The sequence below is a fragment of the Plecotus auritus genome (genome assembly GCF_963455305.1).
Source record: "Plecotus auritus genome assembly, chromosome: 3".
In the NCBI taxonomy this organism is placed as follows: Eukaryota; Metazoa; Chordata; class Mammalia; order Chiroptera; family Vespertilionidae; genus Plecotus; species Plecotus auritus.
In genome coordinates this window covers 96,045,337-96,622,052 of record NC_137772.1, presented here as the reverse complement: position 1 = coordinate 96,622,052, position 576,716 = coordinate 96,045,337, and the positions used below count along the sequence as shown (strand labels likewise).

The 576,716-nt window shown below is 42.3% G+C and overlaps 4 protein-coding genes and 3 pseudogenes across 9 annotated transcripts; 5 read left to right on the top strand and 2 right to left on the bottom strand.

Annotated features, from left to right (window-relative positions):
* Positions 1 to 48,145: 48,145 nt before the first annotated feature.
* Positions 48,146 to 53,397, bottom strand: CCDC70 (coiled-coil domain containing 70; the record flags this gene model as incomplete). The annotated part of the gene is made up of 2 exons (XM_080660298.1): positions 53,341 to 53,397; positions 48,146 to 48,893 (listed from the first exon to the last, which is right to left on the bottom strand). The coding sequence occupies exon 2, from the start codon at positions 48,845 to 48,847 to the stop codon at positions 48,146 to 48,148; it is 702 nt and encodes a 233-aa protein (XP_080516424.1). The 5' UTR covers positions 48,848 to 48,893; positions 53,341 to 53,397.
* A 50,356-nt stretch (positions 53,398 to 103,753) lies between these two features.
* TMEM272 (transmembrane protein 272) lies at positions 103,754 to 117,472 on the top strand (the record flags this gene model as incomplete). Its single annotated transcript, XM_080660132.1, is given in 7 exon segments — positions 103,754 to 103,834; positions 110,488 to 110,565; positions 110,569 to 110,584; positions 110,587 to 110,681; positions 110,687 to 110,723; positions 112,340 to 112,478; positions 117,415 to 117,472. Coding segments are annotated over 7 exon segments (504 nt in total).
* Positions 117,473 to 129,106: 11,634 nt separating this feature from the next.
* Positions 129,107 to 186,807, top strand: DHRS12 (dehydrogenase/reductase 12; the record flags this gene model as incomplete). Its single annotated transcript, XM_080660131.1, is given in 15 exon segments — positions 129,107 to 129,209; positions 129,212 to 129,239; positions 130,598 to 130,617; positions 130,888 to 130,925; positions 145,841 to 145,885; positions 145,889 to 145,927; positions 146,927 to 146,979; positions 146,981 to 147,094; positions 168,026 to 168,134; positions 169,816 to 169,918; positions 184,355 to 184,466; positions 185,581 to 185,657; positions 185,660 to 185,701; positions 186,702 to 186,767; positions 186,770 to 186,807. Coding segments are annotated over 15 exon segments (987 nt in total).
* A 1,362-nt stretch (positions 186,808 to 188,169) lies between these two features.
* Positions 188,170 to 512,480, bottom strand: WDFY2 (WD repeat and FYVE domain containing 2). Of its 3 annotated transcripts, none has more exons than XM_080662909.1 (12): positions 512,448 to 512,480; positions 332,162 to 332,229; positions 311,223 to 311,296; positions 265,365 to 265,419; positions 249,293 to 249,443; positions 237,907 to 238,019; positions 219,253 to 219,379; positions 204,658 to 204,763; positions 198,620 to 198,721; positions 197,690 to 197,820; positions 195,315 to 195,423; positions 188,170 to 194,265 (listed from the first exon to the last, which is right to left on the bottom strand). In XM_080662909.1, the coding sequence occupies exons 2-12, from the start codon at positions 332,166 to 332,168 to the stop codon at positions 194,236 to 194,238; spliced, it is 1,005 nt and encodes a 334-aa protein (XP_080519035.1). In that variant the 5' UTR covers positions 332,169 to 332,229; positions 512,448 to 512,480; the 3' UTR covers positions 188,170 to 194,235. The 3 variants fall into 3 exon arrangements, with proteins under 3 accessions (XP_080519035.1, XP_080519034.1, XP_080519036.1); XM_080662908.1 differs by lacking the exon at positions 512,448 to 512,480 and adding an exon at positions 425,821 to 426,402; XM_080662910.1 differs by lacking the exons at positions 219,253 to 219,379; positions 237,907 to 238,019; positions 512,448 to 512,480 and adding an exon at positions 425,821 to 426,178 and having other exon boundaries at positions 249,266 to 249,443.
* On the top strand, positions 254,874 to 255,455 carry LOC308243671 (large ribosomal subunit protein uL6-like; annotated as a pseudogene). Its single transcript has one exon. The product of its transcript is annotated as a large ribosomal subunit protein uL6-like (transcript).
* On the top strand, positions 371,187 to 371,695 carry LOC308244018 (large ribosomal subunit protein uL5-like; annotated as a pseudogene). Its single transcript has one exon. The product of its transcript is annotated as a large ribosomal subunit protein uL5-like (transcript).
* Positions 512,481 to 547,167: 34,687 nt separating the features above from the next.
* LOC308244843 (DNA-binding protein inhibitor ID-2-like) lies at positions 547,168 to 547,571 on the top strand (annotated as a pseudogene). Its single transcript has one exon. The product of its transcript is annotated as a DNA-binding protein inhibitor ID-2-like (transcript).
* The last annotated feature ends 29,145 nt before the right edge of the window (positions 547,572 to 576,716 follow it).

Sequence of the window (576,716 nt, the reverse complement as noted above, 5' to 3'; positions counted from 1 at the left end):
GGATGGGGTGGAGACTCAGGGCATAGCAGACAGTCTTGGCTTCCCGTCTGCCTTGCCCTTGCGCGTGCGCGCCTCCAGACCTCTGCCTTCCCCGGCTCCCGAGTCTCCACCTGAGAGTCCAGATTCCCCCCCCCCTCGTAAGAGCGTGGGTCCCTAAGGGTTTGCCTGGAACTGGGGTTCAGTGCAGTCAGAATTGGGGTTCAGTGCAGTCAGGAGCTTCTGACACCCTTCTGCTAGGGAAAGCCTATGGCAACCTCCACAGTCTTTGTGCACACTGGCGCGCGCGCCTCCAGACCCCTGCCCGCCAGGGCTCCTCCGGGTCTCCCCAGGGTCTCCGAGTCTCCGGGTGCCTTTCTCTCTAACTGACGGTCCAGACTCCCCCTGTATGAGCCTGGGTCCATGGGGTTTCGCCCGGAACTGGGGTTCAGTGCACTCGGGGGCTTCCTTCCCCCTCCCACCAGAGAAAGTCAGCTAGGCTCTCAGCCACCCTTCCTCTCTGAGCGCACAAAGCCCCTTTGCCATACCTCCAATTCTCTGTGAGCTTTTCTCTTTCCTTCTAATTGTAGAATTTCCCTTCAGCCAGCTTTCCTGTGGTTCTGGCTGGTGTCCGTTCTGTCTTTTAGTTGTAGTTTTGAAATTTTTATGCGAGGCAGCAGTTTAGGTGCTTACCTATGCCGCCATCTTGGTTTCTCCAGCTTCCCTCATATTTAAAAGTGTTGTTTTGAAATAGCAAATGTCAATATCAGAATTATTTTCTTGGCGATGTTTCAACAGGCTTGGAAAGTGAATCAAAGTTTCTCTTTCAAAATCTTGAGCAAAAAGAGATAATTTGTTTTCGAATGAAATAACTTCTAACATCAAAAAAATTGTGTTTCCTTTCCCCTATATTTTATGATTAAGCTGATTTAGATGAGACGTAATGTCTACCATGAAATAAAATTTTTGGATCCACAGATCGTTCGTTAGTTCTGGATAAGTGAACACTCTTCTGAAGGAGAAATGCTTTAATTTCTGTTAATAAGGAAGCAAAACTTTTTGTTAGAGAGTGGGAATTTTTGAGCATACTTACTACTACCATTCCAGAGAGGCTGTGGACTATGCCCCAGATAGAGTTGTCAGTGCTGACACCAGGCCAGGCCTTGAGATATGGTCTCATGACCCCTTCCCAGCACGTAGGCCTTCTTTCATAGAACACTGTCAGCTTTCTGAAGAACAGGATGAGCCTGTGAATAACATGGTCGTCAATGGCATGACTGTGACGTTGCTTGGGAAAAACTGTTTTGTCTTGGGTTGCTTGCTCTGCAAAAACAGGATGTGGTTAATGTGCTTAAAAGTGGTCCTGCACAAAGGGTTGGGGCTGCTCTCTGGACTCCCTGTGTGGAGAAAGGCCGGCTAATAAAGGCTCCCTAAATTTTAATTTGGTCTGGACTCCAGTGGTCGTTCACTCGCGTTCGCTCCACAACAGTTTCAAAACATTTCCTCTTGATAACCAACGTACTTTGTTATGCAGCAGAAGATCTGCGTACTCACTCTCCATTTCAACTAAAAATTCTTTAAATTGGCGATGATTAAGAGCTTTAGCTATAATGGAGTTGATAATGTTAATCACCAATTCCATAACTTTGCAAATTTCTTCTGGAAATGTCTGCGCACAAAGCGCTTCTTGATGAATGATGCAATGGTAAGTAAGTATCTCGTGATTAATTTTTTCTTTCAAAATAGCAACAAACCCGTTTCTTATGCCAGTCATACTTTTCGCCCTGTCTGTTGAAATTGAGACAGTTTTATCGAGTGGAATATGATGTTTTTCAATGCATTCAATTACAGCATTTGCTATATCCTCTCCACGTGTTTGACCTTTGAGTGGCAATAATCCTAAAAGTTCTTCTTTAGGACCTGTAGATGAAATAAATCGTACAAAAAGTGAAACTTGCCCTGTATCATTTATGTCACAAGACTCGTCAACTGCTACTGATAAAGCTGAAACCAATTTAAGATCTTCGACTTGCTGGTCGGTTATATTCAAAGACATTTTGACTGTTCTATCTTTCACTGTTTTAGCAGACAATGGTAACTCTTTAATTTTTTTTAGAATATCTGCTTTGTTCTTAAAATCCCGAAATAGCTCTTTGGATGCATTTATAAAACAACTTTTTATGTATTCACCGTCTGTATATGGTTTTCCTCTCTTAGCAATCTCTTGACTAACCACAAAACTTGCAATATTAACATTGTTGGAAGATTGCATCCAGTAATGAAATTCAGAACTTGATTTTTCTTGACTCTTCTGAAGTTCCTCAACTGCTTTCTTCCTTGCATCGCTGACAGGATATTTAGTACTAAATGACACGTGTTTAGTTGTAAAGTGTCTCTCCAACTTTGATTTCTTGTTATGCACCAATTTTTCCTGACAAATAAGACAGGTTGGAAGGCCATTTAAGTTTTGAATAAACGCAAAAGTCTCGGTCCATTCAACTTTAAATTCACAGTTTTCATCTTCCGTTTTTCTTTGCTTCTTCTTTGTAGCCATGTCAAACAGGGCACCTAAAAAAAAGTTTCATTTTATAATAATAAAGGCACCAACACAAAATAATTATAATTCTTAAATTGATGACAAAAATACCTGTAGGATTTGCAGCTGGTTGGAAAAATACAGGTAACTTTATGCTTCGAGTAGGTACTTTGTCACCCGCGCGGGATTTGCGGACGCGACTAGCACTAACCACTGCACAATGACACTGCTGACTGACTGGCTCACTCAACTCGTACATGAATCGCGCACGCCTCCCCCGCTGTGTATCCCGTGGCCTGCCTGCGCCGTGTCTCCTGTCACCCGACCAACCAACACCCCCACTTCTTCTAACACCACTTCTTCAAAATAGACTTGCCCAGGCCGAAAACCGACTTCTGTGCACGGGCCACGAAGTTTCAATTGCACTTTACGTGCACACCCGCATGTGGTATTTTGTGGAAGAGCCACACTCAAGGGACCAAATAGCCGCATGTGGCTCGCAAGCCATGGTTTGCCAACCACTGGGCTAGAGTGTAAGGGATTGCCTTATTTGGAAAAACCTAGTTGGCTGTTTGTGATCGGTTATTCTTAGGTTTTGATTTCTTAACCTTAAGGCGTTTACAGGTTTAGGTTTTGGTTTGCTTTCATTAGCTGCTAAGATATTAGAACCAACTCAGTCTGATGGCTTCCCTAATTAATTTAACAATTTTCCTCTTTTGGTAATCCTCAATCATAAGAGACTGACCAAAAATCTAGTTTAGTGCCACTCTCAGCCACCATCAGCATTGTTTTTCAGGTCTTATTGTGAAACATGGATTATGTTAGGTCTGTGAAGGAATTGCTTTTGCTGTTCATCTTGTTGTCCATCGCGGTTCTGTTCCTCCAAGCACAGTGACACCATCTGATGTACTGCTGATGGTTCAAACACGCAATTAAGATCTTTGAGAGAATGTAACACACCAAGAGAACTACTGTGATGACTATTAGGAAGACAATACCAAGAAACTGAAACATGCTCCTTATTCAGGGCCCCCATGAATAGCTGGTGTCAAATAAGGCAAAGGATGTACCTGAAGGGTCATGCACATGTTTTAGCCAGGTGGCTTGTTAATTTCTTATATTTGCTGAAATACCAGCGGTGCTGTTCTAGGTACAGCAGGAGGTGTTTGCCATGGCACTGACTCCTCCTTGTTCAGCCAATAAAGCAATTCTATTATCTAAAACTACCTTGAGCAAGAAAGTCTGGGGCCTTTTGTTGTGTAGCTGTGGCCTTAGCAATAGATTAAATGATAGTTGCCAAAGTTAAGAATAAGTGTCTTCTCATATATTATCAGAGAGAAAGTAAAGGCAAAGCAAGTAAAGAAAAGGCAAAGGAATAAAGCTTCATATTGGAGATGAAGGTCTTGGTTTCTGATCTTGGGAGAGCTGTCCATCTCAGGAAGTCCCTGCTTCTGAGGAGAATCCCCTCATCAATTTTAAATTTAGATCCAGCTGTGCAGCTCCAGGAGTATGCAGGGGCCCTAAAATTGGGAGATGAGGACACAAGTTTCAAGACCCCGAAATTTGACTGTTATCTGGGTAGTGAGAAGGATCTGGTATGGTCTCTTCCAGTGAGGTTCAAGGGCAGTCTTTGTTCCAGTTGAATGGTATGATCTTCAAGCTATCAGAAAGCTGTGTTCTAGGGTACTTGTCAGGATCCTTTCCATGTATCTTGGTGAAGACAAAGTACTTTTTGCAAAACTACCAAAGAAAAACAATATCCATCTGTAAGTGATGAAAAGGTTTTAAAGAGAATGGCATGGTTAAAGATCTGATGAAAGTTCATTTGATAAGTAAATTCAGTTATTTCTATGGCATACAACAATTTAAGATAATACTAGATCAACAAGGATATCAAATTTTTGTAAACAGTTTCTGGAATACCAGAATAATCCTTGTACCATAGAGACATATTTTGGGGTGGCATATTCTGCTATCCTTCAGAATCTACACCTATTTGTTTCTTTCAGAATACTTCCAAATAAAAAGCACTTTGCCCTCCATTACTCCTGCCTCTGCTTAGAGTTTCAAGAGCTTATCTGAGAACACAAAATAAAAATTTTGGCCTTTTGACCTGTCAACTGGTGGTTGTTGCTGTCAAATCAATGCCGACAGGAATCCCCAATTTGGGGTGTGGTGAAGAAGAAAACTTTTTTTAGTGCAAACAGCAAGGCCATGCCACTCAGGCTAGACAGCTCTGCTCTGCTCTATGCCAGTCTGCTGGCAAGACATCTTTGGTGTTTCAGCTCCAAATAGTTCCAGTGAGGGAAACACAGTCTTTGGTGGAAAAGAAAAGTGCACTCTGGAGCCAGTGGAGAGCTGACTTATATAGACAGAAGTCCCCACCCCTGCTCCCTGATTGGCCACTCTTCATACAAATGAAGACTCTAAATCCTGGCAATTTGATTGGTCCAAAATGCACTATCCTGATTGGTCAGAAGAAAGCCACTCTGATTGGTCAGTGAAGAAGCTGATGGGGATATAGCTGCACAGCTCTCATTGGTTTGGGGAAAGCCTCAGTCCCATTGGTTGACATATAATTCCAGAAACTCCTAATTCAGTCCTTTTTAAGGACTGGTTCAGATGGAGGGAACACTGTGCAGGTAAGCAATTTAATGCAGGCTTCTTCTTGAAGTGCAGTTTGCAGGAGAGGCCCAGATGTAGAAATAGCTGCTAGGCTTTTTTTTTTTTTTAATTTGCCCAGTTAGCCCTTTAAAATAGATATCCTCTTTCTCAGGATCCACAATTTTTTGGCTCATCTCTTCCTTAGGGCCAAAGACTCAGACTCATTGTTCAGTTTTTATGTTGGAAAGGGCATGTGATAAAAAGGAATTCAATAAAGCAAAATGACATGGGAAGATATTTAAATAGCATCTTGATCTACAGAGATCAAAGCAGAGCTGCTAAGGTTAAAGCAGAAATCTGAGGTTTGGATCCCCCACTCTTCCATGTTCCCTGGGCCCTTTGTGAGACTGCAGAGCTCCACAAAACACAGAAAATTACTGTATTCATCTGTAAGATTTACTAAGGGAGAGCCATGCACCACTTAGAATTGGCAGCACTTAGTAGGTGCTCAATAAATATTTGTGAGCCATGTCTCCATATTTAACAATAGGCTTAATTTTTTTAAGTACTAACTATACCAGGTATTTTGTGACTTGGTAAAGTTGAAATTAAAGCGCAATATGCATTTTCAAGGTGTATTTTAGCTTGCTTTTGCTGTGGGAAAGAGGGAGATGAAGTAAAGGGCTGGTGGGGGAAGGATGTAAGTGAGCCAGGATGACAGATCAAGGAAGGAACAGGTATGTTTAAGTACAATAGAGAGGGCTCCAGGGTAGCATCAGCAGGTCAGAAAAAAAAGGTGGATGAGGAGAGGAGGCAATGGGGTCTTAAGAAGTTATAAAAAGAACAAGCCTGGCCTGCATGGCTCAGTAGTTAAGCATAGACCTATGAACTCGGAGGTTGAGGTTCGATTCCTGGTCAGGGCCCAAGCCCAGGTTGTGGGCTAGATCCCCAATAGGGGGCATGCAGGAGGCAGCAGATCAATGATTCTCTCTCATCATTGATGGTTTTATCTCTCTTCCTCTCCCTTCCTCTCTGAAATCAGTAAAAAAGTATTTTTTAAAATGCTATAAAAAGAGTAAGATTAAATAGAATAAGCTAGAAAGAAAAAATTAAATAGTCTTCCCATTTATAGCCCTAGCTGCTTACCGCTAGAACAAAGAAAAAGATTGTTTTCTATATTTGTCTTCTAACCAGCTATCTTGCTAAATCTCATCTTAATTCTAATTATTTTTTAACTAGTGTCTTTGGGTTTTCTAAATATACAATCATGATTATATATCCTATCTAATAAAAGAGTAATATGCAAATTGACCGTACCTCTGCTATACTTACCAGCCACGCCCACCAGCCAATCAGGAGCAAGTATGCAAATTAACCCGACCAAGATGGCTGCAGCCATGTAACAAGCAGGAGGCTTGGGTTTCCCTGGCAATGGAGGAAGCCAAGCTTCCTGCACACCCTGGCCAGACCAGGCCTCCACTCAAGGCTACAAAGTTTCAATTATAGAAGATAAATAAATCCCAAGAAAAATGGTGGCAGCCATGGAGCGAGCAGGAGGCTTTGGTTTCTCTGGCGATGGAGGAAGCCAAGCTTTCTGCCCACTCTGGCTGGCCCAGGCCTCTTCTCCAGGCTACAAAGTTTCAATTATCAAAGATAAATAAATCCCAGATACCAGGGCCTCTGCTTGGGTCGCTGGGGGGCATGGCCAGCCTGCAAACCACCACAGGACCCTTGCCCAGGCCACCCCATGCCCCAAGGGAACCCCCACCCTGATCCAGGACACCCTTCAGGGTAAACCAGCTGGCCCCGACCCATGCACCAGGCCTCTATCCTATCTAATAAAAGAGTAATATGCAAATTGACCATCACTCCAACACACAAGATGGTCACCCCCAGGTGGTCAAAGATGGCTGCCTCCATGTGGACACAAGATGGCTGCCACATGATGGCCAGCAGGAGAAGGCAGTTGTGGGTGATCAGGCCAGCAGGGGGGGCAGTTGGGAGGGACCAGGCCTACAAGAGAGGGTAGTTGGGGGGGACCCAGGCTTGCAGGGGAGAGCAGTTGGGGGGACCCAGGCCTGCAGGGGAGGGCAGTTAGGGGTGACCATGCCTTCAGGGGAAGGCAGTTAGGGGCAATCAGGCTGTCAGGGGAGCAGTTAGGCATCAATCAGGCTGGCAGGGGAGTGGTTAGGGGGTGATCAGGCTGGAAGGCAGAAGTGGTTAGGGGCAGTCAGGAAGGCAGGCAGGTGAGCAGTTGGGAACCAGCAGTTCTGATTGTGATAGTGATGTCCGACTGCCCGTTTAGGCCCGATCCCAGTAGGATTGGGCCTAAACGGGCAGTCGGACATCCCTCGAGGGGTCCCAGATTGGAGAGGGTGCAGGCTGGGCTGAGGGACACCCCCCTGTGCATGAATTTTGTGCACCGGGCCTCTAGTATAATATATAATCAGCAAAAAGCGTTTTATATTATTTCCATTTTATTTGTTCTTTTGTTTAATTTTTATTGCATTTATTAGAACCTCAAACAAAATATTAAATTGCTATTTATAGAGAATTAATCATGATTAATACCAAAATTTATGAAATAACAAAGAAAATCTAATAGAAAACACAGTTGATTTTAAAAGCTAATTCTTTGAAAAGTATATGAAACCATTGTAGTATTGATTAGGATAAAAAGAACAGAGAGAGCCAAAACAGATATGATTAATAATGAGAAAGGGAATATAAAAAAAATCAGAAAAGTCTCAGATAGTTATATTAATATCATGGGCAACTCAATGGCAAAATCCTATTTTTTGAAAACTTGGACAAAAAGAATGATTTTCTAGGGAAATGTAAATTTTCCAAATAATCCTGCCTACCCTTTCCCCCCGCCCCCATGATCATACCATCAGAAACCCTATAAGATATTTAAAAATAAATTTAATGAATGCAAAGACTTATAAGAGATGATCCTATATAATAAAAGCCTAATATGCTACGTGTCCAGTCAGCTGGTCAGCCATTCAACAAATCAAAGCGTAATTGCTAATGATATGCTAAAGCAACCCAACCACTTGCTATGACGTGCACTGACCACCAGGGGGAAGATGCTTTGACTGGTAGATTACCTTGCTGCTGGGGTCCAGCCGATGGGGACTGAGCGAGACAGGCTGGACACATTCTGGAGCCCTCCCGCGGTCCCTCCCTGCCCCAATTGTGCACCAGTGGGGTCCCCTGGCCTGGCCGGCACCCTCTCGCAATCCAGGACCCCTTGGGGGATGTCAGAGAGCTGCTTTTGGCCCAATCCTGCAGGCCAGGCCGAGGGACCCCACTGGTGATTTAACTGGGCCTCTAGTTAAATCATATTGAAGAACATAGCATGGTAAGGGGCATATTGGTTTGCTAGGGCTGCCATAACAAATTATCAGAGACTGGGAGGCTCAAAAACAGAACTTCATTTTCTTACAGTTCTGGAGGCTGGAAGTCCAAGATCAAGGTGTTTGCAGGTTTGGTTTCTCCTGAGCTTGCAGATGGCCTCCTTCTCATTGTGTCCTCACATGGTCTTCCCTCTGTGCATATCCCTGGTGTCTTTTCCTCTTTTCATTTTGGATTTGGGCCCCATCCTTATGATCTCATGTCACCTTAATAAACTCTTTAAAGGCCTATCTCCAAAGGCAGTCACAGGGGGGGAATTCATACAAGTTCACAATGTATGAATTTGAGGAGGAAACAATTTAGTCCATAAAAATGCAAATATGAAGAAAAGTGTGAATATTATTGCCTTTTGGCAAAGTAATTTGGTAATTACTATTAAATATGTAAAAGACAAACAGCCACACCTGGATGTGACATAAATGCCCATCAGTTTAAAAAAATCACAATGAGCCCTAACCGGTTTGGCTCAGTGGATAGAGCGTCGGCCTTTGGACTGAAGGGTCCCAGGTTCGATTCCGGTCAAGGGCATGTACCTGGGTTGCGAGCACATCCCCAGTGGGGGGCGTGCAGGAGGCAGCTGATCGATGTCTCTCTCATCAATGTTTGTAACTCTCTATCCCTCTCTCTTCCTCTCTGTAAAAAATCAATAAAATATATTAAAAAAAAAAAAGTAAAAAAATCACAATGAGATGCACATCACCAGAGGCTATGAAACCATGAAAAGGAATGAAATTAAGCTGAACCAATTTACTTGGAGGGCTTCCTATAAAATGCTATTGTGTGAGAAAAGCAAGATGCAGAAAAGTATGCTGAAGACCATTATAAACACTGATAACACATCTTATATGTAAGCACATGGGTCACTTAGATGGTGGTAGGGAAGGGGACTGATGTAACAAGCTGAGGGATGGAGAGGTTGCAGAGGTAGGAGCAGTTCAGGAGAAAATAAATTTTGAAAAAGTTGCATCAAGCAAAAATACCGTATGCTTATATGATCATATTTTATTATTTATGTAAATTATATAGGTGTGTCTATGTTTGGAGATGTTTTAAACATAAAATTAAAAGAAATAAACTCGGACTGTGTCAGGAAGCTAGAGATGACCGGGCACTACAGAGTTAAGAGATACCTGGGAGGATAGCAGTCATATTAACAGGCCCAGCTCACCTCTCTACTCAGCAGCCCTTTGTTCCCCCAGGGGCCTGAAAGCCTTCAAAATGGGAGAAGGAAATAAGGGGATGAGAACTGTTGACAGAGTTTTCAAAATTTACTGTCCCCAGGAGACTCACATTTTTTCCACATTCTGTAGTCTGGTCATGGAAACAAATATCTCTAATTTCCGTTAAGAGGATAGAAATGAGCCAAATAAGGCTATGCATTACAGTCAAACCTTGGTTCTTATACATCTCCCATCTCTAACAATTCGGCTCTCAATCAAGTTGTTCATGGAAAAAATATCTCTGTTGTGGAACAAAACTTCAGTTTTTGACCTGACAACCTTTTCATGCTGATACCTCAGCATGACAAAAAGTGTCTCTCAGGCAACAAACAAAGGAGATAATTTGCGCAGCTGGCGTAGCTTAGTGGTTGAGCATTGACCTATGAATTAAGAGGTCATGGTTCAATTTCTGGTCAGGGCACATGTCTGGATTGTGGGCTCAATCCTCAGTGTGGAGTGTTGTGCAGGAGGCAGCTGATCAATGATTCTCTCCTATCATTGATGGTTCTATCGCTCTTTCCCTCTCCCTTCCTCTCTGAAATCAATAATAATAATAATAAAATAACCAAGGTTCCATTGTACTGGATTAATGTGAATGGAAAAACTCAAAGCCAGGGACTTTATTTTTTTTTATTTCTTTATTGTTTAAAGTATTATATATAGTATTACATATGTCTCCTTTTTTCCCCATTGACCTCTCCCCAGCCACCACCACCCTGCCCCCCAGCACATGCCCTCACCCCACTAGTGTCTGTGTCCATTGGTTATGCTCATATGCATGCATGCAAGTCCTTTGGTGGAGCTCTGACCCCCCACACACACCTGCCTTCCCTCTGAAGTTTGATGGTCTGTTTGATGCTTCTCTGTCTCTGGATCTGTTTTTGTTCATCAGTTTATATTGTTCATTATAATCCACAAATAAGTGAGATCATGTGATATTTATCTTTCTCTGACTGGCTTATTTCACTTAGCATAATGATCTCCATGTCCATCTATGTTGTTGTGAATGGTAAGAACTCCTTTTTTACAGCAGCATAGTATTCCATTGTATAGATGTTCCACTGTTTTTTAATCCACTCATGTGCTGATGGGCACTTAGGCTGTTTCCAAATCTTAGCTATTGTAAATTGTGCTGCTATGAACATAGGGATGCATATGTCCTTTCTGATTGGTGTTTCTGATTTCTTGGGATATATTACTGGAAGTGGGATTACTGGGTCAAATGGGAGTTCCATTTTTAATTTTTTGAGGAAACTCCATACTGTTTTCCACAGTGGCTGCACAAGTCTGCATTCCCACCAGCAGTGCACTAGGGTTTCCGTTTCTCCACATCTTCCCCAGCACTTGTCATTTGTTGATTTGTTGATGATAGCCATTCTGGCAGATGTGAGGTGACACCTCATTGTCATTTTAATTTGCATCTCTCTGCTGATTAATGACTTTGAGCATTTATTCCTATGTCTCTTGGCTATCTGTATGTCCCCTTTGGAGAAGAGTCTAAAAAATATTAAGATACTTAGGAATAAACTTAACTAAGGAGGTAAAAGACCTGTATTCAGAAAACTACAGGATGTTGAAAAAAGAGATAGAGGAAAATATAAACAAGTAGAAGAATATACCATGTTCATGGATTGGTAGAATCAACATCACCAAAATGTCCATACTACCCAAAACAATCTATAGATTCAATGCAATCCCCATTACAATACCAATGGCATATTTCATAGATCTAGAACAAACACTCCAAAAATATATATGGAACCAAAAAAAAGACCCCAAATAGCCCTAGCAATCTTGAGAAAGAACAAAGTTGGAGGATCACAATACTGGATATCAAGTTATATTACAAAGCCACTGTAATTCAAAGCAGCCTGGTACTAGCACAAGAACAGTCATATAGACCAATGGAACAGAACAGAGACCCCAGAAATTGACCCAAGCCATTAAGCTCAATATTTGACAAAGGAAGCAAGAGTATACAATGGAGAAAAGATAGTCTCTTCAATAAATGGTGTTGGGAAAATTGGACAGGTACATGCAAAAAAAATGAAACTAGACCACCAACTTACACCATACACAAGAATAAGCCCAAAATGGATAAAAGACTTAAATGTAAGTGGTAAAACCATAAAAATCTTAGAAGAAATCACAGATGTCTCTCACAGCAATATGTTTGCCATACATCTTACAGGGTAAGGGAAACTAAGGAGAAAATAAACAAATGGGACTACATCAAAATAATAAGCTTCTGAACAGCAAAAGAAACCATTAACAAAATGAAAAGGGAGCCCACTGTATGGGAGAAAATATTTGCCAATGATACATCTAATAAGAGGTTAATTTTCAAAATATATAAGGAACTCATACAACTTAGCAAAAGGAAGACAATCCAATTAAAAACTTGGCAAAGGACCTAAACAGACACTTCTCCTAAGTGGACATATAGATGACCAAGAGAATTGTGTTCTTATTGGAGAGAGAGAGAGAGAGAGAGAGAGAGAGAGAGAGAGAGAGAGAGAGAGAGAGAGAAACACTGATAAGTTGCCTAGGCTCAAAACCACAACTTAGGTGTGTGCCCTAACCAGAAATCAAACCCAAAACCTTTTGGTGTACAGCACGACACTCCAACTGAGTCATACCGACCAGAGCTAGAAATTTTTGATTGTTCCATTCTCTTGTTGACGTAAGAAATGTTCAAACCTGAAGAGAATTTTTTGAGTTTATCTGAGCAAAACTGATGACAGTTGCTGGGAAGCAAAATCTCAATGGCTTGAGAAAACACTCTGGAGAATAACAGTTTTGCATTTATATTATACACTAGAGGCTTGGTGCACAACATTTGTGCACTGGGGGGTGCGGGGGAGAGGTCCTGCCAGAAACCAATCATTGTCCCACTAATAGAAAGATGTGGACAGGAAACCGGGAAGGCTGGTCAACAACCTTAATTGTTTTAATCACTCACTGTTTAGTTGAAACATTGTTAGCTGAAGCAGCCTCCACCTCTGTTTGTTTCATGTAAATTTCTGTTATTGGAATTTCCTGCCTAAAGGTTATGGGCGTATCCCATAGTCTCAATAAAAGGAATTGCAAGGCCAGAGCAAAGGGTAGTCCTCCCACTAGAGGTGGGCTCCCGCCTGGCCCCCAATATTCCCAAATTAATACTTTTCCAAGTCTCTTTTCATTTGTGTGCGGCCTTCTCCAGAACCCGAACCCTGAACCGGAACCCTGAACCACGCAGGACGTGAAAGGGGTTCCCACAAGGTCCCTCAGCCTGACCTGCACCCTCTCTCAGTCCAGGACCTCTCAGGAGATGTCTGCCTTCCAGCTTAGGCCCCGCTCATAGCGACCGGTCGTTCTGTTGTTTGGTTGATTTGCATATTAGGGTTTTATTATATAGGATACCTCTGTCTATCACCTATCTATCATCTATCCATCTGTCTCCCTGCCCTCAAGGAACTTGCCTTCAGTTTAATATTTTATTTTTCCTCCCATTAGGAATGACTGTTTCTGTGTGAGCTATAATAAAGCTATGCATAGAGCAGATTGAATATCAAAGGCTGTGTCAAATGGGAAGGCTTCACAATGCAGCTGCCAATTCTTTGAAGACTTGAAAGCAGAGTAGGATTTGAAAAGGGACAGACATTTTTTGAAAAGCCAAGTGCATGCATTTTTGAAGATAGCCCTCCAGTGCTACACAGAGGACCCTGGCACAGTGATTCTCAACTTTGCCCGCCCAACTGAAACCACCCAGGGAGCTTTCAAGGCAGACATGCCAGGCCCCTGCCCCTGAGATTAGAGTTTGTTTGATCTCAGAAGAGTCCTGGTCCCAGAGACTTTAAGAGCTCTTGGGGTGATCCTCATAAGCAGCCAAGGTTGAGCGCCCTTGCCTCAGGTGATAGGCAAGAGGTTGTAGGTAGGGAAAAACTGGCTGTGTTACCAGGCTGTTGTAAAAACCTCCTATGCATAGGGTGGGGCAAAAGTAGATTTATTGTTGAGAATATGCAAAACAGAGTTAATAAAGCTATTGTAATAACATAACCTGCATGTCTTTTTCCATGTGGACCACTGTAAGCCTACTTTTGCCCCACTGTGTATAATAATTTACACCAATTGTGGAAGTCATCTAAATTACTGGCATACATTTGTTCATGGCATTCCTATAGAAAGTTATAAAATCTTCTTGCTATGTATTTCATTTTAGCTTACATTTCCAGGGTATTTTAGACACTTCCCTTTCAAAGGGACAGTAAATTTATTTTATTTTGCCTTCATCCACATAAGAATGGGGAATATAAAATTATTTTCAAGTCTCATAAGTAACATTATTTTAAAATATAAAATAATTTTATATTCCCCATTCTTATGTGGATGAAGGCAAAATAAAATAAATTTACTGTCTTATGTAAGATTCAAAAAAGTGTCTAATCCAGGGCCTGACATGTAAAAGATGAAGGAAATAAAGTAATATTTACTAAATATAAGTCCAGGACTGGGCTAGGTAATGATATATGTAATCTTAATTTATCTTCCATCAACTCATTTATGTCCACATAACAATTTTATATATGTATGTGTGTGTATACGTAGACAACAAAGTATAGGATTATTAAATGCACAACTTACATTAATAAACATTTTTCTGAAAAAATATTATGAAAACACTTTCTTTTTAAGTGCAAAGTACACTGTTTAGCCCTAGTACAATGTTCTGACATACCTTAGCGAACATCAAGGGTCATGTAGATTACTATGACCTATTGTAACTACATTCTTTTTTTAAAAATGTATTTTATTGATTTTTTACAGAGAGAGGAAGGGAGAGGGATAGAGAGTTACAAACATTGATGAGAGAGAAATATCAATCAGCTGCCTCCTGCATGCCCCCTACTGAGGATGTGCCTGCAACCAAGGTACATGCCCTTGACCGGAATCGAACTTGGGACCTTTCAGTCCACAGGCCAATGCTCTATCCACTGAGCCAAACCGATCAGGGCTGTAACTACATTCTTATCACCAAATTACAGTGTTCACCTGGGTGGAATACTGGTTAAACCCATTCACAGACACTGCTTAATCCTGGAGTGATAATGGTTAACATAACTAAACATGACTTAGGGCAAACTCAGGCTGCGAGGTAATTTTGTAAAAGTATTTTTTTATTGATTTCAGAGAGTAAGGGAGAGGGAGAGAGAGCTGGAAACATCAATGATGAGAGAAAATGATCGGTTGCCTCCTGCCCATGCCTCCTACCGGGGATCAATCCCGAAACCCGTGCATGTGCCCTGACAGGGAATTGAACCTCGATATCCTGGTATATAGGTCCATGCTCAATCACTGAGCCATGCAGGCTGGGCATGCTGAGGTAATTATTTTAAGATTTATCTGAATAAACCATGGTGGACATCTGGCCTCTGCTCCCTCTTTCACCTAATTTCCCGTCCATGTCCCACTCCCTGCCTGCTCTCACTCACTGGGAGGCCACATGATGCTTCTGACCCCAGGCAGTTTCACACTGTTCTATATCACATGTTACCATCCTCATCACCATCACAGAGAAGGTGTACATGATTACTTTAATCTAAACAGGTCACACCTATTTCTTTTCCATGATCTTTTTTTTTCTTCTGTGAATTAATTCCAAGCTGCCAGCTCTCTCTCTCTGCTCTCCTTCTGGCAGGCTCCCACTCTGCAAAATTCTCCAAGCTGCCCACTCTGCTCTCGCCCCAGGGGCGGGGCCTGGTGCCTGTCTGGGACCCAGGCTGCTTGGCACCACCCTGCCCCCGGCCACTTGTCGCCTGTGTATGCAAATTAACCTTCCATCTTTGTTAGGTTAATTTGCATACTCACTCCTGATTGGCTGGTGTGTGTCACAGAGGTACAATCAATTTGCATCTTTCTCTTTTATTAATGTAGATTGCAATCAATGGAGGAGATATAAGGAAGGTTACATGAAATTTATTGATGGCAGATGAGGGAAGTGAGAGAAAGCAAAGTGGGGAAATATCTGAGATTAAATGAAGACTAAAATGGAGAGACACATACTTCTTTCACTTTGGTGGGTATAGGATAGTTAACAGTTACAGTTACAGCTTATAGAGATGGTATTTGGGAAACAAGATAACAATGGGTGGGAGGTTGTGCCCTGAGGGGTCTGGAAAAAAAGGAGATTACTCTGACATTCCCAAGGTATGTCATAATAGATGCAAAAAGACAATAGACAGGCCCAGTTAAGGTAAAAATTGACCTTTGTCGAGGAAGATACCAGCCTAGGACATGACTACTCACCATGACTTGCTTTTAATTAAGAAGTTTTAATTTCAGACCATCCTGTGTGGTTACTTTCAGCCTCTGAATTTGTAAGGCCTGCCATATAGGCCTCCCCAGAGCTTGGCAGGTTTAGTATGTGTCTGTTCCCTCCCGCCCCCACTCTGTTGGAAGGTTCTGATGACTTAGGGGATACCTTAAAGTCATCAGCAATGTTCCCAATTCCTCGTCTGATGGACTGCTTCTGGGAACAGTGGCATCCAGTCCATGGTGGAGACTGCAAAACATTTGATCACGTATGTTCCTTAGGACTTTTTCAGATTTAGGAAATAGAAACCTGCCTGAGCTAATGTAAGTAGAACGTTTTATAAGGACACCAGAGTCAGAGTGTCTCATAGAGCAGCCAAGCAGTGGGAGATCAGGGACCAGAAGCAGTGTGCTGCAAGGAGCCCAAAAGGCCCTGTCCCTGGCTCTCACTCCACTCTGCTTCGTTATGCATGTTTGTCCCTTTGTCCCTGCTGCAGACCGGCTTTCTCTGCATCTCAGCCCCTGTGAACAGGAGTGGTGCCTTGCCAACAGCTCCTAAGTTTATAGTCTCTTTTCCTGCCCTGGAGGCCCAGTTCAGCTCCCAGCTCCTCTCCTATAATTCCCACAGACTGCAAAGGTTGCAAAACTCAAAAATCTTTCTAACAAGATTGAAACTAAAGAAAAATAGTTTTTGTTTATTGGCACTTGTGATGTATGGAGCCCAGGGCAAGGACTTTGTTGCCTGGCTAAAGGAGGTTCGCTGTGTCTTAAATTCTAGGAATCTCTGAGTAAATAAAAATCAGCCCTTTATTAGAACCAAGAACAAAGCCAGAAAGCCAAAGCTATCACTTTCATATAATGTCCTACTGGAAAATGTGAAATAAAATGGATACAAATATCATATCACATATAAATGTAATATATAGCAAAGAAAGTTTCATATGAAGAGTTAATATATTGTAAGGGAATTCCTAATTAAAAATTCAGAAACTTATCTCTGTTCCCAACTTCTCTCTAAATACCAAATACTGATTTAATTCCATATATTCTAAAAAGTTATGTAGTTAAAAATAAACTATTGGAGGTAGAAAAACCAGGAGAAAATTGAAGTGAATATTTATAAAATCTGCATATAGAGGAGAGCTTTCTATGTATAAATTTTCCAGAAAAACAAAACAAAAAATAAAGGCAGAGTTTTTTAAAAATTAAAAGTGACTACAAGTATAGCAAAGAAAATCATACAGCAAGACTTACATAACACAACAAACAGCAGAGTGAGAAAAGAATTTGCAGCAAATAAGACAGGAGTTAATATCTCTAGTATGTAAGTACTTCAAACAAATGTGTAGAAAAAATGCTCGAAATCCTATCTTACCTAATAATAGACAAACATGTAAATTGACTGTACCTCCACTATGCCCACCAGCCAATCAGGAGGGAATATGCAAATTAGAAGGACAAAGATGGCGGCCGCCCAGCTGCTCCAGGTGAGGAATGGCCAGGCGGGGCAGGACACCTGCTATGAAAGGGAGGGCAGGGGGCAAAGGGATCTATGGGAGAGGCACTTTGGCCTCAGCGAAGACGAAGACTGCAGACTCCGGAGTCTGCAGCGATGATGAAGATGGCAGTCTGCAGCGAAGATGACAGACTCCGGCCAGAGTCTGCAGCAAAGACGAAGACACCACAGCGAAGGCCTGGGTCCCGGGTGCCGGAGGAAAACCGATGCTGGAAGCCAAGGGAAGAAAGGCCTATTGCATGAATCTCTTCGTGCAATGGGCCTCTAGTAGTTTGATAAACAAAGATGTGAACCAACAATCTACATAAAAGAGGAAATAAAACTAAAAGTTCCAACCGTCTATCATGTGTTGGTTCCCTTGGTGATCAGCCCCATCCTTAGGTGACTTCGGGGCTGTCCAAAAGTTGCCTCATTAATGTAACAAAAGACACCTTTATCATTCTCATTGCTTAGGAAATTCCTAGGGTCCTAGGAACTCTGTGCCAGCAAGGTGACTAAGACCAAATATATATTTCTTACTATAAATCGCAACATCACATATGGCTAATGTCGTCACATAAGTGAAGTGCTTTGTGCAGTGCCTGGTCCAAATGGAGAGTAAGCTCTCAATACAATGAAGACATACAATGAAGATAGTAATTAATGTATTTTCCACCAAAATTTCACCTTGATTCATGACATATCAAATTGTAGTTTTGACATTTATCTAAGCTAAGTAAACCTTCAAAGAGAATTATACTGCTTACCTAAGAATATTGCATCACAGAATAAATACATCACTCATGTAAAGTATTCTTCTTGGTACATCATATGAGATTAGTCCACAACAACTGGTATTAGTGTTGTTACTATTAGTGTTACTATTAATATTATTACATTACTAAAGCATGCTCAATGAAGTCCAATTTTATAATACAAATAAACAAAAATAAATATCCACTTCTTAAAAATAATCACTGCTAACATCTTTATGTTTCTTTTCAGATTTCTGAAAAAGATGTTAGGAAGACCTGGCCATTGGCAAGTAAGCCAAAACAAGCTGAGGTAACTTGCTAAAGTACTTGGATTTTGCTAGTCTGATTAAAAAGCCACAATATACAAGATATTCTAGAAATACTACATACTAATCACAGGATCATTAAAAACAAAACAAAACAAAAGTACAGTTTATAGAAAACTTTGCAGAAAATAGAGCACAAAATTTCACATACACCAACTAAGATAACTTCCCCGCTGAAATGTAACCATCAAGCCACAACAAACTCTGAGTCTGCATTTGTCTTAGTTTTTGTGTGCATAGAAGAATACCCAACTTTATGGGTTTAAACTACACAGCTCACAGCTGCTGGAGGTCAGTAGTCTGAGCAAAGGTTAGCTGAGTCTCATTATAGTGTCAGCTTGAAACCCAAAACTTCACCAGCTGATCTTAGACATTATTTCATCAGGTAACAGTCCAAATTCTCATCATCTGTATTATCTACATCCAGTTTGAATGAGGCTCCTGTGTATAATCCAGTAAGTACAGTTCCTGGGACAAATTATGTCCCCCATATACAATGGTGGGACAGGCAGAGGACAACTGCTGGAGACATTAAGGTTTGGGGACAAGGATGGTAGAAAGGAGTTCACTGTTCTATGGTAGTTCTGAAATCCAGCTGGGAAAGAGTTTTTGACTAGATTTTTGGGCCCAGGAATAAATCTTCCTGGCTCTCAGTTCTGCCCTCTGGGCTCTTGGCCCCACCCTTCAACTCATCCTTGCTTTTTCATGAAAAGTAGCATTAAATTGTCTGCTTCCTGATAGCAGAATTTTAGGGGTCCACTGTCCCTCTTTTTTCTTGTCCTCTCTCTGTCCCTGGCAGTTCAAGATGGCTATGCTTCTGATAAAACAATTTTCTAAAGAACTTTGTGGATTTTCTGGGATTATAACCTGTTAGACAAAAGCCACATCCACAAATCTTTTCAATATCATCCCAAGTCTGTCTCTGGCACCTGCTTAGGTGATCAGGGCAAGTCCTTAAGCTTCCTGAAAGGATCACACCCTTGATCTCTTGAAAGAGACCTTTGTGGGAGTGAATAACATTTTCATCTTTCTGAAGTTTTAAGTAAAAGGTTGTCTAGGCACACATGCAGCCTTTTCGTACTGAAAGCTTTCTATAGCTATTTCTTTCAGAATCTTTTGCCATCTGGGGAGGCTAAGAATTTTCAAAATCATCTGGTTCTGGTTTCTTTTTAAGAGTTTTTCCTTCAATGTATCTCACCGTCGGCAGCCTAAAGAAATCTCACCATCAGACAGCAACTTCTGCACTTCGCTTGGAAATCTCCTTAGCTCTATAACCACATAGCTTCAGGAAACAATTTTGTTAAGCTTTCCACTACTACTTAACAAGGATTTCCCTTCCCTACCTTCCAATGGCACATACCTCGTTCCCTTCTGAGTCCTCACTCGCAGTGTCCTCTAAGTCCAGATTTCTACTAACAGTCTGATCAAGGCAATCCAGGCTTTCTCTAGCCTGTTTCTCAAAATTCATCCACTCTCTGCCCACTGGTTAGTTCCAAAGGTACTCACACATTTTATTTTATTTATTTTTCTTTCTTTATTGATGAAGGTATTACATATGAGTCCTTATCCCCCTATTCCCCCCTCCCCCACTCATGCCCTCATCCCCCTGGTCCATTGGTTAGGCTTATATTCATGAATACTAGTCCTTTAGTTGATCTTTCCCCCTTACCCCCTCTCCTCCTACCTTCCCTCTGAGGTTTGAGCATCTGATAGATGCTTCTCTGTCTCTGGATTTGTTATTGTTAATCAGTTTATGTTGTTCATTATATTCCACAAATGAGTGAGATCATGTGATATTTATCTTTCTCTGACTGACTTATTTCACTTAGCATTATGCTCTGGAGGACCATCCATGCTGTTGCAAATGGTAAAAGTTCCTTCCTTTTTACAGCAGAGTAGTATTCCATTGTGTAGATGTACCACAGTTTTTTATTTTTTTATTTTATTATTTTTTAAAATTTCTTTATTGATTAAGGGATTACATATGTGTCCTCATCCCTCCATTAACACCCGCCCCACTCATGCCCTCACTCCCGCCCCAGTGTTCGTGTCTATTGGTTAGGCTTATATTCATGCATACAAGTCCTTTGATTGATCTCTCCTCCTTTCCCCCCACCCTCCCCTATCTTCCCTCTGAGGTTTGGCGCTCTGATCGATGCTTCTCTGTCTCTGGATCTGTCCCTGTTCATTACTTTATGTTGTTCATTATATTCCAAAAATGAGTGAGATCATGTGGTATTTATCTTTCTCTGACTGCCTTATTTCACTTAGCATAATGCTCTCCAGTTCCATCCATGCTGTTGCAAATGGTAAGAACTCCTTCTTTTTTACTGCAGCATAAATTCCATTGCACACATGTACCACAGTTTTTTATTTATTTTATTTTATTTTTAATAAATCTTTATTGTTCAGATTATTACAGGTGTTCCTCTTTTTTTCCCCCCCATAGCTCCCCTCCACTTGATTCCCCACCCCACCCCATGCCCTTACCCCTGGCCACTGTCTTCATCCATAGGTGTAAGATTTTTGTCCAATCTCTTTCTGCACCCCTCACACCCCCTTCCCCCTGAGAATTGTCAGTCCACACCCTTACTATGTCCCTGATTCTATTATATTCCCCAGTCCATTCTGTTCTTCAGATTTTTTATTCACTTGATTTTTAGATTCACTTGTTGGTAGGTATGTATTTGATGTCATTTTGTTGTTCATAATTTTTATCTTTACCTTTTTCTTCTTCTTCCTCTTCTTAAAGAATACCTTTCAGCATTTCATGTAATCCTGGTTTGGTGGTGATGAACTCCTTTAGCTTTTTCTTGTCTGTGAAGCTCTTTATCTGACCTTCAACTCTGAATGATAGCTTTGCTGGGTAGAGTAATCTTGGTTGTAGGTTCTTGCTGTTCATCACTTTGAATATTTCTTGCCACTCCCTTCTGGCCTGCATAATTTCTGCCGAGAAATCAGCTGACAGTCGTATGGGTGCTCCCTTGTAGGTAACTAACCGTTTTTCTCTTGCTGCTTTCAAGATTCTCTCTTTGTCTTTTGCCCTTGGCATTTTAATTATGATGTGTCTTGGTGTGGTCCTCTTTGGATTCCTCTTGTATGGGGTTCTGTGCGCTTCCTGAACTTGTAAGTCTATTTCTTTCACCAGGTAGGGGAAGTTTTCTGTCATTATTTCTTCTAATAGGTTTTCAATATTTTGCTCTCTCTCTTCTTCTGGCACCCCAAAAATTCGGATGTTGGTACGCTTAAAGTTGTCCCAGAGGCTCCTTACACTATCTTCATATTTTTGGATTCTTTTTTCTTTTTGTTTTTCTGGTTGGGTGTTTTTTGTTTCCTCATATTTCAGATCTTTGGTTTGATTCTTGGGGTATGTTGATCTACAGTTGAGTTTCTGTATATTCTTTATTTTAGACAGTGTATGCTTAATTTCTGACTGGTCCTTTTCCATTTTTTTGGCATTCTCATTAAGATCCTTAAAGGTCTCACTACGTGCCTCAGAGGTTTTTAGAAGATTCTTGAGTAACCTTATAAATGTGGTTCTGAACTCTATGTCGTCAAGTAGTTTGCTTTCCTCCATTTCTTTCATTCGTGACATGTTTCTTTGTCTCCGCATTTTGGCTACTTCCCTGTGTTGATGGAGTGGCTTTGTGTGGTAGGTGACCTATAGTGGCCAGTAGCTCAGCCTCCCCAATCACCTGAGGTGGACGCTCTTGGTACACCCCTTTGTGGGCTGAGTGCAAAGTCTTGGTGTAGTTAAGTCTTGATTGCTGTTGGTACACTGGGAGGAATTGACCTCCAGGCCAAATGGCTGTGAGGACCCGCTGTGTCTATAATGAAAGAACTGCTGCACTGGAGACACGCTTATGGTGCAGGACTTGTTTCAGTGGGGCTTTGGTGCTCACTGAGTCTGCCTCTTGAATGTGTCACTTATGGATGTGAGGAGTTGAAATCTGGTGTCTCACACAGACCACTAGGTACACTGGCTTCTGGATCTCCAATAGGGTGAGGTCAGCTACTGTCTGAGGCCACCCAGCAGGAGCTACAGCGAGAACTACAGTTTTCTCCTCTTTGCTTAGGGTTTGGAGGTTTTGGAGCTGTCTGACCCGGGCTGCAAGTTTGCTAGGTTAAGCTGCGATAAGGCAGGCCATTCATATGCTAAAGCTGCTGCTTGGAGCTTGGGTGGGTTTGTAGGTTGTGCAGGGTGGGGTCTCAGGGCATCACTAGGCTAGGGCGTGGCAAACAGTGATGGCTGCCAGTAAGCCGGCTCTGCGTCTCCAACCACGTCCCCACATCCTGCACCCCAGTGCAGTAAACACTTATTCCTGTGCGCAGCTCTGCAAGCAAGCCACCCTCACTTTCCGACCTGATGGCAGACAGTCCAGCTTCTCCCCATAGGAGTTTGGGTCCCCCGTGTCTCCCCAGAAACTGGATTTCAGAGTAATTGGGGGCTTGTCTCCCTTTGGGTTGAAAAAAGCAATGCCTGCCACCAGCCCGGATCACGTGCCTCTGTACCTCAGCTTTTCAGCGCTTGTGCACGTCTCACTGCACTTTTCTTTTTCCTTCTAGTTGTAGAACTTCCACTCAGCCAGCTTTCCCGTGGTTCTGGGTGATAGACGTTTTGTCTTTTAGTTGTAATTTTGAAATTGTTTTGAGGCAGCAGTTTAGGTGTTTACCTATGCCGCCATCTTGGATCGTTCTCCTTCTGTACCACAGTTTTTTAATCTACTCATCTGCTGATGGGCACTTAGGCTGTTTCCAAATCTTAGCTATGGTAAATTGTGCTGCTATGAACATAGGGGTGCATATATCCTTTCTAATTGGTGTTTCTAGTTTCTTGGGATATATTCCTAGAAGTGGGATTACTGGATCAAATGGGAGTTCCATTTTTAGTTTTTTGAGGAAACTCCATACTGTTCTCCACAGTGGCTGCACCAGTCTGCATTCCCACCAGCAGTGCACAAGGGTTCCTTTTTCTCTGCATCCTCACCAACACTTCTCGTTTGTTGATTTGTTGATGATACCCATTTTGACAGGTGTGAGATGATACCGCATTGCTGTTTTGATTTGCATCTCTCGGATAATTAGTGACTTTGAGCATGTTTTCATATGTCTCTTGACCTTCCTTCTGTCCTCCTTTGAGAAGTGTCTATTTAGATCCTTTGCCCATTTTTTGATTGGGTTGTTTATCTTTCTTTTGTTAAGTTGTGTGAGTTCTCTATAAATGTTGGAGATTAAACCCTTTTCGGTGATGACATTGGCAAATATGTTCTCCCATGCCTTGGGCTTTCTGGATGTTTTGTTGATGGTTTCTTTTGCTGTGCAAAAGCTTTTTATTTTGATGTAGTCTCATTTGTTTATTTTCTCTTTAGTTTCCATTGCCCTAGCAGCAGTATCGGTGAAGAAGTTCGTTTGGCATATGTCTGAGATTTTTCTGCCTGTGGATTCCTGTAGTATTTTTATGGTATCCCATCTTATATTTAAGTCCTTTATCCATTTTGAGTTTATTTTTGCGTATGGTATAAGTTGGTGGTCTTGTTTCATTTTTTTGCATGTATTTGTCCAATTTTCCCAATACCATTAATTGAAGAGACTGTCTTGACTCCATTTTATATTCATGCCTCCTTTGTCAAATATTAATTGGTCATAATGGTTTCAGTCGATTTCTTGATTCTCTATTCTATTCTATTCTATTCTATTCTATTCTATTCTATTGATCTATATATCTCTTCTGTGTCAGTACCAGGCTGTTTTAAGAACAGTGGCTTTGTAATACAGCTTGATATCTGGTATTGAGATCCCCCTACTTTGTTCTTCTTTCTCAGGATTGCTACAGTTATTCGGGGTCTTATTTTATTCCAGATGAATTTTGGAAAGTTCGTTCTAGGTCTGTGAAATATGCCATTGGTATTTTAATGGGGAGTGCATTGATTCTGTAGATTGCTTAGGGTAGTATGGACATTTTGATGATGTTGATTCTACCAATCCATGAACACAGTATGTTCTTCAATCTGTTTATGTTTTCCTCTATCTCTTTTTTCAGTGTCCTGTAGTTTTTCATATATAGGTCTTTTACCTCCTTAGTTAAGTTTATTTCTAGGTATCTTAATTTTTTTGGTGTGATGGTAAATGGGATTGCTTTTTTAGTCTCTCTTTCTATAAGTTCACTATTGGTGTAAAGAAATGCCATAGATTTCTTGGCGTTAATTTTCTATCCTGCTACATTGCCAAATTCACTTATTAAGTCTAAAAGTTTTTTTGATGGAGTCTTTAGGGTTTTCTATGTACAATATCATGTCATCTTTGAATAAGGACAGTTTTGCATCTTCTTTTCCAATTTGGATGCCTTTTATTTCTTCTTCTTGTCTGATCGCAATGGCTAGTACTTCCAGCACTATGTTGAACAGGAGTGGTGAGAGTGGGCATCCCTGCCTTGTTCCTGTTCTTAGGGGAAATGGTTTTAGTTTTTGCCCATTGAGTATGATGTTGGCTGTGGGTTTTTCATATATGGCTTTTATTATGTTGAGATATGATCCTTCTATTCCCACCTTGCTGAGAATTTTTATCATGAAGGGGTGTTGGATTTATCTAATGCTTTTTTTTGTGTCAATTGAAATGATTATGTGATTTTTATCTCTCAATATGTTTATGTGATGTATCATGTTTATTGATTTGCGAATATTGTACCATCCTTGCATCTCCAGGATAAATCCTACTTGTTCATGGTGTATAATTTTTCTGATGTACTGCTGGATCTGATTTGCTAGAATTTTGTTGAGGATTTTGGCATCTATGTTCATTAGGGATATTGGCCAATAATTCTCTTTCAATGTGTTGTCTTTATCTGATTTTGGTATTAGGGTGATGCTGGCTTCATAGAATGAGCTTGGAAGTGTTCCTTCCTATTGAATTTTTTGGAATAGTCTGAGGAGGATAGGTTTTAGTTCTTCCTTGAATGTTTGGTAAAACTCCCCTGTGAAGCCATCTGGCCCCGGGCTTTTTTTTGCTGGGAGCTTTTTGATGACTGCTTCAATTTCATCCATAGTTATCAGCCTATTGAAATCTTTAGAATCTTCCTGATTGAGTTTTGGAAGCTTGTATTTTTCTAGGAATATGTCCATTTCCTCCAGGTTGTCTAGTTTGTTGGAGTAGAGTTGTTCATAGTATTTTTTTTAACGATCCTCTATTTCTGTAGGGTCTGTTGTTATTTCACCTCTCTCATTTCTGATTTTGTTTATTTGAGTCCTCTTTCTTTGCTTCTTGGTGAGCCTGGCTAGAGGTTCATCAATCTTGTTTATCCTTTCAAAGAACCAGCTCTTGGTTTCATTGATCTTTTGTATTGTTTTTTTGGTCTCTATGTCATTTATTTCTGCACTGATCTTTATTATCTCCTTCCTTCTGCTCACTCTGGGCTTTTCTTGTTGCTCTTTTCCTATTTCTTTGAGTTGCAGAGTTAGATGATTTACTACCATTTTTCTTTTTTCTTCCCCCCCCCCTCAGGAAGTTTACATTTTATTATCTTTTAAATAAATCTTTATTCAGATTAATACAACTGTTTCTCCTTTTCCCCCCCCATACATCCCCTCCACCCGTTTCCCACTCCACCTTCTGCCCTTACCTCCCCACCACTGTCCTCATCCATAGGTGTATGATTTTTGTCCAGTCTCTTCCTGAACACCCCCATACCCCTTTCCCCCTGAGAATTATCAGTCCACTCCCTTTCTATGCCCCTGATTCTATTATATTCACCAGATTATTCTGTTCCTCAGGTTTTTAATTCACTTGATTTTTAGGTTCACTTGTTGATAGATATGTATTTGTTGTTCATAATTTTTATCTTTACTTTTTTCTTCTTCCTCCTCTTCTTAAAGAATACCCTTCAGCATTTCATATAATACTGGTTTGGTGGTGATGAACTCCTTTAGCTTTTTCTTGTCTGTGAAGCTCTTTATCTGCCCTTCAATTCTGAATGATAGCTTTGCTGGGTAGAGTAATCTTGGTTGTAGGTTCTTGCTATTCATCACTTTGAAAATTTCTTGCCACTCCCATCTGGCCTGCATAGTTTCTGTTGAGAAATCAGCTGACAATCGTATGGGTGCTCCCTTGTAGGTAATTAACTGTTTTTCTCTTGCTGCTTTTAATATTCTCTCTTTGTCTTTTGCTCTTGGCATTTTAATTATGATGTGTCTTGGTGTGGTCCTCTTTGGATTCCTTTTGCTTGGGGTTCTGTGTGCTTCCTGGACTTGTAAGTCTATTTCTTTCACCAGGTGGGGGAAGTTTTCAGTAATTATTTCTTCCAATAGGTTTTCAGTATCTTGCTCTCTCTCTTCTTCTGGCACCCCCATAATTCTGATGTTGGTACGCTTGAAGTTGTCCCAGAGTCTTCTTACACTATCTTCAACTTTTTGGATTTATTTTTCTTTTTGCTTTTTCGGTTGAGTGTTTTTTGCTTCGTTGTATTTCAATTCTTTGACTTGATTCTTGTGTTCCTCTAGTCTGTTTTTGGGTCTCTGTATAATATTTTTTTATTTCAGTCAGTGTATGTTTAATTTCTAGTTGGTCCTTTTTCATATCTTCGAGGGTCTCGTTATATTTATCGGCCTTTTCTAGGCTATTCCCGAAAAGCCTTATAACCGTGGTTTTGAATTCTATATCCAGTCGTTTGTTTTCCTCCATTGCTTTCGTTTTTGATCTGTTTCTTTGTCGCCGCATTTTCATTGCTTCCCTAAGTTGGTAGGGTAGATTTGTGTGCTAGTGGGTCAGCCTCCCCAGTTAACTTGAGGTGGACACTCTTGGTGCACCCCTTTGTGGACTGTGTGTACAGCCTTGTTATAGTTAAGTCTTGATTGTTGTTGGTATCACTGGGAGGAATTGACCTGCAGGCCCTTTGGCTGTGAGGATCAGTTGTGTCTACGCTGGGAGAAGTTCAGTGCTGGAGACAGCCTTATAGGATTAGACTTGCCAAATTGCAATAGCCTCTGTGCTCAGCTTGGATGGGGTGGAGTCTCAGGGCAGAGCAGACAGTCTTGGCTTCCAGTCAGCCTTGCCCTTGTGCGCACACGCACCTTCAGGTCTCTGCCTTCTCCAGCTTCCGAGTCTCCGCCCGAGAGTCCAGATTCCCCCCACAAGAGCCTGGGTCCCCAGGGGCTCGCCTGGAACTGGGGTTCAATGCAGTCAGAAATGGGGCTCAGTTCAGTCAGGAGCTTCTGACTGCCTTCCACTAGGGAAAGCCTGTGGCAACCTCCGCAGCCTTTGTGTGCACTGTCATGCGTGCGCCTCCAGACCTTTGCCTTCCCCGGCTCCCGAGTCTCCACCTGAGAGTCCAGATTCCCCCCGTAAGAGTTTGGGTCCCCAGGGGCTAGCCTGGAACTGGGGTTCAGTGCAGTCAGAACTGAGGTTCAGTGCAGTCAGGACCTTCTGACTCCCTTCTGCTAGGGAAAGCCTGTGGCAACCTCCGCAGCCTTTGTGCACACTGGCACTCCGGGGCTTCCCAGGGTCTCCCCCAGGCCTCTCAGTCTCCGGATGCCTTTCTCTCTACCTGACAGACCAGACTCCCCCTGCATGAGCCTGGGTCCACGGGGTTTCGCCAGGGACTGGGGTTCAGTGTAGTCAGAACTGGGGTTCAGTGCGGTCAGGGGCTTCCTTTCCCCTCCCGCCAGAGAAAGTCAGCCAGGCTCTCAGTCACCCTTCCTCTCTGCGTGCACAAAGACCCTTTGCCGTACCTCCAATTCTCTGTGAGCTTTTCTCTTTCCTTCTAGTTGTAGAATTTTCACTCAGCCAGCTTTCCTGTGGTTCTGAATGGTGTCCGTTCTGTCTTTTAGTTGTAGTTTTGAAATTGTTGTGCGAGGCAGCAGTTTAGGTGCTTACCTATGCCGCCATCTTGGTTTCTCCAGGCATTTTTTCTTGTTTTTTGAGGTAGGCCTGTAGAGCTATGAACTTCCCTCTTAGGACTGCTTTCATTGTGTCCCATAGATTTTGGATTGTTGTGTTTTTGTTGTCATTAGTTTCCAGGATGCTTTTAATTTCTTCTTTGATCTCATTGGTAACCCAATCATTGTATAATAGCATGCTATTCAGCTTCCAAGTGTTTGAAATTTTTGTAGTTTATTTCTAATTTTATGGCATTGTTGTCTGAGCAGATGCTTGGTATGATTTTAATCTTCTTGAATTTGGGGAGACTTGCTTGTGACCCAATATGTGGTCTATTTTTGAAAATGTCCCATGTGCACTTGAGAAGAACGTATATTCCATGGCTTTGAGATGCAATGTTCTGAAGATGTCAGTTAAGTCCATCTGATCTAGTGAGTCATTTAGGATTGCTGTGTCTTTGCTGATTTTTTGTTTAGAGGATTTATCCAGTGATGTCAGTGGTGTATTAAAGTCCCCTACTATGATTGTATTGTTGTCGATCTCTCCATTGATATCTTCCAGGAGTTTTGTTATGTATTTGCGTGCTCCTGCATTGGGTGCATATATGTTTATCAGGGTTATATCCTGTTGTTGTATCGATCCCTTTAGTATTATGAAGTGTCCTTCCTTATCTCTTGTTATGGCCTTCACTTTTAGGTCTATTTTGTCAGACATAAATATTGCTGCCCTAGCTTTTTTTTTTTTTCATTTCCATTTGCCTGAAAGATATCTTTCCATCCCTTCGCTTTCAATCTGTGTGAGTCCCTTGTTCTGAGGTGGGTCTCTTGTAGACAGCATATATATGGGTCATGTTTTTTTATCCATTCAGCCACTCGATGTCTTTTGATTGGAGCATTTAGTCTGTTTACGTTTAAAGTTATTACTGAATGGTACTTGTTTGTAGTTTTATCTATTTTTGTGTCTGTGTTCCTTCTTACCTTCTTATTTCTTCTTTTTACAATATTCCCTTTAACATTTTTTGCATTGCTGGTTTGGTGGTGATAAACTCCCTTAGCCTTTTTTTTTGTCTGGAAGCTCCTGATTTCTCATTCAATTTTGATTCATAGTCTTGCTAAATAGAGTATTCTTGGATTTAGTCCTTTGCTTTGCAACACTTTGTATACCTCCTTCCATTCCCTTCTAGCTTGATGTGTTTCTGTTGAGAAATCATTTGATAATCTGATGGGGGATTCTTTGTAGGTAACCCTCTGTCTCTGTCTTGCCACCTTTAAGATTCTCTCTTTGTCATTAATATTTGCCATTGAAATTATGATGTTGTCTTGGTGTGGGTCTTTTGGGATTGATCCTGCTTGGGACTCTCTGTATTTGTGTAACTTTTTTCTTCCCCATATCTGGGAAGTTTTCTGTCATTATTTCTTCAAATAGATTTTCTAATCCTTGCTGCTCTTCTTGTCCTTCTAGCAGCCCTATTATATGTATGTTACTTCGTTTCATGCTGTCTCAAAGCTCCCTTAGGCTTTCCTCCTGCTTTTTAATTTTTTTCTCCAGTTGCTGTTCAGATTGGGCTTGTTTCTGTACCTGATCTTTTAACTCACTAATTTGGTCCTCTGCTTCTTCTAGTCTACTGTTGAAACTTTCCATGGTGTTTTTTATTGCAGCTATATCATTTTTCATTTCTTCCTGATTCTTGCATAAGTTGTTGATTTTCTCATCCATCCAATGTATGAATTCCAAGACCATTACTCTGAATTATTTTTTGGTCATGTTGCATGCTTCAATTTCACTAAATTCCTTTCTTGGCAACTCCTTATTTTCTTTCTTCTGGGGATTGTGTCATCTCCCCATTCTGACTATCACCAGAAGGTTCAAACTTCAAGTTGTGTGGACCTGGGCCATGTGCTGTGGGAGCTTCGCACCACCCAAGTGTCACTGAAGTGCTCTGACACTAGGACGTGTGGCTGCTGGGGCTTGGTGGGAACCAGGCTCACCTAGGGTCAATGTTACCAGCGTTCAGTGTGGTCTTGTGTGCCACCTAGAATCATGGACCCCACCTGCACTGCGCTGTTGGCCTGTGCCAAAAATGAGTCCCCTAGCGCATGCCAGGAGTCAGAGTTTCCTTGTGTCTGCACCAAGAATTGAGTATCAGAGTCTCTGTTGCCTCATGCAGCTTCTCGCTGAGAATCAGGGTCCCTGTGTGTGCATGCACCAAGAATTGGAGTCAATTCTTAGTGTGAATACGCTGTGAGTCAGGGATCCCAGGTGCACATGGTAAGAAACAGAGTCAAGTCAGTGGTGCTCAGTGCTGCCTCTTGCCGGGAGAATCTGGGTCCCAGTCACCATGGGGGACTGGGTTGCACAGTAGCACTGTGGCATGCCTGAGCTGAGGAAAACAGACGTCCATGTGCACTGCGGAAAACAGACTTCCATGTGCGCTTGCCCAGAATCGAAGTCAGGTGGCACTGCCACCCTGCGTGGGCTTCGGGTTTGGTTGCCCAATTGCATTGCGGGGAGCAGATTCCAGTCCTCTGTGTGTGCGGGGGCTCAAATTCCCTTAGCAGCGCTGCGGTTCATGCGAGCGCTCCCAAGCTCAAATTCCCATAGGGGCGCTGCGGCCCGAGCGAGTGGCAGGTCTATCAGTTACTATGGCGCTATCCTCAATCCTGCAGGGCGGGGGGGGGGTGGGGTGGGGGGGGGGTGGGGGTGGGTATAGGCTCTTTGACTCACAGAAATCTGCGTCCGGGAAGTCTGGATTCTTGTCTGTTGGTCTGAAGTTGTGGTCACAGTTCTCTGTCCCCAGTGGCTGCAGGGTCCTGGTTTGTGTCTGAGACACGACTGGGTGGTGCTGAGGCCAGGATCCTAGTCTCAAGCAGCTCTGTTTCTCAAGATGGCATGGTTTCTGTGCCCTCACTGGCCACCCAGAAGTGTCTGCTTTGTGTGTGGATCCCCGCCATCTAAGACTGCCCGGTTTGGCAGCCCCTTGGAGGACCTGCAGAATCTAACTGTCCCTAGCTCATACATACACACACCACACACATCTACACTCTCCTCTATGGTTCCCTCACTCTCTCACACTCTCTCCCTCCCTACCTTCCTTCCAGTCACCATCTTCCAATCTCTCGGTACTCACATATTTTAGTACCTCACCTCCAGGTACCAAAATATGTCTGAGTTTTCTGTTGCTGCATGACAAATCACCACAAACTCACTGCCTTCAAACAATACTCACTTATTATCTCACAGTTTCTGGGAGGAAGAAATCTGCCATGGCACAACTGGGCTCTTAGCTCAGGGACCACAAAATCTGAAAGATGTTGGATAAGGCTGTGTTCTCTGGCATTTGGGGTCCTCTTTCAAGCCTATTCATGTAGTTGTCAGAACTATGTTTCTTGCAATTACAGGACTGAGGTCCCTGTTTCCTTGCTGGCTGTTTTCCAGGGGTCACTCTCAGTCCCTGGAGACCACTCTCATCCTCCCTACATTGCTCTTCCATGGACAGTTTACAACAAGGCTCTTGGCTTTCTTCCAGGACAGTGGGAGAGCACCTGCTGATTTTCTTGTCCATATTAAGGCCTCACCTCACTAATTCAGTTCCATCCAAGATAAATTCCTTTTGATTTATTTAGAGTCAACTAATTGGGGATTTGAATTACATCTTCAAAATTCCTTTAGCCATAGGAAAAAAGATGGGGGCTGGCAGGACGGAGGTGAGGGAGAGGAAGTGAGTGAGTGAGGGTATGAAAGGAGAGTGTGTGGATGTGCGTGGTGTGTGTGTGAGTGAGTGAGGGAAAGTTAAATCTCGCAGGAGCAGCAGGGGCTGGCAGACAGGCTCTCCTTGACAAGGAAAGACTACCACCACTGCGGGCACTCACCAGATGGCTGGACTCCAGCACGGAGCCCAAGCCATCTTGAAGGGGAGAATGGCCCTTTTTTAGAAACTCATCAACACCACCAACCAGACAGGCCTTGGAACTGCTCCGCAACCCAGCAGCCACTCCAGCCAAAATCCTGCTACCCCAGCTGCAGACCTGTGGACCCTGGGACCTCCACCTCCAAAGGAGCACCATTCGGCAGCAGTAAGTGCAACCTCCCCCTCCCCAGCAGCAGAACTCCAGATTCCCAAGTGTCCGGATTCTCGCATTTCCAGTTGGTTTTGCGCGTTTCCAGCCGTGCAGGGCACTCCAATTCTTAGGCAGCGCTTGGGAGCCGCTGAGAGCCCCTGGGGGTGTGATTCTGCACAGACAAGGGAGCAGCCCCACAGTAGAAATTCTGAATTCCCTCTTCCTGGATAACTGCCCACATTCACCCCAGTGGCTCAACCGCAGTGCCAGACCCCCTCAGAGTGCATCAGAACTCTGCGCTGGGCAAGCGCACCTCCACAGAGGCGAAGTTCCAACAGGCAGGCACCCTGAGCCCATCTACCCACAGGGCGCTAGTGGGAGCCATTGTGAGCTCTCCCTGGGTGCGATCTTGAACAAGCGGGGGTGCACTCCCCCCGCTGCAGTAGAAGTTTTGAATTCACTCATCCTGGATACCAGCCCACAGGTGCCTCAATTGCGCAGCTGCACTGCCAGGGCCCTTCAGAGTGCTTCAGTGTGCCTCACTGACAAATGTACCACAGGTGCTCCTGTGAGCCGCCACTGGGAGTAAACACCTATCCACCACAGGTGCAGCAGCAAAAGCTGGGTCTGCCCACCCCAATACTGCAGAACTCTGGACACCACAGTCACGCCTTTTCAGAGAGCATGCCCCCAGAGCCACATCACTCCAATAGTCAGTTCCTGGGTACCACTGTGAGTCCCTGCTGGGCATGCAGTGATTTCAATTAAGGGTGCAAGACAGCAAAAATGGGAACACTCCCCTCCACGCAGCTGACTTCTAGACACCGCAGTTGTGCTCTCAAGCTTGCAGGCCTACATCAAGAGGACCCAAATAGCTCAAGTAGGGAGCTACACTAGATTAACAAGCACAGGAGAACTGAGAGATTACGCCAGTAGCACCATCCCCAAAAGAACCTGGGTAGCAAAGCAATTGGATCTACAATTAAAACATTACAGGAAAATATGCAATCTCCAAAGGAAAGAAAAAGAGGAACCACCAGAAAGGGAGTTAAATGAATTCGAGGCTAGCAGCTTATCAGAGATAGAATTCAGAGTAATGGTTATAAGGATGTTTAAATGGATGGATGACAAATACACACAACTCAATGACAAATACACACAACTCAATGAGAACTATAAGGAGCTGAATGAGAATGTCATGAACATGAAAAGGAACCAAGAGGAGATGAAGAACGACATAGCTGCAATAAAGAACACATTGGAAGGCCTAAACAGTAGACTAGAAGAGGATGAGGACCGCATCAACGAAATAGAAGGCAAGGTAGGAAAAAACACACAAACACAGCAGCACTGGAAAGAAGACTTAAAAAGCAAGAGGAGAGCCTAAGGGAGCTTTGGGACAACACAAAACGAAACAACATTCGCTTATAGGGATACCAGAAGGAGAGGAAGAGAAGCAAGGAATAGAAAACCTGTTTGAAGAAATAATGACAGAAAACTTCTCTGATATTGGCAAGAAAGAAACTATGCAAATCCAAGAAGTACCTAGAGTCCCAAACAAGTTGAACCCCAAAAGACCGACACCAAGACACATCATAATTAGATTGGTGAACACCAATGACAAAGTAAGAATCTTAAAGGCTGCCAGAGAGAGACAGAAACTTACTTACAAGGGGTCTCCTTTCAGAATATCAACTGATTTCTCAACAGAAACACACCAGGCCAGAAGGGAATGGAATGAAATATACAAAGTGATGCAAAGCAAGGGACTGAGTCCAAGAATACTATACCTGGCAAGGCTATCATTCAAAATTGGAGGTGGAATCAGGAGCTTCACAGACAAAAAAGGGCTAAGAGAGTTTATCACTACAAAGACAGCAATGCAAGAAATGCTGAAGGGACTGCTGTAAAAGAAGAAAGAGAACGGCAAGAAGAAACACAAACACTAAGGAAAAATATGACAACAAACATGTACTTGTCAATAATAACATTAAACATAAATGGATTAAATGCACCAATCAAAAGACATAGGGTAGCTGAATGCATAAGAAAACATGACCCATATATTTGATGTCTACAAGAGACCCACCTCAGAGCAAAAGATTCACACAGACTGAGAACAAAGGGATGGAAAAACATTTTTCAGGCAAATGGAAATGAGAAAAAAGCTGGGGTTGCGATACTTATATCTGATAAAATAGACCTCAAAGTAAAGGCCATAATAAGAGATAAGGAAGGCCACTACATAATACTAAAGGGAGCAATTCAACAAGAAGATAAAACTCTGGTAAACATATATGCACCCAATGTAGGAACACCCAAATACACAGAAAAACTCCTAGAAGATATCAAGGGAGAGATCGACAACAATACCATCATAGTAGGAGACTTTATTACACCACTGACATCACTGGATAAATCCTCTAGACAAAAAATCAGCAAAGAAACAGCAATTCTAAATGACACACTAGATCAGATGGACCTAATTGACATCTTCACAGCATTTCACCCCAAAGCCACAGAATATACGTTCTTCTCAAGTGCACATGGGACATTTTCAAAAATAGACCACATATTGGGTCACAAGCAAAGCCTCCACAAATTCATAAAGATTGAAATCATATCAAGCATTTTCTCAGACCACAAGGGTATAATATTAGAAATAAACTACATTAAAAACATTCCAAAAAACTCAAAAACTTGGAAGCTGAATAGCATGCTACTAAACAATGATTGGGTTATCAATGAGATCAAAGAAGAATTAAAAACATCCTGGAGACTAATGACAATAAAAACACAACATTGGAAATCCTATGGGACACAGTGAAAGCAGTCCTGAGAGGGAAGTTTATAGCTCTACAGACCTACCTCAAAAAACAAGAAAAAATGATAATAAATCATCTAACTCAACAACTCAAAGAATTAGAAAGAGATCATCAAGAAAAGCCCACAGTGAGCAGAAGGAAGGAAATAATAAAGATCAGGGAAGAAATGAATGACATAGAGACCAAAAAAAAAAAAAAACAATACAAAAGATCAATGAAACCAAGAGCTGGTTCTTTGAAAGGATAAACAAGATTGATGAACCCCTAGCCAGGCTCACCAAGAAGCAAAAAGAGAGGACCCAAATAAACAAAATCAGAAATGAAAGAGGTGAAATAACAACAGACTCCACAGAAATACAAAGGATTGTTAAAAAAGTACTATGAACAACTCTATTCTAACAAACTAGTCAACCTGGAGGAAATGGACACTTTCCTAGAAAAATACAACCTTCCAAAACTTACAAAGGAAGATTCTAAAAATCTCAATAGGCTGATAACTATGGAAGAAATTGAAGCAGTCATCAAAAAGCTTCCAGCAAACAAAAGCCCGAGGCCAGACAGCTTCACAGGGTAGTTTTACCGAACATTCAAGGAAGAACAAAAACTTATCCTCCTCAGACTATCCCAAAAAACTCAAGAGGAAGGAACACTTCCAAGTTCCTTCTATGAAGCCAGTATCACACTAATACCAAAACCAGATAAAGATAACACAATGAAAGAGAATTATAGGCCAATATCCCTCATGAACATAGATGCCAAAATTCTCAACAAAATTCTAGCAAATTGAATCCAGCAGTACATCAGAAAGATCATACACCATGAACAAGTAGGATTTATCCCGGGGATGCAAGGATGGTACAATATTCACAAATCAATAAACGTGATACATCACATAAACAAATTGAGAGATAAAAATCATATAGTCATATCAATTGATGCAGAAAAAGCATTTGACAAAATCCAACACCCTTTCTTGATAAAAACTCTCAGCAAGGTGGGAATAGAAGGATCATACCTCAACATAATAAAAGCCATATATGACAAATCTACAGCCAACATCATTCTCAATGAACAAAAACTAAAACCATTTCCACTAAGAACAGGAACAAGACAAGGATACCCACTCTCACCACTCCTGTTCAACATAGTGCTGAAAGTACTAGCCATTGCAATCAGACAAGAAGAAGAAAATAAAAGGCAACCAAATTGGAAAAGAAGAAGTAAAACTGTTCTTATTCACAGATGACATGATACTGTACATAGAAAACCCTAAAGACTCCATCAAAAAATTTTTAGACTTAATACATGAATTCGTCAATGTACAAGGATACAAAATTAACGCCAAGAAATCTATGGCATTTCTACACACCAATAATGAACTTACAGAAAGAGAGACTAAAAAAGCAATCCCATTTACCATCGCACCAAAAAAATTAAGATACCTAGGAATAAACTTAACTAAGGAGGTAAAAGACCTATACGTGGAAAACTACACGACACTGAAAAAAGAGATAGAGGAAGACATAAACAGATGGAAGAACATACTGTGTTCAATGGATTGGTAGAATCAACGTCATCAAAATGTCCAAACTACCCAAAGCAATCTATAAATTCAATGCACTTCCCATTAAAATACCAACAGCATATTTCACAGACCTAGAACGAACCTTCAAAAAATTTATCTGAAATTAAAAAAAAAAGACCCCGAATAGCCACAGCAATCCTGAGAAAGAAGAACAAAGTAGGGGGGATCTCAATACCAGATATCAAGCTGTATTACAAAGCCATTGTTCTGAAAACAGCCTGGTACTGGCACAAGAACAGACATATAGACCAATGGAATAGAATAGAGAACCCAGAAATTGATCCAAACCACTATGCCTAATTAATATTTGACAAAGGAGTCATGAACATACAATGGAATCAAGACAGTCCCTTCAACAAATGGTGTTGGGAAAATTGGACAGATACATGCAAAAAAATGAAACTAGATCACTAACTTTCACCATACACAAAAATAAACTAAAAATGGATAAAGGACTTAAACATAAGATGGGAAACCATAAAAATACTACAGGAATCCACAGGCAGAAAAATCTCAGACATATGCCGAAGGAACTTCTTCACCGATACTGCTCCTAGGGCAATGGAAACTAAAGAGAAAATAAACAAATGGGATTACATCAAAATAAAAAGCTTTTGCACAGCAAAGGAAACCATCAATAAAACAACAAGAAAGCCCACTGCATGGTAGAACATATTTGCCAATGATATCAACAATAAGGGTTTAATCTCCAACATTTACAGAGAACTCATACAACTTAACAAAAAGAAGATAAACAACCCAATTAAAAAATGGGAAACTGATAAATAGACACTTTTCAAAAGAAGACAGAAGGAAGGCCAAGAGACATATGAAAACCTGCTCAAAGTCACTAGTCATCAGAGAGATGCAAATCAAAACAACAATGAAGTACCATCTTACATCTTGTCAGAATGGCTATCAACACATCAACAAACGACAATTGTTGGCGAGGATGTGGAGAAAAAGGAACCCTCATGCACTGCTGGTGGGAACGCAGACTGGTGCAGCCACTGTGGAGAACAGTATGGAGTTTCCTCAAAAACCAGAAATGGAACTCCCATTTGACCCAGTGATACCACTTCTAGTTATATATCCCAAGAAATCAGAAACACCAATCAGAAAGGATATATGCACCCCTATGTTCATAGCAGCACAATTCACCATAGCTAAGATTTGTAAACAGCCTAAGTGCCCATCAGCAGAGGAGTGGATTAAAAAACTGTGGTACATCTACACAATGGAATACTATGCTGTGGTAAAAAAGGAGTTCCTACCATTTGCAACAACATGGATGGAGATGGAGAGCATTATGCTAAGTGAAATAAGCCAGGCAGAGAACGATAAATATCACATGATCTCACTCATTTGTGGAATATAATGAACGGCATAGACTGATGAACAAGAACAGATCCAGAGACTGAGAAATGTCGATCAGAACCTCAAACCTCAGGGAAGGAGGGGATTGGTGGGAGTAAGGGGGAGAGATCAACCAAGGGACTTGTGTGCATGCATATGAGCCTAATCAATGGACGCAGACAACAGGGGGGTGAGGCATAAGTGGGGGGTGTGGGGTAATGTGGGAATAAGGACACATATGTAAAAAAAAAAATAAAAAAAGAAAAACAAAGAAAAACAAAAATAAATAGAAAAGAAATTGTGAGGTAACCAGAACCCCAAGAACGCCTGAGAACGTCTTTCTTGCCATGCTAACAGTCATCAGCTGTACGGTAATATTATCTGGGGAAAATGGGGAAGTATTTTGGACTTATGTCCCTGACCCTTCTTGGGTAAGAGCCCTTATGTGGGCTGATCCCCTGCCTAATGTAGTCACCAATAATACCAAACACCTTGGTCATCCAGGAGGACCATGGGTGGGGCAAGGAAGTATAATTACACAGGGGTCGCTACCCAGCTTCCTTTTTGTATGACACAAAATCAAACCACTGCTCCTTTGTCTGTAAAATTAAAGAGAGGTTTCTGGCTTGTGTGGACACCAAAGGAAGGGACTATCACTAGTTGCTTCTGGGAGAGGTGCAGAAAATGTAACTAAGAACTTGTCTATACAAAAAGGAATCGACAACCAGTTTGAAATGGAATTGCCATGGTCTAGAGCAAAGAATATTCTTACATATTATTCTACAATGTCATTATAATTTTTCCCAGATTTGTATTACCCCCATTACCTATAATACTACCTCGCATCCTTGCGAATCAATAAAAAATCATCTTTTGGTGCTTGGAGAAAAAGGTAACACATCTCTTGATATTTTAGAATTACAATAGCATAATGTACAATTATCCCAAACAAACTTACAAACTAATTCTTTGAATGTCTGGCAGTAATTTAAAAAGGACATGAAAGGTTTTAATCCCTTCCACTGTGTAGAGGGCCCCCTGGGAAGGCACCTGAACATTCTATATTGGCTCCTCTTGCCCTTTTGGCCAAGAGGGACCCTCTTCTCACAATCCAGTTGCCCACAGCTGTTGCCTGTGCTTTCTGTTCATGCTGAGGTTGAAGCCTCGTGGTGGCTGGTACCATGGATCTGTCTCTCGCCCAGTGGGGTGAGGTGGGCCCTCCCTGGAGAAGAAACCTGGATTCCCCAAGATATGTGATTAGTGCCAGGGCCCTGCCAGCAGGTGCTGGGCGTGGAGGCCACGGGGGCATAGGCTACCAAGGAGACAGAACTGAACCTCACATCACCCTGCTTGGCCCCGGAGGATGGCTGGTTAGCCAGAGACAGGTAAGATTCCTCAGGGAAGGAACAACCTAAGACAGGCACAGTTGCAGAGGGGCCATCAGGAGAGAACTTGGGGGTCAACAGAGGTGGGGCATAGACCCTCACCCCCCCCCCAACTTTGCAGAGGCCTGAACCCTCACCCCTTCTGAGGGAGGTCTCCTGCCCCCATGGCTGCTTCGCTTCCCATGCCTAGCTCAGATCGGGACCCAGGTAACAGACAGAGACTTGGCCGACAGCAGCTGCCCTCTCACTGCAACAGACTTGTTTGAGTTGTCTTGTACCCATGGTGTGGGGAAGTGGGGTTTTGATATCTAAATCCAACCTAGCACCAGGAATGCTCAGGGCCTACTCAAGAAGGCAAATAATCCTTTCCACTAATATTTACAGGATAAAATAAGACTGTTGTTAGAGTATTAAATTTGACAGTAGAATAGTAGTCAAGTTCTCAGACTAATTTAAATTGGCTAAGTGAAATAAGCGAATATTCTAGAAAAATTAATGGTAGTGGACAAAAAGCTGTTCCTAAAGTGTTAACTAAAATTTTTATTGGTAGTTCATCTCATGGTAAAATTGCATAACATGTAATGAACCTAAAGCAGTCATATTTTAGTGCAAAAAATTAAAATTTAAAAGCTATCAAGACTACATTATAAAATTTCCAAAAGCCTCCTAATATTTAAATCAAAAAAGGGGGGATAGTAGAAGAATATCATGTAAGAAAAAATATCCTGTAAGTAAATTACATCTAGAAAATTTTTACTTTAGAAATTTAACTTTCATTTGTAATGCTAACAGCAAGACACCCATGAAAAACACACATGGTGTCAAAACAAGCCAAAGGAAAATCGTTTGGGCAAAACATGAAAAAGGATCCCAAGTCAAATTTATAGAAAAGATTTCTTTATTAACTTTTGGTTGAGAATATGTTTGTATATTTTCAGAAAACACCTCCAAGACCACGTGGATTTTTGCAACAGAGAGGAATTGACAGGACTGCTCCAGCCATGAAGACAGAAGAGAAACAGTCCAGAGATGGAAGACGCTGACGACGCCTTGCCATACTAGCAGTCAGCAGCTGTGCGTCATGGCAGGTTGCCCAGGACCAAACCAGAGAGGGTCAGACCTGCATTACCACCATTTGTCCACCATCCAGAACTGAAATATCATTGCTGACATGTACACATAAGGAACTGTTTGACATTGAAATTGGGACTCAAAAGAACTGTTGGCCCAGAAAGAAACTCACTACAGACTGATTCATTTGCCTCTCAGCATAACCATTATTGTTTGTCTCATTTTTGGTTCTTGTAAGTGTATTTCTAGTATCACATGATCTCACTCATCTAGGGGAAATAATGAACAACATAAACTGATGAACAAAAACAGACCTGGAGACAGGGAAGCATCAATCAGACTGTCAAACCTCAGAGGGAAGGTAGGGGAGGGTGGGGGTAAGGGGGAGAGATCAACCAAAGGACTTGTATGCATGCATATAAGACTAACCAGTGGTCACGGACAACAGGGGGGTGGGGGCATGCGTGGGGAGGGGTTTGGGATGGGAATGGGGGGATGAGGACAAATATGTGATACCTTAATCAATAAAGACATTAATAAAAAAAATTCCTTTAGCCATAGAACACAGCAAGGGGACTTCAGGCAAGAAGCCTTTAGCTTACTCTTCTGAAAGTGGGAAGCATAGTATGCATATAAGATCTTTCCCACCCTCCCCTCTCCCCACTTCCCTCTGAGATTCATCAGTCTGTTCCATGTTTTCATGACTGTGCATTGAGCATCTGCCCCTTGGTGGTCAGTGCACGTCATAGCTACCAGTCGAATGGTCAAATGGTTGCTTAGGCTTTTATATATATAGACAAGAGGCCCAGTGCATGGATTCGTGCACTGGTGGGGTCCCTCGGCTTGGCCTGTGGGGATTGGGCCAAAACTGGCCCAGTGCACGGATTTGTCCAGGGCATGCCCGGCCGGTCTCGTCCAGTCCCAATTGGGGCTGGCAGCTGGCTGGGGAGAGACCGCGGGAGGTTGGCTGGCCAGGGAGGGACTGTGGGAGGGCTCCAGGGCGTGTCCAGCCCATCTCACCCAGTCCTGATTGGCCAGACCCCAGCAGCAAGCTAACCTACCAGTTGGAGCATCTGCCCCCTGGTGGTCAGTGCACATAATAGCGACTGGTCAAATGGTAAAATGAATGGTCAGACACTTAGCAGATTAGGCTTTTATTGTATAGGATAGGATCTTTGCAGACCCTATTAATTAAGTTAAGAAACTTTCCATGAGATAATCCTGGGCTTAGGGTGGGCCCTAAATTCAATTTGTGGTGTTCTTATCAGAGATTTGGAGACTTGAGACATGGAGATACACAAAGAATACCTGTGAAGGTGGAGGCAGAAATTGGAATGATGCCTCTTCATACCAAGCAGCCAACAGAAGCTAGGAGAGAGTCATGGAATGGGTTTTCCCTCAAAGCCTCCAGGAACCAGCCCTGACAACACCTTGATTTTGGATATCTTATCTCCAGAAATGTGAACCACCAGATTTGTGGTAATTTGTTAGAGCAGCACTAGGAAACTCATACAGCCATGCTCTGGTAAGCAATGGAGGTACCACTGGCACCTAGGACGGCCTCTGACCCCTAAACTGAGTCCATTCACTTTCTCATAATGCTTTCATGACTATTAACAGTAATGAGTTATACATGGCCCTTTGTTCTTCTGGGTCTGAATTAAATGATAAGCTATGTCAGAAGTTCCAAAAATGAGAGTTAGACACATCACACTGGATGGCCCTTGGAAGAACAGAGAACTCTGTTTAGCATGTCAGGCCCTCACTGTCTCTCAGGGAATTTATAGATAGACTAGTGACCTGGTACAAAGATTCATGCACATTGAAAGGATATTAATTAGAAGGTGGCCTGTGGGGTGGGACTGGGCAAGATGGGCCGGACACGCCCTGGAGCCAACCTCCCACAGTCCCTCCCTGGCATCTGCAGAGTGAACGGGGGTCCCTCCAGCAGGTGGGGTCCCACAGCCTGGCCTGTGGGGATCAGGCCAAAACCAGCTCTCTGACATTCCCTGAGGGGTCCTGGAGTACAAGAGGGCACTCTGCAAAGTTGCTGTCGTACAGGGTATGGAATGCAAATGCAAGTGTGCAGTAAACCAGATTTGGGGCCGACCGTGCGCCAGCAACAACATAACCCCTGGCTGAAGGTGGGATCATGCGGCCCTGTGAGGAATTGGGCTCCCTCCTCTCTGGTTTCGGGATGTGTCACCTGAGAACCGCCACTGCCAAGTCACTGTAGCTTGGCAGCTCCTGTGTTGAGCGTCTACCCCTGGTGGTCAGTGCATGTCATAGCAACTGGTCAGATGGTAGGAGAGACACTTAGCATATTAGCCTTTTATATATATAGATATGTCAAGAAGGTTCTAGAAAATTCTAGGTTAACAAGAGCAGGTTTTTTGGTGTATCATTGTTCTGTGATCCATAGCAAATTTTTACCAGATGAATATTTTTCTCTTACTTGAAGTTTATAGCTCTTACATTATATTTAGTGTAACTTTGTCCCCTAGAGGTGGGTCCAGGCTATTGAGAGGAGATTCAAGCCTATGCACAGATGGAAGTTAGCAAGGACTTTGTTGGTTCACTTCAGGTGCCACCTCTTTGGTACCCGGTCTTCCCTTTGGATGCATGTCCAGCAAACAGAAGCTGGATGCTCTGGGGCCACACCTCTGTACCCAGGTAATCTGTGCCTGGGCTGCAGAGGAAGGACACAGGACCTCTGAACTATTCTTCCCCATCCTAACTTCTCAGGAGAGGCTCCATACTTCAGACTAACTACCAATCAGGAACTTCTTTAGTTTAAAAGTCCAATATTTCTGTAGCTATGGAAACAGAGGCTCAACCTGTGCCCTCCAGCTCTTAACCATGAGTGGCAGAAACAGAAACAGAATTGGAACCTTGGTTTCTATCCCAGTGCTTTTTCTACTGTACACAAATGTTTTCCAGAATTTAGTTTGCATAAAAATCATCTAGAAAACATGTTAGAAATGCAGGTGTTGAGTTTTGGTCCCAGAGATTAAGATTCGGTAAGCAGAGCCAAGAATTTGCATTTTTGACAAGCACCCTTGGTGAGTCTGATGCATGCTGTCCACAGCCTAAAGGTATCAATGACAGGCCCCATGAGCAGATCACACTTCCAAGGACAACCCACTGTGTTTCAAAAATGCTGTTCTTTCCCTTCTGGCAGGTTCAGGAGAGAGCTTCTGGGTGGGCTCATGCTTTGGGGGGAAGATGACAGTTCCTCAGGGTGAATTCGGTGGTGAGGTAACAGTGACAGCAATAGATGCTCTTCCTGGCACCCTGGATCTGCAAGTGTCTACATTATGATTCTGAACAAACATGATAATGAATCTGGAGCCCAGCTGAATGAGCAGGGCCCTGAGACAGCATGGCTGGCATGCCCTCTGCCAGGAGATCCTAGATGTCTGCCTGTGCCTTAGGTGACAGAACACCCAGGAAATCTCTCAGAAGCTCAGTGATGCTGTCATGGGTGCCATCTTAAAGAGGAAGCCAGCTTTGGCTGCTGCTGAGGTTGGGGGGAGATTTATCTCTGTTGTGCTAAGAGCAGTAATAATAACCCAGAGGTTAGAAGCTACTTTCACAGACATTATCTGTATCCATTCCTTCATCTGTGAACCTATGTGAGGGCCCACTGATTTCCAGTTATTAGTTGTACACAGCTTTCTTGTCCTTAGGCTTTCTTTAGCTTGACTGAAACTTGATTTCATATCTCTGCAGATCTCACATACACCCAAGTGTGTTTAACATCCCCACGTGGGGTGCACTGTTGGGCTGCTTTCAGAGAGGTAGCCCCAGGTGCCCTCCTCCTTCCTGGCATTTGTTGAATTTTACAAATAATGACATTGTGATTACTTGGTCATGTGTTCCCTAACTAGACGAAAAGCTTCATGTAGGCAGGAATAACGCCATTCCCAGACATACTAGTAGCACAGTGCCAGAAAGGCACAACGGCATTGAAATGAATGGATGGATGCTGGATTAACTGATGAAGGATGTTGGCTGCACACTTCTTGTTGGGTGTATGAACAAGGAGAAAGGTGGAGTTAACTCAAGTGCTAACCAGGCTTGGAGAAATGCTCTACATAACAGGTAAAGGGAACCTGCCATCTTGCACATGTTGTACTACACTCTTCATCTCTCCCCACCCTGAAAAGCCCTACTTATCCTGCTCCTCCTCAGCCTCCCTTAGTGACGGCATAGCCATATCCTCAATGTCTTAGTCAGGACCCTATGCATCATCCCTAATACAGGCCTCTCCTGCACTACCCTTACCCAATCCACCCCCCAGCCAGTGGATGCTGATCTGCCTCCAGTAGCTCTCCAAGTTGCTGGTGGCTCTTTACTCACACTCCACTGCCACCAGGGCAGGGCACCAGAACCTCTTACCTGGATTGCTTCAACCACCTGTGGATGATCTTGCCTTTCTCCACTCCAGCCTCCTCCACCTGCTCCTCTACAGAAGAGTGCCTTCAACTCTAAAGCCCATACAAATCACCCAGGGACTTTGTTAAAATGCAGAGCCTGGCCTTAACCAGTTTATCTCAGTGGATAGAGCGTTGGCCTGTGGACTCAAGGGTCCCAGGTTTGATTCCGGTCAAGGGCATGTACCTTGGTTGCTGGCACATCCCCAGTAGGGAGTGTGCAGGAGGCAGCTGATAGATGTTTCTCTCCCATTGATGTTTCTAACTCTCTAGCCCTCTCCCTTCCTCTCTGTAAAAAATCAATGAAATATATTTAAAAAAAATTCAGAGCCTGTGATTAAGGAGATCAGGGTCTGAGATTCTGCATTTCCAACAAGCTGCCAGGTGAGGCCAATGTTGGTGGTCCATGGACCACACTTTGAGTAACCATATGTCATTTTTAAAATTTAAATCTTAATATGTCATCCCTTCCTTAAAATTCTTCAGTAGCTCCCTGTTGTTTACAAGGCCTTATGCCATCAGTTACCTGCCTTCTTGTCCAATTCATTGTTCTACATTTCCTCCATGTTCACTGACATGTTTGTAGATCCTCAAATTGGTGCCCTCTTTCATGTGCCTATGCTGTACCTTCTGTCTGGAATGCACTCCCGCCTCCCAGCTGACTTCCCTTAGTGAATTCCCATTGGACTGTTAGGCTTCGCCCTGTCATCACCTCCTCCAGAAAGCCTTTCCAGATCCCATCCATTCCCAGACATAGCACAGTGCTGGAAAGGCACAAGGGCAGTGAGCTGGTTAAACGACACCCAAAGGAGCACTCTATGGACCTGTGTCTCACAACCCACCCTGCCTTGGGAGGACATGCCTGTTTGCCTGCCCATCTCCCCACATAGACCTAAGGGGACAGAGCCTGGGACAATGAAAGTTCACAGCTGTTTGCTGGATAAAGGATGGGGTGCAGAGGACCCGCCTGTCCTCTCTTGGCAGCTCCTCCAGTCCTCCTCCAGATGACAGCTGTCTCTCCCAATTGTTTCTATAGGATGCTAAGGAGAGTCTTTCAATTCTCTGCATGTGCCCACTTCCTGCATCCACCTGGTTTACTTCTTTGGTCTTAATAACAACAAATCTTCTATTTGCTTTTGTTTGGGGTGGAATTGCTGAGGATGCTGAATCTGCAGCTCCTGCTGCACTGGGGTTCCTGCCACCCTGTGCAGCATTCATTAGATGAGTCTTCGTGAGTGAGGGCCCCACCATCTCCCCCTGAAACTGGATTCTCTGCACCAGCTTCTTGTTCCCACAGCTTGCTAATGTATTTGATCAGAGCCCATTGGAAGCTGAGGAGGCAAAGCTGAGTATGTGACAAACAAGCTGCTCATACTCCTCTGGCCCTGGTTCCTGAGACTCAGAGGCCTTGCAAAGAATCCACACTTTCCCAGAGTGTGCACAGGCACGGAGGCCTACCTGCTCCTGGAGTGGCCCCACTCTTCTGTCATTAGGAATGTTTGCTCAGCACACCTAGGGGCACCCCATTCTTTCTCCTTTCCCCAGCTTTCCCCAAACCACAGTGAAATCCCCAAATGCTTAAAGATTCATCCAGCCCTGATGCCATTATTGGCTGAGCTACTCTTAAGCCGAGTTCCCTACCCAGGGCGATATTAGAAAAGAAATGGGACCAAGGGGCAGACTTGCAAGTTCTAGTCCTGGCCCTTCCATTTGCTACTGGCCCTTCCATTTGCATATGCAATCACTTTGCTTCACTAAGTCTCTGTTTTCTCATCTTACAATGGGTTTATGTCCCTTCCCTGTCAACTCACAGAGTTGTGGTGAAGGTTATGTGAGTTGGCAAATGTGAAATAACTTGTTGAGTAGTAAGGGATGCACAAAGGCAAGGTAAGTTGATGTGTTAATAACAATGAGGGCAGGCCTGAGAAGAGGGAAAGCAAAAGATATTTGCCTTGACATTTCTTAATACCCACCTTCTGGTCATTTTCATATATGCCATATATTTTCACCAATGCCCATGTAGAGCATCTAATAAACAAAAGTTGGGTATGTAAATTACTGACCACATTAATGTACATTCATTTAATGTATTACCTTCCTGGGACATTTAAATTTTAAATGAATGGAAGGAGGAAAATGCAAGGAAGGAATTGATAATGCAGAAATTCGGGTACAGTGAGACCTGTGTGAATGGCAGTGTACAGGACAGGGAGGACTCCCTTATACCTCTCAGATCATCCTACATGGTCCACTTGGCTCAATCATCAGAGAAGGGAAGTGCCTATGTGGGCAGTGCTCTAGAGCCTCAACTTTATGCCGTGCCCCTTTCTCATGTTACAGAGAAAGGGCAGTTGAGAAAGTTAGGGGGAAGCCTGGAACTATAGGCAGGTGGACCATTAGGGGGTTTTGCTTGTGTCCCAAATGGCCTTCCAAGTGAGGATGAGGCATCAATCTATTATTAACAGTATGGTGGCCTCTTCTAGAAAGCTGTCAGCCCCCTTCTGGCCTCCAAGATTGCCCTGAGTGGAAGAGAAATGAATATCCCACAGAGTGACAGATGCAGAGATGTCTTTGTCCCTATGTGCCTCTAGCTGACATTGTCCGAGCCTCTCTTTTTCCTTGCCTCCCATCCCATTCTGACTTTTAAGGAGAGCTATAGTCTCTATCACAAACATCCACACATGCCAGGTTCATGGTAAATTTCCTGGGACAGCAATACAGCCTGAAGAATGTGAATGTGACATTCAAGAATTACAAAACCTAGAAAAAATGTACTTGCTTTCCTTGAAGAAGTTTTCCAAATCTAAGAAGTTGCACTTTATTAGATCTTTTGAAGCAGGGAGACAAATAAGTGCATATTTTCTCCAGCACATGGGGTTACCCAGACTTGAATCTCAATCTAGCAAAGCTTGGACCCCAAGGGTCTTCATCTCCTGTGCTCATGCTCTGTTCCGGGAGAAGGCTGGCAAGCGTGGCCCTGCATTGACGTTGTGGTGCCCATTTTCCACTATCTGCTCCTCAGCAACATGGCCCCCACCATCTCCCCAGAATGCTTTCTCCTCCTCCCAGAGGGCATTCTCTTCCTCCCAGAGGGACTTTTTATCCTCCCACAAGGCCTTCTCTTCTTCAAGAAGAGCTCGCTCCTCTACCCACAGAGCCTTTTCCTCCTCCCACAAAGCCCTGTCCTCCTGAAGAAGATTCTGATCTCTTTCCCATAAAGCATTGTCTTCTTTCCAGAAGGCTTTATCCTCCTTCCAGAAGATACGGTACTTTTTCCAAAAGGTTTTCTCTTCTTCCCGGAAGGATTTTTCCATTTCCCAGAAGGCTTTTTCCTCTTCCCAGAAGGTTTTCTCCTCTTCCCAGAAAGGTCTCTCTTCTTCCCAAAAGCCCAAGATCTGGCCCTGGAAAGCACGGATCTTGCCTTGGAAATTCCACATCTCTTCCCTGAAGTCTTCTATTTTCTCACGGAAAATTTTTATCTCTTCCCGAAAAGCCTTTTCCTTCTGCAGCTTATGAATTAGTTTCTTCTGACGAACGTTGGGCAAGGACACCACCAGTGACCGGAAACAAGCAAGCCCCATCCATCTACACACCTTGAAGAGAAACATCTTCCTACTCAGCCAGAATGGTGGGTTGGCCATGATGGATCACAGGCCGTTGGCCAAGTCCAGGTCAGCTGGTCAAACCCTGCGGGGCACCAGAAAGAACATGTTCATGAGTATCACATTACAGAGGACAAGCTGTTGAGTCTGTACCATTTGCTTTGGGAAAATTCAACCATCTTTCTGTGTCCCCTTTGGTATAAAAACATGCTTAGTTGTCATGAATTTGGGCTGAAGGGGTTGTCAATATATTCAAGCTCCAGGCTGCTAAAAATCACAGAATCTCAGTCAACAGGACAGTGGTTTTCAACTAGCAAAGGAAAAGGAAAGGGAAGGGAAGGGAAGGTAAAAGAAGCGAAGGGAAGGAGAGGAAAGGGGAGGGAAGCAGAGGGGAGGGAAGAAGAGGAAAGGGAAGGAGAGGAAAGGGAAGGGAAGGACAGGGAAGGAGAGGGAAAGGAAGGGAAGGGAAGAAGAGAAGGGAGAGATAGAAAGATCTCTAAACATTGCCATATATCTAACAGATCAGATACCAGGACTACCCCCAAAATTCTGATATCTACAAAGGCGTGTCAAGGGATGAGAAAAAGGACTGAACATAGGAAAGTGGTTATGTTGTAGTGTAACCCCCATCTTACAAAGGACGCCTCAAAAAAAGGTCGAATTATGGAGTCATTTATTAAAAGCCAGCAGCATACGAGGGAGCAAAAGCGCTCCAGACCTCACAGCCCTGAACAGCTTGCCACTTCTGGCTTATATGCAGAATATCACAAAAGCATTGATTACATCTTTGGGTCTGGAATGAGGAACCTGTTTCGCGAAAAAGCATTTTTACAGAAGCAGAATTTGAGTAACTTAGTTATCTAAAGTATCTACGAATCACTGAATCAACAGAAACACATTATCTGGGACCACCTGGACAATTTAGAATAATTGTACTGTCCAGATTCCGGGACCACTGAGTCAACGGAAACTCAGTTATCTGTAGCTACTGAGACAATTTAGGATCACTATCTGTCCTGGGTCCCAGAGGAATGTGCTTCGATGACCAGTGAGATCACAATCAATGGGATATTCAAACCATCATCAAGGGAGTATTCAATCATACATAAGTTCAGAAAATCAAAATAACTTTTAAATGAGTACAGAACCCAAACAGCAAGGTTAAAATGTTAAACAGCAATTTTTACCCAAGTATAGTTGCTACCATACTTCAGTTAGAGTGCAGGGGAGACAAAGGGTGCATACACATGGTAAGCACATTGATTTCCATTTTGAGCTTTCTGGAAGCAGCTGCCAGGGTCTGGCCCTACTCTGCAGGCCTCACCAAGCACCACACTGTGGAGCAACAGGCATCCCTTCAGGAGATTACTGGGGTTTCTCCTTTTCTATTTCCTGTCTTGGGAGCAGGGAGTAGGAGAGAAGGAAGAACACATAGCTGGTGTGTGTGTGTGTGTGTGGTGTGTGGGGTGTGTGGTGTGTGTGTGTGGGGTGTGTGTGTGTGTGTGTGTGTGTGTGTGGTGTGTGGGGTGTGTGGTGTGTGTGTGTGGGGGGGGTGTGTGGGGGTGATGTGTGTGGTGTGTGTGGTGTGTGTGTGTGTGTGTGTGTGTGTGTGTGGTATGTGTGTGTGTGGTGTGTGTGTGTGTGTGTGTGTGTGTGTGTGTGTGTGGTATGTGGTGGAGAGATGATGACTACACTATGGGCAGCTGGTGGCACTACCATCCACCCAATCACACACACCAGAACCTGGAGCTCATCCTTGACACCTTCCTCTCCCGTATCAGACTTTTAATTAATCATCCAGCCCTGCCAATTAAGATCCCTAACAATTCTTGAAACCACATGCCCTGCTCCATCCCCTTAACCACAGTCAGTTCAGGCCAGGATTCTGGTAGCAGCCTGACTGGTCTCTCTGGTACTGGTTTTACCCTCCCATCCTCCTCAACGCTGTAGCCCAGAGGTGCTTGTAAACATGGTCCCATCACATTACAGCTAGCTGCTCACAAACCTTCTAAAACCCCATAGCCCAAATATCAAATCCAAATGCCTTAGTAGACCCTCTGCAACCTGATTCCTGATTGTCTCTCTTTTCCTACCCATCTCCAGATCTAAGATTCAGTAATAATGAGCTACATTCAGCTCTCCGGATGTAACCCGCAGTTTCCTGTCTTCACAGGGCAAATGCTATGTCCTCTGTAGGGATGACCTTTTCCTCTCATTATGGGCTTGAGTTCCTGCTTTTCCTTTCCCTCTGAAAGCTACCTGGGCCCTCCAAAGTTCATCACCACCTCCTCAATGCTACCTGTGGCTGCACACACACACACACACACATGCACTTGCACTTGGACCTGTCGATAACAACAATATTTAGCAACTTGGTCACTACTTTTGAATAAAATGCTCTCTCATACAACCCTACTGCTGAAGGAAAATATACAGAGAACCACATTAAAAAGCCAATTTTAAAACATTGAAAGTTATTACAAAAAAATAACTACATATTTTCAAAAAACAAAAGATTTACAAAAGTCCCTGTACATGTGTGAGACCTGTCTATCTCCAGTTTGCAAAGGAAACATTTGCAAAACATTTCTGATTTTCTTCTGAAGTATTTCCTGGACATATCCCAACACTGAAAGTAACCACCTTCAAATTACAAAAGCTTTCGTACTCCGTGAGCAATGTTTGCACAACCTAGAGCACTCACTGAAACTTCAAGTTTCATAAATTCCTTTTTCCTTTTTGTCATAGACACAAACTATTGCCCTATTCTACATTTCACACCGCCCACTGTATCCCAAGCTGTTATGTTCAGGCTCTCTTTATGGCCTCACACCTTCTGTAGGTCTAGCACCAGCCATGGCTCTTACTGGGCTTTCTGTTTGGGGCCGCTCTCTACAAAGAACAGAAAGGCTACATTGATGACGAGGAGGAGAGACCACAGAACTCAGTGGGGAAGTCATTTGGGGACGGCTGACACTTGAGAATAGAATAAACTATGATTTGTAAGTCAGCACTAAGGGATCACTCTAAATGACTTTCCCCCTGAAACTAACACCCTACATGGGCAACAGCGGGAGAAATCTACTTATGGCACTTGTTGAATAAATGTATTATAGAAATAAATGTATTATAAGCCAAAGTCTCAGGTACTCTCCTTGTTCTTAGAGGATCTGGATATCTATTTGTGGAGAAAACAGAGGCCCACGGCTGTTTCCAGTCCCCCAGCTTCTAGTTCACCCTTGTGGCATCCACATCCATTTTTAATGCCCTCTTCTAGGCTCCTTGGCTAGGACAGATCTCTCTCTCTCTCTCTCTCTCTCTCTCTCTCTCTCTCTCTCTCTCTCTCTCTTCATCCTGGCCTCTCAGCACAAGTGTCTCTTTTCTTAAAAACAACCAAACCAGGAACAGTCTCTAATTTTCTTTACCTATTTGCCCTTTCCTCCTTGAACAGTCTTATCAAAGAGCAATTGACAATCACTGTCACTGTTTTGAATTGCATTTGCACCCACATCCTATAGCAATCTGTCTTTTGCCTCCTTATTCCACTGAAATTGTACTTGTTAAGATCAGCAGTGACCTGCTAGTTGTTTAGTTTTCATCCTCACTGACCTCTTGGCAGCATTTCACAGTATTTGAAGTGAATCCTTTTTGAAATTCCTTCCCCTTTGACTTGTATAACACCAGGCTATCCTGTTCTCCTCCTACCTCCCTGACTGCTCTTTCTGTCTGTCTGTGGACTTAGCTAGGTGATGTGAAGTGGGTTCCCATCAGAATATATTTTATCCATATAAAGCAGTACCTACCTCTAGGGCTCTTGTGAAAAAATTGGATAGGTTGAGGGCCTAGCACAATGCCTGGCACATAGTAAGTGCTCAACCAATAGAAAATAAGAAATATTATAATTGCTATTTTGTGTCATTTTAAATCTTAAGGTGGCCAGAACAATTATCTGCCCCTACAAACCAGGTTAGCCTTATATTTCAACCACCACCCCTTGAATTCCTCAAGCATTGAAGTTTTTCTCACTTCCAATTCATGCTGTTCTCAATGGATAGATTTGCCTAAACCCACTTCACATCACCTAGCTAAGACTCAGATAAGGAGCAACATTTTTTAGATAGCCTCTCCCACTCTCCCCCAAGTTCAGACTGAGCATATGCTCCTCCTGCCCCATAGGGAAACTCTATGCCCAGCATCTAGCACAATATCTGGCACATAGTAGGTGTTCAGTAAGATCAGCTGAACAAATGGCACTCTCCTGGGTTAGAATGTCAGAAAAAAATTCATCTCTAAGTTTTCCTCATTACCGCTGAAATTATCTTTGAGAAAGAGATAAAAATAAGTACAATATAAAATCTGTGGTTGTGTATTTATATATAAAGTACAATATAAAATGGTAAATTTGTATCTGTATAGATCTAAAATCAAGAATCAAAGAAACATTAATCTCCAATATTACACTTCAAGAATAGGAACTTATTTTAAGGAAAATGTTAGATGTTATTCTATTCTTAGAACCAACAGTTACTTACTGCTTAGCTGTTTGCCAACTGGGCAAGTCCTGCAGCCCTCAGAGGGTAGGCAGTCATTGTTGTGTCAGATCCTTAGTGATGTCGTTTTCAGACTCCCCTAGCAATGCTTGCAAGGATCCCTATGTCCCCTCCGTCTTGACTCACAGGGCGGAGAGGACCAAGATGGAGTCCCCAGTAAGAGACTTTAAGGAGTGGAATGAGAACTAGAAAGTTTGTAAGATTTCTCCATTATCCATCCCAACTTCACCTTTAGGGTAGCACTGATGACAGGCAAATGATTGTTACATCACCATTCTCTCTGGATTGTGACCAGGAACAGACTTCTGGGAAATCATGCTTCAATGATAGAAGGGATGAATCACTTCTCTTGCTGCTTTCAATATTCTCTCTTTGTCTTTGACAGTTTGACTATTATGTGTCTCGATGTGGATCTCTTTGAGTTTATGCTACTTAGAGTTTTCTGAGCTTCTTGGATATTCAGATTTGATGAAGTTTTTCCTGGAATTTAGACATTTTGGTTGTTATTTCTTCAAATGTTCTTTCTTTCCTTTTCTCCTTGTAGGATTCATATTATATATACGTTAGTAACAATGATTTACCACAGGTCTCTGAGGCTTTATTCATTTTTCTTCATTCTTTTATCTATCTGTTGCCTAGACTGGATAATATCAAGTGACCTGACTTTAAATTCATTGGTCCTTCTGCCAGTTCAGATCTTTTGTTGAGCCCCTCTATCCTTCATTTTCAACTCGAGGATTTCTAGTTCATTCTTTTATATTTATACAAATATTTTTCTTTTTATTGATAGTCTCTATCTGGTGAGACATAGTTCTCATACTTTCCTTTAATTCTTTAGGTATGGTTTCTTTTATTTCTTTGACCATATTTATAATAGCTGATTTAAAAATCTTGGTTTGGTAAGTCCAACACCTGTAATCCTTTAGGGACAGTTTCTAACCAAAAAGAGAACAACTCAGAATAATAGTTTCTATTGACTTACATTTACCCCTGTGTATAGGCCATTATTTCTTTTCGTTTCTTTTCTTGTCTCATAAAGTTTTATTGACATTGGACACTAAAATAATATAATTTTAAGCCATATAGTATTAAATAACACAATTATCCTAAATAATAAAAGGCTAATATGCAAATCAACTGAACAGCAGAACGACCGGTCACTATGACACATACTGACCACCAGGGGGCAGATGCTCAACGCAGGAGCTTCCCCCTGGTGGTCAGTGCACCACTCAGCCGGAAGCCAGGCTCATGGCTGTCAAGCACACCGATGGTGGCAGGAGCCTCTCCCACCTCCACAGCAGCACTAAGGATGTCTGACTGCCAGTTTAGGCCCAGTGGGGAGTGGGCCTAAGCAGTCAGTTGGACATCCCCCAAAGGCTCCTAGACTGTGAGAGGGTGCAGGCTGGGCTGAGGGACACCCCCCCTCCAGAGTGCATGAATCTTGTTCACCAGACCTCTAGTATTACAAGTAAATATAATATGGTGATCCTGGAAGTGAGATTCCTTCTCTTCAGGTTTGTTGTTGTTTGCTTTCATTGTTGTTGTTGTTGTTGTTGCTATTTATGTTTAGTGACTTTCCTGGCCTAATTCTGAAAAGCCTGTATTTTCTGTCATGTGTGGTCACTGAAGTCTGCTTGATTAGCTTAGTGGTCAGTTAATGACTGAACTAAGAGATTTCCTTGAACTAATAAGTCTTCCTTCCTTTGCTGAGGGGTTGTAAGGGGTGTATGTTGAATGTGCCTTCAGTGCTCATACAGGTACTTTACAATTCTGCCTTTGCCTTTACTTCCTGCCTGTTCAAGGCCTCTAGATCAACCTGAGAAGAAAAATTATGGCCTTGTCAGGTCTTTCTTGGATATATGTATGGTCATTCCCGGAAATATGTTATAATGTTTCAAAACCTCCATCTTATCAAACAGTTTTCCCTTTTAAGTTATTTGTCAGCCTCTTATTAGCTCTAACTGGTAACACTTCCTCAGGGAACTGTGATATTAAACAATTACCACTATTTTGTTGTTGTTGTTAATCCTCCCCTGGGGATGTTTTTTTCCATTGATTTTTAGAGAGAGTGGAAGGGAGGGAGGGGGCAGAGAGAGAGAGAGAGACAGGGAGGGAGAGAGAAAGACATTGATGTCATAGAGAAACAGTGATTAGTTGTCTCCCACACGTCTAGAGATCAAACCTGCACCTCAGGTACCTTTGGTGCACAGGCTGATGCTCTAACCATTGATCACACCAGCCAAGGCAATTACTACTATTTTTTAAAATTAATTCTTTATTGTTGAAAGTATTACATATGTCTTCTTTTTCCACCATTGACCTCTCCCGGTCTGCACCAGCCCCCCAGCATAGGCCTTCACCCCCCTATTGTCTTTGTCCATTGGTTATGCTTATATACATGCATATAAGTCTCTTGTAACACCCCCAGTCTCTCCTGCTTTCCCTCTGAGGTTTGACGGTCTGTTTGATGTTTTTATGTTTCTGGATCTATTTTTGTTAATTACTTTATGTTGTTTGTTATGTTCCACAAATGAGTGAGATCATGTGATACGTATCTTTCTCTGACTGGGTTATTTCGCTTAGCATAATGCTCTCCAGGTCCATCCATGTTGTTGCAAATGGTAAGAACTCCTTCTTTTTTACCGCAGCGTAGTATTCCATTGTGTAGATGTACAACTGTTTTTTAATCCACTCATGTGCTGATGGCCACTTAGACTGTTTCCAAATCTTAGCTATTATAAATTGTGCTGCTATGAACATAGGGGTGCATATATCCTTTCTGATTGGTGTTTCTAGTTTCTTGGGATATATTCTTATAAGTGGGATTACTGGGTCAAATGTAAGTTCCATTTTTAATTATTTGAGGAAACTCCATACTGTTTTCCACAGTGGCTGCACCAGTCTGCATTCCCACCAGCAGTGTACGAGGGTTCCCTTTTCTCCACATCCTCACCAGCACTTGTCATTTGTTGATTTGTTGATAATAGCCATTCTGACAGGTGTGAGATGGTACCTCATTGTCATTTTGATTTGCATCTCTTGGATGATTAGTGACTTTGAGCATTTTTTCATATGCCTCTTGGCCTTCTGTATGTATACTTTCAAAAAGTGTCTGTTTAGGTCCTTTGCCATTTTTTTTGATTGGATTGTTTATCTTTCTTTGTTAAGTTGTATAAGTTCATTATAAATTTTGGAGATTAAACCCTTATCAAATGTAATGTTGGCAAATATGTTCTCCCAGGCAGTGGGCTTTCTTGTTGTTTTGTTGATGGTTCCTTTTGCTGTGCAGAAGCTTTTTATTTTGATGTAGTCCCATTTGTTTATTTTTTCCTTAGTTTCCGTTGTCCTAGGAGCTGTATCAGTAAAGACATTGCTACAACATATGTCTGATATTTTGCTGCCTATGGATTCTTCAAAGATTTTTATGATTTCCCATCTTACATTTAAGTCTTTTATTCATTTTGAGTCTATTTTTTAATTTCTTTATTGATTAAGGTATTACATAGGTGTCCTTATTCCCCCATTACCCCCCTTTCCCTCTCCACTCATGCCCTCACCCACCTGTTGTCTGTGTTCATTGGTTATGCTTATATGCATGTATACAAGTCCTTTGGTTGATCTCTCCCCCTTCCCCGCACCCTCCCCTACCTTCCCTCTGAGGTTTGATGGTCTGATCAATGTTTCTCTGTCTCTGGATCTGTTTTTGTTCATCAGTTTATGTTGTTCATTATATTCCATAAATGAGTGAGATCATGTGATATTTATCTTTCTCTGCCTGGCTTATTTCACTTAGCATAATGCTCTCCATCTTCATCCATGTTGTTGCAAATGGTAAGAACTCCTTCTTTTTTACCGCAGCATAGTATTCCATTGTGTAGATGTACCACAGTTTTTTTTTTTTTTTAATATATTTTATTGATTTTTTACAGAGAGGAAGAGAGGAAGGGAGAGGGATAGAGAGTTAGAAACATCGATGAGAGAGAAACATCGATCAGCTGCCTCTTGCACGCCCCCTACTGGGGATGTGCCCGCAACCAAGGTACATGCCCTTGACCGGAATCGAACCTGGGACCCTTGAGTCCGCAGGCTGACGCTCTATCCACTGAGCCAAACCGGTTTTGGCTGTACCACAGTTTTTTAATCCACTCATATGCTGATGGGCACTTAGGCTGTTTCCAAATCTTAGCTATGGTGAATTGTGCTGCTATGAACATAGGGGTGCATATATCCTTTCTAATTGGTGTTTCTAGTTTCTTTGGATATATTCCTAGAATTGGGATCACTGGGTCAAATGGGAGTTCCATTTTTAGTTTTTTGAGGAAACTCCATACTGTTCTCCACAGTGGCTGCACAGTCTGCATTCCCACCAGCAGTGCACAAGGGTTCCTTTTTCTCCGCATCCTCGCCAGCACTTGTCATTTGTTGATTTGTTGATGATAGCCATCCTGACAGGTGTAAGATGGTACCTCATTGTCATTTTGATTTGCATCTCTTGGATGATTAGTAACTTTGAGCATGTTTTCATATGCCTCTTGCCTTTCCTTCTGTCTTTTTTCGAAAAGTATCTGTTTAGGTCCGTTGCCCATTTTTTGATTAGGTTGTTTATCTTCCTTTTGTTAAGTTGTATGAGTTCCCTGTAAATGTTGGAGATTAAACCCTTATCGGTGATAACATTGGCAAATATGTTCTCCCATGCAGTGGGCTTTCTTGTTGTTTTGTTGATGGTTTCTTTTGCTGTGCAAAAGCTTTTTATTTTGATGTAGTCCCATTTGTTTATTTTCTCTTTAGTTTCCATTGCCCTAGGAACAGTATAGGTGAACAAGTTCCTTCGGCATATGTCTGAGATTTCGCTGCCTATGGCTACTTCTAAGATATTTATGGTTTCCCATTTATGTTTAAGTCCTTTATCCATTTTGAGTTTATTTTTGTGTATGGTGTAAGTTGGTGATCTAGTTTCATTTTTTTGCATGTATCTAACCAATTTTCCCAACACCATTTATTGAAGAGACTGTCTTGACTCCATTGTATGTTCATGCCTCCTTTGTCAAATATTAATTGGGCATAGTGGTTTGGGTTGATTTCTGGGTTCTCTATTCTATTCCATTGGTCTATATGTCTGTTCTTGTGCCAGTACCAGGCTGTTTTCAGAACAATGGCTTTGTAATACAGCTTGAAATCTGGTATTGAGATCCCACCTACTTTGTTCTTCTTTCTCAGGATTGCTGTGGCTATTCGGGGTCTTTTTTTTTATTCCAGATGAATTTTTGGAGGGTTCGTTCTAGGTCAGTGAAATATGCCATTGGTATTTTAATGGGGAGTGCATTGAATCTATAGATTGCTTTGGGTAGTATGGACATTTTATTCTACCAATGTTGATTGTTGATTCTACCAATCCATAACATGGTATGTTCTTCCTTCTGTTTGTGTCTTCCTCTATCTCTTTTTTCAGTGTCCTGTAGTTTTCTGCGTATAGTTCTTTTACCTCATTAGTTAAGTTTATTCCTAGTATCATAATTTTTTTGGTGCGATGGTAAATGGGATTGCTTTTTTAGTCTCTCTTTCTGTAAGTTCATTATTGGTGTATAGAAATTAATGCCATAGATTTCTTGGCATTAATTTCGTATCCTGCTATATTGCTGAATTCATTTATTAAGTCTATAATTTTTTTGATGGAGTCTTTAGGGTTTTCTATGTACAGTATTATGTCATCTGTGAATAAGGACAGTTTTACTTCTTCTTTTCCAGTTTGGATGCATTTTATTTCTTCTTCTTGTTTGATTGCAATGGCTAGTACTTCCAGTACTATGTTGAACAGGAGTGATGAGAGTGGGCATTCCTGTCTTGTTCCTGTTCTTAGGGGAAATGGTTTTAGTTTATGCCCATTGAGTAAGATGTTGGCTGTGGGTTTGTCATATATGGCTTTTATTATGTTCAGGTATGATCCTTCTATTCCCACCTTGTTGAGAGTTTTTATCAAGAAAAGGTGTTGGATTTTGTCAAAGGCTTTTTCTGCATCGATTGATATGACTATGTGATTTTTATCTCTCAATTTGTTTATGTGATGTTTATTGATTTGCGGATATTGTACCATCCTTGCATCCCCGGGATAAATCCTACCTGGTCATGGTGTATGATCTTTCTGATGTACTGCTGGATCCTATTTGCTATAATTTTGTTGAGGATTTTGGCATCTGTGTTCATGAGGGATATTGGCCTGTAATTCTGTTTCATTGTGTTGTCTTTATATGGTTTTGGTATTAGGGTAATGCTGGCTTCATAGAAGGAGCTTGGAAGTGTTCCTTCCTCTTGAATTTTTTGGAATAGTCTGAGGATGATAGGTTTTAGTTCTTCCTTGCATGTTTGGTAAACTCCCCTGTGAAGCTGTCTGACCCAGGCTTTTTTTTTGCTGGAAGCTTTTTGATGACTGCTTCAATTTCTTCCATAGCTATTGGCCTATTGAGATGTTTAGAATCTTTCTGATTGAGTTTTGGAAGGTGTATTTTTCTAGGAATATGTTCATTTCCTCTAGGTTGTCTAGTTTGTTAGAATAGAGTTGTTCATACTATTTTTTAATGATCCTTTGTATTTCTGTGGGGTCTGTTGTTTTTTTGCCTCTTTCATTTCTGATTTTGTTTATTTGGGTCCTCTCTCTTTGCTTCTTGGTGAGCATGGTTAGAGGTTCAACAATCTTGTTTATTCTTTCAAAGAACCAGCTCTTGATTTCATTGATCTTTTGTATTTTTTTTTTTTTGTCTCTATGTCATTTATTTCTGCCCTGATCTTTACTATCTCCTTCCTTCTGCTCACTCTGGGCTTTTCTTGTTGCTCTCTTTCTAATTCTTTGAGTTGTAGCATTAGATGATTTATTATCATTTTTTCTTGTTTTTTGAGGTATACCTGTAGCGCTATAAACTTCCCTCTCAGGACTGCTTTCATTGTGTCCCATAGGTTTTAGATTGTTGTGTTTTTATTGCCATTCATCTCCAGGATGTTTTAAATTTCTTCTTTGATCTCTTTGGTAACCCAATCACTGTTTAATTGCATGCTATTCAGCTTCCAAGTGTTTGAGATTTTTGGATTGTTTTTATTGTAGTTTATTTCTAATATTATGCCATTGTGGTCCTAGAAAATGCTTGATATTATTTCAATCTTCTTGAATTTGGGGAGACTTTGCTTGTGACTCAATATGTGGTCTTTTTTTGTATATTTAACAATATATATTTATATATATTTTCTAAATCAGTACATTCAGTTTTAACTTGTTTTTTCTTCACAACCCAAAGAACTCTTACAATAGTAGACTTTCTAAAATAAATACTATTAAAATAGAGCTTCAAAATAAATATTCTATACAAAGGGAACCTTCTGTGGTAACTTAGTTGTGGGGTGAGAAGGGGCTACAGTGAAGGGGGGGGGATAAGTCAGAAGTGTGGTGGGATGGAAACCTCGGACAGCTTTCCTATTTGTAACAGGAAACCAAACTGTGAAAGTGAGAAACGAAAGTGAGATCAGACACCACACGGAGTTACCCACAGCAAGAATGGCAGCGCAGGAATTGTCATCAACTGTCACAGTAAGCAGGACATGAAAATGCTTACCGAAGGCATGAACCGGAAGGCTGGGGAAGTGGGCAGGATGCCCTAGGGAACTGAATTGTACAGTGTGAAGTGGTGCTGCCCACACCCCACTGGATGTCTCCTGGGGCAGCATGGGAGAATATGAAGCTTCAAGGTGACAAGATTCTGGGTGCTGGTCCCAAACAACACTTTCCATGTTGTGCAACCTTGGACAAGTCATTGTCTATCTAGGTCTCACTCGATGCACAGACTTCAGAATGCTGAAAGGACCAGGTGAGCCACGTGGTCTTGTCCATGTGCACTTGAGAAGAACGTATATTCCGTGACTTTGGGGTGAAATGTTCTGAAGATGTCAATTAAGTCCATCTAATCTAGTGAGTCATTTGGAATTGCTGTTTCTTTGCTGATTTTTTTGTCTAGAGAATTTATCCAGTGATGTCAGTGGTGTATTAAAGTCCCCTACTATTATTGTGTTGTTGTTGATCTCTCCCTTGATATTTTCCAGGAGGTTTTTTTTTTTTATGTATTTGGGTGCTCCTGCATTGGGTGCATATATGTTTATCAGGGTTATATCCTCTTGTTGTATTGATCCCTTTAGTATTATGAAGTGGCCTTCCGTATCTCTTGTTATGGCCTTCACTTTGAGGTCTATTTTGTCAGATATAAGTATTGCTACCCCAGCTTTTTTTTTCATTTCCATTTGCCTGATAGATATGTTTCCATCCCTTCACTTTCAGTCTGTATGAGTCCCTTGTTCTGAGTGGGTCTCTTGTAGACAGCATATATATGGGTCATGTTTTTTATCCATTCAGCCACTTGATGTCTTTTGATTGGACCATTTAGTCCATTTACATTTAAAGTTATTATTGAAAGGTAATTCTTTGTAGCCATTTTTATTTTTTGTGCCTGTGTTCTTTCTTACCTTCTTATTTCTTCTTTTTACACCAGTCCCTTTAGCATTTCTTGCATTGCTGGCTTGGTAGTGATAAATTCCCTTAGCCTTTTTTTGTCTGGAAGCTCCTTATTTCCCCTTCAATTTTGAACGATAGCCTTGCTGGATAGAGTATTCTTAGATTCAGTCCCTTGCTTTGCATCACTTTGTAAATTTCCTTCCATTCTTTTCTGGCCTGATGTGTTTCTGTTGAGAAATTATTTGATAATCTAATGGGAGCTCCCTTGTATGTAACTTTCTGTCTCTCTCTTGCAGCCTTTAAGATTCTCCCTTTGTCCTGAATATTTGCCATTGTAATTATGATGTGTCTTGGTGTGGGTCTTTTCGGGTTCATCTTGTTTGGGACACTCTGTGCTTGTGTGACTTTTTTCTTCCACACATCAGGGAAGTTTTCTGACATTATTTTTTCAAATAGGTTTTCTAGCCCTTGTTCCTCTTCCTGTTGTTCTGGAACCCCTATTATTCGTATGTTGCTTCATTTCATGTTATCCCAAAGCTCCCTTATGCTCTCCTCCTGTATTTTAATTTTTTTCTCCAATTGCAGTTCAGTTTGCTTCCCTGTCTTCTAATTCGCTAATTCGGTCCTCCACTTCTCCTAGTCTACTGTTGAAACTTTCCATGGTGTTTTTTATTGCAAATATATCACTCTTCATTTTTTCTTGATTCTTACATAAGTTGTTGATTTTTTTCCTCCATCCAGTTTATGAACTGTAGGACCCTTATTCTGAATTCTTTTTCTGACATATTCCTTGCCTCTGTTTCACTTAGCTGCTTTTCTGGTGATTCCTCATTTTCTTTCCTTTGGGGGTTTCTTTGTCTACCGATTTTTGGTCTCACTGACTGATCTAGATGTTGAGTTGTGCAGGCTCTGCTCCTTGGGCTGTGGTTGCTCCTCAGGCCATCACTGAAGTGGCTGCTCCTCAGTTGGCAGTGGCTCCTCTGGTGGGTGCTATTCGCAGCAGTGGTGTCTCCTCTGGCTGGTGAGGGATGCTGCTCGCACAGCTGCTATTCCTTGGACGGGGCAGACTGCTCACATGACTGCTGCTCCTCGGACAGGGCGGACTGCTCACATGGCTGCTGCTCCTTGGATTGGGGCTGGCTGCATGCTGCTGCTGTTCCTCAGATGGGGAGGGCTGGTCGTGAGACTGCTGCTTCTTGGACAGGGGCAGGTTGCTTGCCAGGCTGGTGCTCCTTGTATGGGTGCAGGCTCCTCACGCAGCTGCTGCTCCTTGGACAGGGGACAGGCTGCGTGCGTGGCTGCTGCTCCTCAGGTGGGAGTGAGGTGCCCATGTGGCTGTTGCTCCTCGGACTGAGGTGGGCCGCTCACTCAGCTGCTGCTCATCGGATAGGTGCAGGCTGTGTGTAACTGCTGCCCCTCGGACCAGTGCAGTCTGCACAGGACTGCCACTCCTCAGACGTGGATGGTCTGCTCATGTGGCTGCTGTTCCTTGGTCCACAGTGTGCTGCTCAAGAGGCTGCTGCTCCTCGAATGGGGGCAGTCTGCTCGCGACACTGCTGTTGCTTGTATGGGGGTGGGCTGCTTACACAGCTGCTCCTCGGGCGGGAGTGAGCTGCATGTGCAGCTGCTGCTCCTTGGATGGGGGTGGGCTGCTCACCCAGCTGCTGCTCATCGGACAGGTGCAGGCTGTGTGTGGCTGCTGCTCCTTGGTCCAAGGCAGCAGCTCTGCTGCTCGGGCGGCTGCTGCTCCTCGAATGGGGTTGGGCTGCTTGTGGCGCTGCTGTTCCTTGTATGGGGGCAGGCTGCTAACACAGCTGCAGCTCCTCGAATGGGGTCAGGTTGCTCATGCAGCTGCTGCTCCTTGGACAGGTGCAGGGTGCAGGATGCGCACAGCTGCTGCTCCTTGGATGGGGGCGGGCTGCGCGGGGCTGGCGCTCCTCAATTGTGAGTGGGCTGCTCTTGCGGCTGCTGCTCCTCAGTTGGGGCAGGCTGCTCGTGTCATTGCTGCTCCTCAGACGGGGGAGTGGGCCACTTATACAGCTGCTGCTCCTTGGACAGGGGCAGGCCACATGATGCTGCTGCTCTTAGGCCTGGGGTGGTCTGCTTGTGGGGCTGCTGCTGCTTGGACAGGAGCGGGCTGCTCACGTGTCTGCTGCTCACGTGGTTGCAGTGCCCTGGGCTAAAGTGTTGGGCCACTCAGAGGGGAGCTTGCTTCAGAACTCATAGGAGCCTGTGCCCAGGGTGGCTGGAGACTCGTTGACCATGGGACCACAGCCGGATTAGCAGGTCCCTGGCAGGGGTGGCTGTAGAGTCCCAGGTGTTATCTGAGGGCACCCTGAGTAGAGGTGAGGCTGGTTTCCAGTTACAGCAGCTCTCCCTGTCAAAAAGGCTAGGCCTCTGCCGACAAGCCAGCCTCCTGGTACTGTTTGCAATGGTAGCAGAGGCTGCCTAGTTAGGCAAGCCCAGTTAGCCTGCCCCTGAAGGTACTGAGGGATCTAACCATGCCTTACTCATATACACCCCCCCACACACATGACCACTCACTCCTCTTTTGCTCCCTCCCTCACTCACACTCTCTCCCTCACTGCCGCCTTTTTCCTGTCTCTGTAGTTGCATGTGGAGTGTTACTGACCTATTCGTGGATGGAATTTCCTCTCCGGGTGTCTGGTTAATGTGGCTCACTCTCTAGCTCCTGGCCAGACAGGATAAAATTCATCTTGACAAGAGACAACACAAATGGAACAAAGCACAAATATATTCACAACACCAATGACTCCACTATAAGTAACCACCTAAGAAAAGAGAATTAGGGGAGAGAAAAGAGAGCACAAATGATATCACAGAGAGAAAAAGATAAGAGAAAAGAAAAAGGAAGAAAAAGGAGAAAAAAAAATATATATATGGGAAAACACCACAGAACAATAGATAAACCAAAAAAATACAAACACTAAACACCCAGCAAAGAGGGTGGGGGCAGAATCTGTAGAGGCTGAGCTTATATACAGAAAATAAGGTTAAGAATTGAATGAATATTGGGAGGTCCTCAGTTCAATGTAGAGGAAGTAGAAAGGGAATGGGTGGATAAGAAGAAAGAGAATGAGATGAAAATAATAATAAATTTACCAAAAAAAAAATGATTTCAAAAATGGTATAAAAAATAAAAAATAGCAAATAAAACTTAAATAAAATAGAGTGATGGAAAAATAATGCGAAAAGAAATAGAAAATAAAGCAACAAATAAAAACAGGGAAACAAAAAAGAAGAAAAAAAAGAGATAAAATAATAATAAAAAAAATAAAAAAGTGAAGTGTCATTCTTTTGGCTGGCTTAAGATCCCAGTCTTCAGTACTGTCTTTAGGCCAGTCCCTTTGGACTCTCAGGGACTAATTAGATTTTTTTTTTTAATACCATTCAAGGTGGGATCTGGGTGTGGCTGTATTGGTTGCCTGGAAACTGAAGGGAGGGGCTATCTCTTCAGGACAAAATGGCTTCCCAGATCCCGGGCTCAGGTATGACTCAGTGCCTGGCTCTCTGCCACTTCTCCTGGACCCCCTACTCTCCCCAGACTCCAAGAATCTGCACCTTCTCCCTCACCTTAGCCACAGGTAAGTGTCTGTATCCAAAAGGTCCTGTGAACTAGGCTCAGTGAAGAAAGGCTCAGGCCACAGAGAGGGGAAATACAGGGCTTCTGCGCAGTCCTCTCTGCCGGTGCTGCGTGGTCTGGCCAGCCCTTCAGGCTGCACCCTCTGGGTTCAGCCTTTTGTGACTGTGGACCCAGTTCTAGAATCCCCTGCGGTCCAGCAGTCCTGTGGCCCTTCTTTCCCCAGTCAGATGCTGTGCCTGTCCCCAGGGACATGGCTTGGTGCTGTGCGGGTTCCCTCTGACCCTCTGGGCTCAGAGGTCTGGCAGGATCTCCTGCCCAGATCCTTGATTTTACCTTTTTCCAGGGATCCTATGCCCTTCCTGGCTGCAAACTGTCTCACCTGCTGAGTCTCCTTCGCCAATTCGGGTTGGATGTTATTCGTTCCAGCTGTTCATTCTATCTGCTCCGGGACAAGGTTCGGGACACGTCTGTCTATTCCACCACCATTTTGTCTTCACCCCCCTCCCTGAGTTTATTTTTGTGTATGGTGTAAGTTGGTGATCTAGTTTCATTTTTTTTTTTTTTGCATGTATCTGTCCAATTTTCCCAACACCATTTATTGAAGAGACTGTCTTAACTCCATTGTATGTTCTTGCTTCCTTTGTCAAATATTAGTTGAGCATAGTGGTTTGGGTCGATATTTGGGTTCTTTATTCTATTTCATTGTTCTATATGCCTGTTCTTGTGCCAGTACCAGGCAGCTTTGAGAACAGTGGCTTTGTAATATAGTTTGATATCTGATATTGTGATCCCTCCAACTTTGCTCTTCTTTCTAAGGATTGCTGCAGCTGTTTGGGGTCTTTTTTTATTCCAGATGAATTTTTGGAGAGTTTATTCTAGGTCTGTGAAATATGCCGTTGGTATTTTAATGGGGATTGAATTGAATCTATAGATTGCTTTGGGTAGTATGGACATTTTAATGATGTTGATTCTACCAGTCCATGGACACAGTATATTCTTTCATTTGTTTATATCTTCATCTATCTCTTTTTTCAGCATCCTGTAGTTTTATGAGTATAGGTCTTTTACCTCCTTAGTTAAGTTTATTCCTGGGTATCTTTATTTTTTTGTTGCAATGGTAAATGGGATTTTTTAAAATTTTCTTTTTCTGTGAGTTCATTATTGGTGTATTAAAATTCCATAGATTTCTCTGTGTTAATTTTGTAACCTGCTACATTGTTGAATTCATTTATTAAACCTAGTAGCTTTTTGGTGGAGTCTATAGAGTTTTCCATGTACAATATTATGTCATCTGTGAATAATGACAGTTTTACTTCTTCTTTTCCAATTTGGATGCCTTTTATTTTTTAATAAATGCTTTGAGGATAGGGCTATTTGCACAAAGTAGGCATTGAGTTAGGTAAAAAAAAAAAAAAGACAAGTTCTATAGATGGAGCTTTTCTGTGACTTGATAGAGAAGTCAAATAGTAATAATTCTTTAGAAATGAGGGTATTTGGGGCTTCAAACTCATCCAGCTCCTTTACTTAGCCATTCTAAAAGTTCTAATTATTGTTTTTTTTTAAATCATTCTTTTTTTTCTAATATATCTATTTGAAGTTATCAATTTCCCTATAAATACATTTACTTGCATCTCACATATTTTAATGTGTCACATTTTAATTATCATTCAATTAATCTATTTTCAGATATTTATTGTAACGTTTTGTGTTTTTTTTTTGCCCCACTGGCAATTTATACTGTAAGTATACTAGAGGCTCAATGCATGAAATTCGTGGGGGGTTCCCTCAGCCCCGCCTGTGTCCTTTTGCAGTCTGGAAGCCGTCAGTCGGACATCCTTAGTGCTACCACGGAGGCGGGAGGGGCTCCCGCCACCACCAGCTCAGGGCTTCTGGCTGAGTGGCGCTCCCCCCTGTGGGAGCACACTGGCCACCAGGGGCAGCTCCTGTGTTGAGCGTCTTCCCCCTGGTGGTTAGTGCACATCATAGCGACCGGTCATTCCATCATTTGGTTGATTTGCATATTAGCCTTTTATTATATAGGATAACTTAATTTCCAAATATGTGGGGATTTTCCAATTACCCTTTTTTAAAAATATATATTTTTATTGATTTCAGAGAGGAAGGGAGAGAGAAACATCAATGATGAGAGAGAATCATTGATTAGCTGCCTCCTGCATGTCCCCTACTGGGGATCAAGCCCACAACCCAGGCATGTACCCTTGACCAGAATCAAACCTGGGACCTTTCAGTCTGCAGGCCAATACTCTATACACTGAGCCAAACTGGCTAGAGCTCCAATTACCCTTTTGTTACTGATTTCTAGCTTAATTACATTATCATCTATATATGTACAAAGAATATGGCTTGTGTACTTTGTATTATTTCAATCACATCAATGTATTAAGACTTGCATTATATTTAATTTTGCATATATACAATTTTGGTAAATGTTCCCTGCTCGCTTGAAAATAATTGGCATTCTTTAGTTGTTTGATGCAGTGTTCTCTCTATATATGTATGAGGTTACGTTTTTAACTTGTTCGAATCTTCTATATCTTTTTTATGACTCTTTTATCAGTTACTGAGAGAAAGATAAATGAAGATCTATTTTTCTTTTCAATTTGTGTCTGTTTTTGCTTTATATTTTGAGGCTATGTTATTAGTGCATGCATATTTGCAACTGTTATTTTTTAAAAGCATATTGACATTTTTATTGTTATGAAATACCCCTTTTTATCTTTAGTAATGCTTCTTTTCTTAAGTTCCACTTTAATATTGTATAGGCATTTTAGCTTCATTTAGTGTTTGCCTGGTATATCTTTCATATCCTTTTATTTCAACTTTTCTGTATTCTTTTATTTATTTTAAAGTGTGTTTCTTGTGAGTAGCATGTAGAGTTCTGTCTTTTTTTCCACTCTGACACTATTTGTCATTTAATTCCAGTATTATTTTATATTTGCATTTAATATGATTACTAACATATATTTTTATTTGGATCTATTATCTTAGTATTTTTAGACTCAATATTCAAAGAAGAAAAAGTGTTATTTTTTCCTTCCAGATTAATAAATTTATTTCATTTTTCTCTACTACTTCATTAGTTATTTATTCTTATAGTAATTATCCTAAAGATTAAGATAGCCATCCTTGAATTATTAAAGTCTACCACATCCCTGATAATACTAGAACCTTAGAAAATTTTAACTCCATTTTGGCCCCTCCCATTTTTTTTCATTTTGTTGTCATGAATTTTAATTCTACATATATTTAAGATTTCAAAAGGCTTTACTATTACTGTTTTATTCAGTCAACTTTTATTTATAATTACACACATGTTTACTCTTTCTGATGCTCTTTATTTCTTCCTGCATTTCTATTTTTATCTTTGAAATCATTTTTCTTTACCCCCAAAAAACTACCCTTTAGGTTTCCTTTAGTATGGATGTTCTGATAAACCCTCTCAGTGTTTATTTGTTTAAAAAGCTTCTATTTTGCCTTCATTTTTAATACCATCCACTGCAGTGTAAATAAATGATTCTCTCCTTATATTTTCCTATTCTTCACAGCATTGAGTATTGTATGGTAATAGGATTTCAACACATGTATAACAAATGAATTTTAATCTCTCTAAACATACTGGTGACAAAATCAATTTTTGTCTCTGATGAATTTATATTCTCATGACATTGGATCTAAATATTTAATATGAAGAAAGAAAAATGTACTTTGGGGCTACACAACACTAAAATTCAAACAACAGTGTTTTCTTATTCAGAAAGATACAGGAACCTTTATGATCCTACTTACCTTCCTTTTCAAAGCATATTTCCACTAGTTAGAGAATTCCAGGTTAGTTGTTAATTTTTTTCTGTTGAGAAGTCATCTTCAATTTAAATGCCACTTTTTTGAAATTATTATGCTTTTTAAAAGAGCAATATGTTTTTTAAAATGTAGCTGTTGTTAAGGCTTTGCCTTTTGTCTTTGTTTTATTTTATACTAGAGGCCCAATGCGTGAAATTCATGTAAGAGTAGCCCTTCACAGCCACGGTGGCTGCCTAGGCCCTCGCAACCCTGGCTTCATCCAGAAGGTCATCCAGATGGTTGTTCTGCTGTTCAGCCGTTTGGTCAATTTGCATATTACGCTTTTATTATTATAGACTAGAGGCCTGGTGCAAGAAATTTGTGCATGGGTGGGGTCCCTAGGCCTGGTCAGCAATCAGGGCCAATCAGATTCCCTGCCTCCCTGCCTTCCCTCCTCCTCCTTCCCTCACCACCCATGTCTGCCACCACCCACCTCAGGTTCCCCATCCCAGCCCAGGGCCTGGCCCCAATTGGGCGATTGGGACCTGCAGGCCAGGAGGAGGGACTGGGAGGTTGGCTGGCAGGTCCTGATCAGACATCTGCCCCCGGTGGTCAGTGCATATCACAGCAACCAATCATTTTTGTTGTTTTGGTCATTCCGTCACAACGGTCACTAAGGCTTTTATATATATAGATGATTAAACATGCTTCGGCCCAGCTGGCGTGGCTCAGTGGTTGAGCATCAACTTATGAACCAGGAGGTCATGGTTCAATTCCCAGTCAGGGCACATGTCCTGGTTGTGGGCTTGATCCTCATATGAGAAATGGCTCACCTGTTCAAATTTCAAATGACGAACTAGGAAATAGAAGCATGGCAAAAATAAGACTTTTAATAACACTCTCGAGAGTGAGTATCCATTGCACAGGATCACATGTAGGACAAGGAACATAGCCTATTTATTTAGACCCTCCTTTAGTTCCTCTTTGGCTGAGTACTATTTCATCCCCTATTTCCTAATAGGTTGCCTAGGTCTTGCTGTCTTCCATTGGATTATTTAAAAAAAAAAATGGACTGGGGCCTTCTCTAGTCACCTCCACCTCCCTTTGTTTAGGGGAATCTTCCTAGGACATGTGTTATCAGCCACATGTACAGCTCTCATCCTCTCTCCCCACCCCACATCCTGTTTGCTCTGGGGAAATTCAGCAGCCATCTGGCCACATGCTGTTTCTTTTCTATGAAGATAAATCAGAGGCATATTTCTTACACTCAGTAGGGGGCATGATCTCTCATCATTGATGTTTCTATCTCTCTCTCTTTCCCTTTCTCTCTGAAATAAAAATATATTTTAAAAAATATATTTTGCATTATGCTTCAGATTTGAAGCACTTTTTGTATCTGTGGTTTAATAATTTCCATTATTTTTATCTTTGTATTTTATTTATTTATTTTTCATTTAAGACAGAGAATATTTTATTCAAATCCATCAGTTGACAATTTGGATCTGTAACAAAGCATTGTGCTTTAAAGCATAGGCCAGTAATTGTATATGAGAGTGTACACTGCTCTACATACAAATGAAATGATCAGATCAGAACTTTTCAATGTTTAAAACAGAGTAAGTTTCCCTGTAAAAGCAGCATCATTGTGACATTTTAAATGTAGCATTCCTCTCCTTCTTCCTCACCCTCTCCTTCAACAGAATCCACACCAACTTCCTCATAATCCTTTTCAAGGGCAGCAAATCCTATCTAATAAAAGAGTAATATGCAGATTGACCATCACTCCAACACACAAGATGGCTGCCCCATGTGGACACAAGATGGCCACCACAAGATGGCCAGCAGGGGAGGGCAGTTGGGAGGGACCAGGTCTGCAAGGGAGGGCAGTTAGGGGCAAACAGGCTGGCAGGGGAGAAGTTAGGCATCAATCAAGCTGGCAGGGGAGTGGTTAGGGAGTGTTCAGGCGGGCAGGCAGAAGCAGTTAGGGGCAATCTGGAAGGCAGGCAGGCGAGCAGTTGGGAGACAGCAGTCCTGGATTGTGAGGGGGTCCCAGATTGGAGAGGGTGCAGGCTGGGCTAAGGGACACCCCCCCCCCCCGTGCATAAGTTTCGTGCACCGGGCCTCTAGTATATAATATCAGTGCTTTGGCCATCTTAAGGTAAAGGCCCTTTATCTTAAAATACATAGTTTTAAACTTCACTCAAATTGAATTTACTAGTATAATCCCTATGACTTCCCTACATATACATAACAAAAGAATAGTAAAATTAGCAAATACTAAACTATATTGATAATTTATCATTCTTAGTTTGTGGTTTTAGAAACAGTACACACACACCTAATATATATGTTGATTCCTTGGCTTATTAGTTGCAGTGCACAATGCAACAAAATATAAAATACATGCTTGGTGAACATTTGTTCATATCTACTAGATGGCACTAAGGATTAGGTTTCAATACTGACATTTAACTATCCTACAAGCAATTAGCATTACATCATAATATGCCATCAAGGCAATTTTTTATACTGAAAAAAAACAACCATCATTTGTAAACTTTTATATGAAATGTAACTCTTCAAGTGAAAATAAAAAATAAAATTTGTCTATGTACTATTTAATACACATAGAATTTCAACCTTAATTTTATTTAGTGAGTTTTATTCAGGCCAAAAATCCGCATTTGCTTATTTTATATAATTTTGGGTATTTTTGTGCCAAATTTATTCGTCTTTATGTTTAATTCCATTCTATTAATAATAGTTATTTCAAAGTCTATGTTTAATTATTCAAGATAAGGATCTTTTGTGGATTTCTTTCTATTGGCTGCCTTTCCTCAGTTTTATGTCAAAAGCTGTTTTCTTAAATGGCTGGTTATTTTTATTGGGTGCCAAAATTCTGAGGCTCTACATGTTATCTTTTTTAGTTTTTAGTTTTGTTTTATAGGATCTTTTTGTTTGTTTGCTTGCTTGCCTTTTTGCTTCCAGTAGGCAGAGTAGCTAATTACTGTAATGCAACAAGGAACTGAGATTATTCTAAACTGGGTTTCACTCTATGTGAAATATGTTTTTTTTCAGTTGACCCTTTAAAAAAAAAGAAAAAGACATGTTTTCCAGAACCTTTGCTTCCTAATAGGCCCTTAGATTCAATTATATCCCCATAGGCTTCTGTATATTGCTGAAACCTCTGTTCAAAACTTTCAGCTCCTCATTCACTGCTTTCGCTTTTGGAATTAGATTCAAATCCCATTCACCTCTACTGACTTTACTCCTTTTTCAGATCATGGTCTAAAAAATTCTCCCTAAGTATCCTGAGATGTCCAGCATTTCTAGTTGTTTCTGGAAGAATATGTTATCCAAAACAACCTAGTTAGCTACTGCCTAGTGCAAAAGTCATATGAAGACTTGTGACATGATGGAACTTAAGAATTTTGACCTGGCCCAAAAGCCCAAAGTAGAGGCAAATAAGTTAATTATATAATCAAAATATCTACCATTTATTGATTATTAACTATGTGACTAATTACTGTTTTAAATGCTTTTACATATACTTCTTCACAACAAATTAATAAATTAGATATTGCCATCTCTATTTTACAAATGAAGAAAGAAATGCATAGAGAAGTTAAGAAACTTGCCTATATCATACAGAAGTAGAGCCCATATTTGAACACAGGCAGTTTTGTTCAGATCATATATATGTCTAATGTAGAAGACTGCTGTAAAAATAGGGGCAGCAGATAGTCTGAATCATGACTATTGGACCTGGGAGTTAAAGAGGAATAGACAGCTGCAAGGAATATTTCAAAGGGAGAATTAATAGGTGATCAAATGGTTGCATGGGATGAAGATGGAGGACAAGACTAAGATGCCTTGCTTCAGGGCCTAGAAAGTGACCATACACTGAGTTGAGATGAAGTTGGGTTAGATGAGCTGGTGAAGTGTTCTGACATAAAACCTTGGTATCCTCAGAATTCAGAATTCATAAAATGTTTTTTCTTCCAAATAAATCTTATGGTATAGAGGAAATAGAAAATAAGATGATGATTATTGTTGAATCTGAATAGAGTACTGAAAATAAATTGATCCTCAATATCAATGAGCTCATGGAGTTGGAAAGAATAAATTTTTTTCCTGCCCCACCCCCTTACTTTGCATCCAATTAACAACTCCTGTTCACTCAAGATAGAAAAATTTGTTTGGCACTATCATTTAAAAAATAGTATAATTCTTGACAATTTTCAAAGCAATACATGTTCATTGTAAAAAAATATATTAGAAAATAGAGCAAGAATGAAGAAGAAAATTAAAGTCATAAGTTCTGGCTATAAAATCCAGTATGGATTGTGGCTGAGTGACATGGAGGCTGTTGGAGTCCCAGGCAGTTCCTCTTAAAGGGCCAGAGCACAGACTTACTCAGACTTGCTCCCTCTGACCTCCAGCGCTGGGGTAGCAGCTTGGGGGAATCCAGGGACATACAAAGAGGAACTGGAATGTCTGGCATTGGGGCAGGAACTCAGGGGTAACTTTCTCCCAGACAGGGGTGCTCACAGGGTTCATTGTTCCTATGCTGAGACCTCCCCTATCACAGAGCTGACTGGCAGCCATATCTGAGTCTCCATAAACCTGGCTCACACTGTTTGCTCTGCCCTAATGATTCCATGAGACCCTACCCCATCCAATTTTCAGCCCCACCTAAGCTGTTTGCAGCAGTTTTTCCATATGAATGGCCTGTTCTGGCTCAGGCTTCAAACTTTTCTAAAATCTCTCAATCAAGCATCAGCTGGCATCCACGTGCCCCATACCTATCAATAAGAAGCCCAAGATCAGTCACTAGCAGCAACCTGCCTTGCTTCATAAGTGGGTCTCGCCTGGGCACTTCAAAGCCCAACACAAGTGGGAGCCCTCTGCAGATGCTCTGTAGCTCCTGCTGGGTGGCCCCAGGCAGTGGCTGACTTTGTACCTCCCAGGAGGCCCAGAGCCAGTGCACCTGGTAGACAGCTTCAGACCATACCAGATTACAACTCGTCCACAAGCAACACACTTAAGGGACAGACTCAGTGAGCACCAAAGCCCCACTGAAGCAAGTCCTGCCCCATAGGGAGTATGTCTTACACAGCAGCTCTTCTGTAGTTGCAGCTGGTGTTCACACTCAATTGGCCTGGAGGTCAATTCCTCTCAGTGATGCCAACAGCAATCAAGACTCAACTATAAGACTGTGCACTCATCCCACACAGGGATGCACTTACAGGGCCCAGCTCAGGTGACTGGGGAGGCTGAGCCACTGGACCCTACAGGACACCCACTACACAAGGCTACTCTGCCAATTCTAGGAGACATAGAAGCTCTACCTGTTACATAGAAACAAACACAGGGAAGCAGCCAAAATGTGGAGACAAAAAAACATGTCACAAATGAAAGAACAGAAGAAATCTCCAGAAAAAGAACTAAATAAAATGGAAGCAAACAAACTACTAGATACAGAGTTGAAAACAATGGTTATAAGGATGAGAATTTCAAGTATCTTAGTGAGAATATCAAGAACCTTAATGAGAACATCAAATTCATGAAAAGTTACCAGTCAGAAATTAAGCATACACTAACCAAAATAAAGAGTAGAGAACGAAGATGGCGGCATAGGTAAACACCTGTACTTGCTGCCTCCCACAACCACATCAAAATTACAACTAAAATACAGAACAACTATCATCCAGAACCACAGGAAAGCTGGTTGAGTGGAGGTACTACAACTAGAGAGGTAATGAAGAAAGCACATTGAGACTGGTAGGAGGTGCGGAGGCGCAGAACGGGCTGTTCCGGCACCCATGTGTGCCTCTTTTTTAATCGGGAGGGAGAGTATCTTTGCAGAGAACTCCTGGAGGAGCAAGGGGTCACAACCCCACACCAGACACCCAGCCCAGTGTCCCAGAGCTGGGAAAAGAAGTCCCTATGGGCAGTAAGAACTATGGGCTGCAAAACCAGTGCAGATTGGGCTGCTGACACAGAGGTGGCTGGAGACCCAGCTGTTCTTCTTAAAAGGCTGGCACCACAAACTGAATTTACAAGGTCCCACCTCCTCTGAGCTCCAACACCAGGGAGAGGTACTGGGGAACACAGACACATACCAGGAGGAACTGGATTGTCTGGCATCGGGGCAGGAACTTGGGGGTGGCTTTCTCCCAGACGGAGGTGCTCATAGGGGATCATTGTTCCTATGCTGAGACCTCCTCAGTCTCAGGGCTGACTGGCAGCCATTTCTGTTTGCTCTGCCCTGGTGATTCCCTGAGACCCTGCCCCACCCAATTTAAAACCCCACCCAAGCTGTGTGCAATGGCTTGAATAGCCCGTCCTTTCTCAGCCTAAAACCTGTCAAAAAAGCTGCAGCTGGGTCAGGGAACCCCAAAGCCCCAATAAAAGGCCCAAGGCTGGCATCAGCAGCAGCCTGCCTTGCTTCACAGCTGGGCCTTGCATGGACACTTCCAAAACTGACACAAAGAAGAGGAATCTGCAGATTTCTCTGTAGCTCCTGCTGGGTGGTCCTAGGCAGTGGCTGACTTTGCACCTCCCTGGAGACCCAAGAGCCAGTGTACCCAGCAGTCAGTGTGAGACCATACCAGATTATAACTTTTCATATCCATAAGCAACACACTCAAGGGGCAAATTCAGTGAGCACCAAAGCCCCACTGAAGCAAGTCCTGCTCCATAAGGGTGTCTCCTGCACAGCAGCTCTCCCACTGTAGTTGCAGCTGGTCCCCACAGCCAATTGGCCTGGAGGTCAATTCCTCACAGTGACACCAACAGCAATCAAGGCTCAACTACAACCAGACTGTGCACACAGCCCACAAAGTGGTGCACCAAGAGTGTCCACTTCAGGTGATTGGGGAGGCTGAGCCACTGGGCCCTAAAGGATACCTACTACACAAGGCCACTCTATCAACACAAGGAGACTCAGCAGCTACCCTGTACTTAGAAACAAACACAGGGAAGCAGCCAAAGTGTGGAGACAAAGAAACATGTCACAAATGAAAGAAATGGAAGAAAGCAAACTACTGGATATAGAGTTCAAAACCATAGTTATAAGGTTACTCAAAAATCTCCTAGAAACCTCTAAGGAACTTAGTGAGACCTTCAAGGATCTTAGTGAGAATGCCAAAAAAAATGGAAAAGGACCAGTCAGAAATTAAGCATACACTGACTGAAATAAAGAATAATATCCAGGGATTCACCAGTAGACAAGAGGATGCCAAGAATCATGCCAATGATTTGAAATATGAGGAAACAAAAATCACCCAACCAGAAGAGCAAAAAGAAAAAGTAATCCAAAAATATGAAGATAGTGTAAGGAGCCTATGGGACAACTTCAAGCATACCAACATCCAAATTATTGGGGTACCAGAAGAAGAGAGAGAGAGAGAAAGATTGAAAACCTATTTGAAGAAATAATGACAGAAAACTTCCCCTATCTGGTGAAAGAAATAGACTTACAAGTCCAGAAAGCACAAAGAACCCCAAACAGAAGGAATGCAAAGAGGACCACACCAAGACACATCATAATTAAAATGCCAAGGGCAAAAGACAAAGAGAGAATATTAAAAGCAACAAGAGAAACACAGTTAGTTATCTACAATGGAGTGCCCATATGACTGTCAGCTGATTTCTCAACAGAAACTATGCAGGCCAGACTGGAGTGGCAAGAAATATACAAAGTGATGAATAGCAAGAACCTACAACCAAGATTACTCTACCCAGCAAAGCTATCCTTTAGAATTGAAGGTCAGATAAAGAGCTTCACAGATAAGAAAAAGCTAAAGGAGTTCATCACTGCCAAACCAGTATTATATGAAATGCTGAAGGGTATTCTCTAAGAAGAGGAGAAGAAAAAGATAAAGATAGAAAATTATGAACAACAAAGTGACAACAAATACATATCTATCAACAAGTGAATCTAAAAATCAAATGAATAAAAAATCTGATGAACAGAATAAACTGGTGAATGGAATGGAATCAGGGGCATGGAAATGGAACAGACTGATGATTTTCAGAGGGAAGGGAGTGTGTGTATGGGGGTGTTGGAAGAGATTAGACAAAGATCTTATATGCATGTATGCATTACCTATGGACACAGACAAAAGGATGGTGAAGGCCTGCGGTGGGGTGGGAACCGGGTGGAGGGGACCTATGGGGGGAAAAGAGAGGGACATCTGTAATAATCTCAACAACAAAGATTATATATACTAGAAGCCCGATGCACGAAGATTCATGCTAGAATGGGCCTTCCTTTCCCTGGCTGCCGGCACCGCCTTTCCACTCCGGCCCCAGAGCTGCCTCCTTCCGCTCCAGCCCTGCCTTCCCATGCTGCCCAGAGGCCCTGAGAGACTGGGGGTGGGGTGGAATGCCTGCGTCATCACCATGGCGTCCCTCCCGCCCCCGGTCACTTGGTGCCTGTGTATGCAAATTAACCACCATCTTTGGCGGGTTAATTTGCATACTCACTCCTGGTTGGCTGGTGGGCATAGCGGAGGTATGGTCAATTTACATGTTTGTCTATTATTAGGTAAGATATATATATATATAAAACTCTTTTACTTTCAAAAGAAGACACACAGATGGTCAATAGACATGAAAATATGCTCAACATCACTAATCATCAGAGAAACACAAGTTAAAACCACAATGAGATATCACTTTACACCTGTCAGAGTGTTGGTGAGGATGTGGAGAAAAGGGAACTCTTGTGCAGTGTTGGTATGAATGCAGATTGGTGAAACCACTGTGGAAAGCAGTATGGAGTTACTTCAAAAATAATGTTTTTACTTTCCAAGGGCTTCTTGTTCTCTGGTCATTTCTTTTTTATAGTACTTTGTTCTTAACTTATGGATATATTAAATATTATTAATCTGTTAATAGTAATGCATGTTCCTGGGGTAAAATTCAATAGGTAAAAATAAAAAGTAAAGTAACAAATAAGCTCTTGCTCACCCAGTTTCCAGCCCTAGAGACAACCTTGTTATTGATTTCTTATGAACCATTCAGAGATATTTCATGAATTTTAAAAACATACATACACTTAAAATATATTCTTTTTTAAATAAATCTTTGTTTTTCAGATTATTACAGTTGTTCCTCTTTCCACCCCCATAGCTCCCCTCCACCTGGTTCCCACCCCACCCTCTGCCCTTACCCGCCCCCCCTCCCCCCGCACTATCCTCATCTATAGGTGTACAATTTTTGTCTAGTCTCTTCTCACACCCCCTACACCCCTTTCCCCGAGAATTGTCAGTCCACTCCCTTTCTATGGCCCTGATTCTATTATATTCACCAATTTATTCTGTTTATCAGATTTTTTATTCATTTGATTTTTAGATTCACTTGTTGATAGATATGTATTTGTTGTTCATAATTTTATCTTTACCTTTTTCTTCTTCTTCCTCTTCTTAAAGAATACCTTTCAGCATTTCATATAATACTGGTTTAGAGGTGATGAACTCCTTTAGCTTTTTTTAATATGTGAAGCTCTTTATCTGACCTTCAATTCTGAATGATAGCTTTGCTGGGTAGAGTAATCTTGGTTGTAGGTATCACTTTGTATATTTCTTGCCACTCCAGTCTGGCCTGCATAGTTTCTGTTGAAAAATCAGCTGACATTCATATGGGTACTCCCTTGTAGGTAACTGTTTTTCTCTTGCTGCTTTTAATATTCTTTCTTTGTCTTTTGCCCTTGGCATTTTAATTATGATGTGTCTTGGTGTGGTCCTCTTTGCATTCCTCTTGTTTGGGGTTCTTTGTCCTTCTTGGACTTGTAAATCTATTTCTTTCACCAGGTAGGGGAAGTTTTCTGTCATTATTTCTTCAAATAGGTTTTCAATCTCTCTCTCTCTCTTTTCTTCTGGCACCCCATAATTCGGATGTTGGTACGCTTGAAGTTGTCCCATAGGCTCCTTACACTATCTTCATATTTTTGGATTCTTTTTTCTTTTCCAGTTGGGTGTTTTTTGCTTCTTCTTTTTTTTAAAAATATATTTTATTGATTTTTTACAGAGAGGAAGGGAGAGGGATAGAGAGTTAGAAACATCGATGAGAGAGAAACATCAATCAGCTGCCTCCTGCACACCCCCTACTGGGGACATGCCCGCAACCAAGGTACATGCCCTTGACTAGAATCGAACCTGGGACCTTTCAGTCCGCAGGCCGACGCTCTATCCACTGAGCCAAACCAGTTTCGGCCTGTTTTTTGCTTCTTCGTATTTCAAATCTTTGACTTGATTCTTGCGATCCTCTAGTCTGCTGTTGGATCTCTGTATATTATTCTTTATTTCAGTCAATGGATGCTTAATATCCAGTTGGTCCTTTTTCATATCTTCGAGGGTCTCACTAAATTTATCAGCAGTTTCTAGAAGATTCTTGAAAAACCTTATAACCATGGTTTTGAACTCTATATTCAGTAGTTTGCTTTCTTACATTTCTGTCATTTGTGACCTGTTTCTTTGTATCCATATTTTGGCTGCTTCCCTGTGTTGATAGAGTGGCTTTGTGTGCTAGGTGTCCTATAGGACCCAGTGGCTCAGCCTCCCCAGTTATCTGAGGTGGAAACTCTTGGTGCACCCCTTTGTGGGCTGTGTGCACAGTCTGGTTGTAGTTAAGCCTTGATTGTTGTTGGTATCACTGGGAGGAATTGACCTCCAGGCCAATTGGCTGTGAGGATCAGCTATGTCTATGCTGGGAGAACTTCTATGCTGGAGACACCCTTATGGGGCAAGACTTGCTTCAGTGGGGCTTTGGTGCTCACTGATGCTGCCCCCTGAGTGTGTTCCTTGTAAATCTGAGGAGTTGTAATCTGGATGGTCTCACTCTGACCCCTGGGTACACTGGCTCTTAGATCTCCAAGGAGGTGCAAATTTAGCCTCTGCCTGAGGCCACCCAGCAGGAGCTACAGAGAGATCTGCAGATTCCTCTTCTTTGTTTGGGGTTTGGAGGTGCCCAGATGAGGCCCAGCTGTGAAGCAATGAAAGCTGCTGTGGGGCCTTGGGCCTTTTTTTGGAAGTTCTGGGGCTCTCTGACCCAGCTGCAGTTTGTTAGGTAATTTTAGATTGCAAAGGGCCAGGCCATTCATATGCAAAAGCCTCTGCGCACAGCTTGGGTGGGGCGGGATCTCAGAGAATCAACAGGGCAGAGCAAACAGCAATGTCTGACCTTCAGCCCTGCCCTAAGAGGCCCCGGTCTCAGTGTCCCGCCGTAATCGCTGCACGCACCTCTGAGAAAAAGCTGCCCTCGTGTTCTGGCCTGATGCCAGACAGTCCAGTTTCCCCCCGTATGAGTCTGGGTCCCCAGAGTCCCACCCAGAACTGGAGTTCAGAGCAGTTGGGAGCTTGTGTCTCCCTTCCTGATAGAAAAGACAACCGCGTACTCAGTTGCCAGCCCTTTGGATGCACATGCTTACGTACCTCTGCACTTTACTTCCGGAGCTCCTCTGAGTCCCTGTGAGCTTTTCTCTTCCCTTCTAGTTGTAGAATTTCCACTCAGCCAGCCTTCCTGTGGTTCTGGATGATGTCCGTTTTGTCTTTTAGTTGAGTTTTGAAGTGGTTGTGTGAGGCAGCAATTTCAGGTGTTTACCTATGCTGCCATCTTGGTTTTCCCCTTAAAATATATTCTTGAATATCTTTGAAAATATAATTTTAGTTTTGATTTTTTTTTTCTATTGTTTTCTCTTTCCTAAATTACCTCATATTTATTGGGGATCAGATACTTTTTTTATCTTGGACTTTCAATTTCATTATTCTGGCTTTCTTCATGTGATTTATTGTCTGTTAACTTGTAAACATGGATAGATTACTCTTTCTAGGTAGCAAATATGGATTTCCTGCCATTGCAAATGTTCGCATACTTTCTTGCTCATTCTCACCCCTGAGTGGAAAAGCTGCCTAGGAGCTATGTTTATGTGTGGTGAGGGTGGTAGAAAGAGGGTGGAGGGTATCAATGCAGAGGATTTGTTTTAGGGTAAGTGGTGGAGAGTTGGTCTATATGCTGGTCAGATGAATGAGTAGAGGCCAGAGTCTGCCCAGCAGCTTCTCTCAGGCAGTTTGTTGTTCTTGTATGTGTTTACAAGGGCTTCCAATTAATGCTGTGTTTCCCATCTCCCTGTCACTCCCACATTCCTGCCAACTCCAAGCCCAGAGTCCCTCTGGATTTTACTGGCAGTTCAACTCTCTCCACACTATTGTCCTTCACATTTACACAAAACTGTTTAGGACTACAGCTTCCATCGATTTGTAGTAATTAATATCTTCCACCAGATGAAATCTGTCATCTGCTAGTGGTCCGTTCCAGTACATTGTCCTTGGGACAAGTTCTGGGCATTTGTAAATATTGCAGTTCAAATACTCCACACTAGCCTGTTACTACATTTGTTTAGTGATGTAAAGGGATAGCCCGTAGTGGGGGTGGGTATTTTTCACTGTGAAGAGGTAGTCAATCTGTTCTTGTGGATTCAGAGGCCTGTCTTGTGGGGAAGAGAAGAGGGAGAAGAAATGCTATTTTTATTAATTTGTTCCTACAGTTTCCTCCACTTTTCATCTGGAAGACTGATACTTTCCTGAGACATCTGGCAGCCCTGTCTATTCCAGGGTTTCTCATTAGTTGAAACAACAAGGAAAACACACTATTGTTATTATTTCTTCCTTAATAAACAGCATCTTGCACCGGCTGCAGCACTTTAGGTATTACCATGCCTTCATTGCCCAGGGAATACTTCCCATTTCCTATTTTGACCAGCATTGTTCTCTTCTGATAGATAGGACCTTCACTCATCTAGGCTTCTAGCAACACTATAAAATTAGAGGGGGAAAAACTCCAGAAATTGCAAAACAGATGATTGACAGTAGTGCTGTGGCCTTATTAAGTTAAGGATCTCATGCTGTTTACCCATTCACACATGCTTATTGATTTAATGTTCTGTAAATTTAGCTCTCTTCTGTCTCAGCTGATGTGTGGGTGTGTATACCAACCAGACTGATATTTACGCCGTAAGTGAGAAATAATGTGATAATTTATGAGTGGTGAAACCCGAAGTTAAACAGGTTTTCCCTCAGGAAAGGAAAAAACACATGGAGCACATTAGACAACTTTCTTCTTAGGGGCGTTTAGAACAAGAACAAGAACGTATGTACTTTCTGGTGGGATGTTTGGAGGAGGATTATGCAATTCAGTCAGCCCTCATTTTTCTTTATGAAGTGTCTCTGAGAGACATGTGCCTGAGTGCTGGATTCTTTTCTTGCTTCTGCTTTGTATCTGTGCAGAGGCTGGGCCTGCCCTGATGATGACATCCTGAGATATCAGTGGCCGCTTGTGGGATGTCTGGGGGTGGTTACTAAGTGTCTGGCCCAGGGAGATGTCATGCTGAGGGAATGATTAGTAAAACAGGTCTTATTCATGGACTGATATGAGCACTTCTTTTCATATATGCCCTGTGTTTAACAAAAGAGCTCTGGTTTATTTTTTCTTTTAAACTAGGGAAATGGATTTGGTTACAAAGGGGCAAAAGAAGTTCTTCCATTGAAGAAAAGAACATATATCAGTTTGGGGAGGAGAGGTTAGAGGACATTGGCTTGAAGGTCCTCTTGGAAAGACATCCAACACACACACACACACACACACACACACACACACACACACACACACCACACTCATACATGCTTGCACACATATTCACAGTCACTTGCATGTACTTAAAAATGAGAAGGATGGGGAATGTTAGAGACAAATAGGGAGGAGCTGGACAGTTGGCCCCCTCCCCCACAAACTTGCTCTCCTTTGATTTGGAGATATCTGTGGCAGCCTAAAGGAGGAGTGGTAGGGGCTTGGTGGAGGGGGCAAAGGGGAAGGGGGGGGATGGGGGGACATCTGTAATACTGTCAACAATAAAAAAATATGTATATTTAAAAATAAAAAAAGAATAATTTACAGGGATTCAACAGTAGGGTAGAGGATGCTGAGAATCAAATCAGTGATTAGGAATATGAGAAAGCAAAATACAACCAATCCAAAGAGCAAAAAGAAAAAATAATCCAAAAATATGATGATAGTATAAGGAGCCTCTGGGACAACTTCAAGAGTATCAACATTTGTAGGAGTGGGAGGTGGGGAGGAGAGAAGGAATCCCCAGTTGGTGATGCTGTGCATGTTGCCAACTCTGACACATGCCCCTGGGGACATTGAGACCCTCCTGGACTCAGCACCCCAAAATAGGAACATGAAGACAGGTACTTTTCCTTTCCCACTGTAAGGCACCAACTAGAACTGAATGAAAGGGTTGGGGCTGGAAACCATACAGGGAGTGACGAACCAATCTGTAGAGCCATGTCCTCATATCCTCCCATGATGCTGTGGGACCACTGAAACTGGGGCTCAAGGACACCCCAATATTTTTCTGGAGTATCTTGGACCACTGTTCAGTTTCACGGGGACCTTGACTCTTAGGGGTTGACTGTCTTTTGTGTGTCCTAGACCCAGGAGTTTATTTATTTACAAAATTGCAGTAAAATATACATAACAGAAAATTCACTATCTTAACCATTTTTAAATATGCAGTTCAGTGGTGTTAAGTATGTGGACGAAAGGGGCCACATGCTAACCTGACAAGCTCAGGGGAGGCCTGCATGACAGTCTTGCAAACTCAGAGACCTAAAGTAACCACAAAGGATGGTCTGAAATTAAACTTTACCTAAAAGCAGTTATGGTGGGCAGTTACATCCTAGGCTGGTATCTTCACTGACAAGGTCAACCTTTACCTTAACTGAGCCTATCTGTCTTTTTGTATCTATAATAACATACCCTTGAAATGTCTGGGTAACTTGTAACTTCTATTTTTCTGGAGCCCCTGGGGCACAACCTAATGTGCTGGGGGCCAGGACAGATACCACAAATTCCTTCATTAATTGTTCCTGCACCCACCTAAGTATGTGTCTATCCTTTTACTTTTTATCCAATCCCAGGGGTTTCCCCACTTTGCTTTCTCCCACCTCTCTAGTCTATCACCAATGGATTTCATGTAACCCACCTACATCCCTTTCTTTTGATTGCAATGTATAAATACAGATGTAACCCGCCATTTTCCAGAGCATTATCTCAATTCTTTGAGGTTCTGTTTCCCAACATATGTTGACAGTTTGGCTCAAATAAACTCACAAAAATTCTTTACAGGTTTCAATGTTTTTTTACATTAACAAGTACATTCACTTTTGTTGTGCAAATATCACCCTTATGCATCTTTGGAACTCTTTTTATCTTGCTGGGGTTGGTGGGGGGGGTCTTTCCCAGCATCTAGAAGGATTCAGGAATCTGGAGAAGGTGCTGTGTGTAAATTAATATAGAGACTAGAAATCCTATCTAATAAAGAGAGAATATGCTAATTGACCCTCACACCATCGCAAAGATGGCAGTGCCCACAGCCAATAAGGAGGGAATATGCTAATTGACTGCCCCGCCCTCAAAGATGGCAGCACCCACAGCCAATAAGGAGGGAATATGCTAATTGACTGCCACACTCTCAAAGATGGCGTCACCCACAGCCAATAAGGAGGGAATATGCTAATTGACTGCCACACTCTCAAAGATGGCGTCACCCAGTCCCCTCAGTCCCCCAGCTGCCCAGGGCCAGCCTGAGGCACAGGCAAGCCTTGGATGGCAGCTGCCCAGCCACCCAGGGCCACCTGGCTGTGGCAGCAGCAGAGGTGTGATGGGGGTGTCGCCTTCCCCTGATCACCAGGTCGCTTCCTGCCCCTGAGGGCTCCTGGACTGTGAGAGGGGGCATATCAGGCTGAGGGACCCCCCTTCCAGTGTATGAATTTTCATGCACTGGGCCTCTAGTATAGTATAAATTTGTAATCCATGGGGGAGCCAGAGGAGGGCTTAGCTCCAGTAACCAAGTTCTCTGAATCTCCAGACCCCTTGCTCTTTATTAACACAAATTGCCCTAAAGCAAAGCAGATATACATATCAAAAGGTAAGGTTTGGTATACAGTAGGCATTGTCAGTTTGGGGTAATTGCTTTTGGCTGTTCAGGTGTTTGCCCAGCAGGAGGCAATAACATGTAGATTGAAATGCCCTCAGTTGTCAGGCAGCAAGCAATCACTTATGTAAATTCAGGTTTGGAGCAATGCCTTTGGCCATTCCAGTAGGCAATAATATGTATCTTCAGCCCTTGCTGAAGCCTAAAAGTCCATTAACCTTTTGATGAACTTCTTGCATTTATGACCTGCTGGAATTAGCTTCCAGCATCTTGCAAAACTGAAATTGTGCCCATTAAACAAAAGCTCCTCATTCTCTTCTCCCACAGCCCCTGCCAACATCTTTCTACTTTCTGTCTCTATGAATTTGACTGCTCTAAGTCCCTCACATAAAAGTAACCACACAATATTTGTCCTTCTGTGACTGGCTTATCACGTAGCATAATATCCTCAAGGTTCATCCAGGTTGCAGCATGGATTAGGGGTTGAGTGTCCTTTCATTCTTCTTTTGACTAGGAACCAGTTCAGGACTCAGCCCACTTCTCTTTTTCTTAAATAACCTTCAGGAAAATTGTAATGCTGAGAGAAGTAAAAAACAAAATGAAAGTGTAATAGGCAGTTAGACAGACATGGACAGAGCAAGGACAATGGGCCAGGAGGTACAGAAGGTCACCGGGGCAGAAAGGGGCAAAACTGTGAAAACAAGGACCTCGCCCCCAGGGTGACCTTTCCTCCCCTAGCTTATCACTGGTCATGCAGCCTGGGCCCCTGATCTTTCATATCGCTGATCATGAGGTTTAGAGGCCCCAACCTTTTCCTCCCTAAGGATAACATCTAGGCCTCAGTTGTATTTCAGCTCCAGGCCCAGAAAAGCAGCAAAACCAAACAAGTGATGCTGTGGCTGCCTCAGGACCAGCTGCATTGACTGATGACCCCCTGCCCTGGAGCTGACCAATCAGTGGAGACCATGACCCTGAAAGAGCACACCTGGAAAGCTGATGAATATTCTATTGAAACCTTCTCCCTGAGATCTCCCCTAAGAGTCTCACCTGCAGGAGAGAGATAAATACCCTCAACACAAAGGACCCAACACACACTCTCCCCAAGGGGAGCACACCCACACCATTCCCTTCCCCCTTCCTCCCTCTAAGAGACCACACAAGACTTGCAACAAGGGGAGCAATGGGCAGTGGCAGCTTGTCCCATGCTAACCCCCTGAACTTGTCTCCAAGGCCCCTTTTCTCTGCTTCCCAGTGAGCCAAAGTGGCCCAGCCTAGGCTCTCCTGTTGCTTCTCTATGCCCTTCCTTGTTTCACTGTCCTGAGTATGCTTTTACTGCAGCCAATAAGCTCTTGCTTGCTTTGCTGCACTTTGTTTCTTGATTGAAATCTTTCCTTTAAGAAGACAAAAACTGAGGTCTCATTGTCTCACCAGTAACAAAAGCATCTATTGAAAATGCTTCCTGATTCAGGTGGAAGTTGAAGTGAGGGACCTTGAAGGTTTTCTCTCAAATTAGGAAACTATCAGGATTAGTAGATGATGAGTATAGGAAAAAAGACTCAAAGAGAAGAGTGACATCAGAATGGAAAGCTCTTCAAGTAAAACATAAAAAGAATTAGAATGGTTATATACTAGTAGCACTAAATAACACACAATAAAAAACCTTCTGTACAATCTGGGTGAGGTGAGTGGGAATGGATACTTGTGAACAGCAAGAGTCAGTGTTGATTGGTCCTCTGATTGGCTCCTTATATGGTGCATAAGTTGGTCTTTGGGCAACTTTAACACCTCCCTTCATTTCTCTGGCTTCCACCAAGGAGTCAGGCATACCCTTATTAACTCAGTTTGTAATTAAACTCAGGCATACACTCATTAACTCATTGCTCTTTTGAATTAAAATTCCTATGGGATACATTTGATTTTATGAAATAACTAGAGGCCCGGTGCACAAAATTCGTGCATGGGAGGGGTGTCCCTCAGCCCGGCCAGCACCCTCTCCAATCTGGGACCCCTTGGGGGATGTCTGACTGCCAGTTTAGGCCCCTAAATTGGGCCTAAACCGGCAGTCGGACATCCCTTTCACAATCCGGGACCACTGGCTCCTAACTGCTTGTCTGCCTGCCAGCCTGATCGCCCCCTAACCACTCCCCTGCCAGCCTCATTGATGCCTAACTGCTCCCCTGCTGGCCCAATCGGCCTCCTCTGTGTGAGGCAGTGGAGATGCTGGGACTGGCCTCCTCCACACTGCAATGAGCTGTGGGACCCCAAGGCCTCACCACATGGAGCGGCCACTGGACCCTGCCTCTGCTATGTGCATGGCCATCTTGTGGTGGCCATCTTGTGGCAGCCATCTTGTGATGATGTTGCGCACGAGGGTGCAAGGACCACCTAAGCTTTTATTAGTATAGATCTTTTTACACACTGTCTGGCTTTAAGTAAGCACTATTTGTTCAATGAATGATTGAACTCACTTTTACCAGCAGGGCCCTATTATGTAAGCTACCTTAAGGTTTATACATAGCATGCATAATACAATTTGTATTTGGAATTCAACTTTAACTCCATTCGACTAACATTTCCTCCAATGTGCTCTTTATTCTTATGGCAATACTAGAGGCCCGGTGCACGAAATTCATGCACTCGGGGGTTGGGGGGGGGGCGTCCCTCAGCCTGGTCTGCACCCTCTCACAGTGCAAGAGCCCTCGGAGGATGTCCGACTGATGGCTTAGGCCCGCTCCCCATAGGGAGCGGGCGTAAGCCAGCAGTCAGACATCCTTAGCACTGCTGTGGAGGCAGGAGAGGCTCCAGTCACTGATGCTGTGTTCATGAGCCTGGCTTCTGGCTGAGCGGCACTCCCCCTGTGAAAGTGCACTGACTACCAGAAGGCAGCTCCTGCATTGAGTGTCTGCCCCCTGGTAGTCAGTGCATGTCATGGTGACCAGTCGTTCCACCGTCAGGCTGAAAACAGTTTTCCGACATCCCTCAAGGGGTCCCAGATTGCAAGAGGGTGCAGGCCAGGCCGAGGGACCCCACTGGTGCACAATCGGGGCTGGAGAAGGATGCAGGAGATTGGCCAGCTGGGGAGGGACCGTGGGAGGGCTCTAGGGTGTGTCTGGCCCATCTTGCTCAGTCCTGATCAGGCGGACCCCAGCAGCAAGCTAACCTACCGGTTGGAGCGTCTGCCCCCTAGTGGTCAGTGCATGTCATAGCGATTGGTCGACCAATAGACTGTCTGCCCTGTGGTGGTCAGTGCACATCATAGCAAGCAGTTGAGTGGCCTTAGCATATCATTAGCATATTATGCTTTGATTGGTTGAACTGCCAACTGGATGACTGGACACTTTGCATATTAGGCTTTTATTATATAGGATGTGTGTAGTCAAAAGCATAGGCTCTGGATCCCATTGCCTGACTTGAAATTCATTACACACATAGTAGCTATGTGACCTTGGGTAGTTAATCTCTCTGTACCTCACTCTTCTCATCTGTGAAATGGGAATATTAATAGCATCTACCTTGCTTTGGGCAGCATTTCCAACAGTTGGTTTCCACTCACAATTTTTTTCTTTTTTAATATTTTTATTGATTTTTTTTTTTTTGAGAGAGAGGAAGGAAGGAAGAGAGAAACATCAATAAGAGAGTGAAACATCAATTGGCTGCTTCCTGCACACCCCCTACCAGGGATTGAGCCTGCACCCCAAACATGTGCCCTGACTGGGAATCCAATGGGCAACGCTTTGGTGCATGGGACGACACCCAACCAACCAAGCCACACTGGCCAAGGCCCACTCACAGTTTCTGAGGAGCATAGTTACTTCCACTGTCATTACTAATCTCTGGGTTCCCACCAGCTCCCCACCTCCCACATCCCTGCTTGAATTTTCCGTTCTTCCATGACTTTTGTAACTAATAACTCATATTAAATTCCCTCTGTGTTTTTTTAAATTGATATAGCTATTCTTACTATTATTAACATTTAGACTTTGAGTCTCATAATCACTTTCCAAAGAATCCTGCTTTTTCTTTCTTTCTTTTTAAAATTTATTGTTATCTGTATTACAGATGTCCCCCCTTTCCCCCCTTTTTGACCCCCTCACCCAAACCCTGACCCACCCAGGCCTTCTCCACACTATTGTCATTGTCCATGAGTTATGCATGTAAGATATTTGGTTAATCTCTTCTCGTCCTCCCTACTGCCCTCTCCTCTGAGATCTGTCAGTCTGTTCCATGCCTCTGGACCCATTTTGTTTGTCCGTTTATTTTGTTCACTAGACTCCACATATAAGTGAGATCATGTGCTATTTGCCAAAGACTCCTGCTTTTTCAAAAAAAAAAAAATACCCCTATTTCTGTACTTCAGTACATATTGTCTGGTTGGGGAGAAAATATTCTTTGATTCTTTGCTGCATCTCCAGGGGCACCTGGAGGAGGTACTTGAGAGACCAACCAGTGTTCCTTCCCCCACTGATCTCTAGGAGGGCTACCCTATAATTTGAAATGTAGTCTGTTTTGACCCCTGGGTTGAAACATTCTCAGAAAGGGTTACTGTCCTTCCTTGGCCACCTCCCTGCTCACAATCATCCCACTTGCTCAGGGGGAGGTGTGGCCAAATGTTGCAAGAAGATTCAAGTCACCTCACACCATCCATTCCTCCAACAGGTCCCCCACCACATCCCACCATGTGGTGAGAAGCAGTCAGTTTGAATTTAGGGCTGGAGATGGCAGGGTCAGGACTAGGGAGAGATAAGAGAGGCACCTGGGGCACAGGATTTAAAGAGATGTCTCCCTCAGGGCCGCGCATGAGCAGGGTCAGCCTTAAAAAGGAGTGCTTCATTACATTTTGTACACTAGGTACCTCTCTGCCCCACCCTAGTCGACCAGCCTTTTCCATTAAAACAACAACACAAAACCTAGAATGTCAGGGTTGGAGGACACCTTGAATGTAACAAGACTCCACTGCTTCTCAAAGTGTGATCCACAGAGATTTGGCAGAGTCTAAAATGCCCTTCCCTGGGCCCAAGCCAGACCTACAGATTTGGAATCTTTGGGAGGCAAGGCAGGACTCTGAGTTTTAATAAAGAGCCTCAGGCACTTTTTATAAACTAGCAGTTGATGCTTACCTGTCACAGGCCACGCAGCCTCTCTAGGTGGCCTTTCGATAGAGACTATGAGAAAGTTTATGATTCCAGGCACGATTCTGCTTCCCTGTAACTCCTGTCTCGAATCCAGCATCTGGAACGACGCTAAGTAGCTTTCATGTCATTCTATGTGGCAATTCTCAAGCATTTAAGGCACTTCTCACATCCTAAACCCACTTTGAGGACCTTCGCTCTTTTTACTAAATAGTCCCTGTCCTGCGGACTCTTCTTCACGTGCGACGAGCATGTAAGGAGAGCAAGAGTGAGAAGAGGCTCCCGGGCAGGCCCGCACTGCCGACTAAGGTCCAGGCACTGAAATGACGGGCTTCCGGCACTTATTATAACTCCATAAATTGTAACTTCAGCATGACTTACACCCACCAACCTTTCCAAGGCTTCCCGGATTGCTCTGCTGCCCCCTCCCGGCCCTGGGGAGTACTCCAGGGTGTTAACGCAGGCGGCGGGCGTGGAAAAGGCAAATTGCCGCCTCTCCAGGCAAAAGCCAGGAAGGAAGGGTTGTCATGCTGTAGGAGAGAAACCCGAAGCGACGCGAGAACCAGAGCAAGAAAGCCTGTGACAGCGAAGGGGGCCGCAAGTGAAAAGAAGGCCGGCAGATGCAGACCTTCACCCCGGGGAACCCAGGGCGGCTGAGTTCGGCCCCACTTTTGGATCTTTCTTTGGCTCCAAAGGTGAATCGGGACAGCTCCGCGCAGCCTCCAAGTGGGAGAAATAATCTTAGCAGATGGATTTAGAGGAAGACGACCATGTGCTGAATTATGCTTCCTGGGAAGAAAATAACTGCACTGTGGACATGCTTTTCTTATTGTGTGGCGGGAAAGAAAACCGTGATCTTCCCCGAGTTAAGGAAAATGGTTTTTCTCATGGAGAGAACACTCCCAAAGGAACAATAAACTCCAGGACGAAAGCAAGTTACTATGCTGGACTGTTAGAAACAACTTGCTAAATTCAGGACAGTGAGTGGGGATTACCTATTGGATCCCTGAGCTTTGACTGGATCATTTAGAAAGCGTGGTAGAGCAAAGAAGGACCTTTTCCATCTCATAGGAACTGAACAATGTAGGACGCCCAGGGAAGGGGTGGGATCCCTGTGACACACAGGTATGCAGTACCCTCCATTGAATTCATGTGTAATGGAATAGCTAGGAGAGGGAACGGAGCTTAGGACACATAAAGAGCTACGGATAATAAAGGATTGTGCCCTGAGCACCCGAAACGTTTGTTGGAAACATTTTCAATGATTTTGATTAGCATCTGCCTTTGGAAGAATAGATATAGAGATGTTTAATGTTTAACATTTTTTTTATTAAAGCTTTAAAAAAATCTTTATTGTTGAAAATATTACATATGTTCCCTTTTTTCTCCCATTGACTCCTTATAACCCATCCCTGCCCTCCACCCCAGGCCTCCACCACCCTAATGTCTGTGAACATGAGTTATACATACATGCATACAATTTTTTTGGTTGATCTCTTCCCTATTAAAGCTTTTTAAACCATTTGACATTTTAAATAAGTCATAGTGTTGGAATAAAAATATATTAAAAATTCTAATATTTTCTGCACCATAATAGTATTTCTTTTTTAAAAAAATTTTTTAAATTGTTTGAAGTATTACAAATAGTAGTAATGTTTAACATTTAATGTTATCCAAAACCAAGCAATGAATTGGGGGTCTCTCTCACATCTAATTTAGAAATAGCTTAATTTACCAAGTCCATCACTAAATACACAATCGTCAAGTCAAAGATGTGCTCTTGGACCCAGCAGGCATTGCTCAGTGGTTGAGCATCGACCTGTGAACTGGGAGGTCACAGTTCGATTCCTGGTCAGGGCACATGCCTGGGTTGTGTGCTCAATCCCCAGTGGGGGGCCTGCAAAAGGGAGCCGATCAATGAGTCTCATCACTGATGTTTCTATGTCTCTCTCCCTCTTCCTTCCTCTCTGAAATCAATAAAAATACATTAAAAAATAAAATGATGTGCTCTTGCTTCAGATTGGAGCTTTGGGGTGAAAATAAGCAATAAATACTGACCCAGTGCTAAATGTTAAGAAAAATGTAGATGCCTACAGATAAAGGCTCAATGTTGAACTATGACAAAAATCAGAGGTTTGAAATAAAGTAATATTTTATGAGTGTGAACACTAAAACTGGTAAAAGGGTTTCTGAAACAGAATTATTGGCATTTTGGAACAGATAATTATTTGTGGGGCTGCCTGCTCTATGCAGGACATTTGGCAGCAGCCCTCGTCTCCATCCACTACATGCTAGCCATCCCCTCTCCCAAGTCATGACACTTAAAAATGTCTCCAGACATTGCCAACGTCCCCTGGTTGAGACACTGATTGGATTGAAAATTGGAAGTGTAGAATTTTGTTTGGCAATTATTATCAATTAATTCTCTCCTTCCCTTTATTATCACTAAACATAGAGGGGAGGGAGCAACAGGGGCAATTATCACCACTCTTATTGATGCAGAAGCAAATATGAGACAAAACAATCTTGCCACTGTCTTACACAGACACAAAAGTACCTCCCACAGTGAAAGTAGTGATTTTAACATAATGTCTATGGGAATTGGCCTGTGGGGTTGAGGAGCAGTGTGGTGGTTGCCAGAGGAAAGGGAGTGGGTCCTAATATAAGGTGACAGGAAATTTGACTTCGGGTGATAGGCACATGGTGCAATATACCGTTCTTGTAACACAGAAACTCACACTTGAAGCCTATGTGATCATGATAACCAATGCCACCCCAATTCTATATAATAAAGAGGGAATATGCTAATTGACCATCACTCTGTCACAAAGACGGCTGCACCCACAGCTGAAGCCAAGTTCCCATAAGGAGCCTTAACGAGCAATCAGCAGGGACCTGAGGCTATGCCCTCCCCTGCCCCCATAGGGCTTGACAGGGGACCTCAGGCCACGCCCCCCCACCCTGGCATCAGGTTGGGGGACCCCAGGCCACGCCCCCCATGCCGGCACCAGGCCAGGGGACCTGAGGCCATGCCCCCCGCCCGGCTGGGCTTGACAGGGGACCTTAAGGTGCGCTTCCCGTCCTGGTGCTGGGCAAGGGGACCTCAGGCTGCTCCCCTCACCCCAGCGCCAAGCTGGGGGACCTCAGGCCGTGCCCCCTATCAGGTGGGGCTTGACAGGGGACTTCAGGCCACGCCCCCCGACCCTGGCACCAAGCCGGGGGACCTCAGACCGCACCCCCCGCCCAGTGGAGCTTGATGGGGGACCTGAGGCTGCACCCCCCTGCCTGGCGGGGCTTGACAGGGGACCTCAGGCTGTGCCCCCCACCCAGTGGGGCTTGACAAAGGACCTCAAGGTGCACCCCCAGTGCTGGGTCGGGGGAACTCAGGCCGCACCCCCTGCCCAGCGGGGCTTGATGGGGGACCTCAGGCCATGCCCCCCACCTGGCGGGGCTTGACGGGGGACCTCAAGGCATTGCTCCCTTCCCTGGTCTGGGCTGGGGGAACCTCAGGCCATGCGCCCTATCCTGGCGCCAGGCCAGGGGACCTGAGGCTATGTCCCCTGCTTGGCGGGGCTTGACAAGGGTGGGACTGGCCAGGTCTGGATCTAGCCCAACGGGGGCGGAGGCCGGCCAGGTCTGGGTCTCACATGATTTTGAGGTGCATGTGGGTGGGCAGGGACTTGACTCTGGGTCCCATGGTGCGCCCCAGACTCTGACAGGAGGAAGGTTTTCATATACATTTTACTAATTTTCTTTCATCTCTGACACTTCTATTATAGAGAAAGGGCAAATAGCAATATTAAATTATTTCCTCTAATTAATCCCCTTTTAATGTGCACGAATTTCGTGCACCGGGCCACTAGTAAGTTTAATAAAATAAAGAGGACATTACAAAGAAAGAGAATTACATAGATGCTAAAATCCTCAACAAAATATTAACAAATCAGATCCAGCAATATGTTAAAAAAATCATACACCATGACCAAGTGAGATTTATTCTAGGGATGCAAGGCTGCTACAATATTTGCAAATCAATAAATGTGATATATCACACAAACAAATTGAAAGACAAAAATCACATGATTATATGAATATATACTGAAAAAGCATTCAACAAAATCCAATATCCATTTTTGCTAAAAACTCAGCAAAGTGTGAATAGAGGGATCATACCTCAACATAATAAAGACCATATATGACAAACCTCCAGTCAACATCATTCTCAATGGGCAAAAGCTAAAACCATTTCCCCTAAGAACAGGAACAAGACAGGGATGTCTGCTTTCACCACTCTTATTCAACATAGTACTGGAAGTGCTAGCCACAGTGATCAGACAAGAAGAAATAAAAGGCATCCAAATTGGAAAGGAGGAAGTGAAACTGTCATTATTCTCAAATGATATGATATTGTACATAAAATAACCCTAAAGACTCCACAAAAAAATGACTAGACTTAATATTTATTAACGAATTTGCAATATAGTGGGATACAAAATTAACACCCAGAAATTGATGGCATTTTTATAAATCAATAATAATTTCTCAGAAAGAGAAATTTAAAAACCAATCCCATTTACCATTGCAGCAAAAAAAAATTAAGATACTTGTAATAAACTTAACCAAGTCAGAAAACTACAGGACATTAAAAAAAGAGATAGAAGAAGATATAAACAAGTGGAAGAATACATAGTGTTCAAGGATTGGTAGAATTAACATCATTAAAATGTCCATTCTACCCAAAGCAATCTATTCAATGCAATCTTTATCAAAATACCAATAGAATATTTCACAGATCTAGAACAAATACTCCAAAAATTTTTATGGAACCAAAAAAGACCCCAAATAGCCACAACAATCTTGAGAAAGAAAAACAATACCAGATATAAAGTTATACTACAAAGCCACTGTTCTCAAAACAGCCTGGTACTGGCCCAAGAACAGGCATATATATCAATGGAACAGAACAGAGAACCCAGGAATCGACCTAAGCCATTATGCTCAATTAATATTTGACAAAGGAAGCAAGAACATACAATGGTAAAGAGAGTCTTTTCAATAAATGGTGTTGGGAAAATCTGACAGGCCCATGCAAAAAAAAAAAAAAAAGAATCTAGACCACCAACTTACACTATATGCAAGAATAAACTCAAAATGGGTAAAAGACTTAAATGTAAGTCATGAAACCATAAATATCCCAGAAGAAAACATAGACAGCAAAATATCAGACATTTCATAAAGTAGAATTTTCACAGATATATCTCCTAGGGCAAGAGAAACAAAGGAAAAAATTAAACAAATGGGACTAGACCAAACTAAAAAGCTTCAGCAGAGCAAAAGAAACCAGCATCAAAATGCAAAGGAAACCCACTGTATGGGAGAACATATTTGCCAATGATATATCTGATTAAGGGATTAATTTCCAAAATATATAATGTACTCATATAGCTCAACAAAAGGAAGACAAAAAGCCCAATTAAAAAAATGTGCAGAGGACCTGAATAGACACTTCTCGAAAGAGGATATACAAATTGCCAAGATATAAATTGTATCTCATCACAGAGATACAAATTAAAATGACAATAAGGTACCACCTCACACCTGCCAGAATGGCTACCATCAATAAATCAACAAACAACAAGTGCTGGTGAAGACATGGAGAAGAAGGAACCATAGTACACTGCTGGTGGGAATTCAGACTGGTACAATCACTATGGGAAACAGTGTGAAGTTTCCTCAAAAAATTAAAAATGAAACTGCCTTTGGACCCAGTGATCCCACTTCTAGAAATATATCCTAAGAAGCTTGAAACACCAATCAGAAAGGATATATGCACCCATCTGTTCATAGAAGCCCTATTTACAATAGCTAAGATCTGAAAACAGCCCAGTGCCCATCAGTAGATGAATGTGTAAAAAGCAGTGGTACATTTACACAATGGAATGCTATGCAGCTATAAAAAGGAAGGATCTCTTACCCTTTGAGAAAGTATGGAGGAATCTAGAGAGTATTATGCTAAGCAAAATAAGCGAGTCAGAGAAAGACACGTATCACATGATCTCACCCATATGTGGAATCTAATGAATAAAATAAACTAATGAACAAAATAGACCCAGAGACATTGAAGCATAGAACAGACTGAGCTATTTCAGAAGGAAGGGAGTGAGGTGGGAAGAGGTTAACCAAAGAACTTATATGCATATATACATAGCCCATGGACAATAATAGTGCGGGGAAGGCCTGGGGTGGGGGCGGAAGCAAGGAGGAGGGGGTCAGTGGGGAAATAAAGGGGACATCTGTAATACTTTCAACAATAAAGATATATTAAGAAAAAATAAATTAAAAAATAAACAGTGCCAATAAAATAAATAAATAACTCTGGGAACTGGGATGTAGGCCTCACAAAAGGCATTCGAATTCATAATTTTAAAAGATGCTGGCCATGCAAAACCGCTATCTGCAGGCCATTTAACAGATGAGCAAACCAAAAACCAGCCAAGGGAAGTAACTGCCTAATCACAATGTTGCCATATACTGAGCTCATGAGTGCATTTGCTAATGCATTCTACAGAAGAGGAAAAGGAGGCTCTAGGAGGTCAACTAATTTGCCCAAAAGCACACAGCTAATGAGTGACAGAGCCAGGATTGGACCCAGGCCTAACTCACTCCCACACCTCTGCCCTTTCCTAATGGCAGATGGTGAAATCGTGGTGTGAACAAGAAGAAACATCCCAAGCCAGTTCAAATATCTATTCCAATGTGTGTCGGTTAGAAGTCTTAGGAAACCATCTGATATCATACACTATGGGATACATAGCCAAATGTATGGAAAGGAAAAAAAGATTTCACAAAGCATATTTTTTGAGTGATACAGTGAATTGTCAGTGACTGACTTAGGGAAGTGAAGAACCATCTGCAGTGGATACAGTCTCCAGGAAGCACAGGGTTGATCCTGCCTGGCTTGGTTAATGCTGGCGCCTCCTGGCATCCTGGCTCTGGCAGAGTAGCGGCTTATAAATCCTTTTCTAGAAGCTATCAGGCTTTGGAGAGGTCATGCAGGAAATCTGGGCTTTAAAATTGGCAGCATGATCCCAAGAATACTTTCGGCTCTCTCTAAGATTCAAGTCTTGGCTTGCACTCCTTCCCTCATGTGCAAAGGCCCCAGATAAGCCGTGACCTCCCCCTGCCATCTGCTGAGTTCTGTGTCTGCTGACTTGAGAGAAGGTCAGCTTTCACAGAATACATAAGTAAACTACAGTGAAAAGGCAATGAAAGGGTCTGTGTGTTTCTAACCCGTGCCTGCTCCTTCCTCTCCTTACAGCCTGCTTTATTTTTGTGCTTTTCGCTTTCCTGGTGCTTCCACTGTCCATGGCCTTCAGAGGTGAGCCGGCTGCTGCGCTGCAGGATGCCAACGGTCAGAGAGTTGGGCCGTGGGGTGATGGCACTTCATCTTTAAACATAAAACGTGTGATTAAGAAGAGCTAGCCAGGCCTGGCTGTTTTGGCTCAGTAGTTAGAGTGTCAGCCGGTGGACCAAACAGTCATGGGTTTGATTCCCTGTCCAGGGGCACATACCTTGCTTGCAGGCTTGGTTCCTGGCTGGGTGGGGGCACATGTGGGAGGCAAATAATCAATGTTGCTCTCTCTTTCTCTCTCCCCTTTCTCCCTTTCACTCTCTCTAAAAATCAATGGAAAAATAGCCTCAGGTAAGGATTAAATAAAAAGAGCTAGCCACACTAATGATTTCCAAACATATTATCAGTCACAACAGAATTATGTGGTGAACATTTAAAAAGTCTTGAGCCCTGCCCTGGGAGATATTGATGCATTATGTCTGGGATTCACAGTTATGTCTGGGATTCAGGCAGACATCTGCTTTTAAAAATCTGTCCCCAGGCCCTGGCCAGTGGTTGGAGCATGGGGCCTGTGCACCAAAGGGTCTCAGGTTTGATTCCCAGCCAAGGACACGTACCTGGGTTGTGGTTGGGGCATGCGGGGGTGGCAACCAGTTGATGTATCTCTCTCACATGGGTGTTTCTCTCTCTCTTTCAGTTTCCCTCTCTCCCTCCCTTCCACTCCCTCTGAAAAAGTAATGGAAAAATACACACACACACACACACACACACTATCCCTGGAAGATTCTGATACCTCGAGCCCAGATTGAGAGCCACTGGGCTAGAAGTTTCCTAAGGCCCCTTCCCGGATCTGTGGTCCCATGGGGAAGCCTGTGGTGAGCAATATAAGAAATGCAGCTTGTGCTATGGTAATGTGTAGATGCGCTATACATTGTTTTGCTTAATGAAGGAATAAATGCATCCACAAGTCATATATATTAAACAACCTCAATTATCCAGAAGTGTGAAGTATGGGAGAAGTTGAGGGGATGGGAAGCTCCTTAGTAGTCAAAAATCATTATCACATGTCAGTAAAATTAAACTCATGCCCTTGAATGTTGCCAATGGGAGCCCCTGAGCTCTGTGCCCACAATCTAGCTACCCCTGTTTCATAGAGGCCTAGCAAACCTGGTGTTCTAGGTTCCAAGTTCACAGTATATTGGAGCAGAAATTAAAAGGGCATAAGAGCTATTCCCAAAACCCTAATATCCTAATTGCTTAATGGATATGGGATTCCTTTTGGGGTGATGAAAATGTTTTAGTACTAGGTAGAGGTGATGGTTACACAACATTTTGAATATACTAAATGCCACTGAATTTTTCACTTTAAAATGGTTACTTTTATGTTATGTGAATTTCACCTCAATAAAAAAACAACAATACTAAAAGACAAAAACTAATATAAAAACAGTACTCTTAGATTAGTACCAAGTAAAAGCTGATAGCTTGACAGAAAATAAAAAACAAAATAAAATTCTAAAGTTTACATAGAGCTAAAATAGCCAAGTAGTCTGGGGCCATTTAGTGTAAAAGTAATTCAACCACTTTGATAGGCCCAAGCTATCATTATTACAGTACATTTCAATGTCGGAAGCCTCCCATTGTCCTCTGATTGAGACATTGGTAGCTGAAGCAACTTCCACCTGTCAATCTTATGTAAATCCTTGCTGATTGGCTATTACTGGCTATGGGTGGATCCCAAACCTTAATTAAAGGGATTGCAAGGCCAGAGCTCGTGGTAGTCCTCCCCCTTGAGGTGGGCTCCTGCCTGGCCCCCAATATTTCCAAATTAATACTTTTCTAGTCTCTTTCATTTGTGTGCGGCCTCCTCCAGAACCCGAACCCTGAACCTGAACCCTGAACCATGCCGGACGTGAAAGGGGTTCCCGTAGTTAAAAAACATTTAATGTCTTAGCCAAGTGGTTCAGTTGGGGCATTGTCTCATAATCTGAAAGTTTGTTGGTTCAATTCCTGGTCAGGGCACATACCCAGGTTACAGGTTCAATCCCCAGTCGAGGCACATATAGGAGGCAACCAATCAATGTTTCTCTCTCTTTCTCTCTCCCCCTCCTCTCTCTCTAAAATCAATAAAACATATCCTTGGGTGAGGATTTAAAAAAAATTAATATTTGTTCTAGGGCTCTATCTATCAAGAAGAGTTTACAAGATGTTAACTAAACCCTGTTGAGAAGTCAGGAGTACCCTTAAGAAAATGTTCTATGCAAAATCTATCAAGTGAAAAAACCCACACAAAACTTTGGAGCCTGTGGTTTTAGTTATTTGGAAAATGAACTTAACTGGAACAGTTCATTCACTAACAAGGCTGCGTACATGAGGCAAAACCTCACAGGCCAATTCATGTAGACATTATGTTAAAATCACTACATTCACTGTAGGAAGGGGGTATTGGCAAATTACTGCTTAATGGTTATAAAATTTATATTTGGGGTGATGAAAACATTTTTGAAATAAACAGTGGTGATGGTTGCACAAGATCATGAATGTAATCAGTGTCACTAAAAAGGTTAATATATATGATGAATGAATGTAAAAAAATAAAAATAATTTTCAAAGCTCTATAATATTGCTTTTAAAATGATGATACCTGGTAGTTATTATCAACTGCATGGGGGAGAGTTCTAAAGCTTAAAGAATGTAATTTTGATGCTGCAGATGAGACAAAAAGAAAATCTAGAGGGGAGGTAGGTTCTAAGTGATAATGTGCAGAGCACAGGGGAAAGAAGCCTTTATTAAATTTATTAAGGTCCTTTTAAGCCATCTGTGCACCAATGGACTCTTCTGTGAGCAGCAGCTGTTTTTATTCATTAGGAATGAGCAGATATATATGTTGTTGTTCAATGTTAATTTCCCAGCTGTTCAAAATCCAGCTGGATTTTGAGTTGAAAGGCAGTTCATATACAACAAATTTGTCATCAAGTATTTAAAGGTCTTTGTGTGAAAAAGTTGTGTTGAGCCTTGGGAACTATTTCTGCCTAATAATGGATTCAGCTAACCACCAGAAAGATCCAGGAGGTCAAGCCTCTGTAGGGTGATGATTGGATCAGTGTGTATGTGACTTTACTCTGTTTTGGGCCCTGATTCGTGGGTCTCTGTATACCTAGAAATTTTTATTCATTTTAATGGGATGTGGTATAGTCATAGGAAAGTTGTTTAAGTTTACTTCCTCTGCTTACATACCAAGGCATTCATGGGAAATAAAATGTAGGATAAAAGCTAAAACTTTAAATGTCATTGAAATGGAAAACTTTAGTTCTACAGTGAGATCCCCTTTCTTGGGCTCTGTTGGCAAATGTATTGCTTGGAGTAATGAATTAATCCTGAAATCTCAGTGGCTTAATACCACGCAAGTTTATTTCTTGCTCATACAAACTCCAGTGTCAATCAGGAGCCTCTCCAGGACTATGGGCAACAACATGATGATGTAATACTTCAACCTGCTTCAACTAAGAGCTGACCATCTCCCCCATGGCTTCCAGGTGGTCAAAGAAGGGGAAGAAAATGAAGGATCGTGTGTCAGTTTTTAAATGTTTTGGCCCCAGGGTGTCTCACAGCCCATGAGTTAGATAGACCTAGTCACAAAGCACTCCAGACCCACAGGGGGTTAGGAAATGTGAGGGGCGCATGCTGAGCAGTCAGTGTCTCTGCGCAGACAAGAAGTGTGCTAGAACCCATCAGAAGCCTGCTCGTTTGAGCTAGATTGGTCACTGAGGGAAACAGGCAATTCTTTCTTGTATTCTAAACTAGTGGCCCGGTGCACGAAATTCGTGCATGGTGGTGGGGGGGTGTTCCTCAGCCCGACCTGCACCCTCTCCAATCTGGGACACCTCAAAGGATGTCCTACTGCCGGTTTACAGGGATCGGGCCTAAACCAGCAGTCGGACATCCCTCTCGCAATCCGGGACTGATGGCTCCTAACCACTCACCTGCCTGCCTGCCTGCCTGATTGCCCCTAAGCACTCTGCCTGCCGGCCTGCTTGCCCCCAACTTCCCCCTGCAGCTGCCCTGCTCACCCCCAAATGCCCTCCCCTGCCAGCCTGCTCACCCCAACTGCCCCCCGTCCTGGCCTGCTCGCCCCCATCTTCCCTCCCCACTGGCCTGCTCACTCCAAACTGCCCCCCTCTCTGTCCTGATCACCTCCAACTGACCCCCACTGATGGCCTGCACGCCTCCAACTGGCCCCCCTGCTGGTCTGCTTACCCTCAACAGCCCCACCCCCCACCAGCCTAATCACCCACAACTGCCCTCCCATCCTGGCCTGATCACCTACAACTGCCCTCCCCTCTTGGCCTCTAACTGCCTCTACCTCGGCCCCGTCACCATGGCTTTGTCCAGAAGAATGTCCGGAAGGTCTCCTGGAAGGTCTCCCAGTCTAATTAGCATATTACCCTTTTATTAGTATAGATAGAGGCCTGGTGCATGGGTGGGGGCCAGCTGGTTTGCCCTGAAGGGTGTCCCGGGTCAGGGTGGGGATTCCCTTGGGGCATGGAGTGGCCTGGGCTAGGGGCCTGCGGTGGTTTGCAGGCCTGCCACGCCCCCATGGGGTGAGGGTCCCCGCTGGGGGGGTGTGGCCAGCCTGGGTGAGGGGCTGAGGACTGTTTTCGAGCTGGCCACACCCCCTTCAGGGTGAGGGTTTGTGCTGGGGTACCTGGCCAGCCTGGGTGAGGAGCGGATGGCTGTTTGCAGGCTGGGCACACCCCCAGCGGGGACTCTTATTCCATGGGGCATGGCCTGCCTGGGTAAGTGGCTGAGGGCCATTTTCAGGCTGGCCACAGACCCTTCAGGGTGGGGTTGGGGTCCCGCTGGGGTGTCTAGCCAGCCTGGGTGAGGGGCTGAGGGCCGTTTTCAGGATGGCCACAGTCCCTTCAGGATGGGGGGTCCTGCTGGGGTGCCTGGCCAGCCTGGGTGAGGGGCTGATGGCTGTTTGCAGGCTGGCCACATCCCCCCCTGGCGACCCAAGCTCCCAGCCCCTCCTGTTTTTCTTTTTTTTTTTCAGCACCTCCTTGAGCGGAGGCCAGGGCTGGCTGAAAGCAGGTATCTGGGATTTATTTATCTTCTATAATTAAAACTTTGTAGTCTTGAGCAGAGGCCAGGGCCAGCCAGGGCGGGCAGGAAGCTTGGCTTCCTCCATCGCAGGGGGCAACCCAAGCCTCCTGCTCGCTTCAGCTGTGGCGGCTGCCATCTTAGTTGGGTTAATTTGCATACTCATTCCTGATTGGCTGGTGGGCATAGTGGAGTGATGGTCAATTTGCATGTTTCTCTTTTATTAGAGAGGATGATATATTATGTCACATTGGTTAATAATAGACCCAGACCTGAGTAAAGTAGAGAAAGCATTGCTATGTGGAGAAAAATATCATTAAGAAAGAGTGTGGGTCTGGGCCCATTGATTTGATAGTTTTCCAAATCTAGTAGCTAAGGACATGTCAGTAAACACTTAGGTTTGGGTGAGTGAACTGGTCAATGGTGATACTATGGTGCTTGCCAGCTCCTTCCTGATACCTAGGTCCTGGAAGCAGAGTAATTGGGAGTCTCAGTTTACACAGTAGATGCATTTTGAAAATTTGACCCAGACATTGGATCTTATTTTAAGCATAACATGGGACCTGGATATCTAAAGAGATTCTTTGTAATATGAATCATTGAAAAAATGGTTGTCATATTTTGGCTTTTCATAAAAGCAGAACACACCTATAATCACTTCATACCTAGACAAAAGGTGCAGCGATGTGTGGTCCCTGCTCTGTCTGAGGTGCAATGGACTGCGTTCAGCCAACTGAGCACCCTGAAGATCAGGCAGCCATGAGACTGAGCAGACTCCCCAAGCTGGGGATCAAGTGATGGTTTGTGTGATGAGCATTTTGGCTTTCATAGAAACTTATACTTTATTTTCCTAACTGGACATTGTGCTTTCAAATGCATTTATCTCAGTCCTCTCTGTTCTCTCCCCTTTGTAAGAATGAAGTTTTTGGAGGACTGCCCCATACAGCCCCTCATTCCTCTATATTTGCTTGTGAATGAGATCATCGGGGCCTTAAAGGTAAAGTACAATTATCCACTGTTTGTAGTTCTCATAGAAATATATTTTACAGGCACCATGGAACGCATCCTTTGATTGTTAAGAGGAGCTGAACAACTGCCCCCTAAGCACATGGTTGTCAAAGCGACAGGGAGAGGTGCATCTTGAGACCTGCTGCAGAGGTGGGTTTTTCCTGATGAGCAGCATTCACCTGGAGTTGTGCCCCTGCAGTAGCTTCCTTCTTGCTGCCTGAGTTCAGTGTGCCAAGTTGTGGCTTTTGTCTAACTTTAGAGGCTGATGCAGAGGAGTTACCAGCTGCCACTGTACCATTGCATTTGGCTAGTGTAATTGCAGCTTTTCTCTGTGCTTTTAAAAAGTTTCCTGTGCAAGACAGTAGAGTTTGCATTTGATTAAAACATGTTTAATTTTAGCAGTTCTTATATCTTAGTCAGTTTCCAACTGACTAGCATAGAATTAATGTGCTTCAGTCATCAATGAAACGTCAAAGTCTGATGTTTGGGGCTAGGAGTGATTTTTTGTGACTCTCAAACTTACATCAATAGGGAGCTGATTTGCTCATGGATCTCATTGACAACTGTTTAAAGAGGAAAAGTAATCAAAGAAGAAATATCAAGGGTCTTGCACAGCTTGTAGTTAAGTTTTCAAAATCCCTGTCCCACAGAAATGTCACACCTGCTAAATGTACTTTAGGTTGACCTCCATCTATCAGTGACCCTTCCCAACCAGCCAAGCCCACTCCAAAGCTTCCTATATCAAAAGTTAGAAAACACAAGCATCCTTTTCCCAAAATGGTTTCATAAAAACAAAGCAATAACATAAGAAAAAAACAGAATCAAGCCCTAGCCAGGTAGTTCAGTTGGTTAGAGCATCAGCCCAACATGCCAAGGTTGCAGGTCTGATCCCTGGTCAGGGCACATACAAGAACCAACCAATGAACGTATAAATAATGGAACAACAAATGGATGCTTCTCTTTCTTTCTATCCCTTCCCCTCTTTCTCTCTAAAATCAGTAAATTAAAAAAAATAAACAGAATCAAAAGTGTCATGGATAAAATTTCATTTGGGCCCACTGTCTGATTTCTTTGCCAGTTTCCTTCCGGTTCTTAGAGCCTTCAAATGGTGCTGGCCAATGACATTGGTCATGAGATTGATCTAATTCTAAGACATCAAAGGAATGTCTTCAAGCTCAATTCTGTCTTGGGACATGTGACTGATTTGGAGCAAGTGTTTGGAGTCCTTTGTGTCTGAGATTACCTCACTACTAAATGCCCTCATCTCCTAACAGCATTTAGGGGGTGATATTTTGGAAAGTACAAATTCATGTGACCCTCCCTGTAATAACATCCTTGTGGGATTCTCCTAGGACTCTGTTTAGCTCCAAGGAAACTCACATACTCTCAGCTTAACAGGCTGCATCTCCCTTGTGGTCCCACAGGGTTAGGGGAAGGCTCTGATGGACTGAGTGCCATAGCAATGCTCAAAACAAGGGAGTTTCCAGCAGCAATTACCTCCGCTCTGACCTCTCCCACTCCACTGCCTCATCATCAAGCCACAAAGCAGAACTTTCCTTTAGAGATGTTACTGTCCGCAGGGTCTGTTCCTCTTGATACCAGCAAACTTTTCTTTTATGAAAGCCAGCCCAGAACACAAACATAATTTATTTTAATGATCAAACTAGGGCTCTAATAAACATCATTGCTTCTCCTCAGCAATCTAAAACTGTTTGAAGCCAAATTAAATTTTTGTGCTCATTATAGTGAGGTGGTACACAGTGAGGCTATAACCATTGGAGCAATAGCAAACAGGTTTATAAAATACCAGACAGACAGCTACCAGTGGTGTCAATGCTTTGTATTTAAGGCCCCGAGAACACTGCCCAGTGACGCCCAGCCTCCTTCCTGAAATGCATGGGATAGCACCACAGTATGACATTCTATTGAAGAGAAAGCTGAGGAGAAGTAAGTGGACATTTCCCAGAGTTACCGAAAAAGAACTGAGGGGTCACGACCCATTAGTAGATCATAAAATGAACCTGTAAATATTTCTCTCTTTTCTGTATCCAGCGCGGTTAGAGAGCAATCCAGTTCCTGAGTAGGGGCGGCTGGGGATTGAGAAAATGAAAGAAAGAGACAGACATAGAGATAGAAGGAAAAAGCTGGGGCTGGGTGGGACCACTGTCCTCTGACATGGACAGGGACAGGAACAGTGACTCTGAGCCCATACAGTGTGTTTATTTTATACAGCAAGAAAAACAGGAAGTTTTACTAAAAGTCAAGACAAAGGAGATTATGTGCATTCTTGGGTGGGCCCGAGTCCTATTCCTGGTGCTTGGCTGGATTTAAATAACAAAACCCACCCCCTGGCACCTGGGCTGAAGGTCAAGCTGACACACTCCTGCCTTTTGGCAAAGCGTGTTTCCAGGATGTGGCTTTGCCAACGCCAATGAATTCAGCTGACAATAATTAAAGAAATGCCATGTGCTTTCCCAGGCACTCTCTACAAAACCTAATAGGTTTTGATCACTGTTTTACAACTAGAATGAAAATTATTAGAGTGCCTCCCAGTAAGGTAAGTATTGTGTGATACACATGTGTGTAGGGGCAAGTTGACCATATAATTTCTTATCCAAACTGGGATACTTGTGAGAGTACCGATACACGGGGGCTCTAGTAATAATCATACCAGCAAAATGCCATAAACCAGGATTTTTCTGAGCCAACGAGGACATTCAGCCACTCATTACTACTCATGATGTGAAGTGTCTTTATAACTGAGCACTAGTCTCATTTAGCGGCCATTTATCTCTCTAATGCTCACCGCATCTTCCAATGTCCTCCTTCTTAGTAATAATTGCTACCACCCAGTGAGCGGGCTTACTATGTGCAGGGCATTGTGCTAAGAGCTTTGACCCCACCTTGAACACATTCAGTCTTTACAACACTTTTCTGAAGCAGTTGCTTGTATCAAGAAGGAACAAAAAAAATCAACTCTAGCTAACGTAAGGGGCAATTTCTTGGAAAAACTCACACTTTAAAGTTGGTGACAGAGAAAAAAGAAGCTGACAACTTCCTGCACCCGGATCCCAGCTAGTTCCTCTTTTGGGGTGTCACTGTGCCCAAGAACCAGTCCTGGGAGGGTAGTCAGATCCATGAACCTAGGAGCACAGGCACCAGGATTTTGCCTCCCACACATACATGATGGGTGGGGGACAGCCTGAAGGGATGGGGCCTTGCCTGGAAGGGAAATGGGCGCTGAGTGACTAAAACCTGAACTGTACTACCAGCTCCTGTTTACAGATGAGGAAACTGAGTCTTAGAGGTTGCTCCTCTTGAATTTAATGGAGTAAAATGGCAGAGCTGATATTCAAACCATGCCTGCCAACCTCACAGTCTGCGTTGGCTGCTCTGCCCCAGTCAAACGGATTTTCTCCTGTTTCCCGAACTCTTTGCATTTGCTACACCACTCCCACTCCACGGAGGTCCCTCCCACCTCTCCCTGCTCATAGGGTCCAGAGTATACCATTCTTCCAGGAAGCCATTCCTGGAAGAGTCAGTTCTATCCAGTTGCTTCTCTGGACTCCTTTAAGCCCTCACCTTCCTTTTCTTGTGGAAATGTTCTGCCTTCTGGCCAGGCTGACAGTCTTACTCCTGGAAAACCTGAGTAGCTGGACCAAATGCGAGTGTCGTCCCAACATAGAAAAGAATTCCTCTGACTTAACATCTTTGATTTAAGCACCAGTGTAATGGTCCAAGGTGTGGACTGACACCCATCTCATTCTTCACTCACCATGGACCTGGGTGAAATGACAACTTCTCTGAGCCTGAGGGTCCTCATCCACACAACAGGGATAAGTAGAGCTCCTGGCTTAGCATTAAATGAGATCATACAGGCCACCCATGGGACTAACCACTTAGGTTTTCCTAGGCTTTATCATCTTTTTATAAGTAGTAACTCTTTGATGTAGAAAATAAGAGAATACAGATAAACACCAGTAAATTCCATCACTCAGAGAAACTTACTGTTGACATTTTGGCCGATGGCTCCATTTTTGGTCTCCCTATGCATATATTTATTTAAATACCTCTTGCTAGGAGAATTCATCAAAATGATGTACATTAAGCATCTAACCCAACTCCTTTTGTACAACACCAGCCCCAGTGTCACTCTCACCTCTACACATATAACCCCCAGGTCTCCATCACGAGCCCTCACCTCTCACTTTCCATCTCCAGGCTCTGACTCCACCTCCCTGCTGGCCAGCACCACCTGATTTCCATCCAGAATTCTAAATGAGACAAGTCCAAACCTGAAATCATCATCCACCCAATGACACAGCTTTAGCTCCTCTGCTCTCCGTCTCTCTTGATATTATCACCAACTTCACTGCCTTGATTTGGAGCCCAGTTTGCTACATCTCTTGACTCCATCCTGCCCTTTGATTTCACTCATGCTCAAAATCTCTCCCATTCCCAACCTGCCATACTCTCAGTTATCAAAGGATTCTTTCTGGAGCCCCGCTGTCATGAGGCATGCCATGATATTGACCTTAGGAGAGGTGGGGAGCCTGGGAATTTGAACAAGAATGAATAAAGACATTAAAGATTAAGTTGTTAGCAAAGAGAAAAAGACATGCGCTGTATGGTGCACTGCACAGTTTTTGCTTGGCCTTGAGTCGCTTCTTTCCCTGGTTTTCAAAAGACATTAAAGATTAAGTTGCTAGCAAAGAGAAAACAGGAAACCAGGATTCCTTAGCAAAGAAGACCTGTTTGTTTTGTGGTTACATTTTCAGAGGGAACACCTGAGACAAAGGCATCATGGCCAGTCAGAGTTGGATGGGGATGATGGTCCTTTGTGTAATAAAATGGGAGCACAGGTTCAACGGGGTGTCAGGATGAAACTAGGAACCATTCATCAGAGTCGAGATGGTGTTTGTCCCCTAAGAGTAATTAGCAAGGGTGTCATTCAAAGATGGGGTCTGTGCTCCTGACTTGACAACCATGTAAGGACAGGAGGGATACACTCACTGCACAGCCCCACTGGAATCCTAGATCTCTGGAGATGGCAAGTGATGGAAACTTCCAAGAAAAGAGATGGGTGAAGGTGTGGGCATGGGAAAGGAGGAAAGGACCCACAGTGTCCTGAATTGACCAGGCCTGTGAAGTAGCCTGGAGGTGGCCAGAACATCTGCTGGGGGTTCCTCACAAGACAGAGGGGCCTATTGAGAGGTCCTCTAACATCTGGACCAGGCATAGGTGTTATGTCACTTGTGGTGGAAACGTGCTAGGACAATAGAAAGGAAAGTCTGTCCAACCGGGCTTCCGCACAGCATAGCGATTGGGCAAACGGAATGAGTTGGGGGATGTGCTGGGACCCAGTAGAGAGAATGAGCAAAGGGCATTCCTGAGGTGTGAGCCATGTGTTGTGGTGGAAGAAACCATGAGGAGGAAGGAAAGAAAAGGTTCCCCCACTGACGGTTACTCTGTGCTGATCAGACAACACTTTCAGGCCACCTCAGTAAATCCCTTATCCCCACCTGTGTCTATGAGTCTGGAAGAAGCAAGAGGTAGCTGGGACACCATGTGACACACCGAGTGAGTACATGGGTGTGCACACACATATACACTGCACACATGTGTACACACGCTCACCCTGGGCCAAGAGGAGGGCCATGGGACTCCTGCCCACAGCTTTCCACACCTGGTCCCTTGTGGAGGGTCCACACTTTAATAGCCACAGCAGTGTCTACCCAAACATTTTCAGTGGTGCCTCCCTGCATACAGAAACACCTCCCGAGTGCTTTTCTCCCTCCTCAGCCATGCTTCTTCTTTTAGTGTTTTACATTTCTTTAGAGTTGTCTACTCTGGTTTCCCCACCCTCACCTCCTATTTGCTCACCTATAACCCTGCTGAAGCTGCTCTCATCGAGGTCATAATTGCCTCAATATTTCCAAGTCCAAAGAGCAATTTTTAGTCCTTATTGTCCTGGAGCTCCCATCCCTTTAATACAGTGGTTCTCAACCTTTCTAATGCCACGACGCTTTAATACAGTTCCTCATGTTATGGTGACCTCCAACCATAACATTATTTTCGTTGCTACTTCATAACTAATTTTGCTACTGTTAATGAATCGTAATGTAAATATCCGTGTTTTCCGATGGTCTTAGGCTCTACAGCAGCGGTTCTCAACCTGTGGGTCGAGACACAGGGATTCTGCAGAATGAGGACAGGGCCAGGTCCGTGTGTGAGGATCTCCCTGGGGGAAAGCTGAGAGGAGGCAGAGACACAGAATGGCTTGGTGGAAGGGATGCCAGATTTGGCTGAAGATGTGCTTGGCTCTCCCACTTTTTACGCATGACTTTGGCCAAGCCCCTTAACCTCTCAACAATAAACAAAATATTTGTCAACTGAAACCAGGGCAGGGCCAAGGAACTGACCTCAAGGCCAATGAAGTGAACCAGAGTAACAATGATACTCTGGGTGCAGAGATGAATTTAAGTCAATTAATCCTTTGTCCAAAGCAACTAACATATCTAAAAGGAAAATGCCAACACTGATGCCTTCATCTTTGCTTTTTATTCTTCCTCCTCCTCCTCCTCCTCTTCCTCCTAATTTGCTGCTCTGCCCCCTGACCTCTGGCTCCCTGCCACAACCCAGGTGTCTCTCCTCCTGTATGGCTCCATCAGGATGAGGCAGCTTCTGTCCAAGGCTGTGGTGACTGATGATGAATATCCCTAGAGGCAGAACTCACACAAATAGTACATTTCAACCTCAGCCTCTTCCTTTTCCTCTGGTTCATTCTAGCAAATTACTGGGTCTTGTCTGAATACCAGCCTGATTTTATTCCCCTTTCTAGCAGCCTCAGGGTTACTGTGACAAAACCCTGAACCTTTGTGGCAGGGGTCCTCATGCTCAACCACACGGTCTATTACTTGTCCTGCGCAGCGGTTTTGTCTATGTGGGGTCCCAGTGGAGAAACTCTTGCCTGTCTGGTCCTAGGAAAGGTACTTTCACTCTTTTCAAAGTGGGAATTTTATACTCATAAGAGTTTTCAAAGGGATTTTTTTAAAGGGGGATGAGGTAAGGGAGGCAAAGAATGTGAGATGCTTTTATTTATTTTTATCTTTAAAAAATCTTTATTGTTGAAAGTATTACATATATCTCCTTGTTTCCCCCACTGACCCCTTCTAGCCTGCCCCTGCTCCCTGCCCAGGGCTTCACCACCCTGTTATCTGTGTCCATGGGTTATGCAATTATGCAAATATGGTCTTTGGTTGATTATACCCCCTCAAGTTCCCCTTACTCTTCTCCCCCAACCCCCACCTTCCCTCTGAGATTCCACAGTTGCGAGGTGCTTTTAAATTACAGTGCAATTCTGATTACTGGTACAAGAGCAAGATTTGTTGTTGTTAATATTACTAAAGCTGTGTTGTCAATCAGTCACTGGCACCTTGAAGTTTTAGAAAGAGCATGGACTTTCAAACAAGGCATATCTTAGCTTTACTTGCATTCATGGCGTTTGTTATGAAAAGGAGAAAGGTCCTCTTATTTGCTGACTCCAACTGCATTTTGGGAAAGTGAAAAAGTATTCTCTCCCAACCCCAGATCAGATGGGTTTGATCTGACAGGTAAGGGCGCTCAAGGACAACTATAAAATCTGCCAAGGTCACAGAAGTAAATTCTGCTTGGGGCTCTGGGCTGGCCTGCTAGTGGCACCACAGTGCGCTGTATGGTGCACTGCACAGTTTTTGCTTGGCCTTGAGTCGCTTCTTTCCCTGGTTATCTGTGTACATCTCTGGAACTTGCATAAACCAGTTTTGTATGTTTTGGCCTGGCTGCACGCAATGTCATTAATGTAGGTGTGCTTTTGGTCTCTGGATGTAAATACCATACAGTAGCAAATCTACTTAACATCAGGTTAGGGTTTGGAGGCCTTTTGTAAACACATTTGTCTGGAAGTTCAGGATGACATTAAACAGTGGCCACTAACATCCCCTCTTGCCACGTTGTTGTGAAATGAAGTTCCTGGGGCTGTAGCTTTGTGTCTATGTGTCAGTCCTCAGTGAGGAGCCCCCATGCTTTAGAATTTGAGATGAAGACTTTGTTGTGTGTTTCCAGAGGTAGTGCCCGGGGGAGCTTGGACCCTGCATAACTGTGCTTCTATCTCAGCTGTAAGCACAGTCTCTGTGTATTTTCAAGGAGCTGATCTGCACTTTTGCGGGGTAGGGGGTGCTAATCAACCCCTGGATGGCCATCAACGTGGGGCACTTCTCTTTATCAGTAGCCTCATCTCAAACTGAGAGGTCACTCCTCTCTATAGCTTTAAGAGAAAAGGCCTCTGAGTTCCCATGAGTTTGGAGACACTCTGAGCATCTGTCACCTGGAGTCCTTCTGGCCTGATTTCCTCCCAGGTCAGATGGCGCTGGCTGCGCCCTCTGCTGGGCAAAGGGGGGAAAGCCCTTATTCTGCTTTGTCCCTTTGGGCACTTCCGATTTTATTTTCACTTGAGCCTTGGATGATCAGAGGGTGTGCAACTTGTGGATCCTGCCCTCATCTGTGATGCCCAATGCCATTCTTATTGTGCCCCATGTCGTCCTCTCCATGCTGGAGCCAGGGAGCCTGCGGACTCAGACACTGGGGCCGGCAAGGTATTCCGTGGCGCCCCTCCCACTCTGCTTTCCCCAGGCCATGACTCCACAGTTATTCCCAGCCACAAAGCTAATGTTTAAACACAAGTAAACACAACTGAAGGCCAAAAGAGCCCATTTATAAGCTCAATCCAGGCCATCCATCAACCAGTACTTCCCTTAATGTCCGTGATACTAACTCCTGAGCAGGGCACTTGAGAAGAATGTCCAGGCTCCAGTCTAAAAAGCAAGCCACGTCTATAAAGACAAGGAAAAGCCAGACTGCACTCATGGAGGAGAATGACCTGGCACCTCTCCGCAGCTCCCCTACCCCCACCCCGCCCCGCCACCTCCCTGGCACACAGGGACCGCACCGCTGGCTCAGGCCCACGGTAGATAGCCTAGCATAGCAGACAGCTTCGTTCTCGTCTTCATCAGTGAGCTCCAAAGACCTGAATCCAGGGGCCCTGCACTCCTCCCACATGAGCACTTCTGAGGCTTTGTTCCTGGGGCCTTGGCAAAGGTGGAAAGAGCTTGTGAAAAACCCTGGGGTTAAAAATGGCTGTTAGCAGGACAGTGCTTTGGGTCTGTCATAGCCAGGTCTCACATGTTGGAGGGCCCCAGGTTCTGACGGGCATGATTTCCCTGGAGTGCTGCAAAAATCGCTCCCTGAATAGAGGACGGTTTATCAAATACCAACGCCTATAAAAGTGGCAAAATATTCCCTTAACCAGAAATGGCTGGAAGAGGATTTATTTTCTTCCTTTCTCTATTGATATTTATATCTTATTTCACAACAAAATTGGAGGGTCTTTAAATATTATATTTAATACAATAAAATAAAAGGAAAATATATAGTTAAAAACAGAACAGTAGGAAAAGCTATGACGACTGGAAAGCAGAGGAGTAGAGGTTCTATTATTTTTTCCTACTCCAATGGTGAGAAATTATGCTCATTCTCACATGCCCCGCCCTCACCCCCATTGCAATGAAGAGTATCAGTAATAGGTTTTAAATAATTGCTAAAATCTGCACTAAATTTTTGGCTTTGGGTTTTCTTGCCAACAAATCAGTAAGAAAAAATATGATGATCAACAATAAGCTGCACATTTTCCATGGAGTAAAAAATATGCTCTCTCAGGAAAAATACAGATAAGTCTAAAAGAACATGTTCATGTGCATCGATCCACAGAGGGGACACAGTGATTCAGAGGTGACATCATCAGCATGCTACACAAAGGCATTAGAAAGCTCTGAGTGATCATTTATCAGGGTCTCCCTCGATGGATGGTGAGATGGTTATGACAAAGCACATTTTAGGAAAACAGTTGGGGCCAACCCAAATGGTCCACAACTCGGGTTCTCTAGGGACTGGCTTAATCCAGAGATGACGTCCACACTGTTTAGGAAGTGATCGGCATGCCTTCATGTGATTCCCTGTTACTATCATTTCCCTCATCTGGGCTTTTGATAGAATGTGAGCATAAGAAGCTCAGATTTGTAATCATTCAACAGGGCCCTGGAGTGCAGACTTTGTACACTGATGTTAAGTGGGCTGCATGTATCTGCAGACTGAAAGCACCTGACCAGGACTGACCCAAAGGGACAGCCACCCCTCCTCTGTAGGCATGTCATAAGTTAGTGGTATTCTGGAGAAATGAACATGGTAACACCTGAACTTTCTGGATATTATGAAAATCCAAGTGGCTGGGAGGGATAATCAATTGTTTCTATCTGAGAAAAGACTGCAGCAAAAATAACTAGACATTGAAGTCATTTGATTTGATTTGCTACATTGGGCATCATGCTAAGAACCACCTTGTTCCATTCTTTGCCTGAATCAATAGAGATGGCAGTTGAAATGAGGACCATTTCACTTCTTTCCATGATGAGTGCAAAGAGATCTGACTCAAAAGTGACCAATGTTCATAAGACTCGTTTACATAGGCACATTCTCTGTAACTGGCCTGGTCTTCCACTTCTGTAAGTCAAAATGGGAAAAACAGGAATTTGAAATTGTATTTTGCCAAACAACTGAGAGCTCAGTTTGAGAAAACAGCTGTCGTTTCCCCCTTCATGTGCCACATGACATGAGCCTGACGGAAAGGAATTGCAGAGCCTTTCATGTGACTCACCTGAGGGCCACTCAGCTGTCCCCACAAGGCTCGTGAGAGAAAAGAAGCTTTCTTCTTTTTCGGTTTTTGGTTTATGCATATCCACAAAACCTCATACCTAAGTACAAACTATCCTTTCAATATCGCATGTGTGGAAGTGTGTATAAGATCTACTAGGCAACAAATACAAGATGGAATCTGCACCTGGATACCACAGAAATTATAAAAAGTTTTAAGATACGTAACAAGAAAAATAATGTACCACAGTGAGATACCATCTCACACCCGTAAGGATAGCTACTATAAAATAACAACAACAAAACAACCCAGAAAATAGCAAGTGTAGGTGAGGATATAGAGAAATTAGAATGCTTGTGCACTGTTGCTGGGAATGTAAAATGTTTCTAGTGGGAAACAGTATGGAGGTACCTTTAAAAATTATAAATAGAACTGCCATATGATGCAGCAATTTCACTTCTGGTCATATACCCAAAAGAATTGAAAGTATAGTCTTGAAAAGATTTGTACACCAACGTTCACTGCAGTATTATTCACGATAGGCAAAATGTGGAAGCAACTCAAGTGTCCTGGACAGATGAATGGATAAACAAAATGTGATAAGTAAATACAATGGAATATTATTCAGCCTTAGGAAGGAAGGAAATTCTGACATGTGCTACAACATGGATGAACCTTGAAGACATTATGCTAAGTGAAATAAATCAGTCACGAAAGGATAAATACTGTATGATTCCACTTATATGAAGTACCTAGAGCAGTCAAATTCATAGAGATAGAAAGTAAAATGGTAGTTGTCAGGGGCTATGGGGAAGGTTGAATGGGGAGAAAATGTTTAACAGGCACAGTTAATTCAGTTTTGTAAGATGAAGAGAGTTCTAGAGGTGAATGGTGGTGATGGCTATATAATAATGTGAATGTACTTAATACCACTTAATTGTGCACTTAAACATGGCCAAGATGGCAAATCAATGTTGTGTTTTATCACAATTAAAAGTAAAAAATAAAAGTAAAATATTGTGTCCCTTAGTCCTGCCAAGCCTCCCCAGAATGATGGACTCTCCCAGGAGGAAGCATATTCATGCTCACAGTCTCAACTCCATTCACTCTCTGTTGACCGAAGGTCTTAATGTCCCACCTTTGCTCTCCCAGTGCCTCTGGCTTGGCAGAGTGGGTGGGGGAGGGGAGAAATACTGGTGGGAACTATAAGCTACCCAGTTGAATGCAAGAACCAATCAACCAAACAAAAACGGGGAGGAGTTATAAGCGGGAGTTTGCAGCTCCATGGAAGTGACTAAAAGAAGAAACCAAGGAGAAGCCACCAAGAGAAGTGTCCCGTTCTGTCAGAAAATGGGTTAAGTGTGTGGAGTCTGGACCCAGGTTGGAATCCTGGTTCTGCTCCTTTATAGATTCTAGTGTGACTTTGGACATGCCATTGAAATTCTCTGTGCCTCAGTCTCCTCACCTGAAACGAGCTTAGAACAGTGCTTGGCACGTAGGCATGTGGAGTGTAAGCATTTGTTAAATAGCAGAAAAGTTTCTTGAATTCATCCTCCCTACCATACTGAGATGTATAGGGGAAACTGAGGCTCAGAGAGGTGAAGTGTCTCATCTAAAGACAGCCAGAACCACATGCAGGTCTCTGACTCTGGGTCCCAGTTCCTGCCCTGCATCCTCCACGCTCTCCCTGCCTCCTTGGTGACCTTTCTTGGAGCCAGCCGTGGGAAGTAGGCAGTGTGGGGAAGTGGGTGAGGTTGAGCCACGCAACCTCTGGAGCAACGACTCCTGCCCCTGCCCCTATTGCTTCTGCACTCAGAACGGAACCTGCACCATGAAACAAGAGCCTAGAACAGGCTGCATGAGAGTTTGAAAGCAATACAAGCCCCGCTGTGGGAAATCATTTCCTTCATTCACTCGTTATGTGGAGACTGACCTACCCAGGCCTCATGACTGCCCTGCCCTTGGCCCATCTCATCGCCATCATGTCTAGTTCTTGGAAGGTGGACAAGGCTAGGGAAAGAAGGTGGACCTTTGCATGTATTTTATTTGAATAAGTGATTCATGCACACAGTAAAAATTCAAAGCCACCAGAGGATATTCAGTGTAAACTGAATCTTTCTTCCACCCCTACTCTCCAGTGCCTAAAGCTCTTACCAGAGACCTCCACTGTGATTAGTTTCCTGTGAAAGGAAGGAAACCCCACAATCAAATGACTTTTCTCACTAGGGAGTTGGTTCAGATGGGCAACAGACAGCAACAGAGCAAGACAGTCTATAAGAGCTGGTGGGCATCAAGAGACTCAGGCACACCTCAGAAATGGGGTTTCTAAATGGGGTTCAGCTTCCCACTGGGTGACTGTGTGGGTAGGTCATTGTCTGCCATGTACATCTGCCTTGGGCTGCTTCTCTGAGCTGTGAGTGTGAACCCCAGAAAACAGTCCCTTAGGGCTTCTAAGCCTTTCATGCTGAAGGCTGGGAGCCCCCACCCTCTCCTTGTTGTTATGGAGGGAAGAGACCAGTTCCTTAATCGAGCACAGACAGGGAGAGGCCCTGTGCACAATCTACACTGAGGAATAACAGAGATTAGCATTGGAGATCTTCCCCACCCCCTGCCTCATCCTCTCTTCCTTTTCCTTCCTTTCCTTTTGCTTTCATTCCTCTTCCCCACCCCCAAGTGCACACTAGACACATACAATAAGCAGTGCCTGGGCTTCCTATGGATTTATGATTTACAGTTATTCATCTTATTATCTTAGTGGCTTTGCCAGGTAAAATATTAAGACATCACTGCCATTATAACCTTTTCTTCCATGATCTCATTGGCAGTTGGTGTTGCCATGACAACCAGGCTGGAGAACTGGTACTGAGCTTCCGTGGAAGATGATGTGAACACTGGTGTGTGTGTGTGTGTGTGTGTACACAGACTTTCCATCATGTATATCTGTTGTGCAAAAGCAATGGATGAATTTCTTAGTCCACACCTTCTGCTTCTCCTTCCAATTTGGTCAAAATTAGCACCAGGGCTCTAAATCAATGGGAAGGAAACTTTGGAGGATGATTTCTTTGTTTGATGTTTGAGTAGCAAATTGGAACCAGAGACACATAAGAAATATTTAGGCACTTTCTACCCACGTAAAATGAAGCAACTACTCCCATTTGATGTGGCTCCTTGGGCCCAGCCAGCGTAGCTCAGTGGTTGAGTGTTGACCTATGAGCCAGGAGGTCATGGTTTGATTCCAGGTCAGGGCACATGCTTGGGTGGTGGGCTCAATCTCCAGTGCGGGGAGTGCAATGATTTTCTCTCATCATTGATGTTTCTATTTCTCTGTCCCTCTCCTTTCTTCTCTGAAATCAATAAAAATACATCTATTTTAAAAAGCTCCTTGGGCCTAACTTATTTAACATCTTCATTATTATCTTATTAGACATAGAAAGTCAGAGCTGGGAGGGGCCGCAGATGTCATCTATCTGATCCCCTTTTCATTTAGATGAGAAAACTGAGGCCCAGCCAGACTAAGTGACTGGCTCCTACACAGTATGGCACAGTGGATAAGGGTGTGGGCTCTGGAATCATCCTGCCTGGCTCAAATCCTGGCTCCATCATGTCTTTACTGTGACCTCAGCTGAGTGATTTACCCCTATAAGTCTGTTTGCTCATCTGTAAAATGGGGATAATATTGAGAACAACCTTACTAGGTCATTGTAAAAATTAAGTGAGATAATCCATGATGGTTGGCACATATTAAACCCTCAATAAATTTTATCACTGTTATCCTGGGTCACACTGGGAATCAGTGGTAGAAATAGGAATAAAATCCAGCTCAGCTAACTCCTACTTAAACTGGAGCCTTTTCTCATTAATCCCATCATGTCTTTTGTTGTTGTTGTTTTGTTTGTTTGTTTTGTTGCATCATCCAGAGGAGATGGAAACCCCTTCTGAGATGGGGGTTGTCTTATCTTAAAACTTCCATGGAGTGTGTATAATGCCTACACTAGGTACCCTGTGGGTATCTGTTGATTTGAGGATAAACATCACATACTTCCTGCACTCATGGAACACGGAGTCCATAATGTACATGGCATGGCTGTAATGGAGGAGGAGAAAGGAATGACAAGAAAACATAAGGAAGTAAACATTTGTGATCACCTTGTGTGACATCAGACATTTGCTAAAGTCTTTACAAATGTGTTTAACCTCACACCACCCCCATGAAGTGAGCCTATCCCCTCCCATTCCACAGATAAGAAAGCTAAGCCTGAGCGGTTATACAGTATGTCTGGGTTCACATGGCAGGCTAAGAGTTGGGGTTCCACCCACCCTCTTACTTCAAGGTGCTGGGGATGCCTTCAATAGACTCCACTTCAGAACCATTTCTCAGCCCCACTGTGAGCCAAAAGCTTCTTTCCTGAGGGGATTCAGAACACCCTCTCCATCTCTTGCACAAAGCAGAGAGTACAAAGCGCATTTGTGTAATATTATCCCAACCAAACTGACAGGCTTTGAAAACCACACCAGGCTGGGTGGTTTGCAGAATGCCACTTGTTTAAACTTCCTTTCATCGCTCTGTCAGGAAGAAGAGCAATGCAGTGGAACCTCACAGTACTTTTCAGAGGAGCAACTGTTCTGGGAAATTTATTTCAAAAGGTGTATTAGAGTAAGAACAGGTCCACTTGGGAGGAGGGAGCAATGATCCTGTATCCTAGGAAATGAGGCCACTAAATCTGGTCTCTGCACATCTTATGTAAGAGTGGCTCAGTCTCTGTCGAGTTGGGTAAACCAGAACAAAATTTAATGGCTATGTAGGTTGGCACAGCAACCATCCTTTGTCTTTTTTTTTTTTTTTTTAACTTGTTTATTTGGGTTTGGGAGATCCGAAGGCTGAAGATTTTGAAGAGATAACGGGGCCGCCCCAGCACTCCATGGAGCTGCAGAACTGGTGGCAAACTCCTATTTTGGAGACAGATTTACCTCCAGGTGGGAGGCTCAGTATTGCCTCTTGCTAGTTCCCAATACGACTCATTGCATTTGCTGGAAAGGGGACGTACCTCCGTACCTTTACTGAGTTACTGGGGGCATTGCGTGAAATAAGATATGTAGGACCTTAAACAATGCTAGTGATTACAATAACCCCTATGATAAAACCCATTAGATGGAGAAATCTTTTTGGTATCAATAAGCCTCATCTTTTTATTCCACATTATCCCCAAATTCTAGGAGGTGGGTTGCGGTGCCATCTTGTGTCCCAGCCATACCCACCAGGCAGTATTCCCCAGAACATTCAGACGCGGGGTTTCTACCCCGCGGTGACTGCGCGGACGTGGAGGAAGACGCGCAGCAGGGCCCCGAGCTGGGGCGGGAGGGAGCGCTCTCCGGCCGGGGCAGGGGGCTTTCCCCATGCAGAGCAGGCCGGCGGCTCAGAGGCCCCGCCGCACTCCCCTCCCCGGAGACAAGCCCGGAGGCAGCGGGCCTTACATAACACGGTGACGTAACCGCTGGCAGCTCCCGAGGGGCAGGGGCGGGGGCGGGGGCAAGGGCGGGGGCGGGGGCACCCAGAGAGCCGACCGCGGGACTCGGTGCAGCGCACCCCACCACGTGCCTCACCGCCGGGGCGCTTGGTTAGTCCAGTGGCCCCGCGGGCGGAGGGGGCGCAAGGGTGGGGGGACTCGCAGGCGGAGGGGGTGCGGGGCGGGGGGACTCGCAGGCGGAGGGGGTGCGGGGCGGGGGGCCACGGGGGAAGCGAAAGAGGCGCCCGCAGGCTAGCAGCATCCTCAGGCCGAGAGGCGGGCTGTGCCGCTCGCTCCGCGGCGGGACCCAGTGCTGCCTGGCGGCCAGCAGGGCGAGCTGGGGGCGCTGTGTTCGTGGGGCTGTTTTGAGCCGGGGCCAGTTCCAGTGTCGAGCCCAGACTTTGGCCGCGCACTTTCCTGGGTGTGTTTTTTCTCATCAATAAAATGAAGCTTGTGGACTATGACCTTTCGCTCCAGCTGGAGCATACGAGCGGGGTTCAGGGCGCGTTGGGCCGTGCGCCCAGGGTGAGGTCGGTGAGCGTGCTGGATGGTCTCTCTGGACCCCTGGTCCCACCTCGCTGTGCCCTGGTGGCCTCCGCCTCATTGTGGTTTTAATGGTGGGCAGTTACGGGGGTGGAGGAATGGTTTTATCTTAGAATTAACTAGGCTTACACGCTGGTTCTCAACGCTGTGTGAACGTCTGAATCATCAGGGGAGGAGCGTTTTCGTTCCCTATCCCTAGAGGTTCTGATTCAGTTGGTCTGCACTGGGGTTTAGACTGACATTTTATAAAAATCCGCTGGGTGATTCTCACATGCAGTCCATTCCTCTCCAAGAGACTTCCACCTGCACTAAGGTTTTTATCAGTTCCTGAGGCAGCTTGGGCAAATTTCCACCTGGAGCAGCAGCCGCCAAACTTTCGGACCTCCCAGACCACTAGATGCATAATTTTAAATCCCACGGACCACTAATATGATTTTTTAAAAAAGATAAATACATTTGTAAAATAATGATCAGAGAACTTCCATTTTATTAATATGAAATGCATCTATTTAATATAACATTATAAATACTTATTTAATCATAAAATATGCAAAGGTTGTTTAATTGTAACAAATTTATTAAGTAAGTTTAATTTTTACGAAATAATTGAAACTTATTTAAGTATTGCACATTTTTTAGAGTGTGATATTTGCTCCTGTTTGCTTGAAATAAGTTTATGGATTTTTGGCTCCAATGATGTAGCCGTATTTATTTCAAGCCAATACCGGTACCGAGTTTTAATTGCTGTGACAGATGAAAATGTTTTTTCTCACAAATATGTTGTTGAAAATTGAAAATTTTCATTGCTTTTTCACTCAGCAATGGGTATTCACTTTTAATGGAGATCCAAAAATGAGGTCTTGATAAGGATGACTGGAATTTAGCTTTGAGACTGTCGTCGAATGATAGATCAGTGAGGCTTTCTTTTTCATTCATGCTTAAATTGCTATCTTCAACGTTTGCTGCAAATGGATCTATTATCCACATATTGCCATGTCTGGGATCTTCTTTCTTTGGGTAATAACGACCAGAAGTTTCTGTGAGTGATTGTAAGCGCTGTTGAACAATGATTACCACCTGCTGGTTTGAAGGGGAAAATAAGACATTTGTGGGGCTACCTATCTGAATCTGTGCCAGTAACCTGCCTTCTGACATACACCCTTGCTTGCCCATAAACTTCATTCTTATCAAATTCCCTTCTTATTTGTGATACCTGTCCTGCCTTGCAGGACCTGTTTCCTGGAATACTCCCATTTTACAGAGACCATAAACCATGAACCATATACAATCCCCAGAGAGGCTGGTGCCAGTGCTGGCAAACCTCTGGGTGTGGTCTCACTTCCCCCATCCCACCTCATGGGGGAGGGGGGGCTGCAAAGCCCATGGAAGGTCTGGAAGCCTGATCAATATTTGGGGGACAGCCGAAACCGGTTTGGCTCAGTGGATAGAGCGTCAGCCTGCGGACTGAAAGGTCCCGGGTTCGATTCCGGTCAAGGGCATGTACATTGGTTGCGGGCACATCCCCAGTGGGAGGTGTGCAGGAGGCAGCTGATCGATGTTTCTCTCTCATCGATGTTTCTAGCTCTCTATCCCTCTCCCTTCCTCTCTGTGAAATATCAATAAAATATGTAAAAAAAAAATATTTGGGGGACAAAGGAACTAAAGGGTATAAAAGGAAAGCTTTGTCCATATTCATCACTCAGGATTTGGAGACTCCCCTGAGCCACGACACTAGTGCAATCTGCAATAAAGGCTACTTTTCTGAATATTCTCAGAGTGCCCAGCTGATTAATTCTCCCGCACCGCCTGGCAGCTTATCTGCAACAGGTTGTCATCCTTCTCTCTCATATATTCATAAAAGTTTGAAAACATTTGCAGATCTTCTTCAGCCACCCGCGTTTGCCACAGTAATACTTTCTTTTGAAAAACATCCATTTAGCTTGTAGTGTGAACATGTCCTTAAATTGTCCTTGCAAGGATATGTTTAGTTCGTTTAACAGTGAAAAATTACCTGCCAGGTATGCAAGCTTGGCTACCCACTCATCATCGGAGAAGAGTTCTTGTAATTTCGGATTATTTTGCTGCTGGAAAAATATTTTGACTTCTTCGTGCAGGGTGAACAGTCGGGTTATCTTGCCCCTCGACAGCCATCTCCCCTCAGCGTGAAGAAGGTGAGTATACTGGTAACCAACCCATTTCTTCGCAAAGTGCTTCAAATATTGGAGAACTGAGTGCTTTGTGTCGAATTTCATTTATAATTGTAATAACATCTGATAATACTTCGTGTAGTTCTGGGGATTTTTTTTTTCACCGTAAGTTGCTCACGATGTGTAATGCAGCGTGTAGACAAAATGTCTGGGTGACCAACATTTTTCACCATGGCAACAGTTCCTGAAAGATGTCCAGTCATGTTTGCTGCACCATCGTGAGCAACTGGAAAAATGTATTGGGATATTCTTCCTTATGGTGCCTGACAAGGACTGTGGAGACTCTGATTCATTGATCAGCTCACGGCTAAGTGAAGTACACATTATTATTACTATTATCACTAGTTACATTATCTTTTGTATTACTAAAGAAATGCAAAATATTCCTTTGCTTTTTTTCACTCATTATGGGTTTATTTCATTTGAATCTAAAACAAAAAAAGAAATGATAGTTATTAAAGTCAAACTATTTGATACCATTAAAAATAACCGTTAAAGAAAATACACAGTTACATACAATACACAAATAAAATAAAACAATCGGATGAGAATCGTTAATCATGGAGGGGTACCTGCTGTAATGGTCAAAACAATACTGAAGCCACTTGCACCTCTCTTGTTCCCTCTCTCTAGTTACTAGAAAGGGGGATTCATGAAATATACTAGACTCCAGTACATTTTATGACTTTAGTGCAATGTAAAGGGGAAAATTGTCAGAATATAAAAATTTCTTAGAATTTTTTGCTTTATTATTATTTATTAGGATTAATAAAACATAAAAAATGCAAATAATGTCTAAATTTTTCTATGGACCACCAAAATTTCCTAACAGACCACCAGTGGTCCGCGGACCACCGGTTGGTGACCGCTGACCTATAGGACTCAGGCTCACTCCCATCCAGGACAGGCAGCTGCTGCTGCTTCCTTCTCTTCACCCCACCCCACAGGCTTATGGGAAAAGTGCAGACCCTCCCAGGGGCCAGTGCTACAGAGAATGGTGGGAAGTGTGGCTGTCCACCTGACTCACTGAACTTAGGAGAATACTCTGGCAGCCTCTTTCTTTCAAAGGGATGTACTCTGGCAGTGGCCACAATTTTCTGGGTCTTTTCCATGTTGTGCAGAATGAAGCAGAAGAGCATGAATCAGCTTCCTTTCTGGGGAAAACGTGCTTCAAAAAGCCCCCATTTCTTTCCTGGAGGTGGAGGGTGGCACATGTGGGTGGGTCTCCCAAAGGTTGTGCATTTAGTGAACTGGAGGGAAAGACAACACCTTACTCTGATTTCAGTGTGAGAGTCTGTAGTTTGGGTTTACAATGTCTTGTTTTGTTTTTTTCCTTGGGACTTTCATAAAACTTCCCTATACTGGGCCCCTAGGCAGCAGGACCTAGTCAGTCTCCTAAACTTCCCCAACCTCAGAATTACCAGGGCCAATTAAAATAAAACAAAACCAAAAATCAGTGGCCTAAACCTCTAGTAGGTGTGGGTAGGAGCTGAGCAAATTTCGTGTTGGGTGTACAGATGCCTGGGCGCCTGCCTTGTGATTCCTGCTGTCAGAGGTTGGGGAAACACTAAGTACAGTGGTTGCTTAGTTTGAATAAAATCACCTGGAGGGCATAGGAAACCAAGATTGCTGGTCCCCCGCTGGAGTGTCTGACCCAGTAGGCAGAGAGAACAATTAGATTCTGACACTTGTCTGGGACTACCGTTCGACACCACTGGTGCGGTAGAAGGCACCCTAGGCTGGGTGTTGAACACCTCCTTCAACTCTATCACCTACCATCTTGTGACCTTAGGCATTTGAAAATTGGGGACTGATATAAAGTTTTTAAAGATAAAATGCTTCCCAAAAGAGAGAACAGGAGGATACAAAAAAGCTAAGTGTTATTGTTGACAACAGATTGGACCTGAAGGGAATCCTTGTGTTGAAGGCAAACAACAGAGGGAGAGTATGACATGTCCTGCAGGCCAGCCTGGCACCTCCCACTTGGCAGCGGCTCCCAGCCTGGAGTTTGAGGAAGAGGTTTAATTCACAGGAGCTGCCCTCAGCAAACCTTAGTCTCTAATAGGGTCAATTGGTGGCCCAGAGGCTCTGGTCTCCTCTGTCTGGTTGTCACAAAGAAAACCTCTCAGCTCCCTGCCCCTGGAGGAGAAGGACCTTCAGGGCCAGGTTACTGAGTGTTCTCTGGGTCTTGCTTCTCTGGCCCTGTTGTGGTTGGGGAGCTCTCACTTGCTCACACTGGTGCCTTCTCCTGGAGAGGTACTGACTCCTTCTGGAAGGTCTTGGATTGGATCTTTCTAAAGAATTTCTTGCCTCTGCAAAAAATCCTTTCACAGTGATCCTGGGTCCCCCACTTGTAAGGGGAAAAAAGTTCCTAATGATTTGAAGGGCTGAGGGACCAAATAAGGAGCTTAATTTTGAACAGGGAAGGTATTAATGGCATCCTATCTAATAAAGTGGGATTATGCAAATTGACCATCATGCCATCACAAAGATGGAGGCACCTATAGCCACAAGATGGCAGCTCCCAGTCTCCTCAGCCCTGCTGGAGTCCCCCAGTCCTTTCAGCTCTGCCGGGGGATGGGGGGTGGCAGGCGCACGGTGTGGCCAGACCCACCCTCAGCCCCCCAGCTGCCTAGGGCCAGCCCGAGGCACAGGCAAGCCTTGGATGGTGGCTGCCCAACTGCCCAGGGCCACCCGAGGCTTAGGTAACCAGGGCCGGCCAAGGCTTGCACTGCCAGCAGTGGTAGCAGTAGAGGTATGATGGGGGCGTCGCCTTCCCCTGATCGCCGGGTCACCTCCCACCCCTGAGGGCTCCCAGACTGTGAGAGGGGACAGGCCGGGCTGAGGGACCCCCCACTCCCGTGCATGAATTTTCATGCACTGGGCCTCTAGTCCTATATAATAAAACCCTAATATGCAAATTGACCAAACGGCAGAACAATCCACAGGGGGAGTGCTGCTCAGCCAGAAGCCGGGCTCACGGCTGTGCTAAGGAACAGCAAGCTGAGTGGTAAGGAACAGTGAGCAGGTGGAATTTAAGGAGGGGGATCGGGCCCTGGGGATCGGGCCTAAGCTGGCAGTCGGACATCCCTCGAGGGGTCCTGGACTGTGAATTTCATGCACTGGGCCTCTAGTTATTAATAATAGTAACAATAATAGCAACTACTATTTGTTGAGCTCTTAATTTATTCCAAGAGCAGTGATAAATGGTTTACACACATAAACTCATCTAGGCTGCCCAAGAAGTAGTTTATTATGCCCTTTTTGCAGATGAGGAGACAGGAGCTCAGAAATATGAGGCCAACACATGAGATTGCACAGCTAGTAAGAGGCACAGCTTTGGTTAAAACTCATATTGCCTTGGACATGTGGTCCAGTGGTTGAGCATCATCCCATGTACAGAAAGGTTGCCTGTTTGGTTCCCTGTCAGAGCACATGATTGGGTTGCCAGCTCAATCCCTAGTAGGGGGTGTGCAGGAGGCAGCCAGGAAGTCAATGTTTTACTCTCATATCCATGTTTCTCTCTCTCTCTCTCTTTCCCTCTCTCTTCCTACCTCTCACTCTCTCAAAAAAGAAAAGAAAAGAAAAAAAAAGTCAATACAAAAAATATTTTAAAAACACACAAACCCATGTTGTTCCATCCAAAGCCCTTATTATAGATATTATTTTTAGTTTCAAGTCAGCCTTTTCAGGAAGCTTTAGAATAGCCGAAAGTCTTGCTTACCCCACTAAGTGGGCCACTAACAGCAGAAGCAATGGCAGGGCGTTCTCTGAGCTGCCCCAGACAAATTACAGATGAGCTACAAATGTGAGACAGGAACATTCTTATTGGCCTCCTGACTGTGAGAAAACGGGTGATGACTTCGCCTGTGGCAATGATTTCCAAACCAAACCCAGGCTCATAAACATTCTTTGGCCTTTTCACCAGTGTCCAGGCATGTAATTGGCAGTTGTGCAGTTGGCAGCCTGTGGACAAACAGGGCGTGTGATCGGGTGCTCAGTTTCTTGTAGAACCTTCAGGGGAAAGAGTCACATTCTGTGTTGCAGGGGAGAAACCACTAGGCTTGTTGAGTGAGAGAGGCAAGCTCTGAGGCCCTACCTGCCTGTGTGAGAAGAGGTCCTTCCGGGGCCTCCTCCTGCCAGTCCCCCTGCATGCTGCCTCCAGCTCCCTCAGCCAATATTGTGACTAGGAAATGCGAGGAAAGTGAAGGTAGAGGAGGCATCTCAAAAGGCAGAGAGAGACAGTTAGGGAACTCAGGGTTGCACCTAATCATATGATGCTTTTGTACAAATTAGAAAAACACATCCTCCTCAATTTGCTATCATCTGCCAGAACATTGCCCTAATGCAGATACAGATCTCCCGTCACTGTGATCTGATTGGCGTCCCCTAGAGTTGTGCAGCCCACATTCTGTAGCCCTGAAGGAGCCTTCGCTTTCTCTGAGGGGGAGCAGGGCTCAAATAACTACCTTCCTCTTCTTTTATTCCCTACTTGCAAATCTCCCCACTTTGCAATGGTCCTTCTATAGGGATCCCAGTCCTGTCATGCAGTAAGCATGATGCTAATGGTCTCCTAAGCACTCCTCCTCTACCTCCAAAATGGAAAAGGAAAAACCATCCATCAAAGGATTGTTGTTGGGCTTTTTTTTTTTTTTTTGAGTTGGGGTGGGGCGGGCACTTCCCAGTGTCAGAGGCAGCAGAGAAAGGTAGTTTGGATGCCAAACTGTTGGAATTTCCAATTACTTTCCAAAGTGCAGGAAGCTAATGATACAGAAAATGTAGGGCTGAGAAGATGGTATTGTCTTTGTGATCAGGGTGGGAAGCAGGGAGCTAAAGAAGGAGGGAGATGGATGATACGTTGTGAGGGAGCAGTAATGCCCACCACCCTAGTCAGGCTTTCTTCCTGCACAGGTGTGTGTTCCTGGCTCCTTACAGCCATTCTTTCTGTGAGTCTGCTGCTTCCAGGAGTAGCTATGAATCTGTATCTAAGGACTTTATCCCTAATAACTTGGAAGTTGTTGGGGAGTAAGTTTCTCTTTGACCATGCTCACTGCGCCAGTTGTGGGAGTACTCACTCCTCCTTGATCCTGCTCGACTATGCTACCTGTTGGTCCTAGTCCCTCTGCCAGGGACTGTACCTCTTTGGATGCCAGATCTTAGAAGAAGACGGAGAAGACATGAGAAGTCATCTTATATAATAAAGAGCTAATATGCAAATGGTTGTCACGCCCTCACATCATCACGCCCTCACATCATCACACCCTCACGCCATCATGCCATAACTGCTCAGACACTCAACACTGGGGAGAGAGAGAGGAATGGGGACAAGCCAGGCACAAATGAGCTCACGAGAGAGGAATGGGGACCAGCCAGGCTGTGGTCCGGGAGAGGGACAAGCCACTCGCCCCATGGTCCCGGGCACCTGTGGCTGTGGCCCGGGTGAAGCTGCCTGCCCACAGTCCCCTGTGGCTGCGGCCAGCCCGGACAAAGCCAGCCTGGGTCCTGGGTGCCTGCAGCTGGCCAGAGGGAGGGAAGCCTGGGTCCTGGTTGCCTGCGATCAGCCGGAGGAGGGAATCCTGGGTCCCAGGTGCAGGGCAAGGCAGAGGCAGTTTAGGGGCAATCAGGCCAGCAGGGGAGCAGTTAGGGTTGATTAGGCCGGTAGGGGAGCAGTTAGGGGCAATCAGGCAGGCAGCAAAGGTGGTTAGGGGCAATCAGGCAGGCGAGCGGTTAGGAGCCAGCGGTCCCAGATTGCAAGAGGCAGTCAGACATCCCCTGAGGGGTCCCGGATTGGAGAGGGTGCAGGCCAGGCTGAGGGACCTCCCCGCCGCAACCCCGTGCATGAATTTCGTGCACCGGGCCTCTAGTGGATATATAAGAGAGTCTTTATTGTAGCCCAAGTAGTCATTGCTACTAAGAAACCATTAGGCAAAAACAGTTCTTTAAAGTAGCCTTGTAGAGGTAGCTCTTACTAATACAGTAGCAAACACAGGAGCCATCCCAGCAAAAATAGCCAGCACCGGCTGGTCAGTAATACATCTTTCCTACAACATAGCCCCCAACATAGGAGCTATACAGGAGCCAGCCACACTGGCTGGTCATAACATACTTTATACTAACTTAGACAAAGGAGGCTTCTTGCCAAATAGTAATCTCAATCTTTTGGGTTATAGAAGGGCATGCTTTTGCAGTGTATACAGTGAAACTGCTGTGTCTTTGCACCTGCCTATGGCAACTTGGACTTGAACATCCCGATTAGGATTCCCATGCTCAAATTGGCCTTGAACATCTGGCGTACTCTGGGTAGGGCCCCCACAGACGTCCAAGTTCCTGAAAGAGCCTTCTTGATCAATGGAGGGAACAGTCACATTGAAAAGCAACTGCCATTGAGATAGCTAAGTGAGGTGCCAGCCTTCAACCTGTCCACACCAGGGAGAGTGCCCACGTCACAGGCAGGTTAGGAAGGGTCTTGCCAGCATGGCCAGGAGTCCTTATTGCATGGCAATCAGCACAGCTGCCAGCTTTCTTAGCTGTGCCTTGAGCTTTAACCAAGAGGTGAACAGTGAGTGACTGGAGAAGCCTTTCTTCAACATTTAATTAATTCACAGGAGAGCTGGGGTCCCATCCACAAGTCACAGTGCTTTCTGATTAAGAACAATGAGAGGCTCCAGCCAACCCTGGGCATCAGAGTCACCAGTGGAGCTTTTAAAATGTGGATACCTGTGCCCAGCTCATACCTTCTTTATGAGAAGGGGGTGGGGCGGAGACTGGGAGTCCACTGCAATTTGGCTGTGGACACTAGGGAGGAACCAGTGCCCCCAGAATACCGGGAAGGGGGAGTGCATTGGACTTCCTCCCTTTTTCCTGGTGGCCTGATGTCCAGCCTGCAGGGTTAGAGCAGGCAGAAAGCGCCTCCTATTTCACTTCCCTAACCTGGATTCTGTGCAGAAGCTGTCTAGGTGCCCATAAATTATTTATTCAGCTGAAGTCTCTGTCTGGGTCAATGTCAGAATTTCCTGCATGAACTCAACTGCCCTGGTCACCAAATGCAACTGTGGTGGCTAGAAAAGTCTGCCATGACTCTCCAGAGCCTCTTCTTCAGGAAAAATGGATGTACCAGCAGAAACTGGGAAAACAGGTTGAAAATTTATCACTTTTCAGGATGCTTAAGATGTTTTATTTTTCTCTCTAAAATCAAGTTGGGCATTTTCCAGAAGAATATTATACCACTTGGAGCTGTAAAATGATCTCCCAAGGCAAGATGAGGACTCACTGCATCTTAGCACCTGGAATGTGCTCTGAAGCGCTGTGGGGAGGGGCAGCGAGGACAGGGGCTGGTGGCGTGGTTACCTGTAGCTTCTCATGAAACAGGCCCCACTTAATAAAGCAGGCTATTTCAGTGAGGAAAACAGGTTCTGTAATGATTACTTCCTAAGTGCCCCAGCCGAGGGATTCCTCTTTACACAAACCTCGATTAATGATATTATGGCCTTCATTGGAATAGTCTGAGTGCCATTTATGGTTTCAACCACTCGAGTCCCTGCAACATGTTGGGCCAGTGGTTTTCAACATTAGACACCCCTAGAGAGCTTTGAAAACATACCCAGGCCTGGGTCCATTAACTGGAGCTTTAAAAACTCCCAGGTGAGTATCAAGTACAGCCAGGTTGAGACCTCTGTGTTGGGTACTATGGGAGATGCTAGGGATGTGACCAACACTTCTTACCCTTCATGTGTTCAGACTCTTCCCCACACCAGGACATTATCCCAGATGCACTGTCAGTGCAGACAGGCAGGGGTGCAGGTTCCAGGACCACCCAAACTGTTACATCTGCTGCTCTAACAGTGGGGACCATCCGTTTAGATGGCCAGAATAGTCTCAGTTTTGAGTATTCTTTCTGGAGTCCATATGTCTTAATTCTTCATTTGGAAAAGCTGGTCTCCGTAGCTATAGCTAGCCCTAAAACTCACAGTGTTTTGTAGAATTCCACCAGGTGGCACAGTTCACCTGGGTTGTCTGGTTTGTTGCTATCAAGACTGAACCGAAGGTGCCAAAGGTGAGGTCATCAGGGAGAGTGGTAACCAGGTGAGCCACTCTTCGCCCCTCCTGCTGGGGTTTCATGCCCCTGGGGTCAGTGCCCTCTGCTGGCAATGGCTTCTCGGCGCTACCGCTGTGCAGACAGCCTCAGCCAATGGAAAGCTGGAGCCTTTCAGAAGCTGGGTCTGACCCCAGATAATTGGGGCTGTGAGGTTTGACCCCACACCCTGAGCTGCTGCCGTGAGGTCAGCAGTCAGGGACCGACCCCTGCTGCCGAGACATCACACCAGACAGTGGCCCTCCTTCCGCCCAGAAGGGCCCACATCACTGACTGAGACACATGAAGGGAGGGAGGCTCAGGGGCTTGGAGCCAAGCTGTAAACCGACCCGAAGGCCTTCCAATAAGGAGGGACAACAAACATTTGGCCTTGCTGAGAGACGCTTTCTGACAAGAGCTCCCAAACCTGGCTCACATTTTGTGGACCTCCTCCTCTGAGAGAGTAGGAACCAGGACCAGCTGCGTAATTTGTGGGGCCAGTGCAAAATAGAAATGTGGGGCCCTGTGTAAAAATTAAGAATTTCAAGACACCGAAGGCAGAGCATTAAAACAAGCACAGGGACCTTCTGAAAGCAGGGTCTGCGCACCTACACAGGTTGTACCCCATGAAGTTGGTCCTGGGTGGGAAACCTGAACCCCACTGTCAAGTGGAGAGAAGGGGCCCCTGGGGATGGCCCTCAGTGACCACAGCCCCTCACTGTCACTAGAGAACAACCTCCCTCCCAACCTCTACACCCCCAGAGTTTCCTCCTCTCACCTGTGAACCTGCTTCACTAACTGCCCACAACTGAGGGGCCCATGGGAGGGGACTGGGATTGGGCAGACAGCACCCCCATCCCTCAGGCTTGGACCATGGCCAAAGAAAAAAGAATCCCCCCAATCTAGAATAGAATATTTTGCAACTGCTCATGAAGATTATTATTTCTTTTCTCAATAGCATTTTCAGATTAGCTGTTCCTTTCCCTTCTCACCAGAAACCCCTAGTCTCAGGCCATTAGATGACTTACAGAGGCTTAGTGCTGGCGCGAGCAAGGTGTCTAAACCTTGCCTGCAAGTGCCCCGCAATTTGGGCTGCAGTTCTTGAGACTGAATGCTGGCTGTCTGCCTGCTGATAACTTTGGGTTGTGCTGCTATAAGATGCAGCAAGAATATTAATCTCAGGCCACCAGCAGAGGAGGATCCCAGCCCACTGTGGTTTGGGCCACATTTTTTACGAAGTGGATTCAAATGGGAAAAGATGACAATATGGTCCTGTTCATAATATTGAGCCATCCTTTTGCCAACTCCACCATCTTTGGGAAGAATATAGCTCTGAAAGGGGAGCAAACATGTTTCCTGGGGTGGGGAGATAGGGAGTTCCTCACCTCCTGCCCACCCCCCTTCACATACATGCATAAGAACAGATTTAAACAAGAAGATGGGAAATTCCCTCCTCTTTTGTGTCTCTGCAGCACTGAGAGCCTGGAGGTCCAGCTTGCATCCTGTGGGTGTGGTTTCCCTGACTCGATGTGTCCTCTAGGCTCTGCCAGGGCTCAGCTGCTCTTTCCTCTTTGTAAACAGGCCCCTCTGCACAGCCCCACATGGGGGAGGTGGGAAGCGGGGAGCTGGCTTCTGAATTGAGTCCCGGGTCTGTACTCACTAGCCTTGTGAGCTGGGACAGCATTCTTAGCTTCCCAGAACCTGTTTTCTCATCTGAAAAATAAGAATGATACTACTTTATTCACTGTTGAACATATATCTGAGTGTGAACTATATGTCAGGCAGTGTGCTAGGAGCTGGAGATAGAAATGATAGAGACAGATACAGCCCCTCATAGTCCTATGGGGGGTTCGAGTGATTAACAAACACTCTGCATGAAGCCTGTGTGCGCCCTGGGCCTGCCTGCCCAGCTGTGTCACAGTGGGAGCGGGAGGGGGAGTGGGTGGTGTGGACCCTGTGATGGGTTTCTCCAGCTCCCACACCAGCCAGCTTCTGGCTGGGTTGCCCATGGGGCCATGAAAGGAAGCGGGGTTGGCCCATGGGGGTATCAGAGGAAGCGGGGTTGGCCCTTGGGGGTATCAGAGGAAGCGGGGTTGGCCCATCGGGGTATCAGAGGAAGCTGGGTTGGCCCATGGGGGTATCAGAGGAAACGGGGTTGGCCCATGGGGCCATGAGAGGAAGTGGGGTTGGCCCATGGGGGTATCAGAGGAAGCGGGGTTGGCCCATGGGGGTATCAGAGGAAGCGGGGTTGGCCCATGGGGGTATCAGAGGAAGCGGGGTTGGCCCATGGGGGTATCAGAGGAAACGGGGTTGGCCCATGGGGCCATGAGAGGAAGCGGGGTTGGCCCATAGGGGTATCAGAGGAAGCGGGGTTGGCCCATGGGGGTATCAGAGGAAGCGGGGTTGGCCCATGGGGGTATCAGAGGAAGCGGGGTTGGCCCATGGGGGTATCAGAGGAAACGGGGTTGGCCCATGGGGCCATGAGAGGAAGCGGGGTTGGCCCATGGGGGTATCAGAGGAAGCGGGGTTGGCCCATGGGGGTATCAGAGGAAGCGGGGTTGGCCCATGGGGGTATCAGGAAGCTTGGCAGTGGAGGAAGGCAGAAGCAGGATATTCGGCTTGTGCAGCAACAGCAGAACCTCCTTTTTGGTTCCTCCTTCTGGTGGCCACCTTGGCTCCTGGCTTGGGTTCCTGTCAGCTCCTCTGTTGTTCCCCCAGCCTCAGGCTGGTAGGGGCTTCCTGCCCTGACTGATCTCGGTTATTTCTGCAGTCCCATCGAGTTTCACCCTGCGTTCATTACCTCTGTTGACAGAGGTCGCTGTTAGACCCTTACGGACACAACATGTAAGTGCTATGACCTGGGAAGTTGAGGGTGTTTATTGTAGGACATACAACCCTCAATCAATTACTGCTTTTTTCAATATTGTTTATACTAATGTTACCCCTCCCAACCTTACATTCTCTGCTTCAGTTCCCTAGTTCTGCCCTGCCCTGCTGGCAGTTGGAAGTCAGCAAGCTCCCAGAGAGAGGAGCGTGTGGCAGAGCACGGAGCGCACTGGAGGGACTGGTCCTGGCTGCATGGTCAGGTGGCCATCAAAGAGCGATGGCCCCTTGGCCAGGAGGGCCTGGGCACGGTGTGCAGCAAGCCAGCTGGCTCAGGTGAGCGTGGGCAAGCTGGGCACCAGGGAAGGCACAGTCTGGTGGGAATCAGCTGCTTGTACACCCCGGCCTGGTCAGATCAGGCGTGTAGACTGTCCTGCCCTGGTGCTCTTTCTGGAGAGTGTGTGTGACACAGCTTGCGGGGAGGAACACTCGTCACAGAGCACACTCCCGCGCAGCAGCCACTGTCCCTGGCTCGGTGTCCCCGGGGGTTCTGCAGAGCGGGCCTGCTTCCCCAGCTTCTCAGTGCAGTTCATGATTGTCCCGCTGCCCGGGTGGAAGGACACCAGACATTTGTCTCCTTGCTCAACACTTTTTAAAATAACCTTTAAATTTTAGGATAATTTTAGATACACAAAAAAAGTTGTGAAAATAGTGGAGTTCCCACTGACCTCAGACCCAGTTTCCCCTTTGTTAACATTTTATGTTAGTGTGGTTCATCTGTTACAACTAATGAGCCAATATTGATGCATTATTATTAACTGCAGTCCTTACTTACTTAGATGTCCTTAGTGTTTACCTAATGCCTCTTTTCTGTACCCAGGGTCTATCCGGGACACCACATTGCATTCAGTCATCATGCCTCCTTGTCTCGTCTTAGCTGTGACAGTGTCTGTGACTTTCCTAGTTTTTGATGATGTTGACAGTTTTGAGGAGTATTGGTCTGGCATTTTGTGGTATACAGACAAATCCCCTCAGTTGGGCGGGGTGGGGGGGGTGTTTTTCTCATGTTTAGACTGGAATTAAAGGGTTGAGGAGAAAGGTCACAGAGCTGCAGTGCCTGGGCAACACTTTAACTCCTGTCACACTCCTGATGTGGCTAGAAGGTGCTGTAAGTGTGCCCCAGGTCTTGTGGGAATTCCCATCAACATCAAAACACCAAGATAAAAAACAGGGGTTTCTACTCGCCATCTCTCCCAGGTCAATGTGGATTTCCAACTTCCTGAGAATTATTGGCTTAGCTTCCTGAGTGCTCAACATTGATATTAACTACCCCCTCATTCCTACATGGCCATATCTACTTCCGAGGGCACCTTCAGGTACTGTTTCCCATTTGCTCATCAGACTCACCCTCTGACAAGGGTAGAGGGGTTGCCATGATGTCACCTCATGGCTCCTAGATGCCACAGCAGCTAGATGGTGGCTCATCCACAGAAAAGATTCAGTGCGTTTTGTCCAATTTCATAACCAATGTCAATATCCAGAGTTTAGAGATAGTACAGTGGGGGCCAGGGGCTCCTAGGGCAGGCCTTGCCATAGGCAGATAGTCAGCGTCCGGGTTTATACACACATGTATCACATCTGTTCCTAGTGCTTCCCCCTGGTCACAGCAGCTGCCGGGCCCTCCTTCTGGGTGCTTTCTGGCCTCCTGTTTCCTCCCAGGGGGAGACAGATGATTTCCTTCATCTTTTCCTGGTGCTTCTGTCACCAGGCTCTCTGGTTGGTTTGTCTGGGACAGTGAGTCTCTGTTTTCTGCCGCTACCCCCTTTTCATGCCGAGACACCCCGGGTGCTTCCAGAAAACTCAGGGAGGTTGTGAATGTTGAAAGTAGAATTGATTTTAGTTACCTGTTTTTGCTGCTTTTTGAACCTGGGTTTTGTATGAGTGTTACCAGCACTGTGGGTGGGAGGGAGTTTCAGGTGGTTATGGAGAAGGCTCAGGTGTGAGTCAGCAGCCTGTGTTCACTCTGGCTGGGCAAGGGCCTCCATCGGCTTTTTAAAAGAACCTAGTCCTGAGTAGACAAGCTTTTCCTATCCTTTGAAGGTAGAGGAAATTCAGTTGTGCCAGGCTTAAGCTGGATATGGTATTCAAGCAGACTACAGACTTTGAGTCATGAAAATGTGGGTTTTCTCTGTTTTCTTATTCTCTGAGCCTCCGTCTCAGGGTGAGAAAATAATGTTTTAAGATCAGTAGAAAGAAATTCTGACTATAGCCTTGGATTCTGTGGCTCAGTTAAAGAAGAAATTGAGGTAGGGCGCTGAACTCTCTGATTTATCAAAGGACTTGTGGCTGCTGTAGGCTCAGTTCTCAGCTCTCTGCAGCAGCAGGAATCTCTGCCTGGGGTGGGTGAGGAGCTCAGAGGGGATATCCTCGTGTTCACTGGATGCTGAGAATACAAGTTTGATTCATGTGCTGGGTATAGAGAAAAAGGGCATTAATGATCGACATGTATGAGCGTGTGTCCCACCACAAGGGAAAAGGGGGCATTTGATGTGGTTCTTCCATCAAGTTCTAAGTGTCATGGAGGAGGGAGCTGTGTCCAGGGATAACCATAACACCAGGCAGAAATTGAATGCACCATAAGTAAGGACTGAGTCACAGATTAAGTTGTCTTCTTAGAGTTACGATGTGATTTAGATATTGTCTTAAGAGCAAAATCTTGACAAAAAAAATAACCCTAAATGATTGGCAGTAGAAAACTATGTCTCATCCACGCAAAACATGTTATGTAGCCATTAAAAGAAATAACATCTGCAAAAACACCTCCAAAATATATTGCTAAGTGAAAAAGGATGTAGAGCAATGTATAGTCTGATCCTATGTGTATGGAAAGGGGACACACATACACATATACATATGTATAATCACATATACAGTATGTTTAAAATGTATAATATAGTGCTTCATATATGTGCATAGAGCATGCTTAAAATATATGTCTAAAATATTTAAATAATATAAATGATATTATATTATATTATTTTAAAATACTTCTGGGTGATTCACAAGAAACTGGAAACAATGGTTTATTTCTTTTTTTTTAAATTTCTTTATTGATTAAGGTATTACATATGTGTCCTTATTCCCCCATTACCCCCCACCTCCCATTCATGCCCCCACCCCCCTGTTGTCTGTGTCCATTGGTTAGGCTTACATGCATGCATATAAGTACTTTAGTTGATCTCTCCCCTTTACCCCCACTGTCCCCTACCTTCCCTGAAGTTTTACATTCTGATTGATGTTTCTCTGTCTCTGGATCTATTTTTGTTCATCAGTTTATGTTGTTCATTATATTCCACAAATGAGTGAGATCATGTGATATTTATCTTTCTCTGCCTGGCTTATTTCACTTAGCATAATGCTCTCCATCTCCATCCATGTTGTTGCAAATGGTAGGAACTCCTTTTTTACCGCAGCGTAGTATTCCATTGTGTAGATATACCACAGTTTTTTAATCCACTCCTCTGCTGATGGGCACTTAGGCTGTTTCCAAATCTTAGCTATGGTGAATTGTGCTGCTATGAACATAGGGGTGCATATATCCTTTCTGATTCGTGTTTCTAGTTTCTTGGGATATATTCCTAGAAGTGGGATCACTGGGTCAAATGGGAGTTCCATTTTTAGTTTTTTGAGGAAACTCCATACTGTTCTCCACAGTGGCTACACCAGTCTGCATTCCCACCAGCAGTGCACGAGGGTTCCTTTTTCTCCGCATCCTCGCAAGCACTTGTCATTTATTGACTCATTGATAATAGCCATTCTGACAGGTGTGAGATGGTACCGCATTGTTGTTTTGATTTGCATCTTTCTGATGATTAGTGACTTTGAGCATTTTTTCATGTCTCTTGGCCTTCCTTCTGTCTTCTTTCGAAAAGTGTCTATTTAGATCAGTTGCCCATTTTTTGATTGGGTTGTTTATCTTCTTTTTGTTAAGCTGCATGAGTGCCCTGTAAATGTTGGAGATTAAACGCTTATCGTTGATATCATTGGCAAATATGTTCTCCCATGCAGTGGGCTTTCTTGTTGTTTTATTGATGGTTTCCTTTGCTGTGCAAAAGCTTTTTATTTTGATATAGTCCCACTTGTTTATTTTCTCTTTAGTTTCCATTGCCCTAGGAGCAGTATCAGTGAAGAAATTGTTTTGGCATATGTCAGAGATTTTTCTGCCTGTGGATTCCTCTAGTATTTTTATGGTTTCCCATCGTATGCTTAAGTCCTTGATTCATTTTGAGTTTATTTTTGTGTATGGTCTAAGTTGGTGGTCTAGTTTCATTTTTTTTTGCATGTATCTGTCCAATTTTCCCAACACCATTTATTGAAGAGATTGTCTTGACTCCATTGTATGTTCATGCCTCCTTTGTCAAATACTAATTGAGCATAGTGATTTGGGTCAATTTCTGGGTTCTCTATTCTATTCCATTGATCTATATGTCTGTTCTTGTGCCAGTACCAGGTTGTTTTAAGAACAGTAGCTTTGTAATACAGCTTGATATCTGGTATTGAGATCCCCCCTACTTTGTTCTTCTTTCTCACAATTGCTGCAGCTATTTGGGGTCTTTTTTTATTCCAGATGAATTTTTTGAAGGTTCGTTCTAGGTCTGTGAAATATGGTATTTTATAGATTGCTTTGGGTAGTATGGACATTTTGATGATGTTGATTCTACCAATCCATGAACATGGTATGTTCTTCCATCTGTTTATGTCTTCCTCTATCTCTTTTTTCAGTGTCGTGTAGTTTTCCGTGTATAGGTCTTTTACCTCCTTAGTTAAGTTTATTCCTAGGTATCTTAATTTTTTTTGGTGCAATGGTAAATGGGATTGCTTTTTTAGTCTCTCTTTCTGTAAGTTCATTATTGGTGTATAGAAATGCCATAGATTTCTTGGCATTAATTTTGTATCCTGCTACATTGCTGAATTCATTTATTAAGTCTAATAATTTTTTGATGGAGTCTTTAGGGTTTTCTATATACATATCATGTCATCTGTGAATAAGGACAGTTTTACTTCTTCTTTTCCAATTTGGATGCCTTTTATTTCTTCTTCTTGTCTGATTGCAATGGCTAGTACTTCCAGCACTATGTTGAACAGGAGTGGTGAGAGTGGGCATCCCTGTCTTGTTCCTGTTCTTAGGGGAAATGGTTTTAGTTTTTGTCCATTGAGTCTGATGTTGGCTGTGGGTTTGTCATATATGGCTTTTATTATGTTGAGGTATGATCCTTCTATTCCCACCTTTCTGAGAGTTTTTATCAAGAAAGGGTGTTGGATTTTGTCAAATGCTTTTTCTGCATCAATTAATATGACTATGTGATTTTTATCTCTCAATTTGTTTATGTGATGTATCACGTTTATTGATTTGCGGATATTGTACCATCCTTGCATCCCCAGGATAAATCCTACTTGGTCCTGGTGTATGATCTTTCTGATGTACTGCTGGATTCAATTTGCTAGAATTTTGTTGAGGATTTTGCAATCTATGTTCATGAGGGATATTGGCCTGTAATTCTCTTTCATTGTGTTATCTTTATCTGGTTTTGGTATTAGGGTGATGCTGGCTTCATAGGATGAGCTTGGAAGTGTTCTTTCCTCTTGAATTTTCTGGAATAGTCTGAGGAGGATAGGTTTTAGTTCTTCCTTGAATGTTTGGTATAACTCCCCTGTGAAGCCATCTGGCCCTGGGCTTTTGTTTGCTGGAAGCTTTTTGATGACTACTTCTCATTGGTAACCCAATCATTGTTTAATAGCATGCTATTCAGCTTCCAAGTGTTTGAATTTTTTGGAATGTTTTTATTGTAGTTTATTTCCAATATTATGCCATTTTGGTCTGAGAAAATGCTTAATATGATTTCAATCTTTTTGAATTTGGGGAGACTTTGTTTGTGATCCAATATGTGGTCTATTTTTGAAAATGTCCCATGTGCACTTGAGAAGAACGTATATTCCGTGGCTTTGGGGTGAACTGCTCTGAAGATGTCAATGAAGTCCATCTGATCTAGTGTGTCATTTAGAATTGCTGTTTCTTGCTGGTTTTTTGTCTAGAGGATTTATCCAGTGATGTCAGTGGTGTATTAAAGTCCCCTACTATGATTGTATTGTTGTTGATCTCTCCCTTGATATCTTCCAGGAGTTTTTTTATGTATTTGGGTGCTCCTGCGTTGGGTGCATATATGTTTATCAGGGTTATATCCTGTTGTTGTATTGATCCCTTTATTATTATGAAGAGGCCTTCCTTATCTCTTGTTATGGCCTTCACTTTGAGGTCTATTTTGTCAGATATAAGTATTGCTACCCCAGCTTTTTTTTTTCATTTCCATTTGCCTGAAAGATGTTTTTCCATCCCTTCACTTTCAGTCTGTATGAGTACCCTTTTCTGAGGTGGGTCTCTTGTAGACAGCATATATATGGGTCATATTTTTTATCCATTCAGCCACTCGATGTCTTTTGATTAGAGCATTTAGTCCATTTACGTTTAAAGTTTTTATTGGAAGGAACTTATTTGTAGCCATTTTTATTTTTTGTGTCTGTGTTCCTTCTTACCATTTTTATTTCTTCTTTTTACACCAGTCCCTTTAGCATTTCTTGCATTGCTGGCTTGGTAGTGATAAACTCCCTTAGCAATTTTTTGTCTGTGGAGCTCCTTATTTCCCCTTCAATTTTGAATGATAACCTTTCTGGATAGAGTATTCCTGGATTAAGTCCCTTGGTTTGCATCACTTTGTAAATTTCCTTCCATTCTTTTCTGGCCTAATGTGTTTCTGTTGAGAAATCATTTGATATTCTAATGGGAGCTCCCTTGTATGTAACTTTCTGTCTCTCTCTTGCAGCCTTTAAGATTCTCCCTTTGTCCTGAATATTTGCCATCGTAATTATGATGTGTCTTGGTGTGGGTCTTTTCAGGTTCATCCTGTTTGGACTCTCTGTGCTTGTGTGACTTTTTTCTTCCACACATCAGGGAAGTTTTCTGACATTATTTCTTCAAATAGTTCTAACCCTTGTTCCTCTTCCTGTTGTTCTGGCACCCCTATTATTCGTATGCTGCTTCGTTTCATGTTGTCCCATAGCTCCCTTAGGCTCTCCTCCTGTCTTTTAATATTTTTCTTCAGTTGCAATTCAGTTTGGCTGTGTTTTGCTACCCTGTCTTCTAGTTCACTAATTCAGTCCTCCACTTCTCCTAGTCTACTGCTGAAACTTTCCATGGTGTTTTTTACTGCAGCTATATCACTCTTCATTTCTTCTTGATTCTTACATAAGTTGTTGATTTTTTCATCCATTTCTTCTTGATTCTTACATAAGGTGTTGATTTTTTCTTCCATCCGGTTTAAGAACTCTATGAGCCTTATTCTGAATTATTTTTCTGACATATTGCATGCCTCTGTTTCACTTAGCTGCCTTTCTGGTGATTCCTCCTTTTCTTTCCTTTGGAGGTATCTTTGTCTACCCATTTTTGGTCTCACCGACTGATCTAGCTGTCGAGCTGTGCAGGGGCTGCTCCTTGGGTGGCAGTGGCTTCTCTGGCTGCGGTTGCTCCCCGGGCAGTTACGGTAGCAGCTGCTTCTCAGTTGGCAGCGGCTCCTCTGGTGGGTGCTGTTCGCAGCAGTGGTGCCTCCGCTGGCTGGTGGGGGAAGCTGTTCGTATAGCTGCTGTTCCTTGGACAGGGGTGGGCTGATTATGAGGTTGCTGCTGCTTGGATGGGGATGGGTTGCTCGCGTCCACCGCTGCTTGGATGGGGGCCAGCTGCTCACGTGGCTGCTGCTCCTCAGACAGGGGCGGACTGCTCGCGTGCCTGCTGTTCTTTAGATGGGGGCTGGCTGCATGCTGCTGCTGTTCCTCAGATGGGATGGGCTACTCGTGATGCCACCGCTCCTTGGACAGGGGCAGGTTGCTTGCAGGGCTGCTGCTCCTTGTACAGGTGCGGGTTGCTCATGCAGCTGCTTCTCCTCGGATGGGGGGTGGTCTGCTTATGCGGCTGCTGCTCCTCGCGTGGGAGTGAGCTGCTCGTGCTGTTGATGTTCCTCGGACAGGGACGGGCTGCTCACCCGGCTCCTTCTCGTCGGACAGGTGCAGGCTGCATGTGGGTGCTGCTCCTTGGACCAGTGCGACTGCACAGGGATGCTGCTCCTTGGACATGGGCAGTCTGCTTGTGTGGCTGCTGCTCCTCAGATGGGGGGCCAGCTGTGTGGGGCTGCCGCTCCTCAGTAGTGGGTGGGCTGCTCAAGTGGCTGCTGCTCCTCGGATGGGGTGAGCTGCTTGTGTGGTTGCTGCTCCTCAGAGGGGGGCCAGCTGCGTGGGGCTGCCGCTCCTCAGTAGTGGGTGGGCTGCTCAAGTGGCTGCTGCTCCTCGGATGGGGTGAGCTGCTCGTGTGGTTGCTGCTCCTCAGACGAGGGAACTGGCTGCTCACACAGCTGCTGCTCCTTGGACAGGGGCAGGCCACGTGAAGCTGCTGCTCTTAGGCCTGGGATGGGTTGCTCAGGGGGCTGCTGCTCCTTGGACAGGAGCAGGCTGCTCACGTGTCTGCTGTTCACATGGTTGCAGTGCCCTGGGCTAAAGCGTTGGGCTGGTCAGAGGGGAGCCTGCTTCCGAACTCACAGGAGCCTGCGCCCAGGGTGGCTGGAGCCTCGTTGACTATGGGATCACAGCCTAGGTAGCATGTCCCTGGCAGGGGTGGCTGTAGAGCCCCAGGTGTTATCTGAGGGCACTCTGGGTGGAGTTGAGGCTGGGAACCCAGTTACAGCAGCTCTCCCCTTCAAAAAGGCTAGGCCTCTGAGGACAAGCTGGCCTCCCAGTACTGTTTGCAATGGTAGCAGAAGCTGCCTAGTTAGGCGAGCCTGATTAGCCTGCCCCTGAAGGTCCTGTGGGATTTAACTGTGCCTTACTCACTCTCTCATGCACATGCGCGCTCGCACACACACACACACACACACACACACACACACCACCTGACCACACGCTCCTCTTTTACTCCCTCACTCACTCATGCTCTTTCCCTCACTGCCGCATTCTTCCTGCCTTTATAGTTGGGTCTGGAGTGTTATTGACCTGTTCGTGGATGGAGTTTCCTCTCCAGGTGTCTGGTTATGTGGCTTGCTCTCAAGCCCCTTAACCAGACAGGATAAAATTCACCTCAATAAGACACAACACAAAGGTAACTAAGCACAAATGTACACACAACACCAATAACCCCAATATAAGTGACCACCTGAGCAAAGAGAGTTAGGGCAGAGAAAAGAGAGCACAAATGCTATCGAAGAGAGAAAAAGATAAGGGATAAAAGACAAAGGAATAAAAAGGAGAATATATATATGTATGTGGGGGTAAGACACCACAGAACCAATAGATAAACCAAAAAAAAAAATAAAAAATAAAAACACCACACACCCAGCAAAGAGGATTGGGGCAGAATCTGTATAGGCTGAGCTTATATAGTCGGTTTATTTCTGAGGAGTGAGACTATTACTTTCCATTTTGTATCATCCCGAACTACTTAATGTTTAAAACCATGTACATGTGGGGTTTTTTATTTAAAAAATATTAGTTTAATGGGCTAGAAGGGGTCAATGGGAGAAAAGGGGGTACATATGTAATACTTTCAACAATGAAGATTGAAATTTTTAATTTTTATTTATTTATTTATTTTTTTAAAAATAAATCTTTATTGTTCAGATTATTACAGGTGTTCCTCTTTTTTCCCCCCTAGCTCCTCTCCACCTGATTCCCCACCCCACCCCATGCCCTTACCCCCCGCCACTGTCTTCATCCATAGGTGTAAGCTTTTTGTCCAGTCTCTTCCCGAACCCCTCACACCCCCTCCCCCCTGAGAATTGTCAGTCCACTCCCTTTCTATGTCCCTGATTCTATTATATTCACCAGTCCATTCTATTCTTCAGATTTTTTATTCACTTGATTTTTAGATTCACTTGTTGGTAGGTATGTATTTGATGTCATTTTGTTGTTCATAATTTTTATCTTTACCTTTTTCTTCTTCTTCCTTTTCTTAAAGAACACCCTTCAGCATTTCATGTAATCCTGGTTTGGTGGTGATGAACTCCTTTAGCTTTTTCTTGTCTGTGAAGCTCTTTATCTGACCTTCAACTCTGAATGATAGCTTTGCTGGGTAGAGTAATCTTGGTTGTAGGTTCTTGCTGTTCATCACTTTGAATATTTCTTGCCACTCCCTTCTGGCCTGCATAGTTTCTGCCAAGAAATCAGCTGACAGTCGTATGGGTGCTCCCTTGTAGGTAACTAACCATTTTTCTCTTGCTGCTTTCAAGATTCTCTCTTTGTCTTTTGCCCTTGGCATTTTAATTATGATGTGTCTTGGTGTGGTCCTCTTTGGATTCCTCTTGTATGGGGTTCTGTGTGCTTCCTGAACTTGTAAGTCTATTTCTTTCACCAGGTAGGGAAAGTTTTCTGTCATTATTTCTTCTAATAGGTTTTCAATATTTTGCTCTTTCTCTTCTTCTGGCACCCCAAATATTCGGATGTTGGTACACTTAAAGTTGTCCCAGAGGCTCCTTACACTATCTTCATATTTTTGGATTTTTTCTTTTTGTTTTTCTGGTTAGGTGTTTTTTGTTTCCTCATATTTCAGATCTTTGGTTTAATTCTTGGGGTACGTTGACCTACAGTTGAGTTTCTGTATATTCTTTATTTCAGACAGTGTATGCTTTATTTCTGACCGGTCCTTTTCCATTTTTTTGGCATTCTCATTAAGGTCCTTGAAGGTCTCACTAAGCTCCTTGGAGGTCTCATCAAGTTTCTCGGCGGTTTTTAGAAGATTCTTGAGTAACCTTATAAATGTGGTTCTGAACTCTATGTTGTCCATTAGTTTGCTTTCCTCCATTTCTCTCATTCGTGACATGTTTCTTTGTCTCCGCATTTTGTTGCTTCCTTATGTTGATCGAGTGGCTTTGTGTAGTAGGTGACCTATAGGGGCCAGTAGCTCAGCCTTCCCAATCACCTGAGGTGGACGCCTTTGGTACACCCCTTTGTGGGCTGAGTGCAAAGTCTTGGTGTAGTTAAGCCTTGATTGCTGTTGGTACACTGGGAGGAATTGACCTCCAGGCCAATTGGCTGTGAGGACCCACTGTGTCTATAATGGAAGAACTGCTGCGCTGGAGATACGCTTATGGTGCAGGACTTGTTTCAGTGGGGCTTTGGTGCTCACTGAGTCTGCCTCTTGAATGTATCACTTATGGATGTGAGGAGTTGAAATCTGGTGTCTCACACTGACCACTAGGTACACTGGCTTCTGGATCTCCAATGGGGTGCAGGTCAGCTACTGTCTGAGGCCACCCAGCAGGAGCTACAGCAAGAACTACAGTTTTCTCCTCTTTGCTTGGGGTTTGGAGGTTTTGGAGCTGTCTGACCCGGGCTGCAAGTTTGCTAGGTTAAGCTGCGATAGGGCAGGCCATTCATATGCTAAAGCCGCTGCTTGGAGCTTGGGTGGGTTTATAGATTGTGCAGGGCGGGGTCTCAGGGCGTGACTAGGCTAGGGCGTGGCAAACAGTGATGGCTGCCAGTAAGCCGGCTCTGAGGCTCTGCGTCTCCGACCGTGTCCCCGCGTCCCACGCCCCAGCACAATAAACAATTGTTCCTGCGCGCAGCCCTGCAAGCAAGCCTCCCTCACTTTCCGACCCCACGGCAGACAGTCCAGCTTCTCCCCGTAGGAGTTTGGGTCCCCTGCGTCTCCCCAGAAACGAGTTCGGAGTAATCAGGAGCTTGTCTCCCTTCGGGTTGAAAACAGCAGCGCTCCCAGTCACCCGTCGCCAGCCCGATTCGCGTGTCTCCGTACCTCAGCTTTTCAGCGCTTGTGCACCCCTCAATGCTGTTTGGTCTTTCCTTCTAGTTGTAGAACTTCCACTCAGCCAGCTTTCCCCTGGTTCTGGGTGATAGACGTTTTGTCTTTTAGTTGTAGTTTTGAAATTGTTGTGCGAGGCAGCAGTTTAGGTGTTTACCTACGCCGCCATCTTGGATCTCCTCCGAAATTTTTAATTTTTAATTTATATCTTTTTAAGAAAAGAGTTACAATTTTTTTTCTATTCTGGTTTAGAACATCTTTCTGCATATTGTGGACTTGTCTGATCCCAAGAACATCTAGAAATTTGTTGAAAATCTCAAGCAGAAGCATAAACTCAATGTCCTGGAAAGCTTTATAAACATGAGGAAAGGCCGACTCTCTTTATGCTGACCTTTCAGCAAGAATCTTTACGGTGCTGCCTGTTCAGGCAATCAGGTTCACTTACCAGCTTCAATCTAATGACACATCGCTTAGGTCTGCGGGGAAAGGGAGAGGCCATCCATGGGGTAAGTGCTGTGGGAGGATAAGGCTATTCCATTTTTCACAAAAGTTCAATTTTTACATCTGTATTCCTGAGCTCTGTGGATCTAGGGGTTGGTGTATTAAAACTAGATGCTCAGGGGAAAATGAGAATAACAAGTTTAGTCTAAAAGAAGGCCTGCTGCAAATAAGCAAATGTTAGTAACACAGTGTGGAGCTCCACAGAGAGCGGAGGAGGCAGGCGGGATGGTGTCCGGCTGTTCCTCCCAGATATCTCACTTTGAACTGAGCTGCTTTTCTACCCAAATAGTTTCTAAAGTTCTCCACATACCAGTGTGGCCCAGGTTTGGACTCGTGCTGTCTATGATGGCTGTGGAGCATTTGAGATGTAGCTAGTCCAAGTTGAGATGTGCTGTAAGTGTAAAAATCAACTGATTTTGAAGACATTGTGTGAGAAAAAACGATGAGTAATATTTTTATATTGATTACATGTTGAAAGGATACTATTTTGGATACATTGAGTTAGATAAGATATACTATTAAAGTTACCTGTTTCTTTTTACCTTTTTAATGTGGCTGCTTTCTAGAAAACTTAAGATTACATATTTCTAGACAAATTCTCAGAGCATCTTACTATGAATTAGGTTGCCCGGCCAAGGCCTCATAACTGGAGATCTCTTCACAGTTCCATGGCCCAACCTTTTGCACAAGTAGCATTTTCCTAGAAGGAGTTTGGAGGGAAGGGACAGTTGGCATCGTCGTCACTTGAATGTGGGACCGGTGGTGGCAGCGGAGGTTTGGAAACAGGTCCTTTGGCCCTATTTTCTTTTACTTTGAAATGGCAATGGTAATTTCTAGATCAATAATGAAGGTTGCATGGTCAATAGAAGAGAGCTCACAGAAGATGGACTTTAAAAACATTGCAACCAATTCTCTGGGTTACTATATGCAGTTTTCTTGTTTTAGAAAAATAAACATAGACAGCGATGACACTATAGAAGGATCAGAAAAACATCGATCAACATTGTGGGCTCTTGGTCCATGGCATGATTGCATTTGCTTTAAGTTTATCCTTCACTACATTAATTTTTCTTCCTAAGACACCCTGTTTTATAATATGTGGTAATGCCAGAAACATTTTTTTTCTGGAAAGCTTGAGGCTCGTTATAGACATCATTTTGGCAAGGAGACCAAATTCATCTCAGGTAGGCAGGGCAAATATAAAAACCGCAGCCCAGGGGGCTCCCAGCCAGGGCTGAGGAGGGTGCAGCCATGAGAAAAGAAGGTGGATCACGAAGGGCATTCTGTGAGAACACAGGACACCTGGGGCTGGCTCCTGCTCATCTTATGCCACGCCAGTGGTTCTCAAATTCAGACTTGCAGCATCACATTACCGGGGAGCCTGGTAGAAATGCACATTCTTAGACCCCACCCCCAGATCATCTGAATCCAAAACTCTGGGTTGGGGCCAAGAAATCTGTTTTTTAACAAGCCCTCCAGACGATTCTGTACACTAAAGTTTGAGAACCAAGGTAGCTGGCTTTTAACCACTTTGGATGTTCTCCTTTTTCTTCTTTTTAAAAATATAATTTATCTTTATTGTTGGAACTATTACAGATGTCCCCCTTTGACCCCTTTTGACCCACCCACCCCCGCACCTGCTCCTGCCCCCTCCTCAGGCCTTCACCACACTATTGTCTGTGTCCATGGGTCATGCATACATGCATACAAGTGCTTTAGTTAAACTCTTCTCGTCCCCCACCCCTTCCCTCTGAGATTCCACAGTCTCTTCCATGCTTTCATGTCTCGGGATCTATTTTGTTCATCAGTTTATTTTGTTAATTAGATTCCACATATGAGTGAGATCATGTGATACTTGTCTTTTTCTGTCTGGCTTATTTCACTTAGCATAATACTCTCCAGGTCCCTCCATACTGTCTCAAAGGGTAAGAGACAGCTACATAGTATTCCATTGTGTAAATGTACCACATATTTTTTACCCTCTCATCTACTGAAGGGCACTTGGGCTGTTTTCAGATCTTAGCTGTTGTAAATTGTGCAGCTATAAACATAGGAGTGCATCTATTCTTTCTGCTTGGTGTCTTGGGATTCTTAGGATGTATTCCCAGAAGTGGTATCACTGGGTCAAATGGCAGTTGCATTTTTAATTGTCTGAGGAAACTCCATACTGTTTTCCACAGTGGCTGTACCAGTCTGCATTCCCACCAGCAGTGTACTAGGGTTCCCTTTTCTCCACATCCTCGCCAGCACTTGTCATTTGTTGATTTATTAATGGTAGTCAATCAGGCAGGTATGAAGTGATACCTCATTGTGGTTTTAACTTGCATCTCTCAGATTAATGACTTTGAGCATTTTTTCATATGTCTCTTGGCCATCTGTATGTCCTCTTTGGAGAAGTATCTATTTAGGTCCTTTGCCCATTTTTAAATTGTATTATTTGTCTTCCCTATGTTGAGCTGTATGAGTTCTTTATATGTTTTGGAAGTTAACCCCATATCAGATGTATCATTGGCAAATATGTTCTCCCAAACAGAGTTCCCTTTTCATTTTGATGCTGGTTTATTTTGCTATGGAAAAGCTTTTTAGTTTCATGTAGTCCCATTTGTTTATTTTTTTCCTTTGTTTCCCTTGCCCTAGGAGATGTCTTGGCAAACATACTGCTATGATGATGTCTGAGATTTTGCTGCCTACGGATTCTTCTAGGATTTTTATGGTTTCATGACTTACATTTAACTCTTTTATCCATTTTGAGTTTATTCTTGGATATTGTGTAAGTTGAGAGTCTAGTTTCTTCCTTCCTTCCTTCCTTCCTTCCTTCCTTCCTTCCTTCCTTCCTTCCTTCCTTTCTTTCTTTCTTTCTTTCTTTCTTTCTTTCTTTCTTTCTTTCTTTCTTTCTTTCTTCCTTTCTTTCTTTTTGCATGTGCCTGTCCAATTTCCCCCTCATCATTTATTGAAGAGACTGTTTTGTCTCCATTGTATGCTCTTGTCTCCTCTGTCAAATATTGAGCATAATGCCTTGGATTAATTTCTGGGTTCTCTGTTCTATTCCATTGATCTATATTCCTGTTTTTGTGCCAGTACCAGGCTGTTTTGATTACAATGGCATTGTAATATAATTTGATATCTGGTATTGTGACCCCTCCAACTTTGTTCTTCTTTCTCAAGATTGTTGCAACTATTTGAGGTCTTTTTCGGTTCCATATAAATTTGTGAAGTATTTGTTCTAGATCTGTGAAATATGCTGTTGGTATTTTATAGGGATTACGTTGAATGGATATTCTCTTTCTTGAACCAAGAGGTCTGGAGTAGATTATTTCAGTGCCTTTCAGCTTGGAGATTCTCCCCAGTGTCTACACCACTTTCTCACAGTAACTTAAACTTTTAATGAGGTGTTTTAATTAAATAAGTGACAAGATGCGTGGCAGGGTCTGATGTGGGTGTTGGGGTTGTTGAGGGTGTCCACTAAAAAGCAACCCTCTTCCTAGCCAAGAACTGAGCAGATTAAGAAGTAAGGCAATAGAATAATAGATGCAGGTCAAAATAGCACTGCTGTCATTGATAAGGCTAATTGAAGGGCATGCTCAGTAAGAACCAAATGGGCTTCCTAGTATTGGACCCAAGAGTTAGAGCCACCTGTTGCAGCTGGCTGGCTGAGGACAGGCATCTCCTTTCCAGGGAGAAGAGAAAGGGGCAGCAGAGCTGAGTGTGCCCCTTTATCACTCCTGAGTTTATTGAATTTATTATGAAGTGCTCCGTTTCCCAGGGATGGAGGAAGGAAGGGCTGAGGGAAGACAGAATTGCACTCTCTCCATGAGAAAGGAAATATCAGAAGCAAAAAGGTGAGGAAGAACCTTTCTCCCCAGTGCTGAAGCTGCTTTGTTTTTTTCTTACAAATATCTAGCAGCTTGCTGTAAAATGTGCAGGTTTAATACAAAATATTTCCATCTTTGACTTTGTTCCAAATGTGGCATCATTGCCAAAGTCCCGAATGTGGGGTTGTGCTGGTGTGCCTTACAACTCCATTGGATGTTGAAGACCCTGGCGTACCGCAGGTGGCCTCCCAGGTGTGCTCAGTGGACTGCTCCGTGGTGTGTGGCCCAGTGCCAAACAGAAATGCAGGGGCACTTGTTCAAATATTATTGAGAATTTTAATATAATGACAAGAGAGCATTAAACCAAATGCAGGGCCCTTCAGTGGGCCTGCACAGGATGGATCAGTTCTGCTGCTTACTACCACCCCAAGTTCTACTGGGTATGACTGCATGCTGGGCACTGTGAGTGCGGTGCCTATACATATGTCATTTACCCCTCATGACCACCTGGGATGCAGGTGTTCCTACCTATATATTCAGATAAAACCAGCACTGGGAGCGGTTGCATACATTGGCCAAGGTCAAGTAGAGGAGCCAGAATTTGAACCCAAGTCTGTCTGCCTCCACAGCCCATGTTCATATCCCGGATGCAATTCTACCAACCGCCAGCATTTCCTCCTCAAACTCCGCCCTGTATAATCGTGAAATAAGTGCTAAGGACAAGCCATGCCAGGGGGAGGTGGGCCAGGGCTGCAGGCGCAATTAGAGGGCACATTAACTGAGAATGTAGACAGGTGTGATAGACTTTAAAGGCTGCCTTTGATTCTATGGCTGGTTATGGCGTACTTTTGTATGGATCTGGTCTGCTTCTAAGGACCTTGATATCTCTTCATTTTCATTTCCTGTTTGTGTCAGAAACATTTGATCGATCTCCCCAACCTCTCTGAGAAGCATAATTCTCCTGCTTTGATATCTATTCATCCTCTCAAGAGTGGAAGACAGAGTACACTGTACAAGGAGGCATGTCAGTGATGGAGGGGGCGGCTTAATGTGTCTGAGCAGAAACAGACAGGTTAAAATATTGTCATTCTTAAGCAGGTCCAGAGCCAAATGAACAACCCAGACCTCTGCCTGAGTCCTGGGAAATTGCTGGCTGCCGTTCTAATGTGAAACATGTTTTCCCAGCCCGATTATGTAAGACAGGATAGGTTGTTTTCGATTTTCTAAGATTCATTTCGGCCTCTGGAAACATTTTCAATCCCCAGGCAAACACCAGTAGATTCCTGACACTCTGAGGAGAGGACAACACCGGTATTTGCAGAATTTATCACCAGATCCTAAGGCGTCAGAAGCTGGAGTTAGATGTGAGATACTGACAGAGCCCATGCCTCCATGGCTCTCTATGGAGAAATCACAGTAGATGAATTAGACAAAGTTTCTCTTTAACATTTTGTGAGGGTGGGTTGGTCCTAGGAAGACTTTCATAGTTTACCCTACTGTAAGGCAAAACTGAGCTGCCCTGGTTAAATCTGTGGGTAGATGAAGAACAGAGGCAAAGTGACCTCATGAGACAGACTGTGTTCAGTTGCCGTTCTCACCCATGTTTGGGGGCTTCTCATCCTATACATTCTGCCTGTGAGCATCAGTGGCATGAAGAGCCCATGAGCAGTGAGGACAGAGGGGAGGGAGGCTGTGCTAAGGGCTCTGCTGGCAGCCTGCCACAGCCTGAGCGACGGCAGATCCAAACTCTGACACATCTCAGGCTTTCCCAAATCAGGCACGAGAGAGGACACTGGTCCCACCTCCTGCAGGACAGCTGTGTCATCGATTAGTTGACTGTAATAAACAGGCTGTGGTGCCTTCGTCCTGGCAGAAGGAGGGGGAGTGCAGCTCAGGTCATTGGAAGGGCATGCCTCAGTGCAGGGTACATGTTCTGTCGCTCGACATTCTGTTATTAGAAGTCCTCTACTCACTGGCATATCCCCACACCCAGTGATAACTTCCATTTAAAGTAGGCATCCAAGGTCCAGAAACATCGTCATCATCATAATGGCACATGCTGAGCACTTTTCGGGTGCCAGGAGCTGTCCCAGGTGTTTTTCTTGGATTATCTCACTCAGTCCTCATAACAACTTTACAGGTTTCACAGACAAGGAAACTGAGGGTCAGGAGTAGTCTACAGTCAGAGTCTGTGACTCACCTTCCTAAATAAAGGACAACAAAATTATAGTTTGTCCATTTTAGCATAAGGTTGTATCTGCCACCTATTACTCCATAACACATAGCGCCAGGATCTCAGAAGCACACGTTAATTAGCATGCACACATTTATTGCTGACTTGTATGCGAGTCTGCTACTCTCAGCTGAGCTCAGTGGGCTGTCTCCAAGCAACAAGTTGGGTCTGTATTATGTTGCAAATTCTCACATCCTCCTTGGGCCGTTGGCTGGCCAGAGTATGTTCCATGGCAATGGGAAAAGCCCAAGTGAGCAAATACATTTCAAGCCTGTTCTTGCTTCACATCTGCTAATGCCCAATTGACCAACACAAGTCATTTCACAGAGTCCAAAGAACATGAACATTGTCAAACAGTAATGTGCCATAAAGGTCTATTTTATTACATTCTGATTCTTTGGAAATGTGTTGTCTGAGTTTGATGTGGTTACTATAAACCCACATACTTAATGAACAAAATATCTTATTTGTTCAATAAACATTTATAGAGCACCTAGTATATGTCAGACACTGTGGTCACTGCTGAGGACTCAGAAATTAAAGGGACTCCCAGTCTAGTGGGGGAGTTAGACACACAAACAATTACACTAACATGTGGTAAGTTCTCTTTTCATCCATGAAGGGAGGGAGGGTACGAAGCCTCAGAGGAAAGCAACGAACAGTACTTCCAAGGTAGAATATTTCCTTAGATACTGAATGTGTTTGGTGCCAGGTATTTCTACTTGTCAATAATTTTTACCCTGAGCTGTACCCATTCACCATTTAGCTTCTAAGACTTCCTTTCATCTCACAAACCTTCCGGATTCTCAGAGAAACATAGTACATGGGAAAAAGAAGTACTGTAGACATGCAGAGGCATTTTTCATGCTGTGCTGTGCAGATTCCAAAGACTGCAGGAGAGAGCCTCTTGGGGTGAGAGAAGGTGGCCTCATGAGGAACCCTTGGCCCAAGTCAGGGTTCATGTTTCTTAAGAGTCTGATTCTGGGCAAAATTGGACTGCAAACTGTAGTCACAAAAGAAAAGATGGACAGCCAGCCCCAGTGATTCACTGGAGTTCCCATTGTTCCTCCACCTCCATCATTGTTCCAGAATGTTCTCTGCACCACCTCTTCTTTAAGAAGCCACTGAGAGGGAGGGAGGGAGGGAGTGAGGAAGATGGAAATGGAGAGAGAGAGGAGAGAGCTTCCATCCAGCTACATCCCCTAGGTTCCCTTCTCCCATTTTGGAGTCTAGCCCTCAAGGTGCCCAGGCCCCTCCAATCTCTTCAAACCAATTAGTGGACACTGGAGCAAGGCCAGTATGGCTTCAGCAACATTCCACATTCTGGACCATTTCCAGATCCCTTTCTGACTCCTCCCTTCCCCCCTCCCTCCAAACATTTGTCTCCTTTCTCCCTTTCCCTTAAGCCACACTCCTTTCCCAGCACACAGCCAATCAAATCAAGGAATCTGTGCATTTTAGCAGGAACCATCTTAGGACTTTGTGTGTAGGGAGGACAGGGGAGGAAGTATTTGTTCAAAATCACAAATATTTTGTCAATCCTCATATGAGGATATTTTTTCCATTGCTTTTCAAAGAGAGTGAAAGGGAGGGAGGGAAAGGAAAAGGAGGAAGAGAGAGAGAGAGAGAGAGAGAGAGAGAGAGAGAGAGAGACAGAGAGACAGAGAGAGAGATGTGAAAGAGACACATTGGACTGGTTGCCCCTTGCATGTGCCTCAACCGGGGCTGGAACTGCAACCCAAGTACATGCCCTTGACTTGGAATCGAACCTGCAACCTTTCTGTGCACCTTGCCAATGCTCTATCCACTGAGCAACACTGGCCAGGGCCAAGATCACCTTTTTTCTAACTATAAAGCAAATGTGTATTCATTTAGAAAATAAGGAAATAAAAATCTATACTAATAAAAGGGTAATATGCTAATTAGACTGGGAGACCTTCCAGGAGACCTTCTGGACATTCTTCTGGGCAAAGCCATGGTGGTGGGGCTGAGATAGAGGTGGTTAGAGGCCAAGAGGGGAGGGCAGTTGTGGGTGATCAGGCTAGTGCAGGGCGGGGCCATTGGGGGTAAGCAGACCAGCAGGGGCGCCAGTTGTGGGTGAGCAGGCCGTCAGTGGGGGTCAGTTGAAGGTGATCAGGACAGCAGCGGCGGGGGACAGTTTGGAGTGAGCAGGCCAGCAGGGGGGCAGTTGGGGGTGAGCAGGCCAGTGGGGAGGGAAGGTGCGGGCGAGCAGACCAGCAGAAGGGGGCAGTTGGGAACGAGCACACTGGCACTGGGGGCAGTTAGGGGTGATCAGGCTGGTGGGGGGGCATTTGGGAGTGAGCAGGCTGGCGGCGGAGCGCAGTTGGGGGCGAGCAGGCCGGCAGGCAGAGTGGTTAGGAGCAATCAGGCAGGCAGGCAGGCAGGTGAGTGGTTAGGAGCCAGTAGTCCCAGATTGCGAGAGGGATGTCTGACTGCCGGTTTAGGCCTGATCCCTGTAAACAGCAGTAGGACATCCTTCGAGGGGTCCCAGATTGGAGAGGGTGCAGGCTGGGCTGAGGGACACCCCCCCCACACACACGAATTTTGTGCACCATGCCACTAGTATACAAATAAATATTAATATAATAAATATAGTTACAAGATTAAGTAAAAATATGTAAATAGGGAAATAAAAATAAACTCCTATAATTTCATCATTAATATTTAACTACTATTAATATTTTTGGTTTCTTTTCTCAAAGCCATTTTCTATGCATTGGAACTACTCCCAATTGGAACCACCACACTGTATATATCATTTGGAATCCTGTGTTTTTCCGCTTAACATCATATTATAAATGTTTTCTCATGTCATTAAGTATTCTTTAAAATGTTACTTCTATTTAGCATATATTTTATTGTATGAATGTTCCATTAATAATCCCCTATTGTGGGATATTAGCTTATTTCCGATTTCTTACTACTGAAAATCTCTACAGTGAACACTTTCGTACATTTTTGTGGTTATTGTTTTAGGATGGATTACTAGCAATGAAATTACAGGGACCTAATATGTGAACATTTTATTTTATTTTATTATTATTATTTTTAAAATATATTTTATTGATACTTTACAGAGAGGAAGGAAGAGGGATAGAGAGCTAGAAACATCGATGAGAGAGAAACATCGATCAGCTGCCTCCTGCACACCTCCCACTGGGGATGTGCCCGCAACTAATGTACATGCCCTTGACCGGAATCGAACCCGGGACCCCTCAGTCCGCAGGCCGACGCTCTATCCACTGAGCCAAACCGGTTTTGGCAAATATGTGAACATTTTAAAGACTTTTGATATACATAACCAAATTGCCTCTAGAAAAAATATAGTACTTTATATTCCCTTCAGCATTCTCAGGGCTTATTTCTCCTCTTCCTAACAAATGCTGTGTCCTATCACTCTCAAAAGAATGATCTTTGCAGAACTGACAGATGAAACATAACATCTAATTCTTCTTTGCATTTCTTCTGTAAGTCATATTGAACTTGGTGGTAGTAGTTGTTTATTGGCCATTTGTATTTCTTTTGTAAATTGCCTATTCGTGTCCTTTGCCCATTTTTCATTGTGATGATCATCTTTTAAAGTGTTGATTTATAAGCCTCCTTTGACACTTTTATCACATGTGTCTTTCCCCCTTGTTTTAGCAAATTACTTTCTAATTTTGTTTTTTTTTTGTTTTTGGTGTTTTGGTTTGCCACACAGAGGTTTAATTTTTTTTATGTATTCAGGCTGTATACTTATCATTAAGGCTGATTTATTCATTTTTATAGTAAATAAAAAGTCCCTGATTACTTTATTTTATTATTATTTTTTTTAATATATTTTATTGATTTTTCACAGAGAGGAAGGAAGAGGGATAGAGAGCCAGAAACATCGATGAGAGAGAAACATCGACCAGCTGCCTCCTGCACACCTCCCACTGGGGATGTGCCCGCAACCAAGCTACGTGCCCTTGACCGGAATCGAACCCGGGACCCCTCAGTCCGCAGGCTGACGCTCTATCCACTGAGCCAAACCGGTTTTGGCTGATTACTTTAAATAGTTACTTAATTTCCCCCCTATTTTAAAAAGATTTTTATTGATTTTTAATTTTTTGTTAATCCTCTCCTGAGGATAATTTTCCCATTGATTTTTAGAGAGATTGGAAGGGAAGAAGTGCAGGGCGAGGGATGGGAGGGAGGAGGAGAAAGAGACAAAGAGAGAGACATCAATGTGAGAAAGACACATGGATTGGTCACCTCACCTGCCCCAACCCTGGCTGGGGATCCAACCTGAAACCCAGGCATGTGCCCTTGACTGGGAATCAAACTGTGTTATATGGGACAACACTCAACCAACTGAGACACACCAGCCAAGGCTCCCCATATTTTTTATATTATTTTCTTTTATTTAGCTTGCTAATCCATCTGCAAGTTATTTTGGTATCAGGTAGGATCTTCTTCTTCTTCTTCTTCTTCTTCTTCTTCTTCTTCTTCTTCTTCTTCTTCTGTTCTCTCTCTCTCTCTCTCTCTCTCTCTCTCTCTCTCTCTATATATATATATATATATATATATATCTACACTAATAAAAGAGAAACATGCAAATTGACCATACCTCTGCTACGCCCACAAGCCACGCCCACCAGCCAATCAGGATTGAGCATGCAAATTAATCCAAACCAAGATGGCTGTGGCCACTGAGTGAGCAGGAGGCTTGGGTTTCCCCGGCAATGGAGGAAGCCAAGCTTCCCGCCCGTTCTGGCCGGCCCTGTCCTCCGCTCAAGGCTACAAAGTTTCAATTATAGAAGATAAATAAATCCCAGATACCAGGGCCTCCGCTTGGGTTGCCGGGGGGCATGGCTGGCCTGCAAACCACCACAGGCCCCTCGCCTAGGCTGCCTCACGCCCCAAGGGAACACCCACCCTGATCCGGGACACCCTTCAGGGCAAACCAGCTGGCCCCCATCCATGCACCAGGCCTCTATCTTATCTAATAAAAGAGTAATATGCAAATTGACCATCACTCCAACACACAAGATGGCTGCCCCCATGTGGTCAAAGATGGCTACCCCCATGTGGACACAAGATGGCCACCACAAGATGGCCAGCAGGGGAGGGCAGTTGGGAGGGACCAGGCCTGCAAGGGAGGGCAGTTGTGGGCAATCAAGCCTGCAGGGGAGGGCAGTTAGGGGTGACCAGGCTGGGAGAGGAGGGAAGTTGGGGGTGACCAGTCCTGCAGGGAAGGGCAGTTGGGTGGGGGGAGACCCAGGCCTTCAGGGGAGAGCAGTTGCGGGGGGGGGGGGAAACAGGCCTACAGGGGAGGGTAGTTGGTGGGGGACCAGGCCTGCAGGGGAGGGTAGTTAGGGGTGACCAGGCCTGCAGGGGAGGGCAGTTAAGGGCAATCAGGCTGGCAGGGGAGCAGTTAGGCATCAATCAGGCTGGCAGGGGAGTGGTTAGGGGGTGATCAGGCTGGCAGGCAGAAGCGGTTAGGGGCAATCAGGAAGGCAGGCAGGTGAGCAGTTGTGAACCAGCAGTCCTGGATTGTGAGAGGGATGTCTGACTGCCCGTTTAGGCCCAATCCTACTGGGATTGGGCCTAAATGGGCAGTTGGACATCCCTCGAGGGGTCCCAGATTGGAGAGGGTGCAGGCTGGGCTGAGGGACACACACCCCCATACACGAATTTCATGCACCAGGCCTCTAGTGTGTGTGTGTGTGTGTGTGTGTGTGTGTGTGTGTGTGTGTGTGTATAATTTTTAATAAAGTATCATAGCACTGCTTTTTTATTGCTCAAGCTTTCCTTTCCTTTGAGATGTGATACCATCTTTATCATATACCAAATTCTCCTTAAGTTGCTTCTCTTTCTGAGCTCTAGTCTGCATCACTGGTCTATTAATTATGTCAGGATCACACTATTCTAATTATTCACAGTACACTTCAATATCTTCTAGGGCAAGCCTAGCTCATTACTCATCTCATTTTTAAGACATTTTACACAGAGGGTTGATAGCTTGAGGGTGAGGAGGGCAGATTTCAGGCAACAGGAGAGAGTGATGGCACCTGGAGCTCCTGACATCCCTGGGAGGACTCCCCCACACCTTCAGAAGAACTTTGGAGTCCTGAATGAAGCTCTTAGTTTGCAACTGCACTGGGGGTCAGTCTGACCCTCCTAAGGAGAGAATGAATAAACCCAAAAGTCAGAGCTCATTTGCCCATTGGCTTTGGTTTTCTGCCAGTTGTGGAGGATGTTTTGAATGAGGCACAGAAACCTCCAGAGTTGGGCCTCCAACCGCTCTGTCCACCATTCCCACAGGCCAGGCTGAGCTCTCTCCCCAGGATTGTGGGGACTGCTCCTCCTGATCTTTAGCCCAAAGAGCACTGGCCCCAAGCCAGGAAGTTAGCAAGGTGCCTGGAACTCAGCCTGGCCTATGGGCCCAGGACCTTACCTGGCTGGAATTCAGTGGGTGTTTTTAAAGGAGTGCTACCCACAGCAGTTCTCCCAGGCGCTCATTTGGGCAATTTTGAAAATAAAATACCAATTAAACACCTTGTGTTTTTTTAATGAGCTGAGAACCTGGTGCCCACACTCCTGCTGTAACGCAGGCTCTCTCACTGAGCCCCAGGTGTGTAGCCTCCCTCAGATATGACAGAAGGGAACCATTCAGTCATCTTGGTTTTGCTTTAGCAACCAAGGCACAGCCCTAGGATAGCCTGGAAGACAAAGAAGCGACAGCATTTCCACTATGTGAGAGTGACCTAGAGGCTCAAGGCCGGTGACTTAGAGGCTCCCCTCTCCTCTCAAGTGGATCCTTCCCATTAGTATTCATGTATGTCCATTCCAATGTTTTAAAAAGACAAGATCAAACACTGCAAAACTCCACTTTAGGGTGACCAAGCATCTGGGTTTTTCTGGAGCTAAGTGGGCTCTTAGAGGCAGGATGTTTAGTGCTGAAACCAGGAGTCCCAGGCAAGGCGGGCAAGGCGGTCACCCTACTCCACACCCCACTTCACCTTTCTCCTCTCCTCACAGCTAACCTCTCTCCCCTCCTCATTCCCGCCCAACCTCAACCCAGCCAGTTTCCGTTTTCTCCCCAACCATTGGCGATTGTCTGCTGAGGTCACCTATGACTCCCATGTTGTCAGACCTAGAGGACAGGCCTTTATTCCCACCTTACCTGCCCCCTCAGCACTGGATGCGGCTGCTCACGCTCACCTGGGCCCAGCTCCAAGTCCTGGCTCCTCCTGGCTCTGCTCCTTCTTCCTCAAGCTCCTTAGCTCACTAAAGTTTCTCCACAGGACCTTAAATGTTGGAGTGCTTCCCAGCCAAATCCCAGGCCCTCCTCTCCTCTCCCTCTACACTCTCAGTGCCTGTGGCCCCAAATGCCACCATGTGCTCGGGATCCCACGGATCTCCATCCAGCCGAGGTCTCCCTTCTGAGTTCCAATTCTATCAGGTACATCTCAAATACCTTACACTCAGCACGGCCAAAATTGAGCCCTTAACCCTTCCTCAGCCATCTGTATCTCATCTCATCATCCCCACCCAGTAGATGGCATGGCTGTCCACCCACCTGCTCATCCTCGACAGCTTTCCTTTCTCATCTCTCATATCCAGTCAATGGCACATCCTTGCATCGGCATCCATAACATGCCTCCACTTTGCCTGCTTCTCGTCATCTCCAGGCTACCATTCTGCCCGGCCACCTCGGTGATTGAAATGTAGTGTAATAACACATGGGCTCTTGGTGCCCACTCATGTCCTCCCCACACCAGTGGCTTCCTCCATAAAGCTGATAGAAGGATCCTTAAAAATGCAAACCTGTTTTATTCTGCTTCAGACCATCCCTCAGTAAATGCTTCCAGGTTCCAGCCTCAACTGGCCCCACTGTCCACCCTGCTCAGCAAGCTTATCCATCCTCAGTTGAGCCCTTCAACCCAAGGCTTTTTGCACAGGCTATGCTCATGCCTGGGATGCTCTCCCGGCACTCTGCCAGCTTATTCAGACTGCCCTCTAAATCTTAGTTCAGAAGGTGCCTCATTGCTAGTGTACCCCAACACTGCCCACCCACCACCATGAGCTCCTCACAGTCTGGGTGCACTCTTTATAGCACTTCCCCAAACCATGAGTAGGTTAATTACATAACAACCTGCTCAGTGCCTGGTGAGTGCTGAGGTCAGGGAGCCCTCACAGGATCCCTAGTACTTAGCACGGGCCTGGCATTTAGCTGGCCCTTGAGAAATGCTTACTGAATGAATGGAACTGGATAAGGGGCATGAGCTGAGGTTGGGGGCAAAGGGAAAGAGGTGACTACCCCTCAGCATCTGACCCCAAACCTAGAATACCCCGTGGGAAGCTGATGACTCTAATGCCTCCTGATGCCCCATTTTCTCTGGAACTCTGTGCTGCTGGCTTCCCCAGGCAATATGCTCTTTGAAATGTTCTTTACATAATTTGTAAGGTCAGTGTGTGAGGCCGCCTGGCCTCACTATGGGATGCTTGTGATACTGCACAAATGGAGAAGTACCAAATGGAATGTACCTGTGCAACTGTCTGATCCCTTAAAATATACATCAGTAGCTCCCCAGGGGTAGAGGGACAATTATTCTCTCCAGCTGATAGTACAATTGGTGGAAGCACATACCCATTGGCTAGAAACCAGAATGGCTTTAATTCAGGCTTGCTTTGAAGGTTTATTAGGAACTCCAATTGGTTTGCCTAAGTTAAATGTAAAAATTGCAATATATTTCCTCTTCCTATCTAATAAAGAGGGAATATGCTAATTGATCCTCACACCGTTGCAAAGATGGCGGTACCCACAGCCAATAAGGAGGGAATATGCTAATTGACTGCCCCACTCTCAAAGATGGTGGCGCACACAGCCACGAGATGGCAGCACTCAGTCCCCTCAGCCCCGCTGTGCGCCTGCCTCTGGAGTCCCTCAGCCCCTCAGCTGCCCAGGGCCAGCTCGAGGTGCAGGCAAGCCTCAGATGTTGGCTGCCCAGCCACCCAGCACCACCCGAGGCTCAAGTAACCAGGGCCGGCCGAGGTATGCACTGCCGGCAGTGGCAGCAGCAGAGGTATGATGGGGGCATTGCCTTCCCCTAATCGCCTGGTTGCCTCCCACCCCTGCGGGCTCCCAGACTGTGAGAGGGGGCAGGCTGGGCTGAGGGACCCCCCTCCAGTGCATGAGTTTTCATGCACCGGGCCTCTAGTCAAACAATAATTAACTTTAATGCTATTAAAATATATCATACCCAAGATACTGGATGATTGTGGGAACACCACAAATTTAATATTTGGATGGAAACATGGTTTTAGCAATGCCTTAAGAGCATTTTGCATCTCTCCTTCAGCATTACCCAGGCTGGGCATGGTTTTACATCCCTTCTTCATTAGCTTATAGGGAGATGTGCTTCAAGTCAGGTACCATGTAATAAAGGTCCTTGTTGCCTTATTTAGAAGACGATGTCCAGCATCAATTCCACTCCCAAATCTCTTACTCATCATGAACCTCCGGCGACACAATGAGCTCCTTGGAAGGAAGGCATCGTGTAAATTAAAAATGCTAACGAGTCCTAATCAATTATTTCCTTATCACTGGGAGCAGGACTGAGTGTGGGCACATTTCCTAGTAACTGAAAGTGCCTTCCTTTCCCACACCGAGGCCGGCCCTCTCTCAGGGGCTCCGACTCTAAAATATCTCCTTGTTTTTCTCATCAAAACTGAATCCTTCAAATGTTCCTGATCTTAGCTGCTTGGTTTTAGAGAAAAGGCAGTTACTGAACTGGTTCACACTGAGATGTGAATGACCAAAAACACCATTAGCCATTTCTGAAGATGTCCTGCCGCACCTTTCCAGGGATATTCTTATTTTAAAAGTGAGCTGCTTAGCACCAAAGAACTGGTGAACTTTCTAGCTAAGATAAGTTGAGTGTCTCAGGGAATCGTCTAATTAAGAGTATTAGGAACCCACTCAAGACGACTAAACAAAAGTAATTTATCGGTGGGATACAAGGGCAGTCCTCACAGAACTTGGTGGAAGAGGCACGGCTGGGCTTTTGGGGGGCTAGGACCAGGACGAGACAGCTGTGAGGAACTGGGTAAACTTTTTCTGGTCCCCTGGGACTGCCGCGCACAGTGTCATCACAGCTGCACACTCTCCCCCCTCGAGGCCGGGGCTCTCTCTGCATTTCCCCGCATGTGGCCCAAATAGGGCTGCCACAGAGCCAACCTGCCCTCAGTCCAAGGGTCTGGTTTCCACACTTTCCTGGGGAGGGTTGGACTGGCACAGCTTGGGTCAGGTGTCCCCCCTGCCCATGGGGTCAAGGCCATAAGGGGCAAACACAGTGCCTGGCCTCGGGTAAGGATTCAGTTACATGCTTGTTGTTATAAAGAGAATGCGGAGCTACCCCTAAGGGGAGGGGAGGGGGCACATCTCCAAAAGAGGTCTACTACGCCAAGCCCCAACACTTTCTGCTTAATTCGGTTGGGAACCTGGAGCTTTGGGGCTAGAGAGTGACATTGGTTCATGTGTTAACAACAGGCCCAGGGGTGGGGGGGGGGGGGGGGGGGCGGGGAGAGGGGCTGTCTGTGAGCCAGACAAGGAGCTCCCGGTGCCAAGTTCTCCTAAGGGAACAATGACTTGCCAGTAGGGTGCATTCCGACTCCCTTGGCACTGGTGTCAGTTGGGACTCAGCGTGATTTAATGACTCAAGAAAAGGGAGGTTTGCCATCTGTTTTCTACTTGGTATGGAGTTGCTAGGAACTTAGATAATTGACTGAACCTCTTTGGGATTCCAATTCTCTTAATAAAAATGTTATACACACATATATAACTTATATGTTTGTATGTTATTAGCAGATTATTATTGTGCTTCTCTTTGCTAGCCTGAGGGTACACAGGAAGGACCTCAGAAAGCTGGCCAGGAGGTTGGAGGATTATAATTGCTTGTAGCCAGAAAGAGAGATGCTTCCATTCCTCCTCAGGGAGGAGAAATGCTTGCTGCATGTGAAGAGCTATGTATGTCCTTGAGAATGAAAGCAGATGACTCAGGAGGCAAAAACGTGTAAAGAAACACAGGACGCCTCAGATCTGCTCTCTTGGGAGGTGGGTGGCACAGAGAGGAGGGTGGGGAGGGGCCCTTTTTGTGGACTTGGGATAAGGAATATTTTTAAAAGTTAGAAAAGCCCCCAGGAGGCCTGTTGCCGAAGACTGCGCCTTTGCTTGTGCAGGAGTGTTGAGAGAGTGCCTCCCAGCTGGCTGTGCCCTGGAGGAGAGTGCTTAGTGGGCTGAGGTGCCTGGCTAATCCTGTAGGTCATGCTGGTGGCATCTCAATCCACACAGGTGTAGTCTCTCTCCTGGAGGCTGAAGCAGGAAACAGAGCAGGGAGGAGTGGTGCAGAAGGCAGACTGGCGGGCAAGCAAGCCCAGCCCTCAGCCTCGCAAGACCCGGACTCCCGGACTCCTGAGCCCAGCCCTGTGCCTGGGGAGGCGGCAAGGCCTGGCAGAGGAGGGGCTGCAGGCCTGCCGAGTGGGACCTGTTTCCAGCTTTCATCTCCTTTACTCAAAGGAGTCTTTTATGACAATCCAGCCACAGCAGGCTGACGGGGCAGATAGCTTTTGGCAGAGTCCTTCCTGCTTTTCACAAATTAAATCACAGAGAAAACCACCAGCAATGAATACAAAGTGAGTGTTCAAGGCCACTGGGTGGAGGTGAACAGCTCTTAGAGACCAAGTGTGCACAAGAGTTTAAAAATCCACAAATACTAACAAGGCAGCCAAAATTAATTGGGCCATGGACAATGGAGAACGCTGTCTGGGATGAGTCACAATGCAGTTACCACTAATAACAATACAGAACAAAAGGACAACAACCAATGTGCACAGAGAGCTTTCCAGGCCACACACACGTTTTTATTTCTCCACAACACCTTCTGATACTAGGAGGGATGTCTAGCCAGCTCTTATTTCCCTTTCACAAGTAAAGAAATCAAGGCCAAAAATGCTATGTCAACTTGCCCAAGGTGACATCATTGGTAGGTGCCAGAGCCAGGGCTCAAATCAAGGCTTCAGGCTCCCCCCGGGCCCTTTCTGTGTTGCCAGGCTGCTTCTTCGAGCTTGTGTTCAGGGCCACAGCATGGGGAGGGCCACGGCACAGCAGGGCCATGGCATGGGGAGGGCCACGGCATGGCGAGGGCCATGGCACAGCAGGGCCATGGCATGGGGAGGGCCACGGCATAGCAGGGCCATGGCTTGGAGAGGGCCATAGCACAGGAGGGCCACGGCATGGAGAGGGCCACGGCATAGGAGGGCCATGGCATGGGGAGGGCCATAGCACAGGAGGGCCATGGCATGGGGAGGGCCATGGCACAGGAGGGCCATGGCATGTGGAGGGCTACGGCACAGCCGGGCCATGATATGGGGAAGGCCATGGCATGGGGAGGGCCACGGCACAGGAGGGCCACAACATGGGGAGGGCCACGGAACAGGAGGGCCATGGCATGGGTAGGGCCATGGCATGGAGAGGGCCACGGCATGGGGAGGGCCATGGCACAGGAGAGCCATGGCATGGGGAGGGCCATGGCACAGGAGGGCCATGGCATGGGGAGGGCCATGGCATGGGGAGGGCCATGGCATGGGGAGGGCCACGGCACAGGAGGGCCATGGCATGGGGAGGGCCACAGCATGGAGAGGGCCACGGCACAGGAGGGCCACGGCATGGGGAGGGCCACGGCATGGAGAGGGCCATGGCACAGGAGGGCCACGGCATGGGGAGGGCCACGGCACAAGCAGGGAGCAAAGCAATGAGCAGAGATGGTCAAGCAGAAGCCCCCAGTGGCCCAGGAAACAGCCCAGGGCCCTGTCACTTGGAACACCAACCTGTTTCCCACCTCACATTGGGGTTAGGGGCATTCATTTAACTACCCCCCCTTAAAACAAGGTAATGTATGTTTAAAAATGAAGATAGGAATAAGACCAAACAATAAGAATTCTATCACTCTGAGATAAGTATTTTTAACATTTTAGTGCACTAAAATATCATCCTTGCAGATATTTTCTCTTTGTTTTGTCACATCTTTCCTCAGAAAATGGAATTTGTTGCTCGTGCCATTTTGTAATTTCTCATTCCATATATTGTGAATATCTTCCCATGTCAAATAGACTTCAAGAGTACTTTTCTCATTTCATTAAAAATGTTATATGTGAGAAACCAAGATGGTGGCATAGGTAAACACCTAAACTGCTGCCTCGCACAACAATTTCAAAACTACAACTAAAAGACAAAACTGACATCATCCAGAACCACAGGAAGGCTGGCTGAGTGGAAATTCTACAACTAGAAGGAAAGAGAAAAGCACACTGAGTCTCAGAGGAGCTGCAGGAGGCAGAGGTACTGAGGTGCATGTGGAGAGGACTGGCAACTGAGTGCTCAGCTGGCTTTCTCAAGTGGGAGGGAGACAAAAGCTCCCGACTGCGCTGAACTCCAGTTCCGGGTGAGACTCTGGGGACCCAGACTCATACGGGGTGAAACTGGACTGTCAGGAAAGAGAAAAGCACACTGAGACTCAGAGGAACTGCGGAAGGCAGAGGTACCAAGGCGCGCGCGCGGAGAGGGTGGGCAACTGAGTATGCAGCTGGCTTTCTCAAGCGGGAGGGAGACAAAAGCTTCCGACTGCACCGAACTCCAGTTCCAGGTGAGACTCTGGGGACCCAGACTCATTCTGGGAGAAACTGAACTGTCTGGCAGTGGGCAAAACTCGAGGGCTGCTTTCTCTCAGAGGTGCTTGTAGCAATTACCATGGGACACTGAGACACAGGGGCCTATTAAGGCAGGGCTGACGGGAAATCAATGTTGTCTGCTCTGCCCTGAGACTCCGCCCCATCCAAGCTGAGCACAGAGGCTTTTGCAAGTCTTATCTCATAAGGGTGTCTCCAGCACAGAAGTTTTCCCAGCGTAGACACAGCTGATCCTCACAGCCAATTGGCCTGGAGGTCAATTCCTCCCAGTGATACCAACAACAATCAAGGCTTAACTACAACAAGACTGTGCACACATCCCACAAAGGGGTGCACCAAGAGTGTCCACCTCAGGTAACTGGGGAGGCTGAGCCACTGGGCCCTATAGGACACCTAGCACACAAAGAGACTCTATCAACTCAGGGAAGCAGCCAAAATGCGGAGACAAAGAAACATATCACAAATGAAAGAAATGGAGGAAAGCAAACGACTGGATATAGAGTTCAAAACCACGGTTATAAGGTTTTTCAAGAATTTTCTAGAAAAGGCTGATAAATTTAGCGAGACCCTTGAGGATATGAAAAAGGATCAACTAGAAATTAAACATACACTGACTGAAATAAAAAATAATATACAGAGATCTAACAGTAGACTAGAGATTGCAAGAATCAAGTCAAAGATTTGAAATACAAAGAAGCAAAAAACACTCAACCAGAAAAGCAAAAAGAAAAAAGAATCCAAAAATATGAAGATAGTGTAAGGAGCCTCTGGGACAACTTCAAGTGTACCAACATCTGAATTATGGGGGTGCCAGAAGAAGAGAAAGAGCAAGATACTGAAAACCTATTTGAAGAAATAATGACCGAAAACTTACCCCACCTGGTGAAAGAAATAGACTTACAAGTCCAGGAAGCGCAGAGCCCCAAACAAAAGCAATCCAAAGAGGACCATACCAAGACACATCATAATTAAAATGCCAAGAGCAAAAGACAAAGAGAAAATATTAAAAGCAGCAAGAGAAAAACAGTTAGTTACCTACAATGGAGTGCCCATACGACTGTCAGCTGATTTCTCAACAGAAACTACGCAGGCCAGACGGGAGTGGCAAGAAATATTCAAAGTGATAAATAGCAAGAACCTACAACCAAGATTACTCTACCCAGCAAAGCTATCATTCAGAATTGAAGGTCAGATAAAGAGCTCCACAGAAAAGAAAAAGCTAAAGGAGTTCATCACCACCAAACCAGTATTATATGAAATGCTGAAAGGTATTCTTTAAGAAGAGGAAGAAGAAGAAAAAGGTAAAGATAAAAATTATGAACAACAAACACATATCTATCAACAAGTGAATCTAAAAATCAAGTGAATAAAAAATCTGATGAACAGAATAAACTGGTGAATATAATAGAATCAGGGGCATAGAAAGGGAGTGGACTGACAATACTCGGGGGGAAAGGGGTGTGTGGGGTGCAGGAAGAGACTGGACAAAAATCATACACCTATGGATGAGGACAGTGTGGGGAGGGAGTAAGGGCAGAGGGTGGGGTGGGAACTGGGTAGAGGGGAGCTATGGGGGGAAAAAGAGGAACAATTTTAATAATCTGAACAATAAAGATTTATTAAATAAAAAAAATAAAAAAATAAAAGTTTTTTTAAAAAAATGTTATATGTGTCTTATGATTGCAGGAAAATCATAAAATTATATATATGCTCAATGTAAAAATAGTCAAATTCAAACAGTACAGAAATGTGCAGCAAAAGAAGCAAATATTTTACTTAACGCCACCCTTGGGGCATATGCAGTGCTGCTAAATTGCCTCTTTCCTATTCATACTTGCATGCACAGAGTAGATAAAATGAACATATGTGTGTATACACCTTTATCCCCACAATGTCTGTCTGTAGTTTGCTTTTCCCCTTCCTGTAGTGTGGTCACCCCTTGTTCTCAGTACATGAGGTTCCAAGGCATCTTTGTTCTAATTCTGGTGAAAGAAAAACCTGAGATAACTGGAGAGGAACAAAATAGTAAGCAATAGCAGCCCAGGGCTGGTTGCAGCATTTGGATTTGAAAATCCTCCGAGAGGAAGGAAATTGCAGCTCAGGGAGCTATGTGCCACTCGTCGGAGGGTGCAGGTAAAGGGGCCACCCCCACCCCAGGCCACCATCCTACCCTCACAGAATGCTCCATGCCTCCTCAGGTGTATATATATATATGTTCACAACCGGCCCGATCCCTGTGTTGAAGAAAAAACATGATCCTAGGATGGTGCGTTGACTCTTGGGCTGTGTTGTAAGTACATGACTTTGCTCCTGATGGGAGGTCAGTGGCCCTACATTTGCTGCCCCAGCTGTGCTAAGGAGGCCATTCTGTCCACATCCACAGGGAAAAACAAATTCTGGCCAGTGGGCCTATGGGACTTCTGCTTAATAATTTGAAATTAAGCAGTGGTTCCCCAACCTGGGTGGGTCTAGGGAGGAACTGAGGAAGCCTGGGAGGGATCCAGGTCAAGGTAAGTCTTGTCCTGGTACTTCTTCCCCAGGACACATGCTGGTGACGACACTCGCTCTGTGCAGATGCATAGACTGGGATGCCCAGTGCTCACTCTGCCAGTCAAGAGTCCTTGGAAAACACTCCAAATCCTGCCCCTCTGCCCTCAGGGGCACCTCCACCTCCCCTCTTCCTGCCTGTGGTCATGGCTGTGTGGCTACTGTCCACACATGGCTCACAAATTCCATGTGAAATGGGAGGCTGAACCGTGCCAAAAGCCATGAAGACCCAGCCATCACTGCAGGCTCTCCCCTGAGAGCTGGCAAAACATTGGGAAAGGAAGGCTTCTGAAGAGCAGGGGCGGCTGTGGGCAGCAGTCAGGTCAGGGTGGTGGGTGCGTTTCCTAGGGAACATGATGCTAAATGGAACGGGACGAGCTAACAGGGCCTATCTCTCCCAATGGGTTGAAACGGTATAAATTAAGGCCCTGACCGGGTGGGCCAGTTAGTTAGAGCGTCATCCCGGTGCACATGGTTGTGGGTTCCATCACCGTTAAGGGCACAGACAGAAATCAACTAATGGCCCTGGCCAGTGTGGTTCAGTGGGTTAGAGTGAAGGATTGCAGGATCGATCCCCGGTCAGGGCATGTGTGGGAGGCAATCAGTTGATGTTTCTCTCTCACATCAGTGTTTCTCCCTCTCCCTCCCCCCCCCTCAAAAATTAATTAATTAAAAAAGAATCAACCAATTAATGCATAAATAAGTGGATCAACAAATTGATGTTTCTGTCTCCCTCCCTCCCTCCCTCTCTTTCTAAAACCAATAAATAACTTTTTAAAAAGTATAAGAAATGATATAAATCTGAGAAATCAGGAAGAAGGCAGTTTGTGTAAGCTGCCTTTTTTTCTGCTGTGGCGGGCAGAATAATGCCCTCCTGCCCCCAAGTGTCTATGTGTGATTCTTGGACCTGAGAATATCTCACCTTCACATGCAAAAAGGGACTTTGCAGAAGTGATGAAGGTGAGGCTATTGAGATCCGGACAGTATCCTGGATTATCCAGGGGGGCCCAACGTATTACAAGGTGACATCATCATAAGAGGGAGACAGGAAGGCATTGTCACAGAATGGAGTGACATGGACACAGAGGGCATTGGGGCGGTGCAGCCACACACCAAGGAGTGCAAATGGCCTGCAGGCTCTGGAGCAGGTGAGGAACGGACTCCCCCTGACACCTCCAGAAGGAACAGAGCTCCGCTAACATCTCGATTTTAGCCCCTGAGACCCATTTCAGACCTCTGACTTCCAGCACTATAAGAGAATATATTAGTGTTGTTTTAAGCTACTAAGTTTGTCATTTGTTGCAACAGCAACAAGGAAACTAATACACTGAGTGACAGAGAAAAGGAATGAGAGGGTATTATAAACTTCTGTTTGTAAATTTCCATTATATTCATTGCAGAAAACAGTCTCCTCAGACAGAATGTTGGTTCAGAAATTGAATACCAATGATCTACAGTCAGAAAGGACAGCCTTTAATGGAACTGCGGTCTATGCACAAAACAGTCTTTTCTCAAGACTGCATTTTATTAATGTGCCACATGGGCTCTTTGCCAAGAAAGGCTTATTCTGGGATATGCATTAATTTGGACTTCAGGAATTTACAGCAGCACCTGAAATTGCTCCCTGGCTAGGAGAGAAATCTTAGCAGCAGCGAGCACAGCCCTGCTCAGGCCCTCGGGGCTGGGGGCGGGGTGGGCCTTCAGCATACTCCTGAGGAAGCCACCAGAGCTGACGCCTTTCTCTTCTCAGCGGCGTTTCCCAGCCCACAGAGAAAATGGTGAGAGCTGGCGACCATGAACAGAAGCCTGGCAGAGGGGGCCTTGCCCAGCATAGCTCAGAACAAGGGCTGTGGGAGGTCCCTCCTCTCCTCTGGCCAGTGCCCAGCTGGCCAGGCAGACGCCACAGGAACAACTCTGGGTTCCCCGGACTAACTTTGAAGGGGACACACATTCACTTCTGAAGAATGAAAGGGCCTATTCTTACAGAAAGCCTGCTGCTATCCCACAAAGCCGGCTATACAGCCCCCCATGCCAGTTCTCCCTTCCGTTCACCTGGTGGGCTCCCTGTTTGTGAGCCGCCAGCAAATCTGGGGATTACTTCTCATGACTCAAAATTCTGACGTTTGAAAGGGCTGGAGTTCTTTTTTTTTTTTTTTAAATTTATTTAAGAGAGGAAAGGGGGAGAAAGAGAGAGATAGAAACATCAGTGATGAAAGAGAATCACCTATCAGCTGCCTCCTGCACGCCCCACACTGGGGATCCAGCCCTTAATCTGGGCATGTGCCCTGACTGGGAATGGAACCGTGAGCTCCTGGTTCATAGGTTGACGCTCAACCACTGAGCCACGCTGGCCGGGCAGGGCTGGAGTTCTTTAAAGCTTCCCTAAGGGGACATGGAACAAAGCATTTGCTCCTCATAAACAAGGCCCAGTTGGAGTTCTTTGTAGAGCGTGTCAAACTGCCCTGAGACCGGCCAATAGCTCGATACAGCTGAGGTTTAAGTGGGGTCTTTAATGATTTTTTTTTTTTAATGTGCAACTGATACGTTCTCTAAGCATCTCAGTATGTTTCCTACGCTCTGAAGCAGGAGTTAGTTCACATATGAGTAGACACGCACTCAGTGCCTGTGCTGGGGGCCTGAGGTACAAGAGCCAGCGGCACAGACCCTGCCCTCGCTGAGCATATGCCCAGAATAGTCACACATGCAACTTGGGAAAGCGGAGGATCTGGGAGCCCAGGGGCTTTAATCCCACGGAGGGGAGGAGGCTGGAGAAGTCCCAGGCAGCGTGCTCTCTGCTGTTGCTTCATTCTCTGTCTCAGGCGCACCTCCTGCGAGGGGGCGGGCCACAGCCCAGGGCTCCAGTCAGGCCGTCTTGGTGAAGATCCAGTTGGGGAAGAAGGTGTACCAGGCGTCCTCAAACTACGGCCCGCGGGCCACATGCGGCCCACAGAGGACATTTATCCGGCCCTCCAGGTGCCGCTGCCTGTCCTGCTTAGCAGCCGACTAGTCCCGGGCCCGCAGTGGGCATAGGAATTTGTTCATAGTTGTTTTTTTTTTAAACTATAGTCCGGCCCTCCAACGGTCTGAGGGACAGTGAACTGGCCCCCTGTTTAAAAAGTTTGAGGACCGCTGGCTGTGCACACTGTGGGGTCCTGAGCTGGGCAGGCAGGGGTCTCTCCTGTGCTTCGGCAGCCAGCTCCCTGGCCTCACACTGAGGGAGACTTCTCTCCCATTTGTGCATCCTTCACCCTGTCCAGAGGCAGCAGGTGGTTCCCAGCCAGCAGTGGCCCCAGCGCACCAGGCATCCATTTCTCCTTTATGCGTCCTGGCTGGGTTGACATTCCCAGCTAGGCTGTACCAGTAGCCTTTCATTTTCATGTCGCTTGCGTTTTATCTAAAAATATCTGCGCAGCCACAGGATTGAATCTTTCCAGGAATGACCTAAAACGGGTGTCACGAGGACTAAGGCATTGCTTCATTTCCACTGAGAGGGGCAGGTTGGGTGGAAAGGGAGAAGCCTGGTCCTCAGAAGGAGCTTTTGCCTGGTGCACAGCCTGGGGTTGGCATGGCTATGTGCCCTCCTGACTGCGGTGGCCAGTGATGGCGGAGCTGGTGAGCCCTGGCATTGCAGTGTCACAGAGGAGGAACAGGGGCCGAGGGAAGCCAGCCGGAGGTCACTCTACACCTCACCACTACCCAGGTTTCTGGAAATCATGAGTGCACAAAGGCAAATAATCACAAAGGAGACAGCTGGAATGATCTGGAAGGTGTTGGAATAGCAGGGAAGGAGAGCTGAGCTCTCTTCTGATCTGCCCCTCCCAACTCCTTACTCCCAGCAGCTCTTTCCTCCTCCCCAAGCCAGGGGACTGAACAGCAGCAGCCACAGCAACCGACCCCACAGGACACCCAGGTGTCCAGGGCTCCCCTCAGCGCTGTGGGGATGTGTCCTCACAGTCCCTCTGAGTGAGCACAGCTATCACACCCATTTACAGATGGACACTGAGGCACAGAGAGGTGAGCCATCCCAGCTGGGCCTGGCCACAGCGTTTAGGGAAGGCAGGCACTGCCATACAAGGCAGTCACCTTTCTGAAAGTCAGTTTCTTAGAAGCCTTAACATTTGTATAATCATCCTTGGAATTTATGCTAAGAAATAATAAAAGATATAGAAAACAGGTTGCTCATGGTAGCACTAACGGTAGGAGACAAGTTAATAAATTATGGAGCATCTGTACAAGAAAGCTGTTCAAACCTGAAAACTCTGCCGTCTTTCAATGTCTGGGAAAGGAAAGTTGCACTGTATCATTAAATGAAGATATCAGGCTCCAAAACAATACCTGCCTTATGACGGAATTTTTGCTACACCCACACCCCATAGGAAAAGGTGCATCTGGTGCTCTGTGGTGTCCAGGAGACCTGGCACAGATTAGCATCTGCTTTGCAGTCTCCTGCTGTAAATGCAAGAGGCTGTTCTCAGCAAAGCACACCAGGAAAGACCCAGGCTAGGGGTGTTGGGAGAGTGTGGCTCCTCAATACTTCTCACTTCCTAATGGAGATATGTTTGAGGCTGCCTGACCAAGGTGAGCTCCTTCAGGCCATGGAGAGCCCCCAACCTTCTATATTCCCAGGTACCTTACCCTGACAGCACCACATCAACCCGTCTGCTTACAGAATCTGTGCTGGCAAGCACACTGCCTGGCTCTAACATCTGGGTCAAGGTATAGTCTGCCATCTGTTGTCCTCACGTCGCAGAGTGACTGAGCCTCTAGGGCGTGGACACAGAAGCCTGAGGGAGGCCTGGTCAGGGGCCTGAGCATGTGGACACTTGTCCTCTCTGAGTGGTACCACAGAAGATGTCAAATGTTTTTCTTTTATAAATTTTTTAAAATTTCAATTACAGTTGACATATCAATTACTGTTATATTAGTTTCATGTGTATAGAACATTTATATAACATTTGAAGTGATCGTCCCAATAACTCTAGTACCCACCTGGCACCACACATAGCTATTATAATATTATTGACTATATTCCCCATGCTGTAATTTACATCCTCAATACTATTTTATAACTAGCAATTTGTACTTCTTAATCCTTTCCCCCCTTTCACCCAGTGCCCCCAAACTTCACCTAATTTGTCAATCATCAGTTTGTTCTCTGTATCTGTTTCTTTCTGTCTTTTTGTTGTTGTTGTTTATTTTTGTTTTTAGATTCCACATATAAGTAAAATCTTATGCTATTTGTCTTCTCTGTCTGACTTCTTTCACTTAGCATAATACCCTCTAGGTCCATTCATGTTGCAGAAATGGTAAGATTTCATTCTTTTTTTTTTTTATGGCCGATATATATGTACCACTTCTTTATTCAACAGTCTATCAATGGACACTTAGGTTGCTTCCACTTCTTGGCTACTGCAAATAATGTTGCAATGGATATAAGGATGCATATATCTTTTTGAATTAGTGTTTTGGATTTCTTCCAATAAACACCCAGAAATGAGATGGCTGGGTCATAGGGTAGTTCTATTTTTTATTTTTTTTAGGAATCTCCATACTGTTTTCCCTAGCAGCCGCACCAATTTGCAATCTCACCAACAGGGCACAAGGGTTCCCTTTACTCCATGTCCTTGACAACACTTGTTGTTTGTTGATGTATTGATGATAGCTATTCTGATAGGTATGACATGATATCTCATTGTGGTTTTAATTTGCATTTTTCTGATGATTGGTGACATTGAGCATTTTTTCATGCATATTGGCCATCTGTATGTCCTCTTTGGAGAAATACCTGTTAAGGTCCTCTGTCCATTTTTTAATCAAATTAACTTGTATGAGTTACTTATGTATTTTGTATATTAACCCCTTATCAGATATATCATTGGCAAATATCTTCTCCCATTCAGTAAGCTGCCTTTTGATTTTATTATGGCTTTTTTTTTTTTTTTTTTTTTTGGCTGCGCAAAAACTTTTTAGTTTGATGTAGCCTCATTTATTTATTCTTTTGTTTCCCTTGCCTGAGAAAATATATCCAAAAACATGACTTAAACCAATGTCAGAGATTTTATCGCCTGTGTTTTCTTCTAGTTTTACAGTTTCGAGTCTTACATTTAAGTCTTTTATCCATTTTGAATTTATTCTTGTATATGGTGTAAGAAGGTGGTCTGGTTTCATTTTTCTTGCATGTATCTGTCCAGATTTCCCAGCACCATTTATTGAAGATACTATATTTACCACATCACACATTTTCCCTCCTTTGTCATATATTAAGTGACCATATTGGTATGAGTTTATTTCTGGCTTCTCTATTCTTTTCCATTGATCTATGTGTGTGTGTGTTTATGCTATTACCATGCTGTTTCTATTACTACAGCCTTGATATCAGGTGGTGTGATACCTCCAACTTTGTTCCTTTTTTTTTCAGATTTTTGTTATTTTATTTTTTAGAGAGAGGGCGAGGGAAAGAGAAAGAGAAAGAGAAACATCAATGTGAGAGAGAAACATCCATAGGCTGCACTCCGCATGTCCCCTACTCGAGATCGAGCCCCGTTACAGGCACTACCCTGACTGGGAATGAAACCGGCAACCCTTCAGTGCACGGGAGGATACCCACCCAAGACTGCTTTGGCTATAAGGGGTGTATTGTGGTTCTATATAAATTTTAGGATTATTTGTTCTAGTCCTATGAAAAACGCCATTTGTATTTTGATGGGGATTGCATTGAATATATACATTGCTTTGGATAGTATGAACATTTTAATGATGTTAATTCTTCCTTCCATTTATTTGTGTCTTCTTGAGTTCCTTTCTTCAATGTCTTATAATTTACTGAGCATAGGTCTTTTACCTCGTTGGTTAAATTTATTACTAGGTTTTGCAATTGCAAATGGTATTGTTTTCTTAATTTCTCTTTCTGGTTGTTTGTTATTGGTGTATAAAAATGCAACTGATTTCTGACTATTAGATGTTGTATCCTGCTACTTTGCTGAATGTATCAGTTCTAACAGGTTTTTTTAATTTTTATTTATTTATTTATTTTTTATTTTAATAAATCTTTATTCAGATTATTACAATTGTTTCTCCTTTTTCCCCCCATAGCTCCCCTCCACCCAGTTCCCACCCCACCTTCTGCCCTTACCTCCCCCCCACTGTCCTCATCCATAGGTGTATGATTTTTGTCCAGTCTCTTCATGAACCCCCCAATCCTCTTTCCCCCTGAGAATTATCAGTCCACTCCCTTTCTATGCCCCTGATTCTATTATATTCACCAGATTATTCTGTTCCTCAGGTTTTTAATTCACTTGATTTTTAGGTTCACTTGTTGATAGATATGTATTTGTTGTTCATAATTTTTATCTTTACTTTTTTCTTCTTCCTCTTCTTTAAGAATACATTTCAGCATTTCATATAATACTGGTTTGGTGGTGATGAATGCCTTCAGCTTTTTCTTATCTGTGAAGCTCTTTATCTGCCCTTCAATTCTGAATGATAGCTTTGCTGGGTAGAGTAATCTTGGTTGTAGGTTCTTGCTATTCATCACATTGAAAATTTCTTGCCACTCCCGTCTGGCCTGCATAGTTTCTGTTGAGCAATCAGCTGACAGTCGTATGGGTGCTCCCTTGTAGGTAACTAACTGTTTTTCTCTTGCTGCTTTTAATATTCTCTCTTTGTCTTTTGCTCTTGGCATTTTAATTATGATGTGTCTTGGTGTGGTCCTCTTTGGATTCCTTTTGTTTGGGGTTCTGTGCGCTTCCTGGACTTGTAAGTCTATTTCTTTCACCAGGTGGGGTAAGTTTTCGGTCATTATTTCTTCAAATAGGTTTTCAGTATCTTGCTCTCTCTCTTCTTCTGGCACCCCCATAATTCTGATGTTGGTACGCTTGAAGTTGTCCCAGAGTCTTCTTACACTATCTTCAACTTTTTGGATTTTTTTTTTTTTGCTTTTTGCTTTTTCGGTTGAGTGTTTTTTGCTTCTTTGTATTTCAATTCTTTGACTTGATTTTTGTGTTCCTCTAGTCTGTTGTTGGGTCTCTGTATAATATTTTTTATTTCAGTCAGTGTATGTTTAATTTCTAGTTGGTCCTTTTTCATATCTTCGAGGGTCTCGTTATATTTATCGGCCTTTTCTAGGATATTCTTGAAGAGCCTTATAACCATGGTTTTGAATTCTATATCCAGTCATTTGTTTTCCTCCATTTCTTTCGTTTGTGATCTGATTCTTTGACGCCGCATTTTCACTGCTTCCCTGAGTTGGTAAGGTAGATTTGTGTGCTAGGTTTCCAATATGGCCCAGTGGGTCTGCCTGCCCAGTTAACCTGAGGTGGACACTCTTGGTGCACCCCTTTGTGGACTGTGTGTACAGCCTTGTTGTAATTAAGTCTTGATTGTTGTTGGTATCACTGGGAAGAATTGACCTCCAGGCCAGTTGGCTGTGAGGATCAGCTGTGTCTACGCTGGGAGAAGTTCCGTGCTGGAGACAGCCTTATAGGATTAGACTTGCCAAATTGCAAAAGCCTCTGTGCTCAGCTTGGATGGGGTGGAGTCTCAGTCTTGGCTTCCCGTCAGCCTTGCCCTTGCCCACACGTGCGCGCCTTCAGACCTCTGCCTTCCCCGGCTCCCGAGTCTCCGCCCGAGAGTCCAGACTCCCCCCACAAGAGCGTGGGTCCCCAGGGGCTCGCCTGGAACTGGGGTCCAGTGCAGTCAGAACTGGGGCTCAGTGCCGTCAGGAGCCTCTGACTCCCTTCCACTAGGGAAAGCCTGTGGCAACCTCCGCAGCCTTTGTGCGCACTGGCACGCGCGCGCCTTCAGACTTCTGCCTTCCCCAGCTCCTGAGTCTCCGCCCAAGAGTCCAGACTCCCCCCACAAGAGCATGGGTCCCCAGGGGCTCGCCCAGAACTGGGGTTCAGTGAAGTCAGAACTGGGGTTCAGTGCGGTCGGGGTCTTCCTTCCCCCTTCCGCCAGAGAAAGTCAGCCAGGCTCTCAGCCGCCCTTCCTCTCTGCGTGCACAAAGACCCTTTGCCGTACCTCCAATTCTCTGTGAGCTTTTCTCTTTCCTTCTAGTTGTAGAATTTTCACTCAGCCAGCTTTCCTGTGGTTCTGGATGGTGTCCGTTCTGTCTTTTAGTTGTAGTTTTGAAATTGTTGTGCGAGGCAGCAGTTTAGGTGCTTACCTATGCCGCCATCTTCTAACAGGTTTTTTTTTAAAATTGATTTTCGAGAGAGAGGAAGGGAGAGGGGATAGAGATAGAAACATCAATGAGAAAGGAAAATCTATCAGCTGCCTCCTGCACACCCCACACTGGGGATCAAGCCTGCAACCAAGGCATGTGGCCTGACCAGGAATCGAACTGGTGACCTCTTGCTTCATAGGTTGATGCTCAACCACTGAGCCACGCCAGCTGGGCTCCATTGATTATTAGGGAGTGGAAGGAAGGAAGGAGGAGAGAGAGAGAGAGAGAGAGAGAGAGAGAGAGAGAGAGAGAGGGAAACATCGATGTGGAAGAGATACATTGATTAGTTGCCCCTAGCATGCACCCTGATTGGGGCTGGAAATCGGACCTGCAACCCAGGTATGTGCTCTTGACTGGGAATTGAACCCTTCGGTGCATGGGCTGATGTTCTAACCACTGAAGAACACAGGCCAGGGCTCTAATAGTGTTGTTGTTTTTTATATTCCTCACCCAAGAATATGCTTAGAGGGAGAAAAAGGGAGAGGGAGAAAAACACTGATGTGAGAGAGAAACATTGATCAGCTGTGCGGGATTGGGGATTGAGCTCACAACCTGGGTATGTACCCTGACCAGGAATTGAACTGGCAACCTGTTTGGTACCATAGATTTTTGGGTCAACCAACTAAGTCACTCTGGCTAGGCTCTAATGGCTCTTTGGGGTAATCTTTAGAATTCTCTCTATATAATATGTCATCTGCAAATAACAACATTTTTACTTCTTCCTTTCCAATATGGATGCCTTTTATTTCTTTTTCTTGTCTGATTACTGTGGCTAGGACTTCAAGAATTATGTTGAATAAGAATGGTGAAAGTGGACATCCTTGTCTTCTTCCTGACCTTAAAGAAAAATGATTTTAGCTTTTCCCCAGTGAGTATGATATTAGCTGTGGGTTTGTCATATATGGCCTTTATTATGATGAGGTATGCTCTGTCTACTTGCACTTTGCTGAGAGTTTTTATAAATAGATGCTATATTTGTCAAAACTTTTTCTGCTTTTACTGATATTATCATAAGATTTTTATCCTTCATTTATTTGGTGTGTCACATTAATTGATTTGTGAATATTGAACCAACTTTGCATTCCAGGAATAAATCTCACTTGATCTTTTTAATATATTGCTGAATTCAGTTTGCTAATATTTTGTTGAAGATATTTGCAACTATTTCATCAGGGATATTGCCTATAATTTTGTTTGTAATGTCTTTGGTTTTAGAATCAGGGTAATGCTGGTCTCATAAAATGAACTTAGGAGCATTCCCTCCGCTTCAACTTTTTAAATAGTTTGAGAATAGGTGTAAAATATTTATGAATACTTGGTAAAATTTATCTGTGAAGCCGTCTGATTCAGGACTTTTGTTTGTTGGGAGTTTATTGATTACTGATATGATTTCATTAGTAGTTACTGGTCTGTTCAGATTGTCTGTTTCTTCTTGGATCAGTCTTAAAGGTTGTGTTTCTAGGAATTTATCCATGTCTTCCAGATTGTCCAATTGATTGACACATAATTGTTTTTAGTATTTTCTTATAATGCTTTGTATTTCTGTGGAGTCAGTTTAATTTCTCTTGCATTTTTATCTTATTTGTTTGGGTCCTTTCTCTCTCTCTCTCTTTTTTTGTTTCTTCTAATAAATTTTTCAGAGAGGAGAGAAGAGGGAGAGAGAGAGAGAGAGAACATTAGTGATGAGAGAGAATCATCAATTGGCTGCCTCCTGAGAATTTTCTTGTTTCTTGAGGTAAGCCTGAATTGCTATGAATTTTCCTCTTAGAACTTGTGTTGGCTCATAGATTTTTGGGTCGCTGTGTTTTTATTATCATTTTTTTCAGGTAGGTATCTTTTGATTTCTATTTTGATCTCATTAATCCATTCATTATTAAATAGCATGTTATTTAGCCTCCATGTGTTTGTGTATTTTTCAGTTTTCTTCTTATGATGACAGTCTTTTTTTAAAATAAATCTTAATTGTTCATATTATTACAGGTGTTCCTCTTTTTTTCCCCCATAGCTCCCCTCCACCTGATTCCCCACCCCACCCCACCCATGCCCTTACCCCCCGCCACTGTCTTCATCCATGGGTGTAAGATTTTTGTCCAATCTCTTCCCCCACCCCTCACACCCCCTTCCCCTTGAGAATTGTCAGTCCACTCCCTTTCTATGTCCCTGATTCTATTATATTCACCAGTCCATTCTATTCTTCAGATTTTTTATTCACTTGATTTTTAGATTCACTTGTTAGTAGGTATGTATTTGATGTCATTTTGTTGTTCATAATTTTTATCTTTACCTTTTTCTTCTTCTTCCTCTTCTCAAAGAATACCCTTCAGCATTTCATATAATACTGGTTTGGTGGTGATGAACTCCTTTAGCTTTTTCTTGTCTGTGAAGCTCTTTATCTGACCTTCAACTCTGAATGATAGCTTTGCTGGGTAGAGTAATCTTGGTTGTAGGTTCTTGCTGTTCATCACTTTGAATATATCCTGCCACTCCCTTCAGGCCTGCATAGTTTCTATTGAGAAATCAGCTGACAGTCGTATGGATACTCCCTTGTAGGTAACTAACCGTTTTTCTCCTGCTGCTTTCAAGATTCTCTCTTTGTCTTTTGCCCTTGGCATTTTAATTACGATGTGTCTTGGTGTGGTCCTCTTTGGATTCCTCTTGTAGGGGGTTCTGTGTGCTTCCTGAACTTGTAAGTCTATTTCTTTCACCAGGTAGGGAAAGTTTTCTGTCATTATTTCTTCTAATAGGTTTTCAATATTTTGCTCTCTCTCTTCTTCTGGCATCCCAAAAATTCGGATGTTGGTACGCTTAAAGTTGTCCCAGAGGCTCCTTTCACTATCTTCATATTTTTGGATTATTTTTTCTTTTTGTTTTTCTGGCTGGGTGTTTTTTGTTTCCTCATATTTCAGATCTTTGGTTTGATTCTTGGGGTCCTTTGATCTACACTTGAATTTCTGTATATTCTTTATTTCAGACAGTGATGCTTAATTTCTGACTGGTCCTTTTCCATTTTTTTGGCATTCTCATTAAGGTCCTTGAAGGTCTCACTAAGTTCCTCAGCGGTTTTTAGAAGATTCTTGAGTAACCTTATAAATGTGGTTCTGAACTCTATGTCATCCATTAGTTTGCTTTCCTCCATTTCTTTCATTCATGACATGTTTCTTTGTCTCCACATTTTGCTGCTTCCTTATGTTGATGGAGTGGCTTTGTGTGGTAGGTGACCTATAGGGGCCAGTAGCTCAGCCTCCCCAATCACCTGAGGTGGGCTCCTTTGGTACACCCCTTTGTGGGCTGAGTGCAAAGTCTTGGTGTAGGTAAGCCTTAATTGCTGTTGGTACACTGGGAGGAATTGACCTCCAGGCCAATTGGCTGTGAGGACCCGCTGTGTCTATAATGGAAGAACTGCTGCGCTGGAGACACGCTTATGGTGCAGGACTTGTTTCAGTGGGGCTTTGGTGCTCACTGAGTCTGCCTCTTGAATGTGTCACTTATGGATGTGAGGAGTTGAAATCTGGTGTCTCACACTGACCACTAGGTACACTGGCTTCTGGATCTCCAATGGGGTGCAGGTCAGCTACTGTCTGAGGCCACCCAGCAGGAGCTACAGCGAGAACTACAGTTTTCTCCTCTTTGCTTGGGGTTTGGAGGTTTTGGAGCTGTCTGACCCGGGCTGCAAGTTTGCTATGTTAAGCTGCGATAGGGCAGGTCATTCATATGCTAAAGCCGCTGCTTGAAGCTTGGGTGGGTTTGTAGGTTGTGCAGGGCAGGGTCTCAGGGCGTCACTAGGCTAGGGTGTGGCAAACAGCGATGGCTGCCAGTAAGCCGTCTCTGTGTCTCCGACTGCGTCCCAGCGTCCCGCGCCCCAGCGTAGTAAACAATTATTCCTGCGTGCAGCCCTGCAAGCAAGCCACCGTCACTTTCCAACCCGATGGCAGACAGTCCAGCTTCTCCCCATAGGAGTTTGGGTCCCCCGCATCTCCCCAGAAACTGAAGTTCAGAGTAATTGGGAGCTTGTCTCCCTTTGGGTTGAAAAAAGCAGCGCTCTCAGTCACCCGCTGCCAGCCCAATTCGCGCGCCTCTATACCTCAGCTTTTCAGTGCTTGTGCACGTCTCAATGCTCTTTTCTCTTTCCTTCTAGTCGTAGAACTTCCACTCAGCCAGCTTTCCCGTGGTTCTGGGTGATAGACGTTTTGTCTTTTAGTTGTAGTTTTGAAATTGTCGTGCGAGGCAGCAGTTTAGGTGTTTACCTACGCCGCCATCTTGGATCCATGATGACAGTCTTATAGAAGCATTTTTTCTCTTGCCACTTTAAACTTTTTCTCTTTGTCTTTAACCTCTTAGAGTTTATCTTGTTTGGACCTCTTGATGTTTCCTGGTCTTGTATGTCTATTTCCTTTGCCAGGTTAGGGAAGTTTTCAGTCTTTATTTCTTCAAATAGGTTTTCAATCCCTTGCTCTCTTTCTTCTCCTTCTGGCATTCCATGATGTGAATGTTGGTATGCTTGATGTTGTGCCAGAAGTCCCTTAAGCTAGCCTCATGTTTTTAAATTCTTTTTTCTTTTTGTTGTTCCACTTGGGTGTTTTCTGCTGCTTTTTCTTCTAAATTACTGATTCAGTTCCTCTGCTTAATATAATTAGCCATTGACTCCTCCCAGTGTATTCTTCATTTCAGTTATTATACTCATCATTTTTCACTGGTTATTTTTTCTGGTTTCTATCTTTTTGCGTAAATTCTCAGCGAGTTCATCTATTCTTCCCATAAGTTCATTGAACATTCTTATAACCAGTATTTTCAACTCTATATCTGCTAAATTGCTTGCTGCCTCCATTTTGTTTAGTTGTTTTTCTGGATTTTGTCCTGTTTTTTCACTTGGGACATGTTTCTTTGCCTTCTCATTTTGGCTTACCTTCGTATGTAGGTGGTCCTACTACATCTCCCAGTCATGGCCATGTGGCCTTATGTATAATGGGTATCTTGTGGGGCCCAGTAGTGCAGTCTTCCTGTTCACCTGAGCTGGGTTTTGTGTGCCCTCCTGTTGTAGTTGAACCTTGATTGCTGTTTGCATATCAGTGGTGGGATTGACCCTCAGGCTAACTGGCTGGGAGGGGTGGCTGTGACTATAGCAGACAAGTTGTTGTATGAGGTCTGGCCACACAGAGTGAAATTTGCTCTAGCAGGGCTTTGTTACTTAATCCACCTTTTGGGTGTGTCATTGGTGGAGTTAATTGGGTGGTGTGCTGATATGGTCTGAAACTGGCCACCAGGTATATTGGTTACGAGCCCTCTTAGGAGGTTCTCTGGTGTAGGCCCAGGTCAGCTGCTGCTTCTGCCCTACCCACGGCCACCTGGTAGGAGAAACAAAGTGATCTTTTTGTGCTGGTAGCTGCTTGGGGCTTGTAGGCACCTAAGAGAGGCTATACTTCAAACTGAAACCAGTTGCCACCAGTGCCAGGCTGGGAGCCACTTAGCAAGAGGCACATGGCACACCGAGGGCAGCCACTTTGTGTTTGGGTTTTGTGGACCTTTCAGAGATATTAGGGAAGTCCACAGAGTGGTGGTGGCTGGTCACTTGTGAGGAACTGCTGCTGAAAGAGGTTTGGGCCTGTGTATGAGTTGGGTGGGGCAGGGGTCTCAGATAATCTCCAGGGTGGTGTGAGGGATGCTAGACAGTTTGATGGAGACTCAGATATGGCACCAGCATGTGCCGAGTGGGTGGAGGGCTTAGAAAAGGAACAATGGCACCTACCTGCACTTCTGTCTGGGAGAGCTGCCCCTTAAGCCATCACTCTGAAGCCAGACAATTCAGTTCCTCTAGGTATGTCCCTGCAGCTTTTCAAGCTGTTACTTGGACTCAGAGTAAGTGAGTCCATCAGTGATTAAGTCTATGCATGGGCCCTTTAAAATTGTGTCTAGGACTCCAGGAGCCCTCCATCTCAGTCAGCCACAAATTCCTCTGGTTTTCACAGCCAGGTGTTGTGGGGTCTCCTCTTCTTGGCACTGGTGCTGTGGACTGGGGAGCCGGTTGTGGGCTGGGACCCCTTGATCCTCAGTGGGGACCTTAGAAGCTGAGATATCCCTCCTGATTCTTTTATTTTTTAATAGTAGTAGTATGGTTTATTAAGCTGTGCCTTAGTACAGACACTGGGGCTTGCCCAGGAAGCTCTTGATGTATAAAGCCCAATTTCAGTTCTTTTTGAGCAATGACACCAGGAAATTGACAGTGAAGTAGATGTCGTATACAAGCTTATCATCATCTGTCATCTTAACATGACCAAAAGCCACTGTCAGACACACACCTTCTCTTCACCTGGAACTTGATTGTGGATTTCACTTCATTGACTTTGGCCACTATGCTCTCATTGTGAGTCAGCAAGGAAGGGAACTTGCCAGACTTACTTAAGCCTGGGCTTAGGATTCATGGGATCTGCTTGATCAGAAGACTCTGAAGCCAAAGAGTCATTATACTTCTTGGACAGATTCTTGACCAGTTTCTTACTCTTGTTGAGTTTCTTCAGTGCTTTGATGTCCGTGTCAGGGATATCCACAACCTTGGCCTTGTCACAGTGCTGCTGGTCTCCCAGAACATATACTGAGAACTTGGGGCGGGGAGTGGAATTAAGCTTGAGGTAACCCAGAGTGTTTGTCCTTCTGAGGGTCAAGCTGATCTGCTGCTCCACAGTCTCCAAAAACTTCCAGCACTTGCACTGGTTCCTGTGCAGGCTTCCCACACTGCCTTGTAGAGGATGTCACAGGAGACTTTGCTGCTTATGGGGCCTTGAGCCACAAAACCCAGAAAGAGCTCCCTTCTGATTCTCAACCACCACATACGGTGTGAGGCCAGCCAGTTTCACATTTCTGCCCCTCCTACCAGTCTTGACATGGTTTCTTCTTTATATCCTTAGTTATAGGAGTTCATTCAGCTAGTATTCAGGTGGCTCTCAAGGGTGGTTGTTCTATTTAGTTGTAATTTTGAGGTGATCATGGGAGGAGGCAAACACAGCATCTACTTACTCTACCATCTTGACTAGAAGTCCAATTTTTTTCTTTTTGTTCATTGGTGTTTCCTAATTTTTGCACAATTATAGCTTCTGTAAAAACAAAAAGTTTATTTTTTATTTAAAAAATGAGAGCCTTAAATTAGATGATTCTTTCTGTCTGTAGAATCCCCTGATTTCATTACAGCTCTCAAATGTTGTTTTCTCTGGTTTCTTTTCTTTCTTTGGCTTCATGAAAGAATGATTTCATTTTCCAATGTGCTCACTGAAGGGACACTACTAGTATGTTCCCCAAGGTCTGGGGTGTAGCCTGCAGTCAGGTCTGGGCCACTTGCAATAGGGGCATGCTGAGGGGCATGGGCCACGGGGCCTGGCCAGCGAACACTAGGTGAGGAACTTTTATATAGCCTGGGGTGAGACATGCAGAGGGAGGAAGAAGCAGAGGAGTTTGGCTGAGGAAGTAAAGTTCTATCCCTTCTTACTCTACTTCTCCTTAAAAGGAAGAAAACATTATATCAGCCCAAGAAACCATCAGCCAGGATCCTGAGAGAGGTCAGAATCATTGTAGAGAGATGCTAACCCAGGAGGTGGGAGTCTCAGTGGAGCCCCTGTTTCCTAGGCTAGAAGGAGGGGGTGAGGGGGCTCTGTAGTTGATTTTGTTCTCAGGAAATGGGCTAGTCTGGGTGCCTGTGACCTGGAGCCTTGGGGACATCAGACCTAACACTCTCATAATCTGGTGAGCAGCACTTTCCACTTAGATCCCAGAGTTTTAAAAAATAAGAATCTGTGGAATCTGAGCCCATTGGATAAATGCTATTTTGAAGTAGAAAGAAAGTAATCTATGGCCCCATTCCTTATTACTATCCTGGTATTAAAAAGAAGCCAACCACAATCTCCTCAGTTGAGACTGCTGTGCTGATCGACCTGTGTCCCCATCCCCTTTCTCACAGCTGTGAGGCTGTCCATGCCAGGCTCAAGACCCTGTGCTCTGTGGCCCTGGTGGTGGACACCGTCCTGAGGCTGGCGCTTACCCTGTCGCCACTGTGCAGCCCAGTGGCCTGTTCTTTCAAGGTGACTTGCACCCTGTGTGAAGGCAGCTGATTACCCTCTTTCCCTAAAACCACAGGCTAGGGGTCTCTTGAGGTGTACTCTCCTTCCCATGAAACCAGGGGTGGGGGTGGAATTGTGCCCAGGCTTCCTTGGCAAGATGGCCCTTCACCTATCAGGTGAGTTTTGTGAAGAATTTCACCTGACTCTGCCCCCTCCGGCCCTCCCGCGCCCCCATAACACACACACACACACACACACACACACACACACACACACACACACACACACACAGACTGTTTTTCATCTATTTTTCTGAACTCAATAGGTGCCTTGAGGACATAAGTGCTCAGGTTGTGATCCCTGTCATTAAATTCCTGGTCTGGGTAGAGGCATTCCTGTGGGCACTGGGTGGAGTGTTCCCAGGGGAATGGGCCATCTAGAGCAGCAACATGAAGCAAACACTATGACCCTGCTTCCCTGTGTCTGTTCAGGTTTTTGTCTCTATCTGGACAGGATACTGAGGGCGAGCTCTGAGAGGAGGCATGCTGAGAGAAGATGCAGCAGAAGAGACCTGGGTAGAAGCTAGGGTCTTCTCTCGGTTCTCTTTCCCGTCATAGATAACCACCCCAACTTGAGCTGTTATGAAGCTCTGGTGACTCCGCAGCGTGGAGGATGGTGTGCTTTCTCCCACCGTGCTCCTTCCCAGCCCTGGCTACTGCCCACCAGGTCCCAACACACCACCCTCTTCGCCCCATGCCTCCCAGCTAGGATATAGGCCTGAAGACCCTCCCCTCAGCTACTTGCAAAGCTCCAGTCATCCACTCCTCCCCCCCCCCATCTCCCTTCTGTCGCAGTCATGACACTCTGTGGGACCCTTCGGGCAGGAACAACTCCCATGGGGGCTGCTCCCTGGCAGGTATCAGTGGGATGACTGACCTGGGGCCCAAGCACGGCAGACAGAGGCCAGACCAGGCTGGCGCAAAGTTCATATCTTTGCCAGCCACGCCCCTCTCATTTTTAGATCAGAAATCAGTTCCCACATACTTGCCTCTTGCTAGAACATCCTCCTCACCAGCTGAAGAGGAGAAACAGAAATCCTGGAAGAGCTGGCTCAGAGATTTAAATAGGCCAGGAGCCAGAAAACATGAGAAGGTGCGGAGCAGGGACAAAGCATACTTCACTTCCCCTCCCCCCACAAAGATGCCCCTGTTACAATGAGGAACCTATAAGGGGTGGAACTTTTATTTTAAAATAAATACGACTATGGCTGGGAATAAGTTAGCCTTCATCTTCCAGGGATTTACACAGGTTCTTTTCCTGTATCAATCTCATTATGAGAATGTGATTTTCTTTAGAATTTTGCATTTAAGATGAACCCACACTGTCAGTCTGAGGGGAGCAGAAATGGGAGGAGTGAATGCACTGTGCATCAGCAGAGGGCGTAACCAAGGGACAGTGCCTATTTACATAAACAAATTACATGAGGCCTAGTTTACATTTGCTTAAGATTAGGGGTGGCTTCAATAATGCACCTAGCATTCTAGTGCTACGGTTGGATAAAACCTTTAAATTACACCATTTTACTTTCTAGTGACTTCAGGGAAAGTTGTAACAAACCAATGAACAGATGTAGAATATATTTACACACATTCTTGGTGTTCAAGGTGACATAAACATAACTCATCGCCCACAGTGGAGGGAAACCCAGGTGGGCACCGCTCAGCCAGGCACAGGTGCGGTTCCTCGGAGGTGCTCAAGGTGCTGATTCAGGTCCTCAGCCAAGGAGCCCAAGGAAGGGGGTTTTCTGGGTGCGTCTGCCAGAAAGGCCAGCAAGCATGGACTCCACTCGACTGCACCTCTCCTCTTCTGAAGGAGGAAAGCCGGGCCTCTGGGGTGCTTGGTGTGGGGGAGGCTTTGGGGCACAGGTGAGCGGAGGGAGGGGCACCACCAGGGGCAGGGGCTTGGGGTGAAGTGTTTCTCAGCCACCCCACTCACTGGCTGTTGGACATTGTGCAGACCATTGATTTCTTCCTGCCTACTTTCTTGTCCATAAAATGGGCCTAAAGACTTCAGAGAGGCTTTCCCTGGCTGTATTTGCCCTGAAGCCCTTTGTCCTCACTTGGAAAGTTTACAGGTAACAGAGAACATAAAAAGGACTACATGCTACAGCCCATTTGCTGTGCTTAGAGTCTGGGGTGAATGGTGGCTCACCTTTGTCTCCAGGCCGCTGTCAGGACCTAAGGGTCCTGACAGCTGAGTAAGAGTGGGCTGGAGACCTACCCCCACCCCCATGGTTAACCCCAAAGCAGGTTGCTGGGGTGTATATGGCCATGTGTTATAGCTGGACAGCAGCAACGATGGGGCCACAGATGCAGGATAATTTCCACAGATATTTATTTTAAACCATGGAGGTGACTTTGCGTTGCTGGGGTGTATATGGCCATGTGTTATAGCTGGACAGCAGCAACGATGGGGCCACAGATGCAGGATAATTTCCACAGATATTTATTTTAAACCATGGAGGCGACTTTGCGTTGCTAACGTACATTGGTAATGGCTCCATGTACAGTTCAGTTGGAGGGAAGCACAGTGGGACAGTGAGCAGAGTTTAGAAACATTCCCAACATTCAGCAGCATCTGAAGTAGAACTGAATACAGACATTTTAACACTGTAGGGAATCCCTGCTCAGTCCCAGTGATCACATTCAGGAAGTCAACGTCAAGGCTGCTTGGTTTGGTTGGTGGAATCAGTGACAGAAACCACATTTGAGAAATCTGTTCTATCTTCAGGCTTTTTACATCTTCAGCTGTATCCCTTGGAGAATCTCTTCAAAAAAAAAAGAAAAAAATATCCTCAAGTAACATGCCCGCTGCAGCCAGGCTCTGGCGTGGCCACAGACTGCTGGGCGTGCAGAGGAGAAATGTCCACGCCCCTGGTTATGGCTACAGTGGTCGACAGGCACGAGGTGGGGCTAGCACCTTCCCTGTTGTCCAGTTAATAACAGTCTTACTTTTCATAGATTTTCTTTCACAAAACAGTACATTGAAAAAAAAAAAGTCATTTAAAAGCAAGGCAAATGGCATAAAACACAATATATATGAGAGCACAATGGTTACCAATGACACAGTATTTTGGTCCATACTTCATATTGGTATATGCTACTGACATTAAGGTAGTCATCCATTTAAACGGGAAAAAAAGTGTATGTAAGTGAAACACTTTTTTCAAACCATTTCCCTTTTTATGTTATAGTTCTCCCTCTCATGCCTCCCAGAGAACCAAGGGGGGAAAAGGGGAGGAAAGAATCATGAATATCAAGGTCAGATTCTAAATTTAACCTTTTAAACCAACCTGTAGTCCCTGACGCTTTCTCTTCCAAGAAAGTCAGATACACTTTTGACTCATAAACGTGAACATTTTAAGACAGAACAGAAGACAAAGATGTTGCGATACGCTCCCATTTATTTGAGTTAAGTTAGCTGCGTGTGGGTCGGCCACTGATAACAGTCTAGGTCAGTTCAATAATAAATAACATTCATGGAATCACAGGATCTTGGGACTGGAAGGGTTCCTAAGAACAATCATTGAATTCAACCCTTATTCTAGGCGTAATCTCCTTCCCACATCACTGACAAGGGGCCATACGGTTTCCATTCCCTGGCATGGGAAACTCAAAGGAGGAATCCCATTCCAATTTTGGACAGATATAATTTTTAGATATTTCTTTGGTGTGTTAGGCCTAAATATGCTTCTCAGTGGGAAGGACAATGTTTAAAGACAAAATTAAAACCCCTCAACCAGTAGTATATAATACGTGGTTGTAAAGTTAAGTTGAAGTTTAAATATGAACATGGATGTTCTGAAACTAAGTTATGGACATATGATACTTGGGTACTGAAGGACAAAGGCAAATGGATGGAACAGCAGGAACTAGAAAGTGCCAAGCCCCACGGTGAGAGGCGGGGCGTGCCCCTGCCTGGGCAGAGCCCCTTTCACCGTCACTGAATTGAGGAAAAAGTTCCCTTCCGCTTGGAGAAGGCCATGTGATGAGGATTTTATCACATTTGCCACACTGCACTGAAACGATGCTGCTTCTGTACCAAAAGGGTTGGCTCTGCATATAAGTGTGATGCCAGCTGTCTAGAACAATCTCCTCCTGCTCAGGTCAAGGTCGTTAATTTTGCAAATGGGAGAAGCTTGCTCAGCCCATTTACGTAATTGTGCTATTAGATTCCTCCAGGCCAAGTCCATGCATGCGTGGTCTCCAGCTCTATCCACCTCAGTGCCTCCAGTGAGGGGCTGTGTACCCAGAAAGTTCAGAAATTAGTTACCATGGGTCTTTTTAAGATAACAATGCTAGGCATTTCCAAAGAAAAAGAAACTCTGATACTAGCCTGGACTGCAGGAAAACCTTGACTCTAAAACTGATGAGCCTCTAAGTAAACAAACGCCTCAAGGCCAACTATGTGCTGCCGCCCTCTCTGCAGTCATGAGCATTTGTGTCTCAAAGTGAGGAGAGCTCAGGCTCCAGGACTGCAGCCCAGAACTTGATATTCTCTGGCAACTGCAAACCACCTGTAGCCGATGCAGCAGGCTGATGCCAGATCATGGGCCTTTGTTTCTGCAGCCCGGAAAGTCATTTCCTTCCTCAACTCACCCTTTAGCTCGCTCTCAGATCAGCAAAGACTTTCTTCAGCAAAGTCCCTCTGGCCCCACCCACCCTGTACTGAAATGACCCATCTTCACATCTGTGTGGCCTCTGCCCTGGCCTGGAAATGGACCTTGTCATTCCAGGCCTAGTTCAAAGCCTGGCATAGAGTGAGCACTCACTAAATGGTTGGCCGAAATGGACTGGAATCTCAAGGATTATCCAGATAACTGAGTGTTAAAAAGGAACTTAATTTCTGTGTTTTGCAGTCAAATTGCTAGATATCCATGCTTTCACATCAGGAAAAATTTAACTTAGCATTATTTAACTTAGCAAAATGCTTCCTTTCACTTTAAAATGTAAATCTTAGTGAACAAGGTCTTTATATACAATAAGTTATATGAAAAAGCAAAACCAAGAGTGTCATTTAATGAATATTTATATTCAGTAACTTTGATACATAGTTTAGAGCTATCGCTTTGCTTAAAAGTCAAAATTCAGGCTTTAAAAATAGATTAATGTTAAGCAAAAATAAATTATGCTTTTAAAAAATTAATCTCAAAACATGTAAAGGTAATGTTCCATAGGAAGGGCAAATGCTGTAGGGCAACCTGTTATGAGCCTTCAGACATATGGGGTAGAGGTGCGCTTACAATGCCCCTGGATTTCCACTTAAGTATTACCACTGTGTGGTCTGTGGGGAAAGTGTAGGAAAGTTTATACTGATGAAGACCTGCAATGATTGCCTTACTACATGGTACGCCCCACCCCCCACTCATAGCCACAGGGCTGGGGGCATAAGAAGTGTCAGATTTGCGTAATAAGGAACAAACCTGGTTCCTGAGGCGCCCTGTCTCAAGGCACTGAAGTCACGCCCCTCGCTCGTGCAACTACCGGGTAGTGTTCAAAAGCAATTGTTGCTTGAAAATCCTTCTTTTAGATTTTCTTGTTTACACTTCAGCTAGTCTAACTGCCTGGTAGAACTAGTGCTTTGTGTATGGAACATTCTAGATCTCTGAAGATCCCTTCCAGTTTCATGATTTTATGATTCTTTGAATAATTCAAACAAATATATCATGGTTGACTGACTTCATATAAAAGACACACAACTTCAAGGGCTTAATGTAAAACCACCTTTGCTACTGAGGAGACATACAGGCAGTTAAAGGTTCCAGTAATATCATTTCTTTGGAGAAACCGAGAGCACGGGATTGGTTTTATCCTACCAAAGAAAGAACTATGTGCAGTTCTGCCACTTTCCCAACATAGCCATGCTAGGCATTACTTGCCAGAGCTGCTGTGTGTTGAAGTAACACAGAAAAATGTATGTAAAGTGCAAATCCAATAGGGCAAAGCAAGGACTATGACAGTTCACCTAGACAGGAGGAAAGGCAAGTGTGGGTGCCAGCTTCCTCCCTTGTGAATGAAGCCTCCATTTCCATAAAATGCTTGGAAGACACCCAACACCAGCACATAGATCTCTTGAGTTACAAAAACAGTGGAGATTCAACATAATTCACAGTATTACAAACATACAAATTCAAGCACCCATTTACTTGAAGAGAAAGAAAAGGGCAGAGCAATGGATACCTTGACATAGCTATGGTTTGTGATTGCGACTCTTCTCACCAATCAAGTGCCAAGTGGTTTCAGTCTCCGAGTGGCTCTATGGGCTGGGGTACAGCCACGCTGGGTGGGAGATGGCTATAGTGACATGCAGGGTCACAGACAGAGCCACCGTGGTGCACATGTGATCCCACAGGGACGATCACCTTCCCAAATGGGGTGTGAGCTCATCCAGACCTGACTCAGGTCCATGCCAGGCATGCTGGGTGCCTGACCTACTGCCTTTCTAACACTGTGTCTTCCTCTCTGCATGTTCCAAAAGCTGGAAAACAGAGTGATCCATCCCTATTATTCATTTCCAACATAGTTCTCCATTATGTGCAACTTAGTAATGGCTGCAGGTTCTAGTAATAAATTACAAAACAGACACATGGATATTTTTAATTTAATTCCCTTTTTAAAGCTCTCTCACAGGGCAATCATGCAGCAAAGACTCTGACTTTAACAGCTTGATGGCAAGCAAGGGTAATGTGGAAGGGGCCAGTGAAGGGACAACTGGTAATCACTTCTGTGCACACACATGCGTGCATCTGAGCTTAGAGTATGGTCACGTGGGCTGGTCTGATGTCTCAGGCAATGACTGTCGTGTCCCGTGGCTGATGGGGGAGCACCAATGCTGCAGCAGTCACTCTAGGAAGCTCCTTCCCCAGGAAGCACGCTAGGTCAGTATTAGGGGTGGTACCCAAGTATGGTTGGTAGTAGTTCTTTTGGTTAGAAAGAAAAGCAATTAATGGTCACGAGTGAAAAATTTGCTTTCCAGTAAAACAGAAAAAAATCGGGAGGATTTACCACTAAAAAATTGTCAAATCAGAAATGAACAAGAGACTGTGGAGGTAGGATTTGGAGAGAATGCCCAAGTAATTGGTCTGTTTACCTGTAAAGTTTTATTTAACCTGGTAGTAATCCCCAAGAGACTTAGTGATTCCCACAAAACCCCCCGACAGGTGAGGGATGAATGAGGTGATACCATGTAACATGCTTAGAATGGGGCAGGCACATAGCGCATGCTTGCCCACTCATTTAAATTCTATTTTTATAGGTGAAAATAAGATTTTTAAAAAAGGACTTCAATATCGTGAGTTGAGTCACTAAAACACAGAATATTTCACTTTTATCAAATTTGATCGGATTCCCTTAAAATCAGAGTTCTTCAGACTCATTTTCTAAAGCCCCATTTTACATTTTCAATAGGAAGACATCATGAGCTGTAAGATTCAGTACCTTTTATGTCTCAGACAACACAGTTTTAGTATAAGTGTGCAAAGTGTTCTAGTTTTTAAAGGGGGAGAAAATACAGATGGTGAGGAAGAGAACAGGATTCAACCTCACATAATGAACATGGTCAAGTTCAGAGATGATGTCACACACAAAAACATAGCTTAAAGATACCCTTTTTTTTTTTTAAGGACATAGGATTTTGTTTGTTTTTAATACAAGTGAGGGAGAGCTGTGTCAAAACTAAAACATGAAAGGCTCAGAAGGCTCCAATTGAATTAGAAACGATCCAGGCACTGATACTTGAAGCTCTGAGTTATAATCATCTACTCCCATGATGACAATGGCTGGGAACAGTTTTCTCATGGCATTTTTTAATATGGGAAAGACAGAGAAATCGGAGGCAGAAACACCAGGTCATTTCTACTCAATATAAGAACATGGATAAGTTAGACATTACACATCGTTCTTCAGGTGATTCAAGAAGTCAGTTGGTAAATCCACATGAATGGTTTTCCAAATCTCTCAATTGAAGAGGATTTCAAGGAAAGCAGAAACACGGTTTATAAGCAGTGTAAATACATACACTCTGGTGAAAAGCAGATGAAGGTTAGAGTAGATACAGAGAAGAAAAAGATGCTGACCACGTGATCCGTGCCCAAGTGAAGAAAACACGGAAACTGCTTTAAAATGACCAAAAATACCCTGAACAGACATTTCCCTCATTTCTCTGACACACAAAGCAACAACTAAAATGAAGTGTTGAAAATATAAAAATTAAACACCCCACACAGAGTTTACAGTATACTCAAACAATGCAGCAAGCCAGATTGTACAAACCATTTGTTAAAAAAATATCTTCTTTTATATTGTATGAACAAGTTGAAAGAGTCCCCTCCAAGTGTTCATTCACTGGCTCACCACTGTGCGCAGGTAATACGCAAACTCAGCTAGTTTCTTTAGTTTCTCTCTTCTCACATGTCTGCTTTACAGCTCCAGTAACGATTTGGATTAGAACAATCATTTCTTGAGTAAATACTATCTTTCAGATGCCTGGGAGTGTCATCAAGATACTACTGGGGTCATATCCCACAACTATAAAAAGAAAAAAGAAGATATACAATGAACTAGAATTACATTGTGTTGATGATAACCAATCCTTATAATTAAATTCAAGTAAATTTTTTAATTTAAGAAGCAACTAATTATACTAACATGACTCTGAAATCTTTAAAATAGTATTTTCCATCAAAAAGTACTATAACATAAACCTCAAAAACATGACCATGGCAGATGGACATCTTCATCCAGCTAATGGAGACTAAAAGCAGATTAGAGTCACTTAAGGGGGAGGGGAACTAAGCTATATTAGGCAGCAAATGGGTGCTAGGGATTGCTGTGTCCTTTCAATATCTTATCTCATTTAATATTCCAAACAATTCAAGGGGTCCATTTTAAAAAATAAAGGATCTGAGTCTCCAGAGTTTATTTTAAACTTGCTTAAAGTTTCAGAGACCTGGCAGCTTCCAAAGAGGGTTATTTTAACCACCTTATCCTGCTGCTGCCTCTAAAAATGGACCAGAATGAGCCTGGGAAGCAGAGCTCAGTGCGCTGGGCAAGCCTGTGCTATATGCCTGTGTGTTTCTCAGAAAATGAGGCAGGTGTGGCCCCTTCTACCCGGGATCTCTGCTGTAGTCCTCAGAGGGACCCTGGAGGGATGCTTGTGGACTAACTGATCTCACGGGGAAAAGGTCTTGTTTATTAATTGTTGGCTTATCAACTTCTACCATTCATTCAATGCTCATCTCAAATCCCTCCTCCTTCACAGAGCTACCTCCAGTAGCACTGCCTCCCTGTATGGAACTCTTAAAGTAATTCTTGTCTGTATTACTCTTCTGGCCACTGCATATGTGACCTATTATTAACTGTCTTTTTAAGAGTATGTCTCCAACTGACTAGCTGTTCCTTGCAGGCAAAAGCATGTCTTATCCTGGTGTGTACACGCAGTGCCTGGCATGGGCCTTGTATGTATAATGCTCACTGCCAAGGGAGCCCTTCTGAGCAGATTTCACATAGCCTTGGTGCTCCTGTATGTTCACACAGGACCAAACATGGAAAGCTCCTAACGTGAGAGAGCATCCTACCTTAATAACCTTGTCAGTTCCCGAAGTCAGTAGCCATCCCCGGGTTGCATCGAAATGCACATGCACAATGTTGTGTTTACTGTCGTGGAAAGTGGCTGTGGGCGCTCGTCTGGAGGAAGCAAAGAACGTTTCCAAGAGTGAAAAGTCATGACATAGGAATGAAGGATATCTAGAGTGACATTAAACTCTAATTTTTAGCCAAATGGCTAAACGGCTCCACTGTTAGAAATGTTGCTCAGATCTACTGTTATTCCCTGGTAAAAAAGTTTTTTTTAAGTAAAGGATTCTGATATTCTCCAAAATGGGAAAGAGATTCAAAAGTCCCTTATAGATTACTTGTTGCTCTAATAGAGCCTATGAAAATCTCTGTGTTTTTGACAAATTAAAAAAAGAAAACAAAATACTTCAGTGCTTTGGCTAAGTCTTATATCAGGATTTGCTGGTAAAATAGTCTACCAAACACTGTTATCTGTTTTGCAGTTTTTTAATCTGTGCATATTTTTTAGTAAGAAGGTCTGTCAACTGCCCAGGCGCTCTGAAGGCACAAGAAGAGGCAGAGAAGTGATGTGGGAAAGGCAACAGGGACATGGAAGGAGACAGCTTTTCTCCAATGTTCCCGTGGGCTTTCTTAAGACGTTTGTTTTCTACTTTTAATCTATAACTAAATCTAAATAGATCTTCAGCATAATAAAAACGGTTACTTTAAAATATTTAGAATTAAAGATTTAGGTTTAATTTGCAGACCCTTAGATCCTCTAGATCTGTGTCTTTATCTATAAAATGAAGAATTAGGCTAGAGTATCTCTAAGATCACATGCAGCTCTCTAATTTAATGAGAACTCATATTCATTTCATCATGTATGATGAGTGGAAAATAATCAGTGAACAGAGGTACTTCTGGAAGGGCATTTTAATTTATATATGATACGGATAAATAATAATGGAAAACACATAAGTTAGGGTTATTTGTAAAAGAATACTTTATTGATTTGCCACGAATTCCCTTTAAATGCTCATTTACTCTGGTGCATTTTAAATGTTTCCATTTACATGCATCTTTTAAGACACCCATCTAGTACTTACATGATTTTACTATAAACAAGGGGTGGGGGCATTAGGCAGCCCTTTTCCTATGAAATTCTGCTGTAATTCACTAAAAGGCAAATTTGTTGCAGAGCACTCTGTTTACATTTGGGGCAGTGTTTAATTAGCCAACACTAAAGAGACAGCATAGATTTGTCCCACCTACTAAGCACAGACACAGCAACCTAAGGTCCTGGGTTTCTGGGCAAGACTGACCAGCAAATCTTAGTAGCTGGGCAACTGGTAGCATTTGTTTCTTAGGTAAAGTGGCTTAGCTCTTCCTGGAAAATGAAACCTGTAGAGCAAGCAGGTCAAACTCAAAAGCTAACAGGGGCCAAATAAACAAGGTTTAAATTTATGTGGGCCACAAAAAAACAAAAGCTTCAATTTTCATAGAAACGTAAGTTTATTTCGATAGAGACATGCTGAATACAAAGGGCTGAAATAAATGAGTAAACGTTAACATAAAATAATAGAACATTTTAATAAAAATTAATATTTTTTCTTGAACATTAACTTACCAGACATTGAGTAACTGCACAAATAAGCGTAACACAAATAAATCTATTTTTCTTGTTCTCCGAAAGTGAAATATTTCCTATTGTGCATGCCAAACAAGTCAGTACAAGACTAATGACATGGCAATCGGCTGCTAAAATATTCGCTGCTAGTATTAGTGGAGAGAAATGGTGCACCTGCACATAAGGCGTGTAAGGGAAATGAATGCAATACGATTATAGTAATCAGTCATTAGCGAACATTGTAGTTCGTTATTAATAATTATAACAGGATATTGTAAAAATTAAGTTACAAAATTTTTATTAAAATTCTTATATACCATTATATTGGCTGGGCTGCAAAAATATTCATTGTGGGCTGCATGCGGCCAAGAGGCCGCGAGTTTGACATGCTTGCTCTAGAGCCTAGGGCTGATTTGGCTCCTGTAGAAGATACCAGCTTGGGCTAGAAAGTGAATCCTGGACTCTGAACTCCTGAGCACTTCTCAAGGAAATGAGTATACAGAAGGCTCTGCTTGAAGAACACTTATTTGCAATGCACATACCCCGGGTTGAGAAGAGCACAGGGATACATTCTTTGTGTGTACTCTTCCCTCCCAAGTCAAAGAGAACACAATCTCTTGGTGGAAAGGTGGGCTTTGCCCACTTGCCAGGATCTACATTCTAAACCAGCAGGAACTAGGGCATCAGTAGTCACGACTGTGGTGCTGGGTGCAGCTCTCAGTTCACATTCTCTCTTTAACCTTGACAATTTTGCAGACTGCTGGAACTTACTCTTCATCTGTGATGGCCTCATGGCAGCTGTCACAGACCCTCACTTCAAACTCGAAGCCCATCAGGGGGATGGAGGAACGTTTGGAGCTGCACTTGCCACAGACAGCCTTCCCGCACTTGCGGCAGTGGTGCTGCAGAGAGAGAACCGAGACTTGTTAGGGCGGCCGTGCCTCAGCGTCTCGGGGTATGCTCAGCAGTGATCAATAGCATTTAGCTGAGGATGCTAAACAAGATGGCCCCCCCCCCGCCCCCGCCAAACTGAAAGGAACACACCAGTTGTGTTTATTCAGAATGAGGACTGCTGGGAAACATATCTGACTGCAAACCGCCCCTCTGCCTCCTTACCCCATTCTTGGTCCTCTCTGGTTATCATCACTATGATTTTTAGAGGAACCAGCCAGCAGTCTGGTTATCTTAAAGCTGAGTGTAATGAGGAAGTGCCATTTCCAGAGATTATGCTGCCTCATGAAGGAGAATTGGAATGAACCTGATTCAATCCATTGTCTATGCTCTAGTCACGCCTTATCTAGGTGAGCAATGAAATCAACTTTTGGTGTTTTAGGGAGGACCAAACCCAAGCATAGAATCAGACTGAAATATCATATTATAAGTAGATCCAAATAACTAAAACTAAGACATAAGAAGGACCAGTGAAATTATTAAGAATAAATAAATACCACTTCTATAATTGCATGGTTTGGTATCAATATGAGCTAAAGCATGATCCTTCTAACTTTAAGGTATATTTCAATAACCTTAACTACTTACTGGGGACAAATCTCTATAAAACTGAATCCAGTAGAAATGAGCTACAGCAGATAAAGGTAACAAATTAATGTGCACTCACAAAGAGACTCCATGATAATAATTTAAACCTATTTCTTATAAGATCACACTATTACATTTTGATGAAGCAGCCATATCACTCACCTGTCTTAGGCCAATTTTCCTACTGTCCCACATTTGCTTGAAGTTCCAGAAGAAAGGCTGATCACACTTTTGGCAGGAATCACTGTCCAACCATTCAGGGGTCTTGTCAAATAAAACACACAGCAGGTCACAGTGAGAAACAGTAACCTAGGGTTTCTTGATATAAGTTACATTGATGAAACAGAATCAGGATATGCTTATAAGAAACAGAAGCACAATTTCTCAATCATTTAAAAATATTTATCAACTAGAGGCTCGGTGCACGAAATTCATGCACGGGGGTGTGTGTCCCTCAGCCCAGCCTGCAACCTCTCCAATCTTGGACCCTTCTCACAATCCAGGACTGTTGGCTCCCAACTGCTCACCTGCCTGCCTTCCTGATAGCCCCTAACCGCTTCTGCCTGCCAGCCTGATAACCCCCTAACCACTCCCCTGCCAGCCTGATTGCCCCTAACTGTCCTCCCCTGCAGGCCTGGTCCCCCACAACTTCCCTCCCCTGCAGGCCTGGTCACCCCTAACTGCCCTCCCTTGCAGGCCTGGTCCCTCCCAACTACCCTCCCCTGCTGGCCTGATCGCCCACAACTGCCCTCCCTTTCAGGTCTGGACCCTCCCAACTGCCCTCCCCTGCTGGCCATCTTTTGGTGGCCATCTTGTGTCCACATCGGGACATCCATCTTGGACCACATAGGGGCAGCCATCTTGTGTGTTGGAGTGACGGTCAATTTGCATATTACTCTTTTATTAGATAGGATAGAGGCCTGGTGCACGGGTGGGGGCTGGCTGATTTGCCCTGAAGGGTGTCCTGGATCAGGGTGGGGGTTCCCTTGGGGCATGGAGTGGTCTGGGCAAGGGGCCTGTGGTGGTTTGCAGGCCAGCCACGCCCCCCGGTGACCCAAGCGGAGGCCCTGGTATCTAGGATTTATTTATCTTTTATAATTGAAACTTTGTGGCCTTGAGTGGAGGCCAGGGCAGGCCAGGAAGCTTGGCTTCCTCCATCACCAGGGAAACCCAAGTCTCCTGCTTGCTCCATGGCCGCTGCCATTTTTGTTGGGATTTATTTATCTTCTATAATTGAAACTTTGTAGCCTTGAGCAGAGGCCAGGGCAGGCCAGGAAGCTTGGCTTCCTCCATAGCCAGGGAAACCCAAGCCTCCTGCTCGCTCCATGGCCGCAGCCATCTTGGTTGGGTTAATTTGCATACTCACTCCTGATTGGCTGGTGGGCGTGGCTTGTGGGCGTAGCAGAGGTATGGTCAATTTTCATGTTTCTCTTTTATTAGTGTAGATGTCTACTATGTGTCAGGCCCTGGGATGTAGTGATGAATAAAAAGAATCTCATGGAGAAGCATCATGGTAGGCTAAACATGAAAGTATTATTAATAATGATTATTTAATAAGTATCAGTGCAAAGGCCTGAAAAGAAGCACAGAGTGCTGAGTGTTATGACCTAGGCAAAGTTCAGGGGTGTTCAGGGGGAGCTGGGGCTTTATCAGCAGTCTTGACAGCCACCTTGAGGATTCAGGACTATATCTCATTCTCTGACCGTATGCAATTATTTTTGCTTTGATTGTGTACAATTATGTAATTGCACATTACATGTACGCAGAGCTATCTGTGTTGGAGGGACAGAACCTGACCACAGTAGGTACTCAGAGATGCAACTTGTCCCTGTCCACTTGTGGCACAGTCCAACAGGGTTTGAAACTCTGCTCCTTGCCTCATGGGTCACACAATAGTCTGACTTCGTTCACTATTTTCCAGCCCCATCACGAATACTCTTATGTCAAACAGGTTTAAAAGTTGTGTTAAGTTTAAAGCTATTCTCTAGTAAATCTTCATAGATTAGGCTGGTAGTGACTTTGCATTTGCTTCTACAGTTCCATGTTCATCTCTGTAAATTCATCACCTGGCAGAGGCACTGATCTTTTTCCACATGTCACCAAACCCAAGGAACCTTGAAAAATAAACCCAATCCCATGGTTTCCCTAAAGTGAATTCCAGGGAACTCCCATTTGACTCTTAATGTAAAAGAGGCATGAGATCAAACAAGTTTGTGAAACGTGTAAACAACAGCCTGTTTCCTCTCTGAGATTCATAATAGACAGCAGCATAGTAAAGGCCTAGGAAGGTCTTTTTCTTTTTGAAACTGCTCTTTTTAAAAAATATATTTTTATTGATTTCAGAGAGGAAGGGAGAGGGAGAGAGAGATAGAAACATCAATGATGAGAGAGAATCATTGACTGGCCACTGCCTACACGCCCCACACTGGGGATTAAGCCCACAACCCAGGCATGTGCCCTTGACCGGGATCAAACCTGGAACCTTTCAGTCCACAGGCCGATGCTCTATCCACTGTGCCAAACTGGCTAGGGTGAAGGCCTTTTTCTATTGATGTAATCCTTTTCTAAGGAATACCTGTTTAAGGAACACCTTTAGGGATTTAGCCTATTCTCCTACCTTCAAGCAGAAATAAACCTAAAGCTATATATGTTCTCAAAAGAAAAGTAAAAGGGGGACATTTTAAGAGCTCTAATTCCTTTTTTTAAAGAATAGTTTATTCCTTCTAGAGAGAGAGGAAGGGGAGGGAGAGAGAGAAACATTGATGTAAGAGCCAAACATCGATCGGGCTGCCTCCTGCCCACTCCCCACCGGGGATTAAGTCCAAAACCCAGGCATGTGCTCTGACCAGGAATCAATTGTACCAGCAACCTCCTGGTGCACAGGACGACACCCAACCAACTGAGCCAAAACCGAAGAAAGTAGCCTTAAGTCGCTTTGTAATTTTCATGTCTTAGTCAATTTAAAGACATATTTAATAAAAATAATACAAAGGTTTTAGCTAGAGACATTTTACACCTAAAAGTCATACTTATGTTGTGATTTTTTTAGAACAGTTCTGATGCAGGAATATTTACAGAAAACGTTAACATACATACATCACTGCATCTTGTATAAGGAAGCATGCAAGGTTTAGGATGCATATCAAATGCATCACAGTGGTGTCTATGAATGAGGAGGAAGTTGGGAGTAAGTATCGGGGAAGGGAAAAAAATAAGTCACCATGTGATGTGTAGTATAATTCAATTCATTTTTTTGTTAAAAAACATCTTCCATATGTGTATATGTAGAGAAAAGGATAAGGAGGAATACTTGACTGTTAAGTGTGATATTTCCGGTTGGTGGTATCATGAGTAACTGCATTCTATTTGTTAGTGAGCACTCTGTAATTTTCTACAAAGTGTATTTTATATTACATAAACTTTGAAAAAATGATAAAGTTTTGAAAAAATGGATTTTATTAACCTATGGGATATCAACCCCAATGCGATCAGCCACTTGATGTCTTCATCGTCTGCCCCACTCCCCAGCCAGCCTTTTGTCTCTGTCAGCTTCCCCTGTGCATGCGCACCAATGCTCCACGTGCGATGGCTCATGTTCATTTGGTCTTTACTCTTGCTGTTTCTTGTCCTGGTCAGAGCACGTTCAGACTCGATCTTTTAAAACTATGTCCTTCCACACACCTTTCTCTGAGAACATCAGATGACAATAGTAACATCCCTTCCTAAATATCCAGAACTAATGCCCTACCTTACATCTACTGCAATTAATTCATTTGTACCATTTCATAGTTTTCTTAAGTTTTCTCTCACATGTCTTTTCTTTTAGAAAGCCTGCCAGTGCTGCAGGGCAGGGACTGCTTCATCAGTCTCAGACCTCCCTAGGTGAGCACTGCACAGCACTTGCCATACCAGGAAGGCGCTCCACAGATACATCTCGGGATTTCTGTTTATATGACACTTGCAAAAAAAATGGATGGAACCATCTCCACTGCTCATTTAGAGTTCTGAATCACTCAATAAGATTTAAAATAGTCAACAAGTACTGAATGCTCATAGATCTGGATGTCAAAAGGCATAATTTTAAGCAAGATGGCTCTAAGGACTGCCCACCAACCACCTGGTTTCATTATCTTCCTTTGGGCCTTTGTCCATCCTGGGCAGAGCCTGCCTGCTGCTCAGAATGAGTCACCCCTCACACCAAGATGTGCCTTGATGGTATTGGGATTCTTTTGAGCTAAAGGCACTTGAGACCCTGCAAGGCCAAAATAAACTTTTATCTGTCCCTTAAAGAATATCTATAGGGCAGGGCAAACTTCTAATTACTGAACATGCTCTTCTTACTGTCCTACAATGACCTTCCTTCCTTCTGAATCCCCAAGGTGATTCCTAGCTTAGAATATCATTATTACATCATTTTCCCTCTCTGTCTTTGAACCTCTCATGTATGAAAGTTCTCTGACTCTCTCATATATGTGGAGTTTCCATACATATGTATGTGTCACATTCGGTTATTTTATTTTGTTAATCTGTTCCACGTCTATTTGAACTTAGACCAACTGAAAGACCTTGGGGGTAGAGGAATGCTTCTTCCTCCCACAGTGCACTGAGGGAAAGAGCCCACTGGTCCTCTCCTCCCCAGGTCAGGCCAGTTAGGCCAGGGAAGAGGCCGGGCAGATGGCTGTGATTGTGCCTCACCTTCAGCAGCTTCCATGCAGAAGCACGCTCAAAGGGATAGCCTGGCCAGCATGGCTAGCACACAATGCATTGATTTCCATGCCTTTATACTGATGGAGCCAAAGGGTACTTTGAAAAGCAATATTCCATAATTCCCTACTTCCTAATAATAATGGTCATTTTAATTAGTTACTAATAGAACTCCTGTGGATTTACGGTTTCAGCAAATCAAGTTTTAATCTTCTGAAGCATTTAATTACTGACATTTAAAAGGCATTCAGGGGTGGGCAAACTTTTTGACTCGACGGCCACAATGGGTTCTTAAACTGGACCGGAGGGCTGGAACAAAAGCATGGATGGAGTGTTTGTGTGAACTAATATAAATTCAAAGTAAAGGAGCGGAGGGGAGAGCAAGAGAACCCTCCGCTCTTTCGGCTCCGCGGGCCGGATAGAACAGCCGAACGGGCCGGATCCGGCCCACGGGCCGTAGTTTGCCCACGGCTGCATTAGATTGTGGGTAACATTCTCTTGAAATGAGATTGGGTGAGGGCAGGGAAAGAAGTTGGGAAATTGCTTTTGTCTTTTTTTTAATATTTTATTGATTTTTTACAGAGAGGAAGGGAGAGGGATAGAGAGTTAGAAACATCGATGAGAGAGAAACATCGATCAGCTGCCTCCTGCACAGCTCCCACTGGGGATGTGCCCGCAACCAAGGTACATGCCCTTGACCGGAATCAAACCTGGGACCCTTCAGTCCGCAGGCCGACGCTCTATCCACTGAGCCAAGCCGGTTAGGGCACTTTTGTCTTTTTTTAAAGTGTTGCTTTTCTGAAACATAAAAAGCATACACTGCCAATGGGAAAGTTTACCCACCATCATTCTAGGGAAATGAGAACATATAGTTACCTTCAATGTACTTGTCAAAGGGGATATTCAGTAAACATATCAGTTGTTAAGACACTCAAAGGTGAAAAAGAAAGGTAAAACTTAGTAATATATGCTTAAAATGTCAAAGTATATATTTATATCTGGAGAACTACCTAGAAGATGACTCATAAAGAAGCATAAAATAATTATTTTAAATATTTCTATTAATAACTAAAGAATTTTACTTCATCAAATACTATTTCTCCCACACAAGTGATCATTTCTATCAATACATAAAATACACGAGTTTTCTGTTTTCATAGGGCACTTTATATCCAAGGATTAATCATCTGAAAATAGAAGGTTCCTTTTTCTCACCTGAAATTTTGTTGTGAATGTTGCAACACATTTAAAGTCTACACAGCTTACTGTCAGTCTAAATTCTTATGAGATATCCATCACTTATATGTTAAATGCCAATTTGTGAGAGGCAAAAAAATAGAAACTCCTTTTCTACCAAAATTTTTTTCCTCTAACATATCATGTCTTATTTCAAGGTTTAATTGTAAAAGAAATAAGAAATCAGCAGGAGGGCTGGCTGAGCTGTATTTCAGCATAGCCAAGAATGGCAGAGCCCAGCCCAGCAGCCGTGCACCTACCTCCTGCCTCTCCACATCCATGTTCCAGATGACTATGCCACCGTCACTGCCACATGAGATGAGCTGCCGCGTGTGCTGCGCATAGGAGAGGGCCTGGATTTTGTCACTATGAAAGAAAACAGGAGTTAGCCTCAGTGCAGGAGAGCAAGTGAAAGCCCAGAGGGAAGGAAGCTCAGCAGTCAGGGAATGAGCACACTCACTGCTGAGCCCCAAATGCAGACCTTAGAAATGGGATGGAAGCGTCAATATGCCCTGTGGGGAGGGTACTCAAGGCTTAAAAGTCAAAATGCTTATTTAAGATCCTGAGGCCAGCCAATCTTTGTTACATGGAAGGAGAAAAACTGATTGTTAAATTGGTTGTAACGTATTACTGGTTCTTTCCCTAAATGATTATATAAATAATTATGTGCATGTGTTCATGTTATACTTATTCAAGAGTCATGATTTCCTTTTTAAAAAGGTATCTTTTATATAACCAAAATATATAAGGAACTCATACAGCTTAACAAAAGAACACAAACAACCCATTAAAAATGGGCAAAGGACCTAAATAGACACTTCTCCAAAGTGGACATACAGCTAGCCAAGAGACACAGGAAAAAATGCTGAAAGTCACCCGTTGTCAGAGAGATGCAAATTAAAACCACAATGAGGTATCACCTCACACCTATCTGAATGGCTACCATCAACAAATCAACAAACAAGTGCTGGTGAGTCTATGGAGTAAAGGGAATCCTAGTACACTGCTGGTGGGAATGCAGACTGGTGCAGCCACTATGAAAAGCAGTATGGAGTTTCCTCAAACAATTAAATATAGAACTGCCATTTGACCTAGTGATCCCACTTCTAGGAATATATCCTAAGAAATTTGAAACACAAATCAGAAAGAATATATGCACCCATATGCTCATAGCAGCACAATTCACAGTAGCTAAGATCTAGAAATAACCCAAATGCCCATCAGTAGATGAGTGGATAAAAAAGCTGTGGTACATTTATACCAGGGAATACTATGCAGTTATAAAAAAAACAAAGGATCTCTTACCCTTTGAGACAGTATGGAGGGAACTGGAGAGTATTATGCTAAGTGAAATAAGCCAGTCAGGGAAATACAAGTATCACATGATCTCACTCATAGGTGGAAACCTAACGAACAAAATAAACGAATGAACAAAATATATTCAGAGACATAGAAGCATAGAACAGACTGCAGAATCTCAGAGGGAAGGCAGGGGAAGGTAGATGGGTGGGAAGTGACCAACCAAAGAACTTGTATGCATATATGCAAAACCCATAGACACACACAATAGGGTGGTGAACACCTGGGGGGAGGAGCTGGCTAGAAGGGGCCAATGGGGGATAAAGGGGACATATGTAATACTTTCAACAATAAATATTTAATTTAAAAAAAGGTATTTTTAAAAAGTTTTGGAGATTTAACCCAACAGAGCCAGAAGAACCGTGTTGTCTGGGGTGAGCAGCACGCCACGGGTGGCTTTCACAAGCAAGCCATTTCTTGGCTCCCAGAGTGAATCCTCAGCAGCATTAGACTTGAGCTACACTGACTCTATTTCTCTAGTTCTTATTCCCTCTTTACTGACTTGTGTTTATTTTTCTTTCTAGTCCATGCATGGCTGACAAATCATTCCCTCTTGGTGGCAGCCATGATGGAGAATTCAGTTTTTGGTCTGACAAGCTGATGATAACTAACAAAAAATTCTAGAGATATAATTTTTGTTGGGTGGGAGAGAGCAGGGAATCTGAGTTCCTGGTCATTTTTGTTTGAATATTGTTCTATTTTGAGTTCAAATCAATTAAGAATTCTGTGCCCCCTGGGAAGAAGAGCAGCACTTTGAAATATGGACTGGTGATGTTTTGTGTTTACTTTTGACCTGTGGCTGAAGCTGTAGAATTGAAGCTATTAAGCTCTATGTGTTTGTGCCTACAATTCAGAAAAGTCTTTATCTTTTAAATCTATATATATATAAGCCTAAGCGACCATCTGACCGTCCAGTAGCTATGATGTGCAATGACCACCAGGGGCAGATGCTCAATGCACAGGTGGAAACATGGAACAGACTGATGAATCTCAGAGGGAAGGGGGGAGGGTGGGAAGAGATTAACCAAAGATCTTATATGCATACTAGAGGCCCGGTGCACAGATTCGTGCACTGATGGGGTCCCTTGGGATCGGGCCAAAACTGGCTCTCTCTCCAACATCTTCCGCAGGGTCCCGGATTGCAAGAGGGCACACAGGCCAGGCTGAGGGACCCCACCAGTGCACGAATCTGTGCACCAGGCCTCTAGTTAATATATATTTTTATTGATTTCAGGGAGGAAGGAAGAGGAAGAGAAAGACAGAAACATCAATGATGACAGAGAATCATTGATTGGCTGCCTCCTACATGCCCTCACTGGGGTTTGAGCCCACAACCTAGGCATATGCCCTGACTGGGAATTGAACCCTTCATAGGTCGAAGCTCAACCACTAAGCCACACAAGCCGGCAAGGCTTTTATCTTTTGTAGTATATGGAACATTTTCCTATTCCCAGAGCATATCAATAAATTAGATTATAGCACATTTTAAATTATAAAATGTGTTCTGTTTGGTTAATAAAGATAACAAGTACTTACAAATGGAATATTCCTATATTTCACAAAAAATAAGAAAATTGAACCCCTACAACTTTAAATTTACTAGACTTAAAAATAAATATTATTTTACAGAAAATGTTATTTAACTCAATAAAAATTTTAGAATCCAAGTTCACGAAATTAAGGTAACTCTTTGGCAAATGAGACTAGTATGATAAGTTTTAAACACAACTGTCTTTCTCTGATTTATCAGTGTTAAGTATAATTTAATTGTACATTTTATTTTATTTGGGTTGATTTCTCTTAAATTTATATAGCATAATGGGCCAAATAAGCTAATATTATGCTTGTATGTTTAAATTATAAAAAATATACATTTGTGTTCAATTAAATATAAAACTTTTTCTGATAAACTTTTTATATAAATAGCAATTATGTTTCATAGCATATCAACTTAGAGATAATTCCAAGATCTTTAAGTAACTTAAAAAAGACTAATAACTTGAGCTAACCACTAATAATCATTGGACACCAACCTAGTTAGATAATTTCCAAGTTAGAATACTGAAACTTTGATTACAAAGCATATTAAGTTTATATGTATTTGCTTCTTATTTTTCTACAGACAGGCTACGTGAGTCATGTCAATGAATGGATTCATTTTTGCCACTTTAAGGGGATGAAAAGTGATGTGTGTGCTGCAATAGAAATTTGTTATATGTGTTTGTGAGCTTTGTTAGTCTGCTAAAATGCCTGCATATGATAGACAGTTCTTAATTACCTACATCCTCCTGAGGAAATACAGGTTAGTTCTTTGGTTAATTCTTATAATTAAAATGGGTTGTGGAGACTGCCAGTTTCAAATAAAAAAAATACAATAGTATATACACTTTATTTTTGGTGGTGATTAGGTGAGGAATTTTTATTCTACATTTTTAAAATGTTTTTTAGTAGCTTTATTAAGAAATGCATGACATACTATAAGCTGCACATACATGAAATGTACAACTGATCCATGAAACTGTCACCACAAGCAGGATTATGATTTATCACCCCAGAGGTATACTTTTGTCCTTTTGTAATCTCTCCCACCCAAATCTCCCCAGCCCTCCCCCAGGCAAACATTGTCACTACAGATTAGCTTGCATTATCTAGAGTTTTACAAAAATAGAATAATATAGTATGGGCTTTTAAAAAATGCTTGGTTTCTTTTACTCAGTGTAATTACTTTAAGATTTATTTTTCTTGTTCGGTGTATCGACAGTTTTTTTGAGTTGTATTTTATTCATTATTTATCCATTCTTCAATTGATGGATATTTCAGCTGTTTCCAGGTTGAAGTGATTACAAAAAACAAAACCATGTTCTTTGGAGTACAAGTCTTTGAATGGACAGATACCAAGTACATAGGATGGTTCCAGAATGGCTGGATTACATGGCAGATGCATTTAATTTTTAAGTGACTGCTAAACTGTTCTCCAAAGTGGTGTACTGTTTCTATGCCCACCAACAGTGCAAGTTCTTATTCCTCCAAAGCCTCATCAAAATTTGGTATGATCAGACTTTTAAATTTTAACCATATAACATATGGATAGCAGCGTCAGATTGTAGTTTTAATTTGTACTTTCATAATAACTAATGATGTTGAACATCTTGTCATGTGTTTATTTGCATATTTACTTTCTGAAAGAAAAAGAGTAGCTTTGTCTTAAAGCAGTGGTTGTCACATTTTTTGGTACAGGACCTTTTGACACTCTTAAAACTTAATTTGAGGGCTCCAAGAGCTGTTTAAGTGAGTGATAACTATCAATATTTATTGCATTTGAAATAAAAACCAAGAAATTAAAAAACATTGATTCATTTGAAAATAGCAATGATGAATCCATTTCATTTTAACATAAATAACATATATTTTATGAAAAATAACTATTTCCCAAAACAAAATACTTTGATGACAAAAACTGCTTAACATTTTTACAGGTCTTTGTAATGTCTGGCTGAACAGGAGAGAGCCGGATGCTCATCGTTCTGCATTTGTTATGATGTCCTCATCGTGCAGCCTCTGGAGAATTCCCGTGCATATTTTTGAGAGCGTATGGAGAAAAAAGGCAATTCCAAAGTAAAGTACAAATTTGTTCCAGAATATGAAAGAAAAAAAAGGGACAAAACTTGGAAAGTGAATTTTATTTGCTTTGCTTTGGAATACTTGAGCCTGAAAAAAAGCTTATAAAATACATTAAAATTTTGGCATAGTTTTGATGGCTTATTCTCTTGGTTTGCTGATTAATGCCTTTGACTACAATGCAAAAAGGTGTTCTCCACCCTTCTATGGAATCAGCCTAGCTAGTAGATATTCTGTCTCAGCAAAATTATTTTCAGAGCTATATGTTGACTTGATTAGTTCTTGAATATTTAAAGAAAAAAGGGGGCTGTCACTTGTGAAAAGAGTTAAGATTTTTGTTATTATTCATTACAAATGTTTTATTGTTACTTTAATTATTTAGATAACTAAGTATTGTTTTTTAGGCACCTGCACTCCTATCTTAACCACTTCTTTTGTTTTTGCCTTCTCAATTAAGCCCTATATTTAAAATTTTATAATACTTTTACACCTAAAACTTTGAGATTTCCTGGAAAGGAGCTGGAAAATCATAAAGATTTGTTCCTTTGCTTTATAAAACAGGAGATGCTATAAATAACTGCATTTGTTTGCAATGTTACTATTTTAAGAGTTGCATGGGAAGAGTTATCAGATCAGAAGAAATGCTCAGTCTTCCTTAGGCTAGGTCAGTATAGGTAAAATGCTATTAATTCTACACAAGTATTTCTGAAATTGTGTATTTTATGGGAAGGCCCTAGAGATTTATGAATGCTCTCATTGCCTATAATATGTTTTTACCTTCAGGGGAAATACTGACCAAAACTATCAGGAAATAGTTATGTAGGTATCATAATAAAGAATTTTACTCTTCTCCATTCTTATATTGTCACAGTAAAAAAATCAACCATTACATTTCTATAATCTATAGATAAACTTCGTATTACTCTGATGCTTGCCTAAAGGCTTTGCTATGAGTGACAGGGCAGAAAGGGGAATCTCAGAGTTCTGTAGAAAAGGACTATACATACCAGGTATTTAAAAAATACGAATATTTAAAAAATATAATAATATCTGATAGTTTAAAATACCTGACATTTTTTAATACATTGCTGAGATAATTTTTAATATGTGCAAGTGGACTGAATCAGGATTTCCTTGGATTTCTATATTCTTTTAAGTCTGCATGCAGATGTCTTCATGAATGTGGACTACTAAACCAAGAACTAGCAGAACAAGAACTAATTATAAAGGACTGAATGAACCAAAGTGGGAAATCTCACTATGTTTTCTGGAATACTGTTAATGTTTTAATGTTCTATTTTCTGGGTATGTAAGGATGCCTTTTCTTTTACTTTTTATGTTAGTTCTAACCTATAATTTAGTAAACTCTGCTTTTAGAAGCTAAATTAAAACATTTAAAAATTATATCCAGTTCTCAGTGAACTCCCAGAATTAAAAACTGTTATTGAGTGTCCTTAATTTCCATGGCAATACAGTTATTTCATAGGTTCAGTTAGAATCTATCTGCAGGATGTAATTGGGCAACCAAGCCCTTACCTAGAATATCATTAGAAAATGATGCTCATTGAATCAGATATGACTAGCCACTTTAAGAACTAATGGAGCCAAGCCTACAAAGTTCTCCCAGGAAACTGGCCTGGTACCTGGTTTTGCAGCATCCTGGCCTTACAGGTGGCAAAAAAAGCTACCAAGGCAGGCACCTAGCAAATGTGGGAAACCTCGAGGAATTCAACCAAGGTTATGCTTACTATAAGTGAAAGAAATATGGTGTAGAGTTTCTTTGGTTTGATTTCCTAGCCTTGGGGTAGAAAGCCCAATCCAAGATTCCTTATGAAAACTTCCAAAGAGAAGTTAATTTTGTAGGCTACTTAATAGTTGTTTAATACTGTATGACTGTATATTTGCAAAGCAAACCAAGAAGGCCCATATGGTAATTACCACTCTTACTTCACCAATGTAAATAATTAGGCCAAGCCTTATGAGACTGGCCCTTTTTTGTGATTAACAATAATCTTTGAGATTATTATGATTACAGAAGAGGAGGGGGAAAAACTGTCAGGTGGACTGTGACTTTGAAATGGGCAGAATGAAATTATTGGGTATCTGTTCAATGGAATATTAGGTGTTGTCTAGCACACCCTTCTGGGTTATCTGCTTTTAAAGGGGTCTGCACCTTTAACTGAACTATTTTATAACTCAGTAATTTATAGAAAACTGCTATTACTGCAAATGAATCTTGTCCAGTGAAGAGATACAACTAATCTCCATGCCCAAGCCTCCCAGGGCAGTAGTCAATTGTGATTCTACTTACAAATTTATTGCCACATTTTCCATTGCCTATGCATTTATCTACTCTTTGGATTTTCCTTGGAACTGGTTGTAACATCTTATTATTTCCTGTATTAATTAATGACTAATATAAAATCTTTGGCACATAGTCATTTAAAAAATCAATTGTTTTCTATCTGTCCTGGTTATTTTCTACATTTTAAAGTATGGAGTGCCACCATTCTGACACTCAGGTGCAAGAAGGAAAATCTATCTAGTTGAACAGACTCGTAATCCTATGATTTGAACTACATTTCATTTGTTAAGACATCTTGATTTGGTTGTAAAACCAAAATAAGCTCCAAAAGAAACTGTACTGCCACTCATAACTGGCAGCAACATTCAGCAACAAATACATTATTTATGGAACTCCAGTACTATTAACATTCCAACACAGAAGAGTGGAACACAGTGATGAATGCTGGATTCCAAGCTTTGCAACAAAGCTGCTCAGGGACTTCTTGATTTACTGATTCAAAATACAACCACCCTGCAGTTAAAAACAAGGTGAGAGAACACCCCCAGGTTCACAGATTAAGGGTTATAAAGAATAAACTATACCTTCTTCTTGCATTAATGGTTTCATCTGACATCATGGTAACATTTATACTAGAAAGCATTTCAAAACTGGTTATTATTTCATGGATGAGTGCTGCGATGCCAATGATCTTACATCTGCATAAAAACCCCACTTTCCACAGCCACCAGTATCTGCCATCACAAAGACTCTACTCGGTGGGATGGCTTCATTTCCTTTCTCACCAGCCCTAGAGGTAACATATATCTGATCAGGCCCAGCTACATAGTTTGGGGGGCCCGCTGCAAAATGAAAATACAGGGCCCCTTGTTAAAAATTTAAGAATTACAATACAGTGACAGGAGAGCATTAAAGTAAGTATGAGGGCCTTCTAAGAATGGGGCCTTGTGTGGCTACATAGGTTACAGAACCAATGAAGCTGGTCCTGTGTCTGAGGCTTCTTAAGCAAAAGGGAAAAGAAGCCATTATCCTCTTTACAGAAACAGATTTTCAGGCACTGGCTAACATCTGCCCAAATGTCAGGTTAGGCCCTCTTCCATCCCCTAATAGTATGGGGGACTTTGAGGATGCTTATAACAAAAGTCATACACATGGTAAGTGAGTAGGAAGAGAGAAACCTACGGCTGTGGTTGTGAGAATAGGAAGCAAATACAGAAGCCATGAGTGCCAAGGGTCATGGCTATGACCAAGCCTCAGGCAACCTGTAGATCCCAAGGAGGGACCCATCACAAGGGACCACACAGACTTTTTGTCTGTACTTTAAATCAAGTTACCATTAAATTAAATTGCCAAAAAGTCTTGGAAGCCTAGGAAAACATTGTTATAAGAAAAATTATGGTCCTAAAGTTGCTCATGGAATGATAGATATTATCTAAGAATAAAAAAGGATCTAAAAAGCCCTTGTGCCCTAGTTGGTTTGGCTCAGTGTATAGAGCACTGGCCTGTGGAGTGAATGGTCCCAGGTTTGATTCTGGTCAAGGGCACATGCCTGGTTGCAGGCTTGATCCCCAGTAGGGGGAGTGCAGGAGGCAGCCGATCAATGATTCTCTCTCATAATTGATGTTTCTATCTCTCTCTCTCCCTTTCTCTCTGAAATCAATAAAAATGTTTTTTTAAAAAGAGCCCTTGTACCATTATTGGATTTGACAAGGTGGGCATGGGGCAATAAATGTCCAGTTTTATGCTTCAATAATATCCAACTGTTAACTGACACTTGAAAAACATAACTGGCCCCTAAAAGTGGACCTTTTCCTTTGCCTTTCCCTCTCCAAAGCTAGCACATAATCATGTTCCCTTTGTTGCAGGGAACAAAAAATCAAAATGCTTGCAATGCAAAAAAAAATTTGTATAGAAGTATACTTTCCTAGCCTATTTCCCCCTTGGACTTGGAAACATTTTTGCTGTCATCAATCAGTTACTCTAGTGTTAAAGCTATCTCTGTTTTGATGGGGTGCTTACCCACAAAATCAAACTAGTTACCAAAATGTTGTATTTCTGCTGCTGAAGGATGGTATGAAGCTATAGAACTTGGGACAAAGCCATGTGAAGCTGTCCTTCACCCTATGCTTGGACATTTCCAGAAGGGGGAAGGCAGTCTCCCCACCATGAGGGATGGGAAGCTCTGGTACTATCTGCTCTCCCCAGTTCCCCAGCTGACCAATTCGGTCCCTGATTTGGAACTCTGACTACCACTAGTCACCATGGGGAAGGTAGGAAAATGAGTGAGTGCAGGACAGAAAAAAGGGCAGCCTCAGGCCCTAAGCAGAAACTCTTTGGCCTCTAAATTAGAAAAGAGAAAACATCATATGGCGGGGACCATGTGTTATTCAATCTTTATTTTTCTATCTCTGGTGCCTAGTGCAGTACTGAAAACAAAGAAGGTTCTGAATAGCTTCCTTAGTTCAAACTGCACTAAGGTTTGGGAGACTTAAGCTGCCACCGAGTCTTTGTAGATGGTAGCTCAGTATTCTTATCTAAAAAATGATATCTGGGGAGAGAAACCAAGATGGTGGCATAGGTAAATGCGGGTACTCGCTACCTCCCACAAGCATGTCAAAATTACAACTAAAATACAGAACAACCATCATCCAGAACCACCTGGAAGCTAGCTGAATGGAAGTCTTACAACTAGGTAAGTAAAGAAGAAAGCACACTGAGACTAGTAGGAGGGGCGGAGGCACAGAACGGGCTGGACCTAAGTGTGCCACTTTTTTAATCGGGAGGAAGATTGTCTCTGCAGAGGCCCCCTGTGAAGCGCAAGGGGTCCCAGCTCCATACCAGACCCCCAGTCCCAAAGCTAGGAAAAGAAGTCCCCATAACTATGGGCTGTAAAAACCAGCAGGGATTGGGGCTCAGTGACAAGGAGGCTGCTGTTTCTCTTAAAGGGCTGGTACACGAACTGAACTTACAAGGTTCCACTTCTTCTGAGCTCCAGCACCAGGGCGAGGCTCTTGGTGACCCAGACACATACAAAGAGGAACTGGATTGTCTGGCATCTGGGCAGGAACTCAGGGGCGGCTTTCTCCCAGATGCAGGTGCTTGCAGAGTCATTGTTCCTGTGCTGGGACCTCCCAGTAACAGGGCTGACTGGCAGCTACTTCTGTTTGCTCCACCCTGGTGATTCCCTGTGACCCTACCTTATCCAATTTGCAGCCCCACCCAATCTGTGTGCAGCAGCTTTTGCATATGAATGGCCTGTCCTTGCTCAAGCTTCAGACTTTGCTAAAATCTCTCAAACAAGCAACAGCTGGGCCAGGATGCCCCAGATCTATCAGTAAAAGGCCCAAGACCCGGCACTAGCAGCAGCCTGCCTTGCTTCAGAGCTGGGCTTCGCCTGGACACTTCTAAAACTGATACAAATATGACGAATCTGCAGATCTCTCTGTAGCTCCTGATGGGTGGCCTCAGGCAGTGGCTGACGTTGCACCTCCCTGGAGATCCAAGAGTCAGTGTACCCAGTGGTCAGTGTGAGACCATACCAGATTACAACTCTTTACATCCATAAGTGACACATCCAAGGGGCAGACTCAGTGAGCACCAAAGTGTCACTGACACAAGTCCTGCTCCATAGGGGTGTCTCCTCCACAGCAGCTCTCCCACTGTAGTCCCAGCTGGTCCCCACAGCAAATTGGCCTGGAGGCCAATTCCTCCTAAAGAGACACCAACAGCAATCAAGTCTCAACTACAACATGACTGTGCACACAGCCCACAAAGGGGCCCATCTAGAGTGCTCAGCTCAGGTGACTGGGGAGGCTAAGCCACTGGGCCCTATAGGACACCTGCTACACAAGGCCTCTCTACCAACACCATGAGATATAGCAGCTCTACCTGATACATAGAAACAAACACAGGGAAGCAGCCAAAATGCAGAGACAAAGAAACATGCCACAAATGAAAGAAATGGAAGCAAACTATTGGATACAGAATTCAAAACCATGGTTATAAGGCTACTCAAGGATCTTCATGAGACCTCCGAGGGACTTAGTGAGACTTCCAAGGATCTTAGTGAGAATGCCAAAGACACAAAAAAGGACCAGTCAGAAATTAAGCACACACTGACTGAAATAAAGAATAATATACAGGGATTCAACAGTAGACTAGAGCAGTGGTCGGCAAACTCATTAGTCAACAGATCCAAATATCAACAGTACAATGATTAAAATTTCTTTTGAGAGCCAAATTTTTTAAACTTAAACTTCTTCTAATGCCACTTCTTCAAAATAGACTTTCCCAGGCCGTGGTATTTTGTGGAAGAGCCACAATCAAGGGGCCAAAGAGCCGCATGTGGCTTGCGAGCTGCAGTTTGCCGACCATGGGACTAGAGGAATCCGAGAATCAAATCAACGATTTGAAATATGAGGAAGGAAAAATCACACAATCAGACGAGCAAAAAGAAAAAAATAATCCAAAAATATGAAGGCAGTGTAGGGAGTCTCTGGGACAACTTCAAGCGTACCAACTGCCAGAGGAAGCGAGAGAGCAAGATATTGAAAACCTATTTGAAGAAATAATGACAGAAAACTTTCCCTACCTGGTTAAAGAAATATTTACAAGTCCAAGAAGCACAGAGAGTCCCAAACAAGAGGAAGCCAAAGAGAACCACACCAAGACACATCATAATTAAAATACCAAGGGAAAAATACAAAGAGAATCTTAAAAGTAAGAGAAAAGCAGTTAGTTACCTACAAGGGAGCACCTGTATGATTGTCAGCTGATTTCTCAACAGAAACTATGCAGCCCGAAAGGGAGTGGCAAGAAATATTCAAAGTGATGAATAGCAAGGACCTATAACCAAGATTACTCTACCCAGCAAAGCTATCATTTAGAATTGAAGGTCAGATAAAGAGCCTAACAGACAAGAAAAAGCTAAAGGAGTTCATCACCACCAAACCAGTATTATATGAAGTGTTGAAGGGTATTCTTTAAGAAGAGGAAGAAGAAGAAAAAGATAAAAATATGAACAATAAAATAGCAATAAATACATATCTATCAACAATTGAATCTAAAAATCAAAATAAATGAATAGGAAATCTAATGAACAGAATAAACAGGTGAATAAAATAGAATCAGAGGCATGGAAAGGGAACAGACTGATGATTCTCAGAGGGAAGGGGGAGGGCGGGAAGAGATTAAACAAAGATCTTATATGCATATATGCATTACCTGTGGACACAGACAATAAGGTTGCAAAGGCCTGAGGCAGGGTAGGAACCAGGTGGAGGGGGGCAATGGGGAGGAAAAAGAGGGATATCTATAATACTCTCAACAATAAAGATTAAAAAAATGATAACTGCTTTCTCTCTTTCAAACGGTTACCATAAGATTAAACTGGGTGGGGGGGAGGGTTTCTGTGAGTTTTGAAAGCTCTTTACTAAATATTAGGCAGCATTATTTAAATACAAGAATCACTGAACACTGATCCAGTGGCCAACTTTCAGGTCAAAGGAATGGCTGCTGTGAAAGGGGGCCCATGAGTTCTCCTTTCCTGCCTGATGCCCTGGCCCCTTCTTTCCTGCACCTTCTTTGTGAATCCCATCCTCCTATTTCCAACAGTTCCCATGACTCCCCTCAGGCACTCACAACTAAACCACTCCAACAGGGTGATACCAACTGATGCTGAGGAGTTTACTTCTAGCTCTCTGACAGCAGGGCAACCCCTCTCAGGCGAAGACCTGAGAGCTCCTCATAGAGTTGACTTTATTACTAAACTTGAGTTCAATAAAGTACCTAACAAAGGCCTTCTGGCATTGTTCCTATCTAAAGCTGTTCTCACTGGTGGCTCCTAATCCCATCAACCTGCCTTGCTGAGTTCTAAGGGTGTGATCCTCTCAGGATAAACTCCAAGTATAATCTGTTCCATTTTCTAAAAGACCAAGTCTATATTTATTAGAAACTAGAGAACCTATTAGTTTGGGTTTCCTTTCTCTGGGACTGAGAGACTGTACCTCAACTTTATAGTTTTTCCTCTTACCAAACTGTAGGTGTAAGTGTTCTAGAACAACACTCTCCATCAGGGCTCTCAGCACACAGTAATGCTGGCATGGAGCACTGTGACACTTTCCCACCCTGTGGACGGGTCATTCAAGACTGCTTGCAGTCTTCATCAACCACTGTGTAAAAACAAAGCTAGCTATAAGCTCATCTGAATGAGTCCAACAAATATTACTGACCTTCATTCAAAACCTGCATTTTATTTCTCTGAGAGAGCCTATGTGACAGGAATTATCTGGCAAATTAGATAATAATGGAGTATTATTAAACAGGACTGTGTTTGATTTCTCTCTTCACTTAACATGAATGATGTCAACTCCTACATGATCTTGATGCATGTCACCTTGTCTGGAGAGAAATATATGGGAACTATTCCTCTAATGAGCAGATGACAAGGTCCAAGTGGCCCCACAAGCCAGCTGTGGCCCCAGACAACCAGTCTGCTCTCTAATATGGGAAAGAAGGGTTTAGTAGCTACTTCTCCAACACTAAGCTATAACACTAAAATAATTACCTGTGCATGGGACCTCCAAAATTGAATTAGTTCAATAATCCTAAACTGTAGATTTAACTACTTAGGAGACTGTTTTAAAACTACTGTTTCTAAGCAGATTTATAGGAAGAGCTAAAACCAATCAGTTCATTGGGACATTACTGATTTGTTTATGGAAGTCTGCAGTCACTCTCAATATCATTTGGAAAACTTCATAAGTTAAAAACAATTTAGATTAGAGTTCCACAGCACATCTAAAGTTCTTTTCTGCAGCATGATCAGACTTTGTCCCCAGGGAATGTGGGCAGTACAGTGTAGGACAAATCAGAGTGTGATCTGAGGTTCACCAGCAGAGAGCTGCCTGGGATGGGAGGCCCGCTACCACTCAGATGCCCTCAGCTCCAGACCAGTGGCCAGAATCTTTAAAGACAGGGCCCAAGAAACTACTTTAAACCAATTCCTCGGTGATTCTCTGTGCCCAGCCAAGTTTGAGAACTGCTCCAAGGAAACAACAAAGCTTTCTCAGCTCTTCCTCGCAGCCCCCTGAAATCTGTCCTAAGGAAGAGCCTGATAAATACTTGGTGAAATACAAAAGGTACTGTGTAAGGAAGAATATTATCTCCTGTATTTTCCTTAAGCTGTCAGGAATCTTGATGCCACATTTGACCTCAATTATAGAAATGCTATAGGCCTTCATGGCTTGTTCTTTTAAACTCTTCTTTCAAGCTCAAATTTTTACTTTTATATTCTTCCTGGTTCTAACTTTTACCTTTTATTTATTTGCTGCATTATTTTATCTTATGGTTTCTGTAAGAGCTCTCAAATCCTCTATGGAATAAAATGGGGTATAAATAAGTAAACATACTTACTTACACACAGACATAAATCACAGTGGCCATTATTTGCTTTCCTACCCTGTTCCTTCCCATGCTAAGATCCTGCCATAGAGACTGAACCACACTCCTTTGTTCCAGTTTTCAGCTGGGAATTTTTTCTCAAGAGTTCTTTATAAAGCACCAACAGCCTTACTTGTGTCCTTGGAGCTCGATGGCAGTTCCTTTTCTCCCACCGATGTCCCACATGATTACAGAGTGATCAGAGCTGCCTGAGAACAAAACTCGCTGGACTGGGTCCCAACAGAGAGCAGTCACCCCACCTGAGAGACCAGACACAGTGGAACATTAGTCACAGAGTAACAATATTATTCCCCAATAAAATGTGAATGCAAATGAGTTAGGATTTTATGCAGTTCCTGGCATACAATAATGTTTTTGTTGAAAGAGTAAACAATAAGTCCCCAAAGAGAGAATGATTGGCTCTGAGAATAAGAATTCCACATTTTAAAGCAGTTTCCAAAAATTTATATGTACCATAAAGTAAATTTCTCTTAAGACCAAAGACAACGAAAAAGACAATTAATTGACCTTTAAACAATAGTCTAAGAAGAATGGAAAATACTGCACGGTTTGGAAATATTAGCCACATTTTTTAAATTGCTATCTACCTCCAATCCCCACAATAGGTGAAAACTTATTAGGTTTAAAAAGCTCAATTAGATTTTTTTATCTTGAATATCAGCTATACTTAGACTATAATATCTGAATTTAAATTTTATTTTCTCTCATTGCAAATTTAAATTTACAGATTCTGGGAAAATCATTTACATCCTTAAGTGTCTGTTTCCTAAACTATTTAAAATGGGGATGGTGATACGATGACTACTACTACTGATAACAACAATCTAGCCATCACCTACTACATCTGATTGTATGAGAATCAGAGTGGATCAATTACACAGGACCACTCCAGTGGCGTGGCTATAAAATATGACAGATTTTCTTCTTTGGCAGTACCCTTATAAATCAATCTGTGCACTGAGTATAGTATTAACTTTTTCCATATAAGATGAGCACAAAGCCTACAAATAATTAAGAATGTGAAAAGTACTCATCTTTTACATTATTGAAAAATACTAAAATGTATGGTTCTTTTTTAAAAAAAGGAAAACACTATATTCTAAAAACAACATAAAATAGCTTCTTATTTGTTGCAATCTGATATTTTTCTTCTTTAAATTATCAATTTGTTCTAATAAAGAAAATACCCACTATACTGAATTGTGTTTAATGGCTTCTTCCTGTACCTGCACAGCATTCTGCTTATATATAGTTCTGTCCATGTAATTAACATCACTTCCCCCGGTACACATATGGTAAATACCCCCTGCAGCTCCCACCTCCTCTTCCCTCACCACTTCCTGCCCCCATCCTCCCTTACACACACACACACACACACACACACACACACACACACACACACACTAGTACCAAGCACACAGCCAGCAGCAGACAGGCCCTAATATTATTGTCTGTTGAATGAATGAAGAAGCAGATTGAATGAAAACACAAATATATATAAACATGAATCCGTGCACCGGTGGGGTCCCTTGGCGGGGCCTGCAGGGATCGGGCCAAAACCAGCAGTCCAATGCCGCCTGCCACTCCTGCCTGCCACTCCTGCTCATCCAGGCCACGCTGCACCTGCCACCACTGCCGCCACCACACTCGGTAGGTTCACTGCCACTCCGTTGTGGTTTCTAGGCTGCAGTGGCCAGTTGTGAGCCCTGCATCTGGTGCCTGAGCGGCGCTCCCACTGTGGGAGCACACTGACACCAGGGGGCAGCTCCTGCACGTCAAAGCAACTGGTTGACGGGTCATTTGGTCACTTAGGCTTTTATAGATAGATAGATAGATTTTTTTTTTTAATATATATTTTATTGATTTTTTACAGAGAGAAAGGGAGAGGGATAGAGAGTCAGAAACATCGATGAGAGAGAAACATCGATCAGCTGCCTCCTGCACACCCCCCACTGGGGACGTGCCCGCAACCAAGGTACATGCCCTTGACCGGAATCGAACCCGGGACCCTTCAGTCCGCAGGCCGACGCTCTATCCACTGAGCCAAACCGGTTAGGGCAATAGATAGATTTTTTAAAATCCATAAATCTTACTTGGAGTTCCTCTGTGATGCTTACTTAACCTTTCAATGCTAAATATTTCCTCCTCCTGTAGAACTCATCATCTTTCCCTGCTATTAAACTCCATGATTATACTTTTTTTAAAAAAACATCCTTCAGTATTTGGCCATGTAATAGTTCAAGATATGCATTCCATTCTGCAAAACATGTTATTTGTTCCCACATAGTACCCAAATGGCTTATTTTGTTAAATATCTGTAGCAGAATTAGCTAACTGTCCATCTAACTTCACATTCTCTCTTTCATATAAAGCGTACTCCCTGGAAAGCTGCTGTCCTGCAAGGACCACATTTACCAGGCCCTCTTACATCCAAGTGGCATGTGACCAGTTCTCAGCAACAGAACCCCTAAAGGAAACCAGATAGTAGGTGGAAATAATTTGCATCTCTTCCAGGCCAAGGCAGTTAAGATGTCCCTTTCCCACTTCCTGCTAGAGGTCTCCAAGACCCCAGGACAGGGAGAAAATGTATTCTAGGAGGAGCCTAGGTGCCTGAATCACCACATGGAAAGAACTGTATATTAGCAACACCTATACTGGATTGTTACATGAGCAATAAATAAACTTCTGCTGCATTAAGTCACTAAAATGTTGAAAATGACTTGTTAGAGCAGTTAGCATTGCCTTTTCAATATTTTTGGACTATTATAATAAGGCCAACTCAAGAGGAAGGTGAGAGTCACCAAAAGCTTCATAAATGTCAAACAAATGAAAATAAGTTACTAGTTTAGACTGTTAATCTTGATGCCTAATATTTAAACAAAATTTAGCCTCCAAAGCAATCCATCATAAACTCTTAAATTCGTTTTTTCTCCAAAATATATCCAGAATCTAAGCACTTCTCATTACCTCTACTGCTATCTTTGTATGAGCCACTATCATACAAGGAAAATTAAGAAGTATGACACACATTTTGTTGTAAAGGCTATGGAAAAAAACAATACTTATATACATTGATGATGAGAATGCAAACCAGTTAAGTGGGGAAGGTCACATCTAACAAAACTACATATGCACTTAGCTCCTAATCCTGCAATCTCACTTCTAGGAATTTATCTTGAAGACTAGTGGCCCGGTGCACGAAATTCGTGCACATTAAAAGGGGATTAGAGGAAACAATTTAATATTGCTATTAGCCCTTTCTCTATAATAGAAGTGTCAGAGATGAAAGAAAATTAGTAAAATGTATATGAAAACCTTCCTCCTGTCAGAGTCTGGGGCACGGGACCCAGAGTCAAGTCCCCGCCCACCCACATGCGCCTCAAAATCTTGTGAGACCCAGACCCGGCCGCCCGCCAACCCCAACCCGTCATTGGGATAGATCCAGACCTGGCTAGTCCCACCCTTGTCAAGCCCCGCCAGGCAGGGAAAATAGCCTCAGGTCCCCTGGCCCGGCGCCAGGACAGGGGGCATGGCCTGAGGTCCCTCAGCCCAGACTGAGGTGGGGGGGCGTGCCTTGAGGTCCCCCGTCAAGCCCCACCAGGTGTAGGACATGGCCTGAGATCCCCTGTCAAGCCCCACTGGGCGGGGGGCACGGCCTAAGTTCCCCCAACCCAGCACTGGGGGTGCACCTTGAGGTCCCCTGTCAAGCCCCACCAGGAAGGGGGACACAGCCTCAGGTCCCCTGGCTCAGTGCTGGGGCGGGGGGTGCGGCCTGAGGTCCTCCGGCCTGGTGCCAGGGTGGGGGGCGTGGCCTGAAGTCCCCTGTCAAGCCCCACCTGGTGGGGAGCGTGGCCTGAGGTCCCCCGGCCTGGTGCTGGGGCGAGGGGAGCAGCCTGATGTCCCTTAGCCCAGAACCAGGACGGGAAGCGCACCCTTAGGTCCCCTGTCAAGCCCTGCCGGGTGTGGAAGGTGGCCTGAGGTCCCCTGTCAAGCCCCACCAGTTGGGGGGTGCGGCCTGAGGTCCCCTGTCAAGCCCCACGGGGGCGGGGGAGGGCATAGCCTCAGGTCCCTGCTGATTGCTTGTTAAGGCTCCTTATGGGAACTTGGCCTCAGCTGTGGGTGCAGCCATCTTTGTGACAGAGTGATGGTTAATTAGCATATTCCCTCTTTATTAGATAGGATACTCCCCCCAGTCCCACCAAATAATACAAAAATATACATGCACAAGGCTATTTATTTCAGTATTGTTTGAAATAGCTGAACATTGGGAACAGCCTAAATACTCATCTAAGAGAGTGGGAAAATAAACCATGCTACACTTACACACAGTACTACATAGCTCTGAAAATGAATGAGGATCTCCTAGATGGAGAGAAAGTGATTTCCAGAATGTACTGTAAAGCGAAAAAGACAAAGTACAAAAGAACTATCTATATCTTGCTCTCTTTTACCTAAGAAAATAAGGTAAATGAGAAATTAAAAAGCTTTATTAATAGCAGGTGTGTGGGGAAGGCTGCGGAATGAGAATGGAGCAGGGATAAAGGAGAGTGACATTTTTCATAGTATATATTTTTTTGTTTGGTTCTGAGTTTTAGAACCATGTATATGTTTTACATACTCAAAAACAAGTAAATAATAAAAATCAGCTAGGTGTGTGTGGTGGATCCAAAATGGAATATACAGTAAACAGAAAAACCTAGCTGTATTACAAATGATTGATACAACCACACTAAAGCAGGGCATGGGGAGAAGTGATAAAAGTGACTTTGGAAAATGGTAGTAAGGTTAAATATAAAAAGATTTGCACACAAAAATTGTACTCTGATTAATAGGCTTGTATTTCACAGGGCTATGTGTTAACAATTCTGGAACTATTCTATGTGTATTCTAGGATTAACTAAATAAATGTATTGAGGATAATGAGAGCAGAGTTTCTCACTATTATAATACTATCCTAATAAAGAGGGAATATGCTAATTGACCATCACTCCACCACAAAGATGGCTGCACCCACAGCTGAGGCCAAGTTCCCTTAAGGAGCCTTAACGAGCAATCACCAGGGACCTGAGGCTACATCCTCCTCCACCCCAGTGGGGCTTGACAGGGGACCTCAGGCCCCGCCCCCCACCCAGCAGGGCTTGACAGGGGACCTCAGGCTGTGCCCCTGTCCTGGTATCAGGCTGGGGGACCTCAGGCCACGCCTCCTGCCTTGGCAGGCTGTGCCTCCTGCCTTGGCACCAGGCCAGGGGACCTCAGGCCACGCCCCCCACCCAGCGGGGTTTGACAGGGGACCTCAAGTTGCGCTAACCGTCCTGGTGCTGGGCTAGGGGACCTCAGGCTGCTCCCCCCACCCCAGTGCCAGGCCGGGGGACCTCAGGCCATGCCCCCCACCCAGCGGGGCTTGATAGGGGACCTCAAGGTGCACCCCCAGTGCTGGGTTGGGGGAACTTAGGCCACACCCCCGCCCAGAGGGGCTTGACGGGGGGGCCTGAGGCTGCACCCCCCTGCCAGTGGGGCTTGACGGGGGACCTGAGGCTACACCCCCCTGCCAGTGGAGCTTGATGGGGGACCTGAGGCTGTGTCCCGCTCCCAGTGCTGGGTCAGGGGACCTGAGGCTGTATCCCCCCTGGCCTGGTGGGGCGTGATGGGGGACCTCAGGCCATGCTCCCCACCCAGCGGGGCTTGACAGGGGAATCTCAGGCCATGTCCCCTACCAGGCGGGGCTTGACGGGGGAACTCAAGGTACGTCCCCCGTCCCATCTGGGGGACCTCAGGCCACACCCCCCATCCTGGCACCAGGCCAGGGGACCTGAGGCTATGCCCCCCCTGCCCGGCAGGGCTTGACAAGGGTGGGACTGGCTGGGTCTGGATCTAACCCAATGGGGGGGGGGGCAGCCAGGTCTGGGTCTCACACGATTTTGAGGCACATGTGGGTGGGTGGGGACTTGACTCTGGGTCCCCCTTTTAATGTGCATGAATTTCGTGCACTGGGCCACTAGTAGGAGTTATAAATAAGAGGAGGAAGGTTAGAATGATCTCTTTGTGTTAGACTGGACTTATCAGTATGAAATCACAAAAATATATAATTATAGTTGTGTGAGTACACATGTATTTTTTAGCTTTGTCTACTGAAAGAGCCTAGAAGCAATTACATCTCATTAACAATGAGCACACACAGCACCCAAATTTTGGCTTCTAAATACTAGTCACTAATAGAAGGAACAAGAGCTGCTTGGATGGCTGATTCCAGGGCTACAGCAAGCAGTGTACAAGCTGAGCCAGGAACATTATGTGGTACCAAAAACTAAGACGTGCTCAAAAAATGATGGAGACATGTGAAAAAGGACACAGGAGCCAATGTGAAAGGGTTCCTAATGGCCACAAATGCATGATTTCCCCTATATAACATCTTTGTCCCCCGCCCCAATTTGAGCAACAAAATAAATAAATGGTAGTACAAGGTCCTCAGACAGAATTAGTGAGAACTTGTGGGTCTATTCCACTATAAACAATTGCATACATAAATAGGAAGTAAAAGTTTTTCCTTATAGTACTATTCCAACTAAAAAGTATAGAAAGAATAATGCTAATAGAAAAAACAATTTGGCAATCACCACAGTCATACTTGTTTCTGGTAAGAATCATCCATGGATACTAAAGTTATTGGGCAGAAATATAATAAGAAACAATATTTACATAGTTCCAAAGTATTTCTTCATAAAATACTTGTGAATTACAAAGGGTGATCAAAGTGGAGAAACCTGGCAGACACATACCCTAACCAAGTGATCAAAGTTATCGTCACCAGTAACAGGGCAAATAATGTGTACCTTGATATGATGCACTACTTAAAAAGCATAATATCACTTTTGTGGGGTATTATAAAAAATGCATAACCTGAATTTAATGTTATGAGGAAACATGAGGAAACATCAAACAAACTCAAAGGAAGGAACATTCTACAAGGGAGCGGCATTCTAGCTAGTACTCAAAAATGCCAAGGTCTTAAAAAGACAAGGAAAGACTAAAGAAGTGTTCCAGGTTAAAGATAACTAAGAAGACATTATAACCAAATGCAGTGTGTGGTCTAGGGTTGGATTCTGAACCAGAAAGAGGATATTAGTGTGATAACTAGAGAACTGGGGATAAGGTCTGTGGATTAGAGAATAGTATTGTATCAATGTTAATTTCCTGATTTTAATATTTATTCTGTAATATTCAAAGATGTTAATATGGGTCAAAAGTTATTTCAAAATGAAAAGTAAAACAAAAACAAAAAAACACACACACCTAGGACTATTATAATAGCCTCCTATGAGGTTTCTTTGCTTTCACTCCTCTTCCTGTTGTCTATTCTCTATCCAGTAGCCAAAGTGGTCACTGAAGAACACAAAGTAGATTCTGACACCCCTTGCTCCAATCACTCCTGTGGTTCCCATACCACTGTCCATGGCCTTTCATGATCTAGCTCCTGTCGTGGGGCTTCCCCTCCTCCACCTTACTCACTCCATCTAGGCCTGCTATTCTGTAGCATGCCAGATTCATTCCCACTCTGGGTCTTTGCAATTTGTTGCCTCTGCTTGTGATCTTCCCCTACATTATTACTGGCTCATTCTCTCATTTAACACAAGTCCTTGCTCAAATGTCACCTCCTTAGGAGAGATCTTCCTTCACCACTCCTACCTCTCTCCTTCTTTTATTTTTCCTAGGAATAACAATACATATTTATTTGTTTGCTGCCCTAACATAATATAAGTTCTAGGAGGGCTGGTTTGGGCTTATTCAACCATAGTATCCCTAGACCTAGAATTCTACTTTGTATAGTAAGCACTCAATAAGCTCAGACAAATGAGCAAACGACTGAATGAAGTTTGAATAAGTACATGAATGAATGTTCTTTGCTTTGTTCTTAGCAAATAAAACAGTCATATGACATCTCTTTTTCTGTCTAACCAGTGTTGTTTAAATGATAGCCTTCATCTATTCTATTACTCACACCTTTTAAATCAGGAAATGCTCATCTGAAGGAGAAGCTCTGGAGATGGTCTTGCTTGACTGGTTAAGACACTAGGATTAAGGGGATAGAAAAGAGAAAGATGACAAATGCATGATTTCCCCTATATAACATGTTTGTCCCCCGCCCAAAATTCTTACGTTGAAACCTAATCCTCAATATTTGCAAATGTTTAGGTCATAAGGGTGGAGCCCTGAAGAATGGTAAGAGTAGTGCCCTTATGAAAGGGACCCCAGAGAGCTCTCTCACTCCTTTCTGCTAAGTGAGGTTGAGTGAGAAGGCAGCAGTCTATAGACCAGGAACTGGGCCCCATCAAACACTAAATCTGCCAGCACCTTAATCTTGGACTCCCATTTTCAGAACTGTGATAAATAAACATCTTTTGTTCATAAGCCACCCAGCCTATAGTAGTCTGCTAGGGCAGCCCGGACAGACTAAGACAACATATAAAATGGGTAACCCAGGCTCTCTAAGGCAGCATGTCATATTTAAATAGTGGTGGTCATCGATAAAAAGAATGGTTAGAAAGGTTTATTTGACTTAAAGACTTAGACAGGTTTTGCATCCTATCAGAAAAAACATGGAAACAAATAGAATTTACTAAGTGCCACATGATAAATACCTTGCAACTTGTTCCAACATACATCCACATCTACAAACACTGCACCATAAGGCCCTCTGGCCTTCTTTGTTGGTGACTATAGGATGTGGATAGTTTATGATGAAGAAACTGGACACTTGGCTATGGTATTTAAGTACACAAGCTCTAGAATCAGTTTCTGGGCTCAAATTCCAGCTCTGTCTTTGTTAAGTATGTGACAAGGGCAAGTTATTCAATGTCTTTATGCCTTAGAAGTTTGCTTTGTAAATCAGGGAAGATAATTTTGTTGAGATTAAATAAGTTAATATATTATAAGGACACAGAATAGTGCCTAGCACATGGGAAACACTCAATAACTGTTAGCTATTATTATAGTACCGGAGACCTCATCTATACCATCTCTATGACAGTATCCTTTGTTGAGCCAGCCTTCAGGTAGTGACCAGCTTGTTCCCTCAGAGCATCTCATACTGCTCTCCCAGTCATTATGAGATCAATTAAAGTTTTAGAAACAAGTTCAATCTCTAATTTTTCCACATTGCATTAGGCTGTAAGGGGCCAGAGCTGAGAAGGGGAGAGCTCTTCATAACACAGAGTCAGGACGAGAAAAGAAAAAGATAATTAGGCTAAAACATGTCAGGGTATACTCAGTACCCTCCCCCAAGGCTCAGAGTATTACACCACTCTTTAATAAGAGTGGAAAGATGAAAGGAAAAGCTAAAAGACAGGCAATAGAATGAGACTGAGGGAAACAAATAACTGCAGGGTCCCATCCAAGCTCTATGTACATGTCCTAACCATAGTGTCCATTGGAGATTGGCTTATAAATTGTAAACAACAGCATTCATTTCATGTCAGTTCCAAAAGCATGGATTGATCAACTTCTATACGGTAGGCCCTGTGCTAAGCTCTGTGGATATAATCAAATCAAATAAAACTCAGACCTAATGCCAACACAAATGTACAATGGTAAGATGATGGGATTAGCTCTGAGAACAAGGACATGCACATTGTGTTTGGTGGAGCCATTCACTCAGTGGCTACTCCCTCTGCCTGGAGTGCTGGTCCTACCTTTTATCATCCAAGTACCTTTTTCTCCTCCTTCAAGGTGCAGCTCAGGTGTCCTCTCCTGCAGGAAGCTTTCTCCCAACCCCCCCTTCCTAATCTAGGTGAGCTTGCCACCTCTGTGCACGTTTTATTGTCACACTCACCCACTATAGCTTTAATGGATTATAAATCTGTTCCCATAGACTTTAGGTTCTGTATCTTTGTATTCAAGCATAATGTATAGTGCCTGGTACACAGTAGGTGCTCCATAAATATTTACTCCTGTTGCGTGGATGCAGAAAGGAATGGGAGGAAAATAAACCAGGACAATAAAGCATCACTACAGAGACATTCAGCAGAGCCTGGGAGTTGGGGCCCAGCAGGAAGGCAGCGCACTAAGAGCCATGGAAGGGGCACAGACAAATGGAGAGAAATGTGGCTGGGAATAGTCTCTTCCTTCCCAGGTGGGTTCTTGCATCTATCAGCAGACCTCTGTTCCTGATGAACAGTCCTTTCTACCAAACACGTTTGGCAGCAGGGGAAGGCATCCACTTTCATTCAGCCAGCCTGCATTCCACAGTAATGCAGACACATGTACCTCTGCTCGGACCCACACCCAGGCCATCCTCCTTGCCCTCCACACCTAGGAGAATGAGAGCCAGGGGCTGCATTGGTTGTTGGTTTCCAGGGTTTGTGATGCTTTAAATGACAGAAATCATTTCTTCCACCTTTCCGCTCCCCTTCAAGGTTTTATTATATACATCTCCCTGACTTTGACCTCCACCTTATGATCTCAGAATAATTTTAACATAAATAAATTTATTTTTAAAAATAGAACTATTTAATCATTATAAAATTTATCTGCACTATTATATACTCTCATAAATGTAATTTTTAATGGCTGCATAATATTCCAACACATAGACATACCTGAATTTAGTTCATTTATTGTTAGATTTTTTCAACTTTTAACTTTATAAATTTTGCTAAGATGAATATTTTTAAACATAAAACTCTGTTCACATTTCTGACTAGTTAGAAGAGATTCCCAAATGTGTTATCAGACAAAGAGTATAAACATTTTAAAAAGTTTAATACATGTTACCAAAATGCTTAGTGAACAAAATTTTTTGGAGACTTTTACAACCAATCTTACAAAAGCTAGACTATGTGGAGTGCTATAAAAATCAGGGCTAGAAACTGCTGGGTCTCTCTTCACCATGACTGGTACCTCACTTGAGTGTCCAGTCACACCATGCAAGGTGAAGGTATATAGGCTAAATGTGCCTAAAGCAGAGTCACAGTAAGTCCTCAGACCATGAAGCCTCTTGAATGAAATAGCTGACCTTTCAGTTACTGCATTTTGCTCTAGGTTGAAGTGATGAGTGTTTTGATAAAGCTACTAGTAAATGTACTCTATCTCTAAGCTACACCTTCCTTCTGAGACCCACAAATGGACATCCAGCTGTCTCCTTGCCCCCGGGGCATCACTTGGTTATGTCCAGATTAAAGCACTGTGATATTCTCTCCCAGACCTGTTCTACCTCAAATATTCCCCGTCTCAGTAAAGAGCATCACTGCCCACCCAAGTGCTCCAGATAGAAACCTGGAGCCACTCCCACTGCAATTGCCAAGTGCTGCTGAATCCGCATCTCCTAAACAGGTGGGTTTTTTTTTTTTAAGGCAAAGACTGCCTTTTGTTAGGAAAAAACACTGGCCTATGACATGACTACTCACCATGAACTGCTTTTAGTTAGGATGTTTTAATTTCAGACCATCTTATGTGGTTACTCTATGCCTCTGAGTTTTTAAGGCCATGGTGCAGGCCTCCCCTGAGCCTGTCAGGTTCCTAAATAGATTCCTAAATTGAATCCCTCTTCTCCTCACGCCCACTGCCACCCCTAAGTCCAAACAAAGGTCACCTTTTCTAGGAACACCAGCAGTTGCTTTCTTTCTAAACAGTCTTCTCACATCCATTCTAGTCCCCACTCCATCCACTACCCACTGCTGCCAGAGACTTGTTAAAATGGAACCTGTTACCACCCTGTTTACCCTTCATCATTGGTTTCCCACTGCCTTTGAACAATGTCTGAGGTTCTTAACATTGCCTGAAAGGTCAGCCTGTACTCCTCTCCCCTGGCTCTCCACACGGGCCATTTGACTTCATGAAGCTGTTCACACTTTCCCACGCCAGGCGTCACACTTGTTTCACACATTTGGGGCCTGGAATATTCCCACCACCTGTATCTCCTCTTTTTCATTAGGGTGTCATTTATGCGCCACTTCCTCGAAAGCTTCTCTTTAACTCTCTGGACAAGGAGAGCTCTCTTGTTATTGTCTCCCAATAACTTATGCATGGCATCCAGGCTCCATAGCACTTGCTACACTCACGTTTGATTATCTGCAAGTATTGGTTTAATGCTTATATTCCCATGACTGGAAGTCGGCTAAACTAAACATTATGCTTGTTTTCACCTATGTAATCCAGCACTCATCAAATAGAGACTCTTGATGAAAATATCCATCTATTACATTTTATATAAACTAGATTGATTGAAAGTCCCCATTGTAAACAAAAATTATGTTTTCAATTATTTGAATCTCCATATTTGTACTGAACTATGTCTTTCCTTGTTTTTGTTATTTGTTAGTTACCATTTCACTTTCAATAATTCTCCTAGCAGTTAATGAAAAAGTTTGTATTTAATTTTTCATTAATTAGTATGCTTGGCAGATTTACATTTAAGCCCTCCCGTTTCTAATATGTTTATACTAATAAAAAAGTTTCTAAAAAGTAAAAGAAAAAATATTAATTGATACTATGAATGGTCAAAATCTGATATTTTCCCCTTTCTTCAAGTCAGTGTATGACTTTTTGGTAGAAAAATATTCTAATTTCTGCACAAAGAGCAAAACACTATAAACTTGGCATTTAGCTCTAGAGCAGTGGTTCTCAACCTTTCTAATGCCACAACCCTTTAATACAGTTCCTCATGTTGTGGTGACCCCCAACCATAAAATTATTTTCGTTGCTACTTCATAACTGTAATTTTGCTACTGTTAGGAATCGTAATGTAAATATCTGTGTTTTCCGATGGTCTTAGGCGACCCTGCTAGTGGTTCTCAACCTGTGGGCCGCGAACCACAGGTTGAGAACCGCTGCTGTAAGAACCTAAGACCATCGGAAAACACAGATATTTACATTACGATTCATTAACAGTAGCAAAATTACAGTTATGAAGTAGCAACGAAAATAATTTTATAATTGGGGGTCACCACAACATGAGGAACTGTATTAAAGCGGCATTAGAAAGGTTGAGAACCACTGCAGTCTAGAGTCCAGAAATAAAACCAGCAGAGGAAGCATAAGAACATAAAACTAGTTTATTAAGTCCCCTTAGACTAGTTAATGCTATGTCAGAGCCTCTGAGTATGACTATTAGGCTGATTCCATCACAACCCACATTTTTATGATCTTCTGTACTATAACAGAATGACGAGGGAATGTTATGGCTCTGCACACGTACCAAAAACTTGTCTACTTCTGAGTTTGGATCTGGACTGACCAGACCTCCAAGATCACTTTATAATGGATCTGGGTTCATCTTAAGATCTTTGTTTATGGGATAGGGGAGGGAGGAGGTTAAATAAATCCTTAAAAACCCCCTTTTCCAGAATTGTGTCTGCCCGAGTTTGGGACCTCTCAGGGGCCAAAATGGGCCTACTACATAGGAGGAACTCGGTAACATGCTTGGACCACCATGGACTTTCTTAGACATCCTAGCTTTAAATGAGTTGTGTTATAGCCAGACTGGCAATGGGTAGATACTATTGTCCAGGAATAATAGCAAATTAAATATGTGACCTGCTACATTTGCCTTCATGTTAGTTAGTGACCTTCCTGGGCCATATTCTGCCTTCCTCAAAGACACCTCATGACAAAAACACATGAAAATGCTTTTAAACATTTTGAGAAAGACAAGACACAATGTCAAGATAACATTTTATACTAGTAGCCTGCACACGAATCTGTGCGCCAGTAGCTTGCCAGTAGCTCACTGCTGCCCTCCTGTAGCTCTCTGCCCGCTGCCCCGCCCTCCTGTAGTTCCCTCCACCACCCCATCCCCCCATAGCTTGCTGCCCTGTACCCTCCTGTAGCTCTCCACCGCCTGCTTGTAGCTCGGTGCCCCACCCTCCTGCTGATCCGTGATCCGGTCGTTATGTGGTTGGTCTTTACGCTTCATGGCATAACGACTATTTGCATATTACATCTTTATTATATAGGATTAGAACTAACTCGCAATACATGAAACCCTTGGGCCACATCTGGTTCACCATATAGCGGTAAGAAGCAGCTACTTACCTTTTTTCTGACCTGAAGGCAGCAATACAGAATTCAGAGCACTCCTATCAGCCACCATATGGTGAACGCCTAACTACTAAAGAGCCAAAAGGTCAGCCTCAACACCACCTCCACCTAAACCAAATCTGGGAATTAGCCAGCCCATTATGGCTGCTGAGTTCACCACCTAAATTTTTACCTTAGGTCCATCCACTCCTTGCTTTCACATTACCACATTTCCAGGTACTAGCTTTCCAATTACACTCTCTACTCACTGTCAGAACAATCTTTTAAATTTGACCAAATTAACATATTTGCTTTTAAAAACTCTTTAATGGTCCATACAAGAAGCAACCGGTGAATGCATAAATAACTGGAACAACAAATAGATGTTTCTCTCTCTCCCCTTTCCTCTCTCAATAAAACAAACAAACAAAAACAAACAAGAACCCCCAAATATCTCTTTAATGGTGTCTCACTGACATGCCCTCAATGATCTGAACTGACTCTCACTTCCTTTCTGGCTGCCCCTACCTCATACTCAGAGTTCCAGCCCAAAAGAGTTCCTAGGTGTTCCCAAGAGAGCCACACTCTTGCCTCCTTGGACCATGCGGATTTTTTTCCTGCCCAGATTGTTCTTCTTACTTTTCCATGAATTCAACACTTACTCCTCCCTCAAAGATCTAAACTCAAACCACATCTTCCCTGGGGAGGCCTTCCCTAACTCCCACTTGCATCCAAGCTAGGTGCCCATTCTTTGTTCTCCGAGGCACTTAGGGCCTGCTTCCCCACTGTCCTTGCCACCAAGCACTAGAATTACTTACTGGTTTAGCTTTTGTCTCCATCACTGGGCTGTAAGAAATTTTAGGACAGTGACTGTGCCTTTTATTTCTGTGACTGAGAATAGTGGCTGAGATCAACCAGAGAGCTCACAGGTGTAAAGAGACAAGGGTCCAGGGCAGAAACCACAGAGACACAAAGGAGATGAGAAAGAGCAGTTGGAGATGCAGAAGAAAACTGGGAGACAGCATGTGTCACAGAAGCCAAGGGAGGCCAGTGACATGCAGGAAGGAATTGCCACAACGTAAAATGCCGCTGCTGAAAGGTTTAAATAGGACATAGTTTAAAACATGTTCACTGGATTTAGCAACCAGCAGGCCATTGGCTGGCTACCTTGGGGAAAGCAGTTTAAGTGAGTGATGAGACAGGCCAAATTGCAGGTGGTGGGAAAGGAAATGGGAGGTGAAGAATTTGAAGCAGCGAGGAAAAGGATATCCTTTTAAAGCATTACTGTTTGCTACAACATGAAGATTATGCTAAATGAAATAAGCCAGTCAGAAAACAAATACTATGATTTTATTCACAGGAGGAATGGTAGTAGTCAAATTCATAGACAACAGAAAGCAGCAGGGTGTTTGCCAGGGCCTGGGGGAAAGAGGGGAGTTAGTGTTTAATGGGTACAAAGTTTCCATTTTGCAAGATGAAAAATGTTCTGCAGATAGATGGTGGGGTGATAGTTGCAAAAAAGTGTGGATGTATTTAATGCCAATGAACTGCACAGTAAAAAATGATTAAAATGGTAAATTTAAGATTAGGTATAGTTTACCACAATTTTTTAAGAAGAGAAAACACATTGCTATTAAAGACATTGCTACAACAGGACATGGACTGAGAGGGTTTTTGTTTGTTTTTATCAGAAAGGCAAGAAACCTTAGCATGTTAATAAATTGAGAAGAGTGAGTTAGTCAAAAGGGAGAAAAGGGAATGACTTTTAATGCGGAGACCCTGAGGAGACCGAGCCTAGGGCCAGAGGACAGCAGGCTCCTGCTCAAGGCAGAAGGGAAAGACAGAGGAGGGGGTAGAGAAGTTTGTTGGGGAGAATAAGGGTGGGCAAGAAAAATATTTTTTTAAAGCTTCTATCTGATAATATCTATTTTTCTTTGAAGGAAGTGGCTGGAATGGGGGCTGAGGGAAAGTGATGAAGGTCTGAAAAAGCTGTTAAGGGGAACGGGAGGAGTGTGCAGGGGTTAAGAGGCAGTTCCTGACTCTGCACTGGGATGATGAATCCGAACCTGTGATGATGAGCTAAGACTCCCAGCGTAACTTGCAGCTGGGTCCTGACCCAGTCAGTGGCTGACAGCACAAGGAGAGAGTGTGGATAGAGAGTGAATCATGGAAAAATTTACAGAGGAAGAACAAAGAGGCCCTGAGCTGAGCATGTTGGGAAGCACATGGCTAAAGGGGCTACACACTGGGAAGGAAGACAAGATGGGCTGGAAATACAGGGCAATGAGGGATCAAGGACCGGACTTCTCAACTAGGGGAAGAGCAAGTGGAGTTGGAATAAGGGTCTAGGGAAGTAAAAGATTAGGAGACTGAAGTTAGCAGTGAAACATATAAGTTTAAGATTCCTGAGGTGGGAGAGTTCTGGATCCCTACCAGGCCAGGATTGGCCAGGGTCTAAGTGACTAAAAAGAGTAATCCAATCAGAGAGAACTGAGTCCTAGCCACAGGGGATATGTTTCTGTGTATTCTTCCTCCCAAACATAGAGATAATTCAGATGATCTTTTAAGAATCTTTTTCTCTGGGTTCAATTTTCTCCCATTTATTTTTTTTTTTTCATTTTTTTTTTATTAAGGTATTATATGTGTACATATCTTACCATTACCCCCCCCACCCCACTTCCATACATGCCCTCACCCCCCAATGTTTTGCATCCGTTGGTTACTCTTATATACATGCACATAAGTCCTTCAGTTGATCTCTTATTTCCCCCACCTCTCCCTAACCTTACCGCTGTAATTTGACAGTCTGTTTGATGCTTTACTGCCTCTGTATCTATCTTTTTGTTCATCAGTTTATAATGTTTTTCATTATCCCCAAATGAGTGAGATCATGTGGTATTTTTCTTTCATTGACTGGCTACTGTCCTTAAAACAGCCTGGTACTGGCACAAGAACAGACATATAGATCAATGGTACAGAATAGAGAATCCAGATATCGACCCAAACCAATATGCGCAATTAATATTTGACAAAGGAGGCATGAGCATACAATGGAGTCAAGACAGTCTCTTCAATAAATGGTGTTGGGAAAATTGGACAGATACATGCAAAAAAATGAAACTAGATCACCAACTTACACCATACACAAAAATAAACTCAAAATGGGTACAGGACTTAAATATAAGACGGGAAACCATAAAAATACTAGAGGAATCCACAGGCAGCAAAATCTCAGACATATGCCAAAAGAACTTTTTCAGTGATACTGCCCCTAGGGCAATGGAAGCCAAAGAGAAAATAAACAAATGGGACTACATCAAAATAAAAAGCTTTTGCACAGCAAAAGAAACCATCAACAAAACAACAAGAAACCCCACTGTATGGGAGAACATATTTGCAAATGTTATCACTGATAAAGGTTTAATCTCCAACATCTACAGGCAGCTTATACAACTTAATAAAAGGAAGATAAATGATCCAATAAAAAAAATGGGCAACGGGCCTAAATAGAATCTTTTCGAAAGAAGACAGAAGGAAGGCCAAGAGACACATGAAAACATGCTCAAAGTCACTAATTATCCGAGAGATGCAAATCAAAACGACAATGCGATACCATCTCACACCTGTCAGAATGGCTATCATCAACAAATCAACAAACAAGTGTTGGCGAGGATGCGGAGAAAAAGGAACCCTCGTGCACTGCTGGTGGGAATGCAGACTGGTGCAGCCACTGTGGAGAACAGTATGGAGTTTCCTCAAAAAACTGAAAATGGAACTCCCATTTGACCCAGTAATCCCACTCCTGGGAATATATCCTAAGAAACTAGAAACACCAATCAGAAAGGATATATGCACCCCTATGTTCATAGCAGCACAATTTACAATAGCTAAGATTTGGAAACAGTCTCCCATTTCTTTTTTTCCCTTTAGAAAATCCCTTATGACCTAGGTACTATCCCTTTTTACACTCTCATTCACCTACTTTTGTTCTTATATGATGCCTAAACTCAATATTAACCTTGTTGTGTACTCAACCATGGGTGTAATCTGCAGAGGATAAAGCTCATTAAGAACCATGAAAACAGGCAGTGACTTATTTTCCAAGGTTAACATCACACACTAAAAATACTAGTAAAAAATTAATCATCATCACCTATTCAAGACTTTCAAAGACTGTGTGGATATTTTATATTACTTTGTTTAAATGACTCTGAGTAGGCTAGTAACATAAAAGGAGCCTTGGGTTTTAAACGGGAAAGAGCCCAAAAGGAAGGGACGTTAAAGAACTTTTACCTTTTCATACAACCTGGTTACCCATGATGAACATATTTTTCATTTCACTTGTCTTGGAAGTGGGAGTCAGTCTTGCCCGCCATCTCCTAGATCCAATGATGGCAAGGACAGACTGAGGCAGCTGTCCTTTTGGCTTTCAGGGGTTTGTGCAGTTGCCACATAGTCTCAAACAATGTCTCATTAACATGTGCCAACCCTGGCTCTCCGGGGGCAATATGACAAAGAACCAAATCAACAACATTTTCAAAATAGATTGAGTCCTCTTTTGTTTGTATTGATGTTGAAAATTTTTGACATTAGATTCTAATGAATATTTCTGAAATCAATTAAGTATATCATGTGTATTTTTGTATAAGCCCAAAGTGTACCCTGTCACTTTCACAACTTATCTGAAACCAGAACATGCAGCACGTGTGAGCTCCTGAGAGAGCAAGTGGCACATGGATTTTGCTTTCAGTCCCACCTGTATGTCCTCTGAATGTTGTGACCAGGGTGCAGTTTTCTTGCTCCAGTTTGAGGATGGTTACTTGGCCTGAATGGTCACCAATAAACACATGCCGGGTTTCAACATCGAATCTATCATATAAGCATTAAGGATTTTTCTCAAAATTGAGTGGAGGGATTTAACTATGACATAACCATGCAGAGGGAGGAAAACAATAAATGTAAGAAAGATACAAAAGTGGACATAACAAAATGAAAAGACAGTATTAGTGGACAGTAAGACTCAACATGACAAAGATGGCAATTCTCACATGAATTTATAAATTTAATATAATTCCTATAAGAATATCAACATGTTTTCTTCCTGGAGTTAGATATGTTGATTCTAAAGAAAAACAAATAAGCAAGAAAAGCCAGGAATATTCTGAAAATAACAGTAATATGGCATATGATGGAGAAGGCTAGCCCTATCAGATGTTAAAACATGTTATAAAGTTTCTTTAATTAAAAGTGTGGCACAGATGCATAATTGACAAATAGAACATTGAAATAGAACAGAAAGTCTAGAAATAGACCTAAAAGCATAGAGAAATTTGTTACATGTCTACTAAAGGTGGCTCTTCAACTAATAAAGATGGATTTTTTTTTAAAAAGGAAATATTAAATAGGATTTGTATTTCACATTATATACTAGGACAAATTCCATATGAATTAGAGATCTAAATGTAAAAAATTAAAAAAATATATATGTTCTAGAATGGAAGAGTTCCTTTATAACCTTAATGGAAAAAGCTATTACTATCAAAAACACAAACAACAAATACAATAAGCAAAGCTAAAAGACCAATTGGAAAAAAAGTATTTGCAAATTAGGTCACAAAAGGCCCAAATCTCTAATATATAAAAAGAGCAATCAAGAAAAAAACACCATAAGCCTAATAGAAAAATGGGCTGACATGGCATCTGGGAACTTGGATTTCAGGAGGGTTTCCGCCATTAACAGACAAAAGTGGCTAACTGTGCCTTAACTGCACAAACAATATGGTTCATGACAAACACCCACTTTCCTTGTGGGAGTCTGAAAGTTTAGTACATGCCATGCAGAGGCTGCCTATGTGACCAGCCTCCAGTAAAAGTCCAAGGTGCTGAGTCTCTAGTGAGATTTCCTGGTTGATAATGCCTAGCAATAACCCTACCTCTAGAGATCTATCCAGAAATACACTGGCAAAAATACAAGACACATGACAGAGGCTACTCACTCTGTATTACTCTGTATTACTGTAATAACTGAAGTTTGAAAACAACCCAAAAGCCCATAAAACGGGGCCTTATTAATTTAACTATGACATACCCATGCAGCAGGAGGAAAAAAAGACCTCCATAAGCAAAATGACATGGAGTAACTTTCAGGATATATTACTAAGTGGGGGGGGGGGGGGGGGGCGCGGGGGAACCAAGGTATATAAGAGTTATATGCTTTACTACCTTTGTGTAAAAAAGGGAGAAAATATAAATACTAGTATAAGTGTGTGCATGCTCATACTTAGAAAAGAAAACCCTGGAAGGATAAATCAAGATCTAACAAAAATGGTTCCTATAAAGAAGGGAGAAACAAGTTGAGGGGACAGAAATGAGAGACTTCTCTCTTGTAGCATTTCCATTTTATAATCTTGTAATTCATTTACACATTAAAAATATTTATAAAATTAAAAAATCCCCCAAATTAATAATGTAAAATGAATGAACCTAATTATCAAATTGGTGATACAAACTCATAGTTAACACAATTATTTCAAGTGACTTCAAAGCAGAGCATTTTGACAGTGCATCCTTTGTAGAACATATTAAAGGACAATGAGAACTGCAAAGAAATCTAAAGCCTCATCCAGTAGTCTTGTTACTATAATATTACTATTATTATTGTGAAACTAGAGGCCCGGTGCATGAAATTCGTGCACGGGGGGCAGGGGTGTCCCTCAGCCCAGCCTGCACCCTCTCCAATCTGGGACCCCTCGAGGGATGTCCAACTGCCCGTTTAGGCCCGATCCCTGTGGGCAGTCAGACATCCCTCACACAATCCAGGACTGCTGGATCCCAAATGCTCGCCTGCCTGCCTGCCTGATTGCCCCTAACCGCTTCTGCCTGCCAGCCTGATCACCCCTAACCACTCCCCTGCCAGCCTGATTGATGCCTAACTGCTCCCCTGCAGGCCTGGTCGCCCCCAACTTCCCTCTTCTGTCGGCCTGGTCACCCCTAACTGCCCTGCCCTGCAGGCTTGATCGCCTCCAACTGCCCTCCCTTGCAGGCCTGGTCCCTCCCAACTGCCCCCCTCCCCCGCTGGCCTGATCACCCACAACTGCCCTCCCTTGCAGGCCTGGTCCCTTCCAACTGCCCTCCCCTGCTGGCCATCTTGTGGTGGCCATCTTGTGTCCACATGGGGGCAGGATCTTTGACCACATGAGGCAGCCATCTTGTGTGTTGGAGTGATGGTCAATCTGCATATTACTCTCTTATTAGATGGGATAGAGGCCTGGTGCATGGCTGGGGGCCAGATGGTTTGCCCTGAAGGGTGTCCCGGATCAGGGTGGGGGTTCCCTTGGGGCATGGAGCGTCCTGGGTGAGGGGCCTGTGGTGGTTTGCAGGCCAGCCACGCCCCTCTGTGACCCAAGCGGAGGCCCTGGTATCTGGGGTTTATTTATCTTCTACAATTGAAACTTTGTAGCCTGGAGTGGAGCGAGCAGAAGGCTCGCAGCAGCCATTTCTGTTGGGATTTATGTATCTTCTATAATTGAAACTTTGTAGCCTTAAGTGGAGGCCTGGGCCGGCCAGGGTGTGTGGAAAGCTTGGCTTTCTCAATCCCCGGGGAAACCCAAGCCTCCCTCCTGCTCTCTGTGGCCGTAGCCATCTTGGTTGGGTTAATTTACATACTCACTCCTGATTGGCTGGTGGGTGTGGCTTGTGGGTGTAGCGGAGTGACAGTTAATTTGCATATTACTCTTTTATTAGAAAGGATAATACTATATGTACTGATAATTTATTTTCTTTTTAAAAATATACATACATATATTTTCTAGCTATCTCTAAATACTATTCCTCACTAAAAGAAGTGGCTGATTGCAGGAGTGGGATGGGAAGGTACAAGATGAACTTAAGACAGTTGTGCCAAAAAGCAAGGAAATGATCAGAAGCTATGGGGGTATAAAAAAGACACAAAGATGAATCATGTCTTATTGGCCTAACCCTAAATCCAAATCACTTATAAGTTTAGTTTCACTTTAGTTGAAAACTTTAATAACCTTCCCTCCCAGGCTCTTTACCTTGGTCCTCTCTCCTTTCACCTCCCAACATGCTCTATAGCTGATAAGAGGGGGAAGGCAAAATCTTTTTCAATTTGAATTCAGTTAGTTACTGGGTAAATTTAATTGCTTTTTACAAAAGAAAAATGTCTATATAGGTTTCATGTTAACAACGCTTTAAGAACTGGTGAAAGGTGTGGCCACACTGCTTCGTTTTAAGCTTTCTACCTTCTTTTCCTCCTACCTTCCCCTTTCCTCACAGTGAGAAGACCTGCCCCTCAGTCTTGTAAATGTACCTGAGAGGTAGGAGCAGAGCCACTGTCTCCACTAAAACTGAAATGGTAGACCTGTAATTGTGGGAAAACTATACACTCTTGTTACAGCCCTGCCACCCCTTGTTGTCTGTGTATATATAATACTTTGTCCTTCATATGTAAAAGATCCAGTGTTGGAATTCTTTGGTGTAAATAAACGTTTGGTTTTATTTATCAAGAAAAAAAAAGATACAGGAACCAATATGATGGGGCTCTTACTGGCCAAAGATGGGACAATAAGAGCATTAAAAGAAAAAAGCAATTTATTGAAATATAATTAATATATTGTTTAAAAGACAAACAAAACCTAAGAGTTTATGAAAGATTCCCACTGGCGGTATCCATGGCACTAAATCTCTATCTGAAAATGAGCAACTAGAGAAATAATTAAGAATTCATGTTGCTTTTGCTGTGCTAATTGTATTTCAGGATAATCAAATAGCCCTAGTTAAATGAGGTAAAGTTCTACTTTATAGAAGAATTCCAACTAATACATGTGCAAAAACAATAGGATTACAAAGTCACCATTTTGCGACATCAATGAAAGAACTAGTTCAGGCAAAGATCAGCAATTGAAACCATTACATGAAAAGCTAATGGGGGGGGAAAAAAGGAGATATATGTACTACTACATGTAATACTTTAAACAATAATAATAATAATAAAGCTAATGGGAAGAACTGCATTGCAGGGAGAAGCTGTCACCACCTGAACTACTGATCAATCTTGGCCTCACTGGAAGGGCAACAACCCCACACTATGTGCTTCTGGGTGTGAAGCAACATGGAGCAAAACAACACAATTACCAAGTATACTTAACAAAAGTTGAATCTGAACTCAATCAAGATTTCAGAGGCAACTTTCAGTGTACAGAAAAATATGGGACATGGGTAGGCAAGTAGAGGAATAGGTTAAATGATAACATGAGGAAGCAGAGTTCCATTTAGTATACAGGACTGTCTACAGGAGAACTGATTCAGTACCTCCACAGTGGCATAAAAAAAGTGAGGTGCAGTCACTACTCTAGATTGAGATTGAGGAGATATGACACACTGACCCAATGAGTGGACCTTGTCTGGACCCAATATAAAACAAAATCACTGCAAAAAGCCATTTTAGAAACAGTGACATTTTTAAAATGGATCGGTTATTCAATAATATCAAGGAGTAATTATAAAATTTTAGCAGTAATATCATTATGATTATTGAAAGAAAATCGATAATTTTTATTTTTTTAATTTAATAAATCTTTATTGTTCAGATTATTAAAATTGTTCCTCTCCCCCCCCCCCCAATAGCTCCCCTCCACCCGGTTCCCACCCCACTCTCTGCCCTTACCTCCCCCACATTGCCCTCATCCATAGGTGTACGCTTTTTGTCCAGTCTCTTCACGCACCTCCCACACCCCTTCCCTCCTGAGAATTGTCAGTCCACTCCATTTCTATGCCCCTGATTCTATTATATTCACCAGTTTATTCTGTTCATCAGATTTTTTATTCACTTGATTTTTAGATTCACTTGTTGATAGACATGTATTTGTTGTTCATAACTTTTATCTTTACCTTTTTCTTCTTCTTCCTCTTCTTAAAGAATACCTTTCAGAATTTCATATAATACTGGTTTGGTGGTGATGAACTCCTTTAGCTTTTTCTTATCTGTGAAGCTCTTTATCGGACCTTCAATTCTGAATGATAGCTTTGCTGGATAGAGTAATCTTGGTTGTAGGTTCTTGCTATCCATCACTTTGAATATTTCTTGCCACTCCTGTCTGGCCTGCAAAGATTCTGTTGAGAAATCAGCTGACAATCGTATGGGTGCTCCCTTGTAGGTAATTAACTGTTTTTCTCTTGCTGCTTTTAAGATTCTCTCTTTGTCTTTTGCTCTTGGCATTTTAATTATGATGTGTCTTGGTGTGGTCCTCTTTGGATTCCTTTTGTTTGGGGTTCTGTGGGCTTCCCGGACTTGTAAGTCTATTTCTTTCACCAGGTGGGGGAAGTTTTCAGTCATTATTTCTTCAAATAGGTTTTCAGAATCTTGCTCTCTCTCTTCTTCTGGCACCCGCATAATTTAGATGTTGGTACACTTGAGGTTGTCCCAGAGGCTCCTTACACTATCTTCATATTTTTGGATTCTTTTTTCTTTTTTCTTTTCTGGTTGAGTGTTTTTTGCTTCTTTGTATTTCAACTCTTTGACTTGATTCTTGCGGTCCTCTAGTCTGCTGTTAGGTCTCTGTATAATATTTTTTATTTCAGTCAGTGTATGTTTAATTTCTAGTTGGTCCTTTTTCATATCCTCGAGGGTCTCGCTAAATTTATCGGCCTTTTCTAGGAAATTCTTGAAAAACCTTATAACCGTGGTTTTGAACTCTATATCCAGTCGTTTGTTTTCCTTAATTTCTTTCATTTTTGATGTTTCTTTGTCTCTGCATTTTCGCTGCTTCCCTGAGTTGATAGAGTAGCTTTGTGTGCTAGGTGTCCTTTAGGGCACAGTGGCTCAGCCTCCCCAGTTACCTGAGGTGGACACTCTTGGTGCACCCCTTTGTGGGATGTGTGCTCAGTCTTGTTGTAGTTAAGCCTTGATTGTTGTTGGTATCACTGGGAGGAATTGACCTCCAGGCCAATTGGCTGTGAGGATCAGCTGTGTCTATGCTGGGAGAAATTCTGTGCTGGAGACACTCTTATGAGACAAGACTTGCAAAATTGCAAAAGCCTCTGTACTCAGCTTGGATGGGGCAGAGTTTCAGGGCAGAGCAGACAGCCTTGGTTTCCCGTCAGCCCTGCCCTATGAGGCCCCTGGGTCTCAGTGTCCCTCGGTAATCGCTGCAAGCACCTCTGAGAGAAAACTGCCCTCGAGTTTCGCCTGCTGCCAGACAGTCCAGTTTCTCCCAGAATGAGTTGGGGTTCCCAGAAACTTTCCCGGAACTGGAGTTCAGTGCAGTTGGGAGCTTCTGTCTCCCTCCCGCTTTAGAAAGCCAGCCATGCCCTCAACTGCCAGTGCCTTCAGCAGTCACTCCTCTCTGCGCACTCGCACCTCCTGACCTCTGCCTTCCGCAGCTCCTGAGTCTCAGTGTGCTTTCTCTTTTCCTGACAGTCCAGATCCCCCCCGAATGAGTCTGGTTTCCCAGCATCTCGCCCGGGACTGGAGTTCAGTGCAGTCGGGAGCTTCCTTCTCCCTCCCGCTTTAGAAAGCCAGCACGCACTTAGCCACCCATGCACACAGCCGCCCGTCCTCTCCGCGTGCGAGTCTCCGTACCTCAGCCTTTTGCAGCTCCTCTGAGTCTCAATGTGCTTTCCTCTTTTCTTCTAGTTGTAGAATTTCCACTCAGCCAGCTTTCCTGTGGTTCTGAATGGTGTCCGTTTTGTCTTTTAGTTGTAGTTTTGATATTGTTGTGTGAGGCAGCAGTTTAGGTGTTTACCTATGCTGCCATCTTGGTTTCTCGAAAATCCATAATTTTTAGAGGTGCACAATAAAGAATGTAAGGATGAAATGACATAAGGTCTAGAACAGGGGTAGGCAAACTTTTTGACTCGAGGGCCACAATGGGTTCTTAAACTGGACCGGAGGGTTGGAACAAAAGCATGGATGGAGTGTTTGTGTGAACTAATATAAATTCAAAGTAAAGAAGCGGAGGGGAGAGCAAGAGAACCCTCCGCTCTTTCGACTCTGCGGGCTGGATAGAACAGCCGAACGGGCCGGATCTGGCCCGCGGGCCGTAGTTTGCCCACGGCTGGTCTAGAATATGCTTAAAAATACTCGAGCAAAAAAGAGAGAGAAAGCAAAAAAGGATAGAAGAATTAACAGTGGATCTGAGTGATAAATATGTGGGTGTCCGTTATATTATCTTTTTTCCAGTTTGGTACATATTTTGAAAATTTTCATATTAATACATTTTTTAAAATAGTGAAGGAAAACAAAGCATAACAAATTTCTCCAGCCTCAAGAACAAGGGAGAAAAGTTATATTCTACAAACAAGTATATATATATGTGAAACTCTATTATGATTTATATGAAACTAGAGGCCCAGTGCACAAAATTCGTGCATGAGAGGGGGGTGTCTCTCAGCCCGGCCTGCACCCTCTCCAATCTGGGACATCCCTCTCACAATCCGGGACCATTGGCTCCTAACCGCTTGCCTGCCTCCTGCCTGATAGCCTCTAACCCCTCTTCCTGCCTGTCTGATCACCCCTAACTGCCTCTGCCTGCCTGCCTGATCGCCCCTACCTTGCCCCCCTGCTGGCCTGATTGACCCTAACTGCCTCTGCCTCAGCCCCTGGCCTAAGCTGCAGTATGGCCTCCCTGTGCGGGAGGCAACCTGGAGGATCAGGGGAAGGCACCGCCCCCATTACCCCTCTGCTGCTGCCACTGCCGGCCTGAGCCTGGGCCCTTTGCAGCCGCTCCTCAGCCCTTTGCAGTCACCTGTGGCTGCCTGAGCCTGGGCCCTTCGCAGCTGCACCTCAGCCCTCGCAGCCACTGCGGCTTTGTCCAGAAGGACGTCTGGAAGACGTTCGCCCTAATTAGCATATCACCCTTTTATTAGTATAGATAACCCTGGCTGGGGTGGCTCAATTTGTTGAGCATTTTCCCATGCACTGAAAGGTCTTGGGTTCAATTCCCAGTCGGGGGCAAGTGCAGGAGGCAATGATCGATGTCTCACTCTCACATCAATGTTTCTCTCTCTCTCTCTCCACCCCCTTTCCTTTCTTTCTCTCTCAAGAATCAGTAAAAAAAAAAACACAAAAAAACCCGGCATATCTTCAGATGAGGATTAAAAACAAGATTTATACAAAATAAGATCATTTATATTTATCTTGATTGATTATAAGAACAAAGATTAAAAAAAAAAAAGACTAAATGTCCAGCATTCTTTACTATTGTAGGTAAATAATAAAATTTTCTTTAAAAAATATGAACTCAACAAAAGCTATTTTGAAGAGGGCTGAAATAAAATTATAGTACAACCTCAAAGCCAGAGTGATTGGCATTAAATATGACATGAGGAAATATGAAAACCAAGATGACCTTAATAGCTTTTCAGTACTCTTTCCCAGAACAGGAATAGATCTAAGAGACTACCTGGTGGAAAGATATTTCACTATGTAGGGTGACATCTTGAAAATATCTCCAACATGAACAGAATGTTAAAATGAAGAGTATCTTAACTATTTTGTGGAAAATGTGATAAAAAAAAAAGTGCCAAATGACAGGACTAAAAGGTGAGGCTGGATAGAGTATTGACAAATTTATGGACTATGAAGTGGAGAGGGAAACAGTTCTATTTCCTAACTTAAACTGCCATGGGACTTCTGAGAAATAGTTCCATTCTACTGTATCCGGTTATGCAGAGAAGTAGCTAAAAGATTAAAAAACTCAAATTCTATTCCTGGTTCTCAGGTAACAGTCATGTGACCTCGGAGAGTCACGTAAGCTATCTGAGCCTCTCTGAGCCTTTAGTTTCTGCATTATGAAAATTGAGAATTAGTTCATTTTTTGTTTTTACTTTACCTTACTGTATTCCTGGTGAACAAAGTAACATTAAATAGAAACACTATATAAGCCCTCAGGGACTGCAAATGTAAATTATCCTTTTTCTATCCTTCTCTGCATTATTATTATTATTTAGACCATTTAATATCTGAAGATTCAGATCTTTAGCTAACACAATAAAAGATTTTGAAGTTATTCAGAAAGAATTCAATTTGTAACCTGGTCATTCTCTGTCTTCCTTTATCCCTCTACTTCATTGCATATTTACTCTCCACTAAGAGGCCTAAAAGAAGAGAGACTCTGGCAAGGGCAGTGCTGTTATGCCATCAATGTGCAGCACTGGAAAATTATTAGGAATGATATGCTCCTAGGAGTAAGAGCTGGCTGGCACTGTGGCTCCAAAATTGGAGCTAGAGAGGCAGAGCTGGTGGAGGTAACGGAATCTTCGGCAAGGGTCTGTCTGTAGTACTGCAATTCCCTTCCACCTTAATAGCAAGATTAGACTGGATAGTCATGGATACTGGAAAATGAAGCCACAGGCTTTCATACACACACACACACACACACACTTTGCTTGATAAAACCACATGTTTGTGGCCAAAGGAAACAGTCAAAAAACAAGGGACAAAGACTACCAAAGTCAAGTCAAGTTTAATTCTGTGTTTTTGTGTTTCATTTTCAAATAGTTTAAAAAGTAAACTAGCCCTGGCTGGTGTGGCTTGGTTGAGCATCATCCCGTGCACTGATTCCCAGTCAGGTTGCAGCTCAATCCCCAATAGGGGATATGCAGGAGGCAGTGGATAGATGTTTCTCTCTCATATTGATGTTTCTCTTTCCCTTCCCCTCCCTCTCTAAAATGAATAAAAAACTTCTTAAGGGCAAGATCTTTATATTTCTCTACTCATTGACTTGGTTAGTGATCTAGAAGATAAATCACTAGGTGTGGCTAGTAATAGAGAAGCCAGCATATTAAGAACAAATTATATGGGTACCATTAGTTCTCAAAAGAGTAATGCAGTATGATGGGGGAAAACAGCAGTCCAAGCAGAATCTAGGTTTTAGCAGTGATTTTCCTACATCCTAGCTGGGTGGCCACACATAGGGCCCATGACGATTCCTAGGCTTCAGCTGACTCATCTGGGAAATGAGGCATTGGACTGGATGATCTCAGGCTCTTTCAGCTCTAACACTATAAGAAATCATTAATGGATTGGCAAGAGAATTCATGCCAATTAATTTACTTTAAAAAGTAAACTCTGGAATTTCTTTTATTAACAAGTGGTACCACCCTCTCAAAGATAAGTTGATTCTGTTCTTCATTTCTTATTGTCCTTGCTTCTGGTCTTCTTGGTAATTTGCCATTTTACAACCTTTTATGAAAGCTATTCTTAATTTCTTCAGCTTGCCCTTCCAGTGAGGAAAAATAAGTGACATTACCCCATACACACAAAAATACAGCTACTGCAAAGAAACAGTAAAGTATTTCTTCAGACTATTGAGAATTGCTGAATAAGCAAGTTTACAAATAAGGTGAAAATCTGAAAGCAAGTCTTACTATTTCTTCCTACTTTGGCTGACAAGTGATCTGTTCTCACCTATTTTCTTATTTGCCAGAAGGTGAAAAGAGTTCTACACCTTTTAAATCAAAGGCAGGGTTCTTTATTCCTTACAACGGTCACATCATCCAAACTTATTAAGCCTGTGCTTGCTGGAGCCCAGATGTGAGGATTACTCAGCATTAGCAGGTGTTCACACTGAGTACATGGGTCCTGAGACTTGGGAGACAGAAATAATACCATTCTACATATCCTGGGAAAGTCTTGGACCTGTAACAAAGCCAATAGATACCAGCTGACCTACTCAAGTCCTGGCACGGTAGTCTCTCAAATATTTTTTAAATGAATAGGAATACTGTGGTTCCTCTGCCAGGCACCAATGGGCGTGTTCATAACCTTAGTATCTATGTGTAAATTACTTCTGTACAAAAATAAAAGACTGTATTTCAATGATGGTTTTATCCCCCATGTTCTGCAATTGCTTGTGACAGCTGAGACTCACAATCCGGGCTGTGTTCTACTAGATGTCAGGCTTTGGATCATAGTATATCACAACCTACTTACTTTAGTTGAACTAAGCTCACTTTACTCCTCCTACATAAGGATTTGTTCATTAGAAAAGTCTATGAGTATCTTAATCAGCAGGGTAAGTCAGCAAATAAAAACTTTCCAGTTGCACATCCCCCAAATTTTCTTGAAAGAAAGAAGTCAGCAGCTAAGTTCCCACCAAGGAATTTTCTCCAGCAAAGGATACTGCAGGCCCGAGGCCACAGCACTGGTGCGATAACCTCCCAGGCGTTGCCCACTCTCAGAGCAGTGCCAGGCAAATTGCTTGTCTTGTCCCGTGCTCAGCACCCACTCCAGCTCCAGGACAAACAGGATCATCGTCACTCTGCTCTGATGTGCTGAAAACCAAGAGGCAAGAAAACAACCCATAAAGTATCCTAAAGGAGGCTGTAAAGCATGGCCCACAGAGATGCATTGTTCTCTTCTCCCCTCCCAGAACAAGTTAACACAGGTAGAAAAGGGTTCTCAGCAGCAGTGAGGGCATGCCACTGTAAAGGGGCACGTCCCTGTTCTTATATGATGAAGTCTGGCTTATAAATATACAACAAAATTCTAGATCAACTATCTGTAAGAAATCAAACACTTAGAATGGAGGGCAGAATTAGGCCCAAGTGCTAAATAAAAGTGAATGAAATATCCCCTGTCAAAGTACATATATGTGATAATGAGAATATATTTCCCAGGGTTGCTCATACACAAGAGCAACAACATCATAGAATTATTGCATCACACAACTTCAGAGTTAGAAGAAATCACTCATGTCATTTACTCCATCTCCCTGGGGAACTGAGGCACAATACAGTTCAGTATTTTGACCAAGGTAGTGGCTTCACAATTACCAAATAAAATCAGTAAAATATTTGCTTTCTTCTTAATATACAATCCCAGAGGGTAAGGAAGAGGGGTCTGTGGCCACTGAACAGAGATGACTGGAATAAACAGAGATTAACATCCTGGAACCTGGGCCTACTTGGTCCAGTCTGGTGAGCGAGAGTGGACTGATCACAGGTGTGATGTAATGATGGAGAAGACAGCAGTTTCCCATTTTGATAAGCTGCCCGTTTCTGTGTGTCTAACAAGTACCAGGTACTTAAATATATATTATCTCAGTTATAGTGACCCTGCAAGAGTGGGGGGTTGCCTCATTTTACAGACATTACTTAACCTTGGAAAGATGGCCCTTTTAGATTGACTCCCGAACAATACACTCAGAACCAGAGTGAATACCCACAGGACACTAATTTCACCAAATGCCTGATGTTTTAAAATTTGGTATTTGAAGCATGAGAATCTAAAGGGATACAAAAAAGGAATAGAAGCAATATCACGACTTCTCTATAGTAAATGTCTGTCTTTCAGAATAACAGCCACAATCAAGATAAAACATCTTTAACTAAAAGAGTGACTTCCTGGAGAAACTCTGAAGATTTTGTCATGTCTGTGTCATCAGATGTCTAATTAAGTTCCACCAACAATGGGATAAAAGCAAACTCTCTAATGCAGTGGTCGCCAACCTTTCGGACCTCACGGACCACTGGTTGGCAACCGCTGCTCTAATGGGTCCAAGTGTACCTGCGTCTATTTTAGGCAGAACATGGCTCCCAGCACTTTGCCCTTTTTCTCATGAAGGGACCTTTGACCTCCTATTTCTTACTTTCTAAGTCCAAGGGGATGACAGTGGCCCACAGGGTAAGGGGGTTTGGGGGGGAGGGATGTTAGTCCTCTGAGCTGCCATCATGTGCCAGAGGAGAAAGAGGAGTTCAGTGACTTGTTCAAAGGTAGACAACCAATGAGTGATGAAGCTGGAATTAAAACCCTAGTCTCTCGGCCAAGTTGGTTTTCTTTCTCTGTGTCAGGCTATGACCCTGAAAAAGAAACAAAAAACAAACCCCCAAAATCAAACCCATACTCTTTTTAGGGTGACAGAATTATTTTAATCAAAAAGAAATCCTTTAAAGGTCCATACATATCATTAAGCTTCAGAAACCTGGGCTTGAAGCCTATACTTCTTGAATGGCAGTGGTGAGAAAGGACATCTTTGCCTTGATCCTGATTTGAAGGGAAAGCACCTAGTTTCTCACAGTAATTATGATGTTAACTATAGGTGTTTGTTTGTTTTTTGTCCATGTCTCCTTATCAAGTTGAGGAAGTTCCCCTCTATTTGTAATGTGCTGAGAGGTTTTGTTTTGTTTTGTTTTTTTTTATCATGAATGGATGTCAGATTTTATCAAATGCTTTTTCTGCATCAGTTGATATGATCATATGATTTTTTCTTCTTTAGCCTTTTGATGGAATGGATTACACTAATTTTCAAATGCTGAACCAGCCTTGAATATCTGGAATAAATCCTACTTGGTAATGGTGTATAATTCTCTTTATATATTATTGAATTTACTAGTATTTTTTTTTTTTGAGGATTTTACATCTACGTTCTTGAGAGATACTGGGACTGTAGTCTTCCTTTCTTGCAATGTCTTTGGTTTTGGTATCACTGATTCATTTAAAAAATGTTTATGAGATAAATTTCACATAATATAGAATTCGCCATTTAAACCATTCAGTGGTCTGTAGTATATTCACAATCTTGTATAGTCATCATGAAAAATTTTCCAGAACATCACCCTCAGCCTAAAATAAACCCATATCCTCATTTTCCTCTTCTCCCATATCTGGAAAACCATTAATTTACTTCGTGTCTCTATGGATTCTCGTATTTTTTATTATTTCACTAGAGGCCCAGTGCACAAAATTTGTGCATGGGGAGGGGGAGGGTGTGTCCCTCAGCCCAGCCTGCACCCTCTCCAATCTGGGACATCCCTCTCACAATCCAGGACTGCTGGCTTGCAATCGCTCGCTTGCCTGCCTGCCTGCCTGATTGCCCCTAACCACTTCTGCCTGCCAGCCTGATCACCCCCTAACCACTCCCCTGCCAGCCTGATTGATGCCTAACTGCTCCCCTGCCTGCCCAATTGCCCCTAACTGCCCTCCCCTGTTGGCCTGGTCACTCCTAACTGTCCTCCCCTGCAGGCCTGGTCCCTCCCAACTGCTCTCCCCTGCAGGCTTGGTTCCCCCCAACTGCCCTCCCCTGCAGGCCTGGTCCCCCTCAACTGCCCTCCCCTGCAGGCCTGGGTCCCCCCATGCAACTGTCCTCCCCTGCAGGCCTGATCACCCCCAACTGCCCTCCCCTGCCAGCCATCTTGTGGTAGCCATCTTGTGTCCACATGGGGGCAGCCATCTTTGACCACATGGGGGTGGCCATCTTGTGTGTTGAAGTGATCGTCAATTTGTATATTATTCTTTTATTAGATAGGATATAAATGTAATCATACAATATATGGTCTTTTGTGTTTAGTTTCTTTCTATTAGCATGGTTTCAAGTTCCTCCATATTATAGCATGTATCAGTACTTCATTCCTATTTTGATGGCCAAATAATAATTCATTGTATCAATATACCACATTTTATTTATCCATTCACCACTGATGAAAATTTAGGCTGTTTTCACTTTTTGGCTATTATGAATAATGTTGCTATGAATATTTGTGTACAAGTTTTTGTGTGAATACATGCTTTCAATTCTAATGAGTATACAGGAGTGGGCAAAAGTAGTTTACAGTTGTAAGTACACGAAACTGAGTTTATTCTTGTATTATTACTTATTAATCACTGTATTATTTATTATGAACAACTATAAACCTACTTTTGCCAACCATTGTATAACCAGGAGTATAAATACTATGTTACAAGGTAACACTATGTTTAACTCTTTCAGAAACTGACAAACTATTTACCAAAGTGGCTACACCATTTTACATTCCCACCAACAGTGTATAAGGGTCCCAATTTTTCCACATCTTTGTCAACACTAGTTCCCCCTCAACCTTTTTTGAGAGAAATTAATATTTATGAACCGATGAACTATGTTTCAGGTGTTGTACTAAGAAATTTTATATATGCAATCTTTTTATTGTGGTAAAATAAAACATAAAATTTACCATTTTAATCATTTTTAAGTGTACAATGCTGTGGCATTAAATACATTTACATTATTGTATAATCATTACCACCATCTACTCTCCAGAACTTTCTCATATTCCCAAATAGAAACTCTGTACGCATTAAGCATTAATTCCCCATTTACCTTCCCCCAGCCTCTGGCAACCACCATTCTACTTCTCGCCTTTACAAGTTTGACTACTCTAGGTACCTCATATAAGTGGTATCATACCATATTTGTCTTTTTGTGACTGGCTTATTTCACTTAGCATATGTCTTCAAGGTTCATCCATGTTGTAGTGCATGTCTAAATTCCTTTATATGTATATAGCACATTTTCTTCCACCGTTTGGATATTATGAATAATGCTGCTATGCACATGGGTATACAAATATCTGTTTGAGTCCCTGTTTTCATTACTTTGGGTGTAAACCTGGGAAAACCTCATTTGGTTGTGATGTACTATCCTTTTTACATATAGCTGAATTTGATTTGCTAACATTTTGATTAGATTTCTTACATCTATTTTCATGGGGGACGTTGGTCTGCAGATTTCTTTTCTTAAACTGCCTCTGTCTAGTTTTTGTATCAGTTAATGCTGAATTCGTAAAATGAGTTAAAAACTCTTTTATTTCTTCAATTTCTCAGAGTTTGTATTGTTTCTTCTTTGTTTGGCAAAATTTACCAGTAAAGCCATCTGGGCCAGGAGTTCACCTTGTGGGAAGGTTTTAATCATAGAGTCAATTTCTTTACTAGATATAGGACTATTAGGATTATCTATTTCTTCTTGAGTGACTGTAGCAGTTTGTACTTTCAAAGATTTGTTCATTTCACGTAAGTTGTAAAATTTATTAGCATAAAGTTGTTCACAATATTCCTTATTTTCCTTTAAATATCCCTAGAATCCTATATAATAAAGAGGTAATATGCAAATTGACCATCATACCTTCACACAAGATGGCCGCCCCCATGTGGTCACAAGAGGGCCACGCCCATGTCATCACAAGATGGCTGCCACAAGATGGCCAGCAGGGGAGAGCAGTAAGGGGTGACCAGGCCAGCAGGGGAGGGCAGTTGGGGGCAACCAGGATGGCAGGGGAGGGCAGTTGGGGGCGACTGGGTCAGCAGGGAGGGGCAGTTGGGGTGACCGAGCTGGCAGGGGAGGGCAGTTGGGGGCAACCGGGCTGGCAGGGGAGGGCAGTTGGGGGCGATTGGGCTGGCAGGGGAGGGCAGTTGGGGGTGATCAGGATGGCAGGGGAGGGCAGTTGGGGGTGATCAGGATGGCAGGGGAGGGCAGTTGGGGGGAACCAGGCCTGCAGAGGAGGGCAGTTAGGGGTGATTGGGCTGGCAGGGGAGGGCAGTTGGGGGCGATCGGGCCGGCAGGGGAGCAGTTAGGTGTTGATCAGGCTGGCAGGGGAGTGGTTAGGGGGTGATCAGGCTGGCAGGCAGAAGCAGTTAGAGGCAATCAGGCAGGCAGGCAGGCGAGCGGTTGGGAGCCAGCAGTCCTGGATTGTGAGAGGGATGTCCGGCTGCCGGTTTAGGCCCGATCCCTGTGGAGTCCCAAATTGGAGAAGGTGCAGGCTGGGCTGAGGGATACTCCCCTGCCAGTGCACGAATTTCATGCACCAGGCCTCTAGTCTATAATAATATCACTTCTCTCATTCCTAATATTGGTAATTTGCATTGTCTCTATCTCTCTCTCTGGTAAGTCTGACTAGAGATTTATCACTTTTATCGATCTTCTCAAAACAAAAACACAGCTTAGCTTTGCCTCATCTACTGCAAGGATGAAAACCATTCTCAGCAATTCAACTGTCTACATTTCAGAAAATGTCACCATCACTCTGAAGGGATGCACAGTTACTGTGAAGGGCCCCAGAGGCACCCTGTGGAGGGACTTCAATCACATCAATGTAGAATTCAGTCTCCTTGGAAGGAAAAAAGAAACGGCTCTGGATTAACAAATGGTGGGCAAACAGAAAGGAATTGGCCACCATTCACACTATCTGCAGTCATGGACAGAACATGATCATGGGCTTCCGTTACAAGATGAGGTCTGTGTATGCTCACTTCCCCATCAAAATTGTTATTCAGGAGAATGGTTCTCTTGTTGAAATAAAAAATTTCTTGGGTGAAAAATACAACCACAGGGTTCAGATGAGGTCAGACATTGCTTGGTCAATCTCTTAAGCCCAGAAAGATGAGTTAATACTTGAAGGAACAACACTGAACTTGTATGAAATTCAGCTGCTTTGATTGAGCAAGCTTTAACAGTTAAAAACAAGGATATCAGAAAATTTTTGGATGATATGTACATTTCTGAAAAAGGAACAGTTCAGCAGGCTGATGAATAAGATCTAAGTTGTCCAGCTACAACACCAGCAAGATGCCGAATGATTCCTCAGACTTATTTGTGACATGTATATTTTGTTAATCCTCACTGCAGGATATTTTTCTATTGATTTTTAGAGAGAGTGGAAGGGAGGGAGAGAGAGAGGTAGAGAGAGAGAGAGAGAGAAGAAAGGCGAGGAGAGGAGAGGAGAGGAGAGGAGAGGAGAGGAGAGGAGAGGAGAGGAGAGGAGAGGAGAGGAGAGGAGAGGAGAGGAGAGGAGAGGAGAGGAGAGGAGAGGAGAGGAGAGGAGAGGAGACATTGATGTGAGAGAGACACATCAATTGGCTGCCTCCTGCACACACCCAACAGGGACTGGGTATTAAAACTGCAACCCAGGGACGTACCCTTAATCAGGACTTAAAGTAGCAACCCTTCGGAGCCTGGGCTGACACTATAACCACTGAACCACAGTGGCCAGGGCTATTATGATATTTTAAAGATGCAATAAAAGCCATGTATTGATTTGAGAAAACAAAAATCAGACAAATAAAAAACCCCACAGCTTTTGGTGTCATTGACTTTTCTCTATTTTCTGCCTTCTATTTCATGAACTTCTGATATGATCTCTCTTCTGCTTCAGCTTAGATTCCCTTTTTTTTCTCTTTCTGGTTTCTTGATGTAGAAGCTGAGGTCACTGCTTTGAGACCCTCTTCTCTTCTAACATGGGTGTTTAATGCTATTAATTTCCCCTTTAGCAGCATCCCATGAATTCTGATACATTGTGTTTTCATATTCACTCAGTACAAAATACTTTCTGATTTCTCTTATGATTTTTTTTCTGTAGCCCATGGATTATTTAGATATGGGTTATTAGCTTCCTTGGTATTTGGGGATTTTCCAGAGATCTATTATTGACTCTACTTTAATTCCATTTTGATCAAAGAACAAACCCTGCAAGGCTTGAAGTCTTCCAAATTTATTGAGACTTGTCTTATGGCCCAGAATATGGCCTACCTTGAAATGTTCTATACACATTTGAAAAGAATGTATATTTTGTTTCAGTTAAATGGGATGTTCCACAGATGTCATGAAAACATTGATGTGTTGTTCAAGTCTTCTATAACTTATTGATTTCCTGCATGTTTATTCTATCAATTATGGATATGTTCAATAAATTATTGAGAGAGAAGTATTAAAGTTTGACTATAATTATGAATGCGATTATTTTTCCTCCTAAAGTTATATCAGTTTTTTAAAATATTTTTATTATCTACCTATCTATTTATTAATTTATTATTTTTATTGATTTCAGAGAGGAAGGGAGAGGGAGAGAATGATAGATGCACCAATGATGAGAGAGAACCACTGATCAGCTGCCTCCTGCACACCCCCTACTGGGGATTGAGCCCCCTACCTGAGCATGTGCTTCTGACCGGAATTGAACCTGGGACCTTCAGTCTGCAGGCCGATGCTATATCCACTGAGCCAAACTGGCTAGGGCTATATCAGGTTTTACTTTAAATTCAAAGCTATGTTAATTGGGTGCATAAACATTTAGGATTGTTAAGCCCTCCTGAGGGATTGAGCACTTTATCACTATGAAATGATCTTCTTTATCTCTGGTAGTATTCTTTGCTCTGAAATCTACTTTGACTGATACTAACAGAGCTGCTCCACTCCAGATTTCTTTTGACTAGTGTTTGCATGGTTTATCTTCTTCCATCATTTTACTTTTAACTTATTTGTTATTATAGCTCAAGTGCATTTCTTGTAGGTAGTTTATATTTGGGTCTCCTTTTTTTTACAATATCTGATGGCCTCTGCCTTTTAATTGGCTTTAGACCATACACATTTAATGTGATTACTGTTAACTTGTTAGGTTTAAATTTATCATCTTACTACTAGTTTTCTATTTTCCCATCTGTTCTTTTCCCCTTTCCCTCTTACTGCTTTTTTTCCATGAGTAACTGAGAATTATCATATGATTCGATTTTATTTCTTTGGTTGGCTTAGTACAGGGGTGGGCAAACTTTTTAACTCGAGGGCCACAATGGGTTCTTAAACTGGACCGGAGGGCCAGAACAAAAGCATGGATGGAGTGTTTGTGTGAACTAATATAAATTCAAAGTAAAGGAGCGGAGGGGAGAGCAAGAGAACCCTCCGCTCTTTCGGCTCTGCAGGCCGGATAGAACAGCCGAACGGGCCGGATCCGGCCCGCGGGCCGTAGTTTGCCCACGGCTGGCTTAGTAGTTCTAACATTTTGATTTGTTATTTTATTGGTTGTATTAGAATTGGTAGTATATATCTTTAACTTACAGTCTTCCTTCAAGTGATATTATATCACTTTATGTATAGCATAAGAACCTGACAATAGTATACTTCCATTTCTCTCTACCTCTTGGCATTTATACTATTACTAGTGGCCTGGTGCACGAAATTCGTGCACATTAAAAGGGGATTAATTAGAGGAAATAATTTAATATTGCTATTTGCCCTTTCTCTATAATAGAAGTGTCAGAGATGAAAGAAAATTAGTAAAATGTATATGAAAACCTTCCTCCTGTCAGAGTCTGGGGCACACCACGGGACCCAGAGTCAAGTCCCCGCCCACCCACATGCACCTCAAAATTGCGTGAGATCCAGACCCAGCCGCCCACCCCCGCATTGGGCTAGATCCAGACCTGGCCAGTCCCACCCTTGTCAAGCCCTGCTGGGCAGGGGACATAGCCTCAGGTCCCCTGGCCCCACCAGGATGGGGGTGTGGCCTGAGGTCCCCCAGCCCAGACCAGGGCGGAGGGGCGTGCCTTGAGGTCCCCTGTCAAGCCCCGCCAGGTGTGGGACATGGCCTGAGATCCCCTGTCAAGCCCCGCTGGGTGGGGGGCATGGCCTGAGGTCCCTCGTCAAGCCCCGCCAGGCGGGAGGGGCGCAGCCTCAGGTCCCCCGGCCTGGCACCAGGAGGGCGGCACAGCCTCAGGTCCCCTGTCAAGCCCCACCATCAGGGGGGTACAGCCTCAGGTCCCCCGTCAAGCCCCACCAGGCAGGAGGGCGCAGCCTCAGGTTCCCTGGCCCAGTGCTGGGGCAGGGGGCACAGCCTGAGGTCCCCCCAGCCTGGCGCTGGGTCGGGGGAGCAACCTGAGGTCCCCTAGCCCAGCACCAGGACAGGAAGCACACCTTGAGGTCCCCCATCAAGCCCCACCGGGTGGGGGGTGTGGCCTCAGGTCCCCCAGCCCAGACCAGGGTGGGGGGCATGCCTTGAGGTCCCCTGTCAAGCCCCACAGGGGTGGGGGAGGGCATAGCCTCAGGTCCCTGCTGATTGCTCGTTAAGACTCCTTATGGGAACTTGGCCTCAGCTGTGGGTGCAGCCATCTTTGTGACGGAGTGATGGTTAATTAGCATATTCCCTCTTTATTAGATAGGATTGTCATACATATAAATTTTACATATATAGTGTTATGAACATCATGCTACTTTGTCATTATTTTTAGTTAAATAGCCAGTTGCCTTTTAAAGAAATTTAATAATAATAAAAAAAACATCATATATAGTTGACTCTTAAGCAAATGGGTTTGAACTGCATGGTTCACTTATATATATGTGGAATTTTTTCAATAAATACAGTCAGCCCTCCATATCCATGGGTCTTATTTACATCTACAGAGTCAACCAGCCACTAGTCAAAACAGTATTTTTGATCTGCAAACTGTATTCATTGTTCTATCCCATTTTATATAAGGGACTTGAGCACCTGCAGATTTTGGTATCATCGGGTAAGTCCTGCAATCAATACTCCTGTGAATATCTAGGGCCGACTACAGTTCTTATTAAATTCTTATCATGTTTGGTGCTCTTTCTTCATTCTTTTGTGCAGATCCTTATTTTCCTTTGACACCACTTCATTTTTTCCTTTAACATTTCTTTCAGTGCAGGTCAATGAATGACAAATTCTTTCAGAGTTTGTATGTCTGGAAAAATTTTTATTTCACTTCTATTTTCGAAGATACTTATACTGGGTCTAGAATTCTATGTTGGCAATTTTGTTTTTTCAGTACTTTAAAGAAGTTGTTCCACCAATATCAAACCTACCATTTCACAAATTTACTCTGTGTCTAGTCTACCCACTAATTTTTTTTTTTATATCTAAAAGTTCTACCTATTTTTTTATAGGCTTATAATTTCCTTCTGGTTTCTCCACCTTGTCTGATTTTTAAAAATCTTTTGAAAGATGAAATGCTCTCCTTCAGATTGTTGATCATTATTTATTTAAGACTAGAGGCCTGGTACATGGAATTTTGTGCAATTGGGAAGGGGTGTGGGGGTCCCTTCAGCCTGGCCTATGCCCTATCACAGTCTGGGAGCCCTCAGGGGATGTCTGACTGACAGCTTAGGCCCGCATGAGGAGCGGGCCTAAGCCACAGTCGGACATCCTTAGTGCTGCCGCGGAGGTGAGAGAGGCTCCCACTCACCAGCTGTCAGCCTGGCTTGTGGCTGAGAGGAACTCCCCCTGTGGGAGCACACTGGCCACCAGGGGGCAGCTCCTGCATTAAGCGTCTGCCCCCTGGTGGTCAGTGTGCATCATCAAGACCGGTTGTTCCAGCGACCGGTTGTTCTGTTGTTCAGTCAATTTGCATATTACCCTTTTATTATATAGGATTCTTGGCACAATTTTTATGTTAAGTCTTAATTTGGAGCTCCCAGCACCACATAATTGTTTTAAATTTATACTCTAAATCCAAAAACATTTTATAAAGTTACATATAACATTGTCTTAATTTATGGTGTATAACATAATAATTTGACATACAGTCAAACCTCAGTTCTCAAACATATCCCATCTTGAACAATTCAGTTCTCGACCAAGTTGTTCACAGAAAAAATGTCTGGTTGTTGAACCACGCTTCAGTTATTGACCTGACAACCCTTTCATTCGTGCTGACACATCAGCAAGACAAAGAGTATTTCTCAGTCCACAAAGGAGAGAATTCCAGAGTCAGTTTATCTACAGAGTCAGTTTACCTCCTGTTGTTAACATCTCAGGAAATTGTGCTGTGAATATTTTTGTGGGTTTTTTTTTTTTTTTTTTTTTTTTTTTGCTTTTGTTGCTGGTGAAATGAACAATTAGCACAATTTTAAAATATAAAGAGGCCATCAAGATGCTAATATTGCTAAGGGTGTGAAAGAAACAATGAACACAGGCAACTGAAGAGATAAAAAAAACTGTTGTTGACTTGGATAAATGAAAAGCAGTTAGGTGACAGCATTTTAAAGGCAATGATATGTGAAAAAACAAAGATGCTGCATACTGACCTCCTGAAAGATACCCCTGGAATGAATGCTGAAAATGATTCCTTTAAGGCTACAAGGAATTAAACAAAAGAAGTGTTTGTTTATAGATTAAACAGTACATTGGACATGTACTGTATATAAAAAAGGTTAAAACAAGGATTCATGGGGGTCTGGAACAAATTAATTCAATTTACATTATTTCTAATGGGAAAAAATGATTCAGTTTTCAAATAAATCGCTTCTTGAACAGCCTTCTGGAACGAATTAAAGTCGAGAACCGAGGTTCCACTGTACAAATATATTGTGAAATGATTACCACACTAAATTTAGTTAACATCTATCACATCACATAATTACACATTTTTTCTTATAAGAACTTTTAAGATCAGAAGTTTTTTACCTTAAAAGTTGAAATTTTGATTTTTCATGGGAGTCTTTCCTCCTCTATCCAGATTTGAGATGAGGAATAAATTTCCCTGTAGTTTTCTAAGCCAGTATCAGGAGGGTTTTGTTCCTCTCAATTTCATGGGGTTATTTCCTTTTAAGGATTTCAGCTTTATGTGAAAATCTCAGTTACAATTTTCTATCTCACTCAGGCCCTAGGCCTCATCTCTTGTCCCTCACTGAACATTCATACAAAAGCTTCAAGCAATCTGGGGCTCTTTTTATCTCCTCAGGACATCTGCAATGTCAGGTCATACGTATATCACTCTGACCTTTGTGTTTTCTCTGTGCTTCTGGAGCATGGAAATATTCCTTTTGTTTATTTCATGAGCAGTGCACTAAAAAGAGCAACAAGCCCTAGCCGGTTTGCCTTAGTGATTGTAGTGTTGGCCCTCTGACTTAAGGGTTCCCGGTTTAATTCCAATCAAGGGCATGTACCTTGATTGCAGGCTTGATCCCCAGGCCCCGTCGGGGCATGTGCGGGAGGCAACCAATGGATGTGTTTCTCTAACATCTGTATTTATCTCTGTGTCTCCCTCCCTTCTACTCTGTCTAAAAATCAATGGAAAAAATATCCTTGGGTGAGGATTAACCAAAGGAAAAAAAAGCACAACAAAAAGTGTCATTTTACCATTTCTCTAGGTGTTTGTGATGAAAGGGTCTCTTCAGTGATCTAGTAGTCAAGTTTTTAAAAGCCCTTGTAAACAAAATGAAAATAAATAAGCGATCTTTTGATATAGTTAGATGTATATAAAACAAGTTGGATATAAGAGATCCAAAGAATAATGGCACATGAAGAGTGGTTTTTAGTGATATACTCATCATTTGTGCATCTTTGGGGCCAATCACTATTTTTAACAAAGATTTAAGGATGATATATTTTAAGATTATATGTTTAGAAAAATATAAAACTAAGTGGGAGTTAAATGACAACCAGGATTTCAAAATATCTTGATAAGCTAAGAGATGGACTAAATAAAACGAGATGAATAACAGAATGTGAAGTCAAGCATTTAAGCTAAAAACAAAAAAATAACAAAATCCCTACAGGAAACAACTTCAAAAGTATAGGAGATGCAGCATGCTAACAACTCAAGTAGAACTGTTGAGGGGATGACTTGACTGCTCCACATGAGCTCAACAGTGTAAAGTGGCTGCTACCCTTGATATTAGAAGAACAATGCCCAGGAGAGGAAGGAAATACGATTTTGTACTTAACACATTATATGTGTGTATTAGTTATCTACTATGCAACAAATTATACCCAGAACTTAGTGGCTTAAAACAGTAAACATTTGTCATTTCAGGAGAATTTCTGTGGATCAGAAATCTTGGTGTCTCTGCTGAAAGGTCTCTCACAGAATGGAATCAAGGTGTGGGCTGTGCTCTCATCTGAAAGCCTGATAAAAGGAGGAGCTGATTTTAAGCCCTCTAACACAGCTGTTGACATGACTATGTTCCTCATAGGCTGCTAAACCAAGGGCTTCAGTTCCTTACTGACTGTTGACATGGCATCCACTCAGTTCCTTACCACCTGGGCTTCACCTCAAAGCAGCTCACAACATGGCAGCTGGCTTCCATCAGAACAGGAAAGCAAGAGAGCAGGAGAGGACAAGCAAGATGGAAGCCCCAGTTTTTTTATAATCTAATCTCAGAAATAATATTCAATTCTTGCTGTATTTTAGATCCAGCCTACACTCAAGGAGAGGGGAATGAATACCATGAGGCAAAAATCATTAGGAGACATCTTAGAGACTGCATACCACAATGTGTCACTTTTTAAAAAATGGTCCCAATAGTACAACATGATATCCCAAGATTTGTGACCAAAATAATAAAAAAAAAATTTTAAAGAACAAAAACTCAGGTCATGTAAAGAAAAATATAAATTGCTTCAGCTAGAAAAGAGAAGGCAAAAAAGGAGAGGGGTTGGAATTTTCATTGCTCTTTAAGAGAGAATATACTTAGTTTTTGTAGCTCTAATAGGCTGAGCAAAGACCTACAGAGGAATATTTTAGCACTTATCACTTAACATTATTATTTTTATAGGAGTTTATTTGAGCCAAACTGACAACATATGCCAAGGAGCAAGATCTCAAATGTTCCCTTATATCACATAACATTTTAATGGTCAGTTTACCTGTTTGTATCCGCCACATGATTATAAACTACTAGTGGCCTGGTGCACGAAATTCGTACATGGAGAGGAGGGTTCCCTCAGCCCAGCCTGCACCCTCTTCAATCAGGGGCCCTGTGGGACCGGGCCTAAACCGGTAGTCGGACATCCCTCTTGCAATCTGGGACCACTAGCTCCTAACTGCTCACCTGCCTGCCTGCCTGCCTGATCGCCTCTAACTGCCTCTGCCGGCCTGCCTGATCATCCCTAACTGCCTCTGCTGGCCTGCCTGATCACCCCAACCTCTCTGCCTGCCTGCCTGATTGCCCCTAACTGTCCTCCCCTGACAGCCTGATATTGCCGCCAACTGCTCTCCCCTGACGGCCTGATCTCGCCCCAACTGCCTCCACCTGCCCAATCACCCCTAAGTGTCCTCCCCTCTGGCCTGATCTCACCCCCAACTGCCCTCTCCTGCCGGCCTGGTTGCTCCCAACTGCCCTCTCCTGCCGGCCTGGTTGCTCCCAACTGCCCTCCCCTGCTGGCCTGATTTCACCCCCAATGGCCCTCTCCTGCCGGCCTGATCTTGCCCCCAACTGCCCTCCCCTGCTGGCCTGGTTGCCTCTAATTGCCTTCTCCTGCCGGCCTGATCTTGCCCCCTGCCGGCCTGATCTCACCCCTAACTGCCCTTCCCTGCCAGCCTGATTGGCCTTAATTGTCTCTGCCTGCCTGATCACCCCTAACTGCCATGCAGGCCTGATCTCACCCCCATCTGCCCTTCTTTGCTGGCCAACTTGGTTCTGATTGGTCAGTTTCTATTCCAGTCAGCGTCAAAAGCTCTGCCTCCTAGGCAGCCATTGGCTCCTCACAGTTCACCCAGATTTGGTCCTGATTGGTCAGTTTCTATGCCAGTCAGCATCTCTGGGCCTATGAATGGGGCCTGATCAGAAAGGTGGGGCTGATCAGCAGCCCTGGAGGAGGCCTGGAGAGAAATGGAGGCACGGCTGCTGGCCCGGCCCAGAGAGAAAGAGAGAGGCAAGTGCTGATCAACAGCTGCCACAGAGGCTATGTATCAGACCCTGCTTCTCTCTTCAGGCCTCTCTCCGGGTCTGCTTTCGCAGCCCCCTCAGCAGTCAGCACTGGGTCACCGCGCCTGCTGCTGTAGCAGTCAGTGCTGGGTCGCCACAGCAACCCAGCGCTGACTGCAGGACTGACTTCCGGTTGGTCGAGCCTCCGGTCGTTTTTATATATTAGGATTATAGGCAGATAGTACATATGTCTTATTCACTATTATAATCCTTAGTTATTGGAACAATGACTGGTACTCAATAAATACTTGACAAGTGATCAACAAGTATTTGATAAGTAATATGTGAAAAGATTAAAGAATAAATCTATAGGGAAATAAATTTTGGTTCAAAATATAAAACTAAAGAATGTAATTCACAGCATTTTCCCAAATCAGGATGGGTTGCTATGTCTCTGGAGGTATTAGAGGAAATGTTAGATGACCATGCAGGATGAATGAGATCAAGAGATTTGGACGAAATGACCTCTAAGTGTTAAAAGGTCCACCTCTAATGTTCTGATTCCATGACATTGTTGGTCTGGATAATCCTTAACAAAAATTATTCCTGATCCATAGGATAGAAATGGCCCGTGGTACACTATCAATGTTGAAGATACAATACAACCACAATTCCCTCCCTTAGATAGTACAAACACTCTGAGCCTTTTAAAACATTTAACCAAAAAGAAATGAGCCTCAGGTAAAGCAGCTCACCCTAACACTGCTCCACTCCCCATGCCTGCTGCACTGTTAGGAGGAAAACAAAGGACAAAGGCTGTGGGTTCTGGAGTCACACTGACCAGGTCAGGCTCTGCACTTTACCAGCTAAAGGATTACAGGCAAGTCACCTTACTTCTTTAGGCCTCAGTATCTTACTTCTAAAACTGGGATAACATTAACTTCAAATTGCTAAAGTTTTGTTCCCCCTGACTATTTTAAAGTAAGGCCTCTCTTGTGGCAGTGGAAGCCATCAAGAAACATTTCAAAGTCCAGGTAAATGAAAGCACTGCTATCATTCCTACCTTGATAGTTTTTCACAGGAGTCATCTTGTTATAATCTTCTGATAAAATAAATTCCTACAAAAAAGAAGAAAAATATTAAGCAAAAGGAAAATTTTTAAGTGAATAAATATGTTTCGGTAAAACCAGAATGTATAAAGCAAACATCATCATAAAATTACATCTAATTCTGTTTTGTATTTTAGTATTTTGCCGATCAACTCAGTGTGTGTTGCACCTGTTCATTCACCTCATTTCATCTCATCAGGCAGACATTCTGTCATCTTATGTAATCACAAGAAGGGTGAGTACAGTACAATAAGAGATTTTGAGAACACATTCACACAATTTTCATTACAGTATCTTTATAGTTGTTCTATTTTCCTATTAGTTATTACTGTTAATCTCTTTTTGTGCCTAATTTATAAATTCAATTTTTTCACAGGTATGTATGCATAGGAAAAAACACAGTATACACAGGTTTGTATTATCAGTAGTTTCCGGCATTCACAGGGGGTTTTGCAGCATAGCCTCTGCAGATAAGGAAGGAATACTGTATTACAGAAACATTATTCATATGTTGACTTTCTCTTTAAATTAACAGTTATTTAGAAAAAAATCTTATTTATAAGCAGTTATATTTATGGTTATCATTTGTAGCTAATTTCTAGTGTTACTGGCTTATATTGAGAAAGCCCTCCCGAGGTCTCTCCCTTCCCTTTCCTTGTCTGTGTCCACCAATCTGTTCCCCTCTCTTTCTCTTTTCAAAGTATTGAAAAGATTGTATTCATAGTTAAGATATTAATGATTTTGAAAATATTCTGTAGATATGAGGAAAGTGCTTTTTATCCAAAGTTCATGATCTATTTGTATATCTATTTAATGAAACTTGACGATACTTTTCAAATATTTGATATTTTTACTAATTTGTCTACTTGAATTTCAGATTCAGAAAAATAAATAAAGAAATGGGCTTTAGTTTTAGTGTTTATTATTCTGTTTATCACTATTGCTCCTGTCTCTGGATTTTTATAAAAACCAGGTCCTGCAGAATGAGTCAATCAGATGGTAATATTACTTTATTTGGGCAACATCATACTGAAAAGTTGCTGGCATGCTCTGCCATTGAAGAATATACAAGACTTGTGCTTGTTTATACGCATGCCATCCTCAACCCCCTTGTGTGTTTCACAAGAACAATTCTTTCCTATTGGTTTATAAAACTAGATCTGTCAAGTAGATAACACAGCTCTTATCTGGTATCAGAGGTCATCTTAACTGAGTCAGGTTGATACTCAGCTTTTTCTCAGTCTAAGTAAGAAGTTGAAAGGCAGTACTTCATGTTCCACTCAAATAAAAGGTATGGATTTCTTTTCTGGTCATCCTTAGACTCCAACCCATCATAAGCTCCCAGAGATGTCCTAGATTATTCTGTGAAACTAGGGAAGTAATGGAACAGAAGACTAGGATACATAGTACAGTGGTGTAGCTCTGGTTTGATCCAGGGAACCAGGCAAGACAGGAGCACAGTAAGGCCCAGGGCCACAGAGCAGCTCCCACCTGGGCCAAGTTTCATTTTGTTTCTTTTCTTCCTTCCTTCCTTCCTTCCTTCCTTCCTTCCTTCCTTCCTTCCTTCCTTCCTTCCTTCCTTCCCTCTCTCTCTTTCTTTCTTCCTCCTTTCTTCCCTTCCTCTCCTTTCTTTTTCTTTTTTTTTAAAAATATATTTTATTGATTTTTTACAGAGAGGAAGGGAGAGGGATAGAGAGTTAGAAACATCCATGAGATAGAAACATCGATCAGCTGCCTCCTGCACACCCCACAATGGGGACGTGCCCGCAACCAAGGTACATGCCCCCAACCGGAACCAAACCTGGGACCCTTCAGTCCGCAGGCCGACGCTCTATCCACTGAGCCAAACCGGTTTCGGCATCCTTTCTTTCTTCTATGCTTTCCTTTCCTTCCTCCCTCCCTCCCACCCTCCCTCCCTCCTTCCCTTCCTTCCTCTCTCCCTCTTTCCCTTCCCTTCCCTTCCCTTCCCTTCCCTTCCCTTCCCTTCCCTTGTCTGTGTCTACCAATCTGTTCCCCTCTCTTTCACTTTTCAAAGTAGTATTCAACCACTGCAAAGTATAAGAACTTTTAAACAATCCTATATAATAAAAGCCTAATATGCTAAGTGTCCATTCGTCTGTTCAACCAATCAAAGTGTAATATGCTAGTGATATGTTAAGGCCACTCAACTGTTCACTATGATGTGCACTGACCACCAGGGGGCAGAGAGTCGACTGGTCAATCAGTCACTATGACATGCACTGACCACTAGGGGGAAGATGCTCCAACCGATAGGTTAGCTTGCTGCTGGGGTCCGGCCAATAGGGACTGAGTGAAACAGGACTGAGTGAAACGGGCCTGACATGCCCTGGAGCCCTCCCGTGGTCTCTCCCTGGCTGGCCAACCTCCTGCATCCCTCCCCGGCCCCAATCATGCACCGGTGGGGTCCCTTGGCCTGGCCTGCACCCTCTTGCAATCTGGGACCCCTCAGGGGATGTTGGAGAGCTGATTTCGGCCTGATCCTGCAGGCCAGGCCAAGGGATCCCACTGGTGCACAAATTCGTGCACTGGGCCTTTAGTAAATAATAAGTAAATTAAAAGGCAATGAGCTTGGCTCCTCTGCTATCCCCAGGTTACCCTGACTCTCCACTCTGAGTTTACAATAAAGGAATGCTGCTACACAGTTCTAAGCAAGGTCTACCTGCTCACCTATTAAGGTTCAATGAAATAGAGCCTAAAGAATTCTAATAATAGAACCATGATTCCTTTACACATAAAAAATATACATATCAATTTTCAATTTCTTGCTTTAGTTGAGAGTTTGCTAATGATCTCTTATTCTTAAAATATAGCACTACTGCCCTGACCGGTTTGGCTCAGTGGATAGAGCATCGGCCTGCGGACTCAAGGGTCCCAGGTTCGATTCCGGTCAAGGGCATGTACCTTGGTTGCGGGCACATCCCCAGTGGGGGGTGTGCAGGAGGCAGCTGATCGATGTTTCTCTCTCATCGATGTTTCTAACTCTCTATCCCTCTCCTTTCCTCTCTGTAAAAAATCAATAAAATATATTTTAAAAAAAATATATAGCACTACTTGGGGAATAAAAATATAATTTAAAATTAGATTATTAACTACTGGTTATTTGTCATATTTGTCATATACCAGAGCATATAAATTGATTTAATGCTTGATAAACCCAAGTTTTATGAAGAAAACTAAATTAGAGTCTCTATATAGGTTTTCTTCTCCTCTCAGAAAAAAGTACATCACAAACCAATCAGCAAGGTCATACAAAAACTAAACAGGACCTCTTAACTCAGCCCAAATACACTAAAGAATGAAGGAAGGAATGTTGACATCTGCTTAACTGCCCAGCAAAAGTATTCAGGTACTCTTACATGTATGCCTACACAAAGCCATAAACTGAAGAGAGGAGATACAAACATAAAAAGTTTCATGAACTCAAAAGGCCCTACATTTCTGGGTGGGAAAAAAGGTCTTCTTTCTTCATCTGCCTCCATAAAAGAAAGTGATCTAAAGTCAAAATCTTTTTGAGATGTGCTATATTGGTAAATTTCTCAGTTTACATTTCCATATATATCCATTTCTGATCTGCTTTAAAATGTTCAGAATATTGCTAAATATATTGCTTTGTTTCTCAATTATTAATTTACATGAGGGTGATTGATTGTCTTAACTAATTGTGGAAAAAATAGATAACATTAAATTATCACCTTAATCATTTTCAAGTATATAGTTCAGTAGTGTTAAGTATATACACATTGTTGTGCAACAGATCTCTAGAAATATTTTCATCTTACAAAACAAACTCTATACCCACTAAACACAAATGCTCCCTCCCCCTAGCCCTTGGCAATCACCTTTCTAGTTTTTGCTTCTATGATTTTAACTATTTTAGATACTGCTTCTAAGTGGAATCATACACTATTTGTCCTTTTGTGACTGGCTCATTTCACTTAGCAAAATGTCCTTGACGTTTATCACTATTGAAGCATATGACAGGATTTCCTTTTTTTTTTAAAGGCTGCACAATATTCCATTATATGCACATACCACATTTTCTCTAGCCATTCTTCTGACGATGGAAACTTGGGTTGCTTTCACCTCTTGGCTATTTGTATAAATGTTACAATGAACATGAATGTGCAAATCTCTCTTCCAGATCCTGCTTTGAATTCTTTTGGGTATATACTCATAAGTGGTATTGCTGGATCATATGGTAATTCTATTTTTAATATTTAATATGTAAGAGGTTGATTGATTTTAAACTCAGTGTTAGAAAACTATTATTACCTTTAAAATTGCTTTCATTTTTTTAAAAAATATGTTTATTGATTTTAGAGAGGAAGGGAGAGGGAGAGAGAGAAAGAAACATCAATGATGAGAGAGAATCATTGATCGGCTGCCTCATGCTCGCCATACACTGGGGATCAAGCCTGCAACCTGGGCATATGCCCTGGTTGGGAAACAGAACTGTAACCTCCTGGTGCATACATAGGTTGATGCTCAATCACTGAGCCACACTGGCTGGGCACTGCTTTTTTTTTGTTATACAGTTTCATAATTAACTGTGTCTCCTTTTTTGCCTTGGCTATCAGGTAATTCAGAATCAAATTAAAGTCTTAATCATACAACCTGTCTTTATAATCTGGATACATGTACTATTCTAGGTTTCACTCAGGCTCTTTTGGTTGTCAGGAACTCAAACCAGTGAAGAAGAGAGGGTTTATTGTAAAGAGACAGAGGCCATGTGGGAGAGCTACTGGCCACTGAAGCTGCACTCACCCTGCTCTGTCTCTCTTGCAGGCTCAGGACCTCTCTCCTTGCATCTCAGTATTCTTCTCTAAATGCAATCTATTATCCTCTCTCAACCAACTAGTCTTTTCTGAAAACTCAGCTTCTTTTTCCTCACAACTGGAGCTTGCATGTAGCCATCTCAGCCTCTCTCTAATGTAACCTTTCAGCTTCATTTTCTAACCACTGGCTTTCTCTCTTAATATTTCCAGGTTCAAATTCAGGCAGGAATCTAACCAGCCTACACATCTTTTCTCACCAGGACCCTGCTTGGCCATATGAGGCCCCTAGCCAGTCATTGGTGAAGCATCCAATCTCAGTTCAACTAATAAATACTAAAAGAAAATAGTCACCTTTTCATCAGGGCCTACAGAGGGCAGTTCTTTTGCAATAAAAGAGGCTAAACAGAGGAAGACATCATGTGTAACATATTTGGTCCATCTTTACATGACCATGACAAGAGAACACTCATGTGTGTGTGTGCGCGTGCACACACACACACACACACACACACACAAATATTTTCCCTGGCCTTGTCTCCAATTTTTATTTTCACTTTTGTATTTATTATGTACTAGAGGCCTGGTGCAAGAAATTCGTGCACAGGGGTGTGTGTGTCCCTCGGCCCAGCCTGCACCCTCTCCAATTTGGGACCCCTCGAGGGATGTCCGACTGCCTGTTTAGGCCCGATCCTAAACGGGCAGTCGGACATCCCTCTCACAATCCAGGACTGCTGGTTCCCAACTGCTCGCCTGCCTGCCTTCCTGATTGCCCCTAACCGCTTCTGCCTGCCAGCCTGATCACCCCTAACCACTCCCTTGCCAGCCTGATTGATGCCTAACTGCTCCTCTGCCAGCCTGATTGCCCCTAACTGCCCTCCCCTGCAGGCCTGGTCGCCCCCAACTTCCCTCCTCTGCCAGCCTGGTCACCCCTAACTGCCCTCCCCTGCAGGCTTGATCGCCCCCAACTGCCCTCCCTTGCAGGTCTGGTCCCTCCCAACTGCTCTCCCCTGCAGGCCTGGTCCCTCCCAAATGCCCTCCCCTGCTGGCCATCTTGTGGCGGCCATCTTGTGTCCACATGGAGGCAGCCATCTTGTGTGTTGGAGTGATGGTCAATTTGCATATTAATCTTTTATTAGATAGGATATTCTTGCAAACTTGTGTGATAAGTTTCTGAATTCAGATGGAGCATAATAAACAAATCAAATAAACTTACTTCTACATTTTACAGAAGTTGACCCTATTTTGAAGACTATTTTATACTATAAATTGCAGCATTTCAAAATTATTGAGAAATTTATAATTTTGAAAAGAAGTTCCAGAAAAGTAATGACTTCAGCTCAAATATTTAAATGGAAGTAAATACCTTTATATCCTAATCCTTTTATAGATGTGAAAAGGCTGAGACTAGAATTTGCACCTCTTACTTGTTTTGTTTGTTTGTTTGTTTGTTTGTTTAAATCAGCAGTTCTCCAACTTTTGGTCCTTTGGTTCCCTTTACTCTTAAAAATTATTGAAGGATCCCATAGTGATGCCCTGTAATAACCTGGTTATTATTTAACAGGAAAGGCATGAAAGGGGGGGACCATATAATATAGTCATGCCCTTGATACAGCTTTGCAAAAAAGCTGCATTTAACACTCTCCAAGTCTGTTCCCTGCTGATTGATGGGAGAAGGGACTAGACAAAGGCAGTTTAGACTTATACCCAGTAAGGTCTGAGTGATGTGGGAAAATGCTTGCCTACCAATCACACCTGGAAACAGGCATGGAAGCATAAAATCTAAATATATAACTTCTAAACAAAGAAGCCACTTTCTCTTGGCTCCAAGGCACCTGGCTCCTGGAACTCCTATGCAGGGGCACATTCCCCTGCAGCGACATGGCTCATGGCCATGTGGGGCTCCACACATGGACTACCAGACTTTAATCTGGCCTAAGTACTGAACTACACCTGGCTGCAACATGGAGCAGAAACTCTCGACACTTGCCCTATTTCTGGCTTTACTGACCTCCTAGCTGCACCTTTTCCAGGACTGGCTTAAGGGACATGGGACCTTGGAAACTGAGAAGTGTAACTGCACAAAAATAAAATAATTTTCCAGATCCCATCCTCCCATGAAATCTTAGAAAGTTCATTTTCTGAAGATATTGCAAGAGCCTCATTTCTACTCATGTCTGAGAAATCTGGCCCATTAATCCATCCAGCATCAATAAATTGCATTTATTGATATTTATCATATTAAAAATTAAAACTAAGAAAATTTAAAAATATTAATTCATCATCATAATAATAAATTTATTACCTTACTATAAGTAACATTCATTATGAAAGAATATTTTTCAAAATAAAAAAATTTAGCTGAAAGTGGAATTGTTTTTCATTTTTGCAAATCTGATTAATATAAGAAGACAGTTGGGTCTTCATTTCTACTTCTGCATTCCATCTGTACACTTGTTAAAAAATAAGAGTACAAAGGGCAAATAATATGTTAATATTATGAAAATAGCTTTGACCTCACAGACAATACTTTGAGAATACTGGTTCAGTACTGACCTTTTTTTTTAAAAAATCTTTATTGTTGAGATTACAGATGTCCCTTCCCCCCCACCGCCATTGCTTCCCTCCACCCGATTCCTGCCCCAACCCAGGCCTTCACCACCCTATTGTCTGTATCCATAGGTAATGCATATATGGATATAAAATCTTTGTTTAATCTCTTCCCATCCCCCCACCCTCCTTCTCTCTGAGATGGTCAGTCTGTTCCATTTCCCTGCCTCTGATTCTATTTTATTCACCAGTTTATTCTGTTCATTAGATTTCTTACTCATTTATTTCGATTTTTAGATTCAATTGTTGATAGGTATGTATTTGTTGCCATTTTGTTGTTCATATTTTTTATCTTTTTCTTTTTCTTCTTCTTCCTTTTCTTAAAGAATACCCTTCAACATTTCATATAATACTGGTTTGGTGGTGATGAACTCCTTTAGCTTTTTTTTTTGTCTGTTAAGCTCTTTATCTGATCTTCAATTCTAAATGATAGTTTTGCTGGGTAGAGTAATCTTGGTTGTAGGTCCTTGCTATTCATCACTTTGAATATTTCTTGCCACTTCCTTCTGGCCTGCATAGTTTCTATTGAGAAATCACCTGACAGTCATATGGGCATTCCCTTGTAGGTAACTAATTGCTTTTCTCTTGCTGCTTTTAAGATTCTCCCTTTGTCTTTAGCCCTTAGCATTTTAATTATGATGTGTCTTGGTGTGGTTCTCTTTGGGTTCCTCTTGTTTAGGACTCTCTGTGCTTCCTGGACTTATAAGTCTATTTCTTTCACCAGATAGGGGAAGTTTTCCATTATTATTTCTTATATATATATATTTTTTAAATAAATCTTTATTCAGATTATTACAATTATTTCTCCTTTTTCCCCCCATAGCTCCCCTCCACCCATTTCCCACCCCACCTTCTGCCCTTACCTCCCCCCCACTGTCCTCATCCATAGGTGTATGATTTTTGTCCATTCTCTTCATGAACCCCCCATACCCCTTTCCCCCTGAGAATTATCAGTCCACTCCCTTTCTATGCCCCTGATTCTATTATATTCACCAGATTATTCTGTTCCTCAGGTTTTTAATTCACTTGATTTTTAGGTTCGCTTGTTGATAGATATGTATTTGTTGTTCATAATTTTTCTCTTTACTTTTTTCTTCTTCCTCTTCTTTAAGAATACCTTTCAGCATTTCATATAATACTGGTTTGGTGGTGATGAACTCCTTCAGCTTTTTCTTATCTGTGAAGCTCTTTATCTGCCCTTCAATTCTGAATGATAGCTTTGCTGGGTAGAGTAATCTTGGTTGTCGGTTCTTGCTATTCATCACTTTGAAAATTTCTTGCCACTCCCGTCTGGCCTGCATAGTTTCTGTTGAGAAGTCAGCTGACAGTCGTATGGGTGCTCCCTTGTAGGTAATTAACTGTTTTTCTCTTGTTGCTTTTAATATTCTCTCTTTGTCTTTTGCTCTTGGCATTTTAATTATGATGTGTCTTGGTGTGGTCCTCTTTGGATTCCTTTTGTTTGGGGTTCTGTGGGCTTCCTGGACTTGTAAGTCTATTTCTTTCACCAGGTGGGGGAAGTTTTCGGTCATTATTTCTTCAAATAGGTTTTCAGTATCTTGCTCTCTCTCTTCTTCTGGCACCCCCATAATTCTGATGTTGGTACGCTTGAAGTTGTCCCAGAGTCTTCTTACATTATCTTCAACTTTTTGGATTTTTTTTTTTTGCTTTTTGCTTTTTCGGTTGAGTGTTTTTTGCTTCTTTGTATTTCAATTCTTTGACTTGATTCTTGTGTTCCTCTATTCTGTTTCTGGGTCTCTATATAATATTTTTTATTTCAGTCAGTGTATGTTTAATTTCTAGTTGGTCCTTTTTCATATCTTCGAGGGTCTCGTTATATTTATCAGCCTTTTCTAGGATATTCTTAAAAAGTCTTATAACCGTGGTTTTGAATTCTATATCCAGTCGTTTGTTTTCCTCCATTTCTTTCGTTTGTGATCTGATTCTTTGACCCCGCATTTTCACTGATTCCCTGAGTTGGTAAGGTAGATATTTGTGCTAGGTTTCCAATATGGCCCAGTGGGTCTGCTTTCCCAGTTAACCTGAGGTGGACACTCTTGGTGCACCCCTTTGTGGACTGTGTGTACAGCCTTGTTGTAATTAAGTCTTTATTGTTGTTGGTATCACTGGGAAGAATTGACCTCTGGGCCAGTTGGCTGTAAGGATCAGCTGTGTCTATGCTGGGAGAAGTTCGGTGCTGGAGACAGCCTTATAGGATTAGACTTGCCAAATTGCAATAGCCTCTGTGCTCAGCTTGGATGGGGTGGAGTCTCAGTCTTGGCTTCCTGTCAGCCTTGCCCTTGCGCGCATGTGCGCTTTCAGTCCTCCGCCTTCCCCAGCTCGAGTCTCTGCCTGAGAGTCCAGACTCCCCCTACAAGAGCGTGGGTCCCCAGGGGCTCGCCTGGAACTGGGGTTCACTGCAGTCAGAACTGGGGCTCAGTGCCGTCAGGAGCCTCTGACTCCCTTCCACTAGGGAAAGCCTGTGGCGACCTCTTCAGCCTTTGTGCGCAATGGCGCGAGCGCGCTTTCAGTCCTCCGCCTTCCCCGGCTCCCGAGTCTCCGCCCGAGAGTCCAGACTCCCCCCACAAGAGCGTGGGTCCCCAGGGGCTCGCCTGGAACTGGGGTTCACTGCAGTCAGAACTGGGGCTCAGTGCAGTCAGGATCCTCTGACTCCCTTCCACTGGGGAAAGCCTGTGGCAACCTCCGCAGCCTTTGTGCGCACTGGCCCGCGTGCGCCTTCAGACTTCTGCCTTTCTCAGCTCGAGTCTCTGCCCGAGAGTCCAGACTCCCCCCGTAAGAGCGTGGGTCCCCAGGGGTTCGCCCGGAACTGGGGTTCAGTGCAGTCAGAACTGGGGTTCAGTGCGGTCGGAGGCTTCCTTCCCCCTTCCGCCAGAGAAAGTCAGCCAGGCTCTCAGCCGCCCTTCCTCTCTGCGTGCACAAAGCCCCTTTACCGTACCTCCAATTCTCTGTGAGCTTTTCTCTTTCCTTCTAGTTGTAGAATTTTCACTCAGCCTGCTTTCCTGTGGTTCTGGATGGTGTCCGTTCTGTCTTTTAGTTGTAGTTTTGAAATTGTTGTGCGAGGCAGCAGTTTAGGTGTTTACCTATGCCGCCATCTTGGTTTCTTCCTGTCTCCATTATTATTTCTTCAAATAGGTTTTCAATATCTTGTCCTCTCTCTTCTTCTGGCACCCCCATAATGTGAATATTGGTATGCTTGAAGTTGTTCCAGAAGTTCCCTACACTATCTTCATATTTTTGGATTATTTCTTTTTGCTCTTCTGGTTGGGTGTTTTTTACTTCCTCATATTTCAAATCATTGATTTCATTCTCAGAATCCTCTATTCTACTGTTGAATCCCTGTATATTATTCTTTATTTCAGTCAGTGTATGCTTAATTTTTGACTGGTCTTCTTCCATGTGTTTGGTATTCTCACGAAGATCCTTGGAAGTCACACTAAGTCCCTTGAGGTTTCTAGAAGATTCTTGAGTAGCCTTATACTAGTAACTGTGGTTTTGGACTCTATATCCAGTAGTTTGCTTTCTTACATTTCTTTCATTTGTGACATTTTTCTTTGTCTCCACATTTTGGCTGCTTTCCTGTGTTTATTTCTATGTATTGGGGAGAGCTGCTATGTCTCCTTGAGTTCCTAGAATGGGCTTGTGTAGTATGTGTCCTATGGGGCCCAGTGGCTCAGCCTCCCCAGTCACCTGAGCTGGACACTCTAGGTGCACCCCTGTGTGGGCTGTGTTCATAGTCTTGTTGTAGTTGAGGCTTGATTGCTGTTGGTGTCACTGGGAGGAATTGACCTCCAAGCCAATTGACTGTGAGGACCCGCTGTGACTACAGTGGGAGAGCTGCTATGCAGGAGATACCTCTATGGAGCAGGACTTGCTTCAGTGGCACTTTGGTGCTCACTTAGTCTTCCCCTTGAGTGTGTTGCTTATGGATGTATAGAGTTGTAATCTGGTATGGTCTGACACTGACTACTGGGTACACTGGCTATTGCGTCTCTAGATAGGTGCAAAGTCAGCCAATTGCCTGGGGCCACTCAGCAGGAGCTACAGAGAGATCTGCTGATTCTTCCTCTTTGTATTGGGTTTGGAAGTTCCCAGACAAGGCCCTGCTATGAAGCAAGGCAGGATGGTGCTGGTGCCAGATGTTAGCTCTTTTACTGATAGGTTTGGGGGCCCCTGATCCAGTTTCAGCTTATTTGAGATTTTCAAGGACAGGCCATTCATATGCAAAAGCCACTGCAGGCAGCTTGCGTGGGGTTGTAAAATGGATGAGTTGGGGTCTTAGGGAATCACCAGGGTGGAGCAAACAGAAGTGGCTGCCAGTCAGCCCTGCAACTGGGGAGGTCTCAGCATAGGAACAATGATCCCTGTGAGCAACTCCATCTGGGAGAAAGCCACCTCTACGTTCTTGCCCCCATGCCAGACAAATGTGTCCCCCAGAGCCTCACCCTAGTGCTGGAGCTCAGAGGAAGCAGAACCTTGTAATTTCAGTTTAGCAGCCTCTGTGTCACTGAGCTCCAATCAGCACTGGTTTTTAAAGCCCATAGTTAGGGGAACTTCTTTTCCCAGCTCTGGAACCCTGGGCTAGGGGTCTGGTGTGGGGCTGGGACCCCTTGCTCCTCTAGGTGGCCTCCACAGAGACAATCTCCCTCCCGATTAAAAAAGCAGCCGTTCTGTGTCTCCGCACGTCCTACCAGTCTCAGTGTACTTTCTTCTTTACTTCTCTAGTTGTAGGACTTCCATTCAGCCAGCTTTCCAGCAGTTATGGGTGATGGTTGTTCTGTATTTTAGCTGTAATTTTGATGTGGTTGTGGGAGGCAGCAAGTACTGGCATTTACATATGCAGCCATTTTGGTTCTCTCTGACCTGACTTTTGGTTTTGATTAATCATCATTTCAGATTCTGTCAATCTGCCTGCAGACTTCAAAGAATTATTCTTGTTTGTTTATAAATTATGAAAAGAGGCTTCAATGGCTACCAAACAATGGAACATTCTCTCCCATCCAGGAACTAAGTGGGTTAAGTGCCTGTAATGCCTAAGGACCTTAATCTTTTATTTTCTTTTATATATAATTATTGATTTCAGAGAGGGAGAGAGATAGAAACATCAATGATGAGAGAATCATTGATCAGCTGCCTCCTGCATGCCCCCTACTGGGGATTGAGCATGCAATCCAGGCATGTGCCCTTGACCAGAATCGAACCTGGTACCCTTTAGTCCGCATGCTGACGATCTATCTACTGAGCCAAACCAGCTAAGGCTCTTTTTAATATTTTTATTGATTTGAGAGAGGAAGGGAGAGGGAGAGAGAGAGAGAAACATCAATGATGAGAGAATCATTGATTGGTTGCCTCCTGTACGCCCCACACCAGGGACTGAGCCCTCAACCCGAGCATATGCCCTGACCGGGGATCAAACTGTGACCTCCTGGATCATAGGTCGATGCTCAACCACTGAGCAACACAGGCTGGGCAGGACCCTAATCTTTTCTGACCTCAGTATTTTAAGAAATGGGAGGAAGGAATGCTTTAGTTGCAAATCCCCACCGTCAGCTCTGAACTTTGTAAGAAACCCCTAGTCATATATCTAAAAGACTGATGTGTCACAATACATGGAAGCATATGAAGCAAGAGAAATGATAACTGAGGCTTGTGTAATAAGAGCAGCTGTTAGCTTCTCTAGATTCAAAACATTGCATACAAAGAAACAAATTCAGGTTTACAAATTCTTTTGATAAATTCTCATTCAAACACAGATTTATAAACAAAACACACAAATGCAACTTCAAGGTCTTTCAGCACATAATCTGTTCTCTCTCTAGGTTTGCCTGGATGCTTAACTTAAAGTTTACCTGACATCATTTTTCTTTAATACAGTGGTTCCTAAAGTGAGGCACATGCACCACAGGGGGGCAATTTGACTTTTAAGGGGAGCAATTAGAGAATGAGTTATTAACAGTGAATTTTTTGCATTTCTTATGGTTCTAGGGGCCTCATATACAGTATATAAATATATATTGTGACATATTTATGCATTTCAGTTCTCTATTATATGTTTTGAAACTTTATTTGCTATTTTTTCGTATCACTTGATATTATTATTTTTTAGCAATTTCTTCCTTAGTACTTCAATTGTCCTTTTGTTCTTTTATTTTTCTCTTTCATAGGTGCCATGTTCTTTGGAAGCTTGTTTAGACCAAGTAAGTTAAAGACCTTTTAGGCTTCCTCCCTGTTAACAGAGTTCACATTTTGAATATTAAGAATTATATGTCACAGGGGGCAGGGGGGGGAGGGCAGATAATCAGGATTTTAGAGATGCTTAGGTGGGGCATGGCCAAAAAAAGGTCAGGAACCACTGCTTTAATGGTAACATGGTTTTACACTTTCCCATCCCCAAACTCCCCAGCACTGAATGCAAGTTAAGCAGACGCAGTTGATTTTACAATACCTCTCCCAAAAGGATGGAAGGGAGAGGGTAAAAGAAAAAAAATGACACACAGATTTGAAATCAACTACTTCCAAGACTGCAAATTTCAGAATCTTAAGGACAAATGCTCTTGGAAGTTATTCAACAAATGAGGAATTTACCCTGCTCAAGGCCACAATCTGAAGCCAGAACAACGATGTATTACACAACAAAGCCACTAAAGTACTATGCCTTCATTACCCTTCACAGATAGTGAAAGAGACTGCATATTTTAAATAACTTCTAAACACAATAAAAGTTCTGCTATTATATTAAACAGCAGATTACATGACAGATCAGTTTACATAAACTCTAATTGGTAATACTTATTTTTTAAACAAAAAATGGCTCAAACCTTTTGACAAAATTATTCTGAACAAAAAAGCCTCCTGCTAAAATTGAAAATTACTTACAGCTGATGTCATGAAATTTAGCCTGATAGTCAAGGCTGGCAACTACTGTTCCAACTTATGAAAGCAACTGGTGAAAGAAATTTGGACCTTTGGTTGTTAGGTTTTAGATTTCTTGGAATTTTAGAGTTTGTAAGGGGTCTTAGAGATTGCATAGTACAATGACTCATTCTTTTTTATCTACTGATCTTTTGATTCACACAAACCTCCAAAAGCCTCTTCAAAAGGATATTGAAACCTGGGTGAATGTCTCATTGAATTTCTATGAGCAAAGGAAAATATTTCAGTGCAAATTCTGAAATCACTGCACACTTTAGAAAATCCAGATGACAATACATATAACAAACACAAAAGAAAGATAAGTATAAGTACAACTCATGCCTCCCTCATTTTCTGTTACCTAAGTCTACTGCCCCTAGAAATACTACTAACGGGTATGCCATGGACATTGACAGTCAGTATATTATTGACTAAAAATGAGCTTGGCCTGGGAGTTATCTTTGCCAACTATCCTTTCTCTCCCGTCAACTTCTCTTACACATTTAGTAATCAGATCTTTACCATCCTTCTTGAACCCACATCTCTTTCAAAGCACTTCCAACTAAACTACATTTGTGCTAGACAGTGGCCTGCACACCCCCACTACCTAGCCCAGCTGTGGGCAAACTACGGCCCGCGGGCCGGATCCGGCCCGTTCGGCTGTTCTATCCGGCCCGCGGAGCTGAAAGAGCGGAGGGTTCTCTTGCTCTCCCCTCCGCTCCTTCACCAGCAGCAGTGTTAACATGGCAACGTCGGGAAACACGGCCGCAGCTCCTTCTTCTGAGTGGGCGGATTTATATCCGCCTATTCAGTAGAAGGAACAACCTCTCAATCTTCCAGAGGCTCCTTGTAATGCCCTCGGACGCGTCCCCCGACATCACCCTGGGAATGCGTAGACAAGTTATCATGGTGATGTAGGGAGACACGCCCCTGGAGAGCACAGTATCAGAGCATTAGCTAAAAAGGAGACCAACAACACTGTTCCCACTGAAGCTGATGTTTTAAAGACCAAAAACCTTTCAACCCAGTCTACATTGCCATCTACATCTACGTCCCGGGCATAATTTGGAAGTTGCACTAAAGAAAATGTTTAATTTACTGTTTACACATTTTGTTCTTTTCTATTTGTTTTAGTTTTAAATTATTTTATTATATTTAAGTTTAATTTGAAAGGCTTTTGTACCTTTCCTTTGTTAGGCAATTTTATTTTGCCTTTGCCATCTTCAATATAAGGTATGTTATTGTGCTATGATTCCTCCATTTTTTGAAGTTTCAAATTATAATAATTAGTGTTTACATTCTTCTTGTTAAAATGTTTGAAATGAATAAAACTATTGAAATAAAAAAAAAAAGACCGTACCCTTTTATGTAATGATGTTTACTTTGAATTTATATTAGTTCACACAAACACTCCATCCATGCTTTTGTTCCGGCCCTCCGGTCCAGTTTAAGAACCCATTGTGGCCCTCGAGTCAAAAAGTTTGCCCACCCCTGACGTAGCCTTTGTACTAGTCTCTCCTTTGCAGGAAACTGTTCCCTTTCCCCAGTCTCCATCACTTTTCATATTAACCCTTTTAGGCAAGGTTGAATGGTCTGCTCATATGATCACCTCAGGCAGAATGAATCTTACCTTTGCTGAAATTTAACAGACTCATCTTTTATGATCTTGATCACAATCTGCATTAATTAGAGCTATCTATGACCAGATTATTTTATCTTTCTTTATAGATTTTTAAATAGAAAAAAATGGCGTTTTTGTTTTCTTTCTTAATACATATGTCTCCCATATGTCCAGCATTTCCCTCAATATGCCATGTAGGAGAGGTAATCAATAAATATTTATAAAGGAATAAACATTCCTTTTGGTTTTTTATCATGTCAAAATTTTAATTGTACTAATATTATAAACACTCTACCTCACGGTCTTTGCAATGTTTGTTCCTCTACCTTGAACACTCTTTCCCCAGATATCAGCATGACTCACTACCTCAACCTTCAATTTCTCTGCTCAAATGAGACCTTCTCAATGAGGCCTAACATATATGTCAATCCTTTTAAAATTTGCAATCAGTCTCCTCTACCCCACCCTCACATTCCCAGTCCCCCTTACTCTGCTTCATTTTTTCCCATAGCACCTATTACCTTCTAACATATATAAGTTTTTATATTTCTTGTTTACTAAATGAAATATACAAAAGAAGAGGAATGGGGAAGGGGAGAGTTCATTGATGTATTTCAAGCAGTTAGAGCACTGACTGGCACATAGCAGCTGCTTCAACATTTTAGTATGGGTGCAGCAAACAAGTATGTCGTTAGGTTTATGCTTTTATATAGAGAAGACATCAAAAAAGGATTAAGTGATTTCCTCATCAACAGTAGGCTGGGAATGGTGAAAAAGGGGGTCCCTGAACTAGTTTCAACAACAAAGAGAAATTTTTAAAAAATCCTATATAATAAAAGCTAAGTGTCCAGTCAACCAGTCAGCCAATCAACAATCAAAGTGTAATATGCTAATCATATGCTAAGGCTGCTCAACCACTCACTATGATGTGCACTGACCACCAGGGGGCAGATGCTCCAACTGGTTGGTTAGCTTGCTACTGGGGTCCAGCCAATCGGGACTGGGCGAGATGGGCCGGACAAGCCCTGGAGCCCTACCACGGTCCCTCCCCAGTGGCCAACCTCCCATGCCCCTCCCCAGCCCCAATCGTGCACCGGTGGGGTCCCCCAGCCTGGCCTGTGCCTTCTCATAATCCGGGACCCCTCAGGAGATGTTGGAGAGCTGGTTTCAGCCTGAACCCGCTCAACGCAGGAGCTGCCCCCTGGGGGAGTGCCGCTCAGCCAGAGGTGGGCTCATGGCTGGCAAGCGCAACAGCAGTGGCAGGAGCCTCTCCCACCTCCACGGCAGTGCTAAGGATGATTGACTGACAGCTCAGGCTGGGCTGAGGGACTCCTCCCCCCACCCAAGTGCAGGAATTTCGTGCACTGGGCCTCTAGTAATAAAATAAAACAAGCCTAAATAAATAAAAAAATAGTAGGTTTGGAAGTAGGAACTAGATTCCTCAATTCGGGGGTTCAATGCTAACCACATAGGTTTGAATAAAAATATGTACAATCACCAGACATTCAAATAATAAAAGAAAAAAGGAAGAGAGCCTAATGCTAAAGCTATTACTCTTTGTAATCAATGCCAAAAAATAAAAGAGCACTTGGTTTTGACTCAAATCTCAGGACTAATCAATGTTTTACTTCCTAGTTCAATAGCAAAATAGCAACCATAATATGTTGCTTTTTTTTTTTACAATTAATATATAACAATTTATTCATTTCAGGTGTACAAAATAATGATTTGATATTTGTATTCATTGTGATGAGTTGTTTTATAAAGTTAACTGGTGCTAACCATGGTCTTTGTGCTAAAATGTTAAGTTACATTTTTCTGGATTTAAACTGACAGATTTTCAGCCTGAACATTATTTAAACCAATAAGTATGCTGAGAGCAAGTAATGAGCAAACATTACCTATTCAACCCAGTTTTACTAGCCAAAAATGGTGCTCACAAGAAACAAACTGGCTTAAAAATTCAGAGTTTTTAAAAATTTCTTTAAACTTGAGATGGCAAATAATTATGTAAAAAACTCTAATTTCAGATAAAATTATTAACTTTATCAAAAAGTAAATTAAAGTTCATCTTTTCTTGAAATGAATAGAATTACTGCTATAAAAATAATAATTAATATTTATTGAGGCCTTTATATAAATTACCTCATGTAATCCTCTTAACAATCCTATGAGGCACATATTCTTCCTAATCTACAGTGAGTAAATTGAGCCTTATGTGCAGTTAACCAACTTGTACGTCATTATCCAGCTAAAAGATGACAGAGCTGGAATTCAGATGCAGCTTTCACTGGGAGCAGTTCATACCTCTACAACCAGGATATCTGCCCCTGATATCTGAGGCAAAATGTGTTAACAATGATTTCTCCCATGAATACTGAATAAACTCTACCTGGTAAAGGGATAGAAGAGAAGAATAAAACAATCACTTATTCCATATCACAGCTGGTGGGAAACAAGGGCTTCTATAAGAATGACTAGAATGTAAGAATGAAAGTAAAAGAATAAAGAAACTCTGGAGGGAAACACAGGTGCAACTAGCTTGGTTTTCACTCACTTGAAAACTATTACTGAGGTTTCAATTTGTGCAAGACTCTCTACTGGGTATTGGAAATACATTACAATGAATGTAATGTTTCCTGCCTTCAAGTTGCTCAGGCTAACGGAGGTTAAAAACAAACAAACACAAAAAACAAGGAAATTAGTCTTTTGGCTCTCTGTGCAGCACCATGGTGATCAGTAAGAACAAGCACCTTGTGAAAGGCAGGAAAAAAAGAGCCAAAACAGAAGTGGTTGATCCATTTTCTAAGGAAGATTGGTGTGATGTGAAAGCACCAGGTATGTTCAATATATGAAATGTAGAAAAACACTAGTCATGAGAACTCAAGGAACCCAAATTACATCTGATGGTTTCAAGGGTCATGTTTTTGAAGTGAACCTAACTCATCTGCAGAATGATGAAGTTGCATTTAGAAAATTCAAGCGAATTACTGAGGATGTTCAGGACAAAAACTACCGGACTAATTTCCATAGCATGACTCTTCCCCATGAAAAATAAGCTCCATGGTAAAAAAATGGCAGACCATGACTGAAGCTCATGTTGATGTCAAGACTACTGATGATTATTTGCTTCATCTATTCTGTGTTGGTTTTACTAAAAAAAAAAAAAAAAAAAAAAAAAATGCAATATTCAGATTCAGAAGACCTCATATGTTCAGCATCAACAGGTCCACCATATCTGAAAGAAGACAAACGACTTGAAAGAAGTGGTAAATAAAATGATTCCAGATACCCTAGAAACCAAGATGGAAGCATAGGTAAGCACCTAAACTGCTGCCTCGCACAACAATTTCAAAACTACAACTAAAAGACAGAACGGACACCATCCAGAACCACAGGAAAGCTGGCTGAGTGGAAATTCTACAATTAGAAGGAAAGAGAAAAGCTCACAGAGAATTGGAGGTACGGCAAAGGGTCTTTGTGCGCGCAGAGAGGAAGGGCGGCTGAGAGCCTGGCTGACTTTCTCTGGCGGGAGGGGGAAGGAAGCCCCCGACCGCACTGAACCCCAGTTCTGACTGCACTGAACCCCAGTTCCGGGTGAAAACCCATGGACCCAGGCTCATATAGGGGGAGTCTGGACTGTCAGGTAGAGAGAAAGGCACCTGGAGACTCGGAGACCCGGGGGAGACCCGGGGAGCCCTGGCGGGCAGGGGTCTGGAGGCGCGCGTGCCAGTGTGCACAAAGACAGCGGAGGTTGCCACAGGCTTTCCCTAGCAGAAGGGAGTTGGAAGCTCCTGACTACACTGAACCCCAGTTCTGACTGCACTGAACCCCAGTTCCAGGCAAACCCCTGGGGACCCACGCTCTTATGGGGGGGAATCTGGACTCTCAGGCGGAAGCTCGGGAGCGGGGAAGGCAGAGGTCTGGTGTTGCACGCACGCACACAAGGGCAAGGCTGATGGGAAGCCAAGACTGTCTGCTCCACCCTGAGACTCCACTCCATCCAAGCTGAGCACAGAGGCTTTTGCAATTTGGCAAGTCTAATCCTATAAGGCTGTCTCCAGCACTGAACTTCTCCCAGCGTAGACACAACTGATCCTCACAGCCAACTGGCCTGGAGGTCAATTCCTCCCAGTGATACCAACAACAATCAAGACTTAACTACAACAAGGCTGTACACACAGTCCACAAAGGGGTTCACCAAGAGTGTCCACCTCAGGTTAACTGGGGAGGCCGACGCACTGGGCCATATAGGAAACCTAGCACACAAAGCTACCCTACCAACTCAGAGAAGCAGTGAAAATGTGGCAACAAAGAAACAGATCACAAATGAAAGAAATGGAGGAAAACAAACGACTGGATATAGAATTCAAAACCACGGTTATAAGGCTTTTCAAGAATATTCTAGAAAAGGCCGATAAATATAACGAGACCTTCGAAGATATGAAAAAGGACCAACTAGAAATTAAAGATACACTGACTGAAATAAAAAATATTATACAGAGACCCAACAACAGACTAGAGGACCGCAAGAATCAAGTCAAAGGATTGAAATACAAAGAAGCAAAAAACACTCAACCGAAAAAGAAAAAAGCAAAAAAAATCCAAAAAGTTGAAGATAGTGTAAGAAGCCTCTGGGACAACTTCAAGTGTACCAACATCAGAATTATGGGGGTGCCAGAAGAAGAGAGAGAGCAAGATACTGAAAACCTATTTGAAGAAATAATGACTGAAAACTTCCCCCACCTGGTGAAAGAAAGAGACTTACAAGTCCAGGAAGCGCACAGAACCCCAAACAAAAGGAATCCAAAGAGGACCACACCAAGACACATCATAATTAAAATGCCAAGAGCAAAAGACAAAGAGAGAATATTAAAAGCAGCAAGAGAAAAACAGTTAATTACCTACAAGGGAGCACCCATATGATTGTCAGCTGATTTCTCAACAGAATCTTTGCAGGCCAGACGGGAGTGGCAAGAAATTTTCAAAGTGATGAATAGCAAGAACCTACAACCAAGATTACTCTACCCAGCAAAGCTATCATTCAGAATTGAAGGGCAGATAAAGAGCTTCACAGATAAGAAAAAGCTAAAGGAGTTCATCACCACCAAACCAGTATTATATGAAATGCTGAAAGGTATTCTTAAAGAAGAGGAGGAAGAAAAAAGTAAAGATAAAAATTATGAACAACAAATACATATCTATCAACAAGTGAACCTAAAAATCAATTGAGGAACAGTATAAACTGGTGAATATAATAGAATCAGGGGCATAGAAAGGAAGTAGACTGGTAATTCTCAGGGGAAAATGGGTAGGGGGGGGTTCAGGAAGAGACTGGACAAAAATCATACACCTATGGATGAGGACAGTGGCAGGGAGGTAAGAGCAGAAGGTGGGGTGGGAACTGGGTGGAGAGGAGCTATGGGGGGAAAAAGGAGAAGCAATTGTAATAATCTGAATAAAGATTTAATAAAAAAAATGATTCCAGATAGCATTGCCAAACTATTTATCCACTCCATGATGTCTTTTTTAGAAAAGTAAAGTGCCAAAGAAGCCCAAGTTTGAATTGAGAAAATTCACGGAGCTTCCTGGTGAAGGTAGCAATTCTATAAAGCCTACTGGGAATGAGACAGGTGCTAAAGTTGAATGAGCCCCCAGTCCAAGAATATGTTTAAAATGCAGACATTTAATGGCAACAAATAAAAATCCTATTTGTGAGGGGGAAAAATGAATAGGGGGAAAAAAAAGAAAACAAGGAAATTAGAACTTACTACATTTCTCCTATTTACTATTTTGAGGAACTCTATGTGTTAGCTTACTTAATATACAATCATATAAACTAATATATATGTAATATACATATAAACTAATAATTAATTACAAATAAATATTATAGCAGAAATTTCAACTAAATGCTATGGGAGACCTTAAGAAGGACCTTTTAACCCTGTCCTGGAATAGGACAGGCTTCTCATAAGAATGGGTTTAAGGCTTTAAGCTAATTGTTAAAGGTATGAGAGGAGTTCCTCAGGGGGAAGGAAACAGGAGGTCAGTAAGGGTAACAGCCTCTTTTAGCAAGGGGACTCCATGTATATGGGCATGGATTTGTGAACCATACTAGTATGATATTTGGGTAAGAGAGTTTGTAATAAATGAAGCTGACAAAGTGGGCAGGAATTAAGAAATGTGAATTATATTCTTCCAGAAGTTGTTGAAAGTCTATACACTGAGGAGTGGCATGATTACACTAGAATTTCAGATATGTGATGGCAGAGTAGCTACAGGAAATTAGACAAGAGACAGTAGGAACAGTCAGGGGCTTACTGCAACAGTCCAAGCAAATGCTGTGAGGGACAGAAAGATTTAAAGTATTGGTGGAAATAAGCAAAAAAGGAGAGTCTGGAGACAGCTCTGAGGTAAGTCAGTAGGCCAGGGCATTAATTGCTTTGAGATTTAAGGGGAAAATGTAGATCTACTATAACTCCTACTTCTAGTTGTGGCTCCTCAGTGATGTCATTTACTGAAGGAAGGAGAAAGAGCATATGTTGGGGAAAAAAGAATTATTTCTATTTAGAATATGCTAAATCACAAGTCTTAAGAGACTCCCAGGTAGGAATGCCATGTGAGCAGCTAGGAGTCATAGTTCAGGCTCAGGAGGACAAAATGGGCCATCTTGAGAACTGTAGATGTAGGATAATTAAGCTGCAGGCACAGATCACCAAGAAAGTTTGCAGCACAAGGCAGAACCTTGGAGAGCACTGACATCAAAGGCTTTGCCAGAGAAGGAAGAGCCAGTAAAAACATCTGGAGAGCCCTAGCCAGTTTGTCTCAGTGGATAGAGCATCTGCCTGACCACCAAAGGGTTGCTGGGTTCAATTCTGGTCAAGGGCACGTATCTCAGTTGCAGGGTCCTCCCTGGCCTGGGCCCTGGACCAGGCTCGTGCAGGAGGCAACCAATCAATGTGTTTCTCTCCATCAATATTTCTCTCTGTCTTTCCCTCTCTTTTGCACTCTCTCTAAAAATCAATGAAAGAATATCCTCGGGTGAGGATTAAGAAATAATAATAAAATAAATCTTAAAAAAATAAAAAAACATCTGGAGAAAACTTGGGGTTTACTAAATTGAAAATAGCACATGCATGCATATAAGCCTAATCAATGGACACAGACACCAGGGGGTGAGGGCACGAGTGGTTGGGGTGGGGTGGGGGGGTCAATGGACACATATGTAATACTTTAATCAATAAAGAGAAAAAGAAGAAGAAATTAAGATTTACTAGGGACTGAGCTTGACAGCATGGTAAAATGATTCCATAATTCAAACCAATAGGAGAACTGATAAAAGCATAAGAATACAGGCTATGACAGTAGATAATATAATAAAAAGACGTTGAGAAAAACAGGAAAAAAAGAAAAGAAAATAGCACACTAATTACCCAACCCACTGGAAGGCACCTTTTCAGCTCTTTTCTCTTCTAGCCATGACAGACAAGCTCTGGGCAAAAGAATCTGCCCAATCTTTCCAACCCAAGTGACCAGTTGGACCTGAGTAATTGCTGCTGATGGAAAAGCTGTGCTGTTCTACATGCCAGTACAGTTAGCAGTCTTTTGGCAATTGTGTAATCTGACTCAATGAGGTTAATGTGCAATACTGATCGTTTTCTTCCTATACTAAGAGTATTTACGAAAATGTCATATTCACTGGTAACTGCGAGTAGAGTTACCCCCATCTGTGGGAATAGATGAGTGAATTGTGATTTGTGGCACCTACATTCAAGGTGTAGTGCTACAGGAGCCATAAATAAATAGGGAGGGGAGCCCACTTTGTAAACAAAACCTCCTCTGGGTTACCACCACCCTGAGTCACTATAGCATCCAACTGCAGCAAAACAAAGAAACACAAGCCCAGCAGCAACCGCCAGCACTGCACCCGTGATCAGGGCAGACCCAGTGCCACTCACTTCTCTAATGTAAGCGTCTGGGCAGCAAAGCTAGAAAAAAGCCTGCTTTCAAGACTCTCTCAGATCAGAGTAGATGCAGAAACAAAAGATGATGGCAATTCAGTGACAAAGGGACTATAAAAGAATAACTGTGTCCTTCACACATTTTGGCTCAAGTTCTCAAGCTTTATAGCAAAAGAATAAATGGCAGATGGCTCCTTGTGGGTAGTTTCATGACTCTGTTGCTGTCAAGGTACTCTGGGAGGAATGCCTTCAAAGGTGACTGACATGGAATACCATATCAGCTCTTCTAGGCTCTGAACCTTGTGATCTAAAGGACAGTGATATGAGAACCATGGCCCGATATATAGTTTGTATAAAGGATTAACTTAAAATAAAAATTAGAAAAATATTTGTGCACACAGAAGATATTATTTTCACATGTCTACATGCAAATAATTAATAAAAGATTTGTGACAGATTCCTAGTGTTAAAAAAAATTGTAGGACCACAGATAGCTCTCTGGACACTGGCCCCTAAAATTCAGACTCCCAAATGAATAGTACGTTATATAGCTCTTGATGGCTAGTAACCTTCCCTCCTCCTATACTCTTACTCCACTGGAGTAAGGTTGTCTCTTGTGGTGAGAAATTTGCTACATCTTCTCTAGTCACCCATTCAGAGTATCATTAGCAATTTGCACAATTCTCCGAGCCCAACCTTTTCCTGAGGGTGATGAAAATTAAAATGGCAACAACTTGGATAAAAAAAAACTTTGCAGAAAAAATTTGTATTTGACAGTCCACACTTTGCAAATTACTGGCAAATTATTGTGATAAGGCAGCAAAGACTGAATGAAAATGGGACTAGAAATAAGTTGAATCATCAAGGAGTATGCCACCATGAAGCCACTTCCTCTTCGTGGAACCGGCCAACTAAATCCACATGACATAGATTATAACCAAGGCTTCCTGGTTACCACCAGTGGAGGATGCTGCTGCTAATGACAACAATGTTGCCAGGAGCTAACATTTATGGAGCACTTGATATACACAGGCACTGTTCTAAAAGCTTAACGCATATTATGTCAGATAATCCTCACAACAACGCTATAAAACAGGTATGTTATTCTCATTTTACAAATAAGAAAACTAAGAGTAAAGCAACTTGCCCAGGGTGATACAACTTGTAGAGAGTTGTGATTTGACTCAGGTAGTTGGATTTAGAGTCTATGCTCTTAACTTATCTATACTGTCAACTTGATTGACTATATTAATTAACTCACTCATTAATTCATTTGATAAATATTTACTTACAATTCATGGGCACTGTACTGGGGTGTCAAGGATGTAACAAAGAGTCAAGCAGAACAGCCAATGTCTTGTGGAGCTTATGCTGAATACATGTACTAATCAAATAATCACCCAAATAAGTATAAAATGGCAACTATGACAACTGCTACAGAGGAGGGGCACTCAATGCTATGAGCAGTTATAATCCAGGGACATGTTGGAAGGTTGGGAAAGACTTCCCTAGGGAAATAAAAAGTAAACTATCTGAATGACGATAGTTTAAGTAGGTGAAGAGAGGATGGAAGCATATTCAAAGAGAGGCTCTGTGAAAGGAGGGAACATAGTGAGTATAAGGGATTAAAAGTTGGCCACTAAGGCTGAAATTCCAAGAGGAAGGGCTTTGCACAAAAGGAGGCTGCAGAGGGCAGGGGCAGACATGGCAAGCTCGCATAGGCCACGTGAAGAATTTTGGCCTGTGTCCCTAAGAGTAAGGGAAAGACACTAGAGATGCTTGGCAGGGAAATAACAAGGTAAAATGTGTTTTTGAAAGTTCCTTCTAGCTCCAATATAGAAAACAAATTGGAGGCAGAAGGGATATGGAATGACCAGGGAGGAGGATCAACAGAGGATCCAAGGAGAAGACGATGGAACAGGGCAATGGTGGTGCTGGTTGGAGGGTGGGGATGTGATAATGATGATGATGATGATGTTGATGATGAAGATGGGTGGAAGCTGTAAAGTATTTAGGAGGTAAAAATCAATTAAGTAATGGACTGGAGAGTCGAGAAATGAGGAAGGAAGATGTCTCCAAAAATCCCTGGTTCTTGCTACAGGGTAAACAGTGGTTACAGCCACTAAAATAGGAACACTGAGAAAGACCAGGTTTGTAGGGAGGAACAATGAGTCTGATTTTGGCCCTGATGAATTTGAGGTTCCTTTGAGATAATCAGCAGGAAATATTAAGAAGGAAGTTGGAACTTCAGAGAACGATGTTTCTCTTTCTCTCCTTCTCCCTAAAACCAATTAAACAAAAGCATATCCTCGGTAAGGATTAAAAAAAAAAGTCGAGCTATTATCAAAAAAGTTGAGTAGCAAATATAAAGCCATGATATGGATGATACTGTCTAGAGAGAAATAGCGAGGGCCTAGGAGCAGATACACTCCAACACTGAATCAAAGCTGGTTAGACGACATTCTATGATGCAGAAACAAAACAGCCAGAGAGTAGGAGGAAAACCAGGACAGTATTGTGCTGTTAGATGTATTATAAAGAGAATATTTCAGAAAGAAACAGCAGAGCTAAATGCTGCAGGGAAGTCAAACATGATGAGGACTGAAAAAATGTCAGGTACATAGATCCACATGGAGGTCTTTTTTATTTTTAATATATTTTTATTGATTTCAGAGAGGAAGGGAGAGAGAGAGAGAGAGAGAGAAACATCAATGATGAGAGAGAATCATTGATCGGCTGCCTCCTGGGGATCGAGCCCGCAACCCAGGCATGTGCCCTTGACCGGAATCGAACACGGGACTCTTCAGTCCGCAGGCTGATGCTCTATCCACTGAGCTAAACCAGATAGGGCTGGAGGTCTTTTGTAACCACAGCCAGAGCTACTTGGGCAGACTAATGAAACTAGAAGCCAGACTGCAATGGTCTGAGAGAGGGAAATGAGAAAATATAATAAGTGACTATGGACAACCCTTTTGGGAAGTTTGATTATATAAGAAGAGAAGTGAGACAGAACACTGGGTGAAAAGGAAAGGAAGTTGTGATGTTTTAGCCTTTGTTTCCAATAAAAAGAAACTTGAGTGTGTTTAAAAGCCAATGTGAAGGATCCAAGGTGTTGAGGGGGACTTATTAAGGTATATCACTAAGAGAAAGTAACTTGAAAAATAATACACTCATCAATTCCTAGCCATTGCATTTCTGAAGCATGGATATGCTGCTTGATATGGCCAAAATAAGATGACCACCTTCTGAAACAGTAACACAATGTCCCTATAAGGACATCCAATGTGGCAAATAACTCCTGTAGGTAGTATATAAATAATTTCAATTCACTGGATCTCCTCAGCACCCAATTTAAAATACAGGGCAATCTGGTGCCGCTATGGGTATTCATGCTACAGAATCTGTCTAAAAGTGCGATCAAGAGGACCTTCAAAATTTTATAATGGCATGGAGGTACCACAAAATTGTCTTGGGCCACGGAATTCTCTTGGCATCTGCATTCACTACTACTTGACCAAGTTTTTAGATGACCTGCAGGTACTGAACAATAGACATCAGGGTTACATGTACAGTGACATAACTAGAGGAAATAGGTTTGTCCTTGAGAAGTTCTCAAAAGCTCTATGATCCACACAAATATTGAAGGCATGCTAACTCTCACAAAAACAGTGGTTTCCATGACAAAACCATCTTCAAGGAATTATGTTATATGAATAAATAGTAAGAAACTAGCATGTTGACAAACTGGGACTCTTTTTCTTTTAAATCCTCACCCGAGGATATTTTTTCCATTGATTTTTAGAGAGTGAAAGGCAGGGGGGAAGTGAGGGAGGGAGGGAAACATTGATGTGAGAGAGACACATTGACTGGTTGCCTCCTGCCCACTCCTCAGGGCCAGGGATTGAACCTGCAACCGAGGTACATGCCTTTGACCAGTATTCCAACCCACGATCCTTTGATCTGTGGGTCAACACTCTAACCGCTGAGCAAACCTGCCAGGGCGGCACCCTAGGACTTTCGCGGCTAAGCAGAAAAAGCCATATATACGTAAATTTATAATTTTTATATTTAAATTCATTGCAATTAGCACAAACTAAGAGAATAACTATGTAGCAGTCTATAAAAAGAACTCACATTAGAAAGTCCAGTGCCATAAAATGATGAAATGGCTTAGAAATGGTGGTCTTTTGTGGTAGAAACCATGGAATAATGAATCATAAGTTAGTATAAATAATAGCAAAGTTATGTAAGAGTTTAAAAGAAGGAGGCACTAGAGATTCCTGGTTCACGTTTCTCTGAACACAGGACCTCATTAACTTTCTTCAAATCAACTCTGTGTTGACCTCATGATTAGGATAGTATATTCATGTATGGTGTCACACTAGCAATCCTGGAAAGCAAGAATATTCCAGAAACTATGTTAATTCTTCTGTAAGAACAAAATTTGGAATGCATCATAACTGACAAGTCAGCTTTAGCACTGCTGTCTCTGAGCTAATCAGGGGGAAGGTTTTCAAAATATTTTCTCTCCAGTACGAGTGGCCCAACTATACATTCCATTTGGGTACAACAGAAGTACCTCATTCATATGTTACTTGCGTCAACCGATGGTCCTTGGTGCCAATTCAATGCCAACACAATCCCCAATATGAGGTGCAGTGAAGAAGGAAACTGTATTCAGTACAAACAGCTCAATGTACAGCATGGCTGTGAAAACAGCTAGACTGTGAGGCAGCCCTGGGACATGACTTTCTTCAGCTAGGCAGCTCAGCTGTGCTCTGCTCTGGTCTCCTTTGCTCCTGAGTCACTCTGTTCTGCTCTTGGTGTTTCAGCTCTAGCCCTAGCCAGGGAAAATGCAGCCTTCAGTTTTTCCTAGAAAGTGAAAATGTGCTCCCTAAGCCAGAGGGGAGCTGGCTTATATGGGCAGAAATCCCTGCCCCTTGTCCCTGATTGATCTGTCCTCATGTAAATAAGGACTCCCAAACCTCCCAGTTTGATTGGCCCAAAAGGCACTGTCCTGATTGGTCAGAATAGAGCCACTCTGGTTGGTTGGAGCTGTGCAGCTCTGATTGGGTGGGAAAAGCCTCAGTCCTATTGGTTGAAATAAGATTCCAGGACTCCTTTATAAGGGCTGGCTCAGAGTGCAGGAACACAGTGAAAACAGGCAGTTCAGTAATTCAGTGTAGGCTTCTCCCTAAAGTGCAGTTTGCGTAAGAGGCTCCTGTGTAGAAATGGCTGCTACACTCTGTTTTGTTGTTTTTAATTTTAGTCCAGTTAGCCACCAAAACTCCTTTCTAGTAGGTGTCTTCTTTCTCAGGGTTCATACTTTTCATCACTGTAGAATGTGATCTCACCATTTGGGTTCACTCCCTGTAGGCTCATATAACCCACAAAAATAAACAACTCATCCAAAGCAACTCATTACATTAAATTCTTTAAAAAATCCTTTTAGCAATGGCTTGATACATAGAATAACACAGCTTCCAATTTATTATTGTCCATCCTAAGGCAATTCCTTGCCATTGGACTGTCCTAGTTGTATGAAGAAATCAGCTTGATATTATTAAGGAAATCTATCCAAGGCTCAGGGAAGTCCTAGCTGCCACCACTGTCTTGATGGCAGTGACCTACCCAAAAAGATCACTTAATCTAGGGGAGGATGGCATTAGATTAAAATTAAGGCCCTTCAATTCTAATATTTTATGTCCCCCAAGGAGATTTTGAATCATCCTCTTTTAATATCTTTGGATACCTCTTCCTGAAGGCATCATATTACACACTCACAAAATTGATTCCTAATCAACAGTTAGAACACTATTATGGAAATACCTCAGGTACAATATAACCAACTGTACTAAATTGAATAGTGTCCTTTTGAAATTTATATCCACTTGTAATTTCAAATGTGATCTTATTTGGAACTAAGGTTTTCAAAGATGTAATTAGTTAAAATGAAATCACAACTGGATTAGAATGAGCCCTTAATCCAATGACTGGTATCTTGTGAAGACACAGAGACAGAGAGGAGGGAGATGAAAAGATGGAGGCAGGGACTGGAGTGAAGTAGCTACAAACCAAGGAATGCCAAGAATTTCCAGCAACCACCAGCAGCTCCAGAAAGGCAAAGGATTCTCTCCTAGAGCCTCTAGAACAGTGGTTCTCAACCTTTCTAATGCCGCGACCCTTTAATACAGTTCCTCATGTTGTGGTGACCCCCAACCATAGAATTATTTTTGTTGCTACTTCATAACTGTAATTTTGCTACTGTTATGAATCGTAATGTAAATATCTGTGTTTTCCGATGGTCTTAGGCGACCCTGCTAGCAGTTCTCAACCTGTGGGTCGCCTAAGACCATCTTGGATTTCCTTCTATGGAAGCTGAAAATTAGGATTTCCTTCTAAGGAAGCTGAAAATTAATAAGTAGAAACTCAAAATTCTTCACATGGCCTGTGTGATCCTGCCATGTCTGCCCCTGCCCTCTGCAGCCTCCTTTTGTACAAAAATGGAGTTGGGAAGTTAAAAGAGAGTGAACTCTCGTACACATGTTACTCAATGCACACTACTAACCACAACAGGAAGAGATGTACCTTGCATTTCTGACAGGAAGTGCTACTACTTTAGCAGAAGGAAGAAACGATTCCTCCTTGTCCAGTAACAGCTCAGCCAATGGGAGACTGACATAATGGAGCCAACGGAAAAATCACTATACTTCAAACTTTCAGTTTCCTCTAATGGACTCTGTTTAAAGCAGCTCCTCCCAAGTGCAATAAAAGGGTGTTTTCCTCCTTTTTTTGTGCTTGTTTCACCATTTGAATGCATGCCCCATATTTTATTCTTTGTTGTTCTCAAACAAACCCATTTTGCTGGAAAATTATATCTGGTTATTTGTTAAAGGTCATTTTAAAAGAGGTAATTACCTTTTATTTAGAAAAGTAATATCGACTCTTACAGAAACTACATTCCTCTCCCTTAAAGCTACAGGAAGGGGGACACTTTCTGCTTCCCTATTACAACAAGGACTCTTCTGCCTGAGTGATGACTATAATCTCTGACACCAATTCCCCATCTAAGATTCTGCCAAGACATACACCATTCTGAATTCCATCACGTGAAGCAATTTTAGAAAATTAAGGAATACAACTAGTGAAATAGAATGACACAAAGTAATGCCATTGTAAAGTTGTTAATCTAATTGTAAAATATGAATCACCAAGTAATAATAAATGATAAAGAAGACATATTCCTTCCATAATCCCAAAAGTTCATCAGATTTCTAGTCTTGCCTGAAAAAGAGGCAATGAAAGCCTTATTAAAGCATATTTTAGGTCCCACAAACTCTCAAGAACCCATTATGTTTCCACTTTTTAAAAAAATATTTTTTTTTATTGATTTCAGAAAGGAAGGGAGAGGGAGAAAGAGACCTACTGGGAATCAAGCCCGCAACCCAGGCATGTGCCCTTGACCGGAATCAAACCTGGGACCCTTCAGTCTGCAGGCCAACGCTCTAGGACCATTATGTTTCTACTTAAGTTTCTTAGTTGCTTGCTTCATATATCTGTTTATAAATTTCAGATAGCAGAGTTAAGCATAAAATTCTTAAATGACCACCCAAAGCAGTCACCTAAACACAGAATTCACTTATATTGTGTCAACTGCTGAGAGCAATTTATCTTGCCAGCTAAGTGCCCAACTTGGGCTTTAGCATCCTGATGACTTAAACTGAAAAGCCTTCTCTCCTTCATTCAACAGACATTTTACTAAGCTTCTACAGTGGTCCAGGAATTTTGTTAGGACACAACACTGAAGCAGACATGGTCTCTGCCTCCAGGCAGTTCACAATCTAGTAAAAGAGATCCTATCTAATAAAAGAGTAATATGCAAATTAACCATCACTCCGCTACACCCACAAGCCACGCCCATCAGCCAATCAGGAGCAAATATGCAAATAAACCCAACCAAGATGGCTACGGCCACAGAGAACAGGAGGGAGGCTTGGGTTTCCCCGGCAATGGAGGAAGCCAAGCTTTCCACCTGCCCTTGCCGGCCTAGGCCTCCACTCAAGGCTACAAAGTTTCAATGATAGAAGATACATAAACCCAAACAGAAATGGCGGCAGCCACAGAGCTAGAAAGAGCAGGAGGCTAGGGTTGTCCGCAGCGATGGAGGAAGCCAAGCTTTCTGCACACCCTGGCTTAAGGCTACAAAGTTTCAATTATAGAAGATACATGAATCCCAACTGAAATGGCTGCCACCACGGAGCAAGCAGGAGGCTTGGCTCTGCTGCAGGCTACAAAGTTTCAATTGTAGAAGATAAATAAACCCCAGATACCAGGGCCTCTGCTTGGGTCGCCAGAGGGCGTGGCCGGCCTGCAAACCACCACAGGCCCCTCGCCCAGGCCGCCCCACGCCCCAAGGGAACCCCCCCTGATCCAGGACACCCTTCAGGGCAAACCAGCTGGCCCCCAGACGTGCACCAGGCCTCTATCCTATCTAATAAAAGAGTAATATGCAGATTGACCATCACTCCAACACACAAGATGGCTGCCCCCATGTGGACACAAGATGGCCACCACAAGATGGCCAGCAAGGGAGGGCAGTTGGGAGGGACCAGGCCTGCAAGGGAGGGCAGTTGGGGGCAATCAAGCCTGCAGGGGAGGGCAGTTAGGGGTGACCAAGCCGGCAGAGGAGGGAAGTTGGGGGCGACCAGGCCTGCAGGGAAAGGCAGTTGGGAGGGACCCAGCAGTTGGGGGCAATCAAGCCTGCAGGGGAGGGCAGTTAGGGGTGGCCAAGCCTGCAGGGGAGGGCAGTTAGGGGTGACCAGGCCTGCAGGGGAGGGCAGTGAGGGGCAAACAGGCTGGCAGGGGAGTGGTTAGAGTGTTATCAGGCTGGCAGGCAGAAGCGGTTAGGGGCAATCAGGAAGGCAGGCAGGCGAGCAGTTGGGAGCCAGCAGTCCTGGATTGTGAGAGGGATGTCCGACTGCCCGGGATCGAGCCTAAACGGGCAGTCGGACATCCCTTGAGGGGTCCCATATTGGAGAGGGTGCAGGCTGGACTGAGGGACACCGCCACCCCCCCCCCCCCCACCGTGCATGAATTTCGTGCACCAGGCCTCTAGTCCATAAATAAAAAAGGTAAGAGGCAAGGAATGGAAAGCCTTTAACAGGAATTCTTTACAGATGCAGAAATGACTCCAGGAGAATAGATTGGGGTGAGGAAAAAGCCCAGGCTTCAAGGCACAGAGAGACAGCTCCTAGTTCTGCTGAGAGATGCTAATTGATTAAGTAAGCCAGAAAAGACATGTGTACTCTCTAGGCCTTAGTGTCCTTATCTGAGAAATGTGAGTAATAATACCATGGAAAGATTATTGTAAAGCTGGAATGATATGATATATGTAAAGCAGAGTGTCAGGTGCACAGTAGCTGCCAATAAATATTTAATTCTCTTTATGTTTTCATTCCTTTAGATAACCTATGTGAACTCACAGTAATACCTATAATAATAAAAGCATAATATGCTAATTAGAATGGACAGCTGAACAACCTTCCAGAAGTCCTTCCAGACAAAGCCGGAACCGTGAGGGCCGAAGCAAGCTGCCGCAGATTCGAGGGCCAAGCCCCTTGCACAAATTTCATGCACCGGGCCTCTAGTATACTATCCTATCTAATAAAGAGAGACTATGCTAATTGACCATCATTCCATCACAAAGATGGCTGCACCCACAGCTGAAGCCAAGTTCCCATAAGGAGCCTTAAGGAGCAATCAGCAGGGACCTGAGGCTATGCCCTCCCCCGCCCCCGAAGGGCTTGACAGGGGACCTCAGGCCATGCCCCCCTGCCCTGGCGTCAGGCTGGGGAACCTCAGACCGCACCCCCTGCCCAGTGGGGCTTGATGGGGGACCTCAAGGTGCGCTTCCCGTCCTGGTGCTGGGCTAGGGGACCTCAGGCTGCTCCTCCAAACCCAGCGCCAGGCTGGTGGACCTCAAGCCGTGCCCCCCACCAGGTGGGGCTTGACAGGGGACTTAAGGCCACGCCTCCCACCCCGGCACCAGGCCGGGGGACCTCAGGCCACACCCCCCACCCCAGTACCGGGCCAGGGGACCTGAGGCTGTGCCCCCCTGCCTGGCGGGGCTTGACAGGGGACCTCAAGGTGCCCTCCCAGTGCTGGGTTGGGGGAACTCAGGCCGTGCCCCATGCCCAGCGGGGCTTGACGGGGGACCTGAGGCTGTGCCCCCCTCCCAGTGCCAGGCCGGGGGACCTGAAAATGCGCCCCACCTGCCCCCGCCTGGTGGGGCTTGATGGGGGACCTCAGGCCATCGCCCCCCACCCAGCAGGGCTTGACAGGGGATCTCAGGCCATGTCCCCCACCTGGCAAGGCTTGACAGGAGACCTCAAGGCATGCCCCCCGCCCCGGTCTGGGCTGGGGGACCTCAGGCCACGCCCCCCATCCTGGCGCCAGGCCAGGGACCTTAGGCTATGTCCCCTGCCCAGTGGGGCTTGACAAGGGTGGGACTGGCCAGGTCTGGATCTAGCCCACTGGGGGCGGAGGCCGGCCGGGTCTGGGTCTTGCACGATTTTGAGGCGCATGTGGGTGGGTGGGGACTTGACTCTGGGTCCCATGGTGGGCCCCAGACTCTGACTGGAGGAAGGTTTTCATATACATTTTACTCATTTTCTTTCATCTCTGACACTTCTATTATAGAGAAAGGACAAATAGCAATACTAAATTATTTTCTCTAATTAATCCCCTTTTAATGTGCACGAATTTCGTGCACCAGGCCACTAGTAAGAATATAATAGCCAAAAGAACTATCAAAACAACAAGAAATCCATACAAGGTAAGTATCATTTATTTATTTTTTAATTCATTTTTATTGTTTAGAGTATTACAGATGTCCCCCATCCCCCTGCCACCTTTACCTGGCTCCCGCCCCCCCACAGGCCTTCACTGCATTATTGTCTGTATCCATGGGCTACTCTTTCTGCCTCCCCCACCCTTCTTTCTGAGATTTGTCAGTCTTTTCCATGTTTCATGTCTCTGGACCTATTTTGATTGTCAGTTTATTTTATTAATTAGATTCCACATATAAGGGAGATCATGTGATATTTGTTTCTCTCTGACTGGCTTATTTTACTTCAAGTAATACTCTCCAGGTCCTTCCGTGCTGTCTCAAAGGGTAAGAGATCCTTTCTTTTTACAGCTACATAGTATTCCATTGTGTAAAGGAGCCACTTTTTTTTTTTTATGAGACAGTCTTTCTTTCCCCCTCCCTAAATTTATTGGTGTGATATTGGTTAAAATGATCATACAGGTTTCAGGTGTGGGTTTCCATGTTACAAGGCCTGTATGTTACACTGTGTGCCCACCTCTCAAAGTCAAATCTCCCATTACCATATATAAGGACCCCTTCATCCCCACACCTCTCTTCCCTCTGCCAACCACCACACTGCTATTTGTATTGTGTCCATGAATTTCAGTTTTATATCTCACATATGGGTGAAATGATATGGTTCTTAGCTTTTTCTGTCTGACTTATTTCACTTAGCATAATATTCTCAAGGTCCATCCACATTGTTACAAATGGCACTATTTCATATTTTCTTATGCCTGAGTGGTATTCCATTGTGGATATATACCACATCTTCTTTATCCAGTCCTCTATTATGAGACACTTTGGTTGTTTCCAGGTCTTGGCCACCATGAATATTGCTGCAATGAATATAGGGGTGCCTATATCTTTGCAAATACATGCTTTCCAGTTTTTCAGGTATAGACCCAGGAGAGGGATTGCTGGGTTGTATGGTAGCTCTATTCTTAACTTTTTGAGGAATCACCAGACTGTTTTCCACAGTGGTTGTATCAGTCTACATCCGCACCAGCAGTGAAAGAGGGTTCCCTTTTCTCCACAACCTCTCTAACATTTGTTATTGCTTGTCTTGTTGATAAAAGCCACTCTAACAGGTATGAGGTGGTATCTCATTGTAGTTTTGATTTGCATTTTCCTAATTGCTAGTGAGGTTGAACATCTTTTCATGTATCTACTGGCTGTTTGTATGTCTTCTTGGGAGAAGTGTCTGTTCGGGTCCTCTGCCCATTTTTTTTATTGGGTTGCTTGTTTGTTTGGTGCTGACTTTTATGAGTTCTTTATATATTTTGGAAATTAAATCTTTGTCAGAGTTACTGTTTGCAAATACCAGCTCCTAACTGCTTGGCTGCCTCTTTGTATTGTTGTCAGTTTCTTTTACTGTGCAGAAACACCACTCTTTTACTGATGGGCACTTGGGCTATTTCCAGATCTTAGTATTGTAAATAACGCTGCCATGAACATAGGGGTGCATATATTCTTTCTGGTTGGTGTTTTGGGATTCTTAGGATATATTCCCAGAAGTGGGATTGCTGGACCAAATGGCAGTTCCATTTTTAATTTTTTGAGGAATCTCCATACTGTTTTCCACAGTGGCTACACCAGTCTGCATTCCCTCCAGCAGTGCACTAGGGTTCCCTTTTCTCTACATTCTCACCAGCACTTGTTAATTGATTTGTTGATGGTAGCCATTCTGGAAGGTTTGAGGTGATACCTCATTGTAGTTTAAATTTTCATTTCTCTGGTAATTAGTGACATTGAGCATTTTTTCATATGTCTCTTGACCATCTGTATGTCCTCTTTGGAGAAGAGTCTATTTAGGTCCTTTGCCCAATTTTTAATTAAATTGTTTGTCCTCCTTTTTAAATAAAAACGCTTAGCAAAGTGGGAATACAGGGATCATACCTCAACATAATAAAGGCCATATATGACAAACCTATAGCCAACATCATACTCAATGGGCAAAAACTAAATGTGTTTCCCTTAAAAACAGGAACAAGACAGGGTTCTTAGCTTTCACCACTCTTATTCAACATAGTACTGGAAGTTTTAGCCACAGTGTTCACACAAGAAGAAAAAATAAAAGGCGTCCAAACTGGAAAGGAGGAAGTAAAACCGTTATTATTTGCAGATGACATGATATTTATATAGAAAACCCTAAAGACCCCACCAACAAAAAAACTACTAGATTTAATAAATGAATTTGGCAAAGTAGCAGGATACAAAATTAACATCCAGAAATTGATGAGATTTTTATACACCAATAATAAACTCTCAGAAAGAGAAACTAAAAAAAAAATAATAATAATCCCATTAACCACTGAAACAACAACAAAAAAATAAGATACCTAGGAATAAGCCTAACCAAGGAGATAAAAGACTTATGCTCAGAAAATCATACGACATTGAAAAAAGCATAGAGGAAGATACAACAAATGGAAATGTCATAGATTGAAAGTATTAACATCATTAAAATATCCATAATACAGAAAGCAATCTATAGATTCAATTGCAATCCCAATTAAAATACCATCAACACATTTCACAGATCTAGGACACATATTCCAAAAATGTATATGGAACCCAAAAAGACCTCAAATAGCCACAGCAATCTTGAGAAAGAAGAACAAAGTTGGAGGGATCACTATACTGGATATCAAACTATACTATAAAGTCACTGTGATCACAACAGTCTGGTACTGGCACAAGAACAGACATATAGAGCAATGGGACAGAACAGATACCCTAGAAATTCAACCATGCCATTATAGTCAATTAATATTTGACAAAGGCCTGGCCAGTGTGGCTCAGTGGTTGAGCACTGACCTATGAACCAGATGGTCACAGTTTGATTCCCAGTCAGGGCATGTGCCTGGTTTGGGTCTTGATCCCCAGTGTGGGGCGTGTAGGAGGCAGCTGATCAATGATTCTCTTTCATCACTGATGTTTCTATCTCTCTCTCCCTCTCCCTTCCCCTCTGAAATCAATAAAAATATATTTTAAAATATATTTGATAAAGTGTCACTTATTGTTATACAATCATCACTATTCCGAATGTTAACCTTTATATAGATCAATCTTTTCCTCTTGTCCCAATCAAACTTCCCATAACACATACATGAAATTAATCTTCGGAGAACAGAGATGTTATCATTTTGGGATCTTTTCAAAAAATTTTCAATGACTATGCATTAATCTTGGCAAGATTTTAATAAAAATTTTGGCTCACTAATAGTTTTGATGAAGAAAAAAAATATTTATAAAGATGATTTTATATATATACTAGTGGCCCGGCGCACGAAATTCGTGCACATTAAAAGGAGATTAATTAGAGGAAATAATTTAGTATTGCTATTTGCCCTTTCTCTATAATAGAAGTGTCAGAGATTAAAGAAAATTAGTAAAATGTATATGAAAACCTTCCTCCAGTCAGTCTGGGGCGCACCATGGGACCCAGAGTCAAGTCCCCGCCCACCCACATGCGCCTCAAAATCACGTGAGACCCAGACCTGGCCGGCCTCCGCCCCCATTGGGCTAGATCCAGACCTGGCCAGTCCCACCCTTGTCAAGCCCCGCTGGGCAGGGGACGTAGCCTAAGGTCCCTGGCCCGGTGCCAGGATGGGGGGCGTGGCCTGAGGTCCCCCAGCCCAGACCGGGGCGGGGGGCATGCCTTGAGGTCCCCTGTCAAGCCCTGCCAGGTGGGGGACATGGCCTGAGATCCCCTGTAAAGCCCTGCTGGGTGGGGTGGATGGCCTGAGGTCCCCTGTCAAGCCCCACCAGGCGGGGGTAGGTGGGGCGCAGTTTCAGGTCCCCCGGCCTGGCACTGGGAGGGGGGCACAGCCTCAGGTCCCCCGTCAAGCCCTGCTGGGCAGCGGGCGCAGCCTGAGTTCCCCTGACCCAGCACTGGGGGTGCACCTTGAGGTCCCCTGTCAAGCCCCACTGGGTGGAGAGCACAGCCTGAGGTCCCCTGTCAAGCCCCACTGGGTGGAGAGCACAGCCTGAGGTCCCCTGTCAAGCCCCACTGGGTGGAGAGCACAGCCTGAGGTCCCCTGTCAAGCCCCGCCAGGCAGGCAGATGCAGCCTCAGGTCCCCTGGCCCGGTGCTGGGGCGGGGTGGGGGGGGCGTAGCCTCAGGTCCCTGCTGATTGCTCGTTAAGGCTCCTTATGGCTTCAGCTGTGGGTGCAGCCATCTCTGTGACGGAATGATAATCCGTTAGCATATTCCCTCTTTATTAGATAGGATACCTCTATAGCTATTATTTAGTAAGGTTGGTGAAAATTAGTTTAATGGAAATTCTTTAATTTCTGTGTTTTGACATATCCTCACTAGTCTATTTTCCCCTCTGAATACCTTAGAGAGTCTTGCCAAGTAGTGATGGGGGAGATGTCCCTTTTAGGGATTCAGTTCCTTTACACAATGCTAACTATTCATCCTGTGTTTAGCTTTTTATAATCATCCCCTAATTATCTTTTATTCTATATACTCCCCTTATTCCTCTCCTCAAACTATTGATTTCATGCCAATTTCCTCCAAAAATGTCTTGTCCTTTCTTACGGCCATGGTTTTTTTTTTTCCCTATGCCGTTCTTTTTGCCTGAAGTACCTCTTATTTTTAGCTAATAAATCCCAGGTCATCTTCTAAGTTCAGCTCACATGGAGCTGACCCAGACCAGACCACTCTCCCACTCTCTTCTGATCTCAGCTTTGCCAACATCACGCATTGATGTATTGCTACTTTTGCTGTTATTTTTATTTTGTGTTACTTCTTAACTTCATTTTCCCCCAACTGAAAGATAAGTTCTTTGAAACCAGGAGTCACATGTTGGAATTAGCATAATCTTTTACACAGAGTTGATATTTAAATAATTGTTAGTTGGCTAGAATACATGAGATGTTATGACAGAAAATTTTAAAGTCCTACATCAGCATAAATAGCAATTAACACAATTGGACTGACTTCTTTTAACATTAAAACAGAAGGCATTTCTACCCTAGCCAGTGTCGCTCAGTGATAGAGCATTGGCCCTCGGAGTGAAGGGTCTCAGGTTTGATTCCAGTCAAGGGCACATCGTTCTCTGAAGTTCCAACTTCCTTCTTAATATTTCCTGCTGATTATCTCAAAGGAACCTCAAATTCATCAGGGCCAAAATCAGACTCATTGTTCCTCCCTACAAACCTGGTCTTTCTCAGTGTTCCTATTTTAGTGGCTGTAACCACTGTTTACCCTGTAGCAAGAACCAGGGATTTTTGGAGACATCTTCCTTCCTCATTTCTCGACTCTCCAGTCCATTACTTAATTGATTTTTACCTCCTAAATACTTTACAGCTTCCACCCATCTTCATCATCAACATCATCATCATCATCATTGATGTTTCTGTCTCTCCCCACTTTTTTCCATTTTTTCTAAAAATCAATGGCAAAATGTCCTCAGGTGAGGATTAACCAAAAAACAAAAACAGACAGCACTTCTGAAATCTCAAGATGAATTAAACTATTGGCATAACTTCTTCTCCTATAGAGAATAACTTCATTGTGAAAAATATTTTGAACAATGGAATTATACAAATAAACTCTCAGAATTTAAGCAAGCACTCGTTACAACCAGCTATTTTAAACTAGAGGCCTGGTGCATGGATTCGTGCACCGGTGGGGTCCCTCAGTGTGACCTGCGGTGATAGTGCTGAAACCAGCATCCAACATCTCCCAAAGCTCCTCCCTGGCTATGTGCTAAGTGGCAGGCAGCTGGGGAGGAGCCGCTCCCGCTCATCCCGGCCCCACTCATTCCAATCAGCTGAGCGTCTGCCCCCATCTTCCACCACCGCCACTCGCATCTCCTGGTTTGTCACACCCAGCTATGGAGAAGTGGGTCATTAGGGTGGAGCTCCTGCAGCCTTGCTAGGAGTGCAAACTGAGGTTTGAAGAAGTGGGGTGAGTGCCCAAGGGTTGCCCAGGGCAGACTGGAGAGCAGCAGTAGCTGCGCAGTGAGGCTGCCCACTTCATGTGCTGTCCTGCAAGTCCTGGGGTGGCTCTGGTCTGATAGGAGGAGGCAGGCACTAGGGATGAAGTTGGTGGTATCTTTTTCCCCTCCCTCCACCCCTTGGTTCTGGCTTCCTGGGGAGGACGCGGCCAGAGGGGTTGACAAGGGTCAGGGGTGCCATGCCTCCAGAGCAGTGCCTGCGGAGCAGCAGAATTTGGGCCGGTGGCCTGGCCTCCCAATGCGAACTGCAGCTCAGCCACACCTGCTTACGATCTTTCATAACTCAATCGCCTGTTTCTCTTTTCCTCTGTCCAAGTTGACTGCCCCCTGGTGGTCAGTGCACATCATAGCGACCAGTCCACTGGTCGCTTAGGCTTTTATATATATAGACTAGAGGGCTGGTGCATGAAATTTGTGCACAGGTAGAGTCCCTAGGGGCAACTGGCGGGGCAATCGGGGGGCCACCTGCTCGCCGGCCCCACCCCCTGCCACCACTGCCGCTGCTGGTCAGGGCCTGCGGACTGGGGGCAGCTCCTGCAGTGGTCAGTGAATGTCATAGCAACCGGTCATTCCACCTATCATTCTGCCATTCGGTCAATTTGCATATTAAGCTTTTATTATATAGGATAGATAATAATAGAGTTTGTACTTTAGCTAACAACCTGAACAAATTATTCAATGCATCCCTAACTTGTACAAGGAACCACATTAAGATGTGCTGGGCGAGGAGATGAATAAAAGATTGACCAAGTCCTTAACATTCAATACTGTATTTAATGGAAGAGACAGACTTCAGAACTTTTTACAGTCCGGCCAGCATGACTTAGTGGTTGAGCATCAACCTATGAACCAGGAGGACACTGTTCTATTCCCAGTCAGGGCACACGCCCAGCTTGCAGGCTTGATCCCCAGTGGGGGCCATGCAGAAGGCAGCCATTCAGTGATTCTCATCATTGATGTTTCTCTCTCTCTCCCCCTCTCCCTTCCTCTCTGAAATCAATAAAAAATATTTTAAAAAAGTTTTTACAAAACAAGTTAAATAAGTAATAAAATATAGCTAACCTAGTGAGTACTGTGTGTATAATTTCAGTTGGTAGGGCTCAGAAACCACCTGTCCAAAAAAGAAAAAGAAAGAACAAAAAGTAAAAGATAGCATTTGAACAATGCCTTAAGAAATAATTGAGACTTTGTACACCAAGATGGCAGAAGGGGTTTTGGGCTATAAGATCAGAAAAAGCAAGTAATAGACATGAAAATATGCCCTCACTCCATTTTAGCTTCTGTTAGTCAGTGATCTAACTTGTTAATTCATGGGAAAAATGAAAGGCCATTCCTCTCCTACATCTCAAAACTGTCTCTATCTTTCCCTCCTATCTCAAAAGTCTCCCCACCCTTTACCAAAGCTAAATTCTCCAAATTGTTCCTGACCCTTTTGCTGCTTGTCTACTACCATATCGTGTTCCAGTTCTCATCCTCTCTCTTCTCCCTCTGTGGCCAAAATTTTGAAAGAATGGTCTATATTTATCTCTACTTCCTGATTCACTACTCAGTTACATAAGGTTAAATCATTTTTATTCAGTAAAATAAAATGAAATAAGGATATACTTTCTGATTTCCCACTTTCTTTTTTTAAAAATAAGTTAACCAATATTTCTTTTTAAAATTTATTTGCTATATTAAGGGAACAGAGAATGTACAGTCTCTAAATAGATTTCTCATGCCCAGAGGTTAACTATTAAACAGTTGAAACTCTGTGTAAGTATTTTCAGTAAATAAACTGCTATTGTAGTTATCAGTGAGAATTCTGAACCTTACACATGCTGTCTCTCAATGTATCTTTCCAAAACTCAGAGCTCTTTTACAATTCTTCAGATGAGAATAGGTAGGTTTACAATTCATCTTCTTCAGCAACATAAAAGAGGTACTTTTAAGGAAATTAATTCATGCTGGGCCCTTAATATTTTTTAGAAGACCCAAGATAAGGTAAGGTTTGATATCTCTACACTATACTGGCACACCGAGAAAAGTGTCTCAGTCCAGTCTTTGATTCATGTTTGGTTCTCCAGCTGTTTCATTTACTAAAGAAATAACGCCTAATGCCCTGGCCAGTATTGGTCAATGGTTAGAGTGCTGGCCCGTGCACCAAGGAGTCATGGTTCAATACCTGGTCAAGGGCATGTACCTGGGTTGCAGGTTCAATCCCTAGTCCCAGTCAGGGAATGTGCGGAAGGCAACTGATCATTGTGTCTGTCTGTCTGTCTGTCTCCCTCACACCTCCACTCTCTCTAAAGATAAAAAAAAAATCTATGGAAAAAAATATTCTCTGCTGAGGATTAACAAAACAAAAGAATGGCTAAGATGGTCTCTCTTCTTATAATATAATACATAGCCAGAACTCTCCATAACTTATGTTGTGTACCTTTCTTGTCTCCAAAGCCAAATTTATCAGCACCTGTTAACCACTTACATTGATTTAAAAAATGCCAAGAACCACCCATATGTTATGTACACATAAGTCTTTTCATAAACAGTGAGTGTTATATATACTATTCCGTGAATAAATATGTGGGTCTTAGCAATATGTGGGTCTTAGCTCATCTTTTCAGATTTCCTTTGTAATAAATACTTTATTTCATTAAGCAATCCAAATATTTTGCTTTATATCTTTTAAAAATAGATTTATCCCACCTATATCACACTTTTTTAAAATGGCTCTTCTTAATGTAGACAAGATCTTTACCATGAATTTCTCTTCTGTTCTTCTAAGGAATAGAGTTTACAGAGCTACCAAATGTATTGAATATTACAGAAATTCCATAAATATTTGTCAATAGGCTAATTTATATTTAACAATATTAAGGTCACCAAACAAATGTTTTGATTAAGGAACAAATTGAAAATTTCAGGTCCACCTCTTCAGACTCCTTGTAGGGGTCAAGTCAAGACTATAAATGAAGACCTACATTGCATACGTCTAAATATTCAAGTTATAAATCAAGTTAAACTATTAAATAAAATATGGTCTCTTCCGCCAGCCTTGATAAATATACTTTCAACCACCTGGAGTTACTGATACTAATTTATAATTTTTAGACTCCTTGAAGTTCCACACTATGGTGTAGTGACATGGGAGTGCCAGCCCACACCCTTCTCTTCACATTCCCCAGTTCAATCAACAACTTGAGGGGGCTTGTTCACATGTGTGGACATCCTACCCACTTCAAACCCTAGCCACCCTTCCGGCTAAGGCTACTAATTTTATGCAGTACCCAGAGCATGGAGGTGGACAGAGTGAGGGCTTAAGATGGGCACATCCTCTTGGCTCTTCAGATCCTTCATCCTATGGCAAAGTGTGGCCAGAATAGAGTCCTCTAATTCATGGGTCCCAAAGCAAGGCCTGTCTTGCCCAGAACGAAAGGTAATACATACTGGGTAATTTACCAAATTGGAGAATTTACCAGATCAGTTTGTTACTAGTTAATATACTAGTTGAAAATAAACACAGTGGAACCTCAGTTCTTGAACTTAATTCGTTCTAGGACAGTGGTCGGCAAACTCATTAGTCAACAGAGCCAAATATCAACAGTACAACGATTGAAATTTCTTTTGAGAGCCAAATTTTTTAAACTTAAACTTCTTCTAACGCCACTTCTTCAAAATAGACTCGCCCAGGCCGTGGTATTTTGTGGAAGAGCCACATTCAAGGGGCCAAAGAGCCACATGTGGCTCGCGAGCCGCAGTTTGCCGACCACGGTTCTAGGAGACTGTTCGAGAAGTGATTTGTTTGAAAACCGAGTCATTATTTTCCCATTAGAAATAATGTAAATTGAATTAATCTGTTCCAGACCCCCAAATGATTCCCTGTTTTAATCTTTCTTATATACAGTACATGTCTAATGTACTGTTTAATCTATAAACACTTCTTTTCTTTAAGCTATCGAACCAACCAATACTAGCCTTAAGTGAATCACTTTTAGCATTTGGTCCAGGGATGTCTTTCAGGTCAGTATGTAGCATCTTTGCTTGGTCATATATCACACTGCCTCTGAAATGGCTGGCACTAGCTGCTTTTCATTTATCCAAATCAACAACAGTTTTCCTACCTCTTCAATTGTGATCATTGTTTCTTTCATACCCTTAGCAACATCAGCATTCTTGATGGCTTCTTTATGTTTTAAAATTCTGCTAATATTTGATTTCAGTTTTGCCAGCAACAAAAGCATTCTCTCTTTTATTGCCTGAGAGACACTTTTTGTCATGATGAGGTATCAACTTGAAAGGGTTGTCAGTTCGAAAACCGAAGTTTGGTTCGACACCGAGACATTTTTTTCTATGAACAACTTGGTCAAGAACCAAATTGTTTTAGATGGGAGATGTTTGAGAAATGAGGTTTCACTATGTAAAAATAAGATTACTAGTAAGTGGTAAAATCTGAGATCCCAAACTTTAATAACTTCAGTTCCCTCAAGATCTACAATTGAAGGGTCTAATATTTACCTGGATCTACTACTTAGACTAAATGTAGATTCTGTGTTTTCTTTAAAAATTCATACAAATTTACCAAATTCTACTCACATGCTACAGGGAGTTAAGAGAACTACGAGGAATAGAAGAAAGAGGGGAAGGAGAAAACATAGAGTATCAAAGACAAGATCAGATATGTGGTCTAAAAAAGTCATTTCCCTTGTGTTCTGTCACTTGTGTGGGGAAGCATATGACACCATTATTAACAATCTGATCAAAGCCACTAGTACCACAGCTTGTTCCCACTAACACACAGATTCCTGTAGTTCACTTGTTGGCCTCATAATGCCCCTATTCTAGACACTGTGTACACTGTAAATCAAGCTGAATTTTATCAGCATTAACTTGAGTCTAATGATAGCTCTCCCTATACCTCAACATAAATTGCTGCACTGTAATTTTTACGTTACTTAGCAAGAAAATTCACTTGTTAATTTGAAAAAAAACTAGTAAATAATTCTCATCACAATACATATATACATATTCCACAGGAAGGGAATTATTTTAACTGGAAATCTTATTTATGTGTACTTACTGAGATTGTACCATTGTCTAGACCTATGGACAGTCTTCTTGTTTCCGGGTTAAAAGACATGCATGAACATGGAGCTGAAAGAAATGAACATGTTGATGAAGTTAACAAAACAATGATTCTCATTGATGCAGGATGACTAGCTAAAAGTGTATGGCTATATATATATTTTTTGGCCACTATTTCATGAATAACAGTTCATTTAACTCCCACTCACCAAAAATGAAAACAGTAAATTTACAGCCAACCCTAGTTTTTCAGTTATGCTTTTAATCAATATAACAAATAAGATATTCTCAAACTATACAAGTTCTAAGGGGCTTGGTCTCAGCTGTTCTGTCCATATCAAGTCTAAGTTTGCTTGACTAGATTAATAATATTTTTTGCTGTGTAATCCTTCTGTCACCAGCCTATCTGTCTCTTCCACTCAAACCCCAACTTTAATAGAAAAAAAAACCACTATCTTTTCTGAAGTAGTTAAACAAAAGAAAGATCTCATTATCCCTCCACTAGTATAAAAATCTATTTTGAATCACAATTGATTTGGGGTATGAAGACTAGCAGAAATCTTTTATCCTCAGCATTCAAGGGATATGCTAGAAGCTGCTAATTGAAAAAGACTGAGGATTTGTCTCAATCTAAACAAGAAACAACTTGACACAGGGCCAGGCTCTACAGGAGAGAAACCAGGTGAGTCAGTTCACCCTGTCCTGGACAGGGCTAACTGGTTCTGCAAGAATGACCTCAGCTTAAGTAAATTAAGCATGTCTGGAAGCCACGTGTGGCCATGAAGTGCTTGCTAAACAGTCAGCTTCCAGGTGCCTGCCTTATCGACCTATGCTTGCTTGTAAGAATGGAGGCCTTTTGACAATTTTGCTATACTGAAATAGTTGTTCTAAAGAGTCCTACACAATTTTTAAAAATCCCCCCTATCTTCACAGTAGTGCTGTAGATCATGAACTATTCATCATCATAATCATAACTGGCATCAGATATTTTTATTAATACTTTACACAGTTATGATTAGATGTCTTACCCAAGGTCACACAGGAAGAAAAAGCTGGAAAAGGTTCAAAGACGTAACTCAAACACAGTCCTACTTTCAAACATCTAACTTAGATATCTTTAAACTATAAAAGAACTTCAAGTTCTACTAACAGAGCCATTTCATAAACACATCAATTAGTAATATTATTTTTAAATATATTTTATTGATTTTTTACAGAGAGGAAGGGAGAGGGATAGAGAGTTAGAAACATCGATGAGAGAAAGACATCGATCAGCTGGCTCCTACACACCTCCTACTGGGGATGTGCCCACAACCAAGGTACATGCCCTTGACCGGAATCGAACCTGGAACCTTTCAGTCCGCAGGCTGATGCTCTATCCACTGAGCCAAACCGGTTAGGGCTATTTTTTTCACTCTCTATAAAAGGGCCCTGAACCAAAATAAAAAGATCTTCTAAACTACATAATCACTTTTTTCTAATTTTCAATCATGATACAGTTAGAAAATAGAAACATACAAAAAATAATTTTCCCCATGAACTCCTACTAGTATAGCAATATATCTTCTTTTAGTTTAGCCACAAAATTAAACTAGATTGCCAAAGGAACACTGCTGGAAAAAGTAATCAAATGGTATTTAATGCACTGCCCTAATAAAGTCTTACTTGCCTGTGGCCTACAAACTATGTTGACAAAATTTCTACACAGATGCTAAGATGCCAGGTCACATAATCCCACATTGTGGGTAAAATTAAAATCCAATGATTTCATGAAAAATTATCATGTTAGCTGAAAAAAGCAAACAAAAATACATTGTGATTACAACTACATAATCTACATAAACACATAAAAATATACACAGAAAAGCTAAATATAGTGTTCAAGTAACAAGATTACTTCTTTAAATTGTCTTTATTTAGTATTTTGCTATTCCTGTTACAATTTTTAAATTGAATAATTTATTAAATACTAGCGGCCCGGTGCATGAAATTCATGCACGAGGGGGTGTGTCCCTCAGCCCAGCCTGCACCCTCTCCAATCTGGGACCCCTAGAGGGATGTCCAACTGCCCATTTAGGCCCAATCCCAGTGGGCAGTCGGACATCCCTTTTGCAATCCAGGACTGCTGGCTCCCAACCGCTCACCTGCCTGCCTGCCTGATTGCCCCTAACTGCTTCTGCCTGCCAGCCTGATCACCCCCTAACCACTCCCCTGCCAGCCTGATCGACATCTAACTGCTCCCCTGCCGGCCTGATTGCCCCTAACTGCCCTCCGCTGCCAGCCTGGTCACCTCTAACTGCCCTCCCCTACCAGCCTGGTCGCCCCTAACTGTCCTCCCCTGCAGGCCTGGTAGCCCCCAACTGCCCTCCCCTGCTGGCCTGGTAACCCCTAACTGCCCTCCCTTGCCAGCCTGGTCACCACTAACTGCCCTCCCTTGCCAGCCTGGTGCCCCCTAACTGCCCTCCCCTGCCAGCCTGGTCCCCCCCAACTGCCCTCCCCTGCTGGCCTGGTCACCCTTAACTGCCCTCCCCTGCAGGCCTGATCCCTCCCAACTGCCCTCCCCTGCTGACCTGATCACCCACAACTGCCCTCCCCTGCCGGCCATCTTGTGGTGGCCATCTTGTGTCCACATAGGGGTGGCCATCTTTGACCACATGGAGCAGCCATCTTGTGTGTTGGCATGACGGTCAATTTGCATATTACCCTTTATTAGATAGGATAAGTATGGGAATATAAAGCAAAATTTGATCACAGCCCAAAAGACTATGGACTGGTCAAGGATAACCGTATCACTTAGCTATCTGCCTGGCTATGTAAAAGTATTTTCTATGTAATTCCCTCCAAAGTTCATATCTATTTATATAATAGTTAAAAAAGCCATTGATTTTTAAATGTGATTTAAAAGACATTTTTATAATATTGCACAGCCTATCCTTAAATCTGCATTACTATTTCTCTAGTCATTGTTTTTCCCTCATTTACCAAATTTCTTGTTATTCTATCAAATTTAGAATGCTCACAGTCATGTGACACAATGATATATAAGGTAATATGGCTGTCATCAAGGAATTTCTGGATTGTGACTACATATAAGAACTGTAAGACTTGTCCCCAATGTCACCTTAGTTCAAATCACTTTATATTGACAGTAAGCAATACCACCAGAATTCAAAAGGAAAAGACCTTTCCTATTATAAGGAACCATAAAAAAGAAATTTTAATAGAAATTCTGTTGTTCTAGAACCCATATACTTGAACACAAGATGGTTACAGACAGGGAATGCCAGATCTAGAGGGCAATACTTCCCAAATACTGTCCCAAACCAGCAAACATCCCTTAAAAGAGGCACCATGGTAAAGCATCAAGCAAACCTGTGTATGAGTGTGTGTGTGTGTGTGTGTGTGTGTGTGTGTGTGTGTGTGTACACATATGTAGAAAGAAAGACTTTTGGTGGGACAGTCTTATGACGCTCCTCAAACCATTTCCCAACTGTGACACACCCATAGGAATAGTTCCTATGTTAGTTGCCCATAACCCTGTAGGGCTAAGGAGGCAGGGAGTGATTGAAAAAAATATTTATGCCCCTTTTGTTGTTATAGTAAATGTCTTTCCTTTTGGGGAACAGGGGAGTAAAGAGATCAACACAGAGATCCTTCTAACTTCAACTCACCAGAAATTATCAAAAAAGCAACCTCGGAAAGACTAGTGCTACGGCCCTTACAAAATGCGCTCCTATCCATCCATGCAAGAAAATATCAAAGGGGCAAAACTGTGCGAGAAAGGATAATAAGATACAGTAATGTTAATTATAGATAAATGGTAAAGGGAATCCTCTGGCAAGAAGAATAAGGGAGGAAACAAAATATGATGTAAGCACAATATTTGTAGTGAGGTTACAAAAATGTGATGTTTCATAAATAATATTTCAGTGCTATAGAACTAATAATCATCCTATATAATAAAAGCCTAGGTGGCGTCACACCCTCATGCAACATCGCCACAAGATGACCACCACAAGATGGCCTCCCTCACATCATCACAAGATGGCTGCCACAAGATGGCTGGCAGGGGAGGGCAGTTGTGGGTGATCAGGCCAGCAGGAGAGGGCAGTTGGGGGCAATCGGGCTGGTAGGGGGGAGGGCAGTTGGGGGGACAATCAGGCTGGCAGGGGAGTTAGGGGTGACCAGGCCTGCATGGGAGGGCAGTTGGGGGTGATCAGGCCAACAGGGGAGGGCAGTTGGGGGCCATCAAGCTGGCAGGGGAGGGCAGTTGGGTGCGATCGGGCTGACAGGGGAGCAGTTAGGTATCAATCAGGTCGGCAAGAGAGTGGTTAGGGGGCAATCAGGCTGGCAGGCAGAAGTGGTTAGGGGCAATCAGGCAGGCAGGCAGGCAGGCAAGTGGTTAGGAGCCAGCAGTCCCGGATTGTGAAAGGGATGTCTGACTGACAGATCGGGCCTAAACCGTCAGTCAGACATCCCCCAAGGGATCCCAGATTGGAGAGGGTGCAGGCCAGGCTGAGGGACATCCCCCACCCCTGTGCATGAATTTCATGCACCAAGCCTCTAGTAAGTCAATAAAAAATAATGGTCTCTTTGTTGGCTGAAAGTTCATCAGAGATGAACTGGCTGAGAGACTACTCTACTCTTTTGCCTTAAAATTGCATTCCCCAGAGGCTGAGCAGTGGCTGACCAGAACTATAAAATTACAATACAGCTTCCCTCTATGACTATCAAAACTGTGTCCCTGAATTCAAATTGAACTAAATACAGCATGACACAAAACCTGAAGATATATTTATTTCCCCCACCTTTAACTGTTTTGTAGGGTGACCCTCATTCGCTAAGGCCTCTCATGTATACCATGTGTCAAAGTTTATGGAGCCTGCAACCTGGACAGGGATCGGGAGGGCCTGTGGGAAGAGATCCCACACCCTATGTTGGTAGGAAAGTCCTACAGAAAGAAATCTATGTTTACAACAGAACTCTATGGTTCTAATGGTCCTTCCCCTGAACTTCCTCTTCCCCTCAGTAAAAAAGGGGCATTCCACTTCTTTCACTGTGTGCTTGTGGCTCACCATGGCTGCATGTACTGGACTGCAATCCTTTCTTTATCCTCAATATATCCTTTTTTGGTGATGGAATACCTGGTTGGCTTTTGTTTACATTTGATACATGCTATGTGTAGTTTGCCTGAGACTGCTGCCACCTCCCCTCCCCCCAATAACTGAAATTCAAAGACTTGCCACAAGTCTTGTTGATGTCCTATCCTATTTTTTTCTAGCTTCCTATTTTCTCACCGTTTTTATTGAAATCTAGAAAAAACTGATTCCAATGTCTTCATAAAATAGTACAAGAACTAATTTTCCATGCTATCTGATTAAGATTTGCCATCTCCCTTCTCTGTCTCAGACTTATGACAGTCAAGGAAGTATATTTGGCAATATTTTAAGATAGTGAAAGCTAAAAATAAGATAGAAAAGAAATTGGTGCAGGCTATGTGCAATGGGAAATAACATTCTCTTACTTTTACCTTCATGGCCTGCCAAAATCTTATCTTTAAAATTAAACACTATTTTTGTTTTGTTTGATTAAAGTATTACAAATAGTAGTACACATGTCTCCTTTTTACCCCATTGACCTCCCCCCCCCGGCCTCCTCTCTCCTCTCGCACATGCCTCCACTCCCCGTCCCCAGTGGCTGTGTCCATTGGTTATGCTTATATGCATGCATACAAGTCCTTCAGTTGATCTCTTACCCGCCCCCCAACCCTCCCCTGCCTTCCCACTGTAGTTTGACAGTCTGTTGGATGCTTCTTTGTCTCTGTACCTATTTTTCTTCATCACTTTATGGTGTTCTTTATATTCCACAAATGAATGAGATACTGTGATATTTACCTTTCTCTGACTGGCTTATTTTGCTTAGCATAATGCACTCCAGTTCCATGTATGCTGTTGCAAATGGTAAGGATTCCTTTTTTTTTTTTACAGCAGCATAGTATTCCATTGTGTAGATGTACCACAGTTTTCTAATCTATTCATCTGCTGATGGGCATTTAGGCTGTTTCCAAATCTTACCTATTGTAAATTGAGCTGATATGAACATAGGGGTGCATATATCCTTTCTGATTGGTGTTGATGTTTTCTTAGGATATATTCCTAGAAGTGGGGTTACTGGGTCAAATGAGAGTCCCATTTTTAATTTTTTGAGGAAATGTCATAATGTTCTCCACAGTGGCTGCACCAGTCTGCATTCCCACCAGCAGTGCACGAGGGTTCCTTTTTCTCCACATCCTCTCTAGCACTTGTTTGTTGATTTGTTGATAATAGCCATTCTGACAGATGTGAGATGGTACCTCATTGTCGTTTTGATTTGCATCTCTCGGATGATTAGTGACTTTGAGCATGTTTTCATATGTCTCTTGGTCTTCTGTATGTCCTCTTTCAAAAAGTGTCTATTTAGGTCCTTTGCCCATTTTTTTATTGGATTGTTTATCTTCCTTATGTTAAGTTGTATGAGCTCCCTGTAAATTTTGGAGATTAATCCCTTATCAGAGATAACATTGGCAAATATGTTTTCCCATGCAATGGGCTTTCTTGTTGTTTTGTTGATGGTTTCTTTTGCTGTGCAGAAGCTTTTTATTTTGATGTAGTCCCATTTGTTTATTTTCTCCTTAGTTTCCATTGCCCTAGGAGCTGTATCGGTAAAGATATTGCTACGACAAATGTCTGCTATTTTGCTGCCTATGGCTTCTTCTAAGATTTTTATGATTTCCCGACTTACGTTTAAGTCCTTTATCCATTTTGAGTTTATCTTTATGTATGGTATAAGTTGGTGGTGTAGTTTCATTTTTTTTTTTTTGCATATATCTGTCCAATTTTCCGAACACCATTAATTGAAGAGACTGTCCTGACTCCATTGTATGATCTTGCCTCCTTTGTCAAATATTAATTGAGCATAATGGCTTGTGTCGATTTCTGGGTTCTCTGTTCTGTTCCACTGGTCTATATGTCTGTTCTTGTGCAAGTACCAGGCAGTTTTGAGAACAGTGGCTTTGTAGCATAGCTTGATACCTGATATTGTGATCCCTCCAACTTTGCTCTTCTTTCTCAAGATTGCTGCAGCTATTCAGGGTCTTTTTTTATTCCAGATGAATTTTTGGAGAGTTTGTTCTAGGTCTTTGAAGTATGCCATTGGTATTTTAATGGGGATTACATTGAATTCATAGATTGCTTTGGGTAATATGGACATTTTGATGATGTTGAGTCTACCAATCCAAGAACATGGTATATTCTTCCATTTGTTTATGTCTTCCTCTACCTCTTTTTTCAGCATCCTGAATACAGGTCCTTTACCTCCTTGGTTAAATTCATTCCTAGGTATCTTAATTTTTTTTTGTTGTTGCAATGGTAAATGCGATTGTTTTTTTAGTTTCTCTTTCTGTGAGTTCATTATTAGTGTATAAAAAAGCCATAGACTTCTGGGTGTTTATTTGTATCCTGCTACATTTCCAAATTCATTTATTAAGTCTGTTACTGAGTATTTTTTAAACGTAAATCTGTGTAGTTTCAGGCAGGTATTCAGCTTAAAGGTTAGAAGAAAATAAAATAAGAAAAAACTCCAACCTGGGCAATTATATCAATAACTACATAATTTGAATGGGGAAAAGCTCAAGAGATGCAAGTCCTAGAAAAAGGGAACTCAAGAGACCAACATCAACCTCAACAGAGTCAATAATTAAGTGGATTAGAGAGAAATTGTCCACTTGTGTTTCTAATACTTGTACACCATAGGTCAGGGGTGGGGAACATCTGTGTAAGGCCTGAGAAATCATTTGGTCTGACCTGGCCAAGGCATTAGGGGTGAGTTAATTAAATATAGCAGACTAATTTTTAAGTTGATAATTTTTTATGGCCTACAAATAATGTTATAAATATCCAAATGGCTGTTGGCAGAAAAATGGTTTCCATCCCTGATCTTAAAAAAATATTGTACTTGCTTTAAAAAAAAAAAATGTAGTTGAGAGCAGGATTCTCACAATTCTTCTACTTGGGGAAAAGTTTCCTAATTTCTATTACTTATACCTATAATTCTTTCAGTTTATGACTTATTTTCTGTCCTTTGCTGATAGGTTGAACTTTGCTCAAATCAACAGAAGTTTCACTGACGGGTAAGCCTGAATTTCAATCACACTGACTGCTTTACAATGCTAAAGGCATTATTTGGCAGGAAACATGAATCTTCATGGAATGTTCTGGTGGGAACCTTAAAACTAAGTAAACAACATTACTTCCATGAATAAAACTTCAGTTGTTAAAGGCATCCTGGTGAAGTTAAATGTCAAAATTCTGAGTTAAAAGGGCTTTGAATACAGAGCCTTCAAGGAGCACCCCACCACCACAAAGCAAAGATTTAATTTCCTGATCTTACTTCATTCAGCCCTGTTTGTCACAAGATAGTTTTTATTATGTTTACAATATTCAACTCATGTTCTATTTTATTAAGAAAACTTATATCTATGACTTCGAGTGCCTGGTGTTTAAAAGCATTTTTTCATTTAAGTCAAATATTTTATGTACTCAAACAAAATGAACCATTTATTTTCTTTTAATTTAGTGAGTGACATCAACAAAATTACAGTGAATTATCAATAGTCACTTTTTCTCCCTGACAAGTTGTAAGTTATAACAAAGTGATCTAAAAACTACAGCAAATATAAAATTACTGTCCGATGAAAATCAAACAAAAGTATGCAAAATAAATGGCTTAATTACTCAGATTAATATCTGTTATCTTCAGTTTAAATAATCAGTGTTCTCCTTCATTTCCACTAAAAATCAAAAGTTCCTTAGGTACCTTAGTAAACATAAAAATGAAAAGGTAACATTATTTCAAAAATGTAAATACTATAAACAATACATTGTTTTTACACATGGTTCCATAATATAACCTATATAAAATAGAAACCAACAAAGGAACAATATACATCATAACTAGCAAACAAGAAGTTATTTGAAATAAGGTATAAACAACAGGATGAGCATTTCCTATATCCCCCCATCTGCCAAGAAACACCCTCAATCCAATTAAAGATATTGTCTAAAAGTGACCAAAACAAACACTAGCTTATAAAATCAGAACTGCCAAACCCATTATTTTCAATACCTTTCTATCATGAATGTAACTACATGAATTTCCTCCCCAAACTTCAATAAACCCAACAGAAGAAGTGGGATAACACATGAACCACTTTCACAGTCCTAAAATATTAAAAGTTGTCCTTTGACTTCACCAATGGGAAAATTCCCGTTTGCAATTTACATACAGAATAACTCATTTCCTTCCCAGATAAAAAGATATGAAATATTAAGAGTTTTAATATTCTAAGTCCTCAATTGCAAGTTATCCGTTGCTCTGGGAGCAATTTTCATCCTTTTTCATCTCATGGCACACATAAACTACTAAAATTCTGTGGCACACCAAAAAATGTATCTTTGTCAATCTGACAAAAAAAAGTAGGTATAGTTTTGATTCATTCACACCAGATGGCTAACATGCTGGTTGTTGTCATTTTTTTAATTTGAGAATCTAAGGAAAAAGAGGTCAGTATCCTGGATTAATAGCCAGTTATTGCATGTTTTAAAAATTATTGCAGCTCCAGGCAGTGTAGCTCAGTCGGTTGGATGTTGTTCCAAATATTGAGAGGTCACCAGTTCAATTCCTGGTCATGGGCTAGATCCCCAATGGGGGGCATGCAGGAGGTGGCCGATCGATGTCCTGCTTTCACATCAATATGTCTTTCTCCTTCTCCTTTCCTCTCTCTCTCTCTCTCTCTCTAAAAATCAATAAAAAAATATTTTTAAAATGTTCTTACAACACACCAGTTGAAAATCACTTTTCTAAGACTACAGTTCCAACAAATAGGAAAAGGAAACCAATCTAGTCAAAACTTCACAAATTAGCAAATCTTTCCTAATCCCTCTGGGTTAAGATCAGCAATGTATACATTGCTAAACACCAATAACCTGAAAGGACTTTACAAATACTTATTTGATATTACAGGCCAGGTGCATGGAATTCGTGCATGGGTAGGTCCCCAGGCCTGGCCGGCGATCAGGGCCAATTGGGGCTTTCCTTCCCCTGGCTGCCGGCTGCTGGCCAGGGCCTCCCTTCGCACCCACCTTGGCCTGGTGCCGCCTGCTCACCTGCTCCACCATCCCGCCATGGTCCTGCTCTCTTCGGGGCCCATAGGGCTGGCAGTGCCTCTACTGCTGCCTGCTGCCAGTGCCCCATCACCAACGCCCGCCATGTTCCGCACTACCCCCTGGTGGTCAGCATACATCTAACTCCCAGTAGGATGAACTCACGCCCGTAGGGATAATTTGCATATTAGCCTTTTATTATATAGGACTAGGGGCCCAGTGCACGAAATTCGTGCACTGGGGGGGTGGGTCCCCTCAGTCCAGCCTGCCACCTCTCACAGGCTGGGAGTCCTCAGGGGATGTCCTACTGACGGCTTAGGTCCACTCCCCTTGGGGAGCAGGCCTAAGCCACAGTCTGGCCTCCCTCTGTGGGGGACTGGGCTGATCAGGGGAAGGCGCCAGCCCCATCACCCCGCTGCTGCAGCCACTGCAGCCACCGCAGCCACCAAAGTGTTTTCATCAATGTGGACTCCAGTCCCTTCACCATGAAAAAATGACAACTTTCTTTAGGCATTTTCAAGATGTGTCTTTTATAGGCTATGACATTTCTTTCTTTTTTTTTTTTTTCCCCTCACCTGAGGATATGTTTCCATTCATTTTTAGAGAGTGTGAAAGAGAGAGGGAAAGCCAGAGAGAAACATCAATGTGATAGGGACACTTTGATTGGTTGCCTCCTGCATGAGTCCTGACCTGGGCCCCGGAAAGGGAGGAGCCTGTAACCTAGGTACATACCCTTGATCAGAATCGAACCTGGACCCTGCAGTCAGCAGGCTGAGGCTCTATCCACTGAGCCAAACTGGCTAGGGCAGGATATGACATTTCTTAGCCCCTCCAGCAGTGGACCTTTGTTTTTTTCTCTAGGACTGTGGTGGAAAAACCCTAGATCACCTTCTTGGATTCTTATTACCCAAGTTACCAAGAACACTGCAAGTGGCGGCGTATAGGGAACTTAGCCAATGAGTGGTCAGAAAAGGTGTTTACGCTCGAACTGGTTTGGCTCAGTGGACAGAGCGTCGGCCTGCAGACTGAAGGGTCCCAGGTTTGATTCCTGTTAAGGACATGTACCTTGGTTGGGGGCACATCCCCAGTGGGGAGTGTGCAGGAGGCAGCTGATAGTTGTTTCTCTCTCATCGATGTTTCTGACTGTCTTTCCCTCTCCTCTCTTCTCTGTAAAATCAATAAAATATATTTTTTTAAAAAAGAAAAGAAAAGGTGTTTCCTCTGCAGCTCATGCACAGAGGATCCCCTGTGTTGTGTCCACTGGGCTAGGGGCGTGTCCCCGCGGTTCAGGTCCGCACACCCCCAAGGCCAGCAGCCAGCCCCACGTTGTGGGTGCCGAGTTGGGGGCATGAACCCGGGCCACCACTTGGTACTGGCGCACACACAAGTGGCCGCCCCACCCCCAGACACTTGGCACCTGCACCCATAGGCCCGGAGTGGCCGGGGGCGTTCTGAGACCCTGGCAGCTCAGGGCCTACACACAGGCCTACAGGCTAGGAGCGGTCTGGGTCTTGAGGATGTTCCAGGGACCCAGGCTGCTCAGCACCTGCGTATGCAAATTAACCCACCATCTTTGCCGGGTTAATTTGCATACACACTCCTGATTGACTTGTGGGTGTCACGGAGATACAGTCAATTTGCATCATTCTGTTTTATTAGTGTAGATATCTCATAACCAGAAAATGGACAGTTTATCAGTTAGACTTCAGACCATAGAAAATGTAAAGGTCTCCCCCAAAGCTGACTCAGCAAATTGGTAGCAAAAATGCAAATCAAATACCAGTTTCCCTCCCAGGCATAGGTTCTAACATACAAGGTATTTTAAATACAGTAGTTCCCCTCTCCCCTTACCTGCAAGGGATACATTCCAATAACCCAGTAGATGCCTGAAAATACATATACATACTATGTAAACCCTATATATACTATGTTTTTCCTATACACACATATCTTTTCATAAAGGAAGCACTTTATGGGTTCTCTTTGACTTATGTTAATTGCCAAACACCATTACTCTTTTAAAAAGAATTTTTTAATACAATTTTTTATTAATTTTAGAGAGAGAGGAAGGGAGAGGGGGAGAGAAACATTGTTGATTGCCTTCTGTTCACACCCCTACCTGAGACCTAACCCACAACCCAGGTAAGTGCCGTGGAGAAACAGTCCAGAGATGAAAGACGCTGACGACGCCTTGCCACGCTAGCAGTCAGCAGCTGTGTGTCGCAGCAGGTTGCCTAGGACCAAACCAGAGAGGGTCGGACCTGCATTGCCACCATGTGCCCACCATCCAGATATCATTGCTGACATGTACACATAAGGAACTGTTGGACATTGAAATTGGGACTCAAACATTTTTTGTTATTATATGTTTATTTCTAGTCTGCAGAGGCAAGATTTTTTAAAGGAAAGAAATGGGGGAAAAATAGATACAGAGGCAAAGAAGCATTGAACAGACTGTCAAACTACAGCGGGAAGGCAGGGGAGGTTGGCGGGGGGGGCGCTGTAAGAGATCAACTGAAGGACTTGTACGCATGCGTATAAGCATAACCAATGGATACAAGACACCGGCGGGGGGTGGGGGACAGGTAAAGGCATGTACTGGGGGGTAGGGGAAGTGGGGAGGAGGTCAATGGGGGGAAAAAAAAGAAGACATATGTACTACTATTTGTAATACTTCAAACAATTAAATAAATAAATAAATAAATAAATAAATAAATAAATAAATAAATAAATAAAATGCAAAAAAAAAAAAAAAGGTGCCCTGAATGAAAATCTAACCGGCAGCCTTTCTGTACACAGAATAGTGCTCAACCAACTCAGCCAGGCTCAGCACCATTACTCTTTTACTTTGGGTTCATTATTAAATAAAATAAGGGTTACTTCAACATTAGCACTGGCATTGTGAGACATTCAATCTGATCACCAAAAGGGCTACTAAGAGACTAAAGGCCAGGGAGCATGTACAACAGGGAGAAGCTGGACAAAGGGATGATTCATGACCCAAGTGGGACAGGGAGAGATTTCATCACACCACTTAGGACGGTGCTCAATTTAAAACTCATTAATTGTTTTTTTCTGGAATTTTCCATTTTTGACCACACTGATTGGCTGGTGGGAGTCGCGGAGGTATGATCAGACCATGTTTGACCACACTGACTGAAACCATGGAAAGTGAAACCACAGATAAAGGAGGACTACTGTACTCCAATCTTTTTTTTTTTTTTTTTTTTTTACATAATATATTTTTACTGATTTCAGAGAGGAAAGGAGAGGGAGAGAGAGAAACATCAATGATGACAGAGAATCATCGATCAGCTGCCTGCTGCATGCCCCACAATGGGGATCGAGCCTGCAACCTGACATGTGCCCTGACCAGGAATCGAACCTGTGACCTCCTAGTTCACAGGTCGATGCTCAACCACTGAGCCACACTGCCAGGCTTTACTCCAATCTTAAACAATTCCTATTTTTGGGTGAATTTAATGTAAACAGCAAAACTATGTTCAAACTTCATCTCTATATTTGTCTTACCTAAGATCATTTACTTAATGCATTCCCTACCTCATTTCATAAAGAATGTGAAATGGCTTAAAAAAAAACAGATAAAATAAAACCAAACAATAGGAATAAGCAAAAAGTCATGACTAAGAAAATACATAAGAACAGAAAGAAATTAGAATATAGATCTATTGTGAAACAAAATAGGTTTCACATTTCACATTATCCTTTAGAACCATGTACCAGGTCCTTAGAACTGTTCCTCCAAACCTTTTCACCTCATGGTAGATACAGAAAATTAGATTTGGATGCCACTGGAGTGAAAGGAAGAGAATACTAGGGCCAAGATGACTAGATTACCCCTGCTCTGCTACAGGGATCAGTTCTCAGACCCAGTAAACCATTTGGGCCATCCTAGTATGTTGTAGTGTTCATGCTAGGAAGTTCCACCTTAGAGAAAGCAAAGGGTTTCTCACTCTCTTATTTGAAAAATATTACTGCTTAGTGCTTCTTATCAAAAGGACACTGAGCATTATGGTAGACAATTACTTCAAAAATAGCAATAATGTACACATCAGTCTGAGATGAGAGCACAATGAATGAAGGCATTTCTGCACAGGGCTAACACAGAGTGGGGAAAATCAAAATACAGATGAATAATCAAACTTCATGATGCCACTATAAATAGACTTTCAACCAGGCTTTAGATTAAAAACTGGGAAATAAACAGTTAAAAATTATGTTTTCCAGTGAGAACTAGAGTTCCTATACTTTAAAAGTTAACAAAGACACAGAAAACAGTGTGGTAGTTACCAGACGGAAAGGGGTGGTGGGTGGTAGAGGGTAAAGGAGACCAAATATATGGTGACGGATGATAAACTGACTATGGGTGGTGGGTACAAAATGCAAAATACACATCATGTATCATAGTAATGTACACTTGAAACCTTTACGACCCTATTAACCAATGTTACCCCAATAAATTTAATTTTAAAAAAAGAGAGATAGCCCAGTCGGAGTGGCCCAGTGGTTGAGCATCAATCAACCTATGAACCAGGATGTCACAGTTTGATTCCTAGTCAGGGCACATGCCCTGGTTGCGGCTGGATCCCCAGTAGGGGTCCTGTAGGAGGCAACCAATCAATGATTCTCTCTCATCATTGATGTTTCTATATCTCTCTCCCTCTTCCTTCCTCTCTGAAATCAATATAAGTATTTTTTTAAAAAAGAGACAAAATAAGTTAACTAAGTAAGTAGTAAAGTGACCAGACTTGTGTGAAAACTGACAGGCCCAACCACTACTTCAGACTGGACAAACCATCCCCTCAGGCCACAGCAGAAAGCTGGAAATATGACAAAAGAGGTCATTTGATGGCTCTGTTAGGTGTGCCTTTTATCTGTAATTAATCTTTGAAAAACTGTCTTCTATTTTGCTTTGGGAACAAAGTTATAAACACTTAGGAGCCAAAGTAAATTCCACCTGCCTATCCTGGCAGGAACAGAACCCACAGAGGTTTACCTATTATCCAACACACCCTAGTCCTGAGGCTTTGCCCCTCTTAACTGCCTATTCACTACATCACTGGCAGACAAGCTGTTTTACCTCTGTGCCCAAGGGGAAAAGCTGGCAACAAAGGCCCAGACATGATACCCAATACTTTAATAGAGTAAGAAAAATCTCAAATACCTGCCACCCTGGCTCCTGCTTGAGATCTCTCTCCTTCATTCCTTTGTCTGACCTAGTTGGTAAAGTAAATCTAAAATATCCCAACCATGAAAATAGAAATGCCTGTGCTTTTCATGTGTATGTGTGTTTTTTTCCTGTGTAGTGTGATGCAATGTGGTGATTGAAATGGTATTTATCAGATGCCTGAAACAAATAAGCACACAAATGGACACAACAGAAACCTCAACTCTATACAATCAAGAAGGCCCCTTTCTGGTTTCCAAACCCAGGCAGGTCCCAGGAGAGTAGATTGTAACTTGATCTTGTCATAGGCAATAAGTAGGTACTACGTGAGATATGCCATGAGGATATTATTTTTTTAGTATTTTTCATTGATTTTAGAGAGGGAGGAAGGGAGAGAGAGAGAGAGAGAGAGAGAGAGAGAAACATCAATGAGAGAGAAACACCGATTGGTTGCCTTCTGCACGCCCTCCACCTGGGATTGAGCCCACAACCTGGGCATGTGCCCTGATCCAAAATCGAACTGTCAACCTCTTGGTGCATGGGTCACTCAACCACACCAGCTAGGCAAGAGGGTATTATTTTTTTAAATTTATCTTTATTGATGATATTACTTTTTGAAAGAATATTTGATAAGGAAATGCTCTTACTTCTCACACATCCATAAAAATCAGCTTTTAGGAAACTACAAAACAAGTAATCAGTTACCCAAATTCTCTAAACAGCAGGGGTTTAAAATGGAATTTTTGTGACCATGTTTCCATTATGCCTACTTCCCATGTTTTAACACTCACCATGCATCATAGGTGGTGCTTATTTTAGGTCTGCCTTCCCCACCATGAAGACAGGAATCATCTTCCATATTTAACCACCATATCCATGGTGTTTAGTACAGAAGAAACATTTAAAATCTGCTGAATGGACTACCCACAAAAATTAAGAAAATAGGATAAATATTTCTTTATGCTGTTCTTTACTTGCCCTCACTTTTCCCAGACTATTATCAGCTTAACACCATAGTAACAGCAACAGGCTCAGTCCTTTCTCTCTAAGAATTATAGAGATCCAAGAGAAACTGAACAGAGGGGAGGAGGTATACAATTCCAATCAGGGTTAGGCTGAGTCACATTCCTGCAGTTGCAAGGAACAGAAACCCACTGGAAAGAACTTAAGCACAAATGGGCATATCCAGTAAGAGAGGGAGTATCTCTTGAACTCAAAGGAAGAAGCCAAGCCAGGTTTCTGGGGGTTAGGAGGATGATGAGGAAAACCTTCAGCATCACTGGCTCAGGATTATCTCCCTGTGAACCAAGTAGTCCTTCCTTCCTTGTTCACACTTTCCTTTAAGCAAATCAGCTTTCATGGCTTCTTCAAGTACACAAATGCCTCACAGCTCTAGGGTATACATGTTCCCAGCTCAAGGGACCAGCGTACACTGAGACTAGCATTTCCTACTTGAAATTCTAAATTCCTGGGAAAATCAGATTGGATCAGGGGCAAACAGCCTTAACCAGGCAAGTCTGGTTTCTCCTGGCTCCCTCCTAAAGAAGACATGGGAGTTCCACAGAAAAGACAGGGTATGAGGAGACTCCCAAAGCAGTAGCTGTGTTTGTTATCATGGTGAGTTTACTCATCTTTCTTTTGTCTTCCACTCCCACATGTTCACTCAGCCTTATCACACCGCCTTTTAGGCTCACTCACTGCCATCAAACTTAGCCTCCAGTAATCATTCTTTCTCATCTAATGCCTTCTGTTTCCTTCTCTCCATTAAACTTCAAATTCTCAGTGCTACCCAGAACATGACAAATACTATATTTAAAAGGTGTTTTAATGGACAAAATAAGCCATTATTATATGTACAAGATATTTTGTTTTATTTGGAATTTGGATACCACTATAAACACACAATGTGGTCATGTCCACCAAGTGGTGTCCATATTACAGCATCCAGATATACTGTACCTTTTCACTTATTTTATAACTAATACCACATACCTGTCATTTAAGGATAATATTGACAAAAACACCTTTAAAAGAAAGGATTGCAAAACGACTTGTTGGAAATTAAAAACTATTTCAGGTTTTCTAATTAACCAAAAATGTAGCATACTTCCTTATGCAATAAAATTATGCCTCTCTCAAGTTAAACAAAACTTAAATTCTTGCTCAGACATCAGTGACTATGTTATCTAAATGCATATGATTCCTAGGGACATAAAAGCAAATTTCTGACCAATTATGAAGAACACAGCCTTTTGTTATTTTATCTCTCATGGTAGTGGAACCATCCTATCTAATAAAAGAGTAATATGCAAATTAACCATCACTCGGCTATACCCACAAGCCACGCCCACAAGCCACGCCCACTAGCCAATCAGGAGCGAGTATGCAAATTAACCCCAACCAAGATGGCTGCAGCCATGGAGAGAGCAGGAGGGAGGCTTGGGTTGCCCCGGCGATGGAGGAAGCCAAGCTTTCCGCACACCCTGGCCGGCCCAGGCCTCCGCTTAAGGCTACAAAGTTTTAATGATAGAAGATACATAAATCCCCCCAAAAATGGCTGCTGCCACGGAGCAAGCAGAAGGCTTGGCTCCACTCCAGGCTACAAAGTTTCAATTGTAGAAGATAAATAAATCCCAGATCCCAGGGCCTCTGCTTGGGTCACTGGTGGGCGTGGCTAGCCTGCAAACCACCACAGGCCCCTCGCCCAGGCTGCCCCACACCCCAAGGGAACCCCCACCCTGATCCGGGACACCCTTCAGGGCAAACCAGCTGGCCCCCACCCATGCACCAGGCCTCTATCCTATCTAATAAAAGAGTAATATGCAGATTGACCATCACTCCAACACACAAGATGGCTGCCCCCATGTGGTCAAAGATCCTGCCCCCATGTGGACACAGGATTGCAACCACAAGATGGCCAGCAGGGGAGGGCAGTTGGGAGGGACCAGGCCTGCAAGGGAGGGCAGTTGGGGGCGATCAAGCCTGCAGGGGAGGGCAGTTAGGGGTGACCAGGCCAGCAGAGGAGGGAAGTTGGGAGCAAACAGGCTGGCAGGGGAGCAGTTAGACATCAATCAGGCTGGCAGGGGAGTGTTTAGGGGGTGATCAGGCTGGCAGGCAGAAGCGGTTAGGGGCAATCAGGAAGGCAGGCAGGTGAGCAGTTGGTAGCCAGCAGTCCTGGATTGTGACTAAATGGGCAGTCGGACATCCCTCGAGGGGTCCCAGATTGGAGAGGATGCAGGCTGAGCTGAGGGACACCCCCCCACCCCGTGCACGAATTTCATGCACCGGGCCTCTAGTCCAACAATAAAAGATTATAGACATCATCTTGACCATATGTATTCCTTGTTCATATACAAATCCTGGCACCTAGCTTGATGGTCTGTATATAGTAGGTGCACCGTAAATGTTTGACTAGAATGTGTACTTTTACCTATGTATTTACAAATCAACACCACATATGCCTGAGGCTTTATATGCGTTTATATAAATGTATAAATTGCCACAAGACAATCTTCTCAAACTGTGAACCAAGTAGTCCAAGTAAGATGCTAGGGATCTTTTTAGAACGCAGATTCTCATTCAGAAGATCAGGACTGAAACTCAATATTTGCATTTCTAATAAGTTCTCAGGTGATCCTGATGCTGCTGGTCTACGGGCTCCATTTTAATGTCCAAATAATCGCTTTTTACTCCTTATACTAGAACACCATAGGTAAAGTATGCAAATAATTAGAGGGTCTTCTTTTCAAAGACTGTGCTCAGTCATTACGAAAATTATGATAATGTTCTCAGGGAAACTCTTTATTAACAGATTCAAGTCTTCAATAGTATTTATTTATTGAGCACCTATGCCAGGTGCAGAAGCTACAGCAGTCTTTTAGTCATTCTTGCAGACAACTTAATAAATGATGAAAATGCAACCCAAAGCTGCTTCTGTATTCTCAGTGATATTCAAATAAAGAGAGCATCAGAGAATGACACTTAAATGTGTATGAATGTGTATATGGTAAGGGGTTATATAAGTTATTGCTTAGGATCCTGTGTCATCATGAGGTTCCTATTAATGTTTATCTCAAGTACATTTCTTGCTTGCTATCCCAAGCCCTCACCCTTCTGCCCAGGTCTGCCTCTCCTCTGCCTTCGCAATCAAGGAAGTGACCAGTCTCTGGGATCAACTTCAATTTTTTGGATTATAGACCTTCCCCATCCCTTTCAGTGAGATGTTTTAACTAGTCTGATGAAAAAGCAAGACCATTAATCAGACTGGTTCATACCATTTAAAGGTCAAGAAAAAAATCAATCAGAGAATTCATTTCCCTTTCCATATACCTAAGTCCCCATTATTGCCTTTACATATAATGGTGTCTGCTGGAGGTACAATAGGTAAGGGACAAATGTAAGTACTCAGAATTACAAGAAGTTTCTTCTTCACTAATGTAGGGTTGAGTACTTTGTTCAGCTCTGGGGTTATGACACAAAATTCTAGAGACACATAAAACCTCAAAGATAATTTCAAAATCACAGAAAGCCATTACATCCTTAATAATTCATTTGTTCATAATCAGGCAAATTGTTATTTATGTTGTTACTGCATTCTTTTGCCAGAGGCATAAACATAATCACATCTACAATTTAGCATGAATTTATTTTAGTTATATTTTATAGCATATAGTTCTCAAAATGGATACTTGTATCAAGAAAAAAGATGCAAACTGTAGCAAGCCAAAGGGTATATGAGCCCGAACAGCAAATCTGAGGGATTTTTCTAGGATGTCAATTTTAATTAAGATTTGAAAGAAGGGGAATAAGGGAAATGTTTACTAATATAACTGATAACGAATGTAAATAATGGTTTTACACTAAAGCAAATATGGAATAGGATGCCCAAACTTCATTAATTTTAATGATAAAATTAAAATACTAACTGAAAAGAAAGTTCCTATTTTGGAGAGCTAGGTCTTCTCTCCCTACAAGGGAATGTCTACCAGTGTAAGAATCTAAGAATCACTCATATATTTTTCTTAAAGTATATTGGAAAGATTTGCTATTTATCAGTGTAAGGACATATTTCTCATATAAGATCTTGGGGAAATGAGGTTGACTTCCATTTAGATTGTTTCAATACTAAACAAATTCTTTTAAGAACTGAATGTTCAGTGTTGAATGTCTTGAATTTTAACAAATAACAACAATGCAAGGACAAATTTACTTCACAGATATAATCACAAAATTTTGAATTGTCTAAGGAAGTACTTTACAAAAAAGTTAAAATGTCAGAGAACAGAGTGAGACTGCTGTAATCAGTCTATATGCTGTAGTCCTTCCACTAATCTCACTCAGGAACTATGCATATATAATCAATTTCAGAACAAATCTCTTATTTTACATACTGAGAGCTTTAGAAAACCTAAAGTGATTTACTATGGTACTTTCCACTGATAATCCCAAACCTCAGGCATCACTACTCAAGAAGAAAATATAGAGAAGGCAATCTCAGAAGGAAGGGGAACAATGTTTAGTTTTTTAGACAGAAATCCAGATACTTACAAGGCATCACATGATATATGCTTGGCCAATACTGCCCACTATCTCTCTTTAACCATACGCGAACTGTCCTGTAACAAAAGAAAATATGTTTTAAAGTAAGTATTTTTAGTCATAGGAAAATTTTGATAGAAACCAAACCTGTTAATTATACACACATATACATATTTATATGAAACACTAGAGGCCTGGTGCACAAAATTCGTGCACGGCGGGCGGGGCGGGGGGGGGTCCCTCAGCCCAGCCTGCACCCTCTCCAATCTGGGTCCCCTCAAGGGATGTCTGACTGCCCATTTGTCTCTCGTGTGGCTTATATGGCCCAGGTAGGGATCAGGCCTAAACGGGCAGTCAGAAATCCCTCTCACAATCCAGGACTGCTGGCTCCCAACTGCTCGCCTGCCTGCCTTCCTGATTGCCCCTAACCGCTTCTGCCTGCAAACCTGATCACCCGCTAACCACTCCCCTGCCAGCCTGATTGATGCCTAACTGCTCCCCTGCCAGCCTGTTTGCCCCTAACTGCCCTCCCCTGCAGGCCTGGTCACCCCTAACTGCCCTCCCCTGCCGGCCGGGTCACCCCTAACTGCCCTCCCCTGCAGGTTTGATCGCCCCCAACTGCCCTACCTTGCAGGCCTGGTTCCTCCCAACTGCCCTCTCCTGCTGGCCATCTTGTAGTGGCCATCTTGTGTCCACATGGGGGCAGGATCTTTGACCACATAGGGGCAGCTATCTTATGTGTTGGAGTGATGGTCAATTTGCATATTACTCTTTTATTAGATAGGATAGAGACCTGGTGCACGGGTGAGGGCCGGCTTGTTTGCCCTGAAGGGTGTCCCGGATCAGGGTGGAGGTTCCCTTGGGGTGTGGGGCGGCCTGGGTGAGGGGCCTGTGGTGGTTTGCGGGCCGGCCATGCCCCCCAGAGACCCAAGAGGAGGTCCTGGTATCTGGGACTTAATTATCTTCTATAATTGAAACTTTGTAGCCTTGAGCGGAGGCCTGGGCTGGCCAAGGTGTGCAGGAAGTTTGGCTTCCTCCATTGCCGGGGAAACCCAAGCCTCCTGTTCGCTCCGTGGCTGCAGTCATTTTTGTTGGGATTTATTTATCTTCTATAATTGAAACTTTGTAGCCTTGAGTGGAGTCCAGGGCCGGCCAGGGTGTGCAGGAAGCTTGGCTTCCTCCATTGCCAGGGAAACCCAATTCTCCTGTTCGCTCCGTGGCCGCAGCCATCTTGGTTGGGTTAATTTGCATACTCGCTCCTGATTGGCTGGTGGGCATGGCTTGTGGGTGTAACGGAGGTACGGTCAATTTGCATATTATTTTTATTAGATAGGATAGCTTAACTATACATAATATATATCTTAACTATATAAAATATACATACACATATATACATATACACCACATATGCCTCTCTAAAGATCCTACATTTAAGGCTTGTATACATTAAGAATTACATATGACTCCTGAAATATCCCCATATATGTCTATATGAGCACATGTAATGGTTATAATGAAAATTATTATTATTTTTATTGTTGTTTTGCCTCTCCGTGTTTATGATTTTTCCCCCTAGTCTGCTGGAAGCATTCATGTGCCTGGAAGCTACTAGGTTTTACTACTGAAAGAAACGCAGGGAGATAAAATGAAGCAATATGCAGTATCTGACACACAGAGAAGGATTACATAGTAAATACATAGTAAATTACACAGTCTTACCAGCCAGGCCAGGCCAGGCCAGGCCACTGTCTTGAGAGACAGTTCTTCCAAGCATGGTCTGACAATTGTAAGCTCTGAGAATCACATTTCCTGAGCTAAAGGACCAGTCATTGGGCCCACCATGAAACAATGAAATCCCATAGCAAAGGCTATGAGTGACATTCCAGGCCAGCTGGCCAGATAGAGAGCTCAGAGAGGAGGAGCAAAAGAAAGAAAGAAGTAGTCAAGAGTGGGCCATTGGGCTCTGACCAGTGGCCCCACCATGAGTTACATGAACCATGACATCATATGCACAAGTCACCAAGGCAAACACAACTAAGAGGTAAAGGGACAGTGCTCCATAGACCACAGAAAGTAACAGACATCTCCACTCTCCCTAAAAATCAATGGAAAAATATCCTCAGGTGAGGAGTAACAACAACAACATACCCTATATAATAAAAGCCTAATATGCTAAGTGTCCAGTTGACCAGTCAGCCATTCAACCAATCAAAGCTTAAGGCCACTCAACTGCTGGCTGTGATATGCACTGACCACCAGGAGGCAGACAGTCGACCTGTCGACCAGTCGCTATGACGTGCACTAACCACCAAAGGGCAGATGCCCCAACTGGTAGGTTAGCTTGCTGCTGGGGTCCAGCCAATCATGACTGAGCAAGATGGGCTAGACATGCCCTGGAGCCCTCCCAGGGCCCCTCCCCTACTAGCCAACCTCCTGCGTCTCTCCCCGGCTCCGATCATGCTCCAGTGGGGTCCCTCGGCCTGGCCTGCACCCTCTCGCAATCCGGGACCCTTAGGGGGATGTCGGAGAGCTGGTTTCAGCTTGATCCCACAGGGGGAGCACTGCTCAGCCAGAAGCCGGGCTCACGGCTGGCAAGCGCAGCGGCGGTGGCAGGAGCCTCTCCCACCCCCGTGGGCAGCGCTAGGGATGTCTGACTGATGGCTTCAGTCTGACATCCCCCGAGGGCTTCCGGACTGCAAGGGGTCACAGGCCAGGCTGAGGGGATACCCCTCTCCCCTGAGTGCAGGAATTTCATGCACCAGGCCTCTAGTATATCTAAAAGAAAATCAATCAATCAATCAATCACTGGTGGAGGATTTCAAGGTGGTGGTGGACTAGGTCGAAGCTACACTCACCTCCCCCAGGATGAAACTGGAATTACAACTAAATTAAAGAACAGTCATCCTGAATAACTAACTGAAAACTAGCTGAAGAGGAGTCTTACAACCAAGGACTTATTGAAGAAGACACATCGAGACTGGTAGGAAAAGCAGAAATGGAAAAACGGCTGGCTCTGCTCCCACAGACAGCAGCTGAGGTTCCAGAAAGATATCTCAGCTGTGGGAGGTTTCCCTGAGAAGAGTGCGGCCTAAACCAGAAACTGGGCTTCCCAGCTCAGAGCACCAGAGCCAGGAAGAGTCACCCATATAATATCTGGCTATAAAAAGCAGTGGTATTTCTGTCCGCCAGGGAGCGTTAAAGTCAGCTGCAGACACAGGCATTCTCTTAAAGGGCCAACACACATAATTTTGTGCACAGCCACTCACCTTGAACTCTGGTGGAGAGAGGGTGAAGTGGACTAGATGGCCCAAGGAGAGTCTGGGATTTGTGGCTCTGGAGAGGGAGCAGAAGGGACAGACCCCAAGAATCCCTATGCTGAGTCATTTTTCCATACCACAGATGCCATCTTTCTGGGGTGGAGGACTCCCCTTCATGTGGCACCAGCTAAGGAAAAAGCAACTTCCCCACACTCTAGACTCCCTCTCACCCCACCCTGTAGAGTTTAGGCCCTGCTGAGGAGTCAGCTGCCTTGGCCAGGTTGTAGATGTCTGGGCAGATGCAGGGGGTGTCAGTGACAGAGTTGTCTGGCTTTGGAGAAGGGGCCATTACCTCCACTTTCCCATGAAGCTGACTAGAGCTTTCCCCTCAGGATATCCAATAGAACCACCCTCCTGGCTTCCAGCAGACTCAAGCTCTGAGATCTGGAGGCTCCACCCACCCAAATCCTAGTTGGTTTTACCCAGCCAAGGTGGGACAAAGTCCAAGAAAGACTGAGTCATAAGGCTCTGGGGCCAGGACCACATGCACCACCTCCCCGGAAGACTGACTAGCACCTCTCCCTCATGGGAGATCCACTAGCACCATCCTCCCCATTCAGCCAGAGGCTCTTTTCATTGACTGAGCCTAACAAGCAGCCAGCAGGTGGAGGCAGGTGGATGTGGATATCAGGGTGCCTTGGGACTTTTGCTGACCTGCCCCTGGACCCAGTATTAGAAAAAAACAGCATTTGTGTGTAGCTTGGTCCTTTGAAAATGCACCAAGCCAAGCAAAGGCAGCCACAAACTATGGACCACTTTGTAGCTCCAAACAGGTTTCTGAGGGCCAAGCACAGACAGCATCTGACATTGGCCTGCACCAGTGTCCTTCCTAAGACACCCAGAAAGAACACACGCAATTGCCAATTTCAGACAGCATCAGAGCAGCATGCAGTAACTTCACAAACAACATATCCAAAAGGAGATCTCACCAGACACCAGACTCTGCTGTGGTGAATTCTGCTTCATGTTGTCACAACCTGCAGAGCAGCTTGCATGCCGTGGTTGGGGTTGAGCCTCACACAAAGCCAGCCTAGGAGGTCAACCCCATGCAGGAACTGACAAATAGCAATCAATACTCAATTACAATAGGAGGGGCCATATAAGTCACACGAGAGACATTCCTAGAGCGCTGAACTCAGGTGATCAATGGGAGTGCACCATTATGTACCACAGGACACCTACGATATACAGCAACCCACAAAATACTGGGAGTCATAGCAGATCTAACTACTACATAGAAACAAACACAAAGAGGCAGCCAAAACACAGAGACAAAGAAATACTCACCAAATGAAAAAAACAAAACTCTCCAGAAAAAGAGCTAAATGAAATGGAGGCAAGCAATTAATCAGATGCAGTGTTCAAACTAAGGGTTATAACAGGGGTAGGCAAACTTTTTTACTCGAGGGCCACAATGGGTTCTTAAACTGGACCAGAGGGTTCTTAAACTGGAACAAAAGCATGGATGGAGTGTTTGTGTGAACTAATATAAATTCAAAGTAAAGGAGCAGAGGGGAGAGCAAGAGAACCCTCCGCTCTTTCGGCTCCACGGGCCGAATAGAACAGCCGAACGGGCTGGATCCAGCCCGCGGGCCGTAGTTTGCCCACGGCTGGGTTATAAGGATGCTCAAGGACTTAGTGAGAACCACAAGATCATGGAAAAGGGCATAGAAAACATTTTTTTTTTTTAAGAACCAGAAAGAAATGAATAATAAAATATCTGATATCAAGAATACACTAGGTTGCATGAAGCAGAGGATCAAATCAGTGATTTGGAAGGCAAGGTAGGAAAAAACACCCAATTGGAAAAGCAAAATAAAAAAAAGAATTTAAAATAATGAGGATAGTTTAAAGGACCATTGGAAGAATATGAAGCACAACGACATCTGCATCATAGGGTTATAAAAGGAGAACAGAAAGAGTAATGAACTGAGAACTTATTTGAAGAAATAATGACTGAAAATGTCCCTAACTGGTTGAAGGAAAAAGACACACAAGTCCAGGAAGTGCAGAGAGTCCCAAACAATATAAACCCAAAGAGACCCATACCAAGACACATCATAATTAAAATGTCAAAGATTAAAGACAAAAAGAAAATTTTAAAAGGCATGAGAGAAAGACAGTTACCTACAAGGGAGCTCTCATAAGACTGTCACCTAATTTCTCAATAGAAACATTTCAGGCCTGAAGTGATTAGCATGAAATATTCAAAGTGATGAAAAACAAGAACCTAAACCAAGACTACATTCTCCATCAAAAATATCATTTAAAACTAAAGGAGAGCCCTAGCCAGTGTGGCATCTCAATGGGACAGAAAGAAGTAAAACTGTCATTATTTGCAGATAACATGATACTTTATATAGAGAATCCTAACAATTCCACCAAAAACTACTAGAACTGATAAATGAATTCAGTAAAGTAGGATATAAAATAAATATTCAGAAATCAGTTGCATTTTTATACATCAATGATGGATAGTCAGAAAGGGAACCTAAGAAAATAATCCCATTCTCAATTGCTTTAAAAAAAAAAAATACCAAGGGAAATTTTAACCAAGGGAGTAAAAGATCAGTACTGGGAAAACTAGCTATACATATAAAAGCCTAAGTGACCGAACAAACAAACAGACTGGTCAACCTGTCGCTATGATGCGCACTGACCACCAGGGAACAGATGTTCAATGCACAGGATTAGGCTCCCTCCAGTCTGGGTTGGGCCTGCAGGGATTACGAGAGGGCACAGGCCAGGCTGAGGGACCCCACCGGTGCATGAATCCGTGCACTAGGCCTCTAGTAAGATAATAAAAAAAGAAAATGAAGAAGATACAAATAAGTGAAAGCATATACCATGTTTATGGATAGGAGGAATTAACATCATTAAAATGTCCATACTATCCAAAACAATCTACAGATTCAGTGCAATTCCTATCAAGATGCCAATAGCATATTTCACATAACTAGAACACATATTCCAAAACTTTATATGGACCATAATAGACCCCGAATAGCCACAGCAGTCTTAAGAAAAAAGATCAAAGTTGGAGGTATCAGGTTACCCAATATCAAACTATACTATAAGTCCATAGTATTCTAAACAGCACGGTACTGGCATAAAAATAGGCATATAGATTAATACAACAGAACAGAGAGCCCAGAAATAAACCCATGCCTTTATAGTCAATTAATATTTGACAAAGAAGGCAAAAACATACAATGGAGTAAAGACAATCTATTCAATAAATGGTGATGAGAAAATTGGACAGATAGATGGGAAGGAAGGAAGGAAGGAAGGAAGGAAGGAAGGAAGGAAGGAAGGAAGGAAGGAAGGAAGGAAGGAAGGAAGGAAGGAAGGAAGGAAGGAAAGAAGAGAGGGAGGGAGGGAGGGAGGGAGGGAGGGAGGGAGGAAGGAGACCATCTTCCTACACCATACAAAAGAATAAACTCTAAATGTATTCAAGACTTAAGTGTTAGATTTGAAACCATAAGAATACTAGAAGAAAACAGGCAGTAAAATCTCGGACATTTCTCCTACAATATTTCTTATATCTGACCTCAGGCAAGGAACACAAACAAAAAAAATTTTAATGGGACTATGTCAAACTAAAATGTTTTTGCACAGCAAAGGAAACCACCAACAAAATGAAAAGACAAACCACTGAATGGAAGAACATATTTGCTGACATATCTGATAAGGGCTTAATATCCAAAAGTTGCAAAGAACTTATAAAACTTGACATTAAAATAAAAAAATCCAATTAAGAAATGAGCAAAGGATCAGAATAGACACTTGTCCAAAGAGGACATACAGATGGCCAATAGATTTATGAAAAGATGCTCAATGTCTCTAATCATCAGAGAAATGCAAATTAAAAACAATGAGATATCACTTCACTCCTGTCCAAATGGTACCATCAATAAATCAACAAACAAGTGTTGGCAAGAATGTGGAGAAAAGGAATGCCTCATGCACTGTTGGTGAGGATGCAGATTGATGCAGCCACTGTAGAAAGCAGCATGGAGTTAAGTCAAATAATTCAAAATTGAATTGCCACCCTAGCCAATTTGGCTTAGTTGGTAGGGCATTGGCACGCGGACTGAAGGGTTCTGGATTTGATTCCGGTCAAGGGCACGTAGCTCAGTTGTAGGCTTGATCCCTGGCCTGGGTAGGGGCGTATGCGGGAGGCAACCAATCAATGTGTCTCTCTCACATAGATGTTTCTCTCTCTCTCTGTCCCTCCGCCTCCCTTCCACTCTTTCTAAGAATCAATGAAAAATATCTTCGGTAAGGATTAACACACAAAAATATAACTCAGCCTTATAACTCAGCAATTCCACTTCTGGGAATATATCCAAAGAAACCCAAAACACTAATTCAAAAGAATATATGCACCCTTATGTCCATAGCAGCATTTTTTCCAATAGCCAAGATTTGGGAGCCGCCCAAGTGTCCATCAGTAGAGGTGTGGATAAAAAACCTGTGGTATATTTACATAATGGAATACTACTCAAATGCAAAAAAAAAAAAAGAAAAAAAGAATGAAATCTCACCTTTTGCAACAGTGTGGATAGACCTGGAAAGTATTATGCTAAGTGAAATAAGCTAGTTAGAGAATTATAAGAAGCATGTGATTTCATTTATATGTGGAATCTAATGAACAAAATAAATTAGAAACAGACTCATAGATACAGAGAACAGAATGACAGCTGTCAGAGGGAAGGGCAGTTGGGGGGCTGGGTGAAAAAGGTGAATGGATTAAGCAAAGAAAAAAAAAACTCATAGGCATAGACAAGTATGGTAATTACCAAAGAAAGAGTAGTGGGAAGAGGTAGAAGAGGGTAATGGGGGGATAAATGGTATGGAAGGAGGCTTGACTTGGGGTGGTGAACTACAACATACAGATGATGTATTATAAAACTGTACATATGAAACCTATAATTTTATTAATAAATGTCACCCTAATAATTTAATAAATTTTTTGAAAAGATGTGAAATACAAGAAAGCTAGAGGAACTATCCTAATAACACACAAAATGTTTTTAAGTCAAAAATTGTTGTAAGAGATAAAGGACACTGTGTATTGACAAAAGATCCAATTCATCAAGAAGCTACTATAATTGTAAATATGTATGTGCAAAAAAAGAGTAAAAAATGGTATCAAGTAAACATTGACAAATTGAAATGAGAAATCAACAGTTCTTCAATAATGATTGGATACTTCAATACACCATTTTCAATAATGAAAAGAACATCTAGACAGAAGATCAAAAAGGAAATAGATGACTTGACTATAAACCACCTAGACATAACAGACATAGAGAACACCACCCAATGAAAGCAGAACACACTTTTTTCTGAAGTGCACATGCAATATTCTCCAGAACAGGCCATATGTTAAGCCATAAAACAATTCTCAATATACTTCAAAAGAATGAAATCATAGAAAATATCCTCTCCAACCACAAATAAATGAAACACTATAATCCAGCGGTTCTCAACGTTTCTAATGCCGCGACCCTTTAATACAGTTCCTCATGTTGTGGTGACCCCCAACCATAAAATTATTTTCGTTGCTACTTCATAACTGTAATTTTGCTACTGTTAATGAATTGTTGTCTAAATAAGGCAAAGGAAAATCATTTGGGCAAAAATAAAAAGGATCCCAAATCAATTATATAGAAAAGATTCCTTTATTAACTTTTGGTCGAGAATATGTTTGTATATTTTCAGAAAACAACTCCAAGACCAGGTGGATTCCTGCAACAGAGAGGAATTGACAGGTCTGCTCCAACCATGAAGACAAGAGGAGAAACAGTCCAGAGATGGGAGACGCTGACGACGCCTTGCCACGCTAGCAGTCAGAAGCTGTGCGACGCAGCACTTGCCTAGGACCAAACCAGAGAGGGTTGGACCTGCATTGCCACCATGTGCCCACCATCCAGATATCATTGCTGACATGTACACATAAGGAACTGTTTGACATTGAAACGGGGAATCAGAACTGTTGGACATTGAAATTGGGAGTCAAACATTTTTTGTTATTATATGTCTATTTCTAGTCTGCAGAGGCAAGATTTTTTAAAGGAAAGAAAAGGGGGAAAAATAGATACAGAAGCAAAGAAGCATTGAACAGACTGTCAAACTACAGTGGGAAGGCAGAGGAGGTTTTGGGGGGGAGGGGGGCTGTAAGAGATCAACCAAAGGACTTGTACACATGCATATAAGCATAACCAATGGATAAAAGACACTGGGGGGGGGGGACAGGTAAAGGCATGTACTGTGGGGAAGGGGAGGGTGGGGGGAGGTCAATGGGGGAAAAAAAGAGACATATGTACTACTATTTTTAATACTTCAAACAATTAAAAAAATGTAAAAAAAAATAAAATAATAAAAAATAAATAAATAAATAAAAGAGAAACATGCAAATTGACCGTACCTCCGCTACACCCACCAGCCAATCAGGAACGAGCATGTAAATTAACCCAACCAAGATGGTGGTTAATTTGCATATCCAGGCGCAGAGCGAAGACAGAAGACAGCGTAGAAGGAAGCCAAGTGCTGCAGAAGGAAGCGAAGCTGCGGAGAAGCAAGCAAGCGGGGCGGCGGAGAAGGGAGGGAAGCAGGCGGGACGGCAGAGAAGGAAGGGAAGCAGACCGCCGCAGGAAGCCCTATTGCAGGGATCTTCCTGCAATGGGCCTCTAGTATATATATAAAAACCTAAGCGACCATTCTACTGTTTGACTGGTAGCTATGACATGCACTGACCAGCAGGGGGCAGACGCTCTGACATGTAGGTTAGCTAGCTGCTGGGGTCCGGCCAATCCGGACTGGGCCAGATACGCCCGGGAGCCCTCCCGTGGTCCTTCCCCAGCCCCAATCATGCACCGGTAGGGTCCCTCGGCCTGGCCTGCACCCTCTCACCCGGGACCCCTTGGGGGATGTCCACAGGCCAGGCCGAGGGACCCCACTGGTGCACAAATTCGTGCACCGGGCCTCTAGTGTATACATATAATGACCATTCAAAAGAATGAAGTACTGATATATGCTAAATTTTGATGAATCTCAAAAACATTATGCTAAATAAAAGCCAGATTTTTAAAAAATCACATATTGGATGATTCCTTTAATATGAAAGGTCCTGAATTGAAAAATCCATAGGAACAGAGAGCAGTTTAGAGGTTGCCAAGGGATGAAGGTAAGGGTGGATGGGGAGTGATTACTTAATGGGTAATGGAGTGTTCTTCTGGGGTGATGAAAAAGTTTTTAAACTAGAGAGCTGGTGGTTGCACAATGAATACATGCACTAAACATCAAGATGAATTATACACTTTAAAGTGGTTAATTGTATGTTATTATAAATTTCAGCACAATAAAAATTTTAAAAGAATAATCAATAAAGGCTTTGCCTAAAGTTGAGGAAATCATTTTCAATGATGTGACAACAAGCTTGACAAAAGCCAATGCACTGAAGATGGCAGAGTTGAAAGCCAGAAAGAGCCAGGCCTCAATAACAACACTGATCAAACAACCTTTAGACTAACTTTAGACTTGTTTGTGAAATGATTTTATCTCTTTTTACCTTAAGCCACTGTTAGGTAGATTTTCTTAACAGGATCTGAATAAATGTTAACTGATAGAGAAGGTGAAGGAAAGGAGTATCTTTCCTTCAGTTTTGGATTTTTCCAAATACATATATGATGCTGTCATTCACTGAGATGAGAAATACTGGAAAAAGACTAGATTATGGGTGAGAGTCATTAGTTCACTTTTTAACATTTATGTTGGATGTGTCTTTGACTGAGTTCCTAATTAATGAAAAATGAGAATTATAATTACAACCTATTATGTGAAGTAGTTGTGAAGATTAAATAGAACATTTAAAACTAAAGGAGAGTCTGAATTGGGCCTGCAGGGATTGTGAGAGGGCACAGGCACATAGCAAGCATTCAATAGTTGCCAACAAATATCATTGTCATTATCATCACTATTGTTTAAAAATGAATTAATCAGCCATAGCATGGGAAAATTCAAGATCCAATACCTTTTCTGCTTTGTCAACATATTGAACACTTTAATCCTTGATATAAGGGATTTTATACTCAATCTATAAAGGTGTCCTGTAAATTATTTATCCATTCCCTTATGCATTTCATTAACATGTACTGAGACATCTGTGATGTCCCAGGCATTGTGCAGGAGTTCTATGTGGACAGATAAGTAAATATATCATTAAAAGATTAGAGATAAGGGATTAGAGATAAGAGCTGTGAGCTATTATATATCTATGTAAGGCCATGTAGGAAAGGTAGGGAAGGGCATAAGGGTCAGGAAGCAATGACTCTGGAGGGATGGCATTATCTATTTCATTTATTTCCTTCATTGCACTGGCCGCATTCTGTTATGTGATCTACATGCATATAAACGTAATTATTATCTGATTCTCCCACTAGAAAATAAGCATGAGGATAAAGATTGTCTACCCAGAGCTTGGCAGAGTGTATGGAATATGGAAAATATATGAAAAATATTTTTTGGATGAATAAAAGTAGTATTAGTCCAGGGGTGGGCAAACTTTTTGACTCGAGGGCCACAATGGGTTCTTAAACTAGACCGGAGGGCTGGAACAAAAGCATGGATGGAGTGTTTGTGTGAACTAATATAAATTCAAAGTAAAAAAGCGGAGGGGAGAGCAAGAGAACCCTCCGCTCTTTCGGCTCGGTGGGCCGGACAGAACAGCTGAACGGGCCGGATCCGGCCTGCGGGCTGTAGTTTGCCCACGGCTGTATTAGTCCAAAGTAGCAGAGACTGCTGGTTGCCTACAACAAATCCATTCTCTTCTTCCTCCTTTACAGCAGTTAAATTACAAGGTGATATATATATATATGAGACATGTGATATACATGATGTACCTGACATGCATGATATACATGATATATGATATATATCACCTTATAATTTCTACATCTGAAAGATGAGCATTGATTCATCTAACATCACAGTAGTATAACAACCTATGTGCACATAGCTCCACATGTAATTACCATTCAAATGATCTAGTTACAAATTTATGATATTGATATACACTGAATGGCCAGATTATTATGATCTCTGAATGCATAATAATCTGGTCATTCAGTGTATATCCTATATAATAAAAGGCTAATTTGCAAATTGTCCCCTCGACCATGAGTTCAACCAGCAGGCAGGCTGGCCAACCGCCCATGCATGAATTCATGCACCAGGCCATATATATATATATATATATATATATATATATATATATATATACACACACACACACACACACTAGCTAATAAAGGAGTAATATGCAAATTGACCATACCTCTGCTACAACCACAAGCCACGCCCACCAGCCAATCAGGAGTGATTATGCAAATTAACCCTACTAAAATGGCTGCGGCCATGGAGCTGCAGCAAGCAGGAGGCTTGGGTTTCCCCGGCAATGGAAGAAGCCAAGCTTCCCTGCCGCCCTGGCCAGCCCTACGCTCAAGGCTACAAAGTTTCAATTATAGAAGATAAATAAATCCCAACAAAAATGGCTGCAGCCACAGAGCTGGAGCAAGCAGGAGGCTTGAGTTGCCCCTGGCAATGGAGGAAGCCAAGCTTTTTACCTGCCCTGGCCTGACTTGGCCTCCGCTCAAGGCTACAAAGTTTCAATTATAGAAGATAAATAAATCCCAACAAAAATGGCTGTGGCCACAGAGCAAGCAGGAAGCTTGGCTCCGCTCAAGGCTACAAAGTTTCAATTGTAGAAGATAAATAAATCCCAGATACCAGGGCCTCCGCTTGGGTTGCCAGGGGGCGTGGCCAGCCTGCAAACCACCACAGGCCCCTAACCCAGGCCACCCCACACCCCAAGGGAACCCCCACCCTGATCCGGGACACCCTTCAGGGCAAACCAGCTGGCCCCCACCTATGCACCAGGCCTCTATCCTATCTAATAAAAGAGTAATATGCAAATTGACCATCACTCCAACACACAAGATGGCTGCCCCCATGTGGTCAAAGATGACTGCCCCCATGTGGGCACAAGATGGCTGCCACAAGAAGGCCAGCAGGGGAGGGCAGTTGGGAGGGACCAGGTCTGCAAGAGAGAGCAGTTGGGAGGGACCAGGTCTGCAAGAGAGCAGTTGGGGGTGATAAGGCCAGCAGGGGAGGGCAGTTGGGAGGGACCAGGCATGCAAGGGAGGGCAGTTGGGGGTGATCAAGCCTGCAGGGGAGGGCAGTTAGGGGTGACTAGGCTGGCAGAGGAGGGAAGTTGGGGGCGACCGGGCCTGCAGGGAAAGGCAGTTGGGGGGGACACAGGCCTGCAGGGGAGAGTAGTTGGGGGTGACCAGGCCTGCAGGGGAGGGCAGTTAGGGGTGACCAGGCCCGCAGGGGAGGGCAGTTAGGGGCAAACAGGCTGGCAGGGGAGCAGTTAGGCATCAATCAGGCTGGTAGGGGAGTGGTTAGGGGTGATCAGGCTGGCCGGCAGAAGCGGTTAGGGGCAATCAGGAAGGCAGGCAGGTAAGCAGTTGGGAGCCAGCAGTCCTGGATTGTGAGAGGGATGTCCGACTGCCTGTTTACACCCGATCCTACTGGGATCGGGCCTAAACGGGCAGTCGGACATCCCTCGAGGGGTCCCAGATTGGAGAGGGTGCAGGCTGGGCTGAGGGACACACACACACCCCCATGCACGAATTTCATGCACTGGTCCTCTAGTATATATACACTGAGTGGCCAGATTATTATGCATTCAGAAATCATAATAATCTGGCCACTCAGTGTATATATACATACATACATATGAATATATGTCTGATATACAGAGTATTCCCAAAAATATATACAAACTTCAAATAATTATTAATTCCAATGGGTTAAATCTGAAAAGAAAGAAACATCAATTGAGCTATACAGTGTGTATACATTTTTTGGGACACCCTATATCAGGGGTCCTCAAACTTTTTAAACAGGGGGCCAGTTCACTGTCCCTCAGACCGTTGGAGGGCCTGACTATAGTTTAAAAAAAAAAACTATGAACAAATTCCTATGCGCACTGTGGGCCCAGGACAAGTCGGCTGCTAAGCAGGACAGGCAGCGGCACCCGGTGGGCTGGATAAATGTCCTCGGCAGGCCGCATGTGGCCTGCGGGCTGTAGTTTGAGGACCCCTGCGCCTATATATTAGTGTATTTGGCAATTTTAAAAAGAAAATATACATTAGTGTTTCTAAAAATCCCAGTAAAGAAAGTACGCCTCGTGCTTGCTTCCGCAACACATATATTAAAATTGAAATGATACAAAGAAAATTAGCACGGCCTGTGCTCAAGGATGATGCACAAATTTGTGAAGCATTCTATATTATTAAAAAAAAAAGTACACATAAATATAACCAGTGCAGGTTTGTTTTAATTTTTTTTCTTAATCCTCACTTAAGGATGCTTCCACTGATTCTTTCTTTCTTTCTTTCTTTCTTTCTTTCTTTCTTTCTTTCTTTCTTTCTTTTTATATATAAAAGGAAACATTGATGTAAGAGAGAAACATCATTCAGTTGCCTCTGTATGCCCCCCTACCGGGGATCAAACCCAGAATCTAGGTATGTGCCCTGACCAGAAATCAAACTTCCCTCCTTTTTGTGTACACAGACGAACACTCCAACCAACTCAGGCACCCAGCCAGTGCTGCTTTAATATTTTTTTAAAAATAGTTTATATGGGTCAAAAGAGCGGCAGGATAATATTAATTTTAAATTTTAATAATAGTAAAAATTTTTCCATAGAAATAGCCCCTAAAACACTTTGCCTGTACATTTCATCCTTAAAATAGCCCTATGAAACAAAATTATCCTTTAGAGGTGAAAATCTAAGGACCAGAGAACTTAAGTAATTTGCCCTAACTAGTGATGCTCACTAGTTACATTTTAAATTTGGTGCTCTTCTTTCCTGGCCAGTGTAGCTCAGTTGGTTGGAGCATAGTCCCACACACCAACAGATGGGTGGTTCAATTCCCGGTCAGGGCACATATCCAAGTTATGGGTTTGAAATCTGGTCAGGGCATGTGTGGGAGGCAACTGATAAATGTTTCTCTCAAACCAATTTTTAAAAAAGAAAAAATAATGAATCTCTTTTAAAAATAAAGTAAAATAAGTATACTACCTTCCTTACACCAACATTAGAACAATTGATAAATTTTACAATCTATAAAAATTTAAAGAAAAGTATCTGTTCCCTTAACTTTAGATGTATAGTGGCAATTTTAAAAAGAAAAAAGGTATTGCATCCGTAAGGTCAACTATACAATTGGGATGGCTGGAATTTCCTAGATAAATGTAAATTCCACTATACAAAGCATGTAAGTATTAATTTTTCTTAAAATCATATTTTAAAAGCAAAACAAAAAGCTTTTAATAATGAGTGAAAATCTTTTTCCTTGAAAGAAATTTCAGAAAAAAACACAGCTGTGATTAAGAGTCATCGTGAAGCCAGTAGAGGTCAGTGTATTGGAGAAGAAAAATGCATGACCAAGCTGAAACGCAGGGCAACTACATTCACCCCCGACACAAAGCCTGACAGGACCACATACAATGCACTGCCCACCTTGTGGGGTTCTGTTTTCTTCTCCCCCGCTTATCCTCTCCCTCAAGCTCTCAACACTACGCAGAAACAGACACTGGGAGAGTTGGGAGAGAGAAGCAATGCTCACTTCAAAAACAGGAAGGCAAGGTAAGCCAGTGGCTGGGCTATTTTGAAAACAGCATAATCTTATTGTGTTGGACCCAGCTGACTACATGTCAACAGGTAAAAAAAGTACTTTTAAATATTAGCCTTAAATATTATCCCTTAAACCTAAAATAGTTTCCCTTTTTTTCAAGGTAAAAATAAATAAATGGTAGTATTTATCAAATTTCCACTATGATCAGAGCTGGTTTGCTCTTTCATTGAGCTCTAAATAAAATCAGAGAAGGAATCACATTTTATCATACTTGGTATCTCCCCAGGGCCAAGCCCCACACCATGTCCAAAAGTGGTGCTCATTGTTTGTGACAGATCAAAATAATCAGTCAAAAATCCCTCTCTAGACAGCATGGAGGTCCCCAGAGAGTATTATGCTAAGTGAAATAAGCCAGTCAGAGAAAGACAAGTATCACATGATCTCACTCATCTGTGGAATCTAATCAACAAATAAACTGATGAACAAAGTAGATCCAGAGACAAAGAAGCATGGAACAGATTGTCCAATCTCAGAGGGAAGGTGGGGATGGATGGGTAAGTGGTGGAAGAGATCAACCAAAGAACTTGTATGAATATATGCATAAACTCGTGGGCACAGACAATAGGGCAGTGAAGGCTGGGGCAGGCTAGAAGGGGTCAGTGGGGGGAAAAAATGGAACATATATAATACTTTCAACAATAAAGATGTTTTTTTAAAAATCCCTCTCTATAGTCACTCACCTCCCATCTGTCCACCATCAGGAAGTTCTCTAATTACATCTGCACAGAGGCCTCGTGCAGACATGGCAGCAAAGAAACTGGGTTGACACCAAAATATCTTTACGCTGTGCTGGATAGGATAATGGGAAGGAACTATAAAGCCTTTATTCTACAGCTCCAGCATCTATTTCATCCCTAAAGAAATAAGAAAGGGAATGATATTACCATGCTACTTCCCATTCCACCCCAACTCCCTCTAAGGAACTGAATCCAGTGCCTTCCTATGCTACAATCTTAACTAGAATGGGTATATCTTCCTTCCAGGCAGCCCTCAGCCCAGTAGCCTACATGGCCTGGGCTAGGAAATGTTAGAGAAAGCTTCCCAGAGGTGATGGTGTCGGAAATACAGGATAAGGAGGCACTTACCAGAGAAAAGGGGGAGAGGGAGAGGTAGCATGTTCCTATCAGGGGGTGCAGCACATGAGGACAGGGAGGAAAGAGCAAGCAGGAAGGAGGCAAGTTGGTAACAATGAGAATCAAGCTGGAAAAAGCAGCAGGCAGGGGGCCACCTAGGGCCACTTAGGGCTTTCTATGCCCTGCTGAAGAGTTTAGATTTTACTTTGAGGACAATGGGGAGCTGCTAGAGGATAAGCAGCCACTCACAAAACCATAATTTTGTTTGTTTGGGAGAAGCCTGTGAAGGGGTCTAGAGTTTGCCACCCCAAAATATGTCTTTTGAGATATTGAATATTTTAAGCTGGTCATTTTTCAGAAACAAAAGACTTTGACCCTCCCCCTTTACCTGCCTCAAGGAATTCAGATAAACCTGCTTCAGGAAGGAAACTTTAGCATATTCACCAAAGAATCTGTGAATTAAGTGTGGCAGACAGGAAGGATCCAAGCAAGTTTGTTTGTTTGATTTCCATGTTTGCTTTCTCATCAACCTGTGAATTGCCTACTTTCCTTTTGAAGTCCCAGACACCTACTTCCCTCTCCTTTGTCCAGAAGGGCATACAAGGCTCAACTGCCCAATGTGCCTTCATATCTCATATTCTTATGGAAGCTCCATATGTATATACATAATAAATTTGGTCATTTTCTCCTGTTAATTTGATTATTAGTCCACAGACGAAGTTAGAAATGTGGGAGGAAAATTATTTTTTCTGCCCTTACACCTGGAATAAGCCTCATTTCCCTGAAGTAACTGGGACAATGATGTAGGTAGTAAACCAGACAAAAAAGAATGAGGCCTAGAAGAAAGAGGACACATATTAGAGCATTTAAAAAGAAGCCTCTGGACTTGGGGGCTGATTGGAAGTAGAGTGCTGCATGCCATTCATCAATAAGTGAGTTTTTTGGAAGACAATGTTGACTTCATTTGCACTTGCAGAGTTTGGAGATGATCCCGTTAGGGCTGTCAAGGATTGAACTACTTGAAGTCCAGGAGCAAGGCCTGAGCTGAAAATTAAGATGTGAGAGACACCAGCACATAAGCAATAGCTAAGTCATTGGTGAATAAGTATAAAAGAGGACTGGTAAGATTGAAGACTCATGTGGTATCTGGCATTAATAGCCTCTGTTGTTGCATTTCATTACTGTTTACGGTTCTTCCATGTCTAGTGTCTTAGCTACTCATAAAAGAGTGCTGCAACAGGCCCATTTTCCAGGTCAGAAGGATCCAAAATAGTGGTGGACTAGGTAGATGTTACACTCGCCTCCTCCCAAAACCAAACTAGAATTACAACTAAAATATAGAACAATAAACCTGAATAACCAACTGAAGACTAGCTGAATAGAAGTCATATAACCAAGGATTTATGGAAGAAGCCCTATCAAGAGTAGTGGGAAAGGTGGAGGTGTGAAAAGAGCTGGCCTAACTCCCAATGATGTGAGATTCCAGAGGGACATCTCAGCTGCAAAGGCTCCCCCTAAGGACTATAAGGTCTCAACCCCACTACAGACTCTCCAGCCCAGAGCACCACAGCCGGGAACAGGTGCCCACATAACATCTGGCTGAGAAAAATCAGTGGGAATTCTGTATGCCAGGGAGTGACAGAAGTCTGCTAGTGAAACAGGTATCCTCCTAAAGAGCCAATGCACAGAGGACGGGAGAACAGACTGCAGTTGTGTAAAGAGAGACTGGGGTTTGTGGCTCTGGGGAGAGAGCTAATGGGACAGCTGCTGGGACTTCTGTGCTGAGTCACTCTTCGGTACCACAGACTTCATCTTTCTTGAGTGGAACACTCCCCTCCTTATAGCATCAGCCTAGGGCAGCCGTGGGCAAACTACGGCCCGCGGGCCAGATCCGGCCCGTTCGGCTGTTCTATCAGGCCCGCAGAGCCGAAAGAGCGGAGGGTTCTCTTGCTCTCCCCTCCGCTCCTTTACTTTGAATTTATATTAGTTCACACAAACACTCCATCCATGCTTTTGTTCCGGCCCTCCCGTCCAGTTTAAGAACCCATTGTGGACCTCGAGTCAAAAAAGTTTGCCCATCCCTGACTAGGGGAATGCAATAGCCCCACCCTCTGGACTCCCTGCTGAGAAGTCAGCTGCTAGGGACAGGGTAGAGAAATCTGGGCAGACTCAGGGGGTGTCAGTGACTGAGTGGTGTGGCTTTGGAGTGGGGGCCATTCGCCCCACTTTTTCATGAACCTGACTGGCATCTGCCCCTTATGGGGGATCCTCAAACCCCACCCTCTGTTCTCCAGGCCCCGCCCTGCTGAGGTCAGGGAAGAATCTGGGGCAAACTGATTTGTGTGGCTCTGGGTCAGGGGCCACTCCTCCCACCTTCCCCCAAGCCTCACTGGCACCTTTCCCTCACGAAGATCCCCTGGCCCCAACCTCCCAACTCACAGCAGCTCCACACTGTTGAGCAAGTGATCCAGGCAAATTCTTGGACAGACTGAGTTGTGTGACTTTAGAATGGGGGCCATTTTTCCCTCTCACTCCCAAGCAGTGCAGAGCCCTCTCTTCAGGCTGCCAAATCTTGGAACTGTTTGGGCTTGATGGACTCTGCTGGCCTCAACCTGACAACTCCCTGAGACCCTACCCCACCACAGAGATCTGTGGACCCTTGGTGGGTGGCAGGTAGACTTGGTATATCCTGGGACCTTTGCTGAAGGGCCTCAGACCCATCACTGGCACTGAGTTTGAACCTGTATCAATCTGGTGAACACCACTCACCCCTACCTGGTGCCTCACTGGGAACCTACCTCATGCAACTCATGAGGTGGTACCTCATACCACCAGAGGCTCTTTCAGCAACTGAGCAGATGGAGGCAGGTGAAAGCAGACTTCAGGGTGCCTTGGGACTTTTGCTGACCTGCTTCTGGGCCCAGTGCTGGTAAAAGCTAGCCTCGGTGCTCAGCTTGATACTTCCTGTGCACACTCAGGCCCAGCAGAGGCAGCCACAAACTATCGATTGCTGGAAGCTCCAAACATGTTGCCAAGGGCCAGGCAGAGACAGCATCTGACATTGACCTGTACCAGAGTCCCTCCCAAAGGCCCCAGAATCAACACACCCAGTGGCCAGCTTCAGATAACATCAGAGGAGGATACAGTTAGCTTCACAAGTGGCATATCCAAAGGGAGATCTCAGCAGGTACCAGACTCAGCATGGGGTCAGTACCTGCAGAACAGCTTGTATGCTGTGGTCAAGGTTGATCCTCATAGTCAGCCAACCTGAGGGTCAACCTCACATATGAATGGACCAAGAGCAATCAAGATGCAGTTACAACAGGAAGGCCTACATAACCCACACAAGGGACATTCTTGGAGCACCCAGCTCAGGTGATCAAGGAAACTGCACCACTGGGGCTCACAGGACACCTACTACCTAAGACCACACTACCAAGACTGGGAGTCTTAGAAGATCTACCTAACACAGAGAAATAAACACAAAGAGAAAGCTAAAATGAGGAGACAAAGAAACAGGCCCCAACTCCAGAAAAACAGCTAAATGGAGGCAAGCAACTTATAGCATATAGAATTCAAAAAAATAGTTATAGGGATGCTCAAGGAACTTGGTGAGAACTTCAAAAAAGAGAAAGAAAGCATAAAAAAAGACATAGAAACCATTAAAAAGAAATCAGAAATGAAGAATACACTAGAAGAAATAAATAGTAGGTTGGATGAAGCAGAGTATCAAATCAGCAATTTGGAATACAAGGTAACAGAAAACACCCAGTCAGAGGAGCAAAATGAAAAAAAGAATTTTAAAAAATGAGGACAGTTTAAAATATCTTTGGGACAACATGAAGCGTAACAAAATCTACATCATTGGGGTAACCAGAAGGAGAAGAGAGTGAGCAAGGGATCTAGAACTTATTTGAAGAAAGCATGACTGAAACTTCCCTAACCTGGTAAAGGAAAGAAAGAAGTCCAGAGTGCCAAACAAGATGAACCCAAAGAGACCCACATCAAGACACATCATAATTAAAATGGCAAAGGTTAAAGACAAAGAGAGAATCTTAACAGCCACAAGAGAAAGACAGTTAGTTACCTACAAGGGAGCTCCCATAAGATTATAAGCTGATTTCTCAATAGAAACATTTCAGGCCAGAAGTGACTGGCATGAAATATTCAAAGTCATGAAAAGCAAGGACCTACAAGTCTACCTTACCCAGCAAGGCTATCATTTTAAATTGAAGGAAAAATAAAGAGCCTCCAAGACAAGATAAAGCTAAAGGAGTTTGTTAACACAAAACCAGTATTACAAGAAATGTTAAAGGGTCTTCTGAAGAAGAAGGAGGAGGAGGAAGAGTAAGAGGAGGAAGAGAGAAGGAGGAGGTGGTGGAGGAGAAGAAAACAAAATAGAAGAACACAGTTATAAAGAATAAAGTGGCAATAAATATGTACCTATCAATAATCACTTTAAATGTAAATGGCTTCAATGCTCCAATCAAAAGACTAGAGGCCCTGGCAGGTGAGCTCAGTGACCAGAGCATGGCCTGTGCACTGAAGAGTCATGAGTTAGATTCCCAGTCAAGGGCACATACCTGGTTGCAGATTCTATCCCCTGCTCTGGTTGGGGTGCCTGTGGAAGGCAACCAATCGATGTGCATCTCCCCCACCCCCTTCCTTCCACTCTCTCTAAAAATCAATGGAAAAAATATCCTTGGGTGAGAATTAACAAAACAACAACAACAAAAAAGACATAGGGTAGCTGAATGAATAAGAAAACAAGATCCATATATATGCTGTCTACATGAGACCCACCTCAGAACAAAAGATACACACAGACTAAAAGTAAAGAGGTGGAAAAAGATACTTCATACAAATGTAAATGAAAAAAAAAGCTGGGGTATCCATACTTAATCAGATAAAATAGACTTCAAAACAAAGTCTATAGTAAGAGATAAAGAAGAACACTACATAATAATAAAAAGAGAAATCCAACAAGAGGATATAATCCTTGTAAACATTTATGCACCCAACACAGGAGTACCTAAATATGTAAAGCAAATCTTGATGGACATAAAGAGAGAGACTGATAGTAATACAGTCATAGTAGAGAATTTCAATACCCCATTGACACCAATGGATAAATCTTCCAGACAGGAAGTCAACAAGGAAACAGCAGCCTTAAATGACACACTAGATCAGATGGATTTCATTGATATCTTCAGAGTATTTCACCCCAAAGCAGAATATACATTCTTTTCAAGTGTACATGGAACACTTTCTAAGATAGACCATATATTAGGACAGAAAACAAGTCTCAATAAATTTAAGAAGATTGAAATCATATCAAGCAACATCACCCTAATAAATTTAATAAAAATTTTAAAAATAATAAAAAAGAAAATACAATAATTAATAAATACTAATACACAAATTAGAAAAAGAGGGCCAAAGACAAACCCCTGAATAACAACAGTTAAGAGGTGTAGAACAAAAAAGCCCTGTGAAGACCTTAATGTGAGACACCAAGGAAGTAGAAAAAAAAATCCTTTACTTCTCAGGCATACCATGTGTCCTAATTTTGGGGCCAGAAAATAAGGTCATTATAAACATACCTAAGAAATGAACCAAATTCACAGAAAAACATAGCTACAATCTTTTAAAAATATTTTTTATTGATTTCAGAGAGGAAAGGAGAGGTAGATAGAGATAGAAACAACAATGATGAGAGGGAATCATTGATCGGCTGCCTCCTGCACGCCCCACACTGGGGATTGAGCCCGCAACCCAGGCATGTGCCCTTGACTGGAATCGAACCTGGGACCCTTCAGTCCGGAGCCAAACCAGCTATGGTTAGCTACAATTAAAAACAAACAAACAAACAAACAAAAACTATATAGGTCACTTTTCTGAGAGAAAAAATTAGGGGTGGTAACAAACAGTATACCACAGGTTGCTAAGTTACCGAATAAAATAAGACGGGCGTCTACCCATGTTGAAATCTAGGCTTTAAAAAATGTGTGCTAGAATGATGCAACCTTCATTAGTTACCATAGCAATGAGTTTCATTTTCCAGGGGACAATTGTTATTTTTGCCACCACTGAAGTAAGGGGGTGGGGTTTGGGGGTGGAGAGTAAAACCTACTGTGTTTTGAAGACCCTCTATTTTCAGGGAATACTTTTCTAATAGATCACACATTTCAACCTCAATACAAACAGAAGGCAGTCTCTAGAGATCTGCAAACATAGGAAAACTTTGAGCAAAAGGATGTCTGACAGTCAATGTCTTTTTGTAGTTTTTAGTCACTTGTTTAAAGTGGGGGGAAATGCTTCTATTGAAGAGAATGTTGCAGATATTCTTGGAAAACATACCTGAAAAATTAAAGATGTTTTGAAAAGGCCTATTTCTCTATGATAATTTGTAATAAAAACAAACTGCCAGCCAGATTCTCATTATATGCATTCAGATCATATGTCGTAAATAAACTAAACCTAATCTCCTACAGAACACTATGTATCTCTGTATTGAGAGTGTCTCTATGAATAGAAGAAGGCTGCTGCTGTGTGGCGTGAATTAAGCATCCAGGGTTTAGGGCTCAAGTTGGATGTTGTCCAGCTTCTATACCACTCTGCCAAGTAGCTCAGTTCCAAGCATTAATAACCCCACTATACCAGACCTAAACTATTTGCAGAATCACAGACACCTGGATTTTTTCTCATAACTGTAGCAAAGCATCCTAGCAATCAGAAGCTGGAGAAGATATGTGGCTGTTTTATATTTTAAAACCTTGAGCTTTTAACGACATTCCTGCTTTAAAAATAGTAACAACCATTCTGGTCATTTGCAGGCATGTGCTTCTGCCAGGTGTAATAATTACAGATCTCCCCTTGGCATTTTAACCAGCAGGGTCATCTCTCTCAAATCAAAGGTGTGGAAACCTTAGCCATTTCGAATTTTAAAAATCACAACCAAGAGGCAATATCTTCATTGTTTTTAAAACAATAAAATGAAGTTAAATGGACCCATATGCTAGGTGAAAAATTATAAACACACACAAAATACATGGAATTGCTGTCTATTAGTAAGAGGCTTGAGAAAAAGAAGCCACCACAAGGCCTTATTCTGATAAGTTTTAAAGCACTACTAAAAAGCACTACTAAAAAGCACTACTCTGTGTCTGCAAATAGTTTCCTCGAACTGGAGACTTGTTTTGAAGATTTTGTTTTCTTGGTGATTTAATTCTTAGTGGCATTTAATCACAGCTTCCTGTCCTTGCATAGCTGTGGTTTTAGAGTTCCCAGACTCCCACCCCCTTACTAGCATTGCCTGCATATCTACTCTCCCATATTAGCATTAATTTCCCTTCAAGCCTCAGGATTCCTCAGGCAAATTAAACTCCAGGATCAAACTGTATCTTGCATATATTAGGACAGTCATATTAGCTGTCAATGCCAATTAGCAAGTCCATCTCCTCATGAGCTGATAAATTCCTTGAGGACTTTTAAAATTTTATCTTGAGTATTTCTATCTTTAATACCTACAATATTTTTATTTTGAATACATATGGTACTTAGCATAGGAGTTGCTTGAAGAGGTCATATAAATACATAAAAAGAAAAAAAGAATGGGAAATAGAAGAGAAAAATGAATACATTCCTAGTACAATGATAAAGAATAACCCATAGGGAAGTACTAGGAATGCACCAGAAGATCAGTGAGACTGGATGGATGGTTCCTGGTTATTACCATCAGCAATGCCATCTGTTCCTCAGCCAGAGTCCCTCACAGAAAAGAGAAATGTGAGTACAAGCCTTGAACTGTTAGTTTGAGCAATTCAACAATATGAGAGTGTTCATCAATATTACTCATTAGGAGGAATATGGATGGAATCATTAGAAGAACAATATATATTTAAATATAGTGCTTGGCTCTGTATGCAGTGGGAAGGCACGATCTGTATCAGCCTACTTACCACTCTAGTCCTACAGCCTGCTATAGCAGGCAGGTGCGTGATAATGCTCAACAGGGACTTAATGAAGTAGCAGACTGAAAGAGCAGTGAGTCAGAGAATGCCCCTGGCTGCCACTGTTTTGAATCTGTAGATTGATGAACTGCTCTTTTCCAAGGTAGTTAAATGTAGCAAAATGACCAAGAATTTCACACTTTAAAAACATAAAAGAGCTGCAGGGATGGGAGAATAGGGAATTAATGTTTAATGGGTATGGAGTTTACGTTTGGGAAAGTGGTGATGGTGCACAACACTGTGAAAATATTTAATGTCACTGAATTGTACACTTAAAAATGGTTAAAATGGTAAATTTTATGTTATATCTATTTTATCACAATAAAAATATTCTTTTAATTTTAAGAGGGAAGAAAAAGGACTCTTTCTCTAAAACTCAATCTTCATCGAGTTGCCAAAGATGCAGCAATTAGAAGACACTGTCAACAGACTGACCCTGAGAATGTGTAAAAGGAATTCACTTGTCCACTGCAGCACGTTACACAGTAAGGCAGCAGGGTACTCATCCAGCATTCAAATCCAACTTAAGAGTTTGGAGGAATTAGAATAGATATCCTATGAAAAAAGGAACAAAGGAGAACTTCCGAATCATGTGTAAGTGGGTAAGGTTACATAATGAAAAGGGAATGTTTTCAAAAGACTACTTTGGCAGTAATGAGCAACATGGATTAGACAGGAGAAAAATTAAAGGCTGAAAGACCAATTGATAGTCTATTATAGTGATCAACATGTTAGAATGCAGTAGTGGCAGGGGAATAAGGAGGAAGAACCAAATCCTAGATACGTTTCTAAGAAGAAACATATGTATCAAAAACCTTAAGAGATTTTGATGAATCCCGGAATTCTTGGATATCCATTTTATGGGGGATTTTTTGTTTTGTTTTCTGTTTTTGTTTTTATTAATCTTCAGAGAATCCCATCGACTGGTTGCCGTGGAGCCTGCAACCGAGGTACATGCCCTTGACCGGAATCAAACCTTACGACCCTTTGCGCCGACAATCTAACCACTTATCCAAACCAGCTAGGGCTTCAGTATTCATTTTAAATACTGCAGTGGGCATAGGATATAGGGTGAAAGGCCTAAAGCCAACATGAGGAATCTAATAAAATACTCTATTTAAACTGGGATCCCAAAGACTACACCCTTAGTGTAAGAGTTACAAGAAATAAATCCTGCTATGCAGAAATGGAACAGCATGAAAAGTTATCTGGATAAAAAAGGGTAAATTTTTTTTTAATTAAGTTGTTCTCCACCAGCTGACCCTCATGAAAAAAATAAGTATATATTTGATCTACTTGTGTCATCTGAAAAGCCTCATGTGGAGAATTTAATTTTAATTGGTCTTACCTAGACTTATAATGTCCTCAGGTAACCAGTTAGAAGCAAAAGTACCCAGTCTTCCAGAGGAGCTCAACTTCAAGGAGATCTTAAAGTTGAAATGAAGGCAATGAATGACAAGGAAATTATCCCAGATCAAGTCAAAGTTATCATTTCCTCTCCCAGATTAACTGATCAGACTATGATGATGATAATATTAAGAAAATTATTATTAATTTAGTTCTGTCTGACAATGGCATTATGGAATGCAGAACAAGCTATCATTTATTGATATTATCTGTAGTATTAACAGGTGAAATACTATAGTAAACTAAAATGCATTTAAAGTAAATCCCAGTACCCCTCCCAAAAAAACTGAGGTGGGAAGATATTTGAAACAAGATTGGCAAAAGGTTGATCATTGAAGCTGGGTGATGCGAGCATCATTACTTTTGTGTGTTATGTTTGAAATTGCCCATTATAATTTTTTTTAACCTTAAGGTCTTGGCTCATACCAATAACTATATATAATTGTATGTCATAGAAAGACATAGCCTCCTTTGAGAGTACAGTTTATGAATAGAGAAATAGTAGTGGATATTAATTCACAAAAGTACTAAACACTTTTGTCATCCACTTAGCAATTTGAATTGGTTTAATATCCCCTGTTGGTATTAATAAATAGTTCATAGATGAAACACTCTTTATTTTTAGAGAATAGATAAATAATTTCTGGGCCCCTAAAATAAATGAACAACTTTTAAAAAGTTATGCTTTAAAAGGTATAGCTGAGGCAAATTATCTAGCATATATGCCCAAAAGAAATTGATACAAAGTATCAGAATATCCAGCTAGAAAAAGTTTTTAAATTCTCATGCTAAATATTCTGAATATATAAATTACATAGTCTATATCAATGATAAAGAAGACAACACACATGGACTGCGTTGAAGTTAGCACAGTAGATGAAAATGTCTATTTTCTGTAATGCTTAAATGTATTTCATTAAGAGATTAAATTCCCTTTACTACTGGGAAACACTAAATGGCATAAATGGTTGAAAATCTCATCATCTTTTAAAAACCCACCATATACAAATACCCTCTCCTCCTATAATCAACCATTCTTCCTGTGGGTTCTTCAGATACATAATACATACTCATGAATGTTAATAAATCCCATAAATCAAAATCACATGGACTTCCCTTCCACATTGAATGTCCCCCATAAGCTTCCATAGAATTGCCTTGATGTATCAAAGTACATGGTGCAACAAAGTGCAGATGAACCTACAATAGCAAAAATTCTTTATATGTTGGTTGAAGAAAAGTCTATTACCACAAATAATTCACTGTCTTGACCTCCCTTGGAAAGCATGCTTGATTTAAGCCATGCCAACAGAAAAGCTTACATGTAAACTCATTCAATTCACAGAGAAGCCAAAGAAACGAAACCTTCTGCTTATTAGTCAATACTCATTTTTGTTTCTGTGGGGAATTTCAGGTAAAAATAATGGCTGAAACTATCTTATTTTCTAATATTCCTTTCAGGATACTTACAAAAAAGTTCTTAAATTTGTAAGAATCTTGAGCTAAGGTTGACATACCACATAGCCCCTCTACCAAAAGCTATTTTGTAAAGCAAGCATATGTAAATTATTGCTCTACATAATATGCAGCAGTATTGAATTAATCCCTGCAAAAATCAAAGTCTGAAAAGTTTAGAAGTACCCAATCTTTCCACTAGACAGCATTCTCCAAGGAATTATATATGTAATAAAATGAATGCAATTAGCATTTTCTGACTCACACATCATAGCTTTTCATGAATGGGTATTTAAGTATGAAGATAGATTAGCTCTCTAATCTCATTTTAATGAGTTTCTCTTTGTCTTTGAGGGACTACACTGCACAGATGTTCAATGACTCTACTCAATAGTCATTTATATTAATCCATTTAGGAATTCTGAGAATTGTGCTGATTGCACTTACTTGGGCATACAAAATTCACCAAAATATAGTTAGAGAATAATTTAAGTAATGTAAAGTAATCTCTTCCATCCAATAGGTTCCTAATTCCTGTCAATTCCTCCTCCTTAATGTAACTTAAGTTTATCCTCTTTCTGCTGTCTACATTGCCTTAATCACACTCTCACTGATATCCACAAGCGCTTCCTAGCTGGTCTCCTGTCTCCTTTTTCACCCTTCTCTGTTCCCTCACCCAGCCACTGAGAAGTCATCATTCTAAAATGCAAATCCAATTATGTCACAATCTTCAACGATTTGGGGATCAAGTCCAATTCTATGGCCTATGAGGTTCCCCAGGATCTGACCCCTGTTTGGTTCTCTGGACCCACCCACCCCAGGTGCCCAATACTCTCTCCAAACTACTCTTAGTTCTCTAACTCAATCAACAGACATACTTTTTTTTGGATTTCATAGGTCAGAAAAAACAAACAGAAACTGAAACTAAAAATGTTAAACATAGGGTTGTCAGCTTTTTATTCTGCCAAGAAAAAAAACACACACTTCAAACAAAAACAAAATCCATAATTTGCTAGCATTTTCATTTTACAAAGTTAAGAAAGATATGATCTTAGAATTCTAAAACTTGGTAAATTTTAGATATAAAAGCTCATTATATTGTCTTTTTATTTAACTGTACATTGACGAAAACTCTTGCATGAACTGTTCAATGGAACAACTGCCCTCACTCATACCTTCATGCCTCAGCATGTGCTGACCCTCTGCTGAAGCATCTTTCTCCCCCATTGCCCTTTATGATCTGTATAACTAGCATTCATCCTTCCACACGCACCTTACAGGGCAGTTCTTTTCAAATTTTAATGTGTACAAGAATAACCTGGAGATTTTGTTAAAATACAGATTCTTGTCACAAAGAGTTTGTCCTACATTTATTATAGAAGCTTTATGGTTTTAGGTTTCACATTTAAGTCTACGCATGATCCATTTTGTGTTCATTTTTGTACGTATATGAGGCATGGGTTGAAGTTCATTTAATATGCGAATATTCAATTGTTCCAGCACCATTTGTTGGAAAGACAATCCTTTCTCCACCAAATTGCTTATGCTCATTTGTCAAAATCAATTGACTATATATGTGTATTGGTCTCTTTCTGGACTTTCTAATCTGTTCTATTGATCTATTTGCCTAGGCCATGCTATCTCACATGTATCTTAAAGGTTCATTATCCAAAAACAAAACAAAAAAACACATTCTGTGCAAATGACAAAGAACCTGGAATGTTCTGGATTCCCTGATGCCGGTGTTCTCTTTCTCTTGCTATATTGCATGCTTGTCTTTACTAAGCCTTAGTATGTAAGCATACTTTGTGAAATCTTGTGAGTCCTTTTAATTGCCGTGACTTTACCTTCTATGTTGAAAAAGAACACAAAGCCAAAGAACTGGCTATTTTCCACCTTGCTTAAATGGGTCAAGGCCAATTTCCCCTTTGACCTCTCAGCTAGGATTGGTATTTCCCAAGTTCTACCGATCATGGCCTACAGGTATGTTTTGATAATAACCAGTTAACCATGGCCAAGATAACTAAAATAATTGTAAAATAAGGATTTTTTTTAGTCTAAAGCATGTTTACAAATGAGAGTGTGTTTGCCAATGTATGAGTGCAATGTGCATGCATGAATGTGAGCTGCAGCAGGTAGATGAAGCTCACTGACACATCAACCTAAAAATGAGCAAAACCCAGCAAAAGCCAAAACATTTTAAGAAATATCTCCAACTGCCCAACGTATAATTGTCTTACCTCCTGATATATAAAGTAAAACAAAGGGTTGGCATCTAGCACATTATTAAAAAAAATGAAGAAACTTCTTTCTGGTGGGCATCCCTTCCATTGAGAGTAAAGCCAATGGATATATGGAACATAATGACACATCTCAGTGGGGAGAGCGGTGGGGGGGATGAGAAGAGATTAACCAAAGAACATATATGTATATATGCATAACTCACAGAAATAGACAATAGTGTGGGGGAAGGCCTGGGGTAGGGTGGGGGCTGGGTACAGGGAAGCAAAGGGTAGGGGGTTGGAAAATGGGGGACATCGCTAATACTGTCAACAATAAATAAATTCTTAAAAAAAAGAGTGAAGACAAAATAAAGTACATGAAGAATCTAAGAAGAAAGTTCCATTCTGGCACTCACTGCCCAGATATGGGGACACCAGAAGAGAAATGGAGAGTGATGGTACGATTACAGTGGTTCTCAACCTTTCTAATGCTGTGACCCTTTAATACAGTTTCTCATGTTGTGGTGACTCCCAACCATAAAATTATTTTCGTTGCTACTTCATAACTGTAATTTTGCTACTGTTAATGAATCGTAATGTAAATATCTGTGTTTTCCGATGGTCTTAGGCGACCCTGCTAGCGGTCGCGACCCACAGGTTGAGAACCGCTGCTGTAGAGCCTAAGACCACTGGATTAAAGCTTCCATTTTTCCTTCTATTAGCTGAGAAAATTAAATAATAGTAGTAGAAAGATTAATAGCAACTATTAAGGACTGAATGTTTGTGTGTTCCCAAAAATTTGTATGATGCAATCGTAACACCCATGGGATGGTGTTAAGAGGTGGGGCCTTTGAGAGGAGATTAGGTCACGAAGGTGGAGCTCTCTTGAATGGGATTAGTGGTTTTATGAGAAAAAACACCAGAGAAATGATCTCTCTCTCTCTCCCTGCCTCGTGAAGAAACAATGAGAAGATAGTCATCTGTAAATCAGAAATAGGGGCTCACAAAGAACCCACCATACTGGCATCTCGATCTCAGACTTCAACCTCCAGAACTGTGAGAAAACCATTCAGTCTGTGGCAATTTGTTATTGCAGCACAAACTGACAGACAATAACATACTGAGCACTTGTTATAGAAAACACATTGTACTTTACCTGCTTTCCTTCATTTAATCCTCACTAAAGTTTCAGGAGAAGATCCTGTGTTCATTTCCATCGTAGAAGTGAAGAACTGCAGTATGCAGATGATAACCTGCCTGTGGTCCCCAAGCCAGTGAGAGGAAGAACGAGAAGTTACCCCAGCCTGACTGTGAAGTCTACATCTTAGCCACCACCCTACTATTTCTGAAGTTTTCTCACTGCTCAGAGAGAGAACTAAATCAGACCATTAGAACAAAGGGTGAAATAAAGGAAGTCAGGTGAAATTCTCATTAATTAGATAACAACAGAAGACAGGAACCAAAGAAAATGTAGGCATGTAGAGCACTTTGTCCAGTGTATTTTTGAGGTTTGGATTTGATCATTTCTAATATGCCCAAAGGTACAGGAGATTTGCTCTGTGAAATTCTCTGAGTTATACAAAACTGCTGTTCTTCACCTAGCAAAGAAAATTATGATCACGTATAATTTCTCTCTCAACTCTTCTTATGCCACTTAAAAAGATTAAGGCTTCCTTATGAGACAGCTATGTATATCTCCCTACCTTCTCCAATTCTGGGTTTTGTCAGTATGATAGAAATCCATTTAATTGCTTTAATCAGTATATAAATATTTTAGCAAAAAAAGTTCTCCTTGCTCAGACAGTGTGGCTCAATGGTTGAACATCGGCCCATGAACTAGGACATCACAGTTCGATTCCCAGTCATGACATATGCCTGGGCTAAATATACAGTAGAGGGCCCACAGGAGGCAGCCAATCAATTATGTTTCTCTCTCATCGATGTTTCTATCTCTCTATCCCTCTCCATTCCTCTCTCTAAAATAAAAAAAAAAATTTAAAAAAAAGTTCTGCTTGCTCTACTAAAGTTATTTTTTGTATTGAATATATGAGAAAAATCAGCCTTTTCCAATTTTAAGGTGCTACAAGTATTGTAAATTTACAAAAGTTTAATTGACCCCAACCTGGATCCATAATATCTTAAAACCTTTGATTATTAAAAGGCTGAAGATATTACCTTTTCTTCATTTTGAAAATTATGTATTAAGTATTTACCACAAACCAGGACTAGTACTAGAAACACAAAGAGGGTAAAAATGGGATCCTGGCCCTCATAGAGCCCACAGAGCCAAGTTTCCAACCACTTTCCCTCAAAAACTCACTTCCTAGGCTTTGCAAGACTAGTTCTTGGTGTTATTTATAGAATTAAAGCCATAACTCTGCTGGAAAATAAGGGAGAAAGAAGTTGATGAAGGAGGAGGAAAGTTTACAGCTTTGTAATCTCCAGTTTTGGAAGCTAGACTCAAAAATAAAAGTCTGTGCTACATATTAGATGAGATGGAATTAATTGACATTTACAGAACATTTCACCCCAAAGCTACAAAATATACATTCTTCTAAATTGCACATGGAACATTTCAAAGATATACCACATATTAGCACATAAACTAAGTCTCTACAAGTTCAAGAAGATTGAAGTCATATCAAGCATCTTCTTGGAGCACAATGACATGAAATTAAAATCAACTACAATAAAAACACTCAGAAGCATTCAAACACATGAAGACTAAATAGCATGTTATTAAACAATGAATGGGTTATCAAAGAGATCAAGAAACAAATAAAAACTTCCTGGGAACAAATAAAAATGAATATACAACAACCCAAAATTTATGGGACACAGTGAAAGCAGTCCTGACAGGGAAGTTCATAGCACTACAGGCCTACATCACAAAAAAAGAAAAACGTCTAATAAACTATCTAACCCTACAACTTGAAGAATTAGAAAGAAAACAAAAAGAAAAGCCCAGAGTAAGTAGAAGGATGGAAATAATAAAGATCAGAGGGGAAATAAATGACTAGAGACTAAAAAAAAAAAAAAAACAATACAAAAGATCAATAAAAGCAAGAGTTCATTCTTTGAAAAGATAAATAAGATTGATGAACCTTTAGCAGGACTCATCAAGAAACAAAGAGAGGACCTGAATAAACAAAATCAGAAACAAAGGAGGGAAAGTAACAACTGACCCCATAGAAATACAAAGGATCCTAAAAAAATACTATGAACAACTATATTCTAACAAGGATGAAATGGACATATTCCTAGAAAAAATATAATCTTCCAAAACTCCATCAGGAATAATCAGAAAACCTGAATATGCCGATAACTATTGATGAAATAGAAGCAGTAATCAAAACACTCCCAGCAAACAAAAGCCCTGGTCCAGAAGGTTTCACAGGGGAGTTTTACTAAATATTCGAAGAAGAACTAACACCCATCCTCCTGAAACTATTCCAAAATTCCAAGAGAAAGGAACACTTCCAAGCTCTTCTTATAAGGCTAGCATTAGCCTAATTAATTCCAAAACCAGATAAAGACACTATAAAGAAAGAGAATTACATGCCAATATCCCTGATGAACATAGATGCTAAAATCCTCAACAAAATATTAGCAAATTGGATCCAGCAATATCTTTAAAAGATCATACATCGTGACAAGGTGGGATTTATTGCGGGGATGCAAGGCTGGTACAATAAAAAACAAATCAATAAATGTGATACATCACACAAACAAATTGGAAGACAAAAATCACATGAGCATATCAATTGATGCTTTCTGCATTAGACAAAATCCAACACCCTTTTGGAGGGGGGTGGTAATCCACATGATGATATTTTTCCATTGATTTTTAGGGAGAGTGGGAGGGGGAGAGAGAGAGAGAGAGAGAAACATTGATGTGAGAGAAACACAGGATTGGTTGCCTCCTGCAGAAGCCCGGACCAGGAGGAGTCTGCAACCAAGGTATGTGCTCTTGACCGGAATCGAACCTGGGACCCTTCAGTCCACAGGCTGATGCTCTATCCATTGAGCCAAACTGGCTAGGAATCCAATGCCCTTTTCTGATAAAAACTCTCAGCAAAGTGGGGATAGAGGGGTCATACCTCAACATAATAAAGACCAGATGTCCAGTCATCCGTTCAACCAATCAAAGCTTAATACGCTAATGACATGCTAAGGCCACTCAACTGCTCGCTATGACGTTCACTGACCACCAGGGGGCAGACAGTCGACCAGTTGACCGGTCTCTATGACGTGCACTGACTACCAGCGGGCAGATGCTCTGACTGGTAGGTTAGCTTGCTGCTGGGGGCTGGCCGATCGGGACTGAGCGAGATGGGCCAGACACGTGTTGGAGCCTTCCTGGGGTCCCTCCCTGGTTAGCCAAACTCCTGCGTTCCTCCCCGGCCATGATCGTGCACTGGTGGGGTCCCTCGGACTGGCCTGCGCCCTCTCGCAATCTGAAACCCCTTGGCGGATGTCGGAGAGCTGGTTTCGGCCCAATCCCACTCAACGCAGGAGCTTCCCCCTGGTGGTCAGTGCACTCCCACAGGGGGAGCACCGCTCAGCCAGAAGCTGGGCTCACGGCTGGCGAGCACAGCAGCGGGAGCCTCTCCCACCTCTGTGGCAGCAGTAAGGGGGAGGCGGGAGTATGCCATAAGTCGGACATCCCTTGAAGGCTCCCAGACTGTGAGAGGGCACAGGCTGGGCTGAGGGACCCCCAAGTGCATGAATTTCATGCACCGGGCCTCTAGTATATAATAAACCTACAGCCAACCTCATACTCAATGGGCAAAAACTAAAAGCATTTCCCCTAAGAACAGGAACAAGACAGGCATGTCTGTTTTCACCACTCTTATTCAACACAGTACTGGAAGTCCTACCCACAGTGATAGGACAAGAAGAGATAAAAGGCATCCTAATTGGAAAGGAGGATATAAAACTGTCATTATTTGCAGATGATATGATATTGTACATAAAAACCTTAAATACTCACCAAAACACCACTAGATTCAATAAATGAATTCCACAACGTAACAGGATACAAAATCAACACCACGGAGTCAATGGCATTTTTATACACCAATAATGAAAACTCTCAGAAAGAGAAACTAAATAGACAATCCCTTTTACCACTGCAATAAAAAAATTAAGATACTTAGGAATAAAGTTAACCAAGGAGGTAAAAGACCTGTACTCGGAAAACTACAGACCACTGAAGAAAGAGACAGAGGAAGATATAAACAAGTGGGAGAATATATGGTGTTCATGGATTAATAGAATCAACATCATTAAAATGGCCATAATGAAGCATCCATCTTATATAAAAACTGCTGTTTGAAATTTTAACCCTGCTATTTTGGCTTCTGTAAACACTTGCTTGCTTAAATAATAAGGAAAATAAGACTACTCCCATTCCAGAGAGGCCGTGGACTATGCCCCAGAAAGAGTTGTCAGTGCTGACACCAGGCCAGGCCTTGAGATATGGTCTCATGGCCCCTTCCCAGCACGTAGGCCTTCTTCCCCAGAAGGCCCGGAAGTCTCATTCCAAATTTGGGAGACAAAAGAGCTAGGAAAAGTATAAATAGAAAAGGTTTCCTAATAATATAAACAATAAAGTTAAATGTTTTTTTTAAAAGTCTGTGTTACACATGGAACGGTATTTTAAGATGTAATAATAACTAGCAATTATTGAGCACTTACACTGAGCCAAGCTCAGTTTTAATTACTTTATGAGAATTATGATTTAATCTTTACATGTATCCTATAGATTGGCACTAACACTAAGCCCATTTTCAAGATGATAAAACTGAGGTCCAGAGAGATTAAGTAATTTACTCAACCTTTCAGGCATTAAAGAAGTCAGAATTCAAACCAGAAGTCTGTCTCCAATCCCTATGCACTTAACAATTATTCTTGTCACTGAAGGAAGACTCAAATATCATGGTACTGTACTAAATTAAACAGACTGACCAATGGAACAGAACTAAAAGCATATATGCTAATTAGCATACTAAAAAAGTTATTATAGTGGGGGAAGATTAATTATACAATAAACGGTGATGCCCTAATTAGTTAGTTCCCAAAAAGTGGACCCTTACCTCACATAATTTATTAAAATAAAAGTCAGTGGTTTAAAGAATTATATATGAGTACCTGGAACCAACATGATGCATATGACCACTACTTTGTCTCATCATTCCTTGCTAAAATGACCCAACTGACTTGATGGAGAAAATTCTTCACCACCAACTGACCACTTCACAGGAGCCCCATCCAAAACTTGAACCCTTGAGGAGAGTGAGCAGGAGATGGTTTAGAAAAGAGAGTAGTGAATAAAGAGCCTAATCAGCAGCCAGTTCCCAAAACCTCAACAATAAAACTGCCGCCATTCATTAGCTATTGAGAACCAAAGACCCTACTAAGTGCCTTAGAGTGTTAATAAATTTAAATATTATTATACACATGAGTGAACTGGTGCTCAGAGGTTAAACAAAATGGCCAATGTTACACAGCTAATAGTAGCAATACCAGGATTGGAACACAATGGCTATCAGTCTCAAACTTTAAACTCCACTACACAGAGAGGGGCCCAGTCCACCAGGATCTCATCTTCAGAGCCTGCAGACAGCTTCTGGGTAGGAGCAGAGGCTGGAAGCAAGGCAGTGCTGGACAAAGAGTCATGCTAAAGGCTCTGCCTGGAAGCCAAGCCAGCCAGCTATGCAAGGGGAAGGGAAACTACTCCAGTAGGCTCAGAGCTGCCAAGACAACACAAAAGAGAGACTGTTCTGCAACAAAGGGGGACTTTGCCCTGCAGCTGTCTCCCACTGCTGATAGATCCATCTCTACCCCACAAAAACTATTAGAATTCTAAGCTGTTGATAAGAAATTACAATAAATCTAACTTTTACCCTCTGTTTGCCTGTAATGAAAAGAAATGAACATGGTCTACACAATTTCCGATAAAGCATTATTTCAGTTCCCCAAACTGAATAAACTAGACCTCACTTGGCAGATGAGCAAGCAGACAAGCAAGCAAACTAGATAGAAGAGACAGGGAATAATCTGAATAACTGCAAGAAACAAGATAAGCTTACAAATTTTAAAATTTACATTCTCAGTGAACTTCAAACTGATAGTGAATCACTTATAACAAACATTACTTCAAGGAAAGGTGAAAAGGGAGTAACAAGAAATAGTATTTGAAAGCAAAAAGTGAAACTAGTGGCCTAAAGAATGGAGGCAGTGAAATGCAGACTGACTACTGCATAAAATTAGTGCTCAATGAAATTTCCCAGAATTCACAGGAAAATAATAAAAAACTATAAATTATCAGTGAAAAAGATAAAACCTGAACAACAGATCCAGAAGATCAAATATGTATATAACAGGAATTCCAGAAAGAGAAGGGAGAGATAAGTAAAGCAGAAATATTAATTAAGTAAATAATGGCGGGGTGGGGGGCTTAAAATGAGTTTTCCAAACTGAAATTATGCACAGAACTTGGCAGAATTAATCATAAAAGATCCACACATCCCAGAATTTCTGAATGTCAAGGAGAAAAAAAAATAGACATAGGAATCCCCACCAAGATTTTTTTAAAAAGGGGGGGCTATATGAATGAGATGGACATCAGGCTTCTCACTTGCCCTACTAACTGCTAAAAGACCATGGAGTAAGGTTTGTAGGACTTGGAAGGTAAAAGACTGTGACCTAGTAAGAATCCCAAATTTAACTAAATTATCAATATTGTAATTATCATAATTATAAAGCAAATGAAAAAATATTAATAGACATGGAAAGATAGCAATGTACTTTCCACATATTCTTTCTGGAAAAAAAATTCTTAAGAAAGGGGCACATACAATCAATTAAAAAATAAATTAAAATAAAGAACTCAATAAAGTAGAAGATATTGAAAGTATAGATATAGATAAGTATAAAACAAATAGCAGTGAGCAATAAAAGTAACAAAACTATAGTGATCTAAATTATGAATGCTAATGATGTTGAAATCATGATACAAATATTCAGCAAGGAGGCTTGAAAGCAAAATGCTAAAAAAAATTATATGAACAAACATTTCTAATTATTTCAACAAAACTTAGGCTATAAAGGGAAGGAAGAAAAGAATGTGGTGAAGCTTATATAGTTTAGGGGAGCTCCACAGCTACTGCTCCAATGATAAGTTCAAATATTAAACGTACCCACAATTATAACAAAAATTAGACATATTTAACTTCCAAGTCACAAGGAAATTTAAAGAAAATTCAAGACAAAACTCAGAAAAGGGTAAACAATAAGAAAGCATAATAATTTGAAAACCTAACACAAGATGCCATGGGTAAGACCAAACATTCAGTGAATACTAATGGGTAAAATATGCCTATTAAAACACACTCACACACACACACTGGGTTACTAAATGAGGAAATATGTGCAAAAGTATCAGGCATAGAGTAGATGCTAAAAAAAAAATTGTGTATATAAAGAAAGAAATAACATTGCAGGCACTGTAGTGAACCAAACATTTTTAAGAAGAAGAAAAGGAAACTTTACCAGTTTAAAACTCCAAAATTTTCATTAAAAAACATGTTTTAAAATCTCACGATGAACTGGCAAGAAAATAAAGGAAATCCCGCAGAGGTCAAAAACTTAATAAAGTGTATAATCTTTAATCCACAAATTCCACTCATAGCAATTTAGTCTACATTCACATGTTTTAAAAGGAAGAAATCTCTTCCTGTTTCTCATAATGGCGCAGAATTAAGGGAAAAAGGAGAACCCCATGAGGGAACTTTGCATCCACAGGCACTGCCTCAACATCTGTGTGGGGAAAAGTGGAGACAGACTGATTCGGGCAGCCAAGGTCCTGAAGCAGCTCACAGGCCAGACCCGTGTGTTCTCCAAAGCCAGATACACTGTCAGATCCTTTGGCATTAGGAGAAAATGAAAAGATTGCTGTCCACTGCACAGTCCATGGGGCTGAGGCAGAAGAAATCTTGGAGAAAGTTCTGAAGGTGTGAGAGTACAAATTACAAAAAAATTACTTCTCAGATACTGGAAACTTTGGTTTTGGGATCCAGAACACCTCAATCTGGGGATCAAATATGACCCAAGCATTGGTATCTACATCCTGGATGTCTATGTGGTACTGGTAGGCCAGGTTTCAGCATCGCAGACAAGAAACGCAGGACAGGTTGCATTAGGGCCAAACACAGAATCAGCAAAGAAAAGGCCATGTGCTGGTTCCAGCAGAAGTATGATGGGATCATCCTTCCTGGCAAATAAATTCCAGTTTCCATACAAAAGGCCAATAAAATATTTTCAGTGAAAAAAATAAGGAAGAAATCATGCATGGGAGGAATTAATAAATTCAAGACAGTTTTCTCAGTTTGGGGTTGTTTGAGCTGCAAATAAAAGAAACCTAACTAAAGTGACTTTAAACAAAAAGGATCTAATTTAAACAAAAGGACTAGAAGGCAGGCACTCCAGGTTGATTCAGTAGCTCAAATACCTATGTGGCTAAGGCTCCGTATTTCTGCCCATCACTTCAGTGTGTGAGAAACATCATGTTAGGCGAATGCAGGGTTTAAAAGACTGTATATATAAAATGATCTTTACTAAAATCAGAGAAAAAGAAGAGTTCAAGGAAATCTGTTAACAGTGGTTGCTGTAAGATGGTAAGATCATGAGTGGTTTTTTACCTCCTGTTTCATGTATTTTTTGGTGCTTTACCTATTTTTTATAAAAATGTAATACATGTACAAACTGAGAAAAGAAAAAATATATCATATATCAAAAAAATTAAAAAGAGAAGTGCTGCTAAAGAAAGAAGCTCAATTATCCTTTGGCCATAATGACATAGGTACTTTCTCCTTGTTTTCCAATCAGAATTCTTTCAAATTTAACTACATGTCTGAGTTTTCTAATTCTCCACTACATGCAGCACAGCAGTTTAGTGTAAAAAAACTCAGGATATTAATGATTATGGTCTATGTAGAGTATAACACTTCGTAGTACTTAATAAAGTCCTTATCACATGAACTTTATTTCATTATTCTCTATACTAGTATAAAGATAAATAGAAAAAATAAAGATAAATAGAAAAAATAAAAATAGGTAAATACAGCATTTTGCAGTGAGGAACTTGAAGCTTTAATAATTCAAGAGCCTTTCCCAAAATCATATTAATTGGGAAACTTAAATACAATTTACCCCAATAACATTCTCTTTTCATATACCATATTTCTTTAAGATAATACTAAAATACACTCGTGGTTATATTGCATCAATTTCCAAGGGGCTCAAATTCTTTTAAACATTTAATTAATACCAATAACCATCAGTACTCCTAAATCTACTGTAGGCAAAAATGAATGTTTAAATAGAGACCAAAGCTGATCAGGAGAAACCTACACTATCCACTTGGTGTGCTTCAGTGACTTCCTTCTGTTACCCTGCCTCACATCATGAGGCTTCCCACTTATCTACTAATTTCAGAGGCATCTTCCAAGACTGTCTTCTCATTAGCTTAAAACTAAAATTTTGGAATTTAGAATTTCAATTTTAAACTGAAGGACACCTGAGCAATAATCTAGTCAAATTTCTCATTTCATATACAAAGAAACTGTCAATGCAGTTTAAATCCATCAAAATGGATGTTATAAACACAAATGCTCCACTGAGCACAGAAAGATGTCTTTAGAAGATATCTAAACCCTGCAAGAATTTATCCTGCTGCTTAAGCTTTACTGATACTTATGATCCTATTTAAAATGCTGGTCAATCAATTTATAAGGCCCTTTTTAGATATTACAAATCCTCAAGTAAAAAAATCCCATTCAGTTAAACATGACATGCAAAGTAAAGCAGCTAAAAAGCATCTACTTGTCTCCAGCCACAAGAAATGGAAATGAATCTCTGCCTTTTTGGTTATTTTGTTGCTGTCTTTAGAAATGTGACATAAGATATTACAGAGAAGAATTTGTAAATATTAAATTGTAAACAAAAAACTCACTGATATAGACTTTGTGTTAGGTTTGTTTCATTTTGTTTTAGGCCCTGCCACAATAATCACATAAATTATGAAATGTAATATACTTCATTATAAAAAATTAAACTATAAACACCTATGATGTTAAATCATCAATTAAAATTAATGGTTTGAGCCAGTGGTGGAAAAAGAGGAAGGAGCTATTTAATGAGCCTTGCACAACAGATGATGGTTCCTATAACTCTACATGGCCTGGTATGATCCTTACAAAACCTCTAACAAGTAGGTTTGCAAAAAACTCAGTTGTACAGAGAAGGAAACTGAGGCTTAAAGGCAGTTAACTTATTCAAGCCTCACCAATAATCTGAACCAGACCAGTTCCACTCGAAACCCTGTCTTCCCCCTACTATGCAAATGCTGCCACAAATGTGTAAGAACAAGAAAAGATCTAGGGCTTATTGTTGAAGAATTTATGTTCTAAAGACAAACTTGGGCTTCATGCTCTCACTTAGAAGTTCCAGATTTCACAGGAAATTCTAAAATATTAATTCCCCTTCAGCATCCCCTTCGGTCTTCCCCAGATCCTCACTGTAAGGAACTAGTGTGGCAGCCAGGGGCTCTGGGTCACCCATCTATCAAGAAGAGTTCACTAAAAATTCTTAGCCAGCCTCATTCATAAACATATGAATAACAATGACAATATTAAAACAATCAACAGAAATAACTCACTGGAGTGCTAAGTATTAAATGCTACGTCAGGTGAAAATTCCCTCCCTCAAGATCAGTTTCCTTTTCGAAGTCCTGGCTGCATCTCATCCCTGCCCTGTCAGCATCTGGCCCTCCACTAGGGCTAGTTGCACTCTGAGCTGGCTAATATTGGCTGAATTCCACATGATTTTAGTTGGCCTCAGTAATATTTTTGCTTAGTTCTCAAGTCCAGAGGTACTTATTCTACAAATGGCTGCCATTTTTGTACTGAACTGAAACCCTCCAAGTCGAGGCATATTTTTATTGGCTCATTAAGGAAAAGTACCAAATTTTGGTAGTGGTTGGTGTGGTGAAGGGTGGAGCAATTTTGCTTTGTACGTTACAAATATACTCGGGGCCCAGTGCATGAATTCGTGCACCTTGAAAGGAACTGTGGGCTGTAAGGCTGTGGTGAGCACAGGGGTGGGTCTTGGCCCATCCTCTGCACCCCCTCCCAGCCCCTCCTGCCGCGGCCCCGGTCCCCTCACTGCCAGCATCCCCGCTCCCACTGTTGCCGCTCCCCTGCGCTGACGGCATCAGCCCCATTTGCACCTGCTGACGGTGGTGCAGAGCGATTGGGGCTGGTGCCAGCAGTGGGTGTGAGCAGGGCTGGTGCCAGCAGTGGGTGCAAGTGGCAGCTGCTGCCCCGATCACCCCTCAAGAGCAGAGGGAGGTGGAGAAGCCCTCAGGGGCGATCAGGGCCGGCAGCTGTCGCTCACATCCACTGACGGCGCAGAGCGATCAGGACCGGCGCCGGGCAGTGGGTACGAGTGGCAACTCCAGCACTGGCTGCAGGCACAAGTGGGACCAGCGCTGGCAGTGGGTGCAAGCAGCGGCTCCGGTGCTGGCAGCGGGTGCGAGTGGGGCCAGTGTCAGCAGCAGGTGCGAGAACAAAGAATTTTCAGTAACCACCAGAGACTCGCCCCAATGACAGCAACCAGCACCCCGCCTTGGTCTGGTGCCCCCACTCACCTGCTCCACCATCCTGCCATGCCTGATGCCCGCCATGTTCTGCACACGCCCCCTGGTGGTCAGCGCATGTCATAGCGACCGGTTGTTTGGTTGTTTGGGTTGTTCTGCCGTTCGGTCTATTTGCATATTAGCCTTTTATTATATAGGATTTTTTTTTTTTTTGGTTAATCCTTACCCGAGGATATTTTTTCTATTGATTTTTTAGAGTAAAAGAGAGAGGAGGAAGACAGAGAGAGAGAGATTGGTTGCCTCCCAAACGTACCCCAATCAGGGCTGGGAATCCAACCTGCAGCCCCAGGTTCATGCCCTTGACTGGGAATTGAACCCGAGATACTTCAGTGCTCTGGTTGACACTCTAACCGTTGAGCAAACTGGCCAGGGCTAAATATCTTTTTTTTTTTTAAGAATTATTACCTTTAATGTGTAAAGATACACATTTTCACTTTTATTACACAACTGGGGCTAAAGGATAGCTACATTCTTTCCAGCGTTAAAACAAGATTAAACTCAAGAAACATGAGTTTTGCATCCCAAATGTTTACATGAACAAATGGTATACACATGCGTGCTTAATAGGAGAAATCATCATTCCAGTTCCAGAAATGTATGTGGCTAAAGTGCTGTTTAAACAGAATATACTTGACCATTAACCACTAAGTTTGAATTATGAAATTATAGATACCTGTGACAGGTACCCAACCAGCTCTCACTACCTCTGCCACCATCATCCTGGTCAAAGCCACCATCACCTCTCCTACTGCCATGACCTCCTAATTGGTCTTCCAGCTTCTGTCCTTACTCACCCCAACCCTGTACCTAGTTGACTCTCACACAATCAGGTGACACAATTAAACAAGTTAAATCTCATCACTTCCTGCTCAACATTCTGCAGTGGCTCCTTCTTTTACCAGAAGGAAAGCCACCATCTTCATAATGGTCTGTAACACAATCTTTCATCCTGTGACGTCCCCCCCCCCCCGACCTCGTCTCTTAGCACTGCCCTCCTAGCCACACTGCCTCCCTGCTTAACATCAGGAATATTCCTGCCATGGTGCCTTTGCACTGGCTGTTCCCTCTGCCAAGAAAATTCATGCCCACACAGCTTCATGGCTAATCCTCTCACCCTTCCAATCTTGATTCAAATGTCACCTTCTCAGTGAGAACTACCCTAGCCATTCCTTTTTAGAAAGTGGAAACTCCACCTCCATCCACCCCGTATCTATATTCCCAAGTCCTTTTATCCTGCTCTGATTTTGTTCACAGTGCTCTTCATCTTCTAACACCCTCTTTATTTACCTTTTATGATTATTGTTTATTTCTCCCCAGAATATAAGCTCCACAGGGGTAAGGATCTTTGTTTTGTTTACTAATATTATCCCCTGCCTAGAATAGTGTCTGATAGTCAAGAACTCAACTAACATTTGTTGAACACATGCTAAATTAACATCAAATGAGCAGAGTGAACACAGCCTAATGCAGTCACATAGAGATCCCAATAAACAAGATTCTTGTCACTTCCAGTGATAAATGGAACCAAGGAAAGCATATCAGGAGTCACAACCATGCAAGAGTGATGGCTCACACCACTATTCTTGGGACCCGTACTACAAATACTCAGTCAAGGCCCAAGAGAGAGCATCTGGGATGAAATCTGAACTCCTGCTCTTAGCAAATTCTATCAGAATCCAGCAGTAATATGTCCACAGCTATCGCAAGTAAATGTATGCCCTCTACTGAAATGAATCAATGTCACTATACACTGAGTGGCCAGATTATTATGATCTCTGAATGCATAATAATCTGGCCACTCAGTGTATATCTTACCTAATAATAGACAAGCATGTAAATTGACCATACCTCCACTACACCTACAGCCAATCAGAGTGAGTATGCAAATTAGAAGGCCAAAGATGGTGGCCGCCCAGCTACTCCAGGCGCAGAGTGGCCAGAGGGGGCAGGACGTCTGCTATGAGAGGGAGGGCGGGGGTGAAGGGATCTACAGGAGCGGAGTGCTGCAGCGAAGATAAGACTGCAGACTCCAGAGTCTGCAGTAAAGACGAAGACTGCATATTCTGCCCAGGGTCTGCAGAGAAGACGAAGATGGCAGACTCCGGCCGGAGCCTGCAGCGAAGACGAAGATGGCAGACTCCAGCCTGAGTCTGCAGTGAAGATGAAGATGGCAGACTCCGGCTGGAGTCTGCAGCAAAGATAAAGAAGGCAGACTCTGGCCGGAGCAAAGGCAGACTCTGGCCGGAGCAAAGGCCTGGGTCCCGGGTGCCAGAGGAAAACCGGTGCTGGAAGCCAAGGGAAGGAAGGCCTATTGCACAAATCTCTTCATGCAACAGGCCTCTAGTCCTATATAATAAAAGGCTAATATGCAAATTGTCCCCTCGACCAGGAGTTCGACCAGCAGGCAGGCCGGCCAACTACCCATGTCACCTCCCCCTGGCCAGGCTGGCCAGACCCCACCCATGCACAAATTCATGCACCGGGCCTCATATACACACACACACACACACACACACACACACACACACACACACACACACGTATATATGTATGTATACACACACACACACACACACACACACGTATATATGTATGTATACACACACACACACACACACATATATACACCATGTTTCCCAAAAAATAAAACATCCTCCGAAAATAAGACCTACTTACAGGTTTCCTTCTGAGTGAAATATAAGGCATCCCCCGAAAATAAGGCCCCCAGGCTCTGTCTCAGAATGAAAATTAATTTACCATAAACTGGTCACTAGGGCTGCCCCGACTGGCGTCTAGCAACCAGTGACGTTACGCTGAGTCCTGACGTCACTGCTGTGTGGAGGCGGAGCGGAGGTTGGAGTGAGCGGTGAGCGCGGGGCGGGAGAGAGGAGGAGACTTTCGCAGATGCGTGTAGAAGAACAGGAGGATTAGAGCAGACGGGACGCGGCGAAGGTGGTGAGTGCTGGTCTGTCTCTGGTGACACTACCTGATGCTCGCGGCCGCCTTCATGATGACTGAAGGTTCTCAGTCAGTGGCAGACCCTGCTCCAGCCCAGATCCAGGCCCCAGCAAGCCCAGTGACAGTCCCCAGGCAGGCCCCAGGGGGTAAATGTCTGATAAAGGGGTAGGGGGGATGTCTGGTGAAGGTGTTCAGTGGCACAGGGGTGGGGGGAGGGGGATCACTTAAAATGACACAGGAGGATCAGAGGGGGGAATCAAAATGACACAGGAGGGAGAAACCAAGATGGCGGCATAGGTAAACACCTAAACTGCTGCCTCGCACAACAATTTCAAAACTACAACTAAAAGACAGAACGGACACCATCCAGAACCACAGGAAAGCTGGCTGAGTGAAAATTCTACAACTAGAAGGAAAAAGAAAAGCTCACAGAGAATTGGAGGTACGGCAAAGGGGCTTTGTGCGTGCAGAGAGGAAGGGCGGCTGAGAGCCTGGCTGACTTTCTCTGGCGGAAGGGGGAAGGAAGCCTCCGACCGCACTGAACCCCAGTTCTGACTGCAATGAACCCCAGTTCCGGGCGAACCCCTGGGGACCCACGCTCTTACGGGGGGAGTCTGGACTCTCGGACGGAGACTCGAGCGGGGAAAGGCAGAAGTCTGAAGGCGCACGCGGGCCAGTGCGCACAAAGGCTGCGGAGGTTGCCACAGGCTTTCCCTAGTGGAAGGGAGTCAGAGGATCCTGACTGCACTGAGCCCCAGTTCTGATTGCAGTGAACCCCAGTTCCAGGCGAGCCCCTGGGGACCCACACTATTGTGGGGGGAGTCTGGACTCTCGGGCGGAGACTCGGGAGCCGGGGAAGGCGGAGGACTGAAAGTGCGCACGCGCGCGCGCGCCAGTGCGCACAAAGGCTGCAGAAGTTGCCACAGGCTTTCCCTAGTGGAAGGTAGTCAGAGGATTCTGACTGCACTGAGCCCCAGTTCTGACTGCAGTGAACCCCAGTTCCAGGCGAGCCCCTGGGGACCCACGCTCTTGTGGGGGGAGTCTGGACTCTCAGGCGGAGACTCGAGCTGGGGAAGGCGGATGACTGAAAGCGCACATGCGCGCAAGGGCAAGGCTAACAGGAAGCCAAGACTGAGACTCCACCCCATCCAAGCTGAGCACAGAGGCTATTGCAATTTGGCAAGTCTAATCCTATAAGGCTGTCTCCAGCACCGAACTTCTCCCAGCATAGACACAGCTGATCCTTACAGCCAACTGGCCCGGAGGTCAATTCTTCCCAGTGATACCAACAACAATAAAGACTTAATTACAACAAGGCTGTACACACAGTCCACAAAGGGGTGCACCAAGAGTGTCCACCTCAGGTTAACTGGGGAAGCAGACCCACTGGGCCATATTGGAAACCTAGCACAAATATCTACCTTACCAACTCAGGGAATCAGTGAAAATGTGGGGTCAAAGAATCAGATCACAAACGAAAGAAATGGAGGAAAACAAACGAATGGATATAGAATTCAAAACCACGGTTATAAGGCTTTTTAAGAATATCCTAGAAAAGGCCGATAAATATAACGAGACCCTCGAAGATATGAAAAAGGACCAACTAGAAATTAAACATACACTGACTGAAATAAAAAATATTATACAGAGACCCAGAAACAGAATAGAGGAACACAAGAATCAAGTCAAAGAATTGAAATACAAAGAAGCAAAAAACACTCAACCGAAAAAGCAAAAAGCAAAAAAAAAAATCCAAAAAGTTGAAGATAATGTAAGAAGACTCTGGGACAACTTCAAGCGTACCAACATCAGAATTATGGGGGTGCCAGAAGAAGAGAGAGAGCAAGATACTGAAAACCTATTTGAAGAAATAATGACCGAAAACTTCCCCACCTGGTGAAAGAAATAGACTTACAAGTCCAGGAAGCCCACAGAACCCCAAACAAAAGGAATCCAAAGAGGACCACACCAAGACACATCATAATTAAAATGCCAAGAGCAAAAGACAAAGAGAGAATATTAAAAGCAGCAAGAGAAAAACAGTTAATTACCTACAAGGGAGCACCCATACGACTGTCAGCTGACTTCTCAACAGAAACTATGCAGGCCAGACGGGAGTGGCAAGAAATTTTCAATGTGATGAATAGCAAGAACCTACAACCAAGATTACTCTACCCAGCAAAGCTATCATTCAGAATTGAAGGGCAGATAAAGAGCTTCACAGATAAGAAAAAGCTGAAGGAGTTCATCACCACCAAACCAGTATTATATAAAATGCTGAAAGGTATTCTTTTTTTTTTTTTTAATATATTTTATTGATTTTTTACAGAGAGGAAGGGAGAGGGATAGAGAGTTAGAAACATCAATGAGAGAGAAACATCAATCAGCCGCCTCCTGCACACCCCCCACTGGGGATGTGCCCGCAACCAAGGTACATGCCCTTGACCGGAATCGAACCCGGGACCCTTCAGTCTGCAGGCCGACGCTCTATCCACTGAGCCAAACCGGTTTCGGCTGAAAGGTATTCTTAAAGAAGAGGAAGAAGAAAAAAGTAAAGAGAAAAATTATGAACAAGAAATACATATCTATCAACAAGCGAACCTAAAAATCAAGTGAATTAAAAACCTGAGGAACAGAATAATCTGGTGAATATAATAGAATCAGGGGCATAGAAAGGGAGTGGACTGATAATTCTCAGGGGGAAAGGGGTATGGGGGGTTCATGAAGAGAATGGACAAAAATCATACACCTATGGATGAGGACTTGGGGGGGGAGGTAAGGGCAGAAGGTGGGGTGGGAAATGGGTGGAGGGGAGCTATGGGGGGAAAAAGGAGAAATAATTGTAATAATCTGAATAAAGATTTATTTAAAAAAAATGACACAGGAGGGTCAGAGGGGACAATCAAAATGACACAGGAGGATCAAAAGAGGTTACTAAAATGGTAATCCCCCTCTGATTCTCCTGTGCCATTTTGATTCCCCCTTTGATACCCCCTGTGTCATTCTGAGTGATCCCCCTCCCCGCACCTTGATACCCCAATTCCTTTTTTTTACCCCTAGAAATGAGCACAAAAAGAAAAAGCTACTCCGTGGAGTACAAGAAAGGAATTGTGGAAGACTCTTGGGGCCAAAATCTTACTGCTTTCTGCAAAGAGAAGATTTTGAGTATCCGATTGGTCCGAAAATGGCGAGCAGAGTATGGTAACCTCATTGAACAAGTGGACAAGGGAAATGCTAAAAAGCGCAAGTGTGGATCAGGTCGGCAACCATTATTTTCCGAGCTGGAAGACCTGATCCGTGAATGGGTTGTTGACAGGAGAGCAAAGGCTTTGGTTGTGAATAGGGCTCAGATTCAAGAATTTGCCCTTGCAATGGCACCAGTTTGACATAGCCCCCGAAGACTTCAAAGCATCACAACACTGGCTGGATAATTTCCTTCAGCGAAGTGAACTGTCTTTAAGAAGATCTACCAACATTGTTTAGGTTGGAAGATACTCAAGTTATTAAGCGAGCACTTGCATTCAAGTCCTTTATTGATGATGCTGACTTCTCTAAATACAATCTTTCCAACATGATTGCTATGGATGAAACTGCAGTGTTTATGGGCCAATCATATCAAACAACAATTGAACAGCGGGGTGCCTCCTTAGCGTACATTCCCTCCACTGCTTACAAAAGTGCACGTGTTTCCTGTATTTTGGCAATTCGTCTGGATGGCACTAAAATCCCACCTTTAATCGTTTCTAAGGGCAAGAAGGAAAAGATTGAACGTGTTTTGGGCATTTTTATTCTTGAAACTGAAAAAGCCTGGGCCACACAAGCAGTTATAAGGAAGTGGGTCGATTTAATGCTGCCGCTTGTTATGCGAGGGAGCCAAAGAGGTCTGCTAGTCTGGGATGCAGCCAGCACTCACCACGCTAAAGACATGAAGACATTTCTTCACAAAAGAAAAATAGATCAGATAATGATTCCCGCAGAAATGACGGCCTATCTCCAGACTCTTGATATTGCAATAAACAAGCCATTCAAAGACAATTTGCGCATGGAAATTAATGACTGCATTGAAAATAGAATGGAGAGAAATCAGCGTGGAAACTTTGTGAAACATAAACTGCAAGAAGTTGTGACTTGGGTGAAGAATTCATGGGAGAAAATCACTGACAGTTGCATTGCAAATGCACTGCGAGCAGGCTACCTTGACAAGAAGTACTCATTTAAAGACAGTGCTATTGCTAAACATGAGAGATTTGGTACACTGATTCTGAAAGAAATGGAGTCACAAGAAATTCACCAGGAAATTCAGGAATTGGATTGTTATGATGATGTTCCAGAAGATGATGACATGATTGTCATTGAATAAATGAGTAAATTCTTGATGCTGTAGGATTCACAGTTTGTCTGGTTTGTGTTGACAACTACTGTACTACCATACCGTATACAGGTAATAAATTTCCTTTATTTTCATTTAACAATAAATGTGTACCGTATTCTTCTTCATGGAAAAATAAGACATCCCCTGAAAATAAGACCTAGCGCGTCTTTGGGAGCAAAAATTAATATAAGACACTGTCTTATTTTCGGGAAAACATGGTACATATACATACACACACACACACACACACACACACACACACACATACACTGAGTGGCCAGATTATTATGCATTCAGAGATCATAATAATCTGGCCACTCAGTGTATATTGGTTTCTCCCAACCAGATCTTTTCTCTAATCCTTCATCCTTTATCATGTTATCTCAAAACAAGGTTCAATCACTTCAAAATCAGCTCTTGAAAAGAACAGTAGGTGACAGTAGGAGCACAGTCATTTAATTATATCTCTTCATTCTGCCACTTTATTTTAAAAGCGGGGGGGGGGGGTAGTAAAGAAATTACTTCTATAAATTAAAAAAGGATCCATTCCTTTAAAAAGAGTTGCCTGTAGTAATTGCCTGTTGTGAAAAGATGAAAACAACCACAAGATTGGAAGGACAGGAACCAGAGAATACCCAGAATTTCTAGAGGAAATGAGAAAGGGCTGGAAATAAGGTAACTTCCAAAAGTTCACTGTGTATTTTGACATGTGGTGTGCTGGAGAGCTGAGTGATTTTCACTGATGAGGGTATAATGAGGTCTGAAAGATCAAACCACAAACTTCTGTTGAGAGGTTACTGTGTAAAAAATACACACAAAAATCTGAAGATCTACAATGAAGGAAAACTACAGGTGACTAGTGAAAAATGAGTGAGGAGATTTAAAAAATACAACTCTTAGGCAGTATTCCAGGAGCCTGAATTGACTCACTGAATTCTCCTAACTACTCATATGAAAGAAGTGCCATAATTATCCCCATTTTAGAGATGAGGAAAGTAAGACACTGTATCATTCTCCCGGCCCTGTCTCTGCCTCCTGGCTCCCTTTCATCTTTCTAGTACAGCTTGTCCATTCATCTGGTTTGCCCAGAACTGCCCTGATTGATGTCTGTTGTCCTGGACTGAGCATTAACAGCACCTACCTTCTCTTTCTCTGTATATTGTAGGAAAAGAATATAACATAAAATTTACCATCTTAAACCATTTTTAATCGTACCTTTACCTTTAGAATTGTCCCAGTTTAGCCTGGTCGGTATGGCCCAGTGGTTGAGCATCGACCTATGAATCAGGAGGTCACGGTTCAATTCCCAGTCAGGGCACATGCCTGAGTTGTGGGCTCGATCTCCAGTGTGGGGCATGCAGGAGACAGCTGATCAATGATTCTCTCTCATCATTGATGTATCTATTGATTTCTCCCTCTCCCTTCCTCTCTGATATCAATAGAAATATATATATATTAAAGAAAATTGTCCCAGTTTGGGCTATATACAATCATCCTTCTCTACTACAACTTCTCTACTATAACAGTTTACTTTCCTGCTTCCTTGACTGAACTGTGAGCTCTTGGAGAACAGAACTGTGTGACCTGTGTTTCTAAGCTCACAACCCAGCACAGTAATGGCCATATTGTTAGCAAATGTTTAATAAATGCAAATGAATGAATGTTATCCCAAAATCCCTACTCGTTAATTTTCATTTTAAGAAGGTGCCTGCCCTCTACCAGGTTCAGTATTTAAAATTTATAAACTGTTCCAGCTTACCTGAGACCAACTATGGAGAACCAGTGGTCCACAGACCACTAGAAGCATGTGTAGCTGGTTGAAGGATATGGCACAGACCCAGAGGTAGGCATGCCCGAAAGAGCCAAAGTAAAGTGGAGCCTGCCAGGAGCACCACCAGACATGACCGAGCATAACACGAGTTCTACCAGCAAGAGTTTTCAGCAGCAACTCCAGGCAGGAAGGTTATCCCTCAGCGATCTCCAGTCTAGGCACCAGGCCAGAGCAGCTGCTCAGGGCAGAGCCATAAAGGATCTGGAGCTCACCAGGTGGGTCTATCCACTCCTGTACCACTCCCCACCACTTCACCCAAATGCCATCTTAGTGAAGAACAGGGAGGGAGAGGAAATGTGAAAATCAAAAGTTTGTATATTTAAAAATTAATATTACCTGCATCAGACTAATTACTTATTTTAGCCTCCCCGTCTACCCCAACCCGTCCATATCCAAATTGGGAAGGGAGTTGTAAGGAAGATCAGCCCAGAATAGAAAATAAGGAAGGAATCATTCTCTCTGCCTGTGTGTTCCATAAGTAACCACTGTTTCTGACCCACAATATGAGGTAGAGAGAGGAAAATAATCCCCAATCCTATTTAAAGAACCTCAGTTCCATTATTTAATTTTGGAAGGGTCAGAAGGAGAATCTCCTCTATATATGTCCACCTTTGGAGGTGAAGAAGTAGATCTTGAGAGAACATAGTTGAGAAAGGAAAGGAGAGAAAGGAAAATCACAGAAAGTGAGGCACCATTTGCTTTTTCCTACTTTGAGCTCTGCAGCTCACCATTACAGTAATAGCATTTTTTAAATAAATCTTTATTATTGAAAGTATTACATATGTCCCCCAGCCCACCCCGGCCCCCCACCCCAGGTCTTCAGTACCCTATTGTCTGTGTCCATGGGTTATGCATATATGCATACAAGTTCTTTGGTTGATTACCTCCCACCCACCCATCTTCCCCCACCTTCCCTCTGAGATTCCACACTCTGTTCCATGCTTCCATGTCTCTGGATCCATTCTGTTCATCAATTTATTTTGTTACTTAGATTCCACATATGAGTGCAATCATGTGATACTTATCTTTTTCTGACTTATTTCACTTAGCATGATATTCTCCAGGTCCCTCCATACTGTCTCAAAGGGTAAGAGATTCTTCTTTTTTACTGCTGCATAGTATTCCATGGTATACATGCACCACATATCCACTCATCTACTAATGGGCACTTGGGCTGTTTCCAGATCTTAGCTATTGTAAATTGTGCTGCTATGAACATAGGGATGCATACATTCTTTCTGAATGGTGTTTCGGGATTCTTAGGATATATTCCTAGAAGTGGGGTCACTGGGTCAAATGGCAGTTTCATATTTAATTTTTTTAGGAAACTCCATACTGTTTTCCACAGGAGCTGCACCAGTCTACATTCCCACCAGCAGTGTACTAGGGTTCCCTTTTCTCCACATCTTCACTCGAATTTGTCATTTGTTGTTTTGTTGATGGTAGCCATTCTGACAGGTGTGAGGTGATACCTCATTGTCGTTTTAACTGGCATCTCTCTGATGATCAGTGACTTTGAGCATTTTTTCATGTCTCTTGGCCATCTGTATGTCCTCTTTGGAGTAGTATCTATTTAGGTCCTTTGCCCATTTTTTAATTGGATTGTTTATCTTCCTTTTGTTAAGTTGTATGAGTTCCTTATATATTTGAGATATTAACCCTTTATCTGATGTATCATTGCCAAATATGTTCTCCCATACAGTGGGCTCCCTTTTCGTTTTGTTGATGGTTTCTTTTGCTGTGCAGAAGCTTTTTATTTTGATGTAGTCCCATTTGTTTATTTTCGCCTTAGTTTCCTTTGCCCTAGAAGATGTATCTGTAAACATATTGCTACGAGAGATGTCTGAGATTTTGCTGCCTATGGCTTCTTCTGGGATTTTTATGGTTTCATGACTTACATTTAAGTCTTTTATCTATTTTGAGTTTATTCTTGTGTATGGTGTAAGTTGGGGGTCTAGTGTCATTTTTTAGCATGTATCTGTTCAGTAACAACATTTTTAGAGCAACAGAAGGCATCACATATTTCATTCACTTTTCTAGCCTTCCCAAAGGTGGATAAGTGCCAGCAGTCTTGTGACTGCTGCTTGATGAAAGGCATGTGGCACTGCTCATTCCATTTGCAACACACCCTCTACCAGTATTCACAGTGGTGACAGGCAGGGAGGGGGGCACTCCAAGCCTTTATTGTTTTGCTCTGGCAAGCCTCCCATCATCTAGAACTGTGATGTTCTGTGTTCAGGGGCATTCCAGCAACATTCTGTGAGAATGCAGTATACTAACAGTGAGGGTGACAGGAAGAGGTACTTTTACTTTATACAAGGTAGACAGACTGTCCACATTCAGGACACCCTTCAAATACCTAATGATAATTTCAAGATCCATTAATTATCTGTTAATCATAGTTCTCCAGATTAGAGACCAGGTGGTACATCTGACTGAGTCCTCTCATTCATCCATCCACTTACACAGGCATTCATTTAACTAGCTTTATTTATTGCTACACAATGTGGGAAACCACTGGGGATACACAGAAGAACAAGATATAGTCCCTGCCCTCAAGAAGCTCAGAAGCTAGTAGCAGAGGTAGACTAGTAAAGCAACATAATGTCAATTCTTAGTTAGGATCAGAGACAGGCCATCTGTTAGCCTAGAACAGCAAAGTTTTAATGAGGTAACGTGCTGGCACATGGTCAGTGCTCAAAAAATGTTAATTGTCTTTCATATCCTCTCTTTACTGATACTCATAAAAAGTGCTGCCAAAATGTAGCACTAAACCCAGGTGGCCCAAGACAAAATTCTGTTGAATTCATAAATGAGGATAATCATACAAACTCAGAGTGTTGTTGAAGAGTCAATGATATAATGATATTAAAACCCTATACAAAACTTGACCCAAAAGAATTACTCAACTGTGTTAAGCTACTATTCCTTCTCTTCTGAAATAAATATAAAAGTAAAAGACACTTCTTTGGTGACCTGCCCTATAAAAATTTATTAAAGTGGTGACTCATAAGGTGGTTGCTTCCATTGATTTAATTATCTGAGAAAAACTTCAGTGGTACAATGATTTTTTTATGATCTCTTTGATTGTATCAGGAGAGCCTGATAAAATCAAAGTCCATCATTCATCTATTGCAGGAGAGACAGCATTCCACTCATTAATTATACACTGAGTTGCCAGATTATTATGATCTCTGAATGCATAATAATCTGGCCACTCAGTGTGTGTGTGTATGTGTGTGTGTGTGTATGTGTGTGTGTGTGTATGTGTGTGTGTGGGGGGGGTGTGCACCCCACCCGGTGCATGAATTCATGCATGGGTGGGGTCCGGCCAGCCTGGCCAGAGGGAGGGGACATGGGCAGTTGGCCGGCCTGTCTGCTGGTCAAACTCCTGGTTGAGGGGACAATTTGCATATTAGCCTTTTATTATATAGGATATATACTGAGTGGCCAGATTATTATGCGTTCAAAGATCATAATAATCTGGCCACTCAGTGTATATGTCAAAGACATTGGTATTTACATGAAAATCACTGTGGCTTTTGTACAAGTGAATGCAATGAACAGTGGACCTGACATTCACTCTTCCTTACACAATTTCAGAAAAAGTGCTGAGGGCACCATCTCCACTCCATCCACACATATGACTGAAAACACATTAAAATATCAGGCTAAAAATCCTTTTATTTTTATTTTTTTTAAATTGAGGTATAATTGACATACAACATTGTGTTAATTTCAGATGTACAATATAGTGATTCCATATTTGCATACATTGCTAAATGATCACCAAAATAAGTCTAGTTAATAACCATCACCATACACAGTTACAGAATGTTTTTGTGGTGAGAACAAAAACATATTTTTGTCATTCAAAGATTTAGTACAATGATGTAAACTCAACAAATGCCTGTTGATTCATCAATATGCAAACCATATCTTATATACATTTAAATAAAATATGTCTAGCTTTGTGTAAATTACTGTATTTATAAAAATAAAAACATAACTATGTGCTAGACACTGTTCTAGAAGCTCATCTCCAGTACTACCCCTTTTCAAGTGCTTTGTTCACCAATACTCTGAATTCTCTTCCTTCTGAATACATGGTAGGATGGCACTTCCCAGCTTCCTTCAATTCAGGCATGACCATGGGACTTGCTTTGACATATGAAGTGGAACTGATGTTTGTCAATTCTGGGAAGAAGTCTCTAAAAGCCAGGGCTGGATCTGCCAAGCCCCTTTCCGAAGTTGGTAAAGTCTGTTAGCTCACCAGCTGTTAATAAAACCCACCAATAACACTCAATAGTGGAAGCCACTGAGATTTGGATGTTGTCTGTAACTAAAATAAAATCTAGCCTATCCTGATTCATACAAGATAGTATTTTTTCCCCCACTATTCTATCATTTAGATTGTTTACGAATCCATCACTGGCTCCACCAGCACTCACAGAAAGCAAGGCATAAAAATCACCATTTTAAGCATTTTTACAGAATAAAAAAATTATATATTCCTTTATTTTTGAAAATTCTGCTTTTCAAAAAGTCCTTACTAATCTTTCTTTTTTTTTTTTTTTTAAGAAAACACACACACACCTAATTCGCCTTTGCAAAATAATCAAATAATACCTCTACCTATATAAAAAGTGAAAAATCAGCCCTGGCTGGTTCTCTATCTAAAAGAAAATCAATGGAAAAATATCCTCGGGTGAGGATTAAAAAAAAAAAGTGAAAAATCATGAGACTGCTTACCTCGATTATTTTATATGCATACATAGATGCTTTTTTTTTTTAAGTGGAAGAGGTATCACAAAAATAGTATACATATTACTTTGCAACTTTCCTGCATAATAGTCCATAGATAGCTTTCCAGTTAATTGCATTGTATGGCCAAAACGTAATTTATTTAAACATGGCCCTACTGATTTTGGCTTGTTCCACTTTTATTTTATTTTATTTTATTTTATTTTATTTTATTTTTGAAAGAATGGAAGGGAGGTGAAAAGACAGAGAGGAAGACATATCGATGTGAGAGAGACACACTGACTGGTTGCTCCCTCCACTACCACCCCCCGCCACACACACACACACACACACACACACACACACACACACACCTCTGTACCAGGGCCAGGGATCAAGCCTTCAACTGAGGTACCTGCCCCTAAACAGAACTGAACCCGGAATCCTTCAGTCTGCGGGCCGAGGCTCTATCCACTGAGCCAAACCAGCCAGGGCTTGTTCCACATTTTAATTTAATTGCAATGCTACAGTAAACATCCTTGTAAAATCATGCAAATATTTCTGTAATATTCACCCCAAAAAGTCAGTTTGCGGAGTCAAAGGTATGTATATTTCACATTTTGACAGGTATTGTCTGTCAGATTGCTCTCCAAAATGATGGTATCAGTCTAACAGGACTACCAACAACAGATGACAGTGGCTTTTTTCCCTAGATCCTTACGAAACTGAATATTGTCAAATTTTCAAAATATTTATCAAGCTGGGAATTTAAAAAGTTTATTTTAATTTACATTGCTTTAACTATTTTGTTTCAATAATTTTTACTATCTGTATTTTTTTTCAGAAGTATCCACCTCTCCATATTTTTTGTTTTTTAATAGTTACTATTTTATCACTTATATGTAGAGCTTTTGTATCTATTATAAATATTAAGATTTTTTTTAATATATTTTTATTTATTTCAGAGAGGAAGGGAGAGGGAGAGAGAGATCGAAACATCAATGATGAGAAAGAAGCATTGATGGGTGCTTCCTGCATGCCCCACACTGAAAATCAAGCCAGCAACCCAGGCATGTGCCCTGACCGGGAATTGAACCATTGACCTCCTGGTTGGTAGGTGGACGCTCAACCACTGAACCACACCTGATGAGCGATATGAAGATGTTTTAATCTATGTTGCAAATGTTTTCTCCAAGCCTTCATTAGTGAATGCTGGTTTCTAAACAGATTTTTTTTAAATTAATATAACTAAATTTGTCAAAATTTCCCATTATAGTATCTAGGTTTAAGATATAGTCCATTAAATTAATTATAAGCTTAACAGATTGACTGTAAAAACATTTCCACAAGTAATACAATTAAACCTGCTTTTTTAGTTATTTAAATCCATCTTGAACTTATTTTATTCCTTTATATAAATGTGTATATAACTTATCTGAGTGCTATGGCTAATATAAAATAATGTCCCCAAAAGCAACCAGCACAGCATCCAATATGTAGGTTTTTAATAAATGTTCATTTATTGTATTCCTCCTGAGTCTCATTAGTTTAGAGACAACAAACACATAATTCATTTCAAAATATTTTCCATTAGAATCCCATTTGTGTTCAGGGTAACAACACACCACACCAAAACAACTAACTACTCTTCCCAGCCAGCCTCATGAACAGCTAGGGTATAGCAGTATGACACAGTGCTGGTTAATGATGTGCAAGCAGAAATCACTGAACTGAGCTTCCAGTAAGCTCTTTGAAAAAGAACAGGCACAGCAGCTGGTATCTGCTTTTTTCCCCATGGATCCTTCCCCTTCTGCCTGCCTGAAGGTAGATGCAATGCTGGCTGGAGAGCAGCCATCTTGAGGCTTTGAGGTGAGATCACTAAAGGATGGCTGAATAGAAAGGCAAAAGCAGTCTGGGTCTTTGATGGCTTTAACCAGCCCTGAAATGCCTACTTCTGGACTCCTTATTATAAGAGAAAAATAACCCCTTTACTTGTTTGAGACATTATTAATGAATCAAGTTTTCTGTTAACTGCAGAGGAATGTAACATCTAAACTACATGGCTTGAGAGAAACCAAGATGGCGGCATAGGTAAACACCTAAACTGCTGCCTCGCACAACAATTTCAAAACTACAACTAAAAGACAGAACGGACACCATCCAGAACCACAGGAAAGCTGGCTGAGTGAAAATTCTACAACTAGAAGGAAAGAGAAAAGCTCACAGAGAATTGGAGGTACGGCAAAGGGGCTTTGTGCGCGCAGAGAGGAAGGGCAGCTGAGAGCCTGGCTGACTTTCTCTGGCGAAAGGGGGAAGGAAGCCTCTGACTGCACTGAACCCCAGTTCTGACTGCACTGAACCCCAGTTCCGGGCGAACCCCTGGGGACCCACGCTCTTACGGGGGGAGTCTGGACTCTCGGGTGGAGACTCGAGCTGGGAAAGGCAGAAGTCTGAAGGCGTACGCGGGCCAGTGCGCACAAAGGCTGCGGAGGGTGCCACAGGCTTTCCCTAGTGGAAGGGAGTCAGAGGATCCTGACTGCACTGAGCCCCAGTTCTGACTGCAGTGAACCCCAGTTCCAGGCGAGCCCCTGGGGACCCACACTCTTGTGGGGGGAGTCTGGACTCTCAGGCGGAGACTCGGGAGCCGGGGAAGGCGGAGGACTGAAAGTGCGCACGCGCGCGCGTGCCAGTGCGCACAAAGGCTGCGGAAGTAGCCACAGGCTTTCCCTAGTGGAAGGGAGTCAGAGGATTCTGACTGCACTGAGCCCCAGTTCTGACTGCAGTGAACCCCAGTTCCAGGCGAGCCCCTGGGGACCCACGCTCTTGTGGGGGGAGTCTGGACTCTCAGGCGGAGACTCGGGAGCCGGGGAAGGCGGAGGACTGAAAGTGCGCACGCGCGCGCGTGTCAGTGCGCACAAAGGCTGCGGAAGTAGCCACAGGCTTTCCCTAGTGGAAGGGAGTCAGAGGCTCCTGACGGCACTGAGCCCCAGTTCTGACTGCAGTGAACCCCAGTTCCAGGCGAGCCCCTGGGGACCCACGCTCTTGTGGGGGGAGTCTGGACTCTCAGGCGGAGACTCAAGCTGGGGAAGGCGGAGGACTGAAAGCGCACATGCGCGCAAGGGCAAGGCTGACAGGAAGCCAAGACTGAGACTCCACCCTATCCAAGCTGAGCACAGAGGCTATTGCAATTTGGCAAGTCTAATCCTATAAGGCTGTCTCCAGCACCGAACTTCTCCCAGCATAGACACAGCTGATCCTTACAGCCAACTGGCCCGGAGGTCAATTCTTCCCAGTGATACCAACAACAATAAAGACTTAATTACAACAAGGCTGTACACACAGTCCACAAAGGGGTGCACCAAGAGTGTCCACCTCAGGTTAACTGGGAAAGCAGACCCACTGGGCCATATTGGAAACCTAGCACAAATATCTACCTTACCAACTCAAGGAATCAGTGAAAATGCGGGGTCAAAGAATCAGATCACAAACGAAAGAAATGGAGGAAAACAAACGACTGGATATAGAATTCAAAACCACGGTTATAAGACTTTTTAAGAATATCCTAGAAAAGGCCGATAAATATAACGAGACCCTCGAAGATATGAAAAAGGACCAACTAGAAATTAAACATACACTGACAGAAATTAAAAATATTATACAGAGACCCAGAAACAGAATAGAGGAACACAAGAATCAAGTCAAAGAATTGAAATACAAAGAAGCAAAAAACACTCAACCGAAAAAGCAAAAAGCAAAAAAAAAAATCCAAAAAGTTGAAGATAATGTAAGAAGACTCTGGGACAACTTCAAGTGTACCAACATCAGAATTATGGGGGTGCCAGAAGAAGAGAGAGAACAAGATACTGAAAACCTATTTGAAGAAATAATGACCGAAAACTTCCCCCACCTGGTGAAAGAAATAGACTTACAAGTCCAGGAAGCCCACAGAACCCCAAACAAAAGGAATCCAAAGAGGACCACACCAAGACACATCATAATTAAAATGCCAAGAGCAAAAGACAAAGAGAGAATATTAAAAGCAGCAATAGAAAAACAGTTAATTACCTGCAAGGGAGCACCCATACGACTGTCAGCTGACTTCTCAACAGAAACTATGCAGGCCAGACGGGAGTGGCAAGAAATTTTCAATGTGATGAATAGCAAGAACCTACAACCAAGATTACTCTACCCAGCAAAGCTATCATTCAGAATTGAAGGGCAGATAAAGAGCTTCACAGATAAGAAAAAGCTGAAGGAGTTCATCACCACCAAACCAGTATTATATGAAATGCTGAAAGGTATTCTTAAAGAAGAGGAAGAAGAAAAAAGTAAAGAGAAAAATTATGAACAACAAATACATATCTATCAACAAGCGAACCTAAAAATCAAGTGAATTAAAAACCTGATGAACAGAATAATCTGGTGAATATAATAGAATCAGGGGCTTAGAAAGGGAGTGGACTGATAATTCTCAGGGGGAAAGGGGTATGGGGGTTTCATGAAGAGAATGGACAAAAATCATACACCTATGGATGAGGACAGTGGGGGGGAGGTAAGGGCAGAAGGTGGGGTGGGAAATGGGTGGAGGGGAGCTATGGGGGGAAAAAGGAGAAATAATTGTAATAATCTGAATAAAGATTTATTTAAAAAAATAAAAATAAAAAAATAAAAAATAAATACAAACCAAAAAAAAATAAATAAACTACATGGCTTACCCAGCATTTTCATATAGATTTTAAAACACTTTCCATTTCCATTACTTGACATGGTCTCTTGAAGAAAAGTGATGCCTGTGTAAAGGGCAAGTTCTCCATTCACAAATATATTAACTTAAAAGAGAGAAATAAAATCATTAAGCACTTCAAACAGAAACCTATGAGTACCCTTAAAAAGTCAATAATCAGCACATATGGTGTTACCTGTTGTAATCTTGGTGTTAAATTACCCTGGTCAATATACCGCACAGCTCATTTTAGTTGTAAAATCAAATTTTAGGGACAAAAGATTTTTCAGAGAAAAAAAAAATCACAGCATTGAAGGAACTCTTAATAATTATACAAGGTAGAAATTTTATTTTTTCATTCACCAATTCTCAAGAATTGGGGCTCACTTGTAGTTGTAAATGAAATTAAGAACATATTCCAGAAGGTACCCACTGAAAGCTCCACTACTGTCCAAGATCAAATTCTTCAAAGTATTTCACTAGATTTGAGAGGAAAACAACAAGCTGCAGGAACTACTTAACCAATCTGCTACCAGGAGGAATAGTCTCAAAATGCTGGCCCTAAATTGAAGCAAGGGTTGCATTGGACCAAAGGCTGAAGCTTGGCCATCTAGCATTCCAAGCAAAATTGTTTCCTCTAAGCATTTCTTTTATTCTGTACAAGAGGCCTGGTGCATGAAATTTGTGCATGGGTAGGGTCCCTATGCCTGGCCCGCGATCAGGGCCGGTCTGTGGGGGGACTGGCGGGGTGATCGGGGTCCCCCCACTTGCACCCACCTTGGCCTGGCGCCACACACTCACTAGCCCCGTCCCCCGCCGCCACCGCTGGTTGGGGCCTGCGGGCTGGGAGCAGCTCCTGCGTTGAGCATCTGCTCCCTGGTGGCCAGTGTGTGTCATAGCGACCGGACATTCATTGTTTGGTAGATTTGCTTATGAAGGTTTTATATAAATAGATTCCATCCTGGCTCTGCCTGAACCGGAGACAGTAGGTTCTCCTGTACCAGCTTCTGTGACATTGTCCTGCACCCAGGCTAGTTTAAGGAGTCTTGGACCCTTTCTTTTCTGGGGACCCCTGCCCAGCACCTTCATACAGAGATGACTAAAATAAAGAAAAAACAATATAGCATTCTAAGCAATCTGGCATTCCTTCCATGCTATGTGCCTGTGATCCATCTTCACTGTCCCTTTGCCCTTTCATGCTCAACAGCTTTGTGGCTTCTGTGTAAGCACCTGGACAAAGGACTAAAATCTCTACTGCAGGCTAGTTTTAAGACTTATGTAAGAATCTTGTACAGCACTGCTCATGTAAATTTCTGTTTTTCCCTCTAGGACAAGCACTTCCCAAAATATGCAATGTTTTTTGGTGAGAAGAGAGATTGTCCTGTAACTTCTATTCATTTCCTGGGGCATGTGGAAATTAACCTTTATGTATTTAAAGTTATAAAAAAAAATAGAATAAAATTAATATCAAACTGGGGGGTGGGGAGAAATGCTGGTCCTATTTTAGGCCTCTCATTTCATCTAGCCAGCCCTCCAACCCTGAAGAAGGAACTAAAGGGCCGAGGGAAGAACAGATTCTGGCCCCCACAGAGGTCCTTTCAAACATGGCAGTCACTTCAGTATGGAAAGAAAGGGAAGGTAAGAGACAGAAGCTATACTTTCCAGGAGACTGGGGACCATCTTTGCAGCTTCCTCTTACCAGCTACCACTGCTTCCACCAAGAATAAGTTTCTTAAAACAAAACAAAACAAACAAACAAAAACCCTAACCCTCCCCTCCACCATCAAAGTGTCTTTCACACGGAATTTTATTTTATTCTTATTTTGGAGGGAGGGGTGTCAAATGATTTTTAATTGAACTATTTTCCTTTATAGTTCTTAACTAATTGGGCATTCCACTGCACCACTGTTGATGTCATCTATGTCATGAGGGTGACAGCCATCAACATTGCAGCCCACAGACTGTTTTTTATTTGAATTCATCAACTATGAATGAACTTCTTTACTCAGATTGAACACTGTCCTGATTTGCCTCTGTAATAAGAAGGAACATACCATATGCTACTGATCATAGTCTCTATACTCTCTACCTGTAAGGTTGGAGGGCTGGCTAGATGAAAAAAGACGAGAGAAGAATGGGGTGGAATGCAGAGAAGACAGTCAATAAAGAATAACATTGCAAAGAACATCCTGTACATGGTCAACCATAAACTTTCTATATTAACAAATGTCGACACAGCTCCTGAAGTCAGACATAAAGTCCCTACTCCCATTCAATCCAAATGTTTGGCCAATTATTATTTTAATTCCTTTATAAATGAACCATATCACTTCTCAGAATTTAACACAACTTTTGAAATATATATCCACGAATTTAGGCAGAGTTTAACAAGCATTTTGAAATGCATATTCACAAAAGAGTTTTAAAAATTATGAAAGAACTTCTCTTCAAGTAATTAATTTGTAAATAAAGTTCTCATTTATGCAGCCTAGTTATTAAAAGTAGACAACAATATCAGTGAGAACTTCAAAGCAGTATTGGTCACAGGTAAACCACCAAATAATTAGGAACAGTCTAAAATGCATTTCAAAACACTAATACCTAAATTTGATAATCTAGTTCCTTCCCAAGCAAGGAGACAAGGCTGTTCAAATACACAGAGTAAAACAGGAAGACAGTTAGATGAGGAAACAGATTATGTGTTTTAATTCTCCTGGCATGAACAATGAAGTCATTGTCTAATGATGATTATTCCATTTAAAGCTGTATGAGTCTCAGTTTCCTTGCCGGAAAAATGGCAATAATGATACCAATATTGGTTAGGATGCTCTCAACTGGAATAAGAAAAATTTATTCTTTGGTAAGAAGTCGAACAGTAGAGCAGTTCCAGAGTTGGTAAATTTGGTAGCTGTTTTTTTCCACCTTTCTCCTCCACTATATTTAGCTGTTGACTTATTTTCAGGCTACCTCTCCTTACAGTCACAAAACTGCTATAGCAGCTCCAGATGGTCACATCCAATCATGACAACATGCAACAGAAAAATAGGGCTTGTTTCTTTCAAAAAGAAAGGAAACTTTTCCCAAATGGACCTCCCTCCCTTATCTCCAACAGACTGGGTCACGTGCCTATTCCTAAACCAACCCCTGGCAGAATAAGAACTTACTGTAACGGGCTTAAACTAATCAAGATTTAGTTCTGAGTAATATGGGGTAGGGATGAACAAAATTGGGGTTCAGCCATCAAGAAGGAAGTAGACAACTGGACAGAAAATCAAGGAACCCCTTACTTCAACAGTACTGTAGTAAGAATCAAGTGATAAAGCATGAAAAACTAAAGTAGAAAATGCTTTACAGATGTAAGAGATTATTATTCATTCAAGAATGTTGTGTATTGAGGAAAAATAGTTCTCCAAAGTCTCAATGATGAAATAGATTCATTGAAAATAAAGGAAACTCACAAAACACCAAACTATAATGACCACCATCCAAATCATAATAACAGAAGGTGAAGTTCTGAACTACTATTGAATATATGCATGTTTCATATATATATGCAGATTGACAATATAAAGCAATAGCAGTAAGTTTTACTGCCCATATATACTTCCATTCTGTACTCAACTATATTTTCTGAACATGTACCAGGTACTATTCTAAGTATTAAGGATATCAAAGTGAGTAAAGCAAAATCTCTGCCTTGTTGGATGTTTATTTAACTGTGTAACTACTTCTGAAGACAAGCATTCTTGATCATCAACATATGTTGAACTCAAATTAGCAGAACACATGTAATTACACTTTGGTTTTTACTCCTCCCGTTGAAACTTTAATCATTAACAGAAACAAATGATAAAAACAAGAAGTTCATCTAAATAATAAAATCATCAAATAATTCTTTATATTGATTTTATTTAGATTTTCCCTAACCAATGCAATTTACAATTAAGGGATACAATACCCCCAAAAAATAAAAACATGAATCTAGAAAAAAGAATTTGACAGGCACTCATCTATTTTTCCCAATTCTAAATGAATGCCAAGAAACAGAATCATATTTCAGCTATCATTCCTGAAAATGATACTTGCAAAGGGCAAAGCTAAAGGAGGATCAATATCTGTACAGTCATACACTGCTTAACAATGGGGTTATGTTCTGAGAAACGTGTCTTAGGTGATTCTATCATTGTGAGAACATCATAAAATGCACTTACACAAACCCAGATGGTATAGCCTACTACACACCTAGGCTATATGAATGGTATAGCCCAGTGATTGGCAAACTGCGGCTCACGAGCCACATGCGGCTCTTTGGCCCCTTGAGTGTGGCTCTTCCACAAAATACCATGTGCGGGCGCGCACGTACAGTGCGATTGAAACTTCATGGCCCATGCACAGAAGAGGGTTTTCGGCTCTCAAAAGAAATTTTAATCGTTGTACTGTTGATAATTGGCTCTGTTGACTAATGAGTTTGCCGACCACTGGTATAGCCTATTGCTCCTAGGCTGCAAACTTGTATAGTATGTTACTGTACTGAATACTGTAGGCAATTGCAACATAATTTTAATTAGTGTGTATCTAAACACAGAAAAGGCACAGTAAAAGTACAGTGTAAAAGATTTTTAAATGACACCTATATAGGGCACTTATGAATGGAGCTTGCAGGACTGGAAGCTGCTCTGTCTGGGTGAGTCAGTGAGCGAATGGTGAGTGAATCTGAAGGCTAGAACATTACTGCACACTACTGTGGGCTTTATAAACTCTGCCCCACAAGCCCTCCTACTGCTTCCTTCCAACAGGGTCAGAATAGAACACTGAAGCTGTCCATGCTACTCCATGAAAAGGATTTGTGGGCTGGAATGGTTGGAAATATTGAGGAGAAATTGGCTATGTAAGGTGTAAATCACTATTAGTGGCTATCAGGAGGGAGTGAAAGGTGGCCTGGGAATCCACAGGAATAAGAAATCAAGGAGAGATAAAGGAACACAGGGGGTTGTCATGGCAATGTGGTTTTGGCTATTGCATGTTGGAGTAGTGGTCAGATTAAGAAACTTTGTGGTATTTATTTAAAAAATAAAGATGGTATTTTAACATGGAGAGAGTATAAGACCGAGGACTCAATATTTTGACTTTGAAAATTTGTGTTTGGTTCCATTGACCCTATTTGGCACAACAGACTTTTCTGGTGTTGAACTGATAAAGAAATAAAACATCATTACAACCTGAAAATATTTCCAAAGTACAGGGACAGGTTGGCTCCACACTATTGCAGCAGGCATTTACTGAAGTGGCAGTGGTACTTAATACTTGTTAAGGTAGCTCCTGTGGACCTGTGTCCTTGTACAGGATCTTAGGTCCTCAACAAGGAATTTACAGTAGTGTATACTGAGGACCATCAAGTTGTAGTACCCTCTGAATATTTAACTCTGGGGGAACAGTCCTGCGGGGGGCGGTTAACCCACTGGGATGTAATCGGTGCACTCAGAATTGAGGTGCTGTGAGTGAGAGGGAATCTCTCAAGCTCCACAGGTACTGCTTCCATGAAAAAAAAAATAAATTCCTCCTGAACCACATCTCCTCTCATTTCTTCCAGTCAGCTCCATTATAATCCCATGGGACTACTGTCATATGTACGGTCTGCTGTTGACAGAAACATCGTTAAGTGGTACATGACCATAGTCCAAAAACAATCAAATACAAACGAAATACAGATAACCAGAGAACCCTAAGAACAAATCTACAATGTATGTTTTTCATGATTGTTGTCCATTAACAGATTTGACATTATACTTTTTTCCCAGGAATCTCACAAGTAAATGTTACATTCACACCAATCCTTACCAAACAAATAACATTACTGGATGCAAAGAGAGCTTGGTTGCCTTACTTTTCATATCTGCAAAGATAGAATTATATAATATCTAGGAGTCACAAAAATTAGAAATGAGAATGAAATATGTGTACTTAAGCAAGTACCCATCACCTGGTTCTAGTTAAAATAATTTTTGCTAATAATTTCACACAATAAATACATAATAATTAAGTACATTTGAGGAAAAGCCTATTTCCTTTAAAAAAAAAAAGTTTTCAGCAAGGCTTTTTAAAGATTCACTTTACTTAGTTCCTTTAAAAATACTCAAGGCTATACCAAATTTTCTCTTTTCATTCAGAAAGATACATTATTTCCTACATCTGTGTTTCAGGAGAGGACAGTGTGAAAGCATTACTTTGTGCTAACAGAGCCATTCCCCCTGTTCCTATTAGTGTGTGCGACACACAAAGTGACAACCACAGAACAAATTCTTACTACTCTTCCCTTAAACTTTCAGTTTTAACTTTTTTCTTATTTCCCAAATCCCTGAAACTTTAGCCATAAAAATTATCAAGTGGAAGGAATTAAGATAGTTGGCAATCAGGCCAAAGAAAGCAACAAGATTGGGGGCAAAACAGCCAAGATGATATAACTCTGAATTGGACTCAGAAGACATTCCCAGCTATCCACTCTTTGAGATGTTACCTTTCTATCTAGGCATACCCATTTCCATGCATTCACCACCCCAAACAAGACTTTCTTACAGCAGGAACTCGTATTTGCCATTTTTAATGCTACCCTCTGGGCTTGGGTATAAGTCAGAAAAAAAAACCCACAAGAATTATACGTACCTAAGATTCAATTCCAACTTTAATCAGCACTTATCAGAAAGGACTCCTTTGGGGAGTTTACAAAACAGAATAGACAAAGAACTAGAATTTCAGGGCATGCTCTAAATCAAGTCCCCTAGGAACTTCCCTTAAAATCAATTCAGCTTTTAAAAATCAAGGTTGACTTGCCTAATGCACCATATAATGAATGCATATATTTGACATCTCAGCACATTAAGGCAATCTCTCTGAGTGAATTTTCAAGGTAACAGACAGTTGTCTTTTCAATTTTATTTTTTTTCCCTTTAATCATCTTTATGGTGTTCTTTCTAAAATACTTTCCTGTTTTCTCAAAACATAAAATAACATTTTTATGCTCAATATATAGATGTCCCAGGCAGCTGATTGGTGATGTTACTCTCTCATCGATGTTTCTATCTCTCTAACCCTCTCCATTCCTCTTTCTCTCTAAAAATCAATAAAAACATTTTATTTTTAAAAAGGAAACAACGTAAATGTTCCCTAAAAATGGAATAGTAAAATTAATCATGGTACTGAAAGAGGTAACTCACTTTATTTCAATATGAAAATATGTCCAAGAATATACTCAATAAGCAAATTGTATAATATGCATATCTACTAACCTTATTTGTACAACATGAGAATAAATGTTACTATTTCTGAAAAAATGCAGGAGAAACTATTAACAGTGGTATCCTATAGTAAGTGGGAATAGTTGATGAGAAAAAAGGGATTTTATTTTCTATCCTTTGAATTCCTAGCTAATAACCATGTATTTCTTTAAAAGTAAAAAATTAAATAAATATATTAGTTTCCATTTGCTGCTGTAACAAATTATTACAAAAACACACAAATGTATTCTCTTTGAATTCTAGAAGTCAGAAGTCTAAAATGAGTCTTCAATGCAGGGGTCCTCAAACTTTTTAAACAGGGGGCCAGTTCACTGTCCCTCAGACCATTGGAGGGCCGGACTACAGTTTAAAAAAAAAAACTATGAACAAATTCCTATGTGCACTGCGGGCCCGGGACGAGTCGGCTGCTAAGCAAGACAGGCAGCAGCACCCAGCGGGCCGGATAAATGTCCTCGGCGGGCCGCATGTGGCCCGCGGGCCGTAGTTTGAGGACGCCTGATTAAGAGGTTAAAATCAAGGTGTCAGCATCCGGTTCCTCCTACAGGCCTCAGGGAAGAATTTATTCCTTGCTTCTTCCAGCTTCTAGAGGCTGCTGGCATTCCCTGACTTGTGGTCACATCATTCCAATCTCTGATTTCATATGTACATTGCATTATCCTGACTCTAATCTTCCTGCCTCCCTCTTTTAAAAACCTTTCTGATTGTCCTCGTCAGTTGTGCTCAGTGGATAGAGTGTCGGCCTGAAGACTAAAGGGTCCCGGGTTTGATTCCAGTCAAGGGCACATGCCCGGGTTGCGGGCTTGATCCCCATAGGGGGCATGCTGGAGGCAGCCCATAAATGATTCTCTCTCATCATTGATGTTTCTATCTCTCTCTCCCTCTCCCTTCCTCTCTGAAATCAATTATATATATACAAAAAAAACAACAACAAAAAAAACACGTTCTGATCACTCTGGGCCCACCCCAATAATCCAAGACAATTTCCCCATCTCAAGGCCCTTAACTTAATCACATCTGCAAGTCCCTTTTACCATGTAAGGTAACATATTCATAGGATCTGGGGATTAGGATGGGGGCATCTTTTTTTGGGAGGGGGTACCATTCAGCCAAAATGTTCTTGGAGAATGTCTCTAGAACCTGAGATGTGGGAAAGGGGTGAGGGGAAGCACTTTCATTATTATTTTAAACTAGAGGCCCGGTGCACGATATTTGTGCACGGTGTGTGTGTGTGTGTGTGTGTGTGTGTGTGTGTGTGTGTGTCCCTCAGCCCAGCCTGCACACTCTACAATCTGGGACATCCCTCTCACAATCCAGGACTGCTGGCTCCCAACCGCTGACCTGCCTGGGTGCATGATTGCCCCTAACCACTTCTGCCTGCCAGCCTGATCACCCCCTAACCACTCCCCTGCCAGCCTGATTGATGCCTAACTGCTCTCCCCTGCTGGCCTGGTCAACCCTAACTGCCCTCCCTGCCAGCCTGGTCGCCCTAACTGCCCTCCCCTGCCAGCCTGGTCGCCCTAACTGCCCTCCCCTGCAGGCCTGGGTCACCCCTCAACTGCCCTCCCCTGCAGGCCTGGGTCCCCCCAACTGCCCTCCCCTGCAGGCTTGGTCCCCCCAACTGCCCTCCCCTGCTGGCCTGATTGCCCACAACTGCCCTCCCCTGCCAGCCATCTTGTGGCAGCCATCTTATGTCCACATGGGGGCAGCCATCTTGCGTGTTGGAGTGATGATAAATTTGCATATTACTATTTTATTAGATAGGATTCTTACATTGAATAGATAGTTTTCATTAAAAACCCAATATATATACCATATTTCATCAATCTTTAGACTCCATGGATCATATTTATTTTATTTATGATTGAGAAAGAAAAAAAATACTGACTAAACTATGATATTCATTGTTATATCATGGTAAACTGTTTGCAAAAATGCCCTCAGAAATCCCACTCCTTGCAATGTGACTTGACTGCTCCTCTCATCAAGAGGCACAGTCTATTTCTCCACTCCTTGACTCTGGGTTTGGCCTTGTAACTTGTTTTCACTAATGCGACACTGACTCATACAGAAGCTGGAAAAAGTACATGCACAGTGGGGCTGGCCCTCTCTTTCTGCTGCTGCCTTTCTGCCATGTGAACAAGTCCAGGCAGGTCTACCCGCCACTCCACCAACTCACTGAATCTTACGCAAAAAATAATTGTTGCATCCCACTAATCCTGACATCAAAAAACATTAACAGTGAAAAAAATGTGGATCTTCAAATCAATGAAATATGGCTTTTCAGTGTAATAGCAGCATATAAGTAGGTATCTACAAAAAGTATGTATATGAGAACAGTATATAAAGTGAGCAGAGATTTTATGACACATTTTGGCTGCTAAAGATTACTTTTGCTTATTTTCTGGTTTTCAGTTACTATACTTTCATATAGTTGAAATCACTGAATAAGTGATCATTGGCAGAGATACTGCTTTCTGCCACAGATTATTAGAGCAAGATAAATTATCATGTCCATTCAATGGAAAAGAAACTAACAACCTCTAGAATTAAATGGTAAAAAAATTATTACTTTTTCATTAAGGTAGTTACTATGAATCATAAATTAAGAGTAAAAGCCCTGGCCTGTGTGGCTCAGTTGGTTGAGCGGCGGCCCATACACCAAGAGGTCGCCTGCTCAATTCCTGGTCAGGGCACATGCCCGGATTGCAGGCTTGATTCTCCCAGTAGGGGTATGCAGGAAGCACTGATGTTTTCCTTTCCTTTCTCCTTTCCTTTTTCCTTTTTCCTTTTTCCTTTCCTTTCCTTTCCCTTCCCTTTCCCTTTCCCTTTCCTTTCCCTTCCCGTTCTCTTCCTTTTCCCTTCCCTTTCCCTTCCTTTCCCCTTCCCTTCCCTTCCCTTTCCTTTTCTTTCCTTCCTTCCTTTCCTCCCTCACTCCCTCCCTCCCTTTCTCTCTCTCCCTTTCTCTTCCTCTCTCTCTAAAATCAATAAAAACATACTTTTTAAAAAAAGGAGTGACCATGCTGGCAAATATCTTTGGAATTTTATTATATAAAGTGTATAGCTTTATTACAAAACTGAAAATACAGTGTCATGGTGTGAGTTCTAGTATTATTACATTTGTAATTTTTTAAACAAAATGATTCTAGATACAAAAGAGATTCTAGATCCCTCTCATTACAATGCTGCATTTATAGTCTTGTTGTGACCTTCTTGTTCATATCTCACTGATATAAACCTATTACTCTTCCCATTTTGCACATAAGGAAACAAAGGTCCAGGTAATTGAGAACTTACATGTTAACAGCTGGTAACTGGTTCTGCTGAACCCAGGTCTGACTTCAATGTCCACGCTCTCAATCCAATGTGCTTTCCTTCTGTGGACAATGCCCACTTCTAAAATCCAGAATCCAGAAACCTATCTTTGCCCCACCTGTATATTTTGTTAAAAGGTCAAATGACAGCTACATTGTGAAAGGTGAACTTCCTACTGTGTTACTTTAAAATCTAGTTTCTGGATTATCATAATAGCTATCATTTACAGAGTGTTCATTTCCCAAATAGCTAGTCATAATAACACCTGATTTGTGTATATCATTGAAAGTAAATAAGCAAGAGAAATAGCTGTTTTACCTCTAAATAACTCTACATATACAAAGAATTACATAAATTCACAGATTATTAATTTAATGCATAGTATTGGATGCTTATAATATACTTGACACCGTGGTTGGGACTACAGATACAAAGTAGCTACCAAAAAACAAATCTCCTATACTTTTGAATATGAGATGTAAACTAAATTCATGCATTTTCTAATACCTAAAGTTTTATCATGTGCCAGGAGCTGTATACACAACTCATTCTGTTCTTTAATCCTCACAAACATTATGGCACATTTTAAAAATGAATTTAACCTCTGTGAGAGAAGGCATGCAGCTAGTAAGTGGAGGAGCTGGAATGTAATCCAGGTAGTCTACCTGGCTTTCTTTACCACCCAACACTGCCTTTTGCAGTCTCTGCCTTGTGCTTTTTTATTTAAAATGAGAAGATAATTGTTTCAATTATGCTAGAATCAAAGAGAAAAACAAATTCATAAAGTAACAAAGGGGGGAAAAAGTCACTTTGAAGCAACACATTATGATAAAATGCTGGGAAAGTCTGCTTCCAGTTCCTGAAAGGCAGAGGTGTGGAACCTTTCTTCTGCCACCAGCCATTTGGATATTTATAACATCATTGGCGGGCCATACAAAATTACCAACTTAAAAATTAGCCTGCTATATTTGGTCAAACATTTAATGAACTCATCCCTAATGCCTTAGCAGGACCAGACCAAATTATTTTGGGGGCCTTATAATGGCCTGGGGACCAGAAGTTACCCACCCCTGCTGTAAGGCATGTGGCCATTAGTCCCCAATGAGAACATTTAAAATGGCACCTACATTTTTAAATATTCTCATATTTCAGAGAGAGGAAGAGGGAGAGAGAGATAGAAACGTCAACCATGAGAAAGAATCGTAGATCGGCTGCCTTCTGCACACCCCCTACTGGGGATGGAACCCCCAACCCGATTCTCTGTGACTGAGAATCCAACCATGACATCCCCTTGTTCATAGGTCAATGCTCAACCACTGAGCCACATTTTTGGTATCCTCTCTTGGATGCACCAAATACCCCCAGCATCCTCCTCAATTGTCCGTGTGGATTTATCATTTCTGAATCCAACTATTCTAAACTTTATTAAATGTATTTCTCTATAAGACTCTGAGTAATGAGTTCCACAAGTAATAATTATATATATAAAAGCAACATTTTTTCACTTACACTCAAAATTATTTTCTTCATATTCAAAATTTCAGTCAGGGTGCCCTTAAGTTTTAATTAGTTTTGGTGAAAATCCTCCTTTGTACAATCCACATCCACCATGATTCTCAATTATTTGATACTAAAGGCCCATTGCACGAAATTCGTGTGGGGGAGAGGGGGTGTCCCTCAGCCCAGCCAGCACCCTCTCCAATCTGGGACCCCTCACAATCCAGGACTGCAGGCTCCCAATTGCTCGCCTGCCTTCCTGATTGCCCCTAACCACTTCTGCCTGCCAGCCTGATCACCCCCTAACCACTCCCCTGCCAGCCTGATTAATGCCTAACTGCTCCCCTGCCAGCCTATTTGCCCCTAACTGCCCTCCCCTGCAGGCCTGGTCGCCCCTAACTGCCCTCCCCTGCAGGCCTGGTCACCCCTAACTGCCCTCCCCTGCAGGCCTTGTCACCCCTAACTGCCCTCCCCTGCAGGCCTGGTCACCCCTAACTGCCCTCCCCTGCAGGCCTGGTCACCCCTAACTGCCCTCCCCTGCAGGCCTGGGTCCCCCCCTACTGCCCTTCCCTAGAGGCCTGGGTCTCCCCCAACTGCCCTCCCCTGCAGGCTTGATCGCCCCTAACTGCCCTCCCTTGAAGGCCTGGGCCCTCCCTACTGCCCTCTTCTGCTGGCCTGATCACCCACAACTGCCCTCCCTTGCAGGTCTGGTCCCTCCCAATGGCCCTCACCTGCTGGCCATCTTGTGTCCACATGGGGGCAGCCATCTTTGACCATATGGGGCAGCCATCTTGTGTGTTGGAGTGATGGTCAATTTGCATATTACTCTTTTATTAGATAGGATAGAGGCCTGGTGCATGGGTGGGGGCCAGCTGGTTTGCCCTGAAGGGTGTCCCAGATGAGGGTGGGGGTTCCCTTGGGGCATGGGGCGGCCTGGGTGAGGGGCCTGTGGTGGTTTGCAGGCCGGCCACACCCCCTGGCGACCCAAGCGGAGGCCCTGGGATCGGGGATTTATTTATCTTCTACAATTGAAACTTTGTAGCCTGAAGCGGAGCCAAGCCTTCTGCTCGTTCCGTGGCCACAGCCATTTTTGTTGGGATTTATTTATCTTCTATAATTGAAACTTGGTAGCCTTAAGCGGAGGCCAAGGCAGGCCAGGGCTTCAGAAGCTTGGCTTCCTCCATCACCGGGGGCAACCCTAGCCTCCTGCTCTCTCCAGCTCCGTGGCTGCCGCCATTTTTGTTGGGATTTATTTATCTTCTATAATTGAAACTTTGTAGACTGGAGTGGAGGCCTGGGCTGGCCAGGGTGTGCGGAAAGCTTGGCTTCCTCCATCGCTGGGGAAACCCAAGCCTCCCTCCGGCTCTCTCCGTGGCCGCAGCCATCTTGGTTGGGTTAATTTGCATACTCACTCCTGATTGGCTGGTGGGTGTGGCTGGTGGGTGTAATGGAGTGATGGTTAATTTGCATATTGCTCTTTTATTTGATAGGATGGAACTTTCACTTTTCAAGGATGGATTATTTTCTTTATATATATATTTTTTTAATTGATTTTAGAGGGGGAGAGAGAGAGAGAAACATCAATGATGAGAGAGAATCATTGATTGGCTGCCTCCCACACACCCCATACTGAGGATCAAGGTCACAACCCTGGCATGGGGATCGAGCTGGCAACCCTGGCATGTGCCTTTGACCAGAATCAAACCTGGGACCCTCCAGTCCACAGGCCATCGCTCTATCCACTGAGCCAAATCAGCTAGGGCAGTGGTCGACAAACTCATTAGTCAACAGAGCCAAATATCAACAGTACAACAATTGAAATTTCTTTTGAGAGCCAAATTTTTTAAACTTAAATTTCTTCTAACGCCACTGCTTCAAAATAGACTCGCCCAGGCCGTGGTATTTTGTGGAAGAGCCACACTCAAGGGGCCAAAGAGCCGCATGTGGCTCACGAGCCACAGTTTGCCGACCACAGAGCTTGGGCAAGGATGGATTCTTAATAACAAGAACTAACATCTACTCAGTGTTCACTACATATCAGACTCTTTACTAAATCCTTATATGAATCATCCCCTAATTCTCATTACCTATTGAGATAAATTCCATTTCACTGGACACTGCCCAATTCTAAAATCCAGAATCCACTCATCTTTAGAAACTTGGTTAGCATCCATCTCTTTCTGACATCTTCCCCAATTAACATTCCTCCCTGCAACCTTTCCCAACATTTTCTATGATCTTACTGCTAATCCTCCTCCTTTTCCTTTTTCTTTTTTTTTAATTTTTATTTTATTGTTTAAAGTATTACAAATAGTAGTACATGTCTCCTTTTTTTCCCCATTGACCTTCCCCCAGTCTCCCCTACTCCCCAGCACATGCCCTCACCCCACCCCCCTAGTGTCTTGTGTCCATTGGTTATGCTTATATGCATGCATACAAGTCCTTCGTTTGATCTCTTAACCCCCCCGCCAACACTCCCCAGCCTTCCCACTGTAATTTGACAGTCTGTTCGATGCTTCTCTGCCTCTGTATCTATCTTTTTATTCATCAGTTTATAATGTTCTTTATTATCCATAAATGAGTGAGATCATGTGGTATTTTTCTTTCACTGCCTGGCTTATTTCACTTAGCATAATGTTCTCCAATTCCATCCAGGTTGCTACAAATGGTAAGAATTCCTTCTTTTTTTATAGCAGCATAATATTCCATTGTGTAGATGTACCATAGTTTTCTAATCCACTCATCTGCTGATGGGCACTTAGGCGTTTCCAAATCTTAGCTATTGTAAATTGTGCTGCTATGAATATAGGGGTGCATATATCCTTTCTGATTGGTGTTTCTGTTTTCTTGGGATATATTCCTAGAAGTGGTATTAGTGGGTCAAATGGCAGTTCCATTTTTACTTTTTCATTCTACCTATTTTCCCTGGATTATTCATCCATTCCTAAGGCTTCAATAATCCTCATTTGCCAGTCTAGGAGCCTTAATTAACTTGACTAAGAATATACAGTTAAGAAATGATAGAGCAGGGACTCAAATCTGACACCAATTCTCACTCTTTTTTAAATATTTATTTATTAAATTAATTGGGGTGATATAGTCAGCATGAACCAGGTGTGGGTTTCAATGTTACAAGATCTGTATATTGCACCGTGTGCCCACCACCTAAAGTCAAATCTTCTCCCTTATATTAGGAGGTCCCAATCCTCATTCTTAACCCCTGCACAATGCTGCCTCCCCAAGGGTAACTTGCCTCAATAAGTCTGAAATCCTTCTCAAAGCGCTCCAATGCCAATGTTTCAGTTCAGGCACCACCATCATTTAGTTTAACCTTTAACTAGACCTCCCACTTCATGCTCCTCTATCCACACTGCCAAACAGAAGTTTATGCAATGATAGAAACTTTCTATTATCTGTACTAATATGGTACCCACTATTCACATGTGGTGTCTGAGCACTGAAATGTAGCTGGAGCTACTAAAGGATTTTTAATTTTATTTCATTTTAATTAAACTTAAATGGCCACACCTGGCTAATGGCTACTACATCAGATAATACAGCTCTACATAGTCCTAAAGTCTCTCCTATTCCCAAGCCTTGACATCATAAGGCTCAGCCACATTCCCTTTGTCCTGTAAGCTTACTATAAACTTCCCTTCCCTTGGGCTTTTGGGTGCATAACTGTTTCTTAAATAGAAGTTAATGCTTAATCTGATCCTAACTACTAAAAGAGCCTCTCTTCAAGAGTTTCTATTTGATAGAGGCAGGGTCATAATGAGATGCTCTTCTCAACAAGTTCAGGGAAGAACCTTTCAGTGAGGAACATGAAGCAGAAATTTCTGAGGGAACAAAATGAAGGAGGCATCTCTAATATAAACACTTTTACTAAATGGAAACTTTGCCAATAAATGTTATAAATTGCCATGCATTATTTTCTAAAGAAAGTAATGTTTATAACACAAAGGATGGATTCCAGCCCATGTTGGTATTTTGCTTGGCTTGAAAAGTTTTTTAAAACATTTTTGCATTAAGTCTAAAAATTAAATGGCTTCACATGAAAATCTGGATTTCTAGTAGTTATTGAAAAATCCAGTGAAGAGTTGAGAAGCAGCTGTTCTTTTCCATTAGGCAAACACTCTCTAGTTTGCTACAATCCCCATTATTCCCTCTTATACTACTGACACTGATACCCCACCCAGTTGTAAATTATTATTCTCAAAGCATGCTGCTTCCCTCTGGTGCCCATGGCCATGTGAGTCTGTGACCCCTAACTGCTTTACAAATAATTTTCATAGGAAGACTAAGTGATAAAAGCGTGGTTTTAATGTAGGTCCTACAATTCCCTCTCTCATACTCTTTCTACCAGAGGACACTGCTTGACAATAGCCCATGAACAATTCGATGATTCTACTAATTTGGGGCAAATTAGTCACATTATAATGTAAAGAAAACATCCTTCAATATCTTACTCAAAATGTCACTGAGAAAATATGGCCAGATTTGATGATTTGGTTGTTTTACATACAACATAAAAGCCATGAGTGTCCCTAGAGAAGTGCTTCCCAACCTTTTTACAGCACTCTGAGTAACTAGTCAGGGGTTTTCCCAGCCAAAAGCACACAGCCCTGGGGCTCCAGCTGCTCTCAGCCCTAGCAGGCAACCCTAAGGACTGAAAGCATCACTAGCTCATCACACCTCTAATTTAAACCCCCACAGGGGAACTTATGCTCCAGATATTCTGGAACAAAAATAGTAGAAAACATAATGCAAGTTTAAAAAACATGGTGGTTGTGTATTTAAAAATTCTTCTAGCAGTTCAATATCTGGCATCTAAACAGGAAAAGCAAATGAATTACTTTAGGTGATTCTAAAAGGCTGTCAAGAATTGACAAACTTTCTGATATTTCTATGCACTAGATTAATTGATTAACTTTAGAGTGGTCCATGGCCAAAGCACTTACATATATTAATCATAAAGTCTCAGGTCTACATTCATGAACTTAAGAAACCACAGATCCCAGATATCAGGATTTAGATTACAACATTCAGGCCAATCTGGGAATGTGATCCAAGCAAAGGAAGTCCTGCAATACTAGTAGAGTGGCAGAGTTGGGTGTAAGGGGAAGAGTTATAATCAGTTTGGTAAGAGTTATGACCAGATGTGAAGCTGAAAGCCAAAGAGCCATATTCAACCGTAAGGATGAAAGCCACATGCTGGAGATGGCAGAATAGAAAGAGATAAAGACCACCTATCTCCAGAAGTTTTGTTAGGTTAGGGAAAGAAGCCTGTACTTGGTTAAGCCTAACTGAAAAATGCCCCCACTCAGCCTACAATGCCTTCCTCATTCACAGACCCTGTTTTCCATCAATAAATGCACAGTCTTCCTGAGTAGTACTCAGTCATATCTACAATTTTGTAATACCAATACTTACAGCAGGTAAAAAAAGAAAAAATGGGCATCACAAAGGTGTAAAAATGGATGTCTATACCCTTTCTACTTAATTAGTATTGTCAGTTGTTGATTGGTTAGCTGAAAAGCTAGCTTTTCCTCTGAAAAACTAGGTTAGCCTGTTGTGATTTTCAAGAAGGCTACATACAGTCCTTCTATATCTTCTTAGAGTGAGAGATGGGTAGCACAGTGAGAATGAATGGAAGGGTTGTGGAGACAGATGAACCAGGGTGCACATACATCTGATCTCTCATCTTTCACATCAGAGTAAAACACTAGCTTCATAACATCTTCTTGAGGATTAAATAAGAAAAGGCATATCGCCAAAACCGGTTTGGCTCAGTGGATAGAGCGTCGGCCTGTGGACTGAAGGATCCCGGGTTCGATTCCGGTCAGGGGCATGTACCTTGGTTGCGGGCACATCCCCAGTGGGAGGTGTGCAGGAGGCGGCTGATCGATGTTTCTCTCTCATCGATGTTTCTAGCTCTCTATCCCTCTCCCTTCCTCTCTGTAAAACATCAATAAAATATATATATTAAAAAAAAGGCATATAAAGGGTTTAACACAGTGCCTGGCGCATGGGGTGCACTCAGTAAATGTTAGCTATTATTATATACTGTTAATATCCTTGAATTTTTTCAGCCTCATCCCTGAAATAGGATGCATACTGTGTCCATGTGTGCTTAAGAATCTAGTTTTATGTCATTTTTTAAAATTTGTTTGTTAAATGTATAATTAAATATTATATTTTTAAACAGAAAAAAATCTATTTCACCATGTGTTTTGATTTGGAGTTTAGAAAATATGATTACCATATGGACTCTAATTATTAGTTCAGAAATTTGTCACATCACAATGCCTTTTGCTCAGCAAGCTTTCATAGTGAAATACCTACCCATTCCTCACTTTATATTTACTAAAGGAAAATAGAGATCAACATGTCAAATGAGCAAATGAGGAGAAAATGGTTATCTGAAACATGTCAAGTGCTATATGAACAGATTTCAAAGAAAACAGGGCAATGAAAGTCATGAGAAAAGCAAGAGTCAGTGCTCATTATTCTGCTGCTACTAGAGCAATAACCAACATACCAAGCTACAAGGGCATCGGCTCATCTCATGCCCACACCACCCAGTGGCCACATGCTGAATTGTTAACCTTCATCTGTTTCCTGAGACTTAACCTCTCCCCCCATCCACAGGCTTAATAGTGATTGCCATATGCCTGCAACATGACCACACTTCTGGCCACAATCTCAGAGTGGACAGCTGACCCTGGCTAGATCTGGAACTGGGAGCCTGATGTTAATCTCTCCCTGCCTATCTAGATTGTAACAGGTAAAATTCAGAAGCAGCTGGCAGCCATGTTCTGCCATGTGGACTACTAAGTAAGAAACACAGGAAGTCAAAGTGAGCAAAAGAGAAGAATGGAGCAGCCAGAAAACCATGAGGAGAGGGAACTTCCTAGTTCTTCATATGCTCCAGTTTTTAGTTCTACTCCTAAGGCCCAAATGCATGTCAGTCCTTGTATTCTGCAAGATACTTGAGCTTCCTCCCAGGAAACGCCAAAGCTGGTTTCTGTTCACAGTACCAAGAAAACCTAAGAGACTCCACCATTACACATTATTAGAAGGCGACTTGTTTGCAGTGACCCTCTCCCTCACTGTGAACTAACACATAACACAAAATTCTATTGCTCCAGTTTTGCCTATTATGTTCCAAGTCCTGAGCTAGAGGCCTTGAGAAACAGGGATGAGGAGACCACAGCATAAGACAAATAAAAAATTACAATGCATGTGAGGAAGTGTTTTGATAAATACATGAAAAGTGTGCTGAGGGAGGAAAAAGCAGCCACATTCTAATCCCCAGAGCAGTTCTACAAGTAAAAGTTTATAGTTGCTAAAACAGAAGTGCCCACAGAGATCCATATCAGGGTACTGTCAGAACATGTGCAAATGCTATCAGTTTTCCTTTCACAAAATCTTGAAACCCTCAAGTGGGAGGGAGCTTAACTCTTCTCAGGATAGCCTTCTGATTTTTATATAGGCATGTACTATCACCTTAAAAAGAAGTATAATTATTTTTTAAACGTAACTATAAGTATCTAACTACTTTACCTGAGATTTTGCATTCAAATATTCAAAACTTCAGCTGTGATATATGAATTAATTATTCCCTATGGGAAATAAACTACCAAGTAGCTAACTTTTTTAACCTTAAAACCTTGTTTCACCCTGGCTGGCATGGTTCAGTGGTTAGAGCATCGGCCTGGGCACTGAAGGGTCACAGGTTCGATTCCCAATCAAGGGCACATATCTAGGTTGCAGGTTTGATCCCTGGCTCTGGTGGGGACTCATGTGGGAGGCAACCAAACTATGTGTCTCTCTCACACTGATATTTTCTTTCTCTCCCCTCTCTCTTTCTCTGTCTCCTACTTCCCCCCTCCTTTTCCACTCTCTCTGAAAAAATGGAAAAAATTTCCTCAGGCAAGGTTTTTAAAAAAACACGTATTTCTTTTGTATTATGGTTACTTAATTCTCAAATTGTGGCACTCTCCTAGCTAAAGTGCATATCAAATAACTGTTTCAAAATTTTGACCCATTTTCTCAACAAATCCATCTGGTATTTGCCACCAGCTTTAACCTCACTTTTCCACATATATAAGAATGGACTTTCATGTGAAATCCAGAGTTTTAAACCTTGGCCATTCATTCAAACTTCTAAAAACATTGTGTATGGACAAAATCTGTTCCAGAGGGACTTTGGCCCATTAGTTGCTAGTTTACAAAAAAGCCCAGGCTTCCAGTTGAGCACGGCTTAGTTACAATTTCATCCCTACCTCAACATATTCCCTATGGAAGACACAGTCCTGCCCTCCAGCAAACTAGTGAGGACAATGGACACACCATTGCAAGATAAGGTGGCAAATGGAGAGAGAGATAAAAGCCTGCAAAGAACAAAGCACCCACCTGCTATACACCTCTCCTGACCACTGGCTCTCACAGGGTAAGTTTCAGAAGTGGCAGTAAAAACATGACAGAGTAATCCCACCCTTATATATCCAAAGAACTAAAGGGGCTCAGAACTATACAAAAGCAAATAAACAAAAATTCAACAGCCCCGCCCCTTTATGTACCCAGGGTAGATTCTTAAAACAGTCCTTAATGGAACCACAGCAACAGAAAAAAACTTGCCTACTGAAAGGCATAGTGATATCATAAACAAAACATAAAACTTCTACTGAACATATATGCTCCAAGAACAATGCCAGGTAACGCAGGAATATCATTTCATGTAAACCTCCCAACAACCCTAGGAAGAAACATTATTCCCAATTTACAGGTGCAGAAACTGAGACTCTGAAATTCTAAAGTGTGGGAAAGAGCCAATCATCTGGAGTCAAGTGATCCCTCTCCCATTAACTCACTGACCTGGCCAGAGAGATTCATGCTATTATTGTAGACACAAACCGGCAAGCAGTCAAGAACAACTCATTAGCGAGAATAATTAAAAGTATGGAACTAGTATTTAAAAAAGCAAAGATCCTCAAAACATAACAGAACCCACAGTAGGCCCTGTTGATTATGAGAATTTTATGTTGAGATTAAGGTAATTTTACAAATAAATATGAAGCATAAGGGCCAGTCAATAAATGATTTTGAAGTAATTCAACAGTAAATTTTTAAAAAATCATTAGAATCCTCAATTTATACCATCCAGTAAAATACAGTCCAAATAAATCAACAAGTTTTTTCACCAAATTACGTAACTAAGATGAAAAAAAAATAAACATTCAATGAATCTCTGGGTAAAGAATTACTTTAAAAAATAATGATGAAAATTTTTCAATTTAAAAAGAGTAGATGTTAAAATTAAAAAGTAAATGTTTTCTATGTGAAAAAAAAAAAAGGCAAACAGTGGAGTATAAGACTTTACCTGGATTTTAATAGATGTAGTGTTAACATCCTTACTATATGTATGGAATGTATATACAAGAAATTGTTCAAAGAGCCAAGACAATTCAATGGATAAATGGGCAAAGGACAGGAAAAAACAATTCACAAAAGGAAAAATAAGTAAACAAGTAAATAGGAAAATATTCACTAGTTAATCAAAACATACATATTAAATATCAATGAAGTGCCACTATCAAATAAATTCTAAAGAATTTTTAAATAATAATAACCATGGCTGGTCAGATGTGGCAAAACTCATATTCTCATATGTCACTATCCTATCTAATAAAAGAGTAATATGCAGATTGACCATCACTCCAACACACAAGATGGCTGCCCCATGTGGTCAAAGATCCTGCCCCCATGTGGACACAAGATGGCCACCACAAGATGGCCAGCAGGGAAGGGCAGTTGGGAGGGACCAGGCCTGCAAGGGAGGGCAGTTGGGGGCGATCAAGCCTGCAGGGGAGGGCAGTTAGGGGTGACCAAGCTGGCAAAGGAGGGAAGTTGGGGGCAACCAGGCCTGCAGGGAAAGGCAGTTGGGAGGGACCCAGGCCTTCAGGGGAGAGCAGTTGGGGGGTACCAGGCCTGTAGGGGAGGGCAGTTAGAGATGACCCAAGGCCTCCAGGAGGGACCCAGGCCTGCAGGGGAGAGCAGTTGGGGGGGGGGGGGGGGACCAGGCCTGCAGGCAAGGGCAGTTGGGAGGGACCCAGGCCTGCAGGGGAGAGCAGTTGGGGGGGACAAGGCCTGCAGGGGAGGGCAGTTAGGGGTGACCAGACCTGCAGGGGAGGGTAGTTAGGGGTGACCAGGCCTGCAGGGGAGGGCAGTTATGGGAAAACAGGCTGGCAGGGGAGCAGTTAAGCATCAATCAGGCTGGCAGGGGAGTGGTTAGGGGGTGATCAGGCTGGCAGGCAGAAGCGGTTAGGGGCAATCAGGAAGGCAGGCAAGCAAGCAGTTGGGAGCCAGCAGTCCTGGATTGTGAGAGGGATGTCCAACTGCCCACCGGGATCAAGCCTAAACGGGCAGTCGGACATCCCTCGAGGGGTCCCAGATTGGAGAGGGTGCAGGCTGGGCTGAGGGACACACACACCCATGCACAAATTTTGTGCACCGGGCCTCTAGTAAATATTATATGTGCCACAAATCTTTTTAAAAGCAATACGGCAATCTTCTTACAATTTTTCCTGAAGAAATAATCTAAAAATCAGGGGAAAAACATCTACATGCACAACAATGTTCATTATAACATTTATAAAACTGAAAATAATGTAAATAGCCAAAAATAAGCAACAGATAAATTACTATGTACCTACCACATTATCAGCACCTTGAAAGAGGGCTGCCTTGTTCATGATAGAAAATCCAGGGCCAAGTTATAGCACAAACATTAGATAAGTAAGTAAATACTGAGGAAAAGGAAAATACACCGCCTCTCAAAATGATGGTTAAAGATTAGATAGTTGGTGGCTCAATTTTAAGTGGGGGCAAGAATATAAAAGTACAATTAGTCATTGTGCTAAGAGGTTAATAAGCAATTATTCTTTATTATGGTTATATTATCTTTATTTAAAATGTAAACATACCTGAGGATTACTGTTATGATTACTGAAGATATAAGCTAATCCTCAGAAATTGAAGAGCTAAAAAAATTTAATAACTAGCCTGGCCGGTGTGGCTAAGCAATTTGAGCATTACTGACCCATGAACCAAGAGGTTACTTATTAGATTCCAGGTTAGGGCACAATGCTCAGGTTTCAGGCTCAATCCCAGAAGGGGACATGTAGGAGGCAGCCTTTCAATGTTTCTCTCATTTACATTTTTATCTCTCTATCCCTCTCCCTTCCTCTCTTTCTAAAAAGCAATAAAAATATATCTTTAAAACCTTTAATAACTAATTGAAAATGATTAAAATCCCTAAACAGCTCCATATTATAGGTAAATCTGCCCAACTAAAAAATAGTTATACAGAGAGGTTAACAACTGACATTTATAACTTACATGAGACATTATTTCTGAGTCCTAACTCAGTAATAAATGAACACAGGAAGCCAAAACACATGCACTCCTAACTTTCTGAACTCTCTCTGACTCTGGGCTAAAAGAGCTTATCTTATTTTCTTCTGACTTGGAGCCTTCTGGTGAGACAAGGTCAATTTTATGATGATCCCAGTGGGAATACAGAAAGGCGATGAATAAGTCAGGCTGGATGGAGTAAGGGTACTTAAGTTGAACTGCATTTCCATCTTTTAGAACACTAAAATTACAGAGAGAAAGAGGGTACAAAACTTCGACAGGTTCTCTAAGGCAGCAATTTTCAACCTGTTTCATCTCATGGCACATATAAACTAATTACTAAAATTGTGGCACACCAAAAATACATTCTATTTTTTGCCAATCTGACAAAAAAAATACCTATAATTTTGATTCATTCACATCAGATTGCCATTATTGTGCCGGCTGATATCATTTACTTGACAATCTAAGGAAAAAGAGGTCAGTGCCCCTGACTAAATAGTAGGTATTGCATGTTTTAAAAACTCTTGCAGCACACTGGTTGAAAATCGCTGCTCTAATGTACTGTATTTAAAACTATTGTTCTCAACCCATTACATGTCATGAAATCCACTGAATGAATTACAACCATGATTTCTAAAAGGCTACGATAGAACAGAAAATAACAGCAATGCAGCTCCTATTAAAAAGATGGCATTTTAGTGGCTCAGTTGGTTAGAGTGTCATCAGGTACACTGGAAGCTTTCAAGTTCGATTCTTGGTCAGGGCACAGACTAGGTTGTGGGTTTGATCCCTACCTGGGGTGCATATGGAAGGCAACAGATCAATGATCTATGTTTTCCTCTCTCTCTCTCTCTCTCTCTCTCTCTCTCTCTCTCTCTCTCTCTCTCTCATCAATTAAACACATATCCTTGGGTGAGGATTTTTTTAAAAAAAAGATACCATTTTATATAACTTTTGTTTCAGTTATATGTGTGTATGTGTCAAAGTGTGTATCTTGGATAGCAATGCTAAATACATTTCTCACTATGATTTGTGATTTTAAAAAGTTTCAAAAGCATTACTCAAGACAACCCGGGCCCTGCTTGGGGGCCTGCAAACAACCCAGAGCTAAACTACTCAGTATTTGAAATGAAAGGATTCATCAAGAAGTAGAAATGTAGTGAATCCAGTTCAACCAGGTATCAAGTACCAATACAAAACAAACACCTTTTCAATATTTCATCCAGGAATAAATAACTGCTGCCATCCCAAGGCTCAGGAATATATCTTACAGTTGCCTCACAAAGTGTGTACCACTTTTGCCCTCTGTGCACTTTTCACCATTTGAGGTTTTAGGATGATGTGATGCAGAGAAATTACACTTACCTAGTCATTATGTGAGCAAATCATAGTGACAGTCACAGCTAAGAAATGTTATGCCCTCCTTTGTTAGATGAAGAAACTGAGGCTTAGAGTGATGAGATGCCCTAGGAAATGTCCAAAGTCAATGTAGTGTACAGCTAAATCAGACTCCCAGTCCCAGTTCTTTTCCAAGAATCCTTATATTAAAGGCACACAGCACAATGCAGCACTCCCTGCCAGGAGACAAGTAAATGACTTTTTTTTCCTTTTTGGTCCTATTTGTTAGTTTATTACACCACTGAGTTAATTTTTACTAATGACTAAATGAAACGTTTGAATGAGGATGCCCCCTGCCCTTAAAAAAAAAAAAAAACAGAGAGAGAGAGACTGCTTATTAAAGTTGCACAAGGAAAGTTATTTGTTTTTTGCATTAGGGAATTCCTAGGCTAATTGTGGCATTCTGCTTTGGAATCCCATTCCAAACAGATGATTAATCAGCCAGTGTTTAATTTCATTCAATGGACATTCATTGCCTATCTCCTTTGAGCTAAGCGCTAGAGATCAGATCACTTTATAGGAGGTAAAAAAAAAAAAAAATTCACTCCCTTTTTACCTGCAGGTTCTGCCTGCCTTCCAGGCTTGCAGAATACAGCCATGTTGCATAAATTGGTCCCGAATAAAGTCAGAATATAAGGAGGTAGTTCCCCAGAGTCTCCTACCCTATAACCCACCACCAACTCCTCAGAGCCTTTTATCCAAAAAAGAATTCCAAATTATTGCACCCAGAGGTTTTGTGAATTTTCGCTATTATAGTTATTCATCTGGAGACAATAATGTTCCAGATTCTTCAAAGTGTGATACAGCTGGATTCTGAATTCAAGCATACTGGCTCCTGAGTATACTCTTAACCAGTCCATTCTAGTGCCTCTAATGAAAAGGAGTTTTCTCTTCCTCCTCTACTAGAATACCCTTTCCTCTACTCTAGCTTTTTCACGTGAACTATTCATCCTGCAAGACCCATCTGGAACAGGGGTCCTCTCTCTAACCATCACAAACAGAGGACAATGTTTGTAACTGTTTTCATTTAGCACATCTCCTTATATTGAGATAAAAGCCCCCTTTTACCTATTGCATGGGTATAGACTCCTGGTAAAGGAACAATTTCCTGTAATTGTCTAATACTAACTATCTAGAGTTACTAAAAACTCTCTGTATGAATGCTAAGATTGTTGGTTTGTATTAAGATATGCCTATAAAGAATTTACAAAGATAAAGGTCTGGAGGGGCTGGATCCTACAGGAGAAGTCTCTCCTGCCTTCCACACTTGAAGAATCTGCCACTGGACAAGGGAGCCCGTGGTAAGCTGCACACAAGACATCAGTCTTAAACAAATTTGAGCCAAGATGTCAGGGATGAAGCTCCTACGCAAGAAATGTTAAAATGGCAGGTAATGTTAAAATGGCGTTCACTCAGAAAAGACAGTTCAGAAAGAAGCTGGAAAATGAGGAACCCAAAGTACCAAAGTTGGGCTTGTCCTTCGGAGATAGAACCCAATTAAAGCCAAAGCAGAGATACTCAGAAAAGGCCAATGGAATAACCTATGTTCTATGATAGCAACAGAACAAGCCAGTGGAACAAGCTCTGTTCTATGATAGCAACAGAAATCTATCCCTTAAGTCAGATTGTTTTATATATCTTATATTTCTTCCCTTGGTATCCAGTAAAGTTCCAGGCATTCTTTTAACTGTGCTAAGGTGGACTCAGGGTACAGTTTTATCCACTCTTGAGCCTGCAGATTAAAACATTATCAGTCCACTATGGAACCATTTTACCTTTCTTTAGAACCCTCTGCTGTGTGGTTCAGTTGGTTGAGCATCATCCTGGGCACTGAAAGGTCACCGGTTCAATTCCCAATCAGGGCACATGCCCAGGTTTCAGGTTTGGTCCCTGATTAGGATGCATACAAGAGGCAACTGACCAAAAATAAAGAAAAGTAAAATGTAGAGAACAAGAACTATGGAATCCAACCACTCTTCTACATCTGAAAATTCTGTTTTCAATAATGAATCTTAGAGGCTGTTTTATTATCTTCCAAAATTTCCTGAAAGAACCTTATCATTTTCACCAATGTAGTGTGCACATGTGCTTGAAACACAATAGGAACCCACACGTTTGTTGATGGAATGAATGAAGTAATGCATGGACTTCCAAAGTTTTAAGACGGCCCACTCCAAACCTTTTCCCACAAGTGTATATATCTGTCCACACAGTGCTTTATAGGTGGTAATAAAGTTCACTCAATAAATGTCAATCAAATGTCTACAATAGCCCAGCCGGTGTGGCTCAATGGTTGAGCATCGACCTATGAACCAAGAGGTCCTGGTTCCATTTCCGGTCAGGACACATGCCTGGGTTGTGGACTCCATCCCCAGTGTAGGGCATGCAGGAGGCAGCCAATCAATGATTCTCTCTCATCACTAATGTTTCCATCTCTCTCTCCCACTCCCTTCTTCTTTAAAATCAATAAAAATATATTTTTTTAAAGTCTACAATAGTTAAGATGCTATGCTTTCAGGAACAACATAAGTCTATCAGTCACTGACAGTGAATGTTTATTGAGGGCCTACTGTGTGCCAAACATGATACTAGACCCAAAGATAATACAATGAATAAGACACACATATTACCCCAATAAATTCAATTTTTTATTTTTTTAATATATTTTATTGATTTTTTACAGAGAGGAAGGGAGAGGGATAGAGAGTTAGAAACATCGATGAGAGAGAAACATCAATCAGCTGCCTCCTGCACACCTCCTACTGGGGATGTGCCCGCAACCAAGGTATGTGCCCTTGACCGGAATCGAACCTGGGACCTTTCAGTCTGCAGGCTGATGATGCTCTATCCACTGAGCCAAACCGGTTAGGGCCAATAAATTCAATTTTTTAAAAAGTGTTTGCCAATCTGATAGGTGAAACATGGTATTTCCTTGTTGATTTAATTTACTCTTCTTTAATTAGTATTAAGTTTATCAGCCATTTTAATGTCCTTTCTATGAATAATCCTCTATTTTATTAATGTATGCCACAAAGTAAACTAGTCTTTATCATATACTAGAGGCCAGGTACACAAAATTCGTGCACAGGAGGGTGTGTCCCTCAGCCCAGCCTGCACCCTCTCCAATCTGGGACCCCTCGAGGGATGTCTGACTGCCCGTTTAGGCCCAATCCTACCTGGATCGGGCCTAAACGGGCAGTCGGACATCCCTCTCACAATCCAGGACTACTGGTTCCCAACTGCCTGCCTGCCTGCCTTCCTGATTGCTCCTAACCGCTTCTGCCTGCCAGCCTGATCACCCCCTAACCACTCCCCTGCCAGCCTGATTGATGCCTAACTGCTCCCCTGCCAGACTGATTGCCCCTAACTGCCCTCCCCTGAAGGCCTGGTCACCCCTAACTGCCCTCCCCTGAAGGCCTGGTCACCCCTAACTGCCCTCCCCTGCAGGCCTGGTCCCCTCCAACTGCTCTCCCCTGCAGGCTTGATCACCCCCAACTGCCCTCCCTTGCAGGCCTGGGCCCTCCCTACTGGCCTCCTCTGCTGGCCTGATCGCCCCCAACTGCCCTCCCTTGCAGGCCATCTTGTGTCCACATGGGGGCAGCCATCTTGTGTGTTGGAGTGATGGTCAATCTGCATATTACTCTTTTATTAGATAGGATAGAGGCCTGGTGCATGGGTAGGGGCCAGCTGGTTTGCCCTGAAGTGTGTCCCGGATCAGGTTGGGGGTTCCCTTGGGGTGTGGAGTGGCCTGGGCGAGGGGCCTGTGGTGGTTTGCAGGCCAGCTATGCCTCCCGGCGACCCAAGCAGAGGCCCTGGTATCTGGGATTTATTTATCTTCTATAATTGAAACTTTGTAACCTTGAGCAGAGCCAAGCCTCCTGCTTGCTCTGTGGCCGCAGCCATTTTTGTTGGGATTTATTTATCTTCTATAATTGAAACTTTGCAGCAGAGGCCAAGGCAGGCCAGGGCTGCAGGAGTTTGGCTTCCTCCATCACCGGGAGCAACTCAAGCCTCCTGCTCTGTCCAGCTCTGTGACTGCCGCCATTTTGTTGGGATTTATTTATCTTTTATAATTGAAACTTTGTAGCCTTGAGTGTAGGCCTGGGCCAGCCATGGCGGCAGAGAAGCTTGGCTTCCTCCATTGCCAGGAAAACCCAAGCCTCCTGCTTCCTGCAGCTCTGTGGCCACAGCCATCTTCGTTGGGTTAATTTGCATACTCGCTCCTGATTGGCTGGTGGGCGTGGCTTGCTGGTGTAGCAGAGGTAAGGTCAATTTGCATATTACTCTTTTATTAGATAGGATGTTGCAAATGTTTTCTCTCATTTTGTCATTTGCCTTTGGACTTTAGCTAGAGGTTTTTCTCATTTAAAAAATTTAAATTTTTCAATAGTCAAATTTAAAGTAAAATTTTTAAGTGGTAAAATTTATGGTTTCTGGGGAAATTTCCAAACTTAGAAATATCTCCATGATTCACTGTCAAAGTTATCCATGTTTTTTTCTAGCATTTTTATGCAATTTTTACCTTTAAGTAATTGTACCATCTGGAATACAGATTAAGAATTAAGGATGACATTGAGCTTTATTTTTTTTTTTATCCAAATGACTAACTGGTTTTTCCAGCATTGATTATTAAAGAATCAATTTTTCTTTTTTTTTTAAAAAAAAAAAAGATGCACATAGCACCTTAGGGAACTAATGGAGAAGATAAAGGACAAGTACCCATAATACTGTTTAAAATAGAAAAATGTTAAGTTTTCAAAGGTATAGATAAAGGCTACCGGAGTCTGAGGTCAAAAGGGAAACCAGGGTTTCAAAAGAACTTATGGGTTATGGGACACTGCCACTCAGGAATGGGACATTATCTGTGTCTTAACCTTACAGTTTGGGAATGAAACAACTAGTTTCTGGCTGAAGCAATTAATGAAAATGGCTTTGTAGGTAGATAAAAATCAATATTCTATCTTCATATCTTTAGTGACAGTGATATTAGATTTTGAAAAGCAAGAATACAGATCAATCTCCTTTCATGAAGATCATAATCAAAACTGGGCTCTATATAACACAGTTATTTCCATGTGTGAGTACAGAAATACATAATAAAATGTAATAAGAGAATATATGTAAAGCATAATCCTGGATTTATGAGTGGGCTTTATATTTAACCGTAACTCTATAATAAATTCTATTACTTACATTTCAAATTAGGAAAGTGAAAATTAAGGTAGTATATAGCTAAAAATCACATTGCTTTTGTTCTATAATCAAATGAAATTTATCTTTAAGTTTCTTTCATAGATGACACTTCAGCTTCTCCAAATACTTTGAATGCACCCCACTAAAGCTGTTTCCTTCAAGATAAACACACTGATATGGGAATCAGATTGACTTAGGAGCTAGGCTTGGCTCTACCACCAGCTACATGAATTTGGGCAGGTAAATTGTCTGGCCTAAATTTTCTCATATGTAAAATAAGCTGTTAAGAGCAAATAACCTCTAAGATCCCTCTGAAGTTAAAAAAAAAAAAAAAAAAAAAAAAAAAAAAAAAACTCAAAGCCTACCTCTACTCCCAAACCATCAACCAAAGCAAAAAGTTTCAAAACTAATATTAAAGGAACTTACGTTTAACTACCTTTTTCCTTTTACTTGATTCAGCCAACTTAACTTAGGAATTTCCTAACAGCAGTCAGGTTGACAGTTTCATCTCTAGTAGTTACAGAATGGAGAAAAACGATGTCTATCCTATATTCCTTTAACTGAAAACTTTCTGGGCCAGAAGCAATCTCTTTAATAGAATTGTGCCTCTATTGAAAAATTAAACACTCATAAACTTCTTTGTGGATTTCAAAAGGTTTCTACGTCAATGTATTCCATTTCAGCCATGAATTTATTCTGTTTATTGCACACTGCTTGCAATTGACATATGTTTACAATCTTTTCGATTGGATCTGCACAGAAATTCATTTGGCCATTTGTTTGCAGTATGCAGTAGACAAGCACAACATACTCATCCTGGTTATACTAAAGAACCTATGATATGAATAGACCTAACAGGAAAATTTTTTGTGGCTACATTGTAAATAAAGTGCTGAAATGACTATAAGAGACTATAAAGACAGTAATGAACACTTTGTTGCTTTACCTCTGCCTACAATTTTAGGGTATTCTCTACCTCAGCATAATTTGAACTTACATTAAGAAAACTACTGTTTTAATATTAAAGCCCCTTGTCATATACCTCTACAGTGTTAAACTTTTTAGAATGCTAGTTGATATCATCAAAACAATTCCAGAAAATACCATAACTACTAGATTCAAGCAGCATTCCTATGAACATTAGCTTCATCAACATAATATCTGCATATTAACGGACATTAAGTTAAATAAAAAACCCTTTTGTCTGACAAATAAGGGAGAATATTAAAGACAGAACAAATGGCTCCACTTCTGCAAATTAAGCAAAATTAAGCAAAAAAAGAAAGGAAGCAAGCAAAGGGAAGGAACTCAAGAGCTATTTGCAGCACTGGTCCCTTGCAAATTCTGAAAAGGAAGGCAAAGGAGAGAAGGCGCTTCTTTGGACAGGCACTTTTTCTTTGGCCAGAATCCCAAAGTTACTCTTTTCACAACTTGCAATACTCATTGATTTCAGTTTAAGATGTCTAGTAGATGTGGATTCGATGGGAATGTCTGGGAGAAGAGTGGCATTTGCTATCTCGGTTTGGAGCCCTAAGAACTGTACTAGAGCACTCAAAAGCCCTCAGTTATTTTCGCAGAAGCAGCTGGGGACATCCTCCTCACGCACACACCTGCAGGGTCCGGCGGCTCCTTCCTCTCCCCCTCCTGTCCTCAGAGCTGGACCAAGGTCCAGTGGCCCGCATACCGTTAGTCCAAGGGCCACCCAGGCGCCGGCAGGCGTTACCCGGCCCCTGGGAAGCCCAGAGATCACGCCCCTGTCCGAGATCCGCTTCCCCGAGCCACGCAGCGGCGGCGCGCAGCGGACACCGGCCTCACCAGGATGCGCATTATAATAAAAACTTGTGGGAGCATGTCTACACTTGTGCCGACTATGAGGTACAGCCCCCAACGCGGGTTAGGGGACCGCCGACCTGTCCCGCCCTTCCTCGCGGCCGAAGGGCAGAGGTCCGTACCTGTCCTCCGAGACGCTGATGACGCCCTCCTCCTTGGGAACGATCACGGCCATATTCACCACCTCCTGGGACCCCTCGACCCGCTGCAGCAGGATCGGCTTGCGGGTCAGCGGCTTGGGCTGGATCTCCGCCGCCATCAGAGGAGGGGGCGCGCCGGGAGCGCCGCTGCCAAACGCGCAGTGGGACGGTGTTGAGGAAACCGCTCGGCCAGAGGCACACGCTGAAACAAGGACTCTGGTTGGTCCGTACGGGACGCCGGGGACCCGCGATCATAGCCTGGCCGCCGCCTCAGGGAACGACTCTGCGCTCCCGGCTTGGAGCCCCGAAACCGCCAGGACCAGCGCAGCAACCCAGCGCCACCACCAGCGGAGGGGGCGGAGAGCTGAGGGCGGAGCCGGGAAAGGGCGGGGCCTTCCGCAGGGTGTGGCCGCTGGTCCGGCCCAGGGTGGATGGTGCACTTCCGGAGGGCGGTGAAGGAGGATGAAGAGGGGAGGAAACCTTAAAAGGGGCGGGGCGCTGGCGCCCAATGCGCGTGCGTCTGCCCGCTTGCCCATTTCCGCCCGCCCGCCCCGCCTCTCTGCAATTCCCAAACCCTCGCAGTACATTTCCCCAGAACGCATGCGCCTTCTCTTCTCTGAGGTTTCCTCTGATCCCCGCCACCATCCACACCCAGTGTTCAGTCCCCTCCCTTTTTAAACTCCCGTAAACGCGCATGTCCACACCCCCGGGAACGCGCTTGCCAGAGACCTGCCCCCTCCCGCCCCAAAATTCTTCTAAAGAGGGCGGAGGGTTGGGAGAGGAAAAGCGCGCCAGGGCGAGGCCGGAAAAAGAAGCCAGCTGGAGGGAAAGAAGTAGTTTCTACGTGATTAAGCATGCACACAGGTTACCTGTCCGGAGCTGCTTTCGTAAAGTACGGCGGGAGTCGGCTGACCTCTCTCAACTTGCACTGGGCCCAGGCCACCGAGTGACACTGCATGGGCTCCTGGGAGTTGTAGTTTCTCGGAGCCTTCTCTCCCTTGGCTTTAAGTGACCTATTGCCCACTTCTCTGCGCTCCTGGCCTGGGGAGCTCCATAGCTTCCCTGGCCATTGGCCGAGTTGCGGCCAGGACTGACCTCTAAATGCAGGGAACTGATGGACAGCTGGGGCTGAACAGGCTATCCTATCCCCTTGGTTCAGGCCGCTGCTCCTAATAGCGTAACCCTAGGGGTGAGAAAAGAAGAGACTCTCTCATGTAAATGTTTTTGAGGGAGTTTAGAGATCGTATGTAGTGTCAACGAACTATATAGGTGGTTACTAGCCTAAGATTACTTTAGCTCCCAAGTTAGGGCTATAGTCCCCTTCCCCCCACCCCACCCCCCCCCCCCAAAAAAAAAAAAAAAAAAAAACTTGACCCCAGGCCCCACTGCTCCTGGTTCTGACTCCTTTCCATTCCTTAGCAATCCAGCCTTTCCAGCTTGCTCCAAAGACAATGGAGTTATTGTGATTATGTTACCAGAAAGGGGACCTGGCCCTGACCAGGTTTGCCTAAGGCCAGCTGGTAGTGTGTGGGTTCTCGACTTGGTGCAGAAAAATTTTCACAACAAGATTCCAGGTAAATTTTAAAGGACATTTATTAAAGCTGGGGAGTGTGAAACAAAGGGCTGGGGAAATGAGCCTAGGCTGGTCTACTTTGGCCCACTAAGAAGTCAGAGAAATGGGGGCCTTGGGGACAGGTTCAGGGGACTTGTCTGGGACAAACTACTGAGGACAAACTACTGGGAGGAAGAGGGAGTGCTGGGATCTTCCTTTGGAGGGGTTTTAAAGGCTGGGCTTTGAGAGGCAGACCTCAATAGAATGTTCATCAGCTTTATGCTAATGTATCAAAATTAGGTTTATTCTCTTAACTTGATCTGCCCTTGGGTGAGGTTGGCAAATGGCGCTATTTGGATTTCTGCTATCTGTTCCCCTCAGTAGAGGGATTTAAGCTATTTACCCTCTGGTTGGGGTGAGGTACAAACCATTTACTCTTAAGTGTCCTTGGTTTAGGGAAGATAGGATTTACTATATGGCTGCAAACTGCTGTTTAACTATCTGTCTCAGTTTCCCTATTCCTCTTGTCCTGGCTTACTGACCTGTCTCACACAGAACCTCTCTCCAAGCACAGTGCAACTCTTTACCACCTCCAGTCTTTGCAGAAATTCTCTAAGGCCTTGAATGGCTAATTGAGGTATTTTCCACTTTGGGAAATAAAAGCATTTTATTTTTTAAATAAAATTTATTTTATTTATAAAAACAAAGCATCCCACTTCTCTAAGCCTCAGGTTTCCCATCTATTAAGTGGAGGATAATAACACCTATCTTGGGTGGTTATTGTCAGGCTTACATATTTCAAGTACCTTCGTGCACAATAGGTCCTTTAAGGTTTAGGGATTAGGACACAGACATACTTGGGGGGCCATATATGGTCCTGACTCCTATCAACCAATTGTCCTTGGCACCAATTCAACACCAACAGGAATCCCTAATTTGACGTTTGGTGAAGAAGGAAATTTTATGCAGGGGATAAACAGCTTAATTGTGATAGGACATGGCTGTGAAAACAGCACACTGCAGAACAACTCAATTGTTAAACAACATGGATGAAAACAGCACAGCTGTAAGGTTGCCCCAGATAGACATCTCTGTTCTGCTCCTCAGTGGTCTGCTCTGCATGAGCCTGCTTTGCTCTGTTCTAGAAAGACATCTTTTGTGTTTTAGCTCAGCCAGGGAGAGACAGTCTTCCATTTTCAGTGGAAAAGCTCAGAGCCATAGGGGAACTGGCTAATATGGGCAGAAATCCCTGCCCATATTAGCCAGTCTCTGATTGGTCTGTTCTTAGGCAAATGAGGACTCCAAATCCTTACAGTTTGATTGGTCCAAAACTCACTGTCTTGATTTATCGGAATAGATCCACTCCGGTTGGTCAGAACTGTGAAGCTCCCATTGAATGGGGAAAGCTTCAGTCCTATTGGTTGAAATAGGGTTCTAGGAACTCCTCTATAATGGTGACTCAGATAGCAGAAACACAGTGCAGGTAGGCAGTTCAGTGCAGACTTCTCTGTGAAGTGCAATTTGCATGAGTGGGCCCTGTGCAGAAGTGGCTGCTAGGCTCTGTTGTTGTTTTTTAAATTTGAGCCCAGTTAGCCACCAGGAGCCCTTCTTAGTAGATGTCTTTTTTCTTCCCTTCAAGGTTTACACTTCATATTCTTATCTCTACCACTGACCTCATCCCTGAACTCCAGATTCATATATCTAATGCTACTCCACTTTGTCACTTAACTGTTTAATGTTTCAAATATCCCCAGACAGTATCTTTATAAATGTTTTTTAATTCTCACCCAAGGACATGCTTTTATTTATTTTAGAGTGAGACCGAAAGAGAGAGGAACATTGATGTGAAAGTGAATCATTGATCAGTTGCCTCCCACAATTGTTCAAAACTAATTTCTTAGTTGTTCTTGATTTTGTCTTTTTCCTCACAACTCATATCCAAATCATTAACAAGCCCTATCAGCACCACCTCCAAAGTATATCTTGAATTTTCTCACTTATATCATCTCTACCCCAACCCAAGTCATCATAATCTATGGCCTCTACTGCCACAGTAGCTAATTCCTTTCCCTACTCCTTTTTGAGCTCGACCTTCCAAACTTACACGATCCATTTTTATCACAGTAGCCAGAGGATTTTGTTTTAAAATATCAACCACATCAGTTACACCTCTGCTGTAAAATTCATCAATGGCTTACCATTGCACTTGGGATAAAATACATCTCCAACTTCACCTCTTCTACTCAGTACTCTCCAAGCCCTAGCTTGGAAATTCCCAAGAAACACCCAACCTCCTTCCTGCTGACAGCCTTTGCACCAGCTGTGTTCACCTCCTGGCTACCCTTCTCAACACTCAGACTTCAGCTACAATGTTAGCTTATTAAAGAGTCTTACCCTTCCACCTCTGCAGTACTCCATTTGTTCATAACACTGTCATATCACCCTGTTTTATCTCCCTCACAGTACTTCTGCCCAAAATAACCTTGCTTGTTTCTTATTTATTTCATAATTTTCCTCAACTAGAAGAGAAACATCAAGAGAGAAAGGATGTTGTATGACTGTTCATTATTATATTTCTAGCCCCTAGAATAGTACCTGGAATCTTAGGAGGCACACTGTATTTGTTGAATGAATGAATAGAAAGAAAAAGAGGTTCAAATTTGTTTAACTCTATTCCATTAGCGTATAATGGAAAGACTGGAATCTATACCTTGCTCTAAATCCTGGGATGGGAAAACCCTTGGGAGAATACATACAACAGACAGATGATAGTAGCAAGGTGAGAGTAATTAGTATCTAAGAGAAAGGCCTAGCATGCAATTTCAGAAAGCATAAAATTATTGGAAGCTCAAGTTGAAAACTCCTGCCTGCTCTAAGGAATTAATACTGCTCAACCCCACTCTCCCATCCACAAGAAAGGGCATTTTGGTGGGGATCAAGAACAGAAAGAAGTAGCTTGCTAGCAAAATTGATTATCATATTCCTTTGTTTATATAGTAAAGAATTTTGGAGAATTTAAGTATAAATATTTTAAAGAGTCTGAGTTTTAGTGGCTTATAAATATTAACATTTATTGTAAACTAGAGGCCCAATACACGAAATTTGTGCATGGGTAGGATCCCTAGGCCTGGCTGGTGATCAGGGCTGATCTGTAGGGCAACTGGCGGGGTGATGGGAGGGCCATTGGCACCCCCCTTGGCCAGCCTGGCACTGCCCACTCGCCGGCCCTGCTTGCCAGCCCTGCTCACTGGCCAGCCCCACCCCCCTCCCCCGATCACCCCGCCACCTCCGCAGGTTGCCTCCTTCTACGGAGCGACTGGCGACTGGCGGGGTGGCCGGGGGGGCCCCCCACTGGCATCCGCCTTGGCTGGCCTGGGATCTGCAGGCTGGGGACAGCTCCTGCATTGAGCATCTGCCCCCTGGTGGTCAGTGCACGTCATAGTGACCGGTCGTTCTGCCATTCAGTCGATTTGCATATTAGGCTTTTATTATATAGGATATTTTTATACTTGAGGATCTTTTATTGAGTACATGAAAAGATGCTCAACATCATTAGCCATCAAGGAAATGCAAATCAAAACCACAATGATGTAACATTTCAGAAGTTCTAGGATGGCCATGATAAAAAAGGCAGCTAATAACAAATGTTGGCAAAATTATGGAGAAGTTAGAACCCCTCATACACTGCTAGTGAGAATGTAAAATGGTGCAGCCTCCTAAAAGACAGTATGGCATTTCCTCAAATGTTTAAACAATTACCATATGATCCAGTAATTCAACTTCTAGTTATATATATCCAAGTGAAAGGAAAACTTAGGTCTACACAAAAACTTGTACAAGAATGTTCATAGCAGCATTATTCATAATAGCCAAAATATGGAAATGATTCAAATGTCCATCAACTGATAAATGGATTAAATATTGTACAGTAGTCCTTCTTTGTCCATGGTTTTGCTTTTTGAGGTTTGTGTTACCCTAGGTCAACTGGTGTCTGAAAATTTGAAATGAAAAATTTCAGAGATAAATAATTCATAAGTTTTAAATTGTGCACCATTCTGAGTAGGATGATAAAATCTCATACCACCCAGGACATGATTTATTCCTTTGTCCAGTGTATCCATGCTTGTACACTCCCTACCCAGGCACAAGAGTAGTAGTGCTATGATATGCCAAAGAGAAGGCATAAAGTGTTTCTATAATGTGAAAAGGGAAGTACTGTACAATAAGATATTCTGTGAGAGAGACCACATTCACATAACTTTTATTATAGCATATTATTATACTTGTTCTATTTTATTATTAGCTATCGTTGTTAATCTCTTACTGCGCCTAATTTACAAATTAAACTGTATTATAGATTTGTATGTATAGGAAAAACATCTATACATAGGGTTCAGTACTATCTGAAGTTTAGGCATCCACTGGGGGTCTTGAAATGTATAACCACAAATAAAGAGGGACTACACTATATTCATACAATAGGATATTTGGCAATAAAAACAAATGAAATACTGATACATGTTCTAACATGGATGAACCTTGAAAATGTTATGTTAAATAAAGAAGACACTTGCAAAGGATCATATGTTTTAAGATTCCATCCAGAATAGGCAAATCCATAGGAATAGAAAGCAGATTTGTGGTTGCCAGTAGAATGTGGGGAAAAGAAGTGTAAGGGTGGCCAAGGATGCTGACTGAGAATGTGCAGGATTTCTTTTCGAGAGGATAAAAATATTCTAAAATTTATTTTCATGGTGGTTGCACAACTCTGTGAATATACTAAAAACCATTGAATTGTACACTTTAAAATGGTGAATTTTATGCTATATGAATTTCAGTTGTTTATTACCCAAAATTATTTTTTATGATTCCTTGACAAATTCTATTATATCTATTTTATTGAAAGCAAACTATTGGAAACCACCTGACTTCTGAAAGAATCCTATATAATAAAAGCCTACTATGCAAATTGTCTCCTCAGGCGTTTGTTTGACCAGGACACTGGGAGTTCAACCGCTCTCTATGACATGCACTGACCACCAGGGGCAGCGTGGAACATGGCAGGCGTCAGCGACACGGTGCTGGTAGCGGGCGGCATTGCTGGCCCGAATGGGTTTCAACAAGAGCGGGACCACAGTGGGATGGTGGAGCAGGTGAGCGGGCAGCACCAGGCCAAGGGGGGTGCAAGCGGGGGCCCGATTGCCCTGCCAATCACCCCACAGATGGCAACTAGCAGCAGTGGCAGGGGACAGGGCTGCTACCCGGCTCCCAGGCGCTGAGGGAGCCAGGCGGGGAACCCAGCTCTAATCAATCGCCCTACAGGTGGGATGGTGGAACAGGGGAGGGGGCCGCGCCAGGCCAAGATAGGGTGCCAGGCAGGGCGGGGCTGCCAGACTGTGGGTATGAGCTGGAGCTGCAAGGCTGGGGGCGTGAGCTGGGGCCTGATCTCTGCAGGCCACCCTGAGGGACCCCACCCATGCACAAATTCGTGCACCAGGCTTCTAGTTGTTTGCATATTCATTAAAGTAATTTATTTCTCAATTTCTGAAAAGTATACAAAAACATATTTTATGACTATTACTTCTATCTGTTATTCTTACAATTAACCCTATATATTGAAAGGGAATAGGGAAAATTTAGAATGTTTTAAATTCAGTACAGTTTTGTAAATAAAATGCTTTTATCTCATCACACTCTTAAATATATTTTTCTCCAAATCCTAGAACTGCAGACTTTTTATGGAAAAAGTCCACCATATAGCCTAATTGTCAAAGTTCTATTGTCAAACCAATTAGGTAAAACAAACTTACTTTCTGTCAGAAAAATTCTGACTTTATTTTTCCATTCAAATGAATAAACGTTATTATGTATTTTGAGGAATATTGTAAAAATATAATGGAATGCATCCTGTAAGATGGATTATTAAGTGTAGTCAAGAATTCAATTATGTAGATCTAAGATAATTAACTTATCAATTTTTAATAAGTATGAAAACAAATATGCTTTTCTTATTACCTAATCATTAGGTCCTAATGTAATACAATGTGTGGCTTAAACTATAAATTTTTTTAAAGCAAGAAAGGTGACCTCTGAAAATGGCTCACTATTCACTTGACCCAGAAAACCCCACAAAAGCATGCAAATCAAGAGGTTCAACTCTTTGTGTTCACTTTAAGAACACTCGAGAAACTGCCCAGGCCACCAAGGTATGCATATTTGAAAGCCACCAGGTATCTGAAGGATGTCTCTTTACAGAAGCAATACGTGCCATTCTGTCCTAACAATGGTGGAGTTGGTAGATGTGCCCAGGCAAAACAGTGGGGATGGACACAGGGCTGGTGGCCCCCAAAGAGTGCTGAATCTTGGCTGCACGTGCTTAAAAATGCAGAGCACTGCTGAACTTAAGCTTTAGATGTACATTCTCTGGTCACTGAGCACATCCAGGTGAACAAAACTCCCAAGATGCAGTATAGAACTTACAGAGTTCATGCCACATTGAGATGATCCTTACTAAAAATGAGCAGATTGTTTCTAAACAGAGGAGGTTTCATAGGAGAAAAAGATATCCCAGTGAAACTGAAGAAACAAAACTTATGGCCTGGGAGTAAATTCAGCACAAAATAAATGCTAATAAAAGTAAAAGCAGAATGTTGGTTGTTTTTATCAGCAAATATATTTCAAGGGTACTTATAACATGGATCAAACAAGTTTTCTACAGATTAGAATTAAAACATAGATTATTCTCTTTTAAAAAGTGACAAAAGGTCCAGTTGGTATAGCTCAGTGGTTGAGCGTTGACCCAGGAACTGGAGATCTCGATTCGATTCCCGGTCAAGGCACATGCCCAGGTTGTGGGCTCAATCCCCAAAAGGGGATGTGCAGGAGACACTGGTCAATGATGTTTTCCTCTCATTACTATTTTTTAAAATATAATTTTTATTGTTGATAGTATTACAGATATCTCCCATTCCCCCCACCACCACCACCCCTCTTTGCCTCCATCCTCCCAGCCCCTACCCATGCCCCCTGGTCTTCACTACCCTATAGACAGTGTCCATGGGCTATGCATATAAGTATACAAGTTCTTTAGTTTATCTCTCCTCGTCCCCCCAATCCCACATTGAGGTACGTCAGTCTGGTCCATGCTACGGGTCTTACTTTGTTGGTCAATTCATTTTGTTCATTACATTCCACAAATAAGTAAGATCATGTGATATTTGTCTTTCTCAAATTGGCTTATTTCATGTAGCATAATATTTTTCAGGTCCATCCATGCTTTCCATGCTGTCCCAAAGGGTAACAGATCCCTCTTTTTTATGGCTGCATAGTATTACATGGTGTAAATGGGATCACTGGGTCAAATGGAAGTTCCATTTTTAATATTTTGAGGAAACTGCATACTGTTTTCCATAGTGACTGCACCAGTCTGCATTTCTACCAGCAGTGAACTAGTGTTCCATTTTCTCCACATCCTCACCAGTACTTGTTGTTTGTTAATTTTTTTATGATAACCATTCTGACAGGTGTGAGATGATATCTCAATGTGTTTTTAATTTGCATTTATCTAATGGTTAGTGACTTAGAGCATTTTTTTCTTGGCCATTTGTATGTCCTCTTTGGAGAAATGTCTATTCAGGTCTTCTGCCCATTTTTTAATTAGGTTGCTTATCTTCCTTTTGTTGAGTTGTATGAGTACTTTATTTATTTTGGATATTAACCACTTATCAGATGTATCATTGGCAAATATGTTCTCCCACACAGTGGGTTCCCTTTTCATTTTGATGATGGTTTCTTTTGCTATGCATAAGCTTTTTATTTTTATGTAGTCCCATTTGTTTATTTTCTCCTTAGTTTCCTTTGCCCTAGGGCCTAGGAGATGTATCCAAAAACATATTGCTGTGGGAGATGTCTGAGATTTTACTGCCTATGTTCTCCTCTAAGATTTTTATGGTTTCCTGCCATACATTTAAGTCTTTTATCCATCTTGAGTTTATTCTTGTTTATGGTGTAAGTTGGTAGTCTAGTTTCATCTTTTTACATGTGTCTGTCCAATTTTCCCAGTACCATTTGTTGAAGAGACTGCCTTGATTCCATTGTATGTTCTTGCCTCCTTTGTCAAATATTAATTGACCTTAATGGTGTGGGTCAATTTCTGGGGTCTCTGTTCTGATCCATTGGTCTATACCCCTGTTCTTGTGCCAGTACCAGGCTGTTTGGGTTATAATGGCTTTATAGTATAGTTTGATATCTGGTATTGTGATCCCTCATACTTCGTTCTTCATTCTCAAGATTGCTGCAGCTTTTCAGCATCTTGTATGGTTCTATATAAATTTTTGGAGTGTTTGTTCTAGCTCTGTGGAGTATGCCATTGGTATTTTAATAGGGATTGCTTTGAATCTATAGATTGCTTTGGGTAGTATAGATATTTTAATGATTTAATTCTTCCAATCCATGAATATGATATACACTTCCATTTTTTTTTTTGTATCTTCCTCTATTTTTTTTTCAATGTCCTATAGTTTTCCAAGTATAGGTATTTTGCCTCCTTGGTTAGGTTTATTCCTAGGTATCTTATCTTTTTGTTGCAATGGTAAATGGGATTGCTTTTTTAGTTTCTCTTTCTGAGAGTTCATTATTGGTGTATAAAAATGCCATCAATTTCTGGCTGTTGATTTTGTATCCTGCTACCTTGCTGAATTCATTTATTAAGTCTGGTAGTTTACTAGTGGAGTCTTTGGTGTTTTCTATGTACAATATCATGTCATCTATGAATTATGACAGTTTTACTTCCTCCTTTCCAATTTGGATGCATTTTATTTCTTCTTCTTGACTGATTACTGTGGCTAGAACTTCCAGTACTATGTGGAATAAGAGTGGTTAAAGAGCAACCCTTGTCTTGTTCCTGTTCTTAAGGGAAATGCTATTAGTTTTTGCCCATTGAGTATAATGTTGGCTGTATGTTTGTCATATATGGCCTTTAGTATGTTGAGGCATGATCCCTCTATTCCTATTTTTCTGAGAGTTTTTATTTAAAAAAAAAAAGTGCTGGATTTTGTCCAATGCTTTTTCTGCATCTATTGATAGGATCATGTGTATTTTTCTCTCAATTTGTTTATGTGATATATCATATTTATTGATATGCGAATATTGTACCAGCCTTGCATTCCTGGAGTAAATCCCACTTCATCATGGTGTATGGTCTTTTTAAGATATTGCTGGATCCAATTTGCTAATATTTTGTTGAGGATTTTAGCATCTGTGTTCATCAGGGATATTGGCCTGTAATTTTCTTCTTTGTATTGTCTTTATCTGGTTTTGGAATTAGGATAATGCTGACTTCATAGAAAGAGCTTAGAATTCTTCTTGGATTATTTGGAATAGTTTGGAGGAGGGTAAGTGTTAGTTCTTCTTTGAATGTTTGGTAAAATTCACCTATAAATCCATCCAGTCCAGGACTTTTTTGCTGGAAGTTTTTGAATCACTGCTTCAATTTCACCAGTTGTTATTGCCTTATTCAGGTTTTCTGATTCTTCCTGATTGAGTTTTAGAAGATTGTATGTTTCTAGGAATTTGTCCATTTCATCCACATTGTCCAATTTGTGGGCATATAGTTTTTCATAGTATTTGCTTACAATCCTTTGTATTTCTGTGGTGTCTATTGTTATGTCGCCTTTTTCATTTCTGATTTTATTTATTTGGGTCCTCTCTCTTTGTTTCTTGATGAGTTCGGCTAGGTGTTCATCGATCTTATTTATCTTTTCAAAGAACCAGCTCTTGGATTTTTTATCTTTTGTACTGTTTTTCAGTCTCTATGTCATTTATTTCCACTCTGGTCTTTATTATTTCCTTCCTCCTACTTCCTCCGGGCTTCTCTTGCTATTCTCTTTCTAATTCATTTAGTTGTAGGGTTAAATAGTTTATTAGGTCTTTTTCTTGTTGTTGTGGTTTTTTTTTTAGGTAGGGCCATAGTGCTGTGAACTTCCCTCTCAGGACTGCTTTCGCCATGTCCCATAGGTTTTAGGTGGTTGTGTATTCATTTTCATGTGTTTCCAGAAAGTTTTTAATTTCTTGTTTGATCTCATTGGTAACCCATTCATTGTTCAATAAAATGCTATTTAGCCTCCATGTATTGAGTGTTTTTGAATTTTTTGTTGTAGTTGATTTCCAACTTCATGCCATTGTGATCCTAGAGGATGCTTGGTATTACATCAATACTCTTGAATTTGTATATCCATCTTCCTGAATTTGTATAGACTTGTTTTATGCCCTAACATGTGGTCTATCTTTTGTGTGTGTTTTGCCACATCTTCTCTTTTTATTTTCTATTTATTTTTTTAATTTTATTTTTTTATTGTTTAAAGTATTACATATAGTAGTACATATACCTCCTTTTTTCCCCCCATTAACCTTCCCCCAGCCTCCCCTACCCCATATCGCATGTCCCCATCCCCCCCCCACCCCAGTGTCTTGTGTCCATTGGTGTGCTTATATACATGCATACAAGTCCTTTGGTTGATCTCTTTCCCCCACTCCCCAACACTCCCCAGCCTTCCCGCTGTAATTTGACAGTCTGTTCGGTGCTTTACTGCCCCTGTATCTATCTTTTTGTTCATCAGGTTATAATATTCTTTATTTTCCATAAATGAGTGAGATCATGTGGTATTTTTTTTTTCGTTGCCTGGCTTATTTCACTTAGCATAATGATCTCCAGGTCCATCCATGCTGTTGCAAATGGTAAAAGTTCCTTCTTTTTTATAGCAGCATAGTATTTCATTGTGTAGATGTACCATAGTTTTCTAATCCACTCATCTGCTGATGGGCACTTTGGCTGTTTCCAAATCTTAGCTATGATGAATTGTGCTGCTATGAACATAGGGGTGCATATATCCTTTCTGATTCGTGTTTCTAGTTTCTTGGGATATATTCCTAGAAGTGGGATCACTGGGTCAAATGGCAGTTCCATTTTTAGATTTAGAGGAAACTCCTGTTCTCCACAGTGGCTGCACCAGTCTGCATTCCCACCAGCAGTGCACGAGGGTTCCTTTTTCTCCACATCCTCACCAGCTCTTGTCATTTGTTGATTTGTTGATGATTGCTATTCTGACACATGTGAGATGGTACCGCATTGTCATTTTGATTTGCATCTCTCGGATAATTAGTGACTTTCAGCATGTTTTCATATGTCTCTTGGCCTTCCTTCTGTCTTCTTTTGAAAAGATTCTATTTAGGTCTGTTGCCCATTTTTTTTTATTGGATCATTTATCTTTTATTAAGTTGTATAAGTTCCCTGTAGATGTTGGAGATTAAATTTTTATCAGTGATAACATTGGCAAATATGTTCTCCCATACAGTGGGCTTTCTTGTTGTTTTGTTGATGGTTTCTTTTGCTGTGCAAAAGCTTTTTATTTTGATGTAGTCCCATTTGTTAATTTTTGCTTTAGTTTCCATTGCCCTAGGAGCGGTATCGGTGAAGAAATTGCTTTGGCATATGTCTGAGATTTTGCTGCCTGTGAATTCCTCTAGTATTTTTATGGTTTCCCGTCTTATGTTTAAGTTCTTTATCCATTTTGAGTTTATTTTTGTGTATGGTGTAAGTTGATGGTCTATTTTCATTTTTTTTGTATGTATCTGTCCAATTTTCCCAACACCATTAGTTGAAGAGACTGTCTTGACTCCATTGTATGTTCATGCCTCCTTTGTCAAATATTAATTGAGCATAGTGGTTTGGGTCGATATCTGGGTTCTCTATTCTATTCCATTGGTCTATATGTCTGTTCTTGGGCCAGTACCAGGCTGTTTTAAGAACAGTGGCTTTGTAATACAGCTTGAAATCTGGTATTGAGATCCCACCTACTTTGTTCTTCTTTCTCAGGATTGCTGTGGCTATTCCGGGTCTTTTTTTATTCCAGATGAATTTTTGGAGAGTTCTTTCTAGGTCTGTGAAATATGCCGTTGGTATTTTAATGGGGAGTGCATTGAATCTATAGATTGCTTTGGGTAGTATGGACATTTTAATGATGTTGATTCTCCCAATCCATGAACACAGTATGTTCTTCCATCTGTTTATGTCTTCCTCTATCTCTTTTTTCAGTGTCCAGTAGTTTTCCACGTATAGGTCTTTTACCTCCTTAGTTAAGTTTATTCCTAGGTATCTTAATTTTTTTTGGTGCAATGGTAAATGGGATTGCTTTTTTAGTCTCTCTTTCTGTAAGTTCACTATTGGTGTATAGAAATGCCATAGATTTCTTGGCATTAATTTTGTATCCTGCTACATTGGCGAATTCACTCATTTAGTCTAATAGTTTTTTGATGGAGTCTTTCGGGTTTTTATGTACAATATCATGTCATCTGCAAATAAGGACAGCTTTACTTTTTCTTTTCCAATTTGGATGCCTTTTATTTCTTCTTCTTGTCTAATTGCAATGGCTAATACTTCCAGTATTATGTCAAACAGGAGTGGTGAGAGTGGGCATCCCTGTCTTGTTCCTGTTCTTAGGGGAAATGGTTTTAGTTTTTGCCCATTGAGTATGATGTTGGCTGTGGGTTTGTCATAGATGGCTTTTATTATGTTGAGGTATGATCCTTCTAGTCCCACCTTGTTGAGAGTTTTTATCAAGACAGGGTGTTGGATTTTGTCAAATGCTTTTTCTGCATCAATTGATATGACTATGTGATTTTTATCTCTCAATTTGTTTATGTGATGTATCATGTTTATTGATTTGTGGATATTGTAACATCCTTGCATCCCTGGGATAAATCCTACTTGGTCATAGTGTATGATCTTTCTGATGTACTGCTGGATCCGATTTGCTAGAATTTTGTTGAGGATTTTGGCATCGATGTTCATGACGGATACTGGCCTATAATTCTCTTTCATTGTGTTGTCTTTATATGGTTTTGGTATTAGGGTGATGCTGGCTTCATAGAATGAGCTTGAAAGTGTTCCTTTCTCTTGAATTTTTTGGAATAGTCTGAGGAGGATAGGTTTTAGATCTTCCTTGAATGTTTGGTAAAACTCCCCTGTGAAGCCATCTAGCCCCAGGCTTTTGTCTGCTGGAAGCTTTTTGATGACTGCTTCAATTTCTTCCATAGTTATTGGCCTATTGAGGTGTTTAGATTCTTTCTGACTGAGTTTTTGGAGGTTGTATTTTTCTAGGAATATGTCCATTTCCTCCAGGTTTTCCAGTTTGTTGGAATAGAGTTCTTCATAGTATTTTGTAACAATCCTTCTTATTTCGGTGGGGTCTGTTGTTATTTCACTTCTTTCATTTCTGATTTTGTTTATTTGGGTCCTCTCTCTTTGCTTCTTGGTGAGCCTGGCTAGAGGTTCATCAATCTTGTTTATCCTTTCAGAGAACCAGCTCTTGGTTTTGTTGATCTTTTGTATTGTTTTTTTGGTCTCAATGTCGTTTATCTCCGCTCTCATCTTTATTATTTCCCTCCTTCTGCTTACACCAGGTTTTTCTTGTTGCTCTCTTTCTAACTCTTTGAGTTGTAGGGTTACATATTTATTACCATTGTTTCTTGTTTTTTTGCAGTAGGCTTGTAGAGCTATGAACTTCTCTCTTAAGACTGCTTTTGCTGTTTCCCATAGATTTTGGATTGTTGTGTTTTCCTTGTCATTTGTTTTTTATTTCTTCTTTGATCTATCTGGTAAGCCAGTCACTGTTTAATAGCATGCTGTTTAGTCTCCATGTGTTTGATTTTTTTGGATTGTTTTTATTGTAGTTGATTTACAGTTTTATGCCACTGTCATCTGAGAAAATGCTTGGTGTGATTTCTATCTTCTTGAATTTGAAGAGACTTTGCCTATGACCCAACATATGGTCTATCTTTGAAAATGACCCATGTGCACTTGAGAAGAATGTATATTCTGTGGCTTTGGGGTGAAATGTTCTGAAGATGTCGATTAATTCCATCTGGTCTAGTGAGTCATTTAGGATTGATGTTTCTTTGCTGATGTTTTGTTTAGAGGATTTGTCCAATGGTGATAGTGGGGTATTAAAGTCTCCTACTATGATTGTATTGCTGTTAATCTCTCCCTTGATATCCTCCAGGAGTATTTTTATGTATTTGGGTGCTCCTGTATTGGGTGCGTATATGTTTACCAGAGTTATTCCTTCTTGTTGGATTGCTCCCTTTAGTATTATGCGGTGGCCTTCTTTATCTCTTGTTATGTCCTTCACTTTGAGATCTAATTTGTCAGATATAAGTATTGCTACCCCAGTTTTTTTTTTATTTCCATTCGCCTGAAAAACTTTTTTCCATCCCTTCACCCTCTGTCTGTGGGCGTCTTTTTTTCTGAGGTGGGTTTTCTTGTAGACAGCAGATAAATGGGTAATGTTTTCTTATCCAATCCGTTACCCTATGTCTTTTGATTGAGGCATTTAATCCATTTACATTTAAAGTAATTATTGATAGGTACTTGTTTGTCACCATTTTTATTCTTTACCCCTGTGTTCCTTCTTTGCTTCCTATTTCTGTTTTGTTATTTTGTTTTGTTTTTTTGTTTATTTTGTGTGGTTTTTTTTTTACAGCAGACCCTTTAGCATTTCTTGCATTGCTGGTTTGGTGGTAATAAACTCCCTTAGTCCTTTTTTACCTATGAAGCTCCTGATTTCACATTCAATTTTGATTGATTGCCTTGCTGGGTACACTCTTCTTGGATTCAGACCCTTCCTTTGCATGACTTTGTATATTTCATTCCATTCCCTCTGGCCTGATGTGTTTCTGTTGAGAAATCAGTCACTAGCCTCATGGGGGATTCTTTGTAGGTGACTTTCTGTCTCTCTCTGGCCGCTTTTAAGATTCTTACTTTGTCGTTGTTGTTTGCCAATTTAATTATAATGTGCCTTGGTGTCGGTCTTTTGGGGTTCATTTTGCTTGGAACTCTGTGAGCTTCTTGGATTTGTGTGGGTTTTTTCTTCCCTATATCAGGGAAGTTTTCTGTCATTATTTCTTCAAACAAGTTTTCTATACCTTGCTCATTTTCCTCTCCTTCTGGCACCCGTATTATCCGGATGTTGTTTTGTTTCATGTTGTCCCAAAGTTCCCTTAGGCTCTTCTCCTCTCCTGCTATTTAATTTTTTTTTCTAGAAGCTGCTCTATTTGGGTATTTTTTCTTACACTGTCTTCTAGCTCACTGATGTGGTCCTCTGCTTCTTCTAGTCTACTGTTGATGCTTTCTGTTGAGTTCTTTAGAGCAGTGATGTTATTTTTCATTTCTTCTTGGTTCTTCTTCATTTCCTCTTGGTTCTTACACATATTGTCAAATTTGTCTTCCATTCTTCTCATCCACCTTATGACCATTTCTCTGAATTCTTTCTCTGACAGGTTGCTTGCCTCCATCTCTTTTACTTCCTTTTCTGGTGATGCCTGCTTTTCTTTCAGATGCAGGCTGTTTCTTTGTGTCCCCATGATCTCTCTTCTCCGGGTGTCTGGTTATGTAGTTCTCTCTCTCCTGCGTTGATTTAAAGGCACAAAGTACAACACAACCAGGTACAACACACAAGGCACTGAACACAAATGTATTCACGGTATTAATAACCCCAGAGAAAGTCGAATTAGAGTATAAGAAAGGAAGAAGAAGAGAAAAAAAAAGAGTGCAAAAATTAAATTGGGAAAAGGAAAAAAAAGTAAGAGAGAAAAGAGAGAGAATAAGAAAGAAGAGGGGAAAAAACTGTATATATGGGGTGAAAACTCCAATAGAACAGCCACTAATCCCAACAAATGCTAGCAACAAGTACCTGGAGGTGAATGCAAACTAGAAACAATAACTATTATTAGCAAGGCGAGGGAAAACAGAAGCAAAAACAAACACAAAACAAAAAAACAAAAAGAAAAAGCAAAACAGTCTCACAAAGAAGTATAAAAAAATTGATATAATCAACAATCAAGCAAACAACAATAAAGGACAGAGAGGAAAAAATTTTTTTGATATTGAAGAAAGAGAAGAGAGAGGTTGTATGGACTTGTAGCAGGGGATTGGAAATTAGATATATAAGTAGGGTGAAATTTTAACAGAGGGTAAAAAGAAAGAATAGGGAAAATCTAAAGCGGGAATAGGGTAAGAGAAACAGGACAACAAAAGGGGAAAAGTGAGGAAGAGAGTGTTGGCATAAAGGTAAAGTTGAGATAGAGTAAAATTATGCTAAAGGAAAGATGAAAATAGAACGTAGAATCCCAAAGTAAAATCAAGAGAAAATAAAATGACATTTAAAAAAAATGTAAAATAGTAGTTGTAATAATACTGATTTAAAATAAAAATGTAATAATTAAAAAGGTAATATCAAGTGAGAAATAAAGAAAAAAACATTTTCTTAAGTAAAAGTTGAAAAAAATAAAAATAAAGATGTACAGTAGTGAAGGTCATTCACTTCCTCTACTGTTCTGTTTGGCATGCCTGTTTCCTAGTAAGGACAGTTCTGAAGTTCCCTGCATTTCGCTGCTCCTCAGTGTTGTAAGCCAGTCCTGATTTTTAAGCAGGCAGTACGTCTCTATTTCATATTTTCCTTTATTTGTTTTTACACAAGAGTCAATTTGTGATTCAACCCCTGGGTGGCAGTGTTTCCGGATTGACCTCCAGGTCTATAGGTCCTCTCTAGCTAGTGTTTAGATTTGTTTTCCCTGTGGCACTTAATACCGGTTTGGTGGAGTGGGTTGCCCCAGAGCTGGTTCTCTGATGGTTATTCCCTGCTCTGATCCCCAGGTTCCAGAAAAACAATTTTCCCCTGCAGTCTCTTAGAGCAACCCCAATTGGGTGATCCTATGTATTGGGTTTAGTAATCAGAAGCAAGGATTTATAGAGTAAAAGAAAAAAAAAAAGAGCCAGAGTAAGTGTGTGAACTCCAGGGCTGCACGCAAGTCTGTGCAGTCTTTTTTCCCCTTGGGTCTAAGCGGCCGGCACACTTTTAAAATTTTTAGGCTGTCCTTTTGCATCAGATCAAAATGGGTTGCTTTTTAGAGTTCCCTTCTGTTAGCAGCTCGGAGGACCCCCTTCCACATTCACGGATCATGCCAGCCCCAACAGCCACAGAATTTCCTAGGCGCAGACTTCCCCTGGTCTCCAGCTCCCACTGTGCACGCGTTTCTCTCTCCTGCCGGGATCAGAGACCTCACCTTATCCCAGGCGAAATCTGACCTTTCTGTGGTGGAATGTAGAACTCCTCTGAATCCGTGTGCTTGCGCCACTTGGGGAATGATGTTCGGTGAGTGCCTCAGTTGTAGATTTTCAGGCTTCTGATAACATCCACTTTCCCCTTCAAGATGGCGTGGTCTCCGCATCCGAGCCGGTGGCTCTGGGAGGGAACCCAGCAGCAGTGGGGGCTGCCTGGTCAGGGGTGCCCCGTCCAGGAGTCCCCCACAGTCTCCTGGAGTATAGCTGTCCCTCAGCTCACCAACAAACACTCCCTGTGCGACCACACACTCTCCCTTTGTTTTCTCACTCACACACTATCTTTCAGTCTGCATTCCCATTGGCAGCCATCTTCTTTCTCTTGGTCTATCTTTGAGATCTCTCTCATTACTGATATTTGTATCATCTCTCTCTAAAAATCAATAAAAAAAAAACATTTAAAAAGTAACAAAAGGAATAATATTCTTTCAATAATTATGTGTGTGTGAATATATATTGCACTCTGTTGTTGAAGTCTTGAAAATAATTAAAAATCAAATAAAATATCATATATGGTTACAGTAGTTTGGTTAGAAATCACAAATTTTCTTATCTATTTAATGAAGGGAAAGATATATACTCTCAAGAAATAATCAGTCTAGGACTAGTACATATTTAATTTTTTGTTAGTAGTAAATTAAAAAATGAAACTTTTTATAAAATAAAAAAGATGATGATTGACCATAAATGAAATAAATATTCAGTATGGTTTGAGAGATAGGTTCTACCTACTTTATTGAAGAACAGTCATTGAATCCAAAAAAATTATTTTCACAATGGTTTTTGCCAATGTATTTGGAAACTTGATAGTACTGAAAAATGTTGCATGGAAAGGGATCAGTATCACAAGTATTGTCTACTTTGGCTTCTCTAAAGTCTTTTTTTTTCCCCCTAGTTAATGACTCATGCTGAGGATGAAAGTAGATGAAAAGAAATACTTTCATTTAATGAGTAAAGATTTTTAGGGCATTCAGTATTCTTATTGCAGGTTTCTTAGTGTTGCTCTCACAGCACTCCCCTTCCAGAATGAAGCTTTCTTTGATAATAGAGGAGATGGAAGAAACAAAGTCATTAAACAAAACAAAACAAACAAAAACACCCATTTCTCTCACCACATTACTCTATCTTATATTAGAATCCAGAACCTCTCAAGAGGAGCCAAAATATCCTTGTTTTTCTCCTTTACCAGAAATATTTATGACAAGAAACACCAGAAAGATATGTGGGTTAAATAACCTTATAAAGCATTAAAATCACCCCAAATCAATACTTTGTAGTATCTTTTTTTTCTTGTTTCTTTTATCCAGGGCAAGTACCACACTAAGATTTGAGATGGGTAAAGGATATGAAATGGGAGAATATCTGATGTAAATGTAGGCACATGCTCAGGCAAATTGATTTTAGGACCAATAAAATTTGAGGATCTGGAAATGGATATCCTTAAAATGATTCATGTCCATGTACTACTTGAAAAGTTTCAACAGAACAGAATTCCATGGTACATAGTTTGGACACCACTGATCTAGGAAACAGAAAGGGGGCTGAGGCTCCAGCAGGGCATAGAGCCTTTTTAGGTAGAGGGGGGATTAAAGGAAAGGAATTATGCATAGTCATTGGACCAAGGCAACTTCTTTTGGATTAACTCACTTTTGGAAGGCCAATTATAGGGAACAGGGTGAGACCAGTGAGAAGGCTCAGAACAGAGCATAAAATCCTTTTTAGCAGTAAACAGCTTGCATTGTTTTTTTGGCTTGTCTTCAGCACCCCAGCTTGGCAGTAGAAGGAGGGAGGGAGGGAGGGAGGGAGGGAAGGAAGGGAGAGAGAGAGAGAGAGAGAGAGAGAGAGAGAGAGAGAGAGAGAGAGAGAGAGAGAGAGAGATTTCTCTACCACAAACAACACACATGTTTCTGACACAGATCCCCTAAAATATGTATAGATTCCTACATGGTAAGAGCATCTTTTGTACTCTGGGTGGGCTCCTTTGTGGGGGCTGGTTACCAGAAAGATCAAGCCATGATTAGAAGTTTTACCTTCCCCTACTTCTCTAGAAAGAGGAGAGGGACTAGAAATGGAGTTAATAATTGATAGTGCCTATGTGAGGAAGCCTCCATAAAATCCCAATAGTTTAGGGTTTGGTGAGCTTCCAGGTGGGGGAGCATATCCATGTGCAGGGAGGGTGACACCCCCCAAGTGCACAGGGACAGAAACTCCTGTGGTCAGGATCCTTTAAGACCTTGCTCTATGTGTCTATTCATCTGGCTACTCATTTGTATCTTTTATCAAATCTTTTAATTAACTTGTAAACTTAAGTGTTTTCCTAAATTCTAGCAAATTATTCTAATTCAAGGAGCTGGTCATGGGAACTCCCGACTGATAGCCAGACTGGACAGAAGTTTGGGTCCTGGGGATTTACTACTTGCAATGGCATCTGAAGGGAAGAACAATCTGTTATGGGATTGATCCCCTAACCATCTGGATTTGATGCTATCTCCAGGTAGACAGTAAGTTGAACTGTAGGACACCCAGCTGGAGTCAGAAGTGTTGTGCATGTGGTAGTAGTGTCAGAGTAAAGGAGCCACACAGGAGGAGGACTGGATTTTTTCTTCAGCAGGGAGCAGGGGATTCTGGCTTCATCAGATGAAATGTACGCATAGTGAGAAGAATCTAGGTCACTTGTTTGAAACCCAGAGAAGCAGTCAGTCAGCATCAGGGACATTTGATAGCCAGCTAGGGTCCAGAACGGAGATTCACATCTGCAGCAACAACTTGGGAAAGCAATGCCAGCCTCCAGGTCAGGACTGGTGTTCTGAGCAGGAGGCCTAGACAGGGTCTTGTCAGCGCTAGGAAACAAGGTCTGAGTATAACCACTTAACCGTGGCCTATAGAAAATCACTTAAGCTATTGGAGTCCCCCTTTCTTCATCAGTAACAGCACCAATCTTACAGCACCAATCTTACAAACTTGTGAAACATGAATAAGAACATTCATTTGAAGAAACAGACCAGTGCCTGGCAAGTAGCTCCTCTAAGGGGAGAGGGACAGGACTAGGAGTTGAAAGGGAACCATTGGGCGTACAGATAGAGAAAAGAAAAGAAGTGGAGATGATTTAGGCTGAAAAATAGGGAGAAATCTAATTATCAGAAGTGGGTCACAAGTCAAGGCCAGACCTTCTTGCAACAGAAGTTCTGACTTTTCAAATCACTAAAATCTGAGACTAGAGAATTAAAGATAACTTCCACTCTTTTTTGAAATCAGAAATTTAAAATTCATTGTTTTGAACTTTAAATTTTCTTGCTGACTCAAATATACATTACTGGTTCCCAGGAATGCTTACAAAAATCCCTACAAATAAAACTAATGTTTTCTTGATATAGAACTACCATTACGAATAATACTTCTCCAGAAGAATACTTTTGAAGTTACCTCTGGGCACATCATATAAGCATTCCTCCTTTTGTCTTCCTTCTCCTTTCTCCGTTCCCTTGCCAGCAGTAGGTACATGGACCCCCTCAGCCTGGCTGCACATCAGAAAGCCTGAGAACTTTCTAAAAACACAGATCCCTGTCCCCTATCACCAAACAACTAATTTTGTTTTACTGGGATCTTAGCCTGAGAATCTGAATTTTTATAAAGGTGATTCTAATGCAAGTGGCCCTAGATATCTAGTCTAATCTTGGAACCACAGACCTGGGAATCTGATGGAAGGGTGCAGAAAAGGTGATCAGCAGTATGGAGGGCTGGGCCTCCAGCCATGAGCACATTTCTCATTTCCTTTTCTTTTTTTTTTTTATGTCTTTATTGTTTAAGGTATTACATATGTGCCCTTATTCCCCCATTACCCCCCACCTCCCATTCATGACCCCACCCCCCTGTTGTCTGTGTCCACTGATTAGGCTTATATACATGCATCTAAGTCATTTGGTTGATCTCTCCCCCATACCCCCACCCTCCCCTACCTTCCCTGAGGTTTGACGTTCTGGTTGATGTTTCTCTGTCTCTGGATATATTTTTGTTCAACAGTTTATGTTGTTCATTATATTCCACAAATGAGTGAGATCGTGTGATACTTATCTTTCTCTGCCTGGCTTATTTCACTTAGCATAATGCTCTCCATCTCCATCCATGTTGTTGCAAATGGTAAGAACTCCTTTTTTACCGCAGTGTAGTATTCCATTGTGTAGCTGTACCACAGTTTTTTAATCCACTCCTCTGCTGATGGGCACTTAGGCTGTTTCCAAATCTTAGCTATGGTGAATTGTGCTGCTATGAACATAGGGGTGCATATATCCTTTCTGATTCGTGTTTCTAGTTTCTTGGGATATATTCCTAGAAGTGGGATCACTGGGTCAAATGGGAGTTCCATTTTTAGTTTTTTGAGGAAACTCCTGTTCTCCACAGTGGCTGCACCAGTCTGCATTCCCACCAGCAGTGCACAAGGGTTCCTTTTTCTCCGCATCTTTGCCAGCACTTGTCATTTGTTGATTTGTTGATAATAGCCATTCTGACAGGTGTGAGATGGTACCGCATTGTTGTTTTGATTTGCATCTCTCTGATGATTAGTGACTTTGAGCATATTTTCATAGGTCTCTTGGCCTTCCTTCTGTCTTCTTTCAAAAAGTGTCTATTTACGTCAGTTGCCCATTTTTTGACTGGGTTGTTTATCTTCTTTTTGTTAAGTTGTATGAGTTCCCTGTAAATGTTGGAGATTAAACCCTTATCATTGATATCATTGGCAAATATGTTCTCCCATGCAGTGGGCTTTCTTATTGCTTTATTGATGGTCTCCTTTGCTGTGCAAAAGCTTTTTATTTTGATGTGGTCCCATTTGTGTATTTTCTCTTTAGTTTCCATTGCCCTAGGAGCAGTATCAGTGAAGAAATTGCTTAGGCATATGTCAGAGATTTTTCTGGCTGTGGATTCCTCTAGTATTTTTATGCTTTCTCCTTATATGTTTAAGTCCTTGATCCATTTTGAGTTTATTTTTGTGTATGGTGTAAGTTGGTGGTCTAGTTTCATTTTTTTGTATGTATCTGTCCAATTTTCCCAACACCATTTACTGAAGAGGCTGTCTTGACTACATTGTATGTTCATGCCTCCTTTGTCAAATATTAATTGAGCGTAATGGCTTAGGTCCATTTCTGGGTTCTCTGTTCTGTTCCATTGGTCTATATGTCTGTTCTTGTGCCAGTACCAGGCAGTTTTGAAAACAGTGGCTTTGTAAAACAGCTTGAAATCTGGTATTGAGATCCCACCTACTTTGTTCTTCTTTCTCAGGATTGCTGTGGCTATTCCGGGTCTTTTTTTATTCCAGATGAATTTTTGGAGAGTTCTTTCTAGGTCTGTGAAATATGCCGTTGGTATTTTAATGGGGAGTGCATTGAATCTATAGATTGCTTTGGGTAGTATGGACATTTTAATGATGTTGATTCTCCCAATCCATGAACACAGTATGTTCTTCCATCTGTTTATGTCTTCCTCTATCTCTTTTTTCAGTGTCCAGTAGTTTTCCACGTATAGGTCTTTTACCTCCTTAGTTAAGTTTATTCCTAGGTATCTTAATTTTTTTTGGTGCAATGGTAAATGGGATTGCTTTTTTAGTCTCTCTTTCTGTAAGTTCACTATTGGTGTATAGAAATGCCATAGATTTCTTGGCGTTAATTTTGTATCCTGCTACATTGGCGAATTCACTCATTTAGTCTAATAGTTTTTTGATGGAGTCTTTCGGGTTTTTATGTACAATATCATGTCATCTGCAAATAAGGACAGCTTTACTTTTTCTTTTCCAATTTGGATGCCTTTTATTTCTTCTTCTTGTCTAATTGCAATGGCTAATACTTCCAGTACTATGTCAAACAGGAGTGGTGAGAGTGGGCATCCCTGTCTTGTTCCTGTTCTTAGGGGAAATGGTTTTAGTTTTTGCCCATTGAGTATGATGTTGGCTGTGGGTTTGTCATAGATGGCTTTTATTATGTTGAGGTATGATCCTTCTAGTCCCACCTTGCTGAGAGTTTTTATCAAGACAGGGTGTTGGATTTTGTCAAATGCTTTTTCTGCATCAATTGATATGACTATGTGATTTTTATCTCTCAATTTGTTTATATGATGTATCATGTTTATTGATTTGTGGATATTGTAACATCCTTGCATCCCTGGGATAAATCCTACTTGGTCATAGTGTATGATCTTTCTGATGTACTGCTGGATCCGATTTGCTAGAATTTTGTTGAGGATTTTGGCATCGATGTTCATGAGGGATACTGGCCTATAATTCTCTTTCATTGTGTTGTCTTTATCTGGTTTTGGTATTAGGGTGATGCTGGCTTCATAGAATGAGCTTGGAAGTGTTCCTTCCTCTTGAATTTTTTGGAATAGTCTGAGGAGGATAGGTTTTAGTTCTTCCTTGAATGTTTGGTAAAACTCCCCTGTGAAGCCATCTGGCCCCAGGCTTTTGTCTGCTGGAAGCTTTTTGATGACTGCTTCAATTTCTTCCATAGTTATTGGCCTATTGAGGTGTTTAGATTCTTCCTGATTGAGTTTTGGAAGGTTATATATTTCTAGGGATATGTCCATTTTTTCCAGGTTGTCCAGTTTATTGAAAAAGAGTTGTTCATAGTATTTTTTTTAACAATCCTTTGTATTTCTGTGGGGTCTGTTGCTATTTCACCTCTTTCATTTCTGATTTTGTTTATGTGGGTCCTCTCTCTTTGCTTCTTGGTGAGCCTAGTTAGGGGTTCATCAATCTTGTTTATCCTTTCAGAGAACCAGCTCTTGGTGTTGTTGATCTTTTGTATTGTTTTTTTGGTCTCAATGTCGTTTATCTCTGCTCTCATCTTTATTATTTCCCTCCTTCTGCTTACACGGGGCTTTTCTTGTTGCTCTCTTTCTAACTCTTTGAGTTGTAGAGTTACATAATTTATTACCATTGTTTCTTGTTTTTTTGCAGTAGGCTTGTAGAGCTATGAACTTCCCTCCTAAGACTGCTTTTGCTGTTTCCCATAGATTTTGGATTGTTGTGTTTTCATTGTCATTCATTGTCATGATGTTTTTTATTTCTTCTTTGATCTCTCTGGTAACCCAGTCATTGTTTAATAGCATGCTGTTTAGTCTCCATGTGTTTGATTTTTTTGGATTGTTTTTATTGTAGTTGATTTACAGTTTTATGCCACTGTCATCTGAGAAAATGCTTGGTGTGATTTCTATCTTCTTGAATTTGAAGAGACTTTGCCTATGACCCAACATATGGTCTATCTTTGAAAATGACCCATGTGCACTTGAGAAGAATGTATATTCTGTGGCTTTGGGGTGAAATGTTCTGAAGATGTCGATTAATTCCATCTGGTCTAGTGAGTCATTTAGGATTGATGTTTCTTTGCTGATGTTTTGTTTAGAGGATTTGTCCAATGGTGATAGTGGGGTATTAAAGTCTCCTACTATGATTGTATTGCTGTTAATCTCTCCCTTGATATCCTCCAGGAGTATTTTTATGTATTTGGGTGCTCCTGTATTGGGTGCGTATATGTTTACCAGAGTTATTTCTTCTTGTTGGATTGCTCCCTTTAGTATTATGCGGTGGCCTTCCTTATCTCTTGTTATGTCCTTCACTTTGAGATCTAATTTGTCAGATATAAGTATTGCTACCCCAGTTTTTTTTTTTATTTCCATTCGCCTGAAAAACTTTTTCCATCCCTTCTGTCTGTGGGTGTCTTTTTTTCTGAGGTGGGTTTTCTTGTAGACAGCAGATAAATGGGTAATGTTTTCTTATCCAATCCGTTACCCTATGTCTTTTGATTGGGGCATTTAATCCATTTACATTTAAAGTAATTATTGATAGGTACTTATTTGTTGCCATTTTTATTCTTTACCCCTGTGTTCCTTCTTCCCTTCCTATTTCTTATTTTTACAGCAGACCCTTTAGCATTTCTTGCATTGCTGGTTTGGTGGTAATAAACTCCCTTAGTCCTTTTTTGTCTGTGAAGCTCCAGATTTCACCTTCAATTTTGATTGATAGCCTTGCTGGGTACAGTATTCTTGGATTCAGACCCTTCCTTTGAATGACTTTGTATATTTCATTCCATTCCCTTCTGTCCTGATGTGTTTCTGTTGAGAAATCAGTCACTAGCCTCATGTGGGTTCCTTTGTAGGTAACTTTATGTCTCTCTCTGGCCACTTTTAAGATTCTTACTTTGTCATTGGTGTTTGCCAATTTAATTATAATGTGCCTTGGTGTCGGTCTTTTGGGGTTCATTTTGCTTGGAACTCTGTGAGCTTCTTGGATTTGTGTGGGTTTTTTCTTCCCTATATCAGGGAAGTTTTCTGTCATTATTTCTTCAAACACGTTTTCTATTTCTTGCTCAATTTCCTCACCTTCTGGCACCCCTATATGCGGATGTTGTTTTGTTTTGTGTTGTCCCAAAGTTCCCTTAGGCTCTCCTCCTGCTTTTTAACTTTTTTTTCTAGAAGCCGCTCTACTTTGGTAATTTTTCTTACACTGTCTTCTAGCTCATTGATGCAGTCCTCTGCTTCTTCTAGTCTGGTCTTGATGCTTTCTATTTTGTTCTTTACAGCAGCAATGTCATTTTTCATTTCTTCTTGGTTCTTCTTCATTTCCTCTTGGTTCTTACTGATATTGTCAAATTTGTCTTCCATTCTTTTCAGCCACCTTATGACCATTTCTCTGAATTCTTTCTCTGACAGGTTGGTTGCCTCCATTTCGTTTACTTCCTTTTCTGGTGATGCCTGCTTTTCTTTCATATGCAGGTTGTTTGTTTGTCTCGCCCTGGTCTCACTTCTCCAGGTGTCTGGTTATGTAGTTCTCTCTCTCCTGTGTTGATTTAAAGGCACAAAATACAACACAACCAGGTACCACACACAAGGCACTGAACACAAATGTATTCACGATATTAATAACCCCAAATAAAGGTGATCACCAGAGAAAGTCAAATTAGGGGATAGGAGACAAAGAAGAAGACAGAAAAAAGAAAGAAAGGAGTGCCAAAATAAAATTGGGAAAAGGAAAAAAAAAAGTAAGAGGGAAAAGAAAGAAAATAAGAAAGAAAAGGGGAACAAACTATATATATGGGGAGCAAAATCCAATAGAACAGCCACTAATCCCAGCAAAGCCAGCAACAAGTACATGTAGATGAATACAAACTACAAAAAACAACTAATATCAAGCGAGGCGAGGGAAAACAGAAGCAAAAAACACACAAAAACAAAGCAAAGAAAAAAACAAAACTCAAAAAAAAGAATAAGCAAAACAATCTCACAAACAAGCATAAAAAATTGATATAATCAACATTCAAGCAAACAACAACAAATAGACAGAGAGGAAAACAATTTTTTTGGATAGTAAAGACAGAGAAGAGAGAGGTGTGTATGAACTCAGGGCATGGGATTGGAAATTCGATATATAAGTAGGGTGAAATTTTAACAGGGGGTAAAGAGAAAGAATATGGAGAATCTAAAGCAGGAGAAGGGTAAGAAAAACAGGACAACAAAAGGGGAAAAGTTAGGAAAAGAGTGATGGCATAAAGGTAGAGTTGAGATAGAGTACAATGATGGTAGAGGAAAGATTAAAATAGAATGTAGAACACTAATCTCAAAGTCAAATAAAGAGAAAATAAAATGACACTGTTTTTAAAAAAAGAGGTAAAATAGTAGTAGTAATAATACTGATTGAAAATAAAAATGTAATAATTAAAATGGTAAAATCAAGTGAGGAAAAAAGAAAAAAATTAGTTTCTTAAGTAAAAGATGAAAAAAATTAAAAATTAAAAAAATAAATGCACAGTCCTTCCTTCCCCCTTCCACTCCCCCGTGTCCAAGCAGCTGGCACACTTTTAAATTTTTAGGCTGTCCTTCTGTGTCAGATCAAAATGGGTTGCTTTTTAGAGATCCCCCTCTGTTAGCAGCTCTGAGGACCCCCTTCCACATTCACGGATCACGCCAGCCCCAACAGCCATGGATTTTTCTAGGCTCAGACTTCCCCCGGTCCTCCAGCTTCCGCAGTGTGCACGTTTCTTTGTCCTGCTGGGACCAGAGACCTCACCTTATCCCAGGCAAAATCTGACCTTTCCGTGGTGGAGTGTAGAGCTCCTCTGAATCCGCGTGTTTGCGCCAATTGGGGACCTGTGCTCTGGGGTTCGCAGCTGTTTGGCGGGTGCCACAATTTTAGATTTTCAGGCTTCTGATAACATCCACTTTCCCCTTCAAGATGGCGTGGTCTCCACGTCTGAGCCGGTGGCTCTGGGAGGGAACCCAGCAGCAGTGGGGGCTGCCCGGTCAGGGGAGCCCCGTCCAGCAGTCCCCCACCTTCTCCTGGAGTATAGCTGTCCCTTAACTCACCAACAGACACTCCTTGTGTGACCCTCAGCTGTTCTTTCTATCTGCTCTGGGACAAGGCTCGGGACATGTCTGTCTATTCCGCTGCCATTTTTTTCTCTCTCTCATTTCCTTTTCTTTCCCAGCATGAGAGACTAGCCAAACTTCTTGTTCTTGCACAGGTAGCGTCTAGTGTTTCTGATCAGACCAATGTCTTTTTTGAGTGCCCCACTGAGTTACAGAACACAGGCAGTGGCTTTCCCTGTACTCACTTGTAAGTAAGCACAAGGAATGGAAGTAAGCACAAGGCGTTTGCAAGGCTTTTCTCTTAATCTTCCTCTCCAGTCCTCTCTATTTCTCTCTAGCCAAGACAAGCTTGGGCTAACAATGGGTTTTTATGTATACAAGGGGCTGGATTAAGGTTCATCTATATATATCTAAATTTCTATATCTATGTATTTGTTTAAATAAACTTTTTTTTAGAGAAGTTCTAGGTTCACAGCAAAATTGAGTTGAAAGAACAGAGTGTTCCCATGTATCCCCTGCATCCACATATATATAAACTTCCCCATTATAAACGTTCCCCACCAGAGTGGTACATTTGTTACAATAAATGAACGAATATTGATACATCATTATCATCCAAAGGTTCACTCTTGGCGATGGACATTCTGTGGGTTTAGACCAGCCTTGGGCAAACCGGCCCGCGGGCCGGATCCGGCTGTTCTATCCGGTTCTCTTGCTCTCCCCTCCGCTCCTTTACTTTGAATTTATATTAGTTCACACAAACACTCCATCCATGCTTTTGTTCTGGCCCTCCGGTCGAGTTTAAGAACCCATTGTGGCCCTCGAGTCAAAAAGTTTGCCCACCCCTGGTTTAGACAAATGTATAATAACATGTGTTCATCATAATAATATTATATGGAATAGCTTCACTGCCCTAAAAATCCTCTGTGTACTGCCCATTCATCCTCCCACCCCCACCCCCTGGCAACCACTATTTTTTTGTTTTTATCTCCATACTTTTGCCTTTTCCAAAATGTCATATAGTTGAAATCATACAATATGTAGCCTTCTCTGACTGGCTGCTTTCACTTATTAATATGCTTTTTAAGGTTCCATCATGTCTTTTCATAGCTTAGTACCTCTTTTCTTTTTTATTAGCGCTAAATAATATTCTATTGTCTGACTGTACCATAGTTTATTTTTCCATTAATTTACAGAAGGACACCTTGGTTGCTTCCAATTTGGGGCAAGTATGAATAAAGCCATTATAAACACCCATGTTCAAATTTTGTGTGAACATAGTGTTAAATCCCTTTGAGCAAATCCAAGGAGCCCAATCACTGGGTCATATGGTAAAAGTATGTTTATTTTTGTAAGAAACTGCTAAACTGTTATCCAAAGTGGCTGTACCATTTTGTATTTCCACCAGCAATAAACAAGAGTTAGGTCACCTATATTTCAGGAGAAAAACAACTCTCCTAGAATTTTCTACAGAGGAACTAAGAGGGCAGGACAGGATGAAGTGGGAGTAGAAACCAACTTTACAAAAAATATTACAATTAGGGTAAGTAGTTAAAGAAAAGAGATAAGGAATAAGGGAAATACATTTCTGTTTCTTTATTTCCCCTTATATTAACTTTCATGCTATCACAGACCTGCCCATACACTAGCCCTGAATTGGACTGAAGTGAGTGGTGGGGACTGACTGATTACCTAGAGCAAAGGAACACCAAGTGCATTTGGCCAAGAGGAAGTGAATCTACTATTCCTAGAGCGTGGTATTTCTCAAAAGCAGAAATTAAAACTTAAACTCATTAGTTTGCCATTCAAAGATCATAAATCTACTAGAATCATTGGTTTAGCCCAAGAAAACTCAGACCACTGTACAAATCCATGGACACTGTTTTTTGTTCATTCTTATTTCCAGCAAATATTTGTTCAGTGCCTGCTCCTGCTATGAGCAAGGGAGTGAGCTAGGTGCTAGATATGATTAACTCTTGTGAAAACAAGGCCCAAGCTTGATTTAGCTCATATCTTGATTTCATCCTTAGAGGGCCACTGGCTCTAGGGCACAATGAGCAAGAAGAAAAGAGGACTTGGCCTGGTCAGTGTGGCTCAGTGGTTGAGCATTGAACTATGAACCAGGAGGTCACTGCTCTATTCCCAATCAGGGCACACGCCCGGCTACAGGCTAGATCCCCAGGGTGGCATGCAGGAGGCAGCCAATCAATGATTCTTTCTCATCGTTGATGTTTCTATCTCTCCCTTCCTCTTTTTTCCTCTCTGAAATTGATACAAATATTTATTTTTTTTTAAAGAAAAGAGGACTTGGTGTGACAAGCTTTAGGTTTAAAAATAAAGGTCAGGCCCTAGCTGGTTTGGCTCAGTGGATAGAGCATCAGCCTGCGTACTGAAGGGTCCCAGATTCGATTCCGGTCAAGGGCATGTACCTTGGTTGCGGGCACATCCCCAGTGGGAGGTGTGTAAGAGGCAGCTGATCGATGTTTCTCTCTCATTGATGTTTCTAGCTCTCTATCCCTCTCCCTTCCTCTCTGTAAAAAAAAAAAATCAATAAAATATATTTTAAAAAATAAAATAAAATAAAGGTCAGGACTATGCTCAGGTTCTGTTGCACGATTATGAATCTGCTGCATCAACTAATGTTTAATAGAATGTATGAAGGAATTAAATGGAATCTATGGGGAATGAATATTCCTCATATAAAATAGTTACATGGCTGTGTGTGTTGTGTGAAATATATCAGTTAGGCAAAATGATTTATTAATTTGGAAGGAATCAGTCCCTAACTCTGATATATAATTACAGTTTCTTACTAAGGAATGGAAATTTTGTCTCTGTGACAACTTTTGGGGATAACACATTTTTCTACTTGTACCTGCTTTTGGTTCCATTTTACACCTATAATTATACACATGGGGAAGATAAGTGATTCTGTAAACAAAGAATGAGATCATCTTTATCCTCAAGGACTTTGACTGAAGGTCAGTGGTTAATGAACAAAACTCTAATGGTGTCACAGGAGTCCTGGCAAAATGGCATATGAAACTCTTTGAATATATCTGATGACACTTTTAAAAACTTTTTTTTAAATAAATCTTTATTCAGATTATTACAATTATTTCTCCTTTTTCCCCCCATAGCTCCCCTCCCAGTTCCCACCCCACCTTCTGCCCTTACCTCCCCCCCACTGTCCTCATCCATAGGTGTATGATTTTTGTCCATTCTCTTCATGAACCCCCCATACCCCTTTCCCCCTGAGAATTATCAGTCCACTCCCTTTCTATGCCCCTGATTCTATTATATTCACCAGATTATTCTGTTCCTCAGGTTTTTAATTCACTTGATTTTTAGGTTCGCTTGTTGATAGATATGTATTTGTTGTTCATAATTTTTCTCTTTACTTTTTTCTTCTTCCTCTTCTTTAAGAATACCTTTCAGCATTTCATATAATACTGGTTTGGTGGTGATGAACTCCTTTAGCTTTTTCTTATCTGTGAAGCTCTTTATCTGCCCTTCAATTCTGAATGATAGCTTTGCTGGGTAGAGTAATCTTGGTTGTAGGTTCTTGCTATTCATCACATTGAAAATTTCTTGCCACTCCCGTCTGGCCTGCATAGTTTCTGTTGAGAAGTCAGCTGACAGTCGTATGGGTGCTCCCTTGTAGGTAATTAACTGTTTTTCTCTTGCTGCTTTTAATATTCTCTCTTTGTCTTTTGCTCTTGGCATTTTAATTATGATGTGTCTTGGTGTGGTCCTCTTTGGATTCCTTTTGTTTGGGGTTCTGTGGGCTTCCTGGACTTGTAAGTCTATTTCTTTCACCAGGTGGGGAAGTTTTCGGTCATTATTTCTTCAAATAGGTTTTCAGTATCTTGCTCTCTCTCTTCTTCTGGCACCCCCATAATTCTGATGTTGGTACGCTTGAAGTTGTCCCAGAGTCTTCTTACATTATCTTCAACTTTTTAGATTTTTTTTTTTGCTTTTTGCTTTTTCGGTTGAGTGTTTTTTGCTTCTTTGTATTTCAATTCTTTGACTTGATTCTTGTGTTCCTCTATTCTGTTTCTGGGTCTCTGTATAATATTTTTTATTTCAGTCAGTGTATGTTTAATTTCTAGTTGGTCCTTTTTCATATCTTCGAGGGTCTCGTTATATTTATCGGCCTTTTCTAGGCTATTCCCGAAAAGCCTTATAACCGTGGTTTTGAATTCTATATCCAGTCGTTTGTTTTCCTCCATTTCTTTCGTTTGTGATCTGATTCTTTGACCCCGCATTTTCACTGATTCCCTGAGTTGGTAAGATAGATATTTGTGCTAGGTTTCCAATATGGCCCAGTGGGTCTGCTTCCCCAGTTAACCTGAGGTGGACACTCTTGGTGCACCCCTTTGTGGACTGTGTGTACAGCCTTGTTGTAATTAAGTCTTTATTGTTGTTGGTATCACTGGGAAGAATTGACCTCCGGGCCAGTTGGCTGTAAGGATCAGCTGTGTCTATGCTGGGAGATGTTCGGTGCTGGAGACAGCCTTATAGGATTAGACTTGCCAAATTGCAATAGCCTCTGTGCTCAGCTTGGATGGGGTGGAGTCTCAGTCTTGGCTTCCTGTCAGCCTTGCCCTTGCGCGCATGTGCGCTTTCAGTCCTCCACCTTCCCCAGCTCGAGTCTCCGCCTGAGAGTCCAGACTCCCCCCACAAGAGCGTGCGTCCCCAGGGGCTCGCCTGGAACTGGGGTTCACTGCAGTCAGAACTGGGGCTCAGTGCCATCAGGAGCCTCTGACTCCCTTCCACTAGGGAAAGCCTGTGGCAACCTCCGCAGCCTTTGTGCGCACTGGCAGTCCTCCGCCTTCCCCGGCTCCCGAGTCTCCGCCCGAGAGTCCAGACTCCCCCCACAAGAGCGTGGGTCCCCAGAGGTTCGCCCGGAACTGGGGTTCAGTGCAGTCAGAACTGGGGTTCAGTGGGGTCGGAGGCTTCCTTCCCCCTTCCGCCAGAGAAAGTCAGCCAGGCTCTCAGCCGCCCTTCCTCTCTGCGCACAAAGCCCCTTTGCCGTACCTCCAATTCTCTGTGAGCTTTTCTCTTTCCTTCTAGTTGTAGAATTTTCACTCAGCCAGCTTTCCTGTGGTTCTGGATGGTGTCCGTTCTGTCTTTTAGTTGTAGTTTTGAAATTGTTGTGTGAGGCAGCAGTTTAGGTGTTTACCTATGCCGCCATCTTGGTTTCTCCTCTTAAAAACTTTTTGCAAGCTTCAAGGATTGACACAGCACAGACATCATACATATGAACCAACTGTTGTGGTATATGTGTAAACCTCACTGAACAGGGTTTTATGAAAAGCACTTCCCATCCTCAGAATGTGTACTCTGAGCCTTTTATAAACAGAAACCCAGCCTTTCTCTCCTGTGGTACTGCCCCTAGCATTAAGCACAGTGCAAAGGCATGAAGGGGCTCAGTAATGACAGGGAGTACTAAAATTAATTGAATCTTAATGTCTTTGCAGAACAGTTTCCATTCAAATGGAGCAAAGAAGAGTCACATAGCCATATTTTTACTATCAATAGAATTTATTTGGCAGCTAATAATGGAGGCCAAAGAGATCAGGGCAAATGTTATCAAAGATGCCTTCTCTTGAGTAAAATTGGTTAAGATCAGATTAATTTTCCTCAAGAGCAATACATACCATGGAAAAAGAGCTTTTGTGCCAATTGACTCAATATTATACTTATCCTTTAACTGCCTTTCTGTCTCTAGGGGTTGGGGGTAGCAAAAACAAACAAATAAAAAAAAAACCGCCTCAATGATGAAAAATACTGCATTGACAAATAAATAGAAAAAGAGGAGAGCAACAAAGAGGAAAGGGGAGCCCGCATAGCATTGGGTGATATGAATCAGTGGTGATTTGGTCCATGTGGGAGACTCAGACCACACCATCTCAGACAAAAAGCAATTGCTTTGTTACAACACCAGCCTGGGAAGTGCCTACTGATCAGTGTCTGTGGGAGGGGCGATATGGCAAAACTTGGGGCTAAGGATAAGTCTGACCTATACACCCATCAGTGAATCTGAGGGACCCTTTATTCCCTGGAAGAATTTTGGCAGAGAGCAGGACAGGGGCTGGACAGTGTGGCCCAGGAAAGAAGACCCATCCTGCCCACCTTGAGCACAGAGGAGGCGGCCCTTTCCCCACCTGTGGAACAGCTGGCTCTGCCCCACCCTGCTGTGGCCCAAGGCATGGGGGAATGACTCTGGTCTGGAATTCTGTGTCCATGTGGCTGGGTCTGGCAGTGCAGGGGACTTGGACATTTGTATTGATGAGAGTCTGGGTGAAGGCCCCACACGGTGGGGGCTGACTGCAATGAAAGACTGGAGTGCAAAGTGTGGCTGATTTTTTTAATTTTTATATTTTATATTCCCTGCCTGCTTGGTGTGGTGGCAAGGGGGTGCCAGCAAGCAAGGCAGAGCTGAGGCATTGGAAATATAGGAAATACTCACCCTCCCTGCTATAAGCTATGGGCATCACCATCAATGCAAGTCTGTTTAAACCATCCTGGCCAGGGCCCAGATACCCCTGAAGAGCCAAGTTCTGTGGAGAAAGAGAGAATAGCTCAGAACAGGGACATTAGAGGTGCAACACCTGAGGCAGGCCCTGCCGCTGGGCTGTGGAGGCCCTGCCTGCCGGACAACTTAGGGCTCCACCCTACTGTGCTTCAGTTGGATGCCCAGGGCTAGGTAGTGACAGTGACTCACATTGGCTTACACCAGAGAACCTCCCAGGACCAACACACTAAGGGACCAGATTCAACAACATTGAGGCAAAATCCAGCAAGCTCCACAAAGAGTAGATCTAAAGTATTCTTTTTTAGTCTTTTGTTGTTGCTTTTGGTTTGACCTTATTTTGTCTTGTTTTGTTCTGTTAGCACCTGTATAAAAGTTGGCACAATGTGGTTGGGTTGAGACTCATAGTTAGCAAGCCTGAGGGCTGAGCCCAGCCACAAAAGGGACAATATCAATCAAGACCCAAATGCAACAGGAGGGCCCACATAACTCACACAAGGGGCTCATAAGATCAAGGAGACTACACAACTGGTTCCCACAATAATGCCACCCCATAAGGCATAGCATTCTTATCCAATACACAGAAACAAATGCAAAGAAACAGCAAAAATGGGGAAACAGGAAGAATCAACAGAAAAAGAGCTAAATGAATTGGAGGCAAGCAATTGATAAAGTAATGTTTTTCAACAGCATGGAAAATGACATAGAAACTGAAAAACAACCAGTCAGAAATGAAAAATGACATAGCTGAAATAAATAATACACTGGAAGGAATTAGAGGTAGGTTAGTAGAAACAAAGGATCGAATATGCAAATTTAAATACAAGGTAGAAAAAATCAAGCAGAGCAGCAAAAAAAAAAAAAAATACTTTAAAAGTTTGAATACAGCTGAAACCAGTTTGGCTCAGTGGATAGAGTGTCGGCCTGCGGACTGAAAGGTCCCGGGTTCGATTCCGGTCAAGGGCATGTACCTTGGTTGCGGGCACATCCCCAGTGGGAAGTGTGCAGGAGGCAGCTGATCGATGTTTCTCTCTCATTGATGTTTCTAGCTCTCTATCCCTCTCCCTTCCTCTCTGTGAAATATCAATAAAATATATTAAAAAAGCCGAAACCGGTTTGGCTCAGTGGATAGAGCGTCGGCCTGCGGACTGAAAGGTCCCGGGTTCGATTCCGGTCAAGGGCATGTACCTTGGTTGCGGGCACATCCCCAGTGGGAAGTGTGCAGGAGGCAGCTGATCGATGTTTCTCTCTCATTGATGTTTCTAGCTCTCTATCCCTCTCCCTTCCTCTCTGTGAAATATCAATAAAATATATTAAAAAAGCCGAAACCGGTTTGGCTCAGTGGATAGAGCGTCGGCCTGCGGACTGAAAGGTCCCAGGTTCGATTCCGGTCAAGGACACGTACCTTGGTTGCGGGCACATCCCCAGTGGGGGGTGTGCAGGAGGCAGCTGATCGATGTTTCTCTCTCATTGATGTTTCTAGCTCTCTATCCCTCTCCCTTCCTCTCTGTGAAATATCAATAAAATATATTAAAAAAGCCGAAACCGGTTTGGCTCAGTGGATAGAGCGTCGGCCTGCGGACTGAAAGGTCCCAGGTTCGATTCCGGTCAAGGACACGTACCTTGGTTGCGGGCACATCCCCAGTGGGGGGTGTGCAGGAGGCAGCTGATCGATGTTTCTCTCTCATTGATGTTTCTAGCTCTCTATCCCTCTCCCTTCCTCTCTATAAAATATCAATAAAATATATTTAAAAAATATATTAAAAAAACACACAAAACATTCATTAAACATCAATTTAAAAAAAATAAATAAAATAAAAGTTTGAATACAGTTTGAGGGAACTTTGGGACAACAGGAAACAGAACAACATACACATCTTAGGAATTTCAGAAGGAGAAGAAAGTGAGCAAGGGATAGAGAACCAGTGTGAAGAAATAATGACAAAAGACTTTCCTAACCTGGTGAAGGAAAAAGTCACATAAGATCAGGAAGCACAGAGAGTTCCAATCAAGATGAACCTGAAGAGACCCACACCAAGACACGTCATAATTAAAATGACAAATACTAAAGACAAAGAGAGAATCTTAAGGGCAGCAAGAAAGAAACCTACAAGGGAGCTCCCAAAAGGCTGTCAGCTGATTTCTCAACAGAAACACTATAGGCCAGAAGGAAATGGCATGAAGTATTCAAAGTAATAAAAAGCAAGGATCTGAAGCCATGACTGCTCTATCCAGCAAGACTGTCATTCAAAATTGAAGGTGAAATAAAGACCTTCCCAGACCAAAAAAAATGCTATAGGCTTATTATTACCAATCCAGCATTGCAAGAAATGTTAAGGGGATTGCTGGAAGAAGAAGAAAGAGCTCGGCTACAGTGGCTCAGTGGTTGAGCGTCCATCTATGAACCTAGAGGTCACAGTTCAATTCCCAGTCAGGGCATATGCCTGGGTTGCAGGCTCAATTCCCAGTGTGGGGCATGCAGGAGGAAGCTGATCAATGATTCTCTCTCATCATTGATGTTTCTATCTCTCCAACCCCCTTTCCCTTCCTCTCTGAAATCAATAAAGTAAAATAAGTAGAAAGAAAGAGAGAGGAATATCGGCATAAAGAATAAAAAATGGCAATAAGTAAGTATCTTATATAATAAAGAGCTAATGTGCTAATTAGGCCAAACAGCAGAACAACCGTCTGGACAACCTTGCGGCTGAGGCTGTGAGGGGCTGCGAGGGCCAGCCAAGGCTTCAAGGGCTGGCTGAGGCTGTGAGGGGCTGTGAGGGCCGAGCTCCTTGCACGAATTTCATGCATCGGGCCTCTAGTCTATCAATAATAACCTTAAATGTAAATGGATTAAATGCTCCAATCAAAAGGCATAGGGTAGCTGAATAGATAAGAAAACAAGACTCATATATATGCTGTCTACAAGAGACACATCTCAGAACAAAAGACTCACACAGGATGAAAGTGAAGGGATACAAAACAATTTTCCATGCTAATGGAAATGGGAAAAGAAAGTGGGGATAGCAATATTACATATGACAAAATAGACTTCAAAACAAAGGTCACAAAAGAGGCAAAGAATATCACTACATAATACTGAAGGGATTGACTCACCAAGAGGATATAACCCTTGTAGACATAAATGCACCCAATATAGGAGCACCTAATATATATATATATATATATATATATATATATATATATATATATATGAAAAAACTCTTGAAGGACTTTAAGGGAGAGGTCAACCGCAACACAGTCATAGTAGCAGACTTTAACATGCCACTGACATCACTGGATAGATCTTCCAGACCAAAAATAAACAAGGAAACAGTGATATTAAATGACCCACTAGATCAGATGGATTTAATTAATATTTACAGAACATTTAATTTAAAAGATACAGGATATACATTCTTCTCAAGTGCATGTGGAACATTCTCAAAGATAGACCACATGTTAAGACACAATATAAGTCTATACATTCAAGAAAATTTAAATCATATCAAGCATCTTCTTGGGTCACAATGGCATGAAACTAGAAATCAACTACAATAAAAAATTCAAACACATGAAGGTTAAATAGCATGTTATTAAACAATGAATGGCTACCAGTGAGCTCAAGGAAGAAATCAATAACTTCCTGAAAACAAATGAAAATGAACACACAACAACCCAAAATCAATGGGGCACAGCAACAGAGGTTTAGAGAGAGAAGTTTATAGCATTACAGGCCTACCTCAAGAAATAAGAAAAACCTTAAATAAATGATCTAAGCCAAAAATGGTAAGAACTAGAAATAGAACAACAAGAAAAACCCTGATTAAATATAAGGAAGGAAATAATAAAGATCAGAGTAGCCCTAGTCAGTTTTGCTCAGTGGCTAGAGCGTCAGCCTATGGGTCCTGGGCTTGATTCTGGTCAAGGGCACATGCCCAGGTTGTGGGCTTGATCCCCAGTAGGGGGCATGTGTGAGGCAGCTAATCAATAATTCTCTCTCATCATTGATGTTTTGATCTCTCTTTCCCTCTCCCTTCCTCTCTGAAATCAATAACAATATATTTTTTTAAAAAGATCAGAGCGAAAATCAATGAATAGAGACTGAAAAAAAATCAATTCAAAGCATCAATGAAATCAAGAGCTGGTTCTTTGAGAAGAGAAACAAGATTGATGCACCGTTAGCCAGACTAATCAAGAAACAAAGAGAGAGGACCCAAATAAATAAAATCAGAAACTAAAGAGGCAAAGTAACAACTGACATCACAGAAATACAAAGGATTGTGAGCAAATACGATGAACAATGATATGCCAACAAATTGGACAATCTGGGCAAAATGGACAAATTCCTAGAATCTTCCAAAACTGATTTAGGAAGAATCAGAAAACCTGAATAGACATATAAGAACTAATGAAATTGAAGCAGTAATAAAAAAACTCTCACCAAACCAAAGTCCTGTGTGGAATGGCTTCATAGGTGAGTTTAGTCAAACATCCAAAGAAACACCTATCCTCCTCAAACTATTCTAAAAAATTCAAGAGGAAGGAAGACTTCAAAGCTCTTTTTACGAGGCCAGCATTATCCTAATTCGAAAACTAGATGAAGACACCACAAAGAATGAAAATTACAGACCAATGTCCTTGATGGACATAGATGCAAAAATCCTCAACAAAATATTAGCAAATTGGGTCTAGCAATATATTAAAAAGATAATATACCATGACCAATAATTCCCTAAGATTTAGTCCAGGGATTCAGGGTTGGCATAATATTCACAAATTAATAACTGTGATACATCACATAAACAAATGAAGGATAAAAATCACATAATTATATCAGTAGACACAGAAAAAGCATTCGACTAAATCCAAAATCCATTTTTCATAAAAACTCTCAGCAAAGTGGGAATAGAGGGATCATAACTCAACATAATAAAGCCATATATAACAAACCTAAAGCCAACATCATACTCAATGGGCAAAAACTAAAAGCATTTCCCTTAAGAACAGAAACAAGACAGTGGCTTTCACCACTCTTATTCAGCATAATACTGCAAGTCCTAGCCACAGCGATCAGATCAGAAGTAGAAAAAAGTAAAAGGCATCCAAATTGGAAAGGGGGAAGTAAAACTGTCATTATTCACAGATTACATGAAATTGCACATAGAAAACCCTAAAGATTCCACACAAAAACCTACTAGATTTAATAAATAAATTTGGCAAAGTAGCAGGATACAAAGTTACATCCAGAAATCAATGACATTTTTATACACCAATTAGAGGCCCAGTGCACAAAATCTGCATGGGGAGGGGGAGCGAGGGGCGGCAGTTCCCTCAGCCTGGCCTGCACCATCTCCAATCAGGGACCCCTCAGGGGATGTCTGACTGCCTCTCGCAATCTGGGACCGTTGGCTCCTAACCACTCGCCTGCCTGCCTGCCTGCCTGATCGCCCCTAACCTCTCTGCCTGCTTGATCACCACTAACCACCTCTGCCTGCCTGCCTGATCATCCCTAAATGCTCCCCTACCAGCCTGATCACCCCTAACTGCTCCCCAGCTGGCCTGATTGCCCCTAACCGCCTCTGCCTTGCCCTGCACCCGGGACCCAGGATTCCCTCCTCTGGCCAGTTGCAGGCACTTGGGACCCGGGCTTGCCTCCCTCTGGCCAGCCGCAGGAACCCAGGACCCGGGCCATCTTTGCCCAGGTCAACCACTGCCACAGGCTTGTCCTCTCTCAAGAGCTCATTGGTGCCTGGCTGATCCCCATTCTTCTCTCCCCAGTGTTGAGTGTCTGAGCAGTTACTGCGTGATGGCATGAGGGTGTGACGATGTGAGGGCGTGATGACCATTTGCATATTAGCTCTTCAGTATATAGGATAATGAATTCTCAGAAAGAGAAACAAACAAACCAAAAAATCCCATTTATTTTTGCTACAACAACAAAAAATAAGATACCTAGGAATAAACTTATCCAAGGAGGTAAAATAACTGTATTTGGAAAACTATAGGACATTGAAAAAAGAAAGAGAGGAAGATACAAACTAGTGGAAGCATATACAGTGTTCATGGGTAGGAAGAATTAATATAATCAAAATGTCCATGCTACCCAAGGCAATCTATAGATTCAATGTAATCCCTATTAAAATACCAATGCCATATTTCACAGATCTAGAACAAATATTCCAAAAACTTATATGGAACAAAAAAGATACCAAATAGCTGCAGCAATCTTGAGGAAGAATAACAAAGTTGGAGGGATCACAATACCAGATATCAAACTATACTACAAAGCCATTGTAATCAAAACAGCCTGGTACTGGCACAAGAACAGGCATATCGATCCATGAAACAGAACAGAGACCCCAGAAATTAACCCATGACATTTTGGTCAATTGATATTTGACAAAAGAGGCAGGAGCATACAATGGAGTGAAGACTGCCTCTTCCATAAATGGTTTTGGGAAAATTGGACAGATACATGCAAAAAAATGAAACTAGATCACTAACACCATACACAAGCATAAACTCAAAATGGATAAAATACTAAATGTAAGTTATCTACACTAATAAAAGAAACATGCAAATTAACCATCACTCTGCTACACCCACCAGCCAATCAGGAGTGAGTATGCAAATTAACCCAACTAAGCTGGCGGCTGCCACAGAGCTGAAGTGAGCAGGAGGCTTGGGTTGCCCCTGGTGATGGAGGAAGCCAAGCTTCCAGCCTGCCCTGGCCGGCCCTGGCCTCTGCTCAAGGCTACAAAGTTTCAATTATAGAAGATAAATAAATCCCAAATACCTGCTTCCAGCCGGCCCTGGCCTCCACTCAAGGAGGCGCTGAAAAAAAAAAAGAAAAAAAGCCCCTTACCCAGGCTGGCCACACCCTATGGGGTGAGGGTCCCCGCTGCGGGGGCTTGGCCAGCCTGCAAACAGCCATCAGCCCCTTACCCAGGCTGGCCACACCCCCATGGCCCTATCCCTGTAAACGGGCAGTCGAACACCCCTCAAGGGGTCCCAGATTGGAGAGGGTGCAGGCTGGGCTGAGGGACACCCCTCCCTGCCCCATGCATGAATTTTGTGCACCGAGCCTCTAGTGAAACCATAAAAATTGTATCAGCCATCTCTCGTAGCAATATGTTTATGGATACATCTCCTAGGGCAAAAAAACTAAGGAGAAAATAAACAAGGGGGACTACATCAAACTAAAAAGCTCTGCATGGCAAAAGAAACCATCATCAAAATAAAAAGGGAACCCACTATATGGGAGAACATATTTGCCAATGATACATTTGATCAGAGGTTAATTTCCAATATGTATAAAGAACTCATACAACTCAGCAAAAGGAAGACAAACAAATTTAAAAATGGGCAAAGCACCCTAGCTGTTTTGGCTCAGTGGATAGAGCATCAGCCTGCAGACTGAAGGGTCCCGGTTTCAATTCCAGTCAAGGGCACATGCCTGGGTTGCGGACTTGATCCCCAGTAGGGGGCGAACAGGAGGCAGCCGATCAATGATTCTCTCTCATCACTGATGTTTCTATCTCTCTCTCCTTTCCTCTTTGAAATCAATTATATATATATATATATATATATATATATATATATATATATATATATATATAAATAACTTTTTTTTTTTTTTTTAATGAACAAAGCGCCCGGCCAGGGTGGCTCAGTTGGTTGAGTGTCATCCTGTGCACTGAAAGGATGCCAATTCAAATCCCCATCAGGATGCAGGTTTGATCCTTGGTCGAGACATGTACAGAAGCAACCAATCAATGTTTCTATCTCATGTTGGTGTTTGTTTTTTTTTTCTCTCTCCTTTCCTCTCTAAGCATGTTCTCAGGTGAGGATTAAAATAAAAATGGGCAAAGGACCTGAATAGACATTTTTCCAAAGAGAATGTACAGATGGCCAATAGACATGAAAAAATGCTCAATGTCACTAATCAGAGAGATGTAAATTTAAACTACAATGACATATCACTTCACATCTGCCAGAATGGCTACCATCAATAAGTCAACAAACAGCAAGTGCTGGCAAGGATGTGGAGAAAAGGAAACCCTAGTACACTGCTGGTGGGAATGTAGATTGGTATAGCCACTATGGAAAACTGTGGAGTTTCCTCAGAAAGTTAAAAATGGAACTGCCATTTGACCCAGTGATCCAACTTCTAGGAATATATTCTTAGAATCCCAAAACACCAATCAGAAAGAATATATGCACCCCTATGTTCATAGCAGTGTTATTTACAATAGCTAAGATCTGGAAGTAGCCCAAGTGCCCATCAGTAGATGAGTGGATAAAAAAGCAGTGGTACATTTACACAATGGAGTACTATGTGTCCATAAAAATGAAGGATCTCTTACCCTTTGAGATAGTATGGATGGACCTGGAAATTATTATGCTAAGTGAAATAATCCAGTCAGGAAAAGAGAAATATCACATGATCTCACTTATATATGGAACAAAATAAACTGACAAACAAAAAGAAAAAGAAAAAAAGCCCCTTACCAGAGGGGCTTTACAAAATAGGTCCCAGAGGCATGGATGCATGGAACAGGCTGACAGATCTCAGAATGGGACGGGGAGGGGGAGAAGGGGAGAGCAGGAAAAGATTAATCAAAGAATTTATATGCACATATGCTTAGCCCATTGGTGAAGGCCTGGCATGGGGTGGGGGCTGGGTGGAGGGGGGCAAAGGGGATGAAAATAGGGGACATCTGTAATACTGTCAACAATAAAAAATATAGAGCCCTGGCCGGTGTTTTTCAGTGGTAGAGCATCAGTCCACACATCAAAGGGTCGTGGTTCAATTCCTGGTCAAGGGCACATATCTGGGTTGCAGGTTCGATCCCTGGCCCCCATTGGGGCTCATGCAGGAGGCAATCAATCGATGTGTCTCTCTCACATTGATGTCTTTCTCTCTCTCTCCCCCTCCCTCCCTTCCACTCTCTCTAAAAATCAATGGGAAAAATATCCTTAGGTGAGGATTAACCAAGAAATTAAGAACAAAAGAAAAAGACTTTGGAGGAACTGTAGAACAAATTAGAAGTCCTAAAGACAAACAGAAGGAGGCCAAGATATTATTGATAGCCCAAATAACATAACCGAAATTTTTTTTAATATATTTTTTATTGATATTTTACAGAGAGGAAGGGAGAGGGATAGAGAGTTAGAAACATCGATGAGAGAGAAACATCGATCAGCTGCCTCCTGCACACCTCCTACTGGGGATGTGCCCGCAACCAAGGTATGTGCCCTTGACCGGAATCGAACCTGGGACCTTTCAGTCCGCAGGCCGACGCTCTATCCACTGAGCCAAACCGGTTTCGGCATAACCGAAATTTTGATCTCCTACATTAAATACTTGAAGAACTTTATAGGCCATTCTTGTACCCAGTACAGACTTAATTATTGCAGATCTGATTGTGCATCAGTTATTTATTTAATAGATTTGTCTCCCCAGATAGAAGGTTAACTCCTTGAAGACAGAAACCCTATATTTTTTTATCCTTACTCTTGACACCTATAAAATGACCAGAATATATAGGAGTATCCTTTAAATAAATTCTGAGTTTTGTTCATTCTACTGGAAGCATTGACTTCAAGTTGTGTTCACCTGTGTGTAAGTATGACCTCCTCTGGTGTCAGAAACTCAAAAAAGAGACAGATTCTCAAAAATAGTAACCAGAGCACAGGCATATAGGAAGTGAAACGCCTGTGTCATTCTGGTTCTTGGCCTCCTTGGTCTGGATTCAGAGGAATCTAGAAGTCTTTGAGGGGCCAGGGCAGTATTAGTTGCTAATGATGCCCTTTGCCATATGAAGGCAGTTCAAGAATCAGGCAAGAGGCTATCCTACAGGAGTGTCGAAGTGCTAACCTGGCCAGCCAGATTACCCAATTGCATGTTATGCTCCATGCTTATGTTACTTTTATTATTCTTAATCAGAAAGGGGAGCCTGTTCTAAATATTATTTCCTCTCACCTCATAGCTCTGAAAAAAGAATATCATTTTTACCTTTGCTTAACTTACAGTATCTGAGGATGGAATAAAGAAACATTTCAAAAATGAAATAAAAATATTATCATTGTCAGCAATTATTTGTGGTGTGTTTTTTTTTGTTTGTTTGTCAGAAATTTTTTAACACACTGTTAGTGGGGCTTGGTATATGTGACAGAGAAACATATGAAGCAACTGGGAAATTTCAGGGAAGCTAATAATGAATTAGCAAATGATAGTGCTCTGTAGATAGTAACATTGATGATAGTAGTACAATACCCTGGTGGGCCCTGGTATTCAGAGATGAGAAGCCATGCACTGCAGAAGACGCTAGTATCTGTCACTAGAGTTGTAAAAGCAGCAGAGACCAGGCTCTTTGACCTTAGTGGAGTCATATTTAAATGTGACAGCTAAAGACTGTTAATAAGCATAAGATAGTATAGTATAAATTAGACATCTGTAATGGTACTGTGGCAACATTGTTTGTCTGATTACTGAGGGAGTGATCAGTGTGGAATGGTATTAGTCAGGAAAGGCTCTTGAAGGGGTGAGTCATAGGTTTTTTAACTAGAGGCTGACATGATATAGATGTACTCGAAAAATATTATCTTAGCAACTGTGTAGAGAATAAGCTGAGATGGGGGAGCACAAAGCTAGGCAACCAGGTAGGAGGCAATAATACAAACGGGGGGATAGGAGCAGGACTGGTGTGTGGGCTGTGAAATAGAGCTGGAATGGTTCAGAGAAAGCAATGCAGAAGATTGCATAACAGCGTGGGCTTTGCAGAAAAACTGACTTGGGCTCCAATCCTGGCTCCACCACTGACTAGCTTTGTTATTTGGGTAACTAATCTACCTGCTTTAAGTCTGTTCCCTTGTCTACAAAATGCACTGTGGGTGTTTGTTGTTTTTGTTGTCTAGTAACTGAACATGTTCCCTAATTTGAGTGAATCAAAATGTAAGTAAGAGCCTCAAAGGGAAAGCTGGTCTGCTGCCTGCCTCAGGCACCCAGGGCAGAGGTATGTGCTCTGAGCAGGGCCAGTGATGCTCACACCTCTCTGCCCTGGGGGATGGTGATACAAAGGCACTGGGGTCAGTTTGAGAATCTTCAAGGACTCTTGGGGAGATTAGAATCCAGAGGTGTGGAGGGGCATGTCTTGAGAAATTGTGCTCTGATTCTTCTCTTGGCTCCCCCCTGAACCCAGTCCTTCAACTCCCTATGGATTCTGTGAGTTGCCTGATACCTTTCCAGTAAATTCCTTTTCTGCTTAAATTACCTGCTGTTTGCTACCAAGAACCCTGAATAAAACAGGACTATTTTGAGGATTGAATAAGATAGTGTATATAAAGCCCTTACCCCAGTACCTGAAACAGGTAAATAGTAAGTTGTTCTAAGAAAAACAAAGAAAGTATTTGTGACAGAATAGTCACAAACTTTGATAACTAATTAGATGTGGAAGAAAAGCAAAAAGTAAGAATGGGGGAGGTAACACTTAGTTTAGAAGTTTGCCTTCCACATCCTTATTCTGCCTCTAATCATATTACGAAAGCCAACAGAAGGATGACCTGCTTCAAAGAGGGTTAGACAGTAACGGCAAAGTACCGAGCTCTCAGTATGGTGACTGAGACCACAGTATTTCACTGACATGACAAAGTCTAAACTTGTTAGCCTAGCACATGAGGCACTTCATAACCCTGTCTGAACCGGCCTTTCTGGCCCGATGCTTGCCACTCCCAGAAAAGCACCTGACACTGTAGTCAGATCAAGCTGCTTGGAGTCCCACAAACACATCACGTTATTCTAAGCTTCGCTGTTTTTGCACATTGTATTCTCTTTGCCTGGAATGTCCTTCTCATCCTCCCTCAACAACAAATTCTCATTTAAAACTTGGGTTACAGCCCAGCTGGCATGGCTCAGTGGTTGAGCATCAACCTATGAACCAGGAGGTCACAGTTTGATTCACAGTCAGGGCACATGCCTGGGTTGCAGGCTTGACCTCATCATTGATGTTTCTCTCTCTCTCTCTCTCTCTCTCTCTCTCTCTCTCTCTCTCTCTCTCTCTCTCTCTGTCTCTCTCTCTCTCTTTCTCTCTCTCTCTCTCTCTCCTCTCTCTCTCCCTCCCTCCCTCCCTCTCCCTTCCTCTCTGAAATCAATAAAAATAAGTAAATAAAACTTGGGTTTCAGATTTCCTTTTCGAGGAAGCCCTTCCTAAGTCGTCTGGGCAGAGTTTTCATTCCTTCCTCGAGGCTCCCACAGAAATCTGCTCGTGCCTCTCTGATGGAAGCACATTTTATTCTAATGTTCTCTTTACGTCTAGCTTTTTTATTGCCCTCTGTGGTCCCAGACACCAGGGACTAATGTTTGGTCATCCCTGTATCACCATTGCCTGACATTATCTGGCAGGTAGATGCTACTTCACAGGCTCATTAACAAATACCCAGAAGATGTCTTTATATATTTGCTTAGAGATAAAGTGGTATGACTGTAAGATAGGAAATGTGATTTGACAATCCACACACACAAGTCAGTCATATTCATTATTTGTTCATGTAGAAGTACTAATTAGTGTCCTTTTAACTTCCTAGCTCCTAAAGGGCAGAGTTCTGTTTTAACTCACTTTGTACCAACAGGGGTTTGCACCAACACGTACAATAAAGGAATTGGAATCCTTTTTGAGGTGCTGCTTTGATGTAACCAAAGCAATGCTGTTGTTGGTATGCTGAAGAAGCCTTGGTTGGAGACACTGGCTTCAGGGTCCAAACCAGCAGCTTGGTTAGGTTTTTCTGTAGACACTCTTCAGCTCTGATCTACGTAATTCAACCAACTCATTTCCCAAATAGGAATTGCTAATGAAAATAAGTATTTCCCAAAGTTAGGCTTAAGTACAAGGTTCCAGAGGAACATAGCCATGAAGTCAATATTTAATTAGTTTTATCTTCCATTGCCTTCAGAAATTACCCTTTTCCATTTTATTAAAAACACTTTAGAACTTTTATTTTAAATTTATTTTTGAATATACAATGCATTCCTGTGATCCAAAATTCAAAACCATACGGAATAAAGTGTCCACCTTCCCTCACCTTGTTGTGCTGTAGCCATTCAGCTTCTCTTCCCATGGACAATCAAAGCTATTATTATTTTCTTGTGCTTTCTTCCAGAGATATTTTATGCATATTCTATATAATAAAAGCCTAATATGCTAAGTGTCCAGTTGTCTGGTCATCCGTTCAACCAATCAAAGCATACTATGCTAATGATATACTCAGGCTGCTCAACAACTCTCTATGATGTGCACTGACCACCAGGGGGCAGACTCTCTGACCCATAGGTTAGCTGGCTGCTGGGGTCGGGCTGATTGGGACTGAGCGAGGCAAGCCGGACATGCCCTGGAGCCCTCCTGCAGTCCCTCTCCAGCTGGCCAACCTCCCATGTCCCTCTCTGACCCTGTGGGGTCCTTCGGCCTGGCCTGCACCCTCTCACAATCTGGGACCCCTTGGGGGATGTTGGAGAGCCATTTCGGCCCCATCCCACAGGCCAGGCCGAGGGACCCCACTGGTGCACAAATTCATGCACTGGGCCTCTAGTAAGAAAATATTTTTATTTCCTACTGCCTTTTACTTTAAAAGTGAAATTAGTACACAGAGTTCTGCAGCTTGCTTTGTTTTCACCAAATAATATATCTTGTAGAACTTTTCATATCAGTATGTATCAGTACAAGTCTTTTTTTCCTGGCTGTGGGGTATTCCATTGCATAGGTAGATTGTAATCTATTAAACCAGTCCCCTATTAGTGGACCTTTAGTTTTTTCCCAATCCTTTCTACCTTATAAAAAATTTAGCAGCTTTTTAAAACCTCCCTACAAACTTCCTACCCAGCCTCTGTTTCTTCATTGTAAAAAAATAAAAATAAAAGTACTAGTAAATGTCCATCTCTCTTAACTCACAGAGCAAACAGAGATCATTAGATAAAGATTCCATCAATTTTCTGCCTCCCATCCACCTGTACTTCAAACTCCTTCAATACCAGTGTTTACTTCTCAGGATGTGCATGTTCTCACTTGTCTCTATACCTTTCTATATGCCAGTCCTGCTCCTACCATCCTTGATTTACCTTGGAAACCGCTGTTAACCTTTCAAATCCAAGTTTGTATATCATTCCAGAGAGAGTTAATCATATTACCGCTATTGTGTAGTATGTCTGTACCTCGTTCCTCTCTCACAGTTGTTCTTATGCTGCTGCTTTGAAATTTGTTTCCAAGTCTACGTTGCCATTACTCCGCAAGCATTTTGAGAGCTAACTCATGTTAAGTGTGCCCAGCACTTAGCCAAGAGCCTGGTAATAGCAGCTACTCAATAAATATTTGCTGAATAAATGAATAAATAATGTGGAGGAGATGTAAGCACGCTCATACTCTGAAATGACAAGTATTTGCAAAACATTAAAATGAGCCTTCAACTTTGCATAGTGCAGTGGAAACAGCATTGGGTCAGAAAGCAAGAGACCAATTGGTCCACAGGAACAGGAAACTCCCCACATGTTCACTGCTGCATCCTCAATGCCTAGAAGGGCTGGTGCTTGATTGGTGCTGAGAAGGAATGAGGCTTTGTGTTAGGTTTGTAATGAATCTGCTAACAACACCCTTTATTTCAAATAGTCTGCAAGGAGAAAGCTAGAACCAGAGGGTCTGTAGTTTTTAGACTAACAAGAAAACATACCCAATACCCAGTCATGGGTAAATTATCATACTACCAGTGAGTTTATTAACTGCTTAAATTGAGCAAATTCAACCAATTGAGTTTTACAAATATATTTTATAGATTAAATTGACACATTTCTCATAGCAACATGTTTTTCCAAGCTCAGTGGTAATCACATGCTTAATCTGGGAAATGAAACAAAAACCTTATAAATAATCTTGGGGAGGCAGAGCTCTTGTCTCCTCCGATGTAGACACTGAACAGACCAAAAATTTGACAATCAGAGGTAGAGCCCCTATCCATTTAAATTGAAATAAGACCTTTACCCCACCTGGCCTGTCTCCTAACAGGGCTCTTTGTTCATTGCTCTCCTTTGATTATCAGAATGCAAATATTCTCCTGCCCTCTCTTCCTTGTTTTACTGAACAGTAGTAGACACACATCATAATGTCAATTCTTCATCAATGTATCAAAATAAGATTCGTGTGCGCTCTCCTTCCCAGGAGCATGCCTGCGTCTTTCTCCTCCTCCACTCCTTCCCAGACAGACTTGCATCTCCTAAACTCTAAGGGACTCCGGGACACTTGCAACCAGGACAGCAATGGTCAGCCGCAGCTCCAGCTCATCCAAGGCTAACCCCCTGAACCTGTCTCTAAAGTCCCCTTTTCTCTGACTCCTCAGAGAGCTGACAGCAGCCCCACCTAGGCTCTCCTGTTGCTTCTTCTATCCTAAGCCCTTCCTTGTACCCAGCTTTAATAAACATACTCTCAAAATAAAATTTAAAAAAGAAGAAAAGAAAAGACTCTTTCATCCCAATGATTTTTATTAAATATTGTGGTGACCCACAGGTTGTTTTTAGACTAAGACTGAATCAGTTTTACATTTATAATTTTTATTTCCATAGTGTTCAATAGATATTTGTTGATTGTCTAAATGAATATTTTGCCATTAATTAGCTCTGTAACCTTGGACAATTTTCATTTAACTTTCCTAGGCTTCATTATCCTCATCTGTGCAATCAAGTTCAATTGTTAAATTTTTCAAATTATTTTTAATAGTTTAAACCCTTTCTTCAAATAGTCTTAGGCAAACCCCAATATATCAAACAGAAAAAAGTGGGTTACTCTAGATAAAATAGGTTTTGGGGGCCCTAAGACACCTTGCTTCACCTCCTTGTTCCAGCCTCATTTCTGCTTTGAGCCATTCTGCTGAGCCCCAGGACTCTGTGAAGCATCATCTGAAAAAAACATTAGACTAGATCAGCCGTGGGCAAACTACAGCCCGCGGGCCGGATGCGGCACGTTTGGCTGTGCTATCTGGCCCGCGGAGCCTGCAGAAACTTCTGGAAGGCCTCTTCAGTATGCAAAGGCCCTGGGATACCCCCTCCAGCTTACCCCAGAAGCGTCCTCCCATCCCCTCCCTCCCCTGCCCCCTCACGCCCCTGGGTAAGCTTGTCCAATAGAAAGCAGGACACCTAGTTAAATTTGACTTTCAGGTAACCAACAAACAATGTTTTGGTGTAAGCATGTCCCAGGTATGGCCTCATTGCCTCCTGAAGTTTTTTCTGCTGAATATGGCAGCATAATTCCTGGGGTTGCATTTGTCTGCAAGGACCTGGCTGAGCAAATGTAACTGGGACAGTTGTTGGACCCCTTTTCCCGCGGAGCCGAAAGAGCGGAGGGTTCTCTTGCTCTCCCCTTCGCTCCTTCACCAGCAGCAGTGTTAACATCGCAACGTCGGGAAACACGGCCGCAGCTCCTTCTTCTGAGTGGGCGGATTTATATCCCCATTCAGTAGAAGGAATAACCACTCAATCTTCCAGAGGCTCCTAGTAATGCCCGCGTTCGCGTCCCCCGACATCACCCTGGGAATGCGTAGACACGTTATCGTGGTGATGTAGGGAGACACGCCCCTGGAGAGCACAGTATCAGAGCATTAGCTAAAAAGGAGACCAACAACACTGTTCCCACTGAAGTTGATGTTTTAAAGTCCAAAAACCTTTCAACCCAGTCTACATTGCCATCTACATCTATGTCCTCCTGGGCATAATTTGGAAGTTGCACTAAAGAAAATGTTTAATTTACTGTTTACACATTTTGTCCTTTTCTATTTGTTTTAGTTTTAAATTATTTTATTATATTTAAGTTTAATTTGAAAGGCTTTTGTACCTTTCCTTTGTTAGGCAATTTTATTTTGCCTTTGCCATCTTCAATATAAGGTATGTTATTGTGCTATGATTCCTCCATTTTTTGAAGTTTCAAATTATGATAATTAGTGTTTACATTCTTCTTGTTAAAATGTTTGAAATGAATAAAGCTATTGAAATAAAAATAAAAAAAGACCGTACCCTTTTATGTAATGATGTTTACTTTGAATTTATGTTAGTTCACACAAACACTCCATCCATGCTTTTGTTCCGGCCCTCCGGTCCAGTTTAAGAACCCATTGTGGCCCTTGAGTCAAAAAGTTTGCCCACCCCTGGACTAGATGATTGTATACATGACATTGACTTCCAGACTTTCAAAGAACATTGCTGATTGGGACCAGAGAGTCCCAACCTGCAGCCTCTTAGTTAAACAGCCTCTAAGGTAAAGCCAGCCAGGCAAATTAAATATGACGTTTGTTTATTTTTGATGGAAAATTCATCTAATGTCAATTAATTATTTAATGCTAACCAGAATGGGAAACTATGTATGTTTTTGATAAATTAACAATGAACATGGATATGTTAACAATGAATATGTTAACATAAATTGCTAACAATTGTTAGTAGACAAAATTTCTCAACATATTATGAAAATTGGGGGCATATAATAAAAGGAATCCCTGTGGAGTGGAAAGGTTGAGACTAATGATTAATCCCATTTTCTTCCTTTTCATAGAAATAAAATGAGGCAGGGAACGGTTAAATGGCCTGCTTACACCCTCCCTCACAGCTTACTTAGTGGCAGAGTCTGCAGTGGGACCCAGCACTCATAACTTCCAGAACAGTGCTCTTTCCCAGCCATGCTGCATTTCCACAGGAAGTTACTCTTTTACCTTTATGTGTCTGGGATTCACGGACATAGACACAGAAAGATAGAACCTCCTCGTTATCTCAACATTCATTAAGACCTTGAGAGTAAAAGTTATCATAACCTAGAAATGTTTACTTATCAAATGACTGGTTATAAAACCCATTCAAATATTCATCTCCATTAAACATTAGTATAGATGCTCCCCTTCTAAAATCAATTTCTTTGTCAGATCTCTGGCTGATAATCAGGTTTTTATGTTTGACAATACCGTACATTACAATGCAAATAAATTACAAACTGAAATCACTCGACCTGCAAAATTTTATGAGATTTATGAAAGAAGGCCAATGTGCTTAGTCCATGGTGAAAGAGAAAGATGTGAGTGATATTGAAGAGCCAGATTAGGGAGGGTTTTGTGGGTCTCAGTGGTTTTCATTCTGATTGGGATGGGGAATTTTGCGAGGCTTTTAAGCAGGAGAAGTAACAATCAGATTCATCTCTACAATTTTCATTTTGAACTGGCAAATGCACTAAAATATATGATCTTGCAATTACACTGAGTGGCCAGATTATTATGATCTCTGAACGCATAATCTGGCCACTCAGTATATATATATATTAGAGGCCCGGTGCATAAATTAGTGCATTGGTGGAGTCCGGCCAGCCTGGACGGGGGAGGGGACATGGGCGGTTGACCAGCCTGCCTGCTGGTTAAACTCCTGGTCGAAGGGACAATTTGCATATTAGCCTTTTATTATATAGGACTAGAGGCCCGGTGCATGAAATTCATGCATGGGGGGTGTGTGTCCCTCAGCCCAGCCTGCACTCTCTCCAATCTGGGACCCCTCAAGGGATGTCCGACTGCCTGTTTAGGCCCAATCCTACCAGGACTGCTGGCTCCCAACTGCTTGCCTGCCTGCCTTCCTGATTGCCCCTAACTACTTCTGCCTGCCAGCCTGATCACCCCCTAACCACTCCCCTGCCAACCTGTTTGCCCCTAGCTGCCCGCCCCTGCAGGCCTGGTCACCCCTAACTGCCCTACCCTGCAGGCCTGGATCCCCCCCAACTGCCCTTCCCTGCAGGCCTGGTCACCCCAAACTTCCCTCCTCTGCTGGCCTGGTCACCCCTAACTGCCCTCCCCTGCAGGCTTGATCGCCCCCAACTTCCCTCCCTTGCAGGCCTGGTCCCTCCCAACTGCTCTCCCTGCTGGCCATCTTGTGCCCACATGGGGGCAGCCATCTTGTGTGTTTGAGTGACGGTCAATTTGCATACTACTCTTTTATTAGATAGGATAGAGGCCTGGGGCACGGATGGGGGCCAGCTAGTTTGCCCTGAAGGGTGTCCCAATCAGGGTGGGGGTTCCCTTGGGGTGTGGGGCAGCCTGGGTGAGGGGCCTATGGTGGTTTGCAGGCTGGCCACGCCCCCTGGCAAGCCAAGTGGAGGCCCTGGTATCTGGGATTTATTTATCTTCTATAATTGAAACTTTGTAGCCTTGAGTGGAGCCAAGCCTTCTGCTTGCTCTGTGGCCGCAGCCATTTTTGTTGGGATTTATTTATCTTCTATAATTGAAACTTTGTAGCCTTGTGTGGAGGCCTGGGCTGGCCAGGGTGTGCGGAAAGCTTGGCTTCCTCCATTGCTGGGGAAACCCAAGCCTCCTGCTCTCTCCATGGCTGCAGCCATCTTTGTTGGGTTAATTTGCATACTCGCTCCTGATTGGCTGGTGGGCGTGGCTTGTGGGTTTACTGGAGTGATGGTTAATTTGCATATTACTCTTTTTTTAATATATTTTATTGATTTTTTACAGAGAGGAAGGGAGAGGGATAGAGAGTCAGAAACATTGATGAGAGAGAAACATCGATCAGCTGCCTCCTGCACACCTCCCACTGGAGATGTGCCCGCAACCAAGGTACATGCCCTTGACCAGAATCGAACCCGGGACCCTTCAGTCCGCAGGCCGATGCTCTATCCACTGAGCCAAACCGGTCAGGGCGCATATTACTCTTTTATTAGATAGGATATACACTGAGTGGCCAGATTATTGTGCGTTCAGAGATCATAATAATCTGGCCACTCAGTGTAAATTTCTGATTTTATCCCACAAATGTATCTTCACATGTATGAGGTTATTTCTTGTTGCATTATTTGTAAGAACAAAAAATGGACTCAATTGTGATGTTCAGCAAAATGGGCCTGGTTCAATAAATGATGGCACAATATGCAACTGCACAAGTGAACATGAAAGATCTCCATGTACTGATATGGGAAGAATTTTAGGACATATTGGAAAGTGAAAAAAGGATGATGTAGAATAGTATAGAACAGTGTATATAGTAGGCTACTTTGTGATTAATAAGGTGGGAGATATCCTATCTAATAAAAGAGTAATATGCAAATTACCATCACTCCATTACACCCACAAGCAACGCCCACCAACCACACCCACCAGCCAATCAGGAGCGAATATGCAAATTAACCCAACCAAGATGGCTGCGGCCACAGAGAGAGCAGGAGGGAGGCTTGGGTTTCCCCGGTGATGGAGGAAGCCAAGCTTTCCACACATCCTGGCTGGCCCAGGCCTCCACTCCAGGCTACAAAGTTTCAATTATAGAACATAAATAAATCCCAACAGAAATGGCTGCTGCCACGGAGTGAGCAGAAGGCTTGGCTCCACTCCAGGCTACAAAGTTTCAATTGTAGAAGATAAATAAATCCCAGATACCAGGACCTCAGCTTGGGTCGCCCAAGGGCGTGGCCGGCCTGCAAACAACCACAGGCCCCTCGCCCAGGCCTCCCCATGCCCCAAGGGAACCCCCATCCTGATCCGGGACACCCTTCAGGGCAAACCAGCTGGCCCCCACCCATGCACCAGGCCTCTATCCTATCTAATAAAAGAGTAATAAGCAGATTGACCATCACTCCAACACACAAGATTGCTGCCCCCATGTGGTCAAAGATCCTGCCCCCATGTGGACACAAGATGGCCACCACAAGATGGCCAGCAGGGGAGAATAGTTGGGAGGGACCAGGCCTGCAGGGGAGGGCAGTTAGGGGTGACCAGGCCTGCAAGGGAGGGCAGTTAGGGGCAAACAGGCTGGCAGGGGAGCACTTAGGCATCAATCAGGCTGACAGGGGAGTGGTTAGGGGGTGATCAGGCTGGCAGGCAGAAGCAGTTAGGGGCAATCAGGAAGGCAGGCAGGCGAGCAGTTGGGAGCCAGCAGTCCTGGATTGTGAGAGGGATGTCTGACTGCCCGATGTCCAACCATCAGTCGGACATCCCTCGAGGGGTCCCAGATTGGAGAGGGTGCAGGCTGGGCTGAGGGACACCCCTCTCCCCCCGTGCATGAATTTCGTGCACCAGGCCTCTAGTATTGTATATGCTTGTATTTGCCTTAAAAACTCTAGAAGGGAGTGCTTATCATTAGAGGGCTAGGGGGAGGAATATAGGAGTGGGTGCAAGATTTCTCTGGGCATGTAATTTTTATAGTATGTTGACTTTTAGATCATGTAAATGTAGTACCTAATAAAAATAAATACATTTGAAATTCACTCAGGCTGCTCTGTGGAGAGTGGTTGTAGGGACATAAAGGTAGAAGCTGTGAGACCATTTCAGAAGCTATTAAAGTAGTTCAGGCAAGGCTGGTGGTGGTTGGCACTGGACAGTAGCAGTGGAGCTCCTAAGGAGTCAGTTTGGGAGTACAGAGCCAATTGGACTTGTTGATGATTTGGATGTAGTGTGTGAGAGAAGAAGAAAAAAGAAAGAAATCAAGCTTAATTCCTAATATTTGTCTTTAGCAAGTAGAAGAGAGAAGATGGGGTAGAGGTGGGAGTGGGCAGGGAAAATCAGGAATCAAGAGTTCTGCTTTGACTGCATTAAGAACATGTCTAGAGAGATTTTTGGAAAAATGAGTTCAACTCCCCATGAGTTCAAATTAAAGAATTGAGAGACCCTAGTAAAACTAATAAAACCCTCAAATAGAGGCCCATCTTTATTTCCATGCTGCATAAATAAATTATAAAAGGAACATGTATTTGTGCTACTATAAAACTTTTTTTGAAAAAAAATTTTGTCCAAAATTTTTAAACAATCATGTGACATATAGAGTAAGCATGTAGTTGTCATTATATCCTACATTTTGTTAAATATAAGGTGAAATATAGTTTCATAATTTGCGTTTCATTTTTCAAGATAAAGTTCAAATCAAAGCTTTTTTGCTATTTACTATGGGCTTTTCAGTTACCTAAACAAAGTGCAAAAGGACAGAACCCGGCAGTGGCAGAAACACAAGGAAACAAATATAATTCAAACTTTTTCGCTTGGATACTGAATTCACATCTTTATTACTAGAATGCCCTACATATCCTGGATTGGTAACAGGGCAGAAGGTAGAGAGTAATAATTTTTCCTACCTTACCACTCTAGAAGTAAAATAAATATTTTTGGTAAAAATGCAAAATTTCTCTCTTAAGAATTCTACCTTGCCCAGTCGGCATGGCTCAGTGGTTGAGCATCGACCAATGAAGCAGAAAGCCACAGATTAGATTCCCAGTCAGGGCACATGCCCAGGTTGCAGGCTCAATCCCCAGTGTGAGACTTGCAGGAGGCAGCTGATCAATGGTTCTCTGTCATCATTAATGTTTCTATCTCTCTCTCCCTCTCCATTCCTCTCTGAAATCAATTAAAAAATTTTTTAAAAGATTTTTTTAAAAAAGAATTCTACCTTCAACTAATACTTTGTCTCTTTTGAGTATAACCTGAGTAGGACAGACTTTGGAAATGTCCCAAAGTTAGTGTAAAGTCAGGCTGTTACTGGTTGTAGTATTTGTTGCAATGCCCAGCATCTTAGAAAGTCTGAACTGCCAAAACAAATTATCACAGATTGAATGGCTTAAACAATAAATACTTACTTCTCACAGCTCTGGAGGCTAAAGTCTGAGATTAGACATGGCCAGGTTCCTGTGAGAGCCATCATCCTGCCCTTTCCTTAGTGCATGTATACACACAGAGAGATCCCATGAGTCTCTTCATCCTATATAATAAAGAACTAATATGCTAATTAGACCAAACAGCAGAACGACCTTCCGGACAAAGCTGGGGCTGCAAGGGCCGAGCCCCTTGCACGAATTTCATGCATCGGGCCTCTAGTTTTCTTATAAGGGCACTAATCCCATCATGGCCTCATGTAAACGTAACTACCTCTCAAATGTCTCCTATCCAAGTGCCATCACGTAAGGAATTAGGGTTTTGACATATGGATTTGGGGTGACACAAACATTCACTCTATAGTACTCAGCCCAGATCCCCCTTCAGGTTCAAGGCCCTCTCACCTCCAGGTACCTGGGGTGCTGGCTGCTGAGTTTACAACTGAATCCTCCCAAGGATTTTCCTGAAGGAAGCAGTTCCTTCAAGTTTAGGACCCCTTGCCATGCGGGTGAGGAATGGACACAAAAGGGGAGCAAGTACAAAGATCTACTCCCTTGTCTCAATATGAGACAACTTGGGTGAGTCATCTACCTTCTGAGCTCCCCTGGGGGTAGCTGAGCCCAGACTTCTACCTTTATCCTGCTCCTCTGACTCCCTTACAGGTGTTGTTCCCCAGTAGACTTCCTGCCCATGAATCTCTGTCTCAGAGTCTATTTCCTAGGGGACCCAACCTAAGACACCAGTAGACCTCATTAAGAGCATATCCTATATAATAAAAGCCTAATATGCTAAGTGTCTGACTGTTTGACCAGTTGCTATGATGCACACTGACCACCAGGAGGCAGATGCTCTGACCAGTAAGTTAGCTTGCTGCTGGGGTCCAGCCGATAGGGAATGGGCAAGATGGGCCAGACATGCCCTGGAGCCCACCTCCCATGGTACCTCCCCAGTCTCTAAAATATTTCTTCTAATTAATTTCCTTTCAATTTGCACGAATCTGTGCACTGGGCCTCTAGATTAAATAATAAATAACCAAATCATGCAGATTTCTCTACATTTTGTGTAGACTGAGGCAGAGTGTAAAAGGCAAATGTAATGGATAATGGCCAGAATATAGAATACACTATGGGATATGCCAACGGCTTGCTTTATGCACTTTGCACATATACACACATTATGGGAGAGAAAACTTTCCCTTAGGCCTATGTGGAACCACAAGTTTTTATCTATCACAGGGAGTAGTTTCTTTGCTCATTATGATTGATCTTGGAATGCATTACAATAAGAAAAAAACAGGTTTTGCCATTATGCTAGAATTTATTTTTGTTTCTTAAAGAAGTATAGTAACAGGAAGTCCAATTTTAGTCCAAGTATTCTTGGAAGAAACGAAGAGTAAATAATAAAATGAAATAGCCAGTTCAGCAGCACTCCATAAAAATTTCCCGGCAGTGGAATGTGGCTGCATCTAAAAAATAGGACTGTGATGCTGAGTTGATTTATCATACATATAACAATTCCCAGATCATAGATTCTTTCTATTAATTCATTTCCATCAGTGTAATATATTTAGCTTTCACTTTTCAAGATCTTTTATGACCATTAGTAAGATTTAAAAAATAGCACCACACCCTAGCTGGTTTGGATCAGTGGATACAGCGTTGGCTTGCAAACTAAAGGGTCCCAGGTTTGATTCTACTCAAGGGCACATACCTGGATTGCAGGCTCAATCCCAGGTCCTGGTTAGAGCTCATGTGGGAGGCAACCAACTGATGTGTCTCTCTCACATCTATGTTTCTCTCTCTGTCTCTCCCCCGCCCTTCTCCTCTCTCTAAAAATCAATGGAAAAATATCCTCGGGTGGAGATTAACAACAACAAAACAAGTTTAAAAATAGAATCATGCAGACAGGCTTTCATAAAGAATGTCCAGGCTCTCCTCTTTCCCTATGGTCGGTCACTTGTTTGGTCTAGTCCACCATTTGGCAAAGCCTAAAGGATTTTTTCATCACCAATGTAACCTAACTTATATTCAGAGATTTAGTCTCTTATTTTTTAAAACAGTTATATCTCTCTATTCCCTTTCCAATTTTTTAATATTGTCATTCTTTGTTTAAAATTATTTTATTACATAGTTATTTTTAAAATGTAAATAGGGAATACTATGCAGCAGTAAAAAAGAAGGATCTCTTACCCTTTGAAGACACATGAAGGGACCTGGAGAGTATTATGCTAAGTGAAATAAGCTAGTCAGAGAAAGACAAGTATCACATGATCTCACTCATATGTGGAATCTAATGAACAAAATAAAATGATGAACAAAATAGATCCAGAGACATAGAAAAATGGAACAGATTTCAGAATTTCAGAGGGAAGGTGGGGAAGGGTGGGTGGGAAGATATCAACCAAAGAACTTGTATGCATATATGCATAACCCATGGATACAGACAATAGGGTGGTGCAGGCCTGGGGTGGGGTGGGCTAGAAGGGGTCAATGGGGGGGGGCGAGAATAAGGGACATATGTAATACTTTCAACAATAAAGATTTTTAAAATATGGCAATAGGATAGGCCTGGCTGGCGTGGCTCAGTGGTTAGAGTGTCGGCCAGTCCACCAAAGGGTCATAGGTTCAATCCTGATCAAAGGCACATACCTCAGTTGCAGGTTCAATCTCTGGCCCTGGTTGTGGAGTGTGTGGGTGGCAAGCAATTGATGTATCTCTCTCACATCTCTCTCTCTCTCTCTCTCTCTCTCTCTCTCTCCTTCCCTCACCCTCACCCTCCTTCCCTTCCACTCTCTCTAAGAAAGCAATGGGGGAAAAATATCATTGAGTGAGGGTTAACAACAACAAGAAAATAGGGTAAATGAAAAAGAAAAAAATTTATCCATAATCCTGCCACCAGAATAAACCAGAATCAACCTTGGTGGTTTATTTATTCCCAGACTTTTGCCATAATAGTGTGCATAGTGTTTATAATTTTTACAAAATATACTCATACCATTTTATAATTTAACTCAGCAACATGCAATAAAATTGTCCATGTCCATAAATGCATTTTATTTAAATATTATTTAATAGATGCATAATATTTTATAGTATGGTATATATCACAATTTTTAAGTACACTATTTATTTATTTATTTATTTATTTATTTATTTATTTATTTATTTATATTGCTTTCAGAGAGGAAGGGAGAGGGAGAGAGAGATAGAAACCTTCCCTCTGAGGTTTGACGGTCTGATCGATGCTTCTCTGGCTCTGGATCTGTTTTTGTTCATCAGTTTATGTTGTTCATTATATTCCACAAATGAGTGAGATCATATGATATTTATCTTTCTCTGATTGACTTATTTTGCTTAGCATAATGCTCTCCAGTTCCATCCATGCTGTTGCAAATGGTAAGAATTCCTTCGTTTTTACCACAGCACAGTATTCCATTGTGTAAATGTACTACAGTTTTTTAATCCACTCATCTGCTGATGGGCACTTAGGCTGTTTCCAAATCTTAGCTATGGTAAATTGTGCCGCTATGAACATAGGGGTGCAAATATCCTTTCTGATTGGTGTTTCTAGTTTCTTGGGATATATTCCTAGAAGTGGGATTACTGGGTCGAATGGGAGTTCCATTTTTAGTTTTTTGAGGAAACTCCATACTCTTCTTCCACAGTGGCTGTACCAGTCTGCATTCCCACCAGCAGTGCATGAGGGTTCCTTTTTCTCTGCATCCTCGCCAGCACTTGTCATTTGTTGATTTGTCGATGACAGCCATTCTGACAGGTGTGAGATGGTACTGCATTGTCATTTTGATTTGCATCTCTCGGATGATTAGTGACCATATTTAAGATTTTAAAAAACACTTATTTCTAAACTGTTTCAATTTACATTCCCACCAACAGTGGTTGATTATGTTCTTTCCCCACACCCTTGTCACCCTGAGTATATCATGCTTTTTCACTTTTGCTAATTTAATAATAGATAAAAAGTAGGATCTTGTATTTAGTTGCATTTCTTTGATTTCTAGCGAACCTGATTTTTTAAAAATGTTTATTGACCATGTATTTTGCTTCTTTTGTGAACAGTCTATTTATGTCCTCTGAGATAAAATATTGAGTTCTAGTATTTCTCCTATTGAATTTTAAGAGCCCTGTTTACATACTTATACATATATGTGTATTCTACATAGACAATTATATGTATTCTAACTAGTTTTTCCTCAATTTTCTTACTTTTAAATTTAATTTTGTGGGCATAAAGATTTTTTAAAGTATTCAAGTTTATCAATTTTCTTTATAATCCTGCCTATTTTACAATGCTAAAAAGAAAGACATTTGGTATTCAAGACTATATAAATAATCTAAGAGAAACTTTATTTTCTTCCAATAATTAATGAACTCATTAGAAAAATGTTCTTTTACATTTAAATATTTAACCTACCTTCATTTATCCTCTCATCATTGACATTTCTGACTCCCTCTCTCTTTCTCTCTCTGAAATCAATAAAAATATATTTTAAAAAAAGAAGGAATGAGGAGAGAAAAGAGGGAACAAAGGAGGAAAGAAAGGGAAAGAGGGAGAGAGGAAGGAAGGAAGTTTTTATATATTTTTATACTAATTTTGGCACATTTTCTCTCCCCCCACCCAAATCCTTAGGGATACCATTAAATTTATATGTGAATTTAGGAAGAATTGACTTTTACAATATTAAAATATCCAGAAACATAGTTTATTCTTCCACTTACTTAGGTCTTTGATTATGACCTTTGGTTAGAGCTTGTAAATTCTTCACATAGGCCTAGTATATTTCATGTTGAATTAATTTCTTATACCGTTATTATTAAACTAGAGGCCCAGTGCACGAAATTCGTGCATGGGGGGGTGGGTCCCCTCAGCCCAGCCTGGACCCTCTCCAATCTGGGACCCCTCAGGGGATATCCAACTGCCGGTGGATCGGGCCGAAACCAGCAGTCAGACATCCCTCTCACAATCCGGGACTGCTGACTCCTAACTGCTCACCTGCCTGCCTGCCTGATCACCCCTAACTGCCCCCACCCCACCAGCCTGATCACCCCTAACTGCCTCTGCCTGCCAGCCTGATCGCCCCTAACTGCCACCCCTGCTGGCCTGGTCACCCCCAACTGCCCCCCCCCCACCAGCCTGGTCGCCCTTCACTGCTCCCTTCTGCTGGCTTGGTCGCCCTTAACTGCCCCCCCTGCCAACCTGGTCACCCCTCACTGCCGCTCCCACCGGCCTGGTCATCCCCAACTGCCCTGCCCACCCCGCCAGCCTGGTTGCCCTTCACTGCCCCCCTCTGCTGGCTTGGTCACCCCTAACTTCCCCCCCTGCTGGCCTGGTCGCCCCACGCAGCCTGCTGGTCAATGGTTTGGTTGTCCCTCGCTAACCCCCCTGCCAGCCTTGTCACCCCATGCAGCCTGCTGTTAGGTTGCTAATGTGAGGGTGTTGTGACCAATTTGCATATTACCCTTTTATTAGTATAGATGGGATTTTTTTTCATTATACTCTCTCTTACCTAGCCTATTGACTTATTTTTAAATGACAGCTTTATTGACATATAATTCCCATAGTATAAGATTCATTCTTTTGAAGTGTACATTTCAATGTGTGTTTTTTTTATATTGATTTTCTTACAGAGTGGAAGGAAGAGGGATAGAGAGTTTGAAACATTGATGAGAGAGAAACATCGACCAGCTGCCTCCTGCACACCTCCTCCTGAGGATGTGCCCACAACCAAGGTACATGCCCCTGCCCGGAATCAAACCCGGGACACTTGAGTCCACAGGCTGACGCTCTATCCACTGAGCCAAACCAGTTAGGGCTCAATGGTTTTTTATCACAAGGTTGTGGATTATCCACTTGAGAACATTTTTATCACCCCAAAAAGAAGTCCCATGCCATTAGCAGTCATTCCCCATATCTTCTTCCCCCCCACAGCTCTGTGTCTCTTCATTAGTTGCTTCTTTACTGTATTCTTTTTTTTTAATGTTTATATATATATATTTCTTTTTTCCGCGTGCGCGCGTGCGTGAGAGAGAGAGAGGAAGTGAGAGGGAGAGAAACATCAACATGAGAAACAGCCATCAGCTGCTTCCTGCATGCCCCCTACTGGGAATCCAGCCCACAACCCAGTAACGTGCCCTGACCCAGAATCACAGGCAACCTCTTGGTGCATGGGATGATGCTCACCTAGCCAAGTCACACTGGCCAGGGCTTCTTACCTGTGTTCTTTACAGTTAAACTGTAATCATAAGTATAGCTTTCTTGAGTTCCATAAATCATTCCAGTGAGTTATGAACTGAAGGGGGTAAGGAAAGCCCTGAATGTACAGCCTGTTGGACAAACGCACTGAGGTCTGAAGCGAGGGCAGTCTTGTGAGGGTTGTGCTCTTCACCGTGCAGGATCTACGCTGACTCCGGGTTGTTGGTGCCAGGATTGAATTGTAGTACATCCAGTTGGGATTGAAATGCAATAAGCTTATTTTCATGTACTTTTTGACTATTTGTATATCTTCTTTGGGGAAAAAAAAAAGTCTATTCAAGTCCTTTGCCCATTTTTAATCGAGTTATTTATCTTTTATTATTGAGTTGTAAGAGTTCTCTATGTATTCTGAATATCAGATAAAATCAGATATATAACTTGCAAATATTTTCTTCTATTTGTGTATTGTCTTTTCAAGTTTTGAACGTATCCTTTGAAGCACAAAAGTTTCTAACTTTGTGAAGTCTCATTTAACTATTATTTATTTTGTCATTGGTGCTTTTGTGTCATATCTGAGAAACCATTGTTTAACTCAAGGTCACAAAGATTTACTACTGCATTCTTTTTCTCAGCTCTCATTTTCAGTCTGTGATCCATTTGCAGTTTATTTTTGTGCCTGGTGTGAGGCAGGGGTTCCGTTTCATTCTTTTGCATGGGATTATCCTGTTGTCCCAGTACTTAATCTAGTGACTTTTTGTTGTTGTTAATCCTCACCAGAGGATATATTTTCCATTGATTTTCAGAGAGCGTGGAAGAAGGGAGGGGGACACACAGAGAGAGAAACCTTGTTGTGAGAGAGACACATCGATTGGTAGACTCCCGCACACATCCCGACAGGGGCAGGGAATGAACCTGCAACCCAGATACCTGACCTTGACTGGGAATCGAACCTGCAACCCTTCAGTGTTCAGGCCAATGCTCTACTACTAAGCCACACCAGCCATGGCATAGTCTACTGACTTTTAAACGTTTTGTAACTACCCACCTAACATTAATTCTAATAGATTTAATGAATTTCTCTATTATTCCCAAGTAGGTAATATCATGTACAAATGATAATTTTGTTATCTTTTTGACAATATTTGTACTTATTGTTTTGTCTTCTCTGATATTAAAAAAATACTGGTGATCACCTCATCTTTGTATTTCTCTTTATTTTTAAGGGAATTTTTTAGTTTGCCACTACAAGTATGACACTTTTTTCCCTATTTAGTAATAAATGCCTTTCAGTATCTACTACTGTATCCATATTTTGCTGCTACTGGTATAAGCCGAGAAAACATGATATTGTAGTAAAACATCTTTAAAATTATGTTTTAAGAATATATTATTGTAATATCTACTTGAATATGACAATATTATTAGAGGAAGTCTTCTTTATCAATCTTTTTTTAATGTAATCTCTAGTTAAAATAATTATGCATGTTTTTGTTTTGTAGTTGACATTTATTAAGAATCTACTGTGTATTAGGTACTGTGCTATGGGTTTACACACAGGATCTCATTTACTCTTCATAGCTACCTTGTGAAGTAGAGAGTTACAATTTTTGTCTTGTGATGAGAACTTTGAAGATCTACCAGTAGTCCCTTAGCAACTTTCAATTAAGCAATAGAGTGTTATTAATTATAGTCACCATGGTATACATTACATCCCCAGGACTTATTTATTTTATAACTGAAAGTTTGTATCTCTCAACTACTTTCATCCATTTCACATTCCCATGCCCCTACCTCACCTATGGCAACTACCAATCTATTCTCTGTATTTATGAATTTAAAAAAAAATTTTTTTTTAGATTCCACCTATATGATATGTGAGATCATACAATATTTGTCTAACAATAATTTTTGAGGGGATTTTTCTAAAACAATATTTATCCTGAGCAGTTTATTATTCTAATTTTTAAAAATAATTTTTCCTTGCCAAAACCGGTTTGGCTCAGTGGATAGAGCGTCAGCCTGCGGACTGAAAGGTCCCAGGTTCGATTCTGGTCAAGGGCATGTAACTTGGTTGCGGGCACATCCCCAGTGGGAGGTGTGCAGGAGGCAGCTGGTCGATGTTTCTCTCTCATCGATGTTTCTGACTATCTATCACTCTTCCTTCCTCTCTGTAAAAAATCAATAAAATATATTTAAAAAAAAATAAAAAAATAATTTTTCCTTCATAAACAATATGGTGCTTTTAACCCTACGTAAGGAGAGAATTTATTTTAATCTTAAATGACTTTATTTTAAAAGTAAATTAATTAATGAATTTGAATAGATAATTCACAAATACCATATAGATTTCTAAAGGTAAAAAATAGTATATACAGTGGAATAAAATCTCCTTTTCACCTGTTTCCTAGTCACATTCTTCTCCCTGAAAGCAACTACTATATTCTATTAAAGAGCAGAATTTTAAAAAGTAAAATATATAACTATACAACACACACACATACATCTATATAAAAATATGCAATATATACAAAATATGTCAAATGTTTATATGAGAAGGAGTCAGATGGAAGGCAAAGGCCTAATAAAGAATCTATTCACACAAAAAAGAGAGAAGCAGCTGAGAAAACTGGTATTTTTCCAATATTGTAAATTACCAGTTTATCTAAATTCCAGATTTGTTTTTCTCACCAAGATACAGCAAGAGATAAATCTAGAATCCATGCACATTAGCTGCATTAAATACAAATGTCCACCACCTCAGCATCCCCTACCTCAGATGGCAAATAAGAGAAACTGTGCATTCCTGAGAGTCAACAGATCAAGAATGCAAAATGACAAATCATATTTTTGTACCAAAACATACTAAGCTTCTTACCAATTAGATTGGAGAAGTCTAAATAAATCAAAATCATGATACAAAAATAACTCAAAAGCCTTTCCCCAAATAAATCTGTTGTAAACAACTCCAAATAGTCACTTGGAACCGTGGTGTGTAAAGGGTGAGCTGGCTGTTTGGCACTGGTAGGCACCTTTAGTAAAATTGCTTTAGCACCTTTAGTAGTCCAGGCCCAGGCTTGACAAGGCTCTGGGCAGTGGAGGGGGTCAGGGAGAGGTAGTGCAGGTAGGAGGTGAGGGGATGGGAGGCAAAGGGGAGGGGGAGGTACTGATCCAGGCAAACCAAACTTGCAAAAGGCCAAAACAGAATAATAATAAACAGAAATACCATTTGTTCATTAACCAGATAGATACAATAAAATCAGTAGACCAGAGTTACTTTACAACATGGCAAAGTTTCCCTAAGGTCCTCCCTCTTGCTCAGTCATTTAGCTTGGGCATATCAGTGGATTGCAGGGAGATAATAGTGATATAATGTGGTGGTCACCTGCACAGGTTCTGAGCCCCACGGCCTTAGTTCCACTCTAGGCCGGATCATTATCATTTGTCAGCTTTGTAACCTCAAGTGGTTGTTTAACTTCTCTTTTCTTATGAAAATGGGAATGATAACAATATCTACTTCAGGAAGTCATTGTGAAGACTAAATGAGCTAACTCATGTTGAACACTTAGCACTGTGCCTAATATAGTATGCAGAACACTGAAATATGTTAGTTAGCTATTTGTACTAATTAAGGCTACTTGTGTTGTTTTGTAGTTGTTTCTACTCACAGAGAATAAACTATATTTAACTCTGCCTAAATTAAGGAAAAGAAGAGAAGTCAAATGAGAAACCAGTTTGATTTGCTGGTGTAAAGTCTGAAATGTATTCAATGTTTCAAAGAAATGCAATTATATTGCTTTCAAATTTGAATATTTTACAACCCCAATAACATGGAGAATCCTATATAATAAAAGGCTAATATGCAAATTAACCAAATGGCAAAACAACCAGTCACTATGACACACACTGACCACCAGGGGACAGACGCTCAACCCAGGAGCTGCCTCCTGGTCGCCAATGAGCTCCCACAGGGGGAACGCTGCTCAGCCAGAAGCCGGGCTCATGGCTGGTAAGTGCAGGGGCGGTGGCAGGAGCCTCTTCCGCCTCTGCGGCAGCGCTAAGGATGTACGACTGCCTGCTCCCCATGGGGCACTTAGGCCCACTCCCCAAGCAGTTGGACATCCCCCAAGGGCTCCTGGACTGCAAGAGGGTGCAGACAGGGCTGAGGGACCCCCCTCTGAGTGCACGAATTTCATGCACCGGGCCTCTAGTAGGAAATAATTTAAAGGGTGCAATAAGTAAAAAAGAGGAAATTTAATATATAAATGCAATTAGCAACAAACAAGTTTTTTTCGAAATGCCCAGTATGTATCCAGCTAGTCTTCCTGCTTCTATCCTTGCCTTTCTTAAAGCTGTTTGCAACACAGCAGCCAACATCATCTTTTGAAGACTTAAGTGAGACCCTGTCACTTCTCTGTTCAAAATCTTTCAATGGCTCCCTACCTCATTCACAATAAAAACCAATGTCTTCACAATGTCCTACAAGGCCTTATATCTGCTCGCCCCTCCCACATTTATTTCTATGATTTAATCCCTTAACACCCTCCCCCTTACTCACTCTTCACAGGCCTCACTGGACTCTGTTGTCCCTTAATGGTGTCAGGTACTCCAACCTCAGGGCCTTTGCACTTGTGGTTTCCTCTGCTTGGAGTTCTCTTTTTCAAAGTCACATCTCTTTTATGATCTTACTCAAATGCCACCTTACCCAACCTTCCTATTTAAAATTTAACTTCTTCCCCATCCCACCACTCTCTAGTCTCCACGCCGACTCTGTTTTCTATATATTTATTGATTTGTTTTGTTTATATCTTACCCCACCTCCCTACAATATAAGTTCCACAAAACAGGGGGTTTTGTATGTTTTATTACTGCAACATTAATCCTTAGCATAGTGAGGAAGCTGAGCAACACATGGGGAGGAGAGAGGCCTCCACAGGACGCCTCTACGGGATGCCAATATTGGGATGCCGATATTGGGATCCAGGTTCTTGTCACTGCACAAGAAAGGATTCAAGATTGAGATGGGAAGGTTTAGCAAAGCACAGTAGATTTATTAAAGGGAAAGTATGCACTCAAGAAGTGACAGCGAGCCCGGCTGGTGTGGCTCAGTGGTTGAGCATCAACCTATGAACCAGGAGATCACAGTTTGATTCCAAGTCAGAGCACATGCCCAGGTTGCAGGCTGGATCCCCAGTGTGGGGTGTGCAGGAGGCAGCGGATTGATGATTCTAATCATTGATGTTTCTATCTCTTGCTCCCTCTCCCTTCCTTTCTGAAATCAATTTTTTAAAAAAGTGACAATGGGGAAATAGCTTTTGAAGTGATAAAAGTGACCAATGGGGTCTGGCTGGAAGGTTTTTATTAAACGGGGATAGGGCGGTCCTTTGCCGACTTTTCCATGCTGGTGGTGTGACTGCCCATGTGGCTCCTTTTCCTCCCTCCTGTCCAGACAGCAATTTCTTTTCTGGCCCTCCAGGAACTGTCAGGGTGATTCAATTGGCGGTATGGTCTGAAACCACAATGCAAATTTATTATAAAGATATTATAATGGCCCTGTTGGTCAATATGGCTGCGGAATCTGGTTGAAACTCATTTTTGTCTCAACTACAGAAAACTGGGGAGGGAGAAGTGGGGAACAGGTGGTCAGTAAAAGTCACATTGGAGATGTTCCAGCCAGGATGGAAAAGGGGAGGGTACAGCTTGAAGCCTTTGATTTCTATTCTAACTTTTCTGCCTCATTGATTGCACTAGTAGTTGAATGGATGAATGAATTCCTGAATGGTGATAGGTGCTTTTACATATGTTATTCATTGACATCTTTCTGCAAAAGCCTGATTTTCAGAATATATCACTAAGTGGTAGCCATTATTACAACTATGTATTTTTATATTAAACAATTGTTGTTTCCTGAAATTAAAAGTAGACTGAAAACACCTTTAAGTTCTAAAAACTAGAACTTGAAAAATTCTATTTTAATGTCTGAACATCCTTTAAAGCATCTTTCATAAGATTGAGATTCAGAGGAAGTTGTTTCGAACTTCTTACTCAATAGAAATGACATATAGGGTATCCCCCAAAAATGGACACACACTTTGAATAATTATAAAGGCAGTATTTATTAAAACACACTTCATTTTCAAAATTGAGCTATCAGCTATTAAAGTGTGTATACATTTTGGGGGACACCCTTTATATTACTTATGAATTAAAAGAAATTACAAATTTGTATCTAAATTTAAGTTGGCCTTTTCTAATTTTAGCATTAATTTTCCAAACCTTAAAAACGATGTTTAAATTAGTCCAAATGGTGCATGAGAGCAGAAGTGTGGCCTGAATGTCCCTGCTTCTGCTTTGTTGGAGATAAGGACTGCTTACTGGGTTTCTGGTTTCCATTACAGCCAATGACATGGAAGGAAGGCTTGTAAGAACAAATGTTTGGTTCTAGGCTGCAGCTTAATTTAATAGTGTACTTGAAAAAGAAGAGTTGATGATTCCTTCCAAAACCCCTGGGGAGGGAGGGGTGATTGTAAACAATTTGGAATGGGACATGAAAGCATTGCAGCAACCATCAAAGTCTTGTCTAAACTTGATTAAATGTTGGCTGTTTTCCTGAATGATTTTAGCTGAAGAATGACTATTAGATTCAAAACCCCTTTCCCTCTGCTCTGATTTGGGAAGTGGGATGTGGTTAATTTTTTATAATTTCAGATAATATGAAGTATTTGGATGGAAGATTACCCCAAGGTTTTCATAATTGTGTTTTTTCTCAAAGTATTACATTTGATTGTATTTTTTAAGAGGCCAGAACCTTAAGCAAATTTTTATGGAAGAAGAGACTTTAAAAAAAAAAGAAACTAAATTTTTTAAAAAATAGAAACTAAGATTGAAGACACAACAGCCATCTAAGTAGGTAGAGTACACAGCTGCCATGGGCAAAACCCCAAAACCTCTCTTACCTGTTACTTGTTGAAGCCTGAAACTTTGAAAATCAGGAATTCGTTATCTTGGGTTAAGACTGTATCTACTGAAACACTAACAGCCTTACTCAGGGTCACACATTAAATTCTCTGGGACATTTTCACCCTAATGGTAATGGCCTCACTGTCCCCACATTTAACAGGCTTTCCCAAATAGGTGGAGATAAAGCAGGCAGAGGCAGGAAGTGGGTGACACTCTTGGAGGAGCTCATCAAAGATCATCAGAAAGTGAGGAAGCACAGAAAGGGCATTTGAAATCTTTTCCCACTTTAGGAACCATTTTTACACATTCTTACTAAAGTCTTCCTCCCTTGCACACTGGAGGAACTTAAGATTGATATGGTAATGTTGTCTAAAGAAAGCACATACACTGGAGTCTCAAGTAACCCTGAACCACAGTCGGAATTATCATAGCAATTAATCCCTCAACATTAGCCAAACTGCTTGCTTACTTTGTTTCTCCACAACAACCTGAAATATTATAATGTCTTTATCACTTTAAAAGCTATTCTACAAAATACTTCTGACATGGGGGGATTCATCTTTCTCCCACAGTTTTATAAAGGAGTGAATTTTATGCTGCTGTGTAAAAATGACACCAGCCCTACAGTTGCCCATCAGGCTTTTTGGACTAAGGTCACTGGTTTCATGGTTACCTCACTGAGATAACAGTGATATATTATTTTAATGTCTCACCATTTAACCTAGTTTTTTTTTTTTTTTTTTTTTTGTAACTTTCAAAGCAATTCAGTACCTAGGAAGGGTAAAAAGGAGATTTCATAAAGTTTGGGTTATTTTGCCATTTTAAAATGATGGTTTGCAGTATGGTAGATGTCTTTGCTTTTTAAAGCTATGGCATAACTATTCAAAAAGTCCTCTTGTAAAGATTACTAGGTCTTCTCATCATTGTTAATTTCCTTACCATATATTGTGCACATATTATGTAGCAGAGACTGGGCTGGGCATTAAGGCAGCAGAGCTGAGATCCACCATCCTGACCTCAGGTTGCTCAGTCTAGTCAGTGCTCAGAAACAGACAAATTGCTATCTGCTAAGAACATGACAGGTTTGCACAGGGGCTGCCAAAGGTTCCTTAGCCATTTCAGGGCACTGGGGAAGCTTTTCTGTGGGGATGTAGTGTCTGAGCTGAGAGTTTTAAGGATGTGAACAATGGTAGGAATCAACCAGAGGAAGAAGTGGCAGCTAGTGTCTCAGGTAAATGAAACAGCGTGTGCACAGAGACAGTGGAGAGAGAGTAATTACCTGTTGGTTTTCACCTCTCTAAGACAGGGCCCAGTTCTTACTCATCACTGGGATCTCTGGGATCTGTCAGGTATGCCACAGTATTCATAAATATTAATTTAATTAAAATGAACTGAACTGCAAATATTTGTGGCTGTTTTCTAGATGTTGGTGATAGGATAGTTGCCAAAATGGAAGTTCTTATTTTATAGTGGTGCTTATGTTCTAAGAAAGCATTAGTGTAAACCAACATTTACTAAGCACTTCCTACCTGACAGGCATTGTCCAAGAGCTTTTTGTATTCACTCATTTGATTTTTGCAACAAGACTGTAAGTAGGTATTATACTATTACCCCAATGGTTGGTACACAACTGGAAGAATAATGAACATGCCCTAACCTGTTTGGCTCAGTGGATAGAGCGTTGGCCTGTGGACTGAAAGGTCCCAGGTTCGATTCTGGTCAAGGGCATGTACCTTGGTTGCGGGCACATCCCCAGTAGAAGGTGTGCAGGAGGCAGCTGATCGATGTTTCTCTCTCACCGATGTTTCTAACTCTCTATCCCTCTCCCTTCTTCTCTGTAAAAAATCAATAAAATATATTTTAAAAAAAAAGAATAATGAACATTTTGGAAAGCCAAAATAGGGTTTTAAATTAAAGATGATATGGTCTTTAAAAAAGGTAAAGAGGAAATAATGATCATATTAGATATCAAAATGCATTATAAAACTATACTAATTAAAATATAGACATGGTGGCTATAGTTAGTAATATTACATTGTATATGTGAAAATTGCTAATAGAATAGATCTTAAAAGCTTTTATCACAAGAAAAAAATTTGTAATGATGTGTGGTGATGTTAACTAGAACTAGTGTGGTGATCATTTCACGACATATATACATTAAATCATTATGTTGCACATCTGAAACTAATATAATGTTGTACATCAATTATATCTTAATAAAAAAAGGAAGAAAAAATATAAAGAGAGAGAGTATAAGAACGGGTTTAGGTCCGTCTGCTGCCACTTTCCTCCTCCCCACTGATTGAAGAATTGAGAGCAACAATGAGAAAAAATTCCTATTTAGATACAGAGAATCATAAATAAATATATATAACATCTGTTGCTGTTCCCTTCACACAGCATTTCCCAGGTGTTCCAATCATAAAACCAGCTGCCCTCACATCAGATCCAGGAGCAGTGAGAAGAAGTTGGATACTGTCTTAAGAAAAGTATTGACAAACCAATTCCTATATTTTCAGTATAGAGAGAACTTTAAAGTTTTGTATAAATGAAATAAACATATTTTTATTATTTTATTTGAGAATTAAAATTAATATATATAAGGTGGGGCAAAAGTAGTTTTACAGTTGTTTGTATAGACAATAATACAATAATTAATTAGTAATACAAGAATAAACTCTGTTTCACATACTCACAACTGTAAACCTACTTCTGCCATGCCCTGAATATAGTGTGTATTTCACCAGACTGAAAACCGAAAACAATTAAGGACTAAGCTCTTCAATAACTTGTTAATTTGCCAGAATCTGAGAAAGATGTTCTAAAATGAAAGTTCCGCATATTTCTCTACCAAACTTGTCCTGATATTTTAAAATTATAAGTTTGATAGAAAAATTATAGATTTTCAATAATAGATACTGTACTTTAGTAAGAATATAATAACATTATGTCTGAAAAATATGCATACCTTAATTAAAAATACTCTATTGCTAAAGAATGCTACCCATCATCTGAGTCTGTTAGAAAAATGGTGCCGAAAGACATGTTGGATGCAGGGTTGCTACAAACCTTCAATTTGTAAAGGAAAAAAAATCCCTGGAGTATTTGTGAAGTGCAATAAAACAAGGTGTGTCTGTATTTATTTATAGTCTATAATAATAAAAGCGTAATATGCTAATTAGGCTGGGCAGCCGAATGACTTTCCAGACGAAGCCAGGGGGCTGCAAGGGCCGAGGCAAGCCACTGAGGCAAGTCACCACAGCTGCAATTGCTGAGCCCCTTGCACAAATTTCATGCATGGGGCCTCTAGTCTATATATATAAAAGCCTAAGTGACCGTTCGACTGGTTGACCATTCGACTGTTCAACCCATCGCTATGATGCGCACTGACCACAAGGGGGCAAATGCTCAATCCAGGAGCTGCCCCCTGGTGGTCAGTGCACTCCCACAGCAGGAGTGCTGCTCAGCTGACTGACAGGTACCAGAAGCCCAGCTCATGGCTGGCAAGCGCAGACACTCCCCCTGCGCGCCCCTCCCCCATCTGGACCAGGACCAGGACTGGGACTGACTGGGCACAAGCCTACAGCCACTTCTCAGTCATGGGCATGCCGGTATTGCCTAGGACAGGCACGCGGAGACCGCAGTGGAGCGGCAGTGAGCCTACCGAGTGGCAGCGGTGGCAGGTGCAGCGAGGCCGGGATGAGCAGGAGCAGCAGGCAGAAGTGGCAGGCAGTGTTGGATTGCCAGTTTTGGCCCGATCCCCACAGGCCATGCCGAGGAACCCCACCAGTGCACGAATCGGTGCACCACGCCTCTAGTTTTAATATATTTTTATTGATTTTTTTTTTTTAAGAGAGAGGAAGGAAGGGGTAGAGAGAGAGGGAGAGAGAGAGAGAGAGAGAGAGAGAGAGAGAAACATTGATCAGCTGCCTTCTGCAGGCCCTGACTGGGAATCAAACCAGCAACCTCTTGGTGCATGGAACCCAACCAACATTGGCCACGGCTAGGTGTGTCTGTATTTGGAAAGTTACTTTAACAAGGGAAGAAAGCTGTTAGCAGTGTTGTGAAGGATAGATGGAAAAAAATAAAGCTGGAGTCAGGGAGACTGGCCCAGGTTGGAGATGACAGAGCAGTAGATGAGAAAAGAAAGAGACAAATTCAGGAGATTTAAAAAACAGACATGATAAGATTTTACTAATTGAGAATAGAAGACAAAAGGATTGGATTTGAATGAGGACCTAGAATAATAGCTTTCCAACTTGTGTAGTTACATCACTGAGCAGGATAAGAACTCAGGAGAAGCAGGTATGAGTGAAGACTTTGAATTAGGACGTGTTAAATTTGATAAGTCTGTGTGACCACCAGTGGAAGTGTCCATAGGACAGTTACTGTTCTAGGGTGCAGATAAATGTCTGAGATATCTAGAAAGGTATTTTAGGGAATCGTCAGAATATACAGTCAGTGGGAGATTAAAAACGGCAGTGGAGTAAGTGGATGCTGCACAGACACGCTCCCAGGAACAAACTGGAATTACAACTAAAATGCAGAACAACTTCCTGAATAATCAATGGAAGAGTTGCTGGAGAGAACCCTGATACCCGAGGACCAAAAGTGGAGACAGATAGGAGGGGTGGAGGCGCAAAAGGGCTGGCCCACAGACAGCAACTAAAGTTCTGGAGAGATATCCTAGCTGTGAGGGGTTGCCATTGAGAACTCTGTGATCTAATTCCCAAGCTGGGCCCCCCAGCAGAGAACCCACATAACATCTGGCTGTGAAAAGCAGCAGAGTTGCTGTCTGCCAGGGAGAGACAGCTGGAAATTCAGGCACCCTCTTAAAGGGCCAACACACAAAATTCCCTGTGGAGCCACTCACCTTCTACTCTGGCAGAGGGAGGGCAGAGTGGACTGGAGTTGTGTGAGCAGAAACCAGGATTGGGGACTTTGGGGTTAGAGCTCAGAAGGCAGACACCCCCGGTTTCCTGTGCTGAGTCATTCCCTCACACAGCAAAGAATATCTTTCCCACATAGACATTTGCTATATACAGGTGGTCTTGCCTTGGGGGAAGACAGTTGACCAGCAGGTATTGGGAAACACCTTGCCCCTTGGTGTGGAGTTCCTGAGGCCACTTAAGAGACTAAAAATAACAATTAACCTCCAGGCAGAAGCAACTGCCCCACCTTGTTGAAAAAAATCTCTCATCACACCTGAGGATGATTGCCTTAGGGCAATTCAAGTTGGAATCCTATCAGTCTGTAGCAGGGGTGGTCTCTGGAAGCTTTGAGTCTTTGCCTGATCTAATTAGTCAGAAATAGCATTTGACTCTGTTCTGCACTAGAGATTGAGAGGTGTAGCAGATCTACCCAATACATAGTCACAAACCCAAACAGGCAGCCAAAATGAGGAGACAAAGAAACAACCCCCAAATAAAAGAACAAGAGAATTCTATGGAAGAAGAGATAAATGAAATAGAGATAAGAAATTTATCTGAAACAGAGTTCAGAGTAATGATGGTAAAGATGCTCCAAAGCATGAGAAAAGATATAGTAACTATGAAAACAAATAAAGAATGACATAGCACAAATAAAGAACACATTGGAAGGAAGACACAGCAGATTAGGGGAAGCTGAGGATCAAATCAGTGAATTAGACAACAGAGTTGAAAAATCACTCAATCAGAGAACCAAAAAGAAAAAACAATTAAAAAACAGGAGGACAGCTTAAGGAAGCTGTGGGAAAATGTGTAATATAACAATATTAAAGTATCAGGTGTGCCAGAAGAGGCAGAAAGGGAAAAAGGGATAGAGAACGTGTTTGAAGAAGCAATTGCAGAAAATTTCCCTAACCTGGTAAAGGAAAAAGTCACACAAGTTCAGGAGGCACAGAGAACCCCAAGCAAGAAGATCCCAAACAGGCCCACACCCAGACACATTATAATTAAAATGCCAAAAATTAAAGACAAAGAGAGAATTTTAAAGGCAGCAAGAGAAAAGAAAACTGTTACCTGTAAAAGAGGTCCCATAAGGCTGGCACCTGATTTCTCATCAGAAACTCTACAGGCCAGAAGGAAATGGCATGAAGTACTCAAGGTAATAGAAGGCAAGGATCTGAAACCAAGATTACTATATCGAGCAAGGCTATCATTCAAAATAGACAGTCAAATAAAGAGCTTCCCAGACGAAAAAAAAAAAAAAAAAGTCTAAAGGAGTACATCACCACCAAGCCAGCATTACAAGAAATGCTAAAGGGACTGCTATAATGAGCAGAAGAAACAGAGAGAAACCTAGCCATACAGAATTAAAATGGCAATAAATAAGTACCTATCAATAATAACCCTAAATGTAAGTGGATTAAATGCTCCAATCAAAAGGCATAGGGTAGCTGAGTAGATACATCAGAATATAGGTGGAAGTTGGAGCTATGTGTTTTTGGAATCACCAAGGGAAAGTGTAAATTAAATGAAGTGCTCTAGAAAATATTAGAATTTAAAAGATTAGGAAAGAAGACTGAGAAAAAATCATCAGAGGTTGTCATGGAAGCAGGAGAGAGTGATGTCACAGGTGCCAAAGAAAAAACTGAGAAGGAGGTGTGGTCAGTGATCAATGACACAGAAACCAAAGTCTAAGAATTCTATGTTGGATTGGGTGATATGGATGTCTGCTCTGCCTTCTGCTGAGGTTGCTTTACTATTCGAATGCAGATGGAAGCCAAAGTGAAGTGGGTTAAGGAGTGAATGGGAAGGTAGTAAAGAAGTAGATAGGGTTTTTATAGACTAATCTTTGAAGAAGGTTGTTTGTGAATGGAAAAAAGAATGTGTAGAAGATCGAATACCATTTTTCTCCTTAAAGATGAAAGGATTGAGCATGTTCATAATCTAAGGGAAGAAAGCAGTAGACAGGGAGAAATTTAGAATATAACATAGCATGGATGATGGAAAAGACTAAAGCATCAAAGGAGATAAGAAGACTCCTACCAAGTGTAGCTTTGATAAAGTGGAGAAACACCCTCTCAAATGAGGTGTAAGGAGGGAAAGATAGGTGTAAATGAAGATAAATTTATAGTTAGGTAGAGGAAAGGCAAGAGATTGAGGGAGTTCCCATCTGATGATGATTTGTGGGAAGGGGCCATAAGGAGAGTAATAAAGGTTTGGCAGCACCATTTAGAAATTTAGGGTGGAGGTGGCTGTTTAAAAACATGGAGGATAACTGCACAGCTTTGGGCAAGAACTGTCTGTGGCTGGAATTCATAAATGTAAGAAACATGATGTAAGAAACATCCAAACCTGTTGAGAATTTTTGTAAGAGTTTGTTTGAGCCAAACTGAAGACATGTCAGAAAGCAAGATCTCAAATACTCCAGAGAATGAAAGTTTTGCAGTTTCTAGTATATATTTGGAATTAAGAAGGAAAGAGGAAGATTACATGAAAGGTGGAAGGAAGCAAGGTACCAAGATTATGTGCTTCCTTAAGGGTGGTTTGCCTCCAATGGGTCTGGAAAAGAGAATTACTCTGGCATTTCAAAGGTGTGTTAACCTAGATGCACAAGAATGATGGACAGGGCTTGCTTAAGGCAAAGATAAACCTTTTACTAAAGTTATATGCCTGAGGCATGACTTCCTACTATGACCTGTCCCGTTAGGAATTTATGATCAGATCACCCTGTGAGATTACTTTTGGTCATTGGACTTGGCAGATTTGTTACACAATTTTCATCCACAATTACCCCTTTTGGTCATAAATCAATTCAAGGAATGCATTGAAGACCAAACTTCTGGTCAAATAGTGTGGTCTCAACTCTAGGAAGGCTCGTTCCTAGGAAGTCTCAGTATTGGCATGGTCTTGTTGAAATGGTGGACCATTGGGGATGGGGCAATACCTTAACTATAAATATGAGTTGAGGCTGAATTTTCCCCAAAGGGGAGGGGAGATAAATGGAAGGCAGTCAGGTTTCATGGCCTTCATTGTGAAAAACACTCTGGATTATTTCTATCTTGTCAATGATCATGATTTGGGTTTTGCCATCTGTTTTACTTTTATGTATTTTGAATCTACATCACATTTACATAAGCCATAAAAAGAGTACTAAAAGTTATATATTTTCAGTAGTCATAAACAGTTGGACTATATAGGAAAATCTAAAAAATAAATATAACTATTATTATAACTAATATTATTAGCAGACAGGTAAAGACAATCAAACAATTGGTTTCTGAGTAAAATATCAATCCATAGGTATACAGGTCTTGTTGATATCTTACGATAGCTGTGTACATCTGATATTGGCAGCTTCTCCTCCTCAAGGAGTTTTTGGTGTTTGTTGTAGGCAAAAGCAAGTGTCAGAGACAGTGATAAATGCCGTTTGTGGTTAGGTGCCGGGTAAAGTCCCTTCCAATGAGGCCAGATGATGAATTTGATATCCTTTGCAATAAATAAAATCTCCACATGGCAGTCAATGATCTTTCAAGTCTTCAGAGATTTTGCTGTGAAAAGAAGTAATGAACTATTTGGCATTTTCTTGAAGTGACTTTATCAAATCTTGGTAATAGTGTAAGATACCTCCTTTTAATGAAATTTCTTTTTTGTAACGGGAGAAAGTAAAACTTTTGAGGTATTCCAGGGGCCCTTCTGGAACACCACAAAGTTATTTCTATCACTTTTAACTATATATTGAGATTTAAAGCCTCAATTTCTAATGAAAACTAAGAAGGCAAATTTATGAAGACATTTTTAATCTCTAGAAACATATTTCGTAGACATCAAAGTAAATGATTAACATGAACTTATTTTTGTAAACCTGAGTGAAACATAAACGTAAACATATTTGCTATCAATTCCTCAAAAGACATGTTTTTCCTACATAAAACATTTAAACTAGCTTTTATTTACTAAAGCGTTTTTGTTTTTTTATCCTCACCTGAGAATATGTTTTTATTTATTTTAGAAAGAGAGGAAGGGAGAGGGAGAGAGGAATCGAACCTACAATCCTTTGACGCATGGGATGACACTCCAACAAACTGAGCCACCCAGGCAGGATGCTTTAAATTGCTTTTAACAATATCATCTGGAGGTAGAACATTATTTCACACAGATAGACACAGAGACCTTTAGCTATGAGAAAAACTAGTTTACAAAAGAACAGCTGGGTCTAAATTTAGTTTTGGCAGTTGGGATAAGATCTATCCATGATAAGTCAAGTTCCAAATGACCTCCTCCCTTTTAAGGTAAAGACAGCTGTTTTTAATACCTCAAATAATTGGGCAGCCACCTAAATAATATCACAGGTTGACCCATTTATCTAAATCCTCTTTTTGAAATTTTGAGACCAATTAAAGATGCTTTCTATTCATTCTGCCTAATTTTAGTTGGCTTTTTCTAATTGTGCACACAAAAGATTAACTTAGAAGTAACATAGGATCTTCATTTGGCCATCTTCCTCCAGGACTGTTAATGGCAGGCTGACAGTTGTGGGGCTTGTCAGCCTCAGAGGCACAATTTGCTATGTTAATTGTAGTTTTCTTCAGAGATATGTAGAGATTGAACAAACTTCTAGGGAAGACCAGCCTTTACGAACATGTCTCCAGAAGAGCCAAATGCAGTGGATAATCCAATAGGACTGCTTCATGCCCAGAGGAAATTTTTCCTCAGCATACTTCAAAAATATTCTTAGATACTTAAAAGTACTTGAGATTAGGGTTGGGGAAGCAAGTGTCTTTCTTCTTTGGAGCTCAAAAAGTTCAGTTTCTCATTTAACCAGCAAAGATTTTGTTCAGATTCTCAATAAGCTATCCAATTTAAAAATTAAAGGTGATTTTAATTTGCATTTCTCTGATGACTAGTGACTTTGAGCATTTTTTCATGTGTTTCTTGGCCATTTGTATGTCCTCTTCGGAGAAATGTCTATTCAAGTCTTCTGCCCATTTTTAAATTGGATTGTTTGTCTTCCTTTTGTTGAGTTGTATGAGTAGCAACTCTTTTTTTTTTTTTTTTTTTCTCCTTCCCAAGGTTATCTCAACCCTTACCCACCTGGAGGATTTTCTAAGAGCAGCACAAATAAGTCCTGGATCTGCTGTGTTAAGCAAGGAGGTCCACAATTTCAAGAAAAAAAACTCACGAAAATTCACCGAAAGCAAAGTGGGGAGCCAGTGGAGCACAGTGGGGTTTTACTTATACCTAACACTGGGTCCGGGTCCACAGGGTGATTCTGAGTGGCCTTCTTCAGAATCCTGCCAACTATGCCATTTAAACACTGATATAAGAAACTCCAAACCTCTAGTGAAGTTTTATGAGTTTCTTTGAGCCAAACTGATGAAATGCTGGAAAGCAAGATCTCAGATCCTCTGGAGAATGACAGTTTTGCAATTCCTTTTATACATTTGGAATTAAGGAGAGAACATAAAGATTACATGAAGGTGGGAAAAAGCAAGGCAGACAAATCTCTATGATTGGATTACAGGATAGTTAACAAGATTATGTGCTCCCTTGAGGGTGCTCAGACCTCTGAGAGGTCTAAAAGAGGATTACTCTTGCTTTACAAAGGTATGTTAACCTAGATATGTAAGAACAATGGACAGGGCTTGCTTAAGGCAGGTAAATCTTTCATTAAAAAAACTAGAGGCCCCGTTCATGACATTTATGCACTGGGGGAGGGGGGGCGTCCCTCAGCCCGGCCTGCGCCCTCTCGCAGTCTGGAACTCCTCAGGGGGATGTCCACCTGCTGGGGGGAGCGGGTCTAAGCTGGCAGGTGGACATCCCCCAAGAGGTCCTTAGCACTGCGGAGGAGGAAGAGGTTCCCACCACTGCTGCTGCACTCACCAGCCGTGAGCCAAGCTTCTGGCTGAGCAGCGCTCCCTCTGTGGGAGTGCACTGACCACTAGCAGGCAGCTCCTATGTTGAGCGTCTGCCCCCTGGTGGTCAGTGCACATCATAGTGGCCGGTCATTCTACCATTCGGTCAATTTGGATATTAGGTTTTTATTATATAGGACTAGACGCTTGGTGCATGAAATTCATGCATGGGTAGGGTCCCTAAGTCTGGCTGGTGATCAGGGCTGATCAGGGCCTTCTGGCTGCTGACCGGGGCCTCCCTTCCCCTGCTGCTGGCCAGGGCCTCCCTTCCCCTGCTGCTGGCCAGAGCCTTCCTTCGTTCCACGCTGCCCTCTGGTGGTCAGCGCATGTCATAGGGAGCAATAGAACTCCCAGTCTCCTGGTCAAACTCCCATGGGGACACTTTGCATTATTAGCCTTTTACTAGAGGCCTGGTGCATGAAATTCGTGCATGGGGGGAGGGGTCCCCTCAACCCAGCCTGCACCTTCTCCAATCTGGGACCGCCCATTTGGGCATCTCTCTCACAATCCTGGACCGCTGGCTCCTATCACTCACCTGCCTGCCTGCCTGATCGCCCCTAACTGCCTCTACATGCTGGCCTGATTGCCCCTAACTCACCCCCCACCAGCCTGGTCACCCATTACTGCCCCCCCTGCCAGCCTGGTCACCCTCAACTGCTCCCCTCTGCCAGCCTGGTCACCCCTAACTGCCCCCCCTGCCGGCCTGGTCGCCCCCAACTGCCCCCCCCCCACCAGCCTGGTCGCCCCACGTAGCCTGCTGTTCAGTTGTTTGGTCATCCCTCACTAACCCCCCTGCTGGCCTGGTTGTAGGCAGCCATCTTGTGAGGGTGTGATGGTCAATTTGCATATCACCTCTTTATTATATAGGATATATATAGATTATACTAGTATGCCTGGGGTATGACTACCCACCCCAATTAGAAATTTATGATCAAATCAAAGATTACTTTCGGTCACTGGACTTGTCAGGTTTATTACAGAGCCCCTGTTTTGTCCAGAAATTTATAGTTGTGCTAATTTACATGGGATATGCTTATTGCTCTGTTACAGACAGGGACAAGAACGATTAGGCTGAAGTAATGACTGGCTTGATCCAATCAATGGAGCCATAAGGCTTTAAAGGCTCTTGGTGAGGCTGACAATGTCTAAAGTCATACAGCCAACAGGTGCAGAGCTGGATTTGAACATAAAGTTGACTAGCTTTACAACCTTAGCTGAACTGTGAGGGTGCTGAGTAGGTCAACTATACTGACAGGACCTTGGAATGAAGACCAAAGCCTAAGATCCAGATGACAAAATTCCTGATGGATGTTTTATGGTTAAACAATTAATATTTACTGCTCTTCTGCTGAGTTAGGCTTTCAAAAATCAGATATCACCTTTCATTCAATCATGTTAAAGATTCTTTTAAAGTGTTGTTTTTGTTTTGCAAATTAAATTGTATCTATAGGAGACATAATTTTTTTAAATTAAATATAATACAAATTAAAACAACAATGAGGTACCACTACATACCTATAAGAATGGCCACAATCCAAAACACTGACAACATGAATGAAATGCTGACAAAATGTGGAGCAACAGGAACTCTCATTTATTGCTGATTGGAATGCAAAATGATACGATTACTTTGGAAGACAGTTTGGCAGTTTATTATAAAACTAAACATACTTTTACCATAAAATCCAGCAATCTTGCTCCTCAGTCTTTATACAAAGGAATTGAAAACTTATGTCTACACAAAAACCTGAACACAGTTGCCTATAGCAGCTGTATTTATAATTGCCAAGACTTGAAAGTAACCAAGATGCCCTTCAATAGGTGAATGGATAAGTAAACTGTGGTACATTTATTTTTTTAACATATTTTTATTGATTTCAGAGTGGAAGGGAGAGGAAGAGAAACATCAATGATGAGAGAGAACCATTGATCGGCTGCCTCTTGCATACCCCCTACTGGGGATTGAGCTTGAAACCTGGGCATGTGCCCTTGACCAGTATCAAACCTGGGACTCTCCAGTCCATAGGCTAATGCTCTATCCACTGAGCCAAACCAGCTAGGACTAAACTGTGGTACATTTATGAACTGTTATTCAGTATGAAAAAGAAATGAGCTATCAAGCTATGAAAAATATAGAGGATTTTTAAATGCATATTATTAAGTGAAACAAGCCAATTGGAAAAGGTTACATACTGTGTGATTCCAACCATATGATATTCTGGAAAAGGGAAAATTATGGAGACGATGAAACAATCAGTGGTTGCCAAGTACTAGGTGGGTAAGGAGGAGGGGAGTTGTAAGGGACGGAAAATGATGAGTACGTAGGAGAGACAGGATTTTTAGGCCAGTGAAAATACTGTCTTTAATATACTATAATGATGCATACATGTCATTGTACATTTTTCAAAACCCATAGACTGTACAACACCAAGGAGGAATCTATGAAATTTGGGTGATAATGATGTAACAATGGAAGTTCATCAGTTGCAACAATGTACCATTCTGGTGGGCAATGTTGATAATGAATGTGTGGGAGCAGGGGGACATATGAGAAATCTTTGTACCTTTCTCTCTATTTTGTGAACCTAAAACTTCTCTAAAAAATAGTCTTAAAAATTAAATGTATATAGCCTACCATCTTGAAAACTAATCTTATCCTCTCGTGTGTTTTTTTTAATGTTTCTCTTTTCTTAATGTTTTTCTTAATTTTTTTTTTTAGGGAGAGAGAGAGGAAGGAGAGGGAGAGAGAGAGAGAAACATCAATGTGAGAGAAAAATATCGATTGCATGTGCCCTGACTTGGAATCAACCGGTGACCTTTCGATGCTCGGGATGACACTCAACAAACTGAGCCATACCGTCAAGGGCTTGTCCTCCTTTTAAAACATTTTTTAAGCTTGATTTTAGAGAGAGGAAGGATGAGAGGAGAGAGAGAGAGAGAGAGAGAGAGAGAGAGAGAGAGAGAGAGAGAGAGAGAAAGAGAGAGAGAGAGAGAGACTTATGTGAGAGAGAAATATTGATAGATTGCCTTCCCCACACACCCAGGCGGGGGATCAAACCCACAATCTGGTATGTGCCCTGACCGGGAATCAAACCAACAACCTTTGGTGCAGGGGGTGATGCTACAACTAATTGAGCACACTGGCCAGGGCTAATTTTGTCCTCCTTACATACAAATATTATGGATGTGTGGGATGGGGTGGAAAGGTGGTGGAAAGTGAGTAAAATAGGAAGTAAACTAAATGAGGAGACTTGGGCTGGAAGATAAACTTGGGGAATTAAGTAGTGATTGATGTAAGGTTTTAAATGTTTCTTTACTTTCTTTTCATGTAGCAGTTTTACTCAAGGGATAATGGAAGTAGAAAAACTTCTCCAAAAACCTCTTCAAAAGCTTTTGATAAAAGTCTGCACATACCTCCTGGGTAGTAATAGATTAAAAGCAAAGTGCTATTAAGCTGGTAGGTAACGCAGGATGCTTTCCTGTGTTAGAGAGACAAATTACAGAGAGACTGTGTCTGCTTTTCCATGGTCAACTGGTAACCAGAAAGTTTTGCCAGAAAGTTAGGCCTTTTTGACCAATGATAGGTCTTCCACAGCAGGTTATAGTTCCTCCCACTGTGCATTGGGTCAGTGTAGAAAAATAGAACCATGCCTCATCGCCCGCCACACCACTCGCACTATAACACGCCTCATCTCATATCACCTCCCCACACCTTACTACCCACCCCACACCTTGCCACACTGCTGGGAGAAGGCAAATTGAATGCTGAGGCAGGCCCTTGGAAGAGTGAGCTCCGCAGCACTCAGGCAAGCTGTGCAGTGAGCAGGCAGGAAGAGAGTGGAAGCAGTAATAGTAACGGCAGTCAAATGCAAGCATGAAGGATGCCACTGTAGAAAAGATGCAAGACCAAGTGTACACCAGAGAGAAGGACCCCAAGTCAGGACGTATAAAACACGAAAGGAAGGTGAAAATAGGGAGACAATGTGAATTTGTAAAAATCTTTATCCTAAGATCAAGAATACCCTGGTGTTAGTGGCAGGAACTGACCCCGTGCCACTTACAGAGGGAGTTTAGGTTCTCTTAAGGCACCTACCAGGAAGGATAGAGTTAATGCAAGTTACAATGCTTTAACAATATTTATGTCAAAAAAGTAACCTAAAAGGATAAAACAAGACACAAAGGACTTGGGACTTTAAAGAGTGGAGTCATATATCATAGTTAATTGGATATTTTTTATTTAATAAATTGGTTACAATTCTTTTTATATTCTTTATTAAATTGTTTTAAAGGAGTCCCATTTTCCTTCACAAATCACCACTTAAGAATACTTATACAATATTAATTTTTTCTTAAATACCTGATTCCAGATGGGTTCTACCCTCTATGGGATCATGGATCTGGCTCCAGATGGAGACGAGATATGTGAGTGGCTTTCCCTTGCTCCTGTAAACCTGGGCAGAGAGAAGAAAGGAGTGAAAGTGGTTGAATTAAACTCAGTGTAAGGATGATTTACAAGAGTATTTTCTGTTGTCAACTGGACACATGGAGGAAAATCTATTTTGTATGCCACAAATTCATAATTAAATTGGAAAACTGATTCATTAATTTTGAATTATTTTATTTGATCTGTGAGTGAAAAGGGGACTCTGTAATAAAGCTGATAAGCTCAGTGACCAAAAGTAACCTAATAAGATGAGCTAATCATAAATTCCTAACAGGGCAGGTTTTAAAGATTTATCTGCCTTAAGCAAGCCCTGCCCATTGTTCTTGTGTTCTCGGTTAACACACCTTAGAAATGCCAGAAGGATCCTCTCTTCCAGACCCCTCAGAGGGTAACCACGTCAAGGGAGCACGTAATTTTAACTATCCTCTAATCCAATCATAGCGATTTGCTTACCTTCCTTACCTTCCCTGCTTAATTCCAAATGTACAAAAGGAACTGCAAAATGGTCCTTTGCCAGAGCATTGAGATCTTGCTTCCCAGGATGTCATCACTGTGGCTGAAATAAACTCTAATAAAAATTCTCTACAGGTTTGGACGGGGTTTCTTTTTTGTTTGTTTTGTGTTTTTTTGTTTTTTTTCATAGTTTTTTTAAAATATATTTTTATTGATTTTTTACAGAGAGGAAGGGAGAGGGATAGAGAGTTAGAAACATCGATGAGAGAGAAATATCAATCAGCTGCCTCCTGCACACCCCCTACTGGGGATGTGCCCTCAACCAAGGTACATGCCCTTGATCGGAATCGAACCTGGGACCCTTCAGTCCACAGGCTGACACTCAATCCACTGAGCCAAACTAGTTAGGCTGGTTTGAACGTTTTTAATGTTGACAGATATTAGTTATAATTTTTAGAACAGTCAAGATTGAATACTTACTGTTATAGTTACCTCAGACTTCAGAGATATGTTATTTTGGAAATTAACACTTCCCTTCAGAGGAAATAGCTGACTCCTCATGGTGGTAGGATGGAGATCAAAACCTGGGCCTCCTGGCCCTGGCTGATGTGGCTCAGGGAATTGCGTGTGGGCTCTAGTACCCCTCCATAATCAACCAGTCCTTGGATACAGGCTGATTTCAGGGAGGGAGCATGGCCTTGGCAGCAGGTTTGGGGTGGGGGGTGGTCTTTGACTGAGTGAGGGCAATTTTGGGAGAACTTGACTGAAGGTGGTGAGTTACCATTACTCCCAGCAGCTAGGGAAATGAATGCCACAGGGTACCTTAGAGCCTCCACTACAAATACCAAACACTAGCTTGGTAATGATGCTTTCCCATAGTTCCACTTAATTTCTCCCTCGAGTTAACAAGACTCTTTCTGATAGATCCCTGATTGTTATCAGGCTAAAAAGAAGTATAACATGTAGCATACAGCTAAGACCCTATCAGGAACTCTATAATGTTTATTCATAGATAAAAATCAAAGAAATTAATTGTAATATTTACTGTGGTTTGAACAAGGTAACTTATATTAATGACATTTTCCCTGAGTTAAAGCTATACTTTGAAATTAGAAATATGATTTATCATGTTAAATACATTATACTTATAGTTTTAGAAAATCTCTTTGCTTTTTGATTGGCTGAAAATGATTGGGGGGAGAATAGGGAGGGGGAAAATTAGAAACCAACATGTTGTCTATATATGTAAAAAGCCGGTGACTGGAATGCTGTAACGACCAGAACGACCAGTCACTATGATGCCCACTGCAGCCAATGAACCAGCCCCATCTGGGGGTGGGGCCAGCCAGACCTCCTGCAGCCCCTCCTCCAGTCAGCCCCACCCCTGATTGGCCCCCCCACCCCAAAAGGGGGTGGGGCTGGCTGGCCAACCTCCTACAGCCCCTCCCCCCAGCTGGCCCCACCCCCAATGGGCCCCCACCACCCTGATCAGCCCTCAGCCCCTCTCCCTGGCCGGCCCCACCCCTGATTGGCTCCCCTACCCCAATAGGGGGTGAGGCCAGCCAGCCAACCTCCTGTAGCCCTTCCCCCCACCCAGCCCCACCCCAGATCAGCCCCCCACCCAGATCAGGGGCAGGGCCAGCTAGCCAACTGCCTGTGGCCCCTCCCCCTAGCCAGCTCCGCCCCTGATCAACCCCACACTCACCAATCGAGGGTGGGGTTGGCTGGCCAACCTCCCACAGCCCCTCCCCCAGCTGCTGACCCCCGATCGACCCCCCCACCCCAATCAGGGGTGGGGCCTGCCCGCCAATCGCCCGCAGCCCCTCCACCCAGCCCCAATCAGGGCTGGCTGGCCGGTCAGCCAACTTCCTGCCATTTCCTCCTCCCAACAGGCCCTGCGCCAATCCGCCCCAATTGGGGCCGGGCAGGATGGATCCCACCTGTGCACAAATTCATGCACTGGGCCTCTAGTCTATATATATAAAAGCCCAGCGACTCTTATGGTGGAATGACCAGAATGACCAGTTGCTATGATGCACACTGACCACCAGGGGGCAGATGCTCAATGCAGGAACTGCCACCTAGTGGTCAGTGTGCTCTTGAAGCAGGAGTGCCACTCAGCCAGGAGCCAGGCTCATGCTGGTGAGTGCAGCAGCGGTGGCTGGAGCCTCTCCCACCTCCACAGCAGTGCTAAGGAGCAGTGAGCCAAGCGATAAGGAGTGAACAGGTGGGCAGTTAGGAGCAAGGGGTCCCGGATTGCGAGAGGGATGTCCGACTGTCGGTTTAGGCCCAATCAGGCCTAAAGCGGCAGTTGGCCATCCCCTGAGGGGTCCTGGATTATGAGAGGGCACAGGCTGGGCTGAGGGGACCCCCCCCACCTTGCATGAATTTCATGCATTGGGCCTCTAGTGTTAAGATAAAAAAACAAGAGAGTAAGTCTAAAGATACAACTTTCATGAAAGTCTTCCCTGTTGTCCTAATTAATTGCACAGGTGCTTAAGAGGAAAAAACCCTACTAACTTCTTCGTGTGTGTGTGTGTGTGTGTGTGTGTGTGCACGCGTGTACCCCTTTTCATGTCCTTTGTGGTTCAGGGTTCAGGTTCAGGGTTTGGGTTCTGGAGGAGGCCGCACACAAATGAAAGAGACTAGAAAAATATTAATTTGGGAAATGGGGGCCAGGTGGAAGCCCAACTCTAGTGGGAGGACTACACTTTGCTTTGGCCTTGCCATCCCTTTTATTTGGGATACACCCATTGCCCTTAGGCAGGCAATTCCAGTAACAGGCAGATTATCTTATCAGTAAGGATTTACATGATTATTTGGTGGGGAAGTTGCTTCATCGACCATTGTCTCAATTAGATAGGGAGTGGTTGGCTCTGACCTTTCAGAGCTTCAAGGTTGACCAGCCTTCCGGGTTCCTTGTCCACACCTTTTTAGTGAGACAATGATCAGTTTCCGGCATGTGTGTGTGTATGTAAACCCTGCTAACATCTAAGTTAGCTTGTAAACCTTTTTTATTTGTGTCACCAAGGGTTACAAAGTGAATAAATCAACATCCCTGCAGCACACACTTAAAAATGCTAAACTATTTATATTCCTAATAGTTTATTTTTTCATTAAGAAATAGGATGGAGCCCTAACCGCTTTGGCTCAGTGGCTAGAGCAGGGGTGGGCAAACTTTTTGACTTGAGGGCCACAATGGGTTCTTAAACTGGACCGGAGGGCCGGAACAAAAGCATGGATGGAGTGTTTGTGTGAACTAATATAAATTCAAAGTAAAGGAGCGGAGGGGAGAGCAAGAGAACCCTCCGCTCTTTCGGCTCCACAGGCCGTAGTTTGCCCATGGCTGGGCTAGAGCATCAGCCTGCAGACTGAAGGGACCCAGGTTCGATTCCGGTCAAGGGCATGTACCTTGGTTGTGGCCACATACCCAGTAGGGAGTGTGCAGGAGGCAGCTGATCGATGTTTCTTTCTCATTGATGTTTCTAACTCTCTATCCCTCTCTCTTCCTCTCTGTAAAAAATCAATAAAATATTTTAAAAAAAAAAGAAAGTAAGAAATAGAATGGAGCCCTAGCCTGGCTCAGTGGATACAAGGTCCACCCCTGGGTTCCATTCCAGTCAAGGGCACGTACCTCAGTTGCAGGTTCCATTCTGGTTGGGGTGCATGGGTGGCAACCAATCGATGTGTCTCTCTCACATTGATGTTTCTCTCTGTCTTTCCTCCTCCCTTCCACTCATCCTGAAAATCAATGGAAAAATAGCCTCCAGTGAGGATTAACAAAAACAAACAAACAAAAGAAATAGTATGGAGCCCTTGCCTGGTAGCTCAGTTGGTTAGAGCTTTGTCTCCATATGCCACGGCTGTGGGTTCGATCCCTGGTCAGGACACATACAAGAAGCAACCAATGAATTCATGGAACAACAAACGTCTTCCCTGCCTCTCTCTCTCTGTCTCTCTCTCCCTTTCTCTCTAAAATCAATCAATAAATTTAAAAAATGAAATAGGATGGAATAAAATTTTCACATTAAAGTAGGATGAAGACTTGAAGTCAGAAGAATAAAACACTAAAAATGGAGACATGTGGGCTTGTGTTGAATAACTCAGGTGTTCTCACCCCATCTCGAAGATCATTTGACCAAAGCTGTGTTTAGTGTGCTTATATACCTGTCTGTGTGCACAAAATAACTGTGATCTAAGGAAAAGATATCCCCAAGTTTTAACTGGTGCTCCAAACAAAAAGCAGCCCTCAAGGAAAACAATAAAAAAAGAAGAATCCAAACATCACAAATAGCATTGAGAACTGTAATGAAAGGCTTTCTTGTGTCACTAAAGCATCCCTTTGGCAGGCCCAGCTGCAGCTGTTAAAGTCTGGGGAACATTCTAAAGGGCAGATGTGGCAGTGCCCCCTTTCCAGGAGGCAGGCCCTCATGTTTCTCACTTCCAGGCCTAAAAGAGCAGCCGCAGAAGCCCGCACCCTCAACTGCCTCAGGGTTAGTGATGTGAAGCAAGAGGCTGTCTCTTCTATTTGAATTATGACTTCTCAAAATGCCAAAAAATCAACCAGTTGAAGTTTTAGCTAGCTTTTAATTTTTAAGAACAACAAAAACTTATTTTGATACATCGTTAAAGCTTAAGGTAATTACCATAAATTTTATAAATTTTTGCTTTGGTGAATCATTTGATGAACAATTTCTGATGCAAAGAAAAGGTGGTACCTGGTCTCCCACATTCATTCCTGAACAGTATCATGGAATTGAGGAGCACACATGACCTGGAGGGACCTTTGCTGGCATCCCAGAAGCAGTGGAATTCTAGCGCTGGAGAGCATGGCTAGTGTGCAATCTAGCAACTCTGAAACAAGGCAAGGACCCGCACCCCATTCCCAAACTACCACACTACCCTTGTAATGAAGTCACATTTCAAAATTTCCTGTTTCCCTTTTCTTGAATGAGACGTTAATGTATCCATTGAGTTGTCTTCCTTCTATAACCCCATGTCTTTCCTTGGTCAGGAGTATGTCCACATAAAAACAGAACTAATCATGATTTGTTATTTCACAGTCAAAGAGACCAAGTGATTATCTTGTTTACAAGTTATTATGGTGTTATGTAGATGGATAGGAGCATGCTCAGATCCCCCATCCCGTAAAGGAAACAATAACAACAACAACAAACCTTTAACAATAAATAAACCCAAACCAATATGCGCAATTAATATTTGACAAAGGAGGCATGAGCATACAATGGAGTCAAGACAGTCTCTTCAATAAATGGTGTTGGGAAAATTGGACAGATACATGCAAAAAAATGAAACTAGATCACCAACTTACACCATACACAAAAATAAACTCAAAATGGATACAGGACTTAAATATAAGACGGGAAACCATAAAAATACTAGAGGAATCCTCAGGCAGCAAAATCTCAGACATATGCCAAAAGAACTTTTTCAGTGATACTGCCCCTAGGGCAATGGAAGCCAAAGAGAAAATAAACAAATGGGACTACATCAAAATAAAAAGCTTTTGCACAGCAAAAGAAACCATCAACAAAACAACAAGAAACCCCACTGTATGGGAGAACATATTTGCAAATGGTATCACTGATAAAGGTTTAATTTCCAACATCTACAGGCAGCTTATACAACTTAATAAAAGGAAGATAAATGATCCAATAAAAAAATGGGCAACGGACCTAAATAGAATCTTTTCGAAAGAAGACAGAAGGAAGGCCAAGAGACACATGAAAACATGCTCAAAGTCACTTATTATCCGAGAGATGCAAATCAAAACGACAATGCGATACCATCTCACACCTGTCAGAATGGCTATCATCAACAAATCAACAAACGACAAGTGTTGGCGAGGATGCGGAGAAAAAGGAACCCTCATGCACTGCTGGTGGGAATGCAGACTGGTGCAGCCACTGTGGAGAACAGTATGGAGATTCCTCAAAAAACTGAAAATGGAACTCCCATTTGACCCAGTAATCCCACTCCTAGGAATATATCCTAAGAAACCAGAAACACCAATCAGAAAGGATATATGCACCCCTATGTTCATAGCAGCACAATTTACAATAGCTAAGATTTGGAAACAGCCTAGGTGCCCGTCAGCAGATGACTGGATCAGAAAACTATGGTACATCTACACAATGGAATACTATGCTGCCATAAAAAAGAAGGAATTACTACCATTTGTAGACACCTGGATGGAATTAGAGAACATTATGCTAAGTGAAATAAGCCAGTCAATGAAAGAAAAATACCACATGATCTCACTCATTTAGGGATAATGAAAAACATTATAAACTGATGAACCAAAAGATAGTTACAGAGGCAGTAAAGCATCAAACAGAGTGTCTAATTACAGCGGTAAGGTTAGGGAGAGGTGGGGGAAATAAGAGATCAACTGAAGGACTTGTATGCATGCATATAAGAGTAACCAACGGATGCAAAACATTGGGGGGTGAGGGCAGGTATGGGAGTGGGGTGGGGGGGCAATGGTAAGATATGTACACATATACCTTAATAAAAAATTTGAAAAAAAAAACAAAAAAACAATAAATAAGATGCCTAGCTGATTTGGCTCAGTGGATAGAGCATTGGCCTATGGACTGAAGGGTCCCAGATTCGATTCCAGTAAAGGGCACATGCCTGGGTTGTGCACTGATCCCCAGTAGGGGGCATGCAGGAGGCAGCCAATCAATGATTCTCTCATCACCGATGTTTCTATCTCTTTCTTCCTCTCCCTTCCTCTCTGAAATCGATTTAAAAAAAAAAAAGAGTATAGCTTTGAAACCAGAACTTGAGTCCCAGCTCTACTATTTAAAAAATAAATAAAATAAAATAAATAAGAAATATTTTATGAAAGAATTTAGTTAGGGGACTGTTTACTTAGCTTTGACTAATCTGGAAACCTAGATCGTGACTCAAACATATTGCCCACCTTGGCAAGGTATGTATATAAAATTCAAAGGGTATTTACTGATTTGGAACTTTATAAAGACCACAGAAAGATTTGTTGCTGATGACATTACTCTTCAGAATTAGAGGTATATTGTACAGAAACATACAACTTGCTTTGTACTGTTTTTTCCTGAAAGAAATGTAAAAATTTCTGACATCATTCACCAGATCTTTCTAATGAGATCTCTTAGGATGATTTTAAAAAAACTTTCTGCTTTCCAAACCTCAAATATGTGGTGAAAACCTGGCTTTTGTTTGAGGAGAGGGCTTTAATCAGCAGCATCTTAAGTAGCTCTCAACTTGTGTCTGGACCGGTCTAGACCCTAGGTCTCTGTAACAGACTCCTTTCTCTGCATACCACAATCTCAGGGAATGTTCCCGGTTTGCACTTCCACTGTAATCTGGTTTTCGCTCTCTGTCCACACCTTTGAGTCTGGTACTCAGTCTGTCCTTTTCTCCCCAAGTTCACTATTGCCTGAGTCAGAAATTTTGTCTCCCTTTTTTTTGGTTCCCCATACTCTCACATCCAGTTCTGAATCTCTGTCCACTAACCCAAGTCGTACTGGATTCTCCACTTACAAGAATGGTATTCCCTTAGGCTATGGGTTAATGACCAGCATTTTGCATGACTTTTGATAGTGGAAAGCAATGATTCACATATCATGGTGCTCTGGTCTGGGCAGTTTTTAACTACTGCCTATAGCAATGAATTCTGGCTAATACTAAGAAATGGGTTTTCAAGAACCCTGTATAAGGGTGTCTGAACCTACTGTAGCTGTCTGTCTCATGTCAGGACAGCAAAACAGCCCTGAGGAGGGTAGTCAGAGAAGCTCTCAGCACACATGGCTTTGCCAGGAACCATATCGATGATGGCAGCATCACCAGATTTCAAAAACTTTGGGCCCTCTTCCAGCTTTTTTCCACACCGACGATCAATCTTCTTCAGCTCAGAAAATTTGCAGCCAATGTGAGCCCTGTGACAATCCAGCACAGGAGCCGATCCAGCACCGATTTGGCCTGGGTGCTTCAGGATAATCACCCGAGCTGCGAAGCCAGATGCTTCCACTGGTGCAAAGCAGTGGACAAGAAGGCAGCTGGAGCTGGCAGTCACCAAGTCTGCCCAGAAAGCTCAGAAGGCTAAGTGAATATTTTCCCCAGTACCTTCCAGTCTTTTTTTTTTTTTTTAATATATTTTATTGATATTTTACAGAGAGGAAGGGAAAGGGATAGAGAGTTAGAAACATCGATGAGAGAGAAACATCGATCAGCTGCCTCCTGCACACCTCCTACTGGGGATGTGCCCGCAACCAAGGTACATGCCTTTGACCGGAATCGAACCCGGGACCCTTCAGTCCGCAGGCCGACGCTCTATCCACTGAGCCAAACCGGTTTCGGCACCTTCCAGTCTTACTCGGTGGTGGATGAATGGTCTCAGAACTGTTTGTCTCAATTGGCCATTTAAGTATAAAGACTGGTTAATGATTACAAGGCATCATAAAAACTTCAGAAGGAAAGGAGAATGTTTTTGTGGACCATTTGGGATTTGTGTGTGTGTGGCAGTTTTTAAGTTATTAGTTTTAAAAATCAGTACTTTTTAATGGAAACAACTCTACCAAAAATCTGTCACAATTTAATGAGAAGAAAAAAAAAAAGAGTGTATGAGGAACCGCATCCCATCTAGCCAAAAGACTTCCATATGGTGCTGAACAACATGTCACAAGTTTAAGAGTAGAAGCTGCTCTTTTCCTATGCAGAGACAAAGATTTTCTAGTGTGTCCCAAGAGGCAGAACTTTCTCACTCTTTTGCCCTTACAGTCCTTATAGTTGAACTAGAGGCCCGGTGCACGAAATTCATGCATGGGAGGGGGGTCCCCTCAGCCCATCCTGCACCCTCTCCAATCCGGGACCCCTCGGGGGATGTCCAACTGCAGATTTAGGCCCGATCCCTGCAGTCGGACATCCCTCTTATAATCCGGGACCACTGGCTCCTAACTGCTCACCTGCCTGCCTGCCTGATTGCCCCTAACTGCCCCCCTGCCAGCCTGATCACCCCTAACTACCTCTGCCTGCTGGCCTGATTACCCCTAACTGCCCCCCTCACTGGCCTGGTTGCCCCACGCAGCCTGCTGTTCAGTCGTTTAGTTGTCCCTCACTAACCCCCCTGCCGGCCTGGTCACCCCACGCAGCCTGCTGTTCGGTTGTTACTGTGATGGCGTCCTGGACAATTTGCATATTCCTCTATTATTAATATAGATTCTTCAAGAAGCAGGGAGTGGCCCTAGCCAGTTTTGCTCAGTGGATAGAGCATTGGCCTGCAGACTGAAGGGTCCCAGGTTCGATTCTGGTCAAGGGCACATACCTCGGTGCAGGCTCCTCCTGTCTAAGCCCTGGTTGGGGCATGTGCAGGAGGCAACCTATTGGTGTGTTTCTCCCACATTGATAATTCTCTCTGTCTTTCCTGTTTTTTTCCACTGTCTCTAAAAAAATATCAATGGAAAAATATCTTTGGGTGAGGATTAAAATAAATAAATAAATAAATAAATAAATAAATAATCCTAATCATATTTTTTAAAAAAGAGGGAGGGAGTGCATTGTATCTACAAAGACCACTGTGTGCATATCTGACAGGATCTAATTTATCCTAATCTAATCCACCTATATGCCTGCTATTGCATTTTATTTGTTTCTCTGCTGGTTTAGGAGACACTGTTTAAACTCATCCAAGTCCACATTTACCCATCTACTATCCACTTTCCACAGACTTTACCACATATTTGAGAGCATTTACATTCCTTTACTTCTGTCTGGTAAATCTACCTTTCCACCACAAAATTCACATACAATTCCATGTGTACCCTTTTTATCAAAGCTATGGCTTCTCTTCCTGCCACCTTTCTACATTCTTAGCACTGAGCTCCTGCATATAAACTAGCACAAGAAATTTGCTCCATTATTCTGCACACTGATGCTCATACCATCTGGTCTGTCTTCTGTGGAAGACCCTTTGCTTTGTGCCCAGTCGTAGTTTTCCACCAATGCCTTGGAACTTTTTTTAAAATCTTTTTTTAAAAATATATTTTTATTGATTTCAGAGAGGAAGGGAGAGGGAGAGAAAGATAGAAACATCAATGATGAAAGAGAATCATTGATTGGCTGCCTCCTGCTTGACCCCTAATGGGGATCAAGCCACAACCTGGGCATGTGCCCTTGACTAGAATCAATTCTGGGACCCTTCAATCCGCAGGCTGATGCTCTATCCCCTGAGCCAAACCAGCTAGGGCTCAATGCCTTGGAACTTGATAATCAAATTGCTTCTTACTTCTTACATCTGACCTCACCCAGGACTGCACCCGATGGCTCCAAAGGAAAACCTATCTTGATACATTTTATACTCTAGTTCAACTGAACTACTTATTTCCTTTGCACATGCATTTCCTTTCCTCAGAATACCCTTCTTTGTCATTGCTTTCCTGGAGAATATGAGCATATGCAAAGTTTCCCTAATTATTTCCCTCTCAATTATATTAATCACTAGAGGCCTGGTTCATGAAAATTCATGCACTGGAGGGGGAGTTCCTCAGCCTGGCTTTCCCCCTCTCATAGTCTGGGAGCCCTCAGGGGTGGGAGGTGACCTGGTGATCAGGGGAAGGTGATACCCCATCACACCTCTGCTGCTGCCACTGCCAGCAGCACAAGCTTGGCCAGCCCTGGGCAGCTGCGCAGCCACCATCCAAGGCTTGCCTGCACCTTGGGCTGGCCCTGGGCAGCTGGGGGGCTGAGGAGACTGGGAGACTCCAGAAGCAGGCACTCCAGCGAGGCTGAGGGGACTGTGCGCTGCCATCTTGTGGCTGTGCGCACCACCATCTTTGAGGACATGGCAGTAAATTAGCATATTCCCTCCTTATTGGCTGTGGGCACTGCCATCTTTGAGGGCGGGGCAGTCAATTAGCATATTCCCTCCTTATTGGGTGTGGGCACCACCATCTTTGAGGGCAGGGCAGTCAATTAGCATATTCCCTCCTTATTGGCTGTGGGCACCACCATCTTGAGGGTCAATTAGCATATTCCCTCTTTATTAGATAGGATTACCCACTCTGGGCTATCTCTATACCTTTAAATTATTTCTATTCATTATCATACTATATAGAAATTATTTATGTGTGTGCTTCTCCGTTGCTCCGTTGTACTTGTATGTCTTGACATCAGGGCTTTTGTAATTTTTGATCCCCAATTTCTTGCATAATACTTAGAACATAATAAGCCCTCATTCACTTATCCATTCTTTAGGCAAATATTAATTGAGGGCCTATTGTGTTTTTACTCTCATGGAGCATAGAGGAAAATGAAGGCAGCAAGCCTGAGTGTTTTAAAAATCAAATTGCATTACAACTTGATTCAATTGCCTTTCTTTTCATTTTCTGATCCATTACCACTCTTCAAAATAGCTTTGTTGGAGTCGTAACTTGAGTTCTGTGGTTCTTGATTCTTATGTTTGCTTTGACTCTTTTTTAAAAAAAACACACACACAAACAAAACACCTTCAGATGGTCAATGACAGGCATTTCCCTGTGTACCTGAGCATGGTGATGTCTTATTTTATCTCAATTGATCTTTTCCAGTTAGGAAAAACCTTTCAGGTCAGAATAATTCAGGATGTTTTTTGTTACTTTTTAAAATTTAATTTAAAGAAAATTTAAGACAGGCATGTAGTCATTTTTCCTGTGAATTTTGTTTTCAAGCTTTTTAACAAGTTGTTCTTGGCAGAAGTATGGTGTGGTTTGGGGGCAAAGGGGCTTCTGGGATCAATGTGCCAGCCACAGCTTCCTCCATGCCTCCCCCAACTGCAGTTCCACCATCACGATTACCAAAAAGATGGGCCCTGTGAAAATGTCTGGTTCCTCTGATGGGAAGGAAACTGGCCAAGTTTAGACTATGATGACAATACCCAAAATTACTTTATCATAGTTGCTAATCAGCAAGCAAACAAGGTTGGGCTGGGGGAGACGTGGGGAAGGTTAATTGTAAAGGGGCATAAGGGACCTTATTAGAGTGATGAAAACAATAACTGACCTATGGTTATGGTTGCACAACTTGCTAATTTATTAAAAAACAATCAGTGAATTACATGATATGTAAAATGTACATCAATAATGATATAGTAAAGAGCAAGGTGTACAACAGAGTATTTAAATTGCTACCATTTACTTTTTTCTTCTTTTTAAAAAGAATATGTTTTATTGAATTTTAAAGAGAGAGGGAGAAAGAGAAACATCTATCAGTTGCCTCCTGCACGCATCCCAACTAGGGATTGAACCCCCAAACTGGGCATGTGCCCTGACCCGGAATCAAACCAGTGACCCTTTGGTGCATGGGACGACTCAACCAACTGAACCACACCAGCCAGGGCAATATGCTACCATTAAAATTAAAAAGCAGAAACCAAAAAGTAAGGCAAAAAAGGCTGACCCTTTATGAAAAGGTTAAATAAATAAAATTTTTAGTGAGAGTGGAAAGCTTTCTTTATATTTGGGCTTATTGTGTGTTTCAATCTAGCCTCAGTATTGAAATACCAAAAATATGGGCTTGGTGCAAGGGGTTGTCTATGGAGAGAAGAGGCAAAGATGTCTGTACTCCTGTTCACTTGCAGGACACCTAGAGGCTTTGGTGAGGTGACTCTCTCCCAACATGTCTTGAATTGTGTATAGATCTGTGTTGCAGGCAATTTGATGTTATGTGTGATCCAGCTAAAGCTCTATATGCCACATTGAATGGGAAGGAGGCTGGAATATGGGCAGGTATCACGTGGGCAATCTTTGCGCATGGGTGAGAGGTGGGGGTCGGCATCAGGTGTTAACCTCAGTTCAGTAACCTCAGTTCCTGAGTTCTGGCTAAGAGAATTCAGAGCCAAGACTCAAATGATAAGAAAAGTTTATTTAGCAAGCCACAGAGGTAGAAGTAGTGAGCCGTAGAAGAAATGGGCTCAAAAAACAAGTTACAGCAAAAGAAGGGCTTTTGGAGCCTGGGGGAGGGGGGGAGAGAGAGAGCTGCCCTGGGGAAAGAAAGGGTGGGAAAGGCGAGGTGTACTCCACCCAAAGAGCCGCATTGGTTCCTCCATCCTGAGGCCCTTTATCTGAGGTCTCAGAGCAGGATCTCAAGAGAATATTTATCAGCTTTCCTGGTGTGTCTCCTCAGGTCTTGATCTCCACTGATTGGTCAGCGCCAGGGAGGGGGTCATTAGCCATTGCTGCTGGTCCTGATGTCACTGAAACACAGTGGAGGTCTAAGTGTCATTTTCAGGGGTTAATGATTAGGGGAGTAGTTGTGTGAAGGCTAGCAGTTTTGCCCATTACTAGGCACCTGGGGCTCCCTGCCCTGGTGACCCTCTGCACCTGGCCTGCAGTTCCTGCTGTGCTCATGTCTGTCTAACTGCCTATTGCAGGCAGCATGTGGGTGCAAAGGCTGGAGGTGTAGGCCTTTGGTAAGGCCAGGTCCTGGGGCGGGTGGTGGCAGGAGTGAATTGTGGATGTGTGTGGAGAGGGTATGGAAAGGAGGAACAGCTAGACCAGAAGGGTAGGGAAGGTGCATTGAAAGGGCAATACACTAAAGAGTGTGGTGTGTGTGTGTGTGTGTGTGTGTGTGTGTGTGTGTGTGTGAGAGAGAGAGAGAGAGAGAGAGAGAGAGAGAGAGAGAGAGAGAGAAATTCCTGTGATCACATCTCATGGTTACAAAGCAGCTTCATGTGTTCAGTATCGTCTCCAGCAATGTTCTGTGACTTTATCCTGAATTGGACACAGTCATGTAAAAACGTGTTAAGACAATGCCACAGGAGCTTGGCTGGCAGCAGCAAACTGGGCAGGTAAATGAGGCAAGGCACCATGCTGTCCTTGCTGACCTTCTTTCCTGGGATTTACTCCTGAACTTCAGTCAAACGGGCACAGAAATCACCGTGGAGAGAAATGCCCAGTGGGTGAGTCTGGGAAAGAGATGTGGTGGTTTAAGAATATGTTTGATTTTTATTATTTTTAGAGGGTGAATTCATTCCACATTTTTGTTTCTTGGAGCACAAACGTGTTCTCTTTTAAAAAGTCACCAAGAAAGAATTGGCAGCCCTTGCCCCACTTTACATTGGAGACTCCCAGCACAGACCCGCCAGACCACCTAGCCAGTGACAGCCATTCACTCCCAGAGCCAGGACTCAGACCATCATTACTGAAAGTGTTTGGGGAAAGGTCTTTTTGTTTTCTTTTTAGATATATGTTTTCATATAAGTTTCCTGTTACTTTGGAAAGAACAGACTAGTCCCTCAGACCTGTACTTTGTTTGGTCTTGTTACGTACACGTTTTTTGGTTAACTCCGTCTTGCTGAGGGATCAACCCTCATTTCACATGGTGTTTCCTTCCCCATAAACTGCATGACCTGATTTTAGTATTTATTTTAAAAAATACAAACTAGTTTTTGTGTTTTGTTTTTTTCCAGATTATACATCTAAATGCAGCATTTTAATGATAGGTAAATGGTGTGCAAAATAGTATCTCCCCAAAATTCATGTCAATCAGAGCCTGTCAATGTGACCTTATTTGGAAATAGGGTCTCTGCAGATGTAATTAGTAAGATGAGGTCATGCAGGATTAGGGTGGGTCCTAAAAAACAATGATTGGTGTCTTTATAAGAGAAAGCAGAGGGAGATTCAGGGATAGAGACACCAAAACACACATGGGAAAAGAGCCATAAGAAGAAGCAGCAGACTGGAGTGATGCAGCCATAGAGCAAGGATTGACGCAAGCAGCTGAAGCCAGGAGAGAGACCTGGTGAAGATTCTCCCTCAGGAGCTCAGAAGAAACTCACCTGCTGACACCTTGATTTCAGATTTCTAGCCTCCAGAAACAAGAGAGCGTAAATGTTTGTTGTTTTAAGTCACCAGTTTGTGATAATTGGTTACGGAAGCCCTAGGAAACCAATGCAGTGTGTATTCCACAGTTTTTGCTCCACAGCAGCCCGAGAGATTTTGTTGAAATGTAAAGCATATTGTGCTGGTCTGCTCAATGGAATGGTCTGCAGGCTCCATGTGAACTGTACCAGCCCCATGTGATAGAACAAACAACTAACCGGAATTGGCGAATAACATCCACGTGGAATTGGTGAATTAAACTCAGCTGGAAAGGCAATCCATGGACAGAAAGGTCAGAGTTAGCCAGGAAACCAGTGGGATCCGGGATCTGGGCTGAGGAAGAAATGCACGTAGCCTGGACTGCACTGAAGCAACACTGCGTCCCTTAGGGGCAAGGGTAGCGCTTGACTGTGGAAGGGTGTCCACAGGGCTGCTGGCAGCAGGGGACTCTAGACCTAAGCCCACAGCCGTGGGAGGCTGTGCCCAGAAAGGCAGCCTCAAGTTCTGCACTGGCAGCACAGGGTTGGGGGAAGAGAAACATGCAGTGGGGAGGTTGCTCTGTCTTTATAATTTCCTTGGTTTTACTCGCTAAAACCAGGATCTTTCAATTACAAACACTCACCATGGCTGCGATGCAGGGGAAGGTGGTTTTGTGGAAGCTGCGGAGCAAAACGGAGAGGCAATCAGGAAGCCAGCTCTGGGACAGTCCGATCCCTCCAACCCTGAACAGATATTTTTCTCCTGGAGACCAGGCCCCTCCTAGCAGTGCAGTCCCACCAAACCTTGAGCTCAGCAGGGAAACTAGGATTCAAAATACCCCCAGGCAGTGTCACAAATAGACGCCTGTGTAAATACGACTGAAAGCAGGCAGACAAACAAAGCAGGCAGAGTGGTCCCTCCTGGCTGACACCAAGGCTGTGGATTCTAACACAAAGGAGCTGTGGATCGCTGGGAGCTGCAACACGATGCTGACTATCTAGCAGGAAGCTGAGACTTGGCAGACAGAACAGTGGAGAGGGGACTTAGACCAGCCTCCATGGGACATTAAATACTCAGCTGAAGCAAACAAACTTCACTACTTCACTTTTTTTTTTAACTTTTACTTAAGAAAGTAAAAATTTTTTTCTTAATTTTATTTTATTTTTGTTATTTTTATTGCTATTATTATTTTTTAACCTTTGTTGTTGTTATTTTTTTGGATTAGTGTTCTACATTCTATTTTTCTTTATCATTACCTTACTCTATCTCATTTTTTCCTTTATGCCAACCATTTCTTCCTAACTTCACCCTTTTTTATCCTGTTTCTCTTCTGTTCCTGCTTTAGTTTTTCTCTCTTCTTTCATTTTACTCCTTGTTAAAAATTAATCTTCTTTATCTGCTTTCTTGATGCATAACTATTACAGTAGTCTATTGGCTTACTCATATATATAATTTCCTCTCCCCTGCTCCAAAATCATGCACACTTCTCTTTTCTCTTTCTTCACTAGCCTATTTTTTTCTTGTTGTTGCTCCTTTGATAGTTTTAGTTTGTTTTTTCTTTTATGCTTTTGTTCTTCCTCTCCTCGCTTGTTTTCTTTTTCTACTAATAGCTTAATTAGTTTCACTCACCAAACTCAGGTCTATCTGCTGCCTACTCTATTCTCCTTTTTAAAAAATAGATGGATAATAGATAGATTAAAGAAAGGGGGAATTTTTTATATAAATTTGTATATATATATTTAATTACTATTATTTTTAAATTATTATTTATTATATATATATTTAATTCAGTATTTTGATTTTTACTTTTCTTCTTATACACTCATTCTCTTTCTACCTCCTCTACACTGAATCGTGGCCATTATCCCATTCATTCAGTTCCTTTACCTCACCTTCTGAAAATAAGCTCTGCCCCTTCAGATTCAGCTTCCCTCCTTTATTTTCTGGCAGTTTGTTGTTTGCATTTTTTGGCTTAGTTATTGGTTTTGTGGAATTTTTCTCTTCATATACATTTTTTTTCTTTTCTCTTTCTTTCACCTTTTTCTTTTCTCTCATACCCTTTTCTTTTTCTCAATATTACTGTTGTGCTCTCTTCTCTCCCCTAACTTTCTTTTCTCTGGTGGTAACCTTTATTTGGAGTTATCAGGGTCATGAATACGTTTGTGTTTTGTTCCCTCTGTGTCGTGTCTCCTTCAGTTATATTTTGTGCCTTTTGGTCAATGTGGTAGAGAGTGAGGCACATAACCAGACACCCTGAGAGGAGTGGAAATGTGGAGACAAAGAAACAGCCCCCACATGAAAGAAAAGGAGGAATCACCGGAAAAGAAAGTAAACAAAATGGAGGCAAGAAATATGTCAGAGAAAGAATTCAGAGCAATGGTTATAAGGACCCTGAAAAGGTTGGAAGACAAATTCAGCAACATATGTAAGAATCAAGAGGAAATGAAGAAGAACCAAGAAGAAATGAAGAATGACATCTCTGCAATAAAGAACACAATAGAAAAAAATATCAACAGTAGACTAGAAGAAGCTGAGGACCGTGTAAAAGAGCTAGAAGACAAGCTTGAAAAAAACACTGAGGCAGAGCAGCAACTGGAAAAAAAACCTTAAAAAACAGGAGGAGAGCCTAAGGGAGCTTTAGTACAACATGAAACTAAACAACAGCCACATAATAGGAATGCCAGAAGGAGAGGAAACTGAGCAAGGAATAATGTTTGAAAAAATAATGACAGAAAACTCCCCTGGTGTTGGGAAGAAAAAACACACACAAGTCAAAGAAGCTCACAGAGTCCCAAACAAGATGACCTCAAAAAGATCCACACCAAGACACATCATAATTAAATTGGCAAACACCAACAACAAAGTAACAATCTTAAAGGCTGCCAGAGAGAGACAGAAAGTTACCTACAAGGGATCTCTCATTAGACAATCAACTAATTTCTCAACAGAAACACATCAGGCCAGAAGGGAATGGAATGAAATATACAGAGTGATGCAAAGCAAGGGACTAACTCCAAAAATACTATACCCAGCAAGTCTATCATTCAAAATTGAAGGTTTAATCAGGAGCTTCACAGATAAAAAAGAACTAAAGAAGTTTATTACCACCAAGCCAGCAATGCAAGAAATGCTAAAGGGACTGCTATAAAAAGACAAAATAGGAAGGGAAGAAGGAACACAGGCATAAAGAATAAAAATGGCTACAAACAAGTACCTATCAATAATAACCTTAAATGTAAATAGATTAAATACTCCAATCAAAAGACATAGGGTAGCTGAATGGATAAGAAAACATGACCCATATATCTGCTGTCTACATGAGATCCACCTCAGAACAAAGGACTCACATAGACTGATAATGGAGGGATGGAAAAAAATTTTTCAGGCAAATGGAAATGAAAAAAAAAAAAAGACTGGGGTAGCAATACTTATATCTGACATATTAGACCTCAAAGTGAAGGCCATAATAAGAGATAAGGAAGGCCACTTCATAATACTAAAGGGAGAAATTCAAAAAGAGGATATGATTCGGGTAAACATATAGGCACCTAATGCAGGAGCACCCAAATACATTTTTAAAAAAAACTTCAGGAAGATATCAAGGGTGAGGTTGACAGCAATACAGTCATAGTAGGAGACATTAATACCCCATTGACACCACTGGATAAATCCTATAAACAAAAAATCAACAAAGAAACATTAATCCTAAATGACTCACTAGATCAAATGGACTTAATTGACATCTTCAGAACTTTTCTTTTTTTTTTTAAAATAAATCTTTATTGTTCAGATTATTACAATTGTTCCTCTTTTTTCCCCTCCACCCGGTTCCCACCCCACACTCTGCCCTTACCCCCACCCCACTGTCCTCATACATAGGTGTACGATTTTCTCCAGTCTCTTCCCGCACCCCACACACCCCTTCCCCCTGAGAATTGTCAGTCCATTCCCTTTCTATGCCCCTGATTCTATTATATTCACCAGTTTATTCTGTTCATCAGATTTTTTATTCACTTGATTTTTAGATTCACTTGTTGATAGATATGTATTTGTTTTTCATAATTTTTATCTTTACCTTTTTCTTCTTCTTCCTATTCTTAAAGAATACCTTTCAGCATTTCATATAATGCTGGTTTGGTGGTGATGAACTCCTTTAGCTTTTTCTTATCTGTGAAGCTCTTTATCTGACCTTCAATTCTGAATGATAGCTTTGCTGGGTAGAGTAATCTTGGTTGTAGGTTCTTGCTATTCATCACTTTGAATATTTCTTGCCACTCCCGTCTGGCCTGCATAGTTTCTGTTGAGAAATCAGCTGACAGTTGTATGGGTGCTCCCTTGTAGGTAACTAACTGTTTTTCTCTTGCTGCTTTTAATATTCTCTCTTTGTCTTTTGCTCTTGGCATTTTAATTATGATGTGTCTTGGTGTGGTCCTCTTTGGATTCCTTTTGTTTGGGGTTCTGTGGGCTTCCTGGACTTGTAAGTCTATTTCTTTCACCAGGTGGGGGAAGTTTTCTGTCATTATTTCTTCAAATAGGTTTTCAGTATCTTGCTCTCTCTCTTCTTCTGGCACCCCCATAATTCAGATGTTGGTACGCTTGAAGTTGTCCCAGAGGCTCCTTACACTATCTTCAAATTTTTGGATTATTTTTTCTTTTTGCTTTTCTGGTTGGGTGTTTTTTTCTTCTTTGTATTTCAAATCTTTGACTTGATTCTTGTGATCCTCTAGTCTGCTGTTGGGTCTCTGTATATTATTTTTTATTTCAGTCAGTATATATGCTAAATTTCTACTTGGTCCTTTTTCATATCCTCCTGGGTCTCACTAAATTTATTGGCCTTTTCTAGGAAATTCTTGAAAAACCTTAAAACCGTGGTTTTGAACTCTATATCCAGTTGTTTGCTTTCCTCCATTTCTTTCATTTGTGACCTGTTTCTTTGTCTCCGCATTTTGGCTGCTTCCCTGAGTTGATGGAGTGGCTTTGTGTGCTAGGTGTCCTATAGGGCCTAGTGGCTCAGCCTCCCCAGTTACCTGAGGTGGACACTCTTGGTGCACCCCTTTGTGGGCTGTGTGCACAGTCTTGTTGTAGTTAAGCCTTGATTGTTGTTGGTATCACTGGGAGGAATTGACCTCCAGGCCAATTGGCTGTGAGGATCAGCTGTGTCTACACTGGGAGAACTTCTGTGCTGGAGACACCCGTATGAGATAAGACTTACAAAAGCCTCTGCACTCAGCTTGGATGGGGCGGAGTCTCAGGGCTGAGCAGACAGCAATGGCTTCCTGTCAGCCCTGCCCTAAGAGGCCTCTGGGTCTCAGTGTCCCGTGGTAATAATTGCAAGCAACTCTGAGAGAAAGCCGCCCTCAAGTTTTGCCCGCTGCAAGACAGTCCAGTTTCTCCCAGAATGAGTCTGGGACCCCAGAGTCTCACCGGGAACTGGAGTTCAGAGCAGTCGGGAGCTTTTGTCTCCCTTCCAATTGAGAAAGCCAGCTGCGTACTCAGTTGCCAGCCCTTTGCACGCGTGCGCGTCTGCGTACCTCTGCCTTCTGCAGTTCCTGTGTGCTTTTCTCTTTCCTTCTAGTTGTAGAATTTACACGTTGCCAGCCTTCCTGTGGTTCTGGATGATGTCCGTTTTGTCTTTTAGTTGTAGTTTTGAAATTGTTGTGCGAGGCAGCAGTTTAGATGTTTACTTATGCTGCCATCTTGGTTTCTCCAGAACTTTCATCCCAAAGCTACAGAATATGCATTCTTCTCAAGTGCACATGGGTCATTTTCAAAGATAGACCACATATTGGGACACAGGCAAAGTCTCTTCAAATTCAAGAACATAGAAATCATACCAAGCATCTTCTCAGACCACAATGACATAAAATTAGAAGTCAACTAAAATAAAAATAATAAAAAAAAATCAAACATTTGGAGGCTAAATAGCATGCTATTAAACAATGATTGGGTTACCAAAGAGATGAAAAAAGAAATAAAAATCATCCTTGCAACAAACAACAATGAAAACACAACAATCCAAAATCTATGGGACACAGTGAAAGCAGTCTTGAGAGGAAAGTTCATAGCTCTAAAGGCCAACTTCAAAAAACAAGAAAAAATGGTAATAAATTATCTAACCCTACAACTCAAAGAGTTAGAAAGAGAGCAACAAGAAAATCCCAGAATAAGCAGAAGGAAGGAAATAATAAAGATCAGAGCAGAAATAAATGACATGGAGACAAAATAAATAAATAAAATAAAAAATCAGTAAAACCAAGAGCTGGTTCTTTAAAAGGATAAACAAGACTGATGAACCTCTAGGCAGGCTCATCAAGAAGCAAAGAGAGAGGACCCAAATAAAAAAATCAGAAATGAAAGAGGTGGAGTAACAACCAACCCCACAGAAATACAAAGATTATTTTTTAAAAAAAGACTATGAACAACTATTTCAACAAAATGGACACTTTAGATAAAATGGACATAGTCTTAGAAAAATACAAGCTTCCAAAACTCAATCAGGAAGAATAAAAAAATCTTAATAGGGCAATAATTACAGAAGAAATTGAAGCAGTAATCAAAAATCTTCCAGCAAACAAAAGCCCTGGTCCAGAGAGCTTTACAGGGGAGTTCTACGAAGCATTCAAAGAAGAACTAAAACCTATCCTTCTCAGACTATTCCAAAAAATTCAAGAGGAAGGCACACTTCCAAACTCTTTTTTTTTGAAGCCAGCATTACCGTAATTCCAAAACCAGATAAAGATATCACAAAGAAAGAGAACTACAGGCCAGTATCCTTTATGAACATAGATGCTAAAATCCTCAAAATTCTAGGAAATCAGATCCAGCATTACATTGGAAAGATCATACATCATACATCAAGTGGGATTTATTCCAGGGATACAAGGATGGTACAATATCCGCAAATCAATAAATGTGAAACATCACATAAACAAATTGAGAGACAAAAATCACATAATCATATCAATCGATGCATAAAAAGAATTTGACAAAACCCAACACCCTTTCTTGATAAAACAAACAAACAAACAAACAAACAAACAAACAAACAAAAAACACCTCCCAGCAACGTGGGAATAGAGGGATCACACCTCAAGATAATAAAAGGACTTATATGACAAACCTATAGCCAACATCATACTTAATGGGCAAAAATTAAATTCATTTCTCGTAAGAAAAGGAACAAGACAGAGATGCCCACTCTCACCACTCCTGTTCGATATGGTACTAAAAGTGCTAGCCAAGCGATCAGACAAGAAGAAGAAATAAAAGGCATCCACATTGGAAAGAAGAAGTAAAACTGTCCTTATTCACAGATGACATGATACTGTACATAGAAAACCCCAAAGACTCCATCAAAAAAACTACTAGACTTAATAAATGAATTTGGCAATGTAGCAGGATACAAAATTAAAACCCAGAAATCTGGCTTTTTTATACACCTACAATGAACTCACAGAAAGAGAAACTAAAAAAAATCCTGTTTACCATTGCACCAAAAAAATTAAGATACCTAGGAATAAACTTAACTAAGGAGGTAAAAGACCTGTGCTCAGAAAACTATAGGACATTGAAAAAAGAGATAGAGGAAGACATAAATAAATGAAAGAACATACTGTGTTTGTGGATTGGTAGAATCAACATCATTAAAATGTCCATACTACCCAAAGCAATATATAGATTTACTGCAATCCTCATTAAAATACCAATGGCATATTTCACAGACCTAGAGCAAATTCTCAAAAAATACATCTGGAATAAAAAACGACCCCAAGGAGAAACCAAGATGGCGGCATAGGTAAGCACCTAAACTGCTGCCTCGCACAACAATTTCAAAACTACAACTAAAAGACAGAACGAACACCATCCAGAACCACAGGAAAGCTGGCTGAGTGAAAATTCTACAACTAGAAGGAAAGAGAAAAGCTCACAGAGAATTGGAGGTACGGCAAAGGGTCTTTGTGCGCGCAGAGAGGAAGGGCAGCTGAGAGCCTGGCTGACTTTCTCTGGCGGAAGGGGGAAGGAAGCCCCCGACCGCACTGAACCCCAGTTCTGACTGCACTGAACCCCAGTTCCAGGCGAGCCCCTGGGGACCCACGCTCTTACGGGGGGAGTCTGGACTCTCGGGCGGAGACTTGGGAGCCAGGGAAGGCAGAGGACTGAAAGTGTGTACGCGCCAGTGCGCACAAAGGCTGCGGAGGTTGCCACAGGCTTTCCCTAGTGGAAGGGAGTTGGAGGTTTCTGACTCCACTGGGCCCCAGTTCTGACTGCACTGAACCCCGGTTCCATGCGAGCCCCTGGGGACCCACGCTCTTGTGGGGGGAGTCTGGACTCTCGGGTGGAGACTCGGGAGCCGGGGAAGGTGGAGGACTGAAAGCGCACGCGCGCCAGTGCGCACAAAGGCTGTGGAGGTTGCCACAGGCTTTCCCTAGTGGAAGGGAGTCAGAGGTTCCTGACTGCACTGAACCCCGGTTCCAGGCGAGCCCCTGGGGACCCATGCTCTTGTGGGGGGAGTCTGGACTCTCGGGCAGAGACTCAGGAGCCAGGGAAGGTGGAGGTCTGAAGGCGCGCACGTGCGCACAAGGGTAAGGCTGACAGGAAGCCAAGACTGAGACTCCACCCCATCCAAGCTAAGCACAGAGGCTATTGCAATTTGGCAAGTCTAATCCTATAAGGCTGTCTCCAGCACCGAACTTCTCCTAGCATAGACACAGCTGATCCTTACAGCCAACTGGCCTGGAGGTCAATTCTTCCCAGTGATACCAACAACAATCAAGACTTAATTACAACAAGGCTGTACACACAGTCTACAAAGGGGTGCACCAAGAGTGTCTACCTCAAGTTAACTGGGGAGGCAGACCCACTGGGCCATATTGGAAACCTAGCACACAAATCTACCTTACCAACTCAGGGAAGAGTGAAAATGCGGCGTCAAAGAATCAGATCACAAACGAAAGAAATGGAGGAAAACAAACGACTGGATATAGAATTCAAAACCACGGTTATAAGGCTTTTTAAGAATATCCTAGAAAAGGCCGATAAATATAACGAGACCCTCGAAGATATGAAAAATGACCAACTAGAAATTAAACATACACTGACTGAAATAAAAAATATTATACAGAGACCCAAAAACAGACAAGAGGAACACAAAAATCAAGTCAAAGAATTGAATTACAAAGAAGCAAAAAACACTCAACCGAAAAAGCAAAAAGCAAAAAAAAAAATCCAAAAAGTTCAAGATAGTGTAAGAAGACTCTGGGACAACTTCAAGCGTACCAACATCAGAATTATGGGGGTGCCAGAAGAAGAGAGAGAGCAAGATACTGAAAACCTATTTGAAGAAATAATGACCGAAAATTTCCCCCACCTGGTGAAAGAAATAGACTTACAAGTCCAGGAAGCGCACAGAACCCCAAACAAAAGGAATCCAAAGAGGACCACACCAAGACACATTATAATTAAAATGCCAAGAGCAAAAGACAAAGAGAGAATATTAAAAGCAGCAAGAGAAAAACAGTTAGTTACCTACAAGGGAGTACCCATACGACTGTCAGCTGATTTCTCAACAGAAACTATGCAGGCCAGATGGGAGTGGCAAGAAATTTTCAATGTGATGAATAGCAAGAACCTACAACCAAGATTACTCTACCCAGCAAAGCTATCATTCAGAATTGAAGGTCAGATAAAGAGCTTCACAGATAAGAAAAAGCTAAAGGAGTTCATCACCACCAAACCAGTATTATATGAAATGCTGAAAGGTATTCTTAAAGAAGAGGAAGAAGAAAAAAGTAAAGAGAAAAATTATGAACAACAAATACATATCTATCAACAAGTGAACCTAAAAATCAAGTGAATTAAAAACCTGAGGAACAGAATAATCTGGTGAATATAATAGAATCAGGGGCATAGAAAGGGAGTGGACTGATAATTCTCAGGGGGAAAGGGGTATGGGGGGGGTTCATGAAGTGACTGGACAAAAATCATATACCTATGGATGAGGACAGTGGTGGGGAGGTAAGGGCAGAAGGTGGGGTGGGAACTGGGTGGAGGGGAGCTATGGGGGGAAAAAGGAGAGATAATTGTAATAATCTGAATAAAGATTTATTTAAAAAAAAAAAAAAAACGACCCCAAATACGCCAAAACCGGTTTGGCTCAGTGGATAGAGCGTCGGCCTGCGGACTGAAGGGTCCCAGGTTCGATTCCGGTCAAGGGCATGTACCTTGGTTGCGGGCACATCTCCAGTAGGAGGTGTGCAGGAGGCAGCTGATCGATGTTTATATATATAAAAAACAAAACAAAACAAAAAAATGACCCCAAATAGCCACAGCAATCCTGAGAAAGAAGACCAATGTTGGAGGGATCACAATATCAGATATCAAGCTATATTACAAAGCCACTGTTCTCAAAACTGCCTGGTACTGGCACAAGAACAGACATATAGACCAATGGAATAGAATAGAGAACCCAGAAATAGACTCAAACCATTATGCTCAATTAATATTTGACAAAGGAGGCAAGAGCATACAATGGAGTCAAGACATTCTTTTCAATAAATGATGTTGTGAAAATTGGACAGATACATGCAAAAAAAAAAGGAAAAGAAACTAGACCACCAACTTACACCATACACAAAGACAAACTCAAAATGGTTAAAGGACTTAAATGTAAGATGGGAAACCATAAAAATCTTAGGAGACTCCATAGGCAGCAAAATATCAGACATATGTCATAACAATATCTTTACCGATACAGCTCCTAGGGCAATGGAAACTGAGGAGAAAATAAATAAATGGGACTACATCAAAATAAAAAGCTTCTGCACAGCAAAAGAAACCATCAACAAAACAACAAGAAAGCCCACTGCATGGGAGAACATATTTGCCAATACTATTTCAGATAAGGGTTTAATCTCCAACACTTACAAGGAACTCATATAACTTAATAAAAGGAAGATAAACAATCCAATCCAAAAATGGGCTAAGGACCTAAATAGAAACTTTTCAAAAGATGACATACAGAAGGCCAAGAGACATGAAAACATGCTCAAAGTCACTAATCATCTGAGCGATGCAAATCAAAACAACAATGAGGTACCATCTCACAACTCTCAGAATGGCTACCATCAACAAACAATAAGTGCTGGCAAGGATGTGGCTAATAAGGAACCCTTGTGCACTGCTGGTGGGAATGCAGACTGGTGCAACCACTATGGAAAACAGTATGGAGTTTCCTCAAAAAGTTAAAAATGGAACTCCAATTTGACCCAGTAATCCCACTTCTAGGATTATATCTTAAGAAACCAGAAACACCCATCAGAAAGGATATATGCACCCCTATATTCATAACAGCACAATTTACAATAGCTAAGATTTGAAAACAACCTAAGTGCCCATCAGCAGATGATTGGATTAAAAAACTGGTACATCTACACAATGGAATACTATGCTGCTATAAAAAAGAAGGAACTTTTACCATTTGCAATAGCATGGATGGAACTGGAGAGCATTATGCTAAACGAAACAAGCCAGTCAGAGAAAAGTAAATATCACATGATCTCACTCATATGTGGGATATAATGATTAACATAAACTGATGAACAAAAATGGATTCAGAGATAAGGTGGCACTGAGCAGATTGTCCAACCACGGGAAGAAGGTGGGGGGCGGGTGGGTTAGAGACTTTTATGCATGCATATTAGCATGACTAATGAATACAGACACTGGGGTGGTGAGGGCTTGCTCTTGGGGTTGGGAGTGGCTGGGGGGTGTTAAACCAGGGAGAAAAGGAGACATTAATACTTTAAACACAAAAAAAAACCTTGCAAATAAAAATACAGAAACATTGTCCAGCCAGTGTGGCTCAGTGATTGAGCATTGACCTATGAACCAGGAGGTCATACTTCAATTCCTGGTCAGGGCACATGCCTCGGTTTTGGGCTCATTCTTCAGAGGGATGTGTGCAGGAGGTAGCCGATCAATGATTCTCTCATCATTGATGTTTCTATTTCCCTCTCACTTCCTCTCTGAAATCAATAAAAATATAAAAAATAAATACAGAAAAATAAATAGGGTAAAAGTAAAAGTATCAAAAATATATATCTGGCAAATTGTAAGCATAAGAGAGCTAGAGTGACTATATTAAAAAAAGATAAAATAGAACTCAAAAAAAATTAATAAGAGTCAGAGAGGTACATTTCATAAATATATATTATTTATGGTTATGATACATAATAATAACACATGTAGAGCTTCAAAATACATGAAGCCAAAACTGATAGAACTAAAGAGAGAAATAGACAAATGCATAAACATAGTTGGAGATTTTCATATACTTTTTAAAATAATTAGTAGAAAAAAACAGCCCATAACATCAGTAAGGATATAGATCTGAGCAACATTATCAACCACTATAATTTAATTGAGGTTTATAGAATAATACACTTAACAATTTCAGATTGATGCTGGAGGGCACCCAGGGAGGCCAAGGAAAGCCTCAAACCTATAGCAAGGGTCAGGGCACAAGAAAGAATTCGAGGTCGAGACATACAGATTCAGCAAAGCTTAGTAAGCTTATTAAAGCAAAAGTACACACTCAAGAAGTGTGAGAGGGTGAACTCAAAAGAATGAGATGCCCTGATAGGGTCTGGATTGAAGGTTGTTACTAAAGACTAGAGGTCCAGTGCACGAATTCGTGCTCAGGTGAGGTCCAGCTGGCTCGGCCCCAGTCAAAGTGATTGGGGCTGGGCCTGTCAGGAGGAGGAGATGGTGGGAGGTTGGCCAGCCAGCCCTCCGCAGTTGGGCCTGATCAGGGCCAGGTAGGCTGGGGCAAGGGGCCACAGGTGATTGGCCAGCGGGCCCTGCCCCCAATTGGGGTTGGGGGGCCAATTGGGTGTGGGGCCAGCCATGGGGAGGGGCTGTGGACTGTGGGCCGTCCGGCCCCAACCCTGAATGGTGTGGGGGGTTCGATCAGGGGTGCTGATCGGGGGTGGGGCTGGCCAGGGGGGAGGGAGGAGGCCTTTGGCCGGTTGGCTGCTCTTGGCTCTTGATCAGGGTGGGAGAGTCTGATCAGGAGCAGGCCCACAGGAGGGAGGGGTCTCGAGGTTAGCCGGCAGGCCCCACCTCCTAATCAGGCTGGTTTGCTGGCCACAGTGGACATCATAGGGACTGGTAGCTACAGTCATTATGGCTGTTATGGTCGCTGGCTTTTTATATATATAGATAGGCAAGGGGGAGGGAATAGGGTGGTCTCAGCTTCTGTCGCTGGTGGGGTGACTGCTAATGCTGCTCATCCTAGTCCCTCCTCTCCCAAAAGGGATTTCTTTTCTAGGAATTGTCATGGTGATTCAGGGGGCAAAGTGGTTCAAAACTGCAGTGCAAATTTATTGTAAAGATATTATAATGGCCCTGTTGGTCACTTTTAGGTCAATTTTTGTTTGTCATAACTACAAGGAGGAGAAAACGGGGAATAGGTGGTCAGCAAAAGTCAAATCCACAATGCTGCATTCAGGGCAGAAAAGGGGAGGGTAGAGCTTGAGGCCTTTGTTTCCTATTCTAACTTTCCTGCCTCAAGACTACACTTCAAGTACATGTGGAATTTTTAAGACAGACCATGTCCTAGAACATAAAATAAGTCTCAATGTATATCAAAAGACTGAAATATTACAGATTATGTTCTCTGACCACAATGAAATTAAATGAGAAATAACAACAATAAGATAAATAGAAAAATCACCAAATACTTTAAAATTAAACAGCACATATCTGAATAGTTGATGAGTCAAAGAAGAAATCACAAAGGAAGTAAAATATTTTGAACTGAACGGTAATAAAAACACATCATATCAAAATTTGTTTTGCTAAAGCTTTGCTTAGAGGAAATTAATAGCTTTAAATGTTTATATTAGAAGAGCAGTAAAGGTTTAAAATCAATTATGTGGTGAGCCCCGGGACATGGCAGCGGGCAGGTCAGTGAGAGTGAGTGTGTGAGTGTGAGAGGGAGAGTTTGTGCAGTTTTTTTTTTGGGGGGAGGGGGGGCCTCTGTTTGTGGGAGTGGGAGCTTAGGGAGGCAACTGGGGCACTCCAAGCAGAGGAACTGACACTCAGCATTTTGCCTGGCAGGGCACTTCTCTCTACATCGGGGGAGAGTGCACCATTTGGGGGGAGCCTCAGGGTCCTCGTGGGAGGAGGCTTCTGGGAGGGATCCTGCCCCAGTGCCCCTAGGCCACTGACAGAGGCTCGTAGCCCCACTGCTGAGACTAGAAATCCCAGAGCACTCAGACCAGTCATACCAGCTCAGTTAGCCTGAACTGTATGCCTTGGAGGACCAGCTAGCTGACTCCACCAGCAGTGTGTGGGCCTGCCCAGCCATATTGGCAAATGGGGAGCTGGCCTTACCCCTTCTCGGCATCAGGACAGCCAGCAGAGCAAGTAATGCCATCCCTCCTCCTCCACAGGGAAGATACAGGCTGCCCAGCCATGTTGGCTAACAGGGCACCTGACCTGCCTTTTAGGCAGTGGAGCACCCAGCCTGTCCCAACCCCTTAGTGAACAGAGAGACCAGCCCATCCCACCCCACCATAGAGACAAGAGGGGCACCTGGCCAGCCCCCTGCCCCAGAAGAGCAGCACTGGCCAAGCCCACTCCCTGCACTGGAGCAATGCCTGGCCTAGCCCCCAATAGCAGAGTGCCCAGCCCACCCCACCACCCTGCCATCTTCTTGAACTTGTAGAGACTTGTTTTGTGTTCTAACATGTGGGGTGAAATGTTCTATAAATGTCATTTAAGTCTATCTGATCCAGTGTGTCATTTAGAGTCACTGTTTTATTGTTAATTTTTTGTCTGGAAAATCTATCCAGTGAAGACAGCGGGGTGTTAAAGTCCCCTACTATGACTGTATTGCTGTTGATCTCTCCCTTAAAGTCTTGTAGAATTTTTTTAAAATATATATCTAAGTATTCCTATATTGGGTACAATTATGTTTACCAGGGTTATATCCTCTTGTTGCACTGATCCCTTTAGTATTATGTAGTGAACTTTGTTGTCTATTGTGATAAGCATTCGTTTTGAAGTCTATTTTGTCAGATATTAGTATTGCTACCCCAGCTTCTTTTTCATTTCCATTTGCATGAAAAAAATTTTCCCATCTCTTCATTCTTATCCTGTGTGAGTCCTTTGTTCTGAGGTGGGTCTCTTGTAGACAGCATTTAATTGGATCATATTTTTTTATCCATTCAGCTAGCTAGCCTATGTCTTTTTATTCAAGTATTTAATCCATTTACATTTAAGGTTATTATTGATAGATACTTATTTATTGCCATTTTAATTCTGTATGCCTATGTTTTCCTCTCTCTATATTTCTTCTTCTCATTTCATCAGTCCCTTTAACATTTCTTGCAGTGCTTGTTTGGTGGTGATAAACTCCTTTAGCCTTTTGTTGTCTGGAAAGCTCTTTATTTCAGCACCTATTTTAAATCAGAGCCTTGGTGGATATAGTCATCTTGGTTTTAGATCCTTTCTTTTCATTACCTTGACTACTTCATGCCATTCCCTTCTGGCCTGTAGAGTTTCTGATGGGAAATCAGCTGACAGCCTTATGAGAGCTCCTTAGTAGGCAACAAATTGCTTCTCCCTTGCTCCCTTTAAGATTTTCTCTTAGTCTTTAATTTTTGGCCTTTTAATTATGATGTATCTAGGTGTGCCTGTTTGGGTTCTTCTTGCTTGGGACTCTATGTGCTTCCTGGACTTGTGTGACCTTGTACTTTACCACGTTAGGAAAGTTTTCTTCCATTATTTCTTTAACATGTTCTTGCTCACTTTCTTCTTCTGGTACACCTATTATGTGAATATTGTTACGTTTCATGTTGTCCCACAGCTCCCTTAAGCTGTCTTCCTGTTTTTTAATTGTTTTTTTCCTTTTGACTTTCTGATTGAGTGATTTTGTTATACCCTGTCTTCTAATTCACTGATCCTATCCTCAGCTTCCCCTAATCTGCTGTGTCTTCTTTCCAATGTGTTCTTTATTAGTGCTATGTCATTCTTTATTTCCAACTGGTCTTTTTTCATAGTTACTATATCTTTTTTCATGCTGTTGAGCATCATTGCCATCATTATTCTGAACTCTATATCTGATACATTTCTTATCTCCATTTCATTTAGGTCTTCTTCTGCAGAATTCTCTTGTTCTTTCTTTTGGGGATTGCTTTTGTTTTTTTTGGTCTCCCCATTTTTGCAGCTTGTTTGGGTTTGTGTCTATGTATTAGGTAGATCTGCTCTGACTCCAAATCTCTGGTACAGGACAATGTCAGATGCTGTTTTTAACTGGCCCTCAGTACCCTGATTGGAGCTATCTGTAATCCACAACTTGTGGGGACTGGGTGTCTTTGGAAAGGACCAAGATGTGCACCAGGTTCTGCTTTTCCTAGACCCAGGCCCAGATGATCAGGCAAAGACTCAAAGCCTCCGGAGACCCACCTCTGCCCACAGTCCTATTGACAGTCAGTCTTGATTTGCCTCAGGCTATTGACCACAGGGTTAGGTGAGAGGTCTCCCAACAGGGTGGGGCAATTGCCTTCTCCTGATGCAAAAACTGCCTGGATAGCAAAGGTTCACTGGAAAAAGATTTCCCCACAGCATGAGGGAATGACTCAGCACATGAAACCAGGGTGTCTGTCCTCTGAGCTCCAACCCCAGAGCCCCCACTCCTGGCTTCTTGACTGGGAAGTTCTTTATCTCTCCAATGATAGCCTTGATGGGTTGAGCAATCTTGGTTGTAGATCCTTGCTTTTCATCATTTTGAATATTTGTGCCAATCCCTTCAGCCTGCAAAGTTTCTGTTGAGAAATCAACTGACAGTCTTATGGGAACTTCCTTTTATATAACTAACTGCTTTTCTCTAGATGCTTTTAAGATTCTCTCTTTGTCTTTAACCTTTGCCATTTTAATTATAATGTGTCTTGGTGTAGTCCTCTTTGGTTTCATCTTGTTTGAGTCTCTCTATGCTTCCTGGACTTGTATATCTATTTCCTTTGCCAGATTAGGGAAGTTTTCAGTCATTCTGTCTTCAAATAGGTTTTCAATCTCCTGCTCTCACTGGTACCCCTGGGATGCAGATATTGGTATGCTTGATGTTGTCCCAGAGGTCCCTTAAACTACCCTCATTTTTTAAAAATTCTTTTTGCTCTTTCCATTGAGTTTTCTGCTACAATATCTTCCATATTACTGATTAGATTCTCTACTTCATGTAATTGCTATTGATTCTATCTAATGTATTCTTAATTTCAGTTATTGTATTCTCCATTTCTGGGTAGTTCTTTTTTTATGGTTTTTAGCTCTTTGTGTAAGTTCTCATTCATTTCATTTATTCTTCCCTTAAGTTCATTGAACAGCCTTATAACCAGTGTTTTGAACTCTGTATCTAGTAGATTGTTTGCCTCCATTTTTTGTTTGGTTCTTTTTCTGGAGTGTTGCCCAGTTCTGTCATGTGGGACATGTTTCTTTGTTTCCTCATTTTGGCTGCCTCACTGTGTTTATTTCTATGTATTAGGTAGATCTACTATGTCTTCTAGTGTTGGCACAGTGGTCTTATACAGTAGGTGTCCTGCAGGGCCCAGGGGTGCAGACTCCCTGGTCACCTGAGCCAGGTGTTCCAGGTTATTCTTTGTGTGGGTTGTGTGTACCCTCTTATTGTAGTTGAGCCTTGATTGCTGTTGGCACATTAGTGGAAGGTATTGCTGTCAGGCTGGCTGGCTCTGAGGACTGACCATGACTATAGCTGATGAGTTCTATTATGTGTGTGTGGGGGCAGGGGGTGACCCCACGGCACTGGATTCTCTGTAGCAGGACTCTAGTGCCTTCTGAAACCACTCTTTGGGTGTGGCATTTGTGGAGCTAATTGGGTGGTGCTCTGGTGTGGTCTGATGTTGGCCACTGTTGGTTCTTGGACCTCTTGGGAGGAGCTCTCATGCAGGCCCAGATCAGCCATTGCCTAGGCCTGACTAGGGCCACCTGGTATGAGCTACAATGTGATCTGTGGTTGGTAGCTGTCTGTACTGGGCTTGGAGGCCCTGGGAGAGCTATCATGTGAACTCAGAGCATGCTGAGGCCAGCTGATGCTTACTTGGGGTTTGTGGACCTTTGGGAGATTTTAGGACAGTCCATGGCATGGGGAAATGCTGATAGCTTATGAGGAACATACAGGCAGCTCCCTGAAAGAGGTTTGGGCTGGTACCTGGGTTGGATCTCAGAGAATCACCAGGGTGGGATGAGTTTGATGGAGATTCAGATTTGGTGCCCACCTTCACCTGCAGGCTGGGTTGGGGGAGAGCTCAGCATTTGGGATTTGTCAGTATTAACTTCATTTTCAAATGATTACTTTGCCAAGGATATTATAACAATACCTCGAGCTATGTACTAAGAGGAATACATTTAGTTAAGGAGGAAAAAGATTCAATTATAAGATATATTCTGAAATAGATATGCCTAGAAATCCCTCCACCCCTTTTTGGTTCACTTATTAAAATAGTCTGCTAGCCTTAAACAACATACTTTAAAATCTTATGCTATATCTTAGGTATTATCAACAATCAGGTAACAATGTTAGGTTTTGTCCTTACCCTCTATTGTCTGTTACATGTCTGCTTTGCAACATGCTGCCAGAACTTGAACAACATACTAGATGAGACACCTTGATGTCCCTAAGGACTTAAAATTTAGATCTTTTATTATTAGAACTATTTAATGATGATGTAGAGATTTAAAATAAGAATTTTCCTTTGATAGCTATAAAATAACAGAGAAACCTACATACTCAAATATAACAAAGTGTTGAAATATTATAATTATAATACTACTAGAGGTCCGGTGCGTGAAATTCGTGCATGAGTAGGGTCCCTAGGCCTGGCTGGTGATCAGAGCCTATCAGGGCCTTCTGGCTGCTGGCCAGGGCCTTCCTTCATTCTACGCCATCCCCTGGTGGTCAGCACATGTCATAGCAAGCAATCGGTCTCCCAGTGGAACTCCCATGGGGACAATTTGCACATTAGGCTTTTATATAGAGAGATAATTCAGATAAAAGGAAAGCAACTCACACAAAAAATATTTAATAGTTTTCTGAAATCTAATTTGTTAAAATTGCCTCAAAATATTTGTATACCTGAGAAAATTAGGCAGAACACACTTTAGAATGTAATTTGTCCATAATGAGTATACATTTTAATTTCATCTTAAAAACCTAATTCATTCTGGGCTGAATGGGTACAGAGCAGTGGAAGCTCCCCAGGCAGCAGTGGCCTGAGCTCCAGGGCAGCCTGTCCCCTCCCCATCTCTCTTCCCTCTCCACTGTCAGCATGACAGTCTTCAGTCCAGTGAGGTTCAATAGGGAACACAGCCTTTCAGACCACAGCCTGGGCCTAAATTTCCCAGAGCAAAACCCCAGGGGACAACCCAATGAGCCTGCTGTGCAACGTCAATGACAACACTCTAAGCTCAAGGAGATGGTGCCCAGCATCCCCTAGAAAAAGGTAAGCAAGATGGAAATCCTACAGCACACCATCCATTACATCTTGGACCTGCAGATAGCCCTAGACTCACATCCCACTTCTGTCAGCCTGCACCACTAGCAACCTGGACAGAGCCAGGAGTCCAGGACCCCCTGACCACCCTAAACACAGACATCAGCATCCTGTCCTTGCAGGCTTACTAATTCCCTTCTGAGTTCATGTCAAGTGACAGCAAAGTGCTCTGTGGCTGAAAAAATGGTGTTCATTAATTTTTTTTCTTTGCACAACAACAAATCCATAGAAACTTATTTTTCAACCATTTCATAAAGAGTACAAGTTGAACAGAATTTTTTAAAAACTGGAAGCAAAACCAAAAAGATCAGATCATCTTCTGCAAGGTGTTTCTGACCTGGACTGTGATATTAGTTATTTATGAAAAAGACTTTTAATGCCCTTTCTGTAGTTAGAAGGTTTTCTTTATACTATACTATATTCCCACCATGGAGATCAAAAATGTTAAAATCACAAGGAATTGCTGAATTTAAGAAGATTATGCCTTTTTTCAAAGATGGAGCGTGAATACCAGAAAGATCCAGTATTCAATTACTTAAATGCAGTCTTTTGGTCAAAAATTCTCTTTTTGATCAAGCCTACTGAATGCATATAAAAGGAAAGCTTGTGTACCCTTTAATTAGAGTTTTGGGTTTTTTTTGTAAAGTGGCAGACATGTATACTTCTGTATACAAATTGTAATGATGTACTTATTCATGCTAAACTTTTTATAACAGTTTAGTTTTAGTAAACTTAGCTGTTTTAAACAAAAGAAATCAAGTGTATTTATTGGGGGGAAAAATCTACCATGCCAAACATTTTTACATATCCTTTATCCTTTCCTTGAGTAAGGGTTAGAAATGGTTAGGAGACTAGGGCATTGCTAGCATTTTCCATGCCCTTTTTGTGAAGGAATAGAATAATCTTCTTCAACTATAATTCCTGGTGGTTATTGCCAGGGGAGTTAGCTTCACCTGATCTGTAGATAGAAGCAAACTATTGGATCTGAGTAGTTAATAGGTTTCAGAATTCTTTATGAAAATGGTATTCCTTAAATGTATAATAGGATTGTGTTGAAAGCATAGTGAGTAAAATAAAAGACTTTTAACTTAAACATTTTTTATTTGCAAGAGATCCAATGGATTAAAGAGAGACATACATTTTGTTTTCAAAAGATATTAAAAATGTCTTTTTGATTTATTATCTAAGTGTTACCAGCAAGTCAAGGAGGCCTGGTTCTTATCTTCTTGAAGGAAAGATTTCAATCAAGAGACAAAGTGTAGAAAAGCCAGCAAGAATTTATTGACTGCAGCACAAACACACTTAGGACAGTGGAACAAGGAAGGGCATAGAAGAAGCAATGAGAGAGCCTAGGCTGGACTGCTTTGGCTCACTGACAGGAAAGAAGCAATTAAGGAAAATGGTGAACGTGTCCTGCACCTTGTCCCAGAGCAGATAGAAGAAGCAACTAAATCAGAGAGCATCCACCTGGAATTGGTGAATTAGACACAGCTAGTCAGACAATCCACAGCTGGGAAGGGCAGAGTATATCTGGAGAACAACAGAATTGGGGATCTGGGCTGGAGAGAGACGTGCAACCACTGGGCTGAGAGGATCAGGAGGAAGCTGCACTGCACCAAGGCTGCATCCTTTGGGGACAGGCATAACGTCCGACTGTGGAAAGAAAGTCCACAAGGCAGCTTGCGGCTGGGGAATCTAGATCTAAGTCCATAGCCAAGAGAGAATTTGCCCAGAAAGATGGCCTGAAGAGCTGCCTGAGGAGCGTAGTGCTGGGGGGGTTGGGAGGACTTGGAGTTCCATGGTTGTTTTGCCTTTGTTTGTCTTTGCTTTTATTCACTAAATCCAGTTCATAGGACCTTTCAGTTACAAACACTCACCCGAGGCTGTGGTGCAGGTAGAGATGCATATTTGTGGAGTCTGGGGAGAGGATGTGGAGGAAAGCAAAGGAGGGAGAGGTGACCAGGAATCTGGCACTGAGACATTTGTGACCCTCCAAGCCTAAGCAGCCATTTTTCTCCTGAAGAGCCAGCCCCTCCCAGCAGCCTCAAGACAGCTAATACTGTCACACCCAGCATACACCTTCAGCTGTACAAAGGAAACAAAGACTGGGCAGATTGGTCCTGCCTGCTTGCAGCCAAGACTGTGGAGACAGACACAAACAGAGAGTGGTGGATCACTTGGAACTTCAACATGGTGCTGACTACCTAACAGGAAACTGAGAAGTGGCAGACAGAAGGGTGGGGTCTTAAATCAGCCCCCAAGGGGCATTACTATTAAAACTTGGCTGAAGCGAGCAACACTTTTTTATTTTTTATCTTTTATTCATTTTTTTATTATTTTAGTATTATTTTTTCTTTATTCTGTTTTTATTTTTGTATTGTTATTTTATTTTATTTTTTCTTTTTTTTTTCACCTTTTCCTTCTTCACTTCTCCCTTTTTCATCCTGTTTTCTCTTCTCCTGTCCTGGCTTTAGTTTTCCTTTTTCCTTTCTTTTTACCCCTTGTTCAAAATTGATCTTCTTTATCTGCTTTATTGATGTGTTATTATTATTATAGTCTCTGTTGGCTTACTCATATATCTAATTTCCTCTCCCCTGCTCCAAGTCCATGCACTCGTCCCTTCTTTCTTTCTTCACTAGTTAATTTGTTTATGCTTTTGTTTTTCCTCTCCTCTCCTGCTCTCTTCTTCTCTTGTTTAATTAGTTTCACGCACTAAACTCAAGCCTATCTACTCTCTCTTCTCCTTTTCCAAAAGTAAATGAGTAAATAAATAAAATTTAAAAATATTTTTGTTTTATCTTTTTATTTATTTAGTTAGTTATATACTTATTTTCTTCTTATCCACTCATTCTCTTTCTACCTCCTCTACTCAACCATGGTCCTTCCCCTATTCATCCAATTCCTTAACCTTACTTTCTATATTTAAGCTCTGTCTCTACAGATTTTGCACCCCAACCCCTCTTTCTCAGGGTGTTTTTGTTTGCATTTTTTGGTTTATTTGTTTGTTTTGTGGTGTTTTCTTCCCATATATTTTTTCTCCTTTTCTCTTACCTTTTTTTTTCTTTGCTTGGTATCATTTTTGCTCTCTTTTCTCTCTTCTAATTCTCTTTTCTCTGGGGTTATTGGTGTCATGTGTACATTCGTGTTTTGTTCCCTTTGTGTTGTGCTTGTCAAGTTGTATTTTATGCTGTTTGGTCAATGTGGTAGAGAGCAAGCCACATAACCAGACACCTTGAGAGGAGACTCCATCCATGAAGGGACAATAACACTCAAGACCCAACTATACCAAGAGAACCCAAATGTCTCAAGTAGGGGACATCCCTAGAATACCCAGCCCAGCAGACCTGAGAGACTACATCACTGGGCCCACAAAGCATCTATTATATAAGACAAACTCAAAAAATCTGGGTGGCATAGCAGTTTGATCTAATACATACAATCACAAAGGAACAGCAAAAATGGGGAGACAAAGAAACAACCCCCATAAGAAAGAAAAGGCAGAATCACCAGAAAAGGAAATAAATGAAATGGAGGCAAGCAATTTGTCAGAGAAAGAATTCAGAGCAATGGTTATAAGGATGTTGAAAAGAATGGAAAACAAATTCAATAACATGTGTAAGAATCAAGAGGAAATGAAGTAAGACATAGCACCTATAAAGAACATAATGGAAAGTTCAACAGTAGACTAGGAAAAGGTGAGGAATGCAACAGTGAGTTAGAAAACAAGGTAGAAAAAACACTCAAGCAAAGCAGCATTTTTTTTTTTTAATAAAAAAAGGACTTAAAAAGCTGGAGGAGAGCCTAAGGGAGCTTTGGGACAACACAAAATGAAACAACATCTGCATAACAGGGGAGCCAGAAGGAGAGAAAGCTGAGCAAGGAATAGAAAATCTGTTTGAAGAGATAATGACAGAAAACTTCCCTGATTTGGGGAAGAAAAAAGTCACATGAATCCAAGAAGCACACAGAGTCCCAAACAAAATGAACCTCAAAAGACTGAGTCAAATATTTTGGGAACTATAGAGAAAAAAAGAAAAATCTAGCAATCAATGGGAAACTTGGATTCAAACTTTATAAATTGGTTAAATTCATCACTTAGTTATTCATTTCAATATTACATTGCTTGTGTTATCTTGTGTTGTATTTTGAAAAGGAAACCTAAACCAAAATTACATTTCACAAATCTGAAAATTGAAACCATAATACAATTTTCACCAATATATCTCCTAAGGCAAGAGAAATAAAGGAAAAAAAATAAACAAATGGGACTACATCAAACTAAAAAACTTCTGCACAGCAAAATAAACCAGCAACAAAAAGCAAAGGGAATCCACTGTATGGGAAAACATATTTGCCAATGATACATCTGATAAGGGGTTAATTTCCAAAATAGATAAAGAATTCATACAGCTCAACAAAAGCAAGACAAATAATCCAGTTTTAAAAATGGGCAAAGGACCTAGACACTTCTCCAATGAAGAAATACAGAAGGCCAAAAGTTATATGAAAAAGTGCTCAAAATCACTGATCATCATATAGATGCAAATTAAAATGACAATGAGGTATCACCTCACACCTGCCAGATTAGCTACTATCAATAAATCAACAAACAACACGTGCTGACAAATTTGTGGAGAAAAGGGAACCCTAATACACTACTGATGGGAATGCAGACTGGTGCAGCCATTATGGAAAACAGTATGGAGTTTCCTCAGAAAATTAAAAATTGAACTGCTGTTTGACTCAGGGATCCCACTTCTAGGAATATATCCTAAGAATCCCAAAACAGCAGAAAGAATATATGCACTCCAATGTGTATAGCAGCCCAATTTACAATAGCTAAGACCTGGAAACAGCCCAAGTGCCCATCATTAGCTGAGAGGATAAAAAAAAACAGTGGTACATTTACACAATGGAATTCTATGCAGTAGTATAAAAGAAGGATCTCTTACCCTTTAAGACAGCATGGAGGGACCTGCAGAGTATTATGCTAAGTGAAACAAGCCAGTCAGAAAAAAAAACAAGTATCACATGATCTTACTTACATGTGGAATTTAATGAACAAAATAAATAGATGAAGAAAATAGGTCCAGAGGTGCAGAAATACGGCACAAACTGAGGAATCACAGAGGGAAGGCAGGGGAGGGTGGGTGACTGGTAAGAGATTAACCAAAGAACTTGTATGCATATATGAATAATCTATGGACACAGACAATAGTGAAGTGAAGGCCTGGGGTAAGGTAGGAACAGGGTGGAGGGGGGCAATGGGGAAATGTAAGGGTCATCTGTAATACTCTCAACAATAAAGATAAAAAAACATACCATTCATCCTAATAAATGGATTAATAAATGGGAAATTTCCCATAATAAAGAAAAACTGCAATTTTAAAAGATATTTGAAGGTAAAAATAAATAATTTGGCATCATTTTATTCTTTACAAGACATTCAATCATACACTACAAAATATCACATTCAACAATGTAAAGAAACTGTGATAAGAATAAAAGTATATTCTTCTTTATGTGAAAAAAATAAAAACCACAATACATCTCTCTATTAATATCAAAGGTCACAAAATTGCTACATGAAAAACTTAGAGACTAAGTCATACATGAGACAATTATATGTTTCAGGCATGAAGTGGAGGAATCAATCCAGACTGTAGGCTCCTCTGATCTGTGTTTGAATCACAGCTCTGCAGTCCCTGTTTGGGACATTTAGTCTCTCTAATGTCTCCTTTCCATGTGATTCACTTTTGATGGAGGAATAACTATTGAGTTGTTGTAAAGATTTAGAGCTGTGTTTATAAAGTGCTAAGCGTAATGATTCCTAGATAGACTTAAAAATGTTTTTATTAATTTTTTTAGAGAGAGAGGGAGGGAGAAGTATAGAGAGATAAAAATAAAACCAGTGAGAGAACACTGATTGGTTGCCTCCTGCATGCCCCCTACTGGGGATTGATCCCACAACCTGGGCATGTGCCCTGACTGGGAATCCATGAGTAAACTCTTGGTTCATGGGTCAACACTAAATCATTGAGCCACACCAGCTGGGCTAGATAAACTTTTTCAATGGCTAGATTCCCTACCTTTTAGTACACACACACACACACACACACACCTCATATTCATATTTGTTTTACCATCCTATCTAATAAAGAGGGAATATATGAATTGACCGTCACACACTCACAGAGATGGAAGTACCCATAGCCAATAGGGAGGGAATATGCTAATTGACTGCTACACCCTCAAAGAATGTGGCGCCCACAGCCACAAGATGGCAGCGCCCAGTCCCCTCAGCCCTGCTGGGGAAGCAGGTGCGTGGCACGGCTGGGCCTGCCCCAGGTGGTTCCAGCCGCTCCTCCTGCCTTTCTCCAGAGTCCCCCAGTACCCTCTGCCCCCCAGCCGCCCAGGGCTGGCCCAAGGCACAGGCAAGCAGAAAAAAGAGTTTTTATGTAAGATACTTGATTTTGTGAAGCAACAAGAAGAAAAAAAGAATTTTTATGTAAGCCACCCAGGGCCGCCCAAGGTTCAGGTAACCAGGGATGGTTGAGGCTTGTGCTGCCGGCAGTGGCAGCAGCAGAGGTGTGATGGGGGCGTCACCTTCCCCTGAATGCTGGGTCACCTCCCGCCCCTGAGGGCTCCTGGATTGTGAGAGGGGGCAGGCCAGGCTGAGAGACCCCCCCCCTCCAGTGCATGAATTTTCATGTACCGGGCCTCTACTGGGATATAAGGCAGGTGTTACCTCTAGCTATATATATTTTGTTATTCCTCATCTGAGGATATTTTTCCATTGATTTTTAGAGAGAGTGGAAAGGAAGGGGAGAGAGAGAAACATCGATGTGAGAGAGACACATCATTTGGTTGCCTCCCACATGTACCCCAATCAAGGCCGGGGATCAAGCCTGTAACTGAGGTATATGCCTTTGACCAGAATCGAACCCAGGACCCTTCAGTCTGAGGCCCGATGCTCTATCCACTGAGCCAAACCTGCTAGGGCACCTCCAGGTATTTTTATATCTATGAAGTTCTGAAAATGTTTTTCATTTTTGTATGTAAAAAATGGTTAATTTTCTTATGAAATACATATGTATCTTTTTTCTTCTTGTTGCTTCACAAAATCAAGTATCTTACATAAAACATCTAGTATTGCCATTCTAGTAACAATGCCTATAGCAACTAGCAATTCTTGCAACTGAATCAGAAACCCAATGATCCCACAGATACATCTTTTGAAGGTCAAGATCTTTACTTAAAAATATATGAATAATACAAGTAAATATTTGTGGTAAAATTTTAATGGTTCAACAAATGTTATTTTTTCAACATGTCACCAAATTGAACAAGCTTTAGCTATGATAAAATATATTTTAATGATAATTAAATATAATAAACAAATATTTTCCAACTCATAAAACATAAAGAGAAAAAAAGTTTATTTATATTTTAAAGCTTTTGAGACTACAGTGCACAATCATCAAATATTGACCATTGTCCAAAATGATAACCTGGTTCACCAAATGAATTTTTAAAGGTGGATATCTATATCTATATCTATATCTCTATATAAAATATATAATTAATTCTTACCCAAGGATATTTTTCCCATTGATTTTTTTAGAGAAAGAGGTAGGGAGGAAGCGGAAGGTGGGGGGAGAGAGAGAGAGACATCCATGTGAGAGAGACACATCAATTGGTTGGCTCCTGAATGTGCCCCTACCAGGGTCAGGGATTAAACCTGCAACCCAGGCATGTACTCTTGACTGGGAATCAAACCTGTGATCCAGCCTGACCAGTGTGGCTCAGTGGTTGAGCATCAACCCATGAACCAGAGATTATGGTTCAATTCCTGGTTAGGGCACATGCCCGGATTGCAGGCTTAATCCCCAGTAGGGGGCATGCATAAGGCAGCCAATTAATTATTTTATCTCTTTATTAATGTTTCTATCCCTCTCTCCATCTCCCTTTCCATCTCTGAAATCAATTTTAAAAACACACACACAAAACCCATAATCCTTTAACCACTTAGACACACTGGCCAGAGCTAATATCTATACTAATCAAGAGGAATATGCAAATTGTCCGGGATGCTGTCACAATAACAGTAAGGAACAAACAGAAGGCTGTGTTGGGTGACAACGCTGGCAGGGGGGTTAGTGAGGGATGACCAAACGACTGAACAGCAGGCTGCGTGGGGCAACCAGGCCAGCCAGGGGGTTAGTAAGGGACGAGCAAACAACTGAACAGCAGGCTGCATGGGGCGACCATGCTGGCAGGGAGGGCAGTTGGGGGCGAGATCAGGCCAGCAGGGGAGGGCAGTTGGGTGTGACCAGACCTGCAGTGGAGGGCATTTGGGGGCGATCGGGCCGGCAGGGAAGCGGTTAGGGGGCAATCAGGCTGGCAGGCAGAAGCAGTTAGGGGCAATCAGGCAGGCAGGCAGGCAGGCGAGCAGTTAGGAGCCAGAAGTCCCGGATTGTGAGAGGGATGTCCGACTGCCAGTTTAGGCCCAATCTCTGGGATTGGGCCTAAACTGGCAGTCGGACATCCCCCAAGGGGTCCCAGATTGGAAAGGGTGAAGGCAGGGCTGAGGGACACCCCCCCATGCGCGAATTTCGTGCACTGAGCCTCTGATATATATACTAGAGGCCCAGTGCACAAAATTAGTGTATAGGGGTGGGGAGGGGTCCCTCAGCCCAGCCTGCAGCCTCGGGGGATGCCTGACTGCTGATTTGCAGGAGGCGACCGGCAGGGCACTCACCGGCCAGCCCCACCCCCTGATAGTTGCTGCCAGTTGCCTCCCTCTCAGGGGGCAGATGCTCAACACAGGAGCTGCCCCCAAACGGAGTGTCTGCCCCCTAGTGTTCAGTGCGCATCATAGCGACCCGCCATTTGGTCAATTTTCATATTAGGGTTTTATTATATAGGATTTAAATCCTCACCTGAGGATATGTTTATTGATTTTAGAAATAGGAAGGGAGTTGATGAGAGAAACATCAACTGGTTGCCTCCTGTACTCACCCCAACCTGGGATCAAACCCGCAACCTAGGTATTGCTCTGACCAGGAATAGAACCAGCAACCTTTCTGGTGTATGGGAGGATGTGCCAACTAACTGAGCCACCTGGCCAAGGCCATTCCAATATTTTAATGCCAAATGGAAGTTTAGTAAAATGTTGTTTTTCTACTAAAAATTATTTTATTACCATGTTGAATTCTTTACACGTATGAAAACATTTCTTTATAATTACTATGGAAGAAATTTGGAGATCACCACTAGTTTAATTTTTTTGCTAATAAAATAAGAGCTATCAGTTTTCAGCATCTACTCGGTACCAACCACATGCTAGGCACTGCACATACATTATTCCTAATCTTGGCAACAGTCCTGCAATCATGAGACTCCTGGTTGCCCTCCCAATACATAGTGCAGCCACTATGCAGGTCAAGAGTGGCCATGTAATGTAGTTGACCAATTAGATCCAAGAGGAATTATTAGGAGTGGCTTCAGGAAAATCTCTTTTTTAAGGAAGGCCAGCTCAGCTGATATGCTTTCTTTTCTCCTTCCCATAAAATAGCTAATTATCAGTTGACAAGTACACATTAAGACTGGCTGAGCAAGAAAACAGAGAAAGCCTCAAGTTTTTAATGACATTATGAAACTTAAGAGTGGACAGATAAGGCCTGCCTGGACTGCCAATCACTGACATACATGATAAAAAAAAATAACTCTTGTTTTTCAGGTTTCTTATTCAGGATAACTGCAACTCTGAACTGTTCATCTGCAAAGAAAATATTGACCTTTTCAGTGTCTGAGAAGAGGCAACCCAGCTGGTAGAAAATAGAACAACAATTTGATACATAGGTATCAGAATCACTAATGATCTGATTTAAAAGTGCTTTGAGAACTTTGGATTAGAAGTGTTACAATGTTAGAGGCTATTTGAACATTTCCTGTAATTTAAAAAACTTTTTAATATATTTTTATTGATTTTAGAGAGAAAGGAAGGGAGAGGATGAGAAAGAAGGAGAGAAACATTGATGAGAGGGAGACATTGATCAGCTACCTCCTGTATGCCCCTCACCAGAGATCGAGCCCACAACCCAGGCATGTGCCCCAACTGGGAACCAAACAGGCAACCTCTTATTGCATGGGACAATGCTCAACCAACTAAGCCACACCAGCCTGGGCTCCCTTAATTTTTTAAAAATAAATTTTCATCTTGGGCAAGTGTCTTTAAACCCTAGTCCTCAGTTTACTTACCTTTAAGACAAGAGAATTGCACTAGATTATTTCTAAGATGCCTTACAGAAAAACTTAAAATATGGTACATATTGGCCTATAGTGAAACAACAACCTCGTCCCAAATGCATTATTCCTAATAATCTTATTATTACCAGTGAGCATTATTCCTAATAATCTTATGATTACCAGTGGGCCATAAATGTACACAATACAAAATTTAATACATAAGAGCCTTGCTATCCCTGAGACTTAGAGGAACAGTCTAAACAGGCACATAGTATTATACTCTGTACTGAGGTTCACATGAATGTGCTGAATGTAGTCACTAAAAGATTGTGAACTTCCTGCCCTAACCGGTTTGGCTCAGTGGATAGAGTGTCAGCCTGCAGACTCAAGGGTCCCATGTTTGATTTTGGTCAAGGGCATGTACCTTGGTTGTGGGCACATCCCCAGTAGGGGGTGTGCAGGAGGCAGCTGATTGATGTTTCTCTTTCATTGATGTTTCTCTCTCCCTCTCCCTTCCTCTCTGTAAACAGTCAATAAAATATATTAAAAAAAATATTGTGAACTCCAGCCTTGAACAAACAAAAGTGCTATACATGTATAGTACAGAGTATTGTTAAAGTTCCCTTATCCAACATTTGTAGGTCACTGGTTGATTGAAGAAGTAAATTAAAGCAAAGACATTTTTAAAACGCTACATGCCTTAAACTTTTAATTTTAACTTGAACTACAATTATATTTTATTTGTCAATTTTTTAAATGGAAAATACTTGTAGATTTTTATTTTTTCTAGGCTTTTGCAGTTTTCTTTTTTAAAGAATTTAGTTTTTATTTTATTTTCAATCCTCACCCGAGGATATATTCCATTGATTTTTAGAGAGAGTGGGAGAGGGAAAGACAGAGAGAAACATTGATGTGAGAGAAACATATTGATTGGTTGCCTCATGCATGCACCCTGATCAGGGCCCAGGCCAGGGAAGAGCCTACAACCAAGGTTCCCTTGATCAGAATTGAACCCAGGACCCTTTGGTCCACAGGCCAACGCTCTATCCACTGAGCAAACCAGCTAGGACTTTTGCAGTTGTCTTGCTGCACCCAGTTTGACAGCAATTTCTTTAGTGACTTTTGTTTTACATCCCACTGTTTTACATAATATTTAATTAATTAAAAATTACAACTGACTCTACAAGCATGGAATTTGTATTGGGAGCAAAAGGTCACAATTATATTAAAAATAATTTTATTAATTGTTGAGTACATACCATGCTGTGGCAATGTTTTAAAGAGAGAACAAAAAACATCAATTAATCTGGCAAATTAAGTGTATGTCATGAGAGCTGCTATGTGCCCATCATCAAGGACAGATATTGCATAATCAGATGATAAGCTATTTTATTTGCTCTTTTATTTTTTTCTTTATGATTAAGGTATTACATATGTGTCCTTATCCCCCCACTGCCCCCTCACCCCCACACTCATGCCCTCATCCCCCTGTTGTCTGTGTCCATTGGTTAGGCTTATATGCATGCATACAAGTCCTTTGGTTGATATCTGCCCCTTCCCCGCACCCTCCCTTACCTTCCCTCTGAGGTTTGATGGTCTGATCAATGTTTCTCTGTCTCTGGATCTGTTTTTGTTCATCAGTTTATGTTGTTCATTATGTTCCATAAATGAGTGAGATCATGTGATATTTATCTTTCTCTGACTGGCTTATTTCACTTAGCATAATGCTCTCCAGTTCCATCCATGCTGTTGCAAATGGTAAGAATTCCTTCTTTTTCACAACAGCGCAGTATTCCATTGTGTAGATGTACCACAGTTTTTTTTAATCCACTCATCTGCTGATGGGCACTTAGGCTGTTTCCAAATCTTAGATATAGTGAATTGTGCCGCTATGAACATAGGGGTGCATATATCCTTTCTGATTGGTGTTTCTATTTTCTTGGGATATATTCCTAGAAGTGGGATCACTGGGTCAAATGGGAGTTCCATGTTCAGTTTTTTGAGGAAGCTCCATACTGTTCTCCACAGTGGCTGCACCAGTCTGCATTCCCACTAGCAGTGAACGAGGATTCCTTTTTTTCCGCATCCTCGCCAGCACTTGTAGTTTGATGATTTGTTGGTGATAGCCATTCTGAAAGGTGTGAGATGGTACCGCATTGTTGTTTTGATTTGCATCTCTCAGATGATTACTGACTTTGAGCAGGTTTTCATATGTCTCTTGGCCTTCCTAATGTCTTCTTTTGAAAAGAATCTATTTAGGTCTGTTGCCCATTTTTTGATTGGGTTGTTTCTCTTTTGTTAAGTTGTATGAGTTCCCTGTAAATTTTGGTGATAACATTGGCAAATATGTTCTCCCATGCAGTGGGCTTTCTTGTTGTTTTGTTGATGGATTCTTTTGCTGTGCAAAAGCTTTTCATTTTGATGTAGTCCCATTTATTTATTTTCTCTTTAGTCTCCATTGCCCTAGGAGTGGTATCGGTGAAGAAATTGCTTCAGCATATGTCTGAGATTTTGCTGCCTTTGGATTCTTCTAGTATTTTTATGGTTTCCCGTCTTATGTTTAAGTCCTTTATCCATTTTGAGTTTATTTTTGTGTATGGTATAAGTTGGTGGTCTAGTTTCATTTTTTTGCATGTATCTGTCCAATTTTCCCAACACCATTTATTGAAGAGACTGTCTTGACTCTACTGTATGTTCTTGCCTCCTTTGTCAAATATTAATTGAGCATAGTGGTATGGGTCGATATCTGGGTTCTCTATTCTATTCCATTGGTCTATATGCCTGTTCTTGTGCCAGTACCAGGCTGTTTTAAGAACAGTGGCTTTGTAATACAGCTTGATATCTGGTATTGAGATCCCACCTACTTTGTTCTTCTTTCTCAGGATTGCTGCAGCTTTTGGGGTCCTTTTTTTTATTCCAGGTGAATTTTTGTAGAGTTTGTTCTAGGTCTGTGAAATATGCCATTGGTATTTTAACGGGGAGTGCATTGAATCTATAGATTGCTTTGGGTAGTATGGACATTTTAATGATGTTGATTCTACCAATCCATGAACACAGTATGTTCTCCCATCTGTTTATGTCTTCCTCTATCTCTTTTTTCAGTGTCCTGTAGTTTTCTGCGTATAGGTCTTTTACCTCCTTAGTTAAGTTTATTCCTAGGTATCTTGATTTTTTGGGTGCAGTGATAAATGGGATTGCTTTTTTAGTCTCTCTTTCTTTAAGTTCACTATTGGTGTATAGAAATGCCATAGATTTTTTGGCATTAATTTTGTATCCTGCTATATTGCCGAATTCATTTATTAAGTCTAATAATTTTTTGATGGAGTCTTTCGGGATTTTATATACAATATCATGTCATCTGCATATAAGGACAGTTTTACTTCTTCTTTTCCAATTTGGATACCTTTTATTTCTTCTTCTTCTCTGATCACAATGACTAGTACTTCCAGTACTATGTCGAACAGAAAGTGGGCATCCCTGTCTTGTTCCTGTTCTTAGGGGAAATGGTTTTAGTTTTTGCCCATTGAGTCTGATGTTGGCTGTGGGTTTGTCATATATGGCTGTTATTATGTTGAGGTATGATCCTTCTATTTCCAACTCGCTGAGAGTTTTTATCAAGAAAGGGTGCTGGATTTTGTCAAATGTTTTTTCTGCATCAATTGATATGACTATGTGATTTTTATCTCTCAATTTGTTTATATGATGTATCATGGTAATTGATTTGCGGATATTGTACCATCCTTGCATCCCTGGGATAAATCCTACTTGGTCATTGTGTATGATCTTCCTGATATAATGCTGGATCTGATTTGCTAGACTTCTGTTGAGGATTATTGTATTTGCTGTTTTATAACATGAATCTTTGGAGACTAGTGAATTGAATATTAATATGATTTCCCTAACATCCTAGAAGCTCTCACCCCTTTATCCATCCTATCTTGTTCTTATGAACAAATTCCTCCCTTATATTTTGTTGTCTCCCTGTCATTTTCTTCTGTTGCTGAGTCTCTGCCTTGTTTTCATGCCAGGTATCCCTGTTTCTACAGTCTTCTCAGGCACTGGAGACTTTAGCTTACAGGTTTGTTAGCAGATTATATGATCATGGTAAGCTCTAGCAGAATGCCTGGCATTAGTAGGCATTAAATGTTTCTTCTCCCCCCTCCATTTCTTGATGTTAGTTGCTATCACATTCCTTACTTGGAGCTCTAACTTCTTACAGGAATGCTTGTTTAATCTCCTAGAAGTTGATTACTGCCTGCCAGAATTTTTGCCAATAAGAGCCTTATACAATATGCTTGCTTGTACATTTACTATATACTGGTGTATTAATCAGGGTTCTCCAGAGAAACAGAACCAATAGAAACCATATCTATATCTACATCTACATTTTCCATCTATATCTAATCTATATCTATCTATATGAAGAGAGAGAGAAATGAGATACTTTTTTTCTTTATTCTGCTTTCTTTTGTTTTTGTGAGATAGTACTTTTAGTTAACATTTTAATAGTTACTTTAAAATTATTTGCATGCTCATCATAGAAAATTGAAAAATATTAGAAAATATAAAGAAGACAATAAGAACATCTCACAATCTCATTATTAATATTTTGTTAAATATCTTTCAGTGTTTAAAAAACTTTCATTAAATTGGGGTAACATCCTATATAATAAAGATGTAATATGCAAATTGACCATCACTCCAACACACAAGATGGCCACCCCCATGTGGACACAAGATGGCCACCACAAGATGGCCAGCAGGGCAAGGCAGTTGTGGGCAATAAGGCCAGCAGGGGAAGGCAGTTGGGGGAAACCAGGCCTGCAGGGGAGGGCAGTTGTGGGGGGGACCAGGCTTGCAGGGGAGGGCAGTTGTGGGGAACCAGGCCTGCAGTGGAAGTCAGTTGGGAGCAACCAGGCCAGCAGGGGAGAGAAGTTAGGGGGCAACCAGGCCATCAGGGGAGGGCAGTTGGGGGCAATTGGGCCAGCAGGGGAGTAGTTAGGCATTGATTAGGGTGGCAGGGGAACAGTTAGGGGGTGATCAGGCTGGCAGGCAGAAGCGATTAGGGGCAATCAGGCAGGCAGGCAGGCAAGCAGTTGGGAGCCAGCAGTCCTGGATTGTGAGAGGGATGTCTGAAATGGGCAGTCAGACATCCTCAAGGGGTCCCAGATTGGAGAGGGTGCTTGCTGGGCTGAGGGACACCCCGCCCCCGTGCACAAATTTCATGCACCAGGCCTCTAGTCTACATTAAAAAAACCAGGGGCCGTCATGACCTAAATGACCAGATGGATGACTGGTCACCAGGAAGTGCATGGAGCACCTCTTGGTCCCTCCCCACAGCTTACAGGCTCCTATAACAGCAAGGCTGGAGGCCAGTGGGCGGGTGGAGTGGCAGGGGGATGGGTAGTGTGAGGTGGCACGGCGAGTTCGTTAGCCTCCACTTGGGGCCAGGCCAGAGGCCTAATGTCCTCACTGCTGCTGCGGCAGCTGCGGATCAGGCCCGGACAGAGGTCCGGAGAGAGACGCAGGGCCTGATCCGCAGCCACCGCGGCTGTTGGTGATGCCTGGAGAGAGAGAGAGAGGCAGGGCCCGATCAGCAGCTGCCACGGAGTCTGCAGATCAGGCCTGGAGATAGACCTGGAGACTCTGACTGGCATAGAAACCGACCAATCAGAATCAAATCTGGGTGAACTGTGAGGAGCCAATGGCTGCCTAGGAGGCAGACCTTTCAATGCTCACTGGCGTAGAAACCAACCAATCAGAACCAAATCTTGGTTTACTGCGAGGAGTCAATGGCTGCCTAGAAGCCGGAGCTTTTGACGCTGACTGGCATAGAAACCGACCAATCAGAACTTAATCTGGGTGAACTGTGAAGGCAGAACCTAATATGCGGGCTGAGGAGAGGTTTTAAGGGCAACAGCTGTTTGGTGTAAGGTGTAAGAAAGCGGTTCAATTTTTTAATGATGGGTTTGGCAGTATAGTGCATATGGTTGGTATCAGTCCAGATATAGGGAGTATGTATTTTTTGTCTGCCAAGAGCATCTCCTCCTGCTGAAAAAGGCTCCCCCCTATTTAAGCAATCCTATCCTATATAATCTATCTATACTAATAAAGGAGTAATATGCTAATTAGACCGGGTCGACCGGCCATCTTCCGGACGTCCGACTTCCTTCCGGACAAAGCCATGGTGTTGAGGGCCAAGGTAGAGGCAGTTAGGGGCAATCAGGCCGGCAGGGGAGGGCCATTGGGGGCAAACTGGCTGGCAGGGGAGGACAGTTGGGGGTGAGATCAGGCCAGCAGGGGAGGACAGTTGGGGGCATGATCAGGCCGGCAGGGGAGGGCAGTTGGGGGCAAGATCAGTTTGGCAGGGGGTTAGGGGCAATCAGGCCAGCAGGGGAGGGTAGTTGGGGGCAACCAGGCTGGCAGGGGAGGGCAGTTGGGGGCAAGATCAGGCCAGCAGGTAGGGCCATTGGGGGTGAGATCAGGTCAGCAGGGGAGGGCATTTGGGGGCAAACTGGCCGGCAGGGGAGGGTAGTTGGGGCGAGATCAGGCCAGCAGGAGAGGGCCATTGGGGGCAACCAGGCCAGCAGGGGAGGGCAGTTGGGGGCGATCAGGCAGGCAGGCAGAGGTGATTAGGGGCAATCAGGCAGGCAGGCAGAGGGGTTAGGGGCAATCAGGCAGGCAGGCAGGCAGAATGGTTAGGGGTGATCAGGTAGGCAGGCAGAGGGGTTAGGGGCAATCAGGCAGGCAGGCAGAGTGGTTATGGATGATCAGGCAGGCAGCAGGTGAGCAATTAGGAGCCAGCGGTCCCAGTTTGTGAGAGGGATGTCCGATTGGAGAGGGTTCAGGCTGGGCTGAGGGAACCCACCATGCATGAATTTCATGCACTGGGCCTCTAGTTGATTAATAAAATTATATAGGTTTCAAGTATACAATTCTCTAATACATCATCTATATATGTTCACCACCCAAAGTCAAGTTTCCTTCCATCACCACTTATATACCCCATGTATGCTCTTCTACATCCCTCACCCCCATTTCCCTCTGTAATCACCATGCTATTGTCTGTGTCTGAGTTGCTGTTTTTGCTTAATTTCTCCACCTTTTTCACCCAGCTCCCTTAACTCCCTCCCCTGTGACAGCTGTCAGTCTGTTCTCTGTATCTATGAGTCTGTTTCTATTTTGTTTATTTTGTTCACTAGATTCTACATATAAGAGAAATGATATATTTGTCTTTCTCTGACTGGCTTATTTCACTTAGCATAATATTAATATTCTCCAGGTGCATCCATGCTGTCACTCAAGGTAAGATGTACTTCTTTTGTTTACAGCCAAGTAGTATTTCACTGTGTAAATGTACCACCACAGCTTTTTTTTATCCACTCATCTACTGATGGACATGGGTTGCTTCCAAATCTTGGTTATTGGAAATAATGCTGCAATGAATATAGGGGTGTATATACTGTTTAGATTTAATGTTTTGTTTTTCCCCAGATATATATCAGGGGTGGAATTGCTGGGTCATAATGCAGTTCCATTTTTAACTTTTGAGGAAACTTCATACCATTTTCTACAGTGGCTGCACCAATCTGCATTCCCACAAACAGTGCACAAGAGTTCCCTTTTCCTGACATCCTCATCAACACTTGTTTGATGATAACCATTCCGACAGGTGTGAGGTGATATCTCATTGTGGTTTTAATTTGCATTTCCCTGATGATTAGTGATGTTGAGCATCTTTCTGTCTATTCAGGTCCTTTGCCCATTTTTTAATTAGATGATTTTGGGGGGGGGGTGTTGAGTTATATTAAGTTGTTTATAAAATTTGCATATTAATCCCTTATCAGATGTATTGGTGAATATGTTCTCCCATTTGGTGGGTTGCCTTCATTTTGTTGATTGTTTCCTTTGCTGAACAAAACCTTTTTAGTTTAATGAAGTACCATTTGCTTATATATTTTTTTGTTTCCCTTGCCCAAGGCAACATAATAGAAATATTCTTAGATTTTACTGCCTATGTTTTCTTCTAGGATTTTTATGGTTTTGAGTCTTACATTGAAGTCTTTAATCTATTTTTAAATATATTTTATTGATTTTTTTTACAGAGAGGAAGGGAGAGGGATAGAGAGTTAGAAACATCGATGAGAGAGAAACATCAATCTGCTGCCTCCTGCATACTGGGGATGTGCCCGCAACCAAGGTACATGCCCTTGACTGGAATCGAACCTGGGACCCTTGAGTCCACAGGCCAATGCTCTATCCACTGAGCCAAACCGGCTAGGGCTCTTTAATCTATTTTGAATTAATTCTGTGTATGGTGTAAGAAGGTGGTCGAGTTTTATATTTTTGCATGTATCTGTCCAATTTTCCCAATCATTTGTTGAACAGACTGTGTTTACCCCATTGTATGTTCTTGCTTCCTTTGTCAAATATTAATTGACCATAAAGGCATGGGTTTATTTCTAGGCTCTCTATTCTGATCCATTGATCAATAATGTCTGCTTTTATGTCAGTACTATGCTGTTTTGATTACTATGGCCTTGTAGTATAGTGAAATCAGGTAGCATGATTCCTCCAACTTTATTCTTCTATTCAGAGTCTTTTTTGGTTCCATATAAATTATTGGGATATTTGTTCTAGTTTTGTGAAATATACCATTGGTAGCTTGAAAAAAATTGCCTTGAGCCCAGTTGGTGTCGCTCAGTGGTTGAGCATTGACCTATGAACCAGGGCATTGCAGTTCAATTCCTGGTCATGGCACATGCCCAGGTTGTAGGCTTGAACCCCAGTAAGTGGCATGCATGAAGCAGCTGACCAATGATTCTCATCATTGATGTTTCTATCTTTCTTTCCCTTTTTCTTCCTCTTTGAAATTAATAAAAATGTACTTTTTATTTTATTTTTATGCTTTATAAATTGTTATTCTTCTCTATATTTTTTCATTTGTTAATTTTTTATTGATTAAGCTATTACATATGTACATATCTTCCCATTGCCCCCCACCCCACCCCACTCCCATACATGCCCTCACCCTCCAGTGTCTTGCGTCCATTGGTTATGCTTATATGCATGCATACAAGTCCTTCAGTTGATCTCTTATCTCGCCCACCCTTCCCCAACCTTCCTGCTGTAATTTGACAGTCTGTTTGATGCTTTACTGCCTCTGTATCTATCTTTTTGTTCATCAGTTTACAATGTTTTTTATTATCCATAAATGAGTGAGATCATGTGGTATTTTTCTTTCATTGACTGGCTTATTTCACTTAGCATAATGCTCTCTAATTCCATCCAGGCTGCTGCAAATGGTAAGAATTCCTTCTTTTTTTATAGCAGCATAGTATTCCATTGTGTAGATGTACCATAGTTTTCTGATCCAGTCATCCGCTGACGGGCACCTAGGCGGTTTCCAAATCTTAGCTATTGTAAATTGTGCTACTATGAACATAGGGGTGCATATATCCTTTCTGAATGGTGTTTCTAGTTTCTTAGGATATATTCCTAGAAGTGGGATTACTTGGTCAAATGGGAGTTCCATTTTTAGTTTTTTGAGGAAACTCCATACTGTTCTCCACAGTGGCTGCACCCGTCTGCATTCCCACCAGCAGTGCACGAGGGTTCCTTTTTCTCTGCATCCTCACCAGCACTTGTCCTTTGTTGATTTGTTGATGATTGCCATTTTGACAGGTGTGAAATGGTACCGCATTTTCATTTTGATTTGCATCTCTCGGATAATTAGTGACTTTGAGCATGTTTTCATATGTGTCTTGGCCTTCCTTCTGTCTTCTTTTGAAAAGTATCTATTTAGGTCCATTGCCCATTTTTTTATTGGTTTGTTTATCTTGCTTTTATTAAGTTGGATGAGTTCCCTGTAAATGTTGGAGATTAAACTTTTATCAGTGATAACATTTGCAAATATGCTCTCCCATGCAGTGGGCTTTCTTGTTGTTTTGTCAATGGTTTCTTTTGCTGTGCAAAAGCATTTTATTTTGATGTAGTCCCATTTGTTTATTTTCTCTTTAGTTTCCATTGCCCTAGGAGTGGTATCGGTGAAGAAGTTGCTTCAGCATATGTCTGAGATTTTGCTGCCTTTGGATTCTTCTAGTATTTTTATGGTTTCCCATCTTATGTTTAAGTCCTTTATCCATTTTGAGTTTATTTTTGTGTATGGTATAAGTTGGTGGTCTAGTTTCATTTTTTTGCATGTATCTGTCCAATTTTCCCAACACCATTTACTGAAGAGACTGCATTGACTCCATTGTATGTTCATGCCTCCTATGCAAATATTAATTGAGCATAGTGGTTTGGGTCAATATCTGGGTTCTCTATTCTATCCCATTGGTCTATATGCCTGTTCTTGTGCCAGTACCAGGCTGTTTTGAGAACAGTGGCTTTGTAATACAGCTTGAAATCTGGTATTGAGATCCCACCTACTTTGTTCTTCTTTCTCAGGATTGCTGTGGCTATTCGGGGTCTTTTTAAATTCTAGATGAATTGTTGGAGAGTTCTTTCTAGGTCTGTGAAATATGCCATTGGTATTTTAATGGGGAGTGCATTGAATCTATAGATTGCTTCAAGTAGTATGGACATTTTAATGATGTTGATTCTATCAATCCATGAACACGGTATGTTCTCCCATCTGTTTATGTCTTCCTCTATCTCTTTTTTCAGTGTCCTGTAGTTTTCCGCGTATAGGTCTTTTACCTCCTTAGTTAAGTTTATTCCTAGGTATCTTAATTTTTTTGGTGCGATGGTAAATGGGATTGTTTTCTTAGTCTCTCTTCCTGTAAGTTCACTGTTGGTGTATAGAAATGCCATAGATTTCTTGGCATTAATTTTGTATCCTGCTTCATTGCTGAATTCATTTATTAAGTCTAATAATTTTTTGATGGAGTCTTTAGGGTTTTCTATGGACAGTATCATGTCATCTGCGAATAGAGTCAGTTTTACTTCTTCTTTTCCAATTTGGATGGCTTTTATTTCTTCTTCTTGTCTAATCGCAATGGCTAGTACTTCCAGTACTATGTTGAAAGGAGTGGTGAAAGTGGGCATCCCTGTCTTGTTCCTGTTCTTAGGGGAAATGGTTTTAGAGTTTGCCCATTGAGTATGATGTTGGCTGTGGATTTGTCATATATAACTTTTATTATGTTGACGTATGATCCTTCTATTCCCACCTTGCTGAGAGTTTTTATCAAGAAAGGGTGCTGGATTTTGTCAAATGCTTTTTCTGCATCAATTGATATGAATATGTGGTTTTTATCTCTCAATTTGTTTATGTGATGTATCACGTTTATTGATTTGTGGATATTGTAACATCCTTGCATCCCTGTGATAAATCCTACTTGGTTATGGTGTATGATCTTATGATCTTTCTGATGTACTTCTGGATCCGATTTGCTAGAATTTTGATTTTGGCATCTATGCTCATGAGGAATATTGGCCTATAATTCTCTTTCATTGTTTTGTCTTTATCTGGTTTTGGTATTAGGGTGATGCTGGCTTCATAGAATGAGCTTGGAAGTGTTTCTTCCTCTTGAATTTTTTGGAATAGTCTGAGGAGGATAGGTTTTAGTTCTTCCTTGAATGTTTGGTAAAACTCCCCTGTGAAGTCGTCTGGCCCCAGGCTTTTGTTTGCCGGAAGCTTTTTAATGACTGCTTCAATTTCTTCCATAGTTATTGGCCTATTGAGATGTTTAGATTCTTCCTGATTGAGTTTTGGAAGGTTGTATTTTTCTAGGAATATGTCCATTTCCTCCAGGTTGTCTATTTTGTTGGAATAAGTAGTTCATAGTATTTTTTAACAATCCTTTGTATTTCGGTGGGGTCTGTTGTTATTTTTCCTCTTTCATTTCTGATTTTGTTTATTTGGGTCCTCTCTCTTTGCTTCTTGGTGAGCCTAGCTAGAGGTTCATCAATCTTGTTTATCCTTTCAAAGAACCAACTCTTGATTTTGTTGGTCTTTTGTTTGTTTGTTTGTTTTTTTTTTTTTTTTGGTCTCTATGTCGTTTATCTCCACTCTGATCTTTATTATTTCCTTTCTTCTGCTTACACTGGGTTTTTCTTGTTGCTCTCATTCTAACTCTTTGAGTTGTAGGGTTAGATAATTTATTACCATTATTTCTTGTTTTTTTGCAGTAGGCTTGTAGAGTTATGAACTTCCCTCTCAAGACTGCTTTCGCTGTGTCCCATAGATTTTGGATTGTTGTGTTTTCATTGTCATTTGTTGCCATGATATTTTTTATTTCTTCTTTGATCTCTCTGGTAACCCAGTCATTGTTTAGTAGCATGCTATTTAGTCTTCAAGTGTTTGATTTTTTTGGGATTGTTTTTATTATAGTTGATTTCCAGTTTTATGCCATTGTGATCTGAGAAGATGCTTGATATGATTTCTATCTTCTTGAATTTGAAGATACTTTGCCTGTGTCCTAATATGTGGTCTATCCTTGTAAATATTCCATGTGCATTGGAGAAGAATGTATATTCTGTAGCTTTGGGGTGAAATGTTCTAAAGATGTCAATTAAGTCCATCTGATCTAATGTGTCATTTAGGATTGCTGTTTCTTTGCTGATTTTTTGTTCAGTTGATTTATCCAGTGGTGTTAGTGGGGTATTAAAGTCCCCTACTATGACTGTATTGCTATCAATCTCTCCCTTGATATCTTCCAGAAGTTGTTTTATGTATTTGGGTGCTCCTGTATTGGGTGCATATATGTTTACCAGAGTTATATCTTCTTGTTGAATTGCTCCCTTTAGTATTATGTAGTGGCCTTCCTTATCTCTTGTTATGGCCTTTACTTTGAGGTCTTTTTTATCATATAGAAGCATTGCAACCCCAGCTTTTTTCTCATTTCCATTTGCCTGAAAAATGTTTTTCCATCCCTTCACTCTCTGTCTGTGTGAATCCTTTGTTCTGAGGTGGGTCTCTTGTAGACAGCAAATATATGGGTCATGTTTTCTTATCCATTCAGCTACCCTATGTCTTTTGATTGGTGCATTTAATCCATTTACATTTAATGTTATTATTGACAAGTACATGTTTGTTGTCATATTTTTCCTTAATGTTTGTGTTTGTTCTTGCCTTTCTCTTTCTTTTTTTTACAGCAGTCCCTTTAGCATTTCCTGCATTGCTGGCTTGGTCGTGATAAACTCTCTTAGCCCTTTTTTGTCTGTGAAGCTCCTGATTCCACCTTCAATTTTGAATGATAGCCTTGCTGGGTATAGTATTCTTGGGTTCAGTCCCTTGCTTTGTGTCACTTTGTAAATTTCATTCCATTCCCTTCTGGCCTGGAGTGTTTATGTTGATAAATCTGTTACTATTCTAATAGGAGAACCCTTGTAGGTAACTTTCTGTCGCTCTCTGGCAGCCTTTAAGATTCTTACTTTGTCGTTGGTGTTTGCCAATTTAATTATGATGTGTCTTGGTGTCGGTCTTTTAGGATTCATCTTGTTTGGGACTCTATGTGCTTCTTGGACTTGCATGGTTTTTTTTCTTGCCAATATCAGGGAAGTTTTCTGTCATTATTTCTTCAAACAGGTATTCTATTCTTACTTTTCTTCCTCTCCTTATGATACCCCTATTATGTGAATATTGTTACGTTTTGTGTTGTCCCAAAGCTCCCTTAGGCTCTCCTCTTGCTTTTTAATTCTTCTTTCCAGTTGCTGCTGTGTTTGTGTGTTTTTCCTACCTTGTCTTCTAATTCGCTGATGCGGTCCTCAGCCTCTTCTAGTCTACTATTTAAGCCTTCCATTGTATTCTTTATTGCAGTTAATGTCGTTCTTAAGCTCCTCTTGGTTCGTTTTCATGTTGGCGACATTCTCATTCAGCTCCTTATAATTCTCATTGAGTTGTTTGTATTTGTCATCCAGCCTTTTAAACATCCTTATAACCATTACTCTGAATTCTTTCTCTGATAAGCTGCTAGCCTCAATTTCATTTAACTGCCTTTCTGGTGATTCCTCTTTTTCTTTCCTTAGGGGATTGCTTTTTTGTCTTCCCATGTTTTCCTGTAATGCTTTAATTGTAGATCCAATTACTTTGCTACCCAGGTTCTTTTGGGGATGGTGCTACTGGTGTAATCTCTCAGTTCTCCTGGGCTTGGTAATCTAGTGTAGCTCCCTACTTGAGCTATTTGGGGTCTCTTGATGTAGGCCTGCGAGCTTGAGAGGCACAACTGCGGTGTCTAGAAGTCAGCAGCCAATGAGGGAAGTGTCCTAATTTTTGCTGTCTTGCACCCTTAATTGAAATTACGCGTGCCCATCGGGGACTCACAGTGGCACCCAGGAACCGTCTGTTGGGGTGATGGAGCTCAGGGGGCCTGCACTCTGGAAAGGCGTGACTGTGGTGTCCAGAGTTCTGTAGTTGTGGGGTGGGCAGACTCAGCTTTTGCTGCTGCACCTGTGGTGGATAGGCACTCACTCCCCATGGCGGCTCACATGGGGCACCTGTGGTACATTTGCCTGTGAGGCACACTGAAGCACTCTGAAAGGCCCTGACAGTGTAGCCACATAATTGAGGCACCTATGGGCAGGTATCCAGGATGAGTGAATTCAGAATTTCTACTGCTGGGGGGGGGGGGGGGAGTGTGCTCCTGTTTGTCCTAGATCATACCCAGGGAGAGCTCACAGTGGCTCCCACGAGTGCCCTGTGGGTAGATGGGCTCAGGGTGCCTGCCAGTTGGAAATTCGCATCTGTGGAGGTGCGTTTGCCGGTGCAGAGCTCTTACGCACTCTGAGGGGTCCTGGCACTGAGGTTGAGCAGCTGGGGTGAATGTGGGCAGTTATTCAGGAAGAGGGAATTCAGAATTTCTACTGCGGGGCAGCACGCCCTTTTCTGTGCAGAATCACACCCAGCAGAGTCTCACAGCTGCTCCCCTCCGAGTGCGCTGTGGATAGATGGGCTCATGGTGCCTGCCTGTTGAAAATGCGCATTTGTGGAGGTGCCTTTGCTGTTGCAGAGCTCTGAGGCACTCTGAGGGCCTCTGGCACTGAAGTTGCACAGCTGGGGTGTCCATCGGCAGTTATTCAGGAAGAGGGAGTTCAGAATTTCTACTGCAGGGCCGCATGCCCTTGTCTGTACAAAATCACACCTGCGGGGGCTCCCAGTGGCTCCCAGGCACTGCCTACGGAGTGGTGTGCCCTGGAAGTCTGCGCGGGCTGGAAACGCGCAAATGTTTTGTCCGGAGTTCTGCCACTGGGGAGGGGGAGATATACCACTCTGCTGCCGAGTGGTATATCTTTGGAGGTGGAGGTCCTAGGGTCTGCGGGTCTGTGGGTGGGGTAGCAGGATTTTGGCTGGAGTGGCTGCTGGGTCGCGGGGCAGTTCCAGGGCCTGTCTGGTTGGTGGTGCTGATGAGTTCCTAAAAAAGGTCGTTCTCCCCTTCAAGATAGCGTGGGATCCGTGCCGGAGTCCTGCAGTCCGGGGATTGCCCACAGCGGTGGTAGTCTCTCCTTGTCCAAGAGAGCCTGGTCTGCCAGCTCCTGCTGCTCTACGAGGATTTGACTGTCCCTTACTCACTCACACACACATCCACACACTCCCCTTTCATACCCTCACTCACTCACTTCCTCTCCCTCACCTGTGTCCTGCCAGCAGCCATCTTCCCCAAGCTGACCTCTTCTCTCAAAATATACTTTTTAAAATGTCATTGAATCTATGTATTGTTTTGGGTAGTATAAACATTTTAATGATGTTAATTCTTTCTATCCATGAACATGGTAAAGTAATTGAAAAAGATACAAATACGTGGAAGTACCATGAATATGGTATATACTTCCACGTATTTGTATCTTTTTCAATTACTTTCTTCAGTATTTTATAATTTTCTGAGTAAAGGTCTTTTACATCCTTGGTTAAATTTATCCTAGGGTGGGTTTTTTGTTTTTGTTTTATTTTAAGATGCAATTGTAAATGGGATTGTTTTCTTAATTTCCTTTTCTGGTATTTCTTTATTGGTGTATAAAAATGCAACTAATGCTGAAACCGGTTTGGCTCAGTGGATAGAGCGTCGGCCTGCGGACTGAAAGGTCCCGGGTTCGATTCCGGTCAAGGGCATGTACCTTGGTTGCGGGCACATCCCCAGTGGGAGGTGTGCAGGAGGCAGCTGATCGATGTTTCTCTCTCATCGATGTTTCTAGCTCTCTATCCCTCTACCTTCCTCTCTGTGAAATATCAATAAAATATATTTTAAAAAAATGCAACTAATTTCTGGATATTTATTTTGTATCCTGCTACTTTACTGAATTTATCAGTTCTAGTTTTTTGGTGGAATCTTTAGGGTTCTTTATATACAATATCATGTCTTTTGCAAATGATGACAGTTTTACTTCTTCCTTTCCAATTTGGAAGCCTTTTTTTTTTTTTTTTTTTCTTTTTGTTTCATTGCTGTGACTAGGATTTCCAGTGGTGAAACCAGAAATCCCTGTCTTGTTCCTTAAGGGAAACACTTTTAGTTTAGTTTTTGCCTGTTGAGTATGATGTTAGCTGTGGGTTTGGCATATATGGCCTTTATTATGTTGAGGTGTATTCCCTCTGTTCCCACTTTGCTTACAGTTTTTACCACATATAGATGTTAGATTTTACCAAATGCTTTTTCTGCATCTATTGATGTGATCATGTAATTTTTATCTGTCATTTTGTTTATGTGGCATATCATGTTTATTAATTTGCAGATATTGTACCAACTTCCTATCCTTGGAATAAAGTGCACTTCATCATGGTATATGACCTTTTTAATGTTTTGGTGGACCAGTTTGCTAATATTTTTTTTAGGATTTTAGCATCTATGGTCATTAGGGATATTGGCTTATAATTTTCTTTCTTTCTTTATCTGGTTTTGGAATTAGGAATTTGGAATGTTGGCCTCATAAAATGAGCTTGGGTGTCTTCTCTCCTCTTGAACTTTTTGGAATAGTTTGAGAAGGATATGTGTTAGTTCTTTGAATGTTTGCTAAAATTCACTTGTAAAGCCAGGTCTTTGGTTTGATGATAGTTTTTAAATTTTTATTATTTATTTATTTTTAATCCTTACCTGAGGACATTTTTCCATTGATTTTAGAGAGAGTGAAAGAGCAAGGAAAAGGCAGAGAGAAACATCAATGTGAGAGAAACACATCAGTTGGTTACCTCCTGCATGAGCCCTGACCAGGTCCCAGGCTGGGAAGGAGCCTGCAACTGAGGTATGTGCCCTTGAATGGAATTGAATCAGGGACCCTTTAGTCCACAGGTCAGTGCTCTATCCATTGAGTCAAACCGGCTAGGGCATTTAAAAAAAAAAAAAAACCCCTTTTTTTTTTATTGCTACTTCAATTAGTTGTAATCAGTGTATTTAGATTTTCATTGTTCTTGATTAATTTTTGGAAGATTGTATGTTTCTGAAAATTTATCCATTTAGTCAAGATTTAAAAAAAAAACACAAAAAAAAGAATTGTCCAATTTGTTAGCATATAGCTGTTCATAATATTTTCTTACAATTCTTTCTGTGGCTTCTATTGTTAGTTCTCCTCTAATTTCTGATTTTATTTGTTTGGGTTCTCTCTTTTTCTTGATAAGTCTGGTTGGATGTTTTTCCATCTTTTTTATCTTTTCAAAAAACAAGCTCTTGGTTTCATTGATCTTTTGTATTATTTTTTTAATTTAGACTTTATTTCATTTTTATTCTCTTCTGATCTCTATTATTTCATTTCTTCTACTCACTTTAGGCTTTGTTTGTTGTTCTTTTTCTAATAGTTTGAGATTTTTCTTGTTTCTTGAAATAGGCCTAAAATGCTATGATTTTGTCTCTTATGATTGTTTTCACTACATCCAATGGATTTTGGGTTATTGAGTTCTCATTTTCATTTGTTTTAAGGCATCTTTTTATTTTTTCCTTGATCTCATGTTTAACCCATTTATTATATAGTAATATGACACTTAGCTTCCCTGTCTTTGCATGTTTTTCAGTGTTTTCTTTTTCTTTCTTGTAATTAATTTCCAGTTTCATAACATTATGGTCAGAGAAGATGCTTTTTTAAAATATTTTTTTAAATAAATCTTTATTGTTCAGATTATTACAATTGTTCCTCTTCCCCTCCCCCTAATAGCTCCCCTCCACTGGTTCCCACCCCACACTCTGCCCTTACTACCCCCCCACGCACTGTTCTCATCCATAGGTGTACGATTTTGTCCAGTCTCTTCCCGCACCCCACACACCCCTTCCCCCCGAGAATTGTCAGTCCATTCCCTTTCTATGCCCCTGATTCTATTATATTCACCAGTTTATTCTGTTCATCAGATTTTTTACTCACTTGATTTTTAGATTCACTTGTTGATAGATATGTATTTGTTGTTCATAATTTTTATCTTTACCTTTTTCTTCTTCTTCCTATTCTTAAAGAATACCTTTCAGCATTTCATATAATATAGGTTTGGTGGTGATGAACTCCTTTAGCTTTTTCTTATCTGTGAAGCTCTTTATCTGATCTTCAATTCTGAATGATAGCTTTGCTGGGTAGAGTAATCTTGGTTGTAGGTTCTTGCTATTCATCACTTTGAATATTTCTTGCCACTCCCGTCTGGCCTGCATAGTTTCTGTTGAGAAATCAGCTGACAGTTGTATGGGTGCTCCCTTGTAGGTAACTAACTGTTTTTCTCTTGCTGCTTTTAATATTCTCTCTTTGTCTTTTGCTCTTGGCATTTTATTTTTTTTTATTTTTATTTTATTTTATTTTTTTTAAATAAATCTTTATTCAGATTATTACAATTATTTCTCCTTTTCCCCCCATAGCTCCCCTCCACCCATTTCCCACCCCACCTTCTGCCCTTACCTCCCCCCCACTGTCCTCATCCATAGGTGTATGATTTTTGTCCATTCTCTTCATGAACCCCCCATACCCCTTTCCCCCTGAGAATTATCAGTCCACTCCCTTTCTATGCCCCTGATTCTATTATATTCACCAGATTATTCTGTTCCTCAGGTTTTTAATTCACTTGATTTTTAGGTTCGCTTGATGATAGATATGTATTTGTTGTTCATAATTATTCTCTTTACTTTTTTCTTCTTCCTCTTCTTTAAGAATACCTTTTAGCATTTCATATAATG

What these genes read in the sequence shown, in the direction of transcription:
- WDFY2 (XM_080662908.1), bottom strand. Translation starts at nt 425,957, where the DNA reads ATGGCGGCGGAGATCCAGCCCAAGCCGCTGACCCGCAAGCCGATCCTG. An exon ending in ATCGAGCTCCAAGGACACAA is followed by an intron (nt 204,764 to 219,252) that starts GTAAGGCTGTTG and finishes TTTCTTTCATAG; the next exon opens with TGACAAAATCCAGGCCCTCT. An exon ending in GGAAAATTGGCCTAAGACAG is followed by an intron (nt 197,821 to 198,619) that starts GTGAGTGATATG and finishes CTCTCTCTGCAG; the next exon opens with CACCACTGCCGCAAGTGCGG.